The sequence below is a fragment of the Bos taurus genome, chromosome 19 (assembly GCF_002263795.3).
Source record: "Bos taurus isolate L1 Dominette 01449 registration number 42190680 breed Hereford chromosome 19, ARS-UCD2.0, whole genome shotgun sequence".
NCBI classification, from domain to species: Eukaryota; Metazoa; Chordata; class Mammalia; order Artiodactyla; family Bovidae; genus Bos; species Bos taurus.
This window is the reverse complement of record NC_037346.1, coordinates 10,927,566-11,463,288: the sequence shown is the minus strand read 5'-3', so window position 1 is coordinate 11,463,288 and position 535,723 is coordinate 10,927,566. Positions and strand designations below refer to the sequence as shown.

At 37.8% G+C, this 535,723-nt stretch overlaps 3 protein-coding genes and 2 pseudogenes across 13 annotated transcripts; 1 reads left to right on the top strand and 4 right to left on the bottom strand.

The window, feature by feature from the left end:
* Positions 1 to 52,277: 52,277 nt before the first annotated feature.
* Positions 52,278 to 234,420, bottom strand: BRIP1 (BRCA1 interacting helicase 1). 3 transcript variants are annotated; one of them, XM_024980612.2, is made up of 20 exons: positions 233,035 to 234,420; positions 230,958 to 231,071; positions 228,669 to 228,780; positions 226,732 to 226,905; positions 220,381 to 220,508; positions 218,480 to 218,599; positions 181,661 to 181,951; positions 175,944 to 176,165; positions 173,621 to 173,820; positions 170,136 to 170,268; positions 157,242 to 157,396; positions 154,058 to 154,220; positions 153,804 to 153,944; positions 147,666 to 147,827; positions 113,693 to 113,852; positions 112,614 to 112,735; positions 78,634 to 78,746; positions 61,125 to 61,207; positions 55,321 to 55,548; positions 52,278 to 53,944 (listed from the first exon to the last, which is right to left on the bottom strand). In XM_024980612.2, exons 2-20 carry the CDS (start codon positions 231,045 to 231,047, stop codon positions 53,223 to 53,225), a joined length of 3,519 nt encoding a protein of 1,172 aa, XP_024836380.1. In that variant the 5' UTR covers positions 231,048 to 231,071; positions 233,035 to 234,420; the 3' UTR covers positions 52,278 to 53,222. The 3 variants fall into 3 exon arrangements, with proteins under 3 accessions (XP_024836380.1, XP_010814039.2, XP_024836382.1); XM_010815737.4 differs by having other exon boundaries at positions 233,161 to 233,235; XM_024980614.2 differs by having other exon boundaries at positions 230,958 to 231,067; positions 233,161 to 233,207.
* Positions 229,528 to 229,903, top strand: LOC132343004 (cytochrome c oxidase subunit 7C, mitochondrial-like; annotated as a pseudogene).
* An 867-nt stretch (positions 234,421 to 235,287) lies between the features above and the next one.
* On the bottom strand, positions 235,288 to 292,065 carry INTS2 (integrator complex subunit 2). Of its 7 annotated transcripts, none has more exons than XM_059878405.1 (26): positions 290,933 to 292,065; positions 290,347 to 290,653; positions 289,347 to 289,485; positions 287,631 to 287,733; positions 286,694 to 286,807; positions 284,928 to 285,058; positions 284,504 to 284,677; positions 281,645 to 281,871; positions 279,838 to 279,963; positions 275,346 to 275,417; positions 275,144 to 275,258; positions 273,236 to 273,304; positions 271,772 to 271,906; positions 270,452 to 270,628; positions 269,880 to 269,984; positions 269,304 to 269,412; positions 257,632 to 257,736; positions 255,315 to 255,479; positions 253,980 to 254,181; positions 246,497 to 246,622; positions 242,635 to 242,833; positions 240,148 to 240,399; positions 239,689 to 239,796; positions 239,209 to 239,314; positions 237,762 to 237,938; positions 235,288 to 237,661 (listed from the first exon to the last, which is right to left on the bottom strand). In XM_059878405.1, exons 1-26 carry the CDS (start codon positions 291,141 to 291,143, stop codon positions 237,492 to 237,494), a joined length of 3,924 nt encoding a protein of 1,307 aa, XP_059734388.1. In that variant the 5' UTR covers positions 291,144 to 292,065; the 3' UTR covers positions 235,288 to 237,491. The 7 variants fall into 7 exon arrangements, with proteins under 7 accessions (XP_059734388.1, XP_059734390.1, XP_059734391.1 ...); XM_059878407.1 differs by having other exon boundaries at positions 291,784 to 292,065; XM_059878408.1 differs by having other exon boundaries at positions 291,878 to 292,065.
* Positions 257,743 to 269,295, bottom strand: LOC132343003 (glycine cleavage system H protein, mitochondrial-like; annotated as a pseudogene).
* Positions 292,066 to 308,658: 16,593 nt separating the features above from the next.
* MED13 (mediator complex subunit 13) lies at positions 308,659 to 406,228 on the bottom strand. 3 transcript variants are annotated; one of them, XM_024980606.2, is made up of 30 exons: positions 405,407 to 406,228; positions 403,364 to 403,598; positions 395,357 to 395,525; positions 377,406 to 377,551; positions 376,361 to 376,558; positions 374,762 to 374,956; positions 374,044 to 374,206; positions 373,757 to 373,867; positions 362,459 to 363,142; positions 351,612 to 351,825; positions 350,259 to 350,340; positions 348,454 to 348,575; positions 346,133 to 346,223; positions 345,784 to 345,998; positions 345,372 to 345,568; positions 343,720 to 344,636; positions 333,770 to 333,931; positions 329,433 to 329,656; positions 327,530 to 327,719; positions 326,204 to 326,666; positions 324,807 to 325,026; positions 323,959 to 324,150; positions 323,557 to 323,780; positions 321,584 to 321,726; positions 320,963 to 321,121; positions 320,659 to 320,844; positions 318,463 to 318,611; positions 316,722 to 316,895; positions 312,990 to 313,090; positions 308,659 to 312,651 (listed from the first exon to the last, which is right to left on the bottom strand). In XM_024980606.2, the coding sequence occupies exons 1-30, from the start codon at positions 405,470 to 405,472 to the stop codon at positions 312,519 to 312,521; spliced, it is 6,525 nt and encodes a 2,174-aa protein (XP_024836374.1). In that variant the 5' UTR covers positions 405,473 to 406,228; the 3' UTR covers positions 308,659 to 312,518. The 3 variants fall into 3 exon arrangements, with proteins under 3 accessions (XP_024836374.1, XP_059734386.1, XP_059734387.1); XM_059878403.1 differs by lacking the exon at positions 320,963 to 321,121; XM_059878404.1 differs by lacking the exons at positions 403,364 to 403,598; positions 405,407 to 406,228 and adding an exon at positions 395,897 to 395,915.
* Between the last annotated feature and the right edge of the window lie 129,495 nt (positions 406,229 to 535,723).

Below are 535,723 nucleotides of genomic sequence, written 5' to 3'. Positions count from 1 at the left end.
AAATTATAGCATGACTGTCTAAAAACATTAACACAGAGAGATGAGGGTATTTCTTCCAGTAAACATGAAATAAGTTGGGTACAAAAATTCTAAGACTTTTTTGAAGGAGCGGAGAGGAAGAATGGGACAGAGAAGTATTTGAAGAGATGTGAAATACTGAATATTGAAATATTGAAGAGATTTGAAAATTCCTGGGAATTTTCCAAAACTCACAAAAGATGTCAAGCCACACATTCAAGAAGTGCTAATACCCGAGGGAAAATAAATATAAAGAAAAAGTGGACTGGGAATATCATAGTCAAAGTGTTGAACACCAAAGACAAATAAAAAAATCTTTGAAGTAGCCAGGGGAAAGAAAGGACATATGACATTCCAATGAAAACAATGGAAGTCAGAAGACAATAGATTGCTATTTTCAAAATGGTTGTAGAAAATAATTACAAGCTAGAATTCTACATCCAGCAAAAATATCCTTCAAAAATAAATGTGAAAGAAGTGAATTTCCAGATAACTGAATACTGAAGAAATTTATCACTGGCAGACAAATACTCAAAGAAATACTACTATACAAAAATATAATTTATTTTTTTAATGATCTTGTATTATAAGACCTCATTAAGCACACTGATTCACTCCAGTAACTTTTTATGATATATTCTTTATGATTTTATACACAGGTGATCTGTGTATAAAAACAGTTTTATACTGTGGATAAAAACAGTTTTACGTATTCCTTTACAATCTGTATGCTTTACTTTTTTCCCCTGTCTCATTGCACTGGCTTGGGCCTCCCATACAATGCTGAACAGAATTGGTAAGAGCAGATATCCTTTTTTGTTCCTGCTCTTAGAGAAAAGTACTCAATCTTTCACCATAATATAGTTTATTCCTGGCTGAAGTTATTACTAATATTATTGTTGTTCAGTCACCAAGTCATGTCCGACTCTTTGCAATACCATGGACTGCAGCATGCCAGGCCTCCCTGTCCTTAATTATCTCCTAAACACTGTCAAACTGTCTTTTAAAGTGACTTTAAAATTTTGCATTCCACCAGCAATGAAAAAGTTCCTGTTACTCCACATCCTCGTCAGCATTTGGTGTTGTCAGTGTTCCACTTTATAGATGTGTGTGGTATCTCATCATTTGAACATGCATTTCTCTGATGGCATAGGATGTTGAGTACCTTTTCATATGCTTATTTGCCATCTGTATATCTTCCATGATGAGGTGTCTGCTAAGGCCTTTGGCCCATTTCAAAATTGAGTTGTTTTTTTTTTCTTGAGTTTTAAAAGTTCCTTGAGTATTTTGGATAATGGCCCTTTATCAGATGAATCTTCTGTGACTATTTTCTCTGAAGCTATGAACTAACTTATCATTCTCTTAATATTATCTTTCACAGAATATAAGTTTTTATTTCAATGAAGCTCACCTTCTCAATTATTTCTTTTATGGTCCTTATCCAAAACATCGTCAATACCCCCAAGGTAATCAAAGTTTTCTTTTATATTACCTTCTAGAAATTTTATGCTCCTTTTACATTTAAATCTGTAATCCATTTTGAGTCAATTTTTGTATAATGATGATTTTGCATGTGAATGACCAGTTGTTCCAGCACCATTTGTTGAAGAAATTATCTTTGCTCCATTATACTGCTTTTGCTCCTTTGTCAAATATCAGTTGACTATATTTACAGAGGTCTATTTCTGGGCTCTTCTTTCTGTTCTGTTGATCTATGTGTCTATTATTTGCGAATACCACACTGTCTTGATTACTATAGCTTAGTTAGTCTTGAACTTGGGTAGTCTGGGTCTACCATATTGCTCTTCAAGAGACACAGGTTCAATCTCTGGTTCTAAAAGATCCCCTGGAGGAGGGTATGGCAACCCATTTCAGTATTCTTGCCTGGAGAATCCCATGGACAGAGGAGCCTGGCAGGTTACAGTTCATAGGGTAGCAAAGAGTCAGACACGACTGAAGTGACTGAGCACTCATGCATGTATGTATGCAGTGTTGTGTTAGCTATTCTGGATCTCTGAACCTCTTCACATAAACTTTAGAATCGGTTTATTGATATCCACAAAATAGCTTGCTGGGATTTGATTAAGACTGCACTTGATCTATAGAGATCAAGTTGGTAAGAACTTACATCTTGACAATATTGAGTCTTCCTAACCATAAACATGGAATAGCTCTCTAGTTATTTAATTGTTCTCTGATTTCATTCATCAGAGTTCTATAGTTTTCCTTATATAGATCTTATACCTATTTTGTTAGATCTATACATAAGAATCTAAATGAACAGTGTTGAAAAGGAGTGATGAAAGAGGACATCCTTGCTTTGTAATGATCTTAGTGGGAAAGTTTGAGGTTTCTCATTAAGTATGAGGATAGCTGAAAGTTTTAAAAAATATTCCTAATTGGGGGTGGGAGGGATAACATGTGGCCAAGATGCAAGAATAGAAAGACCTTGAGCTCACTTCCCACCAAAATTACAACTGTTTACAGAGCAACAATTAAAGACTAGTAGAAACAATTTTCAACAAATAAATAAAGATGGAACCACAACAAAATGGGTAGGAGGAAAGGAAACAGGGTACATTCAAGACCCACATCCCTGGGTAGGCAACTCACAAATGGGAAAACAATCACAATTGAAAAGGTTTTCCCCAAGGAGCAAGGGGTCTAATTTGACTCCCTCATCCAGGGGTCCTGAACTAGGTAGACAAAACCCAAGAACATCTGCTCTTGAAGGCCAGCAGGGCTTGGATATGAGAGAGACAGAGGGCTTCAGGAAAAAGAGAATCCACTCATAAAGGCTCACACAAAGTCTCATATGCCCAGTGTAGAGGCAGTAATTTGAAAGAAGCCTGGGTTAGACCCACTTGCTGATCTGGAAGAGACTCCCAGAGAGACAAAAGACAACTGGGTCTTTCTCTCATGATATAGATGGTGGAAGCAGCCATGGGGGGGAGCTTGTTCTACAAAGAGGACACTAGTGTTGGCAACACCATTTTGGACTCCTCCCTCTAGGCTATTAGTTCCAGGGCTTTACCACCTACCAGTTGGTTGATACAAGTCCTGGGATGCCCCCAAGGTCAAGCAGCCAGCCAAACCAGGACCCAGCCACAAGCACCAGTGAGCTAGCATCCCCCGCGTGAGGTAGGAACTAACAGCAACCTGGGCCAAGGGCCAGCCTTGGCTATTAGCATGCCAACAGTAGTTGGCCCCACCACAGTAGAAGGGCACATGTAGCCCACATAGAGGATGCTTCCAGAGCACATAGTTCTGATAACCAGAAGGAAGGGGCTCCATACGATGTCTCCTACATAAGGATACTTCTTCAATAGTGGGAAATGTAGCCAACCAACTAAATACATAGAAATAAACAGAGAATTAAGCAAAATGAGGAGACAGAAGAATATATTGCAAATGAAGGAATAAGGTAAAACTCCAGAACAAGAACTAAGTAAAGTAGAGATAAGCAATCTACTCAACAGCATTCATGGTGATGATCATAAAGATGCTCGTCAAACTTGGGAGAATAATGAAAGAACATAGCAAGAAGTTTAACAACGAGTTAGAAAATATACAGAAAAATGAAACAGAGCTGAAAAACACAATAACTGAAATTTTCAAAAAATGCACAAGAAGTAATTAACAGTAGATTTAATGAGATAGAAGAATGCATCAACAATCTGGAAGACAGACTAGTGGAAATCCCCCAAGATGAACAGAAAAAAATAAGAATTGTAAAATATGAGGCTAGTTTATGAGAGTTCTACAACATTCAGCATACTAACATTCGCATTATAGGGGTCCCAGAATGAAGAAAGAGAGAAAGGCAGAGATCTAATTTGAAGAGATAATAATTGAAAACTTCCCTAACTTGGGGGAAAAAGTTGACACTCATGTGGGGGAAGCAGAGAGTCCCAAACAAGATAAACTCAAATGGATGTACACAAAGACATACTGTGATTAAAATGACTAAAATTAAAGATAAGAGAGAATCTTTAAAACAGAAAGAAAAAAATTCAACTAGTTACGTATTGTATGGTACATATCAGATGGGGAACACCCATATGACTTTTCTTGAGAAATTTTGCAGGACAGAAGAGGGGTGACTCAACATATGTAAAACGATGAAAGGAGAAAATCTACAACCAAAAGAATTCAACACAGCAAAGCTATCATTGAGATTTGAAGGAGAGGTAGTTTTACAGACAAGCAAAAGTTATGAGAGTTCAGCACCATCAAACTGGCTTTACAAGGAATGTTAAACAGTCTTCTCTAAATGGAAAAAAGAAGAAGAAAAAGAAAAAGACTAGAAATATGAAAATTATGAAAGGAAAAACAACAAAAATATCCTGCAAGAAACACACATGTGGAGGCTAAACAGTTATGCTACTAAACTTCAAATAGGTCACTGAAAAAATCAAAGAAGAAATAAAAAAAATACTCTGGAGACAAATGAAAATAGAAATGACATGATAGAAAAATCTATGAAACACAGAAAAAGCAGTTCTAAGAGAGTTTGGAGTGACCCAAGCTTAATACAGAAAACAAGAAAATTGCAACCTGACTTTATGTTTAAATGAACTAGAAAAAAAAAGTACTAACAAAACTCAACATTAATACAAAGAAAGAAATAATAAAGATCAGAGCAGAAATCGATAAAATAGAAACTGAAAAAAAAGATCAGTGAAACTAAGAGCTATTTCTTTGAAAAGATAAACAAAACTGATAAACCTTTAGCCAGACTCAACAGGTAAAAAAGAGAGAGAGCCCAAATAAATAAAATCAGAAATGAAAAAGAAGTTACAACTGACACCACAGAAATACAAAGTATCATAAGAGATTAGCACAAACAATTATACACCAATAAAATGGACCACCTAGAAGAAATGGATAAATTCCTAGAAATCTGCAAACTCCCAAGACTAAATTAGAAAGAAATAGAAAGTATAAACAGACCAATTAACAATAATGAAATGAAATCAGTACTAAACAAACAAACAAAAAGCAACTCTAAACAACGAAAGTCTAGAACCAGATGGCTTCACAGGTGAATTCTGCCAAATATTTAAAAAAGAGTTAACACCTACTGTTATCAATCTATTCCAAAAAAAGGAAGGAACACTTTCAAACTCATTCTACAGGCAAAAGTCATGATACTAAAACCAGACAAAGAAACCACACACACACACATAAAGGCCAATATCACTGATAAACATAGACTCAAAAACCCTCAACAAAATGTCAGCAAACTCAACTCAACAACCCATTAAAAGGATCATACACCAAGATCAAGTGGGATTTAGCCCAAGGATGCAAGGATGGTTCAATATTCAAAAACCAATCAATGTGATACACCACATTAACAAGGAAGAATAAAAACTCATATGATCATCTTAATAAATGCAGAAAAATGTTTTGACAAAATTCAACATTCATTTATGGTAAGATCTCTCAATAACGTGGGTAGAGAGGGAATACACCTCAAAATTAAAAAGGCCATATATGACAAGCACACGGCTAACATCATACTCAGTGGTGAAAAGCTGAAAGCATCTTCTGTAAGATCATGGATAGGACAAGGATGCCCACTCTCGCCACCTTTCTTCAACATGGTATCAGAAGCCCTAGCCACAGCAATTTGACAAAGAAAAGAAACAAATGGAATCAAGATTGAAAATGAAAAGTAAAACTCACGTTTGCAGATGGCATGATTATGTATATGTGTGTGTGTGAGTGTGATCTTTAAGACACACAGAAAAGCTTAAAAACTACTAGAACTAATAGATGAATTCAGTAATACAAAATGAATTCAGAATACAAAATAAATATACAAAAATCTGTTACATATCTACACACTAACAACAAACTATCAAAAAGATAAATTAGGAAAACAATTTCATTTACAGTTACATCAAAAAGAATAAAATTTGTTTTTATTGGGTTTTCCAGGTGGCTCAGTGGTAAAGAATCTGCCTGCAATGCTGGAGACATGGGTTTGATCTATGGGTTGGGAAGATTCCCTGGAGAATGAAATGGCAACCCACTCTAGTATTCTTGCCTGGAGAATCCTGTGGACAGAGGAGCCTGGCGGCTGCAGTCCATAGGATCGCAAAAGAGTGGACATGACTTAGCAACTAAACAACAACTCAGAAACTGCTAATATAGGGATGAAAGAAATTGAAGATGAAACAAACAAATGGAAAAATATACCATACTCATAAATTTGGAGAAGGAAATGGCAACCCACTCCAGTACTCTTGCCTGGAGAATCCCATGGACGGAGGAGCCTGGTGGGCTATAGTCCACGGGGTCGCAAAGAGTTGGATATGACCGAGTGAATCCTTAGTTAGTACTCATAAATTAAAAGAATCAATATTGTTAAAATGACCATACTCCCTGAGGCAATCTACAGATTCAATGCAGTTCTTCTCAAAATACCAATGGCATTTTTCACAGAACTAGAACAAATAACTCTAAAATCTGTATGGAACTACAAAAAACATTGAACAGCCGTATCAGTCTTGAGAAAGAAGAACAAAGGTGGAGGTATCATGCTCTGATTTCAAACTATACTACATATCTACAGTAATCAAAAACAGTACGGTACTGGCTCCAAAATAAGCACATAGATCAATGGAAGAGAATAGAAAATCCAGAAGGAAACCCATACTTCTATGTTCAATTTGTCTACAAAAAAGGAGGCAAGAATATACAATGGGGCGTAGACACTATTTTCAATAAATGGTATTGGGAAAATTGGACAGGTACATGCAGAAGAATAAAATTGGACTAATTTGTCACACTATATACAAAAATAAACTCAGACTTGTTTAGAGACTTTAATGTAAGACCTGAAGCCATACAACTCCTAGAAAAAACATAGGCAATATAGGTTTTAGTAATATTTGGGGAGGGGGGATTTGTCTCCTCAGGCAAGGGAAACAAAAGCAAAAATAAACAAATAGAACTACATCCAAGTTTAAAGCTTTTGCACAGTGAAGGAAACTATCAAGAAAATGAAAAGGCAACCTACAGATTAAGAGAAGATATTTATAAATTATATATTTTTAAGAGAAAATATTTACAAATTATATATATATATATATAGAGAGAGAGAAAGACTGAGAAAGAGAGAGAAAAGTTAACATCCAAAATATACAAATTATATATACAATTCAACATTTAAAAAGACCCAAACAACCTGATTAAACAATGGGCAGAAAATCTGAATAGACATTTTTCCAAAGGATACATACATATAGCCAACAGACACTTGAAAAGATACTCAGCATCACTAATTATCAGAGAAATGAGAACCAAAACCATAATGAAATATCCCTTCACACCTGTCAGAATGGCTGCTATCAAAAAGACAAAAAATAGCAAGTATTGATGAGAATACGGAGAAAAGAATTCAAAAGAATTTGTTTAAGGAAGCTCAACAAGCAATAAGCAAACACAGATCACTCAACAAAACCAGGGAAAACATACATCAACAAAATTATAAGTTCAACAAAGAGACACAAATCATAAAAAACAACCAGACAGAAATTCTGGAGTCAAAGAACACAATAAATAAAGTGAAAAATGCAACCGAGAGCATTAATAACATAGTTGATAAGACAGAAAAAATAATGTATAAACTCAAAATAAGTCATTGAAGTGATAAAATCATAGGGGTGGGGAAAAAAGAATAAAAAAGAATGAAGAAAAACTATGGGATATATGGGAAACCATAAAATACTCATACATGCATTATGAGAATCTCAGAAGGAAAAGAGAGAGAAAGGGGGCAGGAAGCTTATTTAAAGAAGCAATGATAAATGGATGTTGAATTTTGTCAAAGGCTTTCTCTGCATCTATTGAGATAATCATATGGTTTTTATTTTTCAATTTGTTAATGTGGTGTATTACATTGATTGATTTGCGGATATTGAAGAATCCTTGCATCCCTGGGATAAAGCCCACTTGATCATAGTGTATGATCTTTTTAATGTGTTGTTGGATTCTGATTGCTAGAATTTTGTTAAGGATTTTTGCATCTATGTTCATCAGTGATATTGGCCTGTAGTTTTCTTTTTTTGTGGGATCTTTGTCAGGTTTTGGTATTAGGGTGATGGTGGCCTCATAGAATGAGTTTGGAAGTTTACCTTCCTCTGCAATTTTCTGGAAGAGTTTGAGCAGGATAGGTGTTAGCTCTTCTCTAAATTTTTGGTAGAATTCAGCTGTGAAGCCGTCTGGACCGGGGCTTTTGTTTGCTGGAAGATTTTTGATTACAGTTTCAATTTCCGTGCTTGTGATGGGTCTGTTAAGATTTTCTATTTCTTCCTGGTCGAGTTTTGGAAAGTTGTACTTTTCTAAGAATTTGTCCATTTCTTCCACGTTGTCCATTTTATTGGCATATAATTGTTGATAGTAGTCTCTTATGATCCTTTGTATTTCTGTGTTGTCTGTTGTGATCTCATTCAACATCCATTTATGATAAAAACTCTCCAGAAAGCAGGAATAGAAGGAACATACCTCAACATAATAAAAGCTATATATGACAAACCCACAGCAAACATTATCCTCAATGGTGAAAAATTGAAAGCATTTCCTCTAAAGTCAGGAACAAGACAAGGGTGCCCACTTTCACCATTACTATTCAACATAGTTTTGGAAGTTTTGGCCACAGCAATCAGAGCAGAAAAAGAAATAAAAGGAATCCAAATTGGAAAAGAAGAAGTAAAACTCTCACTATTTGCAGATGACATGATCCTCTACATAGAAAACCCTAAAGATTCCACCAGAAAATTACTAGAAATAATCAGTGACTATAGTAAAGTTGCAGGATATAAAATCAACACACAGAAATCCTTTGCATTCCTATACACTAATAATGAGAAAACAGAAAGAGAAATTAAGGAAACAATTCCATTCACCATTGCAATGGAAAGAATAAAATACTTAGGAATATATCTACCTAAAGAAACTAAAGACCTATATATAGAAAACTATAAAACACTGGTGAAAGAAATCAAAGAGGACACTAATAGATGGAGAAATATACCATGTTCATGGATTGGAAGAATCAATATAGTGAAAATGAGTATACTACCCAAAGCAATCTATAGATTCAACGCAATCCCTATCAAGCTACCAACAGTATTCTTCACAGAGCTAGAACAAATAATTTCACAATTTGTATGGAAATACAAAAAACCTCGAATAGCCAAAGCGATCTTGAGAAAGAAGAATGGAACTGGAGGAATCAACCTACCTGACTTCAGGCTCTACTACAAAGCCACAGTTATCAAGACAGTATGGTACTGGCACAAAGACAGAAATATAGATCAATGGAACAAAATAGAAAGCCCAGAGATAAATCCACACACATATGGCCACCTTATCTTTGACAAAGGAGGCAAGAATATACAATGGATTAAAGACAATCTCTTTAACAAGTGGTGCTGGGAAATCTGATCAACCACTTGTAAAAGAATGAAACTAGACCACTTTCTAACACCATACACAAAAATAAACTCAAAATGGATTAAAGATCTAAACGTAAGACCAGAAACTATAAAACTCCTAGAGGAGAACATAGGCAAAACACTCTCTGACATACATCACAGCAGGATCCTCTATGACCCACCTCCCAGAATATTGGAAATAAAAGCAAAAATAAACAAATGGGACTAATTAACCTTAAAAGCTTCTGCACATCAAAGGAAACTATTAGCAAGGTGAAAAGACAGCCTTCAGAATGGGAGAAAATAATAGCAAATGAAGCAACAGACAAACAACTAATCTCAAAAATATACAAGCAACTCCTACAGCTCAACTCCAGAAAAATAAACGACCCAATCAAAAAATGGGCCAAAGAACTAAATAGACATTTCTCCAAAGAAGACATACAGATGGCTAACAAACACATGAAAAGATGCTCAACATCACTCATTATCAGAGAAATGCAAATCAAAACCACTATGAGGTACCATTTCACACCAGTCAGAATGGCTGCGATCCAAAAGTCTACAAATAATAAATGCTGGAGAGGGTGTGGAGAAAAGGGAACCCTCTTACACTGTTGGTGGGAATGCAAACTAGTACAGCCACTATGGAGAACAGTGTGGAGATTCCTTAAAAAACTGGAAATAGAACTGCCTTATGATCCAGCAATCCCACTGCTGGGCATACACACTGAGGAAACCAGAAGGGAAAGAGACACATGTACCCCAATGTTCATCGCAGCACTGTTTATAATAGCCAGGACATGGAAGCAACCTAGATGTCCATCAGCAGATGAATGGATAAGCAAGCTGTGGTACATATACACAATGGAGTATTACTTAGCCATTAAAAAGAATACATTTGAATCAGTTCTAATGAGGTGGATGAAACTGGAGCCTATTTTACAGAGTGAAGTAAGCCAGAAGGAAAAACATAAATACAGTATACTAACGCATATATATGGAATTTAGAAAGATGGTAACAATAACCCTGTGTATGAGACAGCAAAAGAGACACTGATGTACAGAACAGTCTTATGGACTCTGTGGGAGAGGGAGAGGGTGGGAAGATTTGGGAGAATGACATTGAAACATGTAAAATATCATGTAAGAAACGAGTTGCCAGTCCAGGATCAATGCACGATACTGGATGCTTGGGGCTGGTGCACTGGGACGACCCAGAGGGATGGTATGGGGAGGGAAGCGGGAGGAGGGTTCAGGATGGGGAACACATGTATACCTGTAGTGGATTCATTTTGATATTTGGCAAAACTAATACAACTATGTAAAGTTTAAAAATAAAATAAAATTAAAAAAAAATAAAGAAGCAATGGCTAAATACTTTATTGGGCTGCTAAACTACGTATCTCAGGATACTGAAGACATATCAGTTCAGTTCAGTTCAGTTCAGTCGCTCAGTCGTGTCCGACTCTTTTCGACCCCATGAATCGCAGCACGCCAGGCCTCCCTGTCCATCACCAACTCCCGGAGTTCACTGAGACTCACATCCATCGAGTCAGTGATGCCATCCAGCCATCTCATCCTCTGTCGTCCCCTTCTCCTCCTGCCCCCAATCCCTCCCAGCATCAGAGTCTTTTCCAATGAGTCAACTCTTTGCATGAGGTGGCCAAAGTACTGGAGTTTCAGCTTTAGCATCATTCCTTCCAAAGAAATCCCAGGGCTGATCTCCTTCAGAATGGACTGGTTGGATCTCCTTGCAGTCCAAGGGACTCTCAGGAGTCTTCTCCAACACCATAGTTCAAAAGCATCAATTCTTCGGCACTCAGCCTTCTTCACAGTCCAACTCTCACATCCATACATGACCACAGGAAAAACCATAGCCTTGACTAGAACGAACCTTTGTTGGCAAAGTAATGTCTCTGCTTTTGAATATGCCATCTAGGTTGCTCATAACTTTCCTTCCAAGGAGTAAGCATCTTTTAATTTCATGGCTGCAGTCACCATCTGCAGTGATTCTGGAGCCCAAAAAAATAAAGTCTGACACTGTTTGCACTGTTTCCCCATTTATTTCCCATGAAGTGGTGGGACCGGATGCCATGATCTTCGTTTTTTGAATGTTGAGCTTTAAGCCAACTTTTTCACTCTCCACTTTCACTTTCATCAAGAGGCTTTTGAGTTCTTCTTCACTTTCTGCCATAAGGGTGGTGTCATCTGCATATCTGAGGTTATTGATATTTCTCCCAAAAATCTTGATTCCAGCTTGTGTTTCTTCCAGTCCAGCGTTTCTCATGATGTACTCTGCATATAAGTTAAATAAACAGGGTGACAATATACAGCCTTGACAAACTCCTTTTCCTATTTGGAACCAGTCTGTTGTTCCATGTCCAGTTCTAACTGTTGCTTCCTGACCTGCATACAAATTTCTCAAGAGGCAGATCAGGTGGTCTGGTATTCCCATCTCTTTCAGCATTTTCCACAGTTTATTGTGATCCACACAGTCAAAGGCTTTGGCATAGTCAATAAAGCAGAAATAGATGTTTTTCTGGAACTATCTTGCTTTTTCCATGATCCAGCAGATGTTGGCAATTTGATCTCTGGTTCCTCTGCCTTTTCTAAAACCAGCTTGAACTCAGGAAGTTCACAGTTCACATATTGCTGAAGCCTGGCTTGGAGAATTTTGAGCATTACTTGACCAGTGTGTGAGATGAGTGCAATTGTGTGATAGTTTGAGTATTCTTTGGCATTGCCTTTCTTTGGGATTGGAATGAAAACTGACCTATTCCAGTCCTGTGGCCACTGCTGAGTTTTCCAAATTTGCTGGCATATTGAGTGCAGCACTTTCACAGCATCATCTTTCAGGATTTGGAATAGCTCAACTGGAATTCCATCACCTCCACTAGCTTTGTTCGTAGTGATTCATCAATAGGATATAGCAATTGTAAATATATACACAACTAACATTACTATACTTAAGTACATAAATCAAATATTAACACACTGTCTGGGAAGAGTAGATTACAATACAATAATAGGAGGAGACTTCATTATTCACTTTCAACAGCTCTATATCATCCAGACAGAAAATCAATAAAGAAATGTTGAACTTGAACTATAGCTCAGGCCAAATAGACCTCACAAAACAATCCATCCAATAGCAGCAGAGTATACATTCTTTTCAAGTGCAAGGGCCCACAGGATTTTCCTGGGATAAATTCTAAGGCCACAAAACAAGAGTTAAGAAATTTAAGAATCCTGAAGTCTTATCAAATATCTTTTCGGACCCAAATGATATGAAATCAGAAATTAGTAACAGGAGAAAAACGGGAAAATCCAAAAGTATGTGAAAATTAAACCACATATTCCTAAATAAGCAGTGGGCTAAAAATGAAATCAAAAGAGAAAAAAACTATCTTGAGACAAGCAAAAATGGAAGCATAATGTAAATCTTGAGAGACAAAGCAAAAGCAGTTCTAAGAGGGAAATGAAAGCAATAAACATCTACGGTAAAAAAATAAAATAAGGGATTTTCCTGGTGGTTCAGTGGTGAAGACTCTGAGCTTCCACTACAGGGGACATGGATTCCATCTCTCTTTGTGGAACTAAGATTCCACATGCCAGGTGTGGCCAAAAAAAGAAAATGACCTTGACTAGACAATCTAATTTCACACCTCACAGAACTGGGGTGGGGGCGGGAAGCAAACCAAACTTAAAGTTAGCAAAAGGAAGGAAATAACAAAGATCAGAGCAAAAACAAATGAAATTGAGATTAGAAAAAGAACAGAAATGATCAAAGACAGAGTTGTTTTTTTAAAAAAAGTAAAGTATATTGACAAGTCTTTAGCTGGACTAATGGGGAAAAAAAGAGAAAGGAAAATAAAATCAGAAATGAAAGTGGGAACATTACTACTGATACCACAGAAGCAGAGAGGATCATAAAAGATTGAAAGTGAAAGTAAAATTTGCTCAGTCATGTCCTACTCTTTGTGACCCCATGGACTACACAGTCCATGGAATTCTCCTGGCCAGAATACTTGAGTGGGTAGCCTATTCCTTCTCCAGTGGATCTTCCCGACTCAGAAATTGAACCAGGGTCTCCTGCATTGCAGGCGGATTCTTTACCAACTGAGCTATCTGGGAAGCCCTCATAAAAGGTTACTATGAACAAATTGGGTAACCTAGAAGAAACGGATACATTTCTTCAAACATGCAATCTACCAGGACTAAATCATGAAGAAATAAAAAACCCAAAGAGATGTATTACTATTAAGGAGATTGAAAGTGTGTTAGTTGCTCAGTCGTGTCCAACTCTACGGACCCCATGGACTGTATAGCCCACCAGGCTCCTCTGTCCATGGAGTTCTGCAGGCAAGAATACTGGAGTGGGTTGCCATTTCGTTTTCCAGAGGATTTTCCTGACCCAGGAATTGAACCTGGGTCTCTCACATTGCAGGTAGTTTCTTGACCATATAAGCCGCCACAGAAACCTAGAGATTGAAGCAATAATTTTAAAAATGCCCAACACCCACAACAAAATTCTAGTACGAGATGCTTCATGAGTGAAATACACAAGATACTTAAAGAAGAATTAATATCGATTCTTCTCAAACTCATAAAAATTTAAGTGGAGGGAACACATCCAAACTCATTTTATGGGGCCAGCATTATGCTACTAAGAAAGCCAGACAACGATACTTCAAGGAAAAGAATTACAGGCTAAATCCCTGATGAACATAGATGGAAAAACCCTCAAAAAATATCAGCAAGCTGTATTCAATAGCACATTAAAAGGATCACATACCATGATCAAGTGGCATTTATCTCTGGAATGCAAGAATGAGTCAACATATGAAAATTAGTAAATGTGATACGTAACATTAATAGACAAAAGGATAAAAATCATATGATCACCTTGATAGAAGCAGAAAAAAACATTTGACAAAATTCAACATTCGTTATGATATAAACTCAACAAATTCGGTGTAGAAGAACTATACCTCAACATAATGGTGGCCATCTATGATAGGTATATAGCTAATACCATACCCAATGGGGAAAGTCTGAAAAAAGTTTTTCTAAGGTCAGGAGAAAGACAGAGACAGCTACTCTCACCTCCACTATTCAACACAGTACTGGAAGTCCTAGCCCAAACAATCTGGCAGGAAAAAGAAATAAAAGGCATTCAAATTGGAAGTGAATAAGTAAAATTATTCTGTTTGCAGATGACATGATCTTTATAAAACCCTTAAAGACTCCATCAAAAAAAACTTTTAGAACTAATAAATAAATTAAGTGAAGTTAAAAGGCACAAAATCAACATACAAAAATCAGTTGTATTTCTATTCATTAACAAGCTATCCAAAAAAGAAATCAATCCCTTTTATAACAGCATCAAAAAGATAAAATACTTAAGAACAAATTTAACCAAGGACACAAAAAATCTTTAAACTGAAAGTTATAAAACATTAATGAGTGAAATTGAAGAACATACAAACTAATGGAAAGATATCTGTACTGGATTGGGAGAATTATTATTGTTAAAATTCGATACTATACAAAGTGATCCATAAAATCATGCTATCCCCATAAAAACTCTAATGGCATTTTTTAACAGAAATATTTTAAAAACCCTAAAGTTCATATAAAACTACAAAAGACTCCAAATAGCTAAAGAAATATTGAGAAAGAAGAACAAATGTGGGGGCATTATACTTCCTGATTTTAAACTACATTATAAATCTATAGTAGTCAAAACAGTATAGTCCTGGCATAAACAAAAACACACAGCAAATGGAACAGAATAAAGATCCCCCAAATAAACCCAAGCACATACAGTTGAATAATTCTTTGACAAAAGATCCAAGAATGCACAATGAGAAAAGGATAGCCTCTTTAGGAAATGATGGTGAGAAAACTGGATATCCATATGCAAAATAATAAAACTGCATCCTTATTTTACATCATGCATGAAAATCAACTCAAAATGGAATAAAGACTCAAATATATGATCTGAAACTGTAAAACTCCTAGAAGAAAACATAAGGGGAAATCCCCTTGACATTCAGTTCAGTTCAGTCACTCAATAGTGTCTGTCTCTTTGCGACCCTATGGACTGCAGCACGCCAGGCCTCCCTGTCCATCACCAGCTCCTGGAGGTCACCCAAACTCATGTCCATCGAGTTGGTGATGCCATCCAACCATCTCATCCTTTGTCATCCCCTCCTCCTCCCACCTTCAATCTTTCCCAGCATCAGGGTTTTTTCAAATGAGCCAGCTCTTCATATCAGGTGGCCAAAGTATTAGCGTTTCAGCTTCAGCATCAGTCCTTCCATTGAATATTCAGGACAGATCTCCTTTAGGATGGACTGGTTGGACCTCCTTGCAATCCAAGGGACTCTCAAGAGTCTTCTCCGGGAGGGAGGAGGGGGGAGGGTTCAGGTGGGGAACACATGTGTACTTGTGGTGGATTCATTTTGATATATGGCAAAACCAATACAATACTGTAAAGTTAAAAAAAAAAAAAAGATTCACTGAGGCAAACAAGTGAATAAAGGAACATTCAATAGTTCTTGAATCCTCAAAAAAAAAAAAAAAAGAGCCTTCTCCAACAACACAGTTCAAAAGCATCAGTTCTTCGGGGCTCAGCTTTCTTTATAGTCCAACTCTCATATCCATACATGACTACTGGAAAAACCATAGATTTGACTAGATGGACCTTTGTTGGCAAAGTAATGTCTCTGCTTTTGAATATGCTGTCTAGGTTGGTCATAGCTTTTCTTCCAAGGAGCAAGCGTCTTTTAATTTCATGGCTGCAGTCACCATCTGCAGTGATTTTGGAGCCCCCCAAAATAAGGTCTGACACTGTTTCCACTGTTTCTCCATCTATTTGCCATGAAGTGATGGAACCAGAGGCCATGATCTTCGTTTTCTGAACGTTGAATTTTAAGCCAGCTTTTTCACTCTCCTCTTTCACTTTCATCAAGAGGCTTTTTAGTTCCTCTTCACTTTCTACCATAAGGGTGGTGTCATCTGCATATCTGAGGTTATTGATATGTCTCCCGGCAATCTTGATTCCAGCTTGTGTTTCTTCCAGCCCAGCATTTCTCATGGTGTACTCTGCATATAAGTTAAATAAGCAGGGTGACAAGATACAGATGTACAAATGATGTACTCCTTTCCCTATTTGGAACCAGTCTATTGTTCCATGTCCCGTTCTAACTGTTGCTTCCTGACCTGCATACAGATTTCTCAAGAGGCAGGTAAGGTGGTCTGGTATTCCAATCTCTTTCAGAATTTTCCAGTTTATTGTGATCCACACAGTCAAAGGCTTTGACATAGTCAGTAAAGTAGAAATAGATGTTTTTCTGGAATTTTCTTGCTTTTTCAATGATCCAGCAGATGTTGGCAATTTGATCTCTGGTTCCTCTGCCTTTTCTAAATCCAGCTTGAACATCTGGAAGTTCAGGGTTCATGTATTGTTGAAGCTTGGCTTGGAGAATTTTGAGCATTACTTTGCTATGTGTGAGATGAGTGCAATTGTGCAGTAGTTTGAGCATTCTTTGGCATTGCTTTTCTTAGGGATTGGAATGAAAAGTGACTTTTTCCAGTCCTGTGGTCACTGCTGAGTTTTCCAAATTTGCTGACATATTGAGTGCAGCACTTTCACAGCATCATATTTCAGGATTTGAAATAGAAAGCCTTCCTCAGTGACCAGTGCAAAGAAATAGAGAAAAACTATAGAATGGGAAAGACTAGAGATCTCTTCAAGAAAATCAGAGATACCAAGGGAACATTTCATGCAAACATGGGCTCAATAAAGGACAGAAATGGTATGGACCTAACAGAAGCAGAAGATATTAAGAAGAGGTGGCAAGAATACAGAGAAGAACTGTACAAAAAAGATCTTCACAACCCTTGACACTAGTGTTGGCAATAATTTTTTGGATATGACAGCAAATGCACAGCAAAGGCAAAATAAATAAATGGGACTGCATCAAACCAAAAATCAAAAATAAATAAGTGGGTATGCATCAAACTAAAGAGCTTCTGCATAGCAAAAGAAACAATCATCAGAGTGAAGTGACAACCAATGGAATGGAAGAAAATATTTGGAAAATAAATATTCAGGTATATACGTGTGTGTGTGTTTGTGTGTATAAGGAACTCGTACTACTAACAGCAAAAAAAAAAAAAAAAAATCCAGTTTTAAAATGATCAGAGGAGCTGAGTAGACATTTTTCCAAAAAAGATATATGAGCAGACAGTGGGTAAATTACAAGGTGCTAACCATCATTTACCATCAGGTAAATGCAAAACAACAATGAGATATCACCTCACATCTGTTGGGGCAGTTATTATTTGGAAAACAAGAGATAAGTGTTGGAGACGGTGTGGAAAGCAGGAAACCCTTGTACACTATAGCGAAAATGCAAGCTGAAATAGCCAATATGGAAAACAGTAAGGAAGTTCCCTTAAAAATTAAAAATAGAACTACCATGTGATCAGCAATCCCATTTCTGGGTATATATCTAAAGGAAATGAAATCACTACCTTGAAGAGATGTGAGTACTCCCAAGTTTGCTGCTGCTGCTGCTAAGTCACTTCAGTCGTGTCCGACTCTGTGCGACCCCATAGACGGCAGCCCACCAGGCTCCCCCGTCCCTGGGATTCTCCAGGCAAGAACACTGGAGTGGGTTGCCATTTCTTTCTCCAATGCAGGAAAATGAAAAGTGAAAGTGAAGTCGCTCAGTCGTGTCCGACTCTTAGCGTGAACTGCAGCCCACCAGGCTTCTCCGTCCATGGGATTTTCCAGGCAAGAGTACTGGAGTGGGGTGCCATCAAGTTTATTGCAGCATTATTCACAATAGCTGAGACATGAAAACAACCTAAGTGTTGTCAATGAATGAATGGATAAAGAAAATGAATGTGGTGTGTATGTACATGTGTATATGTATATATGTTATATGCATACATATTCAAATGTAATATAAATATTACTTAGCCTAAAAAAAAAGAGAAAGAAATCCTGCTATTTGCATGTCACAGATGAAACTGGAGGGCATCAAGAGACTGAGTGAAATAAGCCAGACACAAAATATAAATATTGCATGATCTCACTTATATGTGGAATCTAAAAAAGCCTAATTCCTTGAGTAAGAGAGTAAAAAATTGGTTATCAGGGGTAAGACAGGGAGAAGTGAGAAAATGGAGAGACATTAGACAAAGGGTACATCACACTTTCAGGTAAAAATTCTAGAGACCCAATGTACAACATAGTAACTATGATAAATAATAATGTATATCAGTTCAGTTCAGTTCGGTTCAGTCTCTCAGTCATGTCTGACTCTTTGCAACCCCATGAACCACAGCATGCCAGGCCTCCCTGTCCATCACCAACTCCCGGAGTTCACTCAAACTCATGTCCATCGAGTTGATGATGCCATCCAACCATCTCATCCTCTCTCATCCACTTCTCCTCTCACCTTCAATCTTTCCCAGCATCTGGGTCTTTTCAAATGAGTCAGTTCTTTGAATCAGGTGGCCAAAGGATTGGACTTTCAGCTTCAGCATCAGTCCTTCCAATGAATATTCAGGACTGATTTCTTTTAGGATGGACTGGTTGGATCTTGCAGTCCAAGGGACTCTCAAGAGTCTTCTCCAACAACACAGTTCAAAAGCAGCAATTCTTCAGTGCTCAGCTTTCTTTATAGTCCAACTCTCACATCCATACATGACTACTGGAAAAACCATAGCCTTGACTAGATGGACCTTTGCTGGCAAAGTAATGTCTCTGCTTTTTAATATGCTCTCTAGGTTGGTCATAGCTTTTCTTCTAAGGAGCAAGTGTCTTTTTATTTCATGGCTGCAGTCACCATCTACAGTGATTTTGGAGCCCAGAAAAACAGTCTGTCACTGTTTCTGTTTCCCCATCTATTTGCCATGAAGTTATGGCATCAGATGCCATGTACTGTATACTCAAAATTTTCGAACAGAGTAGGTATTAATTGTCTCACCACACACACACACACACAAAGGTTACAATGAGAAGTGATAGGTACATTAATTAGGTTGATGGCAGTAATTACTTCACAATATCAAAACATCACATTGTACATTTCAAATATATACAGTTTTATATATTGGTTGATTATATTTCATTGAAGCTGGAAAAAACTTAGATGTATGATAAATCTAAATGAGAATAGTAAAAAATCAAAGGTACTAGACAATTTTAAAGTGAATATTTTCACTCAGATACTACAGAAATAAATTTTACAGCCTATAATGATTGCTTTACTTATGCTTGATAATAACTCTTTCTTAGTATAATTTGCAATTTATGCATTTGAGAGGATTCAGTTCTTTGATAAAATATAAAATAATAAATATTCTTCCCTAAAAACTCACTGATAGAAAATACAAAAGACCTCTACTTTATTTACTCAAAACTTTTAAACCAGATTATAAAGCTAAGTCCACCTGAACCCTTCACCAGTGAGGATTTCATTTCTAAGTCTGCAATAATTTCATTTGTGGCCAAGTCTCAGCTCCAGAAGCAGACGGATTACCAAAGATTTTCTGAGATCAGTATGAAGCACATTCTGCATAAACCAATTATGAAGAAATTGTCAGAACACAGATGACAGCCAATTTTATGCATTTCATAGCCACTGGATTTATGTAATCACAATAGCAATAGAAATTAAACAAGAAAGATGTCACTACATATAATTCATTGGGAAATCAGATAGATATTTTTCCAAATAAGATTCTATGGATCAGCAAATAAGATTTTAAGAAAAATATGTTGTAGGAAAATGCAGATATATACACGTAGTATTTAAAATTATACTTTCATGATTATTTTTTGCTTACTTCTATCTTATTGATTGATTTTTAAGAGAAAACCTGTAAGTTTAAATAATATACTTAATGCTTTTAACCTCTATATTATTTCATTGGTAAGTTGGATAATAAGATACAAGAGTGGAAGAGCAATGATTATAAATTTCTCACTTTCATACAACTTTTAACCCAAGGATTCTGAATGATGTAGTATAATACACACAAAAGGAAACAGTTTAATAAACATAATTAGCAATTATTTCATACATCCGTCAATAAAAAAGCCTGTTACAAACTGAGAAGAATTCATAAGAGTTTTCCCTAAGACTGTTATTTATACTGTGTTTGCAATAATAGTAAGACCCAATCTGTTAGAAAACAAGAAAGGACAAATTAAGAAGGTCATTGTTTTGGACTAATGATGCTTAATGCAGTTTTAACAATCTGCTCGAGACAAAAGATGGCCACTCAGACGTAGTCAATTATGCGTTTGTGTGGCAGCTGAAACCTTTAATGATGAATCTGATTAACAGTCAATAATAAATGTACAGGCTGAGAAAATTACCAAGCTACCACCTGTAAGCATCAACTAAGGCTTTGTTCAGATTGAGGTCAGACTGATTCTAGAAAGGCACATTAACATAAAAGTTTATCAAATGTGTTAACATGGATTCCCCTAAAAAGGAAAAACACAAAATCCCTATTAGACAAAGGCTACCTTTTTAACTGCTCACTTATCTGATCAGCTAGGAAAATAATAGACCAAACTTATTTATAAGTTTTATGTATCATATTTTTTAGAGATGTTTTAAACCAATTTGGTTTGATCTCCAAACACTGAAAACAGAAAAATCATGTCATAGGAGATTTAGCGGTCTCATTGATTAATTTTTTCTACCAATGGTCTTTTCTGAAAAACTTGAAGGGATTGTTTCACTCAGATTTATAATTTCTAAAATACCCTGGATCCAGTGGAGTTTGATAATTGTTTCTTATTTAAATAAACACTAATTAACAAACTGTGTAAAATTCTTAAAGAGATGGGAATAAAAGACCGCCTGACCTGTCTCCTGAGAAACTGGTATGCAGGTCAAGAAGGAACACTTAGAACCAGACATGAATCAAAGAACTGGTTCAAAACTGGGAAAGGAGTACGTCAAGGCTGTACATTGTCACCCTGCTTATTTAACTTATATACGGAGTGCATCATGCGAAATGCTAGGCTGGATGAAGCACAAGCTGACTCAAGATCGCTGGCAGAAATATCACCAACTTCAGATATGTGGGTGATACCACTCTAATGGCAGAAAGTGAAGAGGAACTAAAGAGCTTCTTGATGAAAGTGAAAGAGGAGAGTGAAAAAGCTGGCTTAAAACTCAACATTCAAAAAACTATGATCATGGCATCCGGTCCAATCACTTCATGGCAAATAGATGGGGAAACAATGGAAACAGTGACTCACTTTATTTTCTTGGGCTCCAGAATCAGTGCAGATGATGACTTCAGTCATGAAATTAAAAGACATTTGCTTCTTGGAAGGAAAGCTATGACAAACCTAGGCAGCATATTAAAAAGCAGAGATATTACTTTGCTGACAAAGGTCTGTATAGTCAAAGCTATAGTTTTTCCAGAGGTCATGTATGGATGTGAGAGTTGGACCATAAAAAAGTCTTAGTGCTGAAGAATTGATGCTTTTGAACTGTGGTGTTGGAGAAGACTCTAGAGAGTCCCTCAGACTGCAAGGAGATCAAACCAGTCAATCCTAAAGGAAATAAATCTTGAATATTCATTGGAAGGACTGATGTTGAAGCTCCGATACTTTGGCCACCTGATGAGAAGAGCTGACTTGTTAGAAAAGACCCTGATGCTGGGAAGGATTGAAGGCGGGAGGAGAAGGGGATGACAGAGGATGAGATGGTTGGATGGCATCAATGACTCGATGGACATGAGTTTGAGCAGGCTCTGGGAGATGGGGAAGGACAGGGAAGCCTGGTGCACTGCAGTCCACGGGGTCGCACAGAGTCGGACACAACTGAGCAACTGAACAACAGCAACAGAGGTAAACTACAAGAGAAAAACATTTTTTTTTTGAAGAGACAGAGCATCAAAAGCAGATTCAGATATGGTAGAGATGTTGAAATTGTCATACTTGTAACTCAAAACATATATGATCAATATGCTAAAATTTCTAACTGAAAGAGTGGACAGCATTCAAGAATGGTTGAATAATATGAAAAATGGAAATTCTAAATATAAGCTAAAGGAAATGCTAGAAATTAAGAACACAATAATTAAAATAAAGACTGCCTTCATGGAATCATCAATAGATTGGAAACACAGGTCAGGAAAGAATCATTGAGCTCAAAGAAATGTCAATAGAAACTTCCGAAAGTAAAATGCAAAGAGAAAAAAAAAGAATGAAAGAGAACAGAATATTTAAGAAATGTGCAATTAACAACTACAAAGGGTGTAACATATGGGTAATGAGAATAGCCCAAGGAGGAGAAAAAGAGAAAAAGGAACAGAAGAAATACTTGAAACAATAATGACTGACAATTTCCCAAAATCAATGATAAACATCAAACCAAAGATCCAGGAAGCTGAAATCTCCAGAAAACCTGCCCCAAATCATATCATCTTCAAATTTCAGAAAATCAAAGCCAAATGAAAAATCTTTAAAGAAGCCGGAGAAAGAAAACACATTACCTATAGAGAAGCAAAGAGAATAAATACATTGGGCTTCTCTTCAAGAAATATCCAAGCAAGAAGAGAGTGGGGTGAAATATTTAGCATTAAAAGAAAAAGGTAACCAACCTAGAATTCTTCAAAAGTGAAGGAAAAATAAATATCTTTCCACACAAACAAAAATGGAGGGAATCTGGACTTCCCTGGTAGCCCAGTGGATAAGAATTCACCTGCCAATGCAGGGGGGACATGGGTTTGACCCCTGATCCAGGAAGATGCCATGTGCCACGGAGCAACTAAGCCCATCTGCCACAATTACTGTCTGTGCTCCCAGCCGCAACTGCTTAGACCACGACTACTGAAGCCTGCATGCTCTAGCGTCCTCAAGTTTCCACTAATGAGCCCTGGGTCACAACCACTGAAGCCCATGCCTAGAGCCTGTGCTCCGCAAGAGAAACTGCCGCAATAAGAAGCCTGAGCACCACAGCTCGAGAAAGCCTGCATTCAGCTACAGAGACCCAGAGCAGCCATACATAAGTAAATAGAGCAGTGTAAAAAAAAATTTTTAATGGAGAGAATTTGTTGCCAGTAGACAACTTTCATGCTTTGTAAGAAATAGTAGAAGAAATTCTTCAGAAAAAAGGAAAAAATTTTGCTCAATGTTATCGGTTAAATTGTATCCTTCACAAAATTCATATTTTCCCATATTTTTTGAGTTATTTGCTTAGTGGCTGCTCTGGAGATTACAATCACCATCTTAACTTAAAACAATCTATTTCAAATTAACAGTATCTTAATTTTAAGAGTATATGCCATCTTTTCTCTGTTATTTCTATTCTCCCTTACTTTGTACTATTATTTTCACTCAATTCACATCTTTACTATAAACTCGATAGTTTTATAATTGTTATATTATGTTGTTGTTATTGAAAAGAGGTTAGATAAAAAGGGCTACTGAAGAAACATAAATTTACAGTCATAAACATTTATTTCTGTAGTTACTTTTACCAGTGCTGTTTACTTCTTCATGATGATCTGAGTTACCATTCAGAGTGTTTTCATTTAGCCTGAAGGACTCTGGTTAGCATTCCTTGTTGGGAAGGTTTGCTAGTGATGAATTCTCTGTTTTTGTTCACTTGAGACTGTCAGAATTTCTCCTTCATTTAAAGAATTAAACCTTTTATTTTGGGATAATTAGAGACTGATAAGTAAGAAATGGTAGTGAGATCCTATGACTTTTTACTCAGTTTCACCAAGTGTAATATCTTGCAGAACTTGAACATGATGTCACAACCAAGATATTGACATTGAGAGTCAACATGCAATATTTTCAATGTGACAAGGATCTCTTGTGTTGGCCTGTTACAGCCACACCCACGGGCTCCCATCTGTACTTCCTCCTTAATCCCTCTTTAATTCTCAAGTAGTCCACTCATCATTTGAAACATTTTAGTCATTTCAAGAATTTTTTATAAATGGAATCAAATAGTATGCAATCTTTTGAGATTGACATTTTACTCTACTTAATTTTCTGGAGATTTGTCCAGGTTGTTTTGTGTACTAATAATTCATTCATTTTGTTGCTGGGTAGTATTTCATAGTATGTATTCACTCTTTGTTTACTCACCTATTGAAGAACTTTTGCAGTTTTCATCTTTGGACTAATATAAATAAAACTCCTATAAACATTTGTGTGTAGACTTCTGGATGAACACAGTCTTCGTTTCTCTGGGATACATACCTAGGAGGACAACTGCTGTTATATGGGGTTTGCACTATTAGATTTTTTTTTTTAATAGTTCAGTTGCTCAGGAGCATCTGACTCTTTGTGACCCCACGGACTGCAGCACGCCAGGCCTCCCAGTCCAACACTAACTCCTGGAGTTCACTCAAACTCATGTCCTTTGAGTCGATGATGCCATCCAACCATCTCATCCTCTGTCGTCCCCTTCTCCTTCTGCCCTCAATCTTTCCCAGCATCAGGGTCTTTTCCTATGAGTCCGTTCTTTGCATCAGATGGCCAAAGTATTGGAGTTTCAGCTTCAGCATCAGTCCTTCCAATGAATACCCAGGACTGATTTCCTTTAGGATGAACTGGTTGGATCACCTTGCTGTTCAAGGGACTCTCTCAAGAGTCTTATCCAAAACCACAGTTCAAAAGCATCAATTCTTTGGTGCTAAGCTTTCTTTATTGTCCAACTCTCACATCCATACATGACTACTGGAAAAACTATAACTTTGACTAAATGAACCTTTGTTGGCAAAATAATGTCTCTGCTTTTTAATATGCTGTCTAGGTTGGTCATGACTTTTCTTCCAAGGGGCAAGCGTCTTTTCACTTCATGGCTGCAATCACCATCTGCAGTGATTTTGGAGCCCCCAAAATAAAGTCAGCCACTGTTTCCATTGTTTCCCCATCTATTTGTCATGAAGCGATGGGACCAGATGCCATGATCTTCGTTTTCTGAATGTTGAGCTTTAAGCCAACTTTTTCACTCTCCGCTTTCACCTTCATCAAGAGGCTTTTTAGTTCTTCTTTGCTTTCTGCCATAAGAGTGGTTTCATCTGCATATCTGAGGTTATTGATATTTCTCCCAGCAATTTTGATTCCAGCTTGTGATTCGTCCAGCTCAGCGTTTCTCATGATGTACTCTGCATATAAGTTAAATAAGCAGGGTGACAATATACAGCCTTGACATACTCCTTTCCCTATTTGGAACCAGTCTGTTGTTCCATGTCCAGTTCTAACTGTTGCTTCCTGACCTGCATACAGGTTTCTCAAGAGGCAGGTCAGGTGGTCTGGTATTCCCATCTCTTTCAGAATTTTCCACAGTTTGTTGTGGTCCACACAGTCAAAGGCTTTGGTACAGTCAATAAAGCAGAAGTAGATGTTTTTCTGAAACTTTCTTGCTTTTTTGATGATCCAGTGGATGTTGGCAATTTGATCTCTGGTTCCTCTGCCTTTTCTAAATCCACCTTGAACATCTGGAAGTTCATGGTTCACGTACTGTTGAAGCCTGGCTTGGAGAATTTTGAGCATTACTTTACTAGCGTGTGAGATGAATGCAATAGTGCAGTAGTTTGAGCATTCTTTGGCATTGACTTTCTTTGGGATTGGAATGAATACTGACCTTTTCCAGTCCTGTGGCCACTGCTGAGTTTTCTAAATTTGCTGACATACTGAGTGCAGCACTTTCATGGCATCATCTTTTAGGATTTGAAATAGCTCAACTGCAATTCCATCACCTCCTCTTGCTTTGTTAATTTTGCTTTCTAAGGCCCACTTGACTTCACACTCCAGGATGTCTGGCTCTAGGTGAGTGATCACACATCGTGATTATCTGGGTCATGAAGATCTTTTTTGTGTAGTTCTTCTGCGTATTCTTGCCACTTCTTCTTAATATCTTCTGCTTCTGTTAGGTCCATACCATTTCTGTCCTTCTGTCCTTTGCATGAAATGTTCCCTTGGTATCTCTAATTTTCTTGAACAGATCTCTAGTCTTTCCCATTCTATTGTCTTCCTCTATTTCTTTGCACTGATCACTGAGGAAGGCTTTCTTATCTCTATTTGCTTATTCTTTGGAACTCTGCATTCAAATGGGCATATCTTTCCTTTTCTCCTTTGCCTTTCGCTTCTCTTCTATTCATAGCTATTTGTAAGGTCTCCTCAGACAACCATTTTGCATTTTTGTATTTCTTTTTCTTGAGGATGGTCTTGATTCCTGCCTCCTGTACATTGTCATTAACCCCTGTCCATAGTTCTTCAGGTACTCTGTCTATCAGATCTAATCCCTTGTATCTTTCTCACTTCCACTGTATAATCATAAGAGATTTCATCTAATAATTAAGACAGAACAATATTATGGTCACAGAAAAATTGAGAGGAAGGTGCAGAGATTTCACATAGATCACCTGACCCCGGGCATGCATAGCCTCCTTCAGTGTTAACATTCCCCACCAGAGTGGTGAATTTGTTGTAAGTGATGAGCTTACATTGACACATCATAATCACACAAAGTCCACAGTTTACATTATGGTTTACTCTTGGTGTTATATTTATGAACAAATGGATAATGATACTGTAATAATTAGGCTTCCCTGGTGGCTCAGCTGGTAGAGAATCCACCTGCAATGTGGAAGACCTGGGTTTGATCCCTGGGTTGGGAAAATCCCCTGGAGAAGGGAATGGCTACCCACTCCAGTATTCTGGCCTGGAGAATTCCATGGACTGTATAGTCCATGGGGTCACAAAGAGTCGGACACAACTGACCATCTTTCACTTTCACTTTTCGCTGTATTAATTACATGTATTCATCACTGGGGCTGTCCGAGTGGCGCTAGTGGTAAAGAACCCACCTCCCAATGAAGGAGACATAAGAGGTGTGGGTTCAATCCCTGGTTTGGGAAGATCCCCTGGAGAGGGCATGGCAACCCACTCCAGTATTGCTGCCTGGAGAATCCCATGGACAGAGGAGCCTGGCGAGCTGTGGCCCATAGGGTTGCAAAGAGTCGTACACAATTGAAGAGACTTAGCACAGCATCCATCTATATAGTTTATGGTTATAGTTTACTATTATTCTGCCATCTGATGTTCAGATGGTAAAGAATCTGCCTGCAGTGCAGGAGACCCAGGTTTGATACCTGGGTCAGAAAGATCCCCTGGAAAAGGGAAAGGCTACCCACTCCACTATTCTTGCCTGGAGAATTCCATGAACAGAGGAGTCTGGTGGGCTACATCCCACAGGGTCGCAAAGAGTCAGACACGACCGAGCAACACTTTCCCTTTTTTCACATTCATCATTATGGTACCTTTTATACTAAAGGCTTCCCTGGTGGCTCAGGAGTAAAGAATCCACCTGCCAGTGCAAGAAGACCTGAGTTTGATCAGGAAGAGCCTCTGGAGAAGGAAATGGCAATCCACTCCAGTAATCTTGCCTAGGAAATCTCACGGACAGAGGACCCTGGTGGGCTACAGTTGATGGGGTCACAAAATTCAGACACAACGTAGAGACTAAACAAGAGCAACAATTATACTATACTGTCATCGTCATAAAATTTCTCTGTGGTCTTCCTATTCATCCTTTCCAACCATTCCCAAACCCTGGCAACTACTGGTCTTTTTATTGTCTCCTAGCTTTGCCTTTTCCAAAACGTCATATGGTTGGAATCATACAGTAAGTAGCCTTTTCAGACTGACTTCTTTCACTTAGTAATATGTACTTAAAGTTCCTCAGTGTCTTTTAATGACTTAATAGTTAATTTCTTTTTAGTGCTGAATAGTATTCCATTGACCAGATATACCACAATTTATTTATGCATTCACCTATTGAAGGACATCTTTGTTGCTCCTAAGTTTTGGTAATTATGAATAAAGCTGCTATAAACATTCATGTGTGAGTTTTCAGCTTCTTTGAGTAAATAGCAAGCAGTGCAATCGCTGGATTGTACAGTAAAAATATGTTTAGTTTGGTAACAGACTGTCAAACTATCTTCCAAAGTGGCTGTACAGGTTTACATTCCACCAGCAATGAATGAATTCCTTGCTCTTCATCAGCACTCGGGGTTGTAAGTATTCCTGATTTGAGCCATTTTAATAGGTATATGGTTATCTCAGTGCTGTTTAAATATGCATTTTCCCGATGATATAGAATGTTGAATATCTTTTCATGTGCTCATTTGCTGCCTGTATGTCATCTTTGATGATGGATCTGTTAAGGTCTTTGTCCCATTTTTACACTGAGTTGTTTGTTTTCTTCTTGAGTTTTAAGAGGGCTTCATATGTTTTGAATAATGGTTCTTTATCAGATGTGTCTTTTGCCAGTATTTTCTCCCAGGCTGTGGCTTTTCCTCCCATTCTCTTTGACATTGTCTTTCACACAGCCGAAAATTTTCATTTTAGTTAAGTCTAGAATATCAATTATTTCTTTCATGAATTGTGCCTTTGGTATTGTATCTAAAAAGTCATTGTCATGCCTATGGTCATCTAGGTTTTCTCCTGTGCTATCTCCTAGAAGTTTTATACCTGTGTTTTAAATCTGTGATCGATTTTGAGTTAATTTTTAATTAACTCAAATTTTAATTAACTTAATTTTTGTGAAGAGTGTTAATTTTTGTGAAATTTTTTTTTTACATGTGGTTGTCCAATTGTTCCAGAGACATTTCTTGAAGAGACTACCTTTTCTCCATTGTACTGATTTTGCTCCCTTGTCCGATATCAGTTGGCTATATTTATGGGGGCCTCGGAGAAGGCAATGGCACCCCACTCCAGTACTCTTGCCTGGAAAATCCCATGGATGGAGGAGCCTGGTGGGCTGAAGTCCATGGGGTCGCTGAGGGTCGGATACAACTGAGCGACTTCACTTTCCCTTTTCACTTTCATGCATTGGAGAAGGAAATGGCAGCCCACTCCAGCGTTCTTGCCTGGAGAATCCCAGGGACGGGGGAGCCTGGTGGGCTGCCGTCCATGGGGTCACATAGAGTCGGACACGACTGAAGTGACTTAGCAATAGCCATGGGGGCCTACTTCCAGGCTCTTATTCTTGGCACTGATGTGTATCCCCAGCCTTTTTCTGATGAACTTGAGGGCCTGCTCGCCCTTGGAGGCCTTGAGCGGTCCGTGGCCTGCTGCTCATAAGAAGCGAGGCTGCACACCTCTTGAATCATGTTTTCCATGAAACTGCAGTGCTTCAGGACATGCCCCGCAGCAGCGGTGCCTCAGCTTGCTTCTTTGTGGTCTGCTTGTGGCCCCTGATGAGGCCCACGGCAGAGCCACGGCTGCTGCTCTTCAATGGCTGCCTCAGAGGAAGCTCTTCCCACAAACTTTAGCATCAGATTGGCACTATCCAGAAAATAATTGGCTGGGATTTTGATTGGGACTGCACTGAATCTATGTATCAATTAGAGAAGAAATGACCTTGTGTTGAACCTTCTTAACTATAATCATGGAATATCTATTTCTTCTCTTATTTCCTGCATTAGCTTTACAGTTTTCCTCATATAGATCTACACATATTTAGGTTTATACCTTAGGACTTCACTTTGAGGGGTGTCAATGTAAGTGGTATTGTGCTTTTAATGTCAAACTCTACTTGTTCATTGCTTGTAACAGGGAAGGCATTTGACTTTTCTAGATTAACTTTGTATCCCACAATCTTGCTATGAATGGCTTATTAGTTCCTGGAGGATTTTTGGTTGATTCTTTCAGATTTTTTCATAGACTACCATGTGATCTACAGAGAGTTTTGTGTCTTCCTTTCCAATCCATGTATCTTTTATATCTTATTGTCTTATTGCCTTAGTAAGGACTTACAGTACAATGTTGAAAAGGTGTCTGATTTTTGTGTTAAGGTAAATCTGGCTTCATGAGTATTCCTTCTGCCTTTTACCTCTGAAAGAGATTGTGAAGGGTTAGTATAATGCCTTCCTTAAATGTTTGGTATAATTCACCAGTGAACCCATTTGGGCTGAGTACATTCTGTTTTTGAAGGTTATTATTTATTGATCAATTTCTTTAATAGATAAAGGCCTGTTAAAATTGCTTATTTCCTTGTGTGAGTTTGGCAGATTATACCTTTCAAGGAATGGGATCTATTTCATCTAGGCTGTCAAATTTGTGGACAGAGATTGTTTGTAGTATTTCTTTATTATTCTTTAAAGTTTTAGGTTCTGTACTGATGTCTCCTCTTTCATTTGAAAACTAGTAATTTTTGTCCTATTTTTTTCTTAGTTAGTCTGGCTAGAGACTTAGTAATTTTTATTTTCACAGAAGCAGCTTTTGGTTTCATTGACTTTTTTTACTTATTTTCTATTTTTAATTTCATTGATTTCTGCTCTATTAGTATTTTTCTTCTGCCCTTTTCTCTACTTTCCTAAGATCAAAGCTTAGATGATCCCCTAGAGTAAGAAATGGCAACCTGCTCTAGTATTCTTGCCTGGGAAATTCCACAGACAGAGGAGCCTGGTGGGCTACAGTTCATGGTGCCAGGAAGAGTTGGATGAGATGGTGATGGACAGGGAGGCCTGGCGTGCTGCGATTCATGGGGTCGCAAAGAGTCGGACATGACTGAGTGACTGAACTGAACTGAACTGAAGCACTATTACTCTATTTTAACTCTATTGTGGTCTGAGAGCAGATATTGTATGATTTCTACTCTTTTATTAATAAATGTAGCCTATTTTGGTGAATGTTCATTCTTGGTTCGTTGTTGTTTTATATAATTTCATTTATTTTTTGGCTGTGCTGGGCCTTTGTTGCTGCCTGGGCTTTTCTTTCGTTGTGACAAGCACAGTTGCAGTGTGCAGGCTTCTCAGTGGAGCTTAGCTGCTCCACAGCACGTGGGATCCTCCTGGATCAGGGATCAAACCTGTGTCTCCTGCATTGGCAGGTAGATTCTTTACCACTGAACCACCAGGGAAGCTGTCATTCTTGGTTTTTAAAAAAAATTCCAAATTGTTTTTAAGAATGGGTATACTATTTTATGCTACCGTAGTAATGTATAAATGATGCAGTTTCTTTGTGTTCTCATCCTTTGGTATTGTCACAACTTAAAAATTTTAGTCATTCTGTTAGGTGTGGAGCGATATCAGATTTTGGTTTAATCTGCCTCTCTCTAATGGCTAATGCTGTCATATGTCTTTCCGTGTGCTTCTTTGTCATTTTTATATCTTCCTTGGTGAAATGTCTCATGTCTTCTGCTCATTTTCTAATTGGATTGTTTCTTTTTGCTGATTAGTGTTGAGAGTTCACCTATTTGACAGTCCTTGGTCAGAAATGTGGTTTCAGATATTTTCTCCCACTCTGTAGCTTGAATTTTCATTCTAGCGTGTTTTGCAGACCAAAAGTCTTTAATTAGGCCCACTTTATTATTCTTTCCTTTTATGAATCATGCTTTGGGGGTAAAGTCTAAAAAACTCTTTTCCTAGCTTTGAATCTCAAAGATTTTTGTCCTATGACTGTTTTCTAAAAGTTTAATAGGGACTGCCCTGGTGGTCCAGTGGTTAAGAATCTGCCTGCTAATGCAGGGGACATACGTTTGCTGCTTGGTCCGAGACCTAAGGTTCCACGTGCCACAGGCCAACTAAGCCCGTGGGCCTCAACTATTGAGCCCGCCCATTCAGTGCTACTGAGCACTGGATTCATTGCTCTAGAGCCTGGGCACCGCTACGATGAGTTTGTGTGCTGCAGCTACTGAAGCTCGTGAGCCCCAGGGCATGTGGGGTGCAACAAGAGAAGTCACTGTGGTGAGAAGCCCATGCACCGCAACCAGAGAAAGCCCGCATGCAGCAACGAAGACCTGTCACAGCCAAATAGAAATAAAGAATTAATTCTAAAAATACATAAAAGTTTAGTAACTTTACACTTAAATCCTTGATCAGTTTTGAGCTACATGTTGTGTAAGGTGTGAGGTTTCTGTTAAAGTTTGTTTTATTTTGCCTTGTTGTTCAGTCGCTAAGTCGTGTCTGACTCTTTGAGGCCCCATGAACTGCAGTATGCCAGGCTTCTCTGTCCATCACTATCTCCCTGAGTTTCCTCAAATTCATGTCCATTGAGTCAGTGATGCCATCCACTTTTTGCCCACGGATGTGCACTGCTGTGGCCCTACCTGTTGGAAGGTAATCTTTCTTCCACTGAATTTTGTTTGCATCTTTGTCAAAACTTAACTGGGCATATTTGCATGGATAAACTTGTGGATTTTCTATGGCATTCCATTGACATACATGTCTGCTCCTCCACAAATACCACCGTCATTTTTAAAATTAATTTATTTTTAACTGGAGGATAATTGCTTTACAATGTTGTGTTGGTTTCGGCCACACAACAGTGAGAATCAGTCATAACTATGTTGTTGTCCCTGTCGTTGTTCAGCTGCTCAGTCAGGTCTGAGTCTTTGCAACCTGTGGACTGCAGCACACCAGGCTTCCCTGTCCTTCACTATCTCCAGAGTTTGCTCCAACTCATGTCCATTGAGTTGGTGATGCCATCCAACCATCTCATCCTCTGTCTCCCCCTTCTCCTCCCACCTTCAATCTTTCCCAGCATCAGGGTCTTTTCCAATGAATGAGTCAGCTCTTCGCATCAGGTGGCCAAAGTATTGGAGCTTCAGCTTTAGCATCAGTCCTTCCAATGAATATTCAGGGTTAATTTCCTGTAGGATTGACTGGTATGTTCCCCTTGCTGTCAAAGGGTCTCTCAAGAGTCTTTTCTAGCACCACATTTCGAAAGTATCAATTCTTCGGCACTCAGCCTTCTTTACAGTCCAACTCTCACATCCATACATAACTACTGGAAAAACCATAGCTTTGACTATACAGACCTTTGTCAGCAAAGTGATGTCTCTGCCTTTTTAATATACTGTCTCAGTTTGTAAGAGCTTTCCTTCCAAGGAGCAAGTGTCTTTTAATTTCATGGCTGCAGTCATCATCTGCACTGATTTTGAAGCCCAAGAAAATAAAAATCTGTCACTGTTTCCCCCTTTTCCTCTTCTATTTGCCATGAAGTGATGGGACTAGATGCCATGATCATAGTTTTTTGAATGTTGAGTTTCAAGCCAGCTTTTTTACTCTCTTCTTTCACCTTCATCAAGAGGCTTAGTTCCTCTTCATTTTCTGCCATTAGGGTGGTGTCATCTGCATCTTAGGTTACTGATATTTCTCCTGGCAATCTTGATTCCAGCTTGAGCTTCATCCAGCCCAGCATTTCACATGATGTCCTCTGTATATAAGTTAAATAAGCAGGGTGACAATATACATCCTTGACATACTCCTTTCCCAGTTTTGAACCAGTTCATTGTTTCATGTCCAGTTCTAACTATCACTTCTTGACCTGCATACAGATTTCTCAGGAGGCAGGTAAGGTGGTCTGGTGTGTATATATACATCCATCTCTCTCAAGCCTCCTCCTACGCCCTCACTCCCCACATCCTACCCCTCTAGGTCGTCACAGTGCACCAAGATGGGTTCCCTATTTTATATAGCAGCTTCCCACTAGCTAACTATTTTAGACATGGTAGTGTATATATGTCAAGGCTGTCACACAGTCTTGATTACTGTAGGTATATCCCAAGTTTTGAAATCAAGTAGACTTCTACTTCATTCTTTTTCAAAATTGTTTTAGCTATTCCAGTGCCTTTGCCTTTTCATACACATTTTAAAAACTTTGTCTATATCTGCTGGGATTCTGACTGGAATTTCATTAAACCTGTCTATCAATTTGGGAATAATTAACATTTTACATCTTCTAATCAATTGACATGTTATGTACATTTATTTTAAGTGAAAGTGCAAGTGTTAGTTGCTCAGTCACATTTGACTCTTTGCAATCCCATGGGCTGCAACCTACCAGGCTCCTCTGTCCATGGGATCTCCCAGGGAAGAATATTGGAGTGGGTTGCCATTCCCTTCTCCAGGGGATCTTCCCAACCCACAGATTGAACTCATGTCTCCTACATTGCAGGCAGATTCTTTACCTTCTGAGTCACCAGGGAAGTCCCATTTAAGGAGTACTGGCAACCCACTCCAGTATTCTTGCCTGGAGAATCCCAGGGACATGGAAGCCTGGTGGGCTGTGGTCTATGGGGTCGCACAGAGTCGGACATGACTGAAGCGACTTAGCAGCAGCAGCAGCAGTATGCAAGTCCTAATTTAGTATAAATAGAAGCCAAAAAAGAGAGAAGGGTTATAAACAGGAATAAGTGAGAGAAATAAGTCAATAAGAAAAAACAGATTTACAGAACTTTCTACAAAACTAATATTCAGTGGGTGTTTTAAAGATAAAAGGAAAAAAGGAGATGTTAAAAATCATAAATCAGAGAAAATATAGTTTGTTTACCTTGCATGATTATTAAAATATACCTTCCATAAGCTATTAGTTACATATGATATATCTGGGTTAAAAATATTAGCATCTCTAGAGCACATTTTATTTTCATCAGTGAGATGCCAACTACAGCTATAAAACCCACCTTCAGTAAAAAACCCACCTTCAGTAAAACCAGAAACAGCAGAACTAATCTTTCATTTGCATGTAGTCATTTCAGATTTTAGATCTCCAAATATCTTCAATACTTAAAAACAATAACTATATTAAAACAAGCAAAAAAATAATATCTGAGTTTTACTGTGTTCAGTTCAGTTCAGTCGCTCAGTTGTGTCCGACTCTTTGCGACCCCATGAATTGCAACATGCCAGGCCTCCCTGTCCATCACCAACTCCCGGAGTTCACTCAAACTCATGTCCATCGAGTTGGTGATGCCATCCAGCCATCTCATCCTCTGTCGTCCCCTTCTCCTCCTGCCCCCAATCCCTCCCAGCATCAGGGTCTTTTCCAATGAGTCAACTCTTCGCATCAGGTGGACAAAGTATTGGAGTTTCAGCTTTAGCATCAGTCCTTCCAATGAACACCCAGGACTGATCTCCTTTAGAATGGACTGGTTGGGTCTCCTTGCAGTCCAAGGGACTCTCAGGAGTCTTCTCCAACACCACAGTTCAAAAGCATCAATTCATTTACCATGTTACTATTAGATAAGATTAAACAAGAGAATAAAAAGTTACATCTCAGTAATACAGGTGAAAGTTATGACTAACCTAGACAGCATATTAAAGAGCAGAGACCTTTGCCAACAAAGGTCCGTCTAGTCAAGGCTATGATTTTTCCAGTGGTCATATATGGATGTGAGAGGTAGACTGTGAAGAAAGCTGAGCATTGAAGAATTGATGCTTTTAAACTGTGATGTTGGAGAAGACTCTTGAGAGTTCCTTGGATTGCAAGGAGATCCAACCAGTCCATCCTAAAGGAGATCAGTCCTGGGTGTTCACTGGAAGGACTGATGCTGAAGCTGAAACTCCAGTACTCTGGCCACCTCATGCAAAGAGTGACTCATTGGAAAAGACTCTGATGCTGGGAGGGATTGGGGGCAGGAGGAGGAGGGGATGACAGAGGATGAGATGGTTGGATGGCATCACCGACTTGATGGACATAGTTTGGGTAAACTCCAGGAGTTGGTGATGGACAGGGAGGCCTGGCGTGCTGCGATTCATGGGGTCGCAAAGAGTCGGACACGACTGAGCGAATGAACTGAACCAAACACAGGTGATGGGAATGTTTGGTTAACACATAATAAATGATACAATTTCCTAACTCACTAATAAACTGTGTAATATGGATAGATATGATATAGAGGCATAACTATACAAGAGAGAGTCATATTTGAAAGATAATCCCCAGTGGTCCCAACCAAAATAAGGTCATGTTTACCCTCCTGTCTAAACTTATCAGACAAGACAATGGAAGAAAACCTTGTTAGAAAAATCTTTACTATATTTCCAGTTGGGAAGAGTGAATTAAAAAAATAAAACATATAAACCTGCCAGAACTTTTCAGTGTTCCCATACTGCCAATCTCACCTTCCTTGGAAGAAAGACAAGCTCTGTTTTTTTTCCCACAGCGAAGTATTAATTGTAAGGCATAATTCACCAGCCCACCAAGGAATAGTACTTAACTATGCTCTTCCTGTGAGCATTCAATTAACTCTATGCTTATAAATGGTATTTCCTCTGAATGTGTATTGAAACTCACCTTATAAAAACCACAGCAGTGGAGAATTTCTTGTTGCTAAGGGACTAGGTTACCATTTCATGATGCAAAAGCAGAAATATGATAGTTTAAATTGTTCATATACCTAGCTATCATCAGATAATTTAAAAACTAAAATGGTAAATGTTCTAGTCTCTAATTTTGTTAATGCTAGGACAATGAATGATCCTGTTCTTTTTAATAACTAAACTTCTAAAGTAATATTATTAATAATACAGCATTATTATCATTATGATTATTGTTGCATGAGCTCTTACATCATCATTCCAGACAACATTCTAAGTGGTCTATAGGAATTAACTCATTTAATCCTTAAAACAACCATATTCGTTAGGTATTATTATTTCCCCAGTTTTGCACAAAAATAAAGTAAAGCACAGAGAAGATAAGCAACTTGCTCTAGGTCATAGAGCCAATAAAGAAGTAGAATTTGATATCCAACCAGTCTCATTGCAGAGTTCACATTTTAACCTGCCCTACTATATTACACTAAGAAAATAACTTTAAAAAATCATACTACACCTGGTTACGTGGGATTTCATTTTATTTAAGTGATGTTATTCATAGTTCTTTAAGAACATAGTCTTATTCAAAGAATATGTTTGGTGAAAGCACTTCCATCCTCTGATAGAACTGTAAAGTCTATAACCAAATTGTTTACATTACTATTATAACTTTGAATCTGCCTGGTTTAGGATGTGCACGGTTAGTGTACCTTGAGTTGGAAATCCAATCCCTAATTTACAAGGCTAATCTTTGCATAATGTCTATGCTATGCTATGCTAAGTCACTTCAGTCGTGTCTGACTCTGTGTGACCCCATAGACAGCAGCCCACCAGGCTCCCCCATCCCTGGGATTCTCCAGGCAAGAACACCGGAGTGGGCTGCCATTTCCTTCTCCAATGCATGAAAGTGAAAAGTGAAAGTGAAGTCGCTCAGTCGTGTCTGACTCCTAGCGACCCCATGGACTGCAGCCTTCCAGGCTCTTCCGTCCATGGGATTCTCCAGGCAAGAGTACTGGAGTGGGGTGCCATTGCCTTCTCCGTGCATCATGTCTGATTAAGCGTAAATGAACAGATTGAAAAACACACAGAGAGAAGAGAGAATTACTTTAACAATGCAAACTTTTAAAGTGGAATTTCACTGCGATGTGAAAGCACAATGTGTCTCATTTTTCTCTGCTGCTGTACTAAAACACTTTTTAGTTTTAGCTTTAATACTATGGTTTAATGCCAAATGCTAAGTTATGCTAGGAATAGTTCATCTTTAAGAGCATATCATACTTTGCATTTTTTAATTAAAAGAGAGAATGAGCGTTATTAATTATCGTCATCCTCAGCACACAGTATAGTTATGTGTGAGTAGCTCCATATTAAATTTCAAGAACAAATGTAAACTTACCCTTGATTCAGCAAGGTTTCTAGGGTCACTTATTTCAGCACCAATTAAAGGACGTGGGAATAGAGACTGGTTGATACAATTTCTACACTGTAAGTAGCTGGTTAAAGAACATTCTTTCATATTCCAGATGGCATTTAAAGATAAACCTTTCTCCATGCGCACAAAAAATTTAAAAAGGCCTTTCATAAACTCTGAACCACCAGATTCAACATCTCAATTTCTCTTATAAAGGTCTAATAGAAAGTGAACTGTACATTAAGACTGGATAATGTTTTTGAAAACCATTAGTTTAACATATTTATTTTAAAAAGGGAAAATTTCAACAATAATCTTTAGTCTAACATAGACAAGTATAGAAAATAAGCTTTAAAAAAGCCATAGCTGACATTTGCTAATGTCTATTGTGTAAATTCAAATAAGTTTACTCTCACAGCAACAATAAGTGTGTATTATTGTCCTCATTTTCCGGATTAGGAAACTGGGTTTCAGGGAGTATAAATTAGAATTTAAAGACAGTAGCCTGGGGTTTAAAATGTCCAAATCCCAACTCATGCTTCAATCCATCTGGCTTAGTGCCCTCCTAAGAATCAAAACTGGTTTTCAAGAGAAAAATGTAATTCCTTGTTTTCAAATAAAACCATGTATAATTGAGAACACTATGAACAAATTTCTGTATTGTACAGTAAGAAAAACTTGCTTATATTAATTAAATGTGGAATGGTACCCTTAAAAACTTTAACACCAGTTAGTTTTAAAACAGAAATTTGATTATCACGTAAAAATATGAGAATGTAATCTGTCTCATAATAGAAGCTGTAATAGATAATACATGAAGATTCATAATCTAAGAGAAGACTATTTAAAAAGAATACTATTTTAAATGCAAATAGTTCCTCAGTAATTAGAAAAACTAAAGTAATTCTGTCCAACCTACCCTGGAATATGTCTATGGAAGCAACATTCTTCCTTTTACAGTACACATTCATAGCAACAATAGGTATCATCATTATATATCTGCTTTTAGGACAAAAAGTTTCTCCATATTGTTCAATTGAGTAATCCACCAGACAAATCTCTAATATGTAAAGACAATCTTTATGTTGGACTGGCCTTTTAATGAAGTGAGTAAAACTCCAGATTGTCATGAAGAAAGTGAGAGCTCCAGGGATTCAATGAGCACTTGCTATCTTTGGTAGGAATTAATGGTCCTCTGCAACAGAGGTGTTCAGTAACGTCAGAGAGAAGATAATAGATCAAGAATGTCTACTACACACTTTACCCTCCCAACCTCTTTTGGAATTGAATTGTATTTCAGTAACTTCAGTGCCTGGAAGTTACTGAAAAAGCAGGAATGGAAACTTAGAATAAGGAGACATTACATGATGTAGTTAAAAAAAATTAACAACATAGCCTTTCACTTCAAGCTCAAGGGTATACAGATGAAATGGGAAGGATCTGTGTAATAATAAAGACTATGAATCTGTGCAGATTTGTAGTTCTCAAAAAAACTTCTTACAGTCTTCCATATTGCACTAAGCCCAAAAGTTCTTAACAACCACATATTCATTTTTTGATAAATGAGTACATTCCCACAAGAAAGAATTTCCAATTCCAGAAAAAATATTGAAATTGGTCAAAGCTGCAAAGTACTAAAGGGAACATTATTAGAACCATATGATCTGACCATATGTTTCTGCAGACATTTGTAACCAAAGTAAACATTCAGACTTGTCATGAATGGTCCACCTCTGAGGGAGAAGCAGCAGGGAAAATCCCAAGTCATAGTTTTTTTTTTTTTTTTTTTTTTTTTTTTTTTTTTTTATTTTTTTTTTTTTTTTTTTTTTTTTTAAATTTTATTTTATTTTTAAACTTTACATAATTGTATTAGTTTTGCCAAATATCAAAATGAATCCACCTCAGGTATACATGTGTTCCCCATCCTGACCCCTCCTCCCTCCTCCCTCCCCATACCCTCCCTCTGGGTCGTCCCAGTGCACTAGCCCCAAGCATCCAGTATCGTGCATCGAACCTGGACTGGCAACTCATTTCTTACATGATATTTTACATGTTACAATGTCATTCTCCCAAATCTTCCCACCCTCTCCCTCTCCCACAGAGTCCATAAGACTGTTCTATACATCAGTGTCTCTTTTGCTGTCTCGTACACAGGGTTATTGTTACCATCTTTCTAAATTCCATATATATGCGTTAGAATACTGTATTTATGTTTTTCCTTCTGGCTTACTTCACTCTGTATAATAGGCTCCAGTTTCATCCACCTCATTAGAACTGATTCAAATGTACTCTTTTTAATGGCTGAGTAATACTCCATTGTGTATATGTACCACAGCTTTCTTATCCATTCATCTGCTGATGGACATCTAGGTTGCTTCCATGTCTTGGCTATTATAAACAGTGCTGCGATGAACATTGGGGTACACGTCATAGTTTTAAGTGTCTTTTATGCTTAAGTATTGAATGAACTGGTATTACCATAGAACTTAAGACTCTCAGTTTTTAAATGGGTAGAAAAGAGAGTTTAGATGAATCCACTGATGTTGAAAATGGGTAAATAATAGATGCTTGGTTATTTTAAGTCAGGATTTTGGAATAAAAGTAGTATGTTTCTCCTTGGCCATACTGCTTTGAGCAATGAGCAGAGTTTAGGATTATTTCTGGTTGAGTGCAGGGCCTGGGATAAATCATAATGTGCGGCCTAGTCCCTTCTATCTAACATTAAAAATAGGTATAGGCAGCGAAAAAAATGATGAACAGCTTTGCAAGTGGCTGGGAAATTGTAAAAGGGCAGTAGGCACCCTGAGACTTACTTATGCAAAAGAAAAAGGGCTTGGGTTTATGTGTCATTTGTTTGTATATAATAAGCATCCATCCCATTGTTTTTAGGAAGAGCTATGGAACTGAGTCCCTTTTATCCTGAAGGTTGTTTCCATGAGTTATTGCCCATCCTTTTCCCAGGTCAAGCCTGTCAAAGCACGCATGAGATCTGGATTTGTATGCCTTGGGAATCTTTGGGTGGAGGGAGTCATTATTAGACACAGATAGATCAATGCCTCCTCTGTCCCAAAGTGGTATTTCTTATTTATATATTTTTGTTTTGAATAGAGTTTGAGATTCTATTTCTTCTCCCTTCGCAATTCTTGAGACGGTGGAAATTGCTTTTTGTTTCAGAAGTCACATGAAAATGAAAAAAAAAAAAGTGCCTTATTTATACTTGAAGACTTTAGAAAAAGACCAGGAAGCAACGCAGTCATTAAGTAAGTTTACCTTAAGTCTGATAAACCATTTAAGTGGCTTTTAAATGTTTAAGGGCAGCGGTGGCATGAGTGGCATAAAATAAATTTTTTTCTTCTCATCTGTACTCAGTTAAGCAATGGCAAAAGGATTTTGTACAATTTAACGTTCAGAAAGATTATTCGGATATTTATCAGGACAGTATTCTTTGAAAAAGTGTCTCAAAAAACTTCCTGAGAAAAGACAAAGGTGAAAAATATTTAGGAAAGGCATAGCACACTAACAATGATACTGGTTTCCAAAAAAATACAGACTCCTGGATGCAGTAATTTATTAAGGTCTGTTTGTATACGTATGTTAGTCAATCAGAAGACAACTCAGTGGAGAATTATTGCACACAGTGTAACAGCAAAACAAGTATATTATCATTAAAGCCTATTAGCACCAAGATATACTGCTTCTCATAAAAACTCTATAGTTAGATGAAGTCCAAAGAATGTGTTTGAACGGCTTCACAATTAGTATCTTAATCTTTAAATTTTTAGTAATCTAAAACCGCACCGTTCTCATAGTGTGCCCTGAGGAAGAGGCTAAGTTAATACGAACCAAACTACACTAAAAACAGTGGCGGGTGTTGCTATCAGTGACCTTGGTTTGGATACTAAATCTCTCTGGGCCTCAGTTACCTCTTGTTTAACACAAGGGAAGGAGATGATTTCTAAACTTCTGGTCTACCTAAAATACCAAAACAGTAGCAAAAGCGTAATCAACAAATAAAAGCAATACCTAACTAAAAGTTGCCAGTCTCAGGATAACACGGTTCAGTTCAGTTTACGGACTAACGAGTGCCATAAATCAGGTACTTCCTATTTTAAAGCATGTACCACATTCAAGAGTGACAAAGACAAGCAAGGTCTTAATTTGCACAAACATAAGTCTGGTACGAAAGGCAGAAGCAAAAACAAACAATGCTGAAAATACAATTAATATGTTGAAGTTATGCACTGCAGAGGGGCAGAAAGAAAGTTAGATGAAGTGTACTTAGCACAGTTGGGAGGGCAGGGTGAGTTTTCCGAAGACTAACGCCTTAGCTAAACTTCTCAAGATGAGTATGAGTTTGTCCCGTAAAGGGGAGGGGAACTCCACATAGGTGCAAGAGCACCAGCGCGGGCAGCGGATGTGAAACGGCATGGTTTGTTTTAAATACTATTCTTTCGTATAAAGTTAGCACAGGGTGGCAAGAGATGAGGTTGAGATGCTGGCAAAGACCAGATCCCAAAAAAGTCTGATATGTCTTGGAAAACAAACTTATGGTTACCAAAGAGGAAAGAGAGGGGAGATAAACTAGGAGGTTTGGATGAACACATACACGCTATTATATATAGAACAACGCCATTATATATAAAACAGATAACCAACAAGGACACATTGTATAGCACAGGGAACTGTACTCAGTATTTTGTAATAATCTATAAGGGAAAAAAACATGACTGAATCACTATGCTGTACACCTGAGACTAGCATGACATTGTAAATCAACTCTACTTCAATAGAATGAAAAAAAAATCTGGTATGTCTTCATGTACAGTTTTGACCTGATCTTGTATATAAAAGGATTTTAAACAGGTGAGTGAAATGATTTGCTTTTTAGACTAGCTAAATGGCAACAAAGCAGAAAGGGGGAGGACTTCTGGAGAAGGACCAGTGGAACTGATGGAAGAACTATTAATGCTGCTCTAGAAAAGAGACTCTGAGGATCTGAATTAATGCAATCACCGTGAAGATGGAAAGTGATCAGCTTCGCTCAACTCAACAATTTGGATGACTTGATATTAGTAGTTCAATATTTGGAGAACTAGATGGATGGCGGGGCTGCCAGCTGAAACAGGAAGAGCAGGTCTCAGAAAAGAATTGCTTTATACAAATTGAGTCTGAGATGCTATGGGATATCCAAGATGTGGAGCAGTCAGCTGGATGACGCGTCAGGAATCATTTAGCTCATAGTTCAAAAGAGAATATGATTATCCAGAGAAAGCACATAACTGGGAAAGGGAACTGGGCTGAGAAAAGAAGCAACACGTCAGTTTAGTCCAGCTATTGGTGGATAAGGGGAGAGGGGAACTATTTATAGTCTGGGAAAATACATGAGCTGAAAAGCAGTGCTGAGAATCTAATCAAGGCTGGAAGCCATAACTCTGTAGTGGCACCAATCCACACTATTCTACACAAATTTCAGCAGTGCTCAACTTTCCAGTGCAGTAACAGCAGAGACAAACTGATATTAAACTAGGTTTGGGGATTTTGCAGGACTGGAATAGAATTACAAAGGTGGACAGGAGTTCAGGACGCCGGCGGGAGACCAGTCCCAGTGACTGACTGAAGTCCAAACTTGGAAGCAAGGAAGGCAAGACGGAAGGAGGCTGACAAGCTAGAAGACTGAGGAAGTAGGTGTACGAGAGGGCTGGAGTAGGGCTTAGTCAGTGGAAGTGAGGAGATGAAATGGAGGTGAAATCACAGGAGTGGAAGTCAGAAGCTGAGGTTTTGGTATTAGATATGCTGGAAAGGTGTTAGGAAACTGGAATAGAGAGTTACGACACTTTGGCTCTAGTTCTGACGCCAAAGTCATTAGTTAGCTGTTACCTTAGGTAATGCTCAGCTTTTTGAGTCGTTTTGAGATTTCATCTTTCCCCCCTCTTTTCATTAAAAGATATTTACTAGGCACCTACTATGTGTCAAGCAGTATACTGTGCTCCAGGATGGTTTCTGTATTCAAAAAGCTAATACTCCTTAATGTTAATGCATCTTCATTTAATATTATAAAAATACTGTAAAAACATTCTGGAAAGTAAATAAAATTGTGAGCCTTGCTTTCAGAATTCCAAGACTATACCTATCATAGGGTCTGGAAAACAAAGGTGGATTAAAATTTATACAAAAGCACAGAAATACGACAAGAGTGGAAAAGTACACCATGACCTTGATTGTGGTCTCATTGCAATGTTTTATTCCTCATTTATAAGAAGAAGGATAACACCACCGTGTTGCTGACTTTGGCAGGGTATTCTGAGAACCAAATAAGCTAACAGTTCTGAACTACTTGCTATACTCCAAGGCACTACAGATGCATTGGTTATGTTCTTGCTTTGTTCCCTTTGGGTAAGTTAACATTCCATAATCCAGTTAAGAGATCTGAATATGGGAACTTCAGGAAACGAAGCATATTCTGCAATTCCTTGAGAATATATTTTAAAATTATAAGCATTTTTCCATTAAGATATTTTTAAAAATCTGTCAAGATGCTTCCTGTGTTACAGATTATGCTGTTAACTTACAGATCCTCTATAATCATAACTGTACATTACAGTATGCATATACTCAACAAACACTGCTTTGCCTGTGCTACAGCTCTTATCACACGGTAGCATGAGTGTTTACTTACATGTCAATTAGGTTGTGAATCCCTAGCGGATATATCCTTATCATACTTAACATTGGTATCCCCAGAGTATTAGCATAGCTCTTAATACAAAGTAGGGTCTCAAAATGTGTTAGGGGAGTAAGTAGATGAATGATTAAATGCCAGGTAGGTGGAGAAGGAAATGGCAACCCACTCCAATATTCTTGCCTGGAAAATCTCATGGACAGATGAGCCTGGTGGACTAGTGTCTGGCATCGCAGAGTCGTACACAACTTAGCAACTGAACAACAACAACACACAATCAGGCAGGTGGTGATTTGGGGAAATAGTTCTTGATGGAAATGTGACATAAAATGAAGAGTGAAGTGACCTAGCAATATGGAATACAGAGTTTTGTAAGAAATTAACATTTGTGTATAGAAAAATAATTGCGGATATTCAAACAATAAAGTCCATGGCTAAAGAAAAAAAAAAAAATGCCAGGTAGGATGAAAAGTGTCTGGATCCTCAGGGGTCGAAATGGGCCAGAGAGACAGACTTCTCAACAATTGCAATACCATACAATAAATATTACACTGGGACAAAGGCAGGAAAAACTTTGTCCCAGGGTGACAATGGGCTTAAAAGGTTTACAAGATAGCTGTCACTTGGGCTAATTGATTAGTTAACATGAAATTCAATTCCTATTTTAGAATCCAATTGTGAAGGACAGCTGTTTATGGACATCTCAAACAGAATGTACAAAGATCCAACATTCTTTGTAGGTTAAAATTGGTAAAACCATACACTTTGGAAAAAAGAAAGAGAAAAGACAATCTCTGGCCCACAAGTAAAGGATTAGAAGAAGTATGAGGGATTTAATGCTGTCAGGGCAATGAGAATAACAAATTTGGAAAGAGAAGGGCCACTAGAGTCTAGAAATTAGTCAAATGAAATGAGCATTTATGAGAGCCAAGTAGATATATAAAGTCCTAATAGAAATACACGATTAATAGAGTGTATCAATTAGTCAGTAAATATAATGTTGGGAGTTTAGCAGTAAACATAGACCAGCTCCTGCCCCCAAAAGAGCTCCCTGCCCTATGGATCTTACACAGAATGGCCCCAGTGCAACTTACAGACTTCATTCAGTGTTCTACTGATGACTTTTTTTTTTTTTTACTGAAACATGCATATATCTTAAGATATAAAAATGCAATGGAAAAAATGGAAAATACATTTTCACAATACGTAAGTCTTGCTAGTGAAAGAATAACCACATACAATCTTTAACGAAGCTCAATTGTGCCTTTCAGCACTTGGACCAAATTCTAACAGGTTTATTAGTCCTTTTGAAAGTGCAATCTCAGGATACTGAGGCAACAGTTATACCATTGTTGAAGTTTCCTAACAACTACTACTTGGACAGTGGTTCAAAATTTATAAAGTACTTTCACATATTGCATATCATTTAATCACAATTTATAAAGTACTTTCGCATATTGCGTATCATCTCATTTAATCACGATACTTTTCTTAGGTAGATATTACTCACTTTTTTCACTCCCAGAAAATAAAGCTGAGGCTCAATGAGTTAAAATTATATGACCAAGGCCAGTCAGTAAGGCCAAAACTCAAATTCATACTTTTGATTCCAAATTCTGTTACCTTTCTCCTTGTCTGATATTTTAAAAAAGCTTTTATGTATCTGATACTCATAATGTTTGATCTATATTTTTTATGAAATTATTAACATTTAAAGGTGAAAATACAGAAGTTAGAGAAGGTAAATAACTTGCTCAAAGTAAGTCAGCAGATGAAACTGGAATATATGTTTCCATGTCTAATGGTAACACCCATGTATATTGCCTATCAGCTTTAAAGACTGAAATACAGGAATATTAATACATCAATCTACCTTACTGTAATTTAGGTAAGCCCATACTAAGGATGGGGCTTCCTTGGCTCAGATGGCAAAGAAACCGCCTGTAATGTGGGAGACCTGGGTTTGATAACTGGGTTGGGAAGATCCCCTGGAGAAGAGCATGGCAATTCACTCCAGTATTCTTGCCTGGAGAAACCGCATGGACAGAGGAGCCTGGTGGGTTACAGTCCATGGGGTCGCAGAGTCGGACATGACTGAGCGACTGAGCACAGCCCAGCACATACTAAGGATGGCACCAAGTATTTTTTTTATATTTCCTACTGCCTTCTGCTTTAGGTAATAATTCAACTTCACAAGCAATAAAATCCTGAGTGGCAAGGTGGATTACTTGGGTCCTTTTACAACAGATACAATAAAAGAGACCAATGTTTGAAAGAATAGTTCGTATTTAAATAGGAATATCAAAACACTGAAAAAAAGGGAAAGTCTGAAAAGTCTGAAAAAAGTCTGAAAAAAGGGAAAATGTACCAAGACAATACGTGATCCCAAATAATAACAATCAGTATTTAATATATCTCTAAATCTTTTCAACTATATATGTATCATATACAAAAGACGATGGCATCTAACTTAGTTTACATAAATGACATAGCACTTGTACAATTAGTGGTTTGTAATAACAAGGAGACAAAGGAAACATTTTAAATTTAGCTTTGTAAATACTGACATAAAATAATTTAAAGTAAAATGATGACATTTTTGGGACAAGCACAAGAGAATCAAAATCATAAAAGTTGCTTTTAAAAGACCAGAATAAAAAAATAAAATTTTAAAGTGTACTAAAATATCTACCTCTTTGTGCCTTGTTAACAAATATTCCTTTCAATCAGAATTTACTGTTAGATTTTCAAAGGTTAAATTTATGGGAATAGTAAGTTTCATATAATTTTTGTTTTCCTTGCAATATGTTGAAACTTGTTTATTACAGAATGGAATTTGGTATAAGATGGGTTGTTTTGGATCTTGTCCAGGAATTCAGTTACTGAAAGCCCTTCATTATAAGATGGTTTCACCAATAAGGTGATCCACTGGCTCAGATCACATGGATATTATAACAAGGCCCCATTGTAGAGTACAGGAAGCCAGGCAGCTAATGGTCTATCAAATGAAACCTTAAGAAACAAAATGCTTTTTTTTCAGTAGACATGAAAATCATTTAAGGCTAGAAAATCATAAGCCTAGGTCATCTATTTAAATTTCCATTTCCTGAAGTGATGTCTTTATGTTTAATTGCTACATAGTTCTTTATATTAGTTTTAGCTTTCTTAGACATTCACTGTCTGATGTGGTCTTAAATTTATTTTTTATTATGAAAAAGTTCAGTTTTAATACTACCTTTCTATTTACAAAAAATTGACTGCATTTGCCTATGGAAATAGACAAGAATCTACCACAAATTCATAAAGATTAAACTAAAATCTTGTACAGCACGCTGATAAATCTGAGGCTAAAAAGATCACGAGCAAGAACTGTGTAGTAAGCAACTATCCAAAAAATGTCATCAGAGATTAAATGACAATAACCAATCTTTCAAGTGATTCTACAATAGGCATTTTGATTTCATGAAGTTTTATAAGCAATTCCAAAGAATTAAGTAGCTTGAATATGATTAACTATAGGAACGTAGCACAAGGTCATTCTGTAGAGACATAACACGGAAAAGCCTTCAAAAAATTAATGCCTTAAATAGAAAGAAGACAAGAAAGAATAAAGCACAAAGTCTATGTGAACTTGGAAACAGTATCAAATTAAAAACCATGTAATAATTAAATGCGCAGATGACACCACCCTTATGGCAGAAAGTGAAGAGGAACTCAAAAGCCTCTTGATGAAAGTGAAAGTGGAGAGTGAAAAAGTTGGCTTAAAGCTCAACATTCAGAAAACGAAGATCATGGCATCTGGTCCCATCACTTGATGGGAAATAGATGGGGAAACAGTGGAAACAGTGTCAGACTTTATTTTTGGGGGCTCCAAAATCACTGCAGATGGTGACTGCAGCCATGAAATTAAAAGACGCTTACTCCTTGGAAGGAAAGTTATGACCAACCTAGATAGCATATTGAAAAGCAGAGACATTACTTTGCCAACAAAGGTTCGTCTAATCAAGGCTATGGTTTTTCCTGTGGTCATGTATGGATGTGAGAGTTGGACTGTGAAGAAGGCTGAGCGCTGAAGAATTGATGACTTTGAACTGTGGTGTTGGAGAAGACTCTTGAGAGTCCCTTGGACTACAAGGAGATCCAACCAGTCCATTCCGAAGATTAGCCCTGGGATTTCTCTGGAAGCAATGACGCTAAAGCTGAAACTCCAGTACTTTGGCCACCTCATGTGAAGAGTTGACTCATTGGAAAAGACTGTGATGCTGGGAGGGATTGGGGGCAGGAGGAGAAGGGGATGACAGAGGATGAGATGGCTGGATGGCATCACTGACTCGATGGACATGAGTCTGGGTGAACTCTGGGAGTTAGTGATGGACAGGGAGGCCTGGCGTGCTGCGATTCATGGGGTCACAGAGTCAGACACGACTGAGCGACTGAACTGAACTGAACTGAGTAGCATAAACAATTATCATTAATTTCTAACACAATTATTCAGGCTTCCCTGGTGGCTCAAGCCTGTAATGTGGGAGACCTGGGTTCAATCCCTGGGTCGGGAAGATCCTCTGGAGAGGAAATGGCAACCCACTCCAGTACCTTTGCCTGGAAAATCCCATGGACAGAGGAGCCTGGTATGCTACAATCCATGGGATTGCAAAGAGTAGGACACGACTGAGCGACTTTTTTTTTTTTTTTTTAAATGATTCATGTAAATATTTAAAGTCATAAAACATCTGCTCTTTACAATGTACCTTTCTTCCATGAATCAAGCCCTTTCTCCAACTGGTCGTTTTGCTGATTCGTGGCCTGTATGCTCTATGTATTTTTAGTTCTTAAATAAATTATTAGATAATTATTTAATTTGCATTGAATGGGTAAGGCAAATTACATGATGAAAAAACTTGTCTTAAATATCTCAAAAGCCTTAAAAAATAAACCAGCCAAATGACTTCTCCTTATTACTATATAAAGATCCATCTAGTCAAAGCTATGGTTTTTCCAGTAGTTATATATGGATGTGAGAGTTGGACCATAAGAAAGCTGAGTACCGAAGAATTGATGCTTTTGAACTGTGGTACTGGAGAAGACTCTTGAAAGTCCCTTGGACTGCAAGATCCAACCAGTCAATCCTAAAGGAAATCAGTCCTGAATATTCATTGGTGGCCAATATATTGGAAGAACTGATTCACTGGAAAAGACCCTGATGCTGGGAACGACTGAAGGCAGGAAGAGAAAGGAATGACAGAGGATGAGATGGTTGGATGGCATCACCGACTTGATGAACTTGAGTTGGTGATGGACAGGGAGGCCTGCATGCTGCAGTCCTTGGGGTTGCAAAGAGAGTTGGACACAAATGAGCAACAGAACTGAACTACCATACAATGATTCTTTATTGTCAGTTTATCACCTATCTATCTCTCTAATCCGGAGAAGGCAATGGCACCCCACTCCAGTACTCTTGCCTGGAAAATCCCATGGACGGAGGAGCCTGGTGGGCTGCAGTCCATGGGGTCGCTAAGTCGGACATGACTGAGCGACTTGACTTTCACTTTTCACTTTCCTGCATTGGAGAAGGAAATGGCAACCCGCTCCAGTGTTCTGGCCTGGAGAATCCCAGGAACGGGTGAGCCTGGTGGGCTGCCGTCTATGGGGTCACACAGAGTTGGACACAACTGAAGCGACTTAGCAGCATCTTTCTAATCTATCTATCATCATTAGGGAAGACTCCATATAAAGCAAGAGTGTGCTCCACATATATGATGGATTTACCAAGTAATAACTGAGGATTTGCCGTCAGATACTCTTTTAAATGCTTTTATGTTTTAACTTGAATCTTCTAAAACATCTCTTTAGAAGTATTTTATCACTAATGAAAATGTTCTACTTCTACTCTTTATAAAGGCCTAGTACTTTACTTCTTGCAAAACCATCTTGTTCAAAGCTGTGATCTGAGGAGACTATATACCTGTTTCAACTGTGGAATCATTGTACAAAATTTTTGAAACACCACTTGGGATTACTATAAGCTTGTGCCACATCTCTATGTACATTCTCAGTAACTGAAATTTTTAGCCTTGGAGAAAATTAGATTTTGGCAAGAATAAATTATATCTAGGGAAAGGGATGGTATTTGAGATTGAGTTGGATAAGAACACTGGTGGCTCAGATGGTAAAGAATCCACCTGCAATGCAGGTAACCTGGGTTTGATCCCTGGGTTGGGAAGATTCCCTGAAGGGAATGGCTACCCACTCCAGTGTTTTTGCCTGGAGAATTCCATGGGCAGAGGAGTCTGGTGGGCCACAGGCCATGGGGTCACAAAGAGTCAGACATGACTGAGTGACTAACACCTTCACTTTCTTTCCTTTGATAAGATATGATATGACTAAAAAATACTGTACTAAGATATGACTCGGAGAAGGCAATGGCACCCCACTCCAGTACTCTTGCCTGGAAAATCCCATGGATGGAGGAGCCTGGTGGGCTGCAGTTCATGGGGTCACTGAGGGTCGGACACGACTGAGGGACTTGACTTTCACTTTTCACTGTCATGCATTGGAGAAGGAAATGGCAACCCACTCCAGCGTTCTTGCCTGGAGAATCCCAGGGACGGGGGAGCCTGGTGGGCTGCTGTCTATGGGGTCGCATAGAGTCGGACATGACTGAAGCGACTTAGCAGCAGCAGCAGCAAGATATGACTAAAAAATACTGTACTTGGTTCTTCTCCAGTAGTTTACCAATTCTTCTAAAGACAATTTTAAGCATTCAGGAATATTTTAATTGCAGCAATGTTAAAATATTTTCCTAAGTTATTATGCACATATTCATACAATTATCCATGTTATTTTTATACAAACGGTTTGCTTTAAGCATTTTGCAACAAAAGCAAATAAAAATCGATTCAGAACAAAATATCAAAACATACTCCTTTAAATTATGGATTTTCAAGGTTGAAAGGGATTTGCATGATTTTATAGTATCAAACTACACATTTCACAGATGAAACTAATTCCCCAAAAGGCATGACTTAGCAAATTTTAGTGGCAGAGCCAAGAACAGAGTCCAAGTCTCTTGCCTTCCACCTGGTACTTTTCCTATTATCACACTACCCTTTATCTGTGGATTAAAAACTATGCCAAAGAGGACAAATGATTTCACCCTTTCAAAACAATTTAGAAATTACCTTCTAATCCAGTGTTTGAAACTTTTTACTGATCACCTAAGAAAAAGATCTAATACTAGATGGGACTGAATATATCCCAATCTACAGATACAGTCTTTAACTGGTAAATTATCCATTTAAATTTCTTTGAATTATGCTTAGAGTTGTAACATCCAATGCTATAGAAACAATTAAGTTGTATTCAATCTAAATGCCATTGAAACTAAAGTAAATATACTCATATATAATAAATCGTCCCAAATAAAAAGATACCTGACTTCAGAGAATTTTGACTTGAAAATAATGAAACACATCCACAACTTAAACAACTCATAGCATTTCAATTCAAATCACTCACAAGAAGCCTAAATGTCTACTGAATAACAGATGTTTCTTGGAAAAGATCAGTGAATGTATTTTTGGAATGATGTCAGAGAAGAGCTTTTATAACCATTTTTAATCAGAAGTACAGCTTCATTCATAAAAATACAGAGTCAAAATTTACAGAAAGGCTTACTGAGATATCACAGAACATTTTTCAGCTACTGTTACATGTTTGGGTTTACTTATTAAATTTATATTTGAAGTTTCCTATCTTGGCTGCATAATTGAAACCTTTCAGCTAGAAAAGATCACTTTTTTCCACAATGGTGATGAGGCTAAACAATCAGAATTGAAAATCTGGAGTCCTTAATTTGGCATCTTATGATTTTATATAAATTTGTTTAAAACATGCTTGATTTAGGTTTAATGAACAAAAAATAATTTCAATTAGAAATGCATGTAGTTTTCTTCTTAATTCTTAACTACTTAGAAGTAGGAAGTTTAATATAGGAATATACTTTTCAAGAAGACTGTGACTTCTAAAAAAAAAAAATCTCAGACTGATCTGAGGTAAAATCTAGAGAAACATGATCCACGGATGACTGGATTAGATTGCTATTAATTTTTACATATCAGTATGAAAACAAATGGATGAAGAGGACTACAAAAACAAATATTCATGTGAAATTTAAAGTGCATTAGGAAACTACGTATCTTCCAAATTGATTAATTCACTATAGCATTTAGCAGAGGAAGACTTCTTGGAGGAAAATATTTTTTAAGAATCAATTTATTAAAACTTGAGAGTAGTAAAACTTGTATTTTTAAATATAATACAGTCTTTGGATTAAAGCGAAAAATATATCTCAAACTAAAAAAAAACCCCAAAGACCATGCTACTTATCCAATTTACAATATAGTTGAATATATGCATGATGGTATGTTTTTATAGCTTGACAGTTAAGTATTATTACCTAACACCAGGAACACATCTTTATTTTTGGAAGGAGACAGTTTAAAGTTCTTTATATCCATTTCCTGAGTATTTTCCCAGTTCCAATTCATTTACGAGTTGTTTTTACATTACTACCAAGGTCATCAACTTTACTTTCTTTAATAGGCATGAGTCTTTTCAACTTTGTGTCTGTGCAGTCCTCAGCTTCCATTTCTCTGACTGAATCCACTCCTTTCGTAGTTTTAATTTCAAAAAGATCTTCAGTTAAAATGCCATTTGAACTATTAGTCAATCTACTGTCTCTCTCAGTTCCAACTAGTTCATTCTTTTCTTCATTTGTCTCTACAGGATCATAAAGTTCAGGTGTAAAATAGATAGATTCATCCTCTGCTTCTGTTTCAGAAGCTATATTTGAAGGAGAAGGTTCAGCTTCTTCACTTACTACAGACAACTGAATTGCTGGATCTTCTGAATTCAGATTAGCAGCATCAACGTTTGTAGATGGAACAATGGTTTCTGATTGAGGGCATGCTCCAAATGATGTATCTACTGTCAGAGATGAGGACTCATATTTATCAGTGAGCAGCAAAACTGTTTCACATTTCTTTTCTGTTTTGAAAGTGGAAGAAGTAGAAGCACAGTCCTCTGATGACCTAACCATAGGTGTTCCAGTCAGAATTTTACCAGTAAGACACTGTCCCCCCAAATTACTCCCAGACCAGCTAACTTGGTCTATTTGTTTGCTGAAGGTTGGGCTTGTGGATCTGGAAATCACAATTCCTTCTGCTCCTACTGCCTGGGCAGACTCTTCTAATAATTCTGGATCATCTACAAATACAAGAGTGTAAGAGTGTTAACTTTCTGCTCCTAACATAATAATTGTTACATTAAAAGTGATTTTTGTTAGAAATACTGAAATAACTGTATAGGATGCATAATTCAGAGCCCATAACAAGCAGTAGCAGGACTTCCATTTTAGAATGTAAAGCACAGCATGTTAACTCTGAAAGGAATCTTAGGTCTCCAGTGGTTCCTAGCCCAAGTTATAATGCTGTCTGGTAAACTATCAAATTCCACACCAGCGACCTCAGAAGTGAACAAGAAAAGGAAGGATAAAAAGGAAAAGAAAGAAGGCTGAGTAACGGGGGAAAGAGACTGTAAAAATGCCTTAAAAATCCACTAACCAGTGATTGAGAAAAACTGACCAAGATTAATTCCCTAAGGCAGCTGACAACCGAAAAAAAAAAAAAGAAAAGAAAAGGAAACTGACAACCACAAAGACTAAGATATTTGCTTGAGGTTATAAAATTGGTTGGTAATCAGACCTGGACTAGAAACTAGTATAATGGCCTAGAATTCACTATAACATTTAGTTAGGCTACAAGCATATACTATAAAATAAATACTTAAAAACTGATATATGAAACAACCATAAATGATATCCAATGATATAGAACACAGTTTGGCAAACTTTTTCTGTAATAGGCCAGACAATAAATATTTTAGGCTTTGTGGGTCATATGGTATCTGTTGCAACTACTCAGGTATGCTGTTCTAGTGTAATATTTACCACTACTTAACTCTGCTCTTGTGTACTATACGTGAGTGATTGACTGTGACTGCATTCCATTGAACTTTACTTACAAAATTAGAGAGCAGGCCAAATTTGGTCCATAGGCCATAATTTGCTAACTCCTGATATATTATACTCTAATATATTTAAATCATATTCTAAGTTTTTCAAATTATATTCTAACCTAGCATATTCTGATATTTTAAACTATTATTTTTTTATCATTTAGAATAAATGACTTTCACATCTCTGTCTCTGGAGGGACAGGTAGGCAGATATTCCTTCTTCTACTAAGACTCAAAATGTTAAGTGACTTGCTCAGAGGGTCACAATTAGTAGCAAAGCTTCTTAGTGGAAAACCAGAAAATATGTATAGGTCTCTGACAAAAGTTTGTTCCCATTCCAATACACTATACTATTTCATTATTTTATGATAACACCTTATATTACAAACCAACATATTTAAGGACATTAATCTGTAGCATAACAAATATCATTTCACTGCATATAATGAGACTTCTCTACTAAATGTAAATGGGTAGAACTTTTCATACTTTTCTCCTTTTTGGAGATGATGGACTTTTATTTATCATTTTAGGATATGGTAGTTTTAAACACATTTTTGCTTTACCTTCCATAGCATATTCTGGTGATAAATGGCTTGCTGCTTCTAAAAAATAGGTACTGTCCTTCGAACAAGCCCCTCCAAGTGTAGGCTCGCTGCCCTGTATAGATTTTCTGTCTTCTTTGGATGCAGCAATGACCTTTTGGTGCTTTTTGGCGAATTCAGCCAAGGACTCCAGTGCACTCTCAAAGGTTGAATGGTGCTGAATCAACTGTCGAACCCATTTAGAAAGTCCTAAGGCAAAAAGTAAAACCAGCAAAGAAACTTTGGTTATTCGTGACGATATACTAAGAAAAACAATTAGATAACTTCTCTGGTAAAGTAATCTACTTTGAATTTAGAGTATATAGAATGATTCTCAACCGTTTTCCTGCCTTTTTACCTTCTTAAGTACAATATGCTCTGGAATCAGTAGCATTTCTCTTTACATGCAGTGACTGTCAACTGGATGGAGGGAAGAGACAGTAGAAGTAGAATGGAGATAGGGAAATGTATTATTCATCAATCTGAATAACTGGGGAATAAGGCAAATTTAATTTTATCATTGTTGTTATTGTTCAGTCACGAAGTTGTGTCTGACTCTTTGCGACCCCATGGACTGCAGCATCCCAGACTTCCCTGTCCTTCACCATCACCCAGAGTTTGCTCCAGCTCATGTCCATTGAGTTGGTGATGCCATCCAATCATCTCATCCTCTGTCATCCCCTTCTGCTCCTCCCCTCAATCTTTCCCAGCATCAGGGTCTTTTTCAAGGCGTCAGCTCTTCGCATCAGGTGGCCAAAGTATTGGAGCTTCAGTTTCAGCATCAGTCTTCCAATGAATATTCAAGGTTGACTTCCTTTAGGATTGACTCGTTTGACCTCTGTGCAGTCCAAGAAACTCTCAAGAGTCTTCTCCAGCGCCACTATTCGTAGGCATCAATTCTTTGGCTATTAGCTTTTTTTATAATCCAACTATCATACATGACTACTGGAAAAACCACACCTTTGACTATATGGATCTTTGTTGGCAAAGTGATGTCTTTGCTTTTTAATACGCTGTCTAGGTTTGTCATAGTTTTCCTTCCAAGGAGCAAGTGTCTTTAATTTCCTTGGGGCTCATCTTCCGGCGTCATATCTTTTTGCCTTTTCATACTTTTCATGGGATTCTCGTGGCAAGAATACTGGAGTGGTTTGCAGTTCCTTCCTCCAGTGTACCTACGTTGTATAGGAACTCTCTATGACCCATCCATCTTGGGTGGCCCTGCATGGCACAGCTCATAGCTTGAGTTACACAAGCCCCTTTGCCACAACAAGGCTGTGATCCATGAAGGGGGATTTTATTATAATTCCCCACAAAAATTGCCTATTTTTTAATTGCAGAGAAAATAGAAGTTGTAAACAACACAATCTCTTTTTACAACTTTTAAATTTGATTCCTTGAGCAAAAATAAATTGGAGTTTGATCCCTGGGTTGGGAAGATCCCCTGGAGAAGGGAATGGCTACCCACTCCAGTATTCTTGCCTGGAGAATGCCATGGACAGAGGGGCCTGGGAGGTTACAGTCCATCTGGTTGCAAAAAGTTGGACACAACTGAGTGACTAACGCTTTCACTTTGGGCTTCCCTGGTGCTCAGATGATAAAGAGTCTGCCTGTAACGCAGGAAACCCAGGTTCAATCCGTGGGTGGGGAAGATCCCCTGGAGAAAGGAATGGCTACCGGCTCTGATATTCTTGGGCTTCCCTGGTGGCTCATATGGTAAAAGAATGTGCCTGCAATGCAGGAGAGACAGGTTTGATTCCTGGGTCAGGAAGATCTCCTGGAGAAGGGCATTCCCACTGGCTACCCACTCCAGTATTCTTGCCTGGAGAATTCCATGAACAGGTGAGCCTGGCAAGCTATAGTACATGGGGTCACAAAAAGTAGGACACAACTGAGCCACTTACCCTTTTTCACTTTCACAGTCTCAAAGATGGTTTTTTTTTGTCTCCCTTCTCCCAATTCCAAATATATTAAACTATTCTGGGTAAAAGGAATAACACCATTTTATGGGTAAATCATGACCTATATGAATATATATATTTATTTTTAATATATAAATAATCAAGTTGTAAGAGATAAGATTTGATCCTGTGACATATGAAAACTGCATAAAAATAAACCATATTAACAGTATAAGGTGTCTTGGATAATGACCCACTTCAGAATGAAATTCAGATATTTGGACTTTAGAAAATAAATATTCTCTGCTGATGTTGCTAAAACTATAATCATCTTTTGGAGTAGTTTAAAAATTCATTATGGCATTTTTCAGTTGAGAGGAAGATAAGACAGGGCATCAAGCAACTTGAACAATTAGACTTTCATTACAAATATATTCTTTTAGTTTTTCTGTTTAATGGAGATTTTCTATCAATCTATTCTTATGCAAATTGAATTTAAACAAAAATTAGTCATCAAAAGGAATCTGTACATTGTGCTGTTACTGCCCATGTAAGATTTCAGTCTTCTTTATGAGTCTCAGAAAAAAATAAAATCTTACAGAAAATAATAAAAAATGTTTAATTAAAAAAAAATCTCTCAACGAATCTGAGGTAAAATTTTCAGTTCTAGATTTGAAAATAAACAAAATTTAAAACATGCATTTCTTTAAAGTTCTTGATTTTTGTTTGCTTGGGGAAAATAATTATACCAAATAAAAATATGAAAAATTTTCAAATTTAAAAATTTTAGCATTATAGTTATCACTTTCATTTTGCCCTTTTTGTGATTAAAAAAAAGCCTTTTCAGTATAAAATGTCAGTTTGCTTTTGAAAACTTGAAAGCATCTGAGCTCCACCTGCTGACTAAACATAAGCACTTAACATTTGCCTTTGGTTATGACTTGGCCTAAGCTCAATGGCTTGCTCTACAGGGAAAGAGGAGAAAAGATTAATAAAGCAGCATTTCCTGCTTCAATCCAGGTGGATATGTTTTAATATTGAATCAGATATAATGATTAGGTTCTGAAATATAAAAAGTAGAGTACATATACATAGACAGCTAATCTGAAACAAAAAATTAGCATCATTTCATTATAGTATGGTAAGAACTTTTTGGCTCTAAAGTTAACAATAAAAATGCAAGTATTTCTAACAGTTCTTTAATAACAGATCGATTCCTGATATTGATTTCAAAGGGCCTGTACTACAGCTGGATGAAAACAATAGGCACATGGTGTTTGTTCATTCGAGTGGGGAAAAGTGACCACCTGCTTCATCTTGCAGTATGCAGTCGTGCATTTTTTTCTTCTTAGAAGATACTAACTCTGATTAATATAAACTCTGTAACAACAGAAGCATTTCTAAACAAACAACAATAAAAATCAAATAACCCAAAATGAAAGAAGAATCCTATGCAGCCAATGGATTGCTTGTGTGCTTAAATGTAAAAACTTAATATTTCTTGAAAAATTAATTTCTGTGGGACAGTTTTTTCCCCTGACAATGCTAAATAAATTACTGCTATGCTACTGAATCAAAACCACATTCTGATGAAACTGAAGGATCTTAATTGATTAATATACTACATTCAGTTCAGTTCAGTCCAGTTGCTCAGTCGTGTCTGATTCTCTGTGACCTCATGAACTGCAGAATGCCAGGCCTCCCTGTCTATCACCAAATCCTGGAGTTCACCCAAACTCAAGTCCAATGAGTTGGTGATGCCATCCAACCATCTCATCCTCTGTCGTCCCCTTCTCCTGCCCTCAATCTTTTCCAGCATCAGGGTTTTTTCCAATGAGTCAACTCTTCTTATCAGGTGGACAAAGTATTGGAGTTTCAGCTTCAACATCAGTCCTTCCAATGAACACCCAGGACTGATTTTCTTTAGGATGGTCTGGTTGGATCTCCTTGCAGTCCAAGGAACTCTCAACAGTCTTCTCCAGCACCATAGTTCAAAAGCATCAATTCTTTGGGGCTCAGCTTTCTTCACAGTCCAACTCTCACATCCATACATGACCACTGGAAAAACCATACCCTTGACTAACTAGATGGACCTTTGTTGGCAAAGTAATGTCTCTGCTTTTTAACATGCTATCTAGGTTGGTCATAATTTTCCTTCCAAGGAGTAAGCGTCTTATTTCATGGTTGCAATTACCATCTGCAGTGATTTTGGAGCCCCCCAAAATAAAATCTGACACTGTTTTCACTGTTTCCCCATCTATTTCCCATGAAGTGATGGGACCAGATGCCATGATCTTCATTTTCTGAATGTTGAGCTTTAAGCCAACTTTTTCACTCTCCACTTTCACTTTCATCAAGAGGCTTTTGAGTTCCTCTTCACTTTCTGCCACAAGGGTGGTGTCATCTGCATATCTGAGATTATTGATATTTCTCCTGGCAATCTTGATTCCAGCTTGTGCTTCTTCCAGCCCAGCGTTTCTCATGATGTACTCTGCATATAATTTAAATAAGCAGGGTGACAATATACAGCCTTGATGTACTCCTTTTCCTATTTGGAACCAGTCTGTTGTTCCATGTCCAGTTCTAATTGTTGCTTCCTGGATCTGCACACAAGTTTCTCAAGAGACAGGTCAGGCATTTCTCCAAAGAAGGCATACAGATGGCTAACAAACACATGAAAAGATGCTCAACATCACTCATTATCAGAGAAATGCAAATCAAAACTACAATGAGCTACCATTTCATGCCAGTCAGAATGGCTGCGATCCAAAAGTCTACAAGCAATAAATGCTGGAGAGGGTATGGAGAAAAGGGAACCCTCTTACACTGTTGGTGGGAATGCAAACTAGTATAGCCACTATGGAGAACAGTGTGGAGATTCCTTAAAAAACTGGAAATAGAACTGCCTTATGACCTAGCAATCCCACTGCTGGGCACACACACTGAGGAAACCAGAATTGAAAGAGACACGTGTATCACTGTTTGTAATAGCCAGGACATGGAAGCAACCTAGATGTCCATCAGCAGATGAATGGATAAGAAAGCTGTGGTACATATACACAATGGAGTATTACTCAGCCATTAAAAAGAATACATTTGAATCAGTTCTAATGAGGTGGATGAAACTGGAGCCTATTATACAGAGTGAAGTAAGCCAGAAAGAAAAACACCAATACAGTAAACTAACGCATATATATGGAATTTAGAAAGATGGTAACAATAACCCTGTATACGAGACAGCAAAAGAGACACTGATGTATAGAACAGTCTTTTGGACTCTGTGAGAGAGGGAGAGGGTGGGATGATTTGGGAGAATGGCATTGAAACATGTATAATATCATATGTGAAATGAGTCACCAGTCCAGGTTCAATGTATGATACTGGATGCTTGGGGCTGGTGCACTGAGATGACCCAGAGGGATGGTATGGGGAGGGAGGAGGGTTCAGGATGGGGAACACAAGTATACCTGTGGTGGATTCATGGTGATATATGGCAAAACCAATACAATATTGTAAAGTTAAAAAATAAAAAAAATTAAAAAAGAGAGATACCAGATGGTCTGGTATTCCCATCTCTTTCAGAATTTTCCAGTTTATAGTGATCCACACAGTCAAAGGCTTTTGCATAGTCAATAAAGCAGAAATAGATGTTTTTCTGGAACTCTCTTGCTTTTTCAATGATCCCTTAGAACTAACCAGATTCTTCTCTCTAAAGATCTTTTGTAAAGATAGAAGCATAAAAGGCTAGATTTCCAGGCAATGTGAATTTTTTCATGTTAGATCTAGTAATTCAAATTCTCTAACCAATTCTTTGTCTTTAAAAATAGAAGTCATTAAATACTAAAGCTTGCTACCAACTCTAACTCTAAGCCCAGCTGAGACTCTTACCAGATATGTATCGACTTGGGTTACTCCTGAAGCGATCATCGACTAGAATAAGAGCCCCCCAATCATTCTTGTGTCGAATACACCTGTTAAAAAATAGGGAGAAAGTAAGATAAATACAACAGTGAAAACAGTCAAATTTCTAATGGGACAGAGAGAAGATTGAGAAAATTAATGATGTGTCCTTTAATAAAAGTCATGATTATGAATAAGGTTTATAGAAACTACTCAGTACAATGTACCAGAGAAGGTGTATTTAAAAACACCCTACTTTTGCCAACTACTGATAACTTATACCCAAAAATGCTACATGCATTCTATTTCAAAAGTCAAGAAAATTATAAAAAATATTTCCTCCAAACCTTCCTTACATATACAGAATATTTTTTACCTTATACTAGCTGTAGATTTTATGTAGATAACTTTTATTCTGATTTAACAAGTTTTTATCATAAATAAGTTTGTAAAAAATTTTTTTGCACCAATTGATATAATCATGTAGTTGTTCTTTTTAAACTGCTAATATGGTGGATTACACTAGCAAAATTTCAGATATTGAGCTTACCTTTCTTTCATTCCTAGAATAACCACTATGGCTATGGTGCATTATTCTTTTTATGGATTGTGGGGCTCAATCTGCTAATTGTTTTATTTTAAAAATTATTAAAGATTTTAAAATTTAATGGTTCTTTAGCACATTTACAAGGTTCTACAACCTATAACATAGTCTATTACAGAATATTTTAATCTCACCAAAAAAGAAACCCCATGCCCATTAGTCTCCCTGAATTACTCGAATCATTTCCCCTAACCCCTGACAAGCAGTAATCTACTTTCTCTTCATATGCATGTGTGCATGCAAAGTGGCTTCAGTTGTGTCCAACTCTTGTAGCCCACAAGGCTCCTCTGTCCATAGTATTCTCCAGGCAAGAATACTGGAGTGGATTGCCATGCCCTCCTCCAGGGGATCTTCCTGACTTAGGGATCAAACCTGTCTCTTACCTCCTGCATTGGCAGGTGGGTTCTTTACTACTAGTGCCACCCTGGGAAGCCCCAGATTTATCTGTTTTGGACACTTCATAAACTAGAATCTTATAATATATGGCATTTTATGTCTGGCTTCTCTCACTTAGCATGATGTTTTCAAGGTCCTTGTATCATGTATTATTACTGAATTGTATGAATATACCACAATTTATCTATACATAAAGTACTGATCATTTTGAATTGTTTCCACTTCTGACTATTATGAATAATGCTGCTATATATATTTGTGTACAAGCTTTTATGTTAATACATTAAAAAAAAACTCTTGAGTATAAACTTAGGAATAGAATTGCTAGTTCATATGGAAACTCTATGTTTAAATTTTGAGGAACTGCCACATTTTTTTTTCCAAGGCAGTCGCACAATTGTACATTTCCATTAGCCATGCATGAGATTTCCAGTTTCTCCATAGCTTCATTAACACTTGTTATCGCCCATCTTTTTCAATATATTTACCATAAAAGATATGAAGTGGTACTTCACTCTGGTTTTGATTTACATTTCCCTAATGACTAACATAGAGAATGCAATGGCAACCCACTCCAGTACTCTTGCCTGGAAAATCCCATGGATGGAGGAGCCTGGTACGCTGCAGTCCATGTGTTCGCCCAGAGTCAGACACGACTGAGCGACTTCACTTTCACTTTTCACTTTCCTGCATTGGAGAAGGAAATGGCAACCCACTCCAGTGTTCTTGCCTGGAGAATCCCAGGGACGGGGGAGCCTGGTGGGCTGCCATCTATGGGGTTGCACAGACTCAGACATGACTGAAGTGACTTAGCAGCAGCAGCAGCAATGACTAATGAGTTTGGGTAGGCTCTGGGAATTCGTGATGGACAGGGAGGCCTGGTGTGCTGCAGTTCATGAGGTGGCAAAGAGTTGGACGTGACTGAGCGACTGAACTGAACTGAATGACTAATGATGTTGCACATCTTTTCATGTACATACTGGTCATGTGTCTTCTTTTTTTTGAGAAATATGTATTTAAATTATCGGTCAAAATTAAAATTGCACTGTCTTTTTATTGTTGAACTCTATAAGAGTTCTTTATATATTCTGGAACTAGACTCTGATCAGATACATGATCTGAAATATTTTAAAAACTTTTGCCTAATCCAAGGTCAAGAAAATCTGCACCTTGTTAGCCCTTGATCCATTTTGAGTTAACTTTTCTGTACAGTGTGAGGTAGGGGTCTAACTTCATTTCTCTTGCATTTGTTACTGTTCAGGCGCTAAGTTGATCCAACTAGTTATGACCCCATGGATGCAGCACGCCAGGCTTCCCTGTCCTTCAATATATCTCGGAGTTTGCTCAAATTCATGTCCATTGAGTCAGAGAAGCTGTCTAATCATCTTATCCTCTGTCACCTCCTTCTCCTCCTGTCCTCAATCTTTCCCAGCAGCAGGGTCTTTTCCAGTGAGTTTGTTCTTCCCATCAGGTGGCCAATGTTTTAGAGCTTCAGCTTCAGTAACAATCTTTCCAATGAGTATTCAGGACTGATTTCCTTTAGAGTTGACTGGTTTGATCTCCTTGAAGCTCAAGGGACTCTCAAGAGTCTTCTCCAGCACCACAATTCAAAAGCATCAATTCTTTAGTGCTCAGCCTTCTTTATGGTCCAACTCTCATATCCATACATGACTACTGGAAAAATCGTAGCTTTGACTATACGGACATTTGTTGGCAAAGTGATGTCTTTTTTTAATTGAATGATAATTGCTTTACAGAATTTAGTTGTTTTCTGTCAAACCTCAACATGTATCACCCATTGGTATACATATATCCCTTCCCTTTTGAACTTCCTTCCCATCTCCCTCCCCGTCCCAACCCTCTAAGTTGATACAGAGCACCTGTTTGAGTTTCCTTAGCCATGCAGCAAATTCCCTGTTGGCTATCTATTTTACATACGGTAATGTAAGTTTCCATGTTACTCTTTCCATACATCTCACCCTCTCCTCTGCTCTCCCCATGTCCATAAATCTATTCTCTATGTCTGTTTCTGAATTGCTGCCCTGTAAGTAAATTCTTCAGCACCATTTTTCTAGATTCTGTATATATGCATTAGACTACAATATTTATCTTTCTCTTTCTGACTTACTTCACTCTATACAATGGGTTCTAGGTTCATCCACCTCATTAGAACTGACACAGAGGTGTTCCTTTTTATGGCTGAGTAATACTGCATTGTGTGTATGTACAACTTCTTTATCCATTCATCTGCCGATGGACATTTAGGTTGCTTCCATGTTCTAGCTATTGTAAATAGTGCTGCAATGAACAATGTGTCTTTTTCAATTTTGATTTCCTCAGGGAATAAACCTAGGAGTGGGACTGCTGGGTCATATGGTAGCTTTATTCCTAGTTTTTTAAGAAATCTCCATACCATCTTCCATAGTGGCTGTATCAATTTACATTCCCACCAACAGTGCAAGACTGTTCCCTTTTCTCCACACTCTCCCCAGCATTTACTGTTTGTAGACTTTTTGATGATGGCCATTCTGACCAGCGTAAGGTCAGAATTGTAGTTTTGATTTGCATTTCTCTAATAATGAGCAATGTTGAGCATCTTTCCATATGTTTGTTAGCCATCTGTATGTCTTCTTTGGAGAAATGTCTTTGGAGAAAGGTCTTTTCCCCACTTTTTGATTGGGTTGTTTGTTTTTTTGGTATTGAATTGTATGAGCTGCTGCTTTTGGAAATTAATCCTTTGTCAGTTGTTTCATTTGGTATTATTTTCTCCTATTCTGAGGGTTGTCTTTTCACCTTGCTTACAGTTTCCTTTGCTATGCAAAAGCTTTTAAGTTTAATCAAGTCCCACTTGTTTACTTTTGCTTTTATTTCCGTTACTCTAGGAGGTGGATCACAGATGATTCTGCTTTGATTTAGGTCATCAACTGTTCTGCCTATCTTTTCCTCTAAGAAGTTTGTAGTTTCTGGTCTTACATTTAGGTCTTTAATCCATTTTGAGTTTATCTTTGTGGGTGTTAGGAAGTGTTCTAATTTCATTCTTTTATGTGTAGTGGTCCCAGTTTGTCCAACACCATTTATTGAAGATGCTGTCTTTGCCCCATTGTATATTCTTGCTTCCTTTGTCAAAAATAAGGTACCCATAGGTGCATGGGTTTATTTCTGGGCTATCTTGTTCCATTGGTCCATATTTCTTGTTTTTTTGCCAGGACCATGTGTCTTGATGACTGTAGCTTTGTAGTATAATCTGAAATCAGGAAGGTTGATTTCTCCAGCTCCACTCTTTTTTCTTAAGACTGCTTTGGCTATTCGGGGTCTTGTGTTTCTATATGAATTGTGAAATTTTTTGTTCTAGTTCTGTGAAAAATGTGATTGGTAATTTGATAGGATCACATTGAATCTGTAGATTGCATTTGGTAGTAAAGTCATTTTCACAATATTGATTCTTCCTACCCAGGAACATGGAATATCTCTCCATCTGTTTATGTCATCTTAGATTTCTTTCATTGGTGCCTTAAAATTTTCTGTGTACAGTTCTTTTGTCTCCTTAGGTAAGTTTATTTCTACTTATTTAATTCTTTTTGTTGCAATGGTAAATGGGATTGATTACTTAATTTTTCTGATTTTTCATTTTTAGAAATATAGAAATGCAAGTGATTTCTGTGTATTGATTTTGTATCCTGCAACTTAGCTAAATTCACTGATTAGCTATAGTAATTTTCTGATATCTTTAGTGTTTTCTATGTACGGATCATGTAATCTGCAAACAGTGAGAGCTTTACTTTTTCTTTTCCGATCTGGATTCCTTTTATTTTTCTTCTCTAATTGCTGTAGCTAGGACTTCCAGAACTATGTTGAATAATAGTGGTGAAAGTGGACACCCTTGTCTTGTTCCTGATCTTAGGGGGAATGCTTTCAGTTTTTCACCATTGAGAATAATGTTTGCTGTAGGCTTTTCATATATGGCCTTTGCTATGTTGAGGTAGGTTCCTTCCATGCCCACTTTTTTTTTTTTTTTCCTTTTTAAATTTTATTTTATTTTTAAACTTTACATAATTGTATTAGTTTTGCCAAACATCAAAATGAATCCACCACAGGTATACATGTGTTCCCCATCCTGAACCCTCCTCCCTCCTCCCTCCCCATACCATCCCTCTGGGTCGTCCCAGTGCACTAGCCCCAAGCATCCAGTATCGTACATTGAACCTGGACTGGCAACTCGTTTCTTACATGATATTTTACATGTTACAATGTCATTCTCCCAAATCTTCCCACCCTCTCCCTCTCCCACAGAGTCCATAAGACTGTGCTATACATCAGTGTCTCTTTTGCTGTCTCATACACAGGGTTATTGTTACCATCTTTCTAAATTCCATATATATGCGTTAGAATACTGTATTTACGTTTTTCCTTCTGGCTTACTTCACTCTGTATAATAGGCTCCAGTTTCATCCACCTCAATAGAACTGATTCAAATGTATTCTTTTTAATGGCTGAGTAATACTCCATTGTGTATATGTACCACAGCTTTCTTATCCATTCATCTGCTGATGGACATCTAGGTTGCTTCCATGTCTTGGCTATTATAAACAGTGCTGCGATGAACATTGGGGTACACGTGTCTCTTTCCCTTCTGGTTTCCTCAGTGTGTATGCCCAGCAGTGGGATTGCTGGATCATAAGGCAGTTCTATTTCCAGTTTTTTAAGGAATCTCCACACTGTTCTCCATAGTGGCTGTACTAGTTTGCATTCCCACCAACAGTGTAAGAGGGTTCCCTTTTCTCCACACCCTCTCCAGCATTTATTATTTGTAGACTTTTGGAGAACGCATGCCCACTTTTTGAAGAGTTTTAATCATATGTGGGTGTTGAATTTTGTCAAAGGCTTTTTCTGCATCTATTGAGATTATCATATGGTTTTTACCTTTCAATTTGTTAATATGGTGTATCACATTGATTGATTTGTGTATACTGAAGAATCCTTGCATTCCTGGAATAAACCCCACTTAATCATGGTGTATGAGCTTTTTGATGTGTTGCTGAATTCTGTTGGCTAAAATTTTGTTAAGGATTTTTGCGTCTATGTTCATCAGTGATATTGGCCTGTAGTTTTCTTTTTATGTGTTGTCTTTATCTGGTTTTGGTATCAGGGTGACGGTGGCCTCATAGAATGAGTTTGGAAGTGTTCCTTCTGCAATTTTTTGAAAGAGTTTTAGAAGGATAGGTATTAGCTCTTCTCTAAATGTTGATAGAATTCTGCTGTGAAGCCATCTGGTCCTGGGCTTTTGTTTTTTGGGAGATTTTTCATCACAGCTTCAATTTAACTGCTTGTAATTTTGTTGTTGTTCATAATTTCTATTTCTTCCTGGTTCAGTCTTAGAAGATTGAACTTTTCTAAGAATCTGTCCATTTCTTCTAGTTTATCCATTTTATTGCCATATAGTTGTTCATAATTGTCTCTTATAATCTTTTGTATTTCTGCAACCTCTCCTTTTTCATTTCCAATTTTGTTGATTTGATTCTTCTCTTTTTTTCTTGATGAGTCTGGCCAAAGGTTTGTCAATTTTGTTTATCTTCTCAAAGAACCAGCTTTTACTTTTATTAATCTTTACCACTGTTTCTTTCATTTTTCATTTATTTCTGCTCAAATCTTTATTTCTTTCCTTCTACTAATTGTGGGGTGTTTTGGTTCTTCTTTTTCCAGTTGTTTTAGGTGTAGTTAGGTTGCCTATTTGATGTTTCTTGAGGTAGGATTGTATTGCTATAAACGTCCCTCTTAGAACTGCTTTTCCTGCATCCCATAGGTTTTGAGTTGTCGTGTTTTCATGGTCATTTCTTTCTAGAAACTTTCTTATTTCCTTTTTGATTTCTTCAGTAACCTGTTGGTTATTTAGAAACGTGTTGTTTAATCTCCATGTGTTTGTGCTTCTTACAGCTTTTTTCTTGTAATTGATATCTAGTCTCATAGCGTTGTGGTAGAAGATGCGTGATGCCATTTCAATTTTCTTAAATTTACTGAGGTTTGATTTGTGACCCAAGATGTGGTCTATCCTGGAGAATGTTCTATGTGCACTTGAGAAGAAGCTGTATTCTTCTGCATTTGGATGGAATGTCCTGAAGATATCAGGATTAGATATCTAATATCTATTAGATATTAGATATCAGATTAGATGAGATCCATCTCATCTAATGTATCATTTAAGATGTGTGTTTCCTTATTAATTTTGATGATCTGTCCATTGGTGTGAGTGGGGTGTTAAAGTATGCTACTATTATTGTGCTACTGTCAGTTTCTCCTTCTATGTCTGTTAGTGTTTGTCTTATGTATTGAGGTGCTCCTATGTTGGGTGCATAGATATTTACAATTGTTATGTCTTCCTCTTGGATTGATCCCCTGATCATTATGTAGTGTCCTTCCATTTCTCTTGTAATCTTCTTTATCTTAAGGTCTATTTTGTCTGATATGAGGATTGCTACTCCAGCTTTCTTTTGCTTCCCATTTGCATGGAATATATTTTTCCATCATCTCACTTTCAGTCTACATGTGTCTTTAGGTCTGAAGTGGGTTTCCTGTAGACAGCATATATATTGGTCTTATTTTTGTATCCATTCAGCCAGTCTGCGTCTTTTGGTTGGAGCATTTAATCCATTTACATTTAAAGTAATTATTGATACATGTGTTCCTACTGTCATTTTCTTAATTGTTTGGGGTTGATTTTGTAGATCTTTTTCCTTCTCTTGTATTTCTTGACTATATAAATCCCTTTAACATTTGTTGTAAAGCTGGTTTGGTGGTAGTGAATTCTCTTAACTTTCACTTGTCTGAAAAGCTTTTTATTTCTCCATCAATTTTGAATGAGATGCTTGCTGGGTAGAGTAATCATGATTATAGAATTTTTCCCTTTCAGTACTTTAAATATATCCTGCCAATTCTGAACCAGTCAGTTGTTCCATGTGAGGTTCTAATTGTTGCTTCTTGACCTGTGTACAGGTTTCTCAGGAGATAGGTAAGGTGGTCTGGTTTTCACCTCTTTAAGAATTTTCCACAGTTTGTTGTGATCCACATAGTCAAAGGCTTTCACATAGTCAATGAAGCAGAAGTTTTTTATGGAATTCCCTTGCTTTCTCTGTGATCCAACAAATGTTGGCAATTTGATTTCTGGTTCCTTTACCTTTTCTAAACCTAGCTTGTAGTTCTCAGCTCACACACTGCTAAAATATAGCTTGAAGTATTTTGAGCATTACCTTACTACAATGCAAAATGAGCACAACTGTGTAGAAGCCTGAACATTCTTTGGCACCTTCCTTCTTTGGATTGTAATGAAAACTGACCTTTTCCAGTCCTGTTGCCACTTGCTCAGTTTTCCAATTTTGCTGACATACTGAGTGCAGCATTTTAACAGCATCATCTTTTGGGATTTGAAATAGCTTAGCTGGAATTCCATCACCTCCACTAGCTTTGTAGTAATGCTTCCTAGGGCCCACTTGACTTCATACTCCAGGATGTCTGACCCAAGGTGAGTGATCACACCATTGTGGTTATCCATTTCATTATGATCTTTTTTGTATAATTCTTGAGAATTTTAATAAACACCTTAATTTATAAAATCTAATTTGGATTGATATGAACTTAATTTCAATAGTATACAAAAACACTGCTCCTGTAATAACAGTTTTTTCCCTCCTCACACTGTGTTATTTCTTTAATTTAAATTTTATCTTTAAACATTACACCTGTGCAGAAAAGTGAGTATAGCAGGCCAAGTTGCTTATCTCTAAAAATGTCTGCATATAAAAGCAGCCCTTGGTTGGCTTTTAGATTTCAGGAAGGTTCCAATCACAAACTGATAAGAAAGTCTCTCTGTGTCTAAAATGTCTATGCAAAAATAAGGTTAATGCCAAACATGTGCTTTTCTTTTGAGAGTCTAGACTTTGGTAAAGTGTTAGGCAGAGACTGCCTATATGACCAGTCCAAATAAAAACACTGGGTGCTGAATCTTTAACAAGCTCTCTTGGTTGGCAATTATACACACAGGTTACCACAATTCATTGCTGGGAATCTAAGAGTGCCCTGTATGACTCCATTGAGAGAAGACACTTGGAAGATTGTGCCTGACTTCTCCTGGAGCTTTGCCTGTGTGCCTTCTCTTTGCTGTTTTTGTTTGTATCCTTTCACCGCAATAAATCTTAGCTGTGTATACAGCCGTTTGCTAAATCTATCACTGCTCCTGGTGAATAACTAAATCTAGTTATGGTTTTTGGGAGCCCCAAGACCCATGCTTATTACCACAGACATAAAATTACTGCTTTATGCAGTTGCTTTCAAAAATCAAATAGGAGAAAAAGAGCTACCAAAATATACTTATATTGTTTTTTATATTTACCTATGAAATTACAGATCCTCCTTATTTCTTCATATGGATGTAAGTTACTGATTAGTGTCCTTTCATTTAGCAAGAAAGAGACTCCTTTTAGTGCTTCTTGTACAATTAAGATTTCCAAAGATTAATTCTCTTGGTTTTTGTTTGAAAATGTTCTCAGTTTAGTTCAGTCGCTCAGTCGTGTCCAACTCTTTGCGACCCCATGAACTGCAGCACACCAGGCCTCCCTGTCCATCACCAACTCTCAGAGTCCACCCAAACCCATGTCCATTGAGTCGGTAATGCCATCCAACCATCTCATCCTCTGTCATCCCCTTCTCCTCCTGCCCTCAATCTTTCCCAGCATCAGGGTCTTTTCAAATGAGTCAGCTCTTTCCATCAGGTGGCCAAAGTATTGGAGTTTCAGCTTCAACATCAGTCCTACCAACAAACACCCAGGACTGATCTCCTTTAGGATGGACTGTTTGGATCTCTTTGCAGTCCAAGGGACTCTCAAGAGTTTTCTCCAACACCACAGTTCAAAAGCATCAATTCTTTGGGGCTCAGCTTTCTTTATAGTCCAACTCTCACATCAATACATGACCACTGGAAAAACCATAGACTTGACTAGATGGACCTTTCTTGGCAAAGTAATGTCTCTGCTTTTTAATATGCTTTCTAGGTTGGTCATAACTTTCCTTCCAAGAAGTAAGTGTTCTATTTCCTCCTTAATCTTTGAAGTATAAATTTGCCAGATATAGATTCCACTGATGGTCTTTTTCTTTCAGCACTTTAAATATTTCAATTTATTGCCTCCTTTCCATAGTGTTCAGTAAAAGATCTGCTAATCGAAGTGATCCTGTATATGGTTTTTCTCTTGCTGTTTTCTAGATTCTCTTTTTGTCTTCTGATAGTTTGATCACAACATTCTGATGTATGGATCTCTTTGAGTTCAAACCACTTCAGAGTTTTCTGCTTTTCTGAGATGTGGAGATCAGTGTTTTTCACCAAATTTGTGAAGTTTCCAGCCATTATTTCTTCAAAAAAATCTTTCTGTTCCCTTCTTTCTCTTTTCTCCCCCTAAGACTCTTTTTATGTGTATGTTGGTATGCTTGATGTGGTTGTACAGGTTTCTGAGGCTATCTTAATTATTCTTCATTTTTCTTCTATCTGTTCCTCATACTAGAAATCAATTCTTTCTTCTTTCTCCTCAAAACTGTTGGTGAGCCCCTCTAATAAATTTTTCATTTCACTTATTGTACATTTCAACTCCAGAATTTCCATTAGGTTCTTTTTTTTAAAAAAATTCTAATTATTGATATTCTTCACTTGGTGAAACATCATTCCCATAGTTTCTTACAGTTCTTTAGACATAATTTTCTTAGTTCTTTGACCATATTTAAAATGGCTTTATATACCAACTTCAACCTCTTTAACTCCCTTAGAGATAATTCTTATTGATTGCTTTCAAATCTTCAAAACAACTTTTAACTTTGTCACCCCGGACATTGTCTACACTGGTACATGTTCTTTAGGTTATGTTTATTCTGTTGTTGGGTGGAGTACTCTATAATGTCAATCTGATCTAGTTGGATAACAACATTGTTTAACTCTTTTATCTCCTTACTGGTTTTCTGTTTCCTACTGCTAGCTATTGGGTTGGCCAAAAAGTTCATTTAGGTTTTTCCATCACATCTTATGAAATTTTTGACCAACCCAGTATTATTGAAAGAGGAATTTTAAAGTCTCCAACTTTACTTGTGGATTTGTCTATTTCTCTATTCAGATGTCAGCTTTTGTGTCATTTATTTTGAGGTTCTATTTTTAGGTGAATACACAATTACGATTGTTACGTCTTTTTAGATAAGTGTTCCTTTTACCATTATGCAATTTTCCTTTTAGCACCCCTGTAATTTTCTTTGTTCTGAATTCTACTTTGTCTTGATATTAATATAGTTATTCCAACCAGTTCACTGGGGAAGAAGATCAGAATTCAAATTATCAATCTGTCTAGTATGATTTACTTTTCATAGTACTCAAATAGCAGCTCTATGTATTTTATCCAGGTTTTTAAAACAGTATAGAATGCACTTATTCCATCTTATCTAGAACTGAAATCTCCAGACATTGTAAGAAGTTAATTTTAGCTTGTAAATTTTAATTCTTAATGAAATACACAAGCACAGTTTAAAAGTCAAACAGTTTTATAATATTATAATAGTTTTAATAAAACCAGAATTCTCTTTTGCCTACTCATATCACATCTTCAGTTCCCAATCTCAGAAACAATTAATTAAAAATACTTTAGGTAGTTCTTGTGGTCATTTGTCTTGGATTTTAACCACTATAAATTATGTACAGATTCTTCCTATGCTGCTGCTGCTAAGTCGCTTCAGTTGTGTCTGACTCTGTGCGACCCCATAGACGGCAGCCCACCAGGATCCCCCATCCCTGGGATTCTCCAGGCAAGAACACTTGAGTGGGTTGCCATTTCCTTCTCCAATGCATCAAAGTGAAAAGTGAAAGTGAAGTCGCTCAGTCGTGTCCAACTCTTAGCGACCCCATGGACTACAGCCCACCAGGCTCCTCCATCCATGGGATTCTCCAGGCAAGAGTACTGGAGTGGGGTGCCATTGCCTTCTCCGGATTCTTCCTATAGAAGATGCTTATTTCATATTACTCCTCTCCAATCTCCTAGTACAGTTATATCACAATTCTTTTGCATATCAATATTCAGTGGCTTATCATGTATAGATGAAATTACATGATGGACTATGATTATATTCCCTTTCTCGTATGTTTTTGTCTACCTTGGAGTTACTAACTCTCTTTCTCCCCGTTCTTGCTTAATTTTCTGTTTTCTATCATTAATTAGTTCCCACTTTGTCACAGCTGTGAATTTTTTTTCAATATGGGCAAACCTTCCATCTTCAAAAACCAATCTAGACTAACTACTATGGGACTGCCACACAGATTCATCCTAGAACCTTCTTTCTTGTTTTGGGAATTCCACTTCTCTGGGTTAGAACTCCAGTTTCCTGCATCCTTGGTATTCCTCTTTCTGAATTTTCTCTTCTTTGATAAAGCGTATCTTTCAGTAGAATACCGAGAAACTGTGCATTTGAAGCAAACGCTTCAGGTCCTTTAACACTGAAGGCTTTATTTTGTCTTACAGTTTATTGATCATTTGGGGGTTGCTTAGAACATAAATTCAATGGCACCCTACTCCAGTACTTTTGCCTGGAAAATCCCACGGACGGAGGAGCCTGGTAGGCTGCAGTCCATGAGGTCGCTAGAGTCGGACTTCAGCGACTGAGTGACTTCACTTTGACTTTTCACTTTCATGCACTGGAGAAGGAAATGGCAGCCCACTCCAGTGTTCTTGCCTGGAGAATCTCAGGGACAGGGAAGCCTGGTGGGCTACCGTCTCTGCGGTCACACAGAGTTGGACACGACTGAAGTGACTTAGCAGTAGCAGCAGTAGCAGTAGAACATAAATTGCAAATCAAAAATTTCCCTCAGATAGTTGAAGATAATTTTTAACAGTCTTCTGGCTTCTGGTGTTGCTTTTAAGAAGTCTATTTCAATTTAGACTCCATATCTTTTGTATGAGAGTTGTCTTTTTTTCTCTGGATGGTTTTAGGACCTTTTTCTTTACCTTAGGTACTTTGAAACTGCATAGTGAGGTGCTTTGTAGCTCTTCCCCTTTACTGGTGCTTGAATGTGTCTTTTCATCAGGAAACTACATTCTTCAATTCTGAGCATTTTTCTTGAATTATTTCTTTGACATATTTCTTTATTTTCTCCAGTCTCTTCATATGGAGCTCTTATTTATCAGAAGTTGGTTCTTGCATACTGCTCCTCTAATTTTCTAGTTCTTCTTTCCTATTTCTCTTTGATTTTTGGATGTGGGAAATTCTAATTTTTCTCTCCTAAATCCAATTCTACATTTAAAATCTGTTGCTACCATATTAATGTCTAGGAATGTTTTCTTATTTTCCATTCTTGTTTTACGGAGGCACTATCTTACCTCCCTATGGATATTACCAATAGAAATTCATAAAGTTTTCTTCTGTCCCAGGGTTGGCAAAATACAGTCCACAGAGGAAATCTGGCCCACATCATATTTTTGTATAGCCTACAATCTAGGAATGGTATTTACACTTTAAAGGTTAAACAGAAAACAAAAAAGAACATGGATGCAGACTGTGTGTAGCCTGAGAAACATAAAACATTCTTGTCTGGCCTGTTACAGTTTGCCAACCCCTGTTCTATTACACTGTTTCTGTTTTCTGCAAGTTCTTCCACCTACAAGGAATTCCACCTTATGATACTCTCTTGTGATATTTTAAAGTAATCCAAGATTCCAAGGCATCAGACCAACATAAGACAGGGTGTCCACCTGTCTTAGAGAAGAACACTGCACTTTCCTGCCTTGAAGATATAAGATTGTCAGCTGAGGGAAAAAAAGAGAATAGAGTTCTCACATTCAGTAGGTAGACTTTTCTTACCCCCCATCTTTTATTCCTTCTTAGCTGTACCCATAGTTAGAGAATATAGACTCTCCAGTTCATTATATCCAGAGAGTAAACCTGGATGGAGCGGGCTGTCTAACTACTTCTTATACTAACATGTAACCAATTCTAGAGTAGCTCCAAGTCCTAAGTTTTTCTATGCTTGAATCTGGAAGATCTTATTAGCTTTCAAGACTAGATTTAAATTTCAGCTTTCTCTTGCCTGTTAAGTCATTCAGTCATTCATCTGTTTTTTCTGTGTTTAAAATTTATTGACAGTTCATCTGTTATTATCTCTTCTCCCACTCTTTTCATGTCTATAGATTTGACATTTTTATTCCTATACCATCATGGGATTTTGAGAGGGGGTGAAAATTAATATAAATGTTTGATTTCTCCATAGGGACTTAAAAAATCTAAATTTTATATGATACTCTTTTGTGATGCTAAGTTGCTTCAGTCGTGTCCGACTCTGTGCGACCCCATAGACGGCAGCCCATCAGGCTCCCCCGTCCCTGGGATTTTCCAGGCAAGAACACTGGAGTGGGTTGCCATTTCCTTCTCCAATGCAGGAAAGTGAAAAGTGAAAGTGAAGTCGCTCAGTCGTGTCCGATCTTAGCAACCCCATGGACTGCAGCCTACCAGGCTCCTCTGTCCATGGGATTTTCCAGTCAAGAGTACTGGAGTGGGGTGCCATTGCCTTCTCCGACTCTTTTGTGATACTTTAAAGTAATCCATAGGTTCCGAGGCATCAGACCAACCACAAAATTGGAAGGGCAGGATAGGAAGATGGATACTGTCAATTGTTATATAATAACACTGTTTTATAAAACTGTTGAAAATCAATGTAAAGTCAGGGTGCCATTCTATCATGGTCCCACTTTGGTTTATGTTTAAAGTGCTCTATAACAGAAAGGCATTAACAAAATAGTTCAGAGAAAAAGGTTTCACCTTTTCTTTTTCCCATTGTTTTCATACTGCCTTGCTCAAATGAATTATGCCCACTTGAGACAAAGATTATACTTCAGTAAAGCAGAACCGTTAGGAAACTTATAGTGCAGTTGTAACCTGGTCACAAAACCATCTGGTACATTCCTGAAAGCTGTTATTACATTTCATGGGCTTATATTACTTCAAATACGCTAAGAGTCCCATGTGGGCTTAAAAAAAAGATAACATTTTTTAAACTCAATTTGTTTCTGCTTACTTTAGTCCTTCTAGACATATCTCTTATAAGAACAGTGCCTTAGTAATAAGCACCTTTTATGTCAATCAATACACATTACAAATTTTACCATATGATGTAAAACATTCACTTGATTTTTTAGTGGATGTTTCTTTGTAATAAGTTGCTACTTGTTGATTCCATTTCTCTAAAAACCAGTAAAATAACAGGCTGTCACTTTTTAATTAATGAAATAATGAAACTATAGTATTATATATCAATATTATAAACACATGCTTTTCTGAAATTCTTGAAAAGTATGTTTCAAAGCTCTAGAAATTCTCTGCTCAATATGGTATAGCTGGAAAAGCACTGAACCTGGCATTTTTCACTAATTCAACAAGTACATACATCACATCTATGCCCCAAGATGAGACACAGTTGCTAAGAATGTAAAAATGTCTAATACATGTTTAGGGAAGGAGACAGATATATAAACAGGCTATTCCAATATAATGAGATATATGTTATAATAGAGATGAGTATAAAATGCTATGGGTTTCCTACAGAGTAAATAACTCTAGTTGAAGAAATGTTAAAAAGTCTTCATGTAAGACATGACCTCTTCAACTAGGTTTTAACTGGTAAACTTACCAGATGAATTGTACGTAACTTGAATGTGACGGCAAAGACTAATGAAAGGATATGGAATATTTAATAGTTTAATAATGAGATGTTTATATTTAATAGTGAGAATTTTAGTGGATACAGGCAGGGCATAAGGATGAAAAAGCAAGTCTTAAGGTTTTAAATGTAGGTGGGGTCAAGACGTGAAGGTGTATTTAGCAGCTATGTGACATTAGGCAAGTAATTTCATCTTTACAACCTGCTTAATATATGTAGAAAAAGTTTATAAATGACAAAATAAGATACAAATATACTTTTGCTTCAGATGGTTTCTGAAAATTCAAGGTATTGCTCATACTGAGAGAAAAAATAATCAACTGATGTAAAAATATTTGTTTTCCTGAAATTCAACATAGTAACTAAAAGTTAAGAATTTTAAAAACAAATATTCAGGCCCCCCTAGAAACTATTTGTTGAATATTAAAATTCTAATACAACAAACAGGTCAACCAACAGGGAGAGACAAAGTAAGTAGATGGAATGCTTCAAGGACAATTTCCAGTGCAACTTGATGCCAAGTACAAGTGGGATTTCTAGGAAGAGAAGGGCAGCAACTTAACCGTATCAGTAGGTTAAACATAGAACTGAATAATTCAGTTTGAACAGAAACAACTACAGAATATCATTCTGAAATGATGGGGAGGGGAGTAGGTGATGTGTTTTAGGACTTACTTTAGCTGTTGCAGTCCTATGTCATCAGCATATGTAAATCTGAACAGAAATGTATTCTGGTCTGCTTAGGTATAAATGAGCTAATGTGAATAAACAAGACACAAGAAAAATATAATTTCTAGATTGGTTAGGGTAGGTAATGATTAGCTGCAGGTCTTCTGACTGAACTGAAAATGTGTCAAATGGCCATGTTTTTGTGATTTTGCCCTTAACCTGTGTTCTTCTATTTGAATTTTCCAAATTTTATTTGTATAGCTTCACAGGAAAAAACTATTATATGTATAAACTAATTACAATTTCAGAAATAGAAAATGATAAAATGTTAGATTATAAATAATCTAATAATTTTAGTGTTCATAAATTTAAAGTGTTGATGTCTTGTAGGACAGCAGTCCCCAACCCTTTGGGTATCAGGGACAAGTTTCATGGAAGATAATTTTCCCACAGATGGCAGCTGAGGGTTGGGGCAGGGGGGAAGATGGTTAGGAGGGTTTCCAGTGTAACTGGCCGCTCATCTCCCGCTGTGTAGCCCAGTTCCTAACAGGCCACGGATGAGAATGAGTTGGGGAACCCCGCTGTAGGACCTCATGTGAAATTATGGTATAAAATGGTGTTTTAAAAACTAGTTCCACAAAGCACAAATCTTAACAGACCACAATCTTTGGAAAAAGGAGTACATTATAATTAAATATTACTGTCAGGGAGTTGTATTCTCTAGTACCATGAACACAGTTTGTTTTTAATCGCTCTTAGTTTGCTTTTCACCCATAAGATCATCATTTGGGTTCTGATGTTCACAAGATAAAATTTTATTGTTTGGTGGTGAAATTCTATAAACATCTACTGAGCACTTCTGTTGTACACTCACTGACCAATCATAAATCTTTGAACTTAAGAAATACTGAGTTTCATTTATTTCACTGACTCTTTCAACTTTCACTTCTGACATCAATCACTGAGAATATACCAGTACTGAGTGTTCCAGTAAAATAAAATTCCATCAAATTTATTTATAAGGAATAGAGCAGCAAGACTAGCTGTACACATAGTCCTGGTTGGAGATAATATTACAGTAGTGTTACATTAAATTTCACTCCACTTACCTACCAAGGGCCTGGTTTAAGGCCCTGTATGCTTGAATTTCATACCATTGACGACCTGGTAAAAGACCTCTTAATTTTGAATGCTGATCATTATACTGTCTCTTCAGTTCAACCTATAATTTTAAAATATAAAGAATACAGTAGATAATTAAAGCTCATTTAAAAATCATATTAACTTCTAACATTTTGAATATCATTTAATTAGGGTAGAAAGATGTTTTTTTTCATACTAAACTTTTTTTTTGGTCATTTAAAACATTTCCATTCACCTTAACACTACCTAAATTCATACATTAACATAATTAATCAGCTCTGTGATAATATCAATCAGTTTTAAACATAATTTATGTATGACAAAATTCTCAAACTTTTAATGTACATGTAGATAAATTTTAATAAATGTAACCATCATCACAATCATTATTTAAAATATTTTCACTTCCTAAAAATATTTTTCTATCCTTCTTCAGGCAATTTCCTTTATTGCTGACCTGGTCAACCAATGATCTGTTTTCTGTTTTGCTTTGTATAGAATTCTATGTAAATGTTATTATACTGTATGTAACCATTTGTGTCTTTTTTTCATCTAGCATTATGAGTTTGGAATTCATTCATGTTGAAACATACATCAGTAGTTCATTATTTCATGTTATTCAGCTTGATAATCTCTGCTTTTTAATTGGGATGTTTAGACTATTTATATTCAATGTAATTACTGTCATGCTCAGTTTTCAACAAGAAAATGCGTGCTAAGCTGCTTCAGTCATGTCTGACTCTTTGTGACCCTATAGACTTCAGCCTGCCAGGCTTCTCTGTCCATGGATTCTCCAGGAAACAATCCTGGAATGCGTTGCCATTTCCTCTTCCAGGGGATCTTCCCAACACAGGGATTGAACCTGAGTCTCTTACGTCTCCTGCATTGGCAGGCAGATTCTTTATTGCTACCGCTGCCTGGGAAGTCCCAATTACTGTTATAATTTGGTTTAAATCTACAGTATAGAAAACACATTCTTCTCAAGTACACACTTTGAATATTCTCCAAGATAGACTATATGATGGGCCACAAAATAAGTCTTAAGAAATTTAAGACTGAAATTACATCAAGTATCTTTTCCAACTATAATGGTAAGAAATTAGAAATTAGTAACATTAGGAAAACTGAAATATTCACAAATATGTGGAAATTAAAGACTATATACCTGTACAATCAATGGGTCAAAGAAATCAAAAGAAAAATCAAACAGTATCTTGATACAAACAAAAATGGAAACACAAGAAACCAAACTATGGGATGTAGCAAAAGCAGTTCTAAGAGAGAAGTCTATAGCAAAAAAAAAATGCCTACATTAAGAAAAAATAAATATTTCAAATAAACAACATAACTTTACATCTTAAGAAATGAGAGAAAAAGAACAAACTAATCTCAGCAGGAGGGAAACTACTAAGACAAGAGCAAAAATAAATGAAACAGACCAGAAAGAACAACAGAAAAAAAAATTCAATAAAACTAAGAGTCGTTTTTTAAAGATAAATAAAACTGATAACCTTTTGCTAAATAATTAAGCAAACAAAAAAGAGTCAAGCAATGTTACAAATGAAAGCAAAGATTACAACTGATACTACAGAAATACAAAGAACTGTAATAAGAGACTACTATAAATAACTATTTGCTAAAAAGTGGATAACCTAGAAGAAATGGATAAATTCCTAGAAACAATCAACCTAACAAGACTAAATCATAAAGACACAGAAAATCTGAACAGACCTATAAAAAAGGACATTAAAGCAGTAGTCAAAAACCTCTCAAACAAAGAAAGGCTCAGGACCAGATAACTTCATTGGTGAAACTGAAATTCTACTAAGCATTGACACCATTCTACTAAGGATTGACACCAATTCTTCTCAAATGATTCTGTAAATACTGAAGAGAGGAGAACATTTCCAAACTTACTTTAAGAGATCCCCATTTCTCTCATACCAAAGCATGCAGGGACACTATAAAAAAGAGAAAATTATAGGCCAGTATTTTGAGTGGCAAAAAAACTCTCGACAGAACAGTAAAAGGATCATACATCATGATCAAGTGGGGTTTATCCTTGAAATACAAATTGGTTCAACATACATAAATCAATAAATGTGACACACCACTACCACAAAATGAAGAATAAAAATATTATCTCAATAGATGCATAAAAGCATTTGACAAAATTAAACATCCTTTCAGATAAAATTTTCAAAAATGAGGCATAGCGAAATGTAGACTCAATATAATAAAGGTCATAGAGACAAGCCCATAGATAACATCATACTTAAAAGTGAAGAGCTAAATGTTTTTCCTCTGAAGTCAGGAATGAAAGGTGCCCTCTCTTACCACTTCTATTTAACAAAGTACTAAGTCTTAGCCAGAGCAGTTAGGCAAGAAAAGGTAATAAAAGGCATCCAAATCAGAGAGGAAGAAGTAAAACTGCTTGTTTGCAGATGACATGATCTTATATATAGAAAATCCTAAAGATCTACCAAAAAACTCTCAGAACCAATAAATGAATTCATAAGGTTGCAAGATACAACAATCAACATACACAAATCAAAATAAACATACTAAATAGTGTTTCTATACACGAACAACAAACCATCCAAAAAAGAAAAAGAAGAAATGAGGAAAACAACCCCATTTACAATAGCAACAAAAAGAATAACATTCTTTGGAATAAATTTAGCCAAGGAGGTGAAAAACCTTTACACTAAAAACTATAAAACACTGATGAAAGAAACTGAAGAAATACAAATAAATGGAAAGATTTTGTGTTTGCGGATAGGAATAATTAGTATTGTTAAAATATCCTTATTACCCAAAGTGATCTACAGGTTTAATAAAATCATCAAAATCAAAGTGACTTTTTTTTACAGAAATAGAAAAACAATTCTAAAATTTGTATGGAACCACAAAAGACCCTCAATAGTCAGAACAATATTAAGAAGAAAGAACAAAGCTGAAGGCAACACATTTCCTAATTTCAAACTTTGGTAATCAAAAGTTTGATTTACATCAATTTATAAATTTTATTTATATTAAAAACTTTACTAATAAAAACAATATGGTACAGGCATTAATCACTCAGGCCAATGGAACAGAAGAAAAGTTCATAATAAATCCACACATATATGGTTAATTAATCTTAGACAAGGGCAACAGGAACAGACAATGGAGAAAGGATAGTCTCTTTAGGAATGGTGGTGGGAAAACTGGATATCCACATGCCAAAGAAAGAAACTGGATCCTTATCTTATACCATATATAAAAATCAATTCAAAATGAATTAAAGACTTAAATATATAATCTGCGACCATAATACTCCCAGAAGAAAACAGGAAAAAGCTCCTTAGTCTCAGCAATGATTTTTTGGATATGACACCAAAAGCACAAGCAACGAAGGCAAATAAAACAAGTGGGACTCCATTAAACTAAAACGCTCACACATAAGCACTGTACCCAAGAAACAACGGACAAAATGAAAAGACAACCTACGCAACAGGAGAACCACACATCTGATAAGAGGCTTATATCCAAAATATAAAAGGAACTCACGCAACCAACAACCAAAAAAAAAGTAAAAAACAAAAGAAAACCTGATTTAAAAATGAGCAGAAGTCCCAAACAGGCATTTTTTCAAAGAAGACTCACAAATGACCAGTGGGAATACAAAAAGGTGTTTAACATCACTAATCATTACCAAAATCACAAAAGATGACAAGTATGAGCAAGGGTATGCAGTAAAAGGAACGCTTATACACTGCTGGTGGGAACATAAATTGGTATAGCCATTATGAAAAATGGTATGGATATTCCCCCAAAGAATTAAAAATAGAACTACCATATAATCCAGCAATCCACTATTGGGTATATATCTAAAAGAAATAAAACCACTGTCTTGAAGAGATGTGTGCAATCCTACGTTCACTGCAACATTTTTCACATATGCAAGATATGGACACAACCCAGGCATCATTGACAAATGACTGACTGAATGGATAAAGAAAGTGTAAATTATACACACACACGTGTACATACAATGGAATATTATTCGGCCATAAAAAGGAAAGCTTGTCATTTGTAACAACATGGATGAACCTGGAGGATGTTATACTAGTGAAATAAGCCAGACATAGAGAAACACAGCCATGACCTCACTCATACATGGCATCTAAAAATGCTAAACATATTGAACTCAAAAGTATGTGGTTAGGTAGTAGGTGAGGGGTGGAGGAAATTGGGAGATACTAGGTAAAGGAGTATAAATTATCAGTTAGTGAAGTGAAGTCGCTCAGTTGTGTCTGACTCTTTTGCTACCCCATGGACTGTAGCCTATCAGGCTCCTCCGTCCATGGGATTTTCCAGGCAAGAGTGCTGGAGTGGATTGCCATTTCCTTCTCCAAGGGATCTTCCTGACCCAGGAATCAAACCTGGATCTCCCGTGTTGCAGGCAGACGCTTTCAGTTATAAGATGAATAAGTTCTGGGATCTGAATGTACAGCATGGTGACTATACTCAATAGTAATGTATTGTACACTTGAAATATGTTAAGGCCTTAAGTGTTCTCACCACACACTGAAAAAATAGTTAACTATGTGAGGCAATGTTTATGTTAATTACCCTGATTATAGTAATTTTACAATATAAATTAAGTCACCACACTTTACACCTTAAATATATGCAGTTTTTATTTGTCAATTATATCTCAAAGAAACTGGGGGAAAAAGAGGCCCATACAGTGCTGTGCCGAACTTTCTGCTGGCTTTGATCCTGGTTTTAAAAAGACGGATCCCTTATTCCTGCAGTAAAAATCTTTCCTGGCATCAAAACAGACCATAAATAACAATGAAAGTAAAATGAAAAACTGTTCTGTTACCTAATACACAATGAGCTCATACACAATCAATAACAAAATTTCACTACTAAAAGTGAATAATCTGAGAGAAAGCAAGTCATCAAAGATGAATGATAAATGGCTAACTGGTAATGATAAATGGTAACTGACATGAAAAGATGTTCAACCTTAATAAACCAAGAAATGCAAATTTAACATTTCCATTGTTTTCATTTGTAGAATACTGAAAAACATTTACCAAATGTATTTATATTTTCCAGTAACTATAGATAAATGTTAGTGTGTACATGGATACTCATTACATCTTTGTATTGAAGAAAATTAAGAAACAATCAAAATGGACATCAAGTGGATCAATGAAATATATTACATTTATTCTGAAATAAATATTGGATTATTATACAAAAAGAAATAGATCTGTATGTTCTGACATGGAAATTAAGCAAGATATATATTTAAAAAAAAGAAAAAAAGTAAAACACACACAACACATACATACAAATGGCCAGGTATCACGTTAGGAATAAGGACCACAATTTAGAGCAATGTCAGTTTTAAACTACCCCCAAAAAGATTTAAACCAAACCCTAACAAGAACCTGGAGAAGGAAATGGCAACCCACTCCAGTACTCTTGCCTGGAGAATTCCGTGGACAGAGGAGCCTGGTGGGCTGCTGTTCATAGGGTCGCAGAGTCGGACATGACTCAAGCGACTTAGCATGCATGCATGCACTGGAGAAGGAAATGGCAACCCCCTCCAGTGTTCTAGCCTGGAGAATCCCAGGGACAGAGGAGCCTGGTGGGCTGCCATCTATGGGGTCGCACAGAGTCGGACGTAACTGAAGTGACTTAGCAGCAGTAGCAGCAGCAGCAGCAGCAGCTAACAAGAACCACAGGGAAACAATTTAAAGACTGTACTTTGAGCTTTTCCCACATATCCCCAAATATATTGTCAAATCGTGTCTATATAAGTTCAAAACGATCAGTTACTAACTTATCTGCCTAAAAAATAAAAATCAATATTCTCCAGAGAATGATAACAGAATCCAGAATCTCTATTATGCACCATTCACAATGTCCACTCTACAATAGAAATTACTAGAAAGATATCAGTAATCAAGGAAAAAGCAAGCAGTCAATAGAAACCAATTGAAAAAGGGCTCAGGCGTTGGAATTAGCAAAGACTTTAGCTGTTATAAATATATTTAAATAACCTAAAAACATACGGTTTAATGACTGGAGTTTAGAGAATCTCAGTAGAAAAGTGGAAATATAAAAAAGATCCAAATAGAAATAAAAAAAAAATAGAATAGCTGAAAAAAATTCACCAAATGGGTTTAACATAATGGTGAAGGCAGAAAAATTACTCAGTAAATCTTAAGACAGATCAATAGAAATAACGAAACATCAATTAGAGCAAAATAACTTTATACACACTAAAGACACTGGTTAGTGTAAAAAAAATCAGAGCATATAAAAGCAGTTGATGATAATCTAAACAAATTTAAAAATCAAGGCTGAAACTACTAATGCATTTGATACAATATTTACTGCCTCAAAGGCTCCACTATTAAAGGATATCAAGAATTTCTCACTTTCCCGAGTGACTGCATCTACATTCATTTTCTATCTAGACAATAACACAGAGACTGTGTTAAATTCAACTTCTGCATCTTTTCTGGACTATCTAGTCCTTGAAGTTGATATTATAACCATACAATTTTTCAAAGAGACTCAATTAATTACAGGGCATAAAACTACATTCCTAGTAGTAGAACTGTCACACCAAAGGGTACCACATACCCAGTCTTCATCTGGTCTTCATAAGAACCTTTAGAAGTATGTCATTTCAAAAGAGATGAACATATACACGGTCAGAACATATGGTATACACAAATCAGACTGACCTATTCAAATATATAAGTTAATGAACTCTTTCCTGTAAAAAGTAAAATGCAAGTTATTTTTTCAAATTGAAATACAGCTAATTTGGGGGGCTTCCCTGGTGGCTCAGACAGTAAAGAATCTGCCTGCAATGCAGGAGATCTGGGTTCGATCCATGGGGTGGGAAGATCCTCTGGAGAAGGTAACAGCTACCCACTCCAGTATTGTGGCCTGGAAAATTTCTTTGATAGAGGAGCCCGGCAGGCTACAGTCCACAGGGTCGCAAAGTAGAACACAACTGAGCTACTTTCAGTTTCACTTTTCATAGTTAATTTACAATGCTGTATTATAAAATGTAAGTTCTAAGTGAAAGCAAATAATGTATTATGATTTTACATTTTTCATACACTGAATTAAAAAGGGGAGTTATGCTTTAAGCTGCTTTCAAGAATGCTGTAGAAACATTAAAAATAGCATCTAAATTATAAAAATTGATATAATGAAAAGAAGAAATTTTTGGTAACAAAAAAACCCCACTAAATTCTGTTCAATATTTATAATTTTAGCTGTGTGCAAGGTATCTGTGATAGGCAGTAAGAATACAAAGGTAAGTGAAAAATATTTTCTGCCTAGCAAGAGCTTACAGGAATAGAAACGAATGAGTACAAACGGCCATCAAGTAAATACAAATGTAACTCTGATTACAGTGTACAGAAGTTAAGAAACCATGCCATGTATTTGGTACAAGGGTAACGAGGGCCTTACTAGGAAAGGCAAAGAGAAGCGAAAGGAGGCCCAGTTCATAACACATAGAACTTAAGTGACAAAGAAGATATGGGGATGGGGCTTATTAGAGAGGGAAAAGTCAAAAAGGATTCAACAGTTGCCAGTCATTGACAGAATCCAGTAACCCACCAAGAGAAGACAAAAAGTACTTAAGTTTAAGGAACAAGATAAACTTGGCTTCAGTTCAGTTCAGTCACTCAGTAGTGTCTGATTCTTTGCGACCCCATGAATCGCAGCACACCAGGCCTCCCTGTCCATCACCAACTCCCGGAGTTCACTCAAACTCATGTCCATCGAGTCAGTGATGCCATACAGCCATCTCATCCTCTGTCATTCCCTTCTCCTCCTGCCCCCAATCCCTCCCAGCATCAGAGTCTTTTCCAATGAGTCAACTCTTCGCATGAGGTGGCCAAAGTACTGGAGTTTCAGCTTTAGCATCATTCCTTCCAAAGAACACCCAGGACTGATCTCCTTTAGAATGGACTGGTTGGATCTCCTTGCAGTCCAAGGGACTCTCAAGAGTCTTCTCCAACACCACAGTTCAAAAGCATCAATTCTTCGGCACTCAGCTTTCTTCACAGTTCAACTCTCACATCCATACAAGACCACTGGAAAAACCACAGCCTTGACTAGACGGACCTTTGTTGGCAAAGTAATGTCTCTGCTTTTTTTTTTTTTTTCTTTTAATTCATCTGTATTTGTTACAACTTTTTGAAGCAGAATGTGACTTGAGCACTACATTTCCATTCATGTCTCTGCTTTTGAATATGCTATCTAGGTTGGTCATAATCCTCCTTCCAAGGAGTAAGCGTCTTTTAATTTCATGGCTGCAATCACCATCTGCCGTGATTTTGGAGCCCAAAAAAATAAAGTCTGACATTGTTTCCACTGTTCCCCCATCTATTTCCCATGAATTGATGGGACTAGATGCCATGATCTTCATTTTCTGAATGTTGAGCTTTAAGCCAACTTTTTCACTCTCCTCTTTCACTTTCATCAAGAGGCTTTTGAGTTCCTCTTCACTTTCTGCCATAAGGATGGTGTCATCTGCATATCTGAGGTTATTGATATTTCTCCTGGCAATCTTGATTCCAGCTTGTGCTTCTTCCAGCCCAGCGTTTCTCATGATGTACTCTGCATAGAAGTTAAATAAGCAGGGTGACAATATACAGCCTTGACGTACTCCTTTTCCTATCTGGAACCAGTCTGTTGTTCCATGTCCAGTTTTAACTGTTGCTTCCTGACCTGCATATAGGTTTCTCAAGAGGCAGGTCAGGTGGTCTGGTATTCCCATCTCTTTCAGAATTTTCCACAGTTTATTGTGATCCACACAGTCAAAGGCTTTGGCATAGTCAATAAAGCAGAAATAGATGTTTTTCTGGAACTCTCTTGCTTTTTCCATGATCCAGCGGATGTTGGCAATTTGATCTCTGGTTCCTCTGCCTTTTCTAAAACCAGCTTGAACATATGGAGGTTCACGTATTGCTGAAGCCTGGCTTGGAGAATTTTGAGCATTACTTTACTAGCGTGTGAGATGAGTGCAATTGTACGATAGTTTGAGCATTCTTTGGCATTGGCTTAAGTCATGTTAAATAAATAATTTCTAAACCAAGAATAGAAATTGATAATAAATTAGCTAATTAGAAAGTCAAAATTGGAAAAGTGGGGAATCAAAGATCTTATTAATAAATGATAACAATATCTACCAAACTGCTATAATGTTCCATGCACAGTGCAGTGCTTAACATGCATCATTATCTCATTTAATTCCTACAACAATCTTAAAAAGATTTTTGAGATTTTTACTGTTACCCCATGACCAACCTAGATAGCATGCTAAAAAGCAGAGACATTACTTTGTCCACAAAGATCCGTCTATTCAAGGCTGTGGTTTTTCCAGTGGTCACGTAGGGATGTGAGAGTTAGACTATAAAGAAAGCTGAGCGCCGAAGAATTGATGCTTTTGAACTGCGGTGTTGGAGAAGACTCTTGAGAATCCCTTGGACTGCAAGGAGATCCAACCAGTCCAACCTAAAGGAGATCAGTCCTGGGTGTTCATTGGAAGGACTGATGTTGAAGCTGAAACTCCAATACTTTGTCCACCATTCAAATGAGTCAGCTCATTTGAAAAGACCCTGATGCTGGGAAAGATTGAGGGCAGGAGGAGAAGGGGATGACAGAGGATGAGATGGTTGGATGGCATCACCAACTCGATGGACATGGGTTTGGATGGACCCTGGGAGTTGATGATGGACAGGGAGGCCTGACGTGCTGTGGTTCATGGGGTCGCGAAGAGTCTGACACGAATGAGTAGCTGAACTGAACTGAGTTTTAAGTTATTTGAGGCAATACAGCAAATGTGTGCATGTGTGTTCAGTCACGTCTGACTCTTTGTGACCCATGGCCTATAGCCCAAAAGGTTCCTCTGTGCGTGGAATTTTCCAGGCAAGAATACTGCACTGGGTTGCCATTTCCTACTCCAGGGGATCTTCCCAACCCAGGGATCGAACCCACGTCTCTTACATTTATTTGCATTGGCAGGTGGCTTCTTTACCACTAGCGCCACCTGGGAAGACCTAATATAGCAAATATTAGGTCAAATAAACAAAATTCTATCTCCTCAGTCTGTTATTTTTCTTTAAAATGAATTAACTTTTATGTATGAGTACATTATTTCAACTTGTTGAAAATTTTCAAGTTCTTACAATCCAAATGGCCTTTAAAATACTGCCAATATTTTACCTAGGGAAATTATTTTAGGTAAAAAGTAAAGAAAAAAAAAACTTTTAAAAGTAAATATATATAAAGGTTAACTCTGAAATATTTTTTATTATATAAAGAAGGAGTTTTAAAAGTAAATTTTTAAATTGTCTTTGGGTGAACACATTTAATTAGGGAAAGCAAAAGTAAGAGTTTGGAAAAGGTAGAAAGCTAGTACACCTCATTTTAATGACATCAGAATCTATTTCATTGTACACTTAGGAATTATCAGGCACAAAAATCAATGCCCAATTTAAAATGACATAAAACATATGTGAAAAAGCCAGTTTCTCCTGCCAGCAAATAGCCTAAATGTTAAATAAACCAAAGGCTGGAAGGGATTAGTTGAAATGTCAAAAGACAACCTTTTACTTTTACCTGCTCATCCTTATAAATACATTCTCATCCCTCAGGCATGCTTTCCAAACAAATACTTTCAATGTGCAACAGCAAAAGGCCCATGGCAAGTTCTGCCATCTTGTAACTGTCAAAGAGATTAGTCTTTGATCTATTTGGGAGGTCATGTCCACATTCGCATTAGCTATACAGTCTAACAGCATTATACCTGTTGACCAATGCTTCTTTAATGCCTAATGAGACAGACATTTTATATTATGGAAGTTAACTGTGAATGTTTTTTCTAAGTTTTGACAGAAAGTAAACACCATAAAGTGAGCTCAAGTGTGGTTTGGAAAGATGATCTTTTGGACCAGTTAATATTACTTTTCAAATACATTTTACAAGGCTTTCCCAAAATAGAAAGCTATATTTAATTGTACACTCTGGAAGGAGTTTAAACCACTTGCTACCCAGCCTCAGTAAATTAGTGTATGTGTAATTTTGGCGGGATGTGTGAACAGCAGAGAGAAGGCACACTATTTTATCAGAGGCTGCACGCTGGAGGCCCAAAGTTGTTTTTGTGTGGCCTGGCAGTTCAGTTCAGTCACTCAGTCGTGTCCAACTCTTTGCAACCCCATGAACTGCAACACACCAGGCTTCCCTGTCCATCACCAACTCCCGGAGCTTATTCAAACTCATGTGCATCGAGTCAGTGATGCCATCCAACCATCTCATCCTTTGTCGTCCCCTTCTCCTCCTGCCCTCAATCTTTCCCAGCATCAGGGTCTTTTCAAATGAGTCAGTCCTTCGCATCATGTAGCCAGAGTATTGGAGTTTCAGCTTCAGCATCAGTCCTTCCAATGAATAGTCAGAGCTGATTTAGTTTAGGATGGCCTGGTTGGACCTCCTTGTAGTCCAAGAGACTCTCAGGAGTCTTCTCCAAAAGCATCAATTCTTTGGCGCTCAGCTTTCATTATAGTCCAACTATTACATCCGTACATGACTACTGGAAAAACCACAGCTTTGACTAGATGAACCTTTGTTGGCAAAGTAATGTCTCTGCTTTTTAATATGCTGTCTAGGTAGGTCATAGCTTTTCTTCCAAGAAGCAAGCATCTTTTTATTTCATGGCTGCAGTTACCATCTGCAGTGATTTTGGAACCCAAGAAAATAAAATCTCTCATTGTTTCCACTGTTTCCCCATCTACTTGCCATGAAGTGATGGGACCGGATGCCATGATCTTAGTTTTCTGAATGTTGAGTTTTAAGCCAACTTTTTCACTCTCCTCTTTCACTTTCATCAAGAGGCTCTTTAGTTCTTCTTCACTTTCTGCCACAAGGGTGGCGTTATCTGCATATCTGAGGTTATTGATATTTTTCCCAGCAATCTTGACACCAGCTTGTGCTTCATCCAGACTGGCATTTCACATGATGTACTCTGCACAGAAGTTAAATAAGCAGGGTGACAATATACAGCCTTGATGTACTCCTTTTCCAATTTGTAACCAGTCTGTTGTTTCATGTACAGTTCTGACTGTTACTTCTTCACCTGCATACAGATTTCTCAGGAGGCAGGTCAGGGTGACTGGTATTCCTATCTGTAGCTAAAAACAATATGAACTATTTGCCAGCTTTCAACTAGCTCACTCATTTAAATAGTCTATTTAACTCCTGTAACAGCTTGTGTTTGTAGCCCATTGGTTCAGATGTTACATTGATTCACAAAACATTTTTCTCATAACTGGAGTTCAACATTCACACAAAATGAAAAACTCTTAACATGGTAGTTTCTAGACAACTGAAAATATCTCTGCATCACAGGCTAACTCAATATAAGTACAGATGAGATCCTGAATAACAAAGATAGATAATCAAGACTGAAGTGGCATTTGGGGAATGATGTAAAAATACCCATTTAGCATACAAGCAAAAGTTTCATATGGATTGGATTCTGATTTTACCATTACACAATACTTGAGATCAAATAAAAAGTTCCTTAAGTCCACTAATGACTCAGATTTACTGGAGACAGTATAAGTAGTATAATACTGATAACAGTAGTATATATGAAATAAATAAAAGGATTATACTTTATACGTCAATAAGAAATTTAAGTCACAATTTTGAACATTATTTTTCAACTCAGTTAAACCCAACAGTGCTGGCCTTAAACATGTCTGTACAAGAGTACACTCTTACAAGCTTTATAACTAGCTTGTGAAGAAATAAATGGTGTGATAAATACAAGTTGAAACTATAAACGCATCCCTTCACGTTACTACTGCCTCATATGAAAGACGATGAAATTTGTCCAGATTCGTATATATATTATTATTTCAGTAATAAATGCCTTCCTAAAAGCAAACAATATAGGCAGAATATACTTTTATTTTCTTGTATGTAAGCCTTATGACAAAAGTTTAAGCCTGGAAATAAGACTAAGAGTAAATAGTCAGCTAAACTTACTAATTAAAAATATTAAGAAAACTTTGCCTCAGAAAAATAAACACATTTATCTAGCAAACACTTAAGAAGAATAGTTTTATCTTTAGTCAAAGTACAGAACCTAAAATATAAACATTTATAGCAAACCAAATCTGGAAGACAGACACTGTGCATTAGAGACACTTATTGGTCCAGATCATCACAGTGTAAACACTTTTATCAGGGTATCACAATATAAATTCCAATGGTTAGAGTCCTAAACTCAGTCTAAGATCTTGTATGTGAAATAATTTAGCTAGATAAAAGGAATATAGCTGGTTTTATTTCATCTGGCATATTTTCAAGATTTCTGAAACACCAAGTTAAGCAAATATAGTATATATGTTTTTTTTTAATCGGGAAAAATGGGTTTCTGCCAAGAATTAAGAAGCCAGGCTTCCTTTTAGACCTAAATACACCAGACACACACACACACACACACACACACACACACACACACACACACACTTGACATGGTTTTCAACTGTTACTTACTCTCCTTGTTACACTACACTTGGAATTGACCACAATAATCTACCAAGAAATAAGAATCAAGACATAGTAACAGCAATATAACTTATCTGACATATGCTTTAAGACTGCTTTGAATAATTTACCTTTTCAGAAAAACTATATTAAACCTTGTGCAATAAATTGTAAGTGTTACAACAAATAGCCTAAAAATTTTTAATATAAAAAAGAACAGAGCTTCCCTGATAGCTCAGCTGTAAAGAATGTGTCTGCCAATGCAGGAGACAGAGGCTCGATACCTGATCCAGGAAGACCCCACATGCCCATGGAGCAACTAAGCCTGTGTACCGCAACTACTGAGCCCATGTGCTGCAATCACTGAAGACTGTGCAGTAGAACCTGCACTCTGCAGCAAGAGAAGCCACCGCAGTAAGAAGCCTGAGCATTTCAACTAGAGTAGCCCCTGCTCGCTGCAACTACAAAAAGCCATGCAAAGCAACAAAGACCCCGCACAGCCGAAATTAAATAAAAACATAAAATTTTTAAAAAAAGAGACAAGAACCCAGGAAAAAAGCAGAAATGAATATTTTTCTAGTAAAAGAAAGAAAAATGATAGTTAATCCTTTAAGACATGAAAGTTCTCATATGAACAACTATACGCTATTTCTCTAAAGGGGGTTTTCCTGGTGTCTTGGCAGTAGAAAATCCACCTGCTGGATTTTTAGCGACTGAGCCACCAGGGAAGTCCTGACTCTTGATAAGCCTGAGCTTAGCATGAATGCTATATGCATATTCTCTGAAGGGGGCTTCCCTGGTGGCTCCGCTAGTAAAGAACCTCCCTGCAATATGGGAGACCTGGGTTTGATCCCTGGGTTGGAAAGGTCCCCTGGAGGAGGCAATGGCTACCCACTCCAGCACTCTGGCCTGGAGAGTTAGTATAGTTGCAAAGGGTCGGACACGACTGAGCGACTTTCACTTTCACCCAGTTTTCCTCAGCCCTAACTCTTGCTATGCCATCGAGCATCACCCACACTAGGCTGGCTCCCTTGAGTGTGTAAGGGCAAGCCGCTCACTCAGTGATTATCACACACCTTACAACTCTTGATCAGTTGACCTCACAGAAGCAGCATGATTTATACCAGTGGCTTCTGGAATAACTAGAACTTTCTTTCTCTCTCCTGTGAAATTTTCAAGATATCAAAGACTCACACTGCACAAATCTTCCCAAAGGGTTAAATTCAAAGACCTAAGTTTACAGAAGGAATCTGCTAAAGAACTACGCTGCAGCTGCTGCTGAACTCAGGTACAGCCGACAGTCAGCCCACCCTCTCAGACACACTCAGGAAACTTTTCTCTAGACCACACAGTTGGACGCTGGTGGTTCTGTGTGCTTGTTTTCAATGTTTCTCATCTAGTCCAAAATCATCCTTGTGTTCCTGAGGAACAGGAGAACACACTATTGTAACTATTTTAAGCCTTTGATGCGAAAAACATTTTAAAGTGAATTTATCAGAATATGATTTTGTGTTTTAACCAACTTCTCTACATAAAAAGTGGTCATGGCATAGTTTGCTTACAAGTTCAGAGTCCTTTCATCATTGAAACAGTGAACATAGAACAAGGTATTCTATAATAAAAAGCACTTCTTTCTCTCTCTCTCTCTCTAACACACACACACACACACACACACACACACACACACACACAAAGAATCCGCCTGCCAATGTAGCAGACACAGGTTCAGTCTCCGGGTCGGGAAGATCCCCTGGAGAAGGAAATGGCAACCCACTCCAGTATTCTTGCCTGGGAAATCCCATGGACAGAGGGGCCTGGAGGGCTACAGTCCATGAGATCACAAAGAGTCAGACATGACTTAATTAGTGACTAAACAACAAAAACAAAAAATTCTATTAAGGGGTAAGTTAAAAAAATTTTTTTCTTAAGAAAAGTAGGCTTTGTTAAAGCTATCAAGTTAGGCTATCCATAACAAAATATTACCCAGATAAACCTGAAAATGCTTAAATTATCATCTCTAGAAAATACCATACATATATATATTTGAAGCAAGGAGATATAATGGAAAAAGCACATGTCTTAGGGGTAAAGCTTTAACATTTATTAGTTGTTTGACCTTATCCGCTGGAGAAGGGATAGGCTACCCACTCCAGTGTTCTTGGGATTCCCTTGTGGCTCAGCTGGTAAAGAATCCATCTGCAGCGCACAACACCTGGCTTTGATCTCTAGGTTGGAAAGATCCTGTAGAGAAGGGAAAGGCTACCCACTCCAGTATTCTGGCCTGGAGAATTCTATGGACTGTATAGTCCATGGGGTCACAAAGAGTCGGACACGACTAAGCAACTTTCACTTTCACTTTCTTTCTGATCTTGGGTAAATTACAGTATCCCATCTAGCTTCCCTTCTCAGTTTTCTCCCCTGTAAATGGAAGAAAATAATTCCTGCCCACTCTACCTCATAGAGCTGGATCAAGAAATAAATCACAATGGACATGAAACACTAAAGCATTATATATTAGAAATAAGTTAAAAAAAAAAAAAAAAAGAAAAGTGGGTTGGAAGAGTCATTAAATAATCCCATATATCTAAAAAACAATATAGGCTTGGGTGGGCATTACAGGCTGTTGCAACATACAGTTGCATGTAAATGACAATAAGTCATAGTACTTACAGACAGAGGAGGTCATTTGCCTTAGGCTGTTCATCTCAAATCAGAATTTTGACACTTGGGTCAACTCTCTCTCAAGGCACTTAACCTATACTACTCAATATAAGTACACATTATTTTAGGTGACTCAAAAGTTTCTTCAGCTTATGGAGTGGCCATTTTTTCATTAAATATCAATGAAAATATGTACATTGGCAGCAGACACATAGAAACCAGTGTTCAGTTTTGAAACATACCTTCTTTTTTCTAAATGACTTCTGCAATTGATCTTAATTTTTCTGAAAAATCATAACTAACATTAGCACTCCTTAATATCCTTCAAAATTCTTTTTGATCACTTTGCAACCTATGTGCTATATTTGAAGAGAACTATATAAAACATGTTAGTGGTGTAATCTACAGAATGAGTACATGATTGTCCTCTATTAGTCTAAATATTATTTCTTACATATATCTTACAATCTAGAGCTTCCCTTGTTAAAGACACATACAAGAGCCAAATACTATGAATAAAACCCTTCTAGCATTAACAACCAACAAAATGAAATATTGTCTTACATAAGAGAGCAACATGAGACTTGAAGTGGAACCCTAGGCTCTTAAAGGAAAGTGCCAATATTTAGAGGTTTTGTTAAGAGGGATGAGTAGTGCTGCGATCAGCAAGTATCAGCAACCTGTACCTATTCCTAAACAACATTCTAAGATAAAGAGGTCTCTCATGGAAGAAGCTTGGGGATGCAAAACTAAGCACTGAGACCGTGGGAGGATGGCACAAAGGTTTAGTGGCAATGGCTGGCATAGGAAGTAGAAGCTAATCCCAGTGAGAGGAGGCTCAGATTCAGATACTTAAATGCTGTGATCTTTAAAGATGAGCACAAGCAAGACAAAATGTGCACATAAGAAAAAGATTACATGAACATTAGAAAACTCTGGAAATACATTTAAAACTCTGTTTATTACCTCTACAGCCCAACAAATGAGTCTTGGTACTTTTGCCATCTAGACTTTTATTATTCAGTTCAGTCACTCAGTTGTGTCTGACTCTTTACAACCCCCTGCACTGCAGCACACCACGCTTTCCTGTCCATCAACAACTCCCTGAGGTGCTCAAACTCATGTCCATCAAGTCAGTGATGCCATCCAACCATCTCATACTCTGTTTTCCTCTTCTCCTCCTGCCTTCAAACTTTCCCAGCATCAGGGTCTTTTCTAATGAGTCAGTTCTTCGTATCAGGTGGCCAAAGTATTGGAGTTTCAGCTTCAGCATCAGTCCTTCCAATAGATATTTAGGACTGATTACCTTGAGGATTGACTGGTTTGATCTCCTTGTGGTCCAAGGGAGTTTCAAGAGTCTTTTCCAACATCACAGTTCAAAAGCATCAATTCTTTGGTGCACAGCTTTCTTTATGGTCCAACTCTCACACCCATACATGACTACTAGAAAAATCACAGCTTGGACGAGATGACTTTTGTCGACAAAGTAATGTCTCTGCTTTTTAATATGCTGTCTATGTTGGTCATAGTTTTTCTTCCAAGGAGCAAGTGTCTTTTAATTTCATGGCTGCATTCACCATTTGCAGTGATTTTGGAGCCCAAGAAAACAGTTTCTCACTGTTTCCATGGTTTCCCCATCTACTTGCCATGAAGTGATGGGACCAGATACCATGATCTTTGTTTTTTGAATGTTGAGTTTTAAGCCACCTTTTTTCACTCTCCTCTTTCACTTTCATTAAGAGGCTCTTTAGTTCCTCTTCACTTTCTGCCATAAGGGTGTTGTCATCTGCATATCTGAGGTTGATATTTCTCCTGGCAATCTTGATTCCAGCTTGTGCTTCATCCAGCCGGCATTGTGTGTGATGTACTCTGCATGTAAGTTAAACAAACAGGGTGACAATATACAGCCTTGACGTACTCCTTTCCTATTTGGAACCAGTCCGTTGTTCCATGTCTAGATCTAACCGTTGCTTCCTGACCTGCATACAGATTTCTCAGGTGGTCTGGTATTCCCATCTCTTTAAAGGATTTCCCACAGTTTGTTGTGATCCACACAGTCAAAGGCTTTGGCCTAGTTAATAAAGCAGAAGTAGATGCTTTTCTGGAACTCTCTTGCTTTTTCTATGATACAATGGATATTGGCAATTTGCTCTCTGGTTCCTCTGCCTTTTCTAAATCCAGCTTGAACATGTGGAAGTTCTCGGTTCATGTACTATTGAAGCCTCGCTTGGAGAATTTTGAGCATTACTTTGCTAGCGTGTGAGATGAGTGCAACTGTGCGGTAGTTTGAACATTCTTTGGCATTGCCTTTCTTTGGCATTTTTATTATTACATCCAAACATACCTTTCAAACATAAGTGTTAGACTTTGAAAAAACATTTATTATTTTCTACATTTGCAATATTATTGTTAGGAATGTTTGACTCAGAGCTTCTCAAATGTGAATGTGTGAGTGTGGAAAGAAAGCACGTGGGTTCAGAGCACTTCAAAATCTCATACTTTGTCTTAGAGAGTAATGAAGACTCTGGTTTCAGGAAGGCAAAGGAATTTTTTCTCTGCCTCTTAAAAATTGAGCCCAAATTAAAAGATAAATAAGAAAGAGAAATAGTTTCATTTTCAATTAAACTAAGACATCTGCTACATTAAACCCAAATACGTGACTGTGAAAAGCATATGGACAAATTACAAATGACTAAGCAGAGAGGTGAAAGTTCAAACCAAAGTACCCCCAGAGCTACTGATAGGAAAGAAGGCAGTTAGGCCAGCAGGAGTCCAGAGAGGCTGAGGAAATGGATGAAAATGGGAACTACTGGAGGATATGTAACCACAAAGATGAAATAAGAAAAAAAACAGGAGGAAGATCTGAGACCCAGGAAACTGGAGACCAACATAGAAGACAAGCAAATCAAATTCCTAGGATGACAGTAAAGGGAAGTCTCAGGATACTGGCAGTTAAGAGAGTTTAAAGAGCAGCTTAAGTCTTGATTGAAGGAGGAGACTGGAAGGCTCCGGAAGAGATATCTTCAGGGGAGGAAAAGAATTGACCTATCACCTGGCAGGTTTCATAGGAAATTGTATTGAGTGGTGCTACACAGATTTATTGAAGATTTCTTTAAAGAACTTTTTTAAAAAAATAAAAAAGCTGAAGGAAGGAAATCATTTGACTACCGTGAACAATATTTTCATAGTTTTGATAATGTGAATATTGATTATGTATTTAATTTTAAAAACTGTGATATAATGATATTGGGAGGATGTAAAGAAGGGAAAGGTGGAGTAAGTGAGCTAAAATCTTCTCTCGTATAGGAAGTAAAGAGTTACTGTCTGAAATTGATCAAATAAAGATAAAATATGGAGGTAAATATCAGATGAAATAGATAAAAGAAGTGAAAGTCACTGCTTCTCAGAAGTAGGGGCTGGTAAAGGGGTAAAAGACAAGATGCTATTAACATAAGAAACTATCTACTGCTTTTTATCATATTGGTGCAAAAGTAATTACGGTTTTGCTTTATTGAACTTTGCCGTTTGATACTGGTATACATTCTTAAATGTGGTTTTGTTAAACATCATTTCAATTCACATTTCTCGCTTTATGTTGTTTTGATAACGACATTACTTGCTGTTTATTTTTATTTATTTTAGACTACAGAAACGATTTTAGACAAAAAGCAAATTTGAACGATTTTTTACTCAAGTTCAAAATGGGTTGTAAAGCAGAGGTGACAACTCACAACATGGACAATGCATTAGGCCCGTGAATGACTGATGAACACACAGTGCAGCAGTGGTTCCAGAAGTTTTGCAAAGGAGATAAAAGTCTTGAAGACGAGGAGCATAGTGGCCAGTCATTGGAAGTTGACAACAACCAACTGAGAGCAATCACCGAAGCTGATTCTCTTACAACTATATGAGAAACTGCTGACGAACTCAATGTTGACTATTCTAAGGTCATTCGGCATTTGAAGCAAATTGGAAAGGTGAAAAAGCTTGATAAGTGGGTGCCTCATGAGCTGACTGAAAATTTTAAAAAATCGTTGTTTTGAAGTGTTGTCTTCTTTTATTCTACACAACAACAAGCAATTTCTCAGATTGTGACCTGCGATGAAAAGTGGATTTTATATGACAACCAGCAACATCAGTGGTTGGACTGAGAAGAGGCTCCAAAGCACTTTCCAAAGCCAAATATGCACCAAAAACAGGTCATGGTCACTGTTTGGTGGTCTGCTGCTGGTCTGACCCACTACAGCTTTCTGGATCCTGGCAAAAGACCACATCTGAGAAGTATGCTCAGCAAATTGATGAGATGCACCAAAAACTGCAATGCCTGCAGCTAGTATTGGTCAAGAGAATAGGCCCATTCTTCTCCATGACAATGCCCAACTGCACCGCACACAACCAACGCTTCAAAAGTTGAAGCCCAACTCTTGGGCTACAAAGTTTGGCCTCATCCGCCATATTCACCTAACCTCTTGCCAACCAACTACCATTTCTTCAAGCATCTCAACAACTTTTTGTAGGGGAAACACTTCCACAACCAGCAGGATACAGAAAATGCTTTCCAAAAGTTTGTTGAATCCCGAAGCATGGATTTTTATGCTACAGGAACAAACAAACTTATTTCTCTTTGCAAAATGTGTTGATTGTAATGGTTCCTGCTTTGATTAATAAAGATGTATCTGAGCCTAGTTGAGATTTAAAATTCATGGTTCGAGGCCACAATTACTTTTGTACTGCTGCTGCTACTGCTAAGTCACTTCAGTTGTGTCCGACTCTGTGTGAACCCATAGACGGCAGCCCACCAGGCTCCCCCGTCCCTGGGATTCTCCAGGCAAGAACACTGGAGTGGGTTGCCATTTCCTTCTCCAATGCATGAAAGGGAAAAGTGAAAGTGAAGTCACTCAGTCAAGTCCGACTCTTAGCGACCTCATGGACTGCAGCCTACCAGGCTCCTCCGTCCATGGGATTTTCCAGGCAAGAGTACTGGAGTGGGGTGCCATTGCCTTTTCCGCTAACCTAATATAAATCAGGCTCTTAGTAAAAGCTTGACTGGATTTTTTTTCAACTTGCTAAAAAAAGTAATTAAAAAACAAATGCAGATTGACCATTTTAATTCATGGCATACACTTGTATATTTCACTATATATAGCAAGGGTGTTCAACTGAGAGTGATTTTATCTACCAGAAGATACTGGCAGTATTGAAGACGTTTTTGGTTGTCATAACTGGTCGGGGAGAAGGGCTTGCTGCTGGCATGTAGTCCAGAGATGCAGTTAAACATCCTACAATGCACAGGGCATTGCTCACAACAAAGAATTATCCTGCCCCAAATGTCAACAGTGCCAAGCTTCAGAGACTCTATTAAGCAACTGTAAAGAACAAACCTGATTATTTTGATGCAACAGAAAATTATACTATGACTTAAAATATACTTTACTATACTCCCTAGCACACTGGGGCTGCTGCTGCTGCTAAGTCACTTCAGTCGTGTCCGACTCTGTGCGACCCCATAGACGGCTGCCCATCAGGCTCCTCCGTCCCTGGGATTCTCCAGGCAACAATACTGGAGTGGGTTGTCATCTCTTTCCCCAGGGGATCTTCCCAACCCAGGGATTGAACCTGCGTCTCCTGTGCCTCCTCCACTGACAGGCAAATTCTTTATCACTGAGTCAACCTAGGAGGTTTTATAATTGGGAAACAAACAAACAAGTGACCCCCTCATCTAAAGCCCATCTCATATCTGCACCCTGTAGGGTTTAAGAGAATCTACAAAGTAAACTGATTAAAACCCACTACAACTAAACTACTGTCTGATGGAAAAAAATTAAAATTATATTCAGAGAAGTTAATTTCACCACTTCCCTTGAGGTGCTGCTGCTGACTATGCTCTGTGCCAACAGAAGTCGAGTCAATTTTACAAGTCCCCAGGGTGATAAATGTACATTTAAAACTTTCAACCTGCCATGAAAGCAAAAGTAAAATATAAAGGTTTAAAATAGCTTGTTCTCACCAAAGAACAAGATTAACACAGGAAAAGCACTTCAGAATTTTTCAAAAAACAAAGCTTTTAAAAAACTTTTTTAATTATCCAAAGGTCTAACTTCTAGCGATATTCAGGCATGGCTTTTTTCCCTAAGAAAATACAATGATATGAGTATTGGAAGAAAAGGCTATCAACCAGACTTATTGAAAATTTTGTGATTTTTAAATTATTCTTCCCCCAAACCCAAAACATTCCTTTAAGAAATATGGGAAATTTTTAAAAATTAAAAATACCTCAGCAGTTCATCCATTTATTTTATATCTTAATTTTTGTTTTTCAGGAGAGATGGGAACAAAGTTTGGTTATCTCATTTTTCTCTGTGCAAGGCAAATTATAAGTTGTCAATGTAGGTGGAATAATTAGGCATAAACTAGATTTCAATTTTTGAATTTCAAGGTTTACTTACAATCTGCTTTAATACTTTTGGCCAAACTATCTTAAAAGAAAAAAAAAAAAGCTGGAAAAAAGTTTTCTGAATAGGAAAAAACAGTTTCAGTAATGAGGATAAACTTATTCTAGACATTCAGAAGTGACTAGGTTTTTCTTCCATATCTGTGATTTAGCCTAAATGTTTCCAACAATTCCAACAGCAAGCTGCTGGACTCCTAAATGTTAGAATTTAAGCCTTTTAAGTTTATATACACAGCCATTTCCCCTGATTAACCACATATTATTATCAAGTTTAGATCCAGGTGGGTTTCTGTATCAGATGCTATATTATACAACTCCACTACATTCTGACTTCAGACTATTCCTGGATCTGGTTTCCCATAGCTTAGAATAAAGTCTCAAATCCTTAAAATGCCACACAGGGCTCTAAATGATTTGGCTCTCTGAATAAGTCTCCCAGCCTCAATTCACATGCCATTCTCCCCAACTCACTCTCTACCTCCACTTCTTTCAATTCCTAGGAAGAGCTATCATCTTTCCCACCTGAGGGCCTTAGCATATGCTGTTCTATCTGCTGAGAATAGTCTTATCCATTCTGCTGAACTACATAAGTCCTAGCCTTCTTTCCTATGTCAGATTAAATATCACTTTCTCAGGAAGTCTTTCTTTTACCCCCAAAGACTAGGTCAGGATCCTGTTATACATTCTCATAGTTCCTGTGACTTTTTTCTTACAGCCTTCATCACAACTGTAATTAAGTGTTTCTGTATTATTTTAATTTCAGTATTCCTCACTAGACTGTAAGTTCCACGAAACAAGGGGCTATAATCTGTGAGTGTATCACCGTGTCACCAATCTACAAAGTACCTGATACTCTAGCCAGATATTAAAAAATACCTGTTTCACTATTCTGAATAGTCTTAATAATTTGAATAGTTTTATAAACTGGCTTTGATGAGGCCATTCCATTTTATCAAATGTATGTATTTTTCAATGTAGACAAGATTCAAATATCGTTTCTCTGGCTCCTCCACCTACTTTACCCAAATCAGCCAAAGTAAATGGATATCTAGCTGGGAGGTGAAAGGTGTTACTCAACTTCACCTTCCCTAAAGCATCAGAACACCCAGATCCTATCCAACCAAAACATCCTGTTACATATTCAAGTCCTTTACTAAATTACAGACATCATTAAAAATGGCATCTTGTTCATTTTTGCACTGACTATCAGAGATCAGATCAGATCAGTCGCTCAGTCGTGTCCGACTCTTTGCGACCCCATGAATAGCAGCACGCCAGGCCTCCCTGTCCATCACCAACTCCTGGAGTTCACTGAGACTCACGTCCATCGAGTCAGTGACTATACTTAGTACAAATTGTGACAGTTTGTTAATAAATGAATAAATGAATGCTAAAACACTCAGGATCATTAACACAATGATGAAAGTGACTCAAAAGGAATATATGAATCTACTCAAAATTACTAGGAAAAGTTTTTGTTTCTGAAATCAAGTTTGTCTTGATATCCCTTGCATTCCTGCCTTCATTCATCTACTCGGGAATATTCACACTGCTGCCAAAGCAACAAGAATAATGAAGGAACATCATCAATCTACTTAAAAAGAAATATCAGATTCAAGAATTCTAATACTGCCATCACCTCATCATATTTTGACGCTTGAAAGCACTGGTTTACTGTGCATTCAATTTCATTAATGCTGTCATCCTTTAGGGCAAGCAATGGATAATAGCCCTTTTCTGAGGTTTATAAAACTGCCAAGAATGCATGGAAGCTTATAAATTTATGTGTGTTTGTTAAAAAGTCAATAATTCAACAAAATTAAAATAGATGCTGGTATTTTTCAATCATTAATGTAATTTTTCAAAGTTGATTAAAAAATAATATACTTAAATAGTTCAGTTCAGTTACCTTCAGGACTAAAAGAAGTTTCCTAAATGAAAAAAGGAATTCACAATGATTATCATATGCCAATACTAAGATCACCAACTGAATTTTAAATAGTTTTCAAATGAAATCTAGCTTGTTAATGCAACATACTATATTACTAAAGCAAAATAATACACAAATATAAAATTTATTATCTCAGTTATTTTAATCATTGTTCTGATACTGCTTTTCTGATACTGCATATTATCATCAAATTTTATTAAACCTATTGTAGAAGTCTAAGATACCAACTTGAACATTTTTAAAGCATAAAATTTTTACATGGCTTCATGAATTTTTCTTCAGAGGAAAAAGGCACAATACCCATGAAGGGAGAATATTTTTTATACTATTAAACTGTGTTAAGGATAAAAATGTAAATAAATGCAAATAAAATGGAACTTTAAAATCTAAATACTGTACCTTATAACATCTCACAAATTATGACCATGCCACCAGTTTGAAATGTGGATGCCTGAATTATAAAGTTGAAGGCTGTTATAAGTTTTTAGATCATACTAATTGGCCAAAGGATTTGCTTTAGATACCCACTGAAAGGGCAGTGTTGTTATACTGTGACTTAACTGCATTAAAAGAAAACAACTTTTCTTTCAGTTATTTTTCCACCACCATCTAATCATATAAAGGTCTTGGTTCACTCTCCTGCCCCTCAAATACTTTGCTTTAGTGCACAGAAAGTTTTCTTTTCAGCTATTACACGATTAAGTATGTCCTTATAGAATGATCAGAAGCATCTGGGAAAGGTGGAAGTGAAAAAATCCTCACTGGGAAAGTTAGCTTAATGCGTGCCCTTCAGAGTGGCCCATTATCAACATTTCATAGTGGGTTTCTTTATTTTCAGGTCCCTAAGGTATGTGCCATAAATTATGACTTGAACTAAACAAGTCACACTTGGCTCCAAAATGAAATTTTCCTACCTCTACTTTCTAGTCCCCAAGGTGGGAAGAGGAAATCCTGGTCACAGCCAAAGAAGTCATATTTTTGGCTCTAACATACATTTTCCTGCTTCTCTAAAAGCCAAACTCTGCAATTGAGACTACAAGAGTCTTAAGTTAGTATTTTAAACTATATTTTAATTTTTACTTCCATAATCTGTCTCAAATTTAAGAAGAAAAAATTTAGTATCATAAAATTAATGTCATTGCCTTCTTTTTCCCACTCAGATCACTTTTGTAACTCAGACACTGACCTTAACTCTTTAAAATATGAATTCAAATTCAAATGAAACAATAGAGAAAATAAGGCAGAAATAGATTGTTTCATTTCCATAAGATAAAATACTTCAGATGTTTATTTATAAACAATTTCTACTTATTTTGCATGGTAGATTAAGTATTAATGTAAAAGAAAACTGAAAAGTCCTAATTTATGGTCCAGTAATTTGAAGTATTGTTTTAGGTTTGGAAAAACCATTTACGGAAATCATTTAATTCATCATCTCATTTTATAGAAAATAAATGGCAGACAGAGCCTGGGGTGATTCCCAGAGAGTATAACCCTCTGACCTTGAGTGTGAGCAGAACCTGTGACTTGCTTCTGGCCAACAGAATATGGCAAGAGCAATGGGGTAGTCACTCCCTTGATCAGACCATGTTATAAGGTAAAGGTGTGGAAGTTATTCCTCTTATGTTGTTGTATGATTCCATCTTAGGAGACTGGAGCTAGACAGTATCTTGTTGGCCTTGAAGAAGTAACCTGACATTCTGTGAGAGGGCTTGTTAAGGCGACCACACAACAAGGAATTCCAAGCAGCCGGCAGGGCATGAGAGCAGCTCTTGGCTGGATCAGTCCTACCGCTACAAGCAACTGAATTCTGCCAACATCGTAAATGAGCTTGGAAGAAGATCCCAAGACCCAGATGAGAAAGCAGCCCAGCTGGCACACTGATTGCTGTTTTGTGGAACCATAAGCAGAGGACCCAGCTAAGCCATGCCCACACTCCTGACCCATGGAAACTGTGACGTAAGAAATGTGTGTTGTTTTAAGTCACTATGTTTGTGGTAATTTGTAACAGGGCAGTAGAACAAATAGGGCCACTATAATCAATATACCCTCTCTATTAACATATTCTACTATGTGTTAGATAGGCTGTAAAATACTAGTGGAATTGAGTACTACCTTCATAACACCTTTAATGATTTATGATGTAACAACACACTGTACTGCCTTATTATGTTATATATGAATGTTTACTACTGTCCTACTCATCATCTAATAATGATCACTATCATTATCATGCCTTAATTAAAGAGTCTAGGAATGAAGGACTGTTTTTCTTTTTTTTAATGTCAAGTAAAATAAGCAACAAAACCAAATACTATTTTGATAACTTATTTAAAATATATTTAAATTTAGTTTTGGGCTTCCCTGGTAGCTCGGTTGGTAAAGAATCTGCCTGCAATGCAGGAGACCTTGGTTCAATATCTGGATCAGGAAGATCCCCTGGAGAAGGGATAGGGTACCCACTCATTATTCTTGGGCTTCCCTAGTGGCTCAGATAGTAAAGAATCTGCCTGCAGTGCAGGAGATCTGGGTTCAATCCCTGTGTCAGGAAGATCCCCTGGAGGAGGGCGTGGCAACCTATTCCAGTATTCTTGCCTGGAGAATCCCATGGACAGAGGTGCCTGGTGGGTTACAGTCCATGGGGTTTCAAAGAGTTGGACATGACTGAGTGACTAAGCACACACAAATTTAGTCTTAATTAATTTTGCTTTAACATATATTTACTAGTTATAATAAACATATTTAAATATAAAAGTATATATTTAAGATTTAAACTATATTAAAAAATAAACATCTGAAACAGGAGGAAAGAGAGCAGGGCACAACCTTTGCAAGAATGACATAGCCTGAGGGCCCAACATAAAATGATGATTAAAACCAACTATGTCCAAGATGGCAGACAAGTCAGTTTCAACTAGACCGTGATCCTTAGTATATGCTCACTGTAACACATCAGCAAGCTAAATGACATACCCAGAGGCGCCATGACAGTTCCAAGGCTGACCATCAAAGACCAAAAAGCGAGCAGTGGCCCAGTTCCTGGAAATCTCCATTTCTTCCCCTAAATGATTGGAATAATCTACCCATTCATTAGCCTACGAAATTATCCAGCTCATGAAAGCTAACCATACCACATTTCAAGGTCACAGTCACCCTCTGCAATGGCCCACACTCTGTCTGTGAAGTATTTCTCTCTGAATTAATCCACTTCTTAACCTATCACTTTGTCTCTCACTGAATTCTTTCTGCAATGAGACATCAAGAACCTGAGATTCATCAGGTCCTAAAACCAGGTCTGTGAACTCATTTGGAAGACTGTGTGTCTTGGCCAGGTTCAAGTCCCAGCCACGTGGATTAGAGTACCAAACTGGGTTTTAGCTTGGTTTGAGTCCCAGCTTTGTGGGTTCAATTCCCAAGCAGGGTTTTGGATGGGTTCGAGTCCTGGCACACGGGTTCAAGTCCCAGCCTGAGGTAAATGGTTTTATATCTAATCCTTAATTAAACTAATTTACTGAACACTCACTATAGTCCAAGGCAATATTTAAGTGTGGAAACAAAGATAGTTAAGAAATTGTCCTTATCTTTGAGGAACCCCATCCAACAGACTATAAATCATATTTATAAACACTAAAATATAACAGAGAACAAAATGACTATCACTCCAGTATTCTTGCCAGGAGAATTCCATGGACAGAGGAGCCTGGTGGGCTACAGTCCATGGGGTTGCAAATAATCGGACACAACCAAGTGACTAACACACACACAAAATACACTATAATGAAGACAGTGTAAATACATGTTTTCAGTTCAGTTCAGAAGCTCAGTTGTGCCCTACACTTTGCAATCCCATGGACTGCAGCACACCAGGCTTCCCTGTCCATCACCAACTCCTGGAGCTTGCTCAAACTCATATCCATCGAGTCGGTGATGCCATCCAACATCTCATCCTTTGTCATCCCCTTCTTCTCCTGCCTTCAATCTTTCCCAGGATCAGGGTCTTTTCCAGTGAGTCAGTTCTTTGCATCAGGTGGCCAAAGTTTCAGCTTTGGAGTTTCAGCTTCAACATCAGTCCTTTCAATGAATATTCAGGACTGATTTCCTTGAGGACTGACTGGTTGAATCTCCTGGCAGTCCAAGGGACTCTCAAGAGTCTTCTCCAACACCATAGTTCAAAAGCATCAATTGTTTAGCGCTCAGCTTTCTTTATGGTCCAACTCTCACAGCCATACATGACCACTGGAAAAACCATAGCTTTGCCTAGATGAACCTTTGTCCACAAAGTAATGTCTCTGCTGTTCATAACCCAGGGATTGAACCCAGGTATCCCATATTGCAGGCGGATTATTTACCATCTGAGCCACCAGGGAAGTCCAAGCGTATTGGAGTGGGTAGCCTCTCCCTTCTCCAGGAGAACTCCTCAACCCAGCAATCGAACTGGGGTCTCCTGCATTGCAGGCAGATTCTTTACCAGTTGAGCTACCAGGGAAGCCCTAAGTATGTACTTTAGGAAGTATAAATAAAAAACACTGGTAAAACTTACTACGTAGGTAAATATAAAAGCCAATATTATTGAACTTTTGTTTTGCAACTTTTTAAAAGGAAAATACATAAAAGAATAATTATAAATTAAGCTAATGGCATACAATGTATAAAGGTGTAATCCATGTAACAGAAAAAGGGAGAGACAGAGATTAAGATGTTACTTCTAACCCCTAAGGTAACAGTAAGAAAATAACTAAAAATATATACAAAAGAAGAGAAGGGAATCAAAATACCATACAACAATAAAAAAAAAGGCTAAACAAAAAGGAATTGAGGAACAAAAGTCACAAAAGACAGGCAGAAAACAGTTAAATGGTAAAACTAAGCCCTTCCTTAAGAATGATTACTTTAACTGGATTAAATTCTCCAATGGAAAGGCAGAGATTGGCAGAATGAATTAAAAAATATAATCCAATAATATAATGTCTAAAAGAGACTCATTTTAGATATAAAGAAGCTAGATCCATCTTATAATATATGTAAAAATTTACTCAAAATAGAGCAAATTTTTAAATTTAAGAGCTAAAACCATGAAACTCTTTGAAAAAAACATAAGGGGCAAAGCTGCATGACCATGGATTTGGCAACAGCTTACTAAATATGACACCAAAAGCACAGGCAGAAACAGCAAAACATAATGTGGACTCTATTAAAATTTCAAACTTTTGTATTTTTTATATCCTAACTGACTCATTGGAAAAGACCCTGATCCTGGGAAAGATTGAAGGCAGGAGAAGAAGGGGATGACAGGATATCTTATATCCTGCCTGCACTGCAGGCAGATTCTTTACTATCTGAGCCACCAGGGAAGCCATCAGTTCAGTTCAGTTCAGTCCAGTCACTCAGTCGTGTCCGACTCTTTGCGACCCCATGAATTGCAGCACGCCAGGCCTCCCTGTCCATCACCAACTCCCGGAGTTCACTCAAACTCATGTCCATCGAGTCAGTGATGCCATCCAGCCATCTCATCCTCTGTCATCCCCTTCTCCTCCTGCCCCCAATCCCTCCCAGCATCAGAGTCTTTTCCAATGAGTCAACCCTTTGCATGAGGTGGCCAAAGTACTGGAGTTTCAGCTTTAGCATCAGTCCTTCCAATGAACACTCAGGACTGATCTCCTTTAGAATGGACTGGTTGGATCTCCTTGCAGTCCAAGGGACTCTCAAGAGTCTTCTCCAACACCACAGTTCAAAAGCATCAATTCTTTGGCGCTCAGCTTTCTTCACAGTCCAACTCTCACATCCATACATGACCAGAGGAAAAACCATAGCCTCGACTAGACGGACCTTTGTTGGCAAAGTAATGTCTCTGCTTTTCAATATGCTATCTAGGTTGGTCATAATCCTCCTTCCAAGGAGTAAGCGTCTTTTAATTTCATGGCTGCAATCACCATCTGCAGTGATTTTGGAGCCCCAAAAAATAAAGTCTGACACTGTTTCCACTGTTTCCCCATCTATTTCCCATGAAGTGATGGGACCAGATGCCATGATCTTCATTTTCTGAATGTTGAGCTTTAAACCAACTTTTTCACTCTCCACTTTCACTTTCACCAAGAGGCTTTTTAGTTCCTCTTCACTTTCTGCCACAAGGGTGGTGTCATCTGCATATCTGAGATTATTGATATTTCTACCAGCAATCTTGATTCCAGCTTGTGCTTCTTCCAGCCCAGCATTTCTCGTGATGTACTCTGTATATAATTTAAATAAGCAGGGACAGCCTTGACGTACTCCTTTTCCTATTTGGAACCAGTCAGTTGTTCCATGTCCAGTTCTAACTGTTGCTTCCTGACCTGCATATAGGTTTCTCAAGAAGCAGGTCAGGTGGTCTAGTATTCCCATCTCTTTCAGAAGTGCGATCCACACAGTCAAAGGCTTTGGGAAGCCATAAACATGCTTTAATTATTATTATTATTTTTTTTTAAAGGCCAAGACTTCATTTTGGAGTCCTTATTCTTAGCCCTTTATCGTATGTAATGGAAAATATCCACCACCACCACCCCCAACCACTGCTGACTTAGGGCTTGTGCATGTGACATACTTTAGGCGACGTGTTAGCTAATGTGACAGAGGTAGGTGTTTGATAATTGCTTAGACAGTCAAGCTTGCCTCCTGCACCTCTGCCATTGCAATGATAACATGTTTTGGCTGGTCTGTTGGTTCACAAAGGATGAGATACATGTACAGCAGAGCTGATCCAGTTGAACTCAACCTATGCTGGTCAAACCATAGCAAGGCAACTAAGCTCAGCTGAAATCATCTATTGCCCACCCCACCCTCATAGATGTTGACCCACAGTGAATGACTGGTGTTTCAAGCCACTGAATTTTAGAATTGTTTGTTAGGAAGGACTGGCCCAGAAATACAGCATCAAGAAATATACTTTCCCTTACAAGTCTTTCCAGTAAAGACTTTTCCTCTTCATCTGTCCCTTGATCCTGCAGCTTAGACTATTCTTGGGTCCATCTACTTGCCCCCTTTAGGAACCACTAGGGGTGGTTTAGAATAACCACTTTAGAATAACCTTCCTCCTCCCTGTGCAGACCTCACTGAAGCTTCTGTGATTTTGCTGTTTTATATAACTAGAGCCATTGGATTTCAGATAAGCACAGACAAGCAAGACCATGACTGAGGAATGTCAGAGCATGTCACCGGTATCTTTTTTTTGTTTTTCAATGACAGACTGAGATGTTGCCTGGGAAGAACTTATCCTGAGGAAAGAAAGCATTAAGAAGCCCAAGACTGGTGCAATAAACAACACCTAGAATCACAGCTGTTGTGAGAGAAGATAGAGAAAATAGAAGGTAAATGCATTTTTTTTTCTTCACAAGTAAAAACTATTTAATTTTAAAGATTTTTTTCAAAGAATAACAAAATAAACAATTATGTTCTCACTATATTTTCTTTCAGTTTGTTTTTTAGTAAAACAAACATTATAGGAAAAGCTAAAGTCACTGGGGACAGGAAAGTCCCTGATAACTAGTTAAGCTAGTTAGTAGCTAATATTAACTAGTTAATAAGGTCCCTGATAACTACCTCCAAAATCATTCCTTTCTCTTCTCATACATAATCACTATTATGAGTTTGATGTGAATCCTTTCAGGGCTTGTTACTTTGTGAGTGTGATATTTAATACAACCCAGTTATTAGCCATAAAGCTATCTCCTTTTCCAGCTCTCAAGGACTCATATATAGGTCCAAGAGTGAAAGACGATACAAGCAAAAGGTCAAAGTGCTAGTTTCAGGGGAAAAAATTTATATTTAAGACATGGGAAGAACGTGTGGTAGAAAGTGTGGGATTCTTTCTGCTTAAACAAAGCAGCATCTGTACAGTAATATAACACTGTAAATATACTCAAGATAAAATGTTAAGACATTCAAAAAAGACACTACCACTGCTAATAGCAGTGCCATCAACAGCACTTAGCTTCCGTGGAATGAGCATTAATGCCGTTGAGGGTGAACCCAACAGTTTTCTTGAGTAGATGTCTACTGTTTCATCATAGTACTAGTCAGAGGCAGCATTCGCCATTTTAGAAAAGGAGCCCTAATGAACGGTCATCAAAACTTTGAGTACTAACACTTGTGGCTGGAGAAAGGCAATGGAAGCCAACAAAGTTACTGAAGACTGAAAGGATTAAATATCCCTTGAGGACTTTCAGAAATATTGAGGAGGACCAGAGGTTAGGAGAGTATAGGAGCTAACTTGAGAAATATTAACATTGTTAATACTATGTAATTCCAAATGTCTAGTAAAATATTATCAATGAAAAAGATAATTACCGAGGGAAAGAATTCTTGCTTTAATATGAGATCCTAACAGGTTGCATCCTGAAAGGGATACAGATTATACTGAGTAGAGTCAGAAAACCTTAAGTCTTGGTCTCAGATTCCTAGCACCTTCAAATTCCTGTAGCAATAAAAGAAAATTCTTCCCAGTAAAGATAATAATATCACCCTAGGATTCAAATTATTACAACAAATAGTTTTCAAAAATTTTTAGTGAACAATCAGTGATAGTGAAACAAAACTCCTGTTTCTGGCCAACGCAGAATAACTGTCTTAGGAATATTCCTCCCACTGTAAGTAACTGTAAATTGGACAAAATAAATAAAGCAACTGCTTTCAGCGGGGCAGACACAGGGCAGCATAAGACTGTAATCTCAGAGACAACGGAAATCCATTAGGTGAACTCCATGACTCTCAGTGCTCCTCTGGGTATAATTTTTCAACAATAGCGCAGAACACAGAAGTACAAGCAGAGTTCGGTGGTCCTGCTGAGCTGAAGTGGAAGACAGCAGAACTCGTAGCAGCAAAAATCACTGAAATCTGCAGGGCAAGACATGGCATCAGAGAGAAGAAAGGGCCCTAGAATTCCCTGGGGGGTTCTCTGTCAGTCTGTGGCTCAGAGTTTGATAAAACACAGATTGCTGGGGTCTATCTCCAGAGTTTCTGATTCAGGAGCACTGGATGGAACCTGCAAATATGTATTTCCCTTACTTGATACTGATGATGCAGATGACACAAGTGGTACTGATGCTCTTGATCCAGTCCTATACTTTGAAAAGCATTTGTTTTGAGTAAAAGACGGTGCAGGTTAAAAATAAACCCAAATCTACTAAACCTTTCTCACTCATTCTGAGTCACTAGAGCATTAACATAGAATGTCTGAGGATGCAAGAAAAATGTATAGTTAACTTTACACAAAACAAACAACTTCTGTGATAAATACAACTTCTAAGGCTTTGATGGCCTACCTGAAGATCTTTCACATTTGGAAAAGGAATTCCTATTGTTACGACAGCGCGGGCATTATCATCTGAGAAATCCAGACCCTCACTCACTTTACCACGACAAACTGCCACCAGGAGGGCTCCATCTTAAGCAACAGAAAATCAACATTTTTAAAAGCATAATCAAGATTCCCAGAAAATGTCTTATTCTTGTTATTTTGAAAAGATCTGATTATTAACTATAATATCAAATTAAAAAGACTCAAAATTAAAAACTACTGTAAGATAAAGTTTTTAAAGTTCAATGTCTTCAAATAAAACAAAATTACATTTTGACACAACATGGTAGGATCAATTTAAAAACTGTGTATCTCCCAGTTACACTATATAGAAAAACCATGTCAGAGTAATAACCTGCATGTGAACTGAGCAATTGTGAATCAACTGTTTCATCTTTAAAATATCTGAAATTGAGATCACTACCTTTACCACCAGAATGTAAAGTTATCAGAAGGATTTAAAGGACTCTGTATCATTAGATCAATATTATATTGCAAAGTATTTAAAACATACACACACAGAATGTGCATAATCTTATCATACAAGGATATTGACAATTATGTTATAGCATCTTTGTGATGTTTCACTGTTCACAAGTTATTATTATTAGCCCTTTCTGTGAAATGTTTTATGGGCATTTTCTAACTTTGAAATTTAGCCTTCAGTTATGTTTACTTTACGCAATTAAATATAAGCACAAAGTATATTTTTGCATAAAATGTAACCTCCTCCCACTGGTAGTAAGGAAGATATTAATGCACACTCTACCACCTTCTTTGACAAAACATTTTAGGTGGTGTACAGAAGTTTATAGGATAATACCTGAAGGCATCCCATTTCTTAAAACTGAACTGGCATCTTCAAGTGAAAGTACTCATAGGAGAACAATCCCAAACAGAAGAACTTCTTTAACTTAATTTTCTTTTCACTCAGGATTATAGAAATAATTTTTGAAAAAAAGGCAATACAAATACAATTCTAACAGCACCAACTTGTCACTTTATGGTAAAAAATTTTTTCACTATCAAATAATTTCCATTTACCTTTTTCTCCTTTGTACTTGATTGCATCGTAGTACATCTGCAGTAATTCATCAAAATCAATTTTTTCTCCTCCCTGTGGTTCTACAATGACTGTCTTCACCAACTCCAGATTATACCATAAGCCAGTAGAGAGCCAACGTTCTTTTAACTTTTCTAATAACTGAAAAGGGGAAAGAAAACATTGAGTTTCTTGTGTATCCAACTGAACAAACTTATATTTATCTGTTTAAAGACAATCTGATTACAACATGACTATGGCAAGAGTATTAACATTTGTGTTTTAGTCTAAAAAATGAGGAAAACAATTATATGTCATAGAGCTGTGACTGGGTAAATTCATTAACCAATTTAGAAAGCTTTGAATGAGGCCCTGCACACAGTAAGAGCTTCATGGATGGTGGCTGCTATGGCTGCTGTTATCATTATTATTGCTTCTAACATTACTGCTGCTACTGCTACTATGTCTATCATTGCTATCTTGGGGATTTCAGAAGCAGGAAAAAAATTACTTCGAAGTTCATAAATTTTAAGTTATCTCTAAATCTAAGGTAAAGTTCTTAATATCCTTAATTGAATGAAGATTTTTAAAGATCATTTTACATAGTACATAGGCAGCCACGCTGCTTGAAAACTTGATCATCACTGATAAACTGAATTGAGCAAATATATAAACAGAACCTCAGGCAGCCAACAAGTACAAAACATAAAAGCACAAATGGAACATTTACAAAAACAACCATATGACAGATTAAAAAAGGACTTTCAACAAATTTCAAAGAATATCAGATTAACCACATATTCTAGCAACAATACAAACTTAGATTAAAAGTCAATAACATAAAGTTAGTGGAAAAAAACAAACATACAAACTCAACACTAAAGATTATATTCTTAAAGAGCATATGGGTTATATGCCAATTATATCTCAATAAGCTGCAAAAAGAAAATAAATAACAACAAAAGAGAACATACAGAGAAGAAATCAACAGAATTCATGACATCTTTAGATCTGAATGACTAAAAAACGTACCCATAATCCAAAACATGTGGTATGGAATAAAGGTAATAAGAAAGCAGAAGTTAGTAAAGATAAGAATTGAAATAAATTAAAAAAAAAAAAACAGTGGTAGAGATTATTATGACTTAAGTTGAACTGTTTTACTTGTTTTATGCAAAGAGTTCTATGTAATATGAGCCAATTATTACAATATAGGCAGTGAGTGAAGTGAAGGTTCTCAGCCGTGTCTAACTCTTTGTGACCCCATGGACTGTAGCCTATCAGGCTCCTCCATCCATGGGATTTTCCAGGCAAGAGTACTGGATTGGGTTGCCACTTCCTTCTCCAGGGGATCCTCCCAACCCAGGATCGAACCCGGATCTCCCACATTGTAGGCAGATACTTAACCGTCTGAGCTACCAGGGAAGTCACAATCTAGGCAAGCATCAAGAAATTACTTCAAACCTCCAGAGAACAAAAATTAATTTTTGTAAGATGATTTATTTCCTCAGAACTTTAACATATCTATTTTTGGAAACAATAATAAGACAACAAAACAAATTTTTAAAAAATCACTGCTGCTGCTGCTAAGTCGCTTCAGTCATGTGCGACTCTGTGCGACCCCAGAGACGGCAGCCCACAAGCTCCCCTGACCCTGGGATTCTCCAGGCAAGAACACTGGAGTGGGTTGCCATTTCCTTCTCCAATGCAGGAAAGTGAAAAGTGAAAGTGAAGTCGCTCAGTTGAATCCGACTCCTAGCGACCTCATGGACTGTAGCCCACCAGGCTCCTCTGTCCAAATCACTGCTATGGTCTAAATGTTTGTATCCCTCCAAAATCCTATGTTGAAATCCTAATCTCTAAAGCTAAAAGTATTTGGAAGTGGGGTCTTTAAAAGTGATTTGGTCATGAGCATGGAGCTTTCACAAATGGGATACTGCTCTTATTTTTGAGATCTCACAGAGTTCCTTTGCCCCTTCTACCACGAGGGCATAGCAAGAGAGAACTGGCTCCCCACAGGAAGAGGGTCCTCACCCAACCATGCTGGCACCCTAATCTGGGACTTCCAGCAGGACTATGAGAAATATGATCCACTGTTCATAAGCTACCAGGTCTGGAGTATTTTATTCCAACAACTAGAACACACTAAGAAAATCACTAATTGGTAAAACAATTCATTGCATATTATACATTGATCAGGGTATTCTGATCAGTAAGAATAAAATTTTCCCATAACACCACGTTAATAGGTAAAAAACAACAGGGATATTATTAATTTAAAAAACTTCTTTACTTTGGCTATTAGAATTTACTTTTTGAATATACACCTTCTGAATCAAAGTTTCTCATCATGCAAATTCTTAGTCTCTTTTAGCTGCTGTAATTCAGTTAGAAGAGCATAAAAATATCCCAAGGATGTAAAACCAGATGAAAAGTATCACGAATCTGCATAATTATTGATTCTTAATAGAATTAAATTCAATGGTGCTATACTGTTTTCTGAAAACACAGATAATATTTCACTTCTGATTCCTTGAATCCAAAAGAATAACAACTCCAGTGTTTTGAACATTCAAAATCTGGAGAAACACACAGCATTTTACTGACTGACTTTACTTTCACTTTTACTTTACTTAAGGAAGACCATTAAGTTGATGATTCCAAAATATATTCCATTTTAATAGATTAACATCTCTTTACAAAGAAAAATCTGAGAAATAAAAAGGAAATTGGATCAAAGTAGAAATTTCCCCCCAAAATCCAGCAGGGATTTTTCCTCCATTATGCAGAACAGAATTCAGAATATCAAAAGGTTATAAATGATTTAGAAATATTTGTTTACAAAAGCTTAGAAAAATTTCAAAGCAGGTGTGATATATGCAATATTTCAAAATTTGCTACAATGGATAACTATAAAAGACATTCTATCCACTGATTTTGGATTCGAAGAACTTCAGAAATTTATGGACAATGAAAATGGCCACAAGTTTATAAATAAGTTGTGAATATCACAATTAAAAAGAAACTGAAAAATCCTTCTAATCAGGAATCTACACACACAAGTTAAGAGAAGGAACATCCACAGAAAAGGTTTGAGAGGCCTCCAGAATCTACAACTGGAACTGGTGAAGATCTTTCCCTGTACAGAACCAGCCCATAAAAGACTGGGAGAGGTGGCTGTTGTTTTAAATGGGTAGATACAAACCCAAACTCACATGGAATGAAGAAACAGGAGGAAATGACCCAATCAAAGGAACAAAATAAATTCCAGAAAATCAGCCATAAAGAATGGAGGTATATGATTTACCTGATGAAGAATTTAAAGCAACCATCATAAAGATGCTCAACAAGCTCAGGGAAATGATACATGAATAAAATGAGAATTTTAAAAAAAGAAACAGAAAATATAAAACAGAGCAAAACAGAAATTTTGGAGCTGAAGAATACAGTAACTGACATAAAAAGTTCACCAGAGGGATTCAACAGCATTCATAGTCAATCAAAATAAAGACTCAGTGAACTAAAACACAGGTCATTTAAATAATCTAGTCAGACAAATATAAAGAAAAGAGAATGAAATAGAGTCAAGAAAACCTGGGGGATTTACAAGACACCCTCAAATAGACAAATATACACAGAAGGCAAAAAAAAACAAAGTGAGAGAAAGGTACAAAGTTTATTTAAAGAATTAGTAGCCAGAAACTTCTCATATCTGGTAGGGGAGAATGGATATCCAGGTTCAAGAAGCCAACAGACACCAAAAAGGGTGAATCCAACGAAGGTTACACTGAGACATATTATAAACAAATTGTCAAAAAAATCAAAGACAGACAGAATTTTGAAAGTAGCAAGAGCAAAACAAGAAGGGAATGGGATAATATATTCAAAGTGCTGAAAGAAAAAAATTGGCCCTCAAAATGCAGAAAGAATGGGAAGAGGAGGAGGTTAAGAGGTGGTGAGGAGGAGGAGGAGAGAGAAACTTTCCCAGAATTACAAAAACTGGGGGAGTTCATCACCATGAGATTCCTTACAAGAAATACTAGGGGGAGTCCTTCAGTTGAAGTAAAAAAGATGCTGGAAAATAAAACACAGCCATAAAAAGTGGGCTTTAAGTAAAAAATTGTTAGAGACAAAGAATATTATATATCAAAAAAGCATCAATTCATTAAGATACAATTATAAACATACAAACACATAAGAACAGAGCCTCAGAACACATACAAAACAAAAAATTAACAAAACAGAGAGAAACAAATAGTTCTATTATAATAGTAACAAACTTCAACATTCCAATGTCAATAATGAACAAAACAACCAGATAGAAATTCAACAAGATAAAGAGAACTTGAAAAATACCATAAACTAATTAGAGCTAACAGACATATACAGAACACTCCATCTAACAAAGCAAAATACACATTCGTCTCAGTTGTGTGTAAAAACATCCTCTAGTAACCACAGGGTTTTGATGGGACCTAATTAACCTTAAAAGCTTCTGCACATCAAAGGAAACTATTAGCAAGGTGAAAAGACAGCCTTCAGAATGGGAGAAAATAATAGCAAATGAAGCAACTGACAAACAACTAATCTCAAAAATATACAAGCAACTCCTACAGCTCAACTCCAGAAAAATAAATGACCCAATCAAAAAATGGGCCAAAGAACTAAATAGACATTTCTCCAAAGAAGACATACAGATGGCTAACAAACACATGAAAAGATGCTCAACATCACTCATTATCAGAGAAATGCAAATCAAAACCACTATGAGGTACCATTTCACACCAGTTAGAATGGCTGCAATCCAAAAGTCTACAAATAATAAATGCTGGAGAGGGTGTGGAGAAAAGGGAACCCTCTTACACTGTTGGTGGGAATGCAAACTAGTACAGCCACTATGGAGAACAGTGTGGAGATTCCTTAAAAAACTGGAAATAGAACTGCCTTATGATCCAGCAATCCCACTGCTAGGCACACACACTGAGGAAACCAGAAGGGAAAGAGACACGTGTACCCCAATGTTCATCACAGCACTGTTTATAATAGCCAGGACATGGAAGCAACCTAGATGTCCATCAGCAGATGAATGGATAAGAAAGCTGTGGTACATATACACAATGGAGTATTACTCAGCCATTAAAAAGAATACATTTGAATCAGTTCTAATGAGGTGGATGAAACTGGAGTCTATTATACAGAGTGAAGTAAGCCAGAAGGAAAAACATCAACACAGTATACTAACGCATATATATGGAATTTAGAAAGATGGTAACAATAACCCGGTGTACGAGACAGCAAAAGAGACACTGATGTATAGAACAGTCTTATGGACTCTGTGGGAGAGGGAGAGGGTGGGAAGATTTGGGAGAATGACATTGAAACATGTAAAATATCATGTAAGAAACGAGTTACCAGTCCAGGTTCGATGCACGATACTGGATGCTTGGGGCTAGTGCACTGGACGACCCAGAGGGATGGTATGGGGAGGGAGGAGGGAGGAGGGTTCAGGATGGGGAACACATGTATACCTGTGGTGGATTCATTTTGATATTTGGCAAAACTAATACAATTATGTAAAGTTTAAAAATAAAATCAAGTTTAAATATGAAAAAAAAAAAAAAAAAAACATCCTCTAGGATAGATCACAGGTTAGGCCACAATACAAAGCACATTTTAAAAGGATTCAGTGTTTTTTCTGACTACAATGAGGTGGAAATAGAAATCAACAACAGAAAGAAAACTGTAAAATTCACATGAAAATGAAACAACACACTTTTTAAAAATTAAAGTACAGTTGATTTACAATATTATGTTGGTTTCTTGTGTAGAGAATAGGGATTCAATATTTTTGTAGATTATATTCCATTATGAGTTATTACAGGATAACTGTTATAATTCCCTGTGCTATACAATATAAACAACACACTTTTAAACAATCATTGGATAAAATCAGAAATTACAAGGAAAATTAGAAAATACCTTTGGACACATCAAAACAAAAATACAAATATAACTTACAAGACACAGTGAAACTGTGCTATGAAAGATATTTTAGCTGTAAATGCAAACATTAAAAAGACCTCAAATTAATACCTAACTGCATTTTACAGTACAGCAAATTAAGCCAAAAGTTAGAAGAAAAAAGAAATGAAATAGAGAACAGAAAAAAAAAAAATAGAGGAATGAACATTGGTTCTTTGAAGATCAACAAAATTGACAAATATTTAGCTAGACTGACTAAAAAAAAAAAAATGACTCACATTACTCAAACCACACAAGAAAGTGGAGACATTACCACCAACTTTATAGAAATAAAAAGGATCATAATACTATGAACAATTGTATGCTACCAAATTGAATAATAATCAGGACATAATGGACAAATTCCTATAAATACACAATCTCAAAAAACTGAATCACGAATAGAAAATCTGAGTTGACTTATAACAAGTAAGGAGTTTGAATCAGTAATCAAAACCTTCCAACAAAGAAAATCCCTAGATCAGGTGGTTTCACTGATGAATTCCATCAAATATTAAAGAATTAGTATCAATCCTTCTCACACTCTTCCAAGAGAATGAAAAAAGAGAATATTTCCTGACCCATTCTAGAGGCCAGCCTTACCCTGATACAAAAGGCAAACAAAGACACTATAGGCAAAAAATAAACTATAGACCAATATTCCTTACAAATATCAATGCAAAAACTTCAACCTATACTAGCAGACAAAGTTCAGCAACATACCAAAAGAATTATACCTTATAACATATTTTACAGCATGTAAAATCACACTGTAAAATGATCATTTTTTTTCATTTTATTAATGTGTATTATATTAATTGATTGTCAGATGTTGAACAATGCTTGCATTCCAGGAGTAAATCCCAATTTGTCATGGATATTAGATTGGAGATGATAGGAAAGAGAGAAGAAGGCTCATAGACACCCCCTGATTAGTCCAAATATTTAGTCCAGATTACCTGATTAGTCCAAATATAAACTGCAGTACCTTTCACTCTTTAAGGCAACACTGGAAAAGGGCCAAGACTGGGAGGAAAGATTACAAATAGATGCTCAGACTGACATATTGAGGAAGCAGTGTGTGATGCTGATTTATAAAAGAAATATAAATACATATACATATATTTGGATTTGTTCCTGTTCTTGGCACAGAGCTTCTAAAACTCTTGGAATTTCCTGAGCAATAAGAACTATTAGGGGCATCTTCGGTTCTCAGTTTCTGAAATAGCTCCAGAGTCATATATAAAGGTTAGAAAATTTATTCATAGCAAGTCCCTTCAACCACACCTGACGTTTGGACAGTCCCCAGGCAACCTGAGGACAACAGCTGATTGCCAGCAGAACTGTGATATTGTGACTTACAAGAAAAATACACATTTGGTCATTCAGATAACCTACATATATATATATTTGGTCTTCATCTACCATTCCTGGCTCAGCTCCCCAAATCCTTGGAATTTCCCAAGTGTTGAGAATGATAAAGATGTCTTGTGTTATGTTAATGAGGTTACTTTTGAAAAGCAGCTCAGGATAGGGTTAGTTGTCTATGGAGCCCATCACTTCAGTCCCACTCCCTCGGCTGTTGGGACCCTGTACTGTGTATTGCTCCATCTGGCTACTGACTGATATCCTTTAATATCCTTTTATAATAAATTTGTAATCCAGTGAGTAAACGGGTTTTCCTGAATTCTGTGGGCTACTCTCGCAAATTATTAACCCCAAAGAGTGGGTAGTGGGAACCTCTGGTTTACAGCCAGTCTGTCAAAAGTATACGTAACAACCTGGGCGTGAGACTAGTGTAGGATGTGGAGGGAGGTCTTGTGGTTCTGAGCCCTTTATCTGTGGAGTCTGATTCTATCTCTGGGTGTACAGTGTCAGAACTGACTTGAATTCTTGGACATCCTGCTGGCATCCAAGAAATGAATGCTGGTGTAGGGAAGCTTACACACACACACACTCACACATACATACACACGCTATACAGGCTGGAATAGTCAGGAATCCTTTTGATGAACCAGGTATATGAAAATTCCAACCCTACTTCCAACCTCCAGGGAGGAGAAAGGGGCTATAGGCTGAGTTAACTGCCAATGCCCGATGATTTAGCCAACACTGCTGGCTAACGAAACCTGCATAAAACCAAAAAGAATGAAGCTCAGAGAGCTTCTGGGTTGGTGAATGTATTCACATACCAGAGGGTAGATACCTCAGTTCTGTGGAGACAGAAGCTCCTATGCTCACACCTCTTCTAGACCTCACCCTATATACTTCATCTGGCTAGTCAACTGTATCTTTTATAATATCCTTTATAATAAGCTGGTAGACTATGCCAAAGCCTTTGACTGTGTGGATCACAATAAACTGGAAAATTCTGAAAGAGATGGGAATACCAGACCACCTGACCTGCCTCTTGAGAAACGTGTATGCAGGTCAGGAAGCAACAGTCAGAACTGGACATGGAACAACAGACTGGTTCCAAATAGGAAAAGGAGTTCGTCAAGGCTGTATATTGTCACCCTGCTTATTTAAATTATATGCAGAGTATATCATGAGAAACCCAGGGCTGGATGAAGCACAAGCTGGAATCAAAAGATTTCCAGGAGAAATATCAATAACCTCAGATATGCAGATGACACCACCCTTATGGCAGAAAGTGAAGAAGAACTAAAGAGCCTCTTGATGAAAGTGAAAGAGGAGAGTGAAAAAGTTGTCTTGAAGCTCAACATTCAGAAAACTAAGATCATGGCATCTGGTCCCATCACTTCATGGGTAATAGATGGGGAAACAGTGTCAGTCTTTATTTTTGGGGGCTCCAAAATCACTGCAGATGGTGACTGTAGCTGTGAAATTAAAAGATGCTTACTCCTTGGAAGGAAAGCTATGATGAACCTAGACAGCATATTAAAAAGCAGAGACATTACTTTGCCAACAAAGGTCCGTCTAGTCAAGGCTATGATTTTTCTAGTGGTCATGTATGGATGTGAGAGTTGGACTGTGAAGAAAGCTGAGACGCTAAAGAATTGATGCTTTTGAACTGTGGTGTTGGAGAAGACTCTTCAGAGTCCCTTGGATTGTGAGGAGATCCAACCAGTCCAGCCTAAAGGAGATCAGTCCTGAGTGTTCACTGGAAGGACTGATGCTGAAGCTGAAACTCCAATACTTTGACCACCTGATGTGAAGACCTGACTCATTAGAAAAGACCCTGATGTTGGGAAAGACTGAAGGTGGGAAGAGAAGGGGACGAAAGAGGATGAGATGGCTGGATGGCATCACCGACTCAATGGACACGAGTTTGGGTAAACTCCGGGAGTTGGTGATGGACAGGGAGGCCTGGTGTGCTGCAGTCCATGGGGTCGCAAAGAGTCAGACACAACTGAGTGACTGAACTGAACTGAACTGAAATGTAAGTCAATGTTTCTCTGAGTTCTGTGAACCACTCTAGTGAATTAATCAAACTGTGAACCACTCTAGTGCATTGATCAAACTTGAGAAGGGAGCTGTGAGAATCTTCAATTTATAGTCGGTCAGTCAGATACACAGATAACCTGGATTTGAGATTGCTGTCTGAAGTGGGAACAGTCTTGTGGGATGGAGCCCTTAACCTCTGGTATCTGACACTCTGTTCTAGACAGATACTGTAATAACTGAGTTAAGCTGTAGGACTCTCAGCTGGCGTCACACAATTGTCTAACGCATGGAAACCCATATATCAGGTGTCAGAAGTGAAGCTGTGTTGTAGTAGATTATTAATCATAGAGGAGACACAGAAGAGGTGTATTTTCTCTTGAGTGTGGTACTTATAGGAAAGTCAGAACTGAACTATAAATTGGGAAACCAAGACAATCAGACATAACAAGAATGAATACAGATGAGACTGATCAGCAGCAGAGTACAAATAAAGAAAAGAGTGCAGCAAGACAATCTTACTCCCTATCACACTGCACATCCAATCCTGCCAGGGTCCAGCCCTGGTGGATCCAGGGAATTCGAAGCGGGGACGGCGTCGGCGAGGATCAGGAAACAACTGCTTAATTAAACGTTAATTAAGGATATAAAGAGTGGTTAAATAAGGATAGCTCAGTGAGGAAATTCAGTGGAGAAGAGAGGCTGAAGTAAGGATAGCTCAGTGAGGAAATTCAGGGGAGAAAAGAGGCTGAATAATTCAGCCAGAAGGTGAGAGAAAGAACGACATGGGGAGACCAAGTTTCGGTGAACAAGGCCCGCACTTTATTTTCCAAAGTAGTTTTTATACCTTAAGTTATGCATAGAGGATAATGGGGGAAGGGGTAGAGACATGCAGTAAGCCAGGCTTTCTTCCTGTAAACTTATCATATGCAAAAGTTTAGGTGATTTGCATCAACTTCTGGCCCGGAGGCCTGTTAACATTTTAAGACCCTTTCTTCAGAAAACTTATTTTTCTCTAAAGGTCAGGAGCCACCCTTCAAAAGCATTAGATGAAGTTGCATTGCTATAGGGCAAAGGTGTGGTGGGCTATAACAAGTAAAAGAATTAACTCAGGGGTCCAAGGTTACAAACACTGCCAGGGACACAGCAGGTAAGGGATATGGAGACTTAGCAGCAAACATTGGCCCAACAAGTGAAAAACCCTTCACCAATACAATTTCTAATCAATCTTTTAACTGCCCAAAGGAATCTGTATTTAGACAGTTTAGAACATCTCATGCCTCTCACAGTTGGGAGGCTCTGAGCAATCACCTGTGGCTGGAAAAACCTATTCAGGCAGGCTAGAGGACTTCCAAAGGAGATTGTAGGTTGAAACACTATCAGACCCAGGAACTTTATTAACTGGAGCTGTAAGTTAACTCTTTTTCAGAGAGAGGTAGTGGGGGACAGCCCCCTGTAAAGTCAGAGGGGAAGGTGAGAGCACAAAGCAGTAAAGTAGGCAGACTCTGGTTTTGGGGGTAGATGCTCGAGAATTTCCAGGGGGACTCCTGAGGCGTATGCCGAGCCTCCTTCCTCATGACCTTTGCCATGGGTGGAGTTCCTCACGCTGGCTCACGGCAGTGATAGAATTCCAGTTGAGCTATTCTAGATCCTGAAAGATGATGCTGTGAAAGTGCTGCACTCAATATTCACTATGCCAGGAGATGGCTCCCAGCATCTCCACCTTTTTTATTTCTTAAAACAGCCAGATGCAGCTCAGTCGCGAGCTTCTGAATGTTCTGCCGAAGAATCCTGACAATACAAGGAAGAATGATTCTGAGAAGATTAGACAGAATGTTTTTTCCAGAAATAAAGTTAGAGAAGGTGTGAAAAAAGTCATTAGCTGCTCCAGTGGCGGTAAAATCCAGTCGAGAGTGTTCCAAGGTCTGTATTTGATTATGAAGTTTCCCTAAGTCCAGGCCAATGTCAGAGCTGTTCCAAACACCTGAAATATGATCAGCAATTCCTACCACCACTGCTTTCAAATATTGTCTAGACTCCAAACACTGCTACCATAATGGTCCACGTCACTACCATCTCTCACATGAGTTATTAGTGCTGACTCTTATACAGTCACCATGCTTCTTATGCTCTCTACAGTCTGCTTCCATACAGCAGCCAGCACAATCCTTTTAAAATTAAGTCTAAAGCCTCCAATGGCTTCCTACCATATCAGAATAAAATCCAAGCCCTACTGTGGCTTGATTTTACCACAGCTACTTCTCTGGCCTGAGATTCACCTGAGAGGTGACACCTCTTACCTCTCCCCTACTCAGCTTCAACCAGGGTAGTCTTCCTGTTGATCAAACAAGGCAAAGAATCTGCTTGCAGTGCAGGAGACCTGGGTTTGATTCCTGGGTTAGGAAGATCCCAGAAGGAAAAGGAGAAGCAAACAGCAACCCACTCCAGTGTTTTGGAAAATTTCACGGACAGAGACTGGCAGGCTAGTGGGGTCGCAAATAATTGGACATGACTGAGTGATGAACACACACACACACACAACACAGTCTTCTTATCGATCAAACAAAACAGTACTCTTCTTCCACAAGGTTCCTTCTGTCTGAATATTCTTCCCCCATATCAGAATAGTTTGCTTCCCCACTTCTTTTAGGCCTTTACTCAAAGTCACCTTCTCTGACAGGCTTTGCAGAACCATCCAACTAAAATTCTAAAGTACCTCTATCCACTCCCCTAGGAATTCCATTTCCCTCTTCTTTGCATTATTATTTTTCTACACAGAGCTTACCATTATCTGTCTGTACTAGTCCACTCAGTGAAAGTGAACTGTTAATCACTCAGTTGTGTCCAACTCTTTGAAACCCTATGGACTGTAGCCTGCCAGGCTCCTCTGTCCACGGAATTCTCCAGGCAAGAATATTCATGTGGGCAGCCATTCCCTTCTCCAGGGGATCTTCCCAATCAAGGGATCAAACCTGGGTCTGCCTCATTGCAGGCAGATTCTTCACCATCTGAGCCACCAGGGAAGCCCTTAGCTTCCATTAAAACAAACAAAAACTCCAGTCATTTCATAATAAATATACATATCAAATCATAAACTTAAACTTATATATATATATTCAATAATACTTCAATAAAGCTGGAGAAAATATACCACAGATGGGGTAATTTAAATAGAAATTTATTTTTTACACTTCTTGACACTGGGAGGTTGAAGATCAAGGTGCTGGCTGATTCATTTCCTGGTGAGATTCTCTTCCAGGCTTGCAGATGGCCACCTTACTGAATCCTCACACACTTTTTCCTCTTTGCTCATGCTGTGGGGGAGACAGCAAGATTTCCAGTATCTCTTTTAGTACAGACATTAATGCTATCAGATCAGGGTCTCACCCTTATGATTGCATTTAACCTTAATTACTTTCTGTGAGTCTTCATTCCTAAACACAGCCACACTGAGGGGGTCAGGGATTCAACATATGAATTTGAGCACAGGGAAGGTATAAACATTTGGTCCATGGCATCATCTAATACATAAGAATCTTTCTATACATCTGGTTTATTTTCTGTCTCTTACCCCGGAATGATTTTTGTTTGTCTTGCTCACTGCTAACTGTCCAGTACCTAGAAAGTGGACAATACATATTTGTTGAATGAATTTAACAAATGAATAAAAAAAGGAAGGTTAAAAAAAAAGGAAGATCAGAGAAGGTAGTAAAGGAGGAGGAAAAAAAAACTCCCTATAAAGTCAGGTGCCAAAGTCCTTGATAAGAGTATTCATGTGATCTATAACATATCAATAAAGATGAAGCAGAAAGGATGACATGATTAAAAGATATGAACCGAGAGACTAGAGTTTTCTGTTGGTGAGTTTCTCTTTTTCCTTTCCTTTCTTTTTTCCCTTCCTTCCAAAAAAAGATGGAGAGGTTATGGCTTAGAAAGAGCAATGGAAAGTAAATAGGATACCAATCCTGAGGTACTACGGAGAAAAAAGCAATCACAACGTGAAAGGATTGACAAGAAAATGGCATGTCCTCTGTGTATACCCAGATTCTAGTTCAGGTAAGGAGGTACTGGGAACACTGTGAAAAAGGGATCAGGGGATTTGGTGACTATGAGACAATATTACCACAGAACACAATGTGTTTATTGTAACCTCTTCCATGAAGATTCTTTTAAGTACTTTAAAAGCCAGAATTCTTTTCAGGATTATACAGGAGATATATGCAAATCTAGAGTGTAGCTCTATAGCAAAAAAACATACTGATTACTTGGAGAAAATGGTCTGTGGCAAATTTTTGGTTTTAAATTAAAAAAAAATAGGTCTATAGTTTTCCCATTCTCATTACAGGTGACACTCAAATAGCCATCTATATACATCTTAATTACTTGCCCCTTGCCAGAAAATTCATACAAAACTATATACCCAATACCCTCAACTTTTAAAATTTTCTTAAGTATCCCAACAAAACACCTAAAAATCAAGAAACCTGGAGTAAAGTACACTGACACAGAATCATCTCTCAGGTTTTGACATATATATGTAAAAAATATGAAGAATCTGTTACAAAAGTTTACTTAGCTCATAAACAGCAAATGTTATTCACATACAGAGAGTCTAGTCTATGCACAGTGATACAGATGATTTAATCTACTCATTGACATTCACATCACTTAGATTTGATAAGGTCAGAAAAAACATTTTTGTGTAGGACCTCACAAATTAAAAGACATTTTTGAATGTTTATGCCTTATCTGGATATTGTCATTTTATTTTTTCAAACTTTTTAAAACCGGTATCTCACTAGGGAGGCAGTAAGTTAGAATGCAACCTAGTGGGGAAATCCTGCATATGCTCAATGTCTATAGCTTTTACACAGTTCCAGATGTTCAGTACATTAATAATGCACTAACTCAAAGCCTCTTTTTGAAACTTTAGAAAGTGTAAATTGCATTAAGACCTCCTTGCCCTCATTAATGGTATTGTTACAATCCTGGTCCTCTGGAAAATGTTTTTTGGCATGTGTTTAACTTTATAATATTGCCATTTACTCACTTTAATAGCCAGTACTCAAGTCTTAATGCTTTTAATAGGCCTGCCTAAACAGACTACCATCTTTTGTAATCTTTTTCACATAATTTATTTCTTAGGTAAAAGCTGTCATATCTTTCCATCTGAAGATGATCTGTCACATTCATTTCACAGGGTACTAATATTTAAGAAATACCTACTTTCTTTGGTTCAGTTGATATGTACTGATAGTTGGCATATGTTAGGAACAATACACACTTCCTTGAAAGCAGAAATAAAAATGAGAAATTAGCAGTAGTATATTTTTATAACATTATAAATTAAAGGAAAAAAAGGGCATATCCTTAATTCTTGCTGCATCCAAATATAAAATATGAGAAAGCCACAAATATTCATTTCTATTGAAACAACTTCCTACACTCTAGCTATTTAGTGTTATCTCAAGAGGCTGGGTTATAGTTCAGGATCAAACTATCAATGAATATGCATGCAGTCAGTAATATATTAGGAAGAATAATAGGGAGGAATACTGTCCTGAAGTGAAAGGAACATTGCTTGTAGTTGTTGGCTATCTATATGGAAATGAAAGGTCCTATGGTCTCAGACAAGGAGTAGTCTTTCTCATAAATTTATTAAAAGAATGAAGACTATGAAAATGTCAGAGCTGCAGTAATTACTGAAACTGATATACTTATTTATAGCCATTTATTGATATATTTTAATAAAAATTCACAATACCTGCAGTGAAACATTTTTCAAAGAAAACAATTTGAGAAATAACATACATTTATTTCTTCACCTACTTTGCTGAAATCTCTTGAAAAGAAAATAATAAGAACTCAATTGATATTTAAGCACAAAACAAATTCTTAACTCTTTAAAATACAAATTCCAAATTTCTGTTGATTGATCAACATAATTGGTTCATTAATGTCTGAAGTAACCATTGGTTAAAAAGTATGTATTTAACCAATTTTGCTATTTTAGAGTCAAGAAGTATTGGCTTAATAAATGCTGGCTGAGACCAGAATGAATAAATTCACTTATACGTTTCATTTCTTACCTGAGTAGACTGATTATAGTTTAAAAGGGGGGGGGGGGGGGCTCATTTTCTATCCCTCTGTTAAAAGACAAAGAGTTAAAGTAAACTGAACAAGGTCAGTGCATCTGCACTATTAGAATCTAAGGTATAATCTAGACTGAGAAAAGAAAATTAATAAGAAGCAACCGCTGCAATTTTCCTAAAAGCTACTACTTTCAGGTATTGCCAACCTGAATCTACTGTAATGTTGTTACTATAAAACTTGAAGGTGAAATGCTTTGGGAAAAACATCACTTCACAGTCTAGTGGAGAAGACCTAAATGAAAAATGCATAAAATACAATGTGGTAAGTGCTCGTATAGATGTATATGGTTAGCCAGAGGAAAGAGTGACTAACTTTGCCTCAGGGTTAAGGATGGTTTAATAGAGTAAACCTTTGAGCTGGATGGAGAGTATAAAGTTTCTGGATAATAGAAGAGTCAGAGAGTGGATTTCAAGCAGACACAACACCATGAACACTACTGCTGCATAACAAATTATCTGCAAATCCAGTGACTTAAGACTCACTTTTTCAAATAATTTTTAAAATTGTGGTAAAATACACGTAACTTGAAATTTACCATCTTAATCATTTTTAAGTGTATAGGTCATAGTGTGAAGTATATTCACATTATTGTACAACCAATCTCCAAAACTCTATTCATCTTGCAAAACTGAAACTATATCTATTAAATAGCTCACTCCCTTCTTCCCCGAGCCCCTGACAACTCCCCTTCTACTTTCTGTCTCTATGAATTTGACTAGATCTCTCACACAAATGGAATCATACATTGCTTGTCTTTTTCTGACTGGCTCATTTCACTTAGCATAATAACCTCCAGGTTCATCCAGGCTGCAGCATAAAAACAATACCATTTTATTACCTCAGTTTCTGGAGGTCTGAAGTCCAGGCATAACAAAACAGAGTGGATTCTCTGTTCAGGGTCTAAAGTGGGTAAGTTGTTTCCCAGGGCTGCACTTGTCATCTGGGACTTCAGGTTCTCTTCCCAGGTCACTGGTTATTGACAAAACTTACTTCCTATTGGCTGTAGGACAACTGCTCCCATTTTTATGCTAGTCATTAGTCAGGACTGCTCTCAGTTCAGAGACCACCTGCAATTCCTTGCTATATGCCCCACCCTCCCACCAGTTAGTTTAACACGGATGCGGCTTTCCTCCAGTCTAGCCAGATATCACATACCTCTGACTTTCTCTTCTGCAACCAGCTTCAGAAAAGTCTCTGCTTTTAAAGGGTTCAAGTGATTATGTAAAGCTGAGCGCCAAAGAATTGATGCTTTTGAACTATGGTGTTGGAGAAGACTCTTGAGAGTCCCTTGGATTGCAAGGAGATCAACCCTGAAGGAAATCAGTCCTGAATATTCATTGGAAGAACTGATGCTAAAGCTGAAACTCCAATACTTTGGCCACCTAATGTGAAGAACTGACTCATTAGAAAAGACCCTGATGCTGGGAAAGATTGAAGGTGGGAAGAGAAGGGGATGACAGAGGACGAGATGGTTGGATGGCGTCACTAACTCGATGGACATGAGTTAGAGTAAGCTCCAGAAGTTGGTGATGGACAGGGAAGCCTGGTGTGCTGCAGTCCATGGGGTCACAAAGAGTCGGATATGACTGAGCGACTGAACTGACTGATTTTAAAGTCAACTAACTGCAAAATCCCTTCACAGTACCTACATTAGCATTTGACTGAACAAATGAGGGAAGGCATGTATATACCAGGGGCCAGGAATTGTGGGGGCCATCTTAGAACTCTCCCTACCACTTTTATGCAGGTATGAAAATATATAGCAGCTCAAAGCACTCACAGTAATACAAGATGCCTTTAAAAAGGGTATATATAGGATGGGGGCTGCTGGCACAAGGCTGAAAAATAACCAAGGCTTCCAGGAAATGCAAAGGATTTTAAGCTTTATCTTTCAGAAAACTGGGAATTACTAACGGTTTTTAACTCTTGGTATATCATTAGGGTCCAATGTATCCATTTCCCATCATTTCTAATTATTTATAAAGATATTTCATCACTTTTTCTTACTACACGTTCCCTCCTCCAAAAAAAAAAAGCCAAGAGAAAATGTACTTTATTTAAATAGGGTAAAACCTATTATATATTGTAATCACCACAAGGGTTAACTGAACTCTTCTATAATGCTAAGAAATATTACGGGATCTCACTGACATTACTTTTCCTACATCTTGAAATATTCAGTGGTTTTAATATCCTACAAATAATTCCATCATTATCCATTATTACTCATCACATTATTCCTAATAATTCAAAAAAATCTAAAATAATAAGAAAGAGAAGAATGATGGAACAACCTAGGAGGATGCAATAATGAGCTGCCATTCTTTTTTCTCATAGTATTGTTCAAAGTATTGCATCATCTTCCCAGAAATTAGAAAACTGAGGACACCAAATACTTGCATTTATGACCAAAATAGCAAAGAAAAGGAAACGAACAGAGAAAGATATAACATAATATTACATGAATAAGACGACAAAAGTCTGAGGAACATTCCAATTCTAGTGACAATGGTGAAACCGGATGGTGCAAGTGAAATCTCAGACTATAAATCATCAGATAACAACATACCACACAAAATTTATCAAATTCAAGAACTGATATGTGATCAGAACATGTCTAAAGACAAGAAACAATGGTAGTCTCACTCAGTTAACTATTCAGCAGGAAGGACTTCATCACACAATATTTTGCAACAGCAACACTGACGTCTCTTCCCACTTCATTGTTGCAAAAGACGTGTGACGTTAGCCTCTGATTTTTTTGTATCAGTACACCAAAATTTACTTGTTACAAAGAGGTGTTGTTATGTCTAACCTCTTTTTAAAGTTTAAATTTTAACAATGCTGATTTTTAAACTATTACTTTCTTCTTAATTCTATAAATCATTCCCATGACTTATAAAAAAGAAAAATGACAAATGGTTATGGCTATTTTCACTGGTTTACTGAGGGTTAAACAGGAGAGCAACTTGATCAATAGGGAGGAAAAACTGGTGAAGGGAAGACTGAACGGAGAAAGATCAGTTAAGAATAAGGCTTCTCTGATGGCTCAGTGGTAAAGAATCTATCTGCCAATGTGGAAGATACAGGCTCGATTCCTGGTCCAAGAAAACCCCACATGCTGTGGAGCAACTAAGCTCATGCTCAGCTCTTGAGCCTGTGCTCTAGAGCCCAGGCGCCACAACTCCTGAAGCCTGCATGTCCTAGAGGCTGTGCTCCACGGCAAGAGAAGCCACGTAATGGGAAGCCTACGTACCACAACTAGAGAAAAGCCTGCACAGCACCAAAGACTCAGCACAGCCAAAAATAAAAACAAATTATTTTTAAAAAAGAATAATTTAAAGATGAGGACCAAACCAAAGTTAACAGAAGAAGTAGCATTAAATAAATGGATGAGAAAATAAGCCACAGATTGGGAGAAAAAACAATTCTGGGCAAAAGTTACATATGATAAAGAACTACCAACTCAATGGGCATGAGTTTAAGCAAACTCTGGGAGATGGTGAAGGACAGGAAAACCTGGCATGCCACAGTCCATGGGATTGCAAAGAGTCAGACACAACTGCACTACCGAACAACAATAACAATCCAAAATATACAAAAAACTTCTAAAATTCAACAATAAGAAAACAACCTGATTGATAAACAAGCCAAAGATGTGAACAGTCACCACACTAAAGAAAATATACAGATGGCCAATAAGCATATGAAAAGACATTCCACATTTTAGGTCAGCTGCTGCTGCTGCTGCTAAGTTGCTTCAGTCGTGTCCGACTCTGTGCGACCCCATAGACGGCAGCCCACCAGGCTCCCCTGTTGCTGGGATTCTCCAGGCAAGAACACTGGAGTGGGTTGCCATGTCCTTCTCCAATGCATGAAAAGTGAAAGTGAAGTCGCTCAGTCGTGTCTGACTCTTAGCGACCTCATAGACTGCAGCCTACCAGGCTCCTCTGTCCATGGGATTTTCCAGGCAAGAGTACTGGTTTTAGGTCAGCAGGAAATTGCAAATCAAAACAACATGATAGCACAACACACTTATTAGAATGACCAAAATCTAAACCAATGACAACACCAAAGTATCTGGTGGGAATACCAAATAGTACAGACACTGAAAGACAATTTGGCAAATATACACCTACCATGATTGGTGGTTGTGGTTTAGGTGCTAAGTTTTGTCTGACTCTTGCAACCCCATGGACTGTGGCCAACCAGGCTCCTCTAACCCTGGGATTCTCCAGGCAAGAATACTGGAGTGGGTTGCATTTCCTTCTCCAGGGGATCTTCCTGACCCAGGGATCAAACCCACATCTCCTGTGCTGCAGGCAAGTCTCCTGCACTGCAGGCAGATTCTTTACCAACTGAGCCACCAGGGAAGCCCCTACACTTACCATAAAAGTTAAAAGTTAAAGTGAAAGATGTTCAGTCATGTTCAATTCTTTGCAACTCCAATTCTCCAGGCCAGAATACTGGAGTATGTAGCCATTCCCTTCTCCAAGGGATCTTCCCAACCCAGGGATCGAATCCAGGTCTCCCACATCACAGACGGATTCTTTACCAGCTGAGCCACAAGGGGAGCCCAAGAATACTGGATTGGGTAGCCTATCTCTTCTCCAGTGGATCTTCCTGACTCAGGAATTGAACTGGGGTCTCCTGCGTTGCTGGCACATTCTTTACCAGCTGAGCTACCAGGCAATCCAGCAATTATGCTCCTTGATATTTACCCAGATAGACTGAAAACTTACATCCACTTAAAAACCTACACACAGATGTTTACAGTAGCTCTATTCATAATTGACAAAATCCTCAATAGGTAAACAGACAAACTGTGGTCCAAACAATAGTAGTTTACACTAAAAAGAAATGAGCTATTCAAGCCATGAAAAGACATGGACGAAACTTAAATGCATATTACTAAGTGAAAGACACTAATCTGAGAAGGCTACATATTATATGATTCCAACTACATCACATTCTGAAAAAGGCAAAACTTTAAAATTAGTAAAAAGATCTGAGGTTGCTATGTGTTGGGAGGAGGGAGGAATGAACAGGCAGAGCACAGAACATTTCGAAGGCAGTGAAACTACTCTGCACGATACTATAATGGTGGAAACCTGTCATTACACATTTATAAAAACTAATTCTCTAAGTGTTATTCAATATATAATAACAAGGGCAACTCTACTTTAAACTATGGGCTTCAAATGGTAATGATGTGTCAATATAAGGCCATCAGTATAATAAATGTACCATTTTGGTGAGGAATATTGATAATGTGGCACAGTGGTACATAATCCACAGAGGTTGGATCCCTAGGTCAGGAAGATCCACTGGAGTAGGAAATGGCAACCTGTCCCAGTATTCTTGCCTGGAAAATTCCATGGATAGAGGAGTCTGGCAGGCTACAGTCTATGGGGTTGCAAAGAGTTGAACGTGACTGAGTAATTGAGCACAAGTACATCAATAATGTCAGAGGTTATGCATGTGTGAGGCTAGTACAGAAGTTCTCTGTACTGGTCACTCAATTCTTCTGTGAACCTAAAACTACACTAAAAATTTTTCAAAAATATTACATAATCAATAGAAATTCAACATTAAGCTGCTATCCAGAGAATCTTTTCCTTGATATATTTCCCTTCATGATCTGTAATGTTACCACAATTTCCTAGTTATACCATCTTCAAGCTACATTAACTGAACCAGGTAACTGAGGCAAATGCTATATCTAAAAACTCTTCAGAAATAGTACTTTCTACCAAGGCAAATACCAATGCATTGGTATGGGCTTTAAGCATTCATTCACTACGTCCTATAGAAAATGTCGTATCTTTTCAAAGAGTTTTAAAATGTGATAATCCTTGAGAATCTGGCACCTTAAAAGTGAAGGCAAGGGGCTTCTGTGGTGGCTCAGCAGTGAAATACCTGCAGTGCAGGAGACACGTGTTGTATCCTTGGTACAGAAAGATCCCACATGCCATGAAGCAACTAAATTCATGCACCACAACTGTTGAGCCTGTGCTCTAGAGCTTGGGAACTGCAACTACTGAACATACGTGCCCCAACTACTTAAGTCTGAGCCCTAGATCCTGTTCTCAGCAATAAGAGGAGCCACCCCATGAGAAGCCTGCATACCATAACTAAAGAGTAGCCCCCATTCACCAAACCTAGAGAAGCGCCCACGCAAAAACAAAGACCCAGCACAGCCAAAAAATAAATATAATTATATAAAAAAGTGAAGACAATAAATAAATAAATAAATAAAATTATATTTAAAAAGTGAAGACAATCACCTAAATTCAAAATAAATTCAATATATAAAATATAATTACATAAAAAAGTCAAGATATTGAGAGAATTCACATCTGGACTTTCCATTTGTTGTATTATTTGAGAATATTCAATTCTATTATAAAAGACAAGAAACCAAACAGATATATGAAAATCATAAGATGTTTAAACCATACATAAAAGTTGAAAACCTATAGGACATGTTAAACAGACCTCATGGACTACAGTGTACCAGGCTCCCCCGTCCGTGGGATTTTCCAGTCAAGAATACTGGAGTGGGTTGTCATTTCCTTCTCCAACAACCTCCCTAAAACACCCCAAAAGCTTCAATACCGTCACAATTTTTTTTATTTAACACAGTGGAAAAAACATTCTTTAAAAAGGCTCAGTTGATCACTCACAGTAGGGCAAATCCATAATCTACATAAATTTCAAGGGTCTAAATAAGAAAACAGAAAAATGTTTTACATGGAACAATTTGGTTTCTCCTTTAAATTAAATGTAGTACAATTTAAAAATCAGAAACATCGAACTAGTAGCATTACAAACCTCTCAACATACACATTTACTACTAAACAATATTGACAAAAATTGTAACTAGAGCCTGAAACATTTTGCATTTTATTCCTTATCTGACATTCAGTGGTGAATGCAAAATGTTCCCTCAGGGAAAATGGATTTTACTCATAAAAATGTAAAAGAAAATCAGACTCTGCAATGTACATATATAAAGGTCCATGTTGCTACTTTGGTACCAGAGTCACTTTTCAAAATTAATGGAAACTTTCTATCCATAAGAAAGAGTTTAAAAACTCTTCTACCCATAAAAATGATCTCTCAGAGAGTTCTAAGGCAGTGGTGCCACCAGTTAATGACAATAGAGAGTCAAAATCAAGTTGATCGTAGTGGAGGAATGGTACTCTTCATGAATCTATTACAATATTTAGTTACTTCAAAAGGCTCTGAAAGAAGAGGGGCGTGGATCTAGAATGACAACTTTCCCACTTTTATCCTTACACAAATATTGTAGTTTGTAATAAAAGGAAATTCTTTTTTTTTTTCAGTGAAAGAGTAGTTTTATATAAATTATGGATTGCAATTATCTAGACATATAGGGAAAAACTATTTACCACTGCAATGTGATTTGAAAACTTAAATTTGTATGTCCCAAATTTCCCCTCAAAATAAATTCAAATGTGAGCTCTCATGTCTTCTGCAAGTCCAATGTCAAACCCCTCCAAAATGCAAAAGAGAGGACATTCAATGACGTTAACCACTGTAATGTGTAACAGCTGACAAAGATGCAAAGCCCATTATAATTTGTTGGGTTTGTCTTTTAGGTAAATTATATCTCCATTCTGAAATTCAGTTGAAAATACATTTTCAAAGATAAAATTAGGACTTCTACTTTCAGCTCCAATGTAAAGAACTCACAACTCATCACACCCATCTTATACTAAGAAAAAAGCTGAACAAACTGAAAATCAACGGCTTGGACACATCAGAGAACTAAGGTCATAAGACAAATTGCTATCCTAAAAACTGGAGAGACAGTAAATACTGAGAATCATAGACTGAGAACTGCTTACTGGAAGAGGAAGACACTAAAACCATAAATTGGTAGGAATGCTTAAAAGATAATTTTGACAAATTGCTGAAGGCATAGTGTATACCAGTGAAATAGTGAGAAACTCCTATAGGCCATATCCTTAGGGAGTCCCCAAATTTTTGTAGATATTATCTCCAGAAACAATCCCCTACCAAGGTTTTCACAGTGAAGAGTGAAGAAAAACCCTCTTCTTTCTGACAGAGAGGGGAAAAACAGCCATTTCGAATACACTCAAAGCAGTCTCCATTAACTCAGGCCAGTCTCCCAGTAAAGGGAAAAGACTGCCAGAGCCTTATCCAAACTGGGGGAAAGGAAATTTACCCAAACTTCAGCTCCCACTGGACTTCCTATCTTATCTAAGGAAATGAATAAAGAGCTGAGAAACATACGGGAAGGATACAGTCCAGGGACACAGGCCCACTAAAAGACTGAGACTTAACTAAAAAATTAGACAGTGCTTCCCTGTTCCCAACACCTTACCATCACATCAACAGGGCTCCAGGATAATGACAATGGATTACAACCGAGAGAGCTGCAGGGGAGGCTATTTAAGAATTAGTGTTTAGGTGACTTTCCAGGTAGTACAGTGGATAAGAATCCACCTGTCAATGCAGGGGACACAGGTTCGACCACTCGTCCAGGAAGATTCCACATGCTGCAGACCAATGAAGCCCACACACCACAACTACTGAGCCTCCATGCTGCACTACTGAAGCCTGGCCGTCCTAAAGCCTGTGCTCTCCAAGAGAAGCTGCTGCAATAAGAAGCCCACACACCACAACTATAGAGTAGCCCCAGTTCTCTGCAACTAGAGAAAAGTCCATGTGAAGTAATGAACACCCAGGGCAACCAAAAATTAATTAATTAATAAAAGAGTGTTTAGGGACACCAGACAGTAACTAAAATCTACACAAAGAATTAAAGAGTACTGGTGAAGATAGTAACATAGTTAAATATAAAAAGGCAGTATAAATATAGTTTGTAAATTTTTGTCTCATCTCATTTAAAAGACAAATGTATAAAGCAATAATAATAAATCTGTTTTGATAGGTAATAATGTATAAACACATTATCTTATGACAATAATAGCACAAAGAAAGTAGAATGTAATATAACTATAAAAGATCAAAGTTTTTACATGCTATTGAAATTATATTAGTACCAATTCAAACTACATTTTATAAACTGTTTATTTTAATTACCAGGACAACCATTAAGAAGATAACTCAAAAATATATAGTAAAAGAAATGCTAGGGAATTAAAGTGTTAGTCACTCAGTCGTGTCCAACTCTGTGACCCCATGGACAGTAGTCAACCAAGCTCCTCTGTCCATATAATTCTCCAGGCAATAATACTGGAGTGGGTAGCCATTCGCTTCTCCAGGGGGTCTTCCTGACCCAGTACTCAAACCCAGGTCTCTTGCATGGCAGGCAGATTCTTTACCATCTGAGCCACCATTAAAATCAGTTAACCCTGATGGCTCAGATGGTAAAGAATCTGCCTGCCATGCAGGAGACCTGGGTTCGATCCCTGGGTTGGCAGTGTCTACTCACTCCGGTATTCTTGCCTGGGAAATCCCTAGGATAGAGGAGCCTGGTGGGCTACAGTCCATGAGGTTTCAAAAAGTCAGACACAACTGAGCAACTAACACACTAAGGGAATTAAAAGGTCATACTAGAAAAATTTAAATGGCACATCAGAAAATACATATTTAACAGAAAAGGTAGTAATGGAGAAATGAGTGTGTGCCAAGTCACTTCAGTCACATCCAACTCTTTGCAACCCCATGGATTGTAGCTTGCCAGGCGCCTCTGTACATGGAACTCTCCAGAGGAATCTTCCCAACCCAGAGATTGAACCCGTGTCTCCTGCGGCTCCTATGGTGCAGGAGGATTCTTTACCACTGAGTCACAGGGGCAGTCCCAATGGAGGAAGAGGAGGAGGGAAACGTAACATACAGAAAACAAACAGTAAAGTGACAAATGTAAAAACGATCTTATCAATGTGTGTGTGTCAGTAGCTTAGTTGTGTTTGACTCTTTGAGATCCCATGGATTGTAGCCCACCAGGCTCCTCTGTCCATGAAATTCACCAGGCAAGAATACTAGAGTGGGTTGCCATTTCCTTTTCCAGGGGATCTTCCTGACCCAGGGATCAGACCCAGGTCTCCTGCACTGGCAGGCAGATTCTTTACCAGAATCTTTACCCAGGGAAGCCCCATAATTACATTAAATTTATTTATTTATTTTTTTTATGTTGAAAACATATAGTTTAATTTTTCAAACAATCTAATTTGAACCAAAACACTATTTCTAAGACTTACATTAAATTTAAATAGAGCAAACACTCATTAAAAGGCAGAGATCAGCAGAATGATCCAACTACATGCTAAAAAAGCCACATATTGTATGATTTCATTTACACGAAACATCTGGAAAAGGATAATCAATAGAAACAGAAAGTAGATTAGTGGTTACCACAAGTTATGGAGAGGTAGGAATGGGAAGTAGCTGCTACTAGATAAGAGGTTTCTTTTAGGGATGAAGAAATTGTTCTGAAATTAGACAGTGGTGATGGTTGTATAACTTTGTAAATGTACTAAAACCCACAGAATTGTACCCTTGTAAAAGGGTACGGGAATTATATCTCAAACAAAGGTTTCTATATAAAAATAGAAAGGAAGCCCCATTTGAGACTAAGAAGAAATTTTAATAAAGGAAAAACAATCCGAAGGCTTCTGAATTTTCAAAAATTTAAGATTTAATAAAATGCAACAGGACTCAAAATGAGTAATTAGACAGTAAAAACTATCTAAATATTATAAATTAATAAAACTTTTCTCCTTTGTGCCAAAATATTGATTCTTCACTGGATTTGTTTTAAATATATTTTTTATTTATAAAGAAGTAAGAGCCCCTTGGATAGCAAGGAGATCAAACCAGTCCATCCTCAAGGAAATCAGTCCTGAGTATTCATTGGAAGGACTGATGCTGACGCTGAAACTCCAATACTTTGGCCACCTGATGCGAAGAACTGACTCACTGGAAAAGATTCTGATGCTGGGAAAGACTGAAGACAGGAAGAGAAGAGGATAACAGAGGAAGAGATGGTTGGATGGCATCACCAACTCGATGGACATGAGGTTGAGCAAGCTCCAGGAGTTGTTGATGGACATGGAAGCCTGGCATGCTGCAGTACGTGGGGTCGCAAAGAATCAGACATGACAGAGCGAATGAACTGAATTGAATTACTCTCAATAACACATTAAACTTTCAAAATTTTTTATGTCTTTAGTCTCATACCTCATGATAAATACATTTTTAGTATGTTAATCACACAGGAAAAAACCCAACAACCCTTAGATTGTGGATCTTTTTACAACCACATGGTATAATTATATGGTATTAAAATTCTATCAAAGTAACATTTAATTATGCAATGTTTATTATAATAAAGCCAACACTTTAAAAATTTTACTTTTCACTTATTTAGAAAATGTACTTTTACTAGGAAGCCAGGTTACAATTGTCATTTTTGAGATTTTTTTTATTGTTATAAGACAAGGTAAATATACACTAAACAATGTATCTTGGAAAAATCAATAGCATGTGTGCGTGCTCAGTCGTGTCCTGCTCTTTGCAACCCCATGGACTGTACCCTAGCAGGCTCCTATGTCCATGGAATTCTCCAGGCAAGAATACTGGAGTAGGTTCCTATTTCCAACTCCAAGGGACCTTCCCGACCCAGGAACCAAACCTGCATCTCCTGCATTGCAGGCAAATTCTTTACTGCTGAGTCACTGGGGAAGCCCTGGCCCTAGGCAGCTTATCAAAGATAAAGTATCAAAAAAATAAAAAGGGCTAATGCCTATAAACTTCAGTTGGTTTATCTTCATAGCTACTGATGTTTTCATAGAAGTTGTTTACAACGTCATTATATTTAGATATGTTTTAAAATTGAGTTATACATCTATAAAACAAAACAGTATTTTATAAATTATGTCCATTATGCCATAATATTAGATGTTAATAGCATTCTGATCTTAATGCTGGATATACAGACATATTATTCATTAATTAAAAATAGAATTTCATTATTTTGTTTAGCATTTAAAAATCTTGTCAAATCTTTCCCTTTTCTTGGTTGATAATTTGTTTTAGTTGAACTCTTGCCAGCCTCTTGCACATACATTATAAATATCCTAGATTTCATGAAGGTGAAGAAAAAGCTTGTTGAGAATGTAAACTATAACATAAAACTATTTTTTTTAATTTAAATTAATTTATTTTAATTGGAGGCTAATTATTTTACAATATTGTATTGGTTTTGCCATACATCAACATGAATCCACCACGGGTGTACACATGGTCCCGCCTCCCACCGTATCATCCCTCTGGGTCATCCCAGTGCACCAGCCCCAAGTATCCTATATGGAACCTGGACTGGCGATTTGTTTCTTATATGATGCAAATCAAAACCACAATGAGATGAAACCACCATTTCACGCCAGTCAAAATGGCTGCTATCAAAACTGTTTTTAAAAAACTGACAAACTAAAAACTCATGACATTACCCATCAAATAATAATTGAGGGTGTGGAGAAAAGGAAATCTTCCCATACTGTTGGTGGGAATGTAAACTGGTACAGACACTATAGAAAACAATACGGTGGCTCCTCAAAAAACTAAAAATTGAGTTGCCATATGATCCAACAATCCCACTCTTGGACATATATCCAAAAACACTTTAACTCAAAAAGATACCTGCACCCCCATGTTCATAGCAGAACTATTCACAACAACCAAGACATGGAAACAACCTAAATCTCCATTGACAGATCAATGGATAAAGAAGATGTGGTGCATATATACAACAGAATATTACTGAGCCACAAAGGGGGATGAAATAATTTCATTTACAGCAACACAGATGGACCTAGAGATTATCATACTAAGTGAAGTTAGTCAGAAAGAGAAAGACAAATTACCATATAATATCACTTATATGTGGAATCAAAATATGATACTTATCTATGAACAGAAACAGATTCACAGACATAGAGAACAGGCTTGTGATTATCAAAGGGGAGAGGGAAAGAGCAGGAGTTTGGAATGAGCAGGTGCATACTATTATATATAGAATGGATAAACAACAAGGTCCTACTGTCTAGCACAGGTAACTATATTCAATATCCTGAGATAAACCATAATGGAAAAGAATAAGAAAATATCTATCTATCAGTTTAGTTCAGTCGCTCAGTCGTGTCCGACTCTTTGCGACCCCATGAATCGCAGCATGCTAGGCCTCCCATACATACACACAAATATAACTGAATCGCTTTGCTGTACAGCAGGAATTAACACCACATTGTAAACCAAATATAATTAAATAAAATAAGTTTTTAAAAATTCAGTATTATAACCTTAAATATTTGTTATAGGTAATTCCTATGGTAATCACAAAGAAAATACTTACAGACACATAAGAAAGAATATGAGAAAAGAATCAAAATGTGTAACTACAAAAAAATCAAACAAAAAAGACAGTAATGATGGAGGAAATGTGAAGGACATAATAGTTGTAAAACATACAGAAAACAAATAACAAAATGGCTGAAGTCTTTTCTTCAGTTCAGTTCAGCTGCTCAGTCGTATCCGACTCTGTGACCCCATGGACTGCAGTACCCCAGGCCTCCCTGTCCATCACCAACTCCCGGAGTTCACTCAAACTCATGTCCTTTGATTCGGTGATGACATCCAACCATCTCATCCTCTGTCATCCCCTTCTCCTCCTGCCTTCAATCTTTCTCAGCATCAGGGTCTTTTCAAATGAGTCAGTTCTTCCCATCAGGTGGCCAAAGGACTGGAGTTTCAGCTTCAGCATCAGTCCTTCCAATGAATAATCAGGACTGATTTCCTTTAGGATACACTGGTTGGATCTCCTTGCAGTCTGAGGGACTCTCAAGAGTCTTCTCCAACACCACAGTTCAGAAGCATCAATTCTTCGGCACTCAGCTTTCTTTATAGTCCAACTCTCACATCCATACATGACCATTGGAAAAATTATAGCTTTGACTAGACAGACATTTGCTGGCAAAGTAATGTCTCTGCTTTTTAATATGCTGTCTAGATTGGTCATAGCTTTTCTTCCAAGGAACAAGCATCTTTTAATTTCATGGCTGCAATCACCATCTGCAGTGATTTTAGAGCCCCCCAAAATAAAGTCTCTCACTGTTTCCATGGTTTACCCATCTAACTGCCATGAAGAGATGGGACCAGATACCAGGATCTTAGTTTTCTGAATGTTGAATTTTAAGCTCATTTTTTCAGTTTCCTCTTTCACTTTCATCAAGAGGCTCTTTAGCTCTTCTACGCTTTCTGCCATAAGGGTGGTGTCATCTGCATATCTCAGGTTATTGATATTTCTGCCTGCTATCTTGATTCCAGTTTGTGCTTCATCCAGTCCAACATTTCTCATGATGTACCCTGCATATACGTTAAATAAGCATGGTGGCAATATACAGCCTTGACGTACTCCTTTCCCCATCTGGAACCAGACTGTTGTTCTATGTCCAGTTCTAACTGTTGCTTGCTGACCTGCATACAGATTTCTTAGGAGGCAGGTCAGGTGGTCTGGTATTCCCATCTCTTTCAGAATTTTCCACAGTTTATTGTGATCCACACAGTCAAAAGCTTTGGTATAGTCAATGAAGCAGAAATAGATGTTTTCTTGGAACTCTCTTCCTTTTTCGATGATCCAGTGGATGTTGGCAATTTGATCTCTGGTTCCTCTGTCTTTTCTAAATCCAGCTTGAACATGTAGAAGTTCACGGTTCACATATTGCTGAAGCCTGGCTTGGAGAATTTTGAGCATTACTTCACTAGCGTGTGAGATGAGTGCAATTGTGTGGTAGTCTGAGCATTCTTTGGCATTGCCTTTCTTTGGGATTGGAATGAAAACTGACCTTTTCTAGTCCTGTGGCCACTGCTGAGTTTTCCAAATTTGCTGGCATTTTGAGGGCAGCATTTTCACAGCATCATCTTTTAGGATTTGAAATAGCTCAACTGGAATTCCATCACCTCCACTAGCTTTGTTCATAGTGATGCTTCCTAAGGCTCACTTGACTTCACATTCCAGGATGTCTGGCTAGGTGAGTGATCACCATTGTGATTATCTAAGCCATGAAGATCTTTTTTGTAGAGTTCTTCTGTATATTCTTGCCACCTCTTTTTAATATCTTCTGCTTCTGTTAGGTCCATACTGTTTCTGTCCTTTCCTGTGTCTATCTTTGCATGAAAAGTTCTCTTGGTATCTCCAATTTTCTTGAAAAGATCTCTAGTCTTTCCCCTTCTATTGTTTTCCTCTATTTCTTTGCAGTGATCACTGAGGAAGGCTTTCTTATCTCTCCTTGCTATTCTGTGGAACTCTGCATTCAAATGGGTATATCTTTTCTTTTGTCCTTTGTCTTTCAGTTTCTCTTCATAGCTATTTGCAAGGCCTCCTCCAACAACCATTTTGTTTTTGCATTTGTTTTTCATGGGGATGGTCTTGATCACTGCCTCCCGTACAGTGTCACGAACCTCTGTTCATAGATCTTCAGGCTCTCTATCAGATCTAATCCCTTGAATCTATTTGTTACTTCCACTGTATAATTGTAAGGGATTTGATTTAGGTCATACATGAATGTCTAGTGGTTTTCCCTACTTTCTTCAATTTAAGTCTGAATTTGGCAATAAGGAGTTCATGATCTGAGCCACAGTCAGCTCCACAGTCAGAAAAAAAGTGTTTTCTTATAATTTATTAATTTAAAAGTGAATTAAACTCTCCAATCAAAAAGCAGATATAGCAGAATGGATTATAAAAATAGATGATCCAACTATATGTTGATAATAATCGATTTGAGTTTATTGACAGGTTCACACCACTATAAATAAAATGGATAAGCAACAAGAATTTACTGCATAGAACTAGGAATTATACCTAACATCTTGTAATAACTTATAATGGAATATAATTTACAAAAAACCCACTGTGCTATATACCTGAAACTAACACAATACTATAAACTTTTACCTCGAAACAAAAAGAGATTCACTTTAGATTTAAAGATGTGGAGGTCAAAAATGAAAGGATGGAAAAAGAGATTCCATACAAATAATAACCAAAAAAAGTTAGGATGCCATTACTTGTTTGAGACAAATATATCAAAAGTTGTTATGAGACAAAGGATATTACATATCGATAAAAGGGTCAATTCATGAAGAACATGTAACAATTGTAAACAAAAGCCAAACCCAGAACTCCCAAGACATATGAAGCAAACCTTGACAGAGTTGAAGGGAGAAACTGATAATTCTACAGTAACAGAGATTTCAATCTCACTTCCAATAATGAATATGAACTGGACAGAGATAAATAATGAAATAGAGAATCTCAACACTGTAAACCAACTGGACCTAACAGAAATATATAGAACACCACCCAACAAAAGAATACACATTTTCTCCAAATGCACATGGTATATCTTCCAGGAGAGACCACATACTAGTCCACAAAACAAGTCATAATAAAATTTTAAAGACTGAAATCATATAAAATATCTTTTCTAATCACAATGGACTAAAAGTAGTAATAAATAATAAAAAGAAAGGTAGAAAATTCACAAATATAAGGAACCCAAACAACACAATTTTTAAACAATCAATAGGTCAAAGAAGAACTCACAAGTGAAACTAGAAAATACCTTACAAATATGAAAATGAAAACACAAAATTTACAGGACACAAAGAAAGCACTGCTAAGAGGAAAATTTATAGCTATAATCACACACTTGAAAAAAACAAAGATTTTAAACCAGTAAACCTACTATTACACCTGAAGGAGTAAGAAAAAGAAACCCAAACAACCTAAAACTAACATAAGGTAAGAAACTGGATAACCTAGATAAAATGGATGAATTCTAAGAAACAAACAATCTACAAACTGAATCATAAAGAAATAGAAAACCTGAAGACATTAAAAGCTATTAAAATTGAATCCGTCATTAAAAACTTTGTTGAAGACTAACAAAAAGTGAAATTGTTCATTTACTTAACTGGGCATTTCCAGGCTCACTTTTTGTGATTGTGACTGGAAAATATAAAAAGGTTTTATTTCTTTAAAATTTTATTAAAGTATAGTCGATTTACATTGTTGTATTAATTTAAAAGGTTTCTTAATGTGCTTGCTTCTCCTTAGTTCCAGGCTTAATTATTAGTTTTCCTTCACATAACTTCTGGGATAGATGTTCACACTCTGTAATAAATATTGCTTTGTAATAAGAATTTTCAATATGTTTATGTCCATTTCATTTTTAGATATTCTTGGGAAAAAAAAAAAAAAAAGATACCTATCTGATTAAATTTCTCCTGAGAGTAATTCCTTCAGTTTATCTACAGTATTTACTGCACCTTTGGGTAACAAAGTATGTGTCTTAGTCCCATTCCAGCTACTATAACAAAATGTCAGGAATCGAGTGGCTTATAAACAACAGAAATTTATCACAGAAATTGCTGTAAAGTACAAAATCAAGGCACCAGCACAGTCATGTTTGGTGAAGGCCCTCTTCCTGGTTCACAGTGGTACCTTCTCACTGTGACCTCACATGGTAGAAAGGACAAGAAATCCCACTGGAGCTTCTTTTTAAGTCACTAATTCTATTCATGAGGACTATATCACCATGCCTTAAGTGTCTCTCAAAGACTCCACTTCCAAATGTCATTATCTTTGGGGGCTAGGACTTCAACATATAAAATTTGGGGTGACACATCAGACCATAGCAGTATATATACAGAGGGAAAGACAACAGAAGAGCCAAAGGTATCAATATTGTCATTCTAATATATTATACTACTGTCCTTATATATATAACTTCCTATGAAAAAAGAAAAGGGAGTACCACCTCTACACTGAAATTTAGCTTAGATTTTCATAAACTATGATAATACCCTCAGGAATTATATGTGGTTTTAATGCTTTGAGTATTAGGAGGACTAAAATATACTATATAACTCAATTTAACTCCTGAAAATATTAAAACTCAGAACGACTCTAAAAACAAGAAAAACAGTTTTTTTTCCTAGCCAAATACATGAAGCAAAAAGATGGGCATTAAAGAAAATCGTATGTTAAATTCATATTTTGAAATTTTCAAATAGTCTAGTTTATCAAAGTGAAAAATAATGATCCTTTTTCCTTTAATCAGAAAATATCAAGTTGCCCCAAGGAATAAAAATCACATATACAAAAACACCCCACTAAAATGCTTGAACACCTTCAGTCTTTTGGACTTCCAGGTAAAACAGTGACAGAATAAGCAGGCAGTATCTTAACCAATAAAAAGCAAAATAATATATGATGCTTAAAAAACTGTAATTACTCTGTTGCATTTGATCCTAGGAAGCTTATCATGGTAATGTCATATGATTATTCAAAGGCAAAAGTAAACAAAAATACTCCCTTACCTTGTAAGATGGCAGGAAACACAAAATTCCTTGGCTAATAGTCTGGCACACAGATAACAAAAGAGCTCCCACTTCATCCTGGAATTCAAATGTTTCTGTGTGCTGGAAGGTAGCACAGAGACTGCGACCCTTGGGCCCTGACCCAATGGTGCCAACCCAAACCTAGAATATAAATGTGTCAGTATTAGAGTTATACCAAAATAAGGCAGGCAAATTAGCATTTAGTTGGGAGCCTTAATTGTGTATGTCAAAAAAAGATCAATCAACGACTTTAGAGAAAATTTATTTTTAAATTGTTGGGCTTTTTCCTATTATCTTTAATTAGTTATATATGCAAGGGTGCTCGGTCGCTCAGTCGTGTCCAATTCTTCGTGACCCTATGAACTGTAGTCTGCCAGGCTTCTCTGTCCATGGAATTTTCTAGGCAAGAATGCTGGAGTGGGTTGTCATTTTCTCCTCTAGGAGATCTTCCCAACTTACAGATCAAATGTGCATCTCCTGCACTGGCAGACAGATTCTTTACCACTGCACCAGCTGGGAAGCCCAGATTTAAGTCACAGATGTTTTACTTTAGACCTAAAGTCTGCCTAAGTTCTTCAGGCAGACTGAATTCTCTTAGAATGACAGAAATTAGGTTTTACTTATTTCCTCAATACCTTTACAAAATTAACCATGTAACAGAATTTTGTTGGATCATGGGAACAAAGGAAATGAGTAAGTTAGAAATGAATCCAAAATAAGACATGAGGGATGGTACCATCTGCTACGGGCTTCCCAGGTGGCTCAGAGGTAGAGACTCTCTCTGCCAATCCAGAAGATGCAGGAGATGCAGAGTCAATCCCTGAGTCAGGAAGATCTCCTGGAGGAGGAAACAGCAACCCACTCCAGTATTCTTGCCTGAAGAATATCATGGACAGAGGAGCCTGGCGGGCTACCATCCATGGAATCACAAACAGTCCAGCATGATTAAGCAACTGAGCATGCACACACCATCTGCTATAGGTAAGTCTCTAAGATTCACTTATGACAGGAACTACTGTTTCACAAATTCCCTGACGCTCAAAGATCTATAGTCATAGAAAATCAGACCCATCAAATTTTAGTTATATACAATTTCTCTATATTTATACAGATCTAGTCTTAGTATTTGATTATGAGAAACTACAAATTTTATTAGTATTCTAAAGAATATTCAAAGTCGCTCAGTCGGACTGACACCCTGCGACCCCCTGGACTGCAGCCTACCATTCTCCTCTGTCCATGAAATTCTCCAGGCCACAATATTGGAGCGGGTAGCCATTCCCTTCTCCAGGGGATTTTCCCTACCCAGGAATTGAACTGGGGTCTCCTGCATTGAAGGCAGATTCTTTGCCAGCTGAGCTACCAGGGAAGCCCATTCAAAAGGTAATATGAACACTTTAGATTGTTGAAAAATGTTATAGTCCTATATTTTAAATGATACACAAGACTGAGATATATTTTGCAAAATGACATCTGATGGACAGCAGTTTAATCAACATTAAACTAAATGATCAACAAGTAATAAGACAAACTGATAGCATGTGTTTCTTGATATGATATGATGGGAAGTAACAATATCACTTGCAAAACATTCTTATCAAACACTTTAACTTGAATCTTATCATCAGAAAAATCCAGATTATAAAATATTCCTAAGGACAACTGGTGACTTGAATTCTTTTAAAATATCATGAAATACAGAAAAAAAAAAGGGGCAAAAAAGCTCTTTTAAAGACTAAAAAAACATGAATTTGTACAGCCAATATGAAAGCAGTATGAATGTTCTGCAAAGAACTAAGAACAGAACTACCATATGCTCCAGCAATTTCACTTCTGGGAATATATCCAAAGAAAACAAAAGTATTAATTTGAAAAGATGTTTGTGTGCACTCACTCCCAATGTGCATAGCACCATTATTTACAATAGTTAAAGACATGGAAGCAATCTAAGTGTCCATCATCCGATAGATGAATGGATAAAGAAGATGTACACACACACACACACACACACACACACACACAGGACTACTACTCAGCCATAAAAAAGAATGACATTTGGTCAACTGCAACAACACAGATGGACCTACAAGGTATTAGACTAAGTGAAGTAAGTCAGACAAAGACAAATACTATATGTTACTACTATGTGTGGAAACTAAAAAATAAAACAAATGAATCAATATAACAAAACAGAAAGGCTCACAGAGAGGACATACTAGCAGTTACTCCAGAGGGGAGAAATTCAAGATAGGGGTCAGAGATTAAGAGGTATAAACTATTGTGTATAAAAATAAATAAGCTACAAGGATATATTGTACAGCACAGGGATAACAGCTAATATTTCATAATAACACTAAATGAAGTATCTATAAAAATTTTGAATCACTATGTTGTACACCAGAAACTAATATTGTAAATCAATTATAATTCAATCTAAAATAAGAAAGAAAAAAAAAAGAAAAACAAAACTAAAGAAACATGAAAACCACACGCAATATATAATACTTAACTGGATTCTGAATCAAGAATAAAAAAAAATAAACAGGTACACTATAAAAGTCACACTGGAAATAACTAGAAGAATATAGATTCTATTTGTAGTAATATTAAATTGCTTGGATATGATCGTGATATTGTGATTACACAAGATTATGTACCTGTTCTCAGGATAAACATTCTAAACTAATTAAGGGCAAAGTATCACAATGTCTACAAATTACTTTCTAATAACATATCCAGTTAATGTAATTGTCAATATTTTACAGTATTACTCTTCTCTCCTTTTCTCTCATATGTATATATACACAGATGCAAAGTTATACAACTGATGGATCTACATTAAGGTTATAAAGATATTCACTATGTTAATACTATTTTTTCCACTTGTTTCAAGCTATACTTTTTTAAATAAAGAGTTGGGGTAATCAACAAACGGACAAACAAAATGTGATACACACACACAATTCAAATATTATTCAGCCTTAATAAGGAAGAAATTGTTTCATGTTACAACAAATATGAACTCTGAAGACATCATTCTAAGCAAAATAAACTAATCACAAAATTTTGTAATTCCATTTAGATGATGTACTTAGAATAGTGGACTTCCCTGGTGGCTCAGAGGTTAAAGCATCTGCCTGGAATGAGGTAGACCCAGGTTAGATCCCTGGTCTTAGATCCCTTGATTTAGAAAAGTCAAATTCATAAAAACAAAAAGTAGAATGGTGGTCACCAGGGGCTGGGAAGAGGGGGGAATTGAGAATTTTTATTTTATAATAGAATTCCAGTGTTGTTAAATGAAAAAGCTCTAGATATTGGTTACAAAACAAAACGAATATCCTTATAAAACTGAACTACACACTTAAAAACAGTTAACATGGTAAACTTTACGATGTGTTTTCTACCACAATTAAAATCAAAGTTTTTAAAAGTTGGGGGAAATATTAGAACAGAATCCAGCTGAACTAGCATTATTCTTACTAATTATCATTTTCTAGTAACATTATAAGTTAAATGGGCTTTTGTGCACAAGATTGAGAACATAGACCCTATAATAACATTCTTTTGGAAAAATATGTTCAATTTATTAATAACTTCCCATATTTATGTAAGCCTCCAAAGAAAACAACTTGAAAATATGGATCATATATTTTTCTTTTGCTACTGCTAATAGCAATGTTTCTAAATAAGAGCATTCTAGCATTTTGGAAACCACAATTCATTGTTACATAGGAGTCTAGCATTCAAGACCCTCACCTACTAAATGCCAGTAAGTCCCACAAATAATCTTTAGTTGAAAACTATAGCTCTTTATAAAGAACTAGAATATTAGGTGCTCAAGTACCATTAAACATGTTGTTGTTGCTATTCAGTTGCTCAGTTGTGTCTGATTCTTTGCAACCCCATGGACTACAGCATGCCAGGCTTCCCTGTCCTTCACCATATTCCAGAGTTTACTCAAACTCATGTCCATTGGTGATGACATCCAACCATCTCATCTTCTGTCATCCCTTTCTCCTCCTGCTTTCAATCTTTCCCATCATCAGGGTCTTTTCTAATGAGTCAGCTCTTCACATGAGATTGCCAAAGTATTGGAGCTTCAGCATCAGTCTTCCCAATGAATATTCAGGACTGATTTCCTTTAGGATGGACTGGTTGGATCTCCTTGCAGTTCAAGGAATCTCAAGTGTCTTCTCCAACACCACAGTTCAAAAGCATCAATTCTTTGGCCCTCAGCCTTCTTTATGGTCCAATTCTCATATCCATACATGACTACTGGAAAAATCATAGCTGTGACTATACAGACCTTTGTCGGCAAAGTAATGTCTCTGTTTTTTAATATGCTGTCTAGGTTTGTCATTGTTTTTCTTCCAAGGAGCAGGCATGTTTAAATTTCATGGCAGCAGTCACCATCTGCAGTGATTTTGGAGCCCAAGAAAACAAAGTCTCTCACTGTTTCCATTGTTTCCCCATCTCTTTGCCATGAAGTAATGGGGCCGGATACCATGATCTTCATTTTCTGAATGTTGAGTTTTAAGCCATCTTTTTCACTCTCCTCTTTCACTTTCATCAAGACTCTTTAGTTCCTCTTTGCTTTCTGCCAAAGGGTGGTGTCATCTGCATATCTGAGGCTACTGATACTTCTCCCAGCAATCTTGATTCCAGCTTATGATTCATCCAGGCTGGGATTTCGCATGATGTACCCTGTATATAAGTTAAATAAGCATGGTGACAATATATAGTCTTGACATACTCTCTTTCCCAATTCTGAACCAGTCCGTTGTTCCATGTCCAGTTCTAAGTGTTGCTTCTTGACCTGCATACAGATTTCTCAGGAGGCAGATAAAATGGCCTGGTATTCCCATCTCTTTAAGAATTTTCCACAGTTTGTTGTGATCTAAACAAAGGCTTCAATGTAGTCAATGAAGCAGATGTTTTCTGGAATTCTCTTGCTTTATCTTTGATCCAGTGGATGTTAGCAATTTGATCTCTGGTTCCTCTGCCTTTTCTAAATCAAGCTTGAACATCTGGAAGTCCTCGGTTCATGTACTGGTAAAGCCTAGCTTGAAAGATTTTGAGCATTACCTTGCTAGCATGTGAGATGAGTGCAACTCTGCAGTAGTTTGAAAATTCTTTGGCATTGCCCTTCCTTGGGATTGGAATGAAAACTGACGTTTTCCAGTCCTGTGGCCACTGCTGAGTTTTCCAAATTTGCTGGCATTTTGAGGGCAGCACTTTAATAGCATCATCTTTTAGGATCTGAAATAGCTCAGCTGGAATTCCATCACCTCCACTAGCTTTGTTCACAGTGATGCTTTCTAAGGCCCACTTGACTTTGCACTCCAGGATGTCTGGCTGTAGGTGAGTGGTCACACCATCATGGTTATCCAGGTCATTAGGATCTTTTTGTATAGTTCTTCTGTGTATTCGTGCCACCTCTTCTCTTAATATCTTCTGCTTCTCTATGGCCATACCATTATGCATGTAGCTAACTACTTTCAATTACTTAATAAAAAGAAATAGAGGGCAGATTGACAAATGAAAAATTGAAACATCCTTAGGAAAATTCAAGTAACATTTACAGGGTATTGTTATAAAAAATTAAAATTTACATCACAGGACTCACAAGAATACTTTTAATTCATTTCAGATATTCAAACATGTGCTGAAAATTTATTAACTAATACCAGCTATTAATCTAGGTGCAATGGAAAGATAAACACATAAAAATTAGAATACAGTTACATCATACTCTAATGGAAAAAAGAATCACAAATAATTACACAATTAGAAATTACAGTAAAAAAAAAAGGGTTGAATTTGTTTCCTTTTTAATTTTTATTAAAAAAATTTAAACTTAAATAAGGAAACTGCAATACAGTCTTTGCAAGCAAAGTACATATTTTTACTCACTGGGTTGAAGGAATACTATTTACCAGTAGTTCCTTTTGCTGACACTACCAAGTAGCTGACAAATTTTCTCTATTCTGAAACTGAAATGTTGACTTTCCTATCAGGATTTGTTTGCTAGTCCTTCAGTTACCTTTTAACTTCTTTGTAGATACTTATACTGAGGTAAAAAGACTAAGACTTCAAAAAAGAAAAAAAGAAACTAACCTGTGAGTTATTAATGACATGATTAGCCTCTAGTTGAATAGTAAATGTAACACCAAGTTCTGATGAAAAGGATTTCATTGGTGATAATGTCCCAGATGTCAAAACAATTGCCCAAACTTTGCCATTAATATCTGAAAAGGCCTACAAGGAAACAACATTAAATACACAAAATCAGTTTTTAAAAAGTCAAACAAATTTACTTAATTGTTGGTACTGAGCAAGAAGAATTCTTATTTACAGCATGATAAGCTTACCACAGCTGGATTTAAGCACCAAAAATTTAGCACACGAACTGCTGCTTTCTGCCGTAAACGTTTCTTATTTTTTGATAGAATCAACAACCCATGATCTGTAGTATCACTCTGATTTATCCAAGAGTAAGTCTGTTGAATAGCAACCTTATAATCATCTGCAAATCTAAATGAAAATAAAATGGCATTTAAGTGGCAGAACTTTAGATAACACCGTCCCCCACCAATAACCCATACCACTAAACTCAGTAATTCTGACAGAAAATAAATCATTAAACCTTAGGGTCAATCCACCCTTACAGAGTTTATGCATCATCTAACCATCCACCCTTTATCACTTCTCATCCCTATGTTCAGACATTATGTAAATCACAGCAAAGCCAGGATTAAAATCCAAGCCTCCTAACTCCTACTTCAGAGCTCTCTATATCCTATGTTACATCATTAGTTATAAAATAGTTAACAGTATTATTGTTAAAAAAAAAAAAAAAACAACTAAAGAGTGGGTTAAACTTTTTTATTGCATTAGAAAACAGAAAGACAATTTCTACTGAAAGTTTAGGAAACTGAGTTTCAATTGCCTTTAAAATGTGATCTCAGTCTTCATCTATTTTTTTTTATTTATTTATTTTTAATTGAAAGATTTACAATATTGTGCTGGTTTCTACCAAACATCAACATGAATCAGCCACAGGTTTACCTATGTCCCCTCCCACCTGAACATCCTTTTCATCTATTCTCAATGAAAGTACTAAACTATATGACCTCTGTAATCTGATACAGTTTATAAATTCTCTCCATAAGAGGCTATAAACCTAAGCTTAAACAGAATGAAATTTGGTATTCTCTACCATGTCCTCACAGTAATACTGACTGTTAATTTTACCCTCAGAGAGAAAGTCCAAGTCAGGAACCTTGTACGAGGTGGAGAGAATTTTATAAAAATACTGGGGGTGGGGGACACTTCCCAGGTGGTCCAGCGATTAAGACTCTGAGCTTCCAATGCAGGGGACGTGAGTTTGTTCCCTGGTTGGGGAACATGAATCCCACAGGCCATGGGGGAGTGGTCAAAAAAAAAAATTTCCTGGGAGCTAAAAATTACAAAACTCTCTTAGAAGAAAACATAGCAGAAATCTTCATGACATCATATTTGGCCATTGTAACTGGATACAAAAAGCATAAGCAACAAAAGAAAAAAAAATCAATAAATTGGATTTCATTAATATTTAAAGACTTTTGTGCATCAAAGAATACTATGAAGAGAGTGAAAAGATTACACACAGAATAGGACAAAATATTTGTAAAATATATATCTGAAACAGAATATGCAGAATAACTCTTACAACTCACAAACAACAAAATCCCCATTCAAAAATGGATGAAGGAGCTGAGCAGACACTTCTCCAGTGAAGATATAGAAATGGACAATAAGCTCATGAAAAGATGATCAACATCTCCAGTCATTAGTGAAGTGTAAATCATGCTATGAAACACAGTACGGTGGCTCTTAAAAAAATTAGATCAGAATTACCATAAATACTGCAATTCTACTGCTGGGTATGTACCCAGAAATGAAAACAGAGACTCAAAACAGATACTAGTACATCAATGTTCACCGCAGCATGATTCACAATAAAAAGTAGAAACAATACAAATGTCTATCAATATAAAAATGGATAAGCAAAATATGGCATATACTCACAATAGAGTATTATTCAGCCATACAAATTGGAAAAAGCAGTGGCACCCCACTCCAGTACTCTTGCCTGGAAAATCCCATGGACGGAGGAGCCTGGTAGGCTGTAGTCCATGGGGTCGCTAAGAGTAGGGCCTGACTGAGCGACTTCACTTTCACTTTTCACTTTCATGCAATGGAGAAGGAAATGGCAACCCACTCCAGTGTTCTTGCCTGGAGAATCCCAGGGACGGGGGAGCCTGGTGGGCTGCCGTCTATGGGGTCGCACAGAGTCAGACATGACTGAAGCGACTTAGCTTCAGTTGTGTCCACTTTTCAGCAGCCATGAAAAGGAATGATGTATGTTATAACATGCATTAACCTTAAAAATATTATACTACATGATTCCACGTACAGGAGACACCAAAAGGGGCAAATCCATTAAGGTGAAAGTAGGACAGAGGTTACCAAAGGCTATGGTGCTAGAGAAACGGAAGACACTGTTTCCTGGGTATAGAGTTCCTGTTTGGGATGATGAAAAAGTTCTGGAAATTGACAGTGCACAACCATGTGACCATAGTTAATGCCATTAAAATGTACACTTAAAATGTTTAAACTGTTCCGTCTTACATTATGTATACGTGCATGCATGCTAAGTTGCTTCAGTTGTGTCCAACCCCATGGACTATAGCCTTCCGGGCTACTCTGTCCATGGGAGTCTCCAGGCAAGAATACTGGAATAGGTTGCCATGCACTCCTCCAGGGGATCTTCCCAACCCAGGGATTGAACTCATGTCTCTTATATCTCCTGCATTGGCAGGCGGGTTCTTTACCACTAACTCCACCTGGGAAGCCCTATATTGTGTGTGTGTGTGTGTGTGTGTGTGTGTGTAAGTCGTTTAGTTGTGTCCGACTCTGCGACCCCATGGACTGTAGTCCACCAGACTACAGTGGACTCTGTCCATGGAATTCTCCAGGCAAGAATAGTAGAGTGGGTTGCCATTTCCTTCTCCAGGGGCTCTTCCCAACTAAGAGATGGAACCCAGGTCTCCCACATTGAAGGCAGATTCTTCACCATCTGAGCCACCAGGATATTTTACCATTAAAAAAAAAAAAAACTTAAAAAAACATTGGAGCCAGGTAGTACTATAACTTAAGGAGTAGTGTGTGGGAAGTTGACTGCTTTCACATTTTATTAAACAGGATTTATTAATAAGAGAGACTTTCTGACACTGGAAGAAATATATATAAATTATACTTAAATGAAGGCAAATTTAGTCTCAGAGGATTGTAAATTTAATGCTAAATTAATTAAATGTATTTATTTACTGGTTTCAATACTCATTTTCATTAACAAAAACTAACACCAGTTGACTGAGTCTGTGCCAGTAAGAGCAGTATTTATACCACTTGTGTATCATTATCTCATGTACTCACATAAAATTAGTAGCTAGCACCCAGTAAGGCTAATATTTTTAAGAGGAAGAATACAGACCAGATATCTTTACTTACCTGCTATTTTGCCTAAAAAGATAGTCAAGCACCATAAAAAGTCCTTTGAGCATTATTTGAGTTGAAGCACTAATAACAGGTATTTCTCTTGCCTCCTCTTTACCATGAATTGATGGGACTTTTTCTTCTCTTTGAAGGACAGCAGAAAAATGTCCCTGTAAAGAAATTGGCATGTTAAGTGTACTGGTTAGGGGTGGGGGAGGGAAAAGAGAGGAAAAGGAAAATTCTTAAAACTGTTAATAAAACCCAAATGAAATATAATTGAAATTTTAGTCAAACATTAATATGCAAGTACTAACAATGTATTCTGAATTCCCATATATTCTCAAATCCTCTTCAGAGACATTTAAATAAGAAGTTACACATTTAGAAAGTTCATTATTTCTTCGGGCAATTAGAGTTTTATTCAGTGCCCTTCAAAAGCAATGGGCTAAATAAAAATGTACAAAATGGTTTCTAAAAAGCTTAAAAATCTGATATGCCACCTAAATCCCTGAATTACCTCCAGGGAGTATGCCTATGCTAAGAATCATGACTACGTGACAAGCAAAATTAAAAAAAAAAAAAAGCAAAGAAAGAATACATGCTAAATACAAAATGTATTTTAACTGGCTCATTAGTGATTACATGGCTTATAAGTTTAAATACAGACTGAAGTGTGGACATTAAGATATATTTCCCACACTGTGAAAGAGAAAACTCTGAATATTGAAACAATAAAAGATACTGGTGACAACTCTGATGTTTGACAATAAAACCTGTGCTCAATGGAAATAAAATGGGGAAATAGGATAAATAAGACATCCTAGGTAGCCCAGCAGTAAAGACCCGCCTGCTAATACAGGAGATGCAAGAGACTCAGGTTTGACCCCTGAGTCAGGAAGATTCCCTGGAGTAGGAAATGGCACCCCACTGAAGTGTTCTTGCCTGGAAAATTCCATGTGCAGAGGAGCCTGATAGGCTACAATCCATGGGGTTGTAAAGAGTTGGACATGCCTGAGCAACTGAGCAATGCAATACAATCAATGAAAATAAAATGGGGAAATGGGATAAATAAAACAAAATTTCAATATCCAGATATACTGTGAAATAATACACATTTATTAAAAATAAAATTAGTCTCCACTGAACAAAACATTAAAGGATATGAAAAAACTTTTTTACTTTTATTTTTCCAGACTTTAAACTTTTTATTTTGTATTGGGGTATAGCTGATTAACAACACTGTGGCTGTTTCAGGTGACCAGCGAAGGGACTCAGCCATACATATACGTGTCTCCATTCTCCCCCAAAACCTGCCTCCCATCCAGGCTGGCACATAAAATTGAGCAGAGTTCCATGTGCTATACAATAGGTCCTTGCAAAAATATTTTTCAAAAATAAAGAACAAAAAAATAATATGAGCTTGAATAATTCAACAGTACAAATTATCAACAAAAGACAAGTACTAATTTGTTCTTTAAAAAAAAAAAAAAATCAAGTTCTCTGAGAAACACCCTACATGAAAGCTACTATTCCTCTCCAACACTGGCAGACAACTGGCAATTTACTTCCTAAAGCTACGTAATTTCTGAACTCCTAACAATAAGGCACTGTAATAAAAATTAAAGGACTGAATGAAATTCTATCTACTGAACCATGAGACAACTCCAAGGCTACCTCTGGCTAGGTTACCTAAACAATGATAGCTAGGTTTATAGATAAATAGAAAACTAAGCAAATGGGGAAACACACACACTTACAGGTAATTATTACTTCATAGTAAAACTAGAATTGTATTAAAAATAAATCAAGCAAGTTACATGATATTACTATCATGAACTATGATAACACAGAATATGATGACATGCACAGTGAATATTACTATAATTATGCTGAGAAAATGGAGAGAGAAGAAAGGGGAAGAAGACGGGAGGAAAACGAAACAGAGAGGGAGGGACAGAGAGGAAAAGAGAGGAGGTGTGTGTGTGTGTGTTTCTGAAAGAGAGAGAGAAAGTGTGTGTGTAAAGGAGCTGAATCCTCACCATACTTAATGGGAATTCAATAGAGAATATCAAAACTTGAAAACTGAAAAGTAGCTGAATCTACATGTTACTTAGAAAATTGGGGTTAATTATGAGAGAAAGTCACTACAAGAATTAAAAGAGCCACTGAGAAGTAAAAATTGGGAGTGGGGCAGATGAATGCTTTTCTTGATAGTACTAATTGACTTTTTAAAAAATTTATTTATTTTATTTAATTGGAGGACAATCACTCCACAACACTGACTTTTAAATTATGTTCACACATTACTGTGGTAAAAATTAACTTATAAACAATTCAATAATCACAATGATGAATTTCTTAGGATCAAAGGAAATTTCCCTAATCTAATTTTAAAATAAGTAAAATTACTACATCTATGAAATGAGAAAAAATATTTGCAAATCATATATCCAATATGCTGTTCATATCCAGAACACAGAAAGGACTTAAACAATCAATAATAAAAGACAACTCAATTTCAGAAAGGGCAAAGGATTTGAATACAGATTTCTCCAAAGATATATTAATGGACAATAAGCAGCTGAAAAACTGTTTGCCATTATGAGTCATTAGGGAAAAGAAAAGAAAATCCTCTTGAGATATCACTGCATTCTTCCTACGAAGATTATAATAAAAGAGATATGAAAACAAGTGTTGGTGAGAATGCGGAAAAATCAGAATCCTTGTACATGGCTGATGGGATTGTAAAATGGTACAGCCCCTATGGAAAAGTTTGGCAGTTTCTTAAAAAGTTAAACACAGAGTTACTTTGTGGACCAAGAATTTTACTCCTAAGTATATACCAAACAGAACTGAAAATATATGTCTGCACAAAAATCTGTGTACAAATGGTCATAGTTGCATTGTTTACAACAGCCAAAAAGTAGAAACAACTGATAATGGATAAACAAAATACAGTATATTCATAAAGTGTAAAATTATTTGGAAATAAAAAGGAATGAAGTATTGATACATGCTACAACATAGACCCTGACAACATCATGCAAAGTGAAAGAAGGCAGTCACAAGAACAGGTAGATTCACAGAAACACAAAGTGGATTACAGGTTTTCACGATCTGGGGTAAGAACAAATGGGAATGACTGCTAACGGGTATAAGATTTCTTTCTGAGGTGACAAATATATTCTGAAATGAGACAGCAATGATACTTTCTTAATTCTGTGACTACAGGAAAAACCACTGAACTGTATATTCTAAAGGGTAAATTTTATGGCATGTGAATTATATCTCAAGTCAATTACCATTTATATATACTGATAAGAATCAGAAAAAGCAATTTTGAATTGTAACATTTGAAAAAGAAATAGAAACTTTATAATTTCTCAGGAATAAATCTAACCAAAAGTAAATAAGACTTTTAAATTACAAAATTCTATTGAAAGATATATAGAGATAAAAAATGATTACAACTGTATCTTGTTCATGAATGAAAAACTTCATACTGTAATATGTCAATTCTTTCTAAATTAATATATAAATTTAATGCAATTACAGTCAAACTTCCAACTGATTTGTTCATAGATATTTATAAGCTCATTCTTATGGATTCATTTTGATATTTGGCAAAACTAATACAATTATGTAAAGTTTAAAAATAAAATAAAATAAAATTCAAATGGCAGAGTAATGCAACATACAGCCAGGATCATTTCAAAGGAAAATAAAATGAGGAGATACGCCTTATCACCATGTATCAGCATTTTTCTAATGCTACAGTAATTAACAAATCATATAACTTAGACAAACACGATCAAAGAACACAAAAGTCCAGAAATAAGCTTACACATATACAAAATCAGCTATGGGGCAGAAGTGGCATTACAAATCAGAGTGAAATAGATGGATTATTTAGTAAATGATGATGAGAAAATTCATTAAGGAAATAAAATGGATTCTGTTCCATACAACATAAACAAATATGACTCCCAGGTGGTTGAAAACATTTATTAAAAAAGAAAACTAACACTCTTAGAAGAAAAATGTCACAAAGGATAAGAACTAAAACTAAACTCAAGAAAACTAAACTAAAAGAAAAAACATGGATACATTTGAATGCACTAAAATTTTAAAACTTAAAAAGACACCATAAACAAGCCATAGACACAAGAATAATACATGCAGCACAATAAGCAACAAAGAATTAATATTTAGAATATATAAAGGAAACAGTCAAAAATATATACAAAGATCTATTTTCAAGGCTGTTCATATTAGAACCTTTTCTTATTGAAAGGAAACTGGCAACAACTTATATGTCAAATGCCAGATTAGTCAAATAATTTATAATATGTGCACTCACAAAAATGCTACAGTGCAACTAAAAATCATGTGAAAGAAATTTTATTAAAATAGGAAAGTACTCATAACATACTACTAAATGAGATGGTAAAAAAATTTCATCTCAAAAATTAACTTATGTTAAGCAAATACACACACAGAAGACAAGGTACACACAGACCTAAATGCTACTAATAATCATTTTTATGTTTACAAGTCTTTTTTTTTCCTTTGTACCTTTCTGTATTTTTCAAGTTTTTTTCCTTTGACATACATTTTATTTGTATTTTTTTTATAGAGTGCACTAATCTTAAGTGTACCGGTCATTAAACACAAGTGCACACACACATATGCACACTTGTATAACTAAAACTAAATCAGGATTCAAAACATTCCTCAAAAAAAAAAATTCCTCAAACTCCAGAAAGTTCCCCCGTGTCCCTTCTCAGTCCGAACTACTCCTTATCCCTGCACAGTGGTAACCAGTATTCTGATTTCTACTAGCATAATTATGTTTGTCCTTAAATTTCATAAAAATGAAATCATACGGTTTGTACTCTTTTGTGCTGGTTTCTCTTGTACAACATAATGTCTGTAAGATTCATTTACACAGTTGTGGAGGCAGTGGTTCATTTTTTTTTAAATTGCTGTGTAGTATTCTACTATATGAATATCTTACAATTTATTCAATCCATTTTACTATTGATATGAAAAATCTGTAGACTGCAAAAAGCTTATGCAAAAAAATGAAAAAGTATATGAAAAAATACTTATGGTATGTTGCACTTTAAAAGTTCAGATAAATACAATCAAATTAAAATATATTTTGAATACTCATACACTATTGTAAAGCAACTTCACTCCAATAAAAAAAATTAAAAAAAAATACTCTTAGTCCAGAAGCTACTTCTGTTGGCAATAGTTTTTAACTGTTTTTGGTTCAAAAATCTCTTTAAAACTATATGAGGAGGGACTTACCTCACTATATGGTGGTCTAGTGGTTAAGAATCTGCCTTGCAATGCAAGGGACACTGGTTTGATCCCTGGTCAAGAAACTGAGGTCCCACATGTCGCAGGGCAACTAAGATCACCTGCTGCAACTACTGAGCCCAAGCTCTACAACTAGAGCGTCCTCATGCTGCAACAAAAGATCCTCCATGATGCAAGAAAGAAACATCCCGTGTACTGCAACTAAGACCCGACACAGCCAAATTAAAAACAAAAAAAAACTATATTAGAGCACTTCCCTAGTTGGTCTAGTGGTTAAGAATCCGCCTGCCAACGCAGGGGACACAGGTTCAATCCCTGGTCTACAAAGATTCCACAATCTTTCTGGGGAACTAAGCCCCTGAGCCACAACTACTGAGCCCGAGTGCCAGCTACTGAGCTCACGCACACTAGAGCCTGAGCTCCACAAGACAAGCCACCACAGTGAGAAGCCCACACACCTCACCTGGAGAGCAGCCCCCATTCCTCACCAGTAGAGAAACCCCATCTGCAGCAACAAAGACTCAATGCAGCCAAAAATACATTTAAAAAAAGTTACACTGCCTTAAAAAAAAAAAAAAAAAACTAAGAGAAAAACTATAAAACTCTGATAAAAGAAATCAAAGATGATCTAAATAAATGGAGATGCTCCATGTTAAAGGATAAGAAACTCAATATTGTTAAAATGTCAGTTCTTCCCAGATTGATCTATAAATTCAATGCAGTCCAATAAAAAAATCCCACCAAGATACTTAATGAATACTGACAAACTGATTCTTAAGCCAAAAGATCAGCCTCTGTGCACTGATGCCAAATTGAATCTTGGAGACAGTTTTAGGTAAAGTAGGAAAGAATAGTTCAACTGCTTTGCAGGCAAAGGAAACCCTGAAAAACTGTGTGTCCCAACTTGGGAGGATTTGGGGAGGAGTTTTATAGCAATAATTCAAGTTCTTGGTTGCTAACAAGATTAGCTTCAACAGTACATGAAGCAGGAACTTCCAGGCTTCAACAATACATGAACTGTGAACTCACAGATGTTCAAGCTTGATTTAGAAAAGACAGAGGAACCAGAGATCAAATTGCCAACATCTGCTGGATCATTGAAAAAGCAAAAGAGTTCCAGAAAAACATCTACTTCTGCTTTATTGACTATGCCAAAGCCTTTGACTGTGTGGATCACAATAAACTGTGGAAAATTCTGAAAGAGATGCGAATACCAGATCACCTGACCTGCCTCTTGATAAATCTGTATGCAGGTCAAGAAGCAACAGTTAGAACTGGACATGGAACAACAGACTGGTTCCAAATTGGGAAAGGAGGATGTCAAGGCTGTATATTGTCACCCTGCTTATTTAACTTATATGCAGAATACATCATGTGAAACGCTGGACTGGATGAAGCATAAGCTGGAATCAAGATTTCTGGGAGAAATATCAGTAACCTCAGATATGCAGATGACACCACCCTTATGGCAGAAATTGATGAAGAGCTAAAGAGCCTCTTGAGGAAAGTGAAAGAAGTGAGTGAAAAAGTTGGCTTAAAGCTCAAGATTCAGAAAACTAAGATCACGACATCTGGTCCCATCACTTCATGGCAAATAGATGGGGAAACAGTGAGAGTATTTTTATTTTCTTGGGCTCCAGAATCACTGCAGATGGTGATTGCAGCCATGAAATTAAAAGACGCTTGCTCCTTGGAAGGAAAGTTATGACCATCCTAGACAGCATATTAAAAAGCAGAGATATTGCTTTGCCAACAAAGGTTCATCTAGTCAAATCTATGGTTTTTCCAGTAGTCATGTATGGTTGTGAGAGTTGGTCTACGAGGAAAGCTGAGTACTGAACAATTGATGCTTTTGAACTGTGGTGTTGGAGAAGACTCTTGAGAGTCTCTTGGACTGCAAGGAAATCAAACAAGTCCATCCTCAAGGAGATCAGTCCTGAATATTCATTGGAAGGACTCATTCTGAAACTGAAACTCCAGTACTTTGGCCACCTGATGCGAAGAACTGACTCATCTGAAAAGACCCTGATGCTGGGAAAAATTGCAGGTGGGAGAAGAAGGTGACGACAGAGGATGAGATGGTTGGATGGCATCACTGATTTGATGGACATGAATTCGAGGAGGCTACGGGAGTTGGTGAACTACATGGAGGCCTAGTGTGCTGCAGTCCATGGGGTGGCAGAGTCGGACACAACTGAGCAACTGAACTGAACTGAACAAGATTAGAATGCATGCAGGATCTATATGCCTTAAATCTTGTCTCAGGTGGTCTCCTAATAATGATGAGCTTTGATGAGCTTCCCTGGTTCCTCTAATCTTGCCTCAGATGGTTCCTTGGCTTCTCCTCCCTAGTCTCTGCATCTCCTCCCTTCCTCAATTACCAACTGTTCGAATTTGCCCTTGAAACCCAGGGAAGGTCATGGAGACTGGAGTCTGTTCCTTATAAACAAGAAATGGGGGACAGAAAGGCTTCCATGCCCAGGAGCACCACAGGGTCCTGCTCAGTTTAATTCTAAGTTTATATGGAAAAATGAAAGACCCAGAATAGCAAACACAATGCTGAAAAACAAATTCAGAGGACTGACACTACCTGACTTCAAGACTTACTATAAAAACAGGCGTGGTACTGATAAAGGAATAGACAGTGTATCAGTGGAAAAGAATAGAGAGCCCAAAAATGGGCCAACACAATACAGTCAGCTGATCTCTTGACAAAGGAACAAAGATAATCCAATGGAGAAAGGATGGTCTTTTCAACAGTGATACAGTAACATCTACATCCAAAGAGACGACTAGACACTGAACTAACACGCTTCACAAAAATTAACTCAAAATGGGACACGGACCTAAATATAAAATACAAAATTATAAAACTTCTAGAAGACAAGATAGGAGAAAATCTAGGTGACTCTGGGTTTGGTGATAAATTTTTAGATCGAACAACAAAAACAGAATCCATTAAAGAAAAAAAACTTGAACTTTATTAATACTAAAAGCATTATGTTCCATGAAAGCCTCCATTAACAGGATGAAAAAACAAGTCACAGGCTGGGAGAATATATTTGCAAACACACATCAGATGAAGGTCTTGCATATGAAATACCCAAAGGACCTTTTGCTACCACCACCACCCTCACAGGTCGCATGCACGCTCCCAGGAGGGGCCTGTCCCAGTCGGCTCAGCCCTACTGCCAGAGCATCCCCACCTGGCTGAAGCTGACAGCTGATGATGTGAAGGAGCAGATCTACAAACGAGCCAACATGAAGAGCCTAACTCCTCACAAATCTGTGTGATCTGAGAGACTCACATGGTGTTACACAAGTATGTTTTGTGAAGGCAATAAAATCTTGAGAACTCTTAAGTGCAAAGGACTTGCTCCTGATCTTCCTGAGGATCTCTATCATTTAATTAAGAAAGCTGCTGCTATTCGACAGAGAAGGCAATGGCAACCCACTCCAGTACTCTTGCCTGGAAAATCCCATGGACAGAGGAGCCTGGTAGGCTGCAGTCCATGGGGTGCCAAAGAGTTGGACATGACTGAGCAACTTCACTTTCACTTTTCACTTTCATACATTGGAGAAGGAAATGGCAACCCACTCCCGTGTTCTTGCCTGGAGAATCCCAGGGACGGCAGAGCCTGGTGGGCTGCCGTCTATGGGGTCGCACAGAGTCGGACACGACTGAAGCGACTTAGCAGCAGCAGCAGCAGCAGCTTCTATTTGAAAGCATCTTGAGAAGAACAGAAAGGATAAAGATGCTAAATTCCATCTGACTCTGATTGAGAGCCATATTCACATTATAATACCAAAGGAGTCCTCCTCACTAATTGGAAATATGAGTCAGCATAGCCTCTGCCCTGGTTGCATAAATTTGTCTATTGTACTCAAGCCATAAAACCATTGTTTAACAGGAAAAAAAAAATCCAAAGAACTCTTAAAACTCAACCATAAGAAAACAGCAGGCAAAATATCTGAAGAGATATCAATATCTCACCAAATGAAATATGTAAATGGAAAATAAGCATGTGAAATGATGGTTCAGTTCAGTTCAGTCGCTCAGTCGTGTCCAACTCTTTTCGACTCCATGAAGTGCAACACGCCAGGCCTCCCTGTCCATCACCAACTCCCAGAGTCCACCCAAACCCATGTCCATCGAGTTGGTGATGCCATCCAACCATCTCATCCTCTGTCGTCACCTCCTCCTCTTGCCCTCAATCTTTCCCAGCATCAGGGTCTTTTCAAATGAGTCAGCTCTTCTCATCAGGTGGCCAAAGTATTGGAGTTTCAGCTTTAACATCAGTCCCTCCAATGAACACCCAGGACTGGTCTCCTGTAGGATGGACTGGTTGGATCTCCTTGCAGTCCAAGGGACTCTCAAGAGTCTTCTCCAACACCACAGTTCAAAAGCATCAATTATTCGGCACTCAGTCTTCTTTATAGTTCAAAGAAGACTAGATGGACCTTTGTTGTCAAAGTAATATCTCTGCTCTTTAATATGCTTTCTAGGTTGGTCATAACTTTCCTTCCAAGGAGCAAGCGTCTTTTAATTTCATGGCTGCAATCACCATCTGTGGTGATTTTGGAGCCCAGAAAAATAGTCAGCCACTGTGTCCAGTTTCCCCATCTATTTGCCATGAAGTGAGGGGACCAGATGCCATGATCTTAGTTTTCTGAATGTTGAGCTTCAAGCCAATTTTTTCACTCTCCTCTTTCACTTTCATCAAAAGGCTCTTTAGTTCTTCCTCACTTTCTGCCATAAGGGTGGTGTCATCTGCATATCTGAGGTTATTGTTATTTCTCCTTGGCAATCCCAGTTTGTGCTTCTTCCAGCCCAGTGTTTCTCATGATATACTCTGCATGTAAGTTAAATAAGCAGGGTGACAATATACAGCCTTGACATACTCCTTTCCCTATTGGGAACCAGTCTGTTGTTCCATGTCCAGTTCTAACTGTTGCTTCCTGACCTGCATACAGGTTTCTCAAGAGGCAGATCAGGTGGTCTGGTATTCCGATCTCTTTCAGAATTTTCCACAGTTTATTGTGATCCACACAGTCAAAGGCTTTGGCATAGTCAATAAAGCAGAAGTAGATGTTTTTCTGGAACTCTCTTGCTTTTTTGATGATCCAGCAGATGTTGGCAATTTGATCACTGGTTCCCCTGCCTTTTCTAAAACCAGCTTGAACATCTGGAAGTTCACGGTTCACATATTGCTGAAGCCTGGCTTGGAGAATTTTAAGCATTACTTTACTAGTGTGCGAGATGAGTGCAATTGTGTGGTAGTTTGCACATTCTTTGGCATTGCCTTTCTTTGGGATTGGAATGAAAACTGATGAGGAAACATAAATTCAAACAACAATGACATACTACTACCTATCTATTAGAACGGCTAACATTCAAAACACCAATTGTTGGCAAGGATGTGGAACAACAGGAACTCTTACTAACTTTTGGTGGGAATGTAAAATGGTATAATCACTTTGGAAGATAGTTTAGCAGTTTCTTGCAAGCTAAACACAGTCTTACCATACAATCCAGCAATTGTGTTCCTAGGTATTTATCCAAATGAGAAGAAAGTATGTCCATACAAAAACATGTACACAAATGTTTACAGCAGCTTTATTCATAATTTCCCAAACTTAGAAACCACCAATATGTCCTTCAGTAAGTAAACAGATAAACAAACCGTGGTGCATACATACAATGAATTTAGTTCAGAAATAGAAAGGAATGAGCTGCCAAGTCACAGAGACATTAAATGTATACTGTTAAGTGGAAGAAGCCAGTCTAAAAAGACGACATGCCATGTGATTACACCTATATGACATTCTGGAAAGGCAACACTATGGAGTCAGAAATAAAAATCAGCAGTTACTAGAGGCTCAGCAGAGGACATGAGGTGCATTGAAAGGAAAAATAAGTGCAGCACAGAAGATTTTTAAGGCAATGAAAGTATCCTGTATGATACTTTAATGGTACATACATGACTTTATGTTTTCATCAAAAGTCATAGACTTGTACAACATAAAAAGTGCACCCTAACATAAACCATGGACTTTCGTTAAAAGCAATGTAACAATATTGGTTCAACTGTAATTAATGCACTAATATTGCAAGATGTTAATAATAAGAGTATCTATAGCATCTGTGGCTGGGGGTGGTGTATATGAGAATTCTTTCCGTTTTGCTCAATTTAACATAGAACAACCACTTTAAAAAGTAAAGTCAAGCTGCATTCCCTTCAACTGGACAGCAAGTCTGTCACTGAAGGGTGATCTGGGAAGTCATCTTCATTTGCAGAGGCATTGTCTTCGAGGGCCCCCTAGAGCTAGTAAGAAAGCTATAAATGCCTATTTGCATAAACTGTGTTGTGAAGGACATTCAAGTAACTTAGATGTTCCCTCTGGATATGGGAATAGGAACATCAGAGTAAGAAAGAAACTTTTTTTTTTTTTTTACTGATTATTCATTTCTGCAGGTTATTTTTTTATCATGCATTTTTTATGTCTTAAAAAAAAAGTATTATCAAAAGTAAAATGAAAAATAAGTTTGCAACCTTCCACTCCTCACACCTGCTTTAATGTCCCAGGAGTAATCCACTATTAATAGTTTTGATGTATACCCTTTCAGATATTTATCCTTTCCTCTGTAGGTTTTTCTAGCCCAACAATGTATCTATGTCTACATATGAAATTATGGAATAAACTACTTAAAAATTACTTAGATACACCAAAAATAAAAGTCAACTAATATAAATAAATAAGAACAAAGACAGAAATGAAAAACATTCTCATCTGCAAAAAAACAAAACAAAGAACCCAAAACAAACATTCTTCTGAAAACAGTGTTCAGGCATCAAGCCTCTATCCGGAAGATGTACAAAAGAACACACTCATAAAATTTGGAATGCGATTTCATAAGGTTCACAGTATCCTGTAGCCCACTCATGATTTCTCTACACCCAGGTTTAAAACCTCTAAGTTAAGGAGAATGAAATATGAATTTATCTTTTTATTTTCCAAATTTTAAAATTTATAGTTGACAAAATATTTACAACCTAAAATTACTGACTTCTTTTAGCTTTAAACAAAGTAATTAATTGCATATTAATTAATCCATATTTCCTTCAAACTAATAACGCTACTTTTTCATCTATAATTTATGTCATCACTTAGATTATCAAACAGATCCAATAAAATTTTAAAACAATTGCTACTTTTTTTTTTTTACTCTGGATTAATTATTCACTATTAAGTCATTTCAGAGAAGGCAATGGCACCCCACTCCAGTACTCTTGCCTGGAAAATCCCATGGACGGAGGAGCCTGGTAGGCTGCAGTCCGTGGGGTCTCTAAGAGTAGGGCATGACTGAGCAACTTCACTTTCACTTTTCACTTTCCTGCACTGGAGAAGGAAATGGCAACCCACTCCAGTGTTCTTACCTGGAGAATCCCAGGGACAGGGGAGCCTGGTGGGCTGCCGTCTATGGGATCGCACAGAATCGGACACGACTGAAGTGACTTAGCAGTATTAAGTCATTTCTAATTCACTAAATAAATTTTACAGGTAGAAAAAAAATCTTACCTGCAAAATGGGAAAAGTAGCAGTGGTGATGCCCATTTTGTGTAAATTTAAGAGCATTTCACTTCCACTCCATACTTTACAGGATGATTCATAATTCCTTTCCACAAGATGTTCAGAGCTTGCTTCTAACCAACTGGAATAAAATAAAACAATTTCATCAACCAATATCATCTTTATGTGCACCACTATTTCAACAGAACAAACAGAAATGTGATACATTGATCTGTATTCCTTGATGCTCTTAGCACATAAATGTAGATTAATTAAGACATATGTTAAATAGCATGTATGCTTCATATTACAAAGTAATCATACAGCTAAAAAGCAAACTTTTGTTCAGAAAAGAGACAGATGCATGTGATCCCCAATTTGTGTTTTGTGAATTTACACTGCTTAACTGGTGTGTCTCTCCAACTGACAAATTTGGTCTGCACATAAAAAGAAACACAAGAAAGCTAATAAAGAAATTACAGCATTAAATATTAACATTAAAATGGAATTACTAGAAAACAACTAATATATTGACTTACAAACACACGAGAGGCATTTGTACATTCAGTGAGTATTTAAATGTATTAATGCCAGACACTACACTGGGTAGTGGAAATACAGCAGTAAATAAAATAGGTAAAGTCCTTATTCTTATGGAAATGAGATTTTACTAAAGGGAAGTAGAAATAAACTTAGAAACAAATCCATGAACATGAAAACATTAGGTAGTGATAGTGATATTATGAAAATAAATTGGATTAATGTCATCTAATTGCTACTTTCATTTGGAGTGTCAAGGAAGCTCTCCTAGAGGTGACAGTTATTCTAACAACTGAATGCAGAAAGCACTCAGTCATGTGAGAATCAAGGGGAAAAAATAAATGAGTATTCCAAGCAGAAGGAATGTCTGGGGGTGATTAACAAATTTTGCTTATTTAAAAACCTCAAAGTCAACGTAATTACAACACAACAGGCAGAGAGAATAATAGTATGAGCAATGTTAGTGTGATAAGTAGGAATCAGATGATATCGGGCCAGGATAAGAAGTCTGAATTCTATTCAGAGTATAATGGGAAGATTTTAAATGGAGGATTTCAAATAAGAGAGATAATCTACTTTAAGCATTTAAAAGATGATTCCAGTTTAAAGGCAGAACGCATTATAGGAGAAAGGCAAAAATGAAAGGAGAGACCTATTAGGAGGCTGCCCTTGTGGCTCAGCTGGTACAGAATCCGCCTGTAATGCGGGAGACCAGGGTTTGATCCCTGGGTCAGGAAGAACCCCTGGAGCAGGGAAAGGCTACCCACGCCAGTATTCTGGCCTGGAGAATTCCATGGACTGTATAGTCCATGGGGTCGCAAAGAGTCGGACATGACTGAACGATTTGCACTTCACTTCAACCGTGTTCTAGGGGGTTCCTAGTGGCACTAGTAGTCAAGAACCCGCTGCAAATGCAGGAGACATAAGAGACACAGCTTTGATCCCTGGGTCAGGAAGACACCCTGGAGAAGGAAATGACTACCCACGCCAGTATCCTTGCCTGCAGAATCCCATGGACACAGGGGCCTGTCAGGTTAAGGTCCGTAGAGCTGCAAAAAGTAGGACACAAATGAAGTGACTCAGCACACGCATGCAGAGTGTTCTAGTTGAGAGAAGACTCTGGGATGACAGATATGAGATTGAAGGATTTGGGATATACTGTGTAGGTGGCATTTTTAAAACTTACTGGCAAATTGGATGCGGTGAGATAGTAATCAAGGATAATACTTAGATTTTTGATTTGAGGAACTGGTTGGTGGTACCTGCTTAGATAAGGAAGACAGAGCAGGTGGGGTAAGTAGGGAAAGAAAGGCGTATTTTGGAAAGTTGAAATTTTATATCCAAACAGAGATACAAAGCATAGTTGAGTAGATAAAAACAGCATTCCAGGGAGAGACTGGGACAAATACAGATTCAGGCCTCGTCCGCACTGCTTTTGAGTTATGTAATTTAAGGAAAATGAAGAACTAGAAAAGAAATGAGCATCCAAGACCAAGCCCTAACACACTTAAATATTTAAACATCAAACAAATTAAGAACTATCAAAAGAAACTGAGAAAGAACGGACTGTGAGGAGGAAGAAAACCAGGAGGTGTCACAGAAGCTGTCTAAGGAAAACACATTCCTGTGTGCTTGTTCTCACTACTTCACTTCTGATACCTCTGGTCTCACATGCATGTCAGTTTTTTCCCCCACACAAGCAATTCTCTGAGACATCAGACGGGTGTCCTATAATTCAATTCAATTTTGACACTAACTGAATTTGCAGAGACCCCACAGATTCAGTACTCAGTCTCATTAGACAGTCCCTCCTCCCTCCCCCAGCCTCAGATGCCAGTTGCAAAAGTCCAGGTTGTCATCTGTGCTTCTGACCAAATACCTGTAAGTCAGTGGTTCCCACAACCCCCTCCTCAGGTTGGGCATTTACTAGAACAGCTCAGAAATCAGGGAAACACATTTACCAGTTTATTATATAATAAAGGATATAGATAAAAAGTCAGATGCAAGTGATAAATAGGGTGAAGTCAGCAAGGTTGCCGGGCACAGAAACTTCTGTCCTTTTGTGCAATACACCACACTCCAAGCATATAGATGTGTTCACCAATGTAGAATCTCTCTGAAGCTTTTTTTTTTTTTGGTATTTTTATGAAGACTTCATTACAAAGGCATGATGGAACATTAATTCATTATCCAGCCCCTCTCCTCTTTCCAGGGGGAGGTGGAGCTCAAAGTCCCAACCTTCTAAATATGGCTTGGTTTTTCTAGTGACTGGATCCATTCAGGAGCCCTTCAACCATCACCTCATTAGAATAAAAGACAGTCCTATCACCCAGGAAATCCCAGGGGATTTAGGAGTTCTGTCAGGAACTGGGGTCAAAAATGAAACAACAAAACAGAAGATGCTCTTAGTGCTCTTATCAATTAGGAAACTACAAAGGTTTTAGGAACTCTGTGCCAGAAACGGGCGACAGAGACCTATACATATTATTCCACAGAAGACAAAGACATTGTTCATAAAGGTGGTATTCAACAGCAACCAACACTGCTGAGAGGCTAAGTAAGATAACAGAAATAACCTTTGCATTGGGCCATCTGTGGACCTCTGGTGATCTTGATAAGAACAATCTCAGTAGAATTATGCATACAGAAACACTACAGGGATGGGTGAGGAAAGAATGGGAAATGAGAAAATAGAATCAGCAACTACGGATAACTCTTTCAACATCTATGCTGTGAAACAGAAATGACAAACTTCTACACAGTAAAAACACCTCAAGGAAAGACTTAATCAATAGGAAAGTTTGGGCTAGGCTATCTCTATGTTTAACTGGCAAGGAACAATCCATTTCCCAAGTAGTCTGGTCCAAGTTTACTGATTATAAAATACTTGGCATAATAGAACATGTTTCCAATACAAAGGCAGCCAAATGACACTGAAAGACAAATGCTCTTACTTAATGAGGCTACAGCACACAGCTCGTAGGGGTTCATGATCTTTCTTCCTTATATTATAGTTAATCATACTATCTAGTTCATCCCGAGCAAACCGAAGCTGAACTTCCGTTACACTGTAACTTGCTGATTCCCGAGCACAGTCCTCAATGTTATGAGCTTCATCTAAAATGACAACCTGTTCTTTCAGATTGATGTCCATCTATAAGATAAAAGAGTTTTCTTGTAAAACATTCAGCAAAATGGATTTAACAGCAATAGGCAGGTCACTTCATTCAAAAATTTACACCACAGGCCAATATCACAAGTCCAACTACAGAAGTAACTGATTCTCAGTCTTAAAACTTGTAAAGCACTTAGACCAACCAAATATCTATAGAGTTATCCATTTTTCACCCTCAAAATACTTGTAAACCTATCAACCAAAATAATACGTGTTAAGTGACCCAGGATCAAGGTATAGCTGGTTACACAAAGGATTGTTAAGGATCTTCAACATAACTTAAAAAGCAGAAGTTTTAAAAAACCTGATTTAAAAAAATTTTAATTAAAAAAAAATTTTTTTAAATAACAGCACAAGATTCAAAAGGCTCTCAAAATACTAATATATTATGTATCTGTTTCATTTCAGTCTTTTCTGCAATCCTTTAGAGAACTACTCTTCCCCAACACCCATGTGATGTCGGTAGGACTGTTAATCTGTTAAACAAGGTACCACTCTCATAATGTGGGTAGATTCAGAATCCAGGCCTGTCAATTAAATAAAGTATGCCATTCCTGTGTAGTCACACTAGTTCAAGAATGAGTATGAGATTCAATCTAGGCCATCCAGAGTAATTATAGGTGACTATCTTTTTTTTCCAGGTTACCTAGCTGGAAAAAAGCTAGCAAACTATAGTTATCACTGTTTCCATTGGGAAGAACTTGCCTGATTATAAAGCCACCACAATAGTCAAGTATTTTTTTCATAAGTCCTACCAAAGCTGGGTTTGTGTCAATGGCAACTGAAAGAGTTCTAATACAAACTGTCACAAAGCAATTGCCACTGAGTTATTCTGAGGAACAATAATATACAGAGGGCTGGAGATGGCTGAGGGAAAAAAAATGAAGGAGTAGGAAATATACTGGGGTTTAAAAGATGAGTAGAATTTGGATTTGGACAGACAGAGAGTAGGGCAATTCAATACATAGAGGTGTAATCAAAAGCAGAGATACAGGAAAGAACAAGGTATCCTCAGGGGATTGTGAGGTAATTTTTCAAGTGCTCAAGTTGGAAGTCTGTAGCAGAAAAGGCTGAAAAGGCAGATTCAGGTTAGACCATTGATCATCTTGAGAAAGCTTGAGAAATATGGACTTTATCCATATGAGATTTTTAAGCAGAGGAAAGATGTTATAAAAGTAATATTAGAAAGACTGATTTGGCATTGATATATACAGTTGGTCAAAGGAAAGAGACCTAGTTGAAAGGCAACCAAACAAAAGGATGTATAGTTGGAGGAGCTGAAGGCAAGGAGGCAGAAGGGGCTGAGAAGTCCTTGTGATAGGCTGTGTGCATGCTCAACCATAGGGGTATTAAATATAATGCCATTCATTTTGAACTTCCAGAAATAGAAAGCTAATGAGAGTTGTACAGTCAGTTCTAAAAAGAGGAGCAATAATATACCATTATTCATTCTTTGTCTTATGCTGTAACAACTGGATGTCTCTAAGAACCAGGTAAATAAACATAAATGTTGTATCCAAAGTTCACTTATTCAAAGCTCACAAAAAATAATTTGCATAGTATGCATATTCTCCCAACGTAAGTTCTTCAAAACATAGATTTAGATAAATATTTTATAATAATTCTTTATAGCTATCATAAAGTGATACCTATAAATGAGTCTCAAATGGAGATAATTTTGCAGCCGAGGGGATATTTGGCAATGTCTGGAAACATTTTTGACTGTGACAACTGTGAGTATACTATTGGTATCTAATGTACAAAACCAGAGACGCTAATAAACATCCTATAATGCACAGGACAGCCCACCACAACGAAGTATGTAGCCCAAAACGTCATTGCTGTCAAGGTTGAAAAATTCTTTTATAATTCCACTTCAGTACTAGGTCCTTAAAAGTACTTATTACTTTGATAATTAAAATGACAATGTCTAAAATTCATTTTTTAATATCCCCTAGAATACACTTTGAACATTCTGTTTATACATTTTTCATAAATTAGGTATAAAGTAAAAGGCATTAAAACATCTAAAAGTTTTTACATTCATCACATATCCCAATAAATAGGAAAAAAATTATTTTAATTTTTACATATCTACTCACAGTTTCCCTTATCTGTGCATCTAGAAGATAGTTGTAGGGACAAAATATTATGTCAGCATTTTGCATTAGTTCTCGTGCTGTGTAATATGGACATGCCTTTAGTTTTCTCCCCAAGCTGACAAGTTCTTCTATATCCCAGGCCTTGTGCATCCCTTGGAAAGTCTGTAATGTGTGTTGATCACTCATTTTATGAACACCATGATAAAAATAGCAGGATTTTCCCTGAAAACAAATATATACGGTTGAAACACTAGAACAGAAGAACTAAAACAAGTTTATCTCAGAATTTTTAAAACATCATTTAAGCCACAATATAAAGATTTAACAGAGGAGACAGAGTACACCAGGTCTATAATATAACCGTTTTAAAGAACTACATTAGCTAACTCAGATAGAGCTCCAGATCAGTACAGCTCTAGACACTCCAGATTAACTTGAGAAACATTTTTATTAAATTATCTTTAATTGAAGGATAACTGCTTTACAATATTGTGTTGGTTTCTGCCATACATCAACATGTATCAGCCATAGGTATACATATGCCCCCTCCCTCCTGAACCTCCCTCCCACCTCCCACACTTTCCCACCCCTCAAGATTGTTACAGAGCCCCAGTTTGAATTCCCTAAGTCACACAGCGAATTCCCATTGGCTTTCTATTTTACATATGGTAGTGTATATGGAGAAACATATTTTTTTAAGTATATTTGTTGTGACTTTGTTCTGATTAAAGTTATATTAGGCAAAAATATTTCTGGAAGGATACATAAGAGCAATAGTATCACTGCTGCTGCCGCTGCTGAGTCGCTTCAGTCGTGTCCGACTCTGTGAGACCCCATAGACGGCAGCCCACCAGGCTCCCCCGTCCCTGGGATTCTCCAGGCAAGAACACTGGAGTGGGTTGCCATTTCCTTCTCCAATGCATGAAAGTGAAGAATGAAAGTGAAGTCGCTCAGTCGTGTCCGACTCCTAGCAACCCCATGGACTGCAGCCCATCAGGCCCTCCATCCACGGGATTTTCCAGGCAAGAGTACTGGATAGTTGCTCTCAAAGATGAGAGCCAAATGACTTGGGATAGGACTGAGAGAGATTTTTCTCTATAGACATTTCTGTATCTTTTCAGTTTGAGCCATGAGACAGTACTACTTAATCAAATACAAATATTAATAAAAACAAAGGAAGGAAAAAAGAATGGCAAGTGGGAAAGAAGGAAGAAGAAATGTCCCAGGGGACAAAAGTATTCATCATATAAAATTGGAAAACACAAGTGTACCAAAAATCTATAAATTACCTAAAGTCCCACTATATCAAAAATGTACTATTAATATTTTGATGTATCTCATTTCAGATTTCTTCTCTATATATCAATATATCTCTGTAATGTGACCCAATATTAAAATAAGAACAAATCAAATTTTCCCCAGGTGCATGCACTGAGGATTACTAACAATCCAGTCACTAAGTGTTTTTTACAAAACTGGTACTGCCTTTTTTCTCATAGCCTATTTTACTGAAAATCTTATCAAATATATCTTTTCATATCACTAAGTTTTTTTTCATTGTTGCTAACATATATTGGATTAATGTGCCACATCTGATGAATCAGTTTATCACTGGATACTTAGACTGGTTTCAATTTTTGCTTTATAAATAATGCTGCAACAAGCACTTTTATGCCCATTTCTAAATATTTTCTTATCATACATTTTTAGAAATGGCATTATGAGATCAGAGAGTATATTTTTCAGTTTCTTGAAAACCGTATTGTCAAATTATCCTCCAGAAAATGTTTATGAACATTTTATATTACCCTTTTTCCACACCTTTATCAACATTATCTTTTTTTATTTTTGCCTATTTTAAAGGCAAAAATAGAATCTTCTTTCAGGTAATATCTACTAATGTCCTTTGCCATTCTATTATTGAAGTAAAGAAATTTTATTAACATATATACACTAACCAAAAATAAGATGTTTGATAAAACACAGTCCTAGCAAAGGCATCATATCCTATTAAAAGGTTTATAAAATTAGAAGTATAAACTTCTACTTCTATTAGAAATACACAGGAAATTTAACTACCAAATAAAATTTAACCATTAATGTGATTATATATATAGTGCACTGTTTAATAGCTCCCACCAAATTGGAAATAAACTAAATATCTACCAACAGAGGATATGTTAAATAAATTCTGGCAAATTCATATAAATGGTATGTGCTATGCTTAGTTGCTCAGTTGTGTCCAACTTTGCAACTCCATAGACGGTAGGCCACTAGGCTCCTCTGTCCATGGGGATTCTCCAAGCAAGAATACTGGAGTGGGTTGCCATGTTCTCCTTCAGGGGATCTTCCCAACCCAAGGATTGAACCCAAGTATGGTCCTTAAAAAATGAGGTTGATTTGTCTTTGTGCTGATTTTTAAGCTTTAAAAATAGTCTATACACATACATTATACAAAACATATATTATAAGTGTTTTAGAAGAATATACATAAAACTTTACAGTAGGTCCCTTAAAGAGATGGAAAGAACTGGAAAGAGAAATCTTCTCCTTTGATTTAATATCTTTCCATAATTTTGAGTCTCTAACCATGTATGTTAGTTTTCTTTTTCAATTGTCATTTGGTACTAGGTGGTGAAATAATGGGCCATTTTAATATTCATTAATTTTATATATCAATAAAAAAATTAATGTGATTTTGAAATCTAATATTTATCTTTCCCAGTTTGTTATTCTTAACCACTGGGGAGATGTATGTGTGTGTATGTGTATTTTTATCTACAAACCATCAAAAACGAAAATCTGTTTTTAAAATATTCATACATTATTACATATACAAAAATATCTAGACACTGCTAGAAATGGAGTAACTCATAAAAAGGTCATAACCTACAAAAGATGTCTGCAAATTCAAGGACAAGAAATGGTCAGCTGAGGACTGCTAATTCAGCCATACTACTTATTGTTCCTCCAAGGTATTAAAAATCAGAATTAGAAAGGGCTCACCTAACCATGTTCACTTGCTTCAATTTTGTATTATTTTCACTTACTTTATCTAATCTCTATTATTCTCTTTAATCCTTCATGCCATGTCAACTTCCCTATACCATATGCCACCATTTGTTTTTGTTTCTAATGCAGTGAAAACTGTAATGGTTAAGAGAAAACTTGCTTTCTTTCTTGCTGATTAGTTGTCTGTCACTGGGCAAACTTCAGGGCCCATCTTTCTCATGTGACTAGGCATCAAGAGTAGCTGAACTAGAAACCTTTGAAGAGTTCTCCGACCACTGACTGCCATTTCTGAAGTTCTTTCTAGCTCTAAAATTCTATGATTTTGGGTCTAGAGACCCAAATATGGAAATATGTCAAGTATCTTTCATACTGACTTTGATATCAGATTGAGCTTAATAATGACATTCACCATTTCTTCATTCCAAGTACCTTTCATACTATTCTGAAAGTTTTTATTTGTACTGATAACAAAGTGATCACTAAGTTGCCTTCAAGTCTATGGTTATGGACTGTTAAATCTCATCTTAACAAAAAACAGATATTCTTCTATACCTAAAATAATTTTTTAGAATGATTTCTAGGGCTAGTTAAGATGATTTTTTTCTTAATTGAAACAAAATTTTACTTTTAGCAGATATGTGCATTGCTTTTCCAGTATAGGAATATAAGAGAAACAGTGAACAAAAACACATGTGCCTTTGGATCAAGCCAAAAAATCAGAAAGTTTACACTTTAAGGGCACTTAGAATGACACTGCTGTGCAGGCTGATAGCAAAACCAGAAAAGCTCATCCATTTTAGCAGTGTAATATAACCCAGAGGGGAGTCTGTCAATTGAAGTGTTATCACACTCTAAACTCTTTTTCACTTAAACTGTCAGTTATCAATTTATCATTTCTCTTTGGTAATTCAGCCATAGTAAACACAGACACCTTTAGTGACTTTGTAATTGGCCCTCATTACAATACCAAATTACCCTTATGGCTTGGGAACAAGAAAAAGAATGCTCATGTATGCCTTATGAGCTAGCCATTCTGAGGCAGAATTAGGTCAAGACAAATGCAGATAGCTTCAATTATTTATATTGTTAATATTCAAAAATAAAATATTTGTTTACTTTAAAACAGAACCTGAAGGCCAGTGAAAGTTCTGAATATTCAAGTCTATTTGATTTTTATTTTTACAAGATTCAAACTTAGGAGAGTAAAGATCAATCAAAAGACATAACCAGCACTGCAGGATTCTAAAAGATTACATAAAATATTTGCTTTCAATGCATAATCACATGATAAGTTTCTCAATAGCAAGTAGCAAAAAATAATGACTATGCCAGCAAATCTTTCTGCACAGACTAAAAACAAATTTCAAGCATTTGAGGAATTTAGTAGATCAGTTAGCCACATATGGAAAGAAGTCTACTTAAGTATAAAATTTATGGGTTTTTATCATGAAGAGCCTTTTCTCTATTTTATTATTTTTTTAACATTCAGCTTTTTAATATTTTTATCTCTCTTTGAAGAGAACTTTTTAAATATACAGTGAAAAGATTGCACAATTCCTCAGTTACAAAGAATATATATGGAAACAAATATGATCATACAATTTTAACAATGGTTTTGATTCAGTTATTCTGTATTCTCTTCTTGATTCTAAAAAAGTCATTTAAGTTTTTCCATTGAAGCCCTTTAGTACTTATATTTCATATTATCTATTGGGTTTGTGTATCTATTGAGGCTTCTTTTGAATAATTCCAATAAAGGTTGAATAAATTTCATATAATAATAGGAAGCATTGAAAAAGAAAAGCATAATAAAAAATAATCTATTCACATTATACATTAGGGGATGATATACAGTTAAATGAAACTAGAGTCTAAGAGGCTATGGTTCTTAGACTTTTGTGTAGAACCAACTATGTTGGTTCAACAAAATACAGAAAGACACAACTTTCAAAATATATTAAAATATCATTGGTCATTTCATATACTATCAATTTATGGTTCAACTATAATTTCTGGGTATAATTCCAGACTTGTAACTTCAATTTTGGAGTAAACTAGTTATCTAACTGGTACACAGACAACTAAACTAATACTGGCAAAATATTATCAAAAAATCATTACTTTAGTGAGATTTATTTATTTCCACCTAGCCAAAATTCATATTATTCTAAATTTCCCCAGAAAATTTCAAATCCATAAATAACATATCTTTAGTTAATAATTTACTGTAATTTTAAAAAGAAGTTTATACTAATCAGAATGATGAGACAGTGAAATCATTACATTTCTCAATTCAAAACATTTTAAAATTTGCCCAGAGAGATCGTATGCAAATTACCTTATTCTGAAATTTTTTAATATATAAAATATATCAATTAGATCTAGTTAGGCTAAATCACTTAAATGTTTTTTTCTCATTTGACCTCTATGTTTGACTATCTTTGAAAGAAGAAATTAAGACATGGAAATTAATTTTCAAGGAATTAAATAAATATCCCCATGTTTTAGCACAAAAACTAATAATTTTAAACTTGAATAAAAGATTTCCTTATGGTAAAATTATTTTTTAAAAAATATCAACACTAGCAATCAATCTGACTTAAGTTATCACTGTAAATGTACATATAAAATGAACACATTAAAAATGGAGTAATTTTTATCTTTTCAGTCTAATTTTTTGCCTAAAATAAATGAACTTTACTCACATTTTTTCCATCCAGCAATTCCATGCACTTTTCATTTCTGTTGAAGTTACCCATTACTTCTGGATGGACACAAGTATGATCCCTGCTGGAAAGAATAGTCATCGGGACCCCTGAGTACGCTGTTCTCTGGAGCTCTCTAGTAATCTGAGCAATCTGCTTGTGTGTGCGTGTCCCAAAATATATTTTGGGTATCTTGAACTTCCCCCCATGATCCTTCTTAGTGGTATTTGAAGAATCTTCACTGTTTCCTTGTTTGGTAGAACAACAGCACCTAGAACAGTGACCAGGGGGCTGTAACAAAGGAAAGAAAAGATGACTATTGTCTGGACTACCATAAAATTTTTATCAAACTTTTCATGGAATGAAAACTATAAGTAGCGAATCACAGTTGCCAAATAAAGGGAAATTCCATAATGTCACATCATCTAAAATTTGCCTTTAAAGAAAAAACTGCAAATTCAATTTCAAATTGGTTCTCTTTCTCTCTTGAGTTATAAATGTTTCCATATTTGCATTGTTTTCTAACATACTACTCCCACTCTCAAATTCCAAATGTTTTAAGTATATTTTAATTCTCCTCTTTCATAAATTATAAAACTAAGACAAAACGAAAGACAATTTTCATTTTTGCTTAGGCTTCAAGTGAATTGTGATATTACAGTTTAGATTTAAGAGTGTTATTTTTCTTCACAGCACAATCCATTCAAATATCCTTTAATAAACCAGTACTTTAAAAAGCATTTTAACATAACTTACAAAAGAATAGAAACATCAAGCTGAATTTAAATCATCACTCAAAAACAATAAGAGAAAACTATTCTCTAGCAAAGGTATGAAAATGAATGCAAATTATTAATATTTAATAATGAAGACAGACTGCTTGTGTGGAACAAGTATATCTGAAATTCAATTACCGGTCATCAAATATAAATCCATCAGTACAATTATCATTCAAGATAGCTTTTCCTAGACAATTTTACTCAATTCAGTTTCATAATTAAAAGTTATATAAATGGCTCCTTAAATATACCATATGGAACATCAGGAGTACGTTATAATATTTACCTGGCTTTTCTCTATTTCCAAACTCAAATATTAAAAAAAAAAAATAGCTTAATGCTATATATTAGAACACACTGGTTCCTAATAACTACTCTCTTCTCAACTTCAGTTACTATACAAATGAGACAGAATGCAGCCTCCTTTAAGAGAAAGATTAAGAAATGGTTAGTTTATAGGAATGGTCACTGATAGGGAAAAATACTAAATAGCACAGTAGCTTAAGAGAACTTGTACTAGAGAGTTTAAGTTTAGTAGAACAAACACTCCATTTAACTGAAGTTTTTTTTTTTAATTATAATCAGTAAGATTAGCCTTCATAAACAAATGCTAAGTCATAGCATGTTACACCACAATACTGGGGATCAAGCTGTCTTTTAGCCTCAACTCAGTGGAAAAGCAAGTTCAAATTACTCCCAGTCTCGCTCAACCTTGTCCGCCATTAAATATTACAATACATGATAGAATGGATGTAAATGTGACCCTTCTGGAGCTGTCACTCACTGGGATAAAAGGTTCACTGATGTGCCAAATAAACAGTCAGTCAAAGCAGATAAAGTTACAGCCATGCTGGAATTGTTACATTCCCCTCTCAGGTTGCCAGTAACAGCAGATTTCATTACAGAGTGCTGCCACATTAAATAGCCAGTTCCAAATATCCTGCCTTCTATATTGAATAATTACTTATTCACTGAAAGGATAAAAGAAGAGTTATGAATGGGGCTCTTGTCAACAGTGAGGCAGGAAACAGCTGACATGTGGTTTATGTTACATATGTTGCAATATCTAACAATTTCTGGTCACACAGAAAATGGAATGCAAATTATATCATGGTATTTCTGACTGAATTCCTTTTTGTCCTTTTCAATGATCAAATTAATTAACTTAGTAAAAGAATTAAGGTAACTCTTGGTAGCAGAATTAGTTTATTTTCATATTTTCAATCTTTTTACTCAATTATATCTCTTCCCTATGATACAGTTAAATTCATTGTGAATATTAGAATGCTAGGCCCAATGTATTACGATATTCTCTATGGATATATACAAGCCTAAAAGTAATTCAATAAAGTAGTCTTTTTCTCATGGCTTGGAAAACCTACTTTTTGATATGATACTTTTCAACATGAATTCCACTTAAAGCTTTAGGATCTACTCCTTTTATTTTCATTCTGCTATTTTTCTAAACAAAAAATTCAAACGTTATAGAAAAATACAAATAAGTCAACCACCACATATAACTAGCAGATCCTCCTATATGTATCTTTCATATTTTTCCAATAAAAAAGGATGCTGTTATACAGTCTTATAACTTTCTGCTTTGCATTCAAATGGTTTAATTTTAAAAGCAGTATTTGCACTAGTAATTTTTTAAAGGGATCTGCTTACCTTAAAATGTTATACTAACAGCATAACTAACAAAAGCAAAAGATACAGGGACTTGTTTTAGAAAGTTCTTACTAGAGAGTAGCTTTATTTATGTACCTTAAATGTGTTTTTCACTCCGTAATTGAAAAAAATTATAAAACAGAACTAATTTTTATATTAAAAATGTTTTATGTTGGTTAAATCTTCAAGTGTTCTGAATTATACAATTTATGAAATCAAGGGTAACTCCTCAAGATGATGGTTTTCAGTGAGTGGCTGGGCAAGTAGAGTAGAAGACAGAAACTAAGAAAGTTGATTCTTATTTATTTGCAGATTTAAAGAAAAATTACTTCTTCAGAAGTGATCTTCTATTGAAGTTCCTATTTAAAGGATTTGGTATAATCATAGTTGAAGATGGAAAACACTGAACGCAATAATAGAACAGAGGCTTAAAAAAAAACAATTATTTAGGAACAAAAGAGAATTATTTGTACCAAAATCACCAACTTTCAATTTTGTATGAAAACAGAGAAAGAATCCTGAAAACAGTAATGATAAGAACTCATAAAATCCTCTAGTTCAAAATTAGGCTAATATTTTCTGGCTTCTCTCTGAAACTCTTTGACCTAGGGATCTTAAAACAACAGGTGAACAAAATTAAGTATTTTTCGCCAAGTAATTCTCCTGCTGACAAATGATCAAGTTTACCTCCCACAAGGATATTTTCCTTTTGTTTTTGCTCTTTAAATTTATATAAATTGTATCAGGAAACTGGAGAATAAATTAAAAAGTATTCTTTCTCATCTAATATATCTAAACCTCAAGAAAGGTAAAACACATAGGCTCCCCAAACCTGAAATCTCTAAGAACTGTTAAGTAGCAATATCATATGGTAGAACTAATCTCTTTAAGAGATGACTTCTTTTCCCATAGCTGGAAACTGTCTAGAGTTCCTTTTCTTCAACAAAAGGCAAGAAAACTTAACCCAAATAACAGCCCCCCAAAAATCTACTATCATAAGAGATGTGGATGTGACAGTTGTATTAGTTCCACATGTAGGAGTCAACTGTTTAAAAATACATTTCAAATCTACAATAGCCAAAAACTGTTCTTAGGAGCAACCAGGGATTTTAGAAAATTATCTTTGTGTCCAACAATTTCTATTTATTCCCTCTCTTCTCAGACTATATAGATATGCATTAATGTTTTTTGAAAGGATAAAGAATGAATATAATATTTGATCTTGAAAGGGCAACTTCTGAGTCCTTGCCACTATTCCTTTCACAAGGTTGTAATCAGAAATAGATTAAGATAACTGTGTCAACCTCTAAAGTTTCATAGCTCTCGCCAACCTTTCCCCTGAACAACAATGAAAATTACTGTGTTAAAATTACTATATTTACTTGGAAAAATAAAAATTAGCATGGTGACTAAATATGCCTGAAAAAAGATAATAATAAAGGAGTAGTGAGAAATGACTGCATTGTCAGAAAAGTTATTTTGTGAGTTCATAAATCAGGGGAGTATCTAAACAGAGTCTATGAAATGAATTCTAAAAGTAAGCATAAAAGGATGTTTAATATGAAAAATTAGCACATAAAGTAGAGGGGGAAAAGACCAGAAAGAAGCTTATCTGCATGAAATAGAGAAAACTAGGTCCATGAAACAGTAACATACTTTTCCATATGTGCATGCATTGTCTTTCAACCACACTGCAAATTCCTGAGGACAGAAACTATGTCTTACGCTACTTCATATACTCATTCATCGAGCATGGTATTTTGTATATAACTGTAACTTAATTTTTTTAATCGATGGATTGTGACTAATGTCCCTAAACCAAATACTGTACCCATGTACCACATTTTATTTATCCGTAGATGTTTAATTGATGCCCAAATTTTACTTCTTCACATATCAAAAAGTAACCTCAAAATGAAAAGGTTAGCTTTTAAAAAAAAGTACAGGACAATTTGTTATTTTTCAAGAACAAAAAGAAAAATCATCTTGTTATGTTAATATTTGGGCCACTTTAGTTGTGAGTGGCAAACACATATCCTGATATATTCATTTAATAACTATCATTTATTAAGGCTGTCCCTGTGCTAAGCACTCTACATGTACATTCATTCATTCATCTATCCATCCATCCATTCATTCATTCAAGAAACATTAGAATTCCTGACATTATTAGGCCAAATAGAAGACAATGACAAAGATCATTTCATCCCACCGATAAAGAGACCTTCACTTTTTAATTGTTCTACAAGGTGTGTTATAGGAGATTATCAATACCAGTTTCACTTAGTACTCCAAGTGCATTATTTTCTGAATGCAACTACAAAATATTCTTAAGTATAAGCTATAAAATTTACTTCATAAAAATCATTTTAACTTATTATTAGTTGACAGTTAAGGCAAATATTTTCTAACAAGATGGACATTATGTTCCACATGGGGGAAAAACAAAAATTCTTCAGTTGAGAGACTGTTTAGAGCAAGCATCACACTCTTTCTACAAAGGACCAGAGAGGAAATATTCTAGATTGTATGGGTCATAAAATCTCTGTCCCTATATACAGAAAAATATCTTTAGGACCTCAGTATAGGGAAGGATTTCTTAAACAATACACCAAAAGGACAACAGACTGAAAACAATCCTGAGAAGATACATACGCTGCATATAACCAACTGAGGATCAGTCTTCATAACACATAAAGAATCCCAACAAACCTATGTTTTAAAAGCCCAATAGAAGAATAAGAATCCAAGAACAAAAAAATCACAGGAGAGAAAAGCAGAAAACCCAACAAACATCTGAAAAGATGTGCAACCCGATGTTCAACTTCATTAGAAAGAAAGAAAGTGAAGTCGCTCAGTCGTGTCCGACTCTTTGCAACCCCATGGACTGTAGTCTACCAGGCGCCTCCGTCCATGGGATTTTCCAGGCAAGAGTACTGGAGTGGGTTGCCATTTCCTTCTCCAGGAGATCTTCCCGACCCAGGGATTGAACCTGGGTCTCCTGCACTGTAGGCAGACGCTTTACTGTCTGAGACACCAGTGAAACTAATTAGAAAAATGCAATTAAAACCCTAATTGTATTTCATTTACATTCACCAGACTGGGTGTCAGAAAAGATATAAAGCAACTCTCTTAAACACTGCTGATCCAAGTATAAAGTGACACAATCACTTTGAAGAACAAGTTGGTGATACAGTGATATCAAATATATACAGACCCTTGGCCCAGCATGAGCCTGCTAGTCATACATGCTAGTGACAGACTTGCAGATTCAGAGAGATACAACAGGGATACTCTTTGTAGTACTGTTTTAATAGTGAGGAAAATAAGCTAAATGTGTCAGCAAAAGAATGAGTAAATAAATTGTGGAGTTCGTCTATCAGTGGAATACTGTAAATAATTTTAAAAAAAATACAAACCAGAGTTCTATGTATCAACATAGATAAAGATCAAAAAAAGTGTTGAGCAGGTTAAGTGTGACTTATATAAAATTTTATTTTCCCCATAAACTTCCAAACAAACTGATGACAGGAATAAAACTATAAAAACGTTAGGTAAAAAATTAGGAATCCCCACTACAGTAGATAATCCTTGGAGCTAAGGAACGTAGTACATACACAACACACCTAGAAAATGCTAAAAAGTGCTTCAAATGAAACCTAAAACAGCAAATACACGGGTTGCTCCTCAGCAGCTTAATACCTAACAGAACAACTATCATCTTAATCTCGCCTGACTAAAATTTTCAACTTAACTGATTAGGAAATAGATTCCTAATTTACATATATGTATTGTTACAGAGGAGAGTTTGGGATCACCCAGAAACTACAAACACAATTTTGTATGCATTTTTAGAAAGTGAGTCCATAACTTACCATCATGTGCTCACAGAAGACTGTGACTTATTTGGGTGAGGACTTTATTTTAGAATTTATGTCTGATTTTACAAAGAAAATAAAACAGAAATAGCATTTTATTTACAATGAACTTGCTTAGTCACATTAATTCTGTAAAGGAATAAACAACTTGATAGTCCAAAGAAGATAATTTTATAAAGATTCCTCTACTGCTTGTAAATTAATTTCTCTTTATGTTGGTTAATTATGCAATATTAACAAAATTCTATAACATTTAGTTCACTAATGTTTACTGCTAACTCCATTTTATAGATGAAAAAATAAAATCTGAAGTTCTTCAAGTGGCTACAAAATTCATGACAGATTTGTGAGAAGTTAGAATTCATAACCTTAAATCTCAAAGTTTTAATTAACAAGATCATTTTTAATTTACCATTTAACTTGACAAAAAGAAAAGCAAAATACTGCCCTTTTTTATTTCCAAACATCACACACATGAAGAACTAGTGGTAAAAACAAGTCAATGAATACTGAATTATACTTTGAGACATATGAAAGAAGGTTTACTGTTAATCTTTATCAACCATTTGCTGTTGTCCATGCCATCCAAAGAGGTACTGAATGCCTGTTGTGCAAAATCTCACATAGGCACACACTCTAGTTAAGATAGCGAAAGTGACATAACTATACCGTTTCAATTATTCTTTTTTAAAAATTCAAACAGTAGTACTCTACTGCCACAGTTTCATGATTAAACTGCACAAGGCAGCTGTTTATCTACTTACAGCAACCAGCAGGTGAACCTGATTCAATATTTATCACAGGCTTTCACAGATCACTGCTAACCAAGCAAACGTTTTAATTAAGCTGGAACTTGCTTCAAAGAGCTCATTCAAGATGTCAATCAGCAGGTAAGGGATCAGATACAGTGTCAGGTGAGAGTGTGTAATACAAATCCACAACTTTCTTCATCCCATCGCTGTAAATTAGCCTGCTCTAAAGTTCAGATTCTGATTGTAACAGACTGCCAGTCTCCTGGAATGTGTAACTGAAGTCACTCAAATTCTATTGTGAAGGTTGTAAGCAATATGTTAAACTGCAGTGGGCTAGCACATTAAGACAGATCCTTTTCACGGTTGTTTTTTGATACCATAAGTGTCTGTTACCGTACTCTCCACTTACTGTTTACTTTCTTGCCTACTGTAAATGGGAATTCCTTAAGACAGCTGCCTCAGTTTCTGAGTTTATAACCAAGAACACCCCAAAGTGGTATAATTTTTAATCTACATTTATACTAGAACAATCATATTTCTATAAGACTTCTCAGTTTAAGAACAAATATAAAGATGACCAACCTGTACAGAGCAACAGTCCTCCTGGAACAGTAGCACTTTATACAGATGTGACTACAGCAGTGAGTCTCAAAGTATAGCAAGTAGTCACACTGACCAACTTCATGAGAAATACCTGGGGTATTTATTGATACAACAACAAAAAAAAAAAAAAAAGGAAAAAAGAATCAAAGAAAGGAAATGGGGGAGAAAAAGGAAAGTTCTTCCTTCGAGAAGAATGCTAGCTAAAAATTGTAAACAGAATGGTAAAATCTTAAAAATTACTATTTTACAACTGCCATGTAATAGTTGATTCCTACAAGGTACATAAATGGATGCTAAAATCACTGGGTAAATGTTGTTGGGAAACAAGATACTCACATAAACTCCAAGTATCACTCCAAAGATTACTTCTTAATTACAAAAGGAAAATATGCCTTTATAATGGAGACCAAGTAGTCGATTTGTAACACTAGCAGTAGGGAGACAAACTGGCATCATGTGCCTCTGGATATGCTATAGTAGGAAATATACTATGTACTTTTCTTGAATAAAACTACATGATTAAGAAATCTAAACAATCAAGCCATGAATCAAAAAGAACCTAGGAATACAGAAACAGTGGTAAAACGATATTATTATTTAGTTGGTGAAAATTAATCCAACCGAACCCTTATGATATTTGCAGTTGTATATTTTACTTCAAAAATCCTTTGGAATTGTCTGACATTTTTATCTTCTCCTTTATCGTACAGTATTTTGGCATTTTTCAAACTTTTTTCAATTAATCTTTTAAAATGAGAAAACAAAGCCATCCTGTGATGTCATCTTCTACATACTGACCAAAATGCTATAAACGAAAGAGATTTTTTTAGTAGACAAATTTTTCAGTACATAAGCCTCTAAAGCAGCACTAGTTGCCACAGAGCAATAAGCCTGTGCACCACAACTAATGAGCCCATGAGCCGCAACCACTGAGCCTCTGTGCTGCAACTCTGAAACCCACACTCCCTAGATCCTGTGATCTGCAACAAGAGAAGCCAGCCAATGAGAAGCCAGCGCACTGCAACAAAGAGCAGCCCCACTCGCTGCAACTAGAGAAAGCCTGCTCACAGCAAGGAAGACCCAGCACAACCAAATAAATAATTACTTAATTAATGAGGAAAAAAGATTTGTAAATGGACAATAAGCACATGAAAAGATGCTTAACATCACTAATCATTAGGAAATGCAAACCAAAACCACAAAGATATACCATTTCACATCCACTAGGATGGTTATAATTTAAAAAGAAAACAGAATACAGAATAGAAAATTACAAGTGCTTGGCAAGGATGTGAAGAAACTGGAACCTTCCTGAGAATTCCCTGGTGGTCCAATGATTAGGGCTCCATGTTCCACTGCAGGCAGCACAGGTTCAATCCCTGGTCAGGGATCTAAGATTCCACACACCTCAAGACACAGCCAGGAAAAAACAAAAAATGGAACCTTCCTACATTGCTGGTAGGAATATAATATAGTGTAGTCGCTGTGCAAAATGCGATGGAAATTCCTCAAAAAATTAAACAGAATTACCATGTGATCCAGTAATCCCACCTCTGGGTATATATCCGTAAGAAGTGAAAGCAGAGATGGACACAAAGATAATTGTACACCAGCATTCATATATTCACAATATTGGCATATGCACAATAGCCAAAAGAGGAAAACAACTCAAATGACCACTGAAGTATGAATGGATAAACAAAATGTGGTATACAGGCATTGAACAGATTATTACTTAATCATAAAAGGGAATTCTGACACATGCTATAACATGGCTGAACTCTGAAGACATGAAATAACACAGATACAAAAGGACATACATTGTACAATTCCACTTACATGAGGTTCCAGAGTAGTTAAATTCACAGACAGAAAGGAGAATGGTAGTTATGCAGAGGCTGAGGCAAGGGAGAACAGGAGTTATTGCTAAGTACAGAGTTTCAGTTGGGAAGATAGAAGAATTCACAAAAAGGTGAATAGAATAGATTTAATGCCACTGAATTGAACACAAAAAATGGTTAAAATGGCAAATTTTGTTATGTACACTGTATCACATTTTTTTAAAAAATGAACAGAAAAATCTGTTACCAGCAGGGCCATACTACAAATGTTAAACGAAGCCTTTTAAGCTAAAAGAAAAATTATGCAAGATAGAAACCTGAATCTACATAAAGGGATGAAGGGAACTAGAAAAAGGAAATAAGAGGATGAAGGAAAAAATAATTTTCGTGATTTGTAAATTTATTTAAAAAATGGAGGTAGACTTCTGGTTTCCATTTTTGATATAAATAGCTTGGAAGTGGCCACTCCATTCTGACAGATAAAAGGCGAAAAAACTGAAAAATCAATAACTTTTCCTGTATTTGTAAGAGAGGGGAGGACAATCCATTGCCTTTAAGATTAGGAGACAGCTGAATACAGGAAGTAACAGCTTACTGGAGCAGCAGTACCAGGGAAAACCAGTGCAGGAACAAGTGCTGGGCTAACAAAGCCTGAACCATAAATGATGAACTGCTACAGACTCAATACGCATGACTCTCTTAGTTAAAAATTTAGGGGCACTTAACATGGAGGGCTCCCAGATATTGTGCGAGTTATGTCTAGGAGCCAGATCAGGTTCCCTCAACACACTGGGGAGAAAAACACCCTTGTGCTCCCAGTAATGGGAGGGGGAAGGGAACCATTTTGAAATATACCAGAGCACTCTGGTTTTCTTAACAAAGCCTGCTCTGAGGGGAAACTGAGGCAGCTATGTTAAGGAATTTCCATTTACAGTGGGCAAGAAAGTAAACAGTAACAATGTTTTTCTAATACCATATTATGAACATGACTGTAATACTTTATGCCTTAAAAATTGAATGATGATTGATTCACTAGTGTATAGGTCAGGCTACTGTGAAGCAACTGTTTCAATTACACCAAATTACCATAAAGAAATCATATCATAAAGCTTTTTCAATATCAATGTACAAATTTTTATACCTCTAAACAAATACAAATTATTTTTTCACATTATCTTTTCATTTTATCTAGTGTTAGAAATACAGATAACATCTCTGGTGTTTTGTATCATTTAAGACAGCATTTTTGTAGGTAATGACTTACATTGATGCTTCATCTTATAGATGATGCAAACTTACAGTAGTGGTTCAGTTCAGTTCAGTTCAGTCGCTCAGTCGTGTCCGACTCTTTGCAACCCCATGAATCCCAGCACGCCAGGCCTCCCTGTCCATCACAAACTCCCGGAGTTCACCCAGACTCACGTCCATCGAGTCAGTGATGCCATCCAGCCATCTCATCCTCTGTCGTCCCTTTCTCCTCCTGCCCCCAATCCCTCCCAGCATCAGAGTCTTTTCCAATGAGTCAACACTTTGCATGAGTTGGCCAAAGTACTGGAGTTTCAGCTTTAGCATCATTCCTTCCAAAAAAATCCCAGGGCTGATCTCCTTCAGAATGGACTGGTTGGATCTCCTTGCAGTCCAAGGGACTCTCAAGAGTCTTCTCCAACACCACAGTTCAAAAGCATCAATTCTTCGGCGCTCAGCCTTCTTCACAGTCCAACTCTCACATCCATACCTGACCACAGGAAAAACCATAGCCTTGACTAGACAGACCTTTGTTGGCAAAGTAATGTCTCTGCTTTTGAATATGCTATCTAGGTTGGTCATAACTTTCCTTCCAAGGAGTAAGCGTCTTTTAATTTCATGGCTGCAGTCACCATCTGCAGTGATTTTGGAGCCCCAAAAAATAAACTCTGACACTGTTTCCACTGTTTCCCCATCTATTTCCCATGAAGTGATGGGACTAGATGCCATGATCTTCGTTTTCTGAATGTTGAGCTTTAAGCCAACTTTTTCACTCTCCACTTTCACTTTCATCAAGAGGCTTTTTAGTTTCTCTTCACTTTCTGCCATAAGGGTGGTGTCATCTGCATATCTGAGGTTATTGATATTTCTCCCAGCAATCTTGATTCCAGCTTGTGCTTCCTCCAGTCCAGCGTTTCTCATGATGTACTCTGCATATAAGTTAAATAAGCAGGGTGACAATATACAGCCTTGACATACTCCTTTTCCTATTTGGAACCAGTCTGTTGTTCCATGTCCAGTTCTAACTGTTGCTTCCTGACCTGCATATAGGTTTCTCAAGAGGCAGGTCAGGTGGTCTGGTATTCCCATCTCTTTCAGAATTTTCCACAGTTTATTGTGATCCACACAGTCAAAGGCTTTGGCATAGTCAATAAAGCAGAAATAGATGTTTTTCTGGAACTCTCTTGCTTTTTCCATGATCCAGCAGATGTTGGCAATTTGATCTCTGGTTCCTCTGCCTTTTCTAAAACCAGCTTGAACATCTGGAAGTTCACAGTTCACATATTGCTGAAGCCTGGCTTGGAGAATTTTGAGCATTACTTTACTAGCGTGTGAGATGAGTGCAATTGTGCAGTAGTTTGAGTATTCTTTGGCATTGCCTTTCTTTGGGATTGGAATGAAAACTGACCTTTTCCAGTCCTGTGGCCATTGCTGAGTTTTCCAAATTTGCTGGCATATTGAGTGCAGCACTTTCACAGCATCGTCTTTCAGGATTTGGAATAGCTCCACTGGAATTCCATCACCTCCACTAGCTTTGTTCGTAGTGATGCTTTCTAAGGCCCACTTGACTTCACATTCCAGGATGTCTGGCTCTAGGTCAGTGATCACACCATCGTGATTATCTGGGTCGTGAAGATCTTTTTTGTACAGTTCTTCTGTGTATTCTTGCCATCTCTTCTTAATATCTTCTGCTTCTGTTAGGTCTATACCATTTCTGTCCTTTATCGAGCCCATCTTTGCATGAAATGTTCCCTTGGTATCTCTAATTTTCTTGAAGAGATCGCTAGTCTTTCCCATTTTGTTGTTTTCCTCTATTTCTTTGCATTGATCGCTAAAGAAGGCTTTCTTATCTCTTCTTGCTATTCTTTGGAACTCTGCATTCAGATGCTTATATCTTTCCTTTTCTCCTTTGCTTTTTGCTTCTCTTCTTTTCACAGCTATTTGTAAGGCCTCCCCAGACAGCCATTTTGCTTTTTTGTATTTCTTTTCCATGGGGATGGTCTTGATCCCTGTCTCCTGTACAATGTCACGAACTTCATTCCATAGTTCATCAGGCACTCTATCTATCAGATCTATGCCCTTAAATCTATTTCTCATTTCCACTGTATAATCATAAGGGATTTGATTTAGGTCATACCTGAATGGTCTAGTGGTTTTCCCTACTTTCTTCAATTTAAGTCTGAATTTGGAAATAAGGAGTTCATTGTCTGAGCTACAGTCAGCTCCTGGTCTTGTTTTTGCTGACTGTATAGAGCTTCTCCATCTTTGGCTGCAAAGAACATAATCAATCTGATTTCGGTGTTGACCATCTGGTGATGTTCATGTATAGAGTCTTCTCTTGTGTTGTTGGAAGAGGGTGTTTGTTATGACCAGTGCATTTTCTTGGCAAAACTCCATTAGTCTGTGCCCTGCTTCATTCCATATTTCAAGGCCAAATTTGCCTGTTACTCCAGGTGTTTCTTGACTTCCTACTTTTGCATTCCAGTCCCCTATAATGAAAAGGACATCTTTTTTGGGTGTTAGTTCTAAAAGGTCTTGTAGATATTTTCTCTTTATGATTTTCTTAATAATATTTTCCTCTCTCTACTGTAAGTATACAAATAACATACAAAGCATGTGTTAATGGACTTTATGTTATCTATTGGTAAAACTTCTCTTCTGGTCAACAGCAGGCTATTGGTAGTTAAATTTGTTGTTGTTGTTCTTTAGTTATTCAGTTGTGTCTGACTCTTTGTGACCCCATGGACTGTATCTCCTCTGTCCAGGACCAGGCTCCTCTGTCCACGGGGATTTCCAGGCAAGCATACTGGAGTAGGTTGCCATTTCCTGCTCCAATGGATCTTCCCGACCCAGGGATCAAACTCTTGTCTCCTGCATTGCAGGTGGATTCTTTACCACTAAGCCACCTGGGAAGTCAAATATTATACACAGATTTTTGACTGCTGGGGGGTTGGTGCCCCTAACCCCTGTATTTGTTCAAGAGTCAATTTATATGCTTATATAGGCATGAAATAAATGACAGCAATGATACAAGGGATGGACTGACAAATTAGCATTATACTGTATATAAGGTACTCATACTACCCATGAAATGGTATAGTGTTATGGGAAAGTACACTTGGATTTGCCATAAATGCATACTGCAAAATCGAGGGCAACCAGTGAAAAAGGGGAAGGGAGGGAGGGAAGGAAAGAAGAAGGAAGAAATATGATGGCTATGCTAGAAAGGACAGAAAATGGAATCAAATAAAATGCTTATTTAGGACCTGTGCCAATCCTTGGGCCACTGCCTGAGCAGAGTCCATGCATGTGGCTGGCTCAGGCACCCTGTTGCTAAGTCACTTCAGTCGTGTCCGACTCTGTGTGACCCCATAGACGACAGCCCACCAGGCTCCCCCATCCCTGGGATTTTCCAGGCAAGAACACTGGAGTGGGTTGCCATTTCCTTCTCCAATGCATGAAAGTGAAAAGTGAAAGCGAAGTCGCACCCTAAGGCTGCATAAGTTTTGCAGGTCACATTAAACTCAGGACCTCTGCAAAGAGGACCCACTGGTGGTTTTTTGTCCCAAGATGGCACCCTCAGCCCGACACAAGTTCTGGATCTGTACCCAGCAATGCTGAAGAAGGGCAAACACTTCAGCACCTACAACTACACAACTTACACCATCAGGAGGATATGAATTGCCTTCAGAGAAAATAAGAATGTAGAGGATCCTATAAAAATTCAAGCCCTAATGAATAAAGCCAAAAGAGATATTAGAATAAGTCTGTCCACAGGTCATAATGGCCAACTGTATTCAACTGACAATCTTGTCACTGAGAATCAAGAGAAGTCCAGGATCTAGGAAGCCAGGACCAGCCAGCTCTGGCAGCCAAGGACCACTTTCAGCATCCAGTCTACTTGGCATGGGGGCTCCCAGCAGACCATGAGTAGCCTCTGCATCAGCTTTAAATAGGTTCTTGCTCTGTTTGCCCTATAGGAACTGATACACTGAGTGAGGTTTCCATTCTTCTGCAGTCTCAGTGACAAAGGACAGCTGTCTCTCTTTGATTCAAGTGTTAGAATGAAGAGCTGGAGCTCCTCAAAAGAATGCTGTGTATTATTGTGTCTCCTCACCCTACCCCTCCTTTGTAGCTCCTCAGCACTTATAATAGAGCATTTCCAGATTTTGTTTCTTGATCTTTGACAATAAACAGAATTATCTCCCTAATCCTTTTAAAATAAATAAATGAAACAAAAATAAATAAATAAATAACATGTTTATTATGGGAAACAAAAAGAGGAACACAGAACAAGAGCAACAAACAGAAAAGAGTAATATATATGGTAAATATTAATGCAACCTTGTCAATAACACTTTGAACATCAATGGTCTAAGTACATCAGTTAAAAGACAGAAATTGTCAGAGAGGATCATAAAACAAGACCCAAATATTTGATGTCTATAAAAAATCTACTTTAGATATAAAGACACTTATAGATTAAAAGTAAATGGATGGAGAAAAATATACCATGCTACCACTAATCAAAAAGAAGAAGTAGCTATATTAATTTCAGATACAGAAGACCTCAAAGAAAGGAAAGTTATCAGATTTTTTAAAGGTCATTGCATAATGATAAAGGAACCAATTTTCCAAGGCAAAAAAAAAAACAGTCCTCAACATGCATGTGCCTAACATCAGTGTGTCAAACTATATAGGACAAAAACTAACAGGAATGCAAAAGAAATAGCTAAATCCACTATAATGATTGAAGTCACTATCAGAAATGGAGAGACATAACTGATGGTTCAGTTGGTTAAGAATCTGCCTGCAATCAGGAAACCCCAGTTCAATTCCTGCTTCAGGAAGATTTGCTGGAGAAGGGCTAGGCTACCCACTCCAGTATTCTTGGGCTTCGCTTGTGACTCAGCTGGTAAAGAATCCGCCTGCAACGTGGGAGACCTGGGTTCAATCCCTGGGTTGGGATGATCCCCTGAAGAAGGGAAAGGCTACCCACTCCAGTATTCGGGCCTGGAGAATTCCATGGACTATATAGTCCATGGGGTCACAAAGAGTTGTACACAACTGAGTGATTTTTAAAAACCAAGCAGAAAATCAATAAGGACATAGTTGAACTCAACAATAACACCAATCAACTAGATAGAACTGACATCTATAGACTTTCATTCAACAGTGGAAGAATACACGTTTTTGCCAACTTCACATGGAACATTAACCAAGAAGACCACATTCTGGGGACAAAATGTACTTTAAAAAGTTTAAAAAAATAGAAATACAATGTCTGGACCCACAATGAATTAAACTAGAAATTGATAACAAAAAGATAACCAGAAAACCCCAAAATAAGTGAGGATTAAACAACATACAACTATGCAACACATGGATCAAAGAAAAAAAGTCAAGAGAAATTTAAAAGTAGTTTCAGCTAAATGAAAATAAAAACATACCCTATGAAAATACATAGTAGGCAGTCAAAGAAGTGCTGTGGGGGAAATTGAAAGCATATGTAGAAAAGAAGAAAGATCTAAAGTCAGTAACCTAAGTTTCTACCTTAGGAAACTAGAAGAACAAACTAAATCCAAATAAAGCAGAAGAAAAGAATAACAGAGCAGAAATCAATGTAATTGAATCAAGAAAACCAAAGGAGAAAAATCACTGAAACCAAAACCTGCTTCTCTGAAAAAAAAAAAAAAATCAGTGAAATCAATGTCTTTAGCCAGAATACTAAGGAAAAAAAGAAAAAAGACAAAAATTAACTAATATTAGTACTTCTCTGGTGGTCCACTGGCTAAGACTCCAAGCTCCCATTGCAGGAGTCTTGGGTTTGATCCTTGGTCAGGGAACTAGATCCCACATGTCACAACTTAGAATCTGCATGCTACAACTAAAAGAGCCCTCAAGCCGCAACCACAGCACTCACAGGCTGCAAAGATGGAAAATCCTGCATGCCACAACTAAGACCTAGCATGACCAAATAAATATTTTTAAAAACTGTTAGTATCAGAAATGAAAGAGGGACATCACTACAAGACCCATGGACACTAAGGATAATAAAAAAAACTATGATGAAGAGCTTTATGTCCACAAACTTGATAACCTAATGAAATAGATCAATTCCTTGAAAGACACAATTTGCTAAATCTGACACAAGAAGAAATGAACAATATGAATAGGCCTCAATATATTAAAGAATTAAATCAATAATTAATAATCTTCCAAAAAGAAAGCACCACCTAGACAGATTCACTTGTGAATTCTACCAAATATTTAAGGAAGAAATTCTACCAATTCTCTACAATCTCTTTCAGAGTATAGATGCAGAAAGAATGCTGCCAACTCATTCTATTAGGCCAGTATCTGCCCAAATACCAAAGTCAGGCAAAGACATTAAAAGAAAGCTACACACCAATATCTCTCATGAACACGAATGCAAAAGTCCACATTAAACAATATCAAGATAATATTATCAAACTGAATCCAACAATATGTAAAAAGAATTATAAACCATGACCAAGTATGATTTACCCCCGTTATGTAGGTTGGTTCAACATTTGAAAATCAATCAGTGTAACCCATCACACACTGGTAGGCTAAAAAAGAAATACCACATATTCCCTTAGTCATGTCCAACTCCTTGTGACCCCCATAGACTATAGCCCACCAGGCTTCTCTGGCTATGGAATTCTCCAGGCAAGAATACTGGAGTGGGTTGCCATTTCCTTCTCCAAGGGATCTTCTGATCCAGGGATTGAACCCAGGTCTCCTGCATTGCAGGCACCATCTGAGCTATAGGGAAATCTTAGATGCAGAAAAAGCATTTGACAAAATCCAAACATACATGATAAAAACTCTCAGTAAACTAGAAATAATGGGGCATTTCCTCAACTTGATAAAGACTAGTGACAAAAAACTTAAAGCTAACATTATATTTAATGATGAGAAAGTTGAAGATTTCTAAGATCAGGTACAAGCCAGTGCTATTCCCTCTCACCATTCCTTTTCAACTGTATGTCCTTGCTAATGTTATAAGACAAGAAAAATAAATATATGGTATACAAATTGAGAGAGAAGATATAAAACTGTCTGTTTGCTGAGTATCTATGTAGAAAATTTGGAAGAATCAACAAAAAACCTCTTGGAACTAGTAAGTGATTATAGCAAGGTTCCAAGATACAAAGTTCATTTATAAAAGTCAATTACTTTCTGGACTTCCCTGGTGGTCTAGTGGTTAAGAATCCAGCTGTCAGTGTAGGCCACATGGGTTCAATCCCTTATCTGGGAAGATTCTACCTACCATGGGACAATTAATCCCCTGCGCCACTACAACTGAGCCAGCACTTACGAGCTCATGAGCCACAACTTCCGAGCCTGTTTGCTACAACTACTGAAACCCACACTCTCTGGAGCCTGTGCTCCACAACAGGAGAAGCCACCACAATGAGAAGTCTATGCACCAAAACTAGAGAGTAGCCCCGCCTCGCTGCAACTAGAGAAAACCCAGGCAGAGCAACAAAGACCCAGTGCAGACATAAATAATAATAAAAAATGTCAATTGCTTTCTAACATACCAACAATGAACAACTGGATTATTTGGAATTAAAAACACAATACCAATTATATTAGTACCTCAAAAATTAAATGCTTGGGTATAAATCTGATAAAATATGTACAAGACTACAAAATTCTGATGAACAAAATCAAAGAACAAGACAAAAAGGTATCAAATAAGCATATGAAAAGATGTTCAACAATGTATGTCATTAGACTAATGCATATTAAAACAACAATGAGATAATACCACACACTTATGAGAAAGGCTATAATCAGGAACAATGATCAGCATCAAATGCTGACAAGGATATGAAGATGTGGAACAAAAGGAATTCATTCATTGCTGGTGAAATGCAAAGTGGTACAGCCACTCTGAAAGAAGGCTTGGCAGTCTCTTACAAAACTAAACCCACTCTTACACTATGATCAGTCACGCTCCTTAGTATTTATCTAAAGGAGGTAAAAACAAATATCCATTAACACAAATGTTGAGAGATTTATTTATAACTGCCGGAACTTGGAAACAATCAAGATGTCCTTCAGGAGGTAAACAGATAAATACACAATGGTACATTCCAACAGTGCAACAGTACTTAGAACTAAAAGAAATAAGCTATCAGGTCATGAAAAGACAAGGAGGAATCTTCAATATTACTAAGTGAAAGAAGTTAAGATGCAAATTATAAATCTCAGAGAAACTCCAAAACAAACTCAGAGTTATAGTAAGAAGAAAATGGTGGAGAAAAGATGGAATCCTAAATCACGGTCAATTAATCCAAAAGAAGGCCAAACACTGCAATTAAAAGGCAGGGTTTATCAGTGGATAAAAACAGAAGATTCAATGATGTATAAGAAACCCATTTTAAATGTAAAAACAGATAAGTTAAAAGGATGAAAAAAGATACACTACTCAAACACTAATCCTAAGAAAGTCAGAGCAACTACATTAATTATGCAAAGTAGATTTCAGAACAAAGACATTTCTTAATGACGGACAGGTTAACGCACCCAGAAGATAAAATCTTAAATGTATCAGTTCAGTTCAGTTCAGTCGCTCAGTCATGTCCGACTCTTTGCAACCCCATGAATCGCAGCACGCCAGGCCTCCCTGTCCATCACCAACTCCCAGAGTTCACCCAGACTCACATCCATCAAGTCAGTGATGCCATCCAGCCATCTCATCCTCTGTCGTCCCCTTCTCCTCCTGCCCCCAATCCCTCCCAGCATCAGAGTCTTTTCCAATGAGTCAACTCTTCGCATCAGGTGGCCAAAGTACTGGAGTTTCAGCTTTAGCATCATTCCTTCCAAAAAAATCCCAGGGCTGATCTCCTTCAGAATGGACTGGTTGGATCTCCTTGCAGTCCAAGGGACTCTCAAGAGTCTTCTCCAACACCACAGTTCAAAAGCATCAATTCTTCGGTGCTCAGCCTTCTTCACAGTCCAACTCTCACATCCATACATGACCACAGGAAAAACCATAGCCTTGACTAGACAGACCTTTGTTGGCAAAGTAATGTCTCTGCTTTTGAATATGCTATCTAGGTTGGTCATAACTTTCCTTCCAAGGAGTAAGCGTCTTTTAATTTCATGGCTGCAGTCACCATCTGCAGTGATTTTGGAGCCCCAAAAAATAAAGTCTGACACTCACTGTTTCCCCATCTATTTCCCATGAAGTGATGGGACCAAATGCCATGATCTTCATTTTCTGAATGTTGAGCTTTAAGCCAACTTTTTCACTCTCCACTTTCACTTTCATCAAGAGGCTTTTTAGTTCCTCTTCACTTTCTGCCATAAGGGTGGTGTATATACAACTTCTAATATCAGAGTTTAAATTCCAGGAAGCAAGATAAATAAATGTGACAGAAACAAATCTACAATTATAGAATCTGTAGTCCTCTTCTCTGCTTTATGCTGCTGCTGCTAAGTCGCTTCAGTCGTGTCCAACTCTGTGCGACCCCATAGACGGCAGCCCACCAGGCTCCCCCGTCCCTGGGATTCTCCAGGCAAGAACAATGGAGTGGGTTGCAATTTTCTTCTCCAATGCATCAAGTGAAAAGTGAAAGTGAAGTCGCTCAGTTGTGTCTGACTCCTAGCGACCCCATGGACTGCAGCTACCAGGCTCCTCTTTCCATGGATTTTCCAGGCAAGAGTACTGGAGTGGGGTGCCATTGCCTTCTCCATCTCTGCTTTATAAGTATATCAAAAAAAATATGATACAGAAGACATGTACAACACAATCAAGACAACTTGAGTTATTGACATTTATAGACTAACTCACCAAATAGCAGAGGAGTAGTCTATAAATGAATACATATTCTTTCTAAAAATTCAGAGATTTCACAAACAGATTATTAAATTTAAAAGAATTAGAATCATACAAAATATGCTCTCTAACCACACAGATCACAAATCAGTAAGAGAAAAATATCTGGGGAAAAAACTATTTAGTGTTTATTTACTGTAAATAAATCTTGGGTCAAAAAAGAAATCAATAGGAAAATGAGGGGAAAAGTAACATAATATCAAAATCTGTGTGATGCACAGAAAGCAGAGGGAAATGTATACTTTTCAATGGTTGTCTTAGGGGGGAAAGGTTCAAAATCAATTATCTAAGCTTCAATCTTAAGAAGTTAGAAACAGAATAAATCTTAAAAAAATAAAAATGAAGGAAATAAAGACAAAAGCAGAAGTCAGTGAAACAGAAAATGGAAAAACATTAAAGAAAAATCAACAAAAACAAAAGTTTTTAAAGTATAACAAAAATGTATAAATCTCTATCCAGATGGATCAAAAAATACAGAGAAAAAAATACAAATTCTGAGTATTAGAAATGAAGAGGGAATAACACTATAGATCCTACAGCTTTTTTTAAAGAGAGAATATTTTGAATATTATGACAATAAACTTAAAAACTTGAATAAAATAGACAAATTTCTTGAAAGATACTAATTACTGAAACTGACTCAAGAAGCAACAGAAAATCTGAATAGTCCTATATTTATTAAAGCAATTAAATATATAAGTGAAACTCTTTCCAAAAACAAGTTGCAAGGCCCAGATAGCTTAACTGGTGAATTCTATCAAAAATTTAAGTAATACTTCCAATTCATAAGGTCAGCATTACCCTGATATCAAAACAAAATAAAATGTATACACACATACACAAACCACTAAAGACCAGTATCATTAAGAAGCATACATGCAAGAAATTCTCAACAAAACAAATCAAATCTAGCAAGATATAAAAAGGGTACAACATCATGAACAAGTGGGTTTTATTACAGCTTTCATTTGAGTGTGAGGTTGGGTCAGCATCCAAAAAGCAAACAGTATTAAGTCAATACATCCACAGGATATAGGAGTAAAACTGTGTGATCCTACTAATGGATGCAATAAAATTTAAAATGTAAAATTCAACATTCATTCATTATAAAACTTTCAGCAAAACTAGGAATAGAAGGAGGGACTTCCTGGCAGTCTAGAGGTTAAGACTCCACACTTCCAATGCAGGGGGCATGGGTTCCATCTATGGTGAAGGAACTATAAGATCCTACAAGCCCTGAGGTGTGGCCAAAAAGAAAAAAACAAACAAACTAGGCATAGAAGGAAACTTCCTCAACTGGATAGAGAGCATATACAAAACACCCACATCAATCATCATTCTTAACGGGTTTCTCCCCCAATGAAACTTGAACAAAGATGTCTACTCTCACCACTCCAATTCAACCTTGTACTGCATATCCTAGTCACTAAGATAAAATAAGAAAACATATTAAAGCCAAATACTAAAAGTAAAATAATGTTTATTAGAGAATGCAAACATATAGCTCTGTATTTAGAAAGCCCTATAAAATCTTCCAAAGAGCCAATCTTCAACTAGAACCAAAAAGTGACTTAGCAAGTTTGAAGGTTATATGGTCAATATACAAAAATGAGTTCTATTTCTATAGCAGCAACATATTTCTTGTTCAGTCACTAAGTTGTGTCTGACTCTTTGCAGACCCGTGGACTGCAGCATGCCAGGATCCTCTGTCCTTCACTATCTCCCAGAGTTTGCTCAGGTTCGTGTCCATTGAGTCGGTGATGCTATCTAACCTCTTGTACTTTGCCACCCACTTCTCCTTTTGCCTCAGTCTCTCCCAGCATCAGGGTCTTTTCCAGTAAGTCGGCTCTTCATACTAGGTGGCCCAAGTATTGGAGTTTCAGCTTCAGCATCAGTCCTTCCAATGAATATTCAGGGTTGATTTCTTTTAGGACTGATTTGTTTGATCTCTTTGTTGTCCAAGGGACTCTCAAGAGTCTTCTCCAGCACCACTATTCGAAAGCATCAATTCTTCAGCACTCAGCCTTCCTTATGGTCCAACTCTCACATCAATACACAAATACAAAGTAAACTGTAAGTGGAATTATACTATATTTGTCCATTTCTAACTGGCTTATTTCTCTTAGCATAATATCTTCAATCTTTGTTGTAGCATGTGTCAGAACTTCCTTCCTTTTAGGGCTAAATATTCCATGTATACACTATATTTGTTTATCCATCCGTCTCTCAATAGATACATAAATGTTTTCACTCTCTGGCTCTTGTGAATAACACTGCTATGAACACTGGTGTACAGACAAGAATATGGGAGTGGGTTGCCATTTCCTCCTCCAGAGGATCTTCCCGACCCAGGGACTGAACTCACATCTCTTGTGCCTTCTGCATTGGCAAGCGGATTCCTTACTACTGTGCCACCTGGGAAGCCCATGTGTTTCAATATGTGCTTTCAATTCTTTGCGATATATATACCTAGAAATGGAATTACCATACAGTAATTCTATTTTTAACGTTTTGAAAAACTAGGAATAGGTTTTTAATTTAAAATTATAAAAAGGAAGAAATAGAATGAACTCTCTGGTGTTCAACTGGAATTGGATATATTGTTATGAACACATAATTTTAACATACAAATAGAGAAACATGTATCCGTAAATATATACATTTGTGTGTGTATATACATGCATATATATTACACAGACACATACTGCCTAGTTCTGTCTGCTTAAAGGGCCTGGGACAGTAACCCCAATAGCAATGGGTAAAATCAGTATCAAAAACCTGGTTTCTAAATAATATTTAAAAGAAACCAAGGTTCTTTGGAAAAATGGATGAATCTAGGACTAGGGGAGGAAAACAAGACAGAGATGACTCTAGAACATCTTACTATGCCAGAAAGCAAGTGCTCTAATAACAATGGACACATGTCAGAAATATTAAAAAAAAAAAAACTCCAACTTGAGCATTTAAACAAATCATATAATGGATTAACACTTAATAAAATGGAAAATCATAAGTCCATAAAAATAAATATAAAATGAATAAACTGAACGTTTGATAAAGACATGCTATTTATATAGTTTCAGAGTTCCACCCTACGAAGTCTTCAGTTAAGAAGGAAGATAACTTTACAGTGATGCCTAGCGTATTTATCAAGTCATCAAAGTAATCATCAGTAATGTAATGAAATTATTTGCTGCCTCATAAGATGCAATAGATAGAATGCAGCATCATTTCTGTAACATTCTTGCCAAAGATACATAACTATAATTTAATGATAACAAAACCCAAAGTTGAGAGACATTCTAGAAAGGCTATAGTCTTCTGAAGTGTCAAGGTCATGAAAGACAAGGAAAGACTCCAGACTGAAGAAAATAACAAAATGACAACTATACAAGCAATGTGTGATTCTGATCTGGATGGACATTTCTGCTATAAAAGCTTCATAGAGACAATGGGTAAAATTTGATCTGGTTCTGAATAGTAGATAACAATGAACCAATTATAATTTCCTGACTTTTATGGTTTTATTAAAGAATGTCTTTGCTTTAGAAAATGGACACTAAAAGTATTCCAGAGTGATGGAACATCACATGAATAACTTACTATCAAATGGCTCATGGGAAAATATATATATATTTGCACTGTACTTCTAATTTCTGTATAATGCTGTGACTATGTCAAAATCTTTAAAAATTTTAATAAAGAAATCTATCTGCCTATCTACTGGTCAGAAAATTGGTCAATTAACATGTAGTTTTCTAAGGTAAAGTTATTTTTCCATTCCCACGATCACTGAGTGAAAAGCTTCTAAATGGCAACTGTAGATTCTACTATCACTAAATGTGTATACACATCAGCTAGACTGCTGTATGTATTAAATGTTTCTACACATCAACAAAAATAACCGTCAAATCTTTCCGAAACATTCACCATGAAGTTCATTCAGCATGATGGAGATTTGAAATTTTTGAGAATAATCCTTTCTATTTCCACTGTAGAGGTCACTATTATGTCTTCTACAAGCTCTTAAAAAAATCATAACTATTGGAGCCGAAGGAAACTCACTCAGGCAATTACTCATCCATTCTATCACCCTGCCCTCAGGTAAATCTGCAGATAAAGCAAGAGGTTCACACTAAGGCCACCAATTTCTGGCCTCACTTACCACAATTGGCACAGGACAAGGATTGGTAAACTGTTTTTAAAGGGCCAAAGAGTAAATATTTTAAGTTTTGTGAGCCACGTGGTATCTGTCATAACTATTCAATGCTACCATTGTAGCACAAAAGTAGCCACAAACAATATATAATGAATGTAAGTTGTGATCCCCAAAATTTATAAAAACAGGCACTGGGCCGTGGATTGTAGTTTGCAAACTCCTGGCATAGGAAAAAAAAAAAGTTAGATCAAAACCGCATCAAAATAAACTACTTAGGATTTCTAAAAGCCTTTTCTACAACATGACACATTAGGTGAAAAGTAAAAGCTATATACACTATAGTCCAAATTTTAATGGAAATTTCTTGGCAGTCCAGTGATTAGGACTCTACACTTTCACCACAAGGGAGCAGGTTTGATCTGTGGTCAGGGAACCAAGATCCTGCATGCCTTGCAGTATGGCCAAATAATTTCAAGAAGTTTTTTTAATAATAAATCCTATCCAAATTTTGTTCTTAAAAAGTATATGCATAATGTATTTTACATATATAAATATATATATATACACACACACATATATATATTAATGGCCACAAATTTTTCTCATTTCTATATGTAAACCCTTTTTGCAAGGTCATTTTGTACCTCTTCTCACCAAGGGGTGAACTCTATCCCTTGGATCTGGGTTTGGCCATGTGACTTGCTTTGATGACTGGGATATTAGGAAATAGAGGCTCAAAAGGTATTTGGGGCTTGCTCTCTTGCTGTTCCTTGGGGTCACCTATATATATAAGCTGAGTTTAGTATACTGGATGATGAGAGATTCTCACCCCATGGTCCCATGTCCTAGCCAACTGCCAACACTATGAAGCAAAGTTGTCCTGCTGACCTGTAGCTAACCATGGATGGCTTGAGTAACCCAGCTGAGATCAAGAGAAATGCACAGCTGAGCCCAGCTGACCCTCAGAATAGTAAGCTAAATAAATGGTTGGTTTGTTACACAGAAACTGGTAACTAATTGTATGTGTGTGTAAAAGGGGACAGCAAGCAGAATAACAGGGTTTGATACTGAGGGGATAGTTGAATTAAAGATTAATATCAGTAACCAGAATACACATTTTGATCGTTTCCAAATTTTTGCTAAGGATAGTACTTTTGTATTAAAAAAAAATCATTAAACTATAGATACTAAAATTCAACATCATAAAAGGATTTTTTCATTATTTTCACTAAATATTGAGAGTTTTAAAAATATGGCTATTCTTGATCTGATGCATTTGAATGAGCTAACCGAATTTAAGTTCTCTCTGAGTTTAGAGATAAATAGTTACAGATATATCGAAAACTAAGCAAATAACATGACTAACATTTAGCACTGCTGCTGCTGCTGCTAAGTTGCTTCAGTCGTGTCCGACTCTGTGAGACCCCATAGACGGCAGCCCACCAGTCTCCCCCGTCCCTGGGATTCTCCAGGCAAGAACACTGGAGTGGGTTGCCATTTCCTTCTCCAATGCATCAAAGTGAAAGGTGAAAGTGAAGTCGCTCAGTCGTGTCCGACTCTTAGCGACCCCATGGACTGCAGCCTACCAGGCTCCTCCATCCATGGGATTTTCCAGGCAAGAGTACCGGAGTGGGGTGCCATCGCCTTCTCCGAACATTTAAGCACTAGAAAAAATAAAACCTGGTTTGGGCAAAGGAGTGTAATCATAATATAACTCTCGGCTCAGTTTTTAATGATACTTACATGATTATAATAATATAAACAGCAAACATTGTGAGGCTTGAAGGGGAGAAGTAATGAAAAAATTAGACAGTAGGAAGAAAACAGAAGTTATCCAAAACTGAAAATTCAAGAAAAAGACTGTAAGTGCTTATCATTTTAAAGATAAATAAATATCAGAATAAACAGGCAAAATAATTAAAAATGAGTGACCACATAGCGGGAAATGGTAGCAACTAGAACAAGGGCGGGTGTCTACTGCTTTTTGTTTGAAGCCACTAGAATTCTTTGATTCTGACTATATACATACATGCTTTGAAAAAAATTAAAAGGCAAATAGAAAAAAAAAGTCTGGAAACCAATCCAAGTATATATAATAATTTAGTATATGATAATAGCAAACCTTCAAATCAGGAAAAATTTTGACACTGGGACAACTGATCATCTACTTGGAAAAGCACATAGTTAAAGGTTGGCCTCATGAATATATTAAAATAAACTCTATAAATAAGAGAGTTAAATGTAAAAACAAAATTTAATTATAGAAGAACTATGAAAAATATCTGTAGTAAACTTATACAAAACAATCCAGAAAGATTCTCATGAAGGTGTTCCTCTTGTATACTTCTGGGAAGCAGAAAGGGGGATGGAGTAATAGTTTAGGGAGAATATTATAATTTTTACTCTGTAATGGTTTATACTAATACAGTTTTTTTTCAAACAATGTATAGTCCTATTTAGTTTTGAATTTAAAACTTCCTTTGACTCTTTATTAGATAGAATACACAAAATGTTTAAGATACGTTAACCTTCTCTAACTGCAAGATGACTAAAAGAAGATATTTTAATGACAGATATATTGAATAAAAATCTTTCTTGCCAACTTTGCTGTTTTCCTCAACAGTCAACAAGAAAACAAAACATTTTCCCAGCCATTCCTTTTCTCTTCTTTTCCAGCATTTATAATCCATGAATCTATATTCAACTCTATTTTAGAAGTAGGCTCAAATCACAATTCTATCATATACCTATAACTATTACCATCATCAAATAACATATCTTTGGGCTTCAATTTTCTTACCTATAAAACGAGACTAATATCTGCTCTATTTTATTCACAGAGCTGATGTAAGAATATATGAGAGAACATAGAAACTGCCTGGAGCAAATATATATTCTGAAAAGCCATCACTATGTTATTATTAACTCTTATAGAAATATAAGTTATCATCTTAATTTTATGGCATATAACAGTTTTCTAAAATTTTGCTGCCTTGAATAAACTATACTTCATCTAGGTGATAATATTATTTAACAACTTGTTCCTACAGAAGCTATAGAAAATAAAAGTTGTTTCTAATCTTTTGTTTATATTAAATACCAGTTTTACCTCTTGGTCCCTGAAATCATTATTTGATCTTTTATTTTTGTGTGCTAGGACATTAAAAAACTATAACTTTTAAAGTGTACTGTAAGAAACAGTGGTAAATAATACACTTTCTTAAAGTTAGTCATTTTTCCATTCATTTATTCAACAAATATATGAATACCTACTAGGTATAGGTCCTGCGCCAGATGCTGGTTATAAAAAAGTGAACAAGAGAGACATCACACTTGTTCTTAGCGACAGCCTGGCAAGGAGGTAAGTAAAACCATGAAACCTACAAATAAACCCGTAATCATAAACTTTGGTAAGCATCATAAAGAATAGGGTATTGAGAGAGTCTAAAAGAGCAACGAATCTTAAATGAATTATCTATATAATATTATCTATGAGAGTACAAAAATAAACTGTCTTTAATCTATAGGTCATCTGGAAGACTCTATTCAGAAGAAGAACAGTAACATGGTTGAGAGTATCAATTCTAAAGCCAGAATGCCTAAGTTTTAAACCAGCCTCTACTCATCAGTTTCATGACATGAAGTTAATCTGGGAATCAGTTTCCTCATCTGTCATTAAATATTAATACTTTCCACATAAGGTTATCATAGGGATTCAATTAAATTCTTTTGTTTTATTTTGAAAATTGTCAAATTCACACAAAACTTAAATGGACTGGCAATAACCATTAGCTCACATGAACCTGTATTTACCAAGTCAAGTAGTATTTTCAGAATGCTCAGAAGAGTTCCTAAAACATGGTAAGCATTGTTCCACTACATAAGCAGTTATCTTAAATAAAATGTAAAACTATGAGAAAATGACTTGTAAAACAATGACTTTTCAAAATAAATTGGTCATTTTCTCCTGAGATCCTAAAGAATATATTAAGCACTAGAGGAAGATAGAGAAGGGCAGTGGGGGGTGAAGAGAGGGAGAGAAAAAGAGACAGAAAAGAAAGCAAGATAGTGGTATAAGAAGAAGGAAAAGAAAAACAGACCAAGGCTTTGCACATCAACACTTTATCTGAAGACCAACAGCGCACTCTGCTGGACCCAACTCTTCTCTACACACTAGGCAAAAATGAATACTATTATAAATCAAGGAATATAATTACTTTTGTGGAAGTATATATACAATGTTGGCATTTATTAAATAAACAGCAGGAATAAGCATAAAATGTGTCTATGAAAATACCTCACTGATTTTGAGGATTTATTAAAAGAATTAAGAGCATATACATAAATAAATTCTAGAAAAACGAGTATGAGTGGTGGAACAAGGTAATATCAGTTCAGTCACTTAGTCGTGTCCAACTCTTTGCGACCCATGGACTACAGCATGCCAGGCCTCCCTGTCCATCACCAACTCCTGGAGTTTACTCAAACTCATGTCTGTTGCGTCGGTGATGCCATCTCATCCTCTGTCGTCCCCTTCTCCTCCCGCCTTCAATCTTTCCCAGCATCAGGGTCTTTTCAAATGAGTCAGTTCTTCTCATCAAGTGGCCAAAGTACTGGAGTTTCAGCTTAAGCATCAGTCCTTCCAATGAATATTCAGGACTGATTTCCTTGAGGATGGACTGGTTGGATCTCCTTGCAGTCCAGGGCTTCTCCAACACCACAGATCAAAAGCATCAATTCTTCAGCACTCAGCTTTCTTGATACTCCAACTCTCACAATCATACATGACTACTGGAAAAACCACAGCTTTGACTAGATGGACCTTTGTTGGCAAAGTAATGTCTCTGCTTTTTAATATGCTGTCTAGGTTGGTCATAACTTTTCTTCCAAGGAGCAAGCGTCTTTTAATTTCACGGTTGCAGTCACCATCTGCAGTGATTTTGCAGCCCCCAAAAATAGTCTGTCACTGTTTCCACTGTTTCCCCATCTATTTGTCATGAAGTGATGGTACTAGATGCCACAATCTTAGTTTTCTGAATGGTGAGTTTTAAACCAACTTTTTTACTCTCCTCTTTCACCTTCATCAAGAGGCTCTTTAATTCTTCGCTTTCTGCCATAAGGGTGGTGTCATCTGCATATCTGAGGTTATTGATATTTCTCCTGGCAATCTTGATTCCAGCTTGTGCTTCTTCCAGCCCAGCATTTCTCATGATGCACTCTGCACAGAAGTTAAATAAGAAGGGTGACAATATACAGCCTTGACGTACTCCTTTTCCTATTTGGAACCAGTCTGTTCTTCCATGTTCACTTCTAACTATTGCTTCCTGACCTGCATACAGATTTCTCAAGAGGCAGGTCAGGTGCTCTGGTATTCCCATCTCTTTAAGAATTTTCCACAGTTTGTTGTGATGCACACAGTCAAAGGCTTTGCCATAGTCAATAAAGCAGAAGTAGATGTTTTTCTGGAACTCTCTTGCTTTTTCCATCAGAACGGTGGTATTCTATTCTAAAATATAGTATTTTTTCTTAACCATATTTTGACCATGGAGCCTGATGCCTCACTAGATCTTTGACATATGAATTAACTGTATAAAAAACATGAATCTGAAAATATAAGGAATGGGGAAAAGCAAGGGACACTGGAAGGTTAATTTATTCAAGAGAGGAAGTATTGACATTTTCTGACTTAAAGAGTAAGGAAGCTGACTAGAGATAATAGGAAGGTAAAAAGACAACTACCCAATTTAATTCACAGGTTAGAAGCTAAATTATTTTCATAACTAAGAAAACTTAAAAGAAAAACATAAAAAATGTAATGTCAAATTTAGAAATAAACAGAAATCATTAAACTAATTTATCACTTAATTTATAGGGGAAAGTTATCCAGAAAATAATACAACTATAGACTTTAAATGTATGAAAACTATAACATTTTATCTTTGTAGGGATAAGAGAAGGGGTTCCCAGGTGGCTCAGTAGAAAGGTATCTATCTACCAATGCAGGAGACGTGAGTTCAATCCCTGGGTGGGGAAGATCCCCTGGAGAAGGAACCAGCCACCCACTCCAATATTCTTGCCTGGGAAATCCCATGGACAGAGGAGCCTGGTAGGCTACAGTCCGTGGGGTCGCAAAGAGTTAGACGCGATTTAGCGACTGAACAACAAGAGGTAAGAGAACTAAACCATTAATTTACAAATCCAAATAACTATTCTTCTAAAAAATAAATGCTCCCTTTGAGTTGCATGCGTTCTCAGTCGTGTGCCCCCACACACAGACACACATACCCACAAAATGGAACATTATTCAGCCATAAAAAAAAAGAAAAGAAATATTGCCATCTGGGACAAGATGGATGAACACGGAGGACATTACACTTAATGGACTAAGACTGAGAAAGACAAATTTATATGTAAAATCTAAAAGCAGACACAAACAAACAAAAAAAAAAACAAGCTCACAGATGCAGAGAACAGATTAGTGGCAGCCAGAGAGGGGGGTGAAGAGCAAAAGCAATGGATGAGAGAGGTCAAAAGGTATAAACTTTCAGTTATAAAATAAGTCATGGGGATGTAACGTAGAGTATGGCAACTATAGTTAATAATACTATATTACATACCTGGCAGAAGCTAAGAGAGTAAATATTAAAAGCTCTCATCATAAGAAGAAAAACCTTGCAACTACATAAGATGACAGATATTAACTAGACTTATGGTGATCACTTCCCAATGTATACAAATAATGAACCATTATACCATACACCTGAAATTAACATATTAAATGTCAATTATACCTCCATTAAAAAAGAGAAAGAGAAAAAAAAGTTGAACTAGAAGCCAAAGTACATTTCTAGCAGGTAAAAAAAATATTACTATACTCAAATACTCCTTTCTTTAAATAAATGACCTTTACGTATATCCCTATGATTCTTTATTATATTATATCCATGAAAAGGTTTAGCCCTGGTTCTCTGAAAAACAAGATGTATTATTTAGTGCTAAATATCCATGTAAGATTTACTACAAATGCTACTACAAGCTTTTAAAATTAAGATGACAGCCAAAATACAAAATACTAGAGGTTTTCTTAACAATTTACTAAAATTTACTAAATTTACTAACAATTTACTACTACTACTACTAAGTCACTTCAGTCGTGTCCGACTCTGTGTGACCCCATGGACAGCAGCCCACCAGGCTCCCCCGTCCCTGGGATTCTCCAGGCAAGAACACTGGAGTGGGTTGCCATTTCCTTCTCCAGTGCATGAAAGTGAAAAGTGAAAGTGAAGTCACTCAGTCATGTCCGACTCTTCACGACCCCATGGACTGCAGCCTACCAGGCTCCTCTGTCCATGGGATTTTCCAGGCAAGAGTACTGGAGTGGGTTGCCATTGCCTTCTCTAACAATTTACTAAAGTATAAAAGAAAGAAACATTCACATTAGCTAAAACTTTACATTTTGTACTAATTATGCTTCTATTGCAACTGCTTACTCTATCTTTGTTAAGAAAAAAAATATTGAAAATAATAGATCATTTTACATAAGTACTTGTGGGGTTTTCCATAAAGTTAACTTTATATATTCATGCTTTTCAGTATAGACTAGCAAAAAAGAGAACAAATATTAGAGCTCAGCCATATGGTCTTTTCTGTCATTGCAAAAGTACTCTGCTGTCTGATAAATTTACTGTATGCATGCTTAATTAGTATGGCAAGTATCCCGTATGTCTTCTTACAAGTAAAAAGTCACTAGTGAAATGTTATCATTTGAGTTACTAGAGTTAGTTGAGATTTAGCTTGTTCAATAAATCTTCAAACTTACAAGAAGATTGCTAGAAACGCATGTCTTTAACAGTACGGATAATAAATCACCCACCTATGAAAAATACTCCATTTCTAAGGTAATGCAGAGTTATATCAGCTAAACCCAAGAAAGAAAATCTATAATTTCTGGTTTTAAAAAAATACCTGATATAAAAATACAAATACACATGAATTGATACAATTATACTTTGCCAATGAGATCATAATAAATGATCAACATACTACACAAGCAAAACAAGAAATCAATCTAAGAACTTAGTTTAAAATTAAGTTTAAAAGTACTCAGCCAGGACAATGGTAGCTCTTCTTGGTCAAGCAACCTAAATTCTAAACAGGTTGAGTCGTAAACATCATCAACACAAATTAAAATAATTAATTATAAACCTAACTTTAAAAATTTATATTATTAACCAGTATAATAGCTTTTATCAGCAGCATAAAAATATACAACTATGCTGCTACTACTACTGCTGCTGCAGCTACTTTTACTACCACCTGCCACTTAATGTATGGATGCAAGAGATGGACTGTGAAGAAAGCCAAGCGCCGAACAATTGATGCTTTTGAACTGTGGTGCTGGAGAAGACTCTTGAGAGTCCCTTGGACTGCAAGGAGATCCAACCAGTCCATTCTGAAGATTAGCCCTGGGATTTCTTTGGAAGGAATGATACTAAAGCTGAAACTCCAGTACTTTGGCCGCCTCACGTGAAGAGTTGACTCATTGGAAAAGACTCTGATGCTGGGAGGGACTGGGGGCAGGAGGAGAAGGGGACGACAGAGGATGAGATGGCTGGATGGCATCACCAACTCGATGGACGTTGAGTTTGAGTGAACTCCGGGAGATGGTGATGGACAGGGAGGCCTGGCGTGCTGGGATTCATGGGGTCGCAAAGAGTCGGACACGACTGAGCGATTGAACTGCACTGAACTGAACTGAACCACTTAATAAGCATCAAGATATGCCAGGTACAGTCTAAGCACTTTATAAGTATTAAATTGTTTAATCCTCTAGCAGCTTTGTAAGATAAATACTATACCCATTTAACAAATGAGAAACTGAAGTAGCAATAGTTTAAAAACTTAATCAAGGTTACAAAAGTAGTAAAGAGCAGAACTGTGATTAAAACCCAGGCTGTCTGATTTGAGTCCATTGTCTTTAAAAAACCAAAATGAAATTAAAAGTAAAATCACTCTCTATTTCACTTTAGCTATTATCCAATCATAGCTTACTCTAGACTTGATTTCTTTCTGCTTTAGGCTTCTACATAATTTTTTCCTTATCTTGATGTTAGAATACTGTTTAGATAGCTCCAGAATTTCTGAGAGGCATTTTAGAGAATGTATAATAAAGTAATTAGAGCATCTGCCAGAGCATCAGATTGCTTAGGTAGGATATAATAACTCCACAATTTTCTGCTTTGTGACCTTAGGCAAATTACTTCTCAGTTTCCTTATCTATACGATGAGAATAACAATAGTACCTGCCTCATAGTCATCATAAGAATTCAGTAAGATTCTACCAACAAATATATATGCCACAGGCTAAATATATGCTAAATATATGCCATATGCTAATCCTCGGTACCAGAGATACTTGTGAAAAAGACTGACATTACATTCTAACAGGATAAACACATAATAAACAAGTAGACTAATAAATTCAAACAGTAAGGGCTATGAAGACAATAAGGTACTATGAAAGAAAATGAGCAAGGAAACATTGGCAGAGACAAACACAAAGCATATATTATTACTGACAATATTAAAAACTGAGACAACTTCTCCCAACAAGGCTTCTCTGAAGATAACTGACAATTTCCCCCCACCCCAGCTTAGTATTTTCAAGAATTTAAAAGAAGGCTCTTTGAGGGCAGGGATTATGGTATGGATTCACTCAGTCTACAACTAGGTTCCTGGCATGAGCTTAGGTGCTTGAAACAGAAATGAATAAAGCACTCACAGTCTTCAAGGAGGCCTCAGTCTACTAGGGAACCTGGTGTTGTCTGTAACTGAACTCAGAGCAGGTGGAGAAGATATGAAGAGTAGTAAGTGTCAAAAACTGAGAAATACAAGGAACATTCCAGATGAGAATCTAACTCAAAACTGGAAACACCAAGGAAGGCTTCCTGAAGAATTAGAAGTCAGTCAAAACAGAGTGGGAAGGAGGAGAAAGAGAAAAAGAATGCAAAAAGTTTATAAAGGCTTAAAGTCTGTACAAGTAAACAGGAGCTTTATAAGCCATCTAAACACTTTTGGAATTTGTCAACGACTTGTTTCATCCCTTACCTGAACAACAACAACAAAAAATACAGGCTATATGAAACAATAGTTTTAAGATACAGGACATCCGGTAAGGAAGAGTTATCCGTGAGGGATGGGAAACAAAGGAGATTAAGCCTTATGATTGTTTCAGCTTGTTGTGCTGAGAGTCTCCAGGCTGTGGCACCAGGAAGGGAAACCCAGATACAGCCCAGAAAACTCAACCTGAAGAGATATCGCTGAGAGTTCAGGGAGATCAGTAAAGTTCTGAGATAAGAATACCAGAAAGGAGAGAGCTGCACAGAGAATGAACTCCAGAGGTCTGCAGAAGGACCTCTCAAGTATCTAGTAGAGTACTGATCAGCACACACCCATGAGGAGACAATCTAAGACAGCGGCCAAGAACCACCTGAAATGAGACACTCACGTAGAGCATGAAACAGTGCCCGTTCCCACCGGCTAGGCTAGAAAACGTCTTAATTCATGAAGCATGATTAGGTAGAGGACTCAAAAGGAGCCAGCCTCTACTGAGGTAGCCCAAAACTAAACCCTGATCAAGTCCTCCCTAACACATCCTAAAAGCAAGACCCAAAAGGATCAAGCTGATTCCAAGTAATAACTGCATCCCAGAAAAAAAGTCAAGAGGGTTTGTAGAAATACAATACCCAGTATTTAGCAAGGGAAAATTCACAATATTTGGAATTCAATAAAAAAATTACCAAGCATGATTCCATTCAAATAAAACTATGGCAATGAAAACTAGCCAATAGTGACTGAAAAAAAAAAAAAAATCTGTCATTGCCTAAGGATGGTGAGAAGAAAAATGTCCATTGGTCTGTCTTGCATTTGGATGAATCTTTTCCAGGCATCATTTTGTAATATCATAAACATGTCATTTTGAAAACATTTGGTATACTGATTTTACAGATCTTATAAATAAATGTTAACATAATTCATTATATAATATCAAAAAGTCACATATATAATATCACTACAAATAAATATCATCAGAAAAAAGTCTTTTAAGTATCAGAAAACTGCTAACCTCACAGTGGTATATACAATTTTTCAAATTCTGATTTTTCACTTGAAAGGTCAAATTTTATCAGGCTCACTTTATTTTCAAGAATCACCATAGTCTGTCAGTTATTTTTTGAAGTAAAAACAATGTTCTGTGAAAAATGTGACTAGTTCAGCTCACAATTCAAACTATCTTACAAGTGTTTTTCTTTAAGATAACCATTCTACTCCTGAATGTGAAAGTGTTTTACAAAAACTATTCTTAACCCAGAATTAAAATCTTAAAGGTGAAAAATTTAATAAAATTAGTAACTTTTACTACTTCATCAAGGACATTCTTAAGTGAAACTGGCTTTTCTTAATTATGCATTAATGACAGAGAAGAAAATTACTATTAACACAAGTTGGTGCCACTATCTTGATCGTGCTAAAGCATCAGAGTTTTACCACTCTTCACTTTTGCACCATCAATGCAAACACTGAAGACAGTTTAAAAAAAAAAAAAGGTAAGTAACATCTTAACATCACTATGAAAGTACTTCTGACCCCACAGACTGCCTAAAAACAATCTCAGGAATCTCCAGAGTTCCCTGGCCTAATCCTTGAGAACTGATGCCCTAAAAACACTGAAAGAAATTTAGGAAGTGGAATTCACAAACATTAGAATGTACAAGACGGGAAAAAAAAAAAATAACCTTTTCACAGCTCATCTCAGTCCAATTCTCTTATTTTATAAGTGAAGAAACGGGCACAAAGAGCACAGGTTTCCCATTTCTCACAGCAGTAGACATGCAACAGCACTTAAGACTTCTGAGTTTTTCTCTACTCTTGATTATATAGTCTTTCTCTTTTTCAAAAATGCATTAACAAATACCACATTTGCCTTCTTTAAACTGAACAATGTCATAAATACATACATTCTGTGGAGAAATGGAGTTTATCTTTCCTAACGGAGAGTTGAGTTTTGTGGTCTTTTCTGAAGCAACTTTTGCATCCAAATGATGTACCTCCTTCTCAAAACAATGACGTTTTCTGATCTGTAAATACAGAACCAAATTGAAGTTTATTGTAAACTAAAAGCTTGATGAGGCTAGTTGTTCTCAAAGATCAAAACAGCTATAGTGTGCGCTTTTAGCATTAAAAAAAAAAAAATGACTATTTCTAACTGCTGCTGCTGCTAAGTCACTTCAGTCATGTCCAACTCTGTGCGACCCCATAGATGGCAGCCCACCAGGCTCCCCCATAACAATCAAATTTCTAACAAATCGGCACTTTATTACAAGACTTAAATAAAACAGAATACAGTAATATCTCTCAAATTCCAACCAAAATAGCTTTAATTAGTGATGTATCAAAACTCTGCATTGTAAAATGATCTTCCCACAAAATAGTCCCACCATATGGACACCAAGAATAGCATTATACCAAGTCCAACTACATATCCAATTGGAAAATTAAACATGAAAAGCTTATTCTAAATTAAAAAAAAAAAAAAAACACAAAGAATAAAAAATTTGAATGTAAATATTCATTATTTCCTATATGATAGAATAAATTATTTGATTACTATTATTATATTACTTGTTAGATAACTAACAATCCAAACTGTATTTGACTAATTTTTTTTTATAAATACCACTGTTTTCTTTCCAAACTACGTGTGCTTTTTCTTACTTGCCAAAAACCTATGTACTCAAACTATGAAGGGGAAAAAAAGCATTTCTACTGATAATTCATTACTATCAAAAAAGAAATGAAAGCCAATGAAATCAGGGAATAAATGTTGTACTTTGAACCCTACTTCACAACATCCAACTGTAAGTACACATTTTGCTGGTAAAAATTTTTTTTTAAATACAATTTATTATTATTATTATTTTGCCACACCATACAGCATGTGGGAATCTTAGTTCCTCAACCAGGGATCAAACCCATGCCCCCTGTAATGGAAGCACAGAATCTTAACCACTGGACTGCCTGGGAAGTCCCACTGGTAAAAATTTTTAAAGATTCATGCTTCATTTGTAATTAGGACTTTTCCAAATATAAAACTAGAAAATGGATTTATTCTATTTCTAAAAACAAGGTTTAATTATGGAAGTTAGGATTATACATGGAACAAACTATATAAAAATGCAAACATTTTTTGAGAATATTCAATTAAAAATACACAATTATCTACAATGACATGCTAATTAATTAATAATCTTTATTTGTAACTAAATCTATTAAAGTCCAGTCTCCCTACCTCAATGCTATGAACTCTATGAGAAAATATAAGAGTTCAACGCCATGAACTCTATTCACCTATTAAAAGTATATTTCATTTAAAACTTCTAGTAATTTTGGTCTTTAAAAATAAACATTTTATAATTATTCATAATAACTCAATAAATAAGAGTAATCCTTATCATTACATTAAAACTATCAATATTAAAAATATCTGACCTAAATACTTGTATCAGAGGTATTTTGGCCAAAAGAAAACACCATTGTTAGATTAAAAACAGAGCAGTTAAAAGTACAAAGTAACTCTATTACTATAACATGCCATAAGTAAATGTTTTACTATCAAATTTCTTAAATATAAATAAGCATCATTCAGTTTCACTTTAATGACATGCTACTATGAATAATCTACTGTAACAAGCTCCTTTGTAATGAACAAATATATAAAATGAAATTACAGTAACTGATCGTTAAATTTATATCTGACACTATCCAATTAATCTCTTCACATGCCACTGAAAACAACTGATACTTGACTACCTTGTTCAGCCATAACTAATGGGATTATTTCACTGCCAAGACTGTTTACCTGCTGTGCAGTTTCCAAGGGTCGAATTCTTTTCTTCTCTACTTGAAAATCATCATTTTCGTCTCTGTACATAGATGCCTGCTTCTTAGCAGATAGCTTTGCAGCCAGTGTAGTTTTTTCAGGAGAGTCTTATATAAGAAGTCATAAAAAATTAGCGTAAGTAGATTACATTTAGTCAATTTTTCCAGGAAAAAAACTGGAGTTAGGATGTAAGATTTTAATCTGTAAAAATACTGAATCACTATGCTGTACATCTGAAACTAATATAATATTGTAAATAAAGTACACTTCAATTTTTAAAAAGATGTTGACATTTCTAATAACTCCAAAACATACTTTAAAATATGAAATGCTAAACATCTTTAAAATCAGTTATTTATCACTGAATTTACTTAACAAAGAGCAAACATTGTAAGAAATGTTTTCAAGAGAAAAAGTCCAGCCTTGATTTTTAATAGGTTTATGCTTTTGTAGACCACTTCCAATAATGTGGCTTAAAAAATATAACTTTAAGAGTCTCTCAAAAACTTTTCATCTGTATAAAAATCTTTCTTTACAGTGCCTTATTTAATGTTTCTTTTCTACTAAAATTCTCTATGATCTTCAGGCTAAAAACACAGTAGAATCAAGCTCCTAAAATCTGTTTTTTAATTCCACAATCCTGAAAGCTCAATCTCGTTTATCAGTGACCTCTTAATTACCAAATATTATTCCCATTTTATAAATGTGAGCACTAGGTTTTAAAAGAAGTCAAGTAACATGCTCATATCATATGGCAAGTAAAAGGCAAGGCCTGCATGTGACTTGACTCCCGCTGTCTGACTCCAAAATCCATATGTATAACCTCTAGGCATACAGCCAAATATAACACTCTGTCTTCTTGGAACATAACAAACACATTTCCTTTCTCCTTAATTTCTGTAACACCGTTCTTAACTGTTCCTATACAGTGGTTTCTCCCTTTCCCTAGAACGTGAGAGTTCTTAAAAATACCTTCCTTACTCTGTGCTCTTCTCTACACATTCCCTCCACTTCCAGAGTTTCAATTCATTTATTCAAGCATTTATTATATTGAGTCCATACAATTCCAGACACCATGGACAACAAAGAAGAAAAAAGTTCCTGGCCTTATACAATTTAAGCCCTATGAGCAGCAGGTCCAATCCATTTTCAAAAAAAGAAGTTCGAGTTTGCACAAACATAGTAGTGAATCTATGCCACGCAGCACTGGTTTTCAAGCTTTTTCTGAGGAGGACTATATTTTTTAAAGAAATATTGCTTAGGATTTCTAAGCTGATCCATTGTCCCCTTCTCCCTATATGCTATGTTTCTTCCTTAGGCTCTTAGGAACACAGTTTGAAACCCATTATATTCTAAAATCTTAATAGTTCTGCCTTTCATACCTAGGTCTTTAATCTACCTGGTATGAGTTTTTGTGTACAGAGTAAAGTAGGACTCCAATTTTAATTTTTTCCTATGGACATTTAATAGTCAAATGGCAACCCACTCCAGTATTCTCGCCTGGAAAATCCCATGGACAGAGGAGCCTGGCAGGCTGCAGTCCATGGGGTTGCAGAGTCAGACATGATTGAGGCTTCACTACTTATGGGAAAACCCCTATGCCCTCTGCTCTACAAAAGCACTTCTATTAAAAAAATCAAGTTTCAGCATACATGTAGAATGGAATTTGGGTTCTCCACTATTTTCCACTATGCTAATACCATGCTGTTTTAATTATTATAGCCATATACATATAACGAATCAGGATATCTCACAGATCACGTCCTCTCACCTCAACCTGCTTCCTGAAAACTGTCTTGGCTGTTCTTAGTCCTTTATATTCCCATACATATTTTAGAAAACACATGTAATTTTGAGCTCTACAATTTCCTGGCAAACTAGTAAAATAACCACAAACAAATCTAGATCACTGACTCTTAACTGGGCTAGTTTTAACAATCCCACACTAGACCCCAGGGACATTAGGCAACATCTGGAGATTTTTGATTGTCACAAGATGGGAGGAGGGTGAGTACTACTGGCATCTAGTGGGTTGAGGCCTGAGAGATGCTTCTAAACATTCCACAATGTGCAGGACAGAATTATCTACAACAAAGAATTATCCTATTCAAAATGGTAGAAGTGCCAATGCCAAGGAAGTGTTAGCCGCTCAGTCGTGTCCAATTCTTTGCAACCCCATGGACTGTAGCCCTCCAGGCGCCTCTGTCCATGGAATTTTCCAGGCAAGAAGACTAGAGTAGCTTGCCACTCCCTTCCCCAAATAAACCAAGGGGCAAATTCGTAGGACTCATTAAAGGGTATGGAACATCTACCAAAAACAATAATCCAGTTTTAGAAAAACTAAACTGCCATGTGTCAAATATGATTAACTCCAATTCATGAAAAAAAATTATATCATATGCATATACAAAAAGGCTTATCTTCCTAGTCTTTATAGTAGGGGAGTTTGCAAGAAGCTTACCAACGTTGTTAAATCTTTAAAATAAAAGGTTATAAAGAAATTAAGTATATTCAGAATATATTTAAAACAACAACAAATCCTGGAAATCAGTAAGAAACAACCCAACAGAAAAATGGGCAAACACTTGAAGGGGAAGTTCACTAAAGGGGATGGATATTCAAATGACCAATAAATACATTAAAAGACACTCAATCTCATTAGTTACCAGAGAAATATCAATTAAAACTCACAAGAACACCACAAAGGAACCAGAATGGCTAAAATTTAAAAAGACTCAAATATCCAGTGCTAACATGAATGCTGAACAACATAACTTCCACATACTACTAGATGTAGGGCAAAGGGGTGCAAAATTGGTTCAATCATTTGGAAAATGTTGGCATTATCTACTATAGCTCAACATAATCATATACACCACAAGTAGCAATTCTATTCCAAGCTATATATCTAATAGAAAATATTTACCTATCTGTACCAGAAAGAATAAGAATACTCATAAAAGATCAATAACCAAAATAAGAACCCATCCAAATGTCTAACAATTGTAGAATGAATTAATAAATTATGGCATATAATCTATTATATACCATAAAATAAAGCTATAAAAACCACTACTTTATGCAACAACCCAAATGAATCTCAGAAATATTTTAGGCAAAAGTTGACAGACACAAGAGTACAAATATAGTTCCATTTCTACGAAGAAGCAAAACTCATCAATGATGACATAGGGAAAATAGCAACTACCTATAATGAGAAAGAATACCAAGTGGAAAAGAACATGAGAAGTGCCACTGGGGCGTTGGCTATGTCCTATTTTTCATCTAGGTGGTAGTTACATGAGTGTAATTACTCTGGGAAAATTCATCAAGCTATACACTTAGAATTCTGTGTGCTTTTCTATATTTAAGTTACATATTTCTAAAGAATTTACTTAAAAATATAAAGACAGTATCAGAATATAACCCAGATTTACCCCATCTGATCCTTGAAAAGATTATTCTAAATAACTCTAACTCACAACTATGTTAAAATTCAAGTTACATACATATTGAAAATTGATTTTTTACGAAGTTAAAAAAGCAATGCAGCAGATAAAGAACAGCCTTTTTGATAAATGGTGCTGAACAATTAGATACTCATATGCCAAATAAATGAACTTGAATCCACACTCACACCATATACAAAAATTAACCCTTAGACCTAAAAGTAAAACCTAAATTTGATTAAAAAAATAAACTTGTACTCAAAAATGTATCAGATCAGATCAGTCGCTCAGTTGTGTCCGACCCTTTGCGACCCCATGAATCACAGCACGCCAGGTCTCTTAAAACTTAACGATAAGGAGAAAACAATAAACAAGCAAAAGATTTCAACAGTTCATCAAAGAAGATATACAAATGGCTAATAAGCACATGAAAAGATGCTCAACATCACAAGTCATTAGGGAAATGTGAAATAAAACCACAATAAGATACCACTAGAAGCTTATAAGAGTGATGCTGGGAAAGACTGAAGGCAAAAGGAGAAGGGGCAGCAGAGGATGAGATGGCTAGATGGCATCACCAACTCAACAGACACGAATTTGAGCAAACTTCAGGAGATAGCAGAGGGCACAGGAGCCTGGTGTGCTGCAGTCCATGGTGTCACAAAGAGGTGGACGTGACAGTGACTGAACAGCAACAATAAGCTTATTAGAATGGCTAAAAAGATTACCAAACCACTGTCGGCAAGGATGTAGAAAAACGAGAATCCTCATACACTGATGGCAGGAATGTAAAATGGCATAACTACTCTGGGAAACAGTTTTGAAGTTTCTTAAAAAGTTAACCATAAGTGATCCAGTCACTACATTCCTAGATAACTACCCAGGAAAGTAAAAACACATGTCCATAACAATGACTTATAAACAAACGTTCCTAACAGCTTTATTTGTAATAACAGCCCCGAAACTAGTAACAACTCAAATATTCAACAACAAGTGACTGGATAAACAGTTTGCAGGGCTTCCCTCGTGGCTCAGACGGTAAAAGAATCCACCTGCAATGTGGGAGACCTGAGTTTGGGGAGGATAAATTAGCGGTGGGAAGGAGGAATAACACAAGAGCATGAGTAAACTTTTGAAGGTGACAGATAATATTCACTATTTTAATGCTGGCGAAAGTTTCAGGGAAATACTCTTATGTTAAACCTCATCCAAATGTACCATTTAAATATACACAGTTTGTTATGTCATGTATATTTCAATAAAGCTATCTTTTAAAAAAAAAAATTCAAGTTGTACATAAAACAAGCCAGAGTTCTTATAATTAGCTCAAAATCAATTCCATTCATTCACACAAAAGGTATTTATCTAACTACTACCTATATGCTAGGCACTCTGCTAGTTATGCAATGATGAGCAAACTGACATAGTTCCTGATCTAATGGACTATACAGTCTGCTAGGGGACGCAGAGATTAATAAAAGATGCACACCAGCACATGGATAATATAAGCTGTAACAAGTGCTATGAAGGAGAGGTACACAGTGAAATGACAGAATATAACAGGGAAACCAAATCTAATCCGATGGAAAGAGCAGTATGGCTGCCTTAAAGAGGCTATTTAAGCTGAGAGCTAAAGGAAGAGCAAGTAAACAAGATGGAACCTGATTCAGAAGAGACGTTAACACATGCAAAGGAGAAAGCATGACCCTTTGAAGGAATGGAAGGAAAGCCAAGAGAGTTAACAGTCAAAACCCTGTAGACAACACAAGTGGTCACCTCTCCAGTATCTAGTCCACTTCCTCGTCCTCATTCCCAACAGAAACACACTTCAGTTGAAGCAGCTAACATCCTCTACAGTCAAGTACTTTAGTGGAAGATGAATCCATCCTTGATTTTAGAAAGTGGATAATGTTTAGACATAAGTCAATCATGGCAACCTCTTTTCTCCCAGCCATGGACTGTCATTAGTTAAGGAATGGCATGAGTGAAAGCAGGAAAGGAGTTATTACATGCTCTAAACAAGAGATGACAGTCTGGACTAAGAGATATCAATGGAGACAGAAATCTATATGGGAGAATAAGGAAGAGCAAAGTGTATAGGATGTGCCCTAGGTTTCTGACTTCAGCAGATAATGATCCATCTTTTCCATACAGTCAAAGCACAAGAAATATCTTTAAATTAATAACCTTATGTTATTGATAATATATTTCTCTTAACTAAATCTAGTAAGAACTCCCTAGGTAGCTCAAATGGTAAAGGATCTGCCTGCAATGCAGGAGACCTGGGTTTGATCCCTGGGTCAGAAAGATCTCCTAGAGAAGGGCATGGCAACCCACTCTGGTATTCTTCCCTGGAGAATTCCATGGACAGAGGAGCCTGGTGGGTTACAGTCCATGGGATCATAAAGAGTAGGACACGACTGAGTGACTAACACACACACATTTAAGGATCATACTTGAAACATAGCTGATTCTCAGATAGGATACTGGTCTCAGAAGTTCAGGCAAACTTACCAAGAATAAGTGAGGCTAATTAGATTTTGTCTTATGCTTACAGATCAATATGTTTTATAAAATTCTATCATATAACTAATAACACTGCCTACAAATAACATCAGTTTCTGAGTATCATTAATTTTGCCTTGCCTTCTTTAAAAATGGTTTACGTTAGCAACATGTTTGAATCAATTAAAAGTTAGGCCAGGAAGACAGTTCAAGGATTTCTGACCATTCTATGTATTATTTAAAATAATTCCAGAGAAATCAGGTGGAAATACATAACCAATTATGCTAACCAAATTTATCTACATTAGGTATCATAACAGCAATAATTAACACTCCTATCACAGATACCAACAGACCCAGGCAAAATATAAACTACCTTGAGAACCTGACAAAGTGCCATTTCTTTCAGAAGGTGGTGTACTTGGACTGCTGAAATGATGCGAAGTTCGCTGGTGCACATCACTGTTTGCAGAGTTCTTTGAATGGCATGTACAACAACATGACAATGGTACTTCAGTTTTCTTACTTAAGCTTTCATCCACTGGCTTCCCTAAAAACGAAAGAATCTCCAATTAAAAAAACATTCATCTTTCTTCACAGCTAGCATACACAACCACCCTTTTTTTGCCCAAGATTAGCAGATTTCCCAGGATTCAGAATTTCAGGGCTAAAATCAGAAAGTGAAAGTGAAGTTGCTCAGTCGTGTCTGACTCTTGGTGACCCCATGGACTGTAGCCCGCCAGGCTCCTCTGTCCATGGGATTCTCTTAAGCAAGAGTACTGGAGTGGGTTGCCATTTCCTTCTCCAAAATCAGAAAACTACCTGGCAAATCTGGACAAGCTGATCACTCAATCTGCAACATCGAATGAGGACAGGAGAGAAACACGTATGCCAGAAATATACAGAGAGAAGCTAATAACAAATTTAGCTTAATCATTTAACAAATGATTTAGAAAAATCTAGTAATAGTCAAAGATTAATAATGTAACAGAGGCACAACCACTACTGAGATATATTAAAACACTAAGTATACCTAAAGCATATTCTTAATTACTTACATTCTTAATTACTGCTATTTTCCTAACTGAAGAACTTGAAAGTTCAATATGGTAAATAATAATGTAAACAAAAAAGGGTTAAATCATTCCCACATTATACTTCTAATTCAAAAAACATGTTTCATAATATCATTTTTGATATCTGTATCAAAAGTTTAAAGTCAATATTCAAATTAAACAGGTAATTCTTACTACTTAAATACAAAGTTGCAATAGTTTTGCATGTGTGTCTACAGTGTATAAGAATATAATTCAGATATTAAAAAATCTGAATAATGTATTTTATTTTCTATATACAGTACTGATATTAGTTTCCCATCTGCACTACATAAATACATTTTCCAGAGTCTCCCATTAAAATTTCATTAACATTTTCACCAAAGACAAACATCAGTAAGAAACAAAGTGGACAACCAAAAGCTTATAAAATATTTACTTTTAATCTTTAATAGTCTTACCAGTAGCAAAAATATTTTTTTAAAAAACATGTATGTGTATATACATGTATATGTATGTGTGTGTATACACACACATATATACAACACATACATACACATACATATCCACAGTTAATTTAAAATTCTCCTAATACTTTAGGTCAAAGCCATCTAATTATGTACCTAAAATGTATCCAATATTGTCTTTCAGATTTATCATATAAAATAGTTTTTCACAAAAGTTAAGTGCTACTTTTTGTTAGTAAATGTGACATGTGTAAGCAAATAAAGCAATGGGAAATAATACAAATCCATAAAAACAATATTACAATAAACTTCTGCTTACTACAGAATTCTCTGGCATCCAAACAAGTAGAAAGATCAACTAGAATTTTTCATGTATTCCATTTTCTAGTGTTATTAGATAAGCAACAATATTAAAGGATTTATTTTTAAAAAGCAATTATTTGTATACGCTATATAATCATGTCAGCCCTATCTCTTGAATCTTTTACATACAAATTATCCTCTAATTATTTTCATAATCATTCTTTAAGTATTCCAAGGTTCTTATGTACAGTATACTCCGAATCATCAAATAAAGGAATAACTTACATTTAAAATTATTTTAGGATTAAATGAACACATTGTGCTAAACTCAAACTCTTAGAAGACCCAGAACTGATTATAAAGAAATATCTTAAAAGAGAATATTTAAATTAGCTAGGACATGGTTGAATTATCCTGGGTAAAAAGTACTTCATCGGATTTTTTTCAGGACCCAATAAGCAACTTGAAAATATCAACCAACTACTTACCACTAAGAGACTGTTGCCATGCTAAAGCAGAACAAAGTAAGGCTAAGCTTTTCCCACTCCCTGTGGGGCTCTCCAATAAACAGTGCTGCTTACTATTTAATCCTCTGACAATCTATGAACACAAAAACAATTTTTTAAATCAATAAACAACATACTTCATTAAAGTCTCTCTCCTTTACAACCACAAGAAGTCTAAGTTGCATGCAGTTCAGGGAACATGGCAACAGCAGCAAGGAGAACTAGAATTTAGTTAAATCTGGAATTTATTCCTTTATTTGTTGTTGTTTAGTCACTAAGTCATGTCTGACTCTTTTGCGACACTATGGACTGCAGCCCGCCAGGCTCCTCTATCCATGGGATTTCCCAGGCAAGAATACTGGAGTGAGTTGCCATTTCCTTCTCCAGGGGATCTCCCTAAACCATGCTTCAAACCCATGTTTCCTGCACTGGCAGGTGGGTTCTTTACCACGGAGCTACCAGGGAAGTCCCCGATTCCTTCATATCTCTCCCTAAAATTATGTTAGACTTAAAGTATATCAAGCAGAAAAGAAACAAAAGCAATTGGTGCCTTACTTATGCAAACACCATCATTTCTATAAAACTAGAATACACTAACATCTTTGATGAAAACTTAATAGAGGACACTGCTGAGAATGTTACAACCACTTTGTACAGAAATTAAAAATTTCTAGTAAAGTTGAAGATACCTAATTCCAGCAATCCAGTCCTAAGTAAATACCTAAAACCTTTCCCAAATGAATATAAGGCAACACATGTAAGTTCATGGCAGCACTGTTTGTAACTGCAAAATAGCGTAAACAATATAAACGTCTATCAAGAGGAAAATGGGCAAATAAAGTTCTAGTATATTAAAACAACAGAATAGTATAAGGAATGAAAATGAGTTATCAATCAATAGGACTCCATCTTAAAAATGATGTTAGACAAGGGAACAAGGTCATGAGGAAAGGAGGGCCTGGTGTGCTGCCGCCATTTCTTCTGCCTTCAGACTCTGCGTCGGCCACAGAACTTCCAACGGTGCTATGATGGGACAGAGCATCTGAAGGTTCACAACCTCTGTGGTTCACAGGAGCCACTGTGACAAGGGTCCGGGGAGGAATCTACCATTTTCAGTGGAAAACAAGTGGCAATTACTAGTTATGAAGACTTTGTACTTTGGATCTCAGTTTGTTTCTCCTTTCTTTATAGTAAGACACCAACTGCTTAAAAAATAATCCATGAAACAAATATGAAAAGGAGCATTTTAAAAAAACACCAGTTCTTGAACTCAACATACTAGATATGTCTATAAATAAACTTATAGCAGAAATTCTTAAAAAGCAATAATAATAATATTAATGTTAAGAAAAAAACCCACAAAATCAAGTTCTCCAGAAAGCTGAGTACAATATCATATCATTGTGCAAAGTTTAAAAATATGTAAAGTATACTCAATATTGTTTATGCATACATGTATATGCAATGTAAGTATAAAAACACGGCTAGAAGAGAAAAAGAACAAATTCGGGATATTAGTTATCTTCTTACTTGTGAAAAGTGAAAAGTGAAAGTGAAGCCGCTCAGTCGTGTCTGACTCTTTACGACTCCATGGACAGTAGCCTACCAGGCTCTGTGGTCCATGGGATTCTCCAGGCAAGAATACTGGAGTGGGCTGCCATTTCCTTCTCCAGGGGATCTTCCCAAACCAAGGATCGAACCCAGGTCTCCTGCATTGCAGACAGATGCTTTACCATCTGAGCCACTAGGTGAAGTGAAATCGCTCAGTCGTGTCCAACTCTTTGTGACCCCATGGACTATAGCCTATCAGACTCCTCCATCCATGGGATTTTCCAGGGAAGAATACTGGAGTGGGGTGCTACTAGGTAAACAAGGTAAAATATGGCAAAACATTAAGATTCAACAAAGCTGGTATGTTGGTTTTACTCATTTGTATATTAAATTCTTATATGATTGAAATATCTCAAAAAATTATGGTGAAAAATATAGTATTCTATATAAAAGATGGTAAATACTTTGTATTTCAAAGTAATTCAGTAAATAGAAGTTTCAGATGAGCTGAAAACATTTTTTAGAATGCTCTCCTTTGCCTCCTAATTTTATATATATAGTCTAGCAGCAACCAGTATTATTTTTCCAAAAGTCAGAGGTTCTTTAATGAACCCAGCAAATCCATCTACTATCTGCAGAAAATATGAAGTAATAGACTCAATGTATGTTATGAATTATAAGCACCTGTATCTTAAGACTTAATTGCTGAAAAACACTTACAGAATTCATCATAGCAAGCTGTGATGGATAAGCTTTACAAGGAAAGTTAATCTTCACCCCACCAATTGTATATTCAGCTGAAGACATCATGCTTTGTTTACTTCAGATTCCTAACTGCAACAGAAATGAAAGTCAATACTGAAATAAGGCTATTCAAAGAAAAACAGATACCTAATACTAGGACAGAAGCCTAGAAATAAAAATTGGAATTAATAAATGTATAAACAAAACGAAAGTAAAAAAATTTCCTACCCTGACAAATCACAGTGGTTAAGAACATGTCTTGGAATCTAACAAATCTGGATTTGCATCCCAATTCTGCCAAAATTGTGGACCAAGAGTTAGGAAGTATAGCTTATAGATCAGGTTCTGACAACTCAGATATTTTAACCTGATCATGTCTCTTCGCTTTTCCAGACTAAGATTCTTATGTGTGTTTGTGTTCTGTGCTCGGTTGTGTCCAAATCTTTGTAACCCTATGGACTGCAGCCTGCCAGGCTCCTCTGTCCACGGGATTTTCCAAGCAAGAATACTGGAGTGAGTTGCCATTTCCTCCTCCAAGGAATCTTCCCCAACCAGGGTTGAACCTGGGTCTCTGGTGTCTCCTGCATTGGTAGGCAGGTTCTTTACCACTGAGCTACCTGGAAAGCCCCTCTTACATGTAATAATCCCTAATTTTAAAATTGTTGTAAGGAAGAAAGTACCTTGGGCACATAATAGGCACTCAATAGTTCTTACTTTAAAGGTCAGTAGGGTATCATGGAAAGATGGGTTTTGAAGAAGGGAAAGCCTAAATTGGAATTCCACAGTGAATCACTTAACCTCACAGAGCCTATTTCTTCATCTGCAAAATGGAGATATCTGCCTGACAGGGTTTTTATGAATATCCGCCAGGCACTGAGTTAAGAATTAAATAAGGTAATGTACAGAATGTGCCTAAACTGCAGTATCTGATACACAGGAAGTGATCTTGTTTAATCCCCACTTCTTATAAACCATATTCTCTTAACCTAGGAGCCAAAGCTGTAATTCAAAGACTGTGATCTCTTGATATTGCATGCAACAGTTTCTGTGCATGACTGCATTTTTTTTTTAAAGAGAAAGTCCATAAATTTCTCATTCCCAGAATATCCTAAGGAAATAATGGAAAACTGAGGAGAAAATGATATACACTGTTATCAACTGAGAAATTATTTGCAGTAGTGAAAAAAAGGTCATTTCGATCTGAGGACAGAGAAATGGTTAAATACCAATTCAACAGATTAGGAAGCCAATAACAACCTTTACGGTAGCTTATGTGTCCCCAGAAAGTTCAGAACCACTATTCTAAGGTATTTTTCAGTTCTAACATTTGGTGTTTCTGTGAAGCTCTGGCAATGAAATCTGGTGGAATCTCATCCCTTAATCTAGGGCTTCCCAGGCGGTGCTAAGGGTAAAGAACAGCCTGCCAATGCAGGAGACATAAGAGACTCAGTTCCATTCCTGGGCTTGGGAAGATCCCCTGGAGGAGCGCGTGGCAACCCATTCCAATATCTGACCTGCAGAATCCCCGTGGACAGAGGAGCCCGGTGGGCTGCTGTCCGTGGAGTCGCAAACAGTCGGAGACGACTGAAGCGACTAAGCAGGCACGCATCCCTTAAACTAAAACAACTCAAGACTGGCCCAGTTTCTCACATAGAACCTAAAAAACCAACCTCCCCGCCAGCCACAGTTGTGGCAACAGGTATCTCAAAATAAGGATGCTTCGCCCACACTGAACAAAGAGGAAACGAACCGACCTGGCTCCAGCCGCCGTCCCCTCCCGCCCGGAGGGAACGCGGGGTCCAGGGCTAAAAACAGACCTCTGCTCTAAGCGCAGGTTCCCCACTCCCCAGGTTTTCTTCCTCATATTCCTTCCTCCCTCAGCAACCTGGGACCCCCGAGACCCTGCTGATCCAGTCAACACCGAAGGGCCGGCAAAACGGGTGGACGATAGCAGAGGGGACCCTCCTCCTGGCCGACGTCGCGCCCTTCCCCCGAGACAGACTTGCCCGCCCTAAGGAAAACCCAAACAACGCAGAATGGGCTCCGATTTCACCGGAGAAAAGGAAGCCGAAACCGACGAGCAAACACAACGGAGCCCTGGCAGAGAAGAAAGGTTCTAGGCTCTCTTCCTCCCGGAGCTGCGACTCCCGGGCCGGTAGAGCGCTCGCGACCGCTTCACCTTTTCTCCACTCCAGCTCTCTGCAGCCCTCTCCACAACACCCGGACGAATTCCCGCCTCCCGCCCCTCAACTCCCCAGCACCCAATCGCCGGGCGAGCTCAGACAACCAATCACTCGCCAAGACCGAAACCAAGCAACCAATCGTGGATCGAGGTCAGGGGGCGCGCACTCTGGCATCCAATGAAAGCCTCCGCAGTAAGAACGGACTCAAGGTCCTCGGCGGCACCGGAAGGGAAACGCCAGAAGCGTGAAGCACTACGGGGAATCCCAAGGAGTTAGGGGAAAGTACTCCGTCTGCTCCGTTGTACTTTTTTGAAACCGGCGACTTAACCTGTGCTTCAGTTGGAAACTCCACGTCTCGTATTTAAAGTCCGTAGACCAAAGGAGAGGAAACACTGTTAAGCCCTTGCTCTTTAAGCGTTCATCCGGGCCCTCCCAGTTCAAATTTCCGAACTTTCCGGAAGCCAGAGTAAATACCCAGGCGGGAATTGGCAGACGGCTGAGCCAAATTAGGCGAGAAGGTTGGATGACAGCTGGCTACAAAACCTCCTGATAATCAAGGCTTTCCCGGGTCCACATTCAACCAGAGATACGCTCTCGAGGTCTCCAGTACCTCCTTTAAGGCTTAATCAGCCTCCTATCCCTCCTAAGACCAATTAGTTGCTAAGAAAGCATACTCCTCAAAGGTAGCGAGAGTTAAACACCATCTCGCCAAATTTTTTAACTCTAGCATAAACTTGGCTTAAAATACTAGTGTTTCAAAAAGCAAAACCAGAGACAGTTTTTCACATCCCATGGAACCAGTTTGGGAGAGAGGTTTGCTGCAGGCAAGCATGTATGCATGCATGCTAAGACGCTTCAGTTGTGCCGACTCTTTGCAACCCCAAGGACTGTAGCCCGCCAGGCTCCTCTGTCCATGGGACTCCCCAGGCAAGAGTATTTGGCAGGCGGGAGCAGTGAAAGGCGAGTTGATTCGTTTGCCTCCCTTTGTTTTACTACATCTTCCCAAAATGACAAAACTTAGTCAATAAAACTAAATTCTACCCTTTGCAAATTCAGGCTCAGAACTTTATCCTAAAAAAGTTATCTAGGACTTCCGTGGTGGTCCAGTGGTTAAGAATCTGCCTGTTAGAGAAATTTTAAAAAACTTTTGACAAAGCACTGCCAATGCAGGAGAGATGGATTGGATCCCTGGTCGGGGGAACTCTGATCCCACATACATGGGAGGAACTAACTAAGCGGGCAAGCCACAGTAACTGAGCCCTGGCTTCAACTAAGACCTGAGATAGCCAAAAATAAAAAAAAATTTTTTTAAGTAATCTAAAAGAAAAGTAATAACACCTCAATTGATAATAGTGCCTATTCTAATACTGAAAAATAACCATATTCTAATACTTAAAAAAAAAAAAAATCGGAGAAGGCAATGGCACTCCACTCCAGTACTCTTGCCTGGAAAATCCCCTGGATGGAGCCTGGTAGGCTGCAGTCCATGGGGTCGCTAAGAGTCAGACATGACTGAGCGACTTCACTTTCACTTTTCACTTTGATGCATTGGAGAAGGAAATGGCAACCCACTCCAGTGTTCTTGCCTGGAGAATCCCAGGGACAGGGGAGCCTGGTGGGCTGCCGTCTATGGGGTCACACAGAGTCGGACACGACTGAAGTGACTTAGCAGCAGCAATACTTAAAAATAACCATATACGTCCCAGTCTAGTACTAATGTGCTAAGTCACTTCAGTCGTGTCCGACTCTCCGTAACCCCATGGACTGTAGTCCCCAGGCTTCTCTGTCCGTGGGATTTTCCAGGCATGAATACTAGAGTGGGTTGCCATTTCCTCCTCAGGGGAATCTTCCCAACCCAGAGATAGAACCTGTATCTCTTACATCTCCTGCACTGGCAAGCAAGTTCTTTACCATTAGCGCCACCTGGGAAGTCACAGTACTAAAAGGGAGATGGTTATATCAATTCAATCATTATGGAGTCAATAAAATAATTATAAGAACCAAACAACTTGCAAAAAGTTTCCATATAAAGCTAAATGAAAAAAGACAAATAAATGCTAAACTGGGTATTATGAGTTCCACTATTTGAAAATACATGTGCATAAGCAAAGATGAAGGAAAAGTACCGCAAAAATGTCATTTATTAAGTCAGCAGTAAGGAGGATAATTTATAAAAGTAAATTATTAAATACCTTCAAATTATTAGTTTGCTTTTACAAAATTTTTAAAATATTAAAATCTTTAAGTACTGATAATTACTCCAGAGTAATTAGTATGATTTTCCTCTCATAAGTCCCTAAGGCTCTCAACTGACTCTCACCTTGTATTGCCTTTTGATGTATGCAGCATAACAGAACGGGGTACACAGGCTCTGGAACCACAGAGTCCTGGATTCCAGTCCCTTGAACGGTTCCTTTCAGGTTAATAGCAGTGAAATAAAACACAAAAACTACAAGTTCATTTGATAAAGAATATGAATGTTTATAAACCAATATTCAAAATAGCTGCACACATCTTTTCTTCACTTGAATAAAAAAAAATCACATTGTGACAAATTTTATAACCTTAACTTAAAATACATGAATATTAACATTTACTAATATTTACATATTTTATTTACATCATCAACAAACCTGATGAAAAACAGCATATGTTATTATTTTTAACACAGCAGGTTTTGACCAGTCTTTGAAAATTGATCCAGGAATGTGCACTGCATTTAGTTAGAAAACATATTTCAACCTTTTCTGACTCCTAGAGGTTACCTACTCACACAAAATATTCCAAAACCTCAGTTTAAACAAAAGGAAACAAATAGGAGCAGTTGTATTGAATCTTAAAAGACTATAAAACTGCCTTGTTTAAAAATATGGAAGTTCTTAGTTTGTTTTTAAGTGTATGCCTTTGTTTTTTGCATCAAAATTATTTAATTGAACTTTAAGCATCTAATAAAAGTTATAAATACTCTCATCTATGATACTGTGCACTTCAAGATTCGAAACAGATACAAATTAGTTCTTATGTAATACCCTTATGAGGTAGGGCCAGTAGTAATCCCATTTTACAAAGAAGGAAAATGAAATGTGACTATTTCCTAGTGAAAAGGCTAAAATTAAATTTTTTTCTTAAAAACCACACTTTCTGATTAGCCTTCCTTATTTCTTTTATAAGGGAAGAGGTCTGTTTCAAGTGGGATGGGAAAGAGGGGTTCATTCAGATATTTCTCAGAAAACAAAGAGAAGTACCTTCTACACTGGATACTTCATTAAGGAAAAAAACAAGGATTATGGATTAACTGAATGCATCTACCTAATCAATGGACATTACTAACAGAGGACTGCAAAATCCTTCCACAACACAGAATTTTCCCCGTTTTAATTTTTCCTGAGGTCCAAACACGACAGATTAGTTCAAAATCTTCTCAAATTATGATGTGAATTATAGTCCTGAAATCAAACCAAGAGTTCTTTAATCCAGTGGGTTTTATTGCTCTAAACTTCAATGAGATTCCAATGGATTTCCCCCTCTGACCATTATAAAAATAAACTTTAAAAAAAACTAAATGAGACCTCTTTTCAGGTTAGTCTCTACACAAAGATGTTTCTGTAAACTCTTAAGCCAGTATCTTAAAATTCCAAATTATTCAAGTATCTCTTTAAACATATGGCTTCATATATTAGTAAAAATTGAAGCAAATACGTAAAATCTTTAAATCCTCATCTGTACGTCCACGGAAGTCATTTACAAAAAGCTGTTTGCCTATTTTAAAGCCTTTCTCAATACTGTTTCTTGAGAACTGGAATTCCATCTTGCTATTACTATTCCATTCATTACTATTATTACTTGCATTGCAAGTTTTAGAGATTTCTATTGTTTAAAACTCCTAATTTTCCCTCAATTCCCCCTTCCCTTTTTCTCTCTCTCATCACTGCATCACTGTACTGTTACTAGCTGATGGTTAAATAACCACAGGCTTATTAATAAGATATTAAATTAAAGGCATGGTAGTTTTTCTTCACTTCAAAAGCTTAATACAAGACCATATTCACTTTTTCAGTAATGATTCTTAAATGCGCTGCCAACAGAAAAAGAAAAGCTCAGTTGCTACAAAAAAACATACCAGCAAAGTAGATCCAAAGAACTGCCAATCAAATACAAGCAAGCATAATTCTCAAGAGAGTTCTAAACTGTATTCATGGTGAATTTAATCATTTTAGTGATTCCAAGATGCTTCTGTTCCCATTCAGTTTAGTTGTTATAAGATGCATGTTCGTGTTGGGTATATGCAGCAAACAGCTTCATTTTTTAGTTTTAAGTTTGTTCTTTGTTAAATTCCACTAACACTCATGTTTATTATTTCAATTACTGTGCTTTCAATGCAATGACAGAGCTGTACATCAGGATCCATGCTTCCAGTGTCCCTAGGTCCATTTTTATAAGATGGATCTTTACTGATACCAGACCATCCACCTGGTTTCTCCTTTATTTGTTGAAGACCTAAAAACATAAGGAAGAATAATTCAGGCAAATCTGGAAAGGATTTGGACCTTTCTGCCTGAGGTATTTAAACAACTCTTGAAAAGAAGTTACTACTTACGTGTAATAATTGGATCAATGTCTCTTGTCTGAGTGGCAACATCAGAGGCACAAACTTGCCCTATTTGGATCAGCAAAGACATAATATCTTCATACAGTGGAGGAAATGCTCGACAAAAAGAGACCAAACTTGGCAGAGTTGGCATGAAAAAAGCATATCGCTTAGCCTGTGTTAAAACTGTTGGAAAGAAATGAAACAGAATTTTCACAGATATAAATTCAACCTACATGGCCTATATTGTATACTAAGCACCATGCTCTGTGCTAAGAATACTAAGTTTTCTAAGACACAGCCAGCCCCTGCCTTCAGGGAGCTCAAAATCCAGCAGTCAGCCATTATCTAACACATAAATGCTTATGTCCAAGCGCTGTTATAGGTGCATGACATACACTGTTTCATTTAAATCTCACAATACTATAAATGAAAAAGTATCTTTATGATACTTATTTAATATACAAGAAAACTCTTAAATAAACCTTACATTAAGAAGCTATTCAACTCCAGTTAGCAGTGGGGTGGAAAGACAACTCAGGCAGTTTAAGTTCCTAACCACTGTAAATAGTATAACGTGAAGTGGATATGATGGAACGAAAAATGAATAAATTATTATCAGCACTGACAAAGTATATGAAATTGACTGAAACATAACTTTTAAAGATTGAATTATATTTCATATCTTTTAAAACAGTGTATTTTCATTCCATTTTACTTAACAACCTGGAAGATGGTTAAAATGCTGGGGTACATTTTAGAACTTAAGGAAACAACTAATATATTAATCTCTTATGTATACCTATGATTATATTTCTCTGGAACTCTAAGCATTTGCAATAAATTATAACTTGTTTTCTAATGACATAATTACATTCAGAAAGCAGACCTGATTTCCATTTACAAAATTTGTACTGCTTAGTATATTTACTGTAAATCTATATATGCTGCTGCTGCTGCTGCTAAGTCGCTCCAGTCGTGTCCGACTCTGTGCGACCCCAGAGACGGCAGCCCACCAGGCTCCCCTGTCCCAGGGATTCTCCAGGCAAGAACACTGGAGTGGGTTGCCATTTCCTTCTCCAATGCATCAAAGTGAAAAGTGAAAGTGAAGTCGCTCAGTCATGTCCGACTCTAGCGACCCCATGGGCTGCAGCCCACCAGGCTCCTCTGTCCATGGGATTTTCCAGGCAAGAGTACTGGAGTGGGGTGCCATTGCCTTCTCCGAACTCTATATATAGTCATTGTCAAAAGTGAAAGATACAACTTGCCTACCTATTCATCCCCTCTATACTGTACATCACATTTGTCACAGAGAAATTTTCAAAAAGAATAACTCAAAATTATTGCATAAATTAAACTACCAGTGAAGCAGAAAATGTGGTGTAAGTAAATTCAGAAAAAATATGTACTACTTTATGTTAGAAATTTTTGTTATTGATGCCCATTAGATACACACCTGTTAGCAAAGTTCCCATGACATTGACAGCTAAGCGAGCCACAGTCAGTGACTTTGGTAATGCATACTGGATACACAAGTGAGAAAGCAACTGGATAGCAAATATCTGTAACACAAAATCCAAATGTTACATGTTTCTGAAGAGGGTCTTTGCATGTCTGTGTGCATGCTAAGTTGCTTCAGTCATGTCTGACTCTTTGCAACCCTTTGGACTGCACCCTGCCAGGGCCTCTGTCCATGGGATTTTCCAGACAAGAATACTGGAGTGGGTTGCCATGCCCTTTTCTAGCGGATCTTCCCGACCCAGGGATCGAACCTGTATCTTTATGTCTCCTGCATTAGCAGGCGGTTTCTTTACCACTAGCACCATGTGGGAAGCCTAAAGAAAGTCTTTAAATATTAAAAACTTAAAATAGTTTATATAACCAGGAAGATTAAAGGAAGGTCAAAATTGTCCTAAAGTTCCAAAATGCTCATTACCTGTTTTTCAAGTTCTGGCTGTGCAATTAGCTCAGGTATGAAATCCAGACAGATATGCATAGATGGAATACCTGCGACCGTCAGAGGCAAAAGTTCACAGGGATAACCCTATCTCAACAAGAAAGGGGGGAAAAGTTAGAAATAAAATAACTATAAGTCAAATACAGATAAAAATACAAAAGGTTTCACTTCCTTGATGTAACAGTTGCTCAGGAGGCTACAATGCCCTCCATGTTTCCTGGCATTTCACCTCTCTGATGCACTAAGATAGAGATAAATTATACAAACACTTTATCAGGCTAAAACCAAATTTTTAAAAATCTTGATTTTTCTCCATATTGCAAAGAACCATGATCATTTGCATGACCTCCAGTTCTAAATGATCCTATTAATTTAGCAATTCACAACTACCCCCAAAAACAAAGTTCAACCAAAGAGCATCATTCTTTGAAACCAGACCTGAAAGTGAACAAGCTTAGCAATGTTGGGATCCGCGATGTACATTTGGTGCAACAGGCAACAGATAAGGCACTGAACTTCTCGAAGGTTACAGAGCAAATTGTCTTCTCCTTCCTCCGTTCCCTTATTTGGAGCGCTGGCAGTAATGACACTTTGAACATTCCTTAGCAAGCTGTCTGGATTGACCCCCTTTGCCTTCTCCTCTTCAGTAGGTAAGCAGATCTCCAAGAGAATCTGGACAGCTGCACTATCCTACAAACAAGTAAAACACAGAAAACTGAAGAAGTTTCTGGAAGTTTGATTTGTTTTCACATAAAGTGATGCGATAAAAACAAATAACTCTCTCTTTAAAACACAAAGAGCAAAAGTGAACAATCTATACTCCAGTGGTTCTCAGCATTTTTAGGGCCATGAACTCTTTTAAGAATCTGAAGGAGGACTTCCCTGGTGGCGCAGTGGATAAGAATCTGCCTGTCAGTGCAGGGGACATGGGTTTGAACCCTGGTCCGGGAAGATGCCACATGCAGCAGAGAAACTAAGCCCCTGCACCCCAGCTACTGGCCCCGCCGTGCCCAGAGCCTGTGCTCTGCAACAAGAGAAGCCACCACAATGAATGGTAGCCCCCCATCACCACAACTAGAGAAATCTCACACATGGTAATGAAGATCCAGTGCAGCTAAAAATGAGTAAATAAATAAAATAAAATTTTTAAAAATCTGAAGGAAGCTACATGCCACCCTCTTAGCATAAATATTAACATATGGCATAATTTCAAAGTGCTCTCACACATCTCCAATAAAGATCCATGGACTGCAGTTTACTACTACAAGAGTATTCTAATTCAGTATCATCCAAAATGGACCCTAGACAAAAAGTGACTATTACCAGAATCTCTTCCTTCCTCCTAAATTCCTACTTCGCCCAGGATGTCCTGTATTCTTCTTTTGTTCCTCACCTCTGAAGATGGTGATTAATAATCAGTGTCTAAAAGCCATTCCCCTAAGCTCTTCTCCTTTTTAATTTGAAGATGGACTTTTTAAGGCTCAGGAAAGATTCTGCCTCACCATCCATACCATCTGTACAACTCACTGTTGCTCAGTCTACAAGTTTGTGTGTCATTTCATAGAAAAGGAGTTTCTTGAGGGGCAATCTGTTTAATGGCCCTACCTATAAGGGAGAGCTATAATTGAAGGAAGAAAAAGAAAATGAATACATAACATGCATCTCTGAAACACAGCCACTGCCTAGGACAGAAGAAGACAATTACTCCATCTAACTGTGTAAGGACCTGATTATAAACTCAGGTTAGCCTTACATTATAATCATTTATAAAGTATATTTTATAATCATTCTTGAGGGGGGTTGGGTTATTACTGTTCTGCATTATTTTTGTTTACACACTCTGGAACCAGCCTGCCCAAGCTCGAATCCTATTAATAGCTTCCCTACTTACTAAATACATAACCTTGAGCATGTCATTTAACCTCTTTGAATCTCATTTTCCTACTCTGCAAAAGTGGAGATAATACTCCATAACTTATAGGTTGGTTGTAAAGATTAAATGAGTTAATACACATAAAAAACTCAAAATAGTACCCACCATATAATAAGCATTATATAAATGGTAGCTATTACCATCTTCAATCCCTTCTCTGAAACTCTTGAGTGTCAGATTTATTTTAGAACTCAGATTTTTTTTTTCTGTATTGTTATATAATACCCACAGCAGAGACTAAGACAGTATACTGTAATCAAATGTATTTCTGCAGCAAAACATACCAATTTTCATATTAAGTGGGATAAAGGCCATAAATAGCTTCAGATCAAGTTTTGTCACATTAATTCAGGTCAAGTTTTGTCACAAACAAGGTCCTATCAGGTCAGGTTTTTCTGCCAACTGAATTACCAGAAAAAATGCTTCAGTTTTCATAGCTTTCGTGGATTTCTGTATCACAGATAAGGGATTGTGGATCTATATTATTACTCTAATTCCCCTTATTGCCAATGAAAAATTTTTGGAAAATATTTCAAACTAAGAAAACATTTCTCTTATGAAGACCTCTAACTGCTTAACATTCAACCATCTCATATGCCCTGCAAAAATTACTACTTAAGGCTTTAATAAATTCTACTTTGTTAAAAACCTTTTCTAAGAAACATTAACTTATGTTGTCATAGTATTTACCACTGCCTGACATTTTATTACATATATATACTTCTTGTCTGTCTCTACCATTTGGTTTTATTTCCCATTATTTGATTTTAAGAAATAAAAGTCTTATATTTTATTAAAATGTAAATCTCAATGACTATTAAATATCATGAAGATTATTCCCCATTTTAAAATAATAAAGTCCATCTGACATTTAGAAGCAAAGGTAACCCCATTATAAGTTCTATAATAAAATTGATGTACAATATGTTACCACTGTATTTTCTAAATACAGGGAAGCCATTGCCCTTTTTGATTAGATTTTACTTTATTACCTGAGCAGCCAGTAATGCATTTTTCAGTTCTTCTCTGGTAACTTCTGGGCCATCGGTTTGTCCAATTAAACCTATCGTATTATTCTGAGAAGGCCTATCTTGCTCTGCTGTTTCCTTCAGATGAGCACTAAGGTAGGCTTTGGATGCCAGAAGATATCCGTTCAACATGTGCAGAGTAATATCCATCAATGGGGGGCATCTACACAAAGGAAGAAGAAAAGAAAAAATACATGAGAACAAATAAAAATTTTTAAATTAGCCAGAACATGATGAATCAGCTTATATAATCAGAAAAACCTGAACAGTACCTGAAAACCTAAAGAGCAGAAAAGTTACACTTTTCCCACTGAAATATTCATTCTCAAAATGAAAGCTTAACACATGTAATTCTCTATACTTTGTATGAATAGTATTATCTATTTCATTTCATCAGCTAAACCAAATATAATGTATGACCTAGAAAAAAAGGCATTCTTTTTTTATAAAATAATGGCACTACCAATAAATCTCTTAGCTATGAGTCTGCAAGGCCACAGTCCTCAAAGGGAAACAGTCTAATGTACAAAATTTTATATTTAAAATAGATAACCAACAAGGACCTACTGTATAGCACAGGGAATGCTGCTCAATATTCTGTAATAACCTAATTGAGAAAAGAATTTGAAAAAGAATAGATACATATATAACTGAATCACTTTGCTGTACATCTGAAACTAACACAACATTGCTAATCAACTATGCTCCAACATAAAGTACAAAATTTTTACAAAGAGCGAAGTACTCAATTATTGATAAGATGAAGGAGATTAGATATATAGAATATTTATTCATTCTACTACTGTTTATTCTTTGGAGCAAGACAACTCGGTATTTCAAGAACACTTAAACCACTTGACGGTATGTTATTTACTGAGCCTTAGTTTCCTCAACTAAAAAATAAATATTCATTCCTCAAAAACTGTTATAAATTAAGGTTAAATGAGATAAGAATAGATATAAGAATTACATGTAAAAAAGGAAACCAAAAGATACATCAGTAAGCACTAAAATATTAAAAAGTCAAACCCTTAGAAAAACTTGACAACGCCACTTCCCAGCCTGTCACAAACTGCGCATGTGTGCATAGAGGCAGTACAGCTCTGCTTTTAACTGTGAAACACCAGAAACAGCTTAAATGTCCATCAACATGTCAACAGTTTTTCTGAAATGTTCAAATTATCTATAATAAAAAATGCATGTATTAACCGTGAAAAAATAATGTGAACAGTTAAATAAGCCATGGCAATGTTCCCAGAATTGAAATATTTATTTTTTAAAAAGTCCTAAACTCCACCAGACATTCTGATCAGAGTTTCTGGAAGACAGGCATATATATATGGAATACTAATCTATATATGGAATACTATGCAGCAACTAAACAATGAGGAGGAGCTATGTAAACTCATATGGAAAACATGTTGAAAATGGTAGGTTTAAAACATAATAATAATAATAAAGCCTACCAAAAACCATTTAATTTTTTAAAACCGCCCAAAACGAAAAAGTAAATATTTCTATTTATAAATTTGCAAATGCTTGGAAAGTGAAGCTCCTAACACACCATTATGACAATAAAGTTCCTTCTGGAGATGGAATTAGGATTGGTCAAAAGGACAAAGAATAATTCTCTTCTAAAAATGTCAGCATGATAGGAGAGAACACGACTTTCCACTGTACACCTTTTCCTTCTTATTAATCTACTTGTTTGTGTACTTTTTAATATATATTGTGAAAACTTTTACGTTTACATTAAAAAAGGGAATATTTTAGTGAACCTAAGAACCCCTCAGCCAGCCAGCAACAGTTATCTACACATCACATGCCTTACTCAGACCCCCACATCCATTTTACCTACATAACCACTGGTTAGTTCAAAGAAAATCCAAAATGCCATATCTCTTTATATTGTTCATGTTTAAAAACCATCTGAATGACCACTTGGGAAAAAATTAAATTTTAAAAAAGTGAACAAAATTAAAAGGCAAAACAATAGAACAATAAAAGAAAAAACTGCATTCTATATACAAAGAGCTGATATCCATTATACATAAAGAGCTTTTTAAATAAAAAAAGGTAAGCATTCCAATAGAAAACTAGGCTAGAGTATAAAGTAATAAATATATTAAAATATCCAATCTAACGAAAATATAAATTTAAATAGAAATTGATTTTTCACTTATCAAATTGGAAAATATTACGTGAAATGGTATAGGAAATTATACAATAGCAAACACCCACTATGGGAATGTAAACTGGTTCAGCCTTTCCAGATGGTGGAATAAAAACATGAATCAAAAGACTTGAAAATGAGCATGTTCCATTTTTAAGAATCAATTCTTAGGAAATAATTCACACCAATTACCACAGCACTAAAAATAATTAACAAAAAAAAATGGAAATAAAATATCCAACAATAAGGAACTGAGTAAAGAATATCTATTAAAATGAGAAAAAGTTAAACAAGTTACAAAGTGCAAGATCCAGACTACAAAAACATTTACTATGTTAATGGCAGCATAAATTAACAACTTCCTGAACAACTGGAGGTGATTTAGGTGAAAAGTTACCTAGTTAAGTGGATTTTTAACAATGGTAAATTGTCTTAGAAGTGGCTCTTCTCTAGAAGCGTTCTTCACTCTTGTTTCCTTTTTAAGTATCCATAAATAGATACTTAATATCATTTATATTGTTTATTCTTCTGACTCCTCATCCCTCTCAGACCCTGATCTTACCAAACTGTATCTGATTTATTCTGCAGATGTTGTCACTTCAAGAATGTCATCCCCAGGATTAAAGACAGATGAGTATGGCAGACTGTACCCTAGTTAGTCTTCTTTACACCAGCTTCTTTCCCTCTAAATCATCTAGCATGAACTTTCTCTTCTCAAGTTATCACCTAAATGATCTCTTTAGCCTAACACTCAAGGCCCTCAGTAGTCTGACCTTAACCTAACATTCAACTCTAAAGTGTATTCTCAAAAATTCAGCCTTCCACTCAAGCCTTTTTCTCGCTGGCTTTTATACTTTTGCTCACACTATTCTTTTCCTCAAGATAACTTTTTTGACCATCTACACCCCGTCGTTACAGTTTCTGTTCATCTAAACTCTATTTCTATTCTTCAAAACACAAGTCTCATCTCCTCCTAAAACTTTTAACAGCATTCATTTACTACACCATTCATATGCATGTGACCATATTATTTAACTTTTCAGGTATGGGTTTTATTTCCCCATACAGGTGACAATCACTTTAAAGGAAGACCCCTCAACTTGTATATCTTTGCTATTATTTAGCTGAGCAATTAGAAATTCAAATATTAATAATGAGGACTAATTAATTCCATCTCTTGAGGTGAAGTTACTCAAAGAAACTGATTAAGTTCAGCCACTGGCAAGGAATTATACACAAACGTGGAACAAATGAAGCTAACCTCACAACTGAGGATTCCAAAAAGATCACAGTTTTAATGCATGCAACAGTTCACAATAAGCCAATTTCTTTAAAGGTTTTTTCAACAATGGTAGCAGAAACAATATTTTTTTCCACTACCTTGACTCTGAAAGAATAGCCACTATTGAGGGCTGTGAAAACCAAGGATGATATTTTCTTAAAGCTAGTGTTATTAATCACATATTAAATATTAAAGTGAAGTTCATGAATATAGACAACAACAACAAAAAGAACCAAAAGCAAAAACCTCACAGGTCATACTTCCAGGTTATCTGCAAGCACACTAAGATGTAAGTTTAAACTGAATTTCTTCAATTTTCTTTGACTCTCCAAAGCATAAACTCTATAGTAAAAATGAAACTCAACACATACCTGTATACCCTCTGATCACATCTTAGCACAATGAGAGGATCTATCATCAGGTCATTCTGAGTATACTTTTGCTGTCGTACAGACTTTATTGATGGTTGAAGTGCGTTAACTGTCATTACCCACAGCCTGATGAGAAAATAATCACATGTTCAAAAACAGCTATATCATAATTGAAACCTGTAGCCATGTTAGAAAGCTACATTCAGGGAAAAAATACAGAACAGGTGTAAATGAACTTGGGAAAATTAAAACCTATTAAAAAATCTTCACAGTTCTAATAGAATAATCATTGCATATAAAATGAAAATTTGAGTTAAAACCTCAGTTATACTGTACTTGCTATATGACTGTATAAGTCATGGAGATTCCTGAACTTATTTCTCCTCTGTAAGATATGAAAATACCTATAAATGAAACTATATCCACCAAAGCACTTTGAAGCTGTAACTGGCCCCATAAATTGTCATTGTTCTATACTTATCACCAGAGAATCTCAATGTGAGATGCCACTATGAGGTTAGACATCAATAAACCATAAAAGTGGTTACTAACCTAACTACACCATCAGAATTACTTAGAGATATGCAATATGGAGGGTATCTGATCTCTTACAGTGAAGGCCAGGAGTCCACCAGCCCTCGCACACAGAACTTGCCCACTCTTAAACATGAGTGGGTAGCCAATGATCATCAGACATCAAAGAAAGCTTCTAATTTGAAAAAGAGTAAAATATACAAACAGAAAGAGGGAATGCCAAAGAAACAGAAATGTTGGGATAAGAAGAAAAAAATTCTTAAATGTATCATTTCCTTAAAGGATGGAACATTTCATATATGAAACAAGAACAGAAAACAATTAGAGATTCTCAAATAAGAGTTCTTAGAAATTAAACTATAACAGGAATATTTTAAATTCAAAGGAAAGAGCAGAAGATAACATTCAGAAAACATCTAGAAAATGTATTCAAAAGATAAATTTTAAAATAGAGCAAAAAAGAGGAGAAAAATCAGAGTAGGTCAAAGAGGTTTAAAACCCAAACTGCAAAAAATTCCAGAAAACAGAGAGAGAGAAATTATTGGGAAAAAAGAAAAAAAAATATATATATATACATATATATGAAAATATCCTAGAAGTGAAAGTATTAGCATTAGTCCCCAGATATAAAAAAAAAAAGGCCAACCAAGTGCCCAAGACCATGAATTTTAAAAGCTGCTGTTGCTGTTTGGCTGCTAAGTCATGTCTGATTCTTTTGCAACCTGTGACGTAAAGCCCACCAGATTCCTCTGTCCATGGGATTTACCAGGCAAGAATACCTGCAGTGGGTTGTCATTTCCTTCTTCAACGGATCTTCCTGACCCAGGATTTAACCCATGTCTCCTGCATTGGCAGGTGGATTCTTTACCACTGAGCCACCAGGGGAAGCCCACAAATTAAAAAAGACCCACATCAAAAAGTATCATCATGAAACTGCAGAAACAGTGAAAAAGAACCTAAAACCTTTAAGAGAGAAAAAACAATGGTCACAAACAAAGGACTGGGAGGTGGTAAATGAAGTTACTCAATAGCAATCAGGAAAGCTCTAGTTACTTCAATAGAATAAAGCCTTCAAGTTGCAAAGAGGAAAAATAAGCTAAAATTCTACACCAAGGCTAAATATCAATCATATGTGAGAAGAAGAATAAACACCTTCTCACACATGAAAACCTCAAAGGAAAAAAAAAAAAGTTTCCCAAACAACCTTTCTCAGGAAGTCACTTGAGTATGAGTTCCACTCATAAGGAACTAAACCAAGAAAGAGAAAAACATGGAATTGAACCAAAGACAAAGCATTCCAGATGGCTACTGTGGATGTCTCAGATTGAAACATATGGATTGAAAGCTCTGAAAGGAAGGTTTCCAAGGAAAAATGTTACAGATATGTTATCTCATATGTTACAACTAACTGTTATGTAAATTTCTACTCAACAATATAGTCTGAAAGTGAATGAGTTATTAATACAGAAAAAAAAAAAAAAAAAAAAACCTAAACAGACAAGAGGCAAACAACTCAAGGTCTGTATGTGGGGTGCAGAGGAGGACAGTTGTATAAGAGAGAGATTATAATCACAGGCTGTCATATCCTTCAACTAAAGTACACTTATGTGCTCATAAGAAGGCATTCCTAAATTAACAATGCAAAAAAGTAGAGGAAAACAACAGAAGGGGAAAGACTAGAGGTCTCTTCAAGAAAACTGGAGATACCAAGGAAACATTTCATGTCAGGATGAACAAAAAAGGACAGAATTGGTAAGGACCTAACAGAAGCAGAAGAGATTAAGACAAGAAAACACAGAACTATACAAAAAAGGTCATAATGACCCAGATAACCATGATGGTTTGGTCATTCACCTATAGCCAGACATCCTGGAGTGTGAAATAAAGTGGGCTTTAGGAAGCACTACTTATGAAAAAAGCTAGTGGAAGTGATGCAATTCCAGCTGAGCTATTTCAGATCCTAAAAGATGATGCTCTTAAAGTGCTGCACTCAATATGCCAGCAAATTTGGAAAACTCAGCAGTGGCCACAGGACTAGAAAAGTTTAGTTTTCATTCCAAATTCAGAGAAGGGCAATGCCAAAGAATGTTCATACTATCACACAATTGCACTCATTCTGCATGCTACAAAGCTTATGCTCAATCCCCCAAGCTAGGCGTCAGCAGTACATGAACCAAGAACATCCAGATGTACAAGCTGGATACAGAAAAGGCAAATGAACCAAAGATCAAATTGCCAACATCCACTGGATCATAGAAAAAGCAAAAGAATTCCAGAAAAACATCTACTTCTGCTTCACTGACAAAGCTTTAGGATAGACTTTGACTGTGTGGATCACACAAACTGTGGGAAATTCTTCAAGAGATGGGAATACTGGATCACTTTATCTGTCTTCAGAGAAACTTGTATGTGGGTCAAAAGTAACAGTTAGAACCTTACATGGAACAACTGACTGGTTCAAAACTGGGGAAGGAGTCCATCAAGGCTGTATATTGTCACCCTGCTTATTTAACTTATATGCAGAGTACATCATGAGAAATGCTAAGTTGGATGACTCACAAGCTGGAATCAAGATGCTGGGAGAAATATCAACAACATCAGATATGTAGATAACATCACCCTTATGGCAGAAAGCAAAGAAGAATTAAAAAGCCTCTTGAAAGTGAAAGAAGAGTGAAAAAACTGGCTTAAAAACTCAATATTCAAAAAAATGAAGATCATGGCATCCGGTACCATCACTTCATGGCAAATAGAAAGGGAAAAGTGGAAGCAGTGACAGATTTTATATTCTTGGGCTCCAAAATCACTGCAGATGGTGACTGCAGCCATGAAATTAAAAGACTCTTGTTCCTTGGAAGAAAACCTATGATAAATCTAGACAGCAAATTAAAAGGCAAAGACATCACTTTGCTGACAAAGGTCTGTATGGTCAAAGCTATGGTTTTTCCAGTACTCATGCATGGATGTGAGAGTTAGACTATAGAAAACTGAGTGCCAAAGAATCGATGATTTGGAACTGTGGTGCTGGAAAAGATTCTTGAGAGTCCCTTGGATGGCAAGGAGATCCAACCAGACCATCCTAAAGGAGATCAGTCCTGAAAATTTATTGGAAGGACTGATGCTGAAGCTGAAGCTCCAATACTTGGCAAAGCTGGGAAGACCCTGACCTTTTCATCATAGGGGTCTGGAATGTAAAAGTAGAAAGTCAAGAGATACCTGGAATAACAGGCAAGTTCGGCCTTGGAGTACAAAATGAAGCAGGCAAAGGCCAACAGAGTTTTGCCAAGAGAACACACTGCTCATAGCAAATACCCTCTTTCAACAACACAAGAGACAATATCACCAGATGGTCAATACCGAAATCAGATTGATTATATTCTTTGCAGCTGAAAATGAAGAAGCTCTATATAGTCAGCAAAAACAAGACTGCGAACTGACTGTGGCTCAGATCATGAACTCCTTATTGCAAAATTCAGACTTAAACTGAAGAAAGCACAGAAAACCATTAGACCATTCAGGTATGACCTAAATCAAATCCCTTACAATTATTCAGAGGAAGTGACAAATATATTTAAGGGATTATATCTAATAGAGGGCCAGAAGAACCATGGATGGAGGTTCTTAACATTGTACAGGAGGTGGTAAGCAAAACTATCCCCAAGAGAAAGAAATGCAAAAAGGCACAATGGTTGTCTGAGGAGGCCTTACAAAGAGCTGAGAAAAGAAGAGAAGCGAAAGGCAAAGGAGAAAAAGAAACATATATCCATCTGAATGCAGAGTTCCAAAGAACAGGAAGGACAGATAAGAAAGTCTTCTTAAGTGATCAATGCAAACAAATAGAGAAAAACTATAGAATAGGAAAGACTAGAGATCTCTTCAAGAAATTAGAGATACCAAGGGAACATTTCATGCAAAGATGGGCACCTAAAGGACAGAAATGGTAGGGACCTAACAGAAGCAGAAGATATTAAGAAGAGATGGCAAGAATACACAGAAGAAATACACAAAAGAGATCTTCGTGACCCGATAACCACGATGGCATGATCACCCACCTAGAGCCAGACATCCTGGAGTGCCAAGTCAAGTGGGCCTTAGGAAGCATCACTACGAACAAAGCTAGTGGAGGTGATGGAATTCCAGCTGAACTATTTCAAATCCTAAAAGATGATGCTGCACTCAATATGTCAGCAAATTTGGAAAACTCAGCTGTGGCCATAAGACTGGAAAAGGTCAGTTTTCATTCCAATCTCAAAGAAAGGTAATGGCAAAGAATGTTCAAACTGCCACACAATTGCCCTCATCCCACACGCTAGTAAAGTAATGCTCAAAATTCTCCTCAACAGTACATGAACCAAGAACTTTCAGATGTTCAAGCTGGATTTAGAAAAGGCAGAGGAACCAGAGATCAAATTGCCAGAATCCACTGGATCACAGAAAAAGCAAGAGAATTCCAGAAAAACATCTACTTCTGCCTCATTGACTATGCTAAAGCCTTTGACTGTGTGGAACACAACAAACTGTGGGAAATTCTTCAAGAGATGGGAATACCAGACCACCTGACCTGCCTCTGAGAAATTTGCATGCAGGTCAAGAAGCAACAGTTAGAACTGGACATGGAACAACAGACTGGTTCGAAATTGGGAAAGGAGTATGTCAAGGCTGTATATTGTCACCCTGCTTATTTAACTTATATGCAGAGTACCTCATGCGAAATGCAGGGCTGGATGAAGCACAAGCGGGCATCAAGATTGGTGGGAGAAATATCAATAACCTCATATATGCAGATGACATCACCCTTATGGCAGAAAGCAAAGAGGAATTAAACAGCCTCTTGATGAAAGTGAAAGAAAAGAGCGAAAAAAACTGGCTTAAAACTCAACATTCAAAAAACTAAGATCATGGCATCTGGTCCCATCACTTCATGGCAAATAGATGAGGAAACAATGAAAATAGTGAGAGACTTTATTTCTTGGGCTCCAAAATCACTGCAGATGGTGACTGCAGCCATGAAATTAAAAGACGCTTGCTCCTTGGAAGAAAAGCTATGACCAACCTAGACAGCAAATTAAAAAGCAGAGACATTGCTTTGCTGACAAAGGTACGTATAGTCAAAGCTATGGTTTTTCCAGTAGTCAGGTATGGATGTGAGAGCTGGACCATAAAGAAAGTTGAGCACTGAAGAATTGATGTTTCTGAACTGTGGTGTTGGAGAAGACTCTTGAGAATCCCTTGGACAGCAAGGAGATCAAACCAGTTAATGCTAAAGAAAATCAGTCCTGAAAATTCATTGGAAGGACTGATGCTAAAGCTGAAACTCCAATACTTTGGCTACCTGATGCAAAGAACTGACTCATTGGAAAAGACCCTGATGCTGGAAAAGATTAAAGGCAGGAAGAGAAGGGGATGACAGAGGATGAGATGGTTGGATGGCATCACCAACTCGATTGGACATTAGTTCGAGTAAACTCCAGGTTTAGTGATGGACAGGGAGGCCTGGCATGCCGTGGTCCATGGGGTCGCAAAGAGTTGGACATGACTGAGCAACTAAACTGAACTGATGCTGGGAAAGACTTAATGCAAAAGGAGAAAAGGGCAGCAGAGCATGAGATGGTTAGATAGCATCACCAACTCAATGGACATTAATCTGAGCAAACTTCAGGAGATAGTGACGGACATGGAAGACTGGCGCGCTGCAGTCCATGGGATCTCAAAGTGTTGGACATGACTTAGCAACTGAACAACAACTCATGATAATATATACACTGAATATTTCTTTAACCAAAAATTCTGACATAACTATGTTGGGAGAAATGCAGGAAGGGAGGATATGTGTTGGGGGAAGAAGGACTCATAGGGAAGCTGGTAAGTGTGTGCAATCTTTATCTTATACAATAGGAAGTCAAAAGATAATTTCTAAATTGGAACATCAGATAATCATGGTAATTATAAGCATATGACTAAGATATCTGGTGGGATATAAATGTCAGAATTAAAAGATAAAAGAGCTGAGAACAGGTGTCTCTGAGGAGCAATAGCCTAAAGTGAGAAGGTAGGGACAGACCTTATATACTATTTAACTTATGTGCAGTTATTAATTTGGTATAAGTAAAAATCAAAATTAAAATGTATAGATATTCTCAGACCTACTGAATCAAAATCTCAGGTAAATCCAGCCCAATTTTTTTTTAGACCTGATCAACTGTTTCTGATGCAATCTATGGACCATCAGCAGAGAAGGCAATGGCACCCCACTCCAGTACTCTTGCCTGGAAAATCCCATGGACGGAAGAGCCTGGTAGGCTGCAGTCCATGGGGTCGCTAGGAGTCAGACACGACTGAGCGACTTCACTTTCACTTTTCACTTTCATGCCTTGGAGAAGGAAATGGCAACCCACTCCAGTGTTCTTGCCTGGAGAATCCCAGGGACAGGGAAGCCTGGTGGGCTGCCGTCTATGGGGTCGCACAGAGTCGGACACGACTGAAGCGACTTAGCAGCAGCAGCAGCAGCAGCATGGACCATCAGAGACCTATGTGACTAAAGACAAAATCATGAATCTAGCATTCCACTCTGATTTAATTAGCATGGCATACAACTTGGGGATCAGGAGTTTAGAAAGCTCTCTGGGAGATTTCAATGTACAGCAAACTCTGGAACCACTGCAGTGATGCAAGACACAACAGTAATCTACACCACAATTAGGCACAAATGACCACAACTCCCTTTCACAGAACTTTCTCAAGTTGGAAATACATGAAAGTTTTTGTGTTAAGATAAAATGTATTATTTTCCTTAACAGATATAACAGCCCTTTAATCAGTAGTCTTCAGAAAGGATTTATATTGTCAAAAAGGTTTTTTTAACAATTTTTTTCAACATTTCAGCTTAGGTTATTGTATACAATCACTGCTATACACTTATCTATTACATGTAACAGAGCATTGAAATTACCTCCGAGGCATCACAGTATTCAGAACCATCCAGAGTTTATTGACTGTTTGAAGAATTCGCCGTGGAACCCCTGAATTCAACAGCTGATTCATATTGGATGTTAATACTTCTGCATATGGTATAAGTTCACTGGCAGAAAGTAGAGTCAAGTGTTCTAGAATCTGCATCACTTGTGTGTGACTTACTGGGACAGCTGAAAATGCTAAAAGGAAAACTGCCGTCACAATCTAATTACCACACAGCTTACCAAATGGAAAGCAAATATTGTTCTATCACACTATAGGCCAAACAAATCAAGAAAGCAATATTGCTTTAAAGAAAGTAAAACATTCAGTCCTAGCCATAGTTGTGGGCACACTTAAAATTAGGCCCTTAAGAAAAATTCATGTTAAAGTGCAGTTATTTCATAAAGAACAACAACAACAAAAAATCTCATCCGAAAAATCACAGTAGTGACAGTGACAGAAAGACAATGATTTGCACTGATTATTGGCTGACCACGAAACATACCCAAGTATTGCTTTTGGTATTAACATTCATTTGAAAAATTCAAATTTCTTGACACCTTCCTTCAGGTAGCCCTTTATGGGCTGTAAGCAGCTGTTAATAAAAAAATATCTAGAACTGCGATCCTTCAATAGAATAGTTACTAAGCACTTTTGGCTACTGAGCATTTGAAACGTGGCTAGTATAAACTGAGATGTGCTGTAAGTTTAAACACACAGACTTAGTACGGAAAACCAGTAAAATATCGAACAGTTTTTATATTGATTACATGATGAAATGATAATACATTAGATATACTGGGTTATGTAAAATAATTATTTAAATTAATTTTGCCTGTTTTTTTTTAACTCTTTGAATGTGGCAAATTATATAGAAAGTTTAAAATTATGTGTAGTTCACATCCTATTTCTATTTGACAGTGCTAACCTAGAACATTATCCATTAACAGCAAATACATTGTTTTCTATTCTGTGGCACTTATTTTTTTATATATACTTATTCATTTTTAATTGATTGATGATTGTTTTGCAGTACTGGTTTTCTGTCATACATCCACATCATGGCACTTATTTCTGACTGGTTTTAAGAACTTCCTAAACCATATGACCTGTTTATTGATGTAATGTAGACCCTATGAGGAGACAGATGCAAGCATGTCAGAAAAAAAAAAGGGGGTTAAAAATCCTTACACTCAAAGAGAATTACTTTATATAGTCACCAAAACACTGCTCTATCTCCTGGAAAATTCTGCATGATTCTAAGATTTCAATGGGGCTAACACCTCTTTGTACTACCAAAGGGGTAAAAGGAGTGATCAGTTTACTGTACCTTCTTGAAGCTGTTTAGGAGAGTGGTTTTTGGCATTATTAGTCAGAAGCATTCTCCTTAACAGGGCGTCCGTCCCTGTGATTTCCTCTTCACAGATCCAATCATCCACGATGCATAAATGTGGGTAATTGGTTGCAAGGAGACGAAGTAAAGCAGAATGCAACCCTTGAAAATGTACAAGATGTCAATCGGATTCTTCATTCTTAAACATCAAACTGTCTTTCCTCTTTTGCCTTTCCCGTTCATTTTCTACCAGCCAGAGGAATCTGCACTTCTTATGCATGCACACTACAGTCTGAGAACTTCTATTCAGTACTTCAGTCAGGGACTTTGCTTAAATCAAGATCCCCATTTGAACGGATACACAGGAAGCTGGAAACCACTACTTTTATCGAAAGTTCTCAAGCTCTCTTCCAACCTATTCCAGCATAAAAGTAGCAGTAGCTCAAGAGTTGAGTAGGGAGGAAAAAAAGAGAAGGGAAAAAAAGGTTCATTTGGGAAAGATCACATATGGTTTGAAAAAGGCCTCACTCAGAAATTCTGATAGACTTCTACAAGAGAACACATCCTCTCCTCCAACCCAGTTGAGAATCATTGCTATACATGGGTAAAATTAAAGTTGCCCAACTTGAGTGCCTAAATGTACACTTTATGTACATTTTCTCATTTCACCCTAACATTCCTACAAGGTAAGCAGCATTGTCTCTGTTCTACTGTAAGGAAATAGGCTGAAAGATATTTATATTAATAATGTTCCTAAAGTCACACAGCTGTGTAAGCCAACCCAAGCAGTACTGATGATACCCACAAGAGGGTGCAATTGTTTTCTTTTAAGAAGGGTTAGGAAGCTCAGAAGCATTGGGACCTTTCTAAACTTGCTTACAGCACAGCTTGACTACTCATTATTATTATTATTGTATAACATCAGCAATGAAAAACAAATGATGATAATGCCTATTTAGACAGATGAAGTACTATGTTATTTACCTAATAAATGTTGTTACTATACAATTATCATCATCTCCCAGTTGCGAGAGCCAGCAATAAGAGTATCAGCAGTAATAAAAGTACTTTAGATTTGATCATCCACTTAGTATGCAACTTAGATCAAGTCAAACCACTGCTTAGTCCCCAAAGGGATAAGTATCTACTGCCTTTCCCATAGAAACTGCTTAAAATAAATGTTTCTGTGAAAAAGACACTGTAACAATCACAAGTGGTATTATTTTAAAGTTTAAATGCACAAATATATGTATAGTCAGGACAATCACAAAAACGACTGCCTGTAATAGTACAAATTAGTCTACATTACATAATCCCTTTATTAGTTGCAACATTAGTTACCAAATGCTGCAAAATATAACATCACTTCTCTGAAAAGAGATTATGCAAAGATATAAATAAATGCAGACATCTGGCTAAAGAAGACCAAAGAAAGTTCATGTTCACCCTTGAAATCAACCATAATAAAGACAGAAAAAGAAAATCTGAGCTTCAAAGAAACAAATCAAAGAGAAAAAAAATCCATACATTCAAACATTATAAAAAGCTGTTAACTTAAGAAAAAAAATTGAATTTCAAAAAATATTACTATATTTCTACTTGACAGTTTTACAGTAAAAGTATTATAGTAATTTCATGCTTTGGCATGTTATGTAGCAATTAAAAACAATAATGTAGATCTACATGTAGCAACATGATAAGATCTCCAAGACTCCAACAGAAGAAAGCAAGTCAAGAAGAAATACAGTATGATAGCATTTAGAGCTCAAAAAAAGATTTTTGTACTTGTGTGTGTTTCTATTAGCTTCAACCACATGAAACTGCATTTTCAGAGGTCAAAAATAGTTGAATAGTTGTAATCTCATATGGTTCAACCTGTAGCAAAGCATATGTGAAACCACATACCAAAAGGAAATAGCTGGGGCCTCGGGGGTGGGAAATAGTTTTCAGGGAGTAAGACAGCAAGGAAAGTAAAGAGAAATTCACTCTTAAATTGAATGTTTAGCTTTGAGCACCTATTACACTTTGTAATCTTACATATAGTAGGTATTTTTTACCTATTGTATAACATATGGAACTCTGCTCAATGTTATGTGCCAGCCTGGATAAGAGGGGCATTCAGGGGAGAATGGACACATGTGTATGTATGGCTGAGTCCCTTCACTGTTCAAATGAGAATATCACATTGTTAATTGGCTATACCCCAATACAAAATGTTTTGGTGCTAAAAAAATAAAATAAAAATTAAATTTTAAAAAAAGTAGGTATTTTTTACCAATAAACATTACCAGTAAAAAGCAAAGAAAACAAATACCTCCCAACTCCTGCTGAAGTCCTTGAGCCTGTCGAATAAGGAATTTGATAGGAATCTGATCCATTAAAGAAGATGAATATGATTTGGGTTTTCTTTGCATGGCAGCTGTCAGTCAAAAATAAGAAATGTAAGATACAACGTTAGAAACAACATAAATCTTAACCTTCAACACAAATGGGAACAAATACACTGTTGAATTACTCTTAGTTCACTTAATCTGTAAATATAGCTCATAAAAGATGAAGAGTCACACCAAAGCAGTGAATACATATGACGAGCAAGAACATACTTCAGGGCAAGGTCTGGAAAATGCCCTGAAACTGAAACCAGTGGGAAGGAAAATCATGAGTGAGAGAAGCCACCTGCAGAAGTGTCCTACTCTTGAAAAAATAGAAGAGAAACTCCCCAAACCTAATTAGGAAGACAAATGCAGTCATGACCACATGGCTTAAAGCTTGATGATGCCAACAGCCTTAATCATATTATCTATTAGTGGTGACTGACTCTGTATGAATGACTTTCTTCTCTTACAACTTCTACCTTCAACTAAGTCCATCTTTTTTCTTTTTTTAAGCAAATCCACCTTAATTTCTATTCTTTTTCTGCTATCCTAATTCAATACCTACTCATCATTTATTTAAATAACTACTGTGGTTCAATTTTCAATTTTCCAGACTCCAATTCCTCTTCTTTTTGAACCATCCTTCACATTGGTGCCATAGTCTTCTTATTTAAATTCAGATTTGGCCAGATAATGTGTCTCTGGATCCAAGCTCAAATATCTGGATCCATGGATTTCCAGACCCCCAGGGTAAAGGTCCTTGCCAGTCAACACTTTCTGTCTCATCTCCACCATATGCTATATGCCTGACACCCTTATCTTATTCCAAGCTGCTTTGCATGTACAACAGAGCTTATGAGCATCTCAACCAGGCTGTCCATAGTTTGAAAAACTATATCCAGTATACTTATTCTTTTCCAAATACAAACCACATAATGTAAAGCTCAACAAATTTTTATTGATTGAAGTTAAGAAGTATATGAGTGCAAGCGTTACAATAAAGGTTGAGGATCATTGTCTAAATATACAATACACCTCTTGATTAGACATGATACCCCTTGCAAGTCAGTGAATTAGCATTCCAGTTTTCTACACCAATCTTTTATGAACTGGGTAAGAATGTACCTCAAAACACAATTTAAAAAAACACAGCTTCCAGTACAATCAAATTCTGGTTCCAACACCATCCAAACTGGAAAGGAAGAAGTATTTGCAGATATGGCATTATACAGAAAATCTTAAAGATTCTATCAAAAAACTGTTAGAACTAAAAAAAAAAAGTGGTAAAAATGACAAATATTTCAGCCCATAAATGTGTAAATGACTCTCATGCAAATGCTGAGGTGAAAGAATACTTGGGGCTTCCATAGTAAGATGAGGGGCCAACATTCAAGGAACACCTTACGGGGTATGCCTTTGTGCCATACACTGTAAAGCTCAACAAATTTTTGAAGGAAAAGAAAGCGAAGGCGCTCAGTCGTGTCCAACTCTGTGTGACCCCATGGACCATAGCCTACCAGGCTCCTCCGTCCATGGGATCTTCCAGGCAAGAGTACCAGAGTGGGTTGCCATTTCCTTCTCCAAATAATTTCCTAAAGAACGAAGTAGAGTTGGCTGGTAAAAGAGTGGCTGAGGAAGCTTTTCTGGACATCAAAGTTCCGTCAAGGTAACAAGAATTAAGAAAAGAAAAGAAAAAAGGAAAAAATACTGTGAAAACTAATAAATTCAGTAGGGTTGCAAGATATAAAATTAAATACACAAAAATCTCTTGCATTTCTATAGACCAGTAACAATCAGAAACAAAAGTTACATTACCCTTAGCTTCTGTAACATTTTAATCCTGAAAACATTCCTATGGAAACCTAATTCATTTATGAAATTAGTGTAAACTAAAGCCAGGAAAAAAAGAAGAGAAAAAAGGCCTATTTCACTTGCTCAAACACAGATGGGAAAAAATCATATTAAAAAAAAAAAGAAAAATCAAATCTAGCTCCATGCTAAAAGAATAATATACCCAGAGCAAGTAGGGCCCACTCCAGAAATACAGATATCAATCATACAACAAATTCTATAAATAGACCAAATTATCTCAGTAACTGCTGAAAAAGTATTCCCTTGATAAAGTTTTTTAAAATGGTACTCTAAGAAATTCAGAGCCTGACTAACCCAAAGTAAACGTCTATACCTTCCTGGTGGCTCAGATGGTAAAGCGTGTGCCTGCAATGCAGGAGACCTGGGTTCGATCCCTGGGTCGGGAAGGTCCCCTGGAGAAGGATATGGCAACCCACTCCAGTATTCTTGCCTGGAAAATTTCATGGACAGAGGAGCCTGGTAGGCTACAGCCCATGGGGTCCCAAAGAGTTGGACACAACTGAGCAACTTCACTTTAAGAAAAAATTATACAAAGTATATACAAAGTTTAATTGACATAGAAAAATAATTTGAATAAATTCACACATTTAAAAAATGTATTAAGTGATTACTCTGTATCAAGTAATATTCTAAATGAGTAAGTAAGTGAAAGTCACTCAGTCCTGTCCAACTCACTGACATAGTAGCAAAAAAAGATAAAAATTGGCCTTCATGAATCTTACATTTTAATAATTTAAAGGAAAAATTATTTCAAGGAATTCCCTGGCAGTCCAGTGGTTAGGACTCAGGGCTTTTACTGCTGGGAAGATGGGTTTGATTCCAGGTTAGGAAACTATGATCTTGCAAGCTGCACAGCTGACCCAAAATAAGTCTTCAAAAAAATTATTTCATATTCCTAGCTAGAAAGACTTTTATTGTAAAGATGTATTCTTTCTAAATTAATTCTGCTGCTAAGTTGCTTCAGTCGTGTCTGACTCTGTGCGACCCCATGGACGGCAGCCCACCAGGCTCCGCCATCCCTGGGATTCTCCAGGCAAGAACACTGGAGTGGGTTTCCATTTCCTTCTCCAATGCATGAAAGTGAAAAGTGAAAGTGAAGTTGCTCAGTCGTGTCCAACTTAGCGACCCCATGGACTGCAGCCTACCAGGCTCCTCCGTCCATGGAGTTTTCCAGGCAAGAGTATTGGAGTGGGGTGCCATTGCCTTCTCCGAAATTAATTCTAGCGTAACATAATTCTAACCAAAATCCAAATATAATTTTCTTCTATGGAATTTTACAAAATCTTAGAGTTCATGTGCAAGATTATATACGTGAAAATGGACAGAAATATTGAACAAGAACAATAATTGTGAAAGGGACTGGAAATGCCTAACCAAAAAAAAAAAAAAAAAACAGACATAGGTTTGTAATAAAACTTCAATATACATCAGAGCAACTTTCCAAATTAATAGGAAAATGACAGGTTATTCGCTTTGTGATGTTGACAAATAACCAATTATTTAAAAACAACAACAACAAGTAGGGGCTTCCTTGGTGGCTCAATGGTAAAGAATCTACCTGCCAATGCAGGAGACAAGGGTTTGATCCCCAATCCAGGAAGATCACAATGCCACGGAGCAACTAAGCCTGTGCACAACTACTGAACCCAAGTCCCCTGGAGCCCCATGCTCCGCAATAAGAGAAGCCAAAACAATGAGAAACCCTCACACTGCAACTACAGAGTAGCTCCTGCTCGTCACAAGAGAAAAAGCCCACGCAGCAATGAAGACTCAGCACAACCAAACATAAACAAATAAATGCATAAAATGAAAAAAAAATTTTAAACTGAATCTGTATCCACGTATGTATGCTCAGTCATGTCCAACTCTTTGCGACCCCACGGATTGTAGCCTGCCAGGCGTGTCTGTCCATGGCATTCTCCAGGCAAGAGTACTAGAGAGAGTTGCTGTGCCCTCCCCCCAGGGGATCTTTCCCACCCAAAGACTGAAACCTGTATGGGTAGGCAGATTCTTTACCACTGGGCCACCTGGGAAGCCAGTCTGTATCCCATACTTGATAACTTCATGAATCTTACATTTTAATAATTTTAAAAGAAAAAAATATTTCAGGGAATTCCCTGGTGGTCCAGTAGTTAGGACTCAGGGCTTTTACTGCTGGGAGGTGGACATACATAAATTAATTAAAGGCATATGTAAATTTTAAAAATGAAATAATATCCTAAAAGAAAATGTAAGTGATTAGTCATATAATGTTAGTATCTTACTTTCAAAGTGTCTCCTCTCCTCAGAATTCTATAATCAAAATATACCATAAACAAATGATAACACCCAACTGCTATCATTGTGAATGCAAAAAAATTGGTACTCACATCCTATACAAATGTCTTATACATATGTCTTCTACAAAATGTCTGTAATGGTAAAAACTATCTGGAAAACAGTATGACAATTCATTTTTTAAACACTGGAATTCAAAAATCTTTGATTTAGTAGTTCTGTCCTAAAGAAATAAATAATTATATCTGTATACAGAGTTAGCTCTAAGGATATTCATTCCGCCAGTCTCTATAATGGCAAAATGTAGAAACAATCTCCAATAATAAGGTATTTTTAAGTAATGGTACACATTTATGAAGAAATATTATACAGCTATTAAAAATCATGTTTCAAAAAATGTACTGTAATAGGCCAAATGCTTAAAGTGTAGTCTTAAGTAAAAGGGTAGATTAAAAACTTATGATTCCAAACTTTATGAAGGTTATCACACATACAAAGACTGAAGGGTTTTTTTCCCTAGCAAAATTCTATGGTGATTATCTCTGGCCAGTAGAATTATGGGTGGTTTATACTCTGGTCTTTGTACTTTTCTCACTTCCTCAATTTTCTTCAGTAAAACACTCTTTTAATAAATATTTTATTTTAAAAAACAGTTCTTTTGCATTAAGTAAGATAAGTAAAGTGAAGTCGCTCAGTCGTGTCCAACTCTTTGGGACCCCATGGACTGTAGTCTGTCCATGGGATTTTCCAGGCAAGAGTGCTGGAGTGGATTGCCATTTCCTTCTCCAGGGCATCTTCCCTACCCAGGAATAGAACCTGGGTCTCCCGCATTGCAGGCAGACGCTTTACCGTCTGAGCCACCAGGGAAGCTGGTAAGATAGGTAAGCAATTAGCTAAATAATGAAATAAGTTTAAAATTCTTATACTTTTACTCCACAGGATGATCATATTACTGTTAGAACCTTTTTTGGTCAAACTCGATTTTACAGTACTGAAACTTCAAGCTGCCAAGAAATAACATCTGTCAGTGCTTAAAAGTTTCTAATTTTGAAAGAGGCAGGTGGAGTTAACTTTCTTCTGGGAAGACAATAATTAACTATCAAGTGCAAAGAAAAACTTCAAGTGCAGGAATTTAGAGCCACTGAACATTACAGTCTCCAAGTATCACAAGATAGGTCTTGTTTGCTGATGACAAAGAAGGAGATTTCATATGAAACAGGACAGAAGCAGACAAAGCAGCCAGAGCTTGTTTTTAAATTAAGATAAGGGGCTTCCCTGGTGGCTGAGTGGTAAAGGATCCACCTGACAATGCAGGAGGCATGGATTCAATCCCTGATCCAGGAAGATCCCACATGCCACGGAGCAACTAAGCCCATGCACCACAACCTATCGAGCCTGTGCTCTAGAGCCCGGGAGCCACAACTGAGCCCACATGCCTGAGAGACTGTGCCCCGCCACACGAGAAGCCACCACAATGAGAAGCCCATGCACCCCAACAAGGAGCAGTCCCTGCTTGCCAAGCTAGAGACAGTGGGTGTGCAGCAGTGAAGACCCAGCACAGCCAAAAATAAAACAAATATACTTTAACTAGGCTTCCCTCATAGCTCAGTTGGTAAAGAATCCGCCTGCAATGCAGGAGACCCCAGTTCGATTCCTGGGTTGGGAAGATCCCCTGGAGAAGGGCTAAGCTACCCACTCCAGTATTCTCGGACTTCCCTTGTGGCTCAGCTCGTAAAGAATCTGCCTGCAGAGCGGGAAACCTGGGTTTGATCCCTGGGTTGGGAAGATCCCCTGGAGAAGGGAAAGACTACCCACTCCAGTATTCTGGCCTGGAGAATTCCATGGACTGCAACAAAGAGCAGTCCCTGCTTGCCACAGCTAGAGAAAGCTGGTGCACAGCAATGAAGACCCAGCACAGCCAAAAACAAAATAAATAAGTATTTTTAAAAAACAAAATAAATGATGTTAAGGGACAGAGTTAAACAAGTAAGCTACCTAAGTGTGAGACTGTATTTAGCATCCCATTGGCTGCTTTAGGAGCAGATAAACAGGTGAAGCTGATAAAACATGTTCAGTATTCATTAGTACTGTTTTTACCTTGAAAATATGTAAATATAACTTCTATATTTAAAATGTTCAATAAATATTTAAAATAAATAACCAACAAGGACCTATGTATAGCACAGGGGACTCAGCTCAATGTTCTGTAATGCTTGTAAGGGTATAACTGAATCACGTGGCTGTACACCTGAAACTAGCATCTCATTTTTAATCAACTATGAAAAGAAAGTGAAAGTGTTAGTCTCTCAGTCACATTCAAGTCTTTGTGACCCCATGGACTGTAGCCCATCGGGCTAATCAGTCCATGGAATTCTCCAGGCAATACTGGAGTGGGTAGCCATTCCCTTCTCCAGGGGAGCCTCTCAACCCAGGGATCAAACCCGTGTCTCCTGCATTGCAGGCGGATTCTTTACCATCTGAACCACCAGGGAAGCCCTTTAGTTTAATCAACTATACTCCAATATAAAATCAAAAAATTTTTAAAGTACATAAAAATAAACTTTTACCTAATAATAAAATTTTCAGATATAATAAACAGGAAACCTTTTTTAAGTATAAAAACTGAAAATACAATGGCAATGCTCATATTTTAATGGGGTATTAATAAAGGGATAGTACAAGGGATTTATTATGCTATTTCTTACACATGTTCTTTTAGATCAATACAGTATTTAACTGCAATGCAGAAGACCCAGGTTTGATCCCTGGGTCGGGAAGATCCCCAGGAGAAGGGAACAACTACCCACTCCAGTATCCTTGCCTGGAGAATCCCATGGATAGAGGAGCCTGGCGGGCTACAGTCCACGGGGTTGCAAAGAGTCGGACATGACTGAGTGACTAAACACACTATATATGCACTTGTATTACAAATATTTTTAAACAAATCATACGTGAAAAAATATGTATGTATAAAACATTTTTTTTAATGACTATGATATTCTAATACTTGGCTCTATCTCAGATGTTGGAATCCTGTATTTGAGCTTCAACAGCTACTTGGTGCCTGCTAATAATGTTTATTATAAAGCCCAAAACCACAGACCAGTTAGCAAGGTACTGAAACAACACAACTTCAAAGGTAGGAATAAATTTGAGGCGGAATACTCATCATTTTTGGCTGTGGAAGAGAAAACTTCTCTCATGTTATGACATATTCTGCAGTTAACTTATTCCTTTGGACTAAGAAACCAGGCTAGAAAAAGAAAACATTTCTTAAACTATGGGAAAAAAATGCTCCAAGCAAAGCTCAATCCCTCCGTCTGTCTTCCACACCCAGTCCCCTCTCACCTATCAAGGACATCCCTCTAGAGATTCTCTCGTAAAGCTTCCCTCTCCACTAGATTACTTCCAACAGCATACAATATTCTCTTAACTCTTTCACCTTAAAAAAAAAGTCCTCTCTTGACCTTATTTTCCTCTCCAATTACCACATTCATTTCCCTCCTTCTCTTTACAACTTTTCAAAAGAACTGTCTGTACTCACTGTGTTTAGTATTATCTCCTCTAATTTGCCTTTTTTTTCATGATTAAGAAGTTGAATATTTTATTATTGTTTATTCTCCTGCAAGGCTGTTGCTTCACTGTATAAAAATTGCACCAGCAAACACAGTATATTGCAAAATTAAGATAGTAATATTCTTCATTGGACACTATACAACTAACAAACTTCTCCACTGGCAGTTATTTCTAGTGGGAAGATAATCTTGACCCAAATCCAAGGACAGCTGTAAGCAAGTTACAATGTCATATAAGGTTTAAGATAACCATGTTATCCTTGACTTACATAATTTTCGTAATTAGTTTTACCAGAGATAATTTCAGGAATTCTGAATATTATAACTGGAGCCTAGCCTAAAAATCACAGGAAGCTGTGGAAAAAGATGCACAGTGTTTATCTGAAATCATTCGAAAGTTAAAGGGTATTTTCTTCAGGAAACATTGTTATAAGTAGTTTCTTTTGCTAAAAGTTGCTTTTTAAATATCTATCTACCAGGAATTTAAGACAACTATGCTAGATTAAGTTGTTTCAAAGTAGTTTATTTAGGGGTTCCATTTTCATTCAATAGATTTTATGTATTTCTCATATGCTTCTTTCCTCATTAGTTCATCTCGTTCTGAAGGGTTACTGAATGTCATCTTGATCAGCCAACCATCTTCCTAACAAGACTTGTTGACAAGTCCTGGATTTTCTGCTAGAGCCTTATTAATTTCAGTTACTTCTCCTGATAGAGGAAAAGAGAGTTCACTAGCAGCTTTCACACTTTCCAAAGCACCAAACTCCTCTTGTTGGTTCAACTTTGTCCCAACTTTAGGCAGACTACAGTAAACAACATCTCCCAAAGCTTCCTGTGCAAAATTGCTGATTCCCACTGTTCCAACACCATTTTCTGTTGTTACCCATTCGTGTTTTTCTGTGAATTTCCGCACCGACAGCAGAGCAGGGCCGGTGTGCAGCGCCCGGACAGCACCCGCTCTTAGTCCCCAGGGCCACGGCGAGCAGGGCATGCTGGGTGCGAAGATGGCGCGCAGGCTGCCGACTGCGGCCCGCATGCTCCGCACCGCGCACAGCGCCATGTTCGCACGGGTGCAGAGGGTCTCCGCGGGGCACCTAGAGCACCCTGGCTCGCGGGGGCGGGGCGGGACGGGGCGGTCCCCTCTAATTTGCTTTTGAATTTACTAAAATCAGGCTTTAATTCTGAGGGGGGGGTGGGGTTGGGGGGGAAGGACCTGTAAGGTCCTGTAAAGGTCAAAGGACCTCTAGCAAGCTAAACCTGATCATCAGCTGAGCCTAAGTCCTAACCTTACTTGATCCATCACCATCATTTGACACAAGTGATCTTGCTCTCTTCTTTGAAACATTCTTCTCTTAGCACGCAGAACATCACAGCCCTCGAGTCTCCTTCCACACCTTCTCCCTTGGTAATCCTACTTAATATCATGATTATAAATATCATACATATGCTGAAGAATCTCAATGCTTCAGTCCAGGTTTATCTCATCTAAATTCCAGGCCAGCATTTACAACTATTTTCAAAACATCCCCACTTCATCAGACATCTCAAACTTAGTGTGTCCCAAACCAGCTCCTGACTGCCCACAAACCTGCCATTTATTTCAGTAGATAGCCATTGTCTAGCTCAGGCCAAAAGCCTCCATCCACATCAACCTTGGCTCCTGTCTCTGAAATCTAATGAATTCATCAGCAAAACCTCTCAGCTCTTCAAAATATACATACACTGCTACCAGTCCAAGCCACCATCTTTTGCCTATAATCTTAGAAAAACCTAATCATTTTGTTGTTCAGTGGCTAAGCCGTGTCCAACTCTTGCAATGCCATGGACTATAGCCCGCCAGGCTCCTCTGTCCATGGGATTTCTCAAGCAAGAATACTGGAGTGGGTTGCCATTTCCTTCTCCAGGGAATCTTTCTGACCCAGGGATCAAACCTACCTCTCCTGCATTGCAGGTAGTCTCCTACATTTCAGGCAGATTCTTTACTGCAGAGCCACCAGGGAAGACCAAGAAAAACCTAATTTTTCTACAATCTCCCAGTTCCTTTTCGAAGACTCAATCCAGGCTAAAGTGTACACCAAACCTGAAATTCTTAACTTTCCAATTAAGATCCATCAGACTATTGCATAAGGAACAGCAGCTTTACCTGAACACAGGGTTGAACTGAGCATGTCATTATCTTTAAAGATTCTTCCAGTCTTAAAAATTCTGAGTGATTTGTTAATTCTGCCTGGTGTATACATGAAAGTGGACTATACTAGTCTCTGTTTACTTTCCGATATTATTTTTTTTGCTAGACATTAATTTAAATAAAAACTAAGAGTGTATCTTGGTCCCCTACTACAGTATTCATGGTCTGAGTTCTCCCCAGAATACCTCCTTGTAACTCAATCCTCTAGTATCTATTAAATCACAAGTGTCATATCCCTTAACACATAAAAGTGGGAGACTATTACTTAATGCTTATTATTAGCCCATCTTGTCCCTCAAATGACAGACTATAATTATAGTTGTGGGATATCATCTGTATATCCCTAACAACTGTAGTCAGGAAAAGAAAGCTGCTGAGAAATTCACAGTATATTTAAAACACAATACTCCATACAAATGAAAGAAATTCCTCTGCCACACATTGAAAAGCAACTTTAATTTATAGCTTTCGAAAAGTAAAATCACTCAGCCATGACAAAATACAATCCCTTAAAAGAATTCTCCCTGCTTTATAATACTCAATGCCTGCGACATTTTTTTAATTTAATTTTTCTTGGAGTATAGTCGCCTTGCAATGTCGTGTTAGTTTCTACTGTTCAAAGTGAATCAACTATTCGTATACGTGTATCTCCTCTTTTCTGGATTTCTTGCCCGTTTAGGTCACCACAGAGCACCGAGTAGAGTTCCCTGTGCTGTACAGCAAGTTCTCACTGGTCATCTGTTTTATACAAGTATCAGTAGTGTGAATATGTCAATCCCAATCTCCCAGTTCTTCCCAACACCCTCCTTTACCCCCTTGGTGTCCATATGTTTGTTCTCGATGTCTATGTCTCTGTTCCTGTTTTGCAAATAAGATCATCTATACCACGCCTATTACTTTTTAATGACACTTTTTGCTTTGAATATGGAATTACCTACATTTGCTGTTGTTGCTGTTCAGTCACTAAATCATGTCTGACTCTTCGCAACTCCATGGACTGCAGAACACCAGGCTCCTCTGTTCTCTACTACCTCCTGGAGTTTGCTCAAATTCATGTCCATTGGGACGGTGATGCTATCTAACCATCTCATCCTCTACAGCCCCCTTCTCTGTCTGCCTTCAGTCTTACATTCAGCAAGCCAAAATACAGGTGAGTTTTCTTTTTCACACAGAGGAAAACATACTACTTTATACTAATATTATCTATACTAAATGTGACCTTCTGATATTATACAAAGTACCTAAGTTCAATGATAACGTTAATGGCAAAGGAAACCCTTCTGTTGGTTTTTTTTCCTACTGCTTTGATTAGACTGTTACTCTTCATATTAATGGAAGGAAAAATAGGAAAAAGGTTGAAATCAAGCAAAAAACCTTCTATTTCAGTACCAACAGGTTTATGTCTTAATTTACCTTTCGTCAATAAGGTCACTAAAATTGTTAAAATACAGACAATTCAGTTAATCATTAATTCAGCCTGCTAAAAGGAGCACCGAGCCGTCAGGAGTGATTATATGCCCACACATACATGAACTTATGTACCAGAGTATGAAAAGCTAACATTGCAAAGACTGCAGAAAGATGCTGGAGCTTGTTGGAATATCTGACCTTATCTTCTCCAATAGCAGCCTGGAAAGTAACAAAACATAAGCAAATAAGATGAACTATCACCAGAAACACTAGCCTCTACACAACTTACCTAAAGTCTTGGCATTTGCTAGGAGAGCTTCTTCGTAAGACAGAATATAATAAAGCACCAAGAGCTGTGCTGTGATACTGAAACGCTGATGAAGGCGGATGTTGTCACCCTGGGGGTCATATTATAAACAATACTGTTAAATTTCACGAGTGCTTTTTTTTCCCCCTTTGGCCAAAACAGGCAGTATGTGGGATCTGAGTTCTCCAACCAGGAGAACCCCTGCCCCCTGCATTGGCAGCACAGAGTCTAAACCACTGGACCACCAGGGAAGCTCCAATGAGTACTTTTTGATAGTAAAAGCACTCAAAATAGATTATTCGGTGTTGCTACTCCCAAGCTTAAAGAAACTGGGAGAAATTATTGCTGTCTTCACATTAAACTCAAATTGATAATGTGAAGTTTAAGTTAAATTTGAGATGGCTTGAGAGAGAAAATCAACATGCTTAACAGTCTTTAAACTTCCCTGGTGGCTCAGACTGTAAAGTGTCTGCCTACAATGCGGGAGACCTGGTTTCAATTCTTGGGTGGGGAAGATCCCCTGGAGAAGGAAATGGAAACCCACTCCATCACTCTTGCCTGAAAAATCCCATGAATGGAGGAGCCTTGTAGGCTATAGTCCATGGAGTCACAAAGAGTTGGACACGACTGAGCGACCTCACAGTTTTTAAGACAGGGCTGCTTCTGAAAAAAGTTTACATTTACAGGAATCTCAAGTATTATCTGAAATTACCATGAAGAAAATAATTCCTAAAAAAAAGATAGTGTACATTTAAGTATATTTGGAGAAAAAAAGATTTACTCCAAATTTTCCAAAAATAATCTAGGTATATCTTAAATTCTCAGGAAGCTAGTTTAATGTGTTGAAATGTCACATAATCCTTTGTTAAACATACAACCTCCAAGACATTCCTTAAACTTTAAAATGGAGATTTTGAAATTCTTCTTCAAAAAGTGCCTAATCAACAAACTACATGGAATACCATTTTTTAATATTCATAAGTGATCTAAAGAACTGAATACCATTTTAAATTCAGAACCACCTAGAAGTGGTTCTCCTCTAATAATCTGGGGGAAAATGTGGAGTAAGTGTGAAGAATAAAAGAAAAATGAACTAATAAATGTTAAAAAAAACAACAACATTATTTTACCCCAGTGACTCCTTCGAAAATATTGAGTATCTCCTGTTCTGTGACTGGCTGATTTGTGGCTTCTGGATTAGATTTAGATGCAGGAGTAAGTATAGAATTTATGTACACGTCAATCAGAGGAAGTAACTGAGGATGGAGTGGAATGGAGGTTTCACAGAGCTGTCTATAAATCCAGTCCTAGAAAAGAAGGTGACAGGCACTAAATTATGGCAATAAGAAAAAGCAAGCAAAATTTTACAAGCACATATAATTTTACATGATTTATGAAAAAGTAAAACTCACTATTAACTTTTAGCAGTTGCTAAATAATATCATCCAGTTTCATAATTGCCTTTGATTTAAAAATGGAAACAATTTTTCTTTGCTAAAATTGAGAATATTGTTCCATGGAAGATAAACCTAAAAATGACAGCTTGAGTTTAGAGTTTGGACTTCAGGTTTTTAATCTATTGGTTTTTTAGTGGGAAAAACACCGTCAAGTCCCTTTTATGTCTATATTTAGAGCACCATATATGCTGCTGTAAAAGACCCCACAGCAGAAAGGCATTTAGGGAAAGGAATAGTTTCTCACAACAAGCCTCAGACAGACTAAGAAGGTGGCTCTGACAACCACATATGGGAGATTAACTATCTGCACAAATGCAGGCCAAGAAGAAACACTGGGGGTGCATTTGGACCCTTAATTCTTCTCTACTTCACTTGCAAAAAATATAAAAAGCAGAAGATACAATCAAGATGGAAAATAACTTCACTACATCATAAAAACAAGGACAATCAAATGTGATATAGCAATGCATATGTTGTTCAGGGTTCTTTATAAATAAAATAGCCTCTTAGAAAGGGTTCAAACAAATTTTTTTCTATTTTAACCTCCTGTGGGTTAAGCTTTTTCTTTAGAGGACCTGTTTGCTATAGCCAACTATATAACAAATTGAAAACATATCAAAATATGTGCAAGCTTAATATTAGAAGTCCTTGTGACAAATGGATTACAAATACTGGTCATGGCTAACCAGCAACCTTCTAAGTTTGGTAAACAAAACCAAGTATAAAGAATGGCAATTTCTTACTAAAGTTTAATGAAATTGCTAAATATCATTGAGAATTTAAAAGGAATTAGTACTATTGTACATTATAACTGAACAGCTATACTGTTTTAAAAATCTGAAATTAAGAGCCTAATTACCATAACTATGTAAGTGACGAGTAACTAAAAACCTTTCACATACAAATCCACAGTCAAGGTCTGCAAACTCAAAGAGAACTGGGAAAAAAGCATTCACTCAGATTTTAGCTTGAAGAATAAATGTAAGATCATACTTTTATTGATACTTTGTGTTTGGTGAAGGAACGACTCCTCAGAAGCTGGTAAATGCAATGAATAGGCAAAAATCCAGTAATATTGGCACTCAGGTTGCTGGTGACAGGGACTCGAACTGCATGAGCTGTGACAACCTAAAAGGGAAAAATAATAGCAATACATATGACAGAATCAGATACAAAATTATTATGAAAGAGAGAGAAGTAGCCAGGTGGACTGTCAATACTAATGCGGTCCTTTGGCGGGAGTGACAAAAACCAATCATGACATGACTTAATTATTTTGAGTGATGAGGCGGCATCACACATATGGGAATTTGTAAAGTTCTCTACTTTTTAAAAATTTACTTCTAAACACAGATACATTGCCAGGGGTTAGAGTAAAGTTAAAAAATATGCAAAATTTGGAATCATAAAATCTGGGCTCAATGACTATAATATATAAAATAGATAAACAACAAGGATTTACCATATAGCACAGAGAACTACATTTAATATAATAAACTATAATAGAAAAGAATCTTAAAAGAGAGAGGGGACATATGTATACATATGGCTGATTCATGTTGATGTTTGGCAGAAACCAACACAATTCTGTAATTATCCTTCAATTAAAAAAAAAATAAATAAGAATACAAATATATATATACACATATATATGTATAACCAAATCACTTTGTTGTATATCTGAAACTAACATAATATTGTAGATCATCTATAGTTTAATTTTTTAAAAAAAAAAAGGAAAAAAAAGAATAGTTTCCATCATTGAAAAAATAAAATATTATTAGTATTACCCATGGACAAAAGTGCTGAGACCAAATAAGAACAAGTCAATACAAGAATAAGGAATTTAGACTCTAGCCTATAACCTAGTTAGACATGGCACCTTACAGCTAAAAGGTTTAAACAGATCTCTGTTATTTTTCTCCTAACAATCCCAATTGTCAGTGAACTTCCCTGGTAGCTCAGACGGTAAAGAATATGCCTGCGATGAAGGAGATCAGGTTTGATCCCTGGATCAGGAAGGTTCCTCTGGAGAAGAGAATGGCTACTCATTCTAGTATTCTTGCCTGGAGAATTCCACGGACAGAGAAGCCTGATAGGCTGCAGCGCATGGGTTGGCAGAGTTGGACACGACTGAGCCCCTAACACTTTGACCCCATGTGAGACCCCCGTCAACAGCATCTAAGACTATATTCTTAGGTATCTACTCAAAGTCTCCAAAGTAAGCAAATTTACTTAGCACACGCTTTTCTATGTAGTAAATAGCTTTGAAAACAAATTCGAAACAGGATTTTTCTTTACAGAAGTTTCAAAGATTAAATAAATCATCATTGGAAACTAAAAAGGAATATAAAGACTATGTTATTCTCTTAAACTGAAACATACACAAGTTTTCTCACAAGGAATGTTATAAAATATAGTTAAAGAAGTACCTAAGATAATAGTTAAAACAAGTACCTGCTCAGTAAAAATTTCCTGTGTGAAGACAGTCTTCATCCTGCTCAAGGAGCTTGGCTTAATTACAATCTAAAACAACCAAAACACAACACTGTAAAGCGATTATATTCCAATAAAAAACAAGAAAAGAAAGGCTCTTTTCTACAAAAAAAAAAATAAATAAAACAAAGCAACCAAAAGATTTCAACAGCAGGTGAAAATAAAATATATGAAGCATAATTTGACTTAATATATAAAATTAACATTCAAATACTCTGTTTCAGAAGTAGCTTCTCAAACCTAACACTAAAATGTATTTTTCCTCAGGAACCAAATATGAAAGTACTTAGTGGGACTTCCCTTATGATCCAGTGGCTAGACTCTGACCTCCCAATGCAAGGGGGCCCAGGTTCAATCTCTCATCAGGAAACTAGATCCCACATACCATAAGATATATACAGCCAAATAAATAAAAAAAAATTTTAAGTACTCAGTAAACATATTATTGCATTTTAAGTCAGTGGGAAGAAGTGGATTATTTAATAAATGGAGGTGGGCTAGCTCTCTTTCTGGATAATAAACATTTGCATATGACATCATACCCCATATTAACTCCACATGTATTAAAGATTTAAATGTAAAACATGAGGCCACAAAAACACTAGAAGAAAATATAGGTGACCATTTCTATTAACCTGAGGAAAGAAAAGCACTTCTAAGCATAATAACAAAATAAGAACCACAAAAGAAACTTAATATATTACACACATAGAAAATAATTTTCACATGGCAGAAAAGACTGGGAAAAATCCTCTGCAACATATTATACTTCTCCATCTTTAAGACAATAAGGATTATAATATGCACCACTGATTTAATAGTAGCTTTTCAAGTAAATAAAGAAGGGCAAACACTATCACACTAACATTATGCATCAACTATAAAATGAATCCAAGTTTCAATATATGGTAAAATACATGTCTTGAATCAATGAAATATGATATACAAGGCATAACAGCATATCATTTATATATAAAGAGCACTTCTGAATCAGTAAAAGGAAAAATAAATCAATAAAAATCCCTATAGAAAAACTGGGACATCAATGTGTGTGTGTGTATATATATACACACACACATGCTCAGTCGTGTCCGACTCTTTGCAACCCCATGGACTGTAGCCTACCAGGCTCCTCAGTCCATGGAATTTTCCAGGCAAGAGTACTGGAGTGGGTTGCCATTTCCTTCTCCAGGGGATCTTCCCAACCTAGGGATTGAACCCGGGTCTCCTGCATTGCAGGTAGAGGCTTTACTGTCTGAGCCACCAGGGAAGCCCTTACTTAGTACTGCTTTCTATAACTTTATCCTAAGGAAGGAATCCAAAATGTGTTTGAAAATATACATGTATGGATGCCTGTGTGTATATTTACATACATAGGATATTCATCTAAGCATTATTCAGAAATTAGAAAAATCTACATGGCAAATAAAGGAATCATTAAAAATGTCACAATCAGCTCACACAATAACTACAATGCAGCCACTGAAAATTATGTTGTATTAGAATATTTATTGATATGAGGAAGTGCTCATTATATATTGGTAAGTTCATTAAAACCACTATATATATATATATATATATATATATATCAATTTAAAGAAAGAACAGATACCAGACTATTAATAGTACTTGATATCTCTGAACATGGAATTATATCTTTCCCTTCTTTACTATGTTTTCTACATAGAACATCTATTATTCTCGTAAATAATGTTTACATAATGTATTTTTTTAGAGAGCTCCTGATAAAGTTTCAAACTATTGAACAACTAAAATTACTTCAAAATAAAAACAACCTATTTGCTTAACATTACAAGAAAATGTCCAGTTAGAAACATCTTCTTTAGAAAGAAGATAAGAGGAAATTACCTTCATTCCCAAAGTGGAACAGACCAAGTCAATGATAGCACTGAGCTGGTTGCTATGAAAGTACATAGCGACCAATAATAACATCTCTCCAAAAGAAGCAGAGACGCCTGAAGTACTGTTGAAACAGAAAAGAAAATGTGAATTTCCAAAGGAAGGATAAGAAAACTTACTCAGCTATCTGATACAAATGAAGTCATCTTACCTTTCAAAGTAAGCCTCTTCTTTGATCATCCAGCTTAGCCACACTACCATCAGCTGCTCCTGTTCAGGAGTACTGTTAATATAGAAAATATATCAGAAGTCACTGGTCTAAATCAGATATACTAGCATAAGAATAAAAAAGCATTCTGGAATTATCTTTGGTGGAAATTATTTTTTCCACAAATGAATTGCTTATTGAATTGGCCATTAATTATCATTGAGATATGTAGTAGTTCTAGAGAAGAACAGAGAAACATAAATTTTCTCCATTAATAAGGACAGCCAAACCCTCTCAAAGTCTCAGTTACTACTTTTGCAGGTTGGAGAGGATAAACTTCCTCACATTCTGTAGAAAAACAAAGGTTCCTTGGGATTAAAATGTTAGAAGAACGTATATACTAACAGCCGATACTTATTTCCTATAGAAAAAATCCATAGTGTTGAAACTTAATCATTAAAAACTCACAAACTGAGTAAGAGGACAGAAGCCAGACCAACTTTTACCTGGGAAATGAAATTTAGTTTATAGAGGCATTTTGAGCAGAACTCAATATTAGAGGGAAATAAGTGATCATTATTCGAAAAAGTAAAAAGAGACAGCCAGGGGCTAACCATATATGAAGAACAGTTATAGAAATACATGAACACTGACTTGTTTCAAGCAAATTCCTAGGTATAGGTTGAAATGTACATGTCAATTTTGATCTGTAATAGTAATTTCCATTGATCCTCTTCTACTTCACTGCAGTATAAACAGGAAAAATAAAAACCAACCTCAAAGCCTGATACCCAAAACTAAGAAAATTAGAAAGGTCATGCTCAACCATACATATATTACTCCACTTATACAAGACAATGTTATGTAATAGAAAGATTACAGCCTTTAGAATCTGCCAGACCTGAGTCGGAATCTCTTGTCTGCCAATTACTGTTAGTGTGACCTTGAACAAGACATTTAAATTTCTTGTACTTTAGCTCTCCTACCTATAAAATATAAAGTAAATATTTATATTTTAGGTAATATATAAGTGTATAACTTTATATATAAAGTGTATAACTTAGGTAATATATAAGTGTATATAACTTTATATATAAAGTGTATAACTTTAGGTAATATATAAGTGTATAACTGAATCACTCTGCTGTATACCAGCAACTAACACAACACAATAAACTGACTATACTTCAGTAAAACAAACTTTTTAAAAAAATTTGATTTATTTATTTGGCCACAGAGGATCTTAGTTGTGGCATGTGGGATCTAGTTCCCTGACCAGGGATCAAACCTGGGCCCCCTGCATTGGGAGCACAGAGTCTTAGCCACTGGACCACCAGGGGAGTCCCAAAAATAAACTTTTTAAAACAAGAAATTACTTCAGGTAAAGAGAAAACACTTCATTTCATGTACTTTAGTTTCACACATTCCTAAAACACACCACTCAAATTACATTAAAGGGATTTGCTTAAAACACATAAATGCTCAGGATGATAATGAAGGACAATACCACAAAATATTGGAAAGCTGGAGCCAATAAGGAGGAGGAGGAGTAACTGACTTAGCAGACCAAGAAAGCAGAATACTAAACTGGCAGGAAGGAAAACCAATATACCACTTACACCACAGAATCCCCAAAGGGCTCAGGAACTGGCACCTCCAGGCGGTTTTGGGAGTGAGAATGAAGACAGAGACCAAATATAGACAGTCTGGATAGTCTAGTTGGACCTCCAGACCAACCCTCCACTCTGCCGTCCCCCAGCAGAGAAGAAACAAGATTGATTCTCTGGAAGAGGGAAAACTGACGGACAACCAGAGCTTTCTGCGGCGCCTTTTGGAAAGTAGAAGAATTAAGTGAACAGCTATAATGCAGGCTGAGATCTCCCAGCCCTTAACCCTCACTTTTTAACTTCACTTATGGATGTCTTCTCAGGCCTTCGCTCTCAGGCAAAAAACACAGTCTTCTCCAAGACTCTGAAAAGCCCAAGAGCTTTCTCATCTATGCGTTCAGAAATTCTAATTTGCTTTTTAGTCTCCTAATCTTAAATATGAACAATCAAGCATTACTAAACCTCTGAGAAAAATAGACACCAAAAAAAAAAAGGCAGAAAAAAAGAAACTTAGAGAAAAGAACAGTACAAATAAGACCCCTCTGATCATCATGGGTAACATCAGAGAAACCATGCCACCATGAAGCATCAGACACTATAAAGAAGAAATAAGAAGAACAAAAATGAGCTCTTAGAAGTTAAAAATTAAATAGAAGGTTGAGAAAAAAATCCTAAAAGGTAACATGAGCAGTATCTTTGTGAAGTGATTGAAACGTTCTAAAATTAGATTGTGGTAATGGCTGTACAACCTTGTAAATATACTAAAAACTATTAAATTGTACACTTTAAACTGGGTGAATTTTATGGTATGTACTCCAGTACTCTTGCCTGGAAAATCCCATGGACAGAGGAGCCTGGTAGGCTGCAGTCCATGGGGTCGCTGAGAGTCGGACACGACTGAGCGACTTCCCTTTCACTTTTCACTTTCATGCATTGGAGAAGGAAATGGCAACCCACTCCCGTGTTCTTGCCTGGAGAACCCCAGGGACGGGGAGCCTGGTGGGCTTCCGTCTATGGGGTTGCACAGAGTCGGACACGACTATAGTGACTTAGCAGCAGTAGCAAACTGTCTCCTAAAGGAGATCAGTCCTGGGTATTCATTGGAAGGTCTGATGTTGAAACTGAAACTCCAATACTTTGGCCACCTGATGCGAAGAGCTGACTCATTTGAAAAGACCCCTGATGCTGGGAAAAACTGAGGGCAGGAGAAGGAGATGACAGAGGATGAGATGGTTGGATGGCATCACCGACTCAATGGACATGAGTTTGGGTGGGCTCCAGGAGTTGGTATTGGACAGGGAGGCCTGGCGCTCAAGGGGTTGCAAAGAGTTGGACACGACTGAGCGACTGAACTGAACTGAAACTGTGTCTCAATAATGCTGTTTTTTAAAAAGCAGAACAAAACAAAGATAAGGAAAGTAAAAAAGAATAAGAAAATAAGATGATCACTACAGGAAGCCCAATATCAAAACAAGAGGAGGTTTCACAGAAACCAATGTGAAAGACAAATCCGTTCACAGAAATTTCCTAGAACTGAGCAATGTGAGTTCCCAGGTTGAAAAGGTTAACTAAATACCTAGGAGAAAGGACAAAAACAGACCCATACAACAGCACATCACCAAAAAATTTCAAAACCCTAGAAACAAAAAGTTAATCCTTCATGCTCCCATATTTTAAAAAAACAAGCCACAAAAAAGGACCAGGAATCAGAATGTTATCAGATTCCTCAATGGTAACACTGGAAGTTAGAAGACAATACAGCAAGACTTTCAAAATTCTCAAAGGAAATTATTTCCAACTTAGAACTCTATACCTCATCAAACTATCAACCAAGGGTTAAAGTAGAATAAAGACATTTTCAGAAATAGCCTAAATAATTTAATAATCTAAATAATGTAATTAATCTAATTAATCTAAATAATTTACCTCCTACATACCCAACTCTAAAGAAGCAAAATGAGGAAGCAAATGAAAAAAGATGGAGACATAAGATGCAGGAAATAGGAGACCCAACAAAGAAGAGTTAAAGCGAGTCCCCAGAATAATAGTGAAACGCAATTCCAGGATGAGAGCTGTGTATCTGGTGCAGAGGCAACCAGTTCAGATGCAAGGGGGTCAAAAAGCTTCAGGACGGACTGCCTCAAGAAAATGAAACCAAAAGAATAACTAATGAGCCCGAACATCTTGAGAGGAGGGTTAGATTGGCAGAGAGTTTGAAACTGCATTAATCTAAGTACATAAAACACCAAGCAAATGAAAAACAAAGAACAAAAGCAAACAGGACAATTCTTAATGGAAAAACAAGTTTTGCTAAAGAAAAGTAATCATCTATCGCTTGGCTGAGCTCCCAAGAGTGTAACTTAAACAATAAAGTACTGATCAAAGCAAAATAATAATAACTTATGTACAGGGAGAATGGAGAGATACAAAGGATACAGAGAAGGTTGAGGACAGAGAGAAGGAGAACTGATTTCTCATTCTCATAGTGGGACGTCAACAAATACTCCTAAAACAAAAAAATCAGGACGTGGCAAATACAGACATAGTAATAAAGATGTGGGAGTCAAAACCAGAAGAATCACCTACAAGAACTGAAAGAAGCTGCCTCTAGGGAAGCAAAAAACAGGGCAAAAGGGATCAGGACGACCATTTGTCTCAAACCTTGAAGAGCTCCTTTGAATCCCTTAAATATATGTATATGAAACTTTGACAAAGACAAACGAAAGAACTGGCATACAGGAGATGCTATTGACACCCTTCTATTAAATGATAATGCCAATGTCCACACCTAGATCACTTTTGCAGTAAGTTAATTAATTCTATATATTGTTTTAATAAATAAACAAAAGCAGACCTTGGGAAAATAGAACAAGTATACAGCTGGGTACCTGACAAGTGTAGAAAAGGCCAGTAGCATGCAAAAGGAGAGTGAAACGAAGCGAACCCCAGCCGGTGTCGCAGGAGGACGGCTTGTCATCAACTGCAGTAATTGCTCAGCTTCTTCCTCAGTTGGTCTAAAAAAGGAATACACTATTAGGTTTTAGTTTTTTCAGTGGAGAGAAGGAAGAAGAGGGGACTTCTCAACAGTTCAACCTTTCAGATATAAATCCTAAGCTTTGAAATGATACCTCACTATTTACAAAATCTTTAATATCTTAAGATGTCAAAAGCAAAGCTGTTGAGTTTGCAACCAGTGCTCTTCCTCAGACACAAATACAGGTAGTCCTCACTTTGCATGGTAGTGTGCGACCACAAAAATAACCATGCAAGCTGAAACTGCGTCATGATCTTAGTAATCAGTGGGGAAAATTACAACCGTTCCATTACCTCTAAAATTTCTGTCAAGACATTACAAACTCTGTTGGTTATAATGCCTAAGGAAACTTTTTAAAACAGTTAAACTAATATTTATATAGCATTCTATAATTGAATATATTAGAAACATCAGGAATTCAAGTGTTGTCTTTATAAGATTTATCAAGAGCAGTTTAAACAGCCCTTGCCATTTTCTCGTTGTATAACTTATAGAGTGAGCATCTTCTCTAGGCCTTGATGACTTATCATACCCTTCCCTTCGAAGTTTGGATCAGCTGTCAACATTTCATCCTGTGTACTCTCAGTCATGAAATATTTGAGTTCCTATAATGCAAAGATTTTTGCCACCATCAGTCTTCTGGAGGTCTTCATCCTTTTGGTCCCAGTGACTTCCCTCCAGTTCACCTTCACGAAATTCATCTGGCTATCATACCTAGGGTCTCTCAAATGTCAACATTCTCAGTCAACTATTTCTTCTATTTAGGTTTGGTTCAAATGTCACTTCTGCTGTTAACCACTTTCTCTTTCTTTGCTACACTTTCATTTTTATTGGCCAATTCCCTCTTTCAATTATTCAATTTTGCAAAATATCACATAGGTTTATTCACTGAGAGACGAGGAGGCAGAACTACGACCCAACTTTGCTGTCTGTTCATGAACTGAGTGATAGTTGTTTATGGACCAGTTGCCAAAAGATTTTAAAAGAAATCCTATGATTGGTCACTAATCACAATGTGCTTCCACATAGTGACATGTGGCTTGAAAGTTTTCAGTAAACTTTGTACTTTGGTTAATGATAATAAATAAGAATTTGGTAAATGACTCACATAACTGATACATTACTTGTTGAGGGAGCAGTGTTATTTGATTAAAGTATGTTAACTGAAACTCATATGTATTGGGGTCATGAAAAGTGAGGACTATATGTATAACAGTTGAGGACATTAATCAAAAAGATATAGTACTGTGTCTAAGAAATCTTGTGCTTAGTAATTACAGATCAACTTTGAACAATCTATGATCTCAGTTGTAAAAGGAAACAGGGCAGATTTACTTCGGCTAGCTGTATGGGTTACATAAAGGATCCCTCTCAATCATTCACACAGTCATGTCAAGCTGCGGCTAAGTCATAGGTTTCTTAAACTGCTCTGGCTCCTCCCATATTTATATAATTCTATTTACGATCAGACTAAAATAGATGCATACATCCCAACTAGGAAAGTTCTGCCTTGGGACTTTCTTCTTGACATAGGTCAACTTACTACCTGAGCCCAACAGAAAACCCAAATCCTCTGAATAAAGGGCCTATGGCTCACTTTCTTGGGATTAGAAACAAGAAAGTAAAATGACAAAAAGGTAAAAGATCAAATTATTGAATACTTGAGTCCAGCGATCCCCATCAAAGCACAGTACAGACGTAAGAGTGCACTGGCTTTCACAACATGCTCTTCTTTCAGCCCCGAATACACAGATACATTGGGCTCCAGCTCCACATCAGCTTCTTCCGCAATGCGGGTACTTCTTACTGTGGGGAGAATGCCCATCAACTCCAGAAGAAGCTGCCTTCTCATTTGCCAAAGGACAGAACTACTGGTCTCTCTTTTTCTCTGGAGGAAATATGGACCACAAAAGGAAGAAAGCAAGGAGAACTTACTAAGTCAAAAGGAAGTTCAAACAAAACTCTCCAGTTAGACACCTGTAAATGATCCATTTGAAAGTGAAAGTCGCTCAGTCGTGTCCGATTCTTTGCAACCCCATAGACTATACAGCCCATGGAATTCTCCAGCCCAGAATATTGGACTGGGTAGCTTTTCCCTTCTCCAGGGGATATTCCCAACCCAGGGACCGAACCCAGGTCTCCCGCACTGCAGGCGGATTCTTTACCAGCTGAGCCACAAGGGAAGCCCAAGAATCCTGGAGTGGGTAGCCTATCCCTTCTCCAGCAGATATTCCCAACCCATGAATTGAACCAGTGTCTCTTGCATTGCAGATGGATTCTTTACCAACTGAGCTATCAGGGAAGCCCTGATCCATTTAAGGAGGCTGTCATAACTGCAGAGTATCATTTTAATCCATTGAGCAAACTCACTGGTTCATTTGACAAATAATCTACTCACTCTTGGCTTCCCTGGTGGTTCAGACAATAAAGAATCTTCCTGCAATGCAGGAGACCCAGATTCAATCCTTGGGTCGGGAAGATACTGTGGAGAAGGGAATGGCTACCCACTCCAGTATTCTTGCCTGGGAAACCCTTGAACAGAGGCCTGGCAGGCTACAGTCCACCAGGTTACAAAAAGTCAGACACAACTGATCAACTAACACTAATACTATTCACCCTAATTTGGACAGGTTGTACAGAAAACACTAAATAAATGATGATTTGAAATGTAAAATATCATGTAAATGATGCTTTCAAACACATAAAGACTAGTGGAGTCTTAAGTACAAAGTGCTCAGATTTGGGGCTTGGATTTAAATCGACAGAAGGGCTTGGATTTAAACAACAGCCCTGCTATTAACTACGTATGTTTAGATACATAAGTTAACCTCTCTCAGCCCCAACTTCCTTAAATGAGAAGGAAACTAATATTTTATTAATAATATTTAATTCCCAGGACTGCTGGAATTAGGGGTTTACAAGCCTGTCACCCCCACAGCTCTTCAGGCAGGGACAACATCTAGTCATCTCATACTCAGGAGGGCCTGACTTATGCCTGACATACAGCAAGCACTCAATATCTGTTAGATGAATGAACTAACAAAGATGATAAATATGAAAGCATTTCTAAACCACAAAGGGCTCGGGAAAAGTTGTTATTTTTAGAGTTTCAGAGTAAAATATGGTAAAATTTGTTTTAATAACAATGTTAGACACAAAGAACAATTACAAACAAGAGGCTTATACCAAGAGCTTAGCACAGTGCCTGAAATATACAAGGTACACAAAAAATGTCAACCTCTGGCAAAATTTAAAATTAGTTTTCAAATGGATTATAAATAAAGAAGAACTTGGATAAAGAAAAGTATAGTGAGTTAATGGCATAAAAAAACAGACTGTAGAAGGATCTAAGCAGTATATCTGCTACTGTGAAGTTCACAGACCTCAACAAGTTAAAAACCTTTCTGCATTAGTTCCTGTGTAGGGACAGAACTCTATTCACAGTTATCATGAGATGTTTTTGAAAAGGTACAATATTTTGCAAGTCAAAAACTCTTGTAAAATATAATATATATTCATCAATAAAGGGATACATGTAGTCGATACACACAATAAAATATTAGGCTTAGAAAGGAAGGAAATTCTGACACTTGCCATAACATGCATGAACCCTGAAAACATTGTGCCAAGTAAAAAGAAGCCAAACGCAAAATGAGAAATATTGTATGATTCCACATTCAAGAGGTACCTAGAATGGGCAAAGCCATAGACACAGAAAGTAGAAGAGAGATTACCCAACACTGGGAGGAAGGGGGAATGGGAAGGTATTGCTTAATTGGTAGAGAGTTTCTATCAGATGATGAAAGAGTTCTGAAAATGAACAGTGGTGCTGGCTGCAGAATACAGTAAATGTAATTAATGCCACTGAACTGTGCACTCAGATCAAGATTCAAATGGTAAGTTTTATGTCATATATATTTTACCACAATAATTTACATATGTGTGTATATATATATGAACCATAGTCTACAATAACAACTTATGGTGATGATCTAATATAGCAGTTCTCGTGTGTCTGACCCAGAAACCTGGAGATGACCAATACTTCCAGGGGGTCCAAAAAGTCAGAATATCTCAACATTACAGACCTTTTTTACTCATTTTCCCACAAGTATATAGTGCAGCTTTTCTGAAGGCTTCTATTAAGCCAGACGTTAAAGAGATTTGCAACAAAGTACAATGATATCACTCTTCTTGGTAAATTTTTCTTTTGCAAAAAAATTAATTTTCTATTAAAAAAAAAGTCACATTTAATAACATTAGGATTATTTTTAAATAAATTAAATAAATATTTCAAAAATTTCAGTTTTCCTTTCTAGTATGGTAAATATCAACAGATAACGGCCAACACAAAAGCGCTTTGTGTCCTCAATGATTTATTGTAAAATCTCAGGAAGTCCTGAGACTTAAGAAGTCTGAGAGCCACTGCCCTAATGACATCATTCTAAAAGTGTTTCTTCCTCCTTTACTAACTACTAACATAGCTTGATCCTTGGCCTAAACACATATTTCTCCCTCACCTGCTGTCCATTTCGGATAAAAGTTCCAAACCAGGTCCGGACTTTCGCATTTGTTCCAAGAAGCAAACCACTAACGAAACAAACCAAGTCACTCACTCCATCTTCACTAGCTTCATTTTTAGTATGATCCAATGTCAAAGCCACTCCGAGACCTGGCAAGTGACATTCTTCCACCTAACAAAGCAAAGAAAACAAATTGAACTCAGTATTATAAGGAGAAGGGCCAGGATTATCCAGAATCTGAAGCATCTAAAGTTTAGGGGAAGACATAGCACAAAGCACAAAAATCTAGAGAAGAAGGTAATATATCCGGTATATAATTCCAAATCTCTGCAAGATTCAAAAAAAAGGTCCTGAAAAAAAAAAAAGTTCCTGGTCCTAATATAAAGGCTTTGGTCTCATAAAAATAGTTAAGATCTCTTACCACCATGCCTCGGACCTTCAAGGCCTGAGAAGGATTCATTTTACATAAGAAGCGTAAAGCATCCGTCCTCCGCCTTCCTCCAAGACTCTCTTCGTCTTGTCGTTCTCCATTTTTGATCAGGCCCCTACAAACTGAACATTTAGTAGCCTCTGTTACTTTAAGCTTTTTAAGTAAGATGTCAGAATCAATGTTTTCAGCCTTGACAATCATTCATTTACACAGATTAGATATTACAGAAGAAAAGGATCAGGAAACATGAAAGCATAGCAATAGAAACTGGTTGAAATCCAGCAGAGTGAGAAGAGCCTCAAAAAATGAAGTGATCCATGGAACATCAAGTAGTTCTACATACTTGTAATTAGAGTCTCAGAAAGAGAAAAAGAATGAAAGACAAACATGTATTTGAAGAAATTTTTCCAAATTTGATGAAAACTATAAACCTAGAAAATCGGTGAAACCCAAGCAGGAGAAACACTAAATCATAACACGATTTATCATAATCCAATCTCTGAAAACCAGTGATGAAGAAAAAATCTTAAAAGTAGCCAGAAAGGATAAAAAAATGAATAAAAGTAGCCAGAGAGAAAAAAGAAATATACAGAGGAACAGAGATAAAAATGACCACAGCCAAGAGAATAACATCTTTAAAGAGCTAACAGAAAATGTCAACCTAAACCTTCATGGAATAGTCAGTAAATCTCTTAGAAACAAAAAGAAAATAATATTAATACTTCCATTTTACAAGTAAGAAGTTAAGTACCTCGATGGAGATCACACAAAGAGTGAGTCACAAAGCCAGAAATTATGAACCCCAGATCTAGCGCTTTTTTCTCCTTGACTCTCAATTTGCAAAACATCTTGCTCAATAAATGTAATTTTTATATCACTCAGACCCAAACCACAATCTTCAGCTACTAGCAGTTCGAAACACAGGTGAAAATTTTAGTTGATTTTTCGCAATTTCTACCCTATACTTTTCTGCAAGCTGACAGCAATAAGGCTAAAATACGGAAGTCTGATTGCTGGTATTTCTGATCCATATATCTCATGTTGCCCTCTGGCTATTTCACAGATAAATATCCTCTCCCCTTTGTTCAATGAACACAGAAATTATAGATTCTATGTCTTTAGTATTTTTTACTTCCCTATTATAGCACTTGCGACAAATGCAAAAAAAAAAAAAAAACGCTGCATACTCATTGTATTTACATTTGTAATTTCCAAACAATTTTGAATTCTCTAAATTCAGTATTTCTATAATTGTTTATTGTTTAGTGACTAAGTTGTGTCCGACTCTTTGCAACCCCGTGTACTGCCAGGCTCCTCTGTCCATGGGATTTTCCAGGCAAGAATACTGGAGTGGGTTGCCATTTCATTCGCCAGGGGATCTTCCCAACCCAGGGATTGAACCTGCATCTCCTGCACTGGCAGGCAGATTCTTTACCACTGAGCCACCTGGAAAGCCCATTTCTACAGCATTCACTAATAAATTTTCAAAAAATAAAATCTCAGATAAAACCTTATAAATGTTTCTTCTTAGCTCAAAAAATAGGTCCCACACATGCCCAAGCAAATCTCTTCAATATCCCTTTTTGTTATTGCTATTGTTTTATTTTTATTTTCTTTTGTTTTTGGCCATGCTGCATAGCAAGATCGTGGTTCCCTGACCAGGGATCAAACCCACACCCTCTCCACTGGAAGCATGGAGTCTTAACCACTGGACCACCAGGGAAGTTCCCAATATTCCACTTTAAAATTGCATTTACCTTCATTAAAACTATCAGGAACATTGGCCACCAACAGACACAAGAACCAGGCACCGTTTCTAACATGGAGCAAGGCTTCAGCTACATCAACTATAGGAAGCAGGGAAGGGAGCTCTATAAGAAAACAAAATCAGTGTTATTACTAAGGAGTGATATTTCATTGTATTATACATCAAACATCTTTGACATTTCACCAATGATATTTAAAAGCAAATAAATCAATGTACTTTCTTTTCACAGTCTCGAGCTGACTTGTCCAGTAGGGCAGCCACTAGCCACATGTGATTATTTAAATTAAGCTAAAAATAGTTCTGCTCCTCAGTCACACTTGCCACATTTCAAGTACTCCAAAACTACACGTGGCTAGTGGCTACCGTATGGAACACAGAACACTGTCATCGCCGCTGTGGTGGACGGTGTTGGCCAAAAAAGTTACTTTGATGAAAAGTTTCTCTGCATTTCTGTGTCTACTATCTTTTCATTCTGATCATGCACACTTGTTATAAAGAACCCAGAAAATACAAAAAGCACGAAGAATAAAAATAAAGTCAGCTCTAATCCCATCACTCAAAGTTAGTAATTTGCAAGATCTGATTTTAATTCACCTATGAGTATCACTGCACTTTTAACAAAACTAGGATTTTATTCTACTTACCCTTTTGCCACCTGCTTTTTTCATTTAACATATATTGTGAACATTTTCCAAAATGATTAAAGTTCTTCAAATATACACCATTTTAATGGCAGCAGAGTACACCCTACTATGGAAATAATATAATTTATTTAATCATTGTGCTACTATTAGTCCTTTTGACCTAAACTTTTAAGGTATATTCTTAATTAGGTGAACTTTCAAATAACACAACATTCCAGGTTAAGAAGTTACACAGTTATCGTTTAACAGCATCTGAAATATGTCTTAGCATTCATACAGTACCTGCTTGTAAAATACAAAGTACATCTGCAGCTTCCTCCAAGTAGACTGGGCTCTCAAATAGCTCAGATGATTTAAAAAAAAATTCTCCACTGGACTCAGATACCTTGAAAAGAAAGAAAGAAAAATGATGAGCTCTCTTAGTTTCAGGTAATGAATTGGATCCCTTACTATGCTTGCAATTATTTGTTGAGCTTACAGACCATGTCTCTTAATAGCCATTAACATACGGTAGAAGAACATGCAGGACTGGATGAATTTGTACCAATTTAACCACAATTAGTCAGTCACATTACTATTCCAGACATGCAATATAACTCTTACTAATTTATTTCTATATAAATATTTGGAGACATCTGGAGTTAAAGACAAGCCAAAGATGTGAACCAGGAATGCTACCTAGGTCACTTATTTCGTTACAGCCATTAAGAAAAAGATACAGGAAAATATTAGTTAAAATTAAAGATTAGATAAAGGAATTCCCTGGAAGTCCGTGGTAAGGATTTCATGCTTTCACTATCAAGGGCCCAGGTTCAACGCCTATTTGGTGAACTAAGATCACACAAGCCACATGGCATAGCAAAAAAATAAGAAAAAGAAAAAAAGAAAATGAAAAAGAAAAAATTAAAGAGTATGAGTACAGAGGAAAAGAGTTGAGGTAAATAACTTTGTAATAGGAAAAAAAATTAAGATTTATAACATATCTTAAAAACTACCTAGAACTAAACAAATCTCTCCCTTATCAGTATTTTCTTCGGAAACAGAATTTAGGTTTTATTGGTCCACAATTTATAAAATTAAACTTTATTTATTATAAAGTAACTGACCTTGAGATTCTCAGAGTAAAAAACATCTGTTTCTCAAATTCTGAGCCCCATCTCACATAAGATGTCTTAATATCAAGATCCAATTTGTATGGTAACTCCTGACAGTCACAAATTTAAAATTCGGATTTTCAGTTAACCATCATCACCCAAAGTCCATGACCTAATCTATGTACACCTGAAATAAAACACTGAAAATCTTCAGCGAAAATAAATAAAGCAACTTATCTTTTTGCTGAGACAAGAGGCTGAACAAATATCCCACATCCAATTCGCCTCAATATTCCCCACTCACTGTTATGTATGATGTATGTAATTCACTCAGTACCTAAAGGAGTCACACATATTTTGAAGAATCACGTACATACTTCACATATTTACTGTGGGAAATCATATCTTATAGAGATATTATCAACTTTGGTGATTTACAAGTCTTGAGCTATGTATCTATTAAGAAGTCATCGTATGGACTCCATACAGGAAAAAAAAAAAACCACCTTACGATACAGAATGCAGAGCAGACATAAATGAGAGAAAACAGCAATTATAAAACAGCCTTCAAAAGGAGGCACTTAATATCCGTTCAAGCCTTTGAAAGGAAGACACTTGATTAACAAATAGGATATGTGTCGAAGAGGATGGAAGCTGCCTGCCTTCCTGCCTGTTTCTACCTTTTCTTTTCTTTTTTTCGCTGCATCAGGTCGCAGTTGCAGTACAGGGGCTTAGTTGCCCCGGCCATTTGGGATCTTAGTTCCCTGACCTGGAATCAAACTTCCCCTACACTGGAAGGCAGATTCTTAACCACTGGACCACCAGGGAAGTACAGCCTGTTTCTATCTTTTATGTGTAGACATCAAATCATGCACATTTTGAGCTGTGATTAAAATAAATGCACCTTGTTCATAATCGCCAACAGTTCACTAAGCACAAGACGCAATCGACGAGGTGAATCACTGTGTTCAAACTCTAAAGTCAGTCCATGCTGAAGCTGTGATACCAGGATGCTCTCTCCACTGCCTCCTCCAAGTTTATGCCTAATAAAGTACACACATGTAAAACAATTATGAGAACACTGGCACAGAAATAAAAGCATAAAAACTATCTTTTATAGAAATAATCTACAAAAGAATGTATGAATTCTTCTGATATATTTCATGAATGTGTTACTTCTGAATACTATATTGTCTATTTCAGAGATATACAACCTGTGTAAAGACTCCAATCACAACTGACAGGTTAACACGCACTTCCATTAATAACAGTGGCTCACAACTGGACCCACAATGGGCAAGGAAGGACAAAGCACGCCTCAAACTTGGGGAACTCAATGTAAGCTTAACAAGCTCCCAGGAGACTCCAATAAATCCTTTTGCTCTTAGGAAACTTACTCTATCCACTTCCCACTGAGAGCAACTGGCCTAATCATTTGAGCCTGCATACATCCATAAGTCAGCTCAGGCTGTTTTTGCAACGCCATGGACTGTGGCCCACCAGGGTCCTCTGTCCATGGGATTTCCCAGGCAAGAATACTGCAGTGGGTTGCCACCTGTCTCCAGGGGACTTTCTCGACCCAAGGGTTGAAATGGCATCTCCTCTATTAGCAGGCAGACTCTACTGTCTGAGCCACCAGGGAAGGTCTGAATACAAATGTATATACAACCAAGGTTCTCAGCACATTTCACAATACAGAATTCAAATGATCCTAGAATTTTAATTATAAATAAAAAATAACTTTAAAAAAATGCTCTCCAAAGTTTAGAGTCCCAATCTTCTCTTTTTTGGAAGAATGCGCTGCGATAAGAAGTCCTAAAAAGCTCCAAAAAATTTTGATTTCCTTTTTTTTTTTAAGCATATCCAAGTAAATACCAATGCACATATTATACAATGTTCATTACCTAAGCTGTTGCTCTTTGCTGGCATCCTGTTCTAAAGCATGAAAGTCCACAGACAGCAGCGCAACAATAGAATTGACAGCTTCCACTCCAGAGAGAAGACGAAGGATGAGTTTTTTATCCTGAGCCCAGCTTTGGCTCTGGTCAGCAGGGGCACAAAGTGCCATCCGCACCAAGCAGGGCAGGAGAAGTCTCAATTCGGGATCACTTAAAGATGCCAAACGAACAACATCCACCTTCTGCATTGCCTCAAAAGCAAAAGGACTGACAAACTGAAGGCTCGTACACTCGGTCATCGTCACTGTTGATCCTAGTGGTTAAAAAAAGAAAAAAACGATGATGTTTGGTGGAAACCAATGCAATGTTGTACAGTCTTACAGTAAATGCAATACTTATAAATCCTTCAATTAAAATTTTTTTAAAAAAGCAAGAAAGTAGGGGTATAACTGCACATATACGAATGCCCCTCTTTTTAAAAACTCTGAAAAATGTGGTTTATCTTATATGTTGGCACTATTCCTGGCACAATTACTGACTCCCTGTGTTTCTACTGCCATCTGGAAAATGAGAAAGAAAATAGTATACTAACGTCTTCCAGCCTCAGGGATCTTCTGTTCTAATACTCTCATTTTGCAGAGAAAAAAGAGGAAAGCCAGAGAGATTAAGTTACAGGCCCAGAGGAGTATTACTAGTCGGCGGCAAAATCTAAAGTTGAACCCTCCTCTACTAAATCCCAGTGCAACACCTTCTCCACTATAGCAGTCATCTGAGGGCCACAATCCAAAGTAAAAGAACAGCATAACTAAGAATGCTCATCTTCAATACCTCTTTAATCTCGCATGCCTACCCAGAACATGTAAAGAACTGTTAGGTTCTTTTTCCCACCCTCCACGGGTTGGCAGAAGCACTGGTAAACTGCCTCACCAGCCAGAAGCTATGCCAGCTTCAAAGCTCTGGAGACCAGAACTCTATCCTATATCCCCTGTTACTAGGTTAAAAAAAAGGAAAAAAGAGAAAAGAAAACAGCTGCGGAGGTCCAATTAGCTCCTAGCAGAAAGGAGAAAGCTGAATCCCACTTGAGCACTTCTCAAGAGTAATCAGAAACAAAAAAACTGGTAGCCAAAGCCATCCCCTCAGAGACCCATAGACTAGCAGGATCATGCGTAACAAGAGCCGTGAGCAGAAACGTTCTGCTTTTCAGCAAGAGGAGCTGGCCTTTTAACAGAGGGGCGGGCTGAGAGAGCAGAGGCAAGGAGACCTGAGCGCTCATAGGTCTCGCCCTCGGGCGTAACGTGAACCAACCAGTCCCTCCGCTGGAGAAAAGTCGGGCCGGTGGCGGACACGGACCCCGAAACGCTCCGAGGCCTTAGAAGCGGGAGCCTTATACCTTCAGGTCTACCCTCCGGCCTCCCGGGACCCCACACGGATTCCGCGCCCTACCGGCGGGGCGCGGTAGAAATCCAGAGCGCGGTCCGAGGTTGGGCCTAGTTGAGAACCCGGCTTCCCCAGCCCTACAGCTCTGCCCTGAGTCGACCTGGGCACCAAAAACCCCAGACGTCGGGATCAATCAGGCCGGCGGTGCGACGGGGGCTGGATGGGGACACCGCGCAAAGGCAGAGCCTGGACTGCAGGGACGGAAAAGCTGAGGCGACTGTTTCCACCCGCACGCAGCACCTTCATTCATCCCCAGCGTCTGGCTCCGGTCGGCCACCGTACTGGACTGAGAGGAAGGCTCGCTGCGAGAGGACACCCGGAGGCGTCGGCGGTGACGCAGCGGCGCGCGTGCGCGGCCCCGCCCCTTCCTCCGCCTCCGTTAGCGCTACTTCACCCTGGATGGCTGTTTCCAGTCTCATTTCCAGAGCATACCGGCTGAATCCTTTTAGCTAAATCATTAAGCCTCTTCGCGCTGCCGTGTCATCATCACCGGATTACTGTGGCATTCAAATGACAGCGTTATGTAAAATGTTCAGGTTGCCGCACGGTTCAGTTGGCCAGAACGCTAAATGGAAACCAGACAGTTACACCTTTCCGTCTCTGCTTCTGCCTTTCCAGCACCGCAGTTCTTTCCAGCACCGCAAATCCTGGGATTTGCAGGAGAATTTAAAAAGTAATCTAACCCTGAAGCATTATTCTGCTCTTGATCTCAAAACACAGTCATGAGTTAAAGATGGTTATTTTGGGTTCTCAGGAAGCATAGATCCTTCGTGGGCGATGGATGGCATTTCAGGAGTTCTCTAGAACCCCTGCCGAATTGTGAATGCTTGAGCTTCTTGTGGAAAGAGGGTCCAAAACTTTGAACAACTTCTCAAAGGACTTTGGACCACCCAGAAGACCAAGTATGCAATATATTTGCATATTATTTCTGGTTTCTGGTTGAATCCATATGTATTTAACACTTTCTATTCACCAGATATTATGCGAGGTACTGAAACAAAAATATTTTACAGAGATACAGTACTTTATATTAGGTTGGTGCAAAAGTAGAGGTTTCTGACCATGAATTTTAAGTCATTATAAGTAGGCTCAGACACATCTTTATTAATCAAGATAGGAATCATTACAATAAACATTATTGCCAAAGAGAAATAAATTTGTTTATTCCTGTAGAATAAAAACCCGTGCCTTAGGATTCGAGGAACTCTTGGAAAGCATTTTCTGCCTCCTGCTGATTGTGGAAGTGTTTTCCTTGCAAAAAAGTTGTCAAAATGCTTGAAGTGGTAGTCGGATGACAAGAGGTCAGGTGAATGTGGCGGATGAGGCAAAACTTTGTAGCCCCATTCTTTCCACTTTTGAAGCATTGGTTGCGCTACACGTGGTCAGGGGTTGTCGTGGAGAAGAATTGGGACCTTTCTGTTGACCAATGCTGGCTGCAGGCATTGCAGGTTTTGGTGCATCTCATCAATTTGCTGAGCATACTTCTCAGATGTCATGGTTTCACCGGGATTCAGAAAGCTGTAGTGGAGCAGACCAGCAGCAAACCACCAAACAGTGACCATGACCCTTTTTTTTTTTGATGCAAGTTTGGCTTGGGAAGTGCTCTGGAGCTTCTTCTCTGTCCAGGCACTGAGCTGGTTGTCACTGGTTGTTGTGTTAATATACAATCCAATCAAGAAATGGTTTGTTGTTGTTGCATAGAATAAGAGTTCAGTTCAGTCACTCAGTCGTGTCCGACTCTTTGCGACTCCATGAATCGCAGCACGCCAGGCCGCCATGTCCATCACCAACTCCCAGAGTTCACTCAGACTCTCGTCCATTGAGTCAGTGATGCCATCTCATCCTCCGTCGTCCCCTTCTCCTCCTGCCCCCAATCCCTCCTAGCATCAGTCTTTTCCAATGAGTCAACTCTTCGCATGAGGTGGCCAAAGTACTGGAGTTTCAGCTTCAGCATCATTCCCTCCAAAGAAATCCCAGGGCTGATCTCCTCTCCTTGCAGTCCAAGGGACTCTCAAGAGTCTTCTCCAACACCAAAGTTCAAAAGCATCAATTCTTCGGCGCTCAGCCTTCTTCACAGTCCAACTCCCACATCCATACATGACCACTGGAAAAACCATAGCCTTGACTAGACAGACCTTTGTTGGCAAAGTGATGTCTCTGCTTTTCAATATGCTATTTAGGTTGGTCATAACTTTTCTTCCAAGGAGTAAGTGTCTTTTAATTTCATGGCTGCAGTCACCATCTGCAGTGATTTTGGAGCCCAGAAAAATAAAGTCTGACACTGTTTCCACTGTTTCCCCATCTATTTCCCATGAAGTGAAGGGACCAGATGCCATGATCTTTGTTTTCTGAATGTTGAGCTTTAAGCCAACTTTTTCACTCTCCTCTTTCACTTTCATCAAAAGGCTTTTTAGTTCTTCTTCACTTTCTGCCATAAGGGTGGTGTCATCTGCATATCTGAGGTTATTGATATTTCTCCTGGCAATCTTGATTCCAGCTTGTTCTTCTTCCAGCCCAGCATTTCTCATGATGTACTCTGCATAGAAGTTAAATAAGCAGGGTGACAATATACAGCCTTGACGTACTCCTTTTCCTATTTGGAACCAGTCTGTTGTTCCATGTCCAGTTCTAACTGTTGCTTCCTGACCTGCATACAGATTTCTCAAGAGGCAGGTCAGGTGGTCTGGTATTCCCATCTCTTTCAGAATTTTCCACAGTTTACTGTGATCCACACACTCAAAGGCTTTGGCATAGTCAATAAAGCAGAAATAGATGTTTTTCTGGAACTCTCTTGCTTTTTCCATGATCCAGCGGATGTTGGCAATTTGATCTCTGGTTCCTCTGCCTTTTCTAAAACCAGCTTGAACATCTAGAAGTTCACGGTTCACATATTGCTGAAGGCTGGCTTGGAGAATTTTGAGCATTACTTGACTAGCGTGTGCGATGAGTGCAATTGTGCGGTTGTTTGAGCATTCTTTGGCATTGCCTTTCTTTGGGATTGGAATGAAAACTGACCTTTTCCAGTCCTGTGGCCACTGCTGAGTTTTCCAAATTTGTTGGCATATTGAGTGCAGCACTTTCACAGCATCGTCTTTCAGGATTTGAAATAGCTCAACTGGAATTCCATCACCTCCACTAGCTTTGTTTGTAGTGATGCTTTCTAAGGCCCACTTGACTTCACATTCCAGGATGTCTGGCTCTAGGTGAGTGATCACACCATCGTGATTATCTTGGTCGCAAAGATCTTTTTTGTAGAGTTCTTCTGTATATTCTTGCCACCTCTTCTTGATATCTTCTGCTTCAGCTTCAAAGCGACAGTTTTGGTTTGGTTTGGTTTTGTTTTATAGTCAGCATATTCTTGCCTGGAGAATCCCATGGACAGAAGAGCCTATTGGGCTACAGTCCATGGGGTTGCAAAGAGTTGGACAAAACTGAAAGACTAACACACTCCCAGCTCATGAGGCACCCACTTATCAAGCTCTTTCACGCTTCCACTTTGCTACAAATGCCAAACAACCATAGAATAGTAGACATTGAGTTCTTTGGGAACATCTGCAGTTGTAAGAGGATCACCTTTGATGATCGTCCCAACTGGTCGCTGTCAGCTTCCCATGCCTGGCCATTATGCTGCTCATCTTCAAGGCTCTCATCTCCTTTGCGAAACTTCTTGACCCACCACTTCATGGTATATTTGTTAGCAGTTCCTGAGCCAAATGTGCTGTTGATGTTGCAAGTTGTCTCTGCTGCTTTACAACCCATGTTGAACTTAGATAAGAAAATCACTCAAATTTGCTTTTTGTCTGATATCATTTCCCTAGTCTAAAATAAATATAAACAGCATGTAATAAATTATTAGCAAAAAAAAAAATAAAGTGAGAAATGGGCATTAAAATGATGTTAACATAATCACATTTTTTAAAGATTGTATTCTATTATCAAATGGCAAATTTCAACAATGCAAAAACCAAAATTATGTTTGCACCAACCTAATAGTTTCCAAAACTTTGACAGATAATCTATTTAAAAATAAATTCTTGCCTTCAACATGAAAAATAAGCAAAGGAACAAAAGAACTAATGTGTGTTGCAGTGTTTTTCAAACCTTTTTCAAAGATATACATATATATCCACATCTATATGTAAACAAACATCTTATGAAATAATACACATTCAGTTCAGTTCAGTTCAGTCACTCAGTCGTGGTCACTGCACACTAAGATTGATTTCACAATCTACTAATGGGTTACAAACTGTACAACACTATCCTTTTTTTAAGTTGATATCTATGAAAAGACATTTATTGAACACTTGCTAGGTACTAGTGCTGTATATCTATATCTGATTTAATTTTCTGATTAAGTAATATTCTCCATTTTACAATTATGGAAATTGAAAATGAGAAGTCAAGCAATTTCATCATCCTGGATGATCATTTTATAAGAAGACTGAAGGGAATTCAAACATGGCTTTGGTGGTTGAATGAGAGGAGGAGGTGAATGTGAACTAAGTACTTTCTTTCTTTTTTGTGTTGGCTATGTTGCAGGGATCTTTCCTTGTGATACAGAGACCTCTCTCTAGTTGCAGCACAGGGGCTTTGTAGGTTGTGTCATGCAGCTTCTCTAGTTGAGGCACCTGGGCTCAGTACTTTGTGGCAGGCAGGCTCAGCAGTTGGAGCTCAGGCTTAGTTGTCCCACCACATGTGGGATCCTAGCTCCCTAACTAGGGATCAAACCCGGGTCCTGTGCACTGGGAGGCAGATTCTTAACCACTGGAGGGAAGCCTGTGAACTAAGTGATTTTGAGGATCTCTTCCAATTCTGTTTATGATCCTGTAATCACAAATGGAGGCACAACATGTAGATCCATCTTGATATACAGAGACCAGCAAATCACAGCCAACCTGAATGAGACATCTAGAGTATAACAGTGATGAATATCGATACTTATTTTCCTCCAAGTACCTTTCTTTTCCAATTTTTATCTCAGTGAATATCACCAAAACCCAAAGCTGCTCAGACCAGAAACTTGGAAGCCATCCTAACCTCCAACCTCTCCCCCTCATATCCATTTAATCAGCAAAAGTCTTTCAAATCTACATTACAATGTTTCACTTCAGTCGCTCAGTCGTGTCCGACTCTTTGAGAGCCCCATGGACTGCAGCACGCCAGGCCTCCCTGTATATCACCAACTCCCAGAGTTTACTCAAACTCATGTCCATTGAGTCAGTGATGCCATCCAACCATCTCATCCTCTGTTGTCCCCTTCTCCTCCACTGTATAATCATAAGGGATTTGATTTAGGTCATACCTGAATGGTCTAGTGGTTTTCCCTACTTTCTTCAATTTAAGTCCGAATTTGGCAATAAGGAGTTCATGATCTGGCCCACAGTCAGCTCCTGGTCTTGTTTTTGCTGACTATATAGAGCTTCTCCATCATTGGCTGCAAAGAATATAACCAATCTGATTTTGGTATTGACCATCTGGTGATGTTCATGTATAGAGTCTTCTCTTGTTTTGTTGGAAGAGGGTGTTTTGCTATGACCAGTGTGTTCTCTTGGCAAAACTCTATTAGCCTTTGCCCTGCTTCATTCTGTACTCCAAGGCCAAATTTGACAGTTACTCCAGGTATCTCTTGATTTCCTGCTTTTGCATTCCAGTCCCCCATAATGAAAAAGACATCTTTTGGGGGTGTTAGTTCTAAAAGGTCTTGTAGGTTTTCACAAAACCATTCAACTTCAGCTTCTTCAGCATTACCGATTGGGGCATAGACTTGGATTACTGTGATATTGGTTTGCCTTGGGAATGAACAGAGATCACTCTGTCATTTTTGAGACTGCATCCAAGTACTGCATTTCAGACTCTTTTGTTGACTATGATGGCTACTCCATTTCTTCTAAGGGATTCTTGCCCAAGGGATATCTTGTAGATATAGTGGTCATCTGAGTTAAATTCACCCATTCTAGTCCATTTTAGTTCGCTGATTCCTAAAATGTCGACGTTCACTCTTGTCATCTCCTGTTTGACCACTTCCAATTTGCCTTGATTCATGGACCTAACATTCCATGTTCCTATGCAATATTTCTCTTTACAACATCGGACTTTACTCCCATCACCAGTCATACCCACAACTGGGTGTGTTTTTGCTTTGATCTCTTCAATCTTTCTGAAGTTATTTCTCCATGGATCTCTAGTAGCATATTGGGCACCTACTGACCTGGGAAGTTCATCTTTCAATGTCCTATCTTTTTGCCTTTTCAAACTGTTCATGGGGTTCTCAAGGCAAGAATACTGAAGTGGTTTGCCATTCCCTTCTCCAGTGGACCACATTTTGTCACAACTCTCCACCATGACCCGTCCATCTTGGGTGGCCCTACACGGCATGGCTCACAGTTTCACTGAGTTAGACAAGGCCATGGTCCATGTGATCAGATTGGTTAGTTTTCTGTGATGGTGGTTTTTAGTCTGTCTGCCCTCTGATGGAGAAGGATAAGAGGCTTACGGAAGCTTCCTGATTGGAGAGACTGACTGTGGGGAAAACTGGGTCTTGTTCTATGGGTGGGGCTAGGCTCAGTAAATCTTTAATCCAATTTTCTGTTGATGGGTGGGGCTGTGTTCCCACCACCCACCCCCACCCCCCGTTATTTACCTGGGGCCAAACTATGGTGGAGGTAATAAAGATAATGGGGAAAAACATTATAATGTTTTCCATTGAAATAATTTTTGTAATCATTATATAGAACTCAGACATCGTAGTGAAAAAATATTCACGAGCTTTCAAGTTTTAGATGTGCTTTCTCTGAAGCCTACTAACTATGTGTGAGTGCTCAGTTGTGTCCATGAGTGCTCAGTTGTGTCCAACTCTGTGACCCCATGGAAAAGTCCATCAGGCTTTTCTGTCCATGGGATTATCCCAGCAAGAATACTCAAGTGGGAAATGGCAACCTACTCCATACAAGGTACTTTTATAAATTACTGCCCTGTAAATGAGCTTGAAGAAATTAGAATACTTAGGTAAATATTTAAAAGGGCACCAATGTTCTCTGGAAACAGAATAACAAAATTTCAAAAATAAAGGGATCTTAGGAGACATCTAGCTCCAGTTTTTTCCACATGGAATTTTAAAATAATTATCCTAAACAGTGTGTCTATTTTATAAGGTTTCTTCAATTGTTTCTGCCTGTTGGGATCTTTTGGACTCTTCTTTTATACTGGCTATATGCTTTAGCTAAGGGCTCCCAGGTGGCACCAGTGGTAAAGAATCGGCTTGCCAATGCACATAGATGTAAGAGACAAGGGTTTGATCCATGGATTTAGAAGATCTCCTGGAGGAGGGCATAGCAATCCACTCCAGCATTCTTGCCTGGAAAATCCCATGGACAGAGGAGCCTGGAGGGCCACACTCCATAGGGTTGCAAAGGGTCAGACTGAAGTGACTTAGCATGCATCTGCTTTGGCTAAACACATCTACATTAATTTCATAAGTAAAATGTTGAGTAGAATTGGGTCTAGCCAAGGTTCTATAGTGTAACATTAGAGACATGCCTCCAGGTTGACATAGCTCCACCAATCAAGCCTTTTTGGGTATGATTTTTCAACCAATTATGAATCATCCCAACTACTAATGCACTTTCCTGCTTAGGGATAAAGCTCACTTTCTTTAAGGTGGCACTTAAAAGACAGTTTTTCATGGTCTGACTTCTCTAGCCTGGACTCCTGCCATAACCCACAATTGTGCCTCCATTTTAGTCAGTTTGAACTGCTTGTTTCCCAAATCCTTCATGTTCTCCCCTACTATTTTTCTATCTGTAATGCCTTTTATTCTTTCCATTTGTTTTATATAGTAACTCCCAAGTATCCTTTAGATCTCATCTCTAGTAAGAAATCCTTTTCTCATCTTGAAGGACACCTTTCCTGACAAATCATTTATCTCTTCGTTAGATTTAAGCATCCTTTTTTAGGGCTCCCAAGCCACCCTTTGCTTCTTTTCATCATAGGACTTCACATATTACACTAATCATTAGGATTTTGTTTGTCCTTCTCACCAGAAACTAAGTCCTTTGAGGGCAGGATTCAATTTCTTTGCCTTTGACATACAGTATGACAATTACTATTGGTTTTTTAAATTAATTCAAATATGAATTATGAAACTTTATTAAATGAGCTGCTGAATGTGCATTTCCATAGTTTATCAGCGCTATGAAAATAAAGTGTAATGAGCTTGATTTCAGCTATTCCCTCTTATATATGCACTGCACTGTCATTCATATCATATTAAAAGGCTTATCAAACTATGTTTATACAAGTATGTTTCTCAGTAGGGCTTAAGGTCAAAGATTTATATCTTATTACTAGTATAAATGATCAGTTTATTGAAATAAATACTGCTAACAGAAGCAGAAGATATTAAGAAGAGGTGGAAAGAATACACAGAAGAACTGTACAAAAAAGATCTTCACGACCCAGATAATCACGATGGTGTGATCACTCACCTAGAGCCAGACATCCTGGAATGTGAAGTCAAGTGGGCCTTAGAAAGCATCACTACAAACAAAGCTAGTGGAGGTGATGGAATTCCAGTTGAGCTATTTCAAATCCTGAAAGACGATGCTGTGAAAGTGCTGCACTCCATATGCCAGCAAATTTGGAAAACTCAGCAGTGGCCACAGGACTGGAAAAGGTCAGTTTTCATTCCAATCCCAAAGAAAGGCAATGCCAAAGAATGCTCAAACTACTGCACAATTGCACTCATCTCACACGCTAGTCAAGTAATGCTCAAAATTCTCCAAGCCAGCCTTCAGCAATATGTGAACCATGAACTTCCAGATGTTTAAGCTGGTTTTAGAAAAGGCAGAGGAACCAGAGATCAAATTGCCAACATCCGCTGGATCATGGAAAAAGCAAGAGAGTTCCAGAAAAACATCTATTTCTGCTTTATTGACTATGCCAAAGCCTTTGAGTGTGTGGATCACAATAAACTGTGGAAAATTCTGAAAGAGATGGGAATACCAGACCACCTGACCTGCCTCTTGAGAAATCTGTATGCAGGTCAGGAAGCAACAGTTAGAACTGGACATGGAACAACAGACTGGTTCCAAATAGGAAAAGGAGTACGTCAAGGCTGTATATTGTCACCCTGCTTATTTAACTTCTATGCAGAGTACATCATGAGAAACGCTGGGCTGGAAGAAACACAAGCTGGAATCAAGATTGCCAGGAGAAATATCAATAACCTCAGATATGCAGATGACACCACCCTTATGGCAGAAAGTGAAAAGGAACTAAAAAGCCTTTTGATGAAAGTGAAAGAGGAGAGTGAAAAAGTTGGCTTAAAGCTCAACATTCAGAAAACGAAGATCATGGCATCCGGTCCCATCACTTCATGGGAAATAGATGGGGAAACAGGGGAAACAGTGTCAGACTTTATTTTTCTGGACTCCAAAATCACTGCAGATGGTGACTGCAGCCATGAAATTAAAAGACACTTACTCCTTGGAAGGAAAGTTATGATCAACCTAGATAGCATATTCAAAAGCAAAGACATTACTTTGCCAACAAAGGTCCATCTAGTCAAGGCTATGGTTTTTCCTGTGGTCATGTATGGATGTGAGAGTTGGACTGTGAAGAAGGCTGAGCGCCGAAGAATTGATGCTTTTGAACTGTGGTGTTGGAGAAGACTCTTGAGAGTCCCTTGGACTGCAAGGAGATCCAACCAGTCCATTCTGAAGGAGATCAGCCCTGGGATTTCTTTGGAGGGAATGATGCTGAAGCTGAAACTCCAGTACTTTGGCCACCTCATGCGAAGAGCTGACTCATTGGAAAAGACTCTGATGCTGGGAGGGATTGGGGGAAGGAGGAGAAGGGGACGACAGAGGATGAGATGGCTGGATGGCATCACTGACTCGATGGACGTGAGTCTGAGTGAACTCCGGGAGTTGGTGATGGACAGGGAGGCCTGGCGTGCTGCGATTCACGGGTCGCAAAGAGTCGGACATGACTGAGCAACTGACCTTGAACTTGCTTGCTTTATCCTGGCTTCTATTGATCTTGTTCATAGAATCAAGTACATTTATTACTGGTTTCTAGCAATAACATACATTTACGTAAGTTTTTTTAGAAAAACTGTAAAAACTGGGAAAGTTGTACATTCCCTGTCTTTCAGAACCCTTCATTTTCCCACAGTGTTCCTGAACTGATATCTGCAAGTTTTTTCAGAACCCAGGATGTAATTCGTTTGGGTGTGGTGAATTGAGTAACTCCTTTAAAGGAGTTAACTGTATCAGATTTTAACTCTATCATGTTACATTTTAGAGCTTGAAGACACTTCAAACTGATTTCTTTTTAGTCAAAGTAGTTTGGGACAGAAGGGAGCTAAAGCTTGACTACTAAATACTCTGCATCTTTTCCATCCTTGCTCTTGCTAGAAACATAGTTGGGTTTGCCATTAAACATCTTTTTTCTCTTGCAAGCTTTAGCTCATTCTGGACTTAACTCTTCTGGAGAACATAGGTATTATATTAATCATCCCTTGTATTTTTATTTTACAAAGTTCAGTGTTTTTTGCCATTTCCTTTGAGGTTCACAAAGCGGTTAGGAAGACATGGTTACTGTTGAGTTCCTGTACAAATGAGCAAATTGAGACTTCAAGTGTTTCAATGATTTGCCTTAAGTCACAAGAAAGAAAGTGATAAACTAGGCAAAAATCCTAATCCAGTGCTGCTGCTGCTGCTGCTACGTCGCTTCAGTCGTGTCTGACTCTGTGCGACCCCATAGACGGCAGCCCACCAGGCTCCCCCGTCCCTGGGATTTTCCAGGCAAGAGTACCGGAGTGGGGTGCCATTGCCTTCTCCGCTAATCCAGTGACTCTAAACTATTTCTACTAATATGAAAGTAAATGTTCCAAGTAATTAAAATTGTATAAATTCATTTTAATTATGTGTAAATCTAACACTAATGCTGAGTTCTGTAGTTTCTGGGATTTGTTACAAGAAATCTATTTAAAAAATATTTTGGTGCCTTACTACATGCCAGGTGTTGCATTCAAACCATGTGCAAAATAGACGAAGCTTCTACCCTCATGAAGTTGTTTGGTAGCAGAGACAAATCATAAACTGCAGAACACTATGAAACACCATAAAACATAGGGTGTTACAATAAGAGTATATAACAAGGGACCCTGATCTGAGGCGAGGGTATATGTGGTAATTAGGGTGAGGCTTTAAGATGAGAATAACCATGGGGTTTTCAGAGAACTCAAATGCGTAGGAAGCTAGGAGGAGAACACAAGAGAAAGGCCCATTTTGAAGCTTGTAGAGGAGGAGGCAGAGGACAGATCATCTAAGACTTTTGATATCTAGCTTTTGAGCAAGCAGCAGCCATAAAGGGTTTTAAGCTACCAAGTAAGGAATATACTGAGGACTACCTTGGTGGTCCAGTGGTTGAGAACCCACCTGGCAATGCAGGGCATATGGGTTTGACCCCTGGCCTAGAACGATTCTACGTGCTGCAGGGCAACTAAGCCCGTGTGCTGTACCTACTGAGCCACACTCGGGAGCCTGCAACTCACAACTAACTGAGGCCTCCGAGCCCTAGAGCCCATACTCTGCAACAGCAGAGGCCACCGCGATGGCCCTCACACAGAGTGTGGCCCCTGCTCACCACAACTAGAGAAAGGCTGCGAGAAGCAACCAAGATCCAGGGCAGCCGAAAATAAACACATAAATAAAAACGTAAAACATCCTGAAAGTATAGAGACCAAGTTGGGAGGATATTGCAGATAAGATTCTTTTACCTAATACCTGTATGGAGTTGCACAGTGCTAATTTAGACTACGGTCAGACCAACAGAGATAGAAATGGACATATTTGATAGTAAAAAGATAAGACCAACAGTTTTTGATGACTGGTTACAAGAGTTTGTGGTCTGCTCTTGCAAGGATGACAGTGCAATTCACAGTGACAAGGAACACTATTAAGAACCAGCTGATTTCTGTGGAGGAAGATTGTTGGTTTTAGTTAAAAGTAGATTTACTCAAGAAAAACAAAACAGAAACAAGACAAACTCTAGCATTCTGAATGAAAGCCTATAAGACTCTACATAGACTGGGGACTGTTGAAATGTATCATTCAGTAAGAATTTTTTCCCCTGTAGTAGGGACTGACAGAGTAAAGTTTTTAAAACATCAAACTTTAACTCCACAAAAGGCTACTCCTGAAAGAGTCTGGTGGGTTGCTCTGAAAGAAAAAACAAGAAACACTTCATACATTTTTAAACAGAATTTCTGGTTATAGCTATAGTACTCTGAGAATGAGGGCTCTTTATTTTTCAACCCAGGTGTGACATCTCTGAGAGTATACACAGAAGACATTGAGAACTACAGAATTATCAGTATAGATGACTCAGGAATACTTTCACAAGTTAAATTTATCTTTAATTTTGGGCAGAAACCAAAGATTCTCTTTTGTTTTCGCTTCTGTGAAAAGTGTTAGTTATTCAATCCTGTCTGACTCTTTGTGACCCTGTGGACTGTAGACTGCAAGGCTCCTCTGTCCATGGGATTCTCCATGCAAGAATACTAGAGTAGGTTGCCATTCCCTTCTCCAGGGGATTTTCTCAATCCAGGGATCAAACCAAGGTCTCCTGCATTGCAGGCAGATTCTTTACCATCCTTTACCACCCTTTACTTCTGTGGATCTTTCAAATAACTCAGTGTGCCCTTTGGACTTTGGTACTCTTAATTACATGTTCTTGGGGGCAAGGGGAATTGACTTATCTCAACTAGTTGTTAGTAGAACAATATACCCTGGATATTTTGTTAAGCAAAGCCTGGACATTTAACATACTTGAGATATAACGGTCTTCCATTAAATGCCCGTTTCCCTAGAAACTAACATTTCAAGATCGTTCGTTTGCATGTGCAATATATTCCTTGTTCACCATATTCCACAGTTTTACCTCTCAATCTGTAGCTCTTAATTCATACGGAGAATGAGGCAGTAAGTTTTACAAGAAAAGACTCCCAGGGATTAACTAGCATCTGAACTTTCAAGTCTTGGAATTTGCCATGATGTACAACAGTGGGTCACAATGTAAAAAAGTACATTTGCCTAAGGTAAGGGACATATCTGTTTCTAAGCAGCTTGAATTCTTCACAAATACTGAAGAAAAAAATAATTTCCTTCAGTAAGCCACTCAAAATAGGAAAGAATGAAGAGACAGAGCCAAAATGAAAGCAACATCCAAATGTGGATGTGACTGGTGATGGAAGTAAAGTTTGATGCTGTAAATAACAATACTGCATAGGAACCTGAAATGGTAGGTCCATGATTCAAGGTAAATTGGAAGCATCAAGCAAGATATGGCAAGAGTGAAGATCAACATTTTAGGAATCAGTGAACTCAAAGGGACTGAAATGGGTGAATTTAATTCAGAAGACCACTGTATCTACTACTCTTGGCAAGAATCCCTTAGAAGAAATAGCTTAGCCCTCATAGTCAACAAAAGCGTCTGAAATGCATTTACTTGGATGCAGTCTCAAAAGTAACAGAATATCTGATCATTTCTAAGGCAATCCATTCAATATCACAGTAATCCAAGTATATGCCCCAACCAGTAATGCTGAAGAAGCTGAACGGTTCTATGAAGACCTACAATGACCTTCTAGAACTAACACCCAAAAAAGATGTCCTTTTCGTATAGGGGACTGGAATGCAAAAGCAGGCAGTCAAGAGATAGCTGGAGTAACAGGGAAATTTGGCCTTGGAGTACAGAATGAAGCAGGGCAAAGGCTAAGAGTTTTGCCAAGAGAACACACTGGTCATAGCAAACACCCTCTTCCAACAACACTAAAGATGACTCTACAAAAGGAAATCACTACATGGTCAATACTGAAATCAGATTGATTATATTCTTTGCAACCAAAGATGGAGAAGCTCTATACAGTCAGCAAAAACAAGACTGGGAGTTGCCTGGCTCAGATCATGAACTCCTTATCACAAAATTCAGACTTAAATTGAAGGAAGTAGGGAAAACCACTAGGCCATGTAGGTATGACCTAAATCAAATCCCTTACGATTATACAGTGGAAATCGGGATTAAATCCGATAGACAGACTACCTGAAAAACTATGGATGGAAGTTTGTGCATTGTACAGAGGCAGGGACCAATACCATCCCCAAGAAAAAGAAATGCAAAAATGCAAAACGGTTATCTGAGGAGGCCTTACAAATAGCTGTGAAAAGAAGAGAAGCGAAAGGCAAAGGAGAAAATGAAAGATATACCCATCTGAACGCAGTTTCAAAGAACAGCAAGGAGAGATAAGAAAGCCTTCCTCAGTGATCAGCAAGGAGAGATAAGAAAGCCTTCCTCAGTGATCAATGCAAAGAAATAGAGGAAAACAATACAAGGGGAAAGACTATAGAGATCGCTGCAAGAAAATGAGAGATATCAAGGGAACATTTCATGCAAAGATGGGCACTATAAAGGACAGGAATGGTATGGACCTAAAAGAGCAGAAGATATTAAGAAGAGGTGGCAAGAATACATAGAACTATACAAAAAAAGATCTTCATGGCCCAGATAACAACGATGGTGTGATCACTCACCTAGAGCCAGAAATACTGGACTGCAAAGTCAAGTGGGCCTTAGTTAACATCACTTGGAATAAAGCTGCTGGAGGTGATGGGATTCCAGTTGAGCTATTTCAAATCCTGAAACATGATGCTGTGAAAGTGCTGCACTCAATATGCCAGCAAGTTTGGAAAACTCAGCAGTGGCCACAGGACTGGAAAAGGTCAGTTTTCATTCCAATCCCAAAGAAAGGCAATGCCAAAGAATGCTCAAACTACCGCACAATTGCACTCATCTCACACGCTAGTAAAGTAATGCTCAAAATTCTCCAAGCCAGGCTTCAACAGTTCGTGAACTGTTAACTTCCAGATGTTCAAGCTGGATTTAGAAAAGGCAGAGGAACCAGAGATCAAATTGCCATCAATTGGATCATTGAAAAAGCAAGAGTTCCAGAAAAACATCTATTTCTGCTCTACTGGCTATGCCCAAGTTTTTAACTGTGTGGATCACAAAACTGGAAAATTCTCAGAGAGATAGGAATATCAGACCACCTTACCTGCCTCTGAGAAATCTGTATGCAGGTCAAGAAGCAACAGTTAGAACTGGAGAAGGATCAACAGACCGGTTCCAAATCGAGAAAGGAGTCCATCAAGGCTATATATTGTCACCCTGCTTATTTAACTTATATGCAGAGTATATCATGTGAAACGCTGGCCTAGATGAAGCACAAGCTGGAATCAAGATTTCTGGGAGAAATATCAATAACCTCAGGTACACAGATTACACAACTCAACGCAGAATGTGAAGGACTACTAAAGTATCTCTTGATGAGTGAAAAAGGAGAGAGAAAAAGCTGGCTTAAAATTAAAACTCAATATTCAGAAAACTAAGATCATGGCATCTGGTCCCATCACTTCACGCCAAATAGATGGGGAAGCAATGGAAACAGCGAGAGACTTTATTTTGGGGGGCTCCAAAATCACTGCAGATGGTGACTGCAGCCATGAAATTAAAAGACACTTGCTCCTTGGAAGAAAAGCTGTGACCAACCTAGACAATATATTAAAAAGCAAAGACATTACTTTGCCAACAAAGGTCCGTCTAGTCAAAGCTATGGTTTTTTCCAGTAGTCATGTATGGATGTGAGAGTTAGCCCATAAAGAAAGCTGTGCACTGAAGAATTTATGTTTTTGAACTGTGGTGTTGGAGAGGACTCTTCAGAGTCCCTTGGACTGCAACATCAAACCAGTCCATCCTAAAGGAAATCAGTCCTGAATATTCATTGGAAGGACTGATGCAGAAGCTGAAATTCCAATACTTTGGCCACCTGATTCAAAGAACTGACTCACTGGAAAAGATCCTGATGCTGGGAAAGATTGAAGGCAGGAGGAGAAGGGGACAACAAGAGGATGAGATGGTTGGATGACATCTCCAACTCGACGGTATGAGTTTGAGCAAGCTCCAGGAGTTGGTGAAGGACAGGGAAGCCTGGTGTGCCACAGTCTATGGGTTGCAGAGTCAGACACGTTAAGTGACTGAATTGAACTGATTGCTAAATTGTTTTTAAAGGTAGAGAATGACCAGATGTAATAAAAATATATATTTATAATTTTTTTGTCTTCTCTTGACAGAAAAAAAAATTTAGAAATTCCAATGACATTCACACCTTTTTAAAGGATTCTTTTTTTACTTCTGCTGTCAGAAATGACCACCAATTTTAAAATGAGCACAATTTTGGGATTTGTCCTTACTCAGCTTAAGTTTGGACAAAAATACTTTGAACAGCTGCTTAAACAAAATCGGCAGAGCTATTTTTCAATTGGTTGTTTATATGTGAACAACACTTCTCTGGAAATTCTCTGGTAGTCCTGTGGTTGGGACTCCACGTTTTTACTACTGAAAGCCTAGGTTCAATCCCTTGTCTGGGAACTGAGATCCCACAAGCCATTCTGTGCTGCAAAAAACCAAAAACAAACCAACACACCTCCCACCCACCTACTTTATGTTTCAATAACACTTAGGCAATTTTTTATAGTACAGAACTAAGCTTTCAGTATTTCAAGGTAACTTGTCTAGACTAGAAAACTAATATGAAACTAATCAGCCTAAAAGGAATTTATATGTATAAATACAATTTTCCTGTATAGTATACACTGATGTATGATTAAAATCTTTTACAAAGCAAAATACTTCAAAGAAATTAAAAGCTCATCAGTTTTTAGATTGCCCCTTTTCATTTATAAGTGACATAAAAATACCACTACCACTTTTAACATGAATTTAAGATGGAAATATTTTCAAGAGAATGAGACACCACAATGAAGGCTTCATGAATAATTTATTCCATTTGAAGTTTTTTTTGTTTTTGTTTTTTTTTTTAAAAAGTATAAACCTTTTCATTTCCTCAATCACAATTTGTACAACTCAGTGTTATGGCATTCGGCAGCAATAGTGTTTGTTCCTTATTCTCTTTTTGTCACGTTAAAAAAAAAAAAAAAAGCAATTGGACCATATTAAATGTCACTGCTAAACAACTTTAAAACGCCCCTTCATAAAGTGACCAAGCTATTTTGAGAGAGTTGATGCTGACATGTCCAGTAATGACATTACAATTTATAGTTTAAACTCAGTAACTTTAAGGTCCACAAATCCAGTTTACTCTGAAAACTAAAGCTATTTTAAAACTTCATGAATACATCAACCTGAGGAGTATTTTAGGTCCCAAATCCAGTTTTAAATTAATACTCCACAAAAAAGAAAACACATATATAAAAATTTAAACCACAGTTCTGGGCCCATTAAAACATCAAGAAAAACTGAATGGTAAAGATTTTCTAGCATATTTTTTTGAGGGTTGCAGGGAAGCAAAAGAATTTTATGTCAAAAACATTTTTCCTTAATTTAGACAAACTAAAGTCTTAAAGGAAACCCAGACGAAAACATCACTCATGCAACATTAAATGTATTAATAGACTGATATGTGATGCCATAGTGGATGAGTAGCAAATTATATGATGCAACAGCATTTAAAAACTTCATTTTAATGTATTCAATTTGAACATTTTAAATAACGCAACATAGTATTTTGATATTACAGTATTAACATAGTGCTTGATTAAAGATCTGCAAATCTTTGTAGTAACACATTAAGTTAAAAAATTACCTCAGAAGGTAAATATGAAGACGAAAGGAGAATATTTAAATACAGTAATCTGTGCCATACTGACAACTGAGTACGAATACAGCTGAGGATAGTTGACTAAGTAGTAAGAGCTTAATTTTTAGTGGTTTAAGAAAAGTTAGAAAGATTTAAAAATTACAGCTACTTTAAAATTTAAGGATTACATATAAGTACACTTGGTGGCCTTGTGGCCAAACAATAAGGTGTACAGAAATTTATTCATACAGTGTTAATTCACAGTCCTGATAACTGAATGGCTTGCATAAGAAAGGTATGGCTAGATGTTTCTCACTGGCTGGAAGCAGACATTATATAACTAATCCTTTAAAATGCCAAAATACTCAACTCCCACCCCACTTTGTAATGGATAACTGCACAAAAAACAGACATTAGCACTGTAACAAAGAAGTCATGGTGTTGGTGATCAACTGGTATAAAGTATATTACTTTGCTTACCTATTTAAACAAAACTTGTCTGTGACTACACTAGTAAGTCAGATCCATCATCCTGCACAAAGGGCTTAATTTTTTTTTTTTCCTGAAACAAGTTTCCTGACCTTTTCGAATGGCTATTTAATAATTTTCCATTTGAGTGTGAATTTATATATGAAGGGAAGAAAAAAATCTTATCAGTAAATCCTATATATTTGGGAACTATTCCTTGATTCCCAGATAAAAAGGAATCATGTAATGGGTTCCTTTCTTATGGCTCCATATAAAAGAAACTGTCAGGGAATAATTTTTTAAAAATATGTTTTCAAACTGAGGTGTGGTTACTATAGATTAGTGATTTTAAACAACTGAGAGTATATTTTTTAAAGAGTCACTACTGAGATAATAAAATATATAAAAAAGAATACCATTTTAATACAAATTTCAAATAAGCATCTTTCCCCTCAAATCTCAGACAAGTATTTTTTTAAGTACAGAACAAAACATGCCAACATAATCTGTAGTGTGTTAGCATAATTTAAGAACAAATGCACAGATGTGACCTTTAAATTTTCACTTCAAAATAGGCTGACCACTGGGATTGCATTATAATTTTGAACAAATGATTGAAAACCTTTGTTACCAATTGTGTTTTCTCTATAGGAAAAACAAGACTTGCTAATGTTTTAATATACACAATTTGAAGAAGTTGTATTTTTCATAAGAAAGTGATATTTAAGCTAAGCATATAGTATTTACAAAACAAGTTTCAGTTTAAAAAAAAAAATAACAAAACATACCAAATTACAGTTTTGTAAATACAATCCATTTTGTCCTTGTAGAGAATTAGTGAACATACAAATTCAGAATTTAGCTAGACTGCTTCCAAGAAAGACAGGTAGACTTGGCGACTGTGAATTCAAGTCAGCTACACAGGTAGGAGGCTAACTTGGACTCTCTTGTGAGCAGCACTGTAGAAAGGATTTTTTAAGGGGATAAAGGCTGCATAAAAGCAGTTTTCTTGGCATGTGCAAACAAGAATAGGGAAAGCTGCATTGAAGGAAGGGGTGAATTAAAGTCCCTAAAATTCAAGTCCCTTCTTTAGGGAGGTGAGAACCTCCTTGGCATATGCCCTGCCTTTTCTGAGCTGTGTTATAGAAAAGTACAGACTCTGGTGTTTGGGACTGCCATCTCCAAACCAAGAAAATTAAATAAATAAAAAAGGCAAAAGGAAACAGGTTAAGTTTAGAAAATGGTTCTTTAACTAGTGGAATAGTCTGAATACCAGAATTCACTGAGAATCTATTTACACCACAGTTTGATTGCACACACACACCCATACATATGCATACTCTCACACACATTCCCAATCTTTAATTAAAAAAAAAAAGTCAAACAATCAAGAGTGACTGCTCTTAAAATAATTTGTAAAATGCCTAGAGCTGGGCTAAATTTCAACCTATAGCAGATCCTGAAGATAATTTTCATAATTAATAATACTCCCATGCCTAGATGTGCCACTGTTAAATCAAACAAAAAATTTTAAGCATGTAACATTAAACACCAAAATTAGTTTAAGCATTCAGTAGCAAATGTTTTTCTTGTAAAACTAAGTTTCTTTCACTGGAAATGGCCTGAAATATTAGTCATAGCCCTAAACCATAGTACAAAATATAACTGAAGAATTCTCATTTTTATTCTAAGTTAAACCACCTAACAATATCACTTGTATATTGCCATCATGTTATTCTGTAAAGGTGTGATCGATATAAAATGTTGTAAGACCCGGTACCTTTTCAATTTATAAACACAGTGAACTTCATTACTGTACATGTACTCTGCAACTACAGCTTAGCTGTAAATCCTCCACACACAATGGTATGGACATTATTTCCCCTCTATCCCCATTAAACTGTACATCAAGACAATACAAATTTACTGTCCCACCCACCCCCTTACAAAAAAATAATACTCTAAAAGCAACCCTACTGCAACTTTTTAATTAAGACGATTACATATATTTTAGACCAATTGCTTTAAAGCAAGAAGGCAGTATAAACCTTCTAGGAAAATTTTTATAAAAGAGGTTAAGAAATATAAGACAATTTATACATTTAAAAACTTACAATAAATAAGAGATGCAGGCATTTTTGAATACTAGATACTATAATCCAATACAAGAACATCTTGATGTTCTGAAGCCATATGTTGAAATTCATTGTTCCTCATGTTTCCTTCTCCATGCTTTTAATATTCATTTAACATGACTGGGTACTATGGCTCATTACTTTTCACAAATACTGTGACTGGAAAAAAAAAGGTTAATTTTGCTACGAAAATGTTATAATACGTTGTGTATGATCAGTCATCATCCTAAAGAGTTCAGTATAGTCAATGAAAAATAACAGGGTTATCGCCCCTCCCCCCAAGTCAAAACAATATTTGTTGAAGTAATAAGAATTAGACCCCATCACAAATGACGTTCACTGAGAAGATAACTGTAACTTAATGTTGCAGCAAAATCTTTTTCCTTGTTCTTTTCTTGCACAGTTCCATCAAATGAAGATCACAGCATATTCATGATAAAGTTATATAACTGATTCAGCACCACAAAATGAATTGGGAGACATGAGCGTCTGTCCTGGATTGCAGGGTCACAGGTTAGCCAGGAGAGTGCATTGTACTGTTCCAAAACAAACCTGAAAAGCAAGTAAACTAAGTCAGTCATGTATGTACCTACATTGTCAATTTTGGAAGCAAATTCGAAGATGGCATATAAGATTAAAAGTCACACACAGAAAAAAGGTTAAAGTATGAAACAGAGGGTCTTGGGGAGGTTAAAGAAAACTGATTTTCATTAAAATGTTCTCAGAGGTAGATTACATGTATTAGAAAGGAAAGCACTCATTCTGAATGACAAATAATTCAACTAGAGATCCAAAGGTAACACAACTGTAAACTACTGCCCAAAAGGACAAAACTATGAAAGGATCAACACGATAATTCCTTCCAAGCTTAATGGTAAAAAGAACTGTACCTGAGGACATCTGAAGTCTGATTTGAGTCAAGTGGGTGGGAGTGTTTACTGTGAAGCAGCTCGTCAGATTGCACTGAAGGCACGTGGAGGTGCAAAGAGGCCTAAAAAGTAACAGATAATCGGTCAGCCAAATGGAAAAAAATCTGTTGGCTTTACCTTATTTTCCCAAGGTCTCCTCCTTGATGAAATATATTTTAGACTTATGTAATGAATGGGAGCCACTATAAACATGGCTATTCTTCTTGTTTAATTCATTATATAATTTTTAAGTGCATAACAAAATTTTTTCAGTTTCATTGCTTTTTAGGCCACATAATAATCCTACAAAAAGGATTTTTAATTATTTTCTATGTATAACCTGCCTAGATGTGTAAAGTAAACATTTAAGAAAGAACAAAACTGATAAACCTGAGTATAGTCTCTATGTAACATAGACTATGCAAATTAACCTAGGTCTAGCGCTGAAAAAAGTACTGTGCTAAGTAGCTTCAGTGTGTGACTCCTTGCGACCCTGCAGACCATAGCCCGCCAGGCTCCTCCGTCCACAGCGAATTTTCCAGGCAAGAATACTGGAGTGGATTGCCATGGCCTCCTTCAGGGGATCTTCCCAATTCAAGGATCGAACCAACATCTCTTATGTCTCCTGCACTGGCAGGCGGGTTCTTTACAACTAAAGCCACCTGGGAAGCCTGAAGTGCCAGAAGTAAGCATATGCAAATATTTTACCTATAAAGCTATAAATCTTAAAGCAGAGCTACTTTCAGTGGCTGGATGAAGCACAAACAAGAAATCAAGACTGCCAGGAGAAATATCAATAACCTCAAATACGCAGATGACACCACCCTTATGGGAGAAAGTGAAAAGGAACTGAAGAGCCTCTTGATTAAGGTGAAAGAGGAGAGTCAAAAAGTTGGCTTAAAACTCAACACTCAAAAAATGAAGTTCATGGCATCCCGTCCCATCACCTTATGGCAAATAGATGGGGAAACAATGGAAACAATGACAGACTTTACTTTCTTGGGCTCCAAAATCACTGTAGATGGTGACTGAAGCCATGAAATTAAGACGCTTCCTCCTTGGAAGAAAAGTTATGACCAACCTAGACAGCATATTAAAAAGCAGAGACATTACTTTGCTGACAAAGGTCCATCTAGTCAAAGCTATGGTTTTTCCAGTAGTCGTGTATGGATGTGAGAGTTGGACCATAAAGAAAGCTGAGCGCTGAATAATTGATGCTTTTGAACTGTGGTGTTGGGGAATACTCTGGAGAGTCCCTTGGACTGCAAGGAGATCAAACCAGTCCATCCTAAAGGAGATCAGTCCTGAATATTCATTGGAAGGACTGATGCTGAAGCAGAAGCTCCAGTACTTTGGCCACCTGATGCGAAGAACTGACTCACTGGAAAAGACTTTGAGGCTGGGAAAGATTGAAGGCATAGTAGATGACAACAGAGGATGAGATGGTTGGATGGCATCTCCCAACTCGATGGACGTGAGTTTGACAAGCTCCGGGAGTTGTTGATGGACAGGGAGGCCTGGCGTGCTGCAGTCCATGGGGTCGCAAAGGGTTGGACACGACTGAGCAACTGAACTGACTGACTGACTGAGCACCTTAGGTAATACAGTGCACAGATGCATTTTTTGCCCATTCCATTTCATAGTGGAGGCTTAGTAACAACTCATACACTCACTTAGGTATGGCAATGAAGAGTAAAAGAAAGGAATGTGCTACTCTTCTTCACATTTCAATTAAAGAAAGTGAACTGTTTTGTTTGTAAGTCAAAATATATAATAGTGTTGAGCTATGAAAAGACGTAGTACTGACTGCAGAAACTCTTGACAGATCTCATTCGATGTACGACTATAAAAGGTACTATTTTATATTGAGATGCGCTCTCCTCTACAATTGCAATAATACGTGTAAAATTTTGTGTTGTGTATTTAGAAATATAACCAAAAATATGTTTCAACTGCCCATGGGCCCTTGATTTATGAGTTATAAGCAAAAGTCTTTCATATGGCAGATTATAACAAATAAATGAATGTAATTAGTAGCAGTGCTCTAATTTCAATGATAAAAAGATTTTTTTAATCATCTAGGTAACCTTTTTTTCCCAAGACAAGAGAAACATACCAAATGATTTTATTGCCTATGGTATAGAAATAAAATGGAATGTATGAAAAAAAAAAGGTGAACAAAATTATGGTAAGTTATGCCTTACCTGGTAATTCAGACCAGAAGTCCTAATCTTGTTACACTGTATCTGAGGGTGAATGCCCACTTTACACTATCCTCTCTGCAAATAAATATTGAGTAGAAAAGAATCTGGATAGTCCCTTGGACTTCTTATAAAGTGGTGTTTCTTAAAAACATGTTCTGTGAAACACTATTATTTGCTGCTGTTTTTCAGAGCTTTTAATGTGTATGGTAATAACAAAAGAGAGCAGAAAGCACATGGAGCACTTCCTAAAGGAGCAAAGAACCCTTTGTTTTGTAGAAACTCCAAGGATTACTACACAAGTGCAGAAATCCCCCTGGGAACACGTTCTTGTAATGAGACACAAGACCACTACACATACACTGGAAGGGGTAGAAAAGTCTTATGCTAAAACTATTACCTTGGCCAACACTCTCTAAATATATTATCTCACTAACAGTCAATTCAGATCAACAGCTCTTGTATTCTTCATGAATGTGCTACAGAAATTCACTGTTTAATCAAAATGTCACTGACTCAATGATATGTGAGCCAAGGGAATCAGATTTAATAGTAACAGGCTTAAAAGACAGCAACAAGCTTATTGATTCAAGTACCCACTAATTATAATCCTAAAAAACGAAAGTATATACTATTCAACTTTCATCCTACAAATAAAAATCAGTTGGCAAGTAGTTAAGTTAGCATAATTTATGGAATAAACCAGTCTACTTCTGGTGGGTTTATACAAGAGTAAGTGAAATCAGATCTGCATTTGTTATTTTGGAAAAGTAGTAGTAGCAGCAGGAACAAACTCTAGATAGAGCTTTCACATTTCATTTTACCATTTTATAATTTATCTCCACCTTGCTATATCACTTGATAATTAATTTGTTTTGATAAAATAAGTCACTATGGGTCTGAGAATACCATTACTTGAAAACCACTCAATAGTTTTAACACAGCAATTTACACAAAGCTAGCAAGCTTTTTTAAGGAGGTAGGGAAATGCACCTAAATAGTAAACATTTTTACAAAGATTATGAATCCTTTAGTTCTCAAAATAATGATGCATAATAGGAGTATACTATGATATAATTCAAAGAATAACATTACATAATCATTAAAAGATCCAGTTTTAATCAAGTCTACTACCAATTTATGACTTTGGACAAATGATTTTTTCTGAACTTTTAACATGCTCACTGAGAAAATGAAAAGGTTAAAGGTATTTTAATACAAGGTTTCTTCTAGCTCTAAACTCTAAATGTGCAGCTAAAAATAATTAAGAGCAAGGGTCTCAGATAGTCCATTTAAAGTTATTTAAAAGTTTAAACTTAATATAAATTTAAGAATTAGAGTTGTTTCATAATTATTCTCTTTGTTATTTTATCTAGAGAGTTATATGTGATAATGCATTTAAGACCTCAGACAAAAGCTAAAGACTTCAAAACATCACTTCCATACTTCTTAGGACTTAAGTGGTCAATCAGCATCACTCAGGAACTGGCCAGAAAAAAAATAAGAGCAATACCTTAAGAAAAAGGGGACACTGATATTGTGCTTGAGGACATGCTGACCAGAACCAGTCAGGTAAGGGACCCGCTTTGGCAGTTGATACAAAGTAACCAAGGGCCAATGGTTGCTGAAGAATATTAGTTACTTCATCATGAGATTCTGTTGAAAGTAGTCGATCAGTACCTTGACCCTTAAAAAGACAAAATTAAAAATATGTTAATTCATTTACTATAATAGCTATAAATACAGAATGGTTTTTTACTATCAGTCTCATTATCTAATTACTTCAATTTAAAAAATACTGGATATTTTAAAAAATATCCAGTATAACTGGATATAATAAATATGTATCATAATTAGTAATAGCATTAAATAAATGAATTTTAAGAGTTTTAAGAAAATATACTATTTTAACAAGTTTGTATTATTATGCCAAGCACATGTTCAGCATGTGAGTGTGTGTATAAATCTTTGTAGCTGACTCAAAAGTACAAAACATTCAATGAACTTTCTAACTTATTTCCTAATACCCTCTCAACTAATTCATGATCGTATCCCAATCCAAAAGGTGGACTGAATTTATCTTTGTTCATGTAGCACTATCTATAAAATGCAATTAAGAGTCATTTGGAAGGCATTATGGCAATGCTCAGATCCTTTAGACTAGTTAACACATTCTTTGCTATTTAAGGAAACAGATAAAAAGAAAACTGATGTATCAACAGGAAATGTTCACTGCAATTATTACCTACAACAGAAAAAAATAAAAGATTTAAGTGTCCAATATTTGGGGAATGATGTAACAAACTAGATAGTATTGCTGACTCAATGGACATAAATTTGAACAAACTCAGGAGATAGTGAAGAACCCAGGAGCCTGGCATGCCGTGGTCCATGGGACTGCAAAGAATTGGACATGACTTAGGAACTGAACAGCAGTGAGAACAAACTCTGGTAAAGGAACAATGCAATTAAAAAGCTGCTAAGGGAATTCCCTGATGGTCCAGTGGCTAGGACTCAACTCTTTCTCTGCCAAGGATGCAGTTTCAGTCCTGATCTGGGAACTAAGATCCCAAAAAACTGGTTCTATTAAACTGGTATGATTATTGGTGCTTTTCCTTATTTGTTTCTTTTTTCCCATCATTTCATTTCTTTCCACTTAAAAAAGAAAAAGGAAAGGATGCAAAGTAAGGTCAAACAAAGATCCTTCTTTAAACATATGTAAACATATGCATATTACAATAATTAAATAACCACTATATATATAATTTCATTCAAATAATATTATTCAAATGAAGCTCAAATAGTTTTGAGTTCAAACAGAAGGACAAGACAAAATGTTTCTGTAAGTGGTAAAAATAAAAAGGGGAGGGGTTGGTGTTTTTTCTATTTTTATGGGAAAATCAGTATTTCCTTTATGTTCCTTGTCCACAGCTCTGATATGAATGGCAGCTCTTAGAGTCATATCCTGTTTTTCAGATAATCTAATCCTATTTCTACGTAGAAGCTATGGTGAAGTGGCAGGAAAACTAAAAGAAGGATTAATGCCAAGTAGTCTAGAAAATACAAAGTCAGAGAAAGAAGAACCTTAGAGACCCTCTTAATAATGTACAACTCTCTGTGGTAGAAGTACATGAATGGACTGTTTTAATTTTCTTGCTACTTTTCAAGGGAAAAAAGTGTTCTCTCTCATTGATATAATCCATTACTAAGTTAATGAATGACATTTAGATAAACTGAATTTATAACAGGGTTACCTTGCCAGCATCACCGCCATGGGGGTAATGAGATCCTGGAGAATGAACAGGAGAACCCGTTGGAGATGCAGGAAGGATATTAATGATATCAGGGTCAAGATCATCTCCTGTGTCTAATAAATCAAAGATACCCATTCCATCTGCTCCATCTATGGAGAAGGAAGAAAAAATTAAATATTCCCTTTTTCATATCCCACAGTCATTTACAAGAAAGGATTAAAACAATGGATCTTAACCAAAATGAGTTAATGTAATCAACATTTAGTGAATGTCTACCATGTGCCAAATAATCAACTATGCATAAATAAACATGAGACTGCTTTGAATAATGGTCCTTCCCCAAAATGCCCACATCCTAATTCCAGAAACCTTGAATATGTTACAATAAAGAACTTTGCAGATGTGATCAAACTAAAGGTCTTGAGATGGGGAGATTTTTCTGGATTATCCAAGTGGGTCCAATGTAACCAAAGGGGTCCTAATAGGAGGGTTAAAGTAAGCTTAGAGTCACTGAAGATGTGACTGTATTATCTTGCTGGCACTGAAGATGAAAAAAGGGACCATGAGCAAGAGACGTACATGGTCTCTAGAAGTTGTCAAAGACAAGGGAACAGATTCTCCCTTAGAGCCTCTAGAAAGAATCAACCCTGTAGATACCTTGACTTTGTATTTATAGCCCAGAAAGAATAATTTTGGACTTCTGACTTCCAGAACTGTAGGAAAATAAATGTGTGTTGTTTTAGGCCAATAAGAATGTGGTAATTTGTTACAAATAGCAACAGGAAACTAACACAAATGCTGGGAATGAAAATGTATTTAAAATGAGACTAGTCAGAATAAATTCCTTAATTCTTTATTATTAAAATACTCAAGTTACTGTATACACATTAAAAGAGGAGAATAATTATTACCCATACTTTTGACTTTAGAGATGTGCCATTTTCTAAGGTAACTCAGAGCAACAATGGAACATCACTTATTTTCTCTTGTACTAAAATGCAATCCATACAAGTACATCTAGAAAAGTTATAAATTACTATAGTATTTTGGTAAATCAAAATAGAAAAGAATATAAAATGACCTGCAAAGTTTACATACAGGTAACTCAACAGTATGTACATAAACTGTACAAATATTTTATGACCAGTGCTGCCTTTTAACCTAAGTAAACATCAGGGACTTCCCTGGTGGTCCAGTGACTAAGACTGAATTCCCAATGCAGGGAGTCTGAGTCTGATTCCCAGGAAACTAGATTCCCAAATGCCACAACTAAGAGTCCATATGCTATGAGCAAGACTCAGTGTAGCCAAATTAATCAATCACTCAAAAAATAAGTAAACATTTATGGGGTAATTCACAGCATTAGTTCTGATATCAATAAAGCAGAAGAATGGTATTAGTCTCCTGTAGCAGTTTAACAAATTTCCAAAAACATGTTTAAACAACAAACATTATTTTCTTCCAGTTCTGGAGGTCAGAAGTCTAAATTCAGTTTTACTGGATTGAAATCAAAATGCTAGTCATTAGGCCAAAAATCTAGGTATAGGCAGGGGTGTGCTCTCCCTCAAGGCTCCAGGGGAAAAATCTGTTTCCATGTCTTTTCCAACATCTATTCCTATTTGCCTTGGCTCATGCTCTTTCCTCCATCTTCAAAGTCAGCAGCAGTCATTTCTGACTCTGCTTTCCTCTGTTCCCACTACACGGTCCTCTCCTCTTTTGTGTACAGTCAAATTTCTCTTCTATGGATATATAAGACTGCGTTTCGGGCCCAGCTGCATAAGCAAGAGTAATCTCTCCATCTTAGATCTTTACTCAGATCTGCAAGCACATGCATATAATGTTAACAATCACAGGTTTCAGGAACATATACAGGACACAGATGCTTTGGGAGGCATTATCCAATCTATAATCAGTCAGAATCACCCAGATTTATTTTATATCTGCAAACCTCTAGAGAATAATTTGACTTCCCTAGTGGCTCAGATGATAAAGCGTCTGCCTACAATGCAGGAAACCCAGGCTTGATCCCTGGGTCAGGAAGATCCCTTGGAGAAGGAAATGAGAACCCACTCCAGTACTCTTGCCTGGAGAATCCCATGGATGGAGGAGCCTGGTGGAATACAGTCCATGGGGTTGCAAAGAGTAGGACACGACTGAGTGACTTCACTTTCACTTTTCAGAGAACAATTCACTTACCATTGTTGGGATTGAAAGCTAAGTCTAAATTTTCGGTGGTATAAGTAGCTGAAGCTACTTGCACAGAAGCAGAAGTTGGAAACACAAGTATATGAGTACATGATATATCCTGTGGGGTATTAAGCTGAGACGTCTGCATGTTTAGAGTGGAGCTTCTTCCGAATACAGAACCAGTTGACACAGAATCTGAAAAGAAAATGAAAGGTATTTTTTTCTTTTAATGAATGAAGAATCAACTTTACGTAATACTTAGAAACTTAAGTACATAAAGAATTAAATCTGACATAAACTAAAGATAGCTAACCTGGCATGATAACAAAAGAGCCTTGGGGTTCCATTGCTACCAAGCAAGCACTGAGAATGCTAGGAGAGTCTGCAGCAGATATACCACACATTCTACACATGTCTTTCAGCCTTTTACTTAGAGACTGCAGGTTTCGACGACTCAGCAAACAGCTCCAATCTGTGGGTATCAACAGTAAATAATAATAATAATAATATCCAAAGTAAAAGCACTGTTACCAACCTAGAGAACAGAAGTTAAAACATAATGGTTTTGAAATTAATGTACTCCTCAAGAGTCATCAAGTCAAAAGTCTATTACTGATATGTCTCAACATCTTTTACCCCCTAACTTCAATATATGCTGATAACAGTATGTACTGAATATAGGATGAGTTGACTAATAAGCAGAAAGGGGATAAAACTGGAAGATGACAAGAATAGCAGTAATAGCACTTATATAAAATTGCAATAAGTTCTCTTAAAATTTGAGTTAGGCCATTTGGGCGCTAGACAACAGAATACTAGGTTTTTACTACCTTTTGCATTTTATTCAGTACCTATTCCTAGATATGCTTTGAATAGTATGTGAATTAACATAAAACAGAAATTTAAGTATTAAAAAATAAAAACACAAATTTACCTTTTAATTCTCCATGACCAATCCTTCCTAGACGGCCAATTACAACTCTCCATGGCAATGAACTCATCTGTACAAGTCCTAAGCACCATTCCCAAAGTTTCTGTAGACCAAATCTTCTAGCAGACCCTTTTTTCCGACGAGCTCTGTTGTATGGAATAGAGACAGTCATAAACATTTCTAAAATTCCAATGATGACATTTCAAAAGAGCTCGAATTTGTGAAAAATTGGTTCCTTCATTTTAATGCTTGACATTTTTTCACAACTCCTAAATAAGAATACATATAAAATTACAGGTTTGGTATGCTAGTTTACATTTTGTTTAATACATGCTAAAATATATACTTAAAATTAAAAAACTATTCACAAATTATCAAAATTCATCAAAAACAGTGCTCTACACCAGAGACTGGCAAGCTCGTTCTTTAAAGGGCCAATATTTTAAGCTTTGCAGGCCATCAAAACTCTTCTGCAACAACTCAACTCTGCTGCTGCAGCATGAAACAGACAATAGTTACACAAATAAGTGTGGCCAGATATGGCCCCAAAACTGGAGTTTGCCAACCTCTGCTTCATACATTAAATTGAAAAATGTCAAAAAAAAAAAAAAAGAAAAATATCGAACAAATTCCCCCATACTTCTCAGAACAAACAAAGCTGTTTTCTGCATGCATGTCCTTTATTAGGCCAAGTACATAAACACTCTCTGGAGAGCAACAGTAGCTATCATTTGTTGAGTACTTACTATGTACCAAGCAGCAGCCTAACTAACTTATATGTAACACCTGATTTCATCCTAAGAACCCTTATAAGGCAGATAAAATTATCCTCCTGATTTTACAGAAAAGTAAGCTATAGCTCAGTTGGGTAAAGTAATTTTCTCAAGATCACACAGCCAATAAGCCAGGATTTGGGTTTGAATCCAGATCTATGACTCTAGCACTGGACCTCTTAACCATCACCTCACTTTTACTTTCAGTAAAATGGCAATATACTATCTCTGTATTGGGAAGGGAGTATTATTATTTCTCTATTCTCATTCTCATCCTTCACAGATCAATATTTCTATACCTGTTTCTTCAGCGCCACTATACCCAAATAATCAATTTTTTTTTTGCATACAACCAATTTCTGACCTTAGAACTACAGAATGTTTATAAAAGAAAGAAGAAAATAAAGGAGAGAACCAAAACTGAAAGATCAAAAGTTATTTCATGGACTTTTCACGTTCTCTTAAGCAATGTTCACTAGCTTTGAAATATGGTATCAGTATGTCTATTAAGTGATAACTCAATACAAGGTTCATCTGTTGTAAACTATTAGTCACAGCCTTCATGAATAACTAGTCATGATACCTAACTACTATCAAGAAGAATTCTAAAGAGGGCCACCATTTTCAGAAGACACTCTAATATTTAAATAGTAAAATTTTTAATTGTTTTTTGTTTAGTCACTAAGTCATATCTGACTCTTCTGTGACCTTCTGGACTGTAGCTGCCAGGTTCCTCCATTCCAGGGATTTCCCAGGCAACAATACTGGAGTTGGGAGCCATTTCATTTCCCAGGGGATCTTCCTCACCCAGGGATCAAACCTACGTCTCCTGCATTGACAGGTGGATTTCTTTACCACTGAGCCACCAGAGAAGCCCCAAATTCTCAGTGAATAAAGTTAATTCAGTTTATTAGGGACTGTATCTTAGATGGTACCTGAGAAAAATAAATGTTCTAGGATGCTTTACTGGATTTTAAATTGCAAATGACCTTCTAGTCCCATGTTTCAAAATTTGTTAGGCTAAAATCATTACCTCAAAGTTTATTATATACAATTTAGGGGCTTTAATCTCTTTTGTCTATTTAATAGATTAATCAAAATTATTAATTCCCTTATATAATATAAATATTCACTATAAAAGAAATGAAATGTACCCATAATCCCAAGACTTTATATAATGATACATTTAAGAAAATAAAATACCTGTTTGGGACATCAATGTTAATGATACAAGTTTCTAAAAGTTCTCCATATAGATCTGTGCAAGATGCAAGAATCCATCTTTGATCATGTGATAAACAGTAGCCCACGAAAAGAACATTATATTTCTGTCCAGGTTCCCCAAAGGTTTCTCCTAGCTCTGTTTGTTTATCCTTCACTGGAGCCAGGATAAAAGGAGGTGTGTAAAGTCGAATACACTCTGGTCTCTGTAGAATAAAACGTTAAGTTACTATGGCACCATACAAGTGCAGAAAAACTTTTTATTGAAAATAAAAACCCATTACAAGATAACTGGAAAATAAGAACTAAAAAGAAACCTGCACTTAGTTTTGCATAAAATCATACAAAGTAGTCATTTAATAACTTTGGTTATGGAAAACATACATCAGGACTTTTAAGAGCTGTTTCCATGGCTAAACCTGGACCAAAACCAGTCAATGTTTTCACATTGGTTGATGTTGGAAGTGGTCTCCGACACTGGGTAAAGGCCGAAAAAGCCAGAGATTTTAAATGCTGGGTATAGATTTGTCTATCTTCATGCTTCACAGGTTGCAACAGGTACTGACAGGGAACAATCTAAGAATTAAAGGCAAATAGTACAAACGTTAAACTTTTAAGAAGAGATAAAAAAAGAATAGTAGGTTTAAAACTCTAAAAAATTTTTTAGAAAATTTAAACAGAACCTAAGTAAAATAATAAAGAATTATACTTTCTTATCTAGTATATAGATTTTTAATAAATACTCAATTATACTAATGAGTTATATAAAAATCTTTAGACATTTCTACGTAGCAGCTATATTGATTAATACTGCCACTGACTGCCACAGTCCTATTGCAGTCTATAAAGAAATAATTCCAATTCTTTTCATACAACTTAATGTGTGCTTAGTTTTTCTCTACTTTTACTTTATAACCAGTCTTATTTAGAACTCTAGCTTATTTCAGTCCATTCTTGATTTTCTTATTTAAGCCAATGAATTTAAAAATTAGTTTATATAAAAGTAACACAGGAGAAACATTTACCCTACTTAATGCAATCTTTTTATTCTCCATTATTACTGTAGTATGACTGCAAGTTTATCTTTTATAAACTCTCTAAGATTTCTAATATCATTTAAAATGAAGTCAATAAATCTGGCTTTTAGAGAATCAATCTAGATATAGAATAGTAGCTGTGAACTATCAGGACCAAATTGTTTTAAATAAACTTGTAACATTTATCATTCTTACCTGTACAGAAACAGTATTCTTAATATGAGGAGGAAGAGTCTGGACCATTTCCAGAAAACATCGAAGTAACCCCAAAGTCCATACATTAGAAGAATTAGTGCTCTCATCTTTATTTTCATATGTAAAAGGGTCAATTATATAAACAACAATTGCAGGTGGATAAGTGATTGCATGTGAATCACCATCTGTGGGAATGCCCACTTTGTCTCGATCCATTGTGCTAAAATTTGAAGTAGAAATAAGACAGTTAGGGAAAAATCTGTACTCCACCTTCTTAAAATAGCATCAAAGGAGGTTCTTATCCTCTCCCCACTTTGGGGGTGGGGTGCTATCGAGAGCCTCTCTAAAAATGAGGGACACCATTCCAAAGAGAATCATAAATGTACACAATTTCATGGTGTACAAAGACCTTTGGCATTAAGAGGTTTGCAATTAAAAGAAACAGAATTCTTAAAACCACAGAGTATAGGAAATGTCCGACAGTGTAGTGCTTATGTGCTAAAACTGAGACAAAAGTTAAGTTAAATGAGCTGCCCAAGATCACAAGGCTGTCTAGAGGCAGAGCTAGACCAAAAAGAAACCAGTTTTCCAGACTTAGTCAGTGGTCTACTACCTTTTTAGAAAATACACATTCATTTCATACTTCATAACTTCACTGGTGATTAAGCTTCATTCTTTGATGGCGGTATGAGTTTTTAAAACTCCAAATCTATTATAGGTATTAAAGATGGAAGGATCTAGCTGGGTAATTAAGAGTTTGTTTTTAATCACATTTCTAACTTTGGGGAAAACTGCAACTGGGAGCTGAAAGATATAACCAGGCTCAGGCTAACCTAACCTATAAATCAAAAGGGAATATCTTCTTCATAAAAGGAACAGAGCTGTCATCATCATTGTTGTTGTTGTTATAAATAACAAATGTGATTGGAAGCATTTTCTGAGGCACACAATGTACATTATATCCTTCTGCTCCCACCTTCCGGATAAGAAAACACCAGCTCAAAAAGGTTAGGTAACTTTCCTAAAGTGATAGCCAGTAAACGACAGAGCAAAGATTCAAACCCTGGTACAACTCTTATGCCTCTGAACAGGGTCATTCAATAGTGACTTATAAATCACTAGTGATTTGCACAGGCAACTCAACTTGACAATTATGTCACAGAATAGACTCAAACATCACAGGACAACTGGACTAGACAGTTTTCAAGGTCTTCATTTCCACTCTGAGATTCTATGACAAAGACTTTACCAAGAGTCTTCATCATAATTTTATAGGTAAAATATTCAACATTAAAAACTAAAATTTCAAGGGTAAGATCAAAGGCTCTTCTATATTCTTATTCAGATAGAAGCGGCATGTATTTATATTTCTGCGAAATTAGTATATTTAAAGATACCTTTCAGACACATCAGGATGTGGCTGAGTGGGAACTGAAGACGACTCTCCAGAAATGCCAGCTGTTTGTAGAGCTGACGGAGGTTGCCCTCCTAGCTGGCTATTCGGAACTGTACTTGCTTGTGTAGACATGGATCCCGTAGCACTACTGTTCATAGTGCCAAAAGGTGGAAATGAAGGTAGTTTATTTGATGACATTCCACTATTCAAGTTGGAGGACAACGAAGATGAAGTTGAAGTTGTAGTCAAGGTTGAGTTAGCTGTGGCAACTGAAGAAGACATGGCAACACCTGAAGACATTGTCATAGTGCTGCTCACTGTAGACGCTAGGGTGGCAGATGGAGTATTAGCATTTCCAGTACTTGTCATCTGAGGTGGTGTAATCAAAGACTGACTTGTAGGGGCAACTAAATTTGGCTGGGAAAGTAAAGAGCTGTCCAATGGCTGGGAAGCAAGATAAGGACCTAAAGAAAATAAAAACAAGCAGGATATTTAATTCTTTATTTCACTAACTGGTTCTTTAGTTACTATGTGAATAATAACTAGTGGATACTAATTACCCTCTCCCTAAGTTGCCTGCCAACAGTGCAGCACACACTAGCTTACTATTCCCCCTAGAAAGTGAAAAAAATGAATTCTGAATGGAATTGAAAACCACTTTCAATTGAAAAACCAACAGATACAAAATAAAAAAAATGATTTCTATGAAATATCCAGCAAATTTTCATTAAACCATTCAAAGAGTTCCCTGGTCACAAATTGAAAAGTGACTATATTGGGGACTAATTCAATATAAAACAGAGGGGTTCAAATTATGGAGTTCAAATGATAGGAATGTCTAATGAGGTTCAATGTTTTGGTTCTGTGTCTCTTTCAATTAAGTCTAAAGTAAGTCCATTGATATTTAATTAAGGGTTTTAAAAACAAGTCTCAATAACTGTCATTTTCTTAATTCCAACAAAGAACTATCTCTTGATATTGTAGAGGAAACTACAAGTTGTTTTTATCCCTAAACCATTAACAAATCAAGAATCTTAATGTTAATAAACAAAAAACACATATCTTCCTACTTGAAAGGAGCCCTATTGCAGTGATCAAAGTTTCTTCTGTAAAGGATCAGATAGTAAATATTTTTGGCTTTGCAAGTTACACAGTCTCTGTCACAACTACTTAGCTCTGATTTTAATATTAATAGCACAAAAGGAGGCCCAGACAACCTGTAAATAAATGAATGGCTGTGTTTCATTAAAATATTATTTACAAAAAAAGTTGGTGGACTGCATCATACTTTGCTAAAATTGGCTAAAAATAAATATAAATTCAATACCTAGGTCATATCTGCAGACTTGTGCATAAAGCTTGAGTTTAGAAAATGCTTCACTGTTACCATCAGCTGCCTGAGAAAACCATTCTGCTACCAACTTTTCTGATAGTTTCTTTGATGCAGTAGATCCAACTCTCATGATCCCATCCGTCAATAATCGAGAAATAGGTCTATGTTGACCCAATCGACAACACTATAAACATATATACAGAAATCAGAATTAGTGAATTTGCTATAGTTTTTTTTAGTACATATGATAAAATAAAGCACTGAAGCTATTTGAAAAATAAGCTTTATCATTTAGAATTAACATTTGGAATAAAAATATCAAGGCTGAAACAGTGCCATAAGTCTTCATGCTTTTTACATTAGAAATCCATTAAATTTCTATCAAAGTTATCTCCAATGAAATAAAACACCTAGATAATAATAGCACCAAAACCACGTACTTCAAATAACAAAAACTTGCAGAATACAGAAGTAACTGAGTACAGATCTGCAGCCATTTTAAGTCGTATAACTATTTCAAATCATGTATATAAATACAAATATCCAGCTCTGCCTCTAATTCTGCTGGTCACTATGGTTTGTTATACGAAGTCCAATTTCAAATAGGTTTGCAACACTGGGTTACGAAAACTTATGACAAAGAATTTCTTTACTGTAAGAATTTCAAAGGCTTTAACTATCTAACATGTATAATAAATCTCTAAAAGGTAAATAGATACACAATGTCTCCCCAAGCCTATCTAACTATGGAATTTTTTTCTCGGAAGATTTTGCAGGGCTAGTGTTCTAAATAACACTCTTTGGAAACACTTACTTTTATAAAACACACTACAGATATCTTGCAATTATTAAGCAGAATATTAATGAGGAATTAAACTGGCACAAAATAATGATTCAGATTGTAAAAGAAATTTTAAAGACTAGACTTCCAAGTATTTGTAGGAGAAGGAAAATACCATAAGTCCTTCATATCCTTAGGTTCTACAACCACAGATTCAACCAACCAACCATGGATCAAAAATATTTAAAAAAAAAAAAAAATCAAAAGTTTCAAAAAGCAAAACTTGAATTCCCCGCATCTGCAACTACTTACATAGCATTAGATACTGTAAGTAATCTAGAGATGATTTAAAGTATAAGTGAGGATGTGTTTTGATTATATGCAAATACTATGACATTTTCTATAAGAGACTGGGCATCCATAGATTGGGGTATCTGCAAGGGGTCCTAGAATCAATACACTCAGGATACTCAGGAATGACTATAAAATGAAGACTTTATGTTCCAGAGTACTTAAAATTTATAATCATTGCACTCAATGATCGATACAACATAAGAATTATAACTTAAAAGACCAGCCAAGAATTTCAGAAATAAAATGAGTCTTAGAGAGGCCTATCATAGCTGTATTTTACTATGAGCAAAGTAAGGACTAGAGTCACTACCTGACGACCCAGAGGGATGGTGTGGGGAGGGAGGAGGGAGGAGGGTTCAGGATGGGGAACACATGTATACTAATTAAATAATTTTCTATTAAAGAAAAAAAAAATAGAAAAAAAAAAAAAAAAAAGACTAGAATTTTAAAAAATGTAATTTTTTTCCTAGCCATTTAACAACATTACCCTTTCTTTCAGAAAAAGATTATCTTAAATGGGATGTATATGCACACAATGTTTTCCCCTCAGTATGGCAACTTCCACCGTTGAGTCATGGCATACACATCTAACAAAGGATCTGGGTCAAAGCTGTAAAGAATGTAACTGGCTGGTACAAGAACTAAACATCTAGCCTGACATCATAATTATTCTTTACCAATCAACTGAAATGTTCAGTATATTTTATATATAAAAACATGCAAATCATAAGGTGTTTTAAAAAGATCTTTTAAAGTACCTACCTCATATATTGCAGTAAGATCTCTAAAAAAGCTTTTGGCTCCATTTAACAAGGCTTCATTTTCTGGACAGAGTACAACATAGGCTATATCTCTTTGAGATCCATAGGGTTCTAGCATAAGTCTCTCCCAATAAGGGAGAGCAAATGGAGAAAGCACCAGAAAATCAAAATCATAACCCAACAAAAACGTGGGGATTGGCAGTGGTTCTGGGGATTCATCAGTTCCTAAATAAGAAAAGACATATTTTAAGAAAAGATCTAAAAGAGGAACATTTAAATGTCAAGAGTTAGTGAAGTTATTATTAGTAGTAAAAATATTTACTACTTTGTCTTTATTTAAAGACAAATATGCCTAAAAGTCAGTGGCTGAGACTTTTACAGTTAGGAATTTACTAAAAATCTGTATGAAACATGTGACTTATACCTTCACTTAAATGAAAAAAGATTAATTTGGGTGAAAAACTTATCAGTACAAAAGAAAATATGGGAGGGAGAGTTTTTTAAAATATCAGTTTCAGGTGTACAACATAGTGATTTGACATTTTTATACATTATAAAGTAATCACCAAAATAAGATGTTATTATTATTCACCACACAAAGTTGTTATAATTTTACTAACTGCATTCCCCATGTGTACATTACATCTCCATGATTTATTTATTTTATAGTTGGAAGTTTGTACCTGTTAATCCCTTTCACCTGTATCATTATCATTTTATTTTGAATAAATTTAGACGAGAAAAAATCTTTGCAGGCATAATGTAAAACCTGTACATATACAAACTGATTGATCTGGACCTCTGGTGGTCCAGTAGTTTAGAATCCACCTGCCAGCGCAGGGGACATGGGTTTAATCCCTGGTCTGAGAAGATTCCACACCCCATGTGGCAACAAGCCCATGTGTTACAACTACTGAAGCCCGGGTACCTAGAGCCCATGCTCTGTAACAAGAGAAACCACAGCAATGAGAAGCCCGCACACCACAACTAGGGAGTAGCCCCACTCACTGCAACTAGACAAAGTCCACACGCAGCAATGAAGAAACAGCAAGGGCAAAAATTAATCATAAAAATAAAATTTAAAACTAATAAATAAAAATGATTAATCTGACAATATAAATTTTAAATTGTGGCATGAAAAAACACTACTAACAAAGCCAAACAATTAAAAGCAAATCAGAAGAAAAGATCTGCAACACATATAACAAAAGGTTAATCCCCTTACCATAGAAAGGGAACCTATAAATCCATAAGAAAATGATCAACATCATAACAGAAAAATGGACAAAGGATATGGACAAAATTCACAAAACCCAGAAATACCAAAGTTCACAAAACCCAGAAATACCTCTTATACATAAAAAGATGCTCAATTTCATTAAGAGCAAAGAATTTAAAATAATTAATAGCAAGTGCTAAGTGCCAGGTAATGTTCAAAGATCTTTACATACATTAACTCATTTAACCCCATGAAAACCACGAGGCAGACACTAATATTAACTTGATTTTAGAGGTGAGAAAGCAGGAATAGAAGAGTTAATAACTTGTCCAGTGTCACACAAGAAGTGGCACAGATGGGATTAGAATTCAGGAAATCTACCCTTACAGTATGTATTATTCTACCATTCAAACTATAAAGAAACACACCATTTTCTCCCATCTACTCAGCACCTTACTGGCAAAGGTTGGGGGAAACAGGCATTTTACTGATGGGATTTTAAACTGCTATGGTAGGGAGCAATCTGGTAATACTTAAAAAAAAAAAAAGTACACACATGCTTTAAGCCAGGGATTGTATACATTATAGAAAAATAGTTGTAACGATAATGATGCAAACAATATACATCCATAAACAGTAGACTGGTAAAAATTACATCATGTGTGTAGAGAATAATGGAATATATGCAGCCATTAAAAAAAAAGAGAGCTTCTTATGTTATTGATCAGTAAGTTGTAGAACTCTGTGTCTACTATTTTGACTTTTAAAAAGAATGTAAAAATACTAAAAAAACAAATGCTGGAGTAGGTGTGGAAAAAAGGGAACCCTGCTACACTGTATGTGAGAATGCAAATTGGTATAACCATTATGGAGAACAATATGGAAGTTCCTTAAAAAACTTAGAAATACCATATGATCCAGCAATCCCACTCCTGGGCATGTATCTGGAGAAAATCATAATCCCAAAGGATACATGCACCCCAATGTTCATTGCAGCACCATTTACAACAGCCGAGGCATGGAAGCAATCTAAATGTCCATTGAAAAAGAAATGGATAAAGAAGACATGGAACAAATATTGTTGTTCAGCTGCTAAGTCATGTCTGACTCTTTGCTACCCTAAGGACTGTAGCCCACCAGGCTCCTCTGTCCATGAGATTTTCAGGCAAGAATACTGGCATTAAAAAGAAAAAAAAAAAAAGAATATTGGAGTGGATTGCCATTTCCTTCTCCAGAGGATCTTCCTGACCAGGGATCGAACCTGGGTCTCCTGTGTGGCAGGCAGATTCTCTACCACTGACCTACTGAGAAGCTCAGCACATATATACAACGGAGTATGTGTCTGTGCTGGGTGTTAAGTTGCTTCAGTCATGTCTGACTCTGTGCGGCCCTATAGACCATAGCCCTCCAGGCTTCTCTGTCCACAGGATTCTCCAGGTAAGAATACTAGAGTAGGCTGCCATGTCCTTCTCCAGGGGACCTTCCCGACCCAGGGATCGAACCCAGATCTCTTATTATGTCTCCTGCATTGGCAAGCAGGTTCTTCACCTCTAGCACCACCTGGGAAGCCCTACAATGGAATATTACTCAGCAATAAAAAAGAATGAAATAATGCCATTTGCAGCAACATGCATGGACCTAGAAATTATTATACTAAATAAGTCAGACAAAGAAAGACAAATATCACATGATATTACTAAGCTGTGGAATCTACTTACAAAAAAAAAGATACAAATCAACTTATTTGCAAAAACCAGAAACATACTTACATATATTGAAAACAAACTTACCGTTACTAAAGGGGAAATGTAGGGGGAGGGATAAACCGAGAGCTTGTGATATACACACTACGATATAAAATCAACAAAGACCTACTGTATAACCCTACTCAATATTCTGTGATGACCTACATGAGAAAAGAATCTAAAAAAGAATAAACATATGTATAACTGAATCATTTTGTTGCACACCTGAAACTAACATTGTAAATCATTTTAAATCTTTTTAAATCGTTGTAAACCTATTTAAAAAATAGAAAAAAAAAAAAACTAAAAATACTATAATTAAACTGCAGTTTTCACTGAGTATCAAGGTTTTGTTTTTTATGACTGAATTGCGTCTTTGCTGTTGCACACAGGCTTTCTCTAGTTGCAGCGAGCAGGAGTTCCTCTCTAGTTGTAGTGCATAGGCTTCTCATTGCAATGGCTTCTCTTGTTGCAAAGCATGGACTCTAGGCACCTGGACTTCCATAGTTGCAGGTCACAGGCTCTCGAGTACTAGCTTATGGGCTTAGTTGCTCTGCAGCTTGTGGGATCTTCAGGGACCAGGGATAGAACCTATGTCCCCTGCACTGGCAGGCAGGTTCTTAACCACTGAGTCATCAGGGAAGCCTCGAATATCTTTTTCTTTTTTTAAATGAAATTTAAATTATTTACCCATTAATAAAAGGAGGAAAAGGAAAATAGGAGCAAATCTACTACTTCTGTACATGATGCATTCTAAAACCATGCAAAAAGTCAAGGATTTCAATGCTAAGAACTGTTATTCCAAATATATTTTAAAGTTCCATTACATCTCACCTTTCAGAGAGTATTTTTTCCCCTCTAGAGACAATGTTCAACAGATAGTTTAAATATTTTGAATGTTCCTTCCATTACAGTTGACCACAAATCTACTGTGTACTATGTGGGAGTTATTCTTGTCACAACTGGCAAATTTCATGTTTTTTTTTTTTTTAAAGGAAGACCTTTGGGCCTCTTATCACTAGTATTATCCTTTTTCATTTTTCATTCAATTTTGTATGTAAAATGGTAACTTGCAAAAAAGTGTATAAATCCTTTTGAAAATTTTGGCAGTATAATTCTTTCTTAGCATAGAATCTTACTGGTCAGTGTAACACGTAAAAACAAGCTTTTCTTTCTGAAGTGAGATTGGAAAATTCAGTAAACTGAATGCTGAAAATGTTTAAAGTAAGGAAGGCTGAGATTGACCACAATGGCCTTAAGTCAAGCACATGCCACAGAAATATTTAAGGAAGATAAATGTGCTTATTAAAGTTCGGTAAAGATACTGAGGACTGATATGAAATAAGTCAAAACATATAATTGTAAATTACTTACCATAAGAGCCTCGGCCAGCCATTTTATGAAATTGTTGCCAAGTGAGAGGACCTTGAACCCCCCAAGGCCTTACTGTTCTTTTTTTCTGAATAGCATCCTGAAGAACTGGCTGAAGCGATAGGAGCATTCGAAGTATATCTTGTGAGCACTGCACACTCACATCTACAACCATTAAAAAAAGAAGAATTGCTATTGTCAACACACAAAAAATTTCAAGATAATAAAGAAATCCATCTAGGAAAGTAAATTCAGCTCTACATCACCAAGATTAAGCATCTGCTTGTATAGAGTGCTATATTAAGTTCTATCTAAAATGATCTGAGAGCGCATGCTAAGTCACTTCAGTCATGTCTGACTCTTTGTGACCCTAAAAACTGTAGCCTGCCAGGCTCCTGTCCATGGGATTCTCTAGGCAGGAATTATGGACTAGGTTGCCATGCCCTCCTCCAGTGATCTTCCTGAACCAGGAATTGAACCCACGTCTCTTATGTCTCCTGCATTCACAGGCAGGTTCTTTATCACTAGAATTACCTATAGAGATGATTTTTCTAGGTATTTAAGACCAAGAAGAAACGTAATAAAAAACTTATCATAACTTATCTTCATAAAGTCATTCATTAGCTCATTAACCGATTTATAAATTAATCAAATCAATTTCTTCCTTTTTGCATTTATTTTGTCTTTGGTGCTCATAAGTACCTTAATAGAAAGAACACCACCTCATACAGAAATGGGTTATTAATTATCCACTTTATATACCTCTACTGTGGTAAAAAGATCAGATAGATAACACTGGTTACAATGATTCAAGTTTAATTTGTGAAAAATAGTAAACTGTAACAATTCTAAAGTATATAATTTGCATGCTATGCTAAGTCACTTCAGTCATGTCTGACCCTGTGTGACCCCATAGACGGCAGCCACCAGGCTCCCCCGTCCCTGGGATTCTCCAGGCAAGAACACTGGAGTGGATTGCCATTTCCTTCTCCAAATTTGCATAGTAACAGATAAACTTGTTCACACTGCTAGATAGTGTCATAATGCCCACACATACTTTATAAACCTAGACTTAAATACCCACACAATTTTTATAAACCTAGACTTAATAGATTTACAGATTATCAAATTATTATGATCTGCATTTCTGACCAACTATCAGAATGGATATGAAAGGTGATGCTCTTAAACATCAAATGGCTTTTTAAAAAACCATGAAATCTTCCTAATATAATTAATCTGTCCCTTGAGCATGGTTCAGTTGTATCATTAAATCTTGTCTGAGCACTCTGTTACATTAAATCATTCAAATTTAATTCATTATTATTATTGCCTAATTTATTATTTCTTGCTTTAATTCCCTATATCTATAAATAGTATACAGAATCAGAAATAATTTAATTTCAGATATATTGCTGAATAACTATTATACTTAATAAACTAGTATTATACATAGCAAAAATACTATTTAAAAGTGATAAGAGCTATCTGAAGCAGACTGATAATACACTAGTAAATAAAAAACAGGTTTTAAAACTGGAAGATATTTTACACAAACAGAACTGTGTATTGATATGTGTTTACATAAAATCTAGAAAAAGCTATCACTGGCTAAGGTTGTTTATCATAATCAAATGGGGAACTTTTATAAAACACATATACAGAGCTTACCCTGAGAAATTCTGAGGTGAGTAAAGTTCAGGAATTTACAGTTTGATTTTATTTTTTATTTATTTGTTTTTCAATAATAGAACTATTTTATTAAACATATGAACGTACTTATTTTGTACAACACGCATTTCTTTCTTTCCTCTGCCGCAGGAAGCCAGCACTCTAGAACCCCATGTTTATAAAAACACACTTTGGCAGCTACTCTGACAAGGTGAAAAAAGTGCAATTCCGAAAGTAACAACACATAACCAAAGTGGGGAACAAAAAAAGGCAGAGGTGAGTGGGCCCAGTGCTGCTCATCTTCTCTCAAGAGCAAACAATTTAAGAATAGAAACTCTTGAGCATTATTTAAGCAGTACTGCCCAACTCTCTTGGTAGCATCTCTTTCAATTCCATTTATCTTGATGTTGTAACTAACTAAACTGTTACTTCTTTAAGAAATTCTGCCCTAGTTTATATCCTTTTCAGTGGCCCATATCCCTTTGAGCTTCAAAAACACAGAAGTTGCTCAGTCGTGTCCAACTCTTTGCGACCCCATGGATTGTAGCCCACCAGGCTCCTCGGTCCATGGGATTTTCCAGGCATGAATATTGGAGTGGGTTGCCATTTCCTTCTCCATACAGTTTGATTTTAATTCAGAGAGATTCTCATTCGCAATCTTTCATTATTAAAAACATATAACAAAGACCTACTATGGTTCAGGAATTATGCTAGCTGCTGGGAATACTGTGAAATACATGCTTATTCATGTCTTCAGGGATCTTATAATCTTGTGGGGAAGAATGCATAAACAACAATATAACTGCCAGGTCTCAAAGCTGAAATCTGGTTGGAAAGCAATGGTTTTAGAATATATATTTTTAAGAGTGATCATGAAGAATAGATATTCTGTTGAGTAGAACAGAAATAAGCATCCAAAAATAAAACTTCATATTTACAGTCAATTGATTTTTGACAAAGGTGCCAGCACAATTCAATGTGAAAAGATAATCTTCTCAACAAATGGTTCTGGGTAACGTGATATTCATGTGCAAAAGAATAAAACTGAATCTCTTCCTTACATGATATATCAAAGTTAATTCAGAATGGATCATAGACGTAAATATAAGTGATAAAACAATAAAACTCATAGAAAAAAAAACAGAAGTAAATTTTCATGACTCAGGATTAAAGTCTTTTTAGATATGGCACCAAAAGTACAAACCAAAAAGTACACAAGAGAGTAACACACTGAACTTCATCAAAATTAAAAACTCTTCTCCTTCAAATGATATCATCAAGAAAGTGAAAAGACAAACCAGAGAAAAGGAGAAAATACGTGCAGATGTTAAGAAACTTATATCCATAAGATATAAAGAACACTCACAATTCAATAATGAAAAAACAAAACAACCTAATTTAAAAATGGGCAAAGGATCTGAAAAGACATTTCTCTAAAGAAAAAATACAAACAGGCAATAAACACATGAAAAGACATTCAGTATCATTAGTCATTAGGGAAATGCAAATCAAAACAATAATGAGATAATATTTCACAATCCTGTATGATGATGATGATGGTAATAACTACAAATGCATGAAGACAAGTGTTAATGAGAATGTGGAAAAAGTGGAACCCTCACACACTGCGATGGGGATGAAAAATGGAGCAGCTGCTTTAGAAAAGAGTCTGGCAATTTCTCAGAAAGTAAAACAAGAGTTATCAAGTTCACTCAAGACTAATAAAAATATATGTTTACACAAAAACTTGTACACAAATGTTCAATGTATCATTATATTCATATCAGCCAAAGAGGGGCAACAATCCAAATGCCCATCAACAGATGAATAGGTAAATAAAATGTGGTATATGCCTAAATAGAATATTATTTGGCAATAAAAATGAATTAAGTACTAACACATGCTACAACCTGGATGACCCCTGAAAAATTATGCTAAGAAAAAGAAGTCAATCACAAAAGACCATATAGTGTATAATATTATTTATATGGAGTATATAAGAGGCAAATCTACAAAGACAGAAAGTAGACTGGTCATTGCCCAGTGCAAGGAGCGGGTGGTTGGAGGAAAACAGGAGTGATCGCTAATAACTACAGATTTTGGGGATGATGAAAATGTCCTAAAACTGATTGTGGTGATGGCTACACAAGTCTGTGCTAACTAAAAACACCATTCAGTTGTTCACTTCAAATGGATGAACTGTATTATATGCCAAAGTTGCTTAAAGATGAGTGATCATGCAGTGGTGTAATGATGGGGCTGGGGCAATTTTTCCTTCTATTTATCTATATTATTTAGATTAACTTTCTTTTCAGAAAGTATGTATTTTTTTATAATTAGAACAGAGCTTTTCCTATTTTGAAAAAAATAAACATTGCCATTAAATTACAGACTCTTAATACCTTCTAACAAATATTTCAACACCTTGGACTTCTGGACATCTACTACCCAGGTACTATTTTAGGTATTTGGATATAACAAAACAGACAAAAATCATTTCTTGTACACAGAACTTGCACAGAGTGAACCTAATGGAGTGAGAGATAATATTTAATATACTATACAATATGTTTAGAAGGTAATAAGCAAACACTAGGGGGAGAAAGCAAAAGCAGCAGGATGGGGAAGATGAAGAGTGGTTTGCAATTTTACACTAAGATGATTTCTGACAAAAGTAAAGAGATAAGAGAGTTACTCATGTAAATACCTGGAAGAACAGTGTCCCAAGCAGAGGAAAACAATTGGGGCAAAGGTACTAATGTATTAAATCAGAGCTTGCTACTATTTAATGAAGCTGTTATAATTTAATGAAAAAGTACTCCATGATTGAAAATTTAGGTTTTATAGCATGTTTACATTGAAATTTTAAACTGAAATATAAAGATATTTCTTTTTTGTTTTGAATTATTTTCTCAATGTAAGTTCTTAGGATAAAATTCATCTTTATGGCTGCAAAGTTATCTGTTTATATCAATGTTTATTGTTATTAAAAAAAAGTGCTCATCAGGTAAACAACCCAGTATTTGTCACTTGTTGCTGTTGTTCAGTCGCTCAGTCATGTCCGACTCTTTGTAGCCCCATGGACTGCAGCACGCCAGGCTTCCCTGTCCTTCACGATCTCCCGGAGTTTGCTCAAACTCATGTCCATTGATTTAGTGACGCCATCCAACCATCTCATCCTCTGTCACCCCCTTCACCTCCTGCCTTCAATCTTTCTCAGCATCAGGGTCTTTTCCAATGAGTCAGCTCTTTTTATCAGGTGGTGAAAGTACTGGAGCTTCAGCATCAGTCCTTCCAATTAATACTTACAGTTAATTTACTTCAGGACTGATTAGATCTCCTTGCTGTTCAAGAGACTCACAACAGTCTTCTCCAGCACCACCATTCAAAAGCATCAGTTCTTCAGCACTCAGCCTTCTTTACGGTCAAACTTTCACATGCATACATGACTACTAGAAAAAACCGTACCTTTGATTATATGGACTTTTGTCAACAAAGTGGTATTCTGCTTTTTAATACGCTGTCTAGGTTGGTCATAGCTTGTCTTCCAAGGAGCAAGTGTCTTTTAATTCCATGGTTGCAATAATCATCTAGAGATTTTGGAGCCCAAGAAAATAGTCTGTCACGGTTTCCCCATCTATTTGCCATGAAGTGAGGGGACCGAATGCCATGATCTTCGTTTTTTGAATGTTGTGTTTTAAGCCAGCAAACTCTCCTCTATCACCTTCATCAAGAGGCTCTTTAGTTCCTCCTTCATTTTCTGCCATAAGGGTGGTGTCATCTGCTTATCTGAGACTGATAGTTCTCCCAGCAATCTTGATTTCAGCTTGTGTTTCACCTAGCCTGGGATTTTGCATGATGTACTCTGCATATATTTCTGTTTCTACTTTATTGACTATGCCAAAGCCTTTGACTGTGTGGATCACAATAAACTGTGGAAAATTCTGAAAGAGATTAGAGTACAAGACTACCTGACCTGCCTCTTGAGAAACCTGTATGTAGGTCAGGAAGCAACAGTTAGAACTGGACATGGAACAACAGACTGGTTCCAAATACGGAAAGGAGTACGTCAAGGCTGTATACTGTCACCCTGAGTATTTAACTTATATGCAGAGTACATCATGAGAAACGCTGGACTGGAGGAAGCACAGGCTGGAATCAAGATTGCCAGGAGAAATAATACCTCAGATATGCAGATGACACCACTCTTATGGCAGAAAGTGAAGAAGTAGTAAAGAGCTTCTTGATGAAGGTGAAGAGAGTGAAAAAGTTGGCTTAAAGCTAAACATTCAGAAAACAAAGATCACGGCATCTGGTCCCATCACTTCATGACAAATAGATGGGAAACAGTGGAAACCGTGGCTGACTTTATTTTTTGGCGCTCCAAAACCACTGCAGATGGTGATTGTAGCCATGAAATTAAAAGACATGTACTCCTTGGAAGCAAAGTTATGACCAACCTAGACAGCATATTGAAAAGCAGACATTACTTTGCCAACAAAGGTCTGTCTAGTCAAGGCTATGGTTTTTCCAGTGGTCATGTATGGATGTGAGAGTTGGACTATAAAGAAAGCTGAGCACCAAATAATTGATGCTTTTGAACTGCGGTGTTAGAGAAGACTCTTGAGAGTCCCTTGGACTCCAAGGAGATCTAACCAGTCCATCCTAAAGGAAATCAGTCCTGAACATTCATTGAAGGACTGATGCTGAAGCTGAAACTCCAATATTTTGGCCACCTGATGTAGAGAGCTGACCCATTGGAAAAGACCCTGATGCTGGGAAAGATTGAGGGCAGGAGGAGAAGGGGACGACAGAGGATGAGATGGCTGGATGGCATCACCAACTCAATGTATATGGGTTTGGGTAAACTCTGGGAGTTGGTGATGGACAGGGAGGCCTGGCATGCTGCGGTTCATGGGGTCGCAAAGAGTCGGACATGACTGAGCGAATGAACTGAACTCGGCATATAAGTTAAACAAGCAGGGTGACAATATATAGCCTTGACGTACTCCTTTCCCAATTTGGAACCAGTCTGTTGTTCCGTGTCCAATTCTAAACTGTTGCTTCTTGACTTGCACACAGGTTTCTCAGGAGGCAGGTAAGGTAGTCTGGTATTCCCATCTCTTGAAGAATTTTCCAGTTTGTTGTGATCCACACAGTCAAAGGCTTTAGTGTAGTCAATGAAGCAGATGTTTTTCTGGAATTCTCTTGCTTTTTCTATGATCCCGCGGATGTTGGTAATTTGATCTCTGGTTCCTCTGCCTTTGCTAAATCCAGCTTGTACATGTGGAAGTTCTCGGTTCATGTACTGTTGAAGCCTAGCTTAAAAGATTTTGAGCATTACCTTGCATTTTCTATTGCTTGGCAAATAAGTGCTTTTTTCTTTTTTTGAGGTATAACTGACATAATATTAGTTTCAGGTGTACAAAATGATGATGCATATGTATTGCAAAATGATCACCACAGTAAGTCCAGCTAACATCCACCACCAAATACAGCTGTAAATTTTTTTTTCTTGTGATGAGACCCTTCATCAAAAGAAGATGAGTTGGTTCTTAAAAACAAATAGTAAAACAAAATACCACTAATGCTACTCTTGCTATTATTACTACTGTTACTACTACAAATATCTGAATTCTTATTTTGTGCCAAGCATTCTATTTTATATGGTCTCTGTTTATTTGTATTAGCTCATTTGATTCTCTTAACATTGTATGAGGTAAATACTATCACTGACTATTTCCAGATACTGAGACAGAGATGAAATAATTTGCCCAAGGTCATAGATTATAGTGATGGAGCCACATTTCAAACCCAAGTAGTCAGTTCCATGGCCTATGTTCTTAATTACTACTTTAAAAATCTATGTATTAAATCTGTATCTATATGTACATTAAATCCACCCCTATAGATTTTTAAAAATAAATCTATGACATTTATTTATACTTCTTTAAAAATTTGATCCTTGAGTATAGTGAGTTTGATGAACCATCAAACTAGATCATGAACAAAATTTAACCACTGGTTCATGCACAGCCCTATCTTATTCACACATTTTCTTTAATGATAATATTATGAACAACTATGATCTCACAGACCAAGAAGTAAAGCTGAGGGATATGATTCTATCCCTCAGCTTTTAAGAATTAACTACTATCCTGAATTCTAGCTGCATCTGAAAAATACATTTAGTTTTGCCTGTTTTACACTTTATTAAAAAAAAAAAAAATCTCATATAAAATCTTCTGGGACTTGATTCCTCTCCCTCCCCTCATTACTTCTAGTAAGACTCATCTATTACAATAGTTTTATTCATTTTCAGAGCTTATGTAAGATTCCCTCTGTACTGTTATATCTTAATTATTATCCATTCTCTTGTCAATGGGCATTTAGAGTATTTTCATCTCAAACTTTTACTGCAGTTTTAGTAACAGACTTTAGTTTACTTACAGATTCCAAGCAGTCTATAAGTAATTTAAATATAGGATATATTCCTATCTCCCAGAATACCAAGCACATTGTTTTGCACATGTGTCAAAAAATGACTGATTAGCAAATGACATAAGGGACTAAATCAGAGTTATTAAATGGCACCTATCACCTAAGAATATAAATTCTTAACAAAAACACATGAAAGACAGCTAGAAGATAGGTAGGTTTCAGGAAAGACTAACTTCCTGTGTAATTACCAAAAGTGGTATACTGACACACCATTTTAAAAGTATGAATCTCCTAGTGGCTACATCTGGGGAAAAAAAAAAAAAAAAACCTTATTGCTAACTTTAATAATGGCAGCTTATACAAATTCATTACTTACTGTGTGATAAGTATTATGTTAAGCAACTCAAATGGATTAACTCGATAACTACATATAAATATTTGATATCAATGATCATTCTCTCTTTCAAACATTTCCTATACTTGGCTTCCAGTATACCATACTTCCTTGGTTTTCTTCCTACCTCCTTAATTTCCTACTCTGGACCCTCCTCTTCTTCCCCCTCTCTAAATGTGAGTCCTACCCTTAGACTTCTCTACCTGCAGTCACTCTCTAGGCTGTCCCATGCAGCTCCACAGTCTAAAACACTGACAGGGGCCATGTAGGTGTCACATGCTCAGTCATGTCCCAATCCTTTGAGACTCCACGGAGGAGGGGTTGCGACCCCCTAACGGGCTCCTCTGTCCATGGAATTTTCCAGGCATGAATACTAGAGTGGCTTGCAATTTCCTCCTCCAAGGGATCTTCCCAATCCAGGGACTGAACCCACATCTCTTATGTCTCCTGCATTGCAGGTAGATTCTTTACCCACTGAGCTATCACTGGGAAGCCCCAAAACACTGCTAACACACTCACAAATTTTTTAATCTCTAGCCCCAACCACTCCTCTCAATTTAAAACTTGTATTTCCAAATATGCATTTGGATAAGTAAGGATCATCTTACTTCTTTGCTCAAAACTGTCCAAGTCATCTCGGAATAAACCATAAAGGCCACAGTTAAACATGGTCCGTAAGACTCCACATGACAGTGGTGCTCAGCCATCTCTTAGACTTCCAACTGCTACCAGTCCCCCCATCACCCAACTCAACCCAACAACAGTGCCTCTTTCCTGTGTCTCAAACATTAAGCACATTACTCATGGTCTTTGCACTGTCTGAAAACACTTCTCTCGTTTAGCCACACAGCTTACACTCCCCCACTCTAGGTCTTTGCTCAAATGCTGTCCCTCAGTAATATCTTCTCTAAACATACCTCTAAAGTAACACATTTCTGTCCTGTCTTTTTCTACTTCTTTCCCTGCTTCTCCTTCAAAGCAGTTGTCACTATCTGATACCATATAATTACTTTCATTTAAATTTGTTATTTTGAGTCTTATAGGCTCAGAAAGGGCAGGAAATACGTTTGCTTTAATATTGTAGTTTATAAAAGAACAGTCCCTGGCATATACTAGTTGCTCAATAAATATTTAATGAGTGAAAGAATCCTGAACAAAGCAGACAACCAACAATTTTCTGCTAATTAACATGTGCAAAGTACCTTTTATACTCCTACACAAGTACATAATTACAGATTTATAATAACCATACTTTTGTTGCTGAAATTAAACTAAACTACTCGGAAGTCCTTCCTTTAAAAGTGTCATTCTTGAAGGAGTTTTGAGTGCAAATTTAAGTGTCTCTATCAGCTAAATGGGAAACTGTCTTTATTACCTTTTCTTAAGAAAGAAAAGTCATACAACTAAAACGCAATAGAGAGAAAAACTACTTCATTAGCATACTTACCATTTCTTTTGGACCAGGGGTGTAAGCATGAACTTTTCACAAGTGCTTCATCAACTTTGCCTCCTGACATGTTATCCATGAACTGACGCCCATGTTCTAATGCAAGGTAGCAGTCATTGCAACAGTCCCGCTCTTCAACACGTACCCAATTGTTAGTTACACCAATTTTGGGAAAGGGATCTTGGTCTGCAGCTCCGAAAGGTGAAAATAAATTAGTGCACTGATCTTGTAGCAATAGTATCAATTCATCAGGCAATTTTTCGGATTCCTTTAGTCCTCCATTAACATGTTCAGCAGAAGTGGCCCTGAGAGCTTCAAAACGTTTTTCTGCTTCTTTGCCACATTCTGTGTTGCGTCCTATGATATCTAGTTCATCTTCTAGAAATAATCCTGAATTGTTGCCAAACTTCCTGTTCATGACAGCACTGAAGCCACAAGTACACCTATACTGTGCTTCCTGTGTTGGATCTGGAATGTAAACTCCAACATCGGCACCCTTGATATTCATGTTGCAAACACAGATACAGCAACTATCAAAGTTACAGTCTTTAAACAAATTCATAACTGATTCTGAAAGAATGAGGTTTACATAAAGACTGTGTGCTTCAGGGATGGAAGGAACAGTTGCAGGTTCAACAGAATTAAGGGGTCTGCAGGTGGATGGGGTGGAGGCTGGTGAATATAAGTCTGAATTTTCATATTTGACTGAACCTTGAGCGCTAGCCGGTCCACCAGCTCCACGAGGAGTCCTTGGAGTCCTTGGGGTCCTTGGAGTTGGAAACCTAGGGGTAGACGGAGAAGGAAGAATTCCTGCTCCACTGTTACTAGGAGGTGCACTGCTAGGAGGCATCCCAAAGGAAGTATGAGTCTGAGGTGTATAAGCAGGGCCATATTCTTGATCCATAGTACTTCCATCACTAGTGTCATCAGGGGAAAAGAAAATAAAAAAACATACATAAAGGAACATATTAGTAATGTGAAATACAACTAAAAATGTCCCAAATATTTCTCAGTAACACTGAAAATTATGAAAACACAATTGGTTCAAAAATTGTTAAGTACAATTAAAATATATGTTTGGTTAATATATCCACTCCAGGTGATTGTTGTGTGGTGAAATCCAACTAATTAGTTCTATGATAAATACAATTTGTATACATTGTTCCACATCTATATATCCATGATTACTATCTCTACAGTTCTTGTACTAGAAATACTCATACTTCATTGATTCTAAGACGCCATTAATTGTTTAAAAAAAAAAAAAACCTGATTTTAGAGATCTTTATGGGTAGAAAAGGACAGTGGCAATTTTAAGATGTTACCAATTATAAGACACCCCAATTTCAGAGATACTTAAATATAAAAAGTGTGTGAAATATGGCAAATATACAAATAAGTGTGATTAGAATTTTAGACCAAAACAAAAGATGCTTCCAAATACTAAGTTTTCTCATCTTTTGTGTTCCAATACTTTACTTTAACAGTACCAAACACCATTATAAGCTATTAATCAGAAGATAATTTTTAAAAATTTTCAAAAACCAGTATCTTTTTCCAGATGCCAATATATTAGGTGTTAATTATTAAAAAAAAATTAAAGCTACGCAAGTATTCATATTCTATATCAATAATATAAATTTAAATCATACCCCTCTTTGATGAATGGCATTGTAGGCCCTGAAGAAAGCAATTCTAACTTTCCAACAGTCCAGCTCTGACGGTAAATACACTCTTCTGGCAATTTGATAGGAGGCAGACACTGGCTTGGTAGAGTTTTTAGAGGTGCAAACATGGAACATCCCACTAGAACCTGACAATTTTCAGGCTTATACACATAAGAAAAATCCTATAATATAAACAACATCATTTTCAGCATCTTGTCTTTCAAGGGGAAAAAACAAACAAAGTAACTCTAACCTTTTTTCCCTTTTTCAAACAGAATAATAAAATGTAAATATAATTCTACTCTTTCATTATGAAAGGATTTTTGAATATAGCAGTAAACCAATTCTATATAAAATATAGAAGTGAATTATTTTTCTAGAAAAATAAAATACTTACTTTAATTTCAGAAGGTTTTGGGCTACAGAATCCTTCATCAACCTCAATTTTGAACTGTGCTCCAATACCAGAACTATTTCCTTCTAGAACAGTTCCTCCAGGTGTTGTATCCATACTACCATATTCTTTATTATTCATATTCATTGGGGAAAATCCCATAATATGTTGTTCCAATGATGGTGGTGTAGGATACATTTTATGAAGATCTGCAGTACCTATATTTAATAAAACACACATTTTAACGTAAGACTAAAAAGAAGTTATTTTGTGTATAAAAGAAAGGGATGGGAAACATTATTGAGATTAAAAGTTTGCAGATATATCTGAAATACAGATTTGGTAAGCTTACTTATGCAAGATAATGGGTCCAGATTTCCTGTCTTTGATTCCTTGCAGCTGGATTTATCATCTGATCCATTCGCCGATTTTTTAGATCCAGGCTATTAAAAAAACACACACACACACACACATACATATTTCTCTGAAATTTAAATCCAGTGTGATCAAGATAGTAATCATTTGTATGTAACTTGAAAGTAGAGCCCATTTGTGTCGCAGCCAAATATCTACTAGATGCAATTTAAAGACATAAAAAAACTTTAGGTATCAATAATCCAGATTAGTTTCTCTAATGATTATAATAATACTCCAAATTAACAGAGAGGAAAAAGTTCCTTCATAAAAACAACCATTACTTTCAAAACACATTAAAACCTATTAAAATAACAAAAAAATAGTAAGAAAACTTACAGAATTTGGGAACTGCCTCTTAGTAAAAGATACTTATAAAGCATGTCTCTTTAAATAAAAGACATTAAAGATTTCTATATAATCAATAACCTCTCCAAATTCCTTTTACATTTTTATCTTTCCTAATAATCTTCTTGCCCCTACAAATATACTACAAAAGATTAAGCAAAACTCCAGAAAGGTCTTGTACGACAAAGCAACAGTATCCCTAACTAAAGGCAAATTTTAATACACTGAACAAAACAAGTCTTAAAATCTCCAATCAGTCATCAGTGTTGTTAGAGCTGACAATCTGGTTCCTAAAACAAAGTGGCTAACAGGATACAAGGAACCAAACTGTCAGCTCTAACAACACTGACACATGAACAGCAGCAGGGAGAAAGTACAAAAGTATGAGTATTCAGGGACTGTCATTTAGTCTCTAAGTCATGTCCGACTCTTTGCGACTGCATGGACTGCAGCCGGCCAGGTTCTCTATTCATAGGGTTTCCCACGCAAGAATACTGGAGGGGGCTGTCATTTCCTTCTCTAGGGGATCTTCCCGACCCAGGGATCAAACCCATGTCTCCTGAATTGGCAGGCAGATTCTTTACTGCTGAGCCACCAGGGAAGCCCTGTTTTCAGGCATATATTTACCTAAAATACACTATATTGTGGGATGTGGAGTAGAAGTTTATGTATAGTGATCCCTGCATTATATCACTTAATTGAAGAGACCAAATGTACAATAGAAGTCTCCAAGCTACCTTTATACAGATGAAAAAGGAATTCCCTTTTATAATGCAATGCTCGATTCATTAATTTCTCAGAGATTTCACATTCTGAGTGATAGTCGCTCAGTCATGTCTGACTCTTGGCGACCCCATGGACTGTAGCCTGCCAGGCTTTGTCCATGGAATTCTCCAGGCAAGAATACTGGAGTGGGTTGCCATTTCACATTCTAGGGACTCTCATTTTAAGCTTTAATTTCTTGTATCTTCACCTTTCTCTGCAAATGGGTGTTAAAGATTAAATATTACTTTTTCTTCCTCTTTCACTACTATAGTATATAGATGTCTTATAATAATGACTGTGGTACCAAACAGAGAAGGCAATGGCACCCCACTCCAGTACTCTTGCCTAGAAAATCCCATGGACGGAGGAGTCTGGTGGGCTGCAGTCCATGGGGTGGCTAGAGTCGGACACGACTGAGCGACTTCACTTTCACTTTTCACTTTCATGCATTGGAGAAGGAAATGGCAACCCACTCCAGTGTTCTTGCCTGGAGAATCCCAGGGACGGGGAAGCCTGGTGGGCTGCCGTCTATGGGGTCGCACAGAGTCGGACACGACTGAAGCGACTTAGCAGCAGCAGCAGTGGTACCAAACAAATTCCTGCATAAATTGACAAGGCATATAACTTCAATGTTAATTATTTATTCTCTGATTGAGTCAATTCTTGGGTCATTTCTAAAATTACAGGATCAAAGATTAGGTAACTAATTCTGCTTTCTAAGGACTGCAGAAAAGGAACATATGGCCGAGATCAAATTAAGCTTAATTATACATGTCCTTCAAACATAAAAAATAAAGGAAAAAAAAACCCTTAAAGTTTTTAGGTGACATTATATATGGAATGCTTAGGGAACTCTCTGGTGGTCCAGTGGTTAGGACTCTGCACTTTCACTACCAAGGGCCTGGGTTCAATCCCTGGTTGAGGAACCAAGATCCTGCAAGCACCACAGTGGAGCAAAAAAAAACCACCACCACCTGAAACATGAGGTTAAAAAAAGGATACCAATTACAGAAATTTTATTTCAAAACATTTCCTATTGTTCAGGGCTAAAACATAAAATTCAAGTCACATATCACTTCTAAAGAAAAACTTTTATAAAATCAAGGAAAATAAATTATAATTGTAATCATTAATAAGGATACTTACTGTCAGTTCATCTTCATCAGAATTAAAAAGATTATCAAGGTCAGTATAAGAGACAGCCAGGTCTGAGTCATAAATCAAACTGGTTGATGGAGGTCGGGCATGACCAGCAGGGCGGGGAGCATCTATATATGGCAATTAGAAAAACAAAATAAAAAATTCTACTACTGACCAAGAATTATTCTATTTATTTAAGCTAGACATGTACATTTACATTTATAAGGCTATTATGCAATAAGAAATTCTGATTTGTTTAAAATCCATAGATTTTTTTTCATAGAAATAAAAATTGTAAATATATGGTGATATCTTTCCAAGGAAGCTCACCATATATAGGAAGCTCAGGTTATATAATCCATAACATAGCTAAGTAACCTACATTAATAATGCATCAAATAAAACTGTAAGGACAATAGAATTAAACAGACATTTTTAGTTTCCCTATCTTTCTGAAACATAAAGGAAGCACAGAATAATTAAGCTATCTAGTTATGTCAGAGAGACTATTTTAATTTGAATTCCAATTCCAGCACTAACAGTATGACAAGAATTAAATGTGAGAGAATGCATTAATGGATAAATCACTTTTGCCCAGTGCAGGAACTTAAGTACTCACTTAAGTACCTCTTAGTTAAGTTTCATTTCAGTTCTAAAATTTTATTTTCCTTTTTGCTTTTCTCCCCAGTTTTAGTGAAAAATATGACTACTTTAGAAAAAATAAACATACAAAGGATAGTTATATTCCACCTGCATTCCCACACAAGGAAAAAAAAGCAGTTGGTGTATAAACCTTCCAAAGCATCCTTAGGATGGTTAAACAACTTGAAACAACCCTCTCTTTCAGGAAGATTAAGGTCACTTTCCAAGTGCCTTTGCAAATCCATCCTAAAGATTCACTAAAGCAGTAGTTCTGAAATTTTAGTGTGTAAAAGTCATCTGGAATACTTATTAGACACCAAGATTCCCAAGTTTCACTTCAAAAGATGTTCAGCGTCAGATGGTCCACATTTTGAAAAAGCCACACTACAGGCACAATTACATAGTCCCTTTATCCTAAGGTAGGTAAACAGATTAAAAAACCTCAATAGTTAACTCACCAAGATACTTAGAACCACTGACCATTAAATTTATTTCATTAAAGACCATCATCTCTTCCTTATTTAGATGGACGTCTTTTCTTACTTCGTTTTTGGCTACAGAGTCTGATGGATCCTCCCTTATTTATTCCAAATGCTAAAACAAAACTGTCCTTCATAGACACATACCAAAGAACAATTTCTTTTGCCTCCATCAAAAGTTAAACAGATCTTGTAAAAGAAACAATACAACCCATCTCTCTTTTCTACTTACAAGGAGGACAAAACAGACACTTTCAAAGTGGAGTCTTCAGTGTACCTCCAGTGCTGAGAACAGTGCTAGAAAACTGTCAATATTAAGGACCTCAGCAGTAACTGTTCTAACTTGGGGGGAGGGGGAGAAAAGGACAACCAAATTACAGTAAAGTCTAATTCATAAACTGAGTTTTCATAACTGAGAGGGATCTTAGGTAATGATCTTATCCTATCTCCTTCTTTTACAGATAAGGGAGTTATTTTTATTTGTTAAACACAGGAAAGAAGCTCCACAATTCAAAACAGAATTTCTATCACCTGAGCCTCCTTCTCCTTAAAATCCATCATTTAAAGATTAGTCCCTTTCTATGAAACATGAATTATGCAAAAAGGAATACTAAAAGTCCAAGAATATCAGATTACTTTAAAGTAACAATCCTGGAATGCAGTATTTTGACAGGAAAATAAAAGTTTTACCTTGCTTGATAGAGGGACTAAATAATGACATAGCATCTTCTTCATGTGATAACACTGTAACACTAGATGGCCCATCTTCTACCTGCATACAATATTACATATTAGATTGAAATACCTATTTTACCAATAATAAAATATACCAATTATTGAGTAGCTATGTATTGATCCAAACAGTCCATCCTAAAGGAAATCAGTTCTGAATACTCACAGGAAGGACTGATGGTGAAGCTGAAACTCCAATACTTTGGCCACCTGATGCAAAGATCTGACTCATTTAAAAAGACCCTGATGCCAGGAAAGATTGAAGGTGGGAGGAGAAGGGGACAACAGAGGATGAGATGGTTGAATGGCATCACCAACTCGATGGACATGAGTTTGAGTAAGCTCTGGGAGTTGGTGATGGACAGGGAGGCCTGGCATGCTGCAGTCCATGGGGTCACAAAGAGTCGGACACAAATGAGCGACTGAACTGAACTGATATACTGATTATTCTGCTGGGTGTTCTACAGACATTATCAGTAACTCTCACAACTAACCTACAGGATAAGTAAGTATGTTCACCTTACAGACGAAAAATACTTCTATAGATAACACAGGAAATACAACTGATACGTAGTGGAGCTGGGATTTCAAACTAAATCTGTCAAGTTTCAAAGTCCATGTTCTTTCTACAAAATCTATTACCTTCCCAGCTACTTGTTTTCATATTTACAAAAGAACAAAATGTCAAGTACCTGGCACACAAAAAGGCTAAGCAAAACTTTGTGAAATGAATTCTTTGAATTAAACATATGACTGGGTACTTTTTGTAATTTTATAGCCTTCAATTTCCAATTCTGTGTTTAAGGCAAAACTCTTCTCTAGCAGAGTTATCTTGTACTTAACAGATCCTCAAATATTTGATTTAAAAAAATTTTAAAAACACTTTATTAACATAAGCTTACTTCTTGGGTCACATATTCAAATTATCAATCACTGTATTTTATAAACACAGTGATGTGTATTTTACTGCATTTTTGAAAACTGTTAATTCACTTACAGCATAGTTTAACTCAGAATCAAAGCAGTTCATCTACCTAAGTGTTCTGATTTCAATATAACAGAAATTAATGTCCTTTTTCTCTAATCTCAAAACTTTTATAATAAAGATCTATTCATTATCATCAGAGACCAGTAATAATTTCAAATCCATATAAGCTCTTAAATTTTGTACAATGTGCCTGATTAACCTATTTTTAAGAAATGTTTTTCTAAGTTAATGATGAATCAATCTTTTTTTAAAATGAGAATTGTGGTACCATATGCAGAGCTACAAAACATCAGTGACACTTTGGTGTACTTTCTCTTACTCACCTTGTGTTTTTTTCCAGCTTCTCTTTCATTATTTTGTCTATCTTTCTTATCAGGAAAAAGGAATTCCTCATCTCCTTCAACGAATGCATATGGATCAATTTTAGGTTCTTGTTCTGAATCAGATGCTATTGCTGAAAGATACTGATTTTTAATTTGATATTGCTGCACTAATTCATCAGAAACTTTTAAAGGTTTCTTACATTGCACCATTAACCTGCATCAAAAAACAAAATTAGAAAAATTAAAATTATATTCTCCATAAAAGCATAAAAATTTCTAAAGTGACTATCACAAAATTTTCAGATTTTCTTAAAAAAAAAAAATTTATTTAGAGATGATCTAACTTGCAATCCTCCATTTTACAAATGAAGAAACTGAGGCGTAGAAAGGTTATGTGATTTACTGAAGTCTCAAATTCAGCAACAATGAAACAGAGCTAAAATCCTGGTCTCAGTCTTTCACCCAAATGTGTTGGCTTTTGGTAATCCACTCCACTCCCAAATACTCAAGTGCATTACCCTGTACAAATTCAATCACTTGAAAGGGATTCATATCTAAACTGCTTCAGCACAGGAACTCTCAAAATTTGCACTAAACAGTGAGACTACTGAACTTTTATACAATTTATACCTTTATATAATACCTTTATAATAATTTATATCTACTTCTACACAGTTTATACCTTCACACCTTTATACAATGAAAGTGATTATCCTTTTCCTACTGCCATGAGTGGATATACTTTAAGTTTAAAAAGTTTAAGAGGCTGATTTGTATTTCATGAAAATAACAATTTGTCAACTGTAAATAATTCTAGCAAAACTTTTATAATGTCAAGTGGAGTTTCAGCACAAGTTATCTCAGAGGTTTTTACTAATCACATTGGAAAATAAGTTATTAGTCTTCTGGTTCCACTTCATGAATGATAAAAGTACCTCTATACTCTCCTAAAATATCCAATAAAATGACAAAGGAAACAGAACAGCCAAGAAGACAACACTGAATTTAGAAAGATGAACTACTAGAAACAGAGACCAGAAAAAAGTGAAATCTAAGGCTTAGCAAAAGAAGTCACAACAAACTGATCGCATCACAAAACCCTGGAAATGATCATTAGGACTTTTACATGTCTGAAGACCAAGGTGCTTGGTGAGTGTGAATAGAAAAATGACTCATTTTCGGTCTGTATGACTCTTTTAGACTCCTAAATTCATTTTCTCTATGGCTCGCAAAGCTGAGATTCCCACACTACTGTAACAATGGCAGCCCGGCTTCTAGTCAGATAATGCTTAAAATCCTGCAATGACTATTTTACCCTGAGTAAAAAACAAAGTCCTTATAATATCCTATCAAAGCTTTCCATGATCTGTCTCCCCTTTTCCCTTCATCTTCTACTATTCTATTCCTCCCTCTCTCACTGTTCTTTCAAGGGCTTCCTTGATATTCCTCAACAGGTGAGACACACTCTTGACTGTTCTTTTTATCTGGAACTTTCTTCCTCCAAATATCTGCATGGTCAACTCCCTCACTTCCTTCAAGTCATGTCACCTATTTATGAGACTTTATTTAAAATAAATCCACTATCTCAACATTGATCCCCCTTATCTGGCTTTACTTTTCCCTCCATAGCATTTCTCTCTTAATATACTATGTAATTTGCTTATGCTCATGGTTGTCTGTCACTCCACTAGACTATAAGCCTCTAAATGTCAGGGATTTCGTCTGTTTACTGAACTATCCCAAATGCCTAGAGTAGTGCCTGGGACATAGTAAGTGTTCAATAAATACTTGCTAAATTAATACATGAAATCTAAAAGCCACAGAGGATTGAGATACTGTGTTTGCATTAATAATTCTAAGGTACAGTATGTTGTACTTTGAAGTAAATCATCTTTATTTGTCAGAAAATGATACTACTGCTGCTCCTTGTCTGTCCTGGATATTAAGACAAAAAAATCATAAGAGAAATAAGGTTTGGAATCAATGAGGTATTTGCTAGTTTAGAAACTATCTGAATGACAGAGCTATCACAGCTAGCTAATCTATTCACCAATGTCCAGCACTAGAAGCACTCTATACCCTATAAACTAAGGTTTGAAATAGAGGCAATCAAAAGAATAACTGACATTTTCTCACAATGCTATCAAATATGATATATGTCACTATAATCTCAATGTGCCTCAGATTTATCCTCAAACTGAAATCTCAAATATACAAAACCTTTTTCCATAGGAACACAGTGCTAACCCAACTGTCAATGGGGTATATGTTCTACAGTTTATCTATTAGAATGGTTCTGTTCTATAAATAAGCATTTATTTCTTAAGAGAAGTTTTCTATCTCACCATATTAGATGCTAAATGTTTCCTGAAATGTCTATCAGATACCAACATAAATCATTAAAATAGTATTTTTATCTACTTTGACATGCATTTTCTTATTTAATACTTAAAGTCATGAAACAGGAACCAGAGGGTGTGCTCTCTGACTTGGATGTGAAAATTATGTTGGAAGAAATGGTCAGATAGTGGCAGGGTTAGGGCAGGGAAGATTTTAAATATGCAAATATACATAACTATTCATAGGGGGAAAGTATAAGAACCTACCCCTCATCCCCAGTCACTAACCTGAAAGACTACTCTGTGTTGAGGTGAATAAAACAACTATTTTCATATTAAGTTGTCCTCTGGCAGAAGCAGAAAAACTGCCACACTGTTCACATAAGTAGTTGTTAAGCTAGTGGGCAGTAACATTAAAAAGAAAAATCCTACTGCACAGGGCTCTTTTAGGAATAAAAATGAGTAAACCAAATGCAATACCTAAAGACAACTTTTTGTTATTTTATTGAAGGGTTCTCACAGCAAAGAACTGAAATGAAGTCAATGATATCAAGAGTATCAAGTCACAATAAATGAAAAATGTAAATTATTTACATTATACATCCTTCTGTATTTAAATCTGATAAAAGAAATAAAAACTGTGATTTTTTTTTAAAGATAAGCCAGATTAAAAACTCAAGTTAGCATTTCATCACTATCCAATTATAAAGTATACAGACACTTTTGTGAACAGGAACAACACACCTCTCCTTTTCTAAAAGGAACTTTCACATAAAGCCAAATTGTTAACTACAGAGATAATTTCAGTCAGATATAAAAGTAAATACAGACAAACTGGAAAAGAATGATTAGGTACAACCATGAACAGGAACCTTTGTAATGCCCAAAGCAAACCAAAATTACTTTTATTAATTAACTGTATCTCCTTCTTTTCACTATGACAAAGCAGTACACTACCCTAAAAAGTATTTGTAGAGAATTTAACATGGCTTACAGCTTATGCTTTTATATCTTTATTCAAAAGAAATTCTTTCAGACAAGATGTAACAATATTTTAGAACTAGCAATTATAAAAAGAGGTAAGCTATAATTTAAGAATTGTTAATGAAGAAATTAATTTAAAAAATCTCAAAAAAATTAATAGTACCTTTTCTAATACCATCTCCAATATTCAGAACCAATCCTTAAACTGAGTCAAGCTAGCTGTCAAAAGTATAGCTGTATTGCATTAAAGTAAGATATCAAATAAGGAAGAAAAACAATCTTAAAAAGAAAAAAAAACTTAAAAGATTTAGAATACAGTAAATCAAAGCAAGTTTACTTCATCATAGACATCTTTCTATGAAACAAAGTAATTAAAATCTATCTTTTAGAGATCAAATAATGCATTATAATAACTATATACATACAATAAAAATCTGATATATCACTGATACAACATAAAAGCTAATTCTACTAATGGACATTATGGTTAAGATATCCTGATGTATCCTTAATACTGACCAAGACATCATGATAAGAACTATGCTCAAGTACAGTTCTTTGTTCAGGGTTTAGAAAGATTCCTTGTGAATCAGAATAGCAGATTATTTTAAGCTATCACAAATTCTACTAAAACTAAACTCTTGAAAAAATATGTCAAAAAGCAACTGTAATGTTTCTTGGCAGAAATTTTGCTTTTTAAAAATATTTACAAGGTCTTAAGCTACTATTCTAAAATAGATGTTATCATTAACAAAGAAACTATAATCAGACAGAAAAAGAAAATAAAGATATTTGTCAAAGATGTGTATATCTTGTGTGGGAGATACGCTAAGCTCCACCCAACCTCTCTCTCCTCCAATTAAATTCTAACAAATCAGAAAAGGAATTTTGCTTTAAAGTGGCTACTAAAAAATGCTGTGCTGGATGAAGCACAAGCTGGAATCAAGTTTGCCAGGAGAAAAATCAGTAACCTCAGATATGCAGATGATACCACCCTTAGGGCAGAAAGTGAAGAGGCTCTAAAGAGCCTGTTGATGAAGGTGAAAGGGAGTGAAAAAAGATGGCTTAAAAGTCAACATTCAAAAAACTAAGATCATGGCATCCCGTCCCATCACTTCATGGTAAATAGACAGGAAAACAATGGAAACAGTGACAGACTTTATTTTCCTGGGCGCCAAAATCACTGCAGATGGTGACTGCAGCCATGAAATTAAAAGATGCTTGCTCGGTGGAAGAAAAGCTATGAACAACCTAGGTAGTGTATTAAAAAGCAGAGACGTTTGTTTGCCAACAAAGGTCCATCTAGTCAAAGCTATGGTTTTTCCAGTAGTCATGTATGGATGTGAGAGTTGGATCGTAAAGAAAGCTGAGCGTCTAAGAATTGATGCTTCTGAACTGTGGTGTTGGAGAAGATTCTTGAGTCCTGTGGACTACAAGGAGATCCAACCAGTCAATCCTAAAGTAATCAGTCCTGAATATTCATTGGAAGGACTGATGCTGAAGCTGAAACTCCAGTACTTTGGGCACCTGATGTGAAGAGCTGACTCACTGGAAAAGACCCTGATGCTGGGAAAGACTGAAGGCAGGAAGAGAAGGGGATGACAGAAGATGAGATGGTTGGATGGCATCACTGACTCGATGGACTTGAGTTTGAGCAAGCTCTGGGAGTTGGTGATGGACAGCGAGGCCTGGTGTGCTGCAGTTAGTGGGGTCACAAAGACTTGGACACCACTGAGCGACTGAACTGAACCGAGCTACTAAAAAATTTGGCATCAACTCCTGCACATGAAGCCTAAGAATAAAGGAAATGCTTAGAAATGATGAATTACTCTTCACAAGTGGCCATCACCAAATAAAACTGATTAGCAAAATAAAGAGTATGTCTTTCTTTTATCTACTTATTATTAATACCTATTACAACCCTTTAATACCAATCAGTGGAAAACTTCATTTATTTATGCCAAATGTAAACTGAATTGCCACTTAAACAAAAATAAAGGTCTAAATTTCTCCTTCATTATTTCCTAAAAAAGCATACATTTGTAAAAGTCAACTAGTATAAAGAAACTTTATTTCCACTGATGTATTCTTGCCACTCTGTATTATAGATCTATTCTAATTGGCCCTAAGTTTCTTTAGTCTACTACACATCTATAAAATCCATCCATCCCTACTGCATCCTTCTAATTTCCTAGGAAGGTCCCTGTATCACCTTATAAACAATAATTTGCTACTCTATTATACAGTTCCACCCTACTCTTGAGATTTCATTTCTCATCATGACATACCAAATCATTGAGCAGCACCCTATAATCTTTCCATACTAAGCTACTTAAAGCTTCTGATCTCTATAAATGGAATTATTTTCCACTCTGACTCTGTGTTCCTACTATATTGTATATATATCTGTATCAGAGAATTTAATATTATTTTCTATTAGATTACAATTTCATTTAGGGCCAGGACCAAATTTATCTTATACTCCAACATCTTATGGCATCTTGTATGTTACAGAAACTTCAGTTTTATTCAAATTGATAATGCATCTTTGAGGAATATGAATTTTAAAAAGATAATCTTCCTACAAAAGGAGAAAGAATAATGTAGGAGTTGCAACAACCTTCTAATTAATTAACCTCATTAAAATTAAGTGTTATACATTTAAAGACTTTCAAAACTCAAAGTATTGAAAAGGATGATAGAAATTTACAGTGACTGGGTAATAGGAATTCACAAAATTTTTTAATATAAAACAAACTAGGCTTTTGAATGGATTACTATATGGCCAGAAAGGTGTTTGACATATTACATCTTTGAAAATATAGAATACTTCTACAAAGAATTTAAGAAGATTGTTTAAATGCCATTAAGGAAGTTTAACAGTAATTTAGGGTATTTGTAATTCTTTTTAGAGAATTTATTTTTAATCATAAGGGACATCATCTGACTCTGTCAACTGGCTTTGCCATTTACTGTAAGGAGATGACCAGTCCTCATGATTTCCCATCTCAAGTGATATTAAGAGCAGGCACTTGAATTAATAAGTTATTTCAACAAGATCTCTTTAACTGTGAGAAAAAATAACTTTTGTTTCAGCACAATACAAACACAGAAGACCATGCCAGGTATTTTACTGTGGTTTGGAGAGACAGAGTACGAGAGAGCTCTCACGTGAAACTAATCATTAAACATGGTTAGCATATCTAATATAATAACTTATTCTAGATTTCTATTTCTGTTAAAAGTTATTCATGACATTAAAGGATCTCAACATGACTAACATTTCAGGCTGGAGAATAATTTCTTGTTGTACGGGATAATCCTATACATTGTAAGATATTTAGCAGCATCCCTGGCCTCTACCTATCAGATGGCAGTAGCACACTCCCGGTCGTGACAATCTCTCTCTAGACACTGCCAAATGTTACCTGGGAGGGGTGTGTGTGTGGTGTCTGTGTATCAGATGCCAGTTGACACTGCCAAATGTCACCTGTGTGTGTGTGTGTGTGTGTATCAGATGTCAGTAGGACACTTTTGGTCGTGACAAACAATCTACCTCTAGACACTGCCAAATGTCACCTGGGAGGGGTGTGTGTGGTGTGTGTAACAGACGTCTGTCAGCAGCACACTCCCGGTCGTGACTAACAACCTGTGTATGTGTTTATGCTGGAAGAACACAGTAGTACACGAGACAAAATCCTTACCCTCATAGAGTTTACATTCTAATGGGGGAAGAGACCATTAACAAATATGCAATTTCAGGTAATTTTATATATATATATATATATATATATATATATATATATATATATATATATACACACATATACGTATACACGGAAAACAGGAAGAAAGCAGTTCACAGGATAGGCAGTCACTTAGGGATTAAAGAGAAGCCACAGTTTAGTTACAGTGGTCAAGGAAATACTTCCTGAGAAGGTAAATTTTGAGTTCGACTGAACAAAAAGGAGTGAGCTGTCCCCTCTCCCCCACTGCCCCATAATGCAGTTCTAAAGGCCTTGAGGAATGACCTTAGCTTTCTGACAGAACAGCAAGAAAGCCGACGTGGTTAAGTCAGGAAGCAAATAGGAGAGTAGTAAACACAAGTGAAGAACCAGGTATGCAGGAGATTGTGTAGAAACCTTACAGATGAGGAAAAGACTATGGATTTTATTCTAATGTAAAGGGGAACTACTTGTTTCCAACATATCAGTTGTTTTCAAGAGAACTGTTGACTAATTTAGTAACTAAGTTAGTCGTCTTCCATGATCATAAGGATATCCTAAAGTCCCTCAATTTTAAATTAATTTTAATTTTAAAAAAAGTCATACTAGTATGCTTTTACAATTCAAAGTGCTAGACAAAGCACACATTTATATCTATTAAAATAATAATCAAGGAACTTTAAAAGAAAATACATCTCTGCAGGGAAAATGAGAGGTTATAAATGGATCAGGCATTTTACTTTATCTCAGGGAAGCTCAAAAATCAATGAAACACGAGCAAAATGAAAAAAAAGAAAAAAAATCAATGAAACACTGTAGAGAAAGTTCATAGCTTAGAATATGCAAGAGGGGCTAAAGGCAAACTACATTAACAACAGGAGGGCCAAACTGCCTAAAAACCAGAGAAAACTTCTACTTTTATCTCTAGAAAGAAATGAAAAAGCTGAAAATGGAGAAACAGAAAGTGTTCCTTTTAAAAAATAACCATTTTTTAAATTGAAGCATAGTTTATTTACAATGTTCTATTACTTTCAGGTGTATAGTGATTCTGTTTTGTGTGTGTGTGTGTATACATTATTTTTCAGATTCTTTTCTATTACAGGTTATTACAAGACACTGTAATATAGTTCTCTGTGCTGTACAGCAAGTCTTTGTTGTTTATCTATTTTATATATACTAGTATGGATATGTTAATCTCAAACTCCTAGTTTATCCCCCTCCTCTACCCCCACCCCAGTCCTGAAAGGGTTCCTTTTCTAAGAAAAATGAATAAATAACCTGCTGAAGGCACAAGATTTGTCATTCTTTTTATCCTGAAAGTTTAGGTATAAGGCCTCTGCTCCAAAACATCCCCTACCCCACTACCATAAAGTGTTTAGAACTGATACACAATTGATACTGAAATATTTATTGAATGAGTAAGTCCTGCCAATTGACAAGGGTCTATCTTTACACACAAATTTCCACTCAGCTTCTCTATTCCCTCATTCTAAAATGTGTAAGATGAGGAGCTTCCCTGGTGATCCAGAGGCTAAGACTCTGCACTTCCAATGCAGGGGGCATGGGTTTGATCTCTGATCAGGGAACTAGGATCCCATATGCTGCAGAGCCAAAACAAATAAATAAAATGTGTAAGATTAAACAATAATATGATGAGAATCAGTATAGTAAAGAAAAAGAAAAAAAAAAAAAAGACCAAAACAAAATACTTCTAAAGGAAAAAAAAGTTACAGGACATTTAACAAGTGGGTGCTATTATTTTTTAATTTAGAAATTAAAAACACATGAATAATAAATATTAAAACTGTAAGAAAAGAGCTAGAAGTTGAGGAATCCTCTCAGGAAAAAAAAAAAAGAGAGAGAAAATATAAAAGTTCAACATCTGAATTCTAGAAATTCCACAGAGAATAGAGGAAAAAACAAAGACATTATCCAAGAAAAAAGTAACTTCCAGTAATGGGACAAAAAAAAAAAAAAAAAAAGACTTCAAATTAAACCAGCCCTCCTCAAAACTTCAGTACAAGGAATGAATGACAATATCACATTTATAAGTGCGCGTGTGCGTGTGTATATATATACACATACACGTATTCTTGTGAAATTTTAACATTCTAAGCAAAAGATCCTAAAAAATTTCACTGACGACAGAGAAGAAAATGAAATCTCTGCACACTACTTGGCCTTGTATTGATAAATAGGTAGATAGTTTTAATGATTATAATAGTAAAATGAATATAATGGTTGGTTTTCACATTAAAAAAAAACACCAACTGATTCACTTTGCTGTACATGTGAAATTAACACGACACTGTAAATCAACTATACTCCAATAAAAAATTAGGGGAAAAAACCCTACTATAGATACAAATGCAAAAAGCTGTGGGACTGATGATAATCAGAACAACAGAGAAAGTAAAGGGAGAACTAAAAATAAGATCATTTTTGCCCCAAAGTACGTCATACATAACATGTATGACATACTTTGTGGACAAAGAAAGCAGACCACAGAACAGAGGAAGGTATTTGTAGTACATATAACTAACACAAGAGTAACAACCAGAAGATACAAAGAATAAATCGGGGTGGGAGGGAGATGAAAGACCAAAAATGGACTAAAAATTATATCCAAAGTATATATAACTAATATAAGATTAACAACCAGAATATGAAAGGAATAAATCAGGGGGAAAAAAGAAAATAAGACTAAAATATGATATACAGTACAGGCCCAAAAGTGCTGCTTAACCTGACCCCACTCCAGTACTCTTGCCTGGAGAATCCCATGGACAGAGGAGCCTGGTGGGCTGCAGTCTGTGGGGCCGCTAAGAGTCGGACACGACTGAGCGACTTCACTTTCACTTTCCACTTTGATGCATTGGAGAAGGAAATGGCAACCCACTCCAGTGTTCTTGCCTGGAGAATCCCAGGGACGGGGGAGCCTGGTGGGCTGCCGTTTATGGGGTCCCACAGAGTCAGACACGACTGAAGCGACTTAGCAGCAACCTTACTAGGAAACTGTAAAACATATAGTAAGACAATAATATGCCATTCTGCATGCAGCAGACTAGAAAATTAAAAGTCTCTTAATACCAAGTACTGAGGAAAATGTAGAATAGCTATTCTCATACTCTGCTGTTTGATGAGAGTGTAAACTAGTATAGTTTAGAAAGTAATTTGGCAACAACCTTTAATGCTGAATATCAATATACACCATGGCGCAGCAATTCCACTTTTTGTTATATTCCCTAGAGGAATTCTTACATACAAGTGTACAAGGAAATGTGTACAAAAAAATTCACTGCTACATCTTTTGTGAAAAACTGAAAATAATCAACATGCCATCTCAAGAGAGTAGATAAATTGTGTAAATTTTGGCTAATATATTCATAACAAAGAAAATACTTGAAAGCAAGTGAAATTAATTAACTAGAGCCACATGTCTAAAAACATGTAGAGAACTGATAAATACCAAATTCAGGATAGTGGAAGAAAGAATTAGAGGAAAAATAATAGTATACAAAAGTGCTAATTGCATGTAAAATCCTTAAGTTGGCTGATGGATCAACTTAGTTGATGGATAAACGTTATTATTTTCTCTGCTTTTTTTGTGACTAAAATATTTCATAATAAAGAGGTCCCCTGAGGAAAAAATACAGTAGAGAAATTATCCAAAATTAATACTCAACTACTGAAAGGATTTATTATTGTAAATCAAACCCTGAAACCATTCTGGTGTCTATTAAGAACTTACATCATTTCCACCCTTAAATTTTAATTGACTATTAAAAAAAATACATACTCTGTAACTGATGTTACACTTTCCTGTCCAAAAGGTCCAACTGGATCATCCTTGAATTTATCACTTGGAAGTTGAGGTGGTAAAAACTCTAAATCTTTTTTCTTTGGGACCTTGTAATACTTCCAGGCTATATTAGCTTCATCTTCTTCCAAGTTTACTGCTGTACCAACATATATTGTAGGTTCTACAGCTTCCTGGAATTGAGCTGGGAAAGACTGGGATAAACTGTCTATCCCATCTTCCACTGGTTTAGAAGGAATCAAGGGATCCGGTGTTGGCATTTGATAAAAGTGTTGACTTTGTGGAGTTGAGGGTGTTTTAGTCACTCCTTCATCAACCACATCACAGGGGTGAGGACTAAGTGGGGGTGGTTGAGGTGAATTTGCCATTTCAGTGCCATGCATTTGAGGAGTCTTTGCTACATCATTAGTTCGGATATTTGTAAATCTCACTTGACTGTCTGGAGCAGAGATCACAAGTCTTTGGCTGGCTGAATCTGTGTCCATGCCAACATCATCACTAACAGATACACGATGGTGAAAAGGAGTCAAGGGGCGTTTTTGTGGTTTTTCACTCTTTTCTTGCTTTTCATTGGTCTTGTGCTTCGGAAGTACTTGTTGTTGCTGACTTAAAGATGGTGCCTGTCCTTGTTGTCCAGGATTTCTAGGTTTGAGATTTTTGTGTCTGAAAAGTTAAAAGAAAGGTGTATTAATAGCATAACTATTGTATCAAAGTATATAAGTTAATAGTATTAGAAATTTCACATGTCATTTGTTTTTCATACACAATCCTAAAAATTATTTAAATTTACATAGGAAAATTCTCTTTAGTGGCCTAAAACTAAGACCATGTAGAAAACTTTATAAAAGTCAATTCTCTCATGCTCACTTAATATGTAATCAGATAGGCAAAGGTGATTTGCCTTACATAATTTAAGTATCTTAGTATTTGAATATAGAGATAAGAGTCTAGTATAAAAGAGTCTAGTATAAAAAGGTATAAAATAGACTCAAATCTATCCATTTAACCTCTCCACTGAGGGAACATACTGAGATACCCTTCTGTGCAGAGCCTGGGACCTCTTATTGTACAGGAGGGGAAAAAAGCATGAAAGTTAAAACTGCAGTTATGCTGAAACGACACAAGAGAAACCCATTATTACCATGACACCAAAATCAAAGACACTGTAAGAAAACAAAATCATAGAACAAAATTCCTTAAGAAAACAAATGTACTTGGTGATTACATAGTTGTATATATTTGTCAGAACTCAAAACTGCCCACCTGAGAAGGGTGAGTGTTAGTTACTCTATTAAAATTATACCTCAATAAATTTCACTTGAAAAAAAAAAAACCACAGATGTAAATCAGTAACAAAAGATAAGCAATTGAGAAATGCATAAATTAAGAACACATCATAATCAAATGGGATTTGCACCATGAATGTAAGGTGTAACATTCATAAGAAAAAAAAAACAGTATTGTTCATCATATTAATAAAATAAAACTATATGATTATCTCAATAAATATAGAAAAAACATGACAAAATTCAATACTTATTCATATATTCATATAAAAAGATTCGGCTAGCAAGTACTAGAATTTAATCCAATAAAGTTCTGTTCAATTCAGCTGCTCAGTTGCGTCCGACACTTTGCAACCCGATGGACTGCAGCATGCTAGGCCTCCCTGTCCATCACCAACTCCCAGTTTACTCAAACTCATGTCCAGTGAGTCAGTGATGCCATCCAACCATCTCATCCTGTTATCCCCTTCTCCTTCCGCCTTCAATCTTTCCCATCATCAGGGTCTTTTCAAATGAATGAGTTCTTCATATCAGGTGGCCAAAGTACTGGAGTTTCAGCTTCAGCATCAGTCTTTCCAATTAATATTCAGGACTGATTGCCCTTAGGATGGTCTGGCTGGATCACAGTGCAGTCCAAGGGACTCTCATGAGTCTTCTTGAACAACACAGTCCAAAGCATCAATTCTTTGGTGCTCAGCTTTCTTTATGGTCCAACTCTCACATCCATATATGACCACTGGAAAAACCATAGCCTTGACTAGATGGACCTTTGTTGGCAAAGTAATGTCTCTGCTTTTTAATATGTTGTCTAGGTTGGTCACAACTTTTCTTCCAAGGAGCAAGTGTCTTTTAATTTCATGGCTACAGTCACCATCTGCAGTAATTTTGAGCCCCCCAAAATAAAGTCTGTCACTGTTTCCTGTTTCCCCATCTATTTGCCAGGAAATGATGGGACCAGATGCCATGATCTTAGTTTTCTGAATGTTGAGTTTTAAACCAACTTTTCCTACTCCTACACTTTCATCAAGAGGCTCTCTAGTTCTTCACTTTCTGCCATAAGGGTGGTGTCATCTGCATATCTAAGGTTATTGATATTTCTCCCGGCAATCTTGATTCCAGCTTGTGCTTCTTCCAGCCCAACATTTCGCATGATGTACTCTGTACAGAAGTTAAATAAGTAGGGTGACAATATACAGCCCTGACGTACTCCTTTTCCTATTTGGAACCAGTCTGTTGTTCCATGTCCAGTTCTAACTGTTGCTTCTTGACCTGCATACAGATTTCTCAGGAGGCAGGTCAAGTGGTCTGGTATTCCCATCTCTTTCAGAATTTTCCATAGTTAATTGTGATCCACACAGTCAAAGGCTTTGGCATAGTCAATAAAGCAGAAATAGATGTTTTCCTGGAACTCTCTTGCTTTTTCGATGATCCAATGGATGTTGGCAATTTGATCTCTGGTTCCTCTGCCTTTTCTAAAACCAGCTTCAACAGCTGGAAGTTCACGGTTCATGTACTGTTGAAGCCTGGCGTGGAGAATATTGAGTATTACTTTACTAGCGTGTGAGATGAGTGCAATTATGAAGAGTTTGAGCATTCTATGGCATTGCCTTTCTTTGGGACTGGAATGAAAACTGACCTTTTCCAGTCCTGTGGCCACTGCTGAGTTTTCCAAATTTGCTGGCATATTGAGTGCAGCACTTTCACAGCATCATCTTTCAGGATTTGAAATAGCTCAACAGGGATTCCATCACCTCCACTAGTTTTGTTCATAGTGATGCTTCCTAGGTTGACTTGACTTCACATTCCAGGATGTCTGGCTCTCTAGGTGAGTGATCATACCATCGTAATTATCTGGGTCATGAAGCTCTTTTTTGTCTAGTTCTTCTGTGTATTCTTTCTACCTCTTCTTAATATCTTTTGCTTCTGTTAGGTCCGTACCATTTCTGTCCTTTATTGCACCCATTTTTGAATGAAATGTTCCCTTGGTATCTCTAATTTTCTTGAAGAGATCTCTAGTCTTTCCCATTCTGTTGTTTTCCTCTATTTCGTGGCATTAATCACTGAGGAAGGCTTTCTTATCCCTCCTTGCTATTCTTTGGATCTCTGCATTCAAATGGGTGTATCTTTCCTTTTCTCCTTTGCCTTTCACTTCTCTTATTTTCACAGCTATTTGTAAGGCCTCCTCAAACAACCATTTTGCCTTTTTGTATTTTCTTCTTAGGGACGTCTTGATCCCTGCCTCCTATACAATGTCATGAACCTCTGTCCATAGTCCTTCAGGCACTCTATCAGAGCTAATCCCTTGAATCTATTTCTCACTTCCACTGTATAATCATAAGGGATGTGATTTAGGTTATACCTGCATGATCTAGTGCTTTTCTCTACTTTCTTCATTTTGAAGTCTAATTTGGCAATAAGGAGATCATGATCTGAGCCACAGTCAGCTCCTGGTCTTATTTTTGCCTACCGTATAGAGCTTCTCCATCATTGGCTGCAAAAAATACAATCAATCTAATTTCGGTGTTGACCATATGGCGATGTCCATGTGTAGAGTCTTTTCTTGTGTTGTTGGAAGAGGGTGTTTGCTATGACCAGTGTGTTCTCTTGGCAAAACTCTATTAGCCTTTGCCCTGCTTCATTCTGTACTCCAAGGCCAAATTTGCCTGTTACTCCAGGTGTTTCTTGACTTCCTACTTTTGCATTCCAGTCACCTATAATGAAAAGGACATCTTTTGGGGGTGTTAGTTCTAGAAGATCTTGTAGGTCTTCATGGAACCATTCAACTTCAGCTTCTTCAGCGTTACTGGCTGGGGCATAGACTTGGATTACCATGATATTGAATGGTCTGCCTTGGAAATGAACAGAGATCATTCTGTCATTTTTGAGACTGCATCCAAATACTACATTTTGGACTCTTTTGTTGACTATGATGGCTACTCCATTTCTTCTAAGGATTCTTGCCCCCAGTAGTAGATAAACTGGTCATCTGAGTTAAATTCCCTCATTCCAGTCCATTTTAGTTCGTTGATTCCTAAAATGTTGATGTTTACTCTTGTCATCTCCTATTTGACCACTTCCAGTTTGCCTTGATTCATGGATCTAACATTCCAGGTTCCTATGCAATAATTGCCCTTTACAGCATCGGACTTGACTTTCGTCACCAGTCATGTCCATAACTGGGTGGTTTTTTTTTTTGCTTTGGCTCCATCTCTTCATTCTTTCTAGAGTTATTTTTCCACTGAACTCCAGTAGTATATTGGGCACCTACTGACCTGGGGAGTTCATCTTTCAGTGTCCTATCTTTTTGACTTTTCATGCTGTTCATGGGGTTCTCAAGGCAAAAATACTGAAGTGGTTTGCCATTCCCTTCTCCAATGGACCATATTTTGTCAGAACTCTCTAATCCAATAAAAAACATCTATTAAAAAACTCCTGGAGAAGAAAATGGCAACTCACTCCAGTATTCTTGCCTGGAGAATCCCACAGACAGAGGAGCCATGGGGTCGCTAGAGTCAGACATGACTTAGCGACTAAACTACAACTAGTAGAAGAAAAACTGTCTTTATTCACAGAACACATGGTTAGAACTTTACAATGAAGGCATTAGGCTGATCACCACCTTCTCAATCTTAACATTATTAAAAGTGGGAAAACCAGGCACATGTCTCCTCTGATGTGACACCATACAAAGCAACACAACACTACCTATGAAATATTCTCACCAAAAATATTACACCTGAATCTCACTAAGCCTCTAAATCAGTAGCGCCCAAAAGAATTTTCTGTGATGACAGAAATGTTATGTGGCTGCTGCAGATTTAAAATGATACTTATGCAATGGAGGGACTAAATTTTTAATTTTATTTAAAACCAGTTAAATAGCCACTCGTGGTTACAAACATAGCTAGCTAGTATTGGAGGGTATGGCTCTAGAGCTACCTTCCATTTTCAGAAATACAAGGAATAAAGAACAAGTTAAAATATATGACAAACTGAGAAAATTTGTAATGTGGGACATTCTAGAGAACAACTTTTCTAGTTTCTCCAACCAAGTCCATGTCATAAAAGGGGGAAGAGGACTACAAGAGAGACCTGGAAAACTTAATATCAATTCTACATTCCTTGTTTGAATCCTGGAAGTCAAACTAAACACAAAAAGATATTTCTGAGACAAATCTATATAAAGTATCAGATGACACCAATAAAATGCAGTTTCTTTTATCAGATATGATAATGGAATTATGTAAGAAAATACTGACTTTTTTTAAGAGTTGCATGCTGGAGTAGGAGTGAAATGAAGATACTTGAGATCTGCTGTAAAAACCTTCAGCAAGAGTACAGCTTTGAGGACTAGCCAAATAAAGCATTATATCAACAGTATTATAGAGTACTATGAACTTGAAAAAACAAAGTGGAAACTCTATGTGCTGACAAGGAAAGATACGTAGGATAACTGTTTTTCTAAAAAGCAAGTTAGACAACAGTATACATAGCACGATTCCTTTTGAAGAAATGAAAGCAAGCAGGCAGATCTACATACATACATAAGAGGGAGAACTTGTCATTTTAATTTTTATATAGATATGCATTATTAATAGCATTTAAAATTTTAATAAAATTATTGGCTATTAAAAAAATGAACAGTAGTTCTTACCCAATGTTAAGAATAATCCCTTCTCTACCTACCCCCTCTTTGAATATTTTCAACAACAAGGACCACATTACCTTATGAGGAAATGCATTCCATCATCAAATAGCTCTAGTTGTTAGAAAATTATACTGAAATAGAAACTTGTCTTTTCTATGCCAGACATTCATGTGTGTGTGTGTGTGTGTGTGTGTGTGTGTGTGTGTGTATATGCATTTTTCCTATACCCAGGTATTAGTCTTATATTGAACTCTATTTCTAAAGCTGTCCTGCCAAGAATGGTATCCAAAGTCACACGTGCCTTATAATGTAAAACATACTTTAATTTTTAAAGACATTTATGAAAGAATGTCAACTAAAATTTTTTTTTTTTTGCTTTTCAAAATACAGTTGATTTCTATAAAAGTATTTTACTCATGTTAATTTGTACTGGGCTTATTATTTTTTTTAATAAACTAAGCAGTGCTTTAAAATTTCTCTAAAATTATATAAACAGACATGTTGTTTATTCTTTTGTGACCCCATAAACTAAATAACCCACTAGGTTCCTCAGTTCATGGAATTTCCCAGGCAAGAATCCTGGAATGGGTTGCCACTTCCTTCTCCAGGGGATCTTCCCAATTGAGGGACTGAACTCACATCTCCTGTATTGGGAGGTGCATTCTTTACCACTAAACCACCAGGGAAGCCCCATAAACAGACATAACCCATATAAATAAAAGCACATTCAGAGCCTCTGTAACTTTTAAGAGTGTAAATGAGTTCTGAAACCAAAAATTTAAGAATTCATCAAGTTATGCAAGGCACTAAGGAGAGAAACAATCTCTAATAATCTAAGGTGTTCCAAGTATACCAGGGATACAAAAAGTATCCTTCTGTGAGGCTAAGAACTATTAATCTGAGCTATATAAGAACAGCAGTGGCTCTCCAAAACTTTGGTAACATCAAATCATAGTCCCTTTCTTCTATATAGATAGACCTTTGCCTAAAAAGTCTAATCTTTAGAGACAAGTGAATTTCACACTAAAAGTCAACAAAGGGGAAATTTTTCTAAAAAAGAAACTGTCCTGAAAGTACAATCCAACAAAATGATTCCTTTAGATTATGTTTCCTACTGACTGAAGTTCCTAGTATTTCAATGTTAATATCTAAAATAATTGCATCACTTTCTACTTATATAGCTTGCTAAAGTTTAATTTTCTTATGCACATTCCACCAGACTAAAGCCTAATAACCATAAATGTGTAATTTTTAATCTCACTAATAACTAAAAAAAAATGCCAATTAAAATAATGTTATGTTTTTCATGTTTTATGTTTTATTATAATGGGAAAAAAATAATTTTAAGGGCAGTTCTCAGATCAGTGAAAGCACAAGAAAAACCAATACCTTTGTATGTAAAAAGTGGAAGTAAAACTGGTAATCCTTCTGAAGTCAAAACAAAAGTATTTAAAAAGGTCCCCTCACCCACAACTGTCTATCACATCACCCACCTAATTTTATTTCCTTCTTAGCACTCATCACTCATCAATTTTAGATTAAGAATTCTTTTTGAAAACAAATTAATTATCTGCCCCTCCCCTTAGCATGCAGGCTTCATAAGAGGAGAAGCCCTGTTCACTAATGTATCCTGAACCTTGGACATCATCTATCACTGCGTGTTTCCAAAAAAAAAAAAAAAAAAAAAGACCTAGCAAGTAATTGATAGTCACAAAATTGTTATTTTACTTTTAAAAAGTTAAACACAAGCTAAAAACTTTTGCAAACAACCTATTTGCCCATCAATCCTAGAATGATTAAAAACACTATGATACCTATATTCAGTAGAATATCAAGAAGTTTTTTAAAACAGTAAGGCAGAGTCACAAGTAACTAGAATGAAGAGATTGCAGGCACATTAAGTGAAAAAATAAGTTGCTAAATACTTCGGTATTATGTTTCCGTGTTGGGAGGAAAAACATATATACACACAAAATTACACACACACACACACACACACACACACACACACACACACACACAAAAGAATAATACTTAACTGGCAAGTAATTATTTCTAGTGAGAAGAGAGTAGGATTTGGAAAGAGAGAGCACTCAAGAGGTACTTCAGCTCTATTTATATAATTTAAATTCTTAAAAATCACATATACTCATGCAAACTGCTTATATAACTATGCAACTTTTTTTCAAATCAATTTCCAAGAGAAAGGTCCAGTCCTATCTTTTACACAGAGTTAACTTACTACAGAGAATCATTTACAAAAAAAAAAAAAACACAGGAAAATGAGGTAACAGAGAAAGTAGTAACAGCAGGGAGCTTCAATCACTACTATGACTGAAAGGACAATAAGATGATGTAGTCCCATCAGATCACAAAAGCCTGGGACGATGCTAGAACCACAGCAGGAACTACCTAATGGAAACTGGGACCAGGGAAGAACCAGCTGATAAAGGGACACAGCTGTTGCTGGAGCTGGCTCAAAAAAGGGGTGGGGAAATACCCTGGTTTCTTCCAATCTTAAGATTACAACTAATCTTCTGTTAGTGCCTCCAACTAGTCAATTCCAAAAAACAAGTGAGCCTAATCAATCATCATGCTGTACATCTTAAAGTCATACAGTATCACTGTCAATTATATCACAATAAAGTTGGGAGGGGAAACCAACAAAACATGTTGAAAGCAAGGAAGCCTACAAAATGTAATTCCCTGCAATACAGAATAGGGCAGGGAAAAGATACGGATAGATGTGATAATAAGCTCGTTGACTGGCACAGTCAGTTATCAGTGTATGCCCTACTTCTGATATTCTATGGCAGGAGAGGACTCACACATATGGTGGCTCAAAGTCCATTTCAAGCCTTACTTAAGTAAAAAAGAACCAGATTCGGGGGGAGGGGCAGGGGTAGAGCAGGAATCTAAAGTACAAAATGCAATAGTAAAAAAGTAAATGATTAGAAACACTATTTACTAGATGGGTAAAATTACCAAAGTTAGTCAAATACATAGATTATATCAAATTTCACCATATGAAATCTCTGTATTCTGGAGGAATTTCTGGAAATCTGAGACAAAGTATGTCTTTAAAAATAAAAGTTTAGCTTAGAGACCAAGAATTAACACTTATGTTTACCAATGTGAACTTGGAGTGTCTTCCTCTAAAACTAATCCAGGCAAATAGCCTTAAAACCTAAATCTTTCAAAAAGAATAAAGCAAAGCCTAGGTTAGAAACTAAAACAGAAGAGCTGCTACCAAAACATGCCAATACAGGGAAAGAAAAGCCTAATTCCATTATGCATTCTAGTGGTCTTAAACCAGGGATTAGCTAACTTTTTCTGTAAAGGACCAGACGGTAAATATTTTAGGCTCTAGGAGTTATACAGTCTCTCCTGTAACTAATCAACTCTGTAAAAGCAGCCACAGTTAGTACATGGATGAACAGATGTGGCTCTGTCCCAATAAATTCTTATTTATGGACACAAAAATTTGAATTTCACGTAACTTTCACAAAATATTTTCTATTTTTTTTTTCAAATATTTAAAACTGAAATCATTTCCGCTCACAGGCCATACCAACCACGTGAGCCAGATTTGGCCAACAGATCAGTTTGCCAACCCCTGGTCTCAGACAAAATAATGCACTGAATCCCTATGTTTCAAAACTAAGTTTGATTTTTCCCTCCAAGGTGAGTACAGCTTTTAACTATTTTAAACTGTTCAACAGGAACTAATCCATCTATATTTTTAATCCAATCTATCAACAACACAGGTGCATTTTTTTTTTGTTGTTCGCCCCCATCCCCACCTGCACTCCCAACCTGGCGCTTCCCTGATGGCTCAGTGGGTAAAGAATCTACCTGCAGTGCAGGAGACACAGGTTCCAACCGTCCCTGGGTCAGGAAGAATCCCTGGAGGAGGAAATGGCAACCCAGTCTAGTATTCTTGCCTGGAAAATTTCATAGAGGAACCTGGCAGACTTACAGTCCATGGGGTTGCAAAAGAGTCAGACATGACTGAGCACATGGCCCACCTCCATCCCACCCCCAGCATAGATGGACTTATTCAGGATAAGCAGAGAACAGCAATATGGGGTCTACAAACATGGTTAGCAAAGAGTGAGTTCCCTGTATGGCAAGGGAAGGCCAACACTTTGATAGAGGAATAAACGAAGATGGGACGGGTATAGTAAACAGAGTCCATGGTTTTTCGTTGGCCTCACCCTTGTTGGAAAGGAGAGGAGTGTTTCTTCTTTCTGTTGTGCTCTTTGATTGTCACACACAGTGTGAGAGCTCCCCCCATTCTGGACAGAGGCAAGTTTTTAACGAGGTTGACAAATATTTTAAAATGTAGTCTTTAACCCAAAGAAATCTATATAAACATAAATTTAATCTATGCAAAAACACACCAGAACACTTGAAGGGGTGTCACTGTACTCAAAGCTAATATAAGAAAAACCCTGACCCTAACCTGCATGCCTCCTTCCCTCTGGCTCACAACCATGACAGTAAGAGGTGGCTGGTCAGTGCAGGAGACACAGGTTCCAACCAATAAACAAACCGTATTTATTCACAAGTCCTTGATTAGGGGGTGTCAGTGCCATTATTTGTTTACTCATCTGCAAAAGCATATGATCTGCCTTTAATCTGTAGACTAAAATAATAAACTCTTGGCAATACAATCTGCATCCCTTGATAACCAAACCTCATCCAAGTCCCTAAAGAATTCCATGTACATTCATTCTTCCACTGAGCTTTCAATCAATATAGTCTATTAGAAAGCCTGTATTTTTACAGCTTTGGTCCCTTGTATAATATTATTTTCTGAATCTTAGTTCAGCATTTCACCTACAGCTTGACCAAAGGGATGCTATAAGAAACTGCTGCACAAAACCCAATATTGAATTTACTATAAAAAAAATTGAGAAAAATTTTATCTAGTATATCATGCATCATCTTTTTTATGAGGACCCTTGGGAGAAATTTCTCAACCACAGTGCTATTTATGAACAGTTTTCTCAAGAGACTTGTGTTACTCTTACCTTATAGATACTATATATTCCATAATTCAGTATAAAATTCTTTTAGGCTGTGAATTCAAGCTTTCACAGTCCAACTCTGGTAACTGTGTAAGAATCTATGACATACATTTTTATGTACTTCTATAATTAGCTCCATATTACTGAATTTTTATTTTCCTCAAATTTTTTTCTTTTGGGAAAAATCCTGACACTGTGTTTATATATTTTTATCTCAAACAAAGTGGGGCATAAGTATGCAATGGCGTAAGAAACTATCACACACATATATGTACTTACATCATTCAACTGGGGGAAAAAAAGTACTTACCTCAAACAGCTGCAATTTGTTCTTTGTGTGGCTTCAACAAAATCCCAGGATGCTACTTTATCAGCTGTCTCTTCTTCACACAGACCACCTGATGAAGCCGAATACTTCCTCCTAAAATTTGAAATTATATAATCTTTAGAATTCATAAAAATTTTTGTAAAATTGAATTTTTTAAAATCAATTTTTTTGAATTAAAATCATAAGAATGACCACTTATACTTTCAAATCTCTTATCTGCAAGTAACTACCAACATGCAATTTTTAAACTTGAAGATGAAAATACATACTTGTTCTGTGCTCTGTTCATATTACATTCTTGCCAAACTCTATCCACCACATGATTTGCTAATTTTCTGGGTATCTTCCCACCATGATGGCTAGTACTATCTGAGCTGAAGCCATCAGATACTGAAGAAAATTTGATCCACTTCTGGGCAGACTGAGGATCAACTGAAAACAAAAAAAAATTGATTGTAGGAGAATAAAGGCAGGTTTAAAAGAGTATTACTTTGTTTTCTGTTTCTTTGATTCCTCATACAACTTGCTCCAGCCATCTGGTAAGCCTACTTACATTTTGAGGAAAAAAAGCAGGTCACTTCACTTAAAATACAAAAAGCAAAAAAATTTGAACAGGAGATGGGCAATGATGGTAGTATTATATTAATGTTAATTTCCTGACTTGGAAGATTAAATGTTAGTCATATAGAAGAGAGTCCTTAATTTTGGGAAACAGACTTAGTGCTTAGGCATAATGAGGCATTATGTCTGCAGCTTGTCCTCAAATGGTTCAGAAAACAACCCACGTTAAGGAATATATGCATAGAGAGAGGGTGATGGAGCAAATATTTACAATTTGGGAATGTGAATGAGTAGAGCTTTTTGTAAGGTACTTGGCAAACACTTCAGTAAGTGTGAAATTATTTCAAAATAATTATTTTTAAGTGTTTATTATATTCAAGAGAACAGATTTACCACTAGAGCTAATAAAACAGATTAGTACAACACCTGTTTGGACTTCCTCAGGAGATGTAGGTGGTGTAAGAGTAACCGAAGACATAGCAGGATCTCTTGTGGAAGCAGGCACTTGGTGGACACCCAAGCAAGAAGCTGAACAGTGAGAGGATCCCACAGAGCTAGGAGTAGGAATGTCTGACTGAGGGACTAGAACAAAGCATGCTGGGTAGATCATTCGGACACCAGCTAAAAGGGGGGGAAAAGAGGAAAATCAATTACCTTTGGGTTTGTAATGGGATTTGTTTCACTCAAAAGTGCAATAATGGAAAAGCAGATACAAAATGATCACATTTGTTAAAATAAAAATACATTAAATATAAAATACATTTAGTGTATTTTTATAAATATACACTCTTTCTGGTAAAATGTTTTTCTGAAAAGAAACCACAAGAAGCTGGTGGTAGTGGTTACCCTTCGTGAGAGAGACTTAGAAGAAAGCAGCTTTCTTGTTTCACTTTTGGATTTTCTAACCATGAATGTGCATTACTTAAAAAAACTGTATTTGCAAATTTGATCAAATTTATTTTAAAACTTTAACAAAGGTAACTGGCACTAGAATTATGGACCTTTTTATTTTCTTCTTTATATATCTCTATCTGAAAAGTCTAATATATGTTATTGTGTTTTGTTCCTGTTTCTGACACAACTACTCTGATAATGTATTTACTGAAACTGAATACTGATACTCCTTCGATTAAAAAAACAAAGAAGGTAATCTTCATATAACATTACCATATGAATTCATTAAATACAATGCTGCAAACTTTAATCCCAATTATCTGCTCAACCATATATTCCCCACACTTCCCACATCTCTCTAAGGTGGAGTATACATCTGCACTCATTGTTAGGTTGGATGTGCACCTTGCTCTGGAATCTACATGCAGGTGACAAATGCCGCGACCCAACAAGAACTTCAGATACACTTGCAGGATCACTACAGCCTCTCCTACTTTACGTCCTCTGCCTTCATATTAGCATGTCTCAAATATAGTTTACCTTGTTAACTTAGGTCCCTGAAGAGGAAGATGCATGTAATACAGCGTACCTAAGCAGAGCTGACCTGGACAGAGCTAATCAGCCACAAGGTCTTTAGGTATACATTTTCTGCCTTTCAAGTCATCAGAGGCGACAGTTTTACCAAACATTAAGATACTGCATCACACAGGCTGTCAACTTTCTCACCTCCAAATATTCTTCATTCACAATTATTTTCTTCTCACCTTTAGCATGCTTCCCTCTAGGTGGGTTATAGTTCCCTTCCCCAATGACTGACTTGGCCATATACTAGTTTTTACCTAATGGAATGTAAGCACATGCCACATATGTCATATCCTAGCAGAAGATTAAATATACTTAATATAGTTAGGCTCAGTTCCTATTATTCCTCTGTTCTTTTAAGAATATTATGTCCCAGATACTGGATATTCCTTGAACCTAGGTTGCAGAATGAAAAGATACAAGAAAGCAAAACCAAATGTTTGATATTAAAAGCCACTAAGATATTAAAGAGTTATATCATTCAGCAAAAGCTAACTAATACATATAGTCACACATTTCCCACTTAGGATTAATACTCAGAATCCGTACCAACAAGAACTTCTACTGCAGCTAAAGAATCATCTTCCCAATCCATATCTTCCTGTTTTTCTTCAGACATCTCCTTCAAACAAGATGAGATAGGATAGAACTGTTTCCATTCACCAATCAATTTTTTTGTAGCTGAATCGGACATCTTGAATGCCTGTCCTGTGAGAGTGCCATTTAGTCCAAATGGGCTTAAGATAACTAGAAACCCAAAACAGACATTAAGTAAGTAACTGAAGACAATTATACCAAATAAGATGACACTGAATAGTATGGCAAATAATTACGCAATTCAAACAAAGAAAAGGAAACCCATAATGATCAATTCCAGAGAAAATGAATTTACTGTACTTCATTAAGTGAAGATAAAGTATAACCCCGAGTTTATTATAAAACTTAAGATTCTGTCTACCCAAAAATCTCAGATGGATAGTTTCAACATAAACTGTGAATATTCGTATATCCTTCTATTTCTCTTGACTTTCCACTAAGAAAAAGCAATTTAAGGAAAAACAACATATAAGTCCTTATTATATACTGCCATATAAATTTTAAAAGAGCAAATAGGAAGCTTAGAACTAAAACAAGAACACACTGTCTTACAAAGAACACACTTGTAAGAACTCACAGTCCTTGCAAACAAATACTTTTTTTTTAATCATCAATCTTACAAAATTATTTCCTCTAGAGTTCAACCACTTTCATGGTATGAATTATATCAAAAGTCCTATGTACCTACATTAAACATGGCTTATGTGAACTGATACAAAAGATAACCTTGAATATATATAACATGTATACCATCTATAGCCTATTTAAAAGAACACTTTAAAATATGCTAACATTCATGTACAAGAACTTTTAAAAATAATATTTGCATTAAAAATTTATTTAATTGACGTAGTACTCTAACAGGAAAGAAGTAAACTACATTAGAATCACCATTAGGCTAAAGACTGGGGGAAATCTCATTAATCTCTACCAATAAGCTTTTTTTCTTGAAACAACAATAAAAAAATCAAGGAACTATACCCATAAAATAATCTACCTTGAAATGGGCTATTAGACTGTTGAGCAAGGGTGATATGTTCTTCACTAAGAAGGTATACAGGTTGATGTTGATTAATTTCCACACTGGTACAAACATTGCTGTCTCCATGCAAGAAAAAGGTGAAAGAGCAGGACAAGTGTTCACTAATAAAGAAGAAAAAATAGTATTTTAATAATGATTTATAGCCAAAAACAAAGTCAGTTTGCTTTTCTTTTTTAAGAAGTTACACCACAAAAATGCACATTCTCTTTAACCCAAAAATTCTACCTTATCACCTAAAGGGAAAAAAATGAAATCACAGATATAAGCAAAGATTTAGCTATAAGAAATGTTCTTCACAGCACTGTTTATAATAGGAAAAGCTGCAAAGAAAGGAACCAGTTAAACAAGTTAGGTACACCCACACATAATGATAATATAGCCACTAAAATAAATAAAGGAGGGGGAGTGCGTTTGATGGGAAAGGTAATAGTACAGTTTAGTATAGTTTCAATTTTTTTTTTAAGGAAAAAAAGGTTATGTTGATGAAAAAAATCTATGCATACAACAGAATTAAAAATGATCTAATTTTTATTTCTCCCTTATTAAAAAATAAATGCAAACATATTTTCTCATATTATTTCTGAAACTGGGCTGAATGCAATTAATCAAGCAGCTAATGTGCTGCCCTCCCCCTCCCCAATGAATATTTTAAAGCAATGATGAGTGTTATAATTGAAGGTATTCTAGAATCAAAGTTACAAGCAAGATAGACCATCTTAGGAAATTTAGATATGACTGGGTATACAGATTGGAAAATGAAAGTTCCCAAGAGGAAAGTAGATATATCCATAAGGTAAAATTTAGAAAAGTCGAGTGGCCCAGAAGAGAATGAGATTATACACCAAGAAGAATTTACTCACCTTATTCCTTCTCCAAACACTTATCCTAAGAATCATCTTAAAGAACGAATTCTTTAAGCTATAACCATTAATAAGCTTGAAATCTATTGTATACATCTATAAACCCCTTGAATTTTTTCTGGACTAGACAAGGGTATAATAAATTAAGTTACAGTAAAAGTAATTACTGTATTTTCCCCATCCCAGTAGCTTTTGTTGTTAAATTATTTTCAGGATAATTTTGAATTTACAGAAAAGTTACAAACATAGGAAGTCCCCATATACCCTTCACTCAGTTTTCCTTAACGTCTTACATAGCCATGCTTCATTGGTCAAACAAGCAATTAACACTGGCACATTACTACAACAAACTCCAGTTTTTTATTTGTTCACCAGAGTTTTCCACTAATATCCTTTTTCTGTTCCAGAATCAAATCCAAGATATCACAATGCATTTACCCAATTATTTTTTTGCTTTAGCTGTATTGAGATTTAAGTGATAACTACAGGAAATAAAATTATTTATATTATTTAAAAACAAATTAAGCTCATTTCTTCTGATTAAAAAACCTAAGTCCTTTGGAATAACTATGGTTGGGTAATTACAAAGACTATAGATATTTGCTTATATTAAGACATAAACGCACTCTATATTAAACAACCAAGTGAAGACAAGTGTTACTCCTTTTATTAAAAAAGTGTTTTGTAGCAAACCACATGACACTATGTTAATCTCAATCATTTAATTACAGCTATGCTAAGTGATACAACAAAAATTATGCACAGGATACTAAAAGACTGTCTTAACAAGACCTAAATCATGAAAATAAACTTATATACATACATTATATATATATAATTCCTAAGGGAAAAAGAATCACACTTGGGTAACGCCATAAAAGTTATTACGTCCTATGATACCTTTTATCAGCCTATCCCCCCCATAACTCTTATTTCTCCAATTTCATTTCTTACTTATTGTTCTCTAATACTTCCCCCTTTTCCCTCAATTGACCCCTCTGCTGTTTCTTAAACACATCAGGCCTTTGTACCTACTGTTATTCCATCTGGAACACTCTAGATAGCTATACTCACCTTCACCAACCTTTCTCAGATTTTTAAACACCTTTTAAGTGAGGTCTTCACTGATCACCCTCCTTTAAATTGTTCTTCTGGGATTTGTTTTGGCTTAAGAAATAATCAAAATCTAACTTATTACACAGTTTATTTCTTATAGTCACCAAGAATGTAAGCTCTGCTGGAGAAGGAATATGTTTCCTTCATATAATGTTGTATCCCTGTATTGATAGAACAGGTCCTTGACACATAGTACTAAATACTGTAGAATAAAATCCATATTTCATCTTTTTTTTCCCCTAACCATTCTCCTTTTCTTATCAAATCTGCAGAGTTGTGCAAGCAAGATATCATCTCCAATTTTTCAATTTCTCCAAACTTCCTACCTTCAACTAATCCATCACTAATTCCTACTGATTCCAGTTCTTAGATAATTTTTTTGTTGTCCTTTTAAGGTCTGAGTAGTTGTTAAAATCTCTAATTTACCTTTCTTTACAACACTGCCAGCGATCTAAAAATTAATTCTAATCATGCAACTGGGAGGCTCAAAATCAATAGTTTTCCAATGCCTTCAGGACTAAGTCAAAAAACCCCTAAAACCTTAGCACAGCACTTTAGATCTTCCACAATCTGACCCTTGCACTAAACTCTCTAGACCAAGATCACTTAATCCACCAAGAATTACCCCTTTGTTTAGATACCTCACATAAGGAGAATCATACAATATTTGCCTTTTTGTGACTGGCTTCTTTCACTTAGCATAATGTCCACAAGGTTCATCCATAGTGTAGCACATGACAGGATTTCTTCCCTTTTAAAGGATGAACAATAACTCACTGTATGTTTATAACACATTTTGCTTAGCCATCATCCATCAATGGATATTCGTGTTGGTTCTACCCCTTGGCTATTAAGAATGCTGCTGCTATGAACATGGATGTGCAAAATGTCTTCAAAATCCTGCTTTCAATTATTCTGGATACACACTCCGAAGAAGGTCTGATGGATCATATGGTATTTTGTTTTCAATTTTTGGAGCAATCCCGTAACATTTTCCACAGTGACTATACTATTTTACAATCTCACTAATCATGCATAAGGGTTCCAATTTCTCTATCCTTAGTAACATCTGCTATTCTTTATTTCAATAGTAGCCACCTAATATGTTTTTGGGCTTTTCTTGTGGCTCAGCTTGTAAAGAATCCACCTGCAATGTGGGAGACCTGGGTTCGATCCCTAGGTTGGGAAGATACCCTGGAGAAGAGAAAGGCTACCCAATCCAATATTCTGGCCTGGAGAATTCCATGGACTACAGTCCATGGGATCACAAAGAGTCGGACACAACTGAATGACTTTCACGTTTTTATTTGTATTTCTGCGATTAGTGATACTGAGTAACTTTTTTTTTAAGATTTATTTATTATATTTTTGGCTGTGCTGGGTCTTTGTTGCTGCACATGGGTTTTTTCTAGTTTCACAAAAGAAGGCTACTCTCTAGTTGTGGTGCATGCTTTTTATTGCGGTGGCTTCTCTTGTTACGGAGCACAGACTCTAAGCGTGCAGACTTCAGTAGTTGCAACTCACGGGCTCAGCTGCCTCACAGCATGGATTCCTCTCAGAGCAGGGATAGAACCGTGCCCTCTGCATTGGCAGGCGGCCTCTGGATCACCAGGGAAGTCCTGAACATCTTGTCTTATGCTTATTGACCATTTATATGTAGTCTTTGAAGAAATATCTATTGAAGTATTTTTCCCATTTTTTAATTGGGTTATTTGATATTTTGTAGAGTTGTAGTTCAGTTCAGTTGCTCAGTCGTGTCTGATTCTTTGCGACCCCATGAATCGCAGCATGCCAGGCCTCCCTGTCCATCACCAACTCCCGAAGTTCACCCAAACTCATGTCCATCGAGTCAGTGATGCCATCCAGCCATCTCATCCTCTGCCATCCCTCCCAGCATCAGGGTCTTTTCCAGTGAGTCAACTCTTTGCATGAGGTGGCCAAAGTATTGGAGTTTCAGGTTCAGCATCAGTCCTTCCAATCTTTATAATGCTGGCTATTAACACCTTAGCAGATACATGATTGCAAATATTCTCTCCAATCCATAATGCAAAAAAAAATTTAGGTTGGATATAGTCCCATTTGTCTATTTTTGCTTTTGTTGCCTATGTTTTTGTGCCATAACCATAAAATCACTGCCAAATCCAGTGACATGAGGCTTTTCCAATATTTTTTTTCTAGGAGCTTTATAGTTTTAGGTCTTACATTTAGGTTTTTAATTAATTTTAAGTTATTTTTTGTATATAGTATAAGATAAGGGTCCAAGTTCATTCTTTTACATGTGAATACTTGTTTTCCCAACACCGTTTTTTGAAGAGAATGTCCTTTCCCCACTGAGTGGTCCTGGCACACTTGTCAAAGGTCATTTGAACATATACACAAGAATTTATCTCTGAACTTTCTATTCTCTCCCATTGGTTTACATGTTTGTCTTTATGCCAGTACCATACTGTTTTGATTACTGTAGCTCTGTAATGTTTTGTTCATTCCTCCCTTTATCCAGACTTTGTAGTTCTTCCTATTAGAGGTGAAATATACTTCTCCAACCCTTGAATCAGGCTCGCTTTGTGACTTGCTTTGGCCAAGCAGAAGGTTGAAGAATACTTATATATTTCACATATAATTTAGCTTGTCCTCTGGTGCTTCTGTCATCACAAGAATATGCCTTGACTGGTTCACTGGTCGAAAGAGGGATGAGAATCATACAAAATACACCTCTACTCATACTACAGTTTACAGTGACTAGATTGACTAACTCCTAGCTGACCTGCAGGTACACTAGTGAGAATACGTAACTGTTTTAAATCCCTGTGTTTTGGGGTGGTTTATTACACAGCCATACCTGATATAAAAACTGGCACCAAAGGTGAGGCACTACCATAAGAAAAACCTAAACATGTGGCATTCATTTTGGGATCAGAGAATTGGTAGCAAAGAATACAAACACTGAAAAACAGTCAGGAAAATGGGAACCTATGTTAATATAATACATGAATACTTCACAGAACTGTTGCCTGAAATAATCTGGAATGCAGAAAACATGCCTAAGTGAACTTACTGCAGGGCTGGAAAATAAGTTTCCCAACAAAGCAATAGTGTGGACTATGTTATAACACAGCTCAAGAAAATACCAAATCAAGAGCGTGAATCTCAGGAACTTCCCTGATAGTCCAGTGGTTAAGAATCTGTTTTCCAATACAGGGAATGAGGGTTCAATCCCTGGCTGGGGAAATAAATCCCACATGCCACAGGGCAACTAACCCTGCGCACTGCAACTTGAGAGTCCCTGTGCTACAACGAGAGAAGCCCTTGTGCCACAAAAAAGACCCAGCATAATTAAAAAAAAAAAAAGTGTGTAAAATCTCAGACCCTCTTGTTAATACCAAACACTACTCTTAATACCAGCTGAAACACTGGGATTTTTTTTTTAAACAGATTTTTTTAATGCAATGAATTGAAGCACAATTCGAATATACTTCAATTAAAAAAATACATTAGAATGACAATTCAGGTCCTCTGTGCCTATGGAGACAAGGCTAACTTGAATAAATGCGAAACTACTGGCTTGCTAAAAAATAATTTTGGATTTTTTAATTAACTACCATTGCTATAAATAAGGACTGAGCAAAATGTGCATTTCTTCTTCTGAAAGCGGGACTACTAAAATCAACTTGTTAAAAATTCAACACCTTTGTGAAATAACATAAGTATTTTTCCTACTCCTAAATAAAGTATTTCTTTGTAACACAATTAACCACTTTTTAACAGTTTTACTAAAGAAATCTTTACCACCTTCCTTTTAAAACTTACTGATATCTGTAAAACAATTATCCTTCAATTAAAAAATAAATTAGAAATAGAACAAAGTGATAAAAAGGTGCTGGCAAATCATTACGGACATGAGCCACATGACCTGGTGTATAATAAATGCTCAGCAAAATTTACTGTGTTGAAGTTCTACATGGTAATGGCTTCTTTCTATGTAACACGTACTTTGTTATTGTCAAATCTCAACTTTTTTTTCTTACTATCTTTTAATTATTATCTAGGCCCTGCTGCTGCTGCGGCCAAGTCGCTTCAGTCGTGTCCAACTCTGTGCGACCCCATAGACAGCAGCCCCTACTTCTCTTTAATTATCTTTCTAAAGCTATTTTTATTAGATTTAATTCAAATGTAAAAATTTGTACTAGGAAAACATACTAAAATGCGATCATGTTGGAACTCTTTTCTCTTTAATCATATGTTTTCATATCTGGAAAGATAAAAGAACTCTTAGAAGGGTTGCTTTCAGAAACAGAGTATTGGTGGAAAAGCAGACTTTCACTAATTAGTTCAGCAAATATTTAATAAAGCACACATTATGTGTTAGACACCATGCAAAGTGTAGGCTACGCAGAGGTGACCAAGATAGAAAGAGTCCCTGTCTTCATGAATTTCACAACCTAATGGAAGAGGCAGGCATTTTATGTGCACACACATAAACACACATACCTATACATGCGTTCGTACATATACGTATTTATTTACTTAAAAGACTGTAATGAATGATACAAAAGAAAAGGATGTTGAGAGAGAACTCACTAGAGGGAACTAATTTAATTTGGATGGAAGGCGGTTTAGGAAGAGTGATCTTTGTGCTGAAATTTGAAAGATGAATCAGTTTACAGGGCAAGAAGTAGAGGAAAACATTCCAGATAGAGCAACCAGCAGGTCCAAAAGCCCTGGGGCAGGAAGGATTTTGGCTTACTTGAAGAACTGAAGATCAGTATCAACTGGAGTATAGACAGGAGCAAAAAACTGGGATTAAGATGGAAGAGGAACAAGCAGGTCAGAATATACAGAACGAGGCAGTTTGAATTTTGTTCTAAAGTGCAAGGGGAAATTATTGAAGGATTTTTAATCAGAGGAATGATAGTATCTGATTTTTTTTGTTTTTACTTGGGACATCTCACCAGCTATTAGAGAAGAGAATCCACAGGATATGTGTGCATGTGTACACGCTCAATCGTTAAGTCCGACACCTTGCAACGCCATGTACTGTAACCCTTGAGGCTCTTCTGTCCACAGAATTTTCCTGGCAAGAATAATGGAGTGGGTTGCCATTTCCTCCTCTAAGGGATCTTCCCAACCCAGGGGTTGAAACTGTCTCTCTTGCGTCTCCTGCATTGGCAAACAGATTCTTGACCACTGAGCCACCAGGACCTAGAGCAATAATAGCCCAGGTGAGAGACAATGGTCACTTGGACTAGGGTAGTGACAGTAGAAATGGACAGAAGTGGGCACATCTACAATGTGTTTGGGAATTTGGTGATGGATTACATACGGGAACCAGGAGGTCCCTACAATTAAAGCAGTATCTGATGACATGAGCCTCAGGGTACAGCATACAGATGTCTAGAGAAGGAGCAGGTTTGGGGTAAAGATCAAGAAATCAGTTTTTGGACAAAGTAACTTTTATGATGTGGTGGAGGTTTGGGTTTATAGTATAAATCTGGGGATTATCAGGGTGGATGGTATTTACATCTTTGTGAATGAATGTGATCACCTAGAGAGGGAATGTTGAGAAACAGAGGGAACTGGCCCTAGGGAGCTCTAAAACCTGCAGCTTTAGTATAATAGAAGACACTCACAATCGGGACCAAGAAAGAACAGCCTGAGTGTCAGAAGAAGACATTGAGAAGAATGGATGCTGTGAAAGCAAAAAGCATTTCAGTAAGAATTACGCCCATTCTTGTACAGCTGGGGTATGCGCTTGTGCATGTGTGCATGCTCATTTGCTTTAGTCATGTCCAATCCTCAAACTACCGCACAACTGCACTCATCTCACACGCTAGTCAAGTAATGCTCAGAGTTCTCCAAGCCAGGCTTCAGCAAAACGTGAACCGTGAACTTCCAGATGTTCAAGCTGGTTTTAGAAAAGGCAGAGGAACCAGAGATCAAATTGCCAACTAGAGAGTTCCAGAAAAACATCTATTTCTGCTTTACTGACTATGCCAAAGCCTTTGACTGTATGGATCACAATAAACTATAAAAAATTCTGAAAGAGATGGGAATACCAGAGCACCTGACCTGCCTCTTGAGAAACCTACATGCAGGTCAGGAAGCAACAGTTAGAACTGGACATGGAACAACAGACTGGTTCCAAATAGGAAAAGGAGTACATCAAGGCTGTATATTGTCACCCTGCTTATTTTACTTACACGCAGAGTACATCATGAGAAATGCTGGGCTGGAAGAAGCACAAGCTGGAATCAAGATTGCCAGGAGAAATATCAATAACCTAATAAGATATGCAGATGACACCACCTTACAGCACAAAGTGAAGAGGAACTAAAAAGCCTCTTGATGAAAGTGAAAGTGCAGAGTGAGAAAGTTGGCTTAAAGCTCAACATTCAGAAAATGAAGATCATGGCATCTGGTCCCATCACTTCATGGGAAATAGATGGGGAAATAGTGGAAACAGTGTCAGACTTTATCTTTCTGGGCTCCAAAATCACTGCAGATGGTGACTGCAGCCATGAAATTAAAAGACGCTTACTCCTTGGAAGTAAAGTTATGACCAACTTAGATAGCATATTCAAAAGCAGAGATATTACTTTACCAACAAAGGTCTGTCTAGTCAAGGCTATGGTTTTTCCAGTGGTCATGTATGGATGTGAGAGTTGGACTGTGAAGAAAGCTGAGCGCCGAAGAACTGATGCTTTTGAACTGTGGTGTTGAAGAAGACTCTTGAGAGTCCCTTGGACTGCAAGGAGATCCAACCAGTCCATTCTGAAGGAGATCAGCCCTGGGATTTCTTTGGAAGGAATGATGCTAAAGCTGAAACTCCAGTACTTTGGCCACCTCATGCAAAGAGTTGACTCATTGGAAAAGACTCTGATGCTGGGAGGGATTGGGGGCAGGAGGAGAAGCGGACGACAGAGGATGAGATGGCTGGATGGCATCACTGACTTAATGGACGTGAGTCTGGGTGAACTCCGGGAGTTGGTGATGGACAGGGAGGCATGGCATGCTGCAATTCATGAGGTCGCAAAGAGTCGGACACGACTGAGCGACTGAACTGAATTGAACTGAATCCTTTGTGACCCCAGGGATTGTAGCCCACCAGATTCCTGTCCATGGGATTCTCCAGGCAAGAATACTGGGGTGGGTAGCCATGTCCTTCTTCAGGGAACATTAGGTTTTTTTTAAAAATTACTCACAAGCCGCCATACATTTTCCTCAAAGAATGTATCTAAAGTAAACAAATATACGCAACCAATCCCATTACTAGATGTGGGAATGCTTACAAAGCCATATTTACACTTTTCTTTCTAGTGACCTCTTTTCTGACAAAATTATTCTATAACTGTTAAGGGGTACAGAAAGTATATATACATAACATCATTTCTAAATATTTTTTCTAGGTATTTTTATCTTAGCAAGCCAACAGTGTTCAGAGAAGGTTATGCCCATTATACATTGCTTGTTGTTTAAGTACTAAGTCACGTCTGACTCTTTTGCAATGCTGTGGACTGTAGCCCTCCAGGTTCCTCTGTCTGTGGGATTTCCCAGGCAAGAATACTGGTTTGGGTTGCATTTCCTTCACCAAGGGATCTTTCCAACCCAGGGATCAAACTTGCCTGTCCTGAATGGCAGGTGGATTCTTTACCACTGAGCCATCTGGGACCCCAATTATATGTACTGACATAAAACAAGCAGAAATCAACTTTCAAAGCATCTCTCTCCAAAGAGTGGATAAAAGATGTGGTTAAAAAAAAATTAAGAAAATTTCATATTAAACTAGTTAGAATGAATATATATATAGTTTTTAACATTATAACTCTATACAGTTTTTTCAGAAAACATTAAAAGATAAATTTTGCCGACAAAAAACTAAGAATTTAAAGGGGAATAACTAAAAATTCTCTATGTCAAGGGAAACATTTACTAAGGAAGTGACTCAAGTAATAATAATCTACACATAGGTAAACTGCAATTTGATTAAGTTTAAGGTAAGTATGCTATAGAAACCATCACGAATGCTGTGTGCTTCGTCAATAATTCCACAGCAGATTCCAAAAGCTAAATTGCAAACACTTTCAAGAACGTCTGCAAGTTTAAGCAACAACCTAGAACAGTCCACTGTTCCTTAGTTTTAATGTTCATTTGGCTGCCTGGGGTCTTGGTTGCAGCACGCAGGATCTTCGTTGACATCATTTGGGATCCTTAGTTGTAGCACATGGGGCTCAGTAGTTGTGGGGCACAGGCTCAGTTGCTCCGTGGCATGCGGAATCTTTCAGACCAGAGTTCAAACCTGTGTCCTCTGCATTGCAAGGTAGATTCTTAACCAGTGGACCACCAGGGAAGTTCATAGTCTTTATCTTTAAAAGACAAAGAGGCTTGGAGACCTGTATTTTATATCCTCATATTTAATCAGTGAACTATAGTTAAAACTACAGCTTTCAACTGTTTCATTTCATACATAAAATATTAAAAGAAAATAAACTCTCCATTCCTACTCTCTGTACTACCCTACTAAACAGCAAGCTCTCAATTCCAGTTGCCTATTTTAGGAAAAACATCACACCATATACTGCTATGTTTCCTATACACACTGATCTAGTTGTAATAGAAAATGGTTTAAAATAAACCAAGTTTGTGCATGTATAGGAGGAAAACAACTAAAAATTCTAAATATGGGATAAATTTTCTCAAATTCTTACACAAGTACACCTTGCTTTCCTGTGCTTCACAGACAACTGAGGGCTTTACAAATCGAAGGTGTGTGACAACCTGGCACTGAGCAAGTCTGCTGGCACCATTTTCTCAACAGCGTATATTCACTTCATGTCTGTGTGTCACATTTTGGTAATTTTCACATTTCAAACTTTTTCATAATTATTATACTTGGTATGGTGATCTGTGGTAAGTGATCTTTGATGTTACTATTGCAAAAAGATTATGACTTGCTGAAGGTACAGAGAATAGTTAGCATTTTTTAGTAATAAAGTAAGTTACGTACACTGTTTTCTACAAATATTGCTACTGTATACTTAATAGACTACAGTTAGTGTAAACGTAACTTTTATACGCACTGGAAACCAAATAATTCCCTGTGACCCAATTTATTATGATGTGTGCTTTACTGTGGTGCTATAGAATAATAAGATTCAACACAATCACAATAAAAATTGAGCAGTTATTTTGCAGATACTGACAAAATGACTCTAAGGTTTATGTGCTGTGCTGAGCTTAGTCGTGTCCGACTCTTGGCGACCCCATGGACCCCTACCAGGCTCCTCTGTCCATGGGGATTCTCCAGGCAAGAATACTGGCATGGGTTGCCATGCCCTCCTCCAGGGGATCTTCTCAATCCAAGGATCAACCCAGGATTCTTTGCCATCTGAGCCACCAGGGAAGCCTAGCAATAGTGGAGTGGGTAGCCTATTCCTTCTCCAGAGATCTTCATCTTCCCAATCCAGGAAAGGAACCAGGGTCTCCTGCTTTGCAGGCGGGTTCTTTACCAGCTGAGCTACCAGGGAAGCAATTATCTCCAAGGTATACCTATATTAAAGGTAATCTAGTCAGAAAATATTATAGGCCAAAGTGAATGTTAGGTAATACCACCATACTAAATTTGCAATGGCTTGTCTTTCGAGGAGAGAGATCATTTTACAACACCACTTCATTTTTAGTACTCAGCACTTAGAAAAGTGGAGTTAAAACAAATATGTGCAACTACAATAAGAATCCAAGGCACTGTTAAGTACCATAAAGTATTATGGAGAATAAAACTGCTCTCCAGGAGCTTTTACTATAACAACCAAAGCAAAAAGTTAAGAATAAGGCATAATTTTACAGATGAAACCTGGACAGATAATCTGTTGTAGAAAAATGTTAAGTACTGAAATTAAACAAAAGATTATTTATTTCTAAGACATAAATGGAAAATATGCTTATAGATTAAAGTCAGCTGTTCTAATACTGTAACAGGTAAGTATACTGCTTTAGGAAGTGCTGTATTCTTAGCACTTCTGTTAGGCAGGTATAGAAAGATGATATCCCATTTTGCTGGTAGGGAATTCAAGACACAAAGAAGTTAACTGACTTGTCTTAAAATCATAAACCTATTTAAAGGGAGTGTTGACTTAAAGCTCTAGTCATCCTAACAATCAATTAAAAATGGGCAAAGGATTTTAACAGACATTTAAGAAGATACACAGCCACCCAACAAGTGAAAAGATGTTCAACATCATTAGTCATTTAGAAAATGCAAATTAAAATGACAATGAGATAACTACTTCACATCCATAAGGATGGCTGCTATTTTTTAAAAAATGAAGTGTTGGTGAAGATGTGTAGAAACTGCAATCCTCCTACACTGCTCGCTGGAATATAAAATGGGGCAGCCACAGTGGAAAAGACTTTAGCGATTCCTCAAAAAATAAATTAAAATAGAATTACTGTATGCCCTAGCAAATCTACTTCTTGTATGTTTCCAAAAGAACTGAAAGCAAGGACTTGAATAGATATTTGTATACTAATATTTATAGCAGCATTATTCACAACAGACAAAAAGTAGAAACAACCCAAATGTCAACTGACAGATGAGTAGATAAACAAGATGTGGTATAAAAATACAACGGAAAGTTACTCAGTCTTAAAAAGAAATGGGGACTTCCCTGATGGTCCAGTGGCTGACTCCACACTCCCAATTCAGGGCCTAGGTTCAATCCCTGGTTTGGGAACTAGATCCAACAAGCCACATGCTGCAACTAAAGATCCCGAATGCTGCAACTAAGACCCAGAACAGTCAAATAAAGAAATATGTAAATATTTTTCTAAAGAGAAATGGAAGTGCATGCTACAACTTGGATAAGAACCTTGAGAACATGGTGCTAAGTGAAATAAGCCAGACACTAAAGGACAAATACCTTTTGATTTCACTTATGTAAGGTATCTTGAACAGTCAAAGTCATAGAGACAATAAGTAGAATGGTAGTTACCTGGGGCTGTGAGGGGGAGAAAATAGGGAGTCATTAATCAATGGGCAAATTTTCCACCTGGAATGATGAAAAATTTCTGGAGATAGTGTGATGGCTGCGCAACAGTATGAATGTAATTAATGTTACTGTACCATAACCTTAAAAAATGGCTAAAATGGTAACTTGTGTTGTTTATATTATACCACACACACAAAAAAAGAATCCTAGTCATCCTAATTCAAGATTTTTATTTCATTGATCAAATAGTTTTCAAACCTATCTTTCATTAGAATCACACAGAGATCTTTTATAAATTCCAAACCCTACACCACATTCTCAGGTTAATACACAGATTATGTTTTTATTCTCTCAAGGTGATTCCATATCCAGACAAGTTTGGACCAGACCACTGCATTAATCTATATTTCTGTAGCCCTCAAAGTGATTCTTTAAATTCCTTAAATTTATAGGTACAATTTCAATATCAAATATCCTTACCATACATATCTCAATGAACAATAGATATATATTAAAATCCAAAATATAACACCTTTATCTGTAAATTTTATATACTTCAGCTCACTTAGTGAACACATTACTTACATTATAAAGAATATTCAGAAAGCAATGACATTATTTTGGTTTACAACTTCAAGTGCTCAGCGAATATAGCATCTCCCTAATATTTTTAAGTCTTCTGTTTTACTATTTTCTATAACTTTAAAAAGATGTAGGTTAAGACCTCCCTGGTGGGCTAATGCAGATCACGTGATGTGGGTTCAATCTCTGGTCAGGGAACTAAGATCCCACAATGTTGTGTGACACAGCTAAAAGATTTTTTTAAATAATAAAAAATAAATAAAATAATAACACGTAGGTACAGGAGATACAGCGATCTACAGGGCACACTCTGTCTCATATTTTTTCATGCCCTATAATCCAGCTCCAATACCTGCAAGATGTATGAATTCCAAGAAGTTCCTTAACCTCCCTATTCTTCAGATTTAACAACTGTAAAACTGGACTAACAGGTCTGTTTTGAAAACTGATTTAACACCTATTAAGCCCTAATTTCAAACACGGCCTGGTCAGTTATGCTTATGCAAAGGTTTCTCATTCCCTTCAGAAAAACAAAATTTCTCTATTATCATTCAAATCTAAAATCAACAGTTCAAAAGGACAGATTTGTATGAATCTCTAAGAATCACAGTAAGAAATGACAGTAAGAAAAGCTTAATGGGAAGGAAAAAAGAGAGAAAAAAGTCTTTCCTAGCCCTGAATTTTTCTCAAAAATGTTTCTAGAAAGCATGAGAATGGGGAAAACTGACCATGCAAATCCTAATGACTCAAACATCACAGAGAGATTTCATTAGGTCTTAAGTACTATTATATCATCACTGAGGACTTCAGAATAATCTTGATGATGGACATTAATGATAGACTAAGCTAAGAGGAGGAAAAATAAGACAGTAACCAGGCCCAACTTAGCAAATAAAGGACATCTTGACAGAAGTTCGAAGTTCCCCTATTTTTGAGTCTCAAGTACAATCCCAATTTAGCATACAATTCCAAGAGGGTTCATCACCACTGATGCAAACCAATATACACATGACTATCAAGCACTTGTAAATGTGGACAGATCCCATTGAGATGTACTCTAAAGAATGAAACGCAAATTAGATTTCAAAGACCTAGTTTTAAAAAAGTAAACTACCTCATTAATATCATTTGCATATGCAATTACATACTGAAATATTTTAGATATATTGGGTTAAATATATGAAAATCAATTTCACTTTTTAAAAAACTTTCTTTAATGTGCCTACTGCAAGATTTTAAAATACATATGTGACTCATATTGTATTTCTATTAGACAGTGCCATCTTAGAAGACAAGAAGAAAAGAATTGAGTCCTGAGAAAACATAATAGCTTCCGTAGAAGTTAAGTTTTCAAAGGTATTGAGGAACCCAACCAAAGGATATCCCAAAGCTATACAAAACGGCTACTTAATAAGCCACCTTAAATCTTGTGGTGCTTCTATTTAAATAAGATGGAGTTGAAGGGACTGTGTAAAAGCCACAGGTGTATGAAAAAGACAAAGCTTTACGAGTGAAGTTTAAAGTAGTCTTTCAGTTACTGCCCAACCCCTCCAAAAAAAACAAAAATAAAAACACCCTTAACTGATTTCTATAGTGATGCTAAGGCATTATTTTAAGTGTAAAGGCTCTGGTGTAAGCAATATCATCCAAAAGAACTTATGCAATACAATAACCAGCACTCGTAACAGTATTCGAAATGTGGTTTAGACAACGGAGGAAATGAATTTTTATTTTTTCAATTTACTGAAATTTAAATAGCTACAATTGACTGGTGGCTACTATAACAGCACAGTTCTAAATAAAAATGGCCAAGTCCCAGTCCAATCACCTTACTAAAGCCTGCAGCTTGCTTCATAGCTATTTACACATACAGAACTTCCAATCAGCATTTTAGTGCCCAGAAGTCTTAAGAGTAGAAAAAGAGATAATTCAGACATCCAGGATCTCAAAAATATTACTTCTTATGTATTCTCTTCTCAGGAAACTACAGGTAGATGGGCATTACCAAAACAGTAAGACAAAAAAACAAAACATGAAATCCAGGAAGTAAGTGACCCAACACAGACAAAAAGGCAAAGCAAATTCCCAAGATGACTACTATGAAACAGGCCTAATAAAACAACAAGTCCAAAACAGAACCGAACAATGAAGGGTTCAAATAGGGATACTGAGAGAGAGTGAGAAGAAATTAAAAGATTACACAAACTCCTTAAAGGTAAAGGGGAGACTTATACTTCCTGTAGATGGCCTAGGGGCGAATTACCAGTAAGTATACAGGTTGGGGATCAGCAAACTATCTGTAAAAAGCCAGAGAAATATTTTAGGCATTGTGGGATCATCAGTCTCTTATCACAACTATTCAACTCTGCTGGAGTGTGAAAGCAGGCATAAAGTAATCCAAAAATGAAGGAACAAGGCTGTGTTACAATGAAATTTACAAAAACAGGGGGCAGGCTATATCTTCCCTGTGAGGAGGTAGTTTACCAACCCTTGACATAGGTAATTAAGGGAAAAAAGAGGTAATCACATTAACACTGGGAAAAACAAAATTATATAGAGGAAATGGAACGTAATCCTACATGCTGTATGACTCACTAAATATGTATAAAATTATAATAATAGAAACAATAGGTACTTTTTTTTTTTTTTTTTTTACCAAATCTCATAACTATATTGGTAAGATAAGGGAAAAAAAAGAAAGGACAGGAGAACAGAGTATCTCAGCATGCCAATGTCCACGTGGTAGGGATGGGAGTTGGGAGATGGCTGGGGTGGAGGGGACGGTAAGATAGCTAAATTATTAATAGAAGATTAAATCTTGAATAACTGAAATAACAGAAAGCTCAATAATTAGCATTTGCTTGTAAGTTTTTAAACGGGTAAATTAAAGTTAAGTTAGAAGAATTTAAAGGGATTGCCTCTGAGGAGCACATCTAATAGTTGGGGCTCAGGATTACAGGTTCTCTTTTTAATTCTTGGTAATCAGCTTGAATTCTTCAAACTGACTACCTACTATCTATTCTCCATTTCCTCTTACTAACCAAGGTTTATTTTGCTCAGAGTGGCAATGTTCCCATATACAGAGTATTTATCTCAAGATAGCCAATGATATGTCAGCTAAGAGTTCCAGAAAAGAATCTAATTTCTGATCCAATGGTCACCCCTTCTCATCTCCTCCTTCCCTTCCTCTTCCTACCTGGAATCCACCATGAGTGAAGTCTGGAGATGCAACATTTACTGGAACCATGAAGATAAAAGCCAAAGGCTAGAGATAAAAGAGCAGAAAACTCCAGGGAACCTAAGTTTTGATGATGTCATTGAACATATCTTCCTCCAGACTATTAAGAAAAATCAATTCCTACATAAGCTAGTTAGGACTTTTTTGTCATTTGCAACTGAATGCACTCCTACCTTGTACAATTATTCTTTTGACAATAAAGGTTTGTTTTAATTTTCAGAGAGAAAAAATGAAAGGCTTGATATGTCTTACCTACTCATCGATTATAATGAAACTAGAAAGGGAAGTTTACAAAAAATTGTGTGTGTGCATGAAAAAAGATGTGCACCTGACATAAAATGACATCTCAACAATGATTACAACCATCACATCTTTTAGGGAAAATGAATAAATTTCCTTCATTTTTTTCTTTTCCCATATCCCATCTTACATACCACTGTTTAATTTCTCTCGAAGTCTCACTAATTCAACAACTGCTTGCGACTAAATCTTCTAACAGATTACGCCTTATATTATTTAAACCAGAGAACTGTAGTAACCTAAAGCTTTTACCTGAATATGTCTTAAAAGTCTTCTGTGCCTCCATCTGCAACTATCCTACACATGAGCATCATGAATTTGCTTAATTTAAAGCTGAAGAAAATCATAAGCACCCCAAAAGTAAACATGTCCTACATAGAAACATACAAATTTAAATAACTTTAATTAAAGCAAAAAGATGCTGAGAATGAGGATTACCTCAACCCAAACATGACTACAGATCACCATCTAAAAAAACTATTAATACTACTTAATTTTAACAGAGTACCATGAATGTATTTCCACTAATACTAAAAAACATATATACTTTAATGCGTAAGTCTCTGCTTTCATCTCACATTTTTTCTATTATCCCAAATCAAAACTTAAGCCACTGTACTGACACACAACCTATCTGTACTACAAGAAAATTCTTAAAATGTGTAAAAGAAAGAATGAAGGAATCAAAGAAAACTGAATACTTATAGGACTTTGCCAAAGTTAACCTTCTGAATGTCTGTGAGATATTAGTTTTATCACACATTCTATAAAGTCATTAATATTAACAAGCCTAAAGAAATATCAAGTAAGAGTTTAAAGATAGCTTACCTTTTATTTATAGGTTTTTCGTCTTTTTCATAAGGCTTCACAAACCACTTGCCAATACGTACAAAGTTCCGGTTCATTAAACACCGTTCCAACAGATTGTGAACTGCTTTGAAAAGCAAAGTTCGGCATTCATAGGAAAGTCCATTCTCCCACACTCCATCTTCCTCTTCTATAAAAGAAAAGAAAGAAACAAAAAGTAACATAGAGGCACTATATCTACTCAGAGCTAAACTGAATGTATTACAGTTTAATCCCTAAATTCATAAACCCTACTTCACCTCAGAATATTGAACTACGACCACTTTGCTATCTCTCTAGACACTAAAACATCAGGTTTCAAAGCTAATCCATAGAGAATAAAAGGCCAAAGTGCCATGTACTCTATTAAATTACCTGAAAATTATTTTCCCACCACATAAAGACAATGATATATCACAAACATACTGATTTGGTTTCTGTATAAATGAATAGGACATTTGCATAACCAAGGGAAATACCACACACTCTATACCTAAAGTGCCAATTTCTAAGTTGACTCACTTGTTAGTTACTTTGTCCTAACTCTTCCAGTCATTCACCCTGCCAAAAAAAAAAAAACAACTAGACAGTTAATAATTAAACTCAAAACATCTTACGTCCATCAGCATTCTAATCCATGACTCAACTATAAAAATAAGTGATGGATAAAAAGGACGTTTCTGGCACAGAGCCTAACAAGTAGTGCATTATCAGCCACCTTAGGTCTCATTTCAACCAAATGATTCCCATGCTTACTATTTAGTATAAGATTCTCTACATGGGGGAGAAATTGAAAAATTTAAAGACAAATTTTAAATGGCACTTCTGATATAGTTATGTTGGTAGTTTAGTCGCCAAGTCGTGTCCAACTCTTTGTGACTCCATGGCCTGCAGCATGCCAGGCTTTCCTGTCCTTCTCACCATCTCCTGGAGTTTGCTCAAATTCATGTACATTGAGTCAGTGAAGCCATCCAACCCATCTTATCCTCTGCCGCCCCCTTCTCCTTTTGCCTTCAATCTTCCCCAGCATCAGGGTCTTCTCCAATGAGTCGGCTCTTCACATCAGATGACCTAAGTATTGGAGCTCTAGCTTCAGCATCAATCCCTCCAATGAATTTTCAGGGTTGATTGGATTGACTGGCTTGATCTTGATGTCCAAGGGATTCTCAAGAGTCTTCTCCAGCACCACAATTCAAAAATACTTATTTCTTCGATGTTCAGTCTTCCTTATGGTCCGACTTTCACATTTGTACATGAATACTGGAAAACCGTGTCTTTGACTATACAGACCTTTGTCGGCAAAGTGATGCCTTTGCTTTTTAATACACTGTCTAGGTTTGCCACATCTTTTCTTCCAAGGAGCAAGCGTCTTTTAATTTCATGGCCGCAGTCACCATTCAGAGTGATTCTGAAGCCCAAGAAAATAAGACCTGTCACTGCTTCTACTTTTTCCCCTTCTATTTCTCATGAAGTGATGGGACTGGATGCCATGATCTTGGTTTTTGCAACCTTTGCTAACTACATAGCCTCAATTTTGCCAGCAAATCTATTAACCACTCCAAGTGAAGTTATAAAAAAAAAAAAAACACGTAGTCATTTTGAGATAAGTATGGATGTGGTTCAGAAAAAAAGCTTTTTACTCTCTATCCATCTATACCTATAATAAAGCATCCAAGGAATCCTACTATAAATAGCAGCTACTGCCATCAACATTTTAACTTTTGGAATATTTTAATTTGCTATTTCAAATATAAAATAGTGTGGCATACTCCTATAGTCTATTTAACTTTATAAAACATTTTTAAAGTATGGACCTTCTTTCAATTTAAGTAAAAGAAAAAATCTTTCCTAATTCAACACTAAAAATGCACAACTATCCCAAGAGAAAAATAATAAACCATGATGCTTTAAAATAAAAGCAGAGACACCTATTAAGAGTGACAGATGGCAAACATTCATAACTTGTACAACAAACGAGCAGAATAAACATTAACTCAAAAGCACAATAGCACAATGACAGTGGACTTTAACTTCACTAGAAATTTGTGCTACTACAAAAGTTAACGTTGATTTTATGTTGTTCGTTTCCTAAATTACAGTAAATATCTTTCAAATCAACTTTTTTCCGAAAGATAAGCTTTTTTAAAAATGAGAAAAGCTTTAGAAAATGACCATATTTGAGAGTTGAAATAATTTTTAAATCATTAATAAACAGAAAAAGTTCTTCATATTCTACAGTATTATAGACATCCTTATCTACTTCCAATTAAAGCCAAAATTTCCCAAGTTTCACTTTATTAAAGGAAACAGGAGGCTAGAAGAAAAGGGAAGTGGCACACAGTGGCTTCACTTTATTTAAAAAGTCTAGATCACAAGCATATCCGAATTTTGAGAGGAAAAAAAAATCAAAACTTTCTCAATCTGTTTTTAGTCTAATCAGTTTCTATCATTTCAAAATGAAAGTTACATTAAAAGTTTTATCTAAAATTATGTGATCTATGATTACTAAAAGTACACATATTCTTAATTCCAAAAGAATTATGCTGGAATTCTTCACTTCTTTATAAACTACCTAGTATACTTTTTATAGCCTTTTACCTCAAAAATCCTTACCTTCTAAGGAAATGCAATGGAGTTAACATGTCATACACAAGAAGCCCCTACCAAAATCTTTTCTCAAACTACTTCTAAGTTTTAAGCAACAAAGAACCAAAACACAGATACCATTACATTTCAAACATCTACAGTCACTATAAACTTCAAATATCAGAAAATTATTCACTTAAAACTTGAGATTGAATTCACCTTCTTACCCAAAAGTTAAAAATCTTTAAAATAGTAAAAACTGCAATACAATAATTTTATTAATTTTTACATATTAAGATTGTATTTTAAGAAATCTATTTCAGTTAAACCTGTATGTAGTTAATAGTTTAAGAAAACTAAATATAGTTTAGAAAATTAATCAGTATTAATATTCAAGCATTTCTCTCTCATTGCTCTAATTCTCTGTCTAGAAAAACTCAGGTGAACTTAACCCTCATTTTACATTAAACCCTCAAATGCCCACAATGCTCATTAACACTAAATGGGAGTTATGCATAAAACAAAGATCTGACCACCTGTTAGGATTTTCTAAGGCCAACAAATCTCTTAAGCACATCTTCACCTATATGGTAGATAACTAAGCAACCATCACACTAAATAACAATTTGATTTTTCATTGCTGAGGAAATAAGAATAATTCCTAATAACATTCAATGAAAAGTCGGAAGGTTTTTTTTTGGAGGGGCGGGGGGAGTGTCACTCAGAAAGAAGCCTACTAAGCCAAGCTTCTATCTTGATATTATAGTAACCATACTAAAAGTACTTCTCCACATCTTGTATTCATAGATATAAAAAACAAAGTGGTACAACCAAGCCACCAAAGACATAGCGGCACACACCCCTTACATTAATTAAAATAAGCCCTGTGTCTCAACACCAGCACGACAGCAAAGGGTGGGAGGGGGACACACGGGCAAATCTTTACCTAACTTTTTTGAACTTAATTAACCACAGCCTAACGGAAAAAGTCTGCTTAATGTATTTAAATAAATGTTTCCCTCCTCTTCAATCTGTATCCCCAGAGAAAACAGTTTCAATTCTGTGTTTTTAGTACTTTTCTGTTAGCCTTAGGATTAGAACTCTTAACCATTATTGTTACTTGAAAAATTTTTACAAAATATTTGAACAATGAGTAAGTTCAAATGCTAAATTTGATTTCCATAATTTTTTGAGGATACAGATTATAGTGATACAAAACGATGTGATAGGTCATCAAAATAATTCTCTATGAGTAGGGGGAAAAATAAAAACAAAAAAAATTTTTGATATACCTAAGCATTTGTACTGTTTTCTCAAAACTGACATTGTTAAATATCCTCATAGTGGTAAGCCAGTAAAAAAGGAATCTACCTAAGTAAGTCTGCCAGGCTATTAAAATGCAGCATATACTAAAAAATAATAAATGGGTCAAAATCGATCATTGTTGAAAATACTATGTATTTCTTGAAAGAATAGAGAAATGTTTAAGTGTCTAGTTTAGCACCTGTCTTGACTAATAATTGCCCATTCATAAGCTGCTCTTTCAGCAAATTGCTGAGAGCCTTAAATTCGCAGCATTATTGATCAGCAAAACCTGAAAAACTGGTTTTAAAGCAGCCTCTTATGTTTATCTTTGATTTGAAAATCCAAAAAATACACTTTTCTTGCTTGATAGTACACAGAAAAGCATGGCAATGCTGTCCCTAGAAGACGAGCAAACATAAAAGGTTGGATCACAAGTAAATTATGTAACAGAAGACAGAAATGAATTAACTCTCTTCAGGCTACCTGGGGCATAAAATAAATTCTTAGTTGACTAACACTAGACTGCTATACTTGGCTGCTATTTATCTATTTGTCAATCTTGTTAAAGCTGTCACTTAAGGTTAAATTCCACTGTAATTAATATCCTTCAGTAAAAGCATCCAAAATTAAATTCTAAGACTAAACAATGACCTATTTGACAGTATTTACGATGAAATTGCTACAATAAAAGTATTTGGATATGTCGCTAAAATCCTGCATAAATACCACAGGAGCCAGGAAAGATATATTTTTAGCCCTGACTGATTCTGTTTTTTCAATTCTCAGGGTATCAGTTTTCTCAGAGTCTCATCACATTCTAGCTACTATAATTTTTTTTAAGATGCAAACCTCAAAGAGGGGGTAGTTGTTTTTATTTTTGTTTCAAGGGAAAAACTAAAAGCCAATAGTGACAACAATAAACTTCGAACTGAGGGTTAAAGTATCGAATCAGATTTGGCTTGCTATAAAAGACTTTTACCAATTAGCAATAAAACAAGTTTATATTCTATTTCTACACATTAGCAAAACTTGAAGGTAACCCAAACATGTGCTACATGTAAGAGGCAGGCAGAAATTAAAAATGCACTATGGAACCTGACTAGACTCTTCAGAACTATAAAGATCATTAAAAATAAAGCAAGTCTGAGAAACTGTCAGAGTCTAGAACAGTCAAAGGAAACATGACAACTAAATGTAATACAGTATCCTTGATGAGATCATAGGATAAAAAAGGGCATTAAATAAAAATAAAGGATAACCAAAGAAACTATCGATTGTAGGTAATAACCAATGTATCAGTATTGCTTCATTAGCTGTGGACAATGCACCATTTGATGGAAAGTGTTAGCAATACCAGAAACTAGGTGAGGGTAGCTCAGAACTCTATGCTGTCTCTGTTAAATTTATGGAAATCTACACCTATTTTAAAACAAAAAGTTACTTAAAAAAAAATGCACTATGAATGACACAAATGAAGGGGGTGAAGCAAAGGCAATTTTGCACTTTTATTACTGACTTAATATGAAAAACTGACAATTCTCATCTGCAAAAAGGAATGGCTTCTGCCTTCTCTCACCAAGAATGGCAGAGTTACTGCCACAATCACAAATATTTCAGTAACAAGATGTGGTAGCTGCTGAACCAAACAGAAAGACACTGCCTGCAAAGAGCACACTCAAGCTAAATTAACCAGCCTATTAGTTACCACCTGGGTCCTTCCGGTTCCCCTCTCCTTGCTACCACACCTCCACTTGGAACTCAGGACTGCCTTCAGCAGCTGATGCCACCCCTACTGTCCAGCTGCTCTCTTCTCAGGGGAGCTTAAAAGAAGGGGATGGAGTGCCACAGATGGGAAGAAATGAAAAAGGGGTTAGCTCGAGAGACAGCAGCAGACTAATTACCCCAAAAGGGAGGCAGACGGTGTCCCTGGAGCAAAGAAAAGGGCGAGACAAATATACTCCATCTGAAAAGACCTTATTATTCTTTAAGATATGTCTGATTTAAGTAAAAACATTCTAAAGTAAATGACAGGTTAAAAAAAAAAAGCTAAAACATTATAAAAATACCATTGGCTACACAAACTGTTTAAGATAGTACCAGACAGACTTTGGAACAGAAAATATGATTACATATAACCATTACTATATTTAGGTTTACTATTTTAATTGCTTTCACTGATAAATTCTTAAGTTAATTGGCATTCAGCAAAATCTGACAAGTAAAGCCTAAACTTCCAAAATTACTTTCACTACGTTCAAATAAATATTTTAAAGTATAGGCAGCACTATTTTAAATAATTATGCTTACAAGCAAACTAGAGAAAAAAAATTTAATAGCTGTGAATTTTCAGGAGAAAACCTATTTAAAACAGAAAAAGAAACTACCCACATAGTATTTTAATATACATCACGCCAGTTCACAATGAACTTTAATAGGCTTTTAATTTTCAAAATGTTAGTCCTACTAATGTAATACTAATATTACATAACTGTTAAATTATGTTTGATTCCACGAAATGTATTTCATGGAATCTGGGGGAGAGGGGGTGGGGAGAGGGAAATAGTCTGTTCAGATGTTCTAACTTTATTAAGAAGCCTGAAACTTCCAAGTCAGCATAAGTTTATCTATATGATCAATAATATTAAAACAGTCTTCAAATATTTTAGTAAGGTGGTATTTATAATCACTTCAAGATTAAAATAACTCAAGCATACCTAAAGTCAATGAAAGAAAAAGGAAGCTGGCAGGCTTAGTTTTTGGCATGACAATTACAAAGCATCACCTTGCTGATGCTGTAAAGGAATATTATACTCTGACGTATATGCATACATCATATACACATACATATATACAAACTCATCATTTAATATATTTAGAACCACACTACATACTTAAAAATAAGGGCTAGATTCTCCAGCAGGATCTTATTAGAAAAGCTGGAAAGCACTTTTCATAAAAGAATTGCAACCACTCTCAAAAATAAATATTAAGTCTGAAGGGTTTGTTAATTTGAAGATAAAAAATGTGACACATTCCTGCACAAACACTGGTCTTAAGTGCTTGTCTGAGATAGTCACCTGGATTACGTACATCCAAAAATAAAATAAGTTCTATAGATCAAATAGACAATAACAGAAACTCCAGAGTACTTGATTTCCAGTAAGAAAACTTTTTCAGTTATCTAAAAATTCCAAATTTTCTCGTCAGGAATCATTATGTTACATCTTACTGAAATCTTTGGTACACTGCAGCAAACAACTAATCATTTACATTCCTATCATCAAAGATTCAGCTAACATGGACTCTAAAGTGAACACAAGCTTCAGTACTACATGAAGAATTATAGTTTCTCTTTTGAAAGTAACATTTGGTCCTAAATATCAAGAAAATAAGACAGAAGTAACCTTATCAATTTGCTCATAATAGAATCACTTCCCTAACTTTTCAGATTATGACACATGTCCCACTATAAAAGCTAAACAAGTTGGCACTGTTTCATATCAAAGACAGTCTTTGATGGAACAGTACCTAAAATAAAAGAATCACATTCCAAGAATAAGAAAATTAACATATGCCTTCATTTGTTAATAATGTAACAACCACAAATAAAAATACTGAAAAAACTATGTGCCTAGGGGGGAAAAAAAAGCACATGAGAAAGTTACCATATTTCCAGATATTTCTACAACTGTGTGCGTATTTACACAGAAGAGAATAGTAGCAGAATTGACTCAAAGATGAATTACACTTGGTTTCAAAAGTATTTTTTGACTTTGTTAGGAAATGCTCCCCAATTCCATTTTTCTTAATTTTAATTAATTTACTAACATGCCTTCCTTGGGGCTGTCTGCCAGAAATTCATGAGAAAGCTGGGAGGTGGAAGAATAAAGTTATTCAAGGCTCAAAAAAACCTGCCATAAAATGCATAATTTTCAGTAAAATAAAATAACTGCAGTGTAATAAAACATGAAGCTGAATTTTTGTCTGGTTTCACAGTAACAATATTCCACCAAAAAAATCATTTGTAATACAAATGTTTTTAGGAAAAGTATACAACATTGCTATATCTTTAAGTTAGAAATTATAAGCTGCTTTCACCTGATAAGTCATGGTGAATAAGGTCAGCAAAATTGGGGTCTTCACCCCACCAAAATATCCACAATTCTCTTCTTCCAGGTCTCTGATCACGCCGCCAAACACCAAGTACATCTGCCTTAAGGCAGCGACTAAAACTGCTCAAAATGGGGTCTTCCTCTGTCACCGGAAACAGAATAGGGGCAGAAGTTGGGCCTTGCCATACATATCTCTTCCATTTAATTCCCGTCAAGTCAGCCTGAGGAAAAGAAAGTATGATTTTTTTATTACTGCATATTCACTCAAAATCAAAAGTCCTCACTATTAAAGTCCCCTATTTCATGAAGGCATTACACTTTTTCAACATATCCTTGGGATACTGAAAACTGACCAGAAAAGAAAGGGGGAAAAAAAGCTTATTCTGATGATTCAACAACCAAAAATTAAAGGAGAAGAACAAAGACACTGAAAAAATTAATACTGACATGTCACTGAATACAAGTCAATAAATGTGTCCCAAGGATAAATTAAAAAACTTTAATAATGTTAAATACAAACATAGACTTTAATACTGCACACTGAGTAAACATTTGCTCTCAGTCCTAAATTCTGTTCTTACTGGTTACATTTGTTTCTTGGTATCAAACTTACTACAAAATTAACTTTTAAAGATTCATCATTCCGTGTTTATAGAAGTCACAGCTCTAACGAAAAGAAATCTCAACTACAATTGAAAACATTCTTGTTAAATCTTTACATATCCCTTTAAGGAAAAGTCAAATAGCTGCTCACAAAGAACTGTCAGATTTGTGCTAGTCTTATCTTCAAAGAACTCGATCCTAAAAGTACCAAAAATAGACTGAGTTGGAGAAGACAGAAATGTAAAACCTGCTGTTTGTCTACTATATCTGAAGAGATGCTGATTAACGGATATTCTACAAGAAACATTTTATAAGGGGGAAGGTATTAAAGATCTCAATTTAGTATCGTAAAAGAAATCATCAGCGTAAATTCAGTAATTTTTTAATCTAACTTAAAAGTGCAAGCTTAAGGTGCCAAAAATGAAACTGCTGATACATGACTGGCAGTTTACACTTGCCAACTAGTTGTGCTCCGCCCACTCAATTCACTTACCTATCACACACTCTTAATATTTCTCATAGGACAGGGAAAATGAAAAAAAAAGTTACCGAAACTTCAAATCATTGATGAAGCTAAGCTCCTATCCAACTGCAGACTGAGTATTTGCAACAGTTGGTACTTTTGAAAGTCTTTATTGAGATGTTCCCAGACCGGAGCCAACCAACACAACTGCCATCCGTAGAGCCAGCTTCCCCTGACTTTTCAATAAGAGGAGGAGCAGCCTTCTGTATAAAAATATTTAGTCCAGAACCACAGCATCTCTTCCATAAGTTCGCTCCACTCGCACAAACCTAACATTCTAATAAAAGCAAGTCGGCTAGAGATTGTCAAAACCTCAAACTGTTTCCAAAGTTTAAAAGAAAAACTACGGAATGGCATTCACTGTTTTTTTAAAGAGTCTGAAGTCACCCAAGGAACAAACGAACCCCCTAGAGTTTGACTCATCTTTATTAAAAAAAAAAAAAAGAACACGTAAAATTAAAGGAGTGCTAAGTTCCGGGGTCCCGTTTACTGGGGGAAAACAAGAGGAGCAGAGCCAGGCAGTGAGAGAATGGGCAATAATAGAAAGTGGCAGAAAAAGGATACACGGTCAATAAGGAGACAAGCAACAGTTAAGCCAGCAAGACAAGAGGGAAACGCCGCTGTCCTGCCAGGAAAGGAGCCCAAGTTGGGAGACAGGACTGCGGGTGAGAAAAGTGTCGGAAACGGGAGAAAAGGCCGACGCTGCTAGGGCAGCCCGGGACGGCGGGCGAGGACGGCGGCTCCGGGCCGGTGCGGGGCTCCCGCGGCGCCGGCTCGGGCCGGGCCTCGCCCGGGGACTCGGGCATCTGGATCCGACCCGGACCCCCTCCCCCACGGCCCAAGGGCGCACCTCGCGGCCCCTCCCCCACCGCCCGCCCGCCGCGGCCCCCGCCCGGCACTCACCAGGCAGAAGAGGTTACAGTGACAATCTTCCAGGCTGGCCCCGTTCGGCACGAAGGAGGAACTCATCGTCCCTCACAGCAGCCGCCGCCGGCGCCACAACCCACCATCCGCCATTACCGCCGCCTCCGACCAGAGAGAGAAACAGACACCGGGGAGGGCGGGGGGGTGGTGGTTGGGGGGGCGGTGGAAGAGAAGGCCGCCGGGCCGCCCGCCCTCCCCACCCACCCCCCCGCCGCCGCGAGCAGCCCTCGCCGCCCGGCCGGCACCCAGCCGCCCGGGGCCGAGGGCCGGAGGCGGGAGGGCCGCGCCGCGCTCGCCCCGCCGGCCGGGCTGCGGCCGCCGCGGAGCCCGCGGACGCTCGTCCCTCTTTGGGGGACGGAGGGGATGTGTGCCCCTGCCACCAGAAAAAATAATAAATTACAGAATAAATAATTAAAACCGAGTCCGAGCGGGCAGAGCCCGAGCCCCGGAGGGTGCTCCCGGGGCGGAGAGGCGCCCGCAGAGGGGCGGGAAGGGCGAGAACCGGGAGAGAAGCCCAGGCCCCCGGCCCGGCGGCGGCGATGTCCTTAAGCCCAGAGTCTCCTCAGTGGTGGAGGTTGGTGGCGGCGTCTGCGGGCTCAGACCATTCTCTGGCTGTGTCTTCGTGTCGTCCCTGAGCCAGACCGGCCTAACGTCCGCTCTCCTGCGGCCTCACCGCCGGGACGCCGTAGTCTCCCCCATTTTGTGGGCCCAGCGGGCGGTGTTTTTCCCCCTTTAATCCGAATTCACGGGTTTTCCCTTCGCTTTAATGGCGGCCACAGGGACCAGCTCGCCCTCTCTGCTCGCCCATTGGCCGCCTGGAGGTCACGTGGGCCCAGGCTCCGTGGGGAGGGGGAGAGAGAAGGGAGTGAGGGAGGGCCGGGAAGCTTTCAGCGGAGGCGCTGAGCCCCGGGGGACGGGGCAGCCGGCTGGTGGCCACCGAGACAGCGCCATCTGCTGGGTGCCCCGGCCAGTGTGCGATGACCCGGGCCCTGGCCCTCTCTCTCTCCTTGCCCGGCAATTGACAGTACCAGAGGGTTCACATCACAAATCTGAGAATTACGTTGAAATCAGTTTGAATTCTTTGGAAGAGAAAAGTACGGCAAAATTCCAAGCCAATCTCACTTATTCCTCAAGGCCGTTGGGGTGCGGCACAAACCCCTGGGCTTGGGCGTCAGATCCTCTGAGACCAGACTCGGCCACTCGAAAGTTGGGATATTAAGAAAGAAACATAAATGAAACAGTATAGCCTTGTGGTTCACAGCCGGGGAGTTAGAAGTTACACTGCCTGGATTCGAACTTTGAGCAGATCACTTACCTGCGTCCCAGTTTACTCATCTGTGAAATGAGGAAGACTTGTCTCCCTCACGGGTTGTTGTGGTAAATGAGTTAATACAAAGAAAACACGTAGGTAAGCCCAGTGCCCGGCACAGATAAACACTGCTGAGAGTTGTCTATTACTGTTGTCATCATTACCTCGTGTGGTTATTGTGAGGAGTAAGTGACCCAAGTGTATGTAAAATGCCCACTGAGAGTCATCTCTCTGCGAGAACCCGCACTTACTTTGCTTTACCGCTGTATCTCCAGTGTCTCAAAAAGGTTCCTAGCACACAGTAGGTGCTTGATATTTGTGAATTTGCGACTGAATGGAAAGAAGTAGGAGCCAAATAAAACGTTCGTTCCCGTTCCCACAAAACATTTCAGTTCTTGATTGGATCATACTTCAACGTAGGAACTCAAGACATTTTTCCTAAGTTTTAGAAGGGAGAGAAGGGAAGAGAGAGAGATGGAAAGGAAAGAGAGCGGCGAGGGGAAAAGAAGGGAAGAGGGAAGAAGGGAGGGAGGAAGAAGTAAAGGTGATTCAAAAAATTGGAGACATCATCGAGTTAGGACTTTACCATAATTTTTCATCTTAGTTGCCTCTGTAAAATGATGGTGGATTCTTCTATGCCCTTTATTCAGCCACAGATTGAAAAGCCTTCCTCCTGTATTGATTCATATATGGTAGTGAAGAGCCCAGATATTGAAGCCAAAAACCTACAGGAGAAGTTCTGCCACTTACTAGTTGATCTTGGATCAAATTTGACTTTAGATCAAATTAATTTCTCCTGCTCTCAATTTTCTCATTGTGAAATAGGGATAATAAAAGTACTTTCCTCCTAAAGTGTCTGGAGGATGAAACATTGCAGACATAGGGTTTGCCACAGTGCTTGCTAAATGTTAGCTGTTAATATACTTTAAAAAAATCATTATTGAACACACTCATATATGTTCCTGGTCTGTGCTAGGCCTGGGATACAAATATGAATAAGATATATGCATAACCCTAAACTCTTTGGCCACCTGATACAAGGAACTGACTCATTAGAAAAGACGTTGAGGCTGGGAAAGATTGAAGGCAAGAGGAGAAGGGGATGACAGAGGATGAGCTGGTTGGATGGCATCACCGACTTAACAGGCATGAGTTGGAGCAAGCTCTGGGAGTTGGGGAAGGACAGGGAAGCCTGGTGTGCTGCAGTCCATGGGGGTTGCAAAGAGTCGGACAGGACTGAGCAACTGAATTGATCGAACTGAACTGAATTCCTGAAGCAAGGCAACAAAGGAACTGTTTCCCACAGGATAAGATAAAATACATGTAGGTATTGCTTGAATAAGGTATGTATCAACTGGCACAATAGGAGTGCTGGAGGAGCACCAAAGTCAGAGAAGGCGGCTCAAAGTAGGTAGCATTCGAAATCAGATTTGAAGGATAAAATGAATTCTTATAAAGCCCTTTGAAGCAGTTAAATCTTATTAAACCCAATTCAGATCCAAAGGCCACATATCAAAGTCAATTATGCAACCAGGACTAATTCAATCCAGGAGCTCAAATCAACTAAAGTTCGCATCCTTTCTAACTAAGTCCTGCACTGGGAGACTGCAATCTCCAGACCCAACAAGGTAGGAGACCCTCTGCTCCTCTCTCTTTCCTGGAGAGCATCCTCAGGCCCTTGCTCCCACTGCTTTTGTCACTCTGAAAAGCTCTCCCCCATCATTTATTTTATCTAAAACCAACCTTTTTAGAAGTCTCGCCCTCCACTGTCCTGCCCCCAACTTGAGCACCTTCCTTAGGACTCCAGAGGCAGACAGGATCTGCCTGAAACCCACCTGATGGGAAGTAACATTTTGACTGGCATTTCATTTGAGTATCAATCTTCCCCTAAAGACAGGGATGGGGGGTGGCCAAGAATGGAAGGAAGAAGTGAAAAAGTAAAGAAAAATTGAGAGAGAAAAAAAGGAGAAGCAAAGTGGAAGAAAGAGACACCAACAGTGAGAGGAATGGAAACCTGTTGAGATCTTGGGGAGGAGATAAAAGAACAATATATCATAGCCATCCACATTCTCTTAAAATGGCATTTTGTGTGATGTAAAGAATAAGAAATAAAAATGTATATGTACATTGTCAAAAGTTTGGAAGACACAGGAAAGTGTAAAGGTGAAAACATTTTAAATGCATGTGCCACCTCCTCCCCTGTAAATGCCCATGAGCACATCACCATTCACAGTTAACTGTCAAATGTGTATATACAGGGAATATATATATATCTGCATGGTTGAAGTCATATCACAATACATTTTACTACACATACTTGTCATCTAGAACGTCAGTCAGGTCAAGAAAGGATATACAAGGAACTCATTCATAATCTTGCCAGATTCGGCATTTAGACAGTTGAACAAACTAGTATCAAAACTCCACAAGATGCTTACTAGTCCCCTAACTTCCATTTCCTCATTTGTAAAATGTATTACTATGTCATAATAGCACCTACATTTTACTGCTGTGATGACAAGATGTAATTCAAGTAAAAGAGGAGAGCCAATCAGGAATCTCAAGATGAATCTGGAGTTGCCTTGAGTTAATAATCACCGATTGTCTTCTACTCTTTGAATTGTGGATTCAATGATCTACATTTAAACTGTTCTTTCACTTCTTCATCCTTTTCAGGGCTCCATCCTGAGTGAGAAAATGGAGATCCCAAGCCTCCAGGAAGGGTGACAGTTACGTCACCTGAGACTGAGAAAGTCCAGGAAAGGGCAATGTTTGTCCTTAGGACTCCTGCTTCCCTCCTGATTCTGAAACAAGCCAGGGTCTCAAGCAGTAGAAATAATAAGAGCTAAATAAGTAACTAAATGTTTTTCGTAGCCACATTCAAAGAGAAAAAAAGAAATAAGTGAAATTCATTTTACTTTTGTACTATATTTGGGTTTCCCTGATGGCTCAGCAGTAAAGAATTCGCCTTCAACCCAGCAGTCACAGGAGACGCAGGTTCAATCCCTGGGTGGGGAAGATCCCCTGGAGGAGAGCATGGAAACCCACTCCAGTATTCTTGCCTGGAGAATCCCAAGGACAGAGAAGCCTGGCGGGCTACAGTCAGTCTATAGGGTCACAAAGAGTAGGACGTGACTAAAGTGACTTAACATGCACACACTCTATTTACCCTAATATAAATCTTATTATTTCACATATAGTCAACATAAAAATTTATGTTTTGGACATTGTTTTTTAATCAAAACATTAAAATCTTCATGTATTATATTTTCACTTATAGCACATTTCAGTTTAGTCGCATTTCAAGTGCCTAATAGCCACATGTAGCTAGTGCTACTGTGGTGGATAATACAAGTTTACAGTCAAAAGCTAAAGCTAAGGACCAGTTAAGCTGTGGAATGAATGGTCTTCAGCCTGGGGACAGTATTGATTTTCTTAAGGTCATGTTAAATGGTTTAATGTTGTACTTAATTCAATAGAAAACAAAACGCTGAGGCATCACAGACTATTTTATTTAGTGAATGCACAGACACCACTTAGTTGAAGACAGAAATAAAGAGATACCCTTGGACTGCAAGGAGATCAAACCAGACAATCCTAAAGGAAATCAACCCTGAATATTCATTGGAAGGACTGATGCTGAAACGGAAGCTCAAATACTTAGGTCACCTGATGCGAAGAACCAACCCATGGGAAAAGACCTTGATGCTGGGAAAGACTGAGGGCGGGAGGAGAAGGGGGCAACAGAGGATGAGACAGTTGGATGGCATCACTGACTCAATGGACAATAGTTTGAGCAACCTCCAGGAGATAGTGAAGGACAGGGAAGCCTGGTGTGGTGCAGTCCATGGGGTCACAAGAGTTTCAGCTTTGCCACCTGATGCAAAGGACTGACTCATTTGAAAAGACCCTAATGCTGGGAAATATTGAAGATGGAAGGAGAAGGGGACAACAGAGGATGAGACGGTTGGATGGTATCACTGACTCAATGTACGTGAGTTTGAGTAAACTCTGGGAGTTGGTGATGGACAGGGAGGCCTGGCCTGCTGCAGTCCATGGGGTCTCAGAGTCGGACACAACTGAGAGACTGAAATGAACTCAACTGAACTGAACTGAATGCAAAATACTTAGCACAGTGCTTGACATATATTAAGTATTGCATATTAGGTGATACAATCATACCAGTTATTTAATCTGATCTCTTTCATTAGGTTTGAGGAAACAGACATCCAGAGGAGTCAAAGACTATCTCAAGTGGAATAAAGATTGGAGAGGGAGATATCTGATTTGCTTATGAAGATTTACAAGTCTAGTTTCTAAGTAAGGAAATTAGAGGGAACTGACAGAGATCAGCACTGGGATTTCTTTGGAAGGAATGATGCTAAAGCTGAAACCCCAGTACTTTGGCCACTCATGCGAAGAGTTGACTCATTGGAAAAGACTCTGATGCTGGCAGGGATTGGGGGCAAGACGAGAAGGGGACGACAGAGGATGAGATGGCTGGATGGCATCACTGACTCGATGGACGTGAGTCTGAGTGAACTCCGGGAGTTGGTGATGGACAGGGAGGCCTGGCGTGCTGAGATTCATGGGGTCGCAAAGAGTCGGACATGACTGAGCGACTGAACTGAACTGAACTGACTTCAAATTTAACATTAAAATAAAACATTTATTGAGAAATAGACGAGGTTGAGAAAATGTACTACTAAGAAAATGGCCAGTCAGGGCAACTTTCAAAATAATTCAGGATATTTAAGGTTTAGAACTAATAAGTGTTCTTATTGTCTCAACTTGCTAATTTACTATTGTTGTTCAGTTGCTCAGTCCTGTGGACTGTCAAGAGTCATCTCCAACACCACAGTTCAAAAGCATCAATTCTTCAGCGCTCAGCTTTCTTTATAGTCCAACTCTCACGTCCATACATGACTACTGGTAAAACCATAGCCTTGACTAGATGGACCTTTGTTGGCAAAGTAATGTCTCTGCTTTTTAATATGCTATCTAGTCATATTGGTTGATCATAACTTTTCTTCCAAGGAGTAAGTGTCTTTTAATTTCATGGCTGCAGTCACCATGTGCAGTGATTTTGGAGCCCCCCCCAAAAAATAAGGTCTGTCACTGTTTCCACTGTTTCCCCATCTATTTGGCATAAAGTGATGGGACCAGATGCCATGATCTTAGTTTGCTGAATGTTGAGCTTTAAGCCAACTTTTTCACTCTCCTCTTTCACTTTCATCAAGAGGCTCTTTAGTTCTTCTTCGCTTTCTGCCATAAGGGTGGAGTCATCTGCATATCTGAGATTATTGATATTTCTCCTGGCAATCTTCATTCCAGCTTGTGCTTCCTCCAGCCCAGCATTTCTCATGATGTACTCTGCATATAAGTTAAATAAGCAGGGTGACAATATACAGCCTTGACATACTCCTTTCCCAATTTGGAACCAGTCTGTTGTTCCATGTCCAGTTCTAACTGTTGTTTCCTGACCTGCATACATATTTCTCAGAGGCAGGCAAGGTGGTCTGTTATTCCCATCTCTTTAAGAATTTTCCACAATTTGTTGTGATCCACACAGTCAAAGGGTATGGCATAGTCAATGAAGCAGAAGTAGATGCTTTTCTGGAACTCTCTTGCTTTTTATATGATCCAACAGATGTTGGCAATTTGATCTCTGGTTCCTCTGCCTTTTCTAAAACCAGCTTGAACATCTGGAATTTCAGAGTTCACATACTGTTGAAACCTGGCTTGGAGAATTTGAACATTACTTTACTAGCGTGTGAGATGAGTGCAGTTGTGCAGCAGTTTGAGCATTCTTTGGCATTGCCTTTCTTTGGGATTGGAATGAAAACTGACCTTTTCCAGTCCTGTGGCCACTGCTGAGTTTTCCAAATTTGCTGGCATATTGAGTGCAGCACTTCCACAGCATCATCTTTCAGGATTTGAAATAGCTCAACAGGGATTCCATCACCTCCACTAGCTTTTTTCATATTGATGCTTCCTAAGGCCCACTTGACTTCACATTCCAGTATGTCTGGCTCTAGGTGAGTGATCACACCATTGTGATTATCTGGGTCGTTTAGATCTTTTTTGTGTAGTTCTTCTGCGTATTCTTGCCACTTCTTCTTAATATCTTCTGCTTCTGTTAGGTCCATACTGTTTCTGTCCTTCATTGAGCCCATTTTTGCATGAAATGTTCCCTTGGTATCTCTAATTTTCTTGAAAAGATTCTAGTCTTTCCCATTCTATTGTTTTCCTCTACTTCTTTGCATTGATCACTGAGGAAGGCTTTCTTATCTCTCCTTGCTATTCTTTGGAACTCTGCATTCAAATGGGTATATCTTTCCTTTCTTCCTTTGTTTTTCACTTCTCTTCTTTTCACAGTTATTGTAAGGCCTCCTCAAACAACCATTTTGCCTTTTAGTATTTCTTTTTCTTGGGGATGGCCCTGATCCCTGCCTCCTGTACAATGTCACAAACCTCCATCCATAGTTCATCAGGCACTCTATCAGAGCTAATCCCTTGAATCTATTTCTCACTTCCACTGTATAATCATAGAGATTTGATTTAGGTCATACCTGGATGGTCTAGTGGTTTCCCCTACTTTCTTCAATTTAAGTCTGAATTTGGCAATAAGGAGTAAATGATCTGAGCCACAGTCAGCTCCCGGTCTTGTTTTTGCTGACTGTATAGAGCTTCTCCATCTTTGGCTGCAAAGAATATAATCAATCTAATTTCGGTGTTGACCATATGGTGATGTCCATGTGCAGAGTCTCCTCTTGTGTTGTTGTAAGAGGGTGTTTGCTATGACCAGTGTGTTCTCCTGGCAAAACTCTATTAGCCTTTGCCCTGCTTCATTCTGTACTCCAAGGCCAAATTTGCCTTTTACTCCAGGTGTTTCTTGACTTCCTACTTTTGCATTCCAGTCCCCTAAAATGAAAAGGACATCTTTTTTTGGGTGTTAGTTCTAGAAGGTTAGTTCTTGTAGGTCTTCATGGAACAGTTCAACTTCAGTTTCTTTAGCATTACTGGTCAGGGCATAGACTTGGATTACCATGATACTTAATGGTTTGCCTTGGAAATGAACAGAGATCATTCTGTCGTTTTTGAGATTGCATCCAAGTACTGCATTTTGGACTCTTTTGTTGACTATGATGGCTACTCCATTTCTTCTAAGGGATTCTTGCCCCCAGTAGTAGATATAATGGTCATCTGAGTTAAATTCACCCATTCCAGTCCATTTTAGTTCACTGATTCCCAGAATGTCGATGTTCACTCTTGCCATCTCCTGTTTGACCACTTCCAATTTGCCTTGATTCATGGACCTAACATTCCGTGTTCCTATTCAATATTGCTCTTTACAGCATCAGACTTTGCTTCCATCACCAGTCACATCCACAACTGGGTGTTGTTTTTGCTTTGGCTCCATCCCTTCATTCTTTCTGGAGTTATTTCTTCATGGATCTCCAGTAGCATATTGGGTATCTACTGACCTGGGGAATTCATCTTTCAGTGTCCTATCTTTCTGCCTTTTCGTAGTGTTCATGGGGTTCTCAAGGCAAGAATACTGAAGTGGCTTGCCATTCCCTTCTCCAGTGGACCACATTTTGTCATTTTGTCACATTAATTTTGAATTAATTATCTATATAATCCTTGCCACAAGCTTCTGAGGTAAGTACACACTACTGATATATTATTCCAGTTCTCTAGATTGGGATAAGTAAGTGTTAGTCACTCAGTCATGCCCGACTCTTTGCGCCCCCATGGACTGCAGCCCACCAGGCTCCTCTGTCCATGAGATTTTCCAGGCAAGGATACTGGAGTGGGTTGCCATTTCCTGCTCCAGGGATCCCTAGATTGGAATGCTGAGGTTTAAACAGCAACTTGCCTACGGCCAAAGAGGTCTGTGTTGTTTAGTCGTTCAGTTGGGTCCAACTCTTTTGTGACCCCATACTGTAGTCTGCAGGCTCCTCTGTCCATGGAATTTTCCAGGCAAGAATAGTGGAGTGGATTGCCCATTTCCTGCTTCAGGAGATCTTCCCTTCCCAGGGATCGAACCTGCATCTCCTGCTTGGCAGGTGAATTCTTTACCACTGCGCCACCTGGGAAGCTCAAAGAAGTCCATAAAGTATGCTAATCTACCATGAGGGGCTCAGGAGAAACCTCCAGGAGGGACAGTTGAAACTAAATCTTAAAGGATGAGTGGGTTGAACTGGAAATGCAGGTGAGAGGGGATGGAGAGGACAGAAGGCACAGGGGAAGGCTGGAAAGCCTGGTGTTGGTAAGAAAAGATTTGGCTCAAAAAGGAACCCCCAAGGCCAAATCATGAAGAATTTGGATTTAGTCCAGAAGAGAATTAATAATGATTGAAAACTTTAAACATGAGAGTGCCGAGCTAGATTTGTTTTTAGAAAGAAGATGCCAAGCGACTTGTGGGGGGCATGGTGGTGATCCAGGCAGGAAGTGAAGAGGCCTGAAGTAATTAAAAAGAGTTTATCTGAAAACATGCTTTCTGTTTCACATTTATTCCCTCTATTAAGGCATCGGCAAGGAAGACAGGGAAGTAGAGGAAATCACTTTTGCAAAATGCTGAGCATTCTTTTCTTACTAAGTAGATGATTTTTCTCAAAGTTGAGACAGGAAACAAGTGCAGTTTACTGAACCTGCTCCTCCTGTTAAAAGGTTCCAGGCAGGACTTTGGTCTCACAGGATAATTATTCCTGGCAAGATACAAACCGGTTTGCAATGTTATTGTACTCTTCACCCAAGAAAGGGTTCAAAGGAGTTCAAAGGATGTAACCAGCCAAGAAAATAGAAGATTATTCTAGAATCTCTTGGTTCTAAGAACCAAGAGGGATTTAATACTGATAGTAATATAGAAGAAGGTAACAGTTTTATACCATTTCTACCACTGACTTTGACCTTCACTCATTCATTCACTTAATACCTACTGATATCTACTATGAGCAAGGTTCTGTACTACGACGTGTTATGATGTTGGGGCAAGATGCAAAAATATATGAGAAACAGATCTGATCCTCAAGAAGCTTATTAATCTCAGACAATAAGACATGCACTAAATAACTGTAAGTTGTGTTTGAAAATACCTAAAATGAGTATAGGTTAAATGTTGTAGAATTGAAAGAAGATGAAGCTACCCCAGGTAATAAGGAACAAAAGGTTAGCAGAGAAAGACTTTGCATTTAAGTGGATAAGGGCTTACCTGGTGGTTCAATGGTTAAGAATCCACCTGCCAAGGCAAGGGACACAGGTTTGATCCCTGGTCCTGGAAGATTCCACATGATGAGAAGAAACTAAACCCCAGGATGGGGAACACATGTATACCTGTGGTGGATTCATTTCGATATTTGGCAAAATGAACACAATATTGTAAAGTTTAAAAATAAAATAAAATTCAAAAAAATATATATATAAAAAAAAGAAAGAAACTAAACCCCAGCTAAGCCACAACTACTGAAGCCTATGCCCTAGAGCCTGTGCTCTGCAACAAGAGAAACCACCACAATAACCCCAACCACTGCAACTAGAGATTAACACCTGCTTGCCATAACTAGAGAAAGCCCTCACGCAGCAATGAAGACCTAGTGTAGCCAAAAATAAGTAAATAAAATAATGTGGATAATAATTGATGTCTAAGATTTGAGCTTACAGAGATTTGGGGAAGACCCATTTAGGCCATTATTTTCCAAACTGGAGTTTGAGGTCATGCTTCTGAAGAGTGTATTGGGAATTCCATGTGAAAAAGGTCCTTGGTTGTGCTGGAACTTTGCCTATTTGTATTCAGATTAATTTCCTTTTCTTCCTCTGCCCTGTTCTGTATTGCAAGAGGTTGCTGCTTGCAAATGACACTTTTCAGGCTCCCTTATCGATTTCCTTGTGGTTTGGTTTGGCCAATGGAGGCAGAGGTGAGACGTAGGGGCCGTGGAGAGAGTAGGTCTTTCCTTCTCCTTGTGCTTCAGGCAGTGTCTCCAGTAGTGGCTGCATCTTTTTTTGTGACTCCAACTGCAGACAGACCGCCCCTCCCTTGGTGGTCTCAGTTTCTGCTGGCAAGTCCTGGCTCTTGGGCTGGTGTGTTGGTTATCCATTGTTGCATAATAAATTACCTTGAAACTTCACAGCTTAAAACAACAGGCATTTCACTATCTTACCCAGTTCCCAAAGTTTAATAATCTGAGAGTGACTTAACCAGGTGGTTCTGGCTCATGGTCTCTCATGAGGTTGCAGTCAAGATATTGGCTGGAGCTACAGTCATCTCAAGGCTAGCGTACGGCTGGAGGATTGATTTCCTAGTTGACTCACATGGTTGTTGGCAGGACATAGCTTCTAGCTGGCCATTGGCCAGAGGCTTGAGTATTCTTCCAGGTGGCCTTCTCCTTAGAGCTATATACAACGTGGCAGCTTGCTTCTCCAACAGGGAGTTATCCAAGAGATGGAGATGGAGATGGAGAGAGAGAGAGACCGGGATGGAAGCTGAAGTCTTTTTAATAACCTAATCTCAGAAGTAACATACATCATTTCTGGCACATGAGGTTGCTCACACAGACCAACTGTGATAGAGTGTGTGTGTGTTTGGGGGAGGGGCTACACAAGTGTGAATACCAGGAGGCAAGGATAATTGAGAACTACCTTGGAGGCTGGCTACCACAGTCCATCCTCTGGTCCCGTGATTCATGTTCCTCCCACATGCAAAATATACTCACTTCCTCCCCAAGTCATCAAAAGTCTCATCTCATCACAGTTTCAGCTTGAAATCCAACATCTCCTCATCACTCCTTGAGGCTCCTTGAGTGTAGTTCCTTAAATATAGCTACTTGAATATAGTTCCTCTCCCCCTGTGAAACTAAATGACAACTTATGTGCTCCTCCATACACCCAACACACAATGGTGAGTCAGGTGTAACAGGGTAACCGTTACCGACGATCCTATTCAAAGAGAGGGAAAATGGCAGGCACAGAGGAGTCACTGGCCCATTATAGTTCTGAAATCCAGCTGAACAAATGTTGAACAAACCTTAATTAAGTCTCAAAACCTGGGAGTAATTCTCCCTGGCTCTCAGATCCATGTTCTGGAGTCTTGGTTCCGACCCCTGAGTCATCCCCCGACACGCCCTTTTATAATGAAAGATAGCCCATGCTTACTGTCTCAGCCTACTTCTTGCCAGTGGAACTTGAGGGTCCAAAGGGTTCTTCTCGCTTTGCTTTCTATACCCCTTTCAGTCCAAGGTGGCAATGTTTCTGCATAAGTATTTATTTTTTAAATGCTATGAGTCTTACATGAATGTTATTGGGGCCCACTCCATTAGATAAAAGTCACACCTACAAATATCTTTCAGATAAGTTATTCTCTACCTTGGGCTTCTGATGAGATGACTGACAGGCAATGCCCTTATACTTCCTAGGTCCTTAATCATTTTACGGACAGACTGTGTGAAACACCTTTAATCTTCTTAGAGGACCAAACAGTATTCTGATGTACAACCTTCAATCTTTCTGAGACTTTAGGTAAAGATTTTACAATCACACTCTTTGCTTCGTCTTAAGACCATGTACTAACAGAGCCTTGGATTTGTAGCTCAGAAGGTACATCTTAATTTTAGCATTGTTTACCATATGAAATTAAAAGATGCTTGCTCCTTGGAAGGAAAACTATGGCAAACCTAGACAGCATATTAAAAAGCAAAGACACCACTTTGCTGACAAAGGTCCGTATAGTCAAAGCTATGGTTTTTCCAGTAGTCATGTATGGATGTGAGAGTTGGGCCATAAAGAAGGCGAAGCACTGTAGAATTGATGTTTTCATACTGTGGTGATGGAGAAGACTCTTGACAGTCCTTTGGACTGCAAAGAGACCAAACCAGTCAATTCTAAAAGGAATCAGTCCTGAATATTTCTTGGAAGGACTGATGCTGAAGCTGAAGTTCCAGTACTTTGACCACTTGATGAGAAGAGCCAACTCATTGGAAAATACCCTGATACTGGGAAAGATTGAAGGCAAAATGAGAAGAGGGCGGCAGAGGATGAGATGGTTAGATAGTATCACCAACGATGACCACAATGGACATGAGTTTGAGCAAACTCTGAGAGATAGTGAAAGACAGGGAAGCCTGACGTGCTGCAGTTTATAGGGTTGCAAAGAGTTGGAAACAACTTAGTGACTGAACGCACACTGTTTAGAGAGGCTGAGAATTCTCAAAACCATTAAATTCTGTTTGCCTTTTGTTTAAACTGTTAACACTTTGTCCTTTAGTTTACCTCTCTGCTCTCACATTTACTATAAGCAACAAAAGGTAACCTTTGCTTGGAGATCTCCCTAGCTAGACCACCCAGTTCATTAGTCACATTTCCTGCATTTTGGTTACTGTGGGCAACAGTGTTATTTAACTTTTTGTACTATATATTAAGGATTTCCTTCCCTCCAGTTTCCAATAACATTACCTAATTTTTTGCAAGCCTTCACCTGCAGCATATCAAAAATTGCTATGCTTATATTTACAATCTCTTCAAGGTAACGTAGTCTTTCACTAACACTCTCCCCAAAGTGTATTGTCTGTTCCAAAATTACTTATGGATCTAAGGATTTTGTTATGGCTGAATCTCACTTTCAGGTAGCAACATCTCTATTAGTTACCTAAAGTTTTAGGATAATTTGGTTTGCCCAAATAGGTAACTTAAATACACTACCATTTAAATATTGCTTTTCAGAAAAGATGCCTATTCTCTCCCTAATTACCAGCTCAGTGGTCGTGTCGCACAGGCTTAGTTGCCTTGAGGCATGTGGGATCTTCCCAGTCCAGGGACTGAACCAGTGTCCCCAGCATTGCAAGGTGGACTCTTAACCACTGGACCACCAGGGAAGCCCTATTTGTTGTTTTAAACTGCTAAGTTTCAGCATAATATGTTACACAGAAATGTTGCTATTCAGTCGCTCAGTCCTGTCTGACTCTTTGCAACCCCATGGACTGCACCACACCAGGCTTCCATGTCCTTCACTATCCCTGGAGTTTGCTCAAATTCATGTCCATTGAGTCTGTGATGCCATCTAACCATCGCCTCCTCTATCATCCCCTTCTCCTCCTGCCTTCAATCTTTCCCATCCTCAGGGTCTTTTCCAAAGAGGCGGCTCTTCGAATCAGGTGGCCAACGTGTTGGAGCTTCAGCTTCAGCATCAGCCCTTCCAACCAATATTCAAGACTGATTTCCTTTAGGACTCACTGGTTTCATCTCATTGCAGTTCAAGGGACTCCCAAGAATCTTCTCCAGCACCACAGTTTGAAAGCATCAGTTCTTTGGCGCTCAGCCTTCTTTATGGTCCAACTCTCACATTCATACATGACTACTCATTGGAAAAGACTCTGATGCTGGGAGGGATTGGGGGCAGGAGGAGAAGGGGACGACAGAGGATGAGATGGCTGGATGGCATCACTGACTCAATGGACATGAGTCTGAGTGAACTCCAGGAGTTGGTGATGGACAGGGAGGCCTGGCGTGCTGAGATTCATGGGGTCGCAAAGAGTCGGACATGACTGAGCGACTGAACTGAACTGAACTGGAAAAACCATAGCTTTTGATATAATATAGTCATAATGTTTAGCACAATGTCAGTTAGTGCAAGGGCTCAATGAATGATAGTTATTATTAACAATTTGGGAGACTTCCCTGGTGATCCAGTGGTTAAGAATCTGCCTTTCATTGCAGGGGACTCAGGTCTGATCCCTGGTCAGGAAAACTAAGATCTCACATGCAGGGCAACTAAGCCCACGTGCTGGAAATAGGGAAGCCTGTGTACTTCAACTAGAGAAAGCCTGCACGCTACAAGGAAGACCCAGCGCAGCCAAAAATTAAAAACAAAACAAAACAAAACCCCCAACAACAACAACAAGACAATTGAGCAAGCAATGCTACCCATGAGAAGTTCTTTCTAGTCTTCAGCTCTTACCTACTTCTAGTTACCTACTCCATAGCATTATGAGTGTAAAGTGTTAATCACTCAGTTGTGTCCAACTATGCAGCATCTGTGACTAGTGATTTCCAAATATTGAAATGAAGGAACTATAAAAATAACAATGATTAAAAAACTCAATTTATGAGTGTGTGTGTTGCTCTTTAAAGTTTTCTCTGGATGAAAGCAGTCCATTCAATACCTAATTTAAATACAGACTAGAAATTTTTTAAATTTGTTTTTTCTTACAGTAATGATTTTCAAGAAACACAAGATACTGTAACACCACAAAATGGTCATTAGCTTATCAGTCTGGGCTTAATTTTCCCAAAGACATAAGTCTTGAGACATTTTGAGAAGTACTGAATGAACTTTGGAGGTATTCACCTTTGTAAGACTCTTTCCTTGTCTTTTCTAGATGGAAGGTGGAGAAGGATTATATGTTCCTAAACCCTTTTTTGTATATTCAAAGGCAGAATAGCCATGATCAAAGAGATGAATTACAGAGAATAATCAGGAATGTAAATATGTACACATTTTGAATCCTTAGTAAATAAGTTTGATACTTTTCAATGCAAAACAATTTCGTACTTCGTATATATTTACACTTTGACCTTTTTATATACTGTAAAAAACAAATACAAAAGGCACTTAGAAAAAACACAAAATGAGCATTCCCACTTTTAGGAAAAAAAAAATAAGTAAATCAGATTAAGAATACATGATTTTTTAAAAACTTAATTTGTGAAGCAGCTACAGATATTATATTATTAAAAATAGTTTAGACAAAGTAGGCTAGTTTTCTTTTGTGGGGGGCAACTCAAAATGATTCTTAAAGGACCATAGCCTATATGGATATGATAGAATGCCATATAGCTATCCCAGATGACAAGAATCTAGCTTAATGACCATACATGAAAATGTGGACATAGAGTAAAAACCCAGGTCTCCCATATTGCAGGCAGATTCTTTACCATCTGAGCCACAAGGGAAGCCCATATAAACAGAAGAGACACAACATAGCATATGTGCTCTGATTAAACCATGTAGAAATGTATGTATAAATATGTATGACATAGTGTAATGGAAAGGAAAGTGGGAATCAGAAGAGGTAGGTTCAGGACTTTCCTGGTTAAGAATCTGCTTTCTAAAGCAGGGGACATGGGTTCAATCCCTTGTTGCCTGTATGTTGCAATGAAGAGCCGACATAACCAAAAAGAAATAAAAAGAAGGGCTGAATTCTAGTTTTAACAGGGCCTTACTTGGCTGGGCATCCATGTATGAGCAATTTATTTGCTTGTTTCCTCACCTGTGAAAAAAAAGGAGTTGATCTCAACTGACTCCAAGGCCATTCATACGCTGGCATTTAGTGATTCCATAGTTCAAAGATTTGGAGTGTCATAAATGGAGTTGACTATTTATTACCTTCTTTCCTGTAAGGTTGTTGAGGTTAATAATAACATTAAAAGGATACCACATGTCTTTAGTAAGATCTAGGAGAATAAATAATATTAATCAATAAAGAAGATTCAGCTATAGATAGATACACTATTTTAAACTTTGCTTTTTAAAAAAGGCAGTAGGAAGTCACTGAAGGTTTTAGAGTAGAAAAGTGTCATAATAAAAGTAGTATTTTGAGTCAGGCAATGGGACTTCCCTGGCAGTCCAGTGGTTAAGAATCCACCTGTCAATGAAGGGGGCACGGTTTGATCCCTGGTCAGAGAAGATCCCACATGCTGCAGGGCCACTAAGCCTGAGGTTACAACTCCTGAAGCCTGAGCACCCTAGAGCCTGAGGCTCTGCAAGAGAGAAGTCACCTCAATGAGAGGCCCAAGCAAGGAAGACCCAGTGCAGCCAAAATTAAGTAAGTAAATAAAATCAGGCAATGGCGTGCGTCACACATGCAAACAAGGGAGGGAGTATGAAAGCAGAATGTGCCTTCCTGTGCTAAGTGTAGAGGAAACAAATACACTGTGAGTACACAATCATTCTCCATCCCCTCTTCCAAATTAATTATCTTCATAGAATTTATCATTCCCTGAAAATTTATTTAAATACGTGTTTATGTATTATTTCATTTTCTGCCTCACCCTCCAGAATATAAGTTCCATGAGGGCAGATAGTACCATATGTATAAGTACTCAACAAATACTTGCCGAATTAAAGAATATGTGAAATTTATATTGAATCTTATAGAAAAAGTCAAACATCTTTTCTGATTCATTTCTATGGCTTTGTAGTTTCAGGCTAACTTAGCACCAAAACCCCTATAAGACCCTCCTATCTAAACTATCGCTATGACTTCCCTCCTTTCAGCCCACTACTGAAGTATTTCTCCATAAATTTTGCTCCCCTCTGTTCAAAAATTCTTCTTTCTCTGGTACAAATGAAACTAGGAGTGATGATGATGATGATTATTTACTCTCAGCACTTCTTTCTGAATTACCTGTGTCTAGATATTGTTTATTAACTTAATACAGTGGTTAAGTACTCACTGTCTTTTTCCTTGCAACTTCAGTCACAAACTTAGTTGAATGTAAATAATACCAAGAACTTTCTCTCTCAAAGCTGTTGAGAGAAGGGACAGAGGTGAGTTTGGGGGGTGAGTATTGGAGTGGGGCTCAGAAGGTCTATAATTAGCAAAGGTTTTACTACGGTCTCTCTGTGGTTTTTACAACTCCCCACTGTCTTCAGCTTTAGAACTGCTCACCTCAGTCATGGGGCTCTAACACACTCCCTCTCTGAGTGACACTTGAATCTACTTCCCTTAAAAATAATAGCATTTCACATTTGTAGTGTACTTATAAATCTATAAAATGCTTTTTACCTCTATGGCTTTACTTAAATCTTATTTAATCTCTTTGTTCTCAAATGGATTATTAGCTCTTGTTTTTGTTTTTCTAGGAGAACTAAGAGGAAAACTAGAGTAACAAATGTGGGAAAAGGAAATTTCTAGATAGTGAGTTATAAACTGGCTAAATGCTAACACTGTAATCATGATGAGACCAAAGCTGTTTTGATTGGCTCAGGTTCCTTACTCTGGACAAACTGATTTCTTACCTTCCAAGGGCTGTTTTTTCCCTTTGCCTTTCACTGTCTGGGTTCTCCGTAATTGGTTGTGTTGAAAGGTTGATACCACTCCAAAGGGAACGTGGGTCCCACTGGTCTCTCGGTCTAATCGGTACCTGGCTCTGTCTTTCTTGCAAGCTGCTTCCTGGCAGCTCCTCATCTCATTCCCCTCTCCAGGCAATCTCTATTAGCTTGTCCTTATGATAGCTCAGTTGGTAGAGTCTGCCTGCAATGTGGGCAGACCTTGGTTCGATTCCTGGGCTGGGAAGATCCCCTGGAGAAGCGAAAGGCTACACACTCCAGTATTCTTGGGCTTCCCGTGTGATTCAGCTGGTAAAGAATCTGCCCGCAATGTGGGAGACCTGGATTTGATCCCTGGGTTGGGAAGATCCCCTGGAGAAGGAAAAGGCTACTCACTCCAGTATTCGGGCCTCGAGAATTTCATGGACTATGTAGTCCATGAGGTCACAAAGAGTCAGACAAGACTGAGCGACTTTCACTTTTCACTCTCATTGCCTGTTAGGGGCCTATTGCCGACTAAGGAACAAATGTGGTTTATATATGATTCTTCCTTTTGTTCTGATATCTCTCCTCTAAATTTCTTCCTCCTATTCATTTGGCCTCAGACAATTTCTATTTTTTCTTGTTGTTGCTGTTTTTCTGGCACTTCCTGCACTTGGGGATTCTCTTTTCATCTTCCATGTGGGCAGCTGATAACCTGTTCTGTCCCCATTTTCTCAGGTTAACGACGTTACCTGATTTCTTGGGTATTCATCACTCAGATGCCCGGGCAAATTGTGACTTCTCAAAGTCATCTCATTACTTTTTGTTACCAAGGCCAGCCCAACATATTAGAGAGCCTGGTAATAATAAAATAATAATCACCATCATTGAGTTCTCACTGACACACAGTGTCAAGCAATTGACATAAGTGATATTATTTAATCCTCTACACAACCCTATGAGGTCAAATTGGAGACGGTGGGTCAACAGAGGCTTCATTTGCATGACTGTAAATTAAACCATGTACAAAGGATAGTGACTGGATATGTTGGGGTATATCACCGGTCCTATAGGGTATCCCAAGTGGTGCTAGTGGTAAAGAACCCGAGTGCCAGTGCATGAAACACAACAGATGTGGGATTGATCCCTGGGTGTGGAAGTCCCCTGGAGGCTGGCATGGCAGCCCACTCCAGTATTCTTGCCTGGAGAATCCCATGGACAGAGAAGCCTGGAGGGATACAGTCTAAAGGGTTGGGAAGAGTCGGACACAACTGAAGTGACTTAGTATGCATACATACACCAGGACCCCCATCTCTCAGGAAACACTTTGTGGAGAGTGTACCACATATAGAAAAAACTTACCCTGAATCAAAAGAGAGGTAAATCCTGGTGTACATTCACTGAATTCAGAGACTGCAAATGAAATTGATACTAATATTTCTTATGAAAGTCAGTTATATTGATGACCCCCAATCAACCATACTTACTAATGTTTGTACTCTTATTTAGTCCTTCCCCTTGAATCAGGGGAATTTTTTTCTTTTAATGTGTGGACCATATTTAAAGTCTTATTGAATTCGCTGTTACAGCATGGCTTCTGTTTTATATTCTGTTTTTTTGGCCTCGAGGCATGTGGGATCTTAGCTTCCTGACCAGAGATTGAACCAGCACCCCCTGCATTGGAAAGCGAAGTCTTAACCACTGGAACACCAGGGAAGTCCCTGTGACTTATTTTAAAGAATAGTAATGGCAGACGTGACACTGTGTCTGTTCCAAGCCTTTGTTGTTCAGTCGCTAAGTCGTGTCTGACTCTTTGTGATTCCATGGATTGCAGCACGCCAGGCTTCCCTGTCCTACACTATCTCCTGGAATTTGCTCAAACTCACGTCCATTGAGTCGCTGATGCCTTCCAACCATCTCATTTTCTGTCTCTCCCTTCTCCTCCTGCCCTCAATCTTTCCCAGCATCAGGGTCTTTCCCAGTGAGTCAGCTCTAAGCTCTAAGAATGTCTGGTAGCTTCTACTTTCCATCTTTCAGAAGCCCTGAGCACCGTTTGATAAGTCCACATGGAAACGGAGAAGCCCTGGGTTTACCTGGTGAGAAAGTGAGGTCTTGCCTTACCAACATCCATTGTTGGGTCTGGCCTTCCAGACATCCCTGACAAGGTGTCAGACCCAGGAGTGAAGCCATCCTGGAGGTTTCAGCCCTAGCTGCCATCTGACTACAGCATGTGAGAGACCCAAATGAGACTAGCAGAACTGACCAGCAGAGCCCCAACCAGTCAACTCACATAATTATGAGAAATTAAAAAATAAAAAAAGACTTGTTTTAAGCCACTACATTTTGGAGTGGTTTAGTAAGCAGTCACAGATAACCAAAACACTACTAATATTAATACTGTTAACGGTTATGGTTGGTTTCAAGTCCCATTGGTTAAGAACACCAGAGTCAAAGTAGAGTTCTGGTATTCTTAAAGAGGCTTAAGAATACCAGAATCCTACCTTAGACCGCAGCCATGCCCGCCCCTACGTTTTTGGTCTGGAGAGAGAACTATCCACAGGAGACAGTGGCAAAAGAAGAACGACACCTGAATTTTAGCTAAGCTTGCACAGTCTGATAAGGTAATCTGAGGTCACATGCCTAGAACTGGATGCTTACAGGGCCTTTTTCATAGGCAAAATTAAAACTATGTGACCACCAGGACAGCTAGGATCCTGCCTAATCAAAACGGACACTGGCTAAGCCAGGCTGCACAGTTTAACTACAGACTAGCTGACTTCTCTCTCTGAGCCTGAGAGCACGCTTGGGTTGGAGTGTCACTCAGTCCCATGAGGGCAGAGGGAGAAGAACCCGGAGGGCACCATACCCACATGCATGATCCAATACATCATGCATGACCTTCACTGCTGGGGAAAATGGCCTGGTTAGGAATCTAATCCACCAGATTGGTCACTCCTCTCGTGGGGGCAGGGGAACACCAGGGGTGATAAGAAAGACACTGTGGAAGTATCCCCTTCCCTGAGCTCTTTACATATTATCTCATGTAATTCTCACAGTAACTCTGAAAGGTGGGTCTTTTTCTTGCTATATTACCTACGAGAAAGTTAAATATTAGAGAGGCTGAGTAACTTGCTTCAGGTTACAATAGTAACAGTAACTTAATAGTAACTTACAATAGTGTTATCAGGAATGATTATATATTAATATTATTACACGTATATTAGCATTATTATATAATATTAGGAATTACAGGACTGGGTTGGGGAGGTCATTAAGGAGAGGTGATTTTTGAGTATGGTACATTATGAAGTCACTCACATTGCCATCTCAGTTTTTTGTTCAAGTGAAAAACAAAGTCAAATGAAAGTGCTGTACCATTAAAGGCACCCAAAGAATCAGGGCCCCGAGATCACCCTTTTCTGTGGCTTAATTATGGAACCAGGTGGGAGGAAGGCATCTCTCTCTGCTTTAGCAGAGAAGCTGCTGCATGCCGGCTATAGTTAGTGATATGAGTCAGTGAATGGCCACTCAGAAATCCGTGTGAGACATCCCCTCCCCCCATGTATCCTTGAGAGATACGGAGGGGACTTGAGATTCCAGCAATCTCCCCGTGGAGGCTGCTTCTCTCCATATTATCCAGTTGTACCATCAAACTGGAGTGGCTGGGAGAGACGTGTGTTACACAAACATTACATCTCTGACAGAAAACTCCATACTCATCCCACCCCCACAATTCTCCATTCAAGTTCCCAGAAGTTTGCAATTATCCTCACAAGACATTTCCAGACAAGGCTTACTCAGCTTTGGTTTTCAGTAGGATGAGATTATTTTGTCTTGTTTTGTCTTTTTCACTTCTTTAAACTCAATTGACCATTCTCATTCAACCCCAGGCTGGTGTACACGCACACCTATTGCCGTTCACTCTTCCCCTGCTTATTCTTTCTCTTCTCATCCTGGATTCTTGACCCTACACACCAACCTATGCCGGCATGTCCCTCTTCTATTGTGTCAACCCTTCTTCACGGGACTCTACTTTCTCCTTCAGGCTGCTTGGACTTTGACCTCTTGCCCAGTTTTCAGTTGTTCTAATTCCTCTGGCTTGGTATCCTATATTGACTTAGCTGAGAATCTTCACACTAAGCCCTGGTATTGCAGGATTCCACCTTCCAACTGCACCTGGATGGCATCTATTTTCCAAGCTCTGTGCCTTTGGAAAGAAAACTACCTGACCAAAAGAAAAATGACAAAGGAGAGGGAAGAGTTGCTTTTAACTTGCACTTGCTGGCGCTGCAGTCAATTTTTTCTTTTTTTTTATAATATTTATGTACATATTTATTTTATTTATTTGGCTGCACCGGCTCTTAGCTGTCACATGTGGGATCTTAGATCCTTGCTGTGGCATGTGGGTTCTTTAGTTGCTATATGTAGGATCTAGTTCCCTCATCATGGACTGAACCTGGACCCCCTGCATTGGGAGCTTGGAGTCTTAGGCCCTGGACCACAGAAGTCCCTACCAGCCAAATTTCTATCTGCTTACTTCTGCATCCCTTTCCTTCTGGCTCCCAAGGATTTAGGAGGGATTTTTTAAAAAATCCTTGGTTACAACAAATGTTTAGCAATATCTACTAAAATCGAACACATGTACAATATTGTGTTCTACTCCTAGATAATATTCATAACAGATATGCATACATATGTGTATCAAAAGATATGTACAAAAATGCTCATAGCAGGACTATTCATAATAGCTAAAAACTGGAAATAATCCCAATGTCCAACAGCAGTAGGATGAACAAATAGTAGTATGTTCATATAATACACTATATAATAATGAAAAAGAGCAGGCTACTGCTATGCACAACAACATGGATGAATCTTCCAGATACAATGTTGACTCGAAAAAGCCACATACAAAAGAACACATAACATATATTCCACTTATATGAAATTCTAAAACAGAAAAAACTGATCAATGTTGTTAGAAGTCAGAAAAGTGGTTACCATATGGGGAGTGCTAATCAGGTGGGGATATGAGAGGACTGGATGCTGATAACATTTTGTTTCTTAATCTGGGTACTGATTAAACCAGTGTGTTCACTTTGCAAAAATCCATCCAGCTGTACACTTAAGATTCATGTATTTTCCTATACATGGTATCTGTGAATAAAGTGAATGACAGAAAAATTTTCCTTGTTTTGTTCAGGAAATGTAATTATAAAGGATGCTCAAGGTTAGTGGTGGGGTAAATGGGTTTTCTTGTATTACTTGTCATTTTGGAAAACCTAGCTATTCCTATTTTCCTAAAAGATCTATGGATTCCTTTGCCATAATGGAAACATTTCCCCCAACCGAATATCATGATTCTTTTTTTAGTATTTATTTATTTATTTGGCTGTACCAGGTCTTAGTGGCAGCACATGGGATCTTTGTTGCGGCATGTGGGATTTTTTTAAAAAAATCATGGCATAGAAACTCTTCAGTTCAGTTCAGTAGCTCAGTCATGTCTGACTCTTTGCAACCCCATGAATCGCAGCATGCCAGGCCTCCCTATCCATCACCAACTCCTGGAGTTCACTCAGACTCACTTCCATCGAGTCGGTGACGCCATCCAGCCATCTCATCCTCTGTCGTCCCCTTCTCCTCCTGCCCCCAATCCCTCCCAGTATCAGAGTCTTTTCCAATGAGTCAACTCTTCGCATGAGGTGGCCAAAGTATTGGAGTTTCAGCTTTAGCATCAGTCCTTCCAAAGAACACCCAGGACTGATCTCCTTTAGAATGGACTGGTTGGATCTCCTTGCAGTCCAAGGGACTCTCAAGAGTCTTCTCCAACACCACAGTTCAAAAGCATCAATTCTTCAGCACTCAGCTTTTTTCACAGTCCAACTCTCACATCCATACATGACCATTGGAAAAACCATAGCCTTGACTAGATGGACCTTTGTTGGCAAAGTAATGCCTCTGCTTTTTAATATGCTATCTAGGTTTAGCTGCAGCATATGGGATCTAGTTCCCTGACTGGGCTCAAAACTGGGCCCCCTCTATTGGGACTGTGGAGTCTTAGCCACTGGATCACCAGGGAAGTCCCTGAACATCTCGATATTTAGCAGGGCATGGTCAGTGGTATGGCAACACTCTACAGGTTCCCAGGTGGAATGGAAGGAACATCACTGCGGGCCCAACTCTAAGAAGGCTTCAGGGGGGTGTTCTGGGATGAGTTAACCAGGTTGACAGGATAAGACAGGCTGCAGAGCATGGAGTCATAGCAAATCTGGTCAAGGATCGAAGCTGGAATAGAGGACCAAGAAGATTATCTTAATGAAGTACCTGGCCAAAGAAACATGCTGAGCAGCAGAGTCTAGGGATAGAAATGGAAACCATAAGGGCAAGTGGATTTGGTAGAAAATTAATATGGAGATGAGCAACCACACGCTGTTTATAGGGCCTTTACAGTCTCAATGGATTAGGAAAGAACTGTTCTAGAAAAGAACAGGGCTTAGCTATTCTAGACAAGAATGCTATAGTCTTTCCACTGTTCTACCCAGCCTCCCTTTCTGGGATCGTTGGACGACATCCCTCACTCGCATCTTCCCTTCAGACTCTCCTAGCTTCCAGTATTTTGATTCCTTGACTATTTCCCAGTTCTGCTAGCTTCGATGATATTGGCATTTCCCACTGCCTCAAGTGAGAATTTACACACATGGCTAACAACCTCCTGACCTGTCCCAGATCAACAATTCCCCAATCCTTCAGTCACCATCACCTTCTAAGAGGTGGGAGATTCTTGATAGAAAGAACCAAGCAAGCCAGTTGCTTCAGATCTCAAGATCATTTCTTTGCTGCACAAGCCACCATACACTGTCTCTGTTCCAGTCTGTTGTTCCCTTTCAGACTGTGTTATTGTACTTGGCAAATCCATGCAAGCTGACATGGGAGCCTTGTAACAAAGTCCACTGGTATTTGCTTCCATGCTGGGAATTCCTCCAGGCTATAGTCCTTTCTTTCCCCTTTGCTTCTACTTATTCATTGGCTCACCTTGTTTTCTTATCCATACTGATTCCATACCTTGGCACCCCTCTAGGACAGCGAGGGGACCAGGCACTCTATCTGGGTCTCTCTAGGATGCTACCCTACTCAGCCACCTTTGTTCCATTTTATCTTATCAGCAGAGGGTAATCAAAATTCCCGTTTGTTTTTTTCCCTATGGTATTTCTTGCTGCTTACCTGACTATTTGATATTATGTATGTGCATACTCAGTCGGGTCCAACTCTTTGTGACCCCATGGACCGTAGCCCACCAGGCTCCTCTGTCCATGAAATTCTCCAGGCAAATATACTGGAGTGGGTAGCCAGCCATTCCCTTTTCCAGGGGATCTTCCTGACCCAGGGATCAAACTCTTTATTTCCTGAATTGTAGGCCAATTCTTTACTGGGGAAGTCCCTAGTTGATATTCTCTTTCCTAAAAGTAATGCTCAAAATTATCCAAGCCAAGCTTCAACCATATGTGAACCATGAATTTCCAGATGTTCAAGCTGGATTCAGAGAAGGCAGAGGGACCAGAGATTAAACTGCCAACATCGGTTGGATCATCAAAAAAGCAAGAGAGTTCCAGAAAAACATCTACTTTTGCTTTATTGACTGCCAAAGACTTTGACTGTGTGAATCACAACAAACTGTGGAAAATTCTTCAAGAGATGGGAATACCAGACCACCTGACCTGCCTCCTGAGAAATCTGTATGCAGGTCAGGAAGCAACAGTTAGAACCGGACATGGAACAACAGACTGGTTCCAAATTGAGAAAGAGTATGTCAAGGCTGTATATTGTTACCCTGCTTATTTAACTTACATGCAGAGTACATCATGAGAAATGCTGGACCAGATGAAGCACAAGCTGGAATCAAGATTGCCGGGAGAAATATCAATAACCTCAATATGCAGAGGAGAAGGCAATGGCATCCCACTCCAGTACTCTTGCCTGGAAAATCCCATGGACGGAGGAGCCTGGTGGGCTGCAGTCCACGGGATCGCTAAGAGTTGGACACGACTGAGTGACTTCCCTTTTACTTTTCACTTTCATGCATTGGAGAAGGAAATGGCAACGCACTCCAGCGTTCTTGCCTGGAGAATCCCAAGGATGGGGGAGCTCAGTGGGCTTCCGTCTATGGGGTCGCACAGAGTTGGACAGGACTGAAGCAACTTAGCAGCAGCAGCAGCAGATATGCAGATGATACCACCCTTATGGCAGAAAGAGAAGAACTAAAGAACCTTTTAATGAAAGTGAGAGTGAAAAAGTTGGCTCAAAACTCAGCATTCAGAAAACTAAGATCATGGCGTCCAGTCCCATCACATTATAGCAAATAGATGGGGAAACAATGGAAACAGTGACAGACTTTATTTTTGGGGGCTCCAAAATCACTGCAGATGGTGATTGCAGCCATGAAATTAAAAGATGCTTGCTCCTTGGAAGAAAAGCTATGACCAATCTAGATAGCTTATTAAAAAGCAGAGACATTACTTTGCCAACAAAAGTCCATCTAGTCAAAGCTATGGTTTTTCCAGTGGTCATGTATGGATGTGAGAGTTGGACTATAAAGAAAGCTGAGTGCCGAAGAATTGATGCTTTTGAATTGTGGTGTTGGAGAAGACCCTTGGACTGCAAGGAGATTCAACCAGTCCATCCTAAAGGAAGTTAGTCCTTGGTGTTCATTGGAAGGACTGATGCTGAAGCTGAAACTCCAATATTTTGCCCATCTGATGCAAAAAACCGAGTCATTTGAAAAGACCCTGATGCTGGGCAAGGTTGAAGGCAGGAGGAGAAGGGAACAACAGAGGATGAGATGGTTGGATGGCAACACTGACTCAATGGACATGAGTTTGGGTAAACTGCGGGAGTTGGTGATGGACACGGAGGCCTGGTGTGCTGTAGTCCATGGGGTCGCAAAGAGTTGGTCGCAACTGAGCGACTGAAGTGAACTGACTAACTGCACTTCTTAAAATGTTGCAAACTAAGATATGAACCTACAACCATAAGAAAGGGTAGTGGAAATCTACATTTTGGAAACTGACAAAATGGAGTTGAAATCCTGGATCTTCCTATCATCTACTAGTGAGGAGACTTTGGACAAGTTACCTGACCTTTCTAAGCCAGGCAAGATTCCCCAGGCAAGAATACTGGAGTCGGTGGCCATTTCCTACTCCAGGGATCTTCCAAAACCCAGGGATCGAACCTGCATCTCCTGCTTGGCAGGTGGATTCTTTACCACTTAAGCCCCTATGCTCAGCCTACCCACAGAGAATTCTGAAGGAAACAGCATTCATGTTGAATGTGGCAGCAGGCTGAGTGTATGAGAGAACAAGGCAGCAACAAGAAATGCCACGGGTTTGAGCAGCAATAAGACAAAGGCCAATTAATCAACAGAAATCAAGAGTGAGTAAATAAATATCAGAGGGCAGAACAAGATATGATGACCAAAGTACATGCAAACACTCTGCAGGGAGGAGAGCTGTTGATCAGTCAAACAGTTGGCGTGTCACAGTGGGTCACGGGAAATGTGGAAAAGGCAGAGTTGGAAAGAGAACATACAGTACTCAGACCCGGCAGAGAAGGACTCTCAATACATGTGGGTCCACACAGAGAAGGACCACATGCTCGCAGAGCCTCAGCAGCCATTAGAGATCTCTCACCTTGGTGAGAAGCATCTGCAGTGAGCCTGGTCTGTAAGCTTGCTGGTCATAGTGACTGCAAGGTTAAGAGTGAGGGTGAGACTTGACAGAGCTCTCTGAAAAAGTATTTCAGTGCCGCCTTCACTGGCTTCTTAGAGGCAGGTGTATCTGAGTGTCACTGATGGAAAGAGAGGACTTAGGGACTTCCCTGGTGGTCCAGTGGCTAAGACTCTGCACTCCTAATGCAGGGGGCCTGGGTTTGATCCCTGCTCAGGGAAATAGATTACCAATCCTGCAACTAAAGATCCTGGATAGCACAACAAAGTTTGAAGATTCTACTGCTGAAATTAAGACCGGAAGTGGCCAAATAAATATTTAAAGAGAGAGAGAGAGAACACTTGATTGAACCATGAATCTGATCAGTAAATCCCCATGGGCAGTCCTCAGGTCCACAACCTTCCTGTTTGATTGGCAGAAGTATCCATGATCTCTTTCTGAGGGAAATACTTAGTGTGTTTAGTAGTTTTCCTGGTTTTACACCTCAGTGGAGAAATAGAGAAGGTATTGTCTAGAAACATGTTTTTTTAAAGATGAGCAACACCAAGTATATCTTTAAAGAGTCCAGAAAAGTCAGTCTTAAAACCCCTGAAAGAATCAAGGTGGTGGTGTATCAATTTTTATGTGGGTAAGCTAAGTTCCACAGAAAATTTGAAAGGCCAAGTGATATAGTGGAAGTGCATGGGTTTTTGTGTCTGAAAAATTTAGTTTGAATTTCAGCTTTACCACTTAGCAGCTACATTGCACAAATTATTTAACCACTTTGTTTCTCCAACTATAAAATGGAGATAATAAAGCATAAAAGAATATGTAACTACAGTGTGTAACTGCAGAATAATTGTAGCAACCTAGATGTCCATCGGCAGAAGAATGGATAAGAAAGCTGCGGTACATTTACACAATGGAGTATTACTCAGCCATTAAAAAGAATACATTTGAATCAGTTCTAATGAGGTGGATGAAATTGAAGCCTATTATACAGAGCAAAGTAAGTCAGAAAGAAAAACACCAATATAGTATAGTAATGCATATATATGGAATTTAGAAAGATGGTAACAATGATCCTATATGCAAGACAGCAAAAGAGACACAGATAAAAAGAACAGACTTTTGGACTCTGTGGGAGAAGGCGAAGGTGGGATGATTTGAGAGAATAGCACTGAAACATGTATACTATTATATGTGAAATAGATCGCCAGTCCTGCATGAGACAGGATGTTCAGGGCTGGTGCACTGGGATGACCCTGAGGGATGAGATGGTGAAGGAGGGGGGAGGGAGGGTCAGGATGGGGAATACATGTACACCCATGGCTGATTCATGTGAATGTATGGCAAAAACCACCACAAAATTGTAAAGCAATTAGCCTCCAATTAAAATAAAGGAAAGAGAAAAAAAAAAAGAATCAACAGAACAACAACAACAAACATCTGTGTCCTGGGACTTCCCTGGTGGTCCATTGCTGTGACTCTGTGCTCCCAGTTCAGGGTTTAATCCTGGGTCAGGGAACTGGAATGCACATGCCACAGCTAAAGATTCTGTGTGCCACAGCTAAGACCCAGTACAGCGGAATAAATAAATAAAAGTAAGTAATTTTTAAAATGTCCATGTCCTAATCCCTGTAACATGCGAATATCTTGAATGTGTTACCTCACTTGGTAAACAATATGATTGAGGTTAACAACCTTGAGATTATTACTATATGCCAGGGAAGATTATGCTGGACTATCTAGGTGGGCTCAGGATAATCATGTGAGTTATTAAAAGCTGCAAACCTTTTCCACATGAAGTCACAGGGAGATGTGCCTTTGGAGGGTAAAAGAGATGTGATGTAAAGAGGCCTCAACTCACCATTACTGGCTTTGAAAATGGAAGAAGGGTACCATAAGCCAAGGAATGCAGGCATCCTATAAAGTGGGAAAAGGGTAGGAAACAGATTCTTCCCTAAGGTCTCCATAAAGGAAGGAAGCCCTGATGATATCTTGATGTTAGTCCAGAGGGGCATGTGTTGAACATCTAATGTTCAGAGCTGTTAAGAGAGTAAGTTTCTGTTGTTTAAACCACTAAACACTTATTGGAAAAGACCTTGATGCTGAAAAAGATTGAGGGTGGGAGGAGAAGGGGGCAACAGAGGATGAGATGGTTGGATGGCATCATCAACTCAGTGGACATGAGTTTGAGCAAACTCCTGGAGATAGTGAAGGACAGGGAAGCCTGATGTGCTGTATAGTCCCTGGGGTCACAAAGAGCCGAACATGACTGAGCAACTGAACAACAACAAAGCCACTAGAGGTGTGGTAAATTGTTATAGCAGCAATAAAAACCAATATATACAGGCAGAAGAAATGGCTCAGAGGACTTCCCTGAGTCTTCCTCTAAGGAAGGACTTCCTCTAAGACTCCATACCTTCAATGCAGGAGGCTTGGGTTCCATCCCTGGTCAGGGAACTAAATCCTGCACGCCACAACTAAAGATTCTGCATGCCGCAACTAAGATCCAGTGCAGCCAAATAAATAAATAAATATCTTCTTTTAAAAGCTCAGGACCATGGGGATAATTGACAGCATGGTGGTCCAATCAACCAATTGATGACTCATAATAATCAAGCAGTAATTATCAATAATATAATAAAAATGATCTTCACAACTCCTCATAAATATTATTCCAAAATAATACTTATTTCCTTCTGATCTCTTTTAAAAAACGTTTGTGCATTTATTTATTTGGCTATGCCAGGTCTTGGTTGCAGTACAAACTCTTAGTTGCAGCATGTGGGATCTAGTTCCCTGACCAGGGATCAAACCCAGGTCCCCTGCATTGGAAGAGTAGAGTCTTAGCCACTGGAACACCAAGGTTATTGTTGTTTTTCAGTCACTAAGTTGTGTCTGACTCTTTGCAAACCCCTGGACTGTAGCATGACAGGTTGTTATGTCCTCCACTATCTCCCAGACTTTGCTCAAATTCACTTCTATTGAGTCAGTGATGCTACCTAGCCATTTCATCTTCTGCCACTCCCTTCTCCTTTTGCCTTCAATCTTTCCCAGCATCAGGGTCTTTTTCAGTGAGTTGGTTCTTCACATCGTGGCCAAAGTATTGGAGCTTTAGCTTCAGCATCCTTCCAATGAATATTGATTTCCTTTATGATTGACTTGTTTGATCTCCTTACAGCCCAAGGGACTCAAGAGTCTTCTCCACCACCACAATTCGAAAGCATCAATTCTTCAGTGCTTAGCCTTCATCATGGTCCACCTCTCACATCTGTACAGGACTACTGGAAAAACTATAGCTTTGACTAGATGGACCTTTGCCGACCAACTAACGTCTCTGCTTTTTAATATGTTGTCTAGGTTTGTCTTGGCTTTTCTTCCAAGGAGCAAGCGTCTTTTAATTTCATGGCCACAGTCACCATCTGCAGTGATTTTGAAGCCCCCCAAAATACAATCTGTCACTGTTTCCACTTTTTCCCCTTCTATTTGCCATGAAGTGATGGGATTGGATGCCATGATCTTAGTTTTTTGAATGTTGAGTTTCAAGCCAGCTTTTTCACTCTCCTCTTTTACCCTCATTAAGAGGCTCTTTATTAATAGTTCCTTTTTGCTTTCTGCCATTAGAGTGGTATCATCTGCATATCTGAGGTTGTTCATATTTTTCCCGGCAATTTTGATTCCAGCGGGTGAGTCATCCAACCTAGTATTAAGCATAATGTACTCTGCATATAAGTTAAATAAGCAGAGTGACAATATACAGCCTTATTGTATTCCTTTCCCAATTTTGAACTATTGTTCCATGTCTGTTCCATGTTTGGTTCTAACAAGTTGTTCCATGTCTGGTTCTAAATGTTGCTCCTTGACCTACACACTGGTTTCTCAAGAGGCAGGTAGGGTGGTCTGGTATTCCTATCACTTTAAGAATTTTCCAGTTTGTGATGATCCACACAGTCACCCTGTTTATTTAACTTATATGCAGAGTACATCATGAGAAACACTGGACTGGAAGAAACACAAGCTGGAATCAAGATTGCCGGGAGAAATATCAATAACCTCAGATATGCAGATGACACCACCCTTATGGCAGAAAGTGAAAAGGAACTAAAAAGCCTCTTGATGAAGGTGAAAGTGGAGAGTAAAAAAGTTGGCTTAAAGCTCAACATTCAGAAAATGAAGATCATGGCATCCGGTCCCATCACTTCATGGGAAATAGATGGGGAAACAGTGGAAACAGTGTCAGACTTTATTTTTTGGGGCTCCAAAACCACTGCAAATGGTGACTGCAGCCATGAAATTAAAAGACGCTTACTCCTTGGAAGGAAAGTTATGACCAACCTAGATAGCATATTCAAAAGCAAAGACATTACTTTGCCAACAAAGGTCTGTCTAGTCAAGGCTATGGTTTTTCCTGTGGTCATGTATGGATGTGAGAGTTGGACTGTTAAGAAGGCTGAGCACCGAAGAATCGATGCTTTTGAACTGTGGTGTTGGAGAAGACTCTTGAGAGTCCCTTGGACTGCAAGGAGATCCAACCAGTCCATTCTGAAGGAGATCAGCCCTGGGATTTCTTTGGAAGGAATGATGCTAAAGCTGAAACTCTAGTGCTTTGGCCACCTCATGCGAAGAGTTGACTCACTGGAAAAGACTCTGATGCTGGGAGGGATTGGGAGCAAGAGAAGGGGACGACAGAGGATGAGATGGCTGGATGGCATCACTGACTCGATGGACATGAGTCTGAGTGAACTCTGGGAGTTGGTGATGGACAGGGAGGCCCGGTGTGCTGCGATTCACGGGGTCGCAAAGAGTCGGACACGACTGAGCAACTGATCTGATCTGACACAGTCAAAAGCTTTAGCATAGTCAATGAAGCAGAGATAGATGTTTTTCTGGAATTCTCTTGCTCTTTCTATGATCCAACAAATGTTGGCAATTTGATCTCTGGTTTCTCTGCCTTTTCTAAATCCAGCTTGTACATTTGGAAGTCCTTGGTTCACCTACTATTGAAGCTTGCTTGAAGGATTCTGAGCATTATCTCCCTAGCATGTGAAATAAGCACAACTGTATGGTAGTCTGAGCATTCTTTGGTATTGCCTTTCTTTGGGATTGGAATGAAAACTGACCTTCTCCAGTCCTGTGGCCACTGCTGAGTTTTCCAAATTTGCTGACATATTGAGTACAGCACTTTAACAATATCATCTTTTAGGATTTGAAATAGTTCAGCTGGAATTCCTCTAATCTTCAACCTTAAAATGCTGATGTGGCCAAGCAAATCTGGCTATCCTAGGTCAAGTGTGATAAGAGAGTTTTCTTAAAATGTGGAGTTAAAAAATAAGATAAGGATGGCAGGAGTTATAGACTAAGCCTCAACTGTCTCCACTCTGAATTCAAGTATGTCAGGACACTTTCATGTGTGATGGCCACAGAAAGGGATAAAGTGCTTCATGGGAAAAATAATAATGATTCCTAGGCTGTCATGTGTTATCTTCAGGCTCCCTAAAGCTGGGACTCCCAACAAGGGGCAATTCACTCAAGTTACCTTTACTAACAGATGGTTTATTATAAAGATAGATATTTATAGAAATGCAGGGAAGGATGAGCCATCAGGATCAGGAAGAACAGGAATAGGAGGGTGGCTATGGATTCAAGGCAGTTCCAAGACCTCAGCTGCAGATTTTGTGAATCTTTACTTTTAAGTGACTCAGCTACTCCCTGTGTGTCTGCCACACTCTCCACTCACTACTGCCTGGTTTTCTTCCCATCTAGTCTGCGCGTCTCTTCTGCATTACAGGTTCTGCTTACTCATAACTTAGGTTACTCATAACCTGACATAGTCAAAGCACGGACTCATTCAAGTCTCCTCCTGACTTCCCCAACTTCTCTGAATCCTTTCAGCTTTATTCATTCATTTGTGAAATACCTGTGGACCACATACTATGTGCTCCCATGCAATTTATTATTTAGTCAGAAAGACAGACACTAATCAGATAATCACAGAAGTGCTTCAGGTGTATTCTAATTGCCTCGGCTTCTTTGTTCAAACCAGGCCTTGGGATCCGTTGTTGGAAATGCTGTGGACTAACTGGCTGCCTTCAGGAGCAGCAAGAGACTATTATGTTTATCACTAAGCCACTCCCCTTTCCCCCAGACAGAGTTGACAGTGTTGGCTCTTGACCAAGGACAATTAATACAGTGCCTGGCCAGCAACCTGCAGTTTAACTCAAACTAATAAGCTTTCCACAGAAGGAAGAAATTATAGTGTAGCAGACATTATATAGAATTAACATATTTACCACTGGGGGATAAGCTTACACGCCAGAGCAGTAATCTAAATGTGGAAGGATTTCATCCATAGGGAGCTTTCTCATTCATGAGATGGAAAGTTAGAGGGCACTTATTTCATTCAGGGACTCTGAGGAAGAAGCAGGGCAGAGGGCAGGAGTAATCTGAACATAACACAGGGCAGGGTTCATCACTCAAATCAGGAGCAGAGTAAGGCACAGGGAAACTCTGCCACAGTCCTTGCAGGAAGGTAGGGATAAATCAGTGATAGTTTCCATAAGGTGTGCTTCTCAGGGCTGCCAGGAAGAAGTGGCAGGAGCACGAGGTCTTTGGATTCTCTGAGACAGTCCTTAGTCTGAGCCTAAGTGAAGGGAATGGCAACCCACTCCAGGATTCTTGCCTGGGGAACCCCACGGACAGAGGAGCCTGGCGGGCTACAGTCCATGGGGTCACAAAGAGTCAGACATGACTGAAGCGACTGAGCATGCAAGCCAAAGGTTTCAATGTAGTGCTGGTTTTTCATGCCAGACTTCTGTCGTTGTGTTTACTTTAAGCAGTTCTCAATGAAGTATTTAACTTTATTTTATCTTATCTTGGAGATCTTAGTTCTCCAACCGGGGATCGAACCCATACCCCTGCATTGGAAGTGTGGAGTGGCTGCCAGGGAATTTCTTCAACGATTTTTTTTTTTTTACACAAGCCATGATATGCAAAGGCATCATGGCCACAACTATAGCATATGACCTTGAGTTCCCCTGTAAGACCCCACAGATAGGAGTTTACATGGAGAATTTAGACTGAGGGGCAGCCCCCTACTTTGTTGATTGTGGGTTGGCAACAAAGTTGGCATGACTCAGTCAGTTAGAGGTGCTGTGCTGTGTTATTATTGTGGCTGAAAAGAGGGTAGACCCAGGGGTACTGAATGGTAACAGCATTCTCTAGAAGGCACCTTGACGAAAGGGCTGGTGGCTCCTTGGAGTCTGTGTATTTGGTTTTTGGAACAGGATGCCAGCACATTTGTTCTGCTGTCAGAAGATAGGCTTGATTTTGACATGGAAACACACAGAGGACTAAAGTTCCTCTGGGACCACCTGGGATTGTGTCCCAAACCTGACTTAGAGACAAGCATTTGATGTCGGTCCACAGTTGCTCGAGGTTACCGGGGTTCACGCAGACCTAGTCACACTCCTGGAATTAGAGAATCAAGAATCCGGTACCTGCAACCCTGCCAGGAGCAGAACAATGACCAACAAATAGGCTATGTCAGCATTCACTGCGGAGCCCCAGGGGTTGGGGAGAGACAGGCAGGAAGAACAAGTCAGTATCTGGAAGAAATCTGACTGTGAGAGACCACTGGTATGCCCCATCCCAGCTCTTTACCAACCTTTAGAGGCCATCTGGTTCAGCGTTCTTGTGTTACTGGTGTATATATTAAGGCCCAGAAAAAGCCAAGTAACCTTGTCTACTTCAATCAACAGTTAAAGCAAGAACAGGACTCATGGGAAGTCTCCCTATTAAACAAGGTCTGGCAGGGAATGATCACAGAGCTGAAAAGCAGGCAATGAAATGACTTTTGTGTGAGCATCACATTTACAAGCATACTTAGAATCTATGTGTTCAGTGGTTTCTCAGCCAATAGTAACAGTGTTGATAAAATAGTCCTAGAGTCTCATTTAATCATCAAGTGACACCATTCAACCAGGAAACTGGGCAAGACAGAAATCTCAGGTGCCCTTGATTCCCAACCCATATGCAATCGAACACCAAGTCTTGTCAATACCCTCTTCTCTCCATTTCTCTCCTTTCTCTCTATCGCCACTCTGGTCTGAGGTATCGTCTTGACTTGCCTGGACTTCTGAGACATCTTTCTCATGATTTGCCCATATCTCCTCTGTCTCCAGTCTACTTTCCTCACAGCCATCAGTGGTCTTCCTCCTTCCCTATATTTATTTTTTGTTATTTAGTAGGCCTTATCTCTTACAGCAGTTTTCAGTTTACAAAAACTGAGCTCATAGTGCAGAGAGTTCTCTTATACCCCTTTCTACTCTACCCTCAGTTTCCCCTATTATTAAGATCCCGCATTCGTGAGATACACTTCTAGCAATTGATGAAAATGAAAGTTGCTCAGTCATGTCTGACTCTTTATGACCCCATAGACTCTACAGTCCATGGAATTCTCCAGGCCAGAATACTGGAGTGGGAACCCTTTCCCTTCTCCAGGGGATCTTCCCAACCCAGGGATCAAACCCAGGTCTCTCACATTGCAGGCAGATTCTTTACCAGCTGAGCCACAAGGGAAGCCCAAGAATACTGGAGTGGGTAGCCTCCCAGTGTTAAAATACTATTATTAATTAAAGCCCATAGTTCATATTGGGATTCACTCTTTGTATGATACAGTTCAATGGGTTTTGACAAATGCATATTGTCATGTATCCACCGTTACAGTATCATGCAGAACAGTGTCACCGCCTGAAAAAGCCCCTGGGTTCCACCTAGTCACTCCTTGACAGTGGTCTTTTCAAAATACAGATCTTACCCCGTCACTGCTCTCACTCAGCCTCACCTTGCACCACTCTCTAATTTTCCGTCTCCAACCAGATAGGTTTTTTTTGTTTGTTTGTTTCATTTCCTCAAACCACACTTTATTCTGCCTCAGAGTTTCACTCCTTCTGTTTCTTTTTAAACTGGCAAACTTCTTTTGTTAATAATTCTTTAAAGTTGATATGTTGTATTTTCATTTTTATTCAGTTCAATAAATTTTCTTTTCTTTTTTTTTTTTAACTATGAGGCATGTCAGATCTTAATTTCTCCACCAGAGATCAAACCCATGTCTCCTACAAGGGAAGCATGGAGTCTTAACCACTGGACCACCGGGAATTTCCTCATTCTGCTTCTTCTTCCTGAAATTCTCTGTTCTACACCCTGGCTCTGCTCCCCCACCCCAGGGTCTTATCCTGGTTTGTGATTATGTGTGTGATTATGGGATTGGCTTCTGTCTTGACTCTGAGCTCCTCAGTGGTAAAGCTGTGCCATTGTAGCCACAGTACCTAGCACATAGTAGGCACACAATAAATATTTGTTTAATAGTATTAATGAGTAAATTAATAAATAAAGTTTCACCTGATCGTGTACAGCTGGGGAAGAATAGTGATGGATACTAAAGGGAAAGCTAATGAGAAACCAGTGAAAAGGTTTACCCAATAAGCTGAAAACATAGCTGAAAATTTGTAGAGGCCTCAATTCATCAGGCTGCATCAGAAGAGAGAGCCGGATGGGTAGTCATAGTGATAGAGAGTTTGCATTTTCTATGGTGGCCCTGCACCGCTGGTGACAAAGTACAGGGTGTGGCCATAGGAGGCACTAAAGTAGACTGGAAGTGAAGACATTGAGTTTGAAAGGTCGAGAAACTAAGAAGAAGCTGGGCCAGTGAGTGGGTGTTTCACAACGTCAGCAAAATCTCTCCCCAGAGGATGAAGAAATGAGCCAGGCATTTAACAAAATGTGAGGGTGTAACCAGGTTGGTAGATGACAGGAGAGAAGGTGGCTAGTTGAATGGCAGGACCTCAGTGGGGCAGGGTTTTCATACTAGAAGGGAGGAGAAGTTGCTCAATTTCTAGCTTCAGGAGCTAGAAGAATGTTGCTAGCGCCTCTCTATGTGGGGCAAGGAGGAATAAATAGCTTCTACTTGAAAAGGACTGCAGGGGAAGTGGTAACCTCAGGGGAAAGCCAGGTTTCAGTTCAGGCTAGAAGGTGGTGGGAGATCAGCGAGGTCTCTCGTTGCATGTAACAGAAATGAACTCTAGCTCTCTGTGCAGCAGGGCGGACAGGGCTGGGGGAGTAACGGTCATGGGGGAGGAGAGGTGGGACGAAGGTCTTGATGAGCTGGAATGGTCCTCCAAAACATGTCCTGAAAAGAAGCTGAGGAAGTAGGAGCATTTGTTCACTGATAGACAGCAGTCCTAAGGACACAAATGTCTGGTGGGCGTTAAAGAGAAGCAGAAGTAGAGGAGTGTGGGCATTAGAGTGTGGTTTCTGGAGTCCATTTGTCAGGCAGGTGGTATCTAGAGTGGAGGACCTGTAAGCAGAAGATGGCAGTTGTCCCGTCGGGCCAGTGCCTGAACTGTTTCATTCTAGACCTCTGTCAGCACCTGACTCATCCTTACCCACTGAATCTGAATTTCTGACCTCTGCTGTTCTCATCCTCTTCCTTTAAACTCCAGAACATCTCTTAGATCCTCACTGTGCCACCCAACCCTCTACACCCTCCCTAAGAAGCTACATTGTGGATTCTTTCTTTCTTTTTTATTTTGGTTACACTGGGTCTTCATTGCTGTGCGCCGGCTTTCTCTAGTTGTGGTGAGCTTCTCCTGTTGCAGAGCAAGGGTTCTAGAGCGTGCAGGCTCACAGCTGCGGCATGTGGGCTCTCTGGTTGCAGCAGCGAGTGGGTTTGGTTGCCCTACAACACGTGGGATCTTCATTCCTTGACCAGGGATGGAACCTGTGAGCCCTGCACTGGAAGGCAGATCCTTAACCACTGGACCACCAGGGAAGTCCTTGTCCTCTCCTCTTTTAATCGAAGTTTCTGCAGAATAGGGCCATTTTTTTTTTGTTCTTGATTATATATCTCTCCTCTAATGTTTGTGATCTAGACACAGGGACTGATTTACTGGATGAATAACAATGAATGACTGAGCGAGTGAATGGACTTTCATGTAACATTGCCCCGTTCCTAGAGCCTAGAAATGTTGAACTCAGAGGGGTGGCCTCTCTGATGAGACTTTTCCATTCTTGACCACTCTTTTCTATGGTTACTCATTTCCTGGCCTTGATTCCAGACATAGACCATCTGCCAGGCTAGACAAATCTAGCTCATGTGACACCATATACTGATTCTTCCCGGACTGCCTTCCCTGCCTCCTTCTGACACATGAGCCTCACACATAATGACTGTTTTCTCCACCTCCTAAAATTGAGACCTTTACAACAGGGCTTGAGTCCCCATTTCCAAATACTTGGATTAGGACCAGGATAAGATGAGACCAGAGACAGGCTACAGGGGCTTCACCTATATAGGTCAGCAGTCCCCAAACCTTTTGTTACCAGGGACCGGTTTTGTGGAAGACAATTTTTCCATGGACCTCGGTGGGTGGATGGGGGACGATTTGGGGATGATTCAAGTGCATTACATGGTTTTATAGTTTTATTTTATTTATTTATATACTTCTGGCTGTGCTCGGTCTTTGTTGTTGCATGGGCTTTTCTCTATTTGGGGCAAGCTACTCTCCAGGTGTAGTGAATGGTGTAAGTACTTCACCTACTCTCCAGGTGTAAGTACTTCACCTACTCTCCAGGTGTAAGTACTTCACCTACTCTCCAGGTGTAAGTACTTCACCTACTCTCCAGGTGTAAGTACTTCACCTACTCTCCAGGTGAAGTGAATGGGCTTCTCATTTGGTGGCTTCTCTAGTTGTGGAGCACAGGCTTTTGAGCACACGGGCTTCAGTACTTACAGCACACGGGCTCTGTATTTGCGGTTCCCTGGCTCTACGAGTACAGGCTCAACAGTTGTGGTGCACGGGCTTCGTTACTCCGTGGCATGTGGGATCTTGCAAGATCAGGGATCGAACCCGCGTCTCCTGCACTGGCAGGTGGATTCTTTACCACTGAGCCACCAGGGAAGCCCTCAATCACATTACATTTCTTGTGCACTTTATTATTATGACATCAGCTTCACCTCAGATCATCAGGCATTAGATCCCAGAAAGTGGGACTCCTGCTACAGGTGATACGTTGTTTCTGAGATGGGTGCATCAGGGTGCATCAGGGTGCCTTATTCTTTTTACCTTTTTGTAATTCTGAAATATTTTCATTTAAAAATTTAGGATTAAAGGCACAGTCAGCCCTCAGTATTTGTGGGAGAACTGCTTTCAAGCCCCTCTGCCGATATCAAAATCCATGGAGGCTGGAGTCCCATCATTGGCCTCTGTATTCTCGGACGCAGAACTGGTCAATACGAGGACCAATTGTACTCAGCTTTGACTTAGTGGAATGCCTGCAGGTGGGTCTGAGGACAGGGACAACACTGGCTGATGGACTCTTGAGGCTATGAGGAATTCAATCACAATGGTCAGCAGAGAGAGGACAGAGCGGAGAGGAGGACTTCTGGGCTCAGAGCCAATATCTGAGACCACAGGCTATAAGTTCACAAAAGCCTTATGAATCTACTGTATTTACCAGTGAAAAGCCTCAAAATATGCAATTCCCAGCTTATTAGTTTATTTGTTGGGTTGTTGTCTGGAACTGGGAACAAGATATCCTATAGAAACAATATTACAAATTGTGTCTCTGCCCCAAGGCCAGTCCACAAAAACGTACAGAACCCTAATGTACCTAAATATTGTACTAATAATGCTAAAGGCTCTGGCCACCATTTAGTAACGGTACTTCTATGTGAAAGTGCATTTAGAGTTCTAGTACCAGTAACATGTCTCAGCCCTGGGAGTCCTCGGGGCTCTTGACCTTATTCCCACAGTGCTGAATCTTATCAGAATGGCCCCATATGTGGTGGAGGGCAGATTAGTCTCTTTCTATAGTAATCCATCTCCACTGAAACGGTCCCAGCCCCCACCACGTATCCTGCACAGTGCTGTAGTCGCTCAGTCGTGACTCTCTGCGACCCCGTGGACCGTAGCCCACCAGGCTCCTCTGCCCATGGAGATTCCCCAGGCAAGAATACTGGAATGGGTTGCCTTGCCCTCCTTCAGGGGATCTTCCCGACCCAGGGATCGAACCCAGGTCTCCCAAATTACAGGTGGATTCTTTACCAGCTGAGCCACCAGGGAAGCCTCCCAAGCACAATACGGAGCCTCATATTTGTACTAGTGTCCCTGATGGCTCAGATGGTAAAGAATCTGCCTGCGATGCGGGAGACCTGGGTTCGATCCCTGAGTGGGGAAGATCCCCTGGAGAAGGGAATGGCAACCTACTCCAATATTCTTGCCTGGAGAATTCCATGGACAGAGGAGCCTGGGGGGCTACAGACCATGGGGTCGCAAAGAGTCAGACACGACTGAGCGACTAACACATACTTGCATACCATATCACAAGCCAACACTTAAACTCTGTCACACTAGGGACCTCACTTGCACATCTCTGGATAGACACCCTGAGTCGTCATTTCATCAGAGAAGTAGTGTGAGAGATTCCTGAGTGCGATACAGAGGGCTGCCCTCAAATAGTCTCACTTGGGGAGCTCACTGAAGACTGAAGGGTCCATATGGTATTTTGAGGGTCTAAAAACAGAGCTATCATTTCTCTGCAGGCAAAACATCTTGCCTGCTGGCTATAAAAGTTGCAATTGTAGGAAACCTTTTTATTACATCTCAAGTTCCAGCCCCACAGAGGAGACGCAGGGACTGCCATTCGATCGAAGTGAGTTTGATAAGAGGCACTGGGAAGCATACGTCTAGGCACACACAGGGCACCTGTGTGGCTGCATCGCTGCTGAACCGCCTGCCTCACCGTCTGCACCACCTTGGTCTTTGGGTCAGGCCAGTCGTGGGGATGGGCCCGTCTGGCTGCACATCAGCCAAGCCAGGCCTGTGGGGACTTCCCACCTGTCCTTAGATGGTGGCCATCTTGGCATCTTGCTCCACCTCTGTACTGGAACACAGGGGCTCACCTGTGAGTCCCCTCGTGCGGCAGAGCTGGGTGAGACCCTATACATGGTCATACATTGTTAAAGAAAGTGCTAACCACAAAAAATAAAAAATCCCAGCCTCAGTGGTAGAAGACAACGTCACGTGGTGGTTCTGGCAACCACAAGTGCTGAGGATTCAAATTTGACCCTGGGAGAGCTGCAGAAGCCACTGACGGAGAGCAAGTGGGGCACTCAAACTAGAGCAACGGTGGACTGGCGGGGCTTAGGGGGTGTCATCCCCACCTATAAAAATGATGATTCGGGTCATTGAGAAGTAGTGGGCTCTACTTTACCTCAGAAGGCCAAGGTGAGTGGATAAAGAGGCTAACATGAACATTGTCCCGGGACTTCCCTGCTGCTTCAGTGGTTAAGAATTTGCCTGCTGATGTTGGAGTGGAGTGGGAGTGAAAGTCGCTCAGTTGTGTCTGAGTCTTTGCAACCCCATGAACTGACATGGGTTCAATCCTTGTTCCGGGAATGAAGGTCCCACATGCTGCGGGACAGCTGAGCCCGAGCGCCATGACGACTGAAGCCTGAGTGCTCTAGCCCGTGTGCTGAGACTAAAGAGCAGCCCTGCGTGCAGCAGTGAAGAGCCCATGTGCTGCATGAAAGACCCAGTGCAGCTAAAAAGTAAACAAACAAAAACCCCCAAAACAAAACAAAGAAACATTATCCTGGGAGCAGGTTACCAATTACCGACTTCGCACTATGCTATATATCATGATGACATAATAATTAAAATAGTGGTATTCAGTAGTAACCATGGCTTTTATCTCGCTTATTTATAGAAATAAATATATTTATTTACATTAATAGAAAGGTGTTTAGGATAACAGGCAAGTTGCAGTGCCATTCCTTTAAAAGGGCTGAATTAAGATTCATCATTAAATTAAAAATAACTGAGACAAAGTGTGTCTGGAAGTATGTCTGTTAATTAAACCAAACAGTTGGCCAAATAAAGTGAGGTCTATGTTTCAACTCAACTAGTTGACATTTTCTATTTGTTTCACAACTAGCAGGCAGGGTGGCTGGGTTTGTCTAAAACAGAGCAGGCTACTTTATCTATTGAGCCTGGTTCAAATAGGTCCCATTCATCCCACTATAGAGTCTACTGGACCTCAGCCTATGCATAGCCTAGTTTTTAGGCTCACAGAGGGATGTTTCACATGTCAGTGGAATACAGGTTTGTGGGTTACAGTCTTCAGATTGAAACAAAGATGGAGGCCTTCCCTGGCAGTCCAGTGGTTAAGAATCCACCTGCCAATGCAGGGGACACGGGTTCGCTCCCTGGTCCAGGAAGATTCCACATGCTGCAGGGCAACTAACCACAGTTACTGAGCCCACGCTCTCAAGCCTGCAAGTTGCAACTGCTGAAGCCGGCACGCCCAGAACCTGTGCTTCGCAACGAGAGAAGCCGTTTCAACGACAAGCCCACACTCCGAAGTGAAGAGTAGCCCCTGCTCACCGCAACTAGAGAAAAACCAAGTGTGGCAATGAAGACCCAGCACAGCCAATAAATAAATAAATAAAAATTATATCAAAAGCCAAAACCAGCCACATGAAAACAAAGAAGAAGAAACAGCGGTGGATTCAAGGTGGTCAGACAGCTTTCTCTGGTCTAGCTGGTCTCTCTCCCGCCTGATATAAGATTACTGAAGCATGGATAGGAACTGGGGACATTTGATGTACATGTTGTCCCTCGATCTCTGGCTCTGACTGGAAGCCTGTGACCTTACCACGTCTCAGAAAACCCGCTCCCTCTCCCCATTGTCATATTTCTGCCATCATTATAGCCTGTGCTCCCATTACATCAGCTCCCAGCCAAGTCAGATCTCACCCATGATCTCAGTTTCCAGAATTCTGGATAAGCACGAGACTTCCAGGGAAGTGGCTTTACTGTTCTTACTAATTCTTAAAAGTATTTATGTATTTATTTGACTGGGCCCTGTCTTAGTTGTCGCATGTCGGATCTTTTTGTTGAGGCACGTGAATCTTGGTTGTGGCATGTGGGATCTAGAACCCTAATCAGGTATTGGCCCCAGGCCTCCTACATTGGAAGCACAAAGTCTTAGCCCCTGGATCACCAGGGAAGTCCCAGGAAGGTGGTTTTTAGATACAGCAATAAAAGAACCTCCTTACTGTAACGTAAGTGGGACCATTCAACAGATCCGGTGTCCTTCAGAGCTAGAGTCAGAGACCTTCAGTTAGCAGGTGTAACTGGCCACCTCCCTTTTGTGACAGTTTCATCAGTTGCGTTGCCTCCTTCATCTCAGTCCCAGCATCTTTTGTAATAAACAGGGAATTGTGCCTCTGTAGAATTACCACAACTTCTACAAATCATCTATCTGAGATCACTAACTGCTCCTACTGATCTCTGACATCCGGCATAGGTCTTTACAAAATAAAAACTTTTAAGGAAGCTGCAACTTCTCCCTGATCTGGAAGGAAAGTGAAAGAAAGACTGCCCATGATTAAGTCTTAAATACGTGGCATTGCTATGTTGCCTACGCGTTGTCTTAGTCATTCATAAACAGCAACTTGTATGACTTCCTGGAGGTCATGCTCTTTCTGCAGAATCTCATGAGATACTTCCCCAATCTGACATAAGCCCGCAAACCAGATTCTTTGACCACTGGCAGTAGCAGGCTGACTAACTCCAGGCCAACTCCAAGAATTGTGTTAGAGATCCCCATGGATGTCCATGTGGTGGCCTTGTACTTTCTACTCAGCTGGGTTCACCAAAGGTATTGAGTTATTCCTGGAGTTCTCACAGGCCTCTGCCTTTCCTGGACCAAAATTAACCTTCTTAAAAGGTAGAAAAAGTTTCCCTCGGATCCAGAGTTAGATAAAGCATTCTAGCAGTTAAGGACTGGCTTGTCTCCTTCCCAACTCTGATTTACCATGATCCAAATAGCTCTGCACCATTGAAGCCAATGCCTCTGAAAGTGCAGTGACAACTGAGCCCAAGCCCTAGAGCCACAAGCTGCACTACTGAGACTGCAAGCCACAGCTACCAAAGTCTGCACGTGCGCTGGAGACTGTGCCCCACAGCAAGGGGAGCCACCGCAGTGATAAGCCCGCACACTGCAACTAGAGTACCCCACTCGCCACAATAGAGAAAGCCCAGGAGCAACAAAAGACCCACCATAGACTAAATAAATACATTTTTTAAAAAATGCTGTGAAGGCCATGTTTCCCAAATAGAAGACAGCCATGGCTCTGGCAACATCAATACATATGGAAGAAGTATTAAATCAATCTTAATTAAATTAAATAAAAAATTAAATTAAATTAATTAAATCTTAAATCAACTATCTGATTTAAGAATGGGAATCATTTACTGTCACTGCTACCTCAGAGGTTTGAAACCTTCAAGCTGGATACAGGTATCCAGTATCCTCTGAAAATGTGCTTGGACCACTGGAGCCTGGAGCAGCTGAGACAGATCCAAATGAACCTCTTTCTCTGAGTATTCTGATTTTACTATCTCTTATAAACTAGGGTGGAGAAGGCAATGGCACCCCACTCCAGTACTCTTGCCTGGAAAATCCCGTGGACGGAGGAGCCTGGTAGGCTACAGTCCATGGGGTCGCTAAGAGTCGGACACGACTGAGCGACTTCATGTTCACTTTTCACTTTCATGCATTGGAGAAGGAAATGGCAACCCACTCCAGCGTTCTTGCCTGGAGAATCCCAGGGACGGGGGAGCCTGATGGGCTGCCGTCTATGGGGTCGCACAGAGTTGGACACGACTGAAGCGACTTAGCAGCAGCATAAACTAGGGAGTGAAACAGCCAAATGGGTTCCCTACTTCAAAGTACCAGGGAGCAGAGAAAACTTTGGAAATCCTCCTGCGGCTACAACTCACAGAAGCAATTCAGTGTCTGATGCTCATGGAACTAAGGGAGTAAGTCATGGAATAAACCAGGGAGATCCTGAATGCCATGAAGCTCCTTCACCAGGACCAGTGGCTGTGTTTTACAAGAAGAGAGCCCTGTCACAAGTACTTTGCTTTACTATCAGGTCAGATGGTAAAGAATCTGCCTGCAATGTGGGAGGCCTGGGTTCAGTCTTTTGGTGGGGAAGATCCCCTGGAGAAGGGAATAGCAGTCCACTTCAATACTCTTGCCTGAAGGATTCCATGGACATGGGAACCTGGCGGGTTACAGTCCATGGGGTTGCACGAGTCAGACACGACTGAGAGAATAACACACACACACACACACACACCACACAAGGTACACTGATTCTCACCTTACATCACTTCTCAAAAGGAAATCCTGCTAATTTCAAGTGTTATATATAAGATAAAATCTTAAAATACTAAATGAAAATACAATAAGATGAAAAGATGAGAATATTCACCTCATCTCTTAGATAAGGAAAAACTTTATAATCATTAAATCAATAGATGAAATGCCAAATTAACAAATTCAATTAAATAGAAGGAATAACTTCTCTAAGCAAGGTTTCACAATAGAAATTAAATCAATGGATGAAATGCCAAATTAACAAATAAATTCAATTAAATAAAAGAAGTAAAGCAAGGTGGAACAATAAAAATAGATGCCAATTGTTAATAGGACAAAAGGTAAACATACTTTAAAGTATTTATTTTAAAAATTTTTTATTTATTTATATTTTTTAAATACAGATTTTGCTCCTACAGTTAAAATTTGTTGCCTTTATGTTTTGCAATTTATGTCTAGTTTCCCAACCAAAGATAGAACCTGTACCCACTGCATTGGAAGCACAGATTCTTAACCACTGGACCACCAGGGAGGTCTCTTAAACTCTTTATTATGTTTTATTTAAATAAATGCATAAGAAGAACACTGTGATCCAAATATTTGTTGTTTCTGTTTTCCTTTTCAGTTGCATCATGTGACTTGTGGGATCTTAGTTCCCCATCCAAGGATCAAGTCCAAGCCCGTTGCCGTGGAAGGGGAGTCTTAACCATTGGCCTGCCAGGGAAGTCCTTCCAAATTTAGAAGAATAAATATAAGACACAAACAGATAATTCATGACAGATGTAATATTGATTCAAATGACTAAAAATATTTTAAACTTTACAGTTCTATCAGTATTGTTAATCAAAGATCATATTATTAATACTTAAGTAAACAACATTCAGTGCTGGTGAGAATGTAGAGATAATACAGATTTGGCCAAAATGTCTGTAAAACAATCTGACCTTATATAGCAAGAGACTTAAAACACTCAGGCTCTTTGAACCAATAACTCTATTTTCCAGAATAGCTTCTAAGGAAATAATCAGAAATGTGAACACAGTTTTATGCACAAAACATATCCATCATAGCATAATTTATAATTGAAAACAATCTAAATATTCAGTAAGAGTGAAAGTGTGTAAAAGTAATTTATGGTGCATCCACATGAAATTCATGGCTCCCATATGCAGTCATTAAGAATAATTTTGTTACACAGAAAGATACTTGTAAACTGATGGTGGGTGTAAAAGGCAGAATATCAAAATGAATATACTCATAAAGTATATATTTAAAATAAGACTAAACGACCAACTAAAATTGCTGCTGCTGCTGCTAAATCACTTCAGTCGTGTCCGACTCTGTGGGACCCCATGGACTGCAGCCTACCAGGCTCCTCCGCCCATGGGATTTTCCAGGCAAGAGTACTGGAGTGGGGTGCCACTGAGGGAGTACAAATCATTTTTGTTTTACTTATACTTTTCTATCTTTCTCATATTTTTGAAGCCCAATAAATGTTGTCTTTTAAATTGCCTCTGGACTGCTGACTAGCAGCCCTTTTATTTTTTCTACAGCTGTACCCTAAAATGAGTTTTCTCATGGAGCACAAAGTTGCTTCAGTCGTGTTCAACTCTTTGCAATCCTATGGACTGTAGCCTGCCAGGCTCCTTTGTCCACAGATTCTCCAGTCAAGAATACTGGAGTGGGTTCCCATAACCTCCTCCAGAGGATCTTCTTGACCCAGGGATTGAACCCCTGTCTCTTACTACTCCTGTACTGGCAGATGAGTTCTTTACCCCTAGCGCCACCTGGGAAGCCCATATATTAGATAATTATATATTAAATAACTTTGTGTTTTAATATTTATAATCTTGGAGCATGATTGAACTAATTAGCAGCGTTTATTAAGACTGAAATAACCATTCTGACAGTTCAGCCTGAACTGGTTTGAGAGTTTCCACATTCCCCACTCAGACAGCAGCCTAGATGCTCCTGCCCTCCATTGACTTTGCCTTAGGTCACATCTTCAGGCTCCATCTTGATCTTGATCTTGGTCTTTGCCTTCTCTAAAGGCTCTTCAACTCAAATCTGACTCTTATCTCTCACAATCCTCTTGTCTTGATGTTTCAACAGTTTCCTGGGTTTCCAGCCTGCTCTCTTTGAGACTTGGTTGTGTGAGCCTTCAACTCAGTCCAAGCTCGTGCAGAGATTTCCTGAGGCTCTGGGTTTTCCTGGCTCACGTTTCCAGAGTCTCCAGCTGGCATGATGCCCCCAATAAGCCAGTGAGGCACACACTTCTTTATCGGCCCTCTTTCCTTCTCTCAGTTCATTCTCCAAGAATAGTCTCCGAGGTCAGCCAAATTGCCTGGGCCCGCTCCCTATGCTGACGATCTGGCACCCTCTGGTGGTCATGGATGACTGCGCCTTGGCTGTCAGCGAGTTTCAGAGCGAGGTCCTACTTGAGAATCCCTGGGCCTGTTAGGGCCCTCCAGTGACAGTTAAAAAGAGCTGCTTTTAGAATCTACTGTCAGATCTTGGCAAACCTTACTTCTGATTGGTCCCTTGCAATTCAACCTCCGGCAACTTGCTGATGGAGAAATTTACCAAAGACCCTGCCTTTCTTTTTCCTGTAAATGTATTTGTATCAGATGCTAAGATCTACCTTCAGGAAAAGCCTTTTCTGGTTTTGCACTTGGCAGGGAAGTAATAATAAGAACTAACTTAATTGAGTGCCAGATGCTGCGCTAAACGCTTTACATACATTATCAGACATAATCTTCACAACAATGTTGGGAGATGGGTACCTATTTTTAATCTCCATTTTACAGAGGAGGAAACAGAGGCTTAGAGAGGTTATGCAGAAGTCAAGGTTAAGCTTAAAGGTCAAGATCTCCCTGCTAGGGACTTCCCTGGTGGAAAAATCCACCTGTCCTCATGGATTCAGTCCCTATTCCAGGAACTAAGATCCCACATGCCACGGAGCAACTAAGCCTGTGAGCCACAACTACCAAGCCTACGCTCTAGAGCCCACGAGCCAAAACTGCTGAGCCCTCGTGCAGAGCCTGTGTTCTGCAACAAGAGAAGCCACCACAATGAGAAGTCTGAGCACCACAACTAGAGAGGAGCCCCTGCTCACTGCACCTAGAGAAAGCCCATGTGCTGCAACATAACACCCAGCACAGCCAAAATAAATAAACAAACAACTTTTTAAAAACATAAAAGTTAGAAAAAAAAACCAAAAAACCTCCCAGCTAGTTGATGGCTAAGTTTGGATTCAAAACGATCACATCTGACTTGGGGCCCATGCTCCTTAATCACTAAACCATATAGCTCTGCACACACCTGGGATGCTCGGAGGATATGCTTTCTATCACGTAGAGGACCTTAGTCTGCAGCAAGGAGAGAGAATTTTAAAAAGGAAAGAGGCAGACATAAGAAGTAGAGCTAGAGTTCCAACAGGGCTTGAGTCCTTGGTTTGTCGTCCCTGAGGCTCAGGAGTATCCTTGTTCTTCTCCAGACTTAGGTTGTTTCATCAGATACTCCAGTTATTCCTGTAAAAATCCCCCCTTTCCAGTCAGCTTGATGTGGCTTTCTGCCACTTGCAATGCAGGAGTCCTATTTAAACAGGAAACAAGTAGGGTACTTTTGAAGATCGTCTAGGTATGAACACCCAGAGCAGCATTAAACAGAACAGTGATGTCTGATCCACACTGGGTTGGTTTGGTTACAAGAAACAGAGATTGAGTCAAGTTACTAAAGGTAAATTAGTCATCACTAAGACACAGGTTGAAAGAAGGGATTATAGAAGATCTAATACTCTGGTTACCTGATGCAAAGAACTGACTCATTGGAAAAGACCCTGATGCTGGGAAAGATAGAGGGCAGGAGGATAAGGGGGTAACAGAAGAGGAGATGGTTGGATGGCATCACCGACTCAATGGACATGAGTTCCAGCAAACTCTGGGAGATAGTGAAGAACAGGGAAGTCTGGCGTACTGCAGTCCATAGGGTTGGAAAGAGTCAGATATGACTTAGCAACTGAATAACAATAGAAAAAAACATATATATTCACTAAATTTTAAGTAAATTGAACCACAAGGCCTCAGGAAGAGGCCTGCACAGTGGAACTGCAGCATAGCTACAGTAAGGAAGGACACTCCATCATCTCTCAGGGCTTTTTGACCTCTCAGTGAATCAGCACCACTCTCTCTAGACCAGCCTTCTTCACTGACTTTTTGTACCTGTCTACAAAAGTGGCCACTCAAGCCTCTGGACTCTGATGGCCTTCCAGTTCCAGGATACACCAATATTGCAGCTCTCTTCTGTGTCTCTTATTGTCGGTTCCTGAGAGAGCGGATTTCACTTTTTCTCTCCTTTTAAACCAAAGTACATGAGGCATATGTCACTGGATATAGATTATGGTCAGGTGTCCAAGTAGCCATGGTCACAGTCATGTGGTCCACTGACCACTCAGTAAGGTCAGTGGATAGGGATTTTATTAGAAACTGATCTGAGAAGGCCAGTAATAACTGGCATCTCTAATCAGGCCCACTTAACATATAATTTGAACTCTTGCCAATAAGAAAAATTAAACATGTTGCAAACATGGGCAACCCATTTTCATTAATTATCTCAAGTTGGCAAGAGAGTTCGCCTTCTGGTGCTTTTAGGCTTGTGTGCCATGCTCTACCTCAGACTGCACCTTCCTCAAGCTCCCAGTCTGCCTGCACCTACCCTAAACACTCTCTGTGAGCGAGACTACTCCATTCACTTGGGAGTCCATTAATTTTTTTCCCCCTTAACCACACTGAAGACTTTGCTTAGTAAAGCATTTTGAAGATTTAGAAAGTGACTGCTCAGTCTGCTTAGGATTTATATCCCAAACAGATGTGCCAAGAAGTCATAGGAATCAAACTGCTGTTCTGTGAGTAGAATAATATATTAACTTGCCTTTTAGTAGTGTCGATTACACAGCTGTACAAATTGCAATGGAGTCTTCACAGCTTAAGTTGCTTTTATCAAAAATACATCACTTCTTCAGGCTGGAAGTTTTAACATTGCAGGCATCTCGATGGGCATGCATCCTTGCAAAATACTTATTATTTGAGAGGAAAACAGTCCAGAAAATTGAGATATGGCAGTGCTTAACTTACCTTGAGGAATTATCTGCTCTCTTTTTGAACTGGATCATTTCATGATGAAAATAAGGAGTGCCTAAATAACAGTACCATCATCTCATACTTCTAGTTTTTCTGAGTCTTAATGTCCTCAACTCTTATGTCAGGATATTAGCATCCATTTTATTGGGTTGCTGTAAGGAGCCAATGAGAGTTTTATAAAGAGCTCAGCAAATTGCTAAACATAGGAAATGCTCAATAAATGGTAGTTACTATTAGTAACATTGTATTTTGTTTCTCACTTCATGATTTTTCAAGGGTTTTTTTTTGTTGTTGTTGTTGTTTGTTTTTTAGCACAGAGTCTCATTTTCTCCTTACAACTTGTGGGAAGATATGGTGGTAAGTGGCTTCCCTGGTGGCTCAGATGGTAAAAAATCTGCCTGCAATGCAGAAGACCTAGATTTGATCCCTGGGTCAGGAAGATCCCCTGGAGAAGGGAACAGCAACACACTCCAGTATTCTTGCCTGTTGAATTTCATGGACAGAGGACCCTGGTGGGCCTCAGTCCACGGGGTTGCAAAGAGTCGGACACGACTGACTGACTAACACACTGTGCGGTGGTAAATACTAATCCCATTCCTGGGGCTTCCTAGGAGGCACTAGTGGTAAAGAACCCGTCTACTAATGCAGGAGACCCGAGAGACATGGGTGCGATCCCTAGGTTGGGAAGATCCCCTGGAGGAGGAAATGGCAACCCACTCCAGTATCCTTGCCTAGGAAATCCCAAGGACAGAGGAGCCTGGCAGGCTACAGTCCATGGGATCACAGTGAGTTGGACACAACTGAGTTCACACACACAGTAGGAAGTATGTCCCCATTTGATAGTACAACAGATGGAAACAGAGAGGTTAAATAATTTATCCAGGATAAGTGATTTTTCTCAACACAGATAATAATTCACATGTATGCTTTCTTTCTTTTTATTTTTGGCTGCACTGGGTGTTCGCTGCTGCGCATGGACTTTCTCTAGTGGTGGCGAGTGGGGGCTACTCTCCAACTGTGGTGCAGAGGCTTCTCACTCTGATGGTTTCTCTTGTTGCACACCGCAGGGTCTAGAGCCCTCCAGCTCACTAGTTGTGGCTTATAGGCTTATTTGCCCCACGGCATACGGAATCTTCCTGGACCAGGGACTGAACCCATGTCCCCTGCATTGGTAGGCAAATTCTTAACCACTGGATCACCAAGGAGGAAGGCTTTCAGCTGAGTATTCCTTCTGCACAGAACTTAAGTTCTGTGACAGGGACTTTAGTGAAAGGAGAGGCTTAACATTATACTAATGGAAGAATCCTCCACATCTGTCATCCAAGAATTGTTACTCAGTTAGAAATGTTGTATATAGACATCTATTTCTGGCAACTGGGAAAGCTAAATAAGCTGAAGGGCCATCAGCTATGAGAGAATTAAACCTGATTTGAATCAAAACTAAAAAGCATTTGAAAGTTTTTCTGGGGTTTCATGAAAGAGGTCAAAGAGGGAAAAACAAAAGTGAACTCAGACAAGAACAGGAGGCAATATGCAAACGTGAAGAGCCAGAGCTGCCATGGTCAAGTGCCGGCAGCAGCCCAGGACGAGGAGACGATGCGTGAAGGCGCACGGCAAGGTGTCAGAACTACACCTGAGATCCCTCCTTTGAGCCTGGTTCTGTGAAAGGAGCCTCAGAGATCCCTGATCAACTGCTTCCCAGACCACCCCTCAGAATCAAATGCAAGTACTCTCTGGAGGAAATTCCCTCCCAATTTGGGTCCTTGGGTTTCCATAACTTAAGTTCAATAAAATATGCATTGTCAATTAAAAAAAAATTACCAAACATGAGTTAGGATCAACAGAAAACAACAAAAAATAAATTTATAAGAACTGAAGAGCAGGAACTGGAACTGTCACTTACAAATAACGTTTTAAGAGCCATTTAAAGAAATCAAATATGGGATTAAACAGATTAAGAGACAAGAGACTATTAAAATGGCCAGAATGATTAGTTAAAAAGCAGAACTTTTTGGCCAAGAGGAGAAATTAACAACTCAGTGAATGTGTTAAAAACAGAACAAAAACAGTTAAATACAATATTAATAACCTGGAAACCATATCTGAGTAAAGTACTTAGAATACAGCACAGAGAGCATAGGAGACAGAAAATATGAGAGGACTTAAAAGAAAGGATAGAACAAGGTTCAATATATGTCTAATCAAAGTTCTAGAAGAAAAGAATAGAGAGACTAGGAGAAAGGCAATATTGAAAAAGATAATGGCCAAGAATTTTCCTGAACTGATTAAAGACAAATCTGTAGATAAAGCACAGCATAGATCAAGCATGATAAATAAAGATAAATCCGGGACTTCCCTGGTGGTCCAGTGATTAAGAATCCACCTTTCAAATCAGAGGATGCAGGTCTGAACCCTGGTCAGGGAACTAAGATTCCGCATGCCCTGGGGTGACTGAGCCCATGCAGGGCAACTACTGAGCCACTGAGCCCTTGCAAGGAAAGATCCACACGACGCAATTAAGACCCAACACACCAAGTAAATAAATATTTCTATAAATAAAGCTTTAAAAAAAATAAAGAGAAATCCACACCTAGACATACTGGGATAATGAACTGGTGTGATAGTGAAGACCTTAAAAATCCCAGAGGAAAAAAGTCAGGGCTCCTACAAGGGAAAAACACTAAACTATCAGAAGACATTGTTTTTAGAAGGAGGGAAAACAATAATTTATTGGTTCTCACAACAGTCCTGCATAGTAGTTATTATTATTGTTTATACTTTAAAGTAATAAAACTCTGGCTTGGGGAGAAAGCCCAAGGTCACTCAGATACACAGCAACAAGGATGTAGCTTAGAAACACAAGAATGAGTGGAAAAAGTAGGTCATAAAGTCCTGCTTCAGCCATATGCAACAGCATATGAATCTTAGAACATAATCTTAGGATGAATCAGAAACATAACACTGGGTAAAAAAAGCAGGTGGCAGAAAGCTATATACAGAATATCACTTTTATAAGGTTCACAAAGAAAACTGAGTAATACATTGCTTAGACATACATATACATGATTAAATTATTTTAAAAGAAGAGTAATTGCTATAGTCTGAATGTCTTTTCCCTCGTTCCCCCCACCCGCAACTCCTGTGTTAAAATCCAATGCCTAATACGATGGTATAAGGAAGTAGGGTCTTTGGAAGGTGACTAGATTGTGAGAGGGGCCTGCCAAGTGGCCCTAGTGGTAAAGAACCCACTTGCCAATTCAGGAGACATAACAGAGATGTGTTCGATCCCTGGGTTGGGAGGATTCCCTGGAGGAGGAACTGGCAACCCACTCCAGTATTCCTGCCTGGAGAATCCCCATGGATCGAGAAGCCTGGCAGGTTAACTTATATGCAGAGTATATCATGAGAAATGCTGGGCTGGATGAAGCTCAAGTGGGAATAAAGATTTCCAGAAGAAATATCAATAACCTCAGATATGCAGATGATACCACCCTAATGACAGAAAGTGAAGAAGAACTAAAGAGCGTCTTGATGAAGGTGAAAGAGGAGAGTGAAAGAGCTGGCTTGAAACTCAACATTCAGAAAAAGATCATGGCATCTAGTCCCATCAATTCATGGCAAATATATGGGGGGCGGGGTGGAAATGGAAACAATGATAAACTTCATTTTCTCGGGCTCCAAAATCACTGTGGACAGTGACTGCAGCCATGAAATTAAAAGATGCTTGCTCCTTGGAAGAAAAGCTATGACAAAACTAGACATTGAATTAAAAAGCAGAGACATCACTATGCTGACAAAGGTCCATATGGTCGAAGTTATGTGGTCATGTATGGATGTGAAAGTTGGACCATAAAGAAGGCTGAGCACCAAAGAATTGATGCTTTCTAACTCTGGTGCAGGAGAAGACTCTTTAGAGTCCCTTGGACTGCAGGGAGATCAAACCAGTCCATCCTAAAGGAAATCAACCATGAATATTCATAGGAAGGACTGATGCTGAAGCTCCAATACTTTGGCCACCTGATGCAAGGAGCTGACTCACTGGAAAAGACCCTGATGCTGGGAAAGATTGAGGGCAGGAGGAGAAGGGGGCAACAGAGGATGAGATAGTTGGATGGCCACGAGTCATCGACTCAATGATCATGAGTTTGAGCAAATTCCAGGAGACAGTGAAGGACAAGGAAGCCTGGCAATCTGCAGTCCATGGGGCTGCAAAGAACTGGACACGACTGAGCAAGTAAGCAACAACAAAAGAAGCCTGACAGAGCTCCCTAGCCTCTTCCACCATGTGAGGTTACTGTGAAGAGATGGTTGATTATGAACTGGGAATTAGGCTTTCGCCAGACATGGAAGCTAACCACGTGGGCCCCCTGATTTTTTGACATCCAGCTTCCATTACCATGAGAAAAAATTTCTGTTGCTTTCAAGTCATCTTGTCTGTGGTATTTTGTTATAGCAGCCTAAACAGACCAAGACAGGAGAATACAGAGTACTTAGGAGGTAGAGCAGAAGAATAGGATAGGCAGAAGCACCTGCTGCAAAGGCAAAGGCAACCTTCTAGCTCCTACACGGGGTGGTCAGTAACAGGCAGGCACTCATCACTATATTTAGACATGTTACTTCTACTCTTTGGTATGCACCAAATGTCACATAATATTAAAAATATCAATAAAATAAAATAAGTTGCCAAAGGACCAATTTTTAACTGGATTTTTACAGTATATATTTAAAAGTCACTGGTTAATCCTTCTGACTGATGGCTGAGAAATATAATTAGCCTCTAGAGTTTAACTGCCAAATTTTTGTAGTGAATCTCAAAAAGGCTTCCTACATAATTAGTGGGAGACAATGATGGAAGTCACTCCTGGCATGGGATTTTAAATTCCTGGTCTTGTGTGTTTTCTCCAAATGGAGCAGTCTCTTCACACAGCTCTAATAAGAGGTGTTTTATTCACATTATTTATATGGGTATCTTTAACTTTGTATTCCAGATAGTGAGGAAAAATTTCTACACGGGAAAAATATGTTTACAAGATAACTATATTATAAAAAGCTAGTTTCATTGTGTGTTTGATGTCATGTAATTAAGTCAATAACAAATGAAAAACTTTTTTTTGGTAGTCGGATTGCAAATTCACTTTCTCAGATCAAACTTTATGAATCAGTTTGCTCAATTTTAAAGTAAATAAATGCACCTGGGTTTCTATTGCAGCAAGAGAGATTTACTCAACAAGCTCAACATAGATGTATTTGTACTGGATGAAATTTACATATTAATCAAGTTCTAATTGCCTTTTTTAGCCAATTGTATGCAAATATATTTGCTGGTATTTAAACATTTTTCAGAATGTTTGGAAAGTGCCCAAGCCAAAAACACTAATTAACAATAAGAAAGCAAAATCAAAATTGTTTGATATTTTCATACTTAAGAGAAAGAACTCTTTGAAATGATATTCATGATATTGTTTTATTTTTCAGCCCTTATATAAATTCACAATCACTAGATTAATTTTAAAATTATTTCTCCTATTCTCTATATTTCCTGCATATCTTAATTTCTGATTATCATTAAAGTATCTTTGAGTTTTCACTAACATTGTTTTACTTGTTTTGTATAGGTGTGTGTGTTTCATGCAACAATAAAGGACTATACTGTCTTTCCATCAAAGACATAAAGTCTTTGGACTTAAGTTTATGGACTTAATCAAAGTCCATAAACTTGATCTTCCTTTAAGAATTGCATCCAAAAAATCTTAACATCTCATACTCTTAAGTTAGTACAGGAAAGGCTTTAGTACACATAATACATGCAATTTTTTTCATGAAAAATGAAGATTAATTTGCTTTATTATAGGTAAACCAGCTTAGTGGTTTAATATGTTTAATGTGTTATGAATTAGAAGGCATAATTTTAAAGATTTTTGTATAAGTTTTTACTCCTTTGATTAGGAATAAATCTGAAATCAATACTATAATCTCCTGAAAAAGTAAAAAGGATTTTTCCCATAAGTAATTAAGATAAGCTCTTAAAAATGCATCCCTATTGAATCTGTATTTACTAACATGCCAGGTCTCAAGCGTTCCTTATACTTTTTTTTTAAGTTTTTAAAAGTGATATTCCGTAGCTTAAATGTTTGTGAGGACTTCCCTGGTGGTCCAGTGCTTAAGAATCTGCCTGCCAATCCAGGGGACGTGGGTTCGATCTGCAGGGGACATGGGTTCAATCTCTGGTCCAGGAAGAATCCATGTAAAGTGGGACAACTCCGCCTGTGCACCGCAACTGCTGAAACCTGCACACCGAGGTCCTCTGCTCCACAACAAGAGGAGCCACACAGGGCAGCTAGAGAACGGCCTTCACACAGAGCCCACAGCCCTAAGTGAAGCACAGGGCAGTCAAGAATAAATAGATAAATAAACAATAGAAATTTATTTTTTAAATGTTTGTGAACATAAAGTAGACTTTGACATTTGCAAGGCATCTGTCCAGAGGCCTTTATGATTCCCCAAATTTAAAACAAACAAACAAAACAACAACAAAAGTAAAACTCTATAGCATAAAACTTGGTCTATGGAGAGAAAAATCAAATTGTGCAGAGAGCAGATTACAAGAGAGCCAGAATCTTAACAATTCCCCTGGGTCCAATGCCACTTGTTTCCTGAAACCTGGCTGTCTTCCAGCTTGAGATGACCTTTAACAAATATAATAAATTCCCTCTTCAGTGTCAAGCTACTTTAAGTTGGTTTCAGTTACCTTCAACAAGAGTGCTAATACACATATTTATGCTGCTCTATCTACCTTCTGGGCTTCCCTGGTGGCTCAGAGGTTAAAGCGTCTGCCTCCAATGCGGGAGACCAGGGTTTGAGAGACCCTGGGTCGGGAAGATCCCCTGGAGAAGGAAATGATAACCCACTCTAGTATTCTTGCCTGGAGAATCCCATGGATGGAGAAGCCTGATAGGCTACAGTCCATGGGGTTGCAAAGAGTCGGACACGACTGAGTGACTTTTTATTTTATTATCTACCTACCTGGTCTTCCCAGGTGGCTCAGTGGTAAAGAATCTGCCTGTAATGCAGGGGACGAGGAGATGGGAGTTCAATCCCTACTTCAGGAAGATCCCCTGGAGAATGAAATGGCAACCCACTCCAGTACCCTCATGGACAGAGGAGCCTGGAAAACTACAATTCATGGGGTCATAAAAGAGTCTGATACGAGACAGACTAAACAACAACAAAAAAATCTATCTAATCCTTCTGATAACTTACTGATGTCATGAAGTAAGAGTCTTTTTGTTAAAAAAAATGGTACCTGAACCAGCCAAATTCAGCCTGACTTTTGAAAACAAGATTAGGGGGCTCAATGAGCACACGAAGTAAAGAGCCTCCGTTACTGACGGCGGCCCCTTCTCATCTGGGTGGTCCACAGGTTACACTGTGCGACTAGATTGAGGAGGTAAATTAAAAGAGCAAAAGGATTTCAGTATACCAGTTCTCTGCAAGATAGGTTGTAACTCTTTCTTTGAAGCTTAATACTGAAACCAGATGCTTAGCATTATGACTTCCTTCTCTCAACAGCAAGATAAGAAGAAAAACATACATAAGTCAGTTAGTGTTATCAGGAAGTGATGATTAGTTTTGCTGAAAACATAATGCCTTTGGGGCTTTGAGTGAAAGTACTAATTTAAACCACTCAAAGAATGAATAAATATTCAAAAACAGTCGCACATAAACTTTGCTTGCCTCAGGCTAACATAAGTATTTATGACTCCATCATGTGTTCTTTAGAATTGTCCTCTTTCATCTGAAAAGTGATTCTTTCACCTGGATACCCTTTAGGAATCAAATTTAGATACAAAGCAGTGACAGCTTGGATCCTGCCCTCTGTATAATAAATCAATTGATGCAACTCCTTTCCATTAAGAACTGCTCACTAATAGCCAAGTGGGCATGCTTTAAATTAACCTGATATGCAAGAGTTCATTTGAGTTGTAAATCTATGGATTACAGTCTCACCGTATCTAATTCTATGTTTTGAAAGAGTCTTTTAAAGAGTGTACATTTTGTAACTATTAATAACATTCTAGTAACATCAGGATTGAAGTCACATATAATGTTTCAAAATACCCTGTAAGTTCCTTGGAACAGGGACTATGCCTTTCCTATTTTTTACTCCCAGCATCTGCATGCTGGGGTGATTGGAGAGCTGTTTAGTCATGTGTAGAGTTGGATTGCTGCTGCTGCTGCTGCTGCTGCTGCTGCTGCTAAGTCACTTCAGTCATGTCCGACTCTGTGCGACCCCAGAGACGGCAGCCCACCAGGCTTCCCCATCCCTGGGATTCTCCAGGCAATAACACTGGAGTGGGTTGCCATTTCCTTCTCCAATGCATGAAAGGGAAAAGTGAAAGTGAAGTCGCTCAGTCGTGTCCGACTCTAGCGACCCCATGGACTGCAGCCCACCAGGCTCCTCCGTCCATGGGATTTTCCAGGCAAAAGTACTGGAGTGGGGTGCCATTGCCTTCTCCGAGAGTTGGATTAGCAGCAGTAAATGGAGAGTTGGGCCCAAAGAGAAAAGATGAAACATGGCAAGAACGTGGTACAGACTTAGGAAATGGGTAAAGACCAGGGCTAAAGAAAACATGGAAAGGAAATGAAAGCAAGTATGAAACAGAATTTTGCTCATCCTGAAATACAGTTATACCTAGGATTCAGAAATGGCACATTTCCTAAACCCCGTTCTTTGGGATTTCAGGATTTGACTGGATTTAGTCAGTGAATCAAAAGAGTGGGGAGACAGAAGAGGAGGCATTGCTGTTAATTAAAGAAACCTATGATTCAGCTGCTTGTGGTGAAGTGAGTATATGTGTATGTATTGCAACCACAAATTCAGGTGTGCAGAGAATATAAATCTCTTTTCCTAAAATACTTAGTTCCTACTGAAAGTTTCCATTTCATTATGTGTTGTCAACCAGGATATACTAAGAAGACAGAAACCACTGTAGGTGCTTCAGGTAGGAGGAGATTTAATGTGGGGAATAGAAGGCTTATAACTCTTTGGAAAGGGTTGGGGGGACAAAGTTCATGGAAAAACCACCAATAAACTGAGGAAATAAGGAAATCTCAAAAGTTATCTCAGCTGCCTGCGTAGCCAAGGAAGAGGGAATTCAGTAGACATCCAGAGGCCATTATAAAGCTTCATTTAGCTATCTCTTGAGATCCATGTGCCTTTAACAAAATTTTTAAAAATCTTTATTGAATTGGTTACAATATTACTTCTGTTTTCTGTTTTGGATTTTGGGCCACAAGGCATGTGGGATCTTAGGTCCCCAAACAGGGATTGAATACGCACCCCCAGCATTGGAAGGCGAAGTCCTAACCACTGGACCACCAGGGAAGTCCCAAGGCCCACATGCCTTTGATGTTGGAGAAACAATAATGGCTCCTGCTTCCCTTCTACCTTCTGAATCTCTCTTGACAAGGCTGTTAACAGGGGAGTTTGGTGAAAGTTGTTGCTGGGCTTCTTTCTCCTATAATAAATGGTACTGGGGAAACTAGATAATCACATGGAGAAGAATTTAAAATTGGATCCTCAGAAATCTCACTTGATCCTGGAGAATGATGCTTTTAATGTACTGTTCAATTTTCTTTGCCAAGTATTATGTTGAGGATTTTTTCATCTATGTTCACCAGAGATATTGGCCTATAATTTTCTTTTCACTTAGAAAAGTGTCCTTATCTGGCTTTGGTATCAGGTAATGCTGGCCTCATCAAGTGAGTTTTCAATTTTGGGGAAGAGTTTGAGAAGAATTGGTATTAATTCTTCTTTAAATGGCTGGTGAATTTCACCTGTGAAGCCATCTGGCTTTCCTTAGAGACTTTTGATTACCACGTCAATCTCATTCCTCATTATAGATCTGTTCAGATTTTCTAAACTGACTCAATCTTGGCAGGTTTTATGTTTCTAGGAATTTATCCATTTCTTCTAAGTTGTCCAATTTGTCAGCATGCAATTGTTGGTAGGGTCTCATGATCCTTTTTATTTCTGTGGTATCAGTTTAAAGTTCCCCCTTTCATTTATAATTTTATATATTTTATTTCTCTTTTTTATCTTGGTTAGGCTAGCTAACCAAGATTTGTCAATTTTGTTTATCTTTTCAAAAAACCAACTCAGTTTCATAGATCTTGTCTATTGTCCTTCTAGTCTCTATTTCATTTATATTTACTCTAATCTTTTTTTCCCTCCTTCTGCTAATTTTGAGATTAGCTTGTTCTTTCTCTGGTTCACTGATAAGTTTGGTTGTTTATTTGAGATGTTTTTTAAAAAGTGTAGGCACTTATTGCTATGAACTCCCCTCTTGGAATGCTTTTGCTGCATCCCATAAGTTTTGATATATTGTGTTTTCATCTAAATATTTTTTTTTATTTCCCTCTTTATTTCTTCTTTGACCCATTGGTTGTTCAGGAGTACGTTGTTTAATTTCCATGTATTTGTGAATTTTCCTGTTACCAGTTTCTAGTTTCATACCATTATAGCGTGATTACAGAAAATATACTTAATATGATTTCAGTCTTCCTAAACTTATTAAGACTATTTTGTGGCTCAATATATGATGGAAAATGTTTCATGTGCACTTGAGAAGAATAGCATCACTGACTCAACGGACATGAGTTTGAGTAAGCTCCGGGAGTTGGTGATGGACAGGCAAGCCTGGCGTGCTGCAGTCCATGGGGTCGCAGAGTCAGACACGACTGAGGGACTGAACTGAACTGAGAAGAATGTATTTTCTGCTGCACCTTAGAGGAAGTTATTCCTCAGGAAGGATTTCAAAGGTACAACGAAAGAGAATCTTGTAAATCCACCAAGTTTATTATAAAGGAACCACTGTTGCAATCATCATCGTCCCCCGACCCCTTACTTTTCACTCATGTCTCTCTCTAATTTGCTCCACCTTCTCCAACACTGTCTGTAGCTACTCCATCTAAGTTGAAAGGTCAAAGAACAGAGTGTCCCTAAGTCTATTTGTGATGACGGCAGCAGACGCAGATGGCAAAGTCAAGGTATGTCAGGAATAGGAGAAAAGTAGAAACTCTAGACTGAGGGAAAGAGCATGTATTTTCTTTGCTCTCATATCAGAGACTATTTCACAGAATAGATTCTCGATTATAAGGTACTGGGTGCCCACCTATGCTCTCTGTAGGACAGTAGAATTTTGCCATGCCTCTTAGCCCCACCTTCTTCACAGCTCCCCTGCGTCTCTTAGCTCTATCTTCCCATTGCCAAGAACTCTATTCTTCTTACATTTAAGAACTCAATCCCCCTAGGACTTCCCTGGTGGTCCAACAGATAAGACTCTGGCCTTGCAATGCAGGGGGTGCAGCTTTGATTCCTGGTCAGGGAACTAAGATCCCAAATGCTGCAACTAACAGTTCACATGTTGCAGCTAAGACCTGGCAGAGCCAAATAAATAAATTTTAAAATTCAAAAAAAAAAAAGATCCCACATGCCAAAAAACAGTAATGGCAAAAAACTTGCAAAATGGATTTTGTCTGCTTTCTCTAAAAACAAACAAAACCCTATTCTTCTTGCTCAGCCTTCAAGATTCAACTCAAGACATGTCTCCTCAAATCTTTACAGTCCCCTCTCCCTTCCTTACTTCACTTTTTCATCCTTTCAGTTACCCCGCTCCTCATTACTTCTCAAACACATCATTTACTCCTCTTTTATAGTGTTGATCACCCTGAACTTTGTGGCATACTTTAAGCAAATACCTTCTCTCTCTTGACAGAGGATGGTGACCAACAGCACTCTTTGGGCTGAATCCATGTCTGATTTAAATGTGTCCCCTTCAAAAATAAATATGTGTACGTGTATAACTGAATCACATTGCTATGTACCTGAAACATTGTTAAGTCAACTATGCTTCAATTAAAAACATATATATATATATATACACTAAGAAAAATAAATAAATCTGTGTCCCCCATGGCTCCTAGTATGGTGTCTTTGATACAGCAGGTGCTCCATCACATCCACTGAATCAGCCACTTGGCCCTTGCTCCAGTACAGCTGCCATTTCTCCTGAAGCCTGGGGCCCTGCATATGCTCATTGCAACTCTCTTGCCTACTTGGGACCCTCCCTGTATCCCTGCCCTCCCCTTCTCCATTCTCTCTCTCTATAGAAATTCTCATCTCTCACTCTCGCTTCCCGGTGCCAGCTCCTAGGTAGTCCCAGACAATACTTCTTTAGAGACATGCTCTTTTGGCAGCTGCTGACCTCCCTTTCTACCTCCTGATCCTCCTGATGTTTATTTACATCCTTAACTGTACTAGTACAGAGTGCCCACGAGGCTTACTCTAACCAGAATTCACCTGTTCAAAAGTGCTACACAAGGGGATGTCCCTGGTAGTCCAGTGGTTAAGAGACCAAGCTCCCAATGCAGGAAGCACAGGCTTGATTCCTGGTCAGGGAACTAAGATCTTGCATGCTGCACAGTGCAGCTAATAAATAAATAAAACTGATACACAAGAAAGCCTCAAAGTACAACTTGCTTCCAGTCTCACCCAGCCCTCCTCATGGAACTAAGCCCAACATTAATAACATGGTAAAAAATAAAATAACGTGGTTAAAAAAAAAAAGGGAGATGAGAGTGGTACCTGCCTTCTAATCATGGTGCATTAGCATTTTTATGTAAGTAGTTTTTCTTGTGGGAGGCAAGACCTAACATGTTCTAGTTACAAATCCATATAATAAGCCAGGTTCTACTGTAACACTTATCCATTTCCTGATCTCCAAACACTAAACTTGAAAAAAAAAAGTATGCCTGTGAGAACTGAAAATTATCAGTTTGAATTTTTCTAGCCAGTGCTTAAACCACACACACACACCACACACACAGACACATACACAGTGTTTTAGAGAACTTTTCTAACCATGACTCTGTGCTGTAATTAGAGGGCAGGTATAGCTCTACATTCTACCAGTGAGACTCAGGCCCATAGAGGCTTCCAGAGCCTCCAGCAAGAAATTAAATCTGGCTAAAAGATTGTGTTATATAGTAAATGAACTTTCTTTGAACTCTCATCTCTCATTTTCTTAAACATGACCCTTAAGTTTCCATTTTTTCCCTTCCCAGGAGGAAAATTTTTGCTAGACCATCTGATGTATGATAAGTAATTATAATGAAAATTAATATAACTATAGTAGACACTAGTGGTTGTCTACCCCAAATATGCTCTCTCCTTCTTCTTTACTAACAGAACCCTTATATGGTTGGAGGTATCGATTTACCCAGCTAAAAACTCAACTTCCCTTAAAACCATGTGACCTCATGACTAAATTCTGGACAATTAGGTAAAAGCAGAAATATGATGTGGGACTTAGGGACAGACTCCTTAAAGGCAAACTTAGTCACCTGGGAGGTAGAGTCCTTCTGCCCTTCCTCCTTTTCCTGTCTGGATTATAGACTTGATAGTCGGATTTCCAATAGCCACCTTGGACCATGACTAGCTATGCACCAGAATGTCTGATCTATAAAACAGAAGAAACCTGGCATTGGGACTTCCCTGGTGGTCCAGTGGCTGAGACTCCATGCTCCCAGTGCAGAGGGCCCGGGAGCAATCTCTGGTCAAGGAACTAGATCTCACAAGCTGCAGCCAGGAGTTCACACGCCTGCAACTAAAGAACCCTCGAGCTGCAACTGAAAGGTCCTGCATTCGGGAGCAAAGACCTGGCGCAGCCAAATAAATAAAGAACAATCAATGTTAAAAAAGAAGAAACCCGGTGTCTGAAAACTGCTGGGCTGCCAAATCAGCTCTAAATATCTCCTTCTAAACCTCTTTCAAATGAAAAATAAATGAATGGCCTTACTTAAGCCATTGTTATTTTGGATTTTTAATCTGTACAGATAAATCTAATCATAAGTAATAAGAAAAACAAGTTTAGTAACACATTTTATTGAATTTCAAATGGACAAATTAGGATTTACTTAAATTTATCTTTCTTCTCAAATGCATTATTAAATGATACCAGCCCATCTATTTTAATTTTTAAATAATATCCTTTATCTCTGAGGGTGTAGTGGCTGTAATGAGGCACAAGGAAGGTTCTGGGTTGCTGAAAAAGTTGGTTTCTTGATCAGTTGTGTTCTGTTTGAGAAAACGCACGGAGTTGTACTTGCAATATGCACACTTCTCCATATATATATTCTATATCAATAAAGGTTGAAAAAGATATCCACTGTAAATTTGTCTTTTTGAGTAGGAATTACTAACCAGTTTAGTTATGATTAGAGATTTTAAAAGGTTAAGTCTTCAGAGAATTGTGATTAAATGATATGATGAATATAAATTAGTCAGCTTTAACCTATTGAATCACACATCCATGAATGTTTTTGTAGAACTCTTATACACCAAACAGGGTTAGCTGTTACTATTAGCCTTAGTGTAATTGTTTGCCAATTTGTGTTCCTCCCATAGATTATAAACTCCATGGGGACAGGGACCATATCTGTTTCTTTCCTTTTGCACCCACGGTTGTTTAAGACAGTGCCAGGAAAATGGTGGCTCCTAAGGGAATGAATAACTGAGTGAATATATTATAGGTTAAGTAACCTCTTGTGGAACACTAGGAGAATGTGTTTCAGTTTCAAACTGACTTAGAAGTGATCTTTTGGAATTCATTTGTAAATTAAGGGCAATCTAGGGCTCTTCAGCACGGGTATTAAATCAAGAACTACAAGTAAAATTTCAGGCAATTCTCTTAATGCTTCAGAAATTATGTAGTCAAAAACAGAAGAGGGTGAAAATCATAATGCAATTATCACAAGAAACCATCAAAAGCTCTTAACTACACTAGCTAGAAAAAGTGGAACAGATTAACTTCTTGATATCATAAAGAAAATGCAAACACTATGACTAACACATACCATATCAAAATAGAACATTTTCATTGCATGGCAAGAAAGAAAATACATCTGTGTTTCTTAAGCACTCAAAGAACAAAAATGAAAATGTGAGCAACTGGAAAATGGCAGCCGGCAGCCCATAGAAATTCTGTTAAAATACAGTCAGTGTATGACTATAAATTTTCTTTGCAATTTAGAATATACTCTTTGATGGTTTTAAAAACTGTCTACATTTCAAATCAAAAAAATATCAGATTGACCTTTGTAGGAGACCCATTTTAGGGGTGCACACATCCTTTCAGATAAACTTGTCTTCTTGACAAAAAGCCAAGCCTACACAGCCATCTTTGACGCGTGACATCCCAGCCTCAGCTTATTGGACAATTGGAGAACTTGTGACCTAAGCTGAACCGATCCGGATCTTTCTCCTGAAATTCTAAATGAGTAAGTATTGAGTCTGCAGCGGGCTCAGAACTTGAAGAGTTCCAACTCATGTAGAGTCGGGAGATGGGGTTTGCAGCATTAGCCTGGAAGACTCAAAGGAAGGCTGTCCAGAGTTTACAAAAGTCAAAATTATGAAGGAGCAGAAATTATATACAAGCAAAGGGAGGCTATTTTAAAAAAGGAAAATGGAATATTTATGCCAAAAATTACAGAGGCAAGATACCATGGGTACAGTGCAGAATAGGGAATAAACTCTGTTCCTGAATTTTCAGTTCTGATAAGATCTGGCTGACTTTTGTTTCTATTTTAACTATTAATCAACTAATACCCTTGTCGATGTCTGAACTTTTAATCTTTTAATCTGAACAAATATTTCTTCAGTACCTATCATTTGTCAGACACTGTTCTTTGTACAAAGAATACAGTAGTAAATAAAAGGGAAAAAATACAGTTGTTGGGATCAAGTGGGATCATTACAATGAACAAAGAGAATGATAACACAGGGCAGTAAATGCAACGACAGAGATAAATGCAAAATGTTATGGGAAAAGAATACTAGGCTTACAGTGAGCCTCACTCAACATTTTATTCGAAATAGTTTGTTTTGTATCTTGCATACTAAAGAAACAAAAGAAAACTTGAACATCTAATTTAAATTTATTCATGTTGTTTACCCTGCTCCCTCAACTCCAGCCAGTGGTTAAGAACGCCTACAGCCTACCTATGTTAGAATTTAGGCTCCACTACTCAGTAGCACATAATGTGGCACATATTATGGAATCTCTGCAGGCATTTTCTTTTACTTCAAGGGCTTGCTGTGAACACTCAATGGGTAATTCATAAGTAGAGCTTTAGAAGTATGCCTGACATTTGATAACTAATTCAACAATTGTTAGTTGCCAATAGTGTTGTTGCTGCTAGGTTAATCTTGTGTTTGTTGCAATTTTAAGAAGTGTCAGCCGGGAAAGGCTAGGTAGCAGTACTCGTTTGTACATGTGCGTGTCTGTGTGTGTTGTATACAAGTGGCACTACTGGTAAAGAACCCACCTGCCAATGCAGGAGACGTAAGAGATGCAGGTTCCGTCCTGAGTCTGGAAGATCCCCTGGAGGAGGAAATGGCAACGTCCTCCAGTATTCTTGCCTGGAGAATCCCACGGACAGAGGAAGCTGGTGGGCTACAATCCATGAGATCATAAAGAGTAAGCCACAACTGAAGTGACTTAACACATGCACATATATACACGAAACCACAAATAGTTATTTATTTATTGTCAAATAGGAAGTTCCTGTCAAATAGGAATTTATTGTCAAATAGGAAGTTCCTGCTCCACTGATCAACTCTGCTATCAAAAATCCAAGCTGACCACTGCCTTCCATAAACATTTTTCTCTTTACAAGCAGAATGCAAGACTTTCTTTCTTAGTAATTACATTAAGCCAGCCCTGCTCTCTGAGCCACCTTAGTTGGATATGGGGTGTGCCCAACTCTTCAGTCTTACTTTAACAGAGGATTTCTTAGATATGTCATTCCTGCTGAAGAATGATTGCACCCATCAAAAGAACCTTTTGAGTCTTCTAATTTTGTTTCTCAAAGAGAAATTTTAACTTCAGCTTTAGAGTGCATTTCAGTCATCCTCAGTATGAAAGATCATGTCAACCATTTAAACATAAGTGGGGAAACAGTGGAAACAGTGTCAGACTTTATTTTTCTGGGCTCCAAAGTCACTGCAGATGGTGACTGCAGCCATGAAATTAAAAGACGCTTACTCCTTGGAAGGAGGGTTATGACCAACCTAGATAGCATATTCAAAAGCAGAGACATTACTTTGCCAACAAAGGTTCATCTAGTCAAGGCTATGGTTTTTCCTGTGGTCATGTATGGATGTGAGAGTTGGACTGTGAAGAAGGCTGAGCGCCGAAGAATTGATGCTTTTGAACTGTGGTGTTGGAGAAGACTCTTGAGAGTCCCTTGGACTGCAAGGAGATCCAACCAGTCCGTTCTGAAGGAGATCAGCCCTGGGATTTCTTTGGAAGGAATGATGCTAAAGCTGAAACTCCAGTACTTGGGCCACCTCATTCGAAGAGTTGACTCATTGGAAAAGACTCTGATGCTGGGAGGGATTGGGGGCAGGAGGAGAAGGGGACGACAGAGGATGAGATGGCTGGATGGCATCACTGACTCGATGGATGTGAGTCTGAGTGAACTCTGGGAGTTGGTGATGGACAGGGAGGCCTGGCGTGCTGCCATTCATGGGGTCGCAAAGAATTGGATACGACTGAGTGACTGATCTGATCTGATCTTATTCCATTTAAAATTACTGTATGCTTTTGTCCATAATGAAATGAACTAATACTCCTGAAGATGAGTGGAGTCTAAAATAATCTTCTTCCCATCTTCTTGTAATCCTTGCTATTTAGATATCTCCAGAGGGGCAACCGCTTAAAGCTTTGACTCATCTACATGAATGAGAGTACTTGGCACTTAAGTATCCTTCAATAGCTATCACTCTACAGAACAGATGTTTGTGTGTTTCGTGGGCATCATAAATATTAAGAACGATGTTATATGGTTTGGAAAGCACTTCCCATTAATTGTTAATGCTCACTATGTGGATAAGAGAGGAAGATTCCTTGAGGGAAAATCGAAATAGATTTTTATGTCTAGCATTACTGTATTTCAGTTTCGGGGCTGAGGCTGGAAAGAATTGGTCTCTGATTTCTTGAATATTATATTATGATATTCTAATTAATGTAATGCTTGAGTGTTCCTTGTTCCTTACAGCTCCATAGTGAGGTATGTAATGTGTAACTCTAACGGGAGTTATAGTGGAATCAGAAAGCAGAGGTGGATTCAAAGGCCAGTTCCATCTCTTCCTGGCTTGGAGATTATGAGCTTTTACTAAGTCTTTCTGAATTTAGTTATTTAACCTATAAATTAGAGACTAATAACATCTATCTCACAGGGGTGTTATGATAATTTAATAAGAAGTATGTGTAAAGATCTGTCTGTCTGGAAATTAGTCTGTCTGGATTAGTCAGTATCTGGATTACAATCATTTTTGTTTTGTATCAAATTAGAGATGGTGATTACTTAGTGTGGACTCTGAACACACAAAAAAGAGCCAATGGGTGACTAAAATCTTTGAACGTTTGGCAATGTAAGACTGCTCAGGGTTTCTGACTATCATATAGAAGGCTCTGCCCAGTGAGACTTCAGATCTTTCATTGCTGTCCACATGTAGTCCTGGTGCCTGTTCATCTATCTTAGTTCATTATGGCATTTACTCATTCATTTGTTGAGGGCTTACTAGGCGTCATGAAGATGATACGGTCTCTGACCTAAGCAAGCTCACAGTCTTCTGCTGCCGAGTCACTTCAGTCGTGTCCGACTCTGTGGGACCCCATAGACGGCAGCCCACCAGGCTCCCCCGTCCCTGGGATTCTCCAGGCAAGAACACTGGAGTGGGTTGCCATTCCCTTCTCCAATGCATGAAAGTGAAAAGTGAAAGTGAAGACGCTCAGTCATATCCAACTCTCAGCGACCCCATGGACTGCAGCCTTCCTACATCCATGGGATTTTCCAGGCAAGAGTACCGGAGTGGGGTGCCATTGCCTTTTGAGGACAAAGATGCAAAGACAGTTACAAATCATGTGATGAACATTGTCTCTAATCAAGGCAACGTAGAGGGCTGTGGAAAGCCAGAGGGAGCACACAGCTCCGTTCTGCTGAGGAACAGGGCTGAACTGAGGAATGAGAGACCAGAAATGTGCTAATTAACTCAGGTTTCTGTGCAGAACTCCTTAACTTTCTGGTGAAAGATAATTTGGTTTTGCTTCCACCAAAGATAATACTTTCACATGGAAATAAAAAACCAAAGATCTCCTCTCTAGAGCTGTCCTATGTCTGTTGATGAGTTTTGCCGTGAGCAGCTGCAGATGAAGTCAACTGAAATTCTTAAATCAAGTCATGCATAGCACCAAGCTGTTTTTTCTGGAATGAATTTTAAATTGTTGAACAAAGCCTAAATTTTAAATTCTTTGGTATGTCTCCCAAGTAGTCTGATTCAGTAAATTGCAAAAGAAAATAGAAATGAGAACAAGAATCACAGAAAAATGAGATTTCTTTTTTTTCCAGAATATTGGCTCTACTTCACACAGTAGAAGTAGCAGAACCTCTTTTTTAATATAATAATAAAAATATTGGTTTCTCCCTAACCCCACCTAATAGACATTGGATAAATATTCTTAAGTGAATTGTTTTGAAGAGGCACCAAATTATTAATATTAGTCTGGAATACTCTGTGTCTCAAACTTTCCCTGAAATAGGAATGGAATGGGTAAGGCATCACAGAGGAGGTGACTTGTGAGTATCTCCAGGGATGAAGTTTGTCTGGGAGGAGGAAGAGAAGAAAAAGGAAGGCTCCTTCTTCCCTTAGATTCACGGTGCTAAGGTCTCTGATTTCTTTCACATGCTGTGTTTTTTCTTTGGAATGGCATCTTCTGACTTTGACAATTTCACCATCATGAAGGTGAGGCAAAGCAATTTGGTTTGTAAGAATTTCTTAGAAGTATTCCCAAATTGGAAAACCCACTAAGGTAACGGCCAAGATATTTCTTGACATATTATTATTATTAGCCATACCATACAGCATGTGAAACTTTCCCAACCAGGGACTGAACTCTTGCCTCCTGCAGTGGAAGTGTGGAGTCGTAACCACTGGACCACCAGGAAAGTCCTTGACACATTATTTTGACTTAAAGTCATTATTAATACTTAGGGGGCTTCCCAGGTGGCACAGTGGTAAAGAGTCCACCTGCCAGTGCAGGACACGCAAGAGACATAGGTTCAATCCCTGGGTTAGGAATATCCCCTGGAGTAGGAAATGGCACTCCAGTATTCTTGCCTGGAAAATTCCATGGACAGAGGAGCCTGGCAGGCTATATAGTCCATGGGGTTGCAAAGAATTGGGTATGACTGAGCAACTGAGCACACACACACGTTAGTGAGGATTCCCATGACGTCTCAAATGTTTATTAGGCTCAGGCATGTTGAACCCATGTAGGGGAAGAAAATACAGCCATTGGCACAGGAATTTAGTTAGTTGCTCTTTTAGGTACCAGGGAACAGAATCCAGGACTCTCTTCCCTTGATCTTCAAAGAAAGAGTTTCCCTTTAAATCCTGAAATGGGGAAAGTACCTCCAAGTACCAGAGGTTCCAAGTCCTTTGCTCCATGTAAAGTAGCTGACAACAGCTGAGCAGGGCTGATGATCTGAGTGGGGTCTCTCAGCACTTAGGCTCTTTCTCCCTCAAGCTGAACCAAAGTGTGATGATAAAAGCAAAGCCTGGAACTTCAAGCAATGCTCTTCTCGCCCTGCAAACCCAGGATTTGCACAAGGGGGTTCATCTCATTCTTCTGTGCCTAGAGACTCCCTTCATACCTTGGCTGGGTTGAGACAGAATACTTTAAACCATAGTTCCTGGAAACCGCCCCCTCCCCCTCACCCCCCGCCCCCGCCCGGCCAAGTAGAACAAGTTCATATGTCTCCTAAACCTTTCAACAGCAAATTCCTACATCTGTAATCCCTGTACCTTAGAGGGTTGGAGTAAATAATAAAATAATAAAAAGTCGTTTTTATTTTGGTTACTAGGAAAATTTGGACAATTAGAAGGGCCCTTTCAAATCACAGAATACTAGTGCTTCTCAGAGAATGTTGTCCAGATTCTTCATTGTACAGATAGATAAGCTAAGGCCCAGAAAGGTAAAGTGTTTAGTCAAAGTTCTATGGCTTCTTTTTTCTGTTTTTGTTTTTGTTTTTTTTCCTGCAGGTTTAACTAGCAAGAGTTTTATTAAGTGAAAAGGAAGTAGATTCCCTAGAAAGGATGAGAGTGAGCTGTCTGGAAACCAGGGTGTCATACAGCTTCCTAGAGAAGGCACAGAGACTAGTGCCTAGGACTCCTCATCCAAATGCCCTCATCAGTCTCCCACTCTGACTTTCACACAAAAACCCTGGTGGAGGGAATTCCTTAGTGGCTCAGTGGTTAGAACCCAGTGCACTTTTCACTGCTGTGGGCCTGGGTTCATTCCCTTGTCAGGGAACTAATATCCTGCAAGCTGTGGGGCACGGCTAAAAACAGAAAACAAAACAACACACTGGTAGAAATCAGAATATTTTAAGAAGGAAGACTAATGAGGCAGGTTATCACAGTGCCAAGAGCCCATGAGTTGAAATAGGAAGAATTGCATTTAAGTTCATCAAGTCCATTTAATCATGAACTCATCATAATTACTGGGCATGCAGTGTTTTTGAACCCACGTCTCAGTTTCTTCATCTACAAAATGGGATAGTTTTATTACAAGACTGTTGTGAAGATAAAAGTACTTCCTAAATCATAAAATTTACGAACAAGGAGCTCTACGTCAGGAGTCTTGGGCTGCAGGGAGGGCAGGAAGAGACAGTTTACAAGGTGGGCCTCAGGGCTCTGAAATTGTGTGCAAAGTGTTTTGTTCTTGTGCATTTTTGGGGAAGAGGATCCACAAGTTGCACTAGATTTTTCTTTCCCAGAAAAGGTTAAGAGAAGCCGCTAAAGTTAGTATTCTACACCACTAACGTTGATCTGAGAAACTGTTCTAGTTCTACAAAAAGATGAACAAAACTTAATTCCTGTCCTGGAGGGACTATTTTTGAGAAATTCAGAGTTGCCAGATAAAATAAAGGTTGACACTTAAATCAAATTTTCAGATAAACAACATTTTTTTTTTTAGTATGTACCAAGTAACATTTATCTGAAATTCAAATTTAACTGGGAATTCTGTATTTTTATTTGCTACTTCTGGCAACCCTAGAAATTTACTCTAGGGCTTCCCAGGTGGCACTAGTGGTAAAGAACCTGCCTGCCGGTGCAGGAGATGTAAGAGACGTGGGTTCGATCCCTGGTTCGGGAAGATCCCCTGGAGAAAGGCATGGCAACTCATTCCAGTATTCTTGCCTGGAGAATCCCATGGACAGAGGAGCCTCACAGGCTACGGTCCATAGGGTCGCAAAGAGTCTGAAGTAACTGAGCACAGCACAAAGCAGGCAAAAGGTGATATGTTTCAGTGAGCTTGCCTTCCAGATCTTGTTGTAACACTTTCCTATTGGCAAAGAGTTGGGTAGGGATAATAATGTGTCCAAGAAGCAAAAATGAAAACCAGGGGCCACACTGAAGATTAGACAATTTAGGCATCATTTTGAATTAAAGCACGTCACTTTCTTTTTTAAAAAATAATTTTTACTTCTGGCTGTGCTGGGACTTAAGTGCTGCACGGGCTTTTCTCTGATTGTGGTGAGCAGGGGTCATGCTCTAGTTGGAGTGCGTTGGATTCTCATCACGGTACCTCCTCTTGTGGAGCACAGGCTTCAGGGTGCATGGGCTCCAGTAGTTGCAGTACACAGACTTAGTTGCTATGAAGCATGTAGAATCTTCCCTGAGCAGAGATTGACCTTGTGTCTCCTGCATTGGCAGGCAGATCCTTCACCACTGAGCCACCAGGGAAGCCCTAAAGCATGTTACTTTCTTGATGCCACAGAAGGGGAAGATTCAATCTTTCTGTATCCTGAAATCCATAAAATTTTAGGAACCCTCTTTAAGAAAAATAATGGAGAGTTACAAATACAAAATTAGGTGTAAAAGTATATATTTATTCAAATGAGAAAAAAAAAAAAAACTATAGTAAACTGGTTGCTGGTTTAGTCACTAAGTCATGTCCAACTCTTGCAACCCCATGGTGGGTAGTCTGCCAGACTCCTTGGTCCATGGGATTTTCTCAGCAAGAATACTGGAGTGAATTGCCATTTTCTTCTCTAGGGGATCTGCCTGACCCAGGGATCTAACCCACATCTCCTGCATTGCAGGCAGCCTCTGGCACTGCAGGCAATTCTTTACCATCAGAGCCACTAGGGAGGCTCCAGCAGTAAACTACTCAATGTTTAGTTGCTAAGTCACGTACGACTCTTTTGCAACCCCATGGGCTGTGGCGCACCAGGCTCCTCTGTCCTTGGAGTTTTCCTGGCAATAATACTGGAGTGGGTTGCCATTTCCTTCTCCAGGGGATTTTCCCAACCCAGGGATCAAACCCATGACTCCTGCACTGCAGGCGGATTCTTTACCACTGAGCCACCAAGGAAGCCCTTACTAGATGTTTAGAACGGTGCCTGGTATATAGTAAGCACTCAATAGCTTTAAAAAATAAAAGAAAGAGATTCTGGAAAGATGGCAGAGTAGAGAAAGCACCAGAAATCTGTCTCCCCACCTAGACAACAATTATAACTAGCAGAATTGGTCTGATGTAATTTTGGAACTCTTGAGTCCATCAAAGGCTCACAATTTCCAGAGGAAAGCTGAATGGTAAATTGTGCTTAATTTCAGTCAATTTCAGCTCTTATCACAGTAGTAGCTAAGCATCCCCACACCTCAGCCCCACTGTAGGCAGATATGCATGTGTTCCTGAAGCAGCCTGCACACAGCTTGCAGAAGCCAGAGTGGGCAAAAAGAACCCTAACTTCCAAATACCAGGGATCTGTGCTTTACTCACTTGATTGCTGCTTTTAGACAGCACATTAAAAAGCAGAGACATTAGTTTGCCGACAAAGGTCTGTCTAGTCAAAGCTATGGTTTTCCCAGTAATGTATGGATGTGAGAGCTGTACCATAGAAAAGGGTGAGTGCTAAAGAATTGATGCTTTCGAACTGTGGCGCTGGAGAAGAGTCTTGAGAGTCTCTTGGACAGCAAAGAGATTAGACCAGTCCATCCTAAGAGAAATCAACCCTAAATATTCATTGGAAGGACTGATGTTGAAGCTCCAATACTTTGCCCACCTGATGCAAAGAGCTGATGCTGGGAAAGATTGAGGGCAGGGGAAGAAGGGGGCAACAGGATGAGTTGGTTGGATGGCATCATCAATTCAGTGGGTTTGGGTGGGCTCCGGGAGGTGGGAGTGGACAGGGAGGACTGGCGTGCTGCAGCCTGTGGGGTTGCAAAGAGGCAGACACAACTGAGCGACTGAACAACAACAGTCACATAGGTGCAGATAAAGAAGCTATGGCCATTGTTGTTGCATACCCCACATTCCTTGTTGTAAGCCCCACACTGGAAGTGAATTGATTTTCAAGGGATCTAAAGGGCCAGACTTGGAGAAGGCAATGGCACCCCACTCCGGTACTCTTGCCTGGAGAGTCCCATGGACAGAGGAGCCTGGTGGGCTGCAGTCCATGGGGTCACTAGGAGTCGGACACGACTGAACGACTTCACTTTCACTTTTCACTTTCATGCATTGGAGAAGGAAATGGCAACCCACTCCAGTGTTCTTGCCTGGAGAATCCCAGGGACCGGGGAGCCTGGTGGGCTGCCGTCTATGGGGTCGCACAGAGTTGGACACGACTGAAGCGACTTAGCAGCAGCAGCAGCAGCAAAGGGCCAGACTAGGATATTCCAAAGCAACCATATATACAGGAAAAATTAGAAAGTAACCTTGCATGGCCAAGAGAAGGCCCAGGTTCAGAGGAGACCTGAGAAGACCTTAAGTTTATACCTCACTTTGGCACAAAGAGAGTCAACAGTAATAAAAAAAAAAAAAAAAAAACTAAAAACCAGAACTTATAAATTCACAGCACACAAAAAAAGAAATTTTTTGTAATTTTCTATGTTAACTAAATGGTACCTAGATTTAACATCGGGGTCATCTCTCAGTATATACAAATATCGAATCATTATGTTGCTCCTGAAACTAATATAATATTGTATGTTAATTATACTTCAATAAAAAAAAAAAACGATGTACAAACAAAATATAAACATCAGAAAAGATATTAGAAACCTCAAAAGAAACCATAAAGAAATTCTGGAGCTAAAAGTACAATAATTGAAATGAAAAGTTCACTACAAAGATGCAAAGGTAGATTTGAGCAGGCAGAAGAAAGAACCAGCAGACTTTAAGAAGGACAATGGAAATTACTGAATCTGAGAAACAGAAAGAGAAAAGGTTGAAGTGAACAGAGCCTAAGGGAACTGTGGGATACCATTAAGGGGATTGGCATAACACATCATGGGAGTCCAAAACGGGAAGAGAAAGATTTAAAAGGCAGAGAGAATATTTGAAAAAATAATGGATCTAACCTTCTTAAATTTCTTTCTCAAATTTCATGAGATACATGAATATAAACACCCAAGAAGCTCAAAGAACCCCAAGATGAGCTCAGAGAGACAAACACCAGGATATATTATAATCAAACTGTACAAAGCCAAAGAGGGAATTCTGAAAGCAGTGAGGAAGCAACTTGTCACATACAAGGGATTCTTGTAAGATAACTAGCAGGGATCAGTAAGATAACTAGCAGATTTCTCATCAGACATTTTGGAAGCCAGAAAGCAGTGGGGTGATATATTCAAAGTGCTAGAAGAAGAAACTGCCAACCAAATAGCTTATATTTGGCAAAACTGACCTTCAAAAGTGAGGGGAAAATAAAGACATTTCCAAGTAAGCAAAAACTAGGGGGAATTTATGACCATTAGACCTTCCTGCAAGAAATAATAAAAGGAGTCCTGCAGGTTGAAACAAAAAGACACTAGACAGTGACTCAAAGCTGTATGAAGAAATAAAGGTCTCAGACTTCCCTGGTGGTTGAGTGGTTAAGAATCTGCCTGCCAATGCACAGGACATGGGCTGGATCCCTGCTCCGAGAAGATTCCACATGTTGTGGAGCAACTAAGCCCACTTGCCACAACTGCTGAATCCTGTGTGCCTAGAGTCCCTGATCTGCCCCAAGAGAAGCCCCGCAAGGAGAAGTCCACACACCACAACCACAGCTACAGTGTAGCCCCTGCTCACTACAACCAGAGAAAGCCCGAGCAGCAGTGAAGACCCTGTGCAGCCAAAACTAAGTATATAAATAAAGGTCTTGGTAAAGGGAGTAAGCACATGGGCAGTTATGAAAGTTGATATTACGGTGTAACTTCACTTTTTGTTTTCTACACAATTTAAGAGACTGATACATTTAAATATTAACTTATTTTTTAGACATACAATGTATAAAGGTGTGATTTTGTGACATCAAAACTGAATGAGGTAATGATGGAGCTGTTAAAGGAGAAGAAATTTTGTATGTTATTGAAGATAAGCTGGTATAAATTCAAATTACAGTATTATAACTATAGTTCAAGGATTTAAATGCAATCCCCATGGTAACCACAAAGAGTTTACAAAAAAGGAAATGGTAAATAAATTTAAATATTTCATCACAAAAAAGTCAAACTAAACACAAAAGAAGACAGTAATGTAAGAAATGAGGGTCAAAAAAGCTAAGGCATAAAAATTACAAATAGCAAAATGACCTAAGTAAATCCCTCCTTATCAGTAGTTACTTTAAATGTAAATAGATTAAATTCTCCAGTCAAAAGACAGATTGGCAAAATGGATAAAACCACATGATCCAACCACATGCTGTCTAAAAGACTCACCTTAGGTCCAAAGACAATCAGGCTGAAAGTGAAAAGATGGAAAAGAAAATTCATGCAATAGTAAAATGGCTATACTTATATGAAAGAAAACAGATTTTAAACCAAAAAACTTAAAAGAGATAAAGAAGGACATTATATATTAATATAACAAGAATATATTACAATTATAAAGATTCATGCACCTAATAACAGACCATCAAAATATATGAAGCAAAGACTGACAGAATTGAAAGACGAAATCGATAGTTCTACAATGATCGTTGGAGTTCAGTATCTCACTCTTAATAATGGACAGAACAACTGGATATCCACATGCAAAAGAATCAAGTTGGATCCTTATCTATCACCATGGACAAAAACCTAACCTCAAATGGATACGTGACATAAATGCAAGATGTAAAATTGTAAAACAGAAGAAAACATGGGATAAAACCTTCACAACATTTGACTGGACAGTGGTTTCTTAGATGTGACACTAAAGGCATGGGCAACAAAGAAAAAACAGACAAATTCAACTTCATAAAAATTAAAAGTGTTTTACATTTATCTTTTAATTAAAAAGATACAATTAAGACAGTACAAAATCAACCCAAAGAATGAGAGAAAATATTTGTAAATCATGTCTGATAAGGGATGAATATCCAGAATATATAGAGAATTCCTAAAACTCACCACTAACAACAAGAAATGGACAAGGACTTCAGTGGATATTTCTCTAAAGAAGATACATAAATAGCTAATAGGGACATGAAAAAGTATTGAAAATTACTAATCATGAGGGAAATATAGATCAAAACTACAGAGAGTTACCTCATACCTATTAGAATAGTGTAGTGCAGTGCAGTGTTACTTGCTCTGTCTGTGAGCCCATGACTGTGGCCCGCCAGGCTCCTCTGTCCATGGGATTCTCCAGGCAAGAATACTGGAATGGATTGCCATTCCCTTCTCCAGAGGCTCTTCCAAACCCAGGGATTGAACCCAGGTCTCCTGCATTGCAGGCAGATTCTTTACTGTCTAAGTTACTGGGAAGATGCTACCTATTAGAATGGCTACGATCAAAAAAAAAAAAAAGTGCTGGCAAGGATATGGGGAAATTGGAACATTCGTGCATTGTTGATGGGAATATTAAATGGTACAGCTGCTATGGAAAATGGTATGGAAGTTCTTCAAAAAAAGTAAAATAGAATTACCATGTGACTTAGCAATTCCAGTTCAGAGTATATAACCAAAAGAATTGAAAGCAAGGTCTTGAAGAGGTATCTGTACACCTATGTTCACAGCAGCATTATTCACAATAACTAATACATAAAAGCAACCCAAGTGTCTATCAACAGATGAGTGGATAAGCAAAATGTGCTATATGGTATGTCTTCAGCCTTTAAAGGGAAGGAAATTCTGACATATGCTATAACACAGATGAATCTTGAGGACATTTTGCTAAGTAAAATGTGCCAGTCACAAAAAGACAAATACTGTAATAAGGGCACTTATGAAAGATACCTAGACTAGTCAAATTCATAGAGTCGGAAAGTAGAGTGGCAGTTACTAGGGGCTCAGGGGAGGAGGTGGAGAAAGGGATGGCACCCCACTCCAGTACTCTTGCCTGGAGAATCCCATGGACAGAGGAGCCTGGTAGGCTACAGTCCGTGGGGTTGCTAAGAGTCGGACACGACTGAGTGACTTCACTTTCACTTTCCACTTTCATGCATTGGAGAAGGAAATGGCAACCCACTCCAATATTCTTGCCTGGAGAATCCCAGGGACAGAGGAGCCTGGTGGGCTATCATCTATGGGATCGCACAGAGTCGGACACAACTGAAGTGACTTAGCAGCAGCAGCAGCAGGGGAGGAGGGCATGGAGAGTTACTGTTTAAGTTGTGCTTTTGAGATGAAAGAGTTCTGGAGATGGATGATTGTGATGGCTGCACAACAATATCACTGCATTTAATGCCTCAGCACTATACACTTAAAAACAGTTATGATAGTGAATTTTGTTATATCTATTTTCCCACGATTAAAAAAATTGGGAAATAAAATAGAAATCAATGTTTCTTTCCATGAAACATAACACAAATAATGTCTGAGTGGTGCTGAAGAAGACTCTTGAGAGTCCCTTGGACTAAAGGGGCTCAAACTAGTCCATCCTAAAGGAAATCAGTCCTGTATATTCATTGGAAGGACTGATGATGAAGCTGAAACTACAATACCTTGGCCACCTGATGTGAAGAACTGACTCATTGGAAAGGATCCGGATGCTGGGAAAGATCGAAAGCAGAAGGAGAAGGGGACAACAGAGGATGACATGGTTGGATGGCATCACTGACTCGACGGACACGAGTTTGAGCAAGTTCTTGGAGCTGGTGATGGACAGGGAAGCCTGGTGTGCTGCAGTCCATGAGGTCGCAAAGAGCCAGACATGACTGAGCAACTGAACTGAACTGAATGAAAGTTTCATTTCCCATGGGAATATTCTCCAGGAATGAAGAGCAGAAAGATGTCACGATAACCTTCATGTCATATTTCTTGAATTAATCAAAGAATTTGGGAAAACATAAAATATCTAAAAGGATTTAGAAACAATATATAAGTTGTACCTTTTCTCAATTTAACTTTTGAGCATTCTAGATTACAACTGCATGATAGAAATTTAAAATTTAGAAATAGTGGTTTTCATATTTTGTATAGTCATTTTCCTTTTTTTCCTTAAAATGAAGAGCCATCTGTCCTTTAAAATGAGTTATCCACAATAGGTAACATCCTGATTATTGATCCCACAATTTACTGGCAGTTTATAATGTAGTAATTGTCCACTTTGTCTTTGAATTAGAAATATCATTATAATAAATGCCAACATTGTTTTTAAAAGCAGCTTATTTAATTTCTTTTTATATATGTTGTATAACTTTGTAAATAAAAATTTTCAGTTTTAAACTCTGCTTTTAAAAATATAGACATATATGGAATAAAAGGAAGTTTAAAAATTTATTCTGTGTAATATGGCATGAAGCAATACTAATAGAGAAATTTCTGATACAGTTCTTTCTCAAAACATTTGAAAGTTCACAGAAATTTATTCCTGGAAAACACATGAAAGGGCACTTATCAAGATCTAGCAGTAATTTTCTATAGGTGATACTGAAATTATAGGCAATTTTTATCTTCTTTTTCCCTGTCCATATTTTTTTTTAATTTTTCTCAAGTAAACATGCTAAAATGCAGAGATACCTCTTGGGAAAAACAAAATTATTACATGAGAAATGATCTTTGGGATATTTAACTTGACATTTGGGAGTCTGAATTTTCACTTAGCATATTTTATCACCAGTAACGGATTGGAACTATAGTTCACCTTGCCATCTGTTAAATGGGAATGAAAGAAATAACTTCTTCACACAGTTACTGTCAGAGCAGTAGAGAGCTCATCTGAAGCATCCTGCATAGTGCTTGGCTCACTGTATGTGGTTAACAATGGTAGCTGTTGTTTTTTTAGTATACACTAAGATTATAAAAATCAAACCCCTAGGCACCCTTTAAGCCTTTTAACCATATTTTCAAGTCAACAGGAGGTAAACACTTTGATCCTTTAGAAAAGGAATCAGAATTAAGCAGCTTTTCTCTTTTTCATTTTCAAATTTTCAATTAGTGAAATATTTCAAAATAAAGAAAATAAAGAGAAACCCACCCTCTTTCTCACTCTTCTTAGAAGTGAAATATTACAGCCAAAACTAAAGCCCTAAATTCTCCCTTCATCTTTCGTATTTCTCCAGAGATAATCACAATCCTAAAGTTAATTTATATTACTCCCATGCATACTTTTGTACTATTTCTTCTTGTATTCATACTATCCATGTTTACATCCACACTTTATGTCCATAAATAATATATATGATGTTTATGTATGGAGAAACATGAAGCTTAATCAGAAATTCCTTTCACTTAGAGATGTTTTTCTTCCTCCTTTACCCGTCTTAAACAAAACTTTTTTTAAATAAAACTTTGTTTTATCAATATGAAATGACTCCAATTGTAAGTCTTGCACTCCATATTAATACACGTTTAGCTTTAAACCAAACAAAATTACAGAACTATAAGCCAAACCTCCCTGAGGCTACAAGTAGAATAGTTTGCAATCCACATTCTAATTTTTGACTTTTAAAACATGCAACTTACAAAAGTAATTACATCATAATAAGTTTGTTTATTTATTAAATTGAGTTTTACTCTAAAATATGTTCTTATGTAAACAGAACAGATATAATTAATCAGGTCAACAAGGAAATGCAGTTACACATAGAAATAAAATCTTTTTCTAAACCTTATTCAATTTCAAAGTGCCAGATCATTGTTAGAAAAGAATTACTACTTCTTCAAATTACTAAAAAAGGCTGAACGCCAAAGAATTAATGTTTTTGAACTGTGGTGCTGGAGAAGACTTGAGATTCCCTTGGATAGCAAGGAGATCAAGCTAGTCATACGTAAAGGAAATCAATTCTGGATATTCATTGGAAGGACTGATGCTGAAGCTGAAGCTCCAATACTTTGGCCACCTGATATGAAGAGCTGACTCATTGGAAAAGACCTTGATGCTAGGAAACATTGAGGGCAGGAGGAGAAGCAGGCAACAGAGAATGAGATAGTGAGATGGCATCACTGACTCAATGGACATGAGTTTGAGCAAACTCCAGGAGACAGTGAAGGACAGGGAAGCATTGCATGCTACAGTCCATGGGGTTTCAAAGAATCCAACACAACTGAATGACTGAACAACAACAAAAACAAGTTACTAATGTCAATCTTGGGCTTCCCCAGTGGCTCAGCAGTAAAGAAACCGCCTGCAATGCAGGAGACTCGGGTTTGATCCTGGAGGAGGGCATAGGAACCCCCTCCAGTATTCTTGCCTGGAGAATCCCATGGACAGAGGAGCCTGGCAGGCCACAGTCCATAGGGTCATAAAGAGTGAGACATGACTGAAGTGACTGAACATACAATGTCAATTTCAAATATTGTTTTTCAACCTGAAAATATAATTTATGGAGAGCTCTTACTGCTAACTATTACACATTATTGTACATGTACAAATAGAGGATTAGTAACAAATGTCAACTTGTTAATGTCAACTTGAATGGTGAACCTGAGGCAGGAGGCAGATGGCCCGCCCCCCCCCGCCCCCCACCATCCCAACACAGGGTAAAGCAACTGGAGATTCATTCTCTATTGACTAAAACTCCAAGACAAGAATAGCAGGGCATTTAAGGGAGGAGGCTGGACCCTGCACAGACCACATATTTCTGGTTCCCAAAGTCAGGAGACCTCCCTGACCATACATGTGCAGGAAAGTTTCCTTGGGGGCCAAATGGGAGTCATGTCAAGGGATGCTCTACCCAGATGCCTTTTCAGTAGGATCCATCTTGGCTAAGAGATGCGTGTGCACACATGGGAGGATTCTGAGATATAACAAATACAGACTGTGAACCAGGCAAATCAGAATGACTGGCCAAAGGAAACCTGGATGAAATACCCCCTAAAAGTAATTAAAACAGCTCAGCAACTCAGGGACTCTCCCTCTGAGGCTGCCTGTGTGTCTATCCACACGTACTGTACTCTTTTTCCTTCTAATAAAAACTTTACATGCAAAGCCGAAGGGCCAGGGGCTTTTTAAGATGGTGATTGCAGCCACGAAATTAAAAGATGCTTGCTTCTTGGAAGAAAAGTTATGACCAATCTAGACAGCATATTAGAAAGCTAAGACATTACTTTGCCAACAAAGGTCCATCTAGTCAAGGCTATGGTTTTTCCAGTAGTCTTGTATGGACGTGAGAGTTGGACTATAAAGAAAGCTGAGTGCCGAAGAATTGATGCTTTTGAACTATGGTGTTGGAGAAGACTCTTGAGAGTCCCTTGGACTGCAAGGAGATCCAACCAGTACACCCTAAAGGAGATCAGTCCTGGGTGTTCATTGGAAGGACTGATGCTGAAGCCGAAACTCCAATACTTTGGCCACCTGATGTGAAGAACTGACTCATTGGAAAAGACCTTGATGCTGGGAAAGATTGAAGGCAGGAGGAGGGGACGACAGAGGATGAGATGGTTGGATGGCATTACTGACTCAATGGACATGAGTTTGAGTAAACTCTGGGATTTGGTGATGGATAGGGAGGCCTGGCGTGCTGTGATTCATGGGGTCCCAAAGAGTCGGACATGACTGAGCAACTGAACTTAACTGAACCGAAGGGCCAGGATCCTTGTCACTGACCACTGGGTCTAGTGGCTAGGATCTGGTGCCTTCACCACCGTGACCTAGCCTCAGTCTCTGGTTCACAACCCAAGCCTTGCTCCAAGTCATTGCAGGCTGAGGCCACCTGAAATCAAACCCATGGTATCTCCTACTTGTCACCACTTTTCTTCCTAAATAATCACAAACCATCCCTTTTTTAAAAAATTAATTTACTTTTTATTGAAGTATAATTGCTTTACAGAATTTTGCTGTTTTCTGTCAAACCTCAGCATGAATCACCCATAGGTATACATATATCCCCTCTTGAATCTCCTTCCCCATCCCACCCCTCTAGGTTGATACAGAGCCCCTGACAAACCATCCACTTTAAAAGCCATTCTAGGATATTGTCTGCACTAGCTGCCAAGCTGTTTTCTAGGACTGACAGAATTGAGCACCTGATTCATTGTGAAAAACAGCAAGTCTTGAGTCTTCCAGAACTTCTTATTCACATTTGAATGAAAATGATGCCAACAACAGAGTTATTACATCTGCAAGGTCTTTCATTCTTAGCTATAATCGCTCTGGGCCAAAAGTTTTAAACTCAGTGACATCATACTGTATTCTCTAAGCATCACCGCCACCATTGCTTTTCTTCTAAACATCTTATCACCTTTCCTGGTGATAGCAGCAAAAGAGAATTTGAATAGATCCCCTGTCTTTTGCTTTTCTCTTAACATTATGGCATCCGTATCAGGGAATCTAGTCATTGCCACTAGTATTAAAAGCAAGGAAGAGAATAAAAGAGTTCAGTTTACCTCCTTCCAGCTCTTCTTTCTGCCACTGAGAAGCAATTAACATTCAGCTTCCTTCTTCTCTCCATTTTCATCTCCCCAATCATTGCCTCATAGGGAGATAAGTGTTAGTCACTCAGTCATGTCCAACTCTTTGTGACCCCAAGCACTGTAGCCCACCAGGCTCCTCTATCCATGGGATTTTCCAGGCAAGAATACTGGAATGGATTGCCATTTCCTTCTCCAGGGGATCTTCCCGACCCAGGGATGGAACCTGGGTCTCCCACATTGCAGGGGGATTCTGTACCTCCTGAGAAACAAGGGAAACCCTTGTGGGAGATAAAGTCCCTTTAGAATTAGTGTAAGGGTTAAAAAGTAGCATACATAAAACCTTGGAACAGTGTTTAGCACATATATTGTGCTCAACAAATTTTAGGTATTATTAATATTTATACAAAATTATCTAAAGTTTTAAATGGATAAATAAACCTTTCAACAAATGGTGCTGGAACCACTGAATATCAGCATGCAAAAGAATGAAGTTGGATCCCTTCCCCACACCACACACAAAAATCAACTCAAAAAGATTACAGACCTAAATGTAAGTGCGAAAACTATTAAACTCTTAGAAGAATATACAGAATAAGTCTTTGTGATTTGAAGTTAGACAGAGCCATCTTAGATATGACACCAAAAGCACAACTGAAAAAAACAAACAGGTAAGCTGGACTTCACAAAAATTAAAACCTTCTGTGCTTCAAAAGATACCGTCAAGAAAAAGACAACCCATAGAATGGGAGGAAACTTTTGTGAATCACATATCTGATAATGGACTGCTGCTACTGCTGCTGCTGCTAGTAAGTCGCTTCAGTCATGTCCGGCTCTGTGTGACCCCATGGACTGCAGCCTACCAGGCTCCTCCGTCCATGGGATTTTCCAGGCAAAAGTACTGGAGTGGGGTGCCATTGCCTTCTCCGATAATGGACTAGTATCTGAAATATGTTAAGAAATGCTTACAACTCAATGATAAAAAAACTAATAGGGATGGGGTGGGGGATATTGGATGAAGGCAGCTGAAAGGTATAAACTGCTAGTTATAAGACAAATAAGCACTAGGGATAGAATGCACAAAATGATTAATATATTAGGTTGGTACAAATTGTGGTTTCAGACCGTGAATTTTAAATCATTATAACTAGCCTCAAACACATCTTTATTAATCAAAATAGGAACCATTACAATCAACACATTTTGGCCCACGAGAAATAAGTTTGTTTATTCCTGTAGCATAAAAATCTGTGCTTTGGGATTCGACGAACTCTCGGAAAGCATTTTCTGCCTCCTGCTGGTAGTGGAAACACTTTCACTGCAAAGTTGTCGAGATGTTTGAAGACAAGATCAGGTGACTATGGAGGATGAGGCAAAACCACACAGCCCAATTTGTTCAAGTCTTGAGGCACTGGTTGTGGGACGTGCAGTCAGGCATTGTCGTGGAGAAGAATCGGGCCCCTTCTGTTGACCAGCGCCAGCTGCAGGCGTTGCAGTTTTCAGTGCATCTCATCGATTTGCTGAGCATACTTCTCAGATGTAATGATTTCACTGGGATTTGGAAAGCTGTACTGGATCAGACTGGCAGCAGACCACCAAACAGCTACGATGACATTTTTTTGGTGCAAGTTTGGCTTGGGGAAGTACTTTGGAACTTCTTCTCGGTCCAGTCACTGAGCTAGTCATCACCAGCTGTCGTAGAAACCATCACACTTCACACTTTTTGTTGCACATCACAATCCTGATTGAGAAATGGTTCATTGTTGTTGCATAAAATAAGAGAAGATGACACTTCAAAACGATGATTTCTTTGCTTTGTGGTCAGTTCATAAGGCACCAATTTACCGAGCTTTTTCACTTTTCCAATTTGCTTCAAATGCCAAATGACCATAGAATGGTTGACGTTGAGTTCTTCAGCAAGTTCTCGTGTAGTTGTAAGAGGATCGGCTTCCGATGATGGCTCTCAACTGGTGGCTGTCAACTTCCGATGGCCGGTCACTGTGCTCTTCACCTTCAGGGCTCTCCTCTCCTTTGCAAAACTTCTTGAACTCCCACTGCGCTGCGCATGTGTTAGCAGTTCCTGGGCCAAATGCATTGTTAATGCTGTGAGTTGTCTCCACTGCTTTACAACCCATTTTGAACTTGAATAAGAAAACTGCTCAAATTTGCTTTTTGTCTAACATTTCCTTAGTCTAAAATAAATGTAAAATAAACACCAAGTAATGTCATTACCAAAAAAAAAAAAAAAACCCACAAAAAACAAAAAGAGAGAAATGTACATTAAAATGATGTATAACACAACCACATTTATTTAAGAATATGTTCCAATAACAAAAGGCAAAGTTCAACAATGCAAAACTACAATTACTTTTGTATCAACCTAATAATTAACACTGCCATATGCTATATATGAAAGTTGTTAAGAGAGTTTTAAAAGAAGGGGAAAGAAAAAGACCAATAACCCAACTAAAAGATCTGAATAGATGTTTCTCCAAAAATATACAAATGGTTAAGAGCAAAAGAAAAGATGCTCATCATTAGGGGATGTTCAACATTATGTAGGCATTCTCAGAAAACAGGGATTCTCAAAAATCGGTCATTTAGAAAATGCAAATTAAATCGCAGTGAGATACCACTAACACCAGTTGTGATGTGAGTCAAAAAACAGGTAATATTGATGAGGTTGTAGAGAACCTAAAATCCTTATACACTGTTGTTGGGAATACAACATGGATCATCCACTTTAAAACAGTCTGGCAGTTCCTCAAAAGGTAAAACATAGAATCACTATGTGATCTAGCAATACCACCCACTCCAGGATTCCTGATCCTCTGAAACTGAGATCATACTTGTATTTTAAGTCAACAATATTGGGGTAATTTGTTATGCAGCATTGACAACAAATACAAGGGTGTTATAGATGGTTCAGGTATTGTGTTGGACTATTTTGTCTTTTATGATCCCTTTGGCTTTGAGAATCTAGGATCAGGTATGAGATTTTACTTGCCTAAAAGATTATTTCCCTATGAGGAGATAACGCCAAACAGAGGAAAACAAATTTCCATTGATAACATTATTTGGGGGCTGCAGAAATAGCTTTGTTATGTAGAACCTGACTTTAGTTGTGGTAATGAAATGATATTTCTTTGAGCCCCTTTTCTTGGGGCTTCAGTATTCTTGGGGGCAAGAATACTGGAGTGGGTTGCCATTTACTTCTCTAGGAGATCTTCCTGATATTTTTTTGAGCCCCTTTTCTTGGGGCTTCAGTATTCTTGGGGGCAAGAATACTGGAGTGGGTTGCCATTTACTTCTCTAGGAGATCTTCCTGACCCAGGAATTGAACCCGGGTCTCCCGCACTGTAGGTAGACGCTTTACCGTCTGAGCCACCAGGGAAATATGTTCCATGTTCAAGGTCAGGAGGGGCGGCCGTGAGGAGATACCCCTCGTCCAAGGTAAGGAGCAGCGGCTGCACTTTGCTGGAGCAGCTGTGATGAGATACCCCACGTCCAAGGTAAGAGAAACCCAAGACAGTAGGTGTTGCAAGAGGGCATCAGAGGGCAGATACAGTGAAACCATACTCACAGAAAACTGGCCAATCTGATCACACAGACCACAGCCTTGTCTAACTCAGTGAAATTAAGCCATGCCGTGTAGGGCCACCCAAGACAGATGGGTCATGGTGGAGAGGTCTGAGAAAAATCAATAACCTCAGATATGCAGATGACTCCACCCTTACGGCAGAAAATGAAGAGGAACTAAAAAGCCTCTTGATGAAAGTGAAAGAGGAGAGTGAAAAAGTTGGCTTAAAGCTCAACATTCAGAAAACAAAGATCATGGCATCTGGTCCCATCACTTCATGGGAAATAGATGGGAAACAGTGGAAACAGTGTCAGACTTTATTTTTTTGGGCTCCAAAATCACTGCAGATGGTGACTGCAGCCATGAAATTAAAAGACGCTTATTCCTTGGAAGGAAAGTTATGACCAACCTAGACAGAATATTACAAGCGGAGATATTACTTTGCCAACAAAGGTCCATCTAGTCAAGGCTATGGTTTTTCCAGTAGTCATGTATAGATGTGAGAGTTGGACTGTGAAGAAGGCTGAGCGCCGAAGAATTGATGCTTTTGAACTGTGGTGTTGGAGAAGACTCTTGAGAGTCCCTTGGACTGCAAGGAGGTCCAACCAGTCCATCCTAAAGGAGATCAGTCCTGGGTGTTCATTGGATGGACTGAGGCTAAAGTTGAAACTCCAATACTTTGGCCACCTCATGTAAAGACTTGACTCATTGGAAAAGACCCTGATGTGGGGAGGGATTGGGGGCAGGAGGAGAAGGGGACAACAGAGGATGAGATGGCTGGATGGCATCACTGACTCAATGGACATGAGTTTGAGTGAAGTCCGGGAGTTGGTGATATACAGGGAAGCCTGGCATGCTGCGATTCATGGGGTCACAAAGAGTCAGACACGACTGAGTGACTTAATTGAACTGAACTGAATGAAATGATACTTCTATAGAGTTGGGGTTAGGTGGAAGGTAGGACAGGAAAGGTTCCAGTCTCTAAGGGCTCTGAGATACCAGAAATGAGAAGTACTAATTAGAAAACTTGGGCACATGAAAACCATTCAAAGAGTCCTGGGCATCCACTCTGAGGATCTACTTTGCTTATTTCTTTTATGCTCTTTCTTGATCTGGATCTATTTTCAGTTGAGTTATTTTTCTCCAGGCATTACATCATTTAATTCTTTCAACAATATTCTGAGAGTGATTTTGATTTTATTATTATCACCCTTTTATAGAGGAACCGAGAGTCCCTTGAGCAGCAAAGAGATCAAACCAGACAATCTTAAAGAAAATCAACCCTGAATATTCATTGGAAGGACTGATGCTGAAGCTCCAATACTCTGGCCCACCTGATGTGAAGAGCTGACTCACTGGAAGAGAACGTGATGCTGGAAAAGATTGAGGGCAGGAGGAGAAGGAGGTGACAGAGGATAAGACAGTTGGGTGGCATCACCAACTCAATGTTCATAAGTTTGAGCAAACTCTGGGAGATAGTGAAGGACAGGGAAACCTGGTGTGTGGCAGTCCATAGGGTCGCAAAGAGTTGGGCACAACTTAGCAACTGAACAATAACAATAGAGGAACTGACCCTGATTTTGTCTTTGTCTATCCATTCCAACTCTCCATCCCTTTCTGGCTACCAGGTCTCTGCTCTTAGAATCCTTCTTACAGGGAGACCCACTGTCCAACTCTTTGCCATTTCTTTACTCTTGGTTCCACCCCTGCACATCCAACTACCTAGTCCCGATTGACTTACCTAGGTTTTCTCAGAAGCAGGCTGTGTTCTACCCAGCACCTGCTGGCCATTTCTGATCTGCCAGAACTTGGGGATCATTATCTACTCTTGACCATGTTCCACACCTAGGGATCTTCCCATCTCGCCAAAATTCCAGCCCATCTTCTCTTTCATGCTGCCCTAGTCAGTTGGTCCTAGCACACAGACCCTGTCAGGCGCAAAGGTGTTAGTGTAAAAAAACAGGTGGGAGTCTTTTCTAGAAGGCTTCAGAGCTATATCATATTTTGAACACTCTCAGGTGGGGTACCCATCAAGGCTCATTCTGCTCTGGAAACCTATATTTTTGTGATTTCTACTCTACATCTTGTATACATTGGATCTTTCTTTCATTTAACTTCTTAAATGATTACCCAAGGTCTTTTCTCTGATAGGGAAACAATGAAACAATCTTTATAGATTCATTTAAACCATTTGTTTATAACATTTTAAAGACGGTCTTTGAGAGATATCATAACCTAGGGATTGCCCCTAAGGCTCTCAATACAAGTTTAATAAAATAGTGATTCTTCTTAGAGAACAGGGCTGGTAAAGAATAAAGCCCAAAGAAACAGTGGTAGGGAAATTATAAGGTATGCATTTGCCTGTTTTCCTAGACTCTTAAACAAATCTTTGTACAAACCAGTGCTGACAGCTGCATTAAAAACAGATGAGAAAGTTATTTTGGATGAGTTTTTAGCACCTACAAAATACTCAAGTAAATTGTGACTACTACTTTCCGTCAAACAGATGATCAAAGACATTCTCTCCTTTTGATCCTTGTTGTTCAGGTTCTATTGCCTTCCCCATCAGTAGGATTCACTCAATGTATAGATAAAATCTGCAGAAACCTCAGCAATCAACAGGCAACTCCACAGCCTTTTTTTCTCATAGCCTTTCAACTATAGTGCTTTACCTTATTTTAGCACCTTATATTTCCCTACCACTTTACACCGTGACATTCCTACATTGAAATCATTATGTAAAATGAAATGTGAAGGGAAGCAGTTGTCAACCTTAGAAAGATCTGAGCATTTACACACCTGGATCTTTACAGTGGTCAGTTCAAAGGCAAAGCCATCTATCTAGTCACAGAGGGAGGAGAGTTACACTGAAATTATGACTATTCAGTGTCTTTATTACTTTGAAGACCAAAGTGTGTTTGATCCTTGTTCTGATACCTGCTTCCTGGTAACACTGTGTGGAGAAGATGATGCATCTCAGCGACCATGTTAGCATTTAATTCTTGCTTATCCCACTTTCCCAAACCATCATGAGGAGCATGAAGAAAGAAAATAGTGTACTCAATAAACACAAGTGATGGAAATAAATGCTTTAAACATAGAAGTTTTCATTCATTTGGCCAACATAAAAGAAATATGTCCCTGTTAAAGAAGATTTTGAGAGTGTCAGAAAGGAGAAAGAAATTTTAAAATCGTGTTTATATACCCACTACCCAAAAGACAAGCATTAACAATACTTCACTGCATTGCCTTTTGGGCTTTTATTCATGCACAGTTTTAAAAAGACATTGCTATGATCATTATATCTATATCTATATATCATGTGTGTGTCCTATTTTCACTTCCAATTATAACACAAGCAAAAACGCATACTTTCAAAGTTGTTAGTACAGAATTTAGTAAAAATATGTGTTTCAGTTGGATTGAAAGTCGAGGTTATAATATCACTTTGAACATCATAATACATATTTCTTCATCATTCTACCACATCCTATTGTTGTATTATTTAAGTTAAACATTATATCTTTTCTAGACTTTGGAGAGTGTTATCATTTTGGGCAGTGAGTACGATTGTTAGCAGCTATTATATTTTATGACAAATTAAAAATGCTGCTTTAAATCTGTTAGATTGCACTAGGTCTGACATTATAATGTGGAATATTTTATTCAACTCATATTACCAAAGATCTAGCATTACCTTTGAAATGAAACAATTCTATTTTTTATAATAATAATACACATCTGTGAATCAATGATTTAAAAACCCCAAATTACAAATATTTATTAAACCCTTCAATGCTACATTAGTTTTCCTCCCACACACCCATGCTGCAGTCCTGATATAAGACACATAAGGAAGAGTAATCAAGAAGTAAATTTTTTTCTTTAAAAACTGTCAAAAGCTTGCTACACCAGCATCCAGCAACAGGAGGAGAAATGTCTCCAGTCTACTATACTCCCCTCCAAGCCAGGTTTTAATTTGTTGAGAAGGGGGAGAAAAGCCTATAAAAATCTTGGCAAAATACAGAGCTGCTAATTTAATCAATTTTAGTAGTTAAGGCAGTGATTCCAAGTGCTAACACAATCTGTTGAAAAGAACTAATTTCCAAGGTAGAGGAGATTCATTTATTTCTACTTTTTCTTGCCAGTTTTCCTATCTGAGGGTACGTGGGCAGCCATCATGCACCCACTGAGGGACCCCCTCCCCACCCAAGGTTTAGTAGGATTAGGTTCTAACTCAAACCCTGAAATATCAGAGAAATAGCTCTCCTTTTCCAGGGAGAGGGCTTTCCAGATGCCAGTCAAGTAGATCTCGACTTATGTAGTAATAGATACCTGCCTGAGAGTGCAATACAAGATAAAATCAGGCTGAACCAAAAGAAAAAACTAGGTGCTTTTTACGCTTTGCCAGAGAGAGAGAGGGGGGCAGGAGGTAGGAGATGCTCTACTTCTTACCTGGCACTGAACTCTTCCAGCTCTCATTGCCTCTTGTCATTAAATCTCTTATAGCAGTCAGTATAGTGGCACCATATTTTGATATATTTACAGATGTGTTTCTAATTCTTGCTAGTTCATTTATATCTTCAATGAAAGCTATACTGTGAAGCACTGATTACCTTGGGGAAGGGCTGTTACAGCAGAAAACATTTTCAAATATGACAAACCCCAAAGCTGAAAATCTCACGAGCATGGATAGTTTGGAAGATCTGAGGTCCCATACCACTGAGACAAAATAAGTAGTAGTAGTGTTAGTCACTCAGTCAAGTTGAACTCTTTGTGCCCCCAAGGACTGTAGCCTGCCAGGCTCCTCTGTCCATGAAATTCTCCAGGCAAGGATACTGGAATGGGTTGTCATTTCCTTTTCCAGGGGATCTTCCCGGCCCAGGGATCAAATCATGGGTCTCCTGCACTGCAGGCAGATTCTTTACCATCTGAGCCACCAGGGAAGCCTGAGACTAAATAAAGTTTACTTGAACTAGAAGATGAAAAAAGAAATCAGAAGGAAAGCAGGTTTAGACACTGTTGAGTTCCTAAGAAAGTGTTCAAGGTCCTTCTCCAATTTATCCAATGTGCTGTGAGGAAACAAGGGTAGAGGAAACCTGTGGCGCATCCCCAGAGAGAGCCCAAGAAGGCTTCAAGATACCAGAGTCCTCCGTACCCAGCATGGAGAGGGTGCACAGGAAACACCTGTGCCTCGGCATGTGGGGAAGGGGCGGCCTCGAAGCCTCCCTTGGGCCTCAGTGTGGTGTGGAGAGAAGCAACATGCTTCCCACATGCCTGAGAGTAACACAGACTTGGGGCAGGAGCTTAGACATCCCACCTAGTTTTCTGCGGTCTAAGAGTGGTGAAGGAACATGGAAGTAGGGAAACAGAGCACATCCAGAGAGGCTTTGCAGTCAGGAAGAGAGACAATGGAACAACCACCTGGGCCAAAGTCAGAGGAGGCAGACAGGAGGTGGTACACTCCAACAGACGTGAGCACGCCCCGATGAACAAGGACGAGGCACTACCCATTTCCACCCTGACACTGGGGCACTGTGTAAGGCAGGAGATCGCTTGGCAGAATGATACTAAAGAGAGAGAGAAATTAAGTTGTAGAATAATGAAGAAAGATGCATTTCTTGAAAAACGAATTCATAGTAGGAGATTCATGTCGGTTATATGCATTCTACAGAATTTCCAATAAATGTACACCATGAACCACTTTTTTAAAAACAATGTCATATGTATTGGACTTTGAACAAGAACTGGACATCATGGAGGAATATGAGGAAAAGAATATCATTGTTGTGTTCTGATCAATATTATGCTCATATTGGAATCACAGCTTTATCATATCTCCTTGGGGGTGGGGTAACTATTTTCCTTCATTTGTTCAAGAATGGATTGATTGAGTTATCAAGATTCTAGAAATAACTGAAGGATTATGCTGCACAGTCCAGCTTATGCTAACTGCTCAGCTGGTGGACTGACAGAGTACTGTAATAATTTCTTCTCAGTTCTGTGATGTCACTACCAGCATCTACGTCTCATCAATTTCTATATCTCTGCCATGCCATGATGACCTGGGATAAAGTCAGTGGCTAGGGATAAGGGTTGTTAGAAATCATAGATTAGACAAACTTTAGAGCATTTACTTCAGTTCTTGCTTCCAAGCAGGTCTGCAGCTAAATCATTCAAGAGGAATGATTGTCTATTCTATTTTTAAAGATCCCGAAGGAAGGTAATCTATAATAACACGTTTCGGTATATAATCTATATTTTGAGAAGGTCCTGGGTCGGGAAGATCCTCTGGAGAAGGAAATGGCACCCACTCCAGTATTCTTGGCCTGGAGAATACCATGGATAAAGGAGCCTGGCAAAGCAATAACCCATGAGGTTGCAAAGAGTCAGACACGACTGAAGCGATGTAACAACATTCCTTTTAGCAAACCTGGACCTAAACCCATCTCTTTTTTGTTCTCTTCTTAGTGAATTGTAATAAAAATATATTATATAGTTTTGTTCTGAAATGATGTTTTGGGCTTAAATATTAGATTTTTGCTTAAAGACAGCATTTATTCTCCTAGATATGTTGACCCTTTTAGAAAAACAATTTTCTGGATTAAATGAAGACTTTTTAAATTGTTCTCTCAGAGGCAGATTACTGATTGCTAAAGTGGTGATTCTATGCTGAATGATAAACTAATAGCTGGGGTAGCTGACTCTTCCCTGAAGTGCTCTCTTTTGCTCAGAGGCTGCTTGTGGGGAGACACTCTCATAGGCCATAAAGAAGAAAGAGAGAAGGAACAAGAAGTGGAACCTGAAGCAGAACAGCTCATCACTTAGCCCAGTTCCAAACAGGGTCACCTGAAGGGTAGTGACTGTGACAGGACAAGCCAGAATAGATGTTTTTGTGGTAAAATAGCCTCAAGTCCTGACGTTTCTACACAAACCTTGAAAAGGACATTACTCCGAGACAAGTATTTAAGATGAGTTAGAAAACAGAACTCTATTCAAGCCTACGAAGAAAATCAGCAAAAGATTATTAAGTGATAAAGTAAATAAAGGTTAAAGATTGGTAGGAAATGTAGTACAATGTACTCAGGTATTTATGGGTTTGTTTAATTCAACATTTCTAATTATATGAGTGATATTGAAATAGATTCTCTTTGTATAAAACCAAACATTAATATTATGGCTGGAACATGGAAGAAGACATGGAAGCAACCTAACTGTCCATCGACAGAGGAATGGATAAAGAAGATGTAGTACATATACACAGTGGAATATTATCAGCCATAAAAAAGAAGGAAATAATGCCATTTGCAGCAACATGGATGGCCCTAGAGATTGTCATACTGAATGAAGTAAGTCAGACAAAGAAGGAGAAATATCATATAACATTCCTTATATGCAGAATCTAAAAAGAAATTATACAAATGAACTTGTTTACAAGACAGAAACAGATTCACAGACTTGGAGAACAAACTTATAGTTGCTGGGGGAAAGGATGGGAGGAAGGGCTAGGGGGTTTGGGATGGACGTTGCTATACATTGTTATATTTAAAGTACACATTGCTATATTTAAAATGGATAATCAACAAGGACCTACTGTACAGCATGTGGAACTCTGCTCAATGTTATGTGGCAGCCTGGATGGGGGAGAATGTATACACATATATGTATGGCTGAGTCCCTTTGCTGTCCATCTGAAACTATCACAACATTGTTAATTGGCTATACTCTAATACAAAATAAAAAAGATTTTTTTTAAACAATAGAATTATGGCTGAAGTCTCCTTTAGCCACTCCTTCCCCAATTCTATTAGCTTTCCTAGGGAGCGGTCATTCCTTTGTGTTTTGGATATGACTGTTTTTCTGACCAGTACAACCCCTTAATCCTGGGGCAGAGGCAGATGATGAAACAGATGGTGGGGGACAATCAGTATTCTCTCTGTTCTTAGACATTCAAAGGTTCAAAAGAGTATCACTGACAGCTTCCAGTTCAACCAAATCATGATGCAATTAAAAAAAGAATCTATTATTTTGACACATAGGCTTTCATTTTAAAATTTACACTATCATTGCCAATTTGTTTTTTTTTTTAATCTGTACAGAAATTTTAAAATTTCTTTGAGCCTTTTCAAAAACAATAGAGAGAAGACACATCAAGCCCAACTAATCTGCCACCATTAACTTGGAAGGTTTTCATTCCACTTCCTGTGTGACCAGGTGTCTCCTCTTATTTCTGGAATACTGTAATAATTTCAAAGCAGTCTCCATATATCCTTATTCCCTCCTCACCTCATATTTCCTCTCTCAAATCCTTTCTTACAATTCATCCAAACATTGTTATAAAATTTCATTGTCATTGTCATTTTGTGAATCTTCACGGGCTTCCCACCGCCTGCAGAATAAAGTCCCAATTCCCTTCGGTTGGCATTCCACAATCAGATCTCAATATGGGACCTTAGTTATCCACACACCACTCACTACTCAAACTCTATTACAATCACTGTCCCTGAATATTCAATGGACTATGACTATCTCATAGAGAAGGAAATGGCAACTCACTCCAGTATTCTTGCCTGGCAAATGCAGAGGACGGAGGAGCCTGGTGGGCTACAGTCCATGGGACTGAAAAAGAATTAGACATGACTTAGTGACTAAACAAGCTACCAAGAGAAGTTCTAAAGGGATCCAGCTGTCTCGTGTACATTAGGGGGATGAAGAGGGGAGAGACAGCTTCCCTGGTGGTTCAGTGGTAAAGAATCTGCCTGCAATGCAAAGGATTTGGGTTTGATCCCTCGGTCAGGAAGATCTCCTGGAGGAGGGCATGACAACCCACTCCAGTATTCTTGCCTGGAGAATCTCATGGACAGTGGAGCCTGGTGGGCTACAGTCCATAGAGTAGATGTAACATAGAGTCAGACATGACTGAAGCGACTTGGTAGGCACACATGACTATCTCAACATCATTACCCCAGCTCTTATCCTATCTGAATTCATTCCCCTTCATTTACCTGAATTCAATCTGTATTGGAGTTACAATTTCTTTCCTTTTCTTTTTTTTGCTGCACTACACAGCTTGTTGGATCTTAATTCCCTGAACAGGGATTCCACCCAGGCCTATTGCATTGGAAGTGTAGAGTCTTAACCACTTGGCCACCAGGAAAGTCCCTTGGAGTTACAATTTGATAATACATTTCAATAACCATAGAAATGTTCAAATCTTTGGATTTAGTAATCCCACTCTTAAGAAATTATTTTAATAAATAGAACTAGAGGAAGGGTTAAATCAATTATGATACATATACTTAATAAACTATATAGTTAAAATCATAATTAGAAGCAGTATACAGCTTATGAAAATGCTGATGATAAATAGAAAAAGTAAAGTATAAAATTGTGATTAAATCTGGAAACCTGGAAAGGGAACCAGAGAAAGAGAATTTGTGAAGTGGTGGGATGGCCAAAGGGTAGATGATTCTTTTTCTTTTATTTGAATTCCCTCATGGCCATTTTAATTTTGTTCTTATATCTAAATGTCTTAAAGAATGATCTAGAGTCCAGATTCAAGATCAGACCCATGAGTTGAATCTTTCCCTTCTTAATAGTCTCTAAAATCATAGTAAAGGAATTAAAAAAAAAAAAGGCATTAAAGGAATTCCCTGGCAGTCTAGTGGTTAAGACTCTGTGCTTCCAATGCAGGAGTGTGGGTTCGAACCCTGGTTGGGGAATTAAGGTCCATGCCACACCATGTGAACAAAGGAGAAAAAGGTATTAAAAGTACAACAATGAAGGCTAGAGCAGCTCTGTAATTTGGGATTAAGTTCATTTCGAATAACAGAAAAATCTAAAATAATAGTGTCTTAAATAAGATAGTTTATTTCTCTATTATGTTCCACAAGGCCAGAAGTGGTCAGCCTAGTGTTAGGGACCTCAGACTCCTCATTTTTTGTTCATCCTTGTTTCTATTCCCAAGATCACCTTAGGGTCCAAAATGACTGCTTGAATTATAGCCAGTAAATATTTAACAACACTGCCAACAAGAAGATGGAAAGGATGAAGAAGGATGTGCCTTCCTTTTAAGGATGCTTCTTAATGAAAGAGCACTTTCATTTATATCCCTTTGGCAAAAAATTTATTCACAGGGCTGTAGCTAGCTGTGGGAAGAATGACAGGTGCAAACTTTATTCTGGGTGGCCACATATCCACTTAAAAATTGGGAGTTCTATTATTAAGGAAGATGATACTGGGGGACAGCTACTATTCTATTATAGGAGTCATTAACAAATAAGAAATTGCCTTATATTTCTGGAAGACAAAAAGCAACTGGAGAAATGTTACTGGTTGATGAAGCAAAGCAAAGGAGGATATAGCAGGAATATGCACTAGGGGATACAGATGAGGAAGAAGCCAGTATGTCCTGAAGAGGTCTGAGATTCAGAAATAACTGGACCATTGCTGAGAAAAAGAAAATACAGGTAGTTATAAATAAGCTAAATCCTCTTCTTTCATACTGGGGAGCCAGACTATGTTGTCAAAAGTTAGCAAGTTATTGTTTCAATGAGAAATAGTTTTAGGGTGCAAGTAATGAAACTGTCTAATATTAGTCTAAGGTCTTGCTATTCAAAAAGTGATCGAGAGATCAAGATGGTGGAGTAAGAGGATGTAAAGCTCACCTCTCCACACAAACGCATAAAAAATACATCTACATGTGGAACAGTTATCACTGATGACTAACTGGAAACTGGCAGGAGTTCTGTACAACCAAGACTGTAAAAAAGATACATGGGTAGTCAGGTAGGAATGGACGAATTGTGATCAAGTCTGGATCTGTGCCCCTAGGAGGGGACTCACAAGAGAAAGGAGATTGGATGGGCTGACACCTGCCCAGGTGAGTCAAGCCACAGACTGGGAATCCCAGGCTCGAGGTCCTACTTGAAGGAAACAAGTCCTTTTGGCTTGTTGGAGGACCACTGGATGGACAGAAATTCTTGAGAAGCCTGGACTTTGCTCATGAGTAGCACACACGCACTGGCCAGCCCCAAAGGCAGGGGAGCAAGAGGTCTGCCCTAGTGGCTGTGGTGTTTTCCATGACCACCTCCCCAGATGCCCCAGCCTGTGCCTAGCAAACACTCTGGCTCTACTCGCTCCATGCCACGGTGAGGCACTTACTCTGAGGTTCCCATATTCAGGGAAAAGATCTGACTAAGGTCTCTGTCTACTAAGGGCTCTGCCTGACTAAGGTCCAGGCAGCACACTGGACCTCTGTACGGGCATGGGCCCCCCTTGCTTCAGTACTCCCCTCCTCTGGGGAAAAGGTCCTGATACAGGGAGAGGGGAAAAGCCCACACTTAAAGGAAACAGAGCTAGCTCAAGTCCAACCCTCAGGGCTTCTGCTCCAACAATCTGGGCTCAGATCCTGTCCCTGAGAGGGCAGTGATGATCAATGAGCAGAGAGGAAGTCCAACTTCATGTCCAGTGCCAACTCAAGCAAAGGGAGTGGTGTGATATATTCCCTACTGAAAGGGAAAATCTTGCATCCTAGGATACTCTACCCAGCAAGATTATCGTTTAGAATAGATGAAGAGATAAAGAACTCAGATAAGCAAAAATTAAAAGACTTCATCAATATCAAGCCTACTCTAAAAAAAATGTTGAAGGGTCTTCTCTAAAAGGAAAAGAAGTAAGAATCTATAAAAAAGAAAATTCCACTAGGAAAGGCAAATACATAGTAAGGATTGAAGACAATTTAAATAAGCCAGTACGTGGATTAAAAGACAAAAAAGTTTAAAAGCAACTTTAACTACAATAAACAAAGGATACACATGAAGATGTAAAACATGATATCAAAAACACAAAATGTAGGTTTTTTAGAATGTGTTTGATCTTAAATGACTACCAGTTTAAAACAAGTATATATAATAATGGGTCAACACAGATGAACCTCATGGTAACCATGAAACAAAAACCTACAATAGATATAGAAAAACAAACAAAAATACTACTAAAGAAAATCATCAAACCACAAGAGAACAAAAGAAGTAAACAGATAAGAACTACAAAAACAAGCAGAAAACAAGTAACAAAATGGCAATTACTTTAAATGTCAATGAACTAAATGCTCTGATCAAAAGACACAGGATGGCTGGTTGGATTAAGAAAAAAAAAACCTTCATGTCAGACAAAATGGACTTTAAAACAGAGGCTATAGCAAAGGGCAAAGAATGGAATTATACAATAATAAAAGAATCAGTACAAATTGAGGATATTATATTCATTAATAATATATACTCAATACAGGAACTAAATATATAAAGCATATACTAACAGATAAAGGGAGAAATTGAAAATAATATAATAATAGTAGGAGACACTTATACCCCATTGACATTAATGGACAAATCATCCAGACAGAAATTAATAAGGCAACAGAGATCCTAAACAACACAACAGACCACAATTTATATGTACAGCAAAGTATATAAAAAAAAAAAAACCCAGAATACACATTTTTTTTCAAGCCCACCTGGAATGTTCTTCAGGATAGACCACATATTAGGTCACAAAACAAGTCTCAACAAATTTAAGAGGATAGAAATTATACAAAGCATCTTTTCCAACCACAATAGTATGAAACTAGAAGTCAACTATAATAAGAACAATGGGAATAGAACAAACACATGGAGACTAAACAATATTAACAATATGCTACTAAAAAACCAATGAGTCAGTGATGATATCAAAGGGCAAATCAGAAAATTCCTTGAGATAAATAAAAATGAAAATACAACTTTCCAAAATTTATGGGATACAGCAAAAGCAGCTCTAAGAGAGAAAATACTTGCAAATGACATGGCCAACAAATTTTGGCCATGTCATTTTGGTTGACATCCAAAAATACATAAACAGCTCATACAACTTGATATCAAAGAAACAAACAATCCAATAAAAATGGACAGAAAATCTAAATAGACATTTTTTTCAGAGAAGATACACAGATGGCTAACAAGCACAAGAAAAGATACTCAATATTGCTAATTATCAGAGAAATGAAAATGAAATAAAAATAACAATGAGATATCACCTCACACTTGTCAGAATGGTTTTCATCAAAAAGTGTACAAATAACAAATGTTGGAGAGAATGTGGAGAAAAGGGAACCCTTGTACACTGTTTTTGGGAATGTAAATTGGTGCAGCCACTATAGAAAACAGTATGGAGGTTCCTCAAAAATCTAAAAATAGAACTACCATATGATCCAGCAACCCCATTCCTGGGCACATGTCCAGAAAAAATGAAAACACAAATTTGAAAAGATACATGCACCTCCATGTTGATAGCAATGCCAAGATATGGAAGCAACCCAAGTACCCATCAACAGATATTTGACTTAAGAATATGTATACATGGAATATTAGTCAGCCATAAAAAGAATAAAATATTGCCATTTGCAGCAACATGAATGGACATGGAGAATATCATATTTAGTGAAATAAGTCAGACAAAGACAAATAACATGATATCACTTAAATGTGAAATCTAAAAAATAATCCAAATGAATCTACATACAAAACAGAAACAGACTCACAGACATAGAAAACAAACTTATGGTTACCCGGGAGTAGGAAATGGCAACCCACTCCAGTATTCTTGCCTGAAGAATTCCATGGACAGAGGAGCCTCGTGGGCAACAGTCCATGGGGTCACTAAGAGTCAGACGTGACTGAGTGACTGAGCACAGTATGGTTACCAAAATGGAAAGGGGGAAGAGGGATTAGGAATATGGCATTAACAGGTACACACTACTATATGTAAAAGAGATAAGCAACAAGGATTTACTGTATAGCACAAGGAACTATATTCAATATAGGATTAAACCACAATGGAAAATCTACCATTTCCCTGGATCCTTAACAGGTATTAAATCTTGTATCATGGGATATTGGCCCACTATCAATAAACTCTGTTACCCAACTTTATTCAGTGCTCTTTGATTTAGCAACCTCAGAGTCTGTTTCCCAGGAAACTCAATCTATGGCCTATATGCTCTCCTGGTTCCCAAGGTTACCTGTCAGCTAACTCCCACAGCAACTTTGGTGTATAGTCCTTTTCTCCCTCTGCAGGTCTACCGCTTTCCCTGGTAGATTATGTCGTGACCTAGTTATTGGTTTTATGGTCAGGAAACAAAATGGGAATAAATCCAATGAAAAGCATGAATTTTCCTATAAGACAGAACCCCCAAAATCATCTTCAGGAAAGAGAGGGGAAATGAAGCAACTGACAAAGTATTAATATTAATCTCCAAAATATATAAGCAGCTTAGGCAGCTCAATATCAAAAAAACAAACAACCCAATCAAAAAATGGGCAGAAGACCAAACAGACATTTCTCCAAAGAAGACATGCTGCTGCTGCTGCTGCTAAGTCGCTTCAGTTGTGTCTGACTCTGTGCGACCCCAGAGACTGCAGCCCACCAGGCTCCCCCGTCCCTGGGATTCTCCAGGCAAGAACACTGGAGTGGGTTGCCATTTCCTTCTCCAATGCATGAAAGTGAAAAGTGAAAGTGAAGTCGCTCAGTTGTGTCCGACTCCTAGCCATCCCATGGACTGCAGCCTACCAGGCTCCTCTGTCCATGGATTTTCCAGGCAAGAGTACTGGAGTGAGGTGCCATTGCCTTCTCTGAAAACTACCATAGGACCTAGCAATTCCACTCCTAGGTATATGCCCTGTATGTGCATATGTGCTAGGTCGCTTCAGTCATGTCCAACTCTTTGCCATCCATAGACTGTAGCCCACCAGGCTCCTCTGTCCATGGGATTCTCTGGGCAAGATTACTGGAGTGGACTGCTATGTCCTCCTCCAGGGGATCTTCCTGACCCAGGGATTGAACCTGAATCTCTTGGGTCTCCTGCATTGGCAGGTGGGTTCTTTACCACTAGCACCACCTGGAAAGCCTATATATACCCTGAGAAAACCACAATTCTAAAAGACATATGTACCCCAATGTTCACTGCAGCCCTATTTACAATAGCCAGGACATGGAAGCAACCTAGATGTCCATCGACAGATGAATGGATGAAGTTGTGGTACACGTATACAATGGAATATTACTTAGCCAAAAAAAGAAATGAATTTGAGTCAGTTTAAGTGAGGTGGACGAACCTAGAGCCTCTTATACAGAGTGAAGTAAGTCAGAAAGAGAAAAACAAGTACTGTATATTAATGCATATGGAATCTAGGGGGCTTCCCTGTGGCTTAGTGGTAAAGAATCCACCTGCAATGCAGGAGCCACAGGGGACATGGGTTCCAATCCCTGAATCAAGAAGAGCCTCTGTAGAAGGCCCTGGCAACCCACTCTAGCATTCTTTTTTTTTTTTTTGCCTTTTCAAGTTTTTATTTTTATACATTTTTATATTAGAAAGAAAAGCATAATTACCACAAATTATAAATGACTGAAGCAGGACTAGAATAATGAATGAATCACTTCAGCCTGGAAAGCAGATACTGTCAATAATATTAAGGTTATAATACAATCTCATTCAAGTATTTTACATTTTTTTTCCCTTGTAAATGTGGTATGCTAGCACATGGTAAAGATAATGTACTCTGAGCATAAGGTGGAACCTTCTCCGCAAAGCCAGATGACAAGTTATCCTCTCCAGTCATAAGTGGGCTGTATGTTCTGATCTTTCTTCTGCCATCCATATGGTTGAAGAAGAGGGTGGGGCTGGAGCAAATCCAGGGATCCTTGCACACAGGAGATACTTTGGGGTCCCACTCGGGAGGGTGCCATGTGATCCAGACTGCTCTGCCCAGGCTTTTGGCAAAAAACCAGCCCACTCTCCTGAAATAGTTGCCTTCCTTGCCCCTCCTATGACTGCCAGGGTTTTCTGAGCAGCTTTCAATTTAAAATAAATAAAAATTGTTTTTAAAAAAGAAAGGGAGGCCCACTCCTTTAACAGGGAGGAGTAGGCTACTTCTGGAAGCTCAGAGGATTCAGAAGAATTTTTAATGCTTTGACCCAGAGGATCTTGAATTTATATATAGACTCACTGATATAAACTCTCATCTCAAATCTCAGGGTACCACTTCTTCCCACTCAGGCTCCTGACCTTGCTATAACAGAACTGACATGATAGAAAACCCAATTTTCTTTGGATTCTGCTATTTATAAGTCCTGGTTCTGTTCCTCAGTCTTTTCTGGCCTCCAAATGATTCAGTTCAGTTCAGTTCAGTTCAGTTGCTCAGTCGTGTCCGACTCTTTGTGACCCCATGAATCGCAGCATGCCAGGCCTCCCTGTTCATTACCAACTCCTGGAGTTTACTCAAACTCATGTCCATCGAGTTGGTGATGCCATCCAGCCATCTCATCCTTTGTCATCCCCTTCTGCTCCTGCCCCCCATCCCTCCCAGCATCAGGGTCTTTTCCAATGAGTCAACTCTTCGTGAGAGGTGGCCAAAGTATTAGAATTTCAGCTTTAGCACCAGTCTCTCCAATGAACATCCAGGACTGATCTCCTTTAGAATGGACTGGTTGGATCTCTTCCAGTCCAAGGAACTCTCAAGAGTCTTCTCCAACACCACAGTTCAAAAGCATCAATTCTTCGGCGCTCAGCCTTCTTCACAGTCCAACTCTCACATCCATACATGACCACAGGAAAAACCATAGCCTTGACTAGACAGACCTTTGTTGGCAAAGTAATGTCTCTGCTTTTGAATATGCTATCTAGGTTGGTCATAACTTTCCTTCCCAGGAGTAAGCGTCTTTTAATTTCATGGCTGCAGTCACCATCTGCAGTGATTTTGGAGCCCCCAAAAATAAGTCTGACACTGTTTCCACTGTTTCCCCATCTATTTCCCATGAAGTGATGGGTCCAGATGCCATGATCTTAAGTTTTCTGAATGTTGAGCTTTAAGCCAACTTTTTCACTCTCCTCTTTCACTTTCATCAAGAGGCTTTTTAGTTCCTCTTCATTTTCTGCCATAAGGGTGGTGTCATCTGCATATCTGAGGTTATTGATATTTCCCCCAGCAATCTTGATTCCAGCTGTATTAGTGGTTCTTTATTTGCTGGCAAGGAGGGTCTCTGGTTTCACACTTCAATGTATATAGGTGATTAATGACCCTCAGCCTTTCATCATCTTTCTATAATGCATTAATAGACTGGAGAAATAGTCATCCAATTCCAAAGTCAATTACATCCCTTGGAACTCTCAAAGAACCCTCCAGAGCATCCCCTTCCACTGGTCTTCCATCCCAGTTACCCACAGGCAGAGTTTTCACAATTACACAACAACCACTTGGCAAGGGTTAACATCTACATCAGTGATCAGGTCTTCATTGTAAGCCAGTTGTTGGGTGAAACAGCTCCAAAATCCCATTTCAGTCTGCTTTTCCGAGTATCTCCCAGAACCAACTGTTACTTGATTAACTGTCATTTTGTCAATTAGGATCCCTGGGAAACAGACTCTGAGACTCTGAGATTTACATGCAGGAAGTTTATTTGGTAGTGCTACAGGGATAGTGCTGCCAGATAAAATACAGGGTGCCCAGTTAAGTTTGGATTTCAGATAAACAATAAACAATGCAATATTGGGGACATGCTTATTTTATTTTATTTTTTATTTATTTTTTAACTTTTCTTTTTTTTAATTTTATTTTTAAACTTTCCAATATTGTATTGTTTCTGCCATATATCGAAATGAATCCGTCACAGGCATACATGTGTTCCCCATCCTGAACCCTCCTCCCTCCTCCCTCCCCATACCATCCCTCTGGATCGTCCCAGTGCACCAGCCCCAAGCATCCAGCATCGTGCATCAAATCTGGACTGGCAACTCGTTTCATATATGATATTATACATATTTCAATGCCATTCTCCCAAATCATGCCACCCTCTCCCTCTCCCACAGAGTCCAAAAGACTGTTCTATACATCAGTGTCTCTTTTGCTGTCTCGTATACAGGGTTATGTTACCATCTTTCTAAATTCCATATATATGCGTTAGTATACTGTATTGGTGTTTTTCTTTCTGGCTTACTTCACTCTGTATAATAGGCTCCAGTTTCAGCCACCTCATTAGAACTGATTCAAATGTATTCTTTTTAATGGCTGAGTAATACTCCATTGTGTATATGTACCACAGCTTTCTTATCCATTCATCTGCTGATGGACATCTAGGTTGCTTCCATGTCCTGGCTATTATAAACAGTGCTGTGATGGACATTGGGGTACACGTGTCTCTTTCAATTCTGGTTTCCTCAGTGTGTATGCCCAGCAGTGGGATTGCTGGGTCATAAGGCAGTTCTATTTCCAGTTTTTTAAGGAATCTCCACACTGTTCTCCATAGTGGCTGTACTAGTTTGGATTCCCACCAACAGTGTAAGAGGGTTCCCTTTTCTCCACACCCTCTCCAGCATTTATTACTTGTAGACTTTTGGATCGCAGCCATTCTGACTGGCGTGAAATGGTACCTCATAGTGGTTTTGATTTGCATTTCTCTGATAATGAGTGATGTTGAGCATCTTTTCATGTGTTTGTTAGCCATCTGTATGTCTTCTTTGGAGAAATGTCTATTTCGTTCTTTGGCCCATTTTTTGATTGGGTCATTTATTTTTCTGAAATTGAGCTGCAGGAGTTGCTTGTATATTTTTGAGATTAGTTGTTTGTCAGTTGCTTCATTTGCTATTATTTTCTCCCATTCTGAAGGCTGTCTTTCCACCTTGCTTATAGTTTCCTTTGTTGTGCAGAAGCTTTTAAGTTTAATTAGATCCCATTTGTTTATTTTTGCTTTTATTTCCAATATTCTGGGAGGTGGGTCATAGAGGATCCTGCTGTGGTGTATGTCGGAGAGTGTTTTGCCTATGTTCTCCTCTAGGAGTTTTATAGTTTCTGGTCTTACATTGAGATCTTTAATCCATTTTGAGTTTATTTTTGTGTATGGTGTTAGAAAGTGTTCTAGTTTCATTCTTTTACAAGTGGTAGACCAGTTTTCCCAGCACCACTTGTTAAAGAGATTGTCTTTAATCCATTGTATATTCTTGCCTCCTTTGTCAAAGATAAGGTGTCCATATGTGCGTGGATTAATCTCTGGGCTTTCTATTTTGTTCCATTGATCTATATTTCTGTCTTTGTGCCAGTACCATACTGTCTTGATGACTGTGGCTTTGTAGTAGAGCCTGAATTCAGGCAGGTTGATTCCTCCAGTTCCATTCTTCTTTTTCAAGATAGCTTTGGCTATTTGAGGTTTTTTGTATTTCCATACAAATTGTGAAATTATTTGTTCTAGCTCTGTGAAGAATACCGTTGGTAGCTTGATAGGGATTGCATTGAATCTATAGATTGCTTTGGGTAGTATACTCATTTTCACTATATTGATTCTTCCAATCCATGAACATAGTATGTTTCTCCATCTATTAGTGTCCTCTTTAATTTCTTTCACCAGTGTTTTATAGTTTTCTATATATAGGTCTTTAGTTTCTTTAGGTAGATATATTCCTAAGTATTTTATTCTTTCCATTGCAATGGTGAATGGAATTGTTTCCTTAATTTCTCTTTCTGTTTTCTCATTATTAGCGTATAGGAATGCAAGGGATTTCTGTGTGTTGATTTTATATCCTGCAACTTTACTATAATCATTGATTAGTTCTAGTAATTTTCTGGTGGAGTCTTTAGGGTTTTCTATGTAGAGGATCATGTCATCTGCAAACAGTGAGAGTTTTACTTCTTCTTTTCCAATTTGGATTCCTTTTATTTCTTTTTCTGCTCTGATTGCTGTGGCCAAAACTTCCAAAACTATGTTGAATAGTAATGGTGAAAGTGGGCACCCTTGTCTTGTTCCTGACTTTAGAGGAAATGCTTTCAATTTTTCACCATTGAGGATAATGTTTGCTGTGGGTTTGTCATATATAGCTTTTATTATGTTGAGGTATGTTCCTTCTATTCCTGCTTTCTGGAGAGTTTTTATCATAAATGTATGTTGAATTTTGTCAAAGGCTTTCTCTGCAGCTATTGAGATAATCATATGGTTTTTATTTTTCAATTTGTCAATGTGGTGTATTACATTGATTGATCTGCAGATATTGAAGAATCCTTGCATCCCTGGGATAAAGCCCACTTGGCCATGGTGTATGATCTTTTTGATGTGTTGTTGGATTCTGATTGCTAGAATTTTGTTAAGGATTTTTGCATCTATGTTCATCAGTGATATTGGCCTGTAGTTTTCTTTTTTTGTGGCATCTTTGTCAGGTTTTGGTATTATGGTGATGGTGGCCTCATAGAATGAGTTTGGAAGTTTATCTTCCTCTGCAATTTTCTGGAAAAGTTTGAGTAGTATAGGTGTTAGCTCTTCTCTAAATTTTTGGTAGAAGTCAGCTGTGAAGCCGTCTGGACCCAGGCTTTTGTTTGCTGGAAGGTTTTTGATTACAGTTTCAATTTCCATGCTTGTGATGGGTCTGTTAAGATTTTCTATTTCTTCCTCGTTCAGTTTTGGAAATTTGTACTTTTCTAAGAATTTGTCCATTTCTTCCACATTGTCCATTTTATTGGCATATAATTGCTGATAGTAGTCTCTTATGATCCTTTGTATTTCTGTGTTGTCTGTTGTGATCTCTCCATTTTCATTTCTAATTTTATTGATTTGATTTTTCTCCCTTTGTTTCTTGATGAGTCTGGCTAATGGTTTGTCAATTTTATTTATCCTTTCAAAGAATCAGCGTTTGGCTTTGTTGATTTTTGCTATGGTCTCTTTTGTTTCTTTTGCATTTATTTCTGCCCTAATTTTTAAGATTTCTTTCCTTCTACTAACCCTGGGGTTCTTCATTTCTTCCTTTTCTAGTTGCTTTAGGTGTAGAGTTAGGTTATTTATTTGACTTTTTTCTTGTTTCTTGAGGTATGCCTGTATTGCTATGAACTTTTCCCTGAGGACTGCTTTTACAGTGTCCCACAGATTTTGGGTTGTTGTGTTTTCATTTTCATTCGTTTCTATGCAAATTTTGATTTCTTTTTTGATTTCTTCTGTGATTTGTTGGTTATTCAGCAGCGTGTTGTTCAGCCTCCATATGTTGGAATTTTTAATAGTTTTTCTCCTGTAATTGAGATCTAATCTTACTGCATTGTGGTCAGAAAAGATGCTTAGAATGATTTCAATTTTTTTGAATTTACCAAGGCTAGATTTATGGCCCAGGATGTGATCTATCCTGGAGAAGGTTCCATGTGCGCTTGAGAAAAAGGTGAAATTCATTGTTTTGGGATGAAATGTCCTATAGACATCAATTAGGTCTAACTGGTCTATTGTATCATTTAAAGTTTGTGTTACCTTGTTAATTTTCTGTTTAGTTGATCTATCCATAGGTGTGAGTGGGGTATTAAAGTCTCCCACTATTATTGTGTCATTGTTAATTTCTCCTTTCATACTTGTTAGCATTTGCCTTACATATTGCAGTGCTCCTGTGTTGGGTGCATATATATTTATAATTGTTATATTTTCTTCTTGGATTGATCCTTTGATCATTATGTAGTGACCTTCTTTGTCTCTTTTCACAGCCTTTGTTTTAAAGTCTATTTTATCTTCTGCTTTTTTTGGTCCCTATTTGCATAGAAAATCTTTTCCCAGCCCTTCACTTTCAGTCTGTATGTGTCCCCTGTTTGGAGGTGGGTCTCTTGTAGACAGCATATGTAGGGGTCTTGTTTTTGTATCCATTCAGCCAGTCTTTGTCTTTTGGTTGGGGCATTCAACCCATTTACGTTTAAGGTAATTATTGATAAGTATGATCCCGTTGCCATTTACTTTATTGTTTTGGGTTTGAATTTATACACCGTTTTTGTGTTTCCTGTCTAGAGAATATCCTTTAGTATTTGTTGGAGAGCTGGTTTGGTGGTGCTGAATTCTCTCAGCTTTTGCTTGTCTGTAAAGCTTTTGATTTCTCCTTCATATTTGAATGAGATTTTAAATATTGGGCTTCCCTGGTGGCTCAGATGGTAAAGAATCCACCTGCAGTGCAGAAGACTTGGGTTTGATCCCTGGGTTGGGAAGAAGGGAATGGCAACCCACTCCAGTATTCTTGCCTGGAGAATTCCATGGACAGAGGAGTCTGGCGAGCTACAGTCCATGGGGTCACAGAGTTGGACACGACTGAGCAACTTTCACTTCATTATATTAAATATTATTTTTGTTTATCTGAAATTTAAATTTACCTAGGTGTTCTGCGTTTATATTTGCTAAATCTGGCAATTCTATGTAGGGAACAACACCTATGAGAGGTGAGGACAGCAGGTTTGTGAAGCGGGAGAAGTTGAACTATGAAGCCAGAGAGGCTTCAGCTGACTCTACAGGGATGTCTAGAGATCAGAGATTCCCGTGAGGGCTCTCTGCCTTGAGGAAAAGGGGTAGGAGTTTTATTCCTGAGTGTCAACCAGCCATTGGACGCAGGCTACCCCTTGGAAGGGGGCATGACTTTGCATGAGGTGGCTCTCTTTGACTGAAGGCAATTCCCAGAGAGGTTCCCGGGAGGTTCAGTCCTGAAGGAGGGATCTGTATGTAACCATTGCATCAGTATGCCTATTAACCGGAATCTGCAGTTAATAAGATCTCCAGGTGATGTTTATGCATATGAAAGTTCAAGAAGCACTGGAACTTCCGTGGCGACCCAGTGGTTAAGACTCCCTGCTTCCAATGCAGGGAGCGCAGGTTCACTGGATCTCTGGTCGGGGAACTAAGATCCCACATGACCCAGGGCACGGCTAAAAGATAAAGTTCAAGAAGCATTGGTTTAAGTCCGCAAACTTCTGTGTGTATTAAGTTCACCTAGAAGGCTTGTTAAACCACAGCTCGTTGGGCCCCGTTCCTGCAATTTCTGATTCTGTATGTCTGGTGTGAAGCAAAAGTGTTAATCACTCAGTCACTTCTGACTCAGCAACCCCATGGACTGTAGCCTGCCAGGCTCCTCTGTCCATGGGATTTCCCAGACAAGAATACTGGAGTGGGTTGCCATTTCCTTCTCCAGGGGACCTTCTTGATCCAGAAATCAAACTCGGGTCTCCTGCATCGCAGGAAGATTCTTTGCCATCTGAACCACGAGGGAAGTCACTCGCTCAGATAGGCACAGGTGATAGATCAGGTGCGCTGCCTAAGCAGATATATGGACATCCAGGATACCAAAATGCCTGTCACTGCTTCTTGCAGGTATCACTCAAAACACAGTTTACGAGAGATCCTCTAAGCATTTCCCATTTTACCCGGCTTGCTTTGATTAGGGGAGGAAGTCACATCGCCATGAACAGAGCACACACAATCAGGTCCACGCCTCTCTTTTCCTATGGTGCTCAAGAGACCACAGGTGTGCTTTCTTGAATAAGCAACAAAGGAGTTCGAACAAATGGAGTTCAAGAACACACACTTCAGAATTTATGTAACCTAGGTATGCACTTCCATGAAAACCATTCTTGGTTCATATTGTAACAGGAGAAAAAAGAACTGAAAACCACTGTTGCAGAGACAGAATATATAAATAGACCAGATAAGATTGAGGATCATTAAGTACCCTCTTAACTTTTGGGAAAAATCATGGCTCTCACAAAATAACCACATGCTGGACAAGATGTTTATTTAAACATTTGTTTGAATACATATGAGGCAGAGTGAATAGAATTACAGAATTATTCTGCTTATAAATTCATTGTTCTATTATTTAGACTGCATTGTCAACTTTAAAAAATAATTTTTACCTTTATTTAAAAAAATAAGTATCCTCTTAAGCCTTTTGGGAACAAACAGATATTCAAATATAGTTAATCAGAACAGTGGACATTTGTAATTTGCTTCTCCAGAATGATAATAATTCCTTTTCCAAGTCACAGCCAGGGTACTGCATACAGCTGCATAGGTTATGCACCACAGAACTCCAAGGTGGTGCCAGTCACACTGCAGACGGTATGAGAGGTAACCCTTGGGGTTGTGTAGTGCACAACCTGCACAACATTCGCAGCAGACCTGACCACAGCCTCATCTTCCTTTGTGATTCACTGTTCACCCTGTCACAGTCAACATGATCTGACAGAACACCTCCCTACAGTTAGAGCACATGACGGAGCTAATAATCCCATTCGCCTGGCCCCTGGGTCAGTGATAGGCACATGAACTAAACCTAAACTAGTCCAATCAGGGTGGATCTCAGAAATTTTTAATGGGAATGTACTTCATTATAACATAATTTTCCAAATGAAAACCCGTCTTTTTTTTCACACTAATAATATTTAATGAAGACAGCAACTATCAATTAAATGTGTCAAAGTGAAGGACTTTCTTTTTTTCCTAAGCAATGATGATGGTGTATCTTCATTAACGTAGTGACTCTCTTGTTTGGTCTCTCTTGTGCCCAGTTGACACCACTGAAACTGGATTTCAAAGGTTTTTTTTAGAAAAAAAGGTTTTATCTGACAAAATGAGACTAAACTGGCATTGCCATAATCCCTAAGGAACCAGTCAAGGCTAGAACAAATGGACCAAAATGTATTGAAGGTAGTGAGTTTCCATCACTGCAGGTGATCAAATCCAGGCTGAATGACTGTTTAAAGCACGTAGTAGAGGGGATTCAAACATCCACTGGGGGCCAAGGTGATGTCTTCAGTGCGGTCTTTTAAATAGTAAAGATATTCAAACATATGCACACAAACAGAAACATGATATTCTAAGAATTAAATAGACTCTATCTATCTGCCTCCAAAAATCTTTGGAAGCAGAAGAGTGTGAAGATGCTTTCCTTTGCAGGGTATCATTCAGTAGAATGGTGAAGCCAGTATGTCAAGATTATGAACCAGATTCCTGGGTGGTTTTCTTCACAATTTTGTTGAGACAGTCTACTTCTTTGTGCATTATGTTATTTTTATGTTACTAATTTTAAATTTTATGAAGCTTCCTCTCATATATTTTCCCTATGTAACCATCTAAAAAGAAAATACACGACACAGTGACCAATTTTCTGTCATTTATGTCTTTTGCTTCACCAATTTATTTACAGATTTATGGTTCATTGACTTTTATAGTTTGAAAATAAATGTTAAATCAATACTTTGTATAAATTTATTATAGTTTTACTCTAAATTATTTTGCAATAGATTGTTTGACCAATGTGGCTTAAAATTCGGTTGTTTATAAATGAAAACATTAAGCAAGAAGAAGGCATAAAATCAGCTAGCACTCTAATGTAGCAGCTTGTGAGTGAGAAACTATATAGCATTTTTATGTAACATATGGGAAAACTGTGCAGCATGGGATTTTTTAGTATTAATTCTACAGTTGTACTAAATCTAACATGACAGTCTCTATCTACAATCCAGCCAGATTTAAAGTGCTAAGTTTTCATTGATGCTCTGAATGCTGAATTATCTAAGTGGTGCTGTTCAAGAAAGTCCATCTTCATAAAGCAAGTTTAGACTCCTTAGCATCCTCACATGGAAATCATCTTAAGTACTAGGTATTCCAAGATGTAGTTTTCTTTCAAATTCAGGAGTCCTTCCAAAATTACTCTACTATTTTGAGCAATCATCTTTTAAGTAGAAGAAAATATCTATCAGTGTAAAAAGGAAAAAATTTAAAAATTTTGATCATCCCATTTTTCAGGGCTTAACTTTTCTTTACCTGACTCTCTGCTTTTTTGACAAATCATAAACTGGAAACTGCACAGTTGAATGCTGAAAGGAAGAACAAGTACATAAGAGCCACAGTACTTTTTAAAGACATATATAAGTACAACTGAATGAATTTTCACAAAACAAACACATCCATATATACTCAACCAGATCAAGAAGTAGAATGCTACTAACTCCCAAGAAGCACCATTTAGTCTCACTTCTACTCACTAGCCACTGCACCCCCCAAGGTAAGTACTATCCTGACAGTTAACTGATAGTTTTTCCTTTATTTATACTTGATATAAATGACATAATACGTTCATACTTTTGTGAATGGCTTCTTCTACCCGGTTTAGATTTGTGAAATGTAGTCATGCTGTCATAAATTGCTCCTTCTCACTGTTACAAACTGTTTCATTTTTTAAACATACCACAGTTTATTTCTCCATTATACTATCAGTGGGCATTTGGTTAGGTTCTAGATTTGAGCTATTACAAATAATGCTGCTATGAATATTCTGGAGCATATCTTTTAGTGAATATAAGTACACATTTTTGTTGAGTATCTATCAAGGTACTATTTTAATTCTACACAGCTATGGTTAATACATCTACTCCTTATGCAATATGTCCTCAGAATCAAGGACAATGACACCTTTTTTCTAGTCATGATGTTTGGAAGGTAGCCTAAAGCTTTTCAGACGCAAGAAACTACATTTCAAAACATTCTAGTAAGACAATGGCAGCATATTTAGATTTTTATAGATTTCAGACTTTAACTTAGAAGTACATGAAGTTAACTTGATTTTTATATCACTACATTTAATTCCTATTTTAAACTCCCATTCTTCCTAATGGGCAGGAACTTAATCTCAGTGAATGCAGAATGTCCCTCTCCTGCCTTTTCTGGAATTCCTAAATTCCAGAGATGGACATGATGTTGGGGCTTCTAGCTGCCATCTATTCAAGCTGACGTGTTCATTCCTACCTGGGCCCTCCTAGGTATTGAGATGCCTTCCTGCTTCAGACTTCTTTGGGTCTGCTGGCTCTTTTTGCTGACATTAGGCTCTCTCTCAGGCCTATGCCTGATAATCATGTTCAAACTCATGAATAACATTCCTTTGTTCCCATATCCTTTTGGACCCATAAATACTCCATTAGTCCAGAATGGAGTAGGCAGCCTGGAGAGAAGGATGATTAGTAGGAGCACAGAGGATTTTAAGGGCAGTAAAACTACAATATATGATACCATATGGTGGATATGGTATCAGAGAAGGCAATGGCACCCCACTCCAGTACTCTTGCCTGGAAAATCCCATGGATGGAGGAGCCTGGTAGGCTGTAGTCCATGGGGTCGCTAAGAGTCGGACATGACTGAGCTTTTCCCTTTCACTTTTCACTTTCATGCACTGGAGAAGGAAATGGCAACCCACTCCAGTGTTCTTGCCTGGAGAATCCCAAGGACGGGGGAGCCTGGTGGGCTGCCGTATATGGGGTCACACAGAGTCGGACACGACTGAAGTGACTTAGCAGCAGCAGCATGGTGGATATAGCAGGCTTCTCATGTGGCTCAGTGGTAAAGAATCCGCCTGCCAATCAGGAGACACAGGAGACATAGGTTCAATCCTTGTGTTAGGAAGATCCCCTGGAGGAGGAAATGGCGACCCAGTATTCTTGCCTGGGAAAAACCATGACAGCGGAGCCTGGTGGGCTACATGCAGACCATAGGGTTGCAAAAAGTCAGACACGACAGGGACGGAGCACATAAACAAGCACTGTGGACACATGTCATTACACATTTGTCTAAACCCATAGAATGTGCAATACCGAGAGTGCATCCTAATGCAAATTATGAAGCCTGGATGATAATGATGTGTCAATATAGGTTCATCAGTTGTAACAAATGTACTACTCTGGTGGGTGATATTGATAATGGGGATGGCTGTGCATATGTTGGGGAGTGAGTGCAGAGGAAATCTCTGTACCTTCCTCTCAATTTTGCTGTGACCCTAAAACTTCTCTAAAGTTAAGTTTATTTTAAAAATAAGAAAAAAACCATATATGAACAAGTAGTCATTGAAACTGTTTGAAAAGATTTATGAACTATAAAGTTGATAAAAATTGTTCAACAGGACTTTCTTGGTGGTACAGTGGATAAGAATCTGCCTGCCAATTCAGGGGACACGGGTTCAGTTGCTGGTCTGGGAAGATCTCACATGCTGCAGAGCAATTAAGCCCATGTGCCATAAATACTGAAGCCAACACTCTTTAGGGCCCGCAAGCCACAAGTACTGGGATCGCGTGCTGCAGCTATGGAAACTCATGTGCTGAGAGCCTGTGCTCTGCAATAAGAGAAGCCACAACAATGAGAAGCCCATGCACTGCAATGACGAGTCTCCTCTGTTCACTGCAACTGGAGAAAAGCCCAAGTGTAGCAAAGGGGACTCAGAGCAATCAAAAATAAACAAACAAATAAATTATTTTTTTAATTATTTAACAATATGTGGTTATGTGTGTGCGTGCGTACACACACACACACATGCTCATCCTTTACACAGCTGATAATTCCAAGTGCTACAGTAGTTGAGCAAATATCTGTAATGAAAATTAAGTTTAGTCAATACCTTCAAAATTAAAGACAGTGGACAAGGATATATTTTACAACAAAGGGAATATATCCAATATTTTATAATAACTATACATGGAGTATAACCTTTACAATTATGCATCACTATGCTGTATACTCGGAGAAGGCAATGGCACCCCACTCCAGTACTCTTGCCTGGAAAATCCCATGGATGGAGGAGCCTGATGGGCTGCAGTCCATAGGGTCGCTAAGAGTTGGACACGACTGAGCGACTTCACTTTCAATTTTCACTTTTCACTTTCATGCATTGGAGAAGGAAATGGCAACCCACTCCAGTGTTCTTGCCTGGAGAATCCCAGGGATGGAGGAGCCTAGTGGGCTGCCGTCTATGGGGTCGCACAGAGTCGGACACGACTGAAGCGACTTAGCAGCAGCAGCAGCATGCTGTATACTTGATACATATAACATTGTAAATCAACTATACCTCAATCAAAAAATAAAAAATAAAGGCAGCTGGTTGTTTTAATAGTATCAGTGGGAAAGCTTTGATCTAAAAACCCTGGATAGAATTAAGTCATTTTTATTTCACTACTTTCACCTTTTGCCCTGAGATAAGGGAACAAACCCCACAGTTTTATATTTTGCTTCCTTTTAACTAAGGGAATGCATGCTCATTACAGAACATTCACACTTAAAGAAACATCCAACAAAGAAAATGAAAGTTCCCCCACAAAATTATCTCCCCAGAGATTATTACTACCAGTGATATGGTATAATTTTTTCTGATATTTTTTTCTATCCATATTTGAAATCAGTACCTAGGTTTAAAAAACACAACACCAACTCCAAAAGCTTGGTAAGCAACAGAGAGCTTTATTGCACTGTTCAGAAAAGAAATAACATGAAAATTATATTACAAAATTTCCAAAGTGTTCATTTTATTTTTCCTCCACTTCACAAAACTGCTTTCTCTCTCTCACATGGTCTCTTCCTCCCAATTCATAGTCACCTTTTCATAAACCTCCTTGCTCTTCCCTGTCTTTCATGTTTCCCTTTTCTTTTCTCAAGTAGAGTAGTCTGCAGGCTTTTCTAGTTTGCAGTCAAACTGATCCCATTATTAGGTAATTAGTCAAGTAAATCAAGGACCTTTCTTTCTTAGAAAAATAAGAAGGGCAGGAGTAGCAATGGAAAGTAGTCATAATTTAACCTTCTTTCCTTATCATATATGTGTGGCTTTATTGCAGGAACAGTTTTTTTAGTTATTTTAATAAAAATAAGATTATTATACATTCTGCTTAATAATTTCCTTTCTTTCACTTAATATACGTTAAACATCTGTTGATGTCAGTATAAATATATCTACATCATGTTTTATAGTCACTTAGCATTTCATTACATAAGTGTTTCATAATTTATTTGGCCAACCCCCTGTGGTGGGACATTTGGTTATTTCCAAATTTTTGCTGTTTTATGTAATGCTACAATGAATATTCTTGAATAAGTAGAGTAGAAGCCATCTCATCTAACCCTATTGGGACCAGTGGTTGCTTAATCAATTCAAGGAAAATGTAAAAATTGATGCAAAATGTTTCAGATGCTTTATATTAACTTAAGACACATAGTAAATATGTTCTTCTCTAATATTTTGACTATTTGTCAAATTGTCTATTGTCAGGGTCTTTTATTTGGAGAATGAGTTTCACTGATCACGTATAATTGTATATCATGTGTCTTGCATAAACCATTGCCAAAACATAAGGTTGACAATTTCCCACTTCAGCTTTTTTTCAGCGTAGAGTTCAGTGGACTGTGGGCTTTAGGATGGGAATTAGTGTACACTTAATTAGTGTTAGTGTGTACTTTCAAGACAGAACTACAGTGTTGATTATTCTGGTGAGCTGTTAAAGTTAAGTGGAACTGATTAACAGCACCTCTACCATATATTTGTAAGATAAATTCTTAGAAGTGAAATTACTGGATCAGAGGGTATATGCACTAGAAACTTACACATACTGTCAAACAGTTCTCCAAAAAGGTTATCATAACTTACATTCTCAAAGATACTGTGTTAGAGTTTTCATTTCTCAGATATCCTCACCAACAGTGGCTATAAAGAGTAGTTTAAATGCAACAATGTTATTTATTCAGCAATATTTATTAAAATTTCTAGGTGCAAAATTTACTCATGACAGTTGAAACTGTAAAATTCACAAAAGAAAACTGTAATAGACAATGTTTGTATCCCTCGAAATTCATATGCCAAATCTCAATATCCAAAGTGGTATTTAGAAGTGAACCTCTGGGAAGTGACCAGGTGATGAAGGTGAAGCCCTCATAAATGAGATTAGTGCCCTTATGAGACCCCAGACAGCTCCCTTGCCCTTTCTGCCACCTGAGGATACAGTGAGAGACAGCAGTCTGTGAACCAGGAAACAGGTCCCCATCAGATAACAAATTTGCCAGCATCTTGATCTTGGCCTTCACAGACTATAGAAGAATGAGAAATAAATTTCTGTTGTTATCAGCCACGTAGAAGTTTCTCTTGTTTTTATGATATTTTTGTTACAGCAGCCCAAACAGATAAAGGAGTAAATCTTTGTGCTCTTAGGTTAGGCAAAATCTTCTTAGATATGATATCAAAACACAAGAGACAAAAGGAAAAACAGATAAATTGGACTTTATAAAAATTAAAAACTTTTGTGACAACTCACAAAAATATGGGGAAAATACTTTTAAATCATATATTTATAATGGATTTGTATCTAGATTATATAAAGAACACCTAAAAGTTGATTTTAAAAAGAAAAAAATAACGCTGTATAAGAATAAGCAAAAGAACTGAATAAACATTTCTTCAAAGAAAATATACAAATGGCCTAAAGCACATGAAAAGATACTCAATATCACTGACCATCAGGCAAATATAAGTCAAAACCACAATAAGATACCACTTCACATTCATTAGGACAGCTATAACAGAAAAGACAATAATAAGTGTTGGAGATGTGTGGGGAAACTGGAACCCTAATACATTGCTGGTGGGAATGTAAAATGGTACATTCGCTTTGAAAACAGTCTGGCGGTTCCTCAAAATGTTAAATGTATAGTTACCATGCGAACTAAGTCGCTTTGGTCATGTCTGACTCTCTGCAATCCCATGGACTATAGCCTGCCCAGCTTGTCTGTCCCTGGGATTCTTCAGGCAAGAATAGTGGAGTGGGCTGCCATGCTCTCTTTCAGGGGCTCTTCTGAACCCAGGGATTGAACCCATGTCTCTTACTTCTCCTGCACTTGCAGGCAGGTTCTTTACCTCTAGCACCACCTGGGAAGCCCCAATAGTCACCATATGATCCATCAATTCCACTTCTAGGCATATTTCCAAGAGAAATGAAAACATGTCCACAAAAAACTTAAAAACAAATGTTCATAGCAGCATTATTCATAGTAGCCAAAAAGCAGAAACAATTCAATTACCCATCATCTGATGACTGAATACATAAAATGCAATATATCCACATAATGTAATATTATTGAACAATAAAAAGGGATGAAATATTGATACATGCTACAACATGGATGAACCCTGAAAACATGCCAAGCCAAAGAAACCAGTCATAAAAGATTAAAACCATCACAATACTGTAAAGTAATTATCCTCTAATCAAAATTAATTTTTTAAAAAGATTTTATTTCCTCTATAAAAAAAGATTATCCATTTTAAGATTCTATTTATACGAAATGTCCAGAATAGGCAAATCCTTTAGGACTGCAAGGAGATCCAACCAGTCCATTCTAAAGGAGATCAGTCCTGGGTGTTCTTTGGAAGGAATGATGCTAAAGCTGAAATTCCAATACTTTGGCCACCTCATGTGAAGAGTTGACTCATTGGAAAAGACTCTGATGCTGGGAGGGATTGGGGGCAGGAGGAAAAGGGGACGACAGAGGATGAGATGGCTGGATGGCATCACTGACTCGATGGACGTGAGTCTGAGTGAACTCCAGGAGTTGGTGATGGACAGGGAGGCCTGGCGTGCTGCAATTCATGGGGTCACAAAGAGTCGGACACAACTGAGCGACTTAACTGAACTGAACTGATAGAGATAGAAAGTAGATTAGTGATATTTTATGTTGGTGAGTTTATACTCTCATCATGTCTGGTTGTGGCAAGCAAGGAGGCAAGGCTCGTGCAAAGGCCAAGAACCGCTCCTCGCGGGCCAGGCTCCAAAAAAAAAAAAAGAAAGTAGATTAGTGGTTTCCCAGGGCCAGAGTACGGACAAAATGGGAGTGGCAAGTAATGGACATGGGGTTTCCTCCTGAGGGTGGGGAAATGTTCCAAAATTAATTATGATAACAGTTGCACAGCTCTTAATAATGTGATTATACTAAAACCCATTGAATTATACACTTTAAATGGGTCAGTTGTTTGATACATGACTTATACTTAATAAAGCTGTTACATTAAGTGGGGAGGGATAAATTGGGAGATTGGTATTGACATATATACACTGCTATATATAAAACAGATAACTAAGAAGAACATACGTATGGCATATGGAACTCTATTCAATACTCTTTAATGGTCTACATGGAAAAAGAATCTAAAAAAAGAATGGATATATATGGATATATGTATAACTGATTCACTTTGCTATGCACCTGAAACTAACACAACATTGTAAACCAGCTATACGCCAATAAATTTTTTTTTTAAAAACCTTGATTTTATATGTCAAAAAATTATGTCTCACAATGTTCTAGGTGCTATAAATACAGCATTTGACATCAGTTCAGTTCAGTTGCTCAGTCATGTCTGACTCTTTGCAACCCCATGGATTGCAGCACACCAGGCTTCCCTGTCCATCACCAACTCCTGGAGCTTGCTCAAACTCACGTCCATTGAATCAGTGATGCATTCCAACCATCTTATCCTTTGTGGTCCCCTTCTCCTCCTACCTTCAATCTTGCCCAGCATCAGGGTCTTTTCAAATGAGTCAGCTCTTCACATCAGGTGGCCAAAGTATTGAAGTTTCAGCTTCAGCATCAGTCCTTCCAATGAATATTCAGGACTGATCTCCTTTAGGATGGACTGGTTGGACCTTCTTGCAGTCCAAGGGACTCTCAAGAGTCTTCTCCAACACCACAGTTCAAAAGCATCAGTTCTTTGGTGCTCAGCTTTCTTATAGTCCAACTCTCATATCAATACATGACTACTGGAAACATCCATACATGACTCTCACATCCATACTTGCCTACTCTCCACACATCCTATTCTCCACACAGCCAACTCTCCACACATCCAACTCTCACATCCATATGTAACTACTAATCAAACTGACCATATGGACCACAGCCTTGTCTAACTCAAAGAAACTACAAGCCATGCTGTGTAGGGCCACCCAAGATGGACGGGTCATGGTGGAGAGTTCTGACAAAATGTAGTCCACTGGAGAAGGGAATGGCAAACCACTTCAGTATTCTTGCCTTGAGAACCACATGAACAGTGTGAAAAGGCAAAAAGATATGACACTGAAAGATGAACTCCCCAGGTCAGTAGATGCCCAATACGTTACTGGAGAAGAGTGGAGAAATAACACCAGAAAGCATGAAGAGGTGGAGCCAAAGCAAAAACAACATCCAGTTGTGGATGTGACTGGTGATGGAAGTAAAGTCTAATGCTGTAAAGAACAATATTACATAGGAACCTGAAATGTTAGGTCCATGAATCAAGGTAAATTGGAAATGGTCAAACAGGAGATGGCAAGAGTGAACACTGACATTTTAGGAATCAGTAAACTAAGATGGACTGGAATGGGCGAATTTAACTCAGATGACCATTATATCCACTACTGTGGGCAAGAATTTCTTTTTTTTTTTTAATATAAATTTATTTATTTTAATTGGAGGTTAATTACTTTACAATATTGTATTGGTTTTATCATACATCAATTTCTTAAAAGAAATGGAGTAGCCCTCAGAGTCAATAAAAGAGTCCAAAATGCAGTACTTGGGTGCAATCTCAAAAATGACAGAATGATCTCTGTTGGTTTCCAGGGCAAACCATTTAATATCACAGTAATCCAAGTCCATGCCCTGACCAGTAATGCTGAAGAAGCTGAAGTTGAATGGTTCTATGAAGACCTACAATACCTTCTAGAACTAACACCAAAAAAAGATGTCCTTTTCATCATAAGGAACTCGAATGCAAAAGTAGAAAGTCAAGAGATACCTGGAGTAACAGGCAAGTTTGGCCTTGGAGTACAAAATGAAGCAGGGCAAAGGCTAACAGAGTTTTGCCAAGAGAACGCACTGGTCATAGCAAACACCCTCTTTCAACAACACAAGAGATGACTCTACACATGGACATCACCAGATGGTCAACACCGAAATCAGACTGATTATATTCTTTGCAGTCAACGATGGAGAAGCTCTGTACAGTCAGCAAAAACAAGACTGGGAGCTCACTGTTCAGATCATGAACTCCTTATTGCCAAAATAAGACTTAAATTGAACAAAGTAGGGAAAACCACTAGATTATTCAGGTATGATCTAAATCAAATCCCTTAATGATTATACAGTGGAAGTGAGAAATAGATTCAAGGGATTAGATCTGATAAAGTATCTGAAGAACTATGGACAGAGGTTCATGACATTGTACAGGAGGCAGTGATCAAGACCATCCCCAAGGAAAAGAAATGCAAAAAGGCAAAATGGCTGTCTGAGGAGGCCTTACAAATAGCTGAGAAAAGAAGAGAAGCTAAAGGCAAACAAGAAAAGGAAGGCTATACCTATTTTAATGCAGAGTTCCAAAGAATAGGAGGAGAGATAAGAAAGCCTTCCTAAGTGATCAATGCAAAGACATAGAGGAAAACAATAGAATGGGAAAGACTCGAGATCTCTTCAAGCAAATTAGATATCAAGGGAACATTTCATGGGCACAATAAAGGACAGAAACGCTATGGACCTAATAGAAGCAGAAGAGATTAAGAAGAGGTGGCAAGAATACACAGAAATATAAAAAGATCTTCCTGACCCAGATAACCATGATGGTGTGATCACTGAACTACAGCCAGACATCCTGGAATGCAAAGTCAAGTTGGCCTTAGGAAGCATCACTGTGAGCAAAGCTAGTGGAGGCGATGGAATTCTAGTTGAGCTATTTCAAATCCTAAAAGATGATGCTGTTAAAACTGACATATGCCTTCCATTTATCCTTCCAGATTCATTCTCCATCCTTCTCCATTATGCGCTCTGCCCAAAGAGGCTGATCTAACAGACCACATCAAAAGGGTTCTCAGGCTTTGGTTGAGTTTGGCCAACAGCGAACCGAGGCAGGAAATCAGGGTGGGAAGGAAGGTGGGATCATAATATTTGTTCTTTCAGCTCTCTCACTGAGAGGGCACCTTGTGCCTGCTGTGTCTCTACAGTGAAAGTCACTGATCTTCCAAAAGAGGCAACTTTCTATGCTGTCTCTTTTATGTTCTATTAACTACTACAGCAATTCCTCTAGCTTTTATATTTATATGAAAGCCAAAGAACAATCTAGGAACATATCAGAGATGGGGAAAAGACTAAGGATTGTAACCAAAGAAATCAGTTGAGCTTTAGCCCATAAAAAAAAAGCACAACTAACATTTTGTGGAACAAAAATTCACAGAAATAAATATTTTAACTGTTACATCTCACAGATAAATTATATCATGCCATGGGTAAAGATTTTAAATAAAGTATTGCCAAGGTAAGAGTCAAAATTCTCTAGCATAAATTCAGTGACAAAGGACTGCTGTACAATCTTTTTAAAAAACTGAATACTCAATTTATTTACTCTAAGAATAGGGTACATAGACTCACAATGTCTTTGTGCATTCGTTTTTCCATCTGAAAAGTAGTAGCGGTTTTGACTTCTTTAAATTCTCATTCGTGGTAACAAATACTTATGCATTCCCAGCTTCTGGCTGATTAGAGTGCCCTCATGTGTGTCTCTGCTGTAATGTTCTAGATTTCTGAGAAAGATAGTAATCTCAGCAGCAATACAATTATAATTTATTTCCCATTTATAATAGCTTCAAGTATCACTCAGCAAATGCTGAAGAGTGTGATTAATCCTACTACAATTCATTATCAAACTTTTCATATGCCAAATTTTATTCTAAAGTAATGAAGTTATTATTTGCCCCAGTTCAAATGTTAATAACTTGAGTTTTTTTCCTAAAAACTTCTAAATTTTTCACTATGATTTTATTATCATACCTTAATGAAAAGCTGTAGCTAATTAAGTTGTCAATTATATATGATAGCCTGACTATACACTTTTGGAGGGTGGACAACAGCTCAAGGAACCAGTTCTAACTCAGTTTTTCCAAATAAAAATTTCCTTGTTTAAATCATTGCAAAGACTACTCAAAAAGACTATATTTGAGGATGCCAATGCCAAAAGAGAATTTCATTTTTTGGAACTGTATATAAAATAAAAAATCTCATAAATCCAACAATATTTTATATGACACTTATCCAACAAGTATTTATTGAGGGCCCCCACTATGTGCCAGGAATGAGATGTCAAACTGAGGAACCTGAATTTACTAAAGTAAAGCAAAAGGGACTGTTTTTTTCTCCTTTTATAAAATGACTTAGTAATAAATGCCTCACCCAAGAGGGTTGCTGTAAAGATCTAATAACATGACATACGTAACCACATATTTTAAAACAGAGAAATATTGTTAAAATGTTTGCAAGAGAAACCTTGGTGATTCCAAGGACATATTTTAGGCCTTGCCTTGTATATGGAAGATCTTTGAATGCGAGGCTCTACTACTACTCTAAATTTTTTTAATTAAAAATTTTCTTCAAAGTTTCATGACAGGAGAGAAGGTGGGAAGAGAGAATTGTGTTACCTAAGAAAAGAAGTCTGAACTATTATTTTCCTCATTGCCTCTTACCTTCTTTATCTTAGTCAATCTCAGGCAGGGCATACATTGGCTGCGGATACCAGTTAAATCATGAGGTCAGATTAACTATACTAGATTAGCCAGAATGGAGCAGTTATACTAACCCGGCGGAAGCCAGTGTTACACCTTTCCAAAATCCCTGAAACTAAAAACACCAGCAAACTCATGATGTTCAAAGGTACGTATTATAGTATATGAGGTGATTATCGGATTCTAGGCCCTGTAGAAAATTGAATAGACCCACAAATCACATATCCCACATATCAGGGACAGATTTCCTCTTCTTGGGCTCTAAAATCACTGCGGATGGTGACTGCAGTCATGAACTTAGACGACGATTGCTTCTTGGAAGGAAAACTATGACAAACCTAGACAGTGCGTTAAAAAGCAGAGACATCACTTTGCCAACAAAAGTCTGTATAGTCAAGGCTATGGTCTTTCCAGTAGTCATGTATGGATGTGAGAGTTGGACCATAAAGAAGGCAACGTGCCGAAGAATTGATGTTTTCAAACTGTGGTATGGAGAAGACTCTTGAGAGTCCCTTGGACAGGAAGGAGATCAAACCAATCAATCCTAAAGGAAGTTAACCCTGAATATTCATTGGAAGGACTGATGCTAAAGCTGAAGCTCCAATACTTTGGCCACCTGATGTAAAGAGCTGACTCACTGGAAAAGACCCTGATGCTGGGAAAGATTGAAGGCAGAAGGAGGAGAGGGCAACAGAGATGGTTGGATGGCATCACTGATTCAATGGACATGAACTTGTGCAAACTCCGGGAGATGGTGAGGGACAGGGAAGTCTGGCGTGCTGCTGTCCTTGGGGTTGCAAAGAGTTGGACATGACTTGGCAACTGAACAACAATGAACAACATATCACAGCCCCCCTTCCTGCTGTCCTCTATCCACTCAGAATCTGACACGGTATTCCAAGAAAAGTTCCATGTCCCACAGTTCTGTCTTCTCCAAGTTCCAATGTAAATTTCCATGGTTTTATGTGACCTATTAATCAGTTATCTCCAACCTTTGCAAGTTTGATGACATACACTTCCTCTCCAATTTTTAAACATCATGGAAATTATTTAACATATCAAAAGTAGATTTAAAAAAGTATAGTGAATCCTCCGCATACCCATCAACCAACTTTAACTACTGTCAACATTTGGGGAACTTCAAGATTAGAATAGCCTGACAATGGGAGTTCCCTGGTGATCTACTGGTTAGGATTTGGTGTTTTCACTGCCAAGGCCTGGGTTCAATCTCTGATCAAGGAATTGAAATCCTGCTGCACAGTCAAAAAAAGAAAAAAAAAACACAAACAGCATGAGAGTGGGTGGTGATTAGAAAACCAAACAATTTTTGAAACAAAAATATAATATTTAAAAGTATAAAATCAATGGAAAGATTGAACAGCTGAATAATTAGTGATCTATAAGACAGTCCCAAGGAAGTTACCTAGAATATACCATTGTGGTGGTGGTTGTGGTTTAGTCGCTAAGTTATGTCTGACTCTTGCAACCCCCACGGGCTGTAACCCACCAGGCTCCTTTGTCCATGGGATTTCCCAGGCAAGAATACTGGAGTGGGTTGCCGTTTCCTTCTTCAGGGGATCTTCCCAACCCAAGGATCAAACACAAGTCTCCTGCATTGCTGGCAGATTCTTTACCAACTGAGCCACCAGGGAAGCCCCAAATATACCATAGAGACAAAGAAATGGAAAGATGAAAGAGAAATTATGGGTCATAGATGATAAAGTGCAAAGGTCCAATGTGCATCTGGCACCAGAAGGGGAAAATGGACAGAACAGAGGAGAGGTCATGTTCAAAAAATTATGACTGAGAATCTTCTAGAATTGATGAAATTCAAATCCTGAGTTTGAAGAAACTAAATGAATCCCACTCTAAATAAAAAGAAATCCATGCCGAGACACATCATTGTAAAACCAAAGGTAAGAAAAAAAAAAACAAAGGTAAGAAAAAGATCCTAAATCAGCTAGAGAAAAATACAGCAATAACAGGACATTTCTCAATGGCAATAATAGAAGCCAGAAGACAGTGGAATAATGTCTTTAAGGTCTGAGAAGAAAATAACTGTCAACCTAGAATTATGTCATCAAAAACTACCTCAAAAAAGATCCTGAAGTAATAATATTTTCAGAGAGACTGTGGAAGATACCCTCAACTAGGAGGTCAATTACCCTAAAGGTAATTCTTGAAGTTTTTAGTGAGAAATTCTAAGGCACTGGGCTTTGTAAAAGTTGTGAAAATGCATAGATTGAGAACACAAAAAGACTAAGGGCACACTGGCTCCCACCACAACTACTAGCAACCTCATCTTAACTTTTCAATTCTGGGACATTTTGGTTACACTGGAGGTATATGCTTTACTTTTGCAGATTTCAGGGGAAGGGAACACTTCTGCTCCATCTCCTCATGCTACTGACCCCAAAAGACCTTTCTGGGCCCATAAGCTCTTAGGAGGAGTGGTTAACATGACTGGTCAGAATTCAAGGCATTGACTGGGCCTTATCTGCATCTTCTTCATGACTCAGGTCTCTATTTTCTTCTGCCTCTTACTGAAGTTTCTTTGGGTCTCCTCCGAAACAACTAGTTTTGGAGAAAGAAGAAATAGCTGACATATCTCCATAGAGAAAGTTATTATATTCTCATCCTTGCATGTAGCTCCCTAAAGTTCCTCAGTCTGGGACACCAAAGGGACAAGGGGACCCAGGCATCCTCGGTTTCTGAATTAATAACATTAAAATACCTCAGAACTCATATGTGTCCTCTAATATAGATGCTCATCCCTACTCTAAGGTAATGAAGACTAGCTGCTGTCCCTGGGGAAAGGACAAGCGGCTTCTCTGCCAAATTCAAACACAGGAGAAATCATCTTTGCTGGAAGAAAAACACTGATTTCACAGGGAATTAAAGGTTAATCATCTTGGTGAAATCACCCAGCTCTCTAAAGAGGCTGAATATTTACTGTATTAGAATAGAAACAGGACAAATGTCAAAAAGAAATCCGGACCCAAATACACACTGAATTCAGTATATGATAAAAGTTAGCATTCCAGATCAGTGGGAGAAAGATGACTTATTCAATAAATGTAATGAGACAACTGGTTAGACTTTTTTAAAGCTGAATCATTACTTTATGCCAAAATAAAGTCCATATGTATCAAAATTTAAAGATAAAATATGAAAGCATAAAAATACTGAGGGGAACATGGATGAATATTTTTATAATCTTGGAGTGGAAAAGGCCTTTTCAAGCATGTGTTACCAAATTCAGATTGTATAAAGAAAAAAATTTTATACATTTTGGCTGCATAAAAATAAAAACTTAGACCTTTCAAAATGATGTGAAAATACTACTTAAAAAAAGATATATCATCTTCTTGAATAAGGATTAAAATCATAAAGATGTCAATTATTCCCAAATTAGTAACTGAACCAGAATATATTTATTTTTAACTAACATATGCATACAAATCCAGTCAGAATATACTGACTTTACATCAATAATGTACTGATTGATATATTGATTTTACTGGACAATAACACTAACATTCATGTGGAAGAATACATGAGACTAATCAAGAGTATTTGGTAAAGAACACCAGTGAAGGGAGATACGTCTTATCACAATTCAACTTAAAATGAAGCCATAGTAAATAAAACAGTATATTATTGGCATAGGAATAGAAAAATAGATCAGTAGAAAGTATGGAGAGTCCAAAATTGATTAAACTATATAGGAGAATCTTATCAAAGAATCGAGATGGTTTTACATATTATACAGTGCTGGAATAATTGAGTATATATTTGGAAGAAAATAAACCTATTTCTTCTGGCAGAAACTGATAGCTGTGATACAAATTCCATTCAGAACCCTGATTTTGTTTAGGCTAGAAGTGTGTTCAGTCAACTATTCACCTCCCTCAGTTCAGTTCAGTTCAGTTCACAGTCAGTCGTGTCCGATTCTTTGCAACCCCATGTACTACAGCACACCAGGCTTCCCTGCCCATCACCAACTCCAAGAGCTTACTCAAACTCATGTCCATTGAGTCAGTGATGCCATCCAACCATCTCATCCTCTGTCACCTCCTTCTCCTCCCACCTTCAATCTTTCCCAGCATCAGGGTCTTTTCCAGTGAGTCAGCTCTTCACATCACATGGCTAAAGTATTGGAGTTTCAGCTTCTGCATCAGTCCTTCCAAAGAATATTCAGGACTGATTTCCTTTAGGATTGACTGGTCGGATTTCTTTGC

Excerpts from the sequence above, each read along its gene's own strand:
- MED13 (XM_024980606.2), bottom strand. The coding sequence starts at position 405,472 with ATGAGTTCCTCCTTCGTGCCGAACGGGGCCAGCCTGGAAGATTGTCAC. Across the intron at positions 350,341-351,611 it reads AAGCTGGAAAAAAACACAAG|GTAGAAGATGGGCCATCTAG; the intron begins GTGAGTAAGAGA and ends TATTGTATGCAG. Across the intron at positions 325,027-326,203 it reads CATCCTGATGTGTCTGAAAG|CACAATGGATCGAGACAAAG; the intron begins GTATCTTTAAAT and ends TTCAAATTTTAG.
- BRIP1 (XM_024980612.2), bottom strand. The coding sequence starts at position 231,047 with ATGATGTCTTCAGCTGAATATACAATTGGTGGGGTGAAGATTAACTTT. Across the intron at positions 226,906-228,668 it reads ATGGCAACAGTCTCTTAGTG|GGAAGCCAGTGGATGAAAGC; the intron begins GTAAGTAGTTGG and ends TTTCGTTTTTAG. Across the intron at positions 78,747-112,613 it reads CAAATGTGAAAGATCTTCAG|GTTGAACTGAAGAGACAGTA; the intron begins GTAGGCCATCAA and ends TTAAAATTATAG.
- INTS2 (XM_059878405.1), bottom strand. The coding sequence starts at position 291,143 with ATGCTGTTCTTTTACTTTGGATTGTGGCCCTCAGATGACTGCTATAGT. Across the intron at positions 255,480-257,631 it reads ACTTCAGCAGGAGTTGGGAG|GGTTGCATTCTGCTTTACTT; the intron begins GTATTTGTTTTC and ends TACATTTTCAAG. Across the intron at positions 239,797-240,147 it reads CTAAGCTTGTTCACTTTCAG|GGTTATCCCTGTGAACTTTT; the intron begins GTCTGGTTTCAA and ends TTGTTGAGATAG.